Source organism: Dipodomys merriami, unplaced genomic scaffold (assembly GCF_024711535.1).
Source record: "Dipodomys merriami isolate MVZ:Mamm:240054 unplaced genomic scaffold, mDipMer1.0.p SCAF_146, whole genome shotgun sequence".
In the NCBI taxonomy this organism is placed as follows: Eukaryota; Metazoa; Chordata; class Mammalia; order Rodentia; family Heteromyidae; genus Dipodomys; species Dipodomys merriami.
This window is the reverse complement of record NW_027202782.1, coordinates 2,655,700-3,232,415: the sequence shown is the minus strand read 5'-3', so window position 1 is coordinate 3,232,415 and position 576,716 is coordinate 2,655,700. Positions and strand designations below refer to the sequence as shown.

Here is a 576,716-nt window from a genome sequence, read left to right as displayed (position 1 = left end):
GGGCTGAGGGGCCCTCTGAGAGTTGGAAAACTAAATATATTTTTGGAATGCATTCTATTGTTATCTTATCCTACGTAAAATAATCGACACAAATTAACAACATTCATGCATTTACTTGCTACTCTGGCTTGGAACAGCATGGCCCCTAGAAGTAGAATGTGCACCATGCTTTTATTTTTCATTTTCTAGTGATTATAAGAGGTGTATTTCACAGTAAGATGAATATAATTGCCAATCATGCCTTGTATATTCCAAAATAGTTAGAAAAGAAGATTTTGTACATATACTCAATAAAGAAATGGTAAAAGTAAGGGATGGGAAGGGGAAACAAAGGAGGAGGCTACAATGCTTGATAAGAAATGTACTCATTATCTTGCCCATGTAATTGTAACCCCTCTGTACAGTATTTTCACAATAAAAAAATAAAAATTAAAAAAAGAAATGGTAAAAGTTTAAGGTGATAGATATGCTAATCAGCCTTATTTGATTATTATACAATAAAACTGAGTCAAAATATCACATTCTAGGGCTGAGAATGTAGCTCAATGATAATCATACTTGCCTATCAGGCATGAGGCCCCAAATTTCAGCCCCAGGACAAGGAATATATCTAGATAGATAGATAGGTAGACAGACAGACAGACAGACAGACAGACAGACAGACAGACAGACAGACAGACAGACAGATAGACAGATAGACAGATAGATAGATAGATAGATAGATAGATAGATAGATAGATAGATAGATAGATAGATAGATAGATAGATAGATAGATAGATAGATAGATAGATAGATAGATAGATAGACAGACAGACAGACAGATAGGTAGATCCCATAAATATGTGCAATTCTTTTTGTTGTTGTTGCTGGTCATGGGGCCTGAACTCTGGGTCTGGGCACTGTCCCTCAGCTCTTCAGTTCAAGGCTAGTGCTCTACCATTTGAGCTTCAATGCCACTTCCGGATTTTTCTTTTTATGTGGTGCTGAGGAATCAAACCCAGAACCTCATGCATACAAGGCAAGCACTCTACCACTGAGCCATCTTCCCAGCCCAATATGTGCAATTCTTATGTCAATTGAAAATATGCAATAATTTTAAGTTATTTAAGTGAATAAAACAAGTGAAATTAGTCTTCAAAATATATTAATTTAACCTAAGTTCAACCTATAATCCATACTATATAGATAGGTACTTCCATAGGCCTTTGAAATTTAGGGTAGATTTTTGGCTCAGAAACACCTGATCTGTATTTGTGGCTCATCAGACTTATAGCTGAAGAGTATATTCCCATTACCAAGTTGTTCCAAATACATATAAAAGTTCCCTAATAACTGAAAAGAATATTGTGGGGAGAGTTGCAAATTCACATTAATTAAAATTCTAATTCCCTAGCCCTAGAATTCAATTCAGTCCCACTAAGCACATTTTGAATGCCCAGTGGCCAGATGGAGCTAAGGCTATAGTCTGGAAGCACAGATTCAGATGAGGGCCACTTCACAGTCTCCAAACACAGTTGGTGAGAATGTAAATTAGTGCAGCCATTATGTAAACCAGTACAGAGGGTCCTCAAAACCCTACAAGTAGAACTACCAACGATCCTCCACTCTTGGGCATCTATCAGAAGGAACAGAAGTCAGCATATTGTAAAGACACCTGCACACCTTCACAATAGCCAAGCTGTGGAATCCGCTGACATACCCATAAATTTAGGAATAAGGGAGATGTGGCATATATACACACAGTATATACGCACATAAAAAAAAAATGGCTAAACTATGTTAAAGCCAGAAATGGAAACTAGAGATCACCATAGAAAATGAAATAAACCAGACTCTGGAGAAAGGTATCACATTTTCTCATATGCAGAAGCTAGATTTAAAAAAAAAAAAAAAGATAAAAATAGAAGGGGGAGGGTGTTCAGCTGCTGTCTGGGTGACACGGGGAGCCGGCGGGCTGCGGCGGCCCCCAGAGATCCCCACCATGGTTCGTGCGGGTGGGTGCCGTGGGCACGCATCTCCCCGCTTCCAGCTTGCACATCTTCGGGAACCTGAGGAAGATGAACAAACGCCAGTGGCAGCACGGAGCCAGCCTTTCACAGGGGAGACCTGCTGTTCCTCACAAATTTCCCAGAAGACCCCATTAGAGCCGGCAAAATAGTTTTTCAGGTTGAAGGACGGGACATTGCAATCGTTCACCGAGTCATCAAAGTCCACGAAAAAGATAATGGAGACATCAAATTCCTGACTAAAGGAGATAATAATGAAGTTGATGATAGAGGGTTGTACAAAGAAGGCCAGAACTGGCTGGAAAAGAAAGATGTTGTGGGAAGAGCGAGAGGGTTTTTGCCATATGTTGGTATGGTTACAATTATAATGAATGACTATCCAAAATTCAAGTATGCTTTTTTGGCTGTCATGGGTGCATATGTGTTACTAAAACGTGAATCCTAATACGAGAGGCCGTTCTGGGACCAGATTGAAATGTATTCTGTTGAAAAAGAGAAAAACTAATATATTGAAATGTTCCACTTTCTGTATAAAAGGAAACCATGTGGAGACATTTTTGTCTTGTCCAAATAAATGATTCACCAGTAAAAAAAAAAAAAAAATAGAAGGGGGACCACTTTGGAGGAAGGACCACCAGGAGCTGGGAGAAAGAAAGGGTAACAGGTCATGAAACCCATGCATGCATAGTTTTCATATATGAAAATGTCATAATGAAACCCATTACTGTCTCTTGTAAAATTAATATATCCTAATAAAAAATAAATAATTTTTTAAATGTTAGACTTTCAAGTCAGTCCCACCTAAATTGAAATCTTGCCTGGGAACATGTAACTAGCTGTATGATCCCTGGCAAGTCATATAACCTCGCTACCAATACTCTCTTCACACAGCTGGTAACTGAAATCCTAGCTATGATGGGACCCTGGTGCCATCAGAACTATTCCTCCCCTAAGTCCATTGAATCTTTATCACGTTATGAACTGAGTGTGTCCCCAAAAGTTCTTGGAGTAGTGTCTTAATTCTTGGATATGGCAATATGGAGGGGTAGAGCCTCATGGGAAAAGTGGGCCTTCACATTTACTTATGCCTTTGTCTCAGAAAAGCCTTCTCTCCCACATGCACCACTGCCCCATCCACCATTCTGGAAAGCAGCAACAGGGCTGCGATTGCTCAGTCTGAGATTTGGCACCATCCAGACCCTTGAACCAAAATAACCTCTTTTCTTTATACTAGTCTCAGATCTTCTGCCTTTGGAGCACTCCTTTTACCAAAAGCTGATTCTATGAGTACATCAGGCAATTAACGTTATACTAAATAGTTTAATGATTGTAATTAAAGCAAGCAAAAATGACTTTCTAACCCCAGAAGTTAAAAGTTCTGTCCAGTCCTGTAAACATGATAGAGGCAGCTCATGGAAGGCCCTTCAGGACACTCTGTCCTCATGGTTCCACCAACACCATAATCATCTACTGATCAGCCCTCCACAGGACTGGGGAGGATTTTAATGGGTTTCAGTCAGTGGATCTGACACATACCAAAGCCTGGCACATCCCAGGAGATATCAAAAAATAAGTTGGGGGCTGGGAAGGTGGCTCGGTGGTAGAGTGCTTGCCAAGAGCAAGCAAGAGGCCCTGGGTTCGATTCCTCAGCCTCACATAAACAGAAAAATCCAGAAATGGCACTGTGGCTCAAGTGGTAGTGCACTAGCCTTGAACTGAAGAGCTCAGGGACAGCGCTCAGGCCCAGAGTTCAAGCCCCATGACCTACAAAAAAAAAGTTGGGGCTCAGTGGTAGGGCGCTTGCCTAGAATGCACACGGTTCTAGGTTTTGAACAAAAGACGGAATTAATGTAATACTTTGAGTGTAAAGGGGGTGGGAAGAATGACTCAAAGCACATCAACCTTATCTGTCATCATCTGCCAGAGGCAAGGAGAAGTAATACTGCCTATATTAGCAGAGAGCCATATGATTCAGGAAGCCTTTCCCCAACACATTGAGCACAGAGTCTCAAATCATCCTCATGTAAGTTTTAAAGATTGCTTGAATGGTTTCTGCCTATGATGCTATAAAGTCATACCAAATCAATCCTATTCATCCATCAAAATTCAATGTATCCATCATGTCCTCTGAGAAGCCTCCCCTGGCTACTTGCCCTCCACACCCCCAACATACTCTGCAGTTTTGGTGCCTTGGACACAATTGCTTCTAAGGCTACAGGTTGAATAGCATTAACCCCAAACCAAAATCCACAGTGTTCCAAAATCTGAATGTTTTTGGGGACCACCATGATGTTAACTCTGTACAAAATTACCTCCAGTCTATGGAGAGATATGTCCGAAATGTAAATAAATTTTGCGCTTAGGTTCAGGTTCTATCCTCAAGTTATTCCATTATATGTATGCATACATTCCAAATTTAAAATTCTGAAGCTCTTCTAGTCCCATACTGCCGATCATTTCAGACTGTTCCCTTGATACCTGTCCCTTCTCTTGGACATGAGTGTAGACACCTTGATAAAGATGTTCTTCATCCCTAGGCCAGCTCAGTGCTAGATGCAGGGGGTCTAAACCAGTCAGTATTGGCAGAACTGAATTGAACTGAGTGGAATTCAAGTTTTTCAAGTCTTTTTTTTTATTATCATTGTGAAAATACCGTACAGAGGGGTTACAATTACATCAACAAGGTAATGCGTACATTTCTTATCAAGCATTGTTGCCTCTTCCTTTGTTTCCCCTTACCATCCCTTCCCATTTTCCGCCCCACCCCCACCCCCGCCAAAGTTGTAAAGTTCATTTTTCAACATAAGCTCTTGTGCATCTCATTGTTGCAATGGGTCCACCTGTATCCCTCTTTAAACAATTTGCTTTTTCCCTTCCCCTCCTCAATCTTATTGTGAATTTTTTTTGGGGGGTCCGGTAGTGGGCCTGAACTCTGGGCCTGGGCGCTGTCCCTCAGCTCTTCAGCTCAAGGCTAGCGCTCTACCACTTGAGCCACAGCTCCACTTCTGGCTTTTTTCTTTTTGCTTATGTGGTGCTGAGGAATTGAACCCAGGGCCTCATGCATGCAAGGCAAGCGGTCTACCACTGAGCTACCTTCCCAGCCCTTATTGTGAAATTTTTAAATGCCCAGAGATTTGTAACATCTTATTTTTCCAGGGAAGTCCAGCACATCACTAGAGCCCAAGAGGAAGGCAAAGGTCAGGAATGAGCACATCAGAGGGAAAGAAAAGAAAGACTTTCACTTATTTTCATCTTTCATTTGCTAGGTACTCAACACATGAATTAAGCTACCATGCCACCAGATCCTGGCCACAACTTTCCACTAGGGATATAAGTAAGTAAAGAACCTAAGACTTAATAATTCAACAGAGCTTCAAGTTGAGCCAGAATTCAGCTCTACTGTTCTTTCCATATATTGAGCAACTTCTAAGCCTAGAATGACAGCTGGTGAAAGAGTCAAACATGAGGAAAAGAGAGGAAGGATGTCAGATGTTGTCCATGACCAACCCTACAGCTCAACATAAAACAGAAGGAAAATTCTCTCTGCTGAGCCACAGTACAATGGAGAAGAGAAGGAAAATGGCCTGTACAGATCTTCATTCCAGCCTACATTCTTATTCAGAACTTTCAGGAATATAAGAGGCACTTCAAAAATTACAAAAGTGGCTAGGTACTGGTGGCTCATGCCTGTGATCCTGGATTCAGGAGGCTGAAATCTGAGGATCACAGTTTGAAGCCAGCCCAAATAGAAAAGCCATGAAAATCTCCAATTAAGAAGCAAAAAATTAAATCTGGAAGAGGAGCTGTGGCTTAAGTAGTACAGTGCCAGCTTTGAGCAAAAAGGCCAAGTGAGAGCAAGAGATCCTGAGTTCAAACCATAATACCATTTTTTTTAAAGTGCATAGCAAGGCAATCTGAAGATCATTGTTTGAAGTCCACAAAGGCAGGGAATTCCATGAGACTCTTATCTCCAATTAATCACAGAAAAAGCCAGAAGTGACACTGTGGCTCAGGTGGTAAATTGCTAGCCTTAAACAAACAGGAGCTCAGGGATAGCACCCAAGCCCAGTGTTCAAGCCCCAGGACCAGCAAAGGGAGAAAAAAGCATTGATCTGAATGTCAACTCTTGTCCAGCATTAAGCCTCTTGGAACCTATTTCTCTACCTGTATAAGAGTAACAGTCTACTATGCAGATTAAATATAGACAGTCCCTCACTGATGATAATTCACCTTATTAATTTGAAACCTTATCATGGTGCAAAGCTAATCAACATACATTCACTAGAAACAAGACCTCAGATTTTGAATTTGTGTCTTTCCCAGACTGGCCATATGCAGTCAGATCTCCCACATGAACAGGCACCAGTAACCTGAGATTCAGCAACCAGTCAGCCACTCAGTGATGTGGTGAACCACCTAGCCTTCTCCAGTGTACTATGCTACAAGACTAAACATATTTAATGCATCTTCTACTTTTAATATTTTTCAAGTTATGGTAATTTTATCAGGGCATAGCCCCATTGTAGATCCAAGTGTATTGAACATATCCATTTTTAAATGCCTATTTTATGATCAATAGAAACCATTATTTTTGCAAAGTCAAAACAAGAGTCTTGCCCTCTGTGAATTTACAGTTTAGTGGAGGAAATAAACAAGGAAACTAATGACATAAATATTAGATATAGCATGGCAACTTTTTAATTAGAAGTCAAGAAAGCATACCAGCAGGCTGAATCTTTGGAGTGGGGTGGGATTCTAGGCCTGTCATCTGTTTAAATGTTTTCCTTGTCTCACATGGACCCAGATGTTCTCCAGAGGAGCTTCTAGAATCATTTCTGCATCATTGTTGCATGTTAGACTCCATCACTCTCAGAGCTGATATGTCACGTAGTCAGGAAGGCAAGTAATAATTACATTGCCCAGTACCGCCAGAGCACTTAGGCATTCAGCGTGAACCTTATGTGAAGTCAGTTCCAAAGCTATCTTTTTGACTCTGACAACATTGTGACTAATGGCTTTACTTTTGAAGTTTCTGGATCATTGAGTAAATTTGGGGGTCATTACTGTGGAGGAAAGGCAGCCTTCTCGTTCTTGATCTGTTTGTCCTCGGTATTTTTCTACCCAGAGTTTCCCATCACCATCACAATCAGCATGGGTACCCTTGACCCTGGCATAAATGCCATTTGGTTAGCATAGTTTCTACAGCAAAACAGAGAAGCAACAAGAAGGTGAACAGTACCCCACAGTAAACACCTAGAACTGCGGGGACATGTCGATCCATTCATTCAGCCCATCAATGTCGCTCTTTCTCCCCGCCTGACTTTTTTTCTCCACACACACATACTGAGAAAGCACAGTCAAAGCCAAAGGATTCTACTCCCCAGCCAAAACTGATTAAATCTGGGGCCAGTATATGGCTCAGGTCCACTCAGTTTTAGCCATTGTTCAACCAGCATCCAAGCCTGCATGGATTCTGAATGAATGGAGGTAACTCATATCTCAGATATGGTCATTTCAATACTGTTTTGGTTTTGATCATACATAGTCCCCAAAAGACCACATGTTGAAAGCTTGGTCTCAACTGCTGGCCCGATGAGGAGGTGGGACCTAAGGGGAAGAAGTTAAGTCATTGGAGGTGTGACCTTCCCTGTAAACTCCATCTCCAAATACAATTACACAAACCTACAACCACAGGAAGATTACACAAACATTCAGTCCGTGACAATAAATAATGTCAATTCTTCTACCAAAATGTCAAACTCTGCCCTTACCCCAAATCTTTTTCTACTCAATCCTACAACCCAACCCACTCCTACCCCCTAATCTGCCATATGCTGTGATTACCAGCTTCCAAAGTGTGTAGAAAGTAGGAGACACAGGACTGAGGAAGGGGCTGATGAACTGTTGATGTCTAGTGATACTCCTAATTTCTGACCCCTGGCTGCAGCCTGACTGTTGACCTTTGAGCCCCACCCATTCTCAACTAAGAGTTCCTACTCCCCATTGGACCTCAGCTCTAGCCCCCTGACTCTTGTGCCCAGCCAGCCTCACTGAGCTAGTATCTTGCACAGGTGTCCCTGCAGGATAGCATCTGCATATCTTGGTAGAGTTTCAGTATGGTTTGAGTATGCCCCCAAGGTTCATGACATAGAAGCTTGGTGCCCAATGGGATAATATTACAAGATGATGAGGGGAATCCTAGTGAGAGGTAGTTAGATCATTAAGGGAGCACTGGCTTTGGAAGGAATTGATGTTGGCCTTACAGAGTAAGTTCTCACAAGGGCAGGTGTGTTAAGAGATAGGGGTGTATTTGTTAGGAAATGGAAAAACTTGGAAAAAATTATATTAAGTGAAGTAAGCTAGGCCCAAAGAAACATAGGTCCCATGGTTTCCCTTATTTGCAATATCTAGTATATGTATGAGTCAAGCGGAAAAGGTCAGATAATGTGAGGTCAGGAAAATGAACCCTTAGATATGTATTTTAATGTTTTTTCTTTCATGCATGTGTTTCTAACGCACTTATAAGATTATCTCTTTGTTGCTTTGTATGTCCCTCCCCCACAGTATAACCCCTGCTTTCACTATATTTGATGTCAGTATAACCTGTGGAGGAGATGGGGAAAAACCAGTTGTTTAAGGATACAGGTGGACCTGTTGCAACAATGAGAAGTACAAGTTGTCATGTCCAAAACGAGCTTTACAACGTCGGTGCAGGGGGGGGGCGAAAGGGGGGGGAAGGAGAAGGATTGGGATTGGGGGGGAGGGGGGAGGCTGAGAAGGGATGTGAAGGGTAAATCAAAGGAGGAGGCTGCAATGCTTGGTAAGAAATGTACGCATTATAATGCCCATGTAATTGTAACCCCTCTGTACAGTATGTTCACAAATAAAATTAAATTAAATTTTTAAAAAAAGGATAGGGGTGTGGTTCAGTGGCAGAGTATTTGAATACCATGTCAGAGAGCTACTGAGCAAAGCCTCTGAAGCCATGTACACACTTGTCCCCTTTCGCGTGTGGTTGTTTCCTTTCCACTTCTCTGCGTGTAGTAAAACAGCCAAGGATGCTCTTGCCAGAGGCCAAACAGATGGGGCAAACCAATCTCAGACTTTCAGCCCTCAAAACTGTAAAAAGCTAAATAACCCTCTTTTTTGTATGAATTTCCCAATCATTTTTGTTATCATCACAAAAGGGGGACTAAGACACAGCATTACCAAGAGATTAGTATACAGGCTGGTTCTCAGGGAAATATACCAATCTAAATGCCAACCTTCAATGATCTTCAAATATCTTCATCGAACACATCATCAGAGACTATGGAAAACCTACTCTGAACCAAGTGGACTGACTGGAAGTTTCCAGCTCCTCATCTCAGGATCACTGTAGAGCCATCATCATCTGGAAGGGGAAAGAACATACAAAGGAGGCAGCTTAGAAACTTGCCTCTCGTGCCATGCTCACATAGCTTGGCTTGATTCCTATTGCTATAACAAAATCCTTAAGTTTAGGTAATTATAAAGAGTTCACAGCTTTGGAGCTGAAAGTCCAAGACCAGGGAGTTCTGCCTCTGGTGAAGGCCATATCGCTGTCTCACCCAATGTGGTATATGGACCTGGCAGGAACACATGTGAAAGGAAGAACCTAACCCAGGCTTGAATTCTGGGATCACAGGATATAAGAAATGTCCCCAAGGGCCTGTGCAGCATGTGTGTTGGAAATGGGTGAGGAAGAGGATGCTAAACTTCAAGAGACAGAGATGGCCAAGTGTCCTCAGGCTGATTTTGTTTTATGATGCATACAGCCCTATAAAGCACGGAGAAGAAGAGATAACTGTAATGGAAGATCATCCCTGTGGCCCTTCAGACTTTAGAGATGGAGGCTCCTTTGAAAAAGGGAGTTGAGTTTCAGAATATCTAGATAATGGAAATGATAAGCTAATTAAGCTGTCAAATTTCTGTTGAGGAAAGACTAATTAAAATGTCAGAATAGCAGGTGGCTTAATCCTAAAATGTTAGCTACTCAGGAGGCTAAGATCTGAGGACCATAGTTCAAAGCCAGCCAGGGCAGGTATATCCATAAAACTCTTGTCTTAAACTAACCAACAAAAAAGCTGGAAGTGAAGCTATGACTCAAGTGATAGAGCATTAGCCTTGAGCAAAAAAGCTCAGGCACAGTATCTAGGCCCTAAGCTCATGCCCTAGAACTGGCATCAAAAAAGCAACAAAAAGTCAAAATAGGGGAATACAATAGAGTTGATGTTAGGGAAATGAACACTAAGATATGTATTCAAATGTTTTTTTTTCTTTCATGGGAGTGTTTCTAACACATTTTTAAGATTAATTCTTTGTTGCTTTGTATGTCCCTCCCCCATGGTATAACCCCTGCTTTCATTGTATTTGATGTCGGTATAATTTGTGGAAGGGAAGGGAAAAAACAAATTGTTTAAATAGGGATACAGGTGGACCCATTGCAACCATGAAATGTACAAGTTGTTAGTCAAAAACAAACTTTACAACTTTGGAGGGGCAGGGGAGAAGGATTGGGTGGGGGAGCAGGGGGAGGATGGGATGGGATGGGAAGGGGAAACAAAGGAGGAGGCTACAATGCTTGATAAGAAATGTACTCATTACCTTGACCATGTAATTGTAACCCCTCTGTACAGTATTTTTACAATAAAAAAAAACAATAGAGTTGTGAGATGAAATATCACTTCCACTAGTACCAACATCCATTGTCTTACTTCTTTTCATGTGTCAATTGGAAGTACAGGTTCAGCATGTCCAACCTGAAAATCCAAAATCTGAACTAGGTGCACTGTCTTGGAAGGATTCAAATCCTTATCAGTTCTCACAAGATTGGATTGTTCTAGAATGAGCAAGCCTGGCTCCTGAATTTCTCCCACACCTGCTGCTCGACTGCCCTTCTCACACATGCTCTTGTCACAGTGCCATCTGTCATGTCATGATGTGACCACATGGCTCTCCCAGAGCAGAATACACATACACACACACACACACACACACACACACACACACACACACACACACACACACACACACTCCTAGCATATCCTAGATCACCATGAAACAATTAAGGAGGATATTTTTCTTAAGTAAAAGGAAATCCTTACCCTCCACACTATTCAGATGACAGTATTGACAAGAAAACTATTATTACAGGCTCATGCCTGTAATCCTAGTTACTTGGGAGACTAAAATTGGGAAGATCATAGTGGAAAGCCAACCCAGGCAGAAAAGCTTATGAAACTGTTTTTTTAACAAAGAATTGAGCTGTTATCCTAACTAAAGCAATAAGCCTAAAAATAGGTGCATTAGATCCTAGTACCACACCTGGGTAGAGAGTGAGAGCCTAGCTTTAAAATAACTAGTACCAGTGGCTCATCTATAATCCTAGCTACTCAAGAGGCTGAGATCTGAGGATCAGGGTTCAAAGCCACCAGGGCAAGAAAGTCTGTGAGACTCTTATCTCCAATTAATCAGCAAAAAAAAAGCCAGAAATGGAACTGTGGCTCAAGTGGAAGAGTGCTAGTCATGAGCTAAAGAGCACCCAGTTCAAGCCTCAGAAAGGGCACAAAAAACAATAATAACCAGTACAAAAAAAAAGAGTCAATTAGAGACATGGATAAGTGGTAAGGTACCAGCCTAGCAACTGTGAGTTCAAACCCCAGTACTACAAAAAAATTGTTTTTCTCATAACTATTATTCATATATCTATTTCACAGTAACTAATAAAAGAGAATAGATACCAGGAAACCAAATACTACATTCTGTTCCATGGGAGTATATAAGGTCCAATTGAGAATATGACTCCAAAATGTAAGAAACCATGCTTAAATTGCAAACATGTGATAGTGCATAGCACTATGAAGTCAAATGCTAAATTACATCAACCCAACTACTGGGATAGGGCGTCAATGGGGCATGAACAGTCACAGTGTTTGTAACTGCAAGGCAGAAGAAAGAAGACAAAAAGAAGGTCATGAGGTGGGGCTGGGAAGGTGGCTCAGTGGTAGAGCGCTTGCCTTGCATGCATGAGGCCCTGGGTTCGATTCCTCAGCACCACATAAGCAAAAAGAAAAAAGCCGGAAGTGGTGTTGTGGCTCAAGTGGTAGAGTGCTAGCCTTGAGCTGAAGAGCTGAGGGACAGCGCCCAGGCCCAGAGTTCAGGCCCCACAACCGGACCCAAACACACACACACACACACACACACACACACACACACACACACACACACACACACACACACACACACACACACACACACACACACACACACACCCTTCTCCTTAGCTGTCATGACTAATTGTCCTAGACCTCAGGCTGAGGCCCTGTCCTTTGGATGTGAAATCATATCACTTCTAGGAAGCAGATGGTCCTCCTGTAGCTAGAATCATGGCTACAGCATTCTTGGACCCATGTGGGAACTTCAGTTACCAGAGCTTTTGACATACCCTTTTGTTGTTCTTCCTTTTCTGACTGCTACCAAGTTTGTAGGATTGCAGCTCCTGGTGTTAGCAGCACCATCCATTAGCATTCCAGTCATCACTCGCCATTAATTCCTCGAGCACTCCATTGGCACATCAGTTATCAACCATCTGGTACATCCTTTCACTTCTGCAGTTATTTACATATGGCAGTTACCCAAGTTAATGTGGCCATTTAGACAGCCAGGTTTTCACTCATTTCCAAAACTCATTCACAGGGATAACATTTTGTCAATATCAAATCAAAGCATTTTAACCCCACCTCCTCGTTTACATTGTTCCAGGACAGAAAACAGCAAGAACATTTCCTCTTTAAAAAGAAAATAGACTTAAAAGTCTGACACTACAAAACAGAAACGGATTTGCTAGAATCTGTTTGAAAAAAAGAAGACCAAGATCTGGATACCAAAGGCTAAGGAAGAGAGATCCAAGTCCAAGGAATTATGAGAAGAGGAGGAGGCAGCCAGGCAATGACACAGGAGGGCATGGGTGTTAGAGGAAGGGCCCACCTACTCTTCATGAGGGACTTTTAGAATGGGCTGCCTTGAATGTCTTCTAAGAGTCCCTCTTCTCCCTTCACCCCAGGATATCCAGTGTCACCTTGGAAAAATGAGAAAGATAAAGAGTGAGGGTTAAAAAAATACTTGGACATTGTTATCTTAAAAAAATCAAGTTTGTCAAAGAACTCCCACTCATCTGGTGGAACCACTACTAAATATCCCCATGCTACTGATCATATGTATGGTGTATAGTGTACACCGTTATAGGTTATAGACTGTGATAGACAATTTGCTCCAGGAAAGTTAGAATGAACTTGTGACTTTAAATGAGCATCATTATTCCACAATACTGTGAAATTTGGGAAATTATGTAATCACTTAACCACAATTTAAAAAAAAAAACCTTGGGGAAGGTAGGGAGGGAAGGGATGGTAGGGGGAAAACAATGGAGGGGGTTACAATGCTCAATAGGAAGTGTACTCATTACCTTGCTCATGTAACTGTATCCCTCTGTATAGTATCTTTACAATAAAAATTTTTTAAAAAACTCAAGTTTGTTACCTACAAATCAAATTTTTAAATCTTAAAAAAATTGGTGGGGGTGGGGGTAGGACCGGGTGGGGGGAGGAGGGGAGTATGGGAAGGGATGGGAAGGGGAAACAAAGAGGAGGCAACAATGCTTGATAAGAAATATACTCATTATCTTGCCCATGTAATTGTAACTCCTCTGTACGGTATTCTCACAATAAAAATGTTTTTAAAAATCTTTAAAAAAATCTTAGAAGTGAGTTTTGAGATATTAGATGATTTATTGACAAGATGGAGAAGCAATGCTATGAATGAGAGAATTTACAGCCTCCAACACTCAGCAACTTCTGTCAATTCCACTTTCCCTCACTGACTTTGAATCCATAGGAATTCAATGCCTTCATCTGAGGAACAAAACAACTTACCATCTCCATCTTAAAGAGGAAATTACATTATGGAGGAGTATTTACTTAAGAGAATAAAACAACTGAACACCTTAGGAACACAATTTGCCTAGAAAGAATGTAATTTCAGCTAAAGAAGTGGATAGGAAGCTCTGGCTAGTGTTTGATATGCTAATTGTGCTGGTCATCTAATATGAATTTATTATTAATGTCAGCTAACATTTACGAAGCCTTTATTATGACTAGATGGTGTGCTAAGCGCTGACATTCGCCTCAACCCTTTGAGGGAGGCAATTATCTGTCTTCATAACCAAGGATCAGTACTAAAAGAAATATCTGCTCTATTTATTAAATTTCATGTACAAAATCCTTGTGCTTTCACTGGCTGGTGAAACAGTTAAATCCATGTGATTGCAAAGGACTACATTCAAGAGTATGGGGTCCATTATCTTGGAAATAAATGACCACAGATAAATGGCCATCTCAGCCAGCACTGAAATGTCCTTACCTCTGATGTGGAGATCACAGGGCTGTAGTACACCTAGTACACTCGTATCAGTCTGCTTTGCTAAAACCTACCTTGGGGCATAGGCCAGACATTACTGTTAACTTTTCTTAACTAGTTTTTCAACTCTCCCTCAGTAAGGAAATCCATCTTGTTAATTCCAAAGTGAGTATATGAGTGTGTGTGTGTGTGTGTGTGTGTGTGTGTGTGTGTGTGTGTGTGTGTGTGTGTGTGATGCTCTCCTTTGGCTGGTACTCTACCACTTGAGCCACATCTCCATTTCTGGCTATTGCCTGGTTAATTGGAGATAAGGGTCTTTCAGATTTGTCTGCCAAGACTGGCTTTGAACCACAATCCTCAGATCTCAGCCTTCTGAGTAGCTAGAATTAAAGGCATGAGTCACTAATGCCTAGTTAAATTCCAGACTCTTGATGGAAGCCTTCCAGATGGCTAGTCTCATTATGGCCCCCAGCCTGTTACTGCCTCTTTTGCCTGCCCATAGCAAACAATCTGCAGACATGGTCAGAGGTTGGCCTGTGGCATTCACTCTTGAATGTAGATTGACAAGCCTGGCTGATTTGCCATATACCATAAGACCTCTGAGCTTTAGTTGCCTTTGCCATCTATATATTCCCATCTATGTGTAGTGGTGTATGCCTACAGTCCCCATACTCAAAAGACTGAGGCAGCATGACTGTGAGTTCCAGATAAGTCTGTGTCAAAAATAAAGAAATGTTATCTGATTTGTAAGATCGTTGTGCTGATACTTTGACCAAATGCATAAAAGCCCTAAGCCTAGAATCTGGCACACAGGATACATTAACTGCTATCACTACTCTCACTATTACTAGTAATCACTACAAGCAAAAACAGTTGCTGCACCAAATACTTTCCTAAATACTAGTCATGTGGGAATAATCCTGAACAGTCAACTTCTCCTTGACTTTCATGCTAAAAGACTAGCGTAAGAAGATGCTCTTAAAAACCCTGCATTGATGAGTGGTGGATCAATTTGTTCAGGTCTATTCTAGAGACAGGCTGGTAGAAAATGGCTTCTAGTAACAAGAAAAAATACAATATTGTATTTCACCCCAGGTAATGAGAAGTGATGGAGAATTTGAAAACCTCCCTGGGGAGGCCTGTAGTTGAGCCCCTTCTCTGTTCAAGAACTAAGCTGGCTGAAGGGTTTTATAGCTGTCAAGAAACTGTATAAATTCCGCCTGGCTTTTTGATGTCTTTATAACTTTTTTTTGTTCAATGTTAACACGTTTATTATAGGAAACTGCTTTTTTTGTTGTTGTTTTTGTTTGGGAGGTGTTGCCACAATAGAATTTCACATAATCCCAATGGAACAACTTACTGACATTTTGATATATGGCCTAATCTAGTGTGTGTGTGTGTGTGTGTGTGTGTGTGTGTGTGTGTGTGTGTGTGTGTGTGTGTGTGTGTGTGTGTGTGTGTGTGTGTGTGTGTGTGCCAGTCCTGGGGCTTGAACTCGGCCTGGGCCCTGTCTCTGGGATTATTTTGCTCAAGGCTAGTACCACAGCTTCACTTCTGGCTTTTTTTGAGTAGTTATTGGAGATAAGAGTCTCATGGGGCTGGGAAGGTGGCTCAGTGGTAGAGCGCTTGCCTTGCATGCCTAAGGCCCTGGGTTCGATTCCTCAGTACCACATAAGCAAAAAGAAAAAAAGCCAGAAGTGGCGCTGTGGCTCAAGAGGTAGAGCGCTAGCCTTGAGCTGAAGAGCTGAGGGACAGCGCCCAGGCCCAGAGTTCAGGCCCATGACCGGACCCAAAAAAAAAAAAAAAAAAGTCTCACAGACTTTCTTGCCCAGGCTATCTTCAAACCATGATTCTCAGATTTCAACCTGCTGAGTAGCTAGGATTATAGGCCTGAGCCATTGGCCTAATCTTAATTCAGTTTTACAAATCCTCTTACAATTTCCCTTTATGCTAAAACTCAAAGCAACTGAAGTACTCACTGTCTCCAACTCCTGGAAGCTTTGTTCTCCTTGACCTCACTCTAAGCAGGCTTCCACCACTCCCTTAGCCAAAGGGCTCTTATAGAGGTCAAGGGTGACCTCCATATTTCTCACATTTCTCAGCCTTCTTCTGAGCTACTCTGTGCATGGCTTTGGCTCAGCCTCCTTCTTCTGTACCACTTCCAAAACATTGACTGCATCTGTTTTCTCTGCTTCTCTGATTTTCTCCATTTCTTTGCAATTTTTCTTCTTTTCTAGAACCTCCCAAACCTGGAGGCCCAAGTCTCAGGCCTCTCAGCCCTCTCCAATTCTGGGGTTTCTCATCTGGACCCATGGCTGGAGATAGTGTCTCTGTTCTTACTCTAAGTTATGTCCTAGCCCCAACCTCTCCCCCATGCAAGGAAAAAATATAAATTCTGCACTTAATAATTAACATAGAATGCTTCTGTGACCCCAAAATATGTGAGGATTGCTCCCTACCAGCAAGCAATAATCTTTCTACAGCAGCAACTAGCTTAGCCTCTAATCTAAATCAAGTCTGATGCCACTTGCCTAGAAGGAGCTGGCTGAGTCCCCAAGACTCAAGCCCAGCCCCCACCCACCCACCCACCTACTCCTCCCACCCACTCCGCCCTCATATGCCAGGTGCAAGTCCAGGCCTCAGGATTCTCTGGCCTGGCTATAAAATGGGGTTCCCTTAACTGGTCCCTTGGGTTTCTGATGCTGGGGAATTGGAACGGGTTCTTTCCTCTGAGCACATGGCTGGGTTCCCCTGGCAATTGACCTTCCTGTCCTATGGTTATCTGAGGACCTTGCCAAGCTCACCTCTTTAACCTAATTCAAGTGTGCTGAAAAGAGCTAGCTGTAAGTAAAAATACATAAATAAATGAATGATCTTTCCCCTTATTCCAGAAGCTATTTCAGAGGAACCAAAGACAAAAGGGCAAATATTTTAGTCCCATAGTGAATAACCAGGTTACAGGAGCTGCAAGCTAAGAATTTAGGATTAAAACTTATGTACCTTTCCCATAATAGCTTACCTGAACTCCAGACTCCCCTCTGGAACTCTCCAGGCATTTTCTAACTTATTGTTAGAATTTTCTAACTCCTTGCCATTCTCCTTACTATGATTGGTACTTAGGAGCTGTTTTTGCTCAGAGCACAACTTCTAACCTGAGCCTGTAAATGCTCTGTCTCCATTTTACATCTGCCTTGGCTCTGAACCATTCTCTCCCATTTCCTAAGTCCCTGCTGCAGTTTGGATGGAGTTTAATCCCTCTCAGAGGCTCATGTGCTAGAATCTTGGACCCTAGTGGAAGAGGCCAGGGAGCTTACAAAGAGTGAACCCAGTGGAAGGCGGGTGGGCCACAGACAGCCCTGCCCCCAGGAGGAATACAGTAGTTTTCACAGGACCTAATTCCCACAGATGAGTTGTTTTAACAGAGGAAGGCAGGTCTCTCTTTAGCCTCCCTCTGGCTTTCTGTCTGGCCATGTCATTCTTCTTGTCCTACCATCATGCCATCCACTGTGCTGGGATGTAGCCAAGGGGACCAATGCCAGAGGGCACACTGATGGAGATGCCCAACCTTGGGTTTTGGGCCTCCAATGCTGTGAGCTAACTAAACCTCTTTTCTTCGACAGTAACACAGAATTTTCTGCTGTTATTCTCAGCAGGCAAAGCCCACACAACCCTTTTGACCCAGCAGCCTGCAACAGACCAACAGGCTTTCGGTCTTGAAGCAAGCAATGCTTGCTGTGTTGCACATTGCAGCTCAGGGCAGACAATGCCTGTCAGGGCTGCAGCTCCACTCTCTGCATTGTTGTGGCCTCCTCAGGTTCTTCTCTCAAGAGTTCAATGAATGAAGTCCAGGACAATGGAGATAGAGTGTGAAGAACCTTATTTAAAAGACAAGTACCTAGCTTGAAGGTCACTGCTACTGCCACTGTCAGAATAGTGTCTCACCAGCTCTGTCAGTCTTCAATCCTCTCTTCTTCAAGTGGTTGCCTCTGTTTGTCACTGTGACTCTGAGTCTAGGCTGTGCTCTGATTTGGTTGGCCCTGTTATAATAAAGTATTTTGGAAATATCATTTTATAGGTTGCATCTCAGAATATTCTGGTTGGTTGTTAATTCTGAATCCTTTCTTCAAACTCCTCCCCAGGGTTATGGGAAGAATATTGAAGAAGGAGCTAGGTAGAGCCAAAATATTCTGAAACAGTGACTCTCTAGCATCTCATTTCTGCTTTCTAGGCCAAGTTACTGTCCCAGGGCCCTGAATCTTACTTAATTTTCTTTTTCAAAAGTACACAACTAGCTGTGCACTGGTAGCTCACACCTGTAATCCTAGCTTCTCAGGAGGCTGAGATATGAGGATTGTGGTTTGAAACCAGCCCAAGCAAGAAAGTCTGTGAGACTCTTATCTCCAATTAACCCCCAGAAAATCAGAAGTAGCTCTGTGGCTCAAAGTGATAAAGTGCCAGCCTTGAGCAATCAAGCTTAGGGACACCACCCAGGCCCTGAGTTCAAGCTACATGACCAAAAAAAAAAAAAAAAAAAATACACAACTTTGGGCTAGGTACCAGTGGCTCACACCTGTAATCCTAGCTGATCAGAAGTCTGAAATCTGAGGATCAAAGGCTAAAAGCCAGCCTGAGCAGAAAAGTCCATTTATTACCCAATTAATTACCCAATTTATTACTCCAATTAATTACCCAAAAAGCTGGAAGTGGAATTGTGGTTCAAGTGGTACAACACTAGCCTTGAGTAAAAAAGCTCAGTGAAAGTGTCCAGGGTCTGAGTTCAAGCCCAAGGATCTGCATACACAAAAAATAAAGAACTCAACTTTGGGTGTTTTATTATAGCAACAGGAAACAGATCAATTCAATACATTGCAGGCGGCTGTAAGGTATGATTAAAACTTGTGAAAAAATGGATAGTTTATATTACAATTTGAGTTCTTCACAGGGGGACCTCTTATTATTTCTCCATACTTTCTATGAAGCTTAACCCTCATCTTTACCATTTTTCTATCCACAGGTATCAGGAATGGGGGACATCCAGCCCATGGGCCTTATTGAACCTGTGGATTCATTTGGTACATGACAGAACAGACACGGATGATTCTCAAATGCTTCTCATGAGCTGCCCAGATATCTTCCTGCATTGCTCATTTTTGTATGGCCTACAAATGATGTTATAAATGTCCAAATGGTCCTTTACAGGGAAAAAAAAAGATTCCCTTGCCTTCCTACATCATCCACGCATTTCAACAAGGATAATTAGAGGAGGGATGAAACATTTTAATCCATTTCACGTATAAATTAAAGGTAGATAGATAGTTCATGAATATAGTAGTATACTGTGTTATTTTCACAGGGCTCAAAGGGCAGTTAGGAAAAACAGGGGTCTAAGAAATTGGGAGGTGGGGGGTTGGGGGGAGGCTGGGAAGGGATGTGAAGGGTAAACAAAGGAAGAGGCTGCAATGCTTGATAAGAAATGTACTCATTATCTTGCCCATGTAATTGTAACCCCTCTATACAGTATGTTAACAAAAAATAAAAATAAAAATTTAAAAAAAAAAAAGAAATTGGGGGGTAAGGATTGGCTATGCCAAAGAAAAGTTGGGAAGAATCCTCTAGGGATGTGACCTGCTTACTCTCAGCATGCCTGGATTCAGGCACAGAACCTACAGAAAATGTAACCCATATAAACAAGTGGTGGAGGTTCTATGTGATTTCTCAGGAATCCCCATTCCTGAAATTTTTCTCTGTGGGCATTACCATCTCAGGGAGGAAGAAATGAAGAGTGACTCTCTGAGAAGTCATTTATCAGCAACTAGTATGTTACTGTGTTCGGTATAAAGTCAGTGGTGGTCCATTTTCAAGACAAAGCATGTGATTCCGAGTGGAAAATTACCTAGCAATATGCTTGCATAGTGACTTGAGGACATGACCAAGTTCATGCACTGTAATTCTAATAGATAAACAGGATGGATTAGAAGGGAACCAGTAACTGGACCAACTAGAAGAGGGCCAGTTAATTAGGGGATGAATGGACTGCAAGAGATGGTAAACTGGGTAGAAACTGTGTATATGCTGGAAAGCACATACCCAGAACAGCCTTCCTGTACAAAAGGACCAGGAAGGAGTGGAGACAGCCATATCCCCACTTCTAAAATTCAACCAGCCTCATGAGGTGCACGTCTTCAAATCACCAATAGGAAGTAATGTAATTTGGGCAACATCCAGGAGAGAATGTGAACCCCATAGTAGTTGGACTAATGAAGCTTGGAAGCTAGATCTCTAGATGCTAGGTAGAAAATAACTTGTAATCTCAGAATGCATGCCTGCCATTGGTCAGACACCCAATCTTGAGATGCCATTGGCATCTCACTTTTGCCCTGCCTCTCTCCAAGTCCAGCCTTTGAGCTTGGACAGGTGAGTATGTTTCTCACAACTGCCACAGGTGACCCTAGATACTACCACTTACCTCATCTCAACTGTGTGAGCCACAGCAGTAGGAGGTTCATTCATGCCAGTACTTAGGAGAAGTCTAGCCAGATAAAGGAGGTCTGCACAATGGCTGCTTCCACTTCAGTCCCTGGCAGTTTCCTGGCAATTCCGGCTCACCCCCAGCTTTAGCAGTCTGCTAAGATCAGTGGGGCTTACCAGGTCAGATAAAAACTAAAACACACATGCAGAAAGTGAATATTGTTGTAAAGATTCGACATCCCAAATCTGAATAGAAGAAAATGCCTAATTCCATGTTTAGAAAGCAAAAATGGCAAGATTTCGGGTACCGGGGTTTTATTTAGGGGGCTTAAATAGTTATTTTTATAATTTCTTGGTGGGAGAGGATTCTCTGACAAGAGAGATGGCTTTCTTCATACATTAAGTCATACCACACAGCTAGGCTGCAAGTTGCCTGCGTACAAGGCTGGCCTCAGTGACACAATTCGGTCAAAAAAGTGCTAAAATCAAAGAATATCCCTTCCCAGAGCCTGCACAGAGAGCACTCGCTGAACAGCTGTTGGCTGATTGTATGTGAAGCACATTTGTTTAAAAAGCCTTGGCTACCTGAGGCACTCAACTTTAATTTATAATGAGAAAGAGTCCTGCAAGACGCGCCCCCCCCCATGCTTTATGTCTTCCATCGGGCACATTTGCACCCTGCTGAGCATCCAAGATGCCTTGGAGACTTCACTGCATCCCCTAACACTTGCACACTTGCATGTCTGCAAGCTGCAACCCAGACCTCTATGCAGCCCAATGGAGCAAGACACCCAAGAACTCACATATATAAGAGTGCAGAGAACAGAAAGGCTGGGAGGCCCAGGCACATGGAGATTTTTTTAGCTGAACCCCAGAGCAGGCAGTTAGATGTACAGTTGTAATTACAGAGAACAGGATTCTTTATTTACACTTTTCTCTTCGCTCATGTCTTTAATGAGCTCCCGCTAATAGCACGTGTGAATTGAAAGGCCTGAATTGGGCTTTCTATACCTTGTCATTCTTATGAGCCAATTACAAAGAACTGCTCGTTGCTCATTACTGTGAACCCCAGGCTCATTAAGCTGAACAGGTGTCTCAACCAGTAACAATGATCATTCTCATCTACAGACAAGAGGAAGGGAGAGATTTAAAGACAATGGAAGGACAAGGCAGTGCTCCACTAAGCACTTCAGAGGTTCACGTGGCCACCTAGTAATCTGGAATGCTTCCCCTCCCCCTTCTCTCAGCTAAAGACTCCCCCTCCTTCTTCAAACTTCCACTCACAATGTTCCAGATACTGTGTGAACCATAAAACTGAATAGAAGGAAAGAGCCACTGTCCCTCTTCCCTGCTGGCCAGGAGCTCATTCACACATTTTCTTAAGCAATCCTTGTTGCAACATCACCAGGGGATAGGGGAATTATTGCCCTCCATCTTGCATCTACTCAAAACTCAGAGTACACCAGAATCATCAGCATTGAAGCATGGGCTGCAGGACACCCTCATGAACTGGGTGTTTAGAACTCAGGCCCAAAGTCCAGGAATCCCAAGTTAGGTTCAGCCGCTCAGCCTCCAAAAGCCAAATAAAGAGATATGATGAAGGGCAAAGAAAGGGATTCATTACAGGTCATCCAATGGGAAGATATCACTTCAGCACATCCTCTACCATCTTCGGGGTGCAGACATTGGCTTCAGGTTACATAGTGAGAGTTGGGGGCAGGGAGCGAGAAAACACGCAGAGCTAAAATGGTACTGGGTCACTGGTGTGGCTGGCTGACCATTAGTCCAGTCCTTGTCTTTGGGGAGTTCTGGAGTGTTACTTTATCTTGGGAATGGGAGCAGAAACACGGTAGTCTCCTCAGTTTTAAGATGATAAGAAGACATTGCCGGTTGAAGGGGCAGCATGCCTTCCACACGATAATCTTCTCAGTGAATCTTCTTTCTTGGAGCCCAAAGTGATTGTAGAGTGGCAGCAGCATGGGCTAGCTCAGATCAAAAGGCACCAAAACAATGTTGGGTGACTTTTAATTTGACCACAGTGCTGAGCAAAAGCATCTTTAAGTTACCTCTTACACTCAGACTTTTGATTCGGGAGGCAGAAGATCGGGTGTGGAGAATCTGGGACTCTAGTAGGTTCCTGAAAGAGGTGGATGTTGCTGGGCAGCCCCTCTCCCGAGATCCCATGCCGAGGCTTAATTCCCAAATTGATATGTTGGCAGTGCTTGGAGGTGGAGCTTTTGGAAGTTAATAAGGTTTCAATGAGTTGAAGGAGAGACAGAAAGAGACAGCAAGGCTGAGGGGAGACCCCCCTCCTCTTCCTGGGGACCTGGGAAAAGCTGAGATCATCCCATGGAGCCTGCACCACCTCCCCTGGGAAAGTCTAGAGAACAGCTCTGACAAAGCAAAGAACTTGATGACGCTGGAGCAGACCTGAGCAGGGAGCAGATGACCCCCCTGCCCCTTGGGGTGAGGTGGCTGGTGACTCAACCAGAGACTCGCCAAAAGGACTATAAAAGAGGAACTACATGACCCTGTAATGGGGTACCAATTTCCAGACCCCACTTCTCACTCTTTCACACTAAAAATTCCATACTCTCCTCTTCCTCTTCCACCTTGCCTGGGAAGCAGATAGCTAAGAACTATATATGGCATAAGGTACCCCTTCCAGTTAAAAGTCTGAGTTGGGGGTTTATACCCAAATGGATGCCTTCCTTTTACTTTTGAACAAACTTTGCCTCTACTCTCACATTTCTTGCCTCATAACTCTTTATTTGGTGGAGTAAAGAACCAAGACCCCCAGACAGTAACAGTTATAAGAGTGGGACCCCCACAAACTATACTAGTGAGTGGCTTTAAAAGAATTAGCTACTGAGCTACCAGAGTACTATGTCTTGACATGTGGTGTCCTTTGTAATTATACTGTTTCACTCTCAAAAAGCACATTTGGAAAATCCATTATATGGCCACTTTATTACTGATCTAAAAGAGAGCTGGTGACAAAATAGGTCCGGGAGGCAAAAGCAGCCATTCAGAACTTCAAAGTTCAAGAAAGAAGAGGATTTTCCAAGACCCATTAGAGAGGAGAGAAGTTTGAGGGGACACAGTCTTTTGTCTCCTCCCCTTTTTCCCTTTGCAACTTTAAAAGTAAGCACAAAGCTGGGTGCCAGTGGCTTAAATTTCTAATCTTAGCTCCTTGGGAGACTGAGATTAAGAAGATTGTGGCTCAAGGTCAGCCCAGCCTCCCCACCTAAAACAAAAACTGAAGGACCACTTCTCAATCGATAGCAGCTCCTGGTGGACTTTTTCTGTCATCCAAACTATAGCAGGAAGCAAAACATAATAGGATGATCAAGGTCCAGGTATGTGCCCTAGCAAGAAGGAAAACCAATCTCAAAACTACCAGTACAAAAACAGGGCTAGAAGCCTGACTCACTGGTAGAGCACCAGCCTAGCAATCACAGGGCCCTAAATTCAAATGCAAGTACTCAAGGGAAAAAAAGCAAATGTACTCTCAGTGGCCAGGAATGGTTGTTCAGAACTGTAATTCCAATTAAGCATTTAATACAGAGATAGGAGAATGGCGGTTCAATCCTGGTCCCAGGAAAAAGTCTAAGACCCTAGCTGCAAAATAAAGTAACTTCCTAGGTACAGTCCAAATGTTAGGAACACCTGCCTAGCAAGCAAATGATCCTGAGTTCAAATCCCAGTTCTGACAGAAAAAAAAAAGTAAAACATACTCTCTTGTTCACTTGTTCTCTCTGAGTCAGAAAGGGCATTGCTTGAAATGGCAGGCTGCTTCCAGTATGTCCGTATGGATCCTGGGCTGAAGACAAAGGTTTCCCTATTACATCCCCACCCCCAACACTTCAAAGAAGTAAGAATCATTTATCACCAGCTTTACGTTCCCCAGCCTCCTTCCCACTGCACATGCAATAAATTAAAGAATGGGAGGGAGGCTGGAGAAATAGGGAGAGCTGCAATTTACTCAGAGCAAGGTCACCCCACCCAGAGCTGTCTTCCGGCAGCTCTGATTGAGGGTCCTGAACATACAGCTCAACTCTACCTGACCACAGATTTGTCACCATAACCAACAAACACACCCCTCAGACAGGCATCCTGCAGAGCCAGGAGACCATTAAAGATGTCTACAGCCTGCACTTGAAATAGCAAGGTTAACATGAACACATAAAGCAGAAGGAACAAAGTGCCACCCACATATGGCTTTAATGGGTTAGGTGGAAACAATCTGATATTCCAGATGTGTATTAGTCATCTCAGGTTGCTATACCAAAATGCAATAGACTTGGTGTCTTAAATAGCAGAAATTTATTACCTCACGCCTCTGAAAATTTGAAGTGCCAGAGATCAAGGTGCTAGCAGATCCATTTTCTGGAGAAACCCAATTTCTTGATGGCAGATGGCCGTTTTCTCCTGGTGTCAAAGATATACTTTACTTAAAGATATCATAATCCTACTTTATATTCCCATTCATTCTAGATATTTGAGTCAAAAGTAAAAAACAGTTTAGTTTGTAGCAAATCCAAAACCTTTAGGTACAACAGGCTTTCACATCCTGGTGTGACTTTGGACAAGTGATATAAACTCTCTAAAACAGTTTCTTCATCTATAAAATGAAACCTTATTTGTTAATTGAACCAAAGCTAATACATGTGAAGTACCAAGTATATAACAATTAGAAAACAATTAACTGATGATCATATAGCTATATATGGTTATATAGCTAATGCTATTGTTATTGTTTTTAATAACTACAACTAGCACTAAGGAGACATTATCCTGCTTTGGTCATGTTATTTAGTCTGTAAGATGCATTGAAATATCTTAGTATGAACATGATGTAAGTGCAATTATACAAGTAATTAATTAGCACCCAGCAATGGCTGAATAATATTTTAATCATCTAATCTTAATTCCATACTGCAAAGGTTAAGTTTTGATTTTTAAGGTGTTTTCTTTGAGAAATCTCAATGAATATACCCTCACCAGAGAATATGTTCACATATAGATTTTAAAAAATGCACAATCCACAACGCTTCAAATAAAACTCACAAGAACCAGAGAGCTTATCCAGTATCAATACTGACTTATAATTTCAAGGATACAAGTAATTGTGAGACATAAGTAAAGCAAGGAGAGGGCTGGGACATCTGGCAAAGTTCCCTAAGTCCTTTCTTGCTATATTTGCATGCACTTTGAGAGCTGTAAGTGTGGCATGTGGCTATATGACTCTTATTTAGCTATTTAGGTCATGATGATATGATGTCATAGAAAAGTGGGGCCTATACAGCTTGTAAATGACAGGATAAACTGATAAACCAAAACCTGCCCGACAATAAAATGGGGGCAGAGAGCTAAGAAAGATGGACAAAAATAATGAAGAAATAAGGTTGGGACAGTAAAAGCTAAACCCACCAATCAGAAAGCCTTCCAATTCTCATTATTTAACATGACCACACTCTGTACTGAGTGAGGCAGCAGATGGGCTGAAGTGCTGTCTTCCCTGTGACATGCCTCTGCCAATGCTTGCTCTCTTTCTCTGGCATATTCCTCTTCTTTTTTTTTTCTGTCAGTCGTGGGGCTTGAATTCTGGGCCTGGGGGCTCTCCCTCAGCTCTTCAGCTCCAGGCTAGTGCTCTGTCACTTGAGCCACAGTGCCATTTCTGGTTTTCCTGTAGTTTATTGAAGATAAGAGTCTCTCAGACTTTTCCTGCCCGGGCTGGCTTTAAACCATGATCCTCAGATCTCAGCCTCCTGAGTAGCTAGGATTATTACATGAGTGAGTCACCAGCGCCTCGCTTGACATATTTCTCTTCTAATAATCTTTTCTATCATTTTTACTTAGGTTTGTATCTTGCCTGAATCCTTCTGCTGCCAGACATAAAGACCAAGTTTGTTTCGCTGCTTTACACTTTCTGGTAACATATCTGATGTGTTGGCCAGGAAGTTATAGATTAAGTATGTCTTTTTTTTGACTTGGATTCATGGAATGGTTACAATAAAACATCATCATTTTTATACTCAAATTGTTACATCGCCTACATGAGACTTTCCAAGCAATTATCCAGCATAACTTTACAATTTCCACATCTCCTTCTTGACTATCAGAAAGCAGGCTCCCACCAGACGCAAGATCTGCCAGCACCTGGTCCTGGGCTTCCCAGACTCCAGAATTATGAAACATAAATGTGGTTCAAGCCCCTCAATCTCTGGTAATTTGTTATGGCTGCCTGAAAATAAAAACCAGAACACTTACTACGTGCAATCCTGTATGCCCTGGTCTAAGGCATTCTACTCTCCTGTTAGTAGCCATGAGTAACCATGAGAGTTCTCCTTCGTGGCTTGCCATAAGCTCTCTTATCCGTATTTTTTTATGTTTTTATTGTCTTATCAGTATGTTTATAAGAAGTTCTCCAAGGTTTTCAATTTCCTTATGAAGTGGAATACAATACCATTCTCTCTGATGGATGAGAATTCTATTGTGTATATAGACTCTATAGAGAGCCAAAATAGTGTAGATCTTTAGAAAAAACTAAGTCAAAGCCTAACAAAATAAGTACTAAGAAGTTGGTCCTTGCAAGTAGGGGGCACAAAGGAAGAGGTGTAGATGAATGAAGGGGGGAGAGAATACAGTCAACAATTCATTGTATAGACCACAGAATTGAGAACAATAAGAGAAGGAGTGGGTTGAAGTGGGGTGAAAAATGTTGAAGGAGTGACAAAGATCAAGATGCATTGTATACTGCTTTGTTAAATGGGAAAAGCATCAATACATATCCTAAAAGTAAAGAAAAGTGAAGGAAGGGGTGGGTTGGGCAGGGTGAGTCAGAATGTTAAAAGGGGTGACTTTGATCAAGATGCACTTTATTCATAAACTGCCTTGTTGACCCACAATTCCTTTGTACAACTACTTAAAAATAAAAAATAAAAAAATAAGCCTGGCACCGGTGGCTCACACATGTAATCCTAGCTACTCAGAAGGCTGAGATCAGAGGATCTCAGTTCAAAGCTAGACCAGACAGGGAAAGCCCGTGACACTCTTATCTCCAAAAAGCCACCAGAAAACGGGAAGTGGCGCTGTGGGTCAAGTGGTAAAGCACTAGCTTTGAGCTAAAGAGCTGAGGGACAGCACACAGGCCCAAAGTTCAAGCCCCATGACAAAAAAATTTTTTTAAAAAACTTTTTTAAAGTTTTGTTGTTACTGTTGTTGTTTTGCTGTTGTTGTTGTATATGTGTGTGAGTACTTGAACTCAGGGCCACTCTCTCACTGGCTTTTTCTCTCTAGGTTGACATTCTACCTCTTGAGTCACACCTCCACTTTCAGCTTTATGATGGCAATCTGAGATAAAAGTCTCACAATTTTTCTGCCTGGGCTGGCTTCAAACCACCATTCTCAGATCTTAGACTCCTGAGTAGCTAGGATTATAGGCGAGAGCCTGGAGCATCTGGCTATTTATAAGAAGTTTAACCAGACTAACTTCATTCTTCTTTTTCTAGAGGAATCCCAGAAGCTCTACCCAAAGGAAAGGAATAATTTGCTTTCCTGCTATTAACTATCTTTCCCACAATGTTAAACATATATCTTCACTGGTTAAAAGAGAAGACTTTAAGAGTATGGTTGGCTCAAATGACTGGCAGGATTTGGCACAAATAGATCATTTGCAACTATAGAAATAAAATTGAAACCTGCTGAAATTGTTTCGAGAAAGGAGCAAGCAAATGTGACCTAAGAGATGAGATTAATTGAAATATGTGGTAAGCAGATGTAGAAAGATAACAAATATCCCTCAGTATAACTAATGTAAGTTTAAAAAATAAAAAGGCTGATAGATGTGTCTGTCTTTACAGTGAGTGTCTGTCTTTACAGGCAAACCACATGCAATAGGCTTCTTTGGAAGAATGTTCCAGGTCTAGAGTATGTTTTGCCACCATCTTTAATTCGCATGAAGTCTGTCTGCTAGAAAGTCACATGGTTCTCTATCACCCCATCATAATACCATCATCTGAGACAGAGGTGGGACTCAAGCAGTCCAGTGATTGCCTGACCAGTACTGAAGCCCTGAGTTCAATACTCACTGAGAGAGAAACAGACACAGAGACAGAAACAGAAACAAACAAGAGAGGATCACAGAAGAGAGAGAAATAGAGGAAGGGAAGGAGAGAGAGAGGACCATTATCTCCACCTCCAAGGGAACCTTTCATTCCCACAAAGGGCTTGTCAAATAACATAAGAATTGGTGCACATTTGAGCATAGAAAAAGATGTTCCAGAACTTGCTGAGAAAGTGTATGTAGCAGAGCTGGATCTGAGACTTGCTTTCAGTCTATTTCATGACCTGGTAGCACAGGCAGTGGAAAGGGGCCATTATCCTCCTTCCTTGAGGTATCAAACTTGCCTTAAGACTCTGACAAGTATGAGAAGGAACAGTTAGCTGAGGTTAGCAAGCAGAGAGACCTGAAAGCCTGGCCTTTTCTTTGGTTTGCCACTAGCCAGCTGTGCTGGTCCAGGCCAGGTCCCTTCCCACCTGAGTTTCCTCACCCGAACAAAATTTTATTCAGACCTCTCTTACACAGGTATTTTTCTCCCAGTTCGGATGGCTTTGTGTCCCTGATAAAGGGCATTACAATTTGTTATTGAGAACTGGGGAGAAATAGATAGGCTCTATTTGAGCAATATGCACAAATGAAAATAATGGGGAATGTAAATATGGGAAGGGAAGAAGGAAGAAAAGGTATGGAATGGTTATGGGAAGGCAAGACACCTATTCCTGAGCCTCCCTCTTTTCTCTTTCAGGAAGTTGAAATGGGAAATGGGGGAATCTGAATAAGTAGAAGGAAAATTAAAATGCTGATATCTAAAGTGATGACAGAATTTGTGATACAAACCAGGAGAGTAACAAACTCTGGAGAATAACAAGAAATATTATTGATTATTACATCAGAACAGATATTCCAAAGAAACATAGGTCCCATGGTTTCCCTTATTTGCAATATCTAATATATGTCTGAGTCAAGCAGAAAAGGTCAGATAAGTTGATGTTAGGGAAATAAACCCTAAGATATGTATTCAAATGTTTTTTTTTCTTTCATGCGATTGTTTCTAATGCATTTATAAGATTATTTCTTTGTTGCTTTGTATGTCCCTCCCCCACAGTATAACTCCTGCTTTCACTGTATTTGATGTCGGTATAATTTGTGGAGGGGAAGGGGAAAAGCAAGTCGTTTAAACAAGGATACAGGTGGACCTGTTGCAACAATGAGAAGTACAAGTCATTATGTCGAAAACGAACTTTACAACTTTGGTGTGGGGGGGTGGGAGGGGTGAGGATTGGGGGGGGGAAGGGATGGGAAGGGGAAACAAAGGAGGAGGCTACAATGCTTAATAAGAAATGTACTCATTATCTTGCCCATGTAATTGTAACCCCTCTGTACAGTATATTCACTGAGCTGTCCCGGACACAACCTGACTCACAGCTGCTGTTCATCTGTATATTGGCATACAATCTTTAGTCATGTGTGATAATTCATGCCATCAGGGAGAAGGGTAATAAGTTTTGTTTTCTTTTTTTGTTTTTACAAAGGTAGGGCATTGATTTCAAAGCAATTAAAACATTCAAGCCCATATGGGAATAGCAAAAGGTCTCTTGCTACTATCATTTTCTAATACTCAATTACTATTTCAGCCTAATTGGTAGCCTTATTTTGTCTTTTATCCTTGATGAAGAACTTCTCCAAGCCCTTGGGGATAAAGGAGGATATTTTCTCTCATCTGTGGTATGAATATTTTAAATCAGCAGGGTAGAAAATATCTTTCAAGCTTCCATAAAAAGGCAACTCAACTAACCAGATTCACTTTCTCTCATGGTCATCATTAAAAATTAATCTACTAATTTTACCTCGCAAATAATTTTAGAGAAAGTATTACCTTTCTTTAGATATACTTGTAAAAGCACGTCTGTGTTAGACTAGGAATTCTCAATTACAAGGGGTAGAAAATAGAACTACTTTATAACCTTGCCATACCACTCTTGGGAATATACACAAAGGAGAGTAAATTAATATAGAAAAAAGATACCCAGCCAGGCACCCGTGGGTCATGCCTGTAATCCTAGCCACTCAGTAGACTGAGATCTGATTATTGTGATTAGAAGCTGGCCTAAGCAGGAAAGTCTGTGAAGACTCTTATCTCTAATTAAATGCCAAAAACCCAAAAGTAGAGTTGTGACTCAAGTAGTAGAGCACTAGCTTTGAGCAAAAAAAAAAAAGCTTAGGAATAGCACCTAGGCAGTGAGTTGAAGCCTCCAAACAAGTTTAAAATTTTTATTAAAATTTTTTATTAAAATTTTTTATTAAAAATTTTATTAAAATTTTATTAAAACTACATACCCATTTTTATTGCAGCTCTGTTCCCAGTAGCAAACTATAGAATCAGCTGAGGTATCCAACAATAGGTAAAGGGATAAAAAAAAAAACAGATTTTATATATAGAATAAGTGTGTGTGTGAGTGTGTGTGTGTGTGTATGTGTGTGTGTGTATAATATGTAATACTACTCAGCCATGTCATTTGTGGGAAAACAGATGGAACTAGAGATCATCATGTTGTGTGAAATAAGCCATGTTCACAAAGCCAAATATTACAATTTGTCACTTCTTTGTGGAAGCTAAACATAAACTGATGATGGTGATGATGGTGGTGATGATGGATGACAGAAATGAATATGATGATGATGATGGTGGTGATGAAGATGATGATGATGATGATGATGGAGGTGGTAGTAGTGGTGCTGGTAGTGATAGCAATGGTGATAGGACATGAATGTAAAAGGGACATCTAGTCTAGCAGGGATTGATAGGGGAAGGAGGAAAGAAGGTGGTACTGATGGATGAAGAGGATTGAAGGACAAAACACATATATTTGTATGATGACAACATAATGAAACTCACCAAAGACAGTTGGAAAAGGTGAGGAAAAAGGAGGAGAGACATAGAAATATGGTGGAAGGGTTCCCTTCTGTCCACATCCTCTCCAGCATCTGTTGTTTATTAGAGTTCTTGATTATAGCCATTCTAACTAGGGTGAAGTGGTATCTCAATGTTGTTTTGAGTTGCATTTCTTTTATGGCTAGGGAGGTTGATCATTTCTTCATGTGTCTATTGGCCATCCTTATTTCCTCTTCAGAGAAGTTTCTCTGTAAGTCTTTAGCCCACTTATTTATTGGCAGTTGTTTCTTTGAAGATTTGTTGTTGAGGAATTTAATTTTTGGCGTTCCGGGTATATTTTAGATATGAGACCCTTGTCCATTGTATGGCTGGTGAAGATCTTCTCCCAATCCGTGGGCTTTCTATTGATTTTCTTTGTAAAGTAGTATAGAGGTTCCTCAAAAGACTCCACACAGAACTCCCCTATGACCCAGCAATCCCACTTTTGGGCATTTACCCAAATGATCCCAAACAAGACCATACTAAAGCTACCAGCACAACTATGTTTATTGCAGCATTATTTACCATAGCTAAGATATGGAACCAACCCAGATGCCCCTCAGTAGATGAATGGATCAAGACAATATATACACAATGGAATTCTATGCCTCCATCAGAAAGAATGACATTGCCCCATTTGTTAGGAAATGGAAAGACTTGGAAAAAATTATATTAAGTGAAGTAAGCCAGGCCCAAAGAAACATAGATCCCATGGTTTCCCATATTTGCAATAACTAGTATATGTCTGAGACAAGCAGAAAAGGTCAGATAAGTTGATGTTAGGGAAATGAACCCTAAGATAAGGACTCAAATGTTTTTTCTTCCTTGCTATTGTTTCTAATATTTATAAGATGATTTCTTTGTTGCTTTGTATGTCCCTCCCCCACGGATAACCCCTGTTTTCATTGTACTTGATGTTGGTATAATTTGTAGAGGGGAAGGGAAAAACAAATTGTTTAAATAGGGGTACAGGTGGACCCACTGCAACAATGAGATGTACAAGATGTTATGTCGAAAAACAAACTTTACAACTTTTGGGGGATGGGGCGGGGGTGGAGATGGGAAGAGATGGGAAGGGGAAACAAAGGAGGAGTCAACAATGCTTGATAAGAAATATTCTCACTGAACACCGGTGGCTCATGCCTGTAATCCTAGCTACTCAGGAGGCTGAGATCTGAGGATCAGGGTTCAAAGCCAGCCCCGGCAGGAAAGTCCGTGAGACTCTTATTTCCAATAAACCACTAGAAAACCGGAAGCGGCACGGTGGCTCAAGCGGTAGAGCACTCACCTTGAGCTGAAGAGTTGAGGGACAGCGCCCAAGCCCAGAGTTCAAGCCCCACAATCCACCAAAAAAAAAAAAAAAGGAAGAAAGAAATGCACTCATTACCTTGCTCATGTGATTGTAATCCCTCTGTACAGTATTTTCACAATAAAAAATTAAAAAGAAATATGGTGAAAAAAGTGAGTTTGTTCCAAGTACACTGCACACATGTAGATAAATACCACAATAAAACCCCCTCACACTACCAGCGTATGCTAACTTAAAATTAAAATAACAGTAAATGCCTAAATGAAGAAGTTTTGAAAGTTTGTCTCAGTGGCAGAAATGAGAAGACAAAGACAATGTCGACCTCTGGAAAGCGATGTGATAAGCTACATATGTCATGCTGCCACTCCGCTGTGGGCTCACCACTTCACAAGCAGCCCTTGGTAAGTGTGGCCACCTGCCAAGTACAAGAGAAAACGTAACAGGAGGGCTGGGGCATGGTTCAAAGGGTAGAGTACCTGACTAAAAAGCATACAACCCCGAGTTCAAATTTCAGTTCCACCAAAATACACACATTCACACACACACACACACACACACACACACACACACACACACACACATTTATATACATATATATGTATATGTGTGTATAGATATGTGTATATACATACATATAAAGTGCCAAGCTAAGAGACAAAATGCTGCCCAGACTGGTCAAGTGAGCACCTAAAAATTGTCTATCACAGAATTAGGCATGAGTTTAGTGAAGGTACAATACCTAAACCCAAGAGGGCAAGGGTCACCTCGTCCAGTTCATCTTGAGAATTTTACATAATACATGTTGTAGTTTTTCAAACTAGGTTAAATGGTTGATAGATGAGAAAGAGAAAACAGAAGCTTCCAAAAATAGAGTTAAATGCATGTTGATACATTTATATGAGGCAAATTATGAAAACATTAAAATTGATTTTTAGAATGATATTGAAATAGGAAGATGCTTATGTAGAAAAGCAGGTACATTAAAATATCAACATGCTTAAATCAATGAGTTCATAATGACATTGAAAAGAAAAACAAAACACATTTCATTGTTCGCTTTCAATGGATGATGAGAAGTAATCTCATTAATTTGAAAACTTCCACACAACGGAAAAGAATCAAACATTTATCTTTCCCTTCCTATCTGAATAACCAAACAGCACCAGATGAGGGGAAATTTGTTTCTATGAGTGTATTCTAGCTGATAAACAAAACATATATACTAGGATTAGCATAGCAACATTTTATAATTTTTAATAAATTAATAAATCTGGTCCTGGCCCTATGTAACATAAAAGGAAGCAATCAGCAAAACTCAAATAGAGAAACCCTATAGAATGGATGACTGGATAGCTTCAATCAATAGACCATAAGGGGAACAAAGAAGGGGGAAAAAATCTATGGATCCAAAAGATTTAAGAGACAAATTTAACAAATAAGTCAATTGCCTTCCTCTGTATACAAGTATACTATGGATGGATGGATGGATGGATGGATGGATGGATGGATGGATGGATGGATGGATGGATGGATGGATGGATGGATTGATGGGTGGGTGGATATATAGGTAGATAGATATCTAAATTAGATAGACAGACAAACCAATAGATAGGTCGATAGATAGATGATAGATAGATAGATAGATAGATAGATAGATAGATAGATAGATAGATAGATAGATAGATAGATAGATAGATAGATAGATAGCATGTTGTTTGTGTGAGTGTTTTGTGCCAGTCCTGGGGTTTAAGTTGAGGGCATGAGCATTGATCCTGAGATTTTTTTTGCTCAAGGCTAGCACTCTGCCACTTGAGCCACAGCTCCACTTCTGGCTTTTTGTGGTTTATTGAAGATAAGTCTCATGGACTTCCCTTTCCAGGCTGGCTTTGAACTGTGATCCTCAGATCTCAACCTCCTGAGTGGCTAGGATTACAGGCACGAGCCACCAGCACCAGTCTATTTATAGAGTTTTTACAGTGTATGTTTCAGTTCATTAAGACAGTGGTATTAATTATTAAGGTATGAGAAGGATAGTGTGTGTGTGTGTGTGTGTGTGTGTGTGTGTGTGTGTGTGTGTGTGTGTGTGTGTGTGTGTGTGTGTGTGTGTGTTGGTACTGGGGCTTGAGCTAGGGTCTGGGTCCTTTAGCATTTTTGCTCCTGTTGGCAGTCTACCACCTAAGCCACACCTCTATTTATAACTTTTGGGTGGTTAGAGAATCTCACAGACTATCCTTCTTAGGCTGGCTTTCAACTACAACCCTCAGATATCAGTATCCAGAGTACCTGGGATTACAGGCATTGGCCACCAGCACTCAGATAGCATTATCATTTTTAAAGGCCTTTTCTTTAATATATACATGATGAGACACTGATGAACATCTAATAATGGCTAAAGATTGTTTTAAAATAATCTGGTTAGAGTTAACAGGGTACAGATGAACCTAGAACAGCTAAAAATAAGATTCAATAGCGTATTCAATCCATTTTAGTACAAGTTTGAAGTTTTCGAGATAAAATGCAATTTATAAGTTAAGCAAAGGACAACAATGAGATGTACAAGTTGTTATGTTGAAAACAAACTTTACAACTTTGGTGAGGGGGGGAAGGGAGGGAGTGGGGAGGATTGGGTGGGGGGGAAGATGGGAAGGGATGGGAAGGGGAAACAAAGGAGGAGGCTACAATGCTTGATGAGAAATGTACTCATTATCTTGCCCATGTAATTGTAACCCCTCTGTACAGTATTTTCACAATAAAATAAAAAAATAATAAGTTAAGCAATGGAAATGGGTTAGAGAAATTTCTGATGTAATCTCAATACAGAAACAAGTTAGGAGGGCACCCCCATACCACATACATAGAAAAGAGCTTGGGAAAAATTAAATAAAACAATTGTACACTATAACTTCTGCCTGTCTGTGCACATCTGTAGTGCCAGCACTCAGAAAGCTGAAGCAAGAGAATCACTACATGTTTTCTTGTTTGTTTTTGTTTTTGTTTTTTGGGTCCGGTCATGGGGCCTGAACTCTGGGCCTGGGCACTGTCCCTCAGCTCTGCAGCTCAAGGCTAGCGCTCTACCACTTCAGCAACAGCGCCACTTCCGGCTTTTTTCTTTTTGCTTATGTGGTGCTGAGGAATCGAACCCAGGGCCTCATGCATGCAAGGCAAGCGCTCTACCACTGAGCCACCTTCCCAGCCCCTCACTACAAGTTTTAAGGCTGGACTGGGCTATATAGTTGGTTCCAAGCCAGCCTAGGAGACATAAGGAGACCTGTCATAGACAGACAGACAGATAAAATTCTACATAGTAGAATTATGAGTAATTTCTCTATCTTTACATCATTATGCCCTGTTTGAAATTTTTAATAAACATAATGTGGATCCTTGGTATTCAAGAATATAAGAAGACCACTGAGACACGCTCAGGAAACGCCATTTTAACACAAGAGGAAAGCAGAGCTTCCTCACACCACCTGAGCTGTATGTGGCATGGCAGAAATTTAATTTTTTCTTAATTTCCTTTGTAAAAACCTTATTTTTTTATCTCACTTGGTCAAAACTGTGTTATAAATTCTGCAAATAAGATGGGCTTATTATATTCCATTTTTACCATTCAGAAAGAAAAAAAAAACAGAGTTAAAGTTGTAGTTAAGTGGTAGAGTACTTATCACAAGGCTATGGGCAAGAAAGGGGTAGCAAGCTATCATCAGTTGTTGAATAAAACGTCTGCTCCCTCCAGGGCCTCTTGTGGGCAGATTTTAGAGTTTGCTGATGAATAATAGCTCAGTGCTGTGCTAATCGTTATAACTGGAATTTGGACCTATTAAAGCACATTACCCTGTGGAGTAATATATCACTTGAGATCGTGTCACACAAACGTTAGTGTGAGGGAAATGGCATGTTGCACAGGTGTGACCGAGTAGCAATGGGTCAGTTAAATATGAGCATTCACATTTCAAAGGTTACGAAATAAATAATGCTACTTAACGAAGTGAAAGTGGAATGTGAGTTGACTGGAATTGGAGTTTGTTTCCTTTCTGAAAACTCTCTCCTCTTCTGGGAGAGCGAGTGAATGGGGAGTATTCATTCCCTCCAGAGCTGCAGACAGTCTGGATCTCAGAAAGTCACCAATGAGCCAAGTGGGTAGAGCGCCCTACTCCCACACATGCGCAGGAGGGAGTGCCTGGGGGCGTGGCTTTCTCACCTTTGGTTACCACCTGACTGCAGAAAGTCTTATGCTTGACAGTGCAGTAGAGGACTGTGAGGACTAAGAAACACAAACGGTCTTTTTGTTTGTGTGTATGCCAATTCTGGGGCTTGAACTCTGGGTGCTATCCCCTAGTTAGTTTGTTTTTTTACTGAAAGTCTTTTGTCTACCGCTTGAACCATAGCTCCACTACTGGTTTTTGGCTGGTTAATTAGCGATGAATCTACCCAGTCTGGCTTTGAACCGTGTTCCTCAGATCTCAGCCTTATGAATAGATGGGATTACAGGGGTAAAAAACTCTCACTGGCTGTTTAAAACGAGTTTTTAAACACAGGCTTTGCTCCAGAAAATGGAAATGTAGCTGAGAACAACACACACACACACACACACACGCACCAAATGCCATCTAGAGACATAGCCAGTTTCAAGCCAGGAAGCAGCCTCTCACCAGGAACCAACCCTTCTGGCAGCTTGATCTCCGATGTCTAGCTCCAGAGTGAGAACAGTCTGTGGTATGTAATTATGAAAGCCTAAGAAGGTGTATTCACCCTCCTTTCACATTTCTTCACATCACAGGCAGTACATCACATTCTTTGCAGCCTGGTGTACCTTTTTACTCCAAGAAAGGCTAACAGAAGTCAAGAAACCTCCCTGCATTGACTTCTCCACATCTTGGGATGCTGTAGTCTGGAACACCCAGGCCCAGCAATGTAGACCACCAAGGCAGAGCCTCTGTATAGAGCTGGAGGGAAACGCAGGATGGACAGACAATGAAAGTTCTGATGTTCAGAAAATGAAACCTCTGCCTCTTTGAAGAACCAGCCAAGGCCAGGATACACAGCTGGGCCCACAGATCTTTCTCTGCCACTGGACCTGGTCCATGCACTCAACTATATAGTCAGCCATGGAAGCTTTTCCTCTTCAAGGAAAGACCACCCAGAGGTAATGTCCACTTTTTTAAAGGATGGCCCATTGTAAGTCCAGATGGAAAAATCTAGTCCATACTGAATTTTTAATGATTAATTCTGCAGTTTTATAGGATATAGTACTGTGAAATAAATATGCATGTATAGTGTGTAGTGTAAAAGTTAGGTATTTAACATCTCCACCTCCTTAAAAGTTGTTTTTTTTATTTAATTTTGCTCAACATTTAGTACTTATACATATTTCTGGAGTCGAGTACAATATTTCAATAGTAAATCTCCTAAAGAATAAAAAGGCACCAACTTTATCATTAGGGAAAATCGAAGTGAAAATGAACCAGCTTCCTTAGTCTCTCCTAACATGTTGCTCACAAATTGCTCAGAGCTGATCTCTCCTCCCCCAATACCACATGTCAACTCAAGGAAGAAATCCTTGATCAAGCCCATCTGAACCTTGTCTTCAGTTATCAGTAGGTAACAGTACCACCAAAAAAGTCTGTGTGATTTGTACAGCAGCTTATAAAAACATTCCAGCTAGACACATGTCCCTGCCCAGGATCACCATTTTGTATTTTCCTTTGGCCTAATTCTTTTTTGGGGGGGCGGGGGGGTGAGTCTGGTCATGGGGTCTGAACTCTGGGCCTGGGTGCTGTCCCTCAGCTCTTCAGCTCAAGGGCTCAAGGCTAGGGCTCTAGCACTTGAGCCACAGCACCACTTCCGGCTTTTTTTCTTTTTGCTTATGTGGTGCTGGGGAATCGAACCCAGGGCCTCATGCATGCAAGGCAAGCGCTCTACCACTGAGCCACCTTCCCAGCCCTGGCCTAATTCTTATGTATAGCCATGTCTAAAAGCAATGACACCCAGAACCTTTGCTATCATCCAGTGACTAAGAGAACTTATCCTAAAGTCAAATTTGGGGCTGAATCCTGGCTCTGGTGAGTGACCTCGGCTACTCATCCATTCCTCAGTTGAGAATGGCAACAATCACAGTCCTTTCCTTATTTCCATGTTGCAAGTATTACATGATGCAGATATAGGTTAGCAGGCACAGTGACTAATGGTGCAATAAGCAATTAGCTATCATTAATCTTTAATGCCCACATTATAGATTAGTCAACAGGCTCTGTTGTTAGATGATGACAGAAATATAGATATGATTGGCTTTAAATTAATTGACCAAAGAGTCAGCATTTTGACTTCCTTCAGTTGTCACTGCTTTTTCTTTAATGTCACCTGTTCTCAGGGGGATAATCCCTTCCTTTACTTACACTAATGTCAACCGCCGTGGTCATTTTATTGCTACCATTTCCCTCTTGTTCCTGGGCTGCCTGTGTCTCACATAAATGGTAAAGAGATTCTGCTTGGCCCAATGTTAGGTAAGAGCTTGCCCTTGACTTTGACTAGAAATTGACAAGGTATGTTACTGAAGACCCAAGTCCAGATCACTTTGCTAAAGGAAAGGTGGACAGAGCTGAAATACTGTCCCAATCTGTGTCTGTAACTTCGATGAGATCAAAAAATCATAGGTAAAGGATTTAATGGAGGCTCACCTCAGCTTAGAAAGAAGAGGAAAAGGAGAGCGATTATTGACATTTTTACTGCCTAGCAGGAGATGCATGTCTGGCCCGAGGGAGTGAATCAGGGAATCTATCCGCATCGGAAAATGGATGAGTCGCCCATCAATCTTTCTCCTGCTCAAATGGAGCCAGAAAATTTCACCCTTCAAGCCAGCACCACCTTTGCTTCTGGGACTGAAAACCCAAAAAGGGCACAGCTGGTTACAATTTGGGTGAAAAATCCACAAATGGTATTTGTCTTGTATCCCTCTATATAGTCACCCTTCAAAATCTGAGGATGAGTCTTCTTGAAATATAGGCAAAAGTTAGAAGGAGATAGTATGAATCACCCCACCACACACACACCCTGATCCACCATCAGATAGTCTTTGTTTATCTTCAGGAAGGATTCTTTCTATTTCTTTTTCTAATTATATATATTATGGACTGTTATCAGACATTAATGGCACAGAGTAAATTGGTTTCTCTAATCTCTTAGCCCATAGCGGTCAGTTAATAGGTTGTTGTTTGGAAGTAAAAATGTTTTTTTTGGGGGGGTTGGTTTTTTTTAATACATTTTTATTGTAAAAATACTGTACAGAGGGTAACAGTTACATGAGCAAGGTAATGAATACATTGTTACCTCCTCCTTTGTTTTTTCCCTACCATACTTTCCCTCCCACCTCCACAACTACACCCCCCACCCCCCTCACCCTCGCCTAAATTGTAAAGTTCGTTTTCAACATAGTGTCTTGTGCATTTCATTGTTACAATGGGGCAACCCGTATCCCTATTTTGTTTTTTCCCTTCCCCTCCCCAAATTAGAGAAATGTATATACAAGATACAGGACACCAACATCAAATACAGTAAAAACAGAGGTTATACTGTGGGGGAGGAATATAGAAACAAAAAAAAAAACACATGATACATTATAAATACATTAGAAACCATAGCAAGCAAGAAAAAAACCACTTGTGTCTCTATCTTGGGGCTCATTTTGTTTAACATCATCTTATCTGGTCATATATAGATAGCTTTTGATCTTTTCTGCTTGTCCCAGACATACACTAGTTATTGCAAACAAGGGAAAGCATGGGACCTATGTTTCTTTGGGCCTGGCTTTCTGCACTTAATGTAATTTTTTCCAAGTCTTTCCATTTCCTAACAAGTGGGGCAATGTCATTCTTTCTGATGGAGACATAGAATGCCATTGTGTATATATACCACATTTTCTTAATCCATTCATCTACTGAGGGGCATCTGGGTTGGTTCCATATCTTAGCTATGGTAAATAATGTTGCAATAAACATAGTTGTGCTGGTAGCTTTAGTATGGTCTTGTTTGGGATCCTTTGGGTAAATGCCCAAAAGTGGGGTTGCTGGGTCATAGGGAAGCTCTATGTGGAGTCTTTTGAGGAACCTCCATCTTACTTTCCAAAGTGGTTGAACAAGTTTACACTCCCACCAACAATGCAGTAGTATTCCCTTCTGGTCACATCCCTTCCAGCATCTGTTGTTGTTAGAGTTCTTGATTATAGCCATTTGAACTGGGGTGAGGTGGTATCTTAATGTTGTTTTGATTTGCATTTCTTTTATGGCTAGGGAGCTTGAGCATTTCTTAATATGTCTATTGGCCATTCTTATTTCCTCTTCAGAGAAGTTTCTCTTTAAGTCTTTAGCCCACTTATTTATCAGGCAGTTGTTTCTTTGAGAATTTGTTGTTGGGGGATTTAATTTTTTGAGTTCCAGGTATATTTTAGATATGTCCATTGTATGGCTAGTGAAGATCTTCTCTTGATCCACAGGCTTTCAATTGATCTTGCTAGCTTTGTCCTTTACCATGCAATAGCTCTACAGCTTCATGTAATCCCATTTGTCTACCTTTCTTTGATTTGTTGTGTTTCTGGGTCTCTTTTCAGAAAATTTCGGCCTATGCCAAGGAGACCTAGGGTTTCTCCTATTCCTTCCTGTAATGTTTTCAGAGTGTCTGCTTTGACTTCGAAGTCTTTGATCCATTTGGAGTTGATTCTGGTACAGAGTGATATATAAGGATCTAGCTTTAGTTTTCTACAAGTAGTTAACCAATTTTGCCAGCACCATTTACTGAAGAGGTTGTATTTCATCCATTGTATTTTTTTAGTTTTGCAGCAGTAAAAATGTCAAGACATTGGTACTAAGTGAGATGGCAGAGATGGTCACAAAAAAAAAAAAAAGCAAAGCAGCAGGCTCCTACTCACAGTGTCAAGTTGTGGCTGAGGAACCATCCAGAACTACATTTCCCAGCTTCCTTTGCATTTTAGTGGAGTTAGGTGACTTGTCAATGGAATGTGAGTCATGATACATGCAATTTCAGACCAATATGATAGAGTAATTAGGTGCCTGATCCTCCTCACTCCTTATCATTCCATTGTGTAGCTGGGTGAAACTAGATCAAACTTGTAGCACAAGATGTAAAGCCACAAAAAAAAAAAAAGGGAAGCGGTTTTGAGCCCTGAGTCACCCCTTGCAAAAGGGTTGCCTCACAGAGAATGGACTGTGAGGGTGCAACTTGGTGTACAGCACTTAGTATTCCTTGCTTCAAGGGAGCTTTTGGCCAGTAATGGTGTGGTGCTATCACAGATTGAGCTACAAAGAATCAAGACATGTCAGAGTGATGTGCATTGTGTGGGCAGAGAGAGAATGAAAATACACATCGAGTTACTTGTTATGATGAAGAATTACTAGACTGGGAGCCAGAGACTGGTGCCTCATGCTTGTAAACCTAGTTACTCAAGAAGCTGATATCTGAAGATCATGGTTTGAAGCCAGCCTAGGCAGAAAAGTCCATGAGGATTATTGGCATTTAGCCACCAAATAGCTGGAAGTGGAGCTATGGCTCAAGTGGTAGATCACTAGCCTTGGGGAAAAAAAATTCAGGGGGCTGGGAAGGTGGCTCAGTAGTAGAGCGCTTGCCTTGCATGCCTGAGGCCCTGGGTTCGATTCCTCAGCACCATATAAGCAAAAAGAAAAAAGCCGGAAGTGGTGCTGTGGCTCAAGTGGTAGAGCGCTAGCCTTGAGCTGAAGAGCTGAGGGACAGCGCCCAGGCCCAGAGTTCAAGCCCCACGACTGGACCAAAAAAAAAAAGGAAAAAAATTCAGGATCAGCACCTAGGCCCTGAATTCAAACCACAGGACTGTCACAAACAAGAAAAAATTACTAGACTAACCACTCAAGACACCATTTGACAAGCCTGAGGAATAAAATTCCATTGCCCCAACTAGCAGTTGTCTTGTCAAATAAATCTCTTCTCTATATTTGATCAAGAGTGATGGGTTGTCTTGAATTTTCATTTTGGTTCACAGTTGGCTTTTAACTAAGCCTTAAAAAGAAAAAAGCATTCTGATGAAGACGCAGGTTGGCCTTAAAATTCCTTCCACAGGAGGATATATAATACCAGCCAAAAGCTGTGCTAAATCTTACATGCATACATATGTACTCTTGAGTAGCTTTTTAGGGTCCAAATCTGAATTTGGATCAAGTGGTAGAGCAAGGTGAAGCAGGGTCGTTGTATGCTTCAGTCTCCTGTCCCTAGGGTCCATGGCATGGGACAATTACTTGGTGCCAGGCACTAATCTAGGAATACATCAGTAAATGTCTGTTGAGTAAACAAAAAATACAATCAGAACCATCATCTCAGTTAATCAGTTCATCTGTCTTCTGAATCACTTCTATGGAAGCAGGATTCTCTCTATCAATGTTGAATGAGGGACACAGTGAAACCCACCTCAAAATTACTCTGCAGGGGCTGGGAATGTGGTTTAGTGGTAGAGTGCTTGCCTAGCATGCATGAATGAAATCCTGGGTTCAATTCCTCAGCACCACATAAACAGAAAACCTGGAAGTGGTGCATGGCTCAAGTGGTAGAGTGCTAGCCTTAAGCAAAAAAAGCTCAGGGACAGCGCTCAGGCCCTGAGTTCAAGCCCCAGGACTGGCAAAAAAAAATTATTCTGCAGCATAGTGTAGACTGAGTTAGGTCAATCTAAACCAGTTCATGAGTCCCACCAAAAATATCTGCCCAAGTCTTTTTAGGATGATGTCTCCAGATGAATCACTTGTTGTTTTCCTTAACTGGGGTTTTTTAAAGCCCTCAGTGCTAACTCTTATATACCAGAATTAACACCAAACACACATATGCACACACACACACACACTCACACACACACACATACACACTCAACAACTCCAGCTAACTTAAGCAGAAAAGATTACTTGTAGTGCATTGGGAAGCTCTCAAAATCAGTATGGGTTTTAAGAATCAAGCTCAGAAGACAGAGAAGTGCTAGGAGAAACAGGGACTGGAAAGTCGGCACCACATGGGACAATCCTTCAGAACACCATCACTGACAACATGGTCACTGGACTCTTGTCCCTCTGGTAGTCACAGAGAATAACCTCTTCATTACCTATGTAGCTGTCAAATTGCAAAGGCCTAAGGAATACATGCCTCTTGACCTCATCTAGGTCACAATCCTGTGCCCTTCCTATGGGGAAGTTAGTAGAGGTTGTATGGACACTGGTCAGCCAAAAATTAATGTTCCTGTTGCAGCCCATCCCTTTCTCTCAACAGATTCTCACACTATTCTTTCCATATTTAAATTTTGTAGACTTTTAATACAATGCAAGTGTCCTTTAAAATATTGAAAGAGGGGGGAAGAGGGAAAGTAGAAAAAAATGAAGGAACAGGTAACAAGGTTGACAAGAAATGAACTCATTACCTTACTTATGTAACTGAAACCCTCTGTGCATCACCTTGATAATAAAAAAAGAAAAAATATCATAAAAAAAGAAATGTACTCATTACCTTAGGCATGTAAATGTAACCCCTCTGCATATCACCTTGATGATAAAATTAAATTTAAACATAAAATATTGAAAATACTCAACTCTACCCATAATGATATCATTTTGCTTCTTCTTCTGTTGCTATACTGTTTTGGTGCACTGTACTGTAGTAACAATTATACAGTCACCATCATAAACTTGAGTAGAAGATGTCATCCAGGCTTCTGAAAACAGTGTAGTTACATCTCCTAATTATCATTGCTGTTCCACGCTTCCTCTGGAACCTGCTATGTAGCTAGTGACCTGGAAAGTATCTTAATCTCCAGTTCAGTCATCAGAAAACAGAATGAACCAAACCAAAAGTTTTAAACTCAAAATAGCTTGCTTTCATCTAGTAGGGACAACAATACACCTTCACGTCTTTCTCTGGGGATGTGTGTCCATATCAGGTCTGTACAGAACTTTACCCCACAGGAAAATCTCTGTATCACTATTGCTCATGATATCAGTATACTCACCCACCCCTTTCAGCTGATGGAATTCTGAAATCTGAAACCTGTAAGAGCACTAGATGATTTGGTATGAAATGAAGGTCAAAGACAAACATTATGAAAATGCATGGACATATCATCTTACTGAAGCTTCCTGGGGCCAACCTTGATCTTCATCCCTGTGAAACTAGGAGGTGACACTTGAAACTTTAATATTGGGGGGGGGTGAAAGGGAGAAGGGGGAGGGACAATTTACCTGAGAATAAGACGGTTATTCCAATGAAGTGTGACAGAAGCTACAGCCTGGCCTTTCATGTTCACATGCCTAAAACAGGAAAAAATAGAAGCTGTTAGATGGAGTGATAGATGATAGCAAAAAGAATTAATGCTGCTCCAAACAATGAAGCAAACTAGTGAGCCACGGAAGGGTTTCCTTGGGTTTTCATGACTAGTAGGCAAGACAATGACCACACATGTCTTCATTCTAAAACAAACCTATGAATGTTAGTTTACTTAGCAAAGGAAAATTAGGGTTCAGACTCAGACAACCTAAAACTAGATAGATCATCATGGTTTATTTATTTTGACCCAATTACAATAAATTTTTAAGTTCTATTTTCAGAAATCAAGTTCTATTTGACAGAAATCAAGACTTCAATGGCAGCATTCATCTATGCAATTCCCCTACTATGGACCATTGTTTTGGTTTGCTATTTTAGTTGTGTGGATCTTTGTAAGGGACTGAATTTTATCCTTCCTCACATAATTGTCTTGATATTATGATTTAGAAAGAGGTTGTAACAACTACTGTAAACACATACTCTAAACATACACTCATGAAATAAGAAATAACCTGATTCATTGTAAAGCGGACTCAGACCAGAATCAAAAATCCCTGATCCCTAACTCTCAAGAAAAACCCTAACATGAAAAATCCGTTCCTACAGAAATTAGATTTATCTCCGTGTTCAAGAACTCCTTAAAAGGATTGAATTTTGTCTCTTCTTCTCCACAGTTATTTCTGTAAACAGATACCATATACTGTCCCTTTACAAAAGATTTGAAGGAGTTGTAGTATGTATTTTCAATGATATTATGGATCTTTCTTTAAGAGAACCTGTCTTCTTTTTGATTCAAACAACTCTGGGCTGGATTTGACTTAGGTTTAGACATCAGGAAAGGATCACCAGATCTTTTTGTTCTGTTTTGTAGAGAAAGTAGAATCTTAGTGGCCTGTCTACTTTGATTGTAAAGTCTAAAAATTTAGAAGGGCCAAAAGCTTCTCAACACTGATCTACAACCTAGCCAGAATTTGATTTGATAGCTAATATTTGATTTGATAACTATTTAATATTCTCCCACGCATTACCCCTCTCTTTCTCCCCCTTCTCTCCCTTTCTCCCTTTCTCTTTGTGCTGATAATGGGGTTCAAACTCAGGGCCTACATGCTGTCCCTCAGCTCTTTCACTCAAGGCTAGCACTCTACCACTTGAGCTCCATTTTCTGCTTCTGGGTGGTTAATTGGAAATAAGGATCTCATGGACTTTTCGACTTGATCTGAGCTTTGAACTGCAATCCTTAGATCCCAGCTTCCTGAGAAGCTAGGATTATATACATGAACCATCAGCACAAGGCTTAAAGGCTTAAAGGCTGGTTTTTTTATTTTAATCATTTTTATTGTAAAAATACTGTACAGAGGGGTTGCAGTTACATGAGCAAGGTAATAAGTATATTTCCTATCAAGCATTGTTGCCTCCTCCTTTGTTTTTCCCCTACCATCCCTTCCGTCCCACCTCCACAACTACTGTACAAGACACTGTGCTGAAAAACTTTACAATAAAGGCTGGTTTTGACTTCATGATCCTCCTGCCTCGTCTTCCTCGTTGTTTACTGACATGCACCAACTTGGCTGACTTAATTCTCTTCACTGTGGCCCTCCAGCCACTGCCATTTCAGAATTCACTCACCCTGGCTGACATCAGGAAGCCCATTTCAACTATGAGATCTCCTACACAGAAGCCAGTGACAGTATTCCTCAAATGTGCTGATACTTCTGTTTATCAGTTTATTTTTTCCTGGTCCTGGGTCTTGAACTCAGGGCCTGAGCACTTCCCCTGAGCTTCTTTTGCTGAAAACTAACGTTCTACCACTTGCCTCTCCACTTCAACATTTTTTGGTACTTTACGGGGATAAGAGTCTCACAGATTTTTCTGCCCAGGCTGCCTTTGAACTGTGATCCTCAGATCTCAGCCTCGTGAGTAGCTAGGATTACAGGTGGGATCTATTGGAGACTACTCTCTGATCCAGGTAACCAAGTTCCTTGGATTAGACTCTACACTTTGGAGACCTCTATTGTGATCCAGCTAAATTAAATACCCAAAGATAAGAGAAACCAATATATAGCCTGAAAAAAATAATGAAATAAAAGATAAGACAGTCTAGGTCCTCACTGTATTTTTTGTTCCATCTTACTCAGTTCCTGGGCAAAGGCTTGGCCATTTCTGTAAACAATATCCACATGGTGTGATCTCACCAACCCAAGATCATCTGTCTCCAGGAGCCCTGGGCAGCTCTGCCACCACTCTTAGTTTCAGTTACTTTTCACAGACTCTATACATTCTAAAATGAACAATGATATTCTTTTAACACAAGGCTTCTTAAGGCAAACTTCACTGAACCTTTTAACAGGGGCAAATGTTATCAGTCACCAGTATCTCCACATAAATTTGGTGGTAGAGGAAGGGATGGGAAGGGGAAACAAAGGAGGAGGCTATAATGCTTGATAAGAAATGTACTCATTATCTTGCTCATGTAATTGTAACCCCTCTGTACAGTATTTTCACAATAAAAAAATAAAAATTAAAAAAAAATTTGGTGGTAGGGTTAGTGCTAGAACATAATTTGTGAAAAAGAATATAGGAAAGCAGAAATAAGATTCCTAAGTGTGCTTATGGGATGATGAAGATGCAATTTTGCAAGCATTTTCCCACAATTCTGAGTCAACAACAGTCACATTGTAATTACGTATAGCTTTGATTTTGTCTGACACTTCATTTTTATGACAACCTCGTGGTATAAGTATCACATTCTATACTGAATAGATGAGGTTAAGTGATTTGCCTGAGGTCACACAGCTATTTTGCAGTTTTGCAACAGAATTGGAATTATAGCCAAAGGATTATAGTCAATCTTTTTGGATTGTTATAATTAATCCTAATGGATCATGCTATCTGGGTTTTTTTCTACTCCAACATTTTCCAGTCTACAGCAGGAGAGAAACTGACACAGGGGGTTTTCCACGGTAATCATTAGAAAAACACTTATTAATAAAGAGAATTGTCACTCCTTAAAACACCAACAGTGCACACTTAGGATTCCTGAATCCAGTCCTGAGCATCCAAGTTTGATTAAGTGGGGTATTTGGGAATAGGTTATGTTTAAACCTAGTGGGAAGCCATGTCGTCTTTGGCTTGGGAGGAGGCTTGGCAATGGTATGGCATCTGGAAGGAAAGTGCCATCCTAGCCCCTAGCTGTGGCATTTTAGTGGTGTACCACTCAACATGCAAGAGCTCATCCAGGACAGCCAAAGATTAAACAGGTGCAGGCTAAGCAATGAGTCTCAAAGGACTGCTTCAGTACTTGTTTTCTCTCTTCTGAGCTTGAGAATAACAGGATGAATCTGTTACTAACAAACAAGGATTGACCGACTTCTTCTGTGAAAGGTCAAGTTTCTTTCCACACAACCATTCAACTCTGCCATTCTGGGGCAAGTTCATCCCCCAAGCCATGGACAAATGAATGAGCATGGCCAGGGCTGATCTGCACTTGCACAACTCCAAAGGTGAGAGCCTCTTTAATTGGTACATGTAGTGCTTGGTATATTTAGTCCCAGAATCTAGCACAACTATATCCCAACAAATTTTACTTACAATCATCAGCAAGATCATAGCCAAGTGATCAGAAACCATCTGGACATCTGTCCATTGAGGAGAGGAAGAACAAATGTGATAGATCCACATGTGAAATACTATTTGGTCATAAAAGGAAAAGATGCGCTAGTACATAGTAGCACAACATGGACAAACTTATAGCACATTGTTCTGTATGAGTAAAAGAGGCCAGATACACAACAACTCTATTGAAGGAGTGATTCCATTCATTTAAATCGAATGTTCAAACCAGGGAAATCAACAGACAGAAGGTAGATTTGTAGATAGTTAGGGGTGGAGTACGAAAGCAGAAGATCAAGAAGGGGATGATGATAGCTGGTGGACATGGACCTTTCCTAATGTGATGAAAACATTGTAAGATTATGACAACAGTCTCACCTATCTGTGCAGATACTAAAAACTCTCGGATGACTGAGTTCATCATATGGTAGGTGAATTCTATGTTAGTAAAGCTGTTTGAAAACAAGCCCATCGGCTATAATTCGCCCCTGCAGTCTCCTATGCTGTTGTTGTTGTTAATCTACCGGCTTCCACCTACGCAGCAAACTTGTGGGATAGATACTATTTTTGAGGTTCAGAATGACTGAGAAACTTTCCTGAGTCCCCTCAGCTGACACAGAGAGGATGGGCCTTCTAACTTAGGAGGCAGGACATGCTGCTTAGGGCATTGCTTAGCCAAATCTTCATCTTCTAGAATGTGCTGCCCACTCTACACATAGTATGGATAAAATAAGCCACTTATTGATTTCACTTGTATACAGAGGGATATATAGATTTATATATATATATTTATATAAGCTACATATAAATCTAGATAATTATCTAAATCATATATCATAAATATATACATGGATACTTATATGTTTATATTTACATTTATATAAATATACAATGTGTGTGTGTGTGTGTGTGTGTGTGTGTGTGTGTGTGTGATGGCTTAGATTGCTGGCTCTAGAGCAAGGCTGCTTAGATCCGAAGTGACTGTCATTGGGACTGTAGGACCTGAGCAAAGCACTTTCCTTCTCTGTGCCTCAATTTCTCCATCTGTAAAGTGGGAGTCATAATCCTGGGATTGTCATGAGAAGTTAATAAATTCTGTGTATATAAAATACAAAAGAAACAGCAATCAATTTGTGATTTTTATTTAACATCTGTTTCCTTGCCCTTGATTCTCAGCAGGAAACACCGTGCTCTAATGATACACATTTGAAAACTTGGTGGATAGGAAAGATGGCTAGAAGAGACCTTGGGCCCTAGAAATCCCTCCATAAACAGGTCTTCTGTTCAGTCAAACTCACCTCATTCATGAGCAGCTCCTGTCTCCAGCCCATGGTGACTTTGGGGTCACTAATGGGAAGAGCCTGACTGTGCAGACTGGGCCTCCAAGGGTGGGGTGGGGAGCGTCGCCCAGGCCTGTGAGGCCCGGAGCTGCCGGATGCTCCTCGCATTCCATTTAGCTTAGAATAGCAGATATGAAAATTTCATCAGGTTTTCTGCTTTACTCTTGTAAAATATTAAACATCAATAAATTATTAAGCCCAATGTAAAATACTACAAATGTTCTTGGATTTCATCAAGTGGCTCTTCAGCTATTCGTTTGTTTCAGAGTTATTTCAGGCAGAGAAAACCTGATTGTAGACATGGGCGTCCATTTTTCCTTTTATTATCTGTGCTCCTTAATAGGGCTGTGTATATTTGGAGGCTCAGAGGTCACAAATAAGCCCTGAAGGGGGAAGACCTTCTGCAGGACCCACTTTAGAATCTGAATGACTGGGCTGGATACAGAATTTACTCATGGGAAGAAGAAAACCCAGCTTCAGGACGGGAATACAACCCTTGCGAGATCTGAAACTGGTCTGGGGTGCCTCTAAGTGTCCTTTTTCTCTTGGCTTGAATATAAAGCATCTCTCAGGCCTGTGTTGTGGTCCTGGGGTTCCTGCTGGTCTAGGTAAGGATGTCTGGTAGATCGATAGAGACTCTGCTTGGGATCTGTTTTCCTAGGACACATAAGAAGAGATCTTCATGCTTTGAGCACATCATGCTGCATGTGAACCCAGCTTATATGGCAAGTAGAAAGGGGCATGAAGATACCAGTTTGCAGAAGAGATGGGGGCTTGGATGCATAGGACCCCCAAGAAGAATGCCCAAAACTGACCTGCCATGGCCTATGTATGCAGATCAGGAAAATACTGGAAAGAACCTAGAACTAGAGATACGCTGCGTGTCTGTGTGAGGGCTGCTTTGTTGGGATGGGCACTGGAGGGCCCATACTGATCATTCTGGAAAAGCAAAAGGACTTCCCTGGCTTTCTCACAGATGGTAACACAGCTCAGCACTAGTCAGCCAGAGACAGCGAAGAGTTTCAGGGAAGCCTGCTACATTGCCACTCCTGGGACAAGAAGTTTTTTGTTATTTGTTTCCCCACACACACACCCCGCTTTGTTGCTGTTTTTTATTTCTATACTCTTTGTCTTGAATATAAAGTCATCTGATTTGGGGAGGGGAAGAGGAGCACAGAAATGTTAGGACAAAGGGTGAACCAATTCAGCAGTGAAACCCACTAGATACTCTGTTGGAAATGAACAACACAACTGGGGGGGGGGGCGGGGTAAAAACTGGGAGAGAATGAGAGAGTGGATGACACTGTTCAAAAAAAATATACTCATTACCTGACTTATGTAACTGTAACCCCTCTGTATATCATCTTTACATTTTTTTTAAAAAGGACAGAATTATGTGTCTTCTGTTTTCCTCCTTTCTGAGAAAGAGCAATCTCCAGGGCCCTCAGAACCCTCTTGACAACAGTTCCCCTATGTGTCCCAGTTTGCCTATTCCTCTTGGCTTCATCAGAAAAAGCACCCTTGCTTCCCCAGGGAGTAGAAGCTAATGGAAACCAAATTCAATAGCTCTCACATTGTAAAGTGCTGGTTAATAAAAAGCATTTATAGCAAATTCAAGGGAGAACTTTACATCCGCACTCCTCCAATAAAAGCTCCATCAGTTCCAAATGGCTCCTGCTCACAAGGTGGGTGGGAGTGGCTGGCTGGGCCCAGCTCCAACTCCTACCAGCTGCAGTCAGATCTTGTTCGCTGTACCTTGGGCTGGCTCATTTCTCCCTCCGGCTGCCCTTGGGGTTTGATCCAGGTGCTGGTGTTGGTCTGCCTTCCGAACTAGGTGTTATCTTTTGCATTTTGTCTCTGGTCTGTGTACAGTGAACAACTTTCCTACTCCAGGTCTGGGTAGGAAGTAGGGTGTGTTGCCTGTGTATTGGGGCCAATCCTGTGCTAAGCATCCAACATACCTTAGCTCACTGAAAATCTTGGTCCTGTGAGATGAGCCCTATTACTCCAGGTTTCTGAAAGAAAGAGAAAGATGAGAGTTACATTGCTAAAGCAATCTGCCCAGTGTCTCACAGAATCTCACTTTCAAGTCTATACTCTTGAGCACTGTGAATTCATTCACTTTAGAAATTGCTCTGGCTTGGCAAAGATTTCAGATGACTCATGAAAGCCCTACCTCCTCCAAGGTGGTCCTCGCTCCTGCTGATCCTGCTAAGAAGAAGTGAGAGGAGCAAAGCCCAGAGACCATTTCCCTAGAAGCTAGGATGACCTTGGGCTGAGCACCCTTTAGGAGCCCTGGAAGCCTTAGGCCACTCGGAAATGGGCAGGGCCACACACCAGCATGGCAGGCTACATTCAGAATACACCCAGTGGCAGGATAGGTCCTGGACCCATTCTCACCACCCACGTCTCCATTCTGCTCTGGATAATCACATTGGATGCTGATCACCTTTTAGAGCTCCAAGGCCAGTGCCAACATCTGGAAGGGAGTCTGGAGGAAGAAAGAGAAAAACAGAGTAAGAAAACTTGGGTTCCAACTCAAAAAAAATTCTGAAAGCCTAAGCATTACTTAGAAGCTATCAGGACTGGAAATCCCATGGACTGATTCCCAGCCAGTGCTCTCCTTATCTCCCAATCTCATGAAAGTGGTGACCCCTTCCTACAGAATAGTCATGTAGGTAGAGGTATGGTAAGCTGCTCTGAGCTCCACAGCTTGCTCTCCTCAGCTTGGGCTCCTTCCATGCTGTTTCAATATTCGTTCCTCCCTCCTCCAGGACACCCTGCTCACCATGAGCCTAAGGGTACACAAGCTCTTCTCTCTTCTGTCATGTTTGGATATGAAGTGATTTCTCACACACACACACACACACACACACACACACACACACACACACACACACACACACACACACCAAAAATCCAAAGGCTTGTGCATGGAAGGATTGGTCCCCAACTGGCTGTTATTGAAAGGTGATTTGATCACAAGGGCACTAATTTCATCAATGAACCAATTCACTAATTGGTAACACATTGGTTAGATGATATATAGCTAAGAGGATTATTAGGAAGTAGTGCCTGGTTGGAGGAAGTGGTGACTAGGACGTACCTTTGAAGGATATAGCTTACCCCTATCTCTCCCCCTCCCCCCACCTCTGCCTCTCTGCTTCCCTGGCCACTATGAAATGAGCAGCTCTGCTCCACCACACTTTTCCATATCACAAACCCAGAAACAATGGAACCTAGCCAACTCTGGGCTGAAACCATGTGCCAAAAATAAACCTTGTCTTTGTGTCAGACAGTTTGTCGTGGCGACAATAGCTAACACCCTCCCTGGGCTTCCTGCACCCTGAGGTACACACCGCTTTGTCTGAGTAGGCATCTACTTGAGCTTCACCTCCCTCCTGAGTTCAGAGCCCTGGAGGCCAAGGTCTAGCGTTTCAGATGCTTCTTCCTGGTGCCTAGGAGACAGTTGGCATCCAAATAGAAGTAGCAACATACATTTGGATGTGTGTATGGAAAGCCTCAGCACACCTGGCCAGGAAGGGAGCTAAAAGGACAGAAGAGGGTAAGGCAGCTGCTCCCTTTCCTGTCTCCTTGCCCCCACCCAAAGTATTTCTAAGCATCAGCTTTCTGACAGCACAACTCTAGCTTAGAAGGAGGTGTGTCCATAAAAGGTGTAACAAAGGGTTGAACATATACAACAATGGTACTCACTAGATACTATGTGGAAAATGAACTACACATCTTGTAGGTGGGGATGGGAAGGAAAAAAACTGGGCAAAGAGTAAGGGAAAGAGAGACATGGTTCAAAAAGAAATGTATTCAATATCTAACTCATGTAATCCCTCTGATATCACCTCTACAATAACAATAAAGATATATTTTTAAAAGAAGAAGAATGGTACTGTGGCTCAAAGTGGTGGAGCACTAGCTTGAGTGGTAAAGGCTCAGAGACAGCACCTAGATTGTGAGTTCGAGCCCCACAACCAACAAAAAAAATAAAAATAAATTTTAAAAAATAATAATGCAAAGAAGTAGGAGGAGAAAGTGTTTCCAACAACAGCAGCAGCTTGAGGTAGGTTTTTTTGTTTGGGTTTTGGGTGTTTAGTTTTTTTGTATGCCCAGCCTCGGGCTTGAAATTAGCACCTGGACACTCTCCCTGAGCTTGTTTTGCTCAAAGCTAGCAAGCTCTACCACTTGAGCCACATCTCTATTTCCTGCTTTTTTTGGGGGGGGGGCGGGGAGGAGGGTAGAGGCTCAACAGAAATAAGACTCTCACAAACTTTGCTGCCTGGGCTTCAGATCTCAGCCTCCTGAGTAGGTAGAATTACAGTCATGAACCACAGGCACCCAGCTTTGAAGTGGTATTATTTGTTGTGTTTGTTTTCCCAGTGATGTCTCTTGTGAGAGCCATGCACACTGTCCCCAGGAGGCATCTGAGCCAAGAGGAAAGGGCAGGTTGTGACCCTACAAAAGAGAGTGGTCACACTGCTCACCAGCCAGAAGGAAGAGAGAAAGTGGCTTTGAACCTTTCCTTGAAACAACCCAGAACTGTGGGGGAAGTTCCAGGAGGCTGATGTGCTTATCATAAGAAAGAACATTCCAGAAATCAAAGCTTTCCATTAAGGGAAAGGTTTCCTCTAGGGATGCAGGCTGTGTGAGAGAGGGGACTGCATGTCATCATCTCTTCTCTCCCCAGTGGGGAAGACAGTAAGTGCCATGCTGCAATCACCCAGTAACATCACTGATGGAGACCAACTGGGTGATGGAAGGAAAGTCAGCTCAGCCCTGAGGGCCACATGTGGGACAGCATCTGCCAGCAGAGTGTCTTGCCATGTCAGTGTTCAGTCAGTGGCATCAGACAGTGCCCTCCAAGGGGCAGCTGCCCTCCAGGATACTAGAGCACCAATAGCATAGACCTGCTGAGTCTGGGAACTTCTGATCCTCTCCCTCTGTAGAGCCCATGAAGTCAATCCTAGTGCCCACCCACCCAAGTTCCCACAGTGTTCCATGTCTGCTCCATGCCAGGTTATCCTCAGCCATGCAGCTCTAACAATTGCTACTTTCTGTGTCTGTCTTGGAGGCAGGCACATTATAAATCCAACCAGTTTCTTGGCCAGCTTGATAGTGCTCCAAGTAATGCAGGGAATAGAGGCTTTGTTTACAATATTGTCTTGTTAATGTACTCAAACCTTGTTATCCAGCCCACCCTGTAAACTCTATTTCCCAGAGCTGGGATTCTAATGATTCAGCTGATCCTAAATGTCTAATCTACAAGTCTCTGATGTGTTTAAAGTTTGCTGATGGTTGAATTGAACAACTAGGACATCTTTCTTGTATACAGCAGGCCCTTGTTACTTGCTGATTAATGGATAGCTATGTAGTTATGAGTGAGTGAGGGCCTGTGCCTACTGCTGTGGTCCAAATGTTTGTGCATCTGAGCAAACCTAACCTACAACATGTTAGTATCAGGAGGTAGGGCTGGGAAGGGGAGAGCCCTCCTGAACAGGCTTCAGAAAATTACCTGCCCCATTCTCCAAGTGAGCACACAAGAAGGTAACATCTATAAATCAGGAGAGTCTGCCCACACCTTAACTATGGGCTTCTACTCTCCAGAACTGTGACAAATTAGTTGCAGTTATTTCTAATTTTTTTTTTCCTTTGGGTCAGTCATGGGGCTTCAACTCAGCCTAGGCGCTCTCCCTCAGCTTGTCAGCTCAAGGCAAGTGCTCTACCACTTGAGCCACGGTACCACTTCTGGTTTTCTGGTGGTTAAGTGGAGATAAGAGTCTCACAGACTTTCCTGCCCTAGATGGCTTTGAACTGTAATCCTCAGCCTCTTGAGTAGCTAGGATGACAGGCGTGAGCCACCAGCACCCAGCTAAGATAATCAACATATTCAATATGGAGTAAAACCAAGGTGAATGAAGCCAGTCAATCTGCCAGGGCCTTTGCTCTCACTCAGAGCAACCCACAGAAATGCCTGGGAGAACACACATGGCCAACCCCACCAAGCACCAACTTTGTGTAATGCTAGACTGGCTGCTTTGTCTTGTCAAAGCGCAAGTTCCTCAGCAGTGAATGGTGACAGTTCCCAGCTTCTTGGTGTGAAGGAGGTGAGAAAGTAATGATTCAGGCTGAATGTGTTATCTAGAGAAAACACCCAGTAGTTTCTGGTCATTTCTGGTTGCTTCCCCAGATAATGAGGAACCAGGCCTCAAGACAGACCCATCAGAGCATAGCACAGGCCCACTGTTGTTTCTGCCCAGGCCGGGGTCCCCCAGCTATCCTGCTCACACGAGAGGAGAGCACCAACCTCTCCTTTCCCTCTCTCTCCCTTCTCCTGGCAGGTCAGAGAGCAGACAGGTGCTCTGCCCACACAGAGTCACCACCTTGCTGGGGAGCTTGGAAGGCCTTGATGAGGCTTGATTCTTGGTTAGGTTAACCCAATGGGGTGAAAAGAAATTCTAACTCTTCCAGTGACCCCCCTCAGAGGCAGACAAGCCAACCAAGATAAAGTAACTTTCTTTTCTGTTCTTCTGTTTAACCCACGCTGGAGAGGCATTGCGTAAATCAGTGCCAATTAAAGGAAACTGGACATGGCCATGGCTTCCGGCAAGACTCTCTCCTGAGGCAGGTGGGATGTTGGCTTTGTGTGAACACAGGATGACAGTGCTGACATTTCAATTAGTTTCATTTTACTTGGGGAGTTTAGACCTTTCTCTTACATAATTACACCCTGGGCTTGTCCTCAAGTCCTCTAGCCCTTGAAAGAGAGTGCTGGAGAGTGCTCCAGCTGCACCTCCTCCAACAGGAAGTCTTCCCCAAGCACCTCACCCTAGAGCCTGGGACACACACACACACACACACACACACACACACACACACACACACACACACACACCCTCTGCTGACTTCCTGTGACATCTTTCTGTGGATACCACTCTTCAAGCTTTGATCACCATTCTTTGTATGGCCTCCAGGACAAGGCAGCTCTCAATGCATGCATTTATACAAGGACAAGGGACGTGAGCAGGTGAAACTCCCGTCTGCACAGTGCAGAGATGTCAGCACAGCCTCCGTTCCTAAGAGACCACCTCCACAAGCAGGTAGCCCAATGCCCCACTGCTTCTTCCAGCCCCAGCAGGATACTTCAACTCCAGTGCAGATACTTTAGTTTCAGCAAGGCCACCTTGCTGGGTGATACAGGAGTGGAAATATGACTTTGCCCCTACCATTTGGTCATTCAACCTGAATGGGGATTCTGGGGGGCCAATGGCCTGTCTTCAAATTCTGCTCCTGTCTCTTGCTCTGTATGACCTGGGAAAGTTTACCTCCCCAAAAACTAGAACTAGCCCTTGTCACAGCCCTCTAGCTGAAGCTCCACTTACACAAATTGTTTGTCAATTCAAGTATTTTGCTATCATTTTTCCTTGAAATAAAAAGGAAGCTGGTGACAATTCATGGCAGTGTTGATACAACATGAAGATAAAAAAAACTATTCATAAGCAAGAAAATAATGTACAGATGCCATTGCTTTCATCACAGGCAGTCCTATGTCTTCTTCTTTTTTTGTTTTTGTTTTTGCGGGTTATGGGACTTGAACTCAGGGCCTAGGCGCTGTCACTGAGCTTTTTCCGCTCAAGGCTAGCACTCTACCACTTTCAGCCACAGCTGCGGTTTCTGAGTGGTTAATTGGAAATAAGAGGCTCACAGGGACTTTTCTGCCTGGGCTAGCTTTGAACTAAGAACCTCAGATCTCAGCCTCTTGAGTTGCTAGGATTACAGCTGTAAGCCACCTGCATGCAGCTAGTCCTGTGGTTTTCTACAATGGAATTTCTGGGCAGACATTGAAAATGCTGCATTACTCTGTGAGTGAATGAACTCAGTGCAGCCATGCAGGCTGGGAAAAGGAAGGTCTGTGTCTCTGGACCTCAAAGCCTCAGTGCTATTATCCTTTCTATAGCAGGTAAAGGAGAGCCCAGCATGATGTGTTGCCTGCCCTTGGCAGCACATTCAAATCTCTTGAGTTTTTGCCCAATACCAATGTCCAAAGCCTAACCCCAGAGGTTCTGTTGTCACTCATTGCACATGCCCCCTGCTAACTACCATCTCCCTGCCCATCCTTCTAGCTGGCCAGCTCCCTTCTCTCCTCCTGTTCTCCCACTCTCCTCCTGCTGCCATTTGCTGTGATGGGGACCCACAGGAAGTGACAAAGGGAACAGCAAGGCTGAAAGAAGGGATACTACCCCTCCCCTTACAGTCCCACAGCCTGGAGGGCAGCAAGTTGCTACTGAGAAGCGAGGAAGGATGTCACAGCCATTCAGTCGTCAGCACTCTCTGTTGTGGTAGACTTCTGTAGTACACACAGGCAAAGGTCATCCCTGTCATCAGAGAAGACAGAGCACTAGTACACAAAGTGGTCACCATATGTGTGATCACTGCCCGAGGGAAGGCACAGAGGTGGCATGTGGCCCAAGCTTTGTGGTCAGTCAGCCAGGGCTTCCCTGGACAGCCACTGCTGATGATGAACACAGGGCCATATACGTCGCCTGGATTATGGAACTACTTGCCATTTATGGTTGTTAAGAGTTGAGTGACCATCCATACATTCTTAAAAGTTCCATTCTCTGGAACCTCTGTGTTTGGAAATGGGATCTTTATTGAGGCAATTCTTCACAGGGTAAAGTAAGGTCATTAGGGTGATCTTGAATCCACTGTGACGGGTGTCCCCAAAAGAAGAGATTGTGACACAGCATCGACAGAGGCCGGCAGTGTGACTGACGATAGGCAGAGAAGGCTGCTCCCTGCACACCATGCAGAGAGGCCTCAGAAGAGATACTTGCTGATGCCTTGACCTTGGACATCCAGCCTCCAGCTGTAAGAGAATAAATTCCAGGTGGTTAAGCCACCCAGTCTTCAGTATTTGTGGCAGCTCAGCAGACTGACAGTCCTACACTAGCACAGTGCAAAGCTTTGGGATCTGCAAAGCTTCAGAATCCTGAAAGATAGGGCTTGGATCCCCACAGATGGCGCAGACATCAAATGCTTCGGAACATTAAGGGGCTTCAAAAATATGGGATGCTAGTAACCCAACAAGAGGGATGAGGTAAGGGGTCTTGAGGACCCATGTTCCCCAAGTAGGGCATCCCCTACTGTCCATGATGACCACATTCCATCATTAAACCCACCCTGACATAAGGATCCTCCCTTCCTGTGACCCCAGAACCTAAGAGGAGTAAAATAACTTCACAGTCCCACATCCTCTAAGACATTCGTGCTTAGCCAACATGAGGTAGGTCCTCCTGGAGGAGGACGTGGCCAGGGAGTACAGTCCCATGTCCTTTCTCTTAAGAGAAGTTCAGGCATGCCACCCAAGGCAGGAATGCCCATTCACCAGGCAGAGGGTAGCCCTGACTCTTCAGCCTTGTCCCAATCAGAATAGCTGCCCCAGGTCCCAAACCATCCCCTCACGCTCCCTAGTGAGGGGTAGACAGGAAATCTAGTTCCCTGTCTAGTTTCAGGTGAAGAATCTTCCCCCATTGGCACGCTCCTCACACTTAATGTGCGGCTGGGTAATGTTTTGAGATATTCATATGTAGACTTTTCCCATTTCACTCCCACACCCAGAGCAAGCCAGTTCAGTCCACAGGGCCTTAGAGAAGGTGCTACACAAAGAAGAGAGCAGGAAAAATGGAAAGTCTTCCTGAATTTTGTGTTCCAAAAGTCCAAGCTAGCAACAGTCAGCTAATGATACGATAGGTGATAGTTTTTTCCATCACTGTGTTACATTCCTTTTTAGAAGACTCCATTTTAAGTTGTCCTAGACCAGGTTCTTTTTTTTTAATTCTTCCTTTGTTAAGCCTCTCCTCCATTTGTGAAATTGCCCATCAAGTGTAAAGTCCTGGAGACTTATCCAGACTCCTCCAGCCCACCCAGCTCTGTTTGTTGAAAGCCTAACAACAAAACTCCCAGTCCAACAAGACTCCCAGCCTGTGGGTACAATCCAGGTAAGAGGGCAGGGCTCACTGTATCAGGATAAAAGTGGGAGAGGAACACACATGCACATGCACATGTGTGTTTATGATCATTCAGTTTTGCACCCATTTAGTATGCTCACTCACCCTTCTGCACAAAAGTAAACTTTGCCTTTATGAGATCCTTTCGACTTGGTGTCCTCATCCCTGCATGACAGCCCTCTATACCCAGATGGCTCTAACAATACTGAGAGCCAGCACTAGGGCAGACTCCAGCAGTAGGCCCTCCCTGCCTCGCTCTGCTCCCAGAGGCTCTAATAGATTTTCTACAGCAGCTGGAAGACCAAGTCTCTGCTGGCTTGAACTAATGTAGACGTATTTGAAAAGACTCTTACTGGGAATTCTCCATTTCTTTCCCTTATCTTCACTTTCATCATTAAAAGGAAGGAAAGGTATAACCTAAATATGTCACATATCTTTGAAAAGAAGGAACCCACACCCAAGGAACAACGGATTAACAATCTGCATGGCCTATTTAATAATTATAAAAATGCCACAAGTGGTAAATAGTTAATATTTTGAATAAGAAAATGGTGGTTACAGGCTGTCTCTATAATGTCTGGGAGTTTCACAACATGAGAAAAAATTTCCATCTGGAGGGGGCAGTGAGGTCAAGGAGAGAAGGGTAGACAAATGGAGAGAGAAAGGGTATGCAGATATAGTCATATTCAACATACATATGTGAAAATGGAGCGAGGTAGACTGAGGGAATGGGTGAAGATGGGAGACAAGGGGAAGAATGATACAATGCATCAATCAAGATGCATTATACATATTAACTGATATGTTGAATTGAAATCTCTGTACAGGGTGAAATAATTCAGCAGTGATACTCACTACTATGTTGGAAATGAACTATATAACTTGCGGAGAAGGGGTTGGGAGGGAAAAACTTGGGAGAAAATGAGGGAGAGGGTGGCACTCTTCAAAAACAAATGTTTTTAATGTATTTATAGTGTACTATGTGATTTTTTTTGTTTCTTTTGTATGTTCTTCCCCCATGGTATAATCCCTGTTTTCAGTGTATTTGACTCCGGTGCCCTGCATCATGTATATATATTTTTCTAAGTTGGGAAGGAGAAAGGAAATAACAAAATGCTGAAATAAGGATACAGGCTGATCCATTGTAACAATGAGTTATACAAGACAGCATGTTGAAAAGGAACTTTACAACTTCGGTTGGGGCAGGGGGAGAAGGAGATGTTGGAGAGGTGGGGAGGGAAGGGATAGTAGGGGAAAAGCAAAGGAGATGGTAATAATGCTCCATAGAAAATGTACTCATTACCTTACTCATGTAACTGTCACCCCTCTGTACGGTATTTTTACAATAAAAAATATATTTAGGGGCTGGGAAGGTGGCTCAGTGGTAGAGCGCTTGCCTTGCATGCATGAGGCCCTGGGTTCAATTCCTCAGCACCACATAAGAAAAAAGAAAAAAGCCGGAAGTGGCACTGTGGCTCAAGTGGTAGAGCGTTAGCCTTGAGCTGAAGAGCTGAGGGACAGTGCCCAGGCCTAGAGTTCAGGCTCCACAACCGGACCCAAAATATATATATATATATATATATATATATATATATGTATATATATATATATGTATATATATATACATATATATACATATATATATTTAAAAAAAGAAATGTACTCGTTACCTGACTTTTGTAACTGTAACCCCTCTGCCCATTTATCTTTAGAATAAAAAGAAATCCCTTCATACAACTATTTAAAGGTGATTTTTAAGAAGAAAATGTACATATGTATATAAGGCTCAAGTCACTTTGACCAGGTAAAAGTTGCCTGTGGATATACTTTTGTGGCTGGGAGTTGTGGCAAACACCTATAATCTCTAAGAGGTAGAGACTGGAAGATTGGAAAGATTGCGGCCAGTCTGGGACCAAAGGTCCTAAGACTTCGTCTCAATCAAAAAGTCAGGAGGAGTAGGTAGTAGTATCACAGTCTTAGGCCAAAACTCAAGACCTTGTTCAAAAAACATAAAGGTTGTGTGGCTCAACTAGGAGAACACCTGCCTAACAATCACAACATCCTGAGATCAAATCCCAGAAACATGAGAAAAAAGAAGATAACTTGTGACACCCCCTGAAAGTTTCCTTTGGGAAGCTTTGTAGGATGCCTGCATTAGAACTGCAGACACATCTGTCATTCTGTTTATGGAGACCATCTAAGGGGGAAGGTAGCTCTGTTCTGTCCCTTTGTAAATGCACATGTGAGTTCTAAAATTTGACTGGACTTACCAAGTACTAAATCCTGTGTTTAGCTGAACTGACACATTTATCAAATAGGTATGAAGACCAAAACAAAATGTTTGGGTTTTTTTTAATGATTTTGTGCTTATTTAAGTGACTTTTAATAAAGGTCAAGATATCAAGGGCCTGCCTCTCGTAAATCTTCTGCCCACGCATTTGTTCAGTACAACTGTTAAATCATTGCTCTTTGCACAAATACATGCCCAACATGTAGTCCTGGGAGTTTGCTAAAAATAACTCTATTGACTCTACTTAACATTTAGCAAAGCTTAAGTACCCACTAGTGAGCTCCCTCAACCCCCACAGCCCACTGCATCCCAACCTGTAGAGTTTATCTCTTGCTCTGTCTGCCTCCCATTTACCTGATCAGCTGCTCCAGTGATACCATTTGACTCACTCCTCACTGAGCCTTGGTTGGACAACCCACTCATGCTAAGTCAATCATAATCTTCCTTTAGGCCATGGAATGGATTCTACAAAGGGAGAGAGGGATGAGAGCTACACGGGTGGTCTTTTATGGTATTAAGAGTCTCCTGTTTTTAAGTAGAAGCTGGGGCCAACTATAATGTCACAGGCTTCCAAAACCTCCTTCTATCCTATAAAAAATTTGTGCTTAAGCTGCCTGAAGTGGATTTCAGTTCCCAGCCACCAAATGAGAGTTTATCTCTATTTGATAGTGTAAAAACTTTGGGAAACAATTAGCCACCACCTAATGAAGCTTTCCTTTGCCTCCCAAAGGAGCCCAAGGATTGCATCTTTACACAGCAGGAAGGCTCAGCAGAAGTTGCTAACTCCATCTTGGCTCAAAGGCAGTATCTTGTCTCTGAGCATCTCAAGAATTACACAGAATAAAATCTACTTTCCAGAATAAAATTCGACCTTCCACTTGGAACAGCTGATTTCAATGGGAAAACCATCGCCCTCTCCTCCAGGTGCAAGCTGGCTTCCTGGGTGTGGATCAGGGAAGGTAATGGGAAAGGGAAGCTTTCTGGAGGTTGATCTTGCCATGTGTGGAAGGAGACTTTGGCATTTGTTTTTTTTTGGGGGGGAGGGAATCTTACTTCCCTCATTTGTGCTAATATACTTGAAATATGATATTTTCTCTTTTTAATTTTTAATTTTTAATTTTTTATTGGGAAAATACCATACAGAGGGGTTACAATTATATGAGCAAGGTAGTGAGTACATTTCTTATCAAGAATTGTTGCCTCCTCCTTTGCTTTTCCTTCCCATCTCCCCACACACACACCATCCCTGTCCCCCATGCCAAAGTTGTAAAGTTCGTTTTTCGACATAACATCTTGTACATATCATTGTTGCAATGGGTCCATCTGTATCCCTATTTAAACAATTGGTTTTTTTCCCTTCTCCTCCACAAATTATACCAACATCAAATATAATGAAAACAGGGGTTATACCGTAAGGGAGGGACATACAAAGCAACAAAGAAATAATCTTATAAATGTGTTAGAAACAATCGCATGAAAGAAAAAACATTTGAATACATATTTTAAGGTTCATTTCCCTAACATCAACTTATCTGACCTTTTCTGCTTCTCTCAGACATATACTGGTTATTTCAAATAAGGGAAACCATGGGACCTATGTTTCTTTGGGCCTGGCTTACTTCACTTAATTTAATTTTTTCCAAGTCTTTCCATTTCCTAACAAATAGAGTAATGTCTTTCTTTCTGATAGAGGCATAGAATTCCAGTGTGTGTGTGTGTGTGTGTGTGTGTGTGTGTGTGTGTGTGTGTGTGTGTGTGTGTGTGTGTGTGTGTGTGTATCACATTTTCTTGATCCATTCATCTACTGAGGGCATCTGGGTTGGTTCCATATCTTAGCTATGGTAAATAATGCTGCAATAAATACAGTTGTACTGGTAGCTTTAGTATGGTCTTGTTTGTGATCATTTGGGTAAATGCCCAAAAGTGGGATTGCTGGGTCATAGGGGAGCTCTATGTGGAATCTTTTGAGGAACCTCCATACTGCTTTCCAAAGTGGTTGAACGAGTTTTCACTCCCACCAAACAGTGTAGTAAGGTTTCCTTCTGTCCACATCCCCTCCAGCATCTGTTGTTATTAGAGTTCTTGATTATTACCATTCTAACTGGGGTGAGGTGGTATCTCAATGTTGTTTTGATTTGCATTTCTTTTATGGCTAGGGAGCTTGAGCATTTCTCCATGTGTCTATTGGCCAGCCTTCTTTTTGTTGTTGTTGTTGTTTTTGTTTTTTTGGGTTTTTTGGTGCCAGTCCTGAGGCTTGAACTCAGGACCTTGGTGCTGTCCCTTGGCTTTTTTCATTCAAAGCTGGCACTCTACTACTTGAGTTACATCTTTTTTTTACTTTTTGGGGGGGTGATTAGAGATGAGTCTCTCCTGGCAGGGCTGGCTTCCAACTTCTCAACCTTCGACTATGACTATGACTACAGGCGTGAGCTACCAGCGCTCCTGGCAGCATGTGTTCTTTGCATTTTGCACTCCCATGACATTCCACATCATGCTCACTGATTTCTACCCAGTGCATCCGCTGAGGTAGGAACAGGGAGAGAAGAACCAGGATGTCCTCAGGGAGGGCCCTTCTTGTGATGGCACCTGGCTGGGCAAGCAGACACCTTGTACTTTCTAGGGACTGCCAACATCATTGTCCCAACTGAGTCAGTCGAGGAGACAGGCATAGAGATGTGGGATGACCACGTAAGCCAGGAAGCAGCACCAAGGCCAAGTCTAACATCCCAGTGGTTCCTTATTCCTTCCTACTCTATGTGAAACAACGTAAGAAATATCCAAACTTGGAAATCACACAAATTAGAAGAGATCATTTGCATTACAAAGTGTTTATTTTTAAAATGAATTCCTTAAATAAGAAACACTATTGATGCTTTGAGCTTGTTTGTTTCCAAGATATTACTAACTTGTCAAAATAAAAGCCAGAAAGGTAGAGAAATGGAAAATTAAATTAATAGGTCAAAACAATAAATATTTAAAAGCAAAGTCACGGTAAACTAAAAACAGATGTAAATATTAAAAATCAAAAGGGAAGGAAATTTTAAGCTCCAAAGAACAGAACCCAGAAAAGAAAAATAAAATGAGCATATCTTACTAAAAATATGTGGTGAAAATGCAATACATATGGTTAATCTGCTTTGTCTAAAATAGATACAAAACTGACAAAATTCACAACTGAGGTGAACAGTGTAGAAATTAATATAATTAATAAATAAACATAGGAAAGTAACTACTGGGAGTCAGATTAATATAAAGTAAAACAATAGAAGAAAGCACACCCACATATTTAGCTTTTACTTTAGAACATTGTGCATCTTGTATGATTAGATGTTATAAAAAGTATTCCTAACACTTTTTTTTGAAAATACTGTACAGAGGGTTACAATTACATGGGCAAGATAATGAGTACATTTCTTATCAAGCATTGTTGCCTCCTCCTTTGTTTCCCCTTCCCATCCCTTCCTATCCCCCCACCCCCCCACACACCCGATCCTTGCAGCCCCCGACCAAAGACCTAACACTTTGTAAACCTGATTAGGGGAAAACAAGATGATTGGGAAGACTTCGTACATGAAAGTACCGAAATAGGGTTTTTAGACGCCAGCCCCAAACTGCAGGAGTCTCACATTAGGTCCAACCACTCATCCCCATATGCCAAATAAAGAGACATGGTAAAAGACAGAGAAAGATTCATTACATGGCAGCCACTGGGAAGATAGCCCTTCAGCACACCTTCAACTGTCTTGAGGAGACAGAGGTACAGACATTGGTGTCATGGTTAAATAGAATTTGGAGCAGGGGGTAAGAAAGGTAAGCCTAGTCAGAACAGTCCCAAGCTGCAGGCAGGTTTAGAGATGGCATCAGGGTGATCTGGAAGTTAGTTGTCTCAGGATTGGTCAGGTGCCTTGTTACTAAACTCACTGACATCTGGCAGGTGGTGCTGCCCTTCCTGGATTCCAAGATGGGTACTGTCTGGGGCAGTTTTCTCTTTTTAGATGGGTTTGCCTACCTGAGTGGCACATCCTGAGGCTTATTAGGGGAAAATTCTGTCTTTCCCAGCGATGATTGCAAAGTGACTGCCAAAGGGAATGGCACAGGTCAAAGGGCACAGATGCAAAGTGAGGAGCTAGATGCTCAGTTTTTATTCTGCTTTTAGTTCATTCACAGGTTCAGTAAAAACACCTTTTAGGTTGCCTCTTACAAGGCTATTGCAATGGAGTTTTGGTGTGGAAGAGAAAGAATAGGCTTAACTCTAAATACAAGGATAAATGGGGATTTACAGACAAGGAATGGGTTATGGATGGAAGATTACCAAGAGGAAACTTCAGTGTAGCAGGGACTCTGGCTGAACAGACTTGACAGATTTCTAAAGCCCAGCTTAGGGTAATCAGGTATCAGGATGGAGACTTGTCACCCAGCAGGATTCTTGCTAACACAGAATAATCAGATCATGGTCAGAGGCTAGTTGAGAAGTGCTCTCATGGGCTGAGGATGTTGCTCAGTGGAAGAGCACTTGCCTAGCATTAGAGAAGCTCTGGGTTACACTTCTAACAGCCCAAAAACAAATGTCCCCAAAAAAGATTTGCTATTACATATAACACATTTGCTGCTGGCTGCTAGGACTGAACAGCTACCCGCTTTTCAGGCTCTCCAACCTGGAGATGGCCATCGAGGGTCTATCTAGTCTCTGACTGTATAATCCAATATAATAAATCCCCTCATAATTATATGTGAATAGACATGCACAGTCTATTGGTCCTGTTTCTATGGAAAGCCCTGAATAATACATAGGGTTCATCTGTTGGCGGGACACAGCTGAGGAAAAAAACCTGCAAGCCTGAAGATACATCCACAGGAATTTCCCAGGGTGAAACACAAAAAGGGAAGAAGAATTAAAACAAACCAACAAAAAACAGGATATCCAAGCAAGAGCTGAGCCATTTTCAAAAGGTTTAATAAATGGATAATTGACGTGATGAATAAGGAAGATGAGAATAAATATTAAACATAATAATGGCCAAGAATCTTCCAAAATTAGGATAGATAGTAAACCACAGATTTCAAGAAACTCATAGAATGCCAAGGATTAATACCAAGAAATCTACACTGACTGAGCCCTGGTAAAGCATGCCTGTATAATATAAGCTACTCAGGAAGCTAATCTAAGGATCTCAGTACAAAGCCAAATCAAATCCTAGAGACTCCTATTTCCCGGGGCTGGAAAGGTGGCTCAGTGGTAGAGCGCTTGCCTTGCATGCCGGAGGCCCTGGGTTCGATTCCTCAGCACCACATAAGCAAAAAAAGAAAAAAAGCCGGAAGTGGCGCTGTGGCTCAAGTGGTAGAGCGCTAGCCTTGAGCTGAAGAGCTGAGGGACAGCACCCAGGCCCAGAGTTCAGGCGCCACGACCGGACCCAAAAAAAAAAAAGACTCCTATTTCCAATTAACTAGAAAAAAGCCAGAACTGGGGGGTGGCTCAAGTAGTAGAGTACCACCCTGGAGTGAAAAAGCTAAGGGAGAGCCTGAGACGCTGAGTTCAAACTCCAGTACCAGCACAAACACACACACACACACACACACACACACACACACACACAAACACACACACACACACACACACACAGCACAGCACAGCACAGCACAGCACAGAACAGCATATTCAAGCTTCAAAAACGCAAGTAATCGGGGTTGGGCATGTGGCTCAGTGGTAGAGTGCTTGCCTCACATGCATGAGTCCCTGGGTTCGATTCCTCAGCACCACATAAGCAGAAAAAGCCAGAAGTGGGGCTGTGGTTCAAGTGGTAGAGTGCTAGCCTTGAGCTAAAGAGCTGAGGGACTGAACCCAGGCCCAGAGTTCAGGCCCCACAACCGACCAAAAAAAAAAAAAAAAAGCAAATAATCTTGAAGGAATCAAGAAGGGTAAGAGTGGGAGCATCTTTCCTAAAAGAAACATTGTGAAAATTGTGACAGACTTCTCATCAGGAATCATGCAAGCAAGAACTGGGGAAAGACAGTCCAAGTGTTAATAAAAATAAAAATAAAACCATCAACCCAGAATTCTCGATCTAGTGAAACTGCTCTTCAAAAGTTAAAGAGAAATGAAAACTATCTAAGGCATAATTCATCACCAGCAGATCCACCCTGTAAGAGATACTGGGGAAAAAAATTTTATTCATAGAGAAGGAAAATGACATATGACAGAAACTACATCTACATAAAGAAGAGACTTGGAGATGAAATAAAAAAGGTAAAATCTTTTTTTGTTCTTAATGTATCTGATAATTCTTCATTAAAATAATAGAAACAATAGTAGAGTAGTAAGAATAACAAAGCTAAATCCTAGCAATGGCAACAATAATAGTAATAAAGTAATAACAGTAACAACAGTAACAAATAAACCTCAACATAGTTTATCATAATAACCACCATAACAGCAATGGTACCTGGAAATTCCTTGTTATAAACTACCTATCCCACATGCAAAATAACATAACATTATTTGAAATACTTACATTAGTTATAAATATACATGGCAAACTCTATGGGAATTATTAAATAAATGTTTGAAATATCAACGATAAGCTAAAAGAGAAAATAAAATCATATAAAAGTGCTTAATTAAACCTGTACTTAAACATACACTGATGGCCCAGCATCTTTAAAGCTTTTGGCTCTTTAGAGGTATAAAATAAGGCAACGTATTATAAATTTTAAATTTCCTAGGAACCATAATGCTTTTTCACCTAGCAAAATGGTGACACCTAGTGAGTGCCCTGAGAATGCCTACAGATTTCAGTACAGCAGTCAGTTGAAATTCCGGCTGGATGCCATTCATAGGATGAATGGTCATTGGTCCCTGTGGACCAGTTCATGGGTTGAGTAGCTACATAAATTTTTAATTTTTTGTCAGTTGTGAGGCTTGAACTCAGGGCCTGGGTGCTAAAACAAAAGAAAAGGGTCCCTGAGCTCTTTTTTTGCTCAAGGCTAGCACTCTACTACTTTGAGTCATAGCTCCACACCCAGTTTTTGAGTGGTTAACTGGAGGTAAGAATCTCATGGGGACTTTTCTGCCCAGGCTGGCTTCAAACCATGATCCTCAGATCTCAGCCTCCTGAGTAACATATGATTACAAGCAGGAGCCACCAGTATCCAGCTTAATATTTTTATTTTCAACATATAAAATGATCCATGTTTGTGGGGTACCATGTAATGCTTTGACACATGCATGAATAGCATAGTGTTTAAGTCAGGATAAGCATGTCCATCTCCTCCAATGCGCTCATCATGTGAAAACATCCAAAATTCCTCTTTTGGATAGTACATTTCCAAACAAACAGTGCACTGTTGTCATCTTCAGTCCCCTGGTATGCAGCATAACACCAGAGCCCACTTCTAACGGTCCCTAGTACCTGCTCACAGTCTTTTCCCCTCCCCTTCCTCTCCACAGCCTCTGCTGACCACTATTCTGCTCTCAGCTTCTATGAGGTCAACTTTTTCTTTTTTTATTATTAATTTTTATTTTTATTTTTTGTGAACATACTGTACAGAGGGGTTACAATTACATGGGCAAGATAATGAGTACATTTCTTATCAAGTATTGCAGCCTCCTCCTTTGTTTACCCTTCACATCCCTTCCCAGCCTCTCCCTGCCCCCCCACCCAAACCCCCACCCACCCACCAAAGTTGTAAAGTTCGTTTTTGACATGACAACTTGTACTTCTCATAGTTGCATCGGGTCCACCTGTATCCTTAAACGACTTGTTTTTCCCCATCTCCTCCACAAATTATACCGACATCAAATATAGTGAAAGCAGGGGTTATACTGTGGGGGAGGGACATACAAAGCTACAAAGAAATAATCTTATAAATGCGTTAGAGACACATGCATGAAAGAAAAAAACATTAAAATACATATCTAAGGGTTCATTTTCCTAACATCACATTATCTGACCTTTTCCGCTTGACTCGTACATATACTAGATATTGCAAATAAGGGAAACCATGGGGCCTATGTTTCTTTGGGCCTGGCTTACTTCGCTTAATATAATTTTTTCCAAGTCTTTCCATTTCCTAACAAATGGGGCAATGTCATTCTTTCTGATGGAGGCATAGAATTCCATTGTGTATATATACCACATTTTCTTGATCCATTCATCTACTGAGGGACATCTGGGTTGGTTCCATATCTTAGCTATGGTGAATAAGAGGTCAACTTTTTCTATGACTAAGATGATTGCATGATATGGTTTTTTAAGGAATCTGATCTTCACTAAGGCAGGGAAGGTAGGGGAGCAGCTAGATGGTAATAAGAAGAGCTAAAGATCTACTAAATGAATCAAACATCTAGAAATTACCAAGTAGAATCTATTCATGACTCTTCAGAGTAGGCGGAGAAGTGAAGCAAACACCTTGGCTACCAGACCTCTAGTAATGACTGAAAAGCTTTTCACACGCACACATGCACGTGCACATACACGTACCCTTCATTCCTCTTGTTTTGATGGGAACTGAAGTGTGAAATCCCCCAATCCTATTGCAAATCAACACAACAGAACAGCAAAGTCCACAGTGCTTTCTATTAAATATAATTAGAGCTTAGTTTTAATAACTAAAGTCAATCTACAAAAATAAAACCTGCCACATCCTACATCAACAAATAGCCCTTCCTTGGAGTTTCCTTCTCTGAAAAACCTGTCTTGGATGTTCACGTGCCTCCTGATGAATCAGCTTTCATATATACATGGGAGAGTATTATCATTAATCAAAACATAGGCAGAGAGAGAACAATGTTTGACACACCCCAACAAGTCCCATAAATGCATGCATGCATACATACATACATACATACATACATACATACATACATACATACATACAATATCCAGCCTCAATGGCTCATGTCTATGATCCAAGCCACTTAGGAGACTGCGTTCTGACTATTGCAGTTCAATCCCAGCCTTTTGGGAACAAAAGTCTGTGAGATTTTTTCTCCCATTAACTTGAAGCTGTGGCTCATACGGTAGAGTGCCAGACTTGAGGGAAAAAAAGGCAAAGAACAGTGCCGAGAGCCTTAGGTCAAGCCCCAGGATTGGCACAAAAACCAAACAATTTTTAAGAGGTAGAAAAATATGGTAAATGGACAACAAACACAGACCAACAAGGCTGGGTCCTGTTGAGACTTAAACGTACCCAGAAGTAATCTTGTGACTTGCAGACTACAAAGACATGAGAGCTAGTATAATAAAAAAAATACCAGCTAAATAAATAAGATTACATTAAATAAATTAGATTACATTAAATAAATAACCAGAGTTCACTGCTGTGGGGTTCAGCCACCACTTTCAAGCATAGCAGGGATTATGATCTATTCCCTTTAAGGTCAGCAGAGGCACATCTTGCTCTGGCCAATAAAATATCATTATTCAAGGTCCTGTGTATTGCTCCATCTTTCTATCCCAGGCCCTGGAGTGAGCCCTGAACCCTGAGAGAAGAGTAATGGCCCAGAACCCCAGACCAGTTTACTGTTGACATGCTGCCTAAGGGGGAAAAAACCTTTGTTGTGTAGAGCTCCAGGGATTTTGTTTTTACAGTTACCATGCCTCCGTGAATAAATCACCCAGCCTCTGAGAATATATAAGCAACAAGAAAACCAACTCAGTGTCTATACCAGTGATTTAAATTAACACCATGTGTGAGGTCATTCTACAGCTTAAGCTGGCAAATTCAATTTTCCCCAACCAATGTATTTTATAACCTAAATGAACAAGTACCATACCAGTTTTGTTTTTCTCATTAACTGCTAGAGACTTGAGGAAGATCTTGTCACTGAAAAGCCTGTGTGTGCGCGCGCACAGACGCACACACATATACCCTTCATTCCCCTTGTTTTGATGGGAACTGAAGTATGAATTCCCCCAATCCTATTGCAAATCAACACAACAGAAGAGCAGAAGTCCACAATGCTTTCTATTAAATATAATTAGAGCTTAGCTTTAATAACTAAAGTCAATCTACAAAATTAAGACCTGCCACATCGACATCTACAATAGTGTAGTTAATGATTTTACTGTTTAAAAGTTCTTTGCATTGTTGGTATTAGGCGAAATGAACCCCAAGGTAAGGACTCAAGTGGTTTTTCTTTCTTGCTATTGTTTCTAACATATTTATAAGGTGATTTTTTGTTGCTTTATATGTATAACAGTATAACCCGTTTTCACTGTATTTGATGTTGGTATAATTTGTGGAGGGGAAGGGAAAAAATCATTTAAATAGGGATACAGGTGGACCCATTGCAACAAGGAGATGTACAAGTTGTTGTGTCAAAAAACGAACTTTACCTAACATCAACTTATCTGACCATTTCTGCTTGTCTTAGACATATAATAGTTATTGCAAATAAGGGAAACCATGGAACCTATGTTTCTTTGGGCCTGGCTTACTGCACTTAATGTAATTTTTTCCAAGTCTTTCCATTTCCTAACAAATGGGGCAGTGTCATTCTTTCTGATGGAGGCATAGAATGTCATTGTGTATATATACCACATTTTCTTGATCCACTCATCTACTGAGGGACTTCTGAGTTGGTTCCATATCTTAGCTATGGTAAATAATGCTGCAATAAACATAGTTGTGCTGGTAGCTTTAGTATGGTCTTGTTTGGGATCATTTGGGTAAATGCCCAAAAGTGGGATTGCTGGGTCATAGGGGAGCTCTAGGTGGAGTCTTTTGAGGAACCTCCATACTACTTTCCAAAGTGGTTGAACAAGTTTACACTCCCACCAACAATGCAGTAAGTTTCCCTTCTGTCCACATCCCCTCCAGCATCTGTTGTTATTAGAGTTCTTGATTATAGCCATTCTAACTGGGGTGAGGTGGTATCTCAATGTTGTTTTGATTTGCATTTCTTTTTTTTTTTTTATTTGAGAACATACTGTACAGAGGGGTTACAATTACATGGGCAGGATAATATATTTCTTTTTTTTAATATTATTTTATTTTATTTGAGAACATACTGTACAGAGGGGCTACAATTACATGGGCAGGATAATGCATACATTTCTTACCAAGCATTGCAGCCTCCTCCTTTGTTTACCCTTCACCTCCCTTCCCAGCCTCCCCCCTCCCCCCACCCAATCATACCCCCCCTCCCCCCCCACCGATATTGTAAAGCTGGTTTTGACATGACATTTTGTACTTCTCATTGTTGCAACAGGTCCACCTGAATCCTTAAACGACTTGTTTGTCCCCATCTCCTCCACATGTTATACTGACATCAAATATAGTAAAAGCGGGGGTTACACTGTGGGGGAGGGACATACAAAGCAACAAAGAAATAATCATTATAAATGCGTTAGAAACACATGCATGAAAGAAACAAAAACATTAAAATACATATTTAAGGGTTCATTTTCCTAACATCACATTATCTGACCTTTTCCGCTTGACTCATACCTATACTAGATATTTGATTTGCATTTCTTTTATGGCTAGAATCCCAAGATAAGGATTCAAATGTTTTTTTTCATGTGATTGTTTCTAACATATTTATAAGATGATTTCTTTGTTGCTTTGTATGTCCCTCCCCACGGTATAACCCCTGTTTTCACTGTATTTGATGTTGGTATAATTTGTAGAGGAGAAGGGCAAAAAACAAATCATTTAAATGGGGATACAGGTGGACCCATTGCAACAATGAGATGTGCAAGTCATTATGTCGAGAAACAAACTTTACAACTTTGGTGGGGGGTGGGGGAGGACGATGGGAAGGGATGGGAAGGGGGAAACAAAGGAGGAAGCAACAATGCTTGATAAGAAATGTACTCATTACCTTGCCCATGTAATTGTAACCCCTCTGTACAGTATTTTCACAATTAAAAAATCTCATTAAAAAAAGTTCTTTGCATTCAAAAAGAAAAACAAAAAGGAAAGTATTGAAGTATAATTGTTCTTGGATGGTGAGAAGATCCAAGATTTTATTTTTCTAATTTCTCCTTTTTCATATTTCCAAGTTCCTATAATGATTATATCTTATTTTTATATGAGGAAATAAGTGACAATAATGGCCTCAATTATCAATAGATGCATTTAATCTAAAAAATATGTCTTTCTACCCAACAGATTTATATTCTGTGATATTTGGTCTTTAGCAGAAAAGTGGTAGCCATATGTAACACCGGGCTTTAGAAATGCAAAAGTATCATAACAGATCGACCATGTCAATGCATTGCATAGAGATGGGGTAAAAATGGAGGAAAGGTCCATTCAAAATAAAATATTATCCAGTGAGTTCTCTGATTTTCAAAGAAAGCACAGGAGAATTAATGAGGAGCTGCTTCAAGTCCAGAATCTCAGGTCTAATACTCAAAGAGTCTAATTCATAGGGAAAGGAGTGAACGTCGGGGACCTGTATGTCAGACTGGTTTCCCCATGGTTCTATGTGACAATCTCTGCAACACATGCAGGGAAGAAAACCATGCAAGCATCAGAACAACTTGATCTAGTGGAGAAGGTAAAGCGGAGGCCTGAAAAGAACATGGCTTCCCAGGCATTCTCCTTTCCGGCTTCATGTTGAAATCCTCGGGGGGGGGGGGGGGGGCGGTTAAACAACAGTAAAGGCCCAAAATACTAATGCATCTGAATCTCTAGGTTTTGAAAGCTCTCCTGGTGATGCTGACGCACAGCAAGGTTGAGTTCCCACGAAGGCTGAATGGAAAAGGCTCCACACCTTTCAAATAGCATCACGAAGGTGGCCACCTGCTCTGCCCATGCTCGGCTGCTCGCTCCAGCTGTCCATCACAGCCCCTGGTGTCTGGGCAGAAAACAATTTGGCTGGAAGCAAGCTGGCCAGAGTGCAAGTTTTAAATCCTTCAAATGGTAGACAAAACTGAACGTGTGGCCAGAGCACCAAAGCAGATGTAATTGGCTTTAAATTAATTCAAAACTCTAAGACAAGGAAATCCAAGCCCTGAAAAATTCCACATCGTCCCCTTTTGCCGACTGGGTTTCTTGTTGTTGCTATTGTTGTTTTTGTCTTTGAAAATGCAACCCATTCCTGGGGGGGGGGGGGGAGAAAGAGGTGAAAATACAGTCAAGAAAAAGATAAGACAGAAAATACTCATAATTCCACCCACTTGAAGCAATCAATAAAGTGCCTTAGTCCATTCTCCCAGACCTTCTCTTACACAGGGATGAGCATCCATTTTCATCTCATACATTCTCCCAACTAATCCCACCAGGCATTTTCAATGATCCAAATCACCCCAGCCTGAAAGACCACAAAAGAAGGAATAAATGGCTAAAAATTAACTTTAAAATACACTGGAAAAACTGTGAGGAAAAATAAACTTCTGAGAACATTGTGGGAAAAAAATTCTCAAAGATAAGCTCGTGAGTTCTCAAGACCCTGGTGGCTCGTACCTGTAATCCTAGCTACTTGGGAAGCTGAGAACAAGAGGAATCTGGATGCCAGGCCAACCTGGGCAGAAAAGTCTACCTGACTCCATCAACATGGAGGGAAGCTGGACACAGTCGTGCCTACCTGTAATCCTAACCACTACAGAATGCCTCTAAGTAGGCAGTTACAGCTCAGGCTCACTCCAGGTGAGAAATGAAACCTTATCTGAAAATTAACCAGTGAAAACCAGGGCTGAATGCATAGCTTAGTGGTATTGCACCAGCCTTGCTGGCACGAGGCCCTCAGTTCAGATCACAGTACCTCAAAAAAAAATCTCAAGGACAGATAAGTGGTTATAAAACTACATTTATTAATTTTATGTACAATTACTTAATAATAACAATAAAAGAGAGGGGGAACTACATTAATCAGCCTTAAACACTATCAAAAGTTACAGATAATAACAATTATAATACATTTTCAACAAAATCATAATGACTGCCAAATTATTGTGAATAGGAGATTCCACAGGGCCTTTCCAGTGGCCCATTCTCACCAATCACTGCCTTGCCACACTCACTTCTTCTGGAAGACCACTCATACCATCAATCCCTTCCTGCTTGAAGACCTTCCTCCTCTCTAGGGTACCCAAATCCTTTCCTTCAGTCAGGGCCTGGCTTACAGCCAGTGCCTCTCCTCCAACCAGGCCTCAATGGTTCCTCCAAGCCTCCCTGCTGAATCTCTCTGAACTCCTCAATGTTTATTATATTTTTGCCTGTGGCTCTGAATCAATTCCCATTCTATGTGCCTCAGAGTCTCCCGTGCACTAATCTCTTATCCCCACTGAGAGTGTCATCTCTCCTTGGACTGAATCCAGCTCATTCTCTTTTGTGTGTCTCACAGCACGGAGCACCGTGCTGGGCACACAACAAGTAGTCGATAAAATATTGAACTATGTGAAGGGAATTTGTAGGTAACAATCTATTCATCCGTAAGCCTCCGTAGGTCTGCATCCAATAATGGGAGGGCAGGGAAGGAGGCCCTGGTGTTGTGGAAAGAAGCCGGTCCGCAGAGGGGCCAGGGTGCAGTGTGTTCAGAGGCCACTGTTGTATGGCTGGCAGAGGGAGAAGAATAAAGCCACCTCCCCACAGGGGACCTAAAGCAAGACCCTTGACAAAGGTTTATTTATTTATCACAAGCCTCAAAATGGGCTCAAGTCAGACAGGGCAGGGAGGAGAACCAGAGGAGCTGCTGTCAAGTTGTCAAGACTTGTCTGTGGCAGGCTGCAGGGGGCTTATTGATGAAGGAGGAGAAACCCATTCTTCTCCAGTGAGAAAGAGCAGGCTGTGAATCCTAGGGGTAATCGCCTTGAGAAGAAGCAACAGTATTGTTCTTGCGGCCCCATTGGAGAGAGGGACCTGAACTCCAATCAAGCACTCTGGGAAAGAGGTGTTTTTATTCCATAAAGTGATCAATATAACCACACAGCTCTGGACAAGTGAGAGGCTAAAGAAAATAAATCTTTTACCATCCAATTCCAAGTTTACCATGAAAAAGGATAGGATATTGTCTCACAAGCACTAAGGGTTTACCAGAAAGGGTTTAGACCCCTGAGTCAGGGAGAAGGGGAACGTGAGGTGAGTATCCTCTGGGGTGACTCAAAAAAAAATCACCACCAGGAAGGATGAGGTTCTGACTGATCTGGGACCTTCCAAAAATGTATAAATAAATAAGGGCTGCAATGCTGGCTGTTTAAAGAAGTGGGCACAGATTCCATCCACAGGAATCCTTCATGGGGATTGTACAGGGCTCATTCCAAAGACATTCCTTAACAAGCCACTTGGGATAGAAGCCATGGGCTGGAACAAATTTGTCAAAAGCCGATTCAGAGAAAGTTAATTCTTCCGAACACAAACTTCTGAATGTTTAATTCACTGAATGACCAATTTGCCCCAAGTTCTCAAAAACTAAAAAAAACTGGTACTTGGCACTTTGCTACTCTCCACATCCTACCCAAGCTAAGTGTATAAAGTGACTTTGTCCACACTTTGGCTTCTTGAACTTTAGGGGTGAGAATTTCTTTCTTTTGATAATAAACCCTGGAGTTTGCATTAAGGGCCTCACACTTGCTAGGTAAGCACTCTATCACTTGAGCCACACTCCTAGCCATTTCTGTTTTAGTTGGTTTTTAGGTGGGATCTCACTTTTGCCAGGGGACAGGCTCAAACTGTGATCTTTCACCTTCCCCATAGCTGAGACCACAAATAGGTTTCGCCACAGCTTGTTTTTGCTTAGGTTGGTCTTGAACCACATTCCTCCTATTTCCACCCCTCCCATAGCTAGGACTATAAATGAGTCACCACGACTGATCCTAAGAATTTCTTGGAACAAAGGAGGAGGCTGCAATGCTTGGTAAGAAATGTACGCATTATCCTGCCCATGTAATTGTAACTCCTCTGTACAGTATGTTCACAAATAAAATTAAATTAAATTTAAAAAAAAGAATTTTTTGGGCACTCTGCTTTTATGTGTTGTGTGATGCCTTCCATCTATGAGACAAGATAACTGACTTCTGGCATATTTTCATTCACTCCACTGTCTACTCTCGACCACTTGAATCAAAGAGGTGTTAAGAAGCTACATCAATGAATATGAATACTTTGAGAATGCTTCACACCACAGGTAGTTGTTTGTCAGCACTATTTAATATATCCGACATAAAGGGATGGCTTTGCACTTTTACTATTTGACATTGGTTCAGTGTTCTCTGTTTTATGGATGGCATTTTCTGCCTCCCACACAAAAGTGTATGCGCTATGTATCTATAGACATAGTCCATTAATCCAAATTATGCCTGAGTATGCAAGCAGAAGACAGTGGCCTGACCTAAATGATCAATCTATTTTCCTATTTCTATAACAAAGTTGCCAAAGCCAGGTGCTTTGTAAACAAAAGAGGTTGATTTAGCTCTCAGTTATGGAGATTGAATGTCTACAATCAGATGGAGTCTTGTGAGGACTTCGTGGCAAATGAGAATATGGAAGGAGTAAATACCATACAGAAGAGGTCCATAGAGATGCTAAAGTGAAGGGCTGGTGGTTCTGTTTATATTACAACTCACTGCTGCAAAACTCACACTGAGAGACCAGCATTAATTTCTTCTGAGGGTGATGTCTCCAATGATCTAACTACCTTCCACTAGGCCCCACTTCTTGATACTACCACATTGACACCAAAGCTTTCAACACATGAACCTTTAGGGAACATGCTCAAACCATATCTAAGTCATAGTACCATCTCATCTGTATCTGATCTATTGCTCCCTAGAAGACACCTCTGGGGTGTGAAATGCACATAGCACTGCTAGGCAGCCCATATACACATACACACACACACACACACACACACACACACACACACACACACACACACACACACACACATCACATCACAGAAAAATACCCTCAATGCCTCTTTATAATTCTAGACTGGGATGGTCTAGAATGGAGCTTTGGTACATTAGTGTATTTCTAACAAAGGACCTCTTACATAGGCCAAAACTGTCATACACAAAACAAAGAGGAGTATCTTGATCACAAAGGCACAGTAGGGGAGTTGAGGACTGAAGAAGAAAGAGAGGGAGAAAGTAAATAGAACAAATAGGTGGAAAAGAGCTGACGACAAAATGGCTCTTCCTTATGACCCCAAATCATCCAGGGATAGCTACAGAAAACATGAGGTCTGAGCACAGGTGGCTTTCTTAGTGGGAAAAAGCTCTATGTGAGTGGAGTAGGGTGGAGCAGAGTGGTGTCCCACAGATTCAAGATCATCAAGATAAAGAGAGGCCATATAGACAGCAGGGAAGAGGGCTGTGGATTGTCAATTCCAAATTGGGTTCCTTCTTGTTCAACTCTGTCTCTAAGAGGCAGAAGGTTCAGATGCATGTGGACTAGATTAACAAGAGGAGGGTTGTCACACATCTCACAGGCCATGAGAGGCCACATACATCAGTCATTTACATGCATTTGGAGCAAAAAGATGGACAATGAAAGGAAAGTCCCACTGTTTAGGGATGCTCTGAAGTTTATCAGATGAAAGGAAGCAGAATGATACATGTTCAACCTGCTTTTATCTTCCCTCTCTGGGGAAAGAGTCAGAAAGCTTAGATCTTGACTTTACAAAGAACCAGATGTGCAAGGTATAGGAGATTATCAGCCCCCAAAGAAATAGCATGCATGCAAACAAGGTCACTTGGTTAGACAGGAAACTGAACAGAAAGGACTAAGAGAAAAAGAATCCACAGACAATGTCCTAAGCAAAGTAGGTCCGAAAATGTTCAATGAGCAGGAGGAGAACAAGCTGTGACTAGATGTAGATGAAGTGGTACTAGCATCTAAGAGCAGGAAGAGAAGAAAGAGTCTGAAAGAGAGTCCCTAATAAAAAAAGAAAAGAGGCCTTTCTAAAGACCAAGCTCTTGTTTCATGGTAGAAGGTTTGCTTAAGGCCCAGATCAGTCCAGCCCTAGATCCCACTTCTTTTGTACTTATGGCAGAGGGGTAGGGTTCCTAGTTAAGGAACCCAGGACCTCATACATGCTTAGCAAGCACTGTCTATTGAGCTTCATCCTCAGCCCTAGATACCGCCCCTCACTTGACTTAGGACCCTGACACCCAGCCTTGCACCCAGACACATTCATTAAATAGACATCGTTGAGATCAAGCTTGTGACATGTTCTAGGAGCTCGGAGAACACAATGAATAAGCCAGCTGTAATTCTGCTCTCCAGTAGCCTATGTTCTAGGATGAGACATCCAAAGGAAGAGAAACAAAAAGCTCAACAAAGACACATCAGATAATAAGAAGAACTAGAACACAGATAAAGACCAAAATGGCAGAGATCTGGACTGGGAATATGTAGCTTATGGTATATGTTGTCTGTGTCAAAGAATCAACAGCAGGAGTCCTTTTTCAAAGGTGACTTGAGTTGTGTCCTAAAATTACTAGTATCCATGCAGATAACAATGTAAGGACAGAAAACACAGGAGTAAAGATAGAGTTAACAGGGAATGTTAGGACAGATAAACAGGCTGTATGGCCAAGTTCAGGTAGGAGAGACATAGGAAAAGATCAATCAGAGACCACAGAAGTTAATGACTGTGTTCTTTATCCAAAACTTAGAACAATAGGATGAAGCATTAAAAAATGGACAGAGAGAAAATAAGGTCTCCTCCTTGTTTTTCCAGGGTTTGTACACACTACATACAGCCCACCAGGCCTTGGGACACTTGGTTTTTCTTCTGGTTTTGTTGTTCTTGTATTCTGGTCTCTTGAACTCAAAGAATAAAATCCACAGATCATGATGGGTGAGTGATGAGAACTTTATTCAGGCAAGAAGGGACCTGGTTGAAGTCTGCTGCTCCACAGTGACTGAGTCGAGGGGTTTTTAAAACATAAGCTATGGTCTGCTTGGTCTCACCCTGAGGTATAAGCCACATGACCAATCAGAGAAGACCTGCTGAATCACTACAGACCTATTGAAACTAGTTTTCAATTGGATCTATCTCTTAAATCCCCATTCCTAAAACCAAGGTAAGAATAGGATATATGGAGGGCTGGACATTCTATTCTCTGTTTCTGGGATTTTTGAAATAATGGTGCCTTTTCCATAGTCTTCTCTACACTTGCAAGGCCAGCAATGTAAAATGCTCTCACCGGGGGCCTCAAGCCCAAACTAATCTACCAAATTATTTAACTTGTTAACTAAATGTTCCTATTCAGTACAACTGGGCGAAAGAGACAGGGCCACATGTGAAGGCCTCTGTGGAATGTTTAGGGGTCAATTGCAAGATTGTTTTATAGTCCACTCTCCCTCCCCCCCCCCCCCCGCTATTATTTTCACTTCAGAGTTATCCTGCCTTGGCTGTAATTTGACAGAGACCAGGGAGATTAATTGCCAAGTGAAAAAGACAGAATCTGCTTCCATGAGGTGTGTGGTTGCGCATGGCCCAGTCCAGCCCCGACTTTCTAGGGAGATGTGATAAATGAGCCCATTCCCTTCGGAGACATTGTGTTTTCTAATCGGTTAAGAGCAAATTTTCAAGATGTTATTGGTGTCGTTGGCAGCCAGTTCCACCTCGTTTAATCACATTATCTTAAGGGCAGAAAGGGCACAAGAGCATGGGTTGAGTTTTTGAGGGGTATGTGTGTGTGCGTGTGTGTGAGTGCGGCGCACATATGTGTGTTTCCCAATTGGAATTCACACAGACAAAAGTTCATGGAAAAGAAGGAATTAACCAAATATGTAAAGCTGGAGAAGTAAATGCAAGCTAAGGCCAAAGGCTCTTCTTCCTTCTGTCTCCCCACTGCCTAGACTCTCTTAGTAGAAGAGCGAGAGCTTTCTGGCAAAGGACCTGTCGGAGAAGCCTGTGGCAAATCTCTGACCAAATCTTCAAGCCGGCAGTTGCTTCCAGAGAGAGACAGTGAGCAGTGTGCAGTATATACTGGAGTATGGGGAAGTTATTTATTAGGAAGCATGGTTCAATCTGGAAAACTGCCATTGCTACATTCCTCCCAGTGAAGGCCAGTACCAAGTCAATATGGGGGAAGAGGGGGGGACCCTTGGGAGCATGCAGATTGCTCACCAAATAGCTATGTGCCCCTCCAACAGAAAAACTTTTGATTTGCTTCTAAAGGTTGTAAACTGCTCAGCAAGTCGTTGACAAGAGCTCTTTAATTTAGACTTCATTTTCATGTGCCATTCAGGATTTCCTTGGCAATATATTTGTTATGTTCAGCTCAGAGATTTTTTTCACTCATCACAATTTTTTAAATCATCTTTATTTTTTAAAAGTCACTTTGTAATTGCAAGTTTGAAACTCTCTGGCTTCTAACTCTTTTTTTCCACCATTGAAGCAATTATCTTTATAAATGAAGTAGGTCTGTGACTGTTTCACAGGATTTTTGTAAGAAAAAAAGGAGGAATGTACAAAAAGCGCACAACAGACACTCAGTAAATGTTAACTCTCTTACTGCCACATTCCCTTGACCTTTATGGAGAGTTTGAAATCATCTTAAAGGCATGAAGGATACAGTAGGATTTTACTAAAGCCAGAAGGCTTGCTGGTAGAAATTCACACTTCAGAGCCAACTAAACCTGGTTAAAGTCAGGAGCCAACTTCTGATCCTAGTAGCAGGAGGACTTTGAGCAAAATAATAATAGTAACAGTAGGACTTTGAGCAAAGTAATTTGCCAAATCCTAGTTTTCTCATTTGAAAATGGAAGGATTCTTGAAGAATTCAGTCAAGACAAGGGTAAAATATATGTATGTATTAGACCCAGCCTAAGGAAGTCAATTACTAGTGGCAATCATTTTATCTGTGAGGGCCTGGGGGTGAGGGGAGCATAGGATCCAGTCTAACTAGTGTCCTGACATCATAAAACATAAGTTCTCATTGGCCTTGAGTCCTCACTCTTCTCTCGTTCACTAGAAGGAAATTTTCCAATTCTTGATCTTTAGGAAAACATCCTGAGCCAAAATCTGGCTTTCTCTCTCTCTCCTGAAAGTAATTGCATGCACGAGGGATTTATAATGGAAAAGCTGATGCTGTCATTTATTCGGAGGGTCACTGGGCATGAGGCCACAAATGTGATTTATCTCCAAGGTCTAGCTAAGAGCCCTGAGGGTCATATATCTCACCATCCCAGGCAGGTAGTGGCAGTCGCTCCTCTGCAAGTGTCCTTTTCTTCTTAGAACCCAGAGGTCAGATCTCGAGAGCATTCTAAACTTCCTCAGTGAGACAGGAGTGAAGCTGAATGGTGATACACCATCTACAGAAAGCGACTTACCTCTCTGAACCTCAGTTTCCAACTCTGTAATCCAACTGCATGGTCAAGATTCTGTTCAGTAAGGTGTGTATGGCACATGGTGGGGGTGAGAAGAGCAGAGGCAATACCATCTTGCAGGACAGAGAAAGGGGAGGGAGGAGGAAGAGGAGTTGTCACTATTGCTTCAAGACTAATTCCTGTCAAAACTAGAAATGAGGAGACGTTGGGTCTCCGTTTTCAGAAGTCCAGGACATCTGTCTCTCTCTTCCCCAGCTGAGCTCTCCTGCCCTGCCCCTCATGGTGGGTGTGGCTCTGCCCCTCTGCTCACCTCTTGTCAGAACACAGGAACGTTTATTTCATGAGTGAGCTCTGCATGAGCAGCACTATCACTGAGGAGGAGGAGGATCTGTTCACAGCTAGGCAGGCATCTTCAGGAACAGAGACTGCAGGGCGGGGGTGGGGAAGCAGCTGCCCCTCTAAGTGACTATCAGCCTGCTTCTAAAGTTGCTCTTTGTTTCAAGTAAGTCCTGCTTACACTTACAAGGAGCCAACTAAAATTGCAAAATGCCTGAGGACACTTATGCCTGTAATGTTAGCTACTCATGTGGCTGAGGTCACAGTTCAAAGCTAGCCCGGGCAGAAAAGCCTTTGAGACTTTTATCTCCAATTAACCAGCCAAAAGCCAGAGGTAGAAGTCTCATTCAAGTGGTACAGCTCCAGCTTTGAGTGAAAAATAAAATAAAATAAGTGAGAATGTGTAGCCCTAAGTCCAAGCCCCAGGACTGACAAATAAAAATAAAGTAGATAGGAGAGTCTGCCCCCACCCCTTTCGGATGACCTAAAGCAAACTTTGCTCATTATTATACTAAATTCCTCATCCACTGCTTTTTGAACATACAATGATGGAAGAAGCATGAAGTCAAGCTGAGCATGCTCAAGAATGCACTCACCTCCACATGAGATGTAGAGTCTTTGCTGTATGAATTTGGAGGCGGTCCCCCATAAAAGCCTTGGCAAAAAATTTTAAAAAGCCCTTGGCTTTGTCTGCTCACAGAACTGTCCCAATGTGCTCCTCACGTGCTGTGAGTGATGAACCTCTCTTCTCTCTTATTTTGCAGCTGTGCTTGTAGCTTTTCACCCTTTCTCCGGCACTCAAGGGGCCAAGCCACGGTGCTCATGATGGAGTCTCACAGTGAGTGGTACCTCCTCTGGCTGGGGAGCTGTTCTTGTTCTTCATTCATCCCCTCACTAGCCAATGTATGCTGCAGTACCCAGGGGAACCTCTGCATCACCTGATCGGACAGACATTCCAGAGATTGTAAATCTGCTGTTTCCTTCACTTCCTGGGCTTTAGTCTCCAAGTCAGACAAGGAATGCAAATCCTGACCTCGTCCATGAGGAACCTCTGAGCCTGTTTTCTGTTTAATAGAAGGATGCTGATATCCATCTCTGAGAGCTGCTTTGAGTTTTTCTCAGAATTCTAGTTTTATTCCACAACCTCATCACAACCCCCTATTATCCATCCACTTGCACAACGCCTGAGTTTCTGGGCCAGTCTACTTGACTTGAAAAAGGTGGCCCTTCCTCTTTAAGGCTAATGCTGATCAATGCTGGCCTTCAATCATGGCCTGTTTCTCCTTGGCCAGTTTCAGTTTCTGCTTTCTGGTCTGAATGGTCTAAGTCGAACCCCCTAGCCTCTTAACTGCAGGTTGACATATGCTCCTCAGGTATGGGGTGGGAGTGACCCACCCTCCTCCTTCCTTCTCCTTCTCTCCTTCTCTGCTGGTATTATCAGGGCCTGCTAGAAAAATGTCAGCTCCCAGGGGCACTAAGCCTCTCTCTCTCTCTCTCTCTCTCTCTCTCTCTCTCTCTCTCTCTCTCTCTCTCTCTCTCTCTCTCTCTCTCTCTCTCTCTCTCTCTTTCTTTCTCTCTCTCTCTCTCTTTCTCTCTCTCTCCCTTTCTCTCCCTCTCTCCCTCTCTCCCTCTCTCCCTTTCTCTCTCTTTTTCCCTCTCTTTCTGTCTCTCTCTGTCTCTGTCTCTGTCTCTGTCCCTCTCTGTGTCTCTCTCTTTCTCTGTCTCTCTCTGCCAGGCCTGGGGCTTACACCCAGGGGCTGGGCACTGTCCCTGAGCTTCTTTTGCTCAAGGATAGCACTCCATCACTTGAGCCACATCACCAGTTCTGGCCTTTTCTATTTACATGGTACTGAGGAATCAAATCCAGGGCTTCATGCAGGTTAGACAAGCACTCTACTACTAAACTACATTCCCAGCCTCCTCTGAGCTTCTCTTACAGATGTCTTTCAGACCTGTGTTCTGCCAGGACTTTTATCACCCTCTACATTCAGGACCCATAGCCTACAGTTCAAATTGGTTGCTGAGAACTTATTCTTTCCCAAGTGGGCCTTTAATGTAGACTCACTTCCTCAAAGCACTTGGTTCCCCAAACCACTTGGTTCCCCAGAAGCATTTAGTTCCCTCAATTGTTTGATTCCTCTAAGCAATCAATTACACACACACACACACACACACACACACACACACACACACACACACACACACACACACACACACACCTGTACACTCTCACATACACAAGCATTCAGTTCCCTAAGCACTTTGGTTCTCCTAAGCACATGGTTTTCCCCAAGCATTTAGTTCTTTCAAGTACTTAGTTCCCCCAAAACATCTGGTTCCCTCAGCCAAAAGAAAGCAATGTCAAACATGTGCCTCCCAGGACAGCCAGCTACCAGGACAGAGTAATTTTCAGGGGCACAGAATAGCTCTCACACTCCCCAAAATTCCCTCTTCCTTGTTCACTGATGCCTGAAATTACTTCAACAGCAAACAACATGCTTTATTCCACAATTAGAAATAAGCTTGTAAAGGTAGATTTCTCTGGCTGAGAAAATACAATGGCTATGCTCACACTGAATTATAAATCAAGGATTCTCAAAGAAGTGGAGGAGTATGTCATGATATCCAGGGATGGGGACTGAGGACATGCACAGTTCGTTATAAAGCACATTCAGTAGCACCATCTTGGTTCAGACCTTTGGGAGGGCAATGTGGTGGCCACATATCAAAAATGCTAAACATGAGTATGCTTAGACTCAACCATTCCTCTTCTGAAGCTCTCCCTGAAAAAAAAAACTCTGGTGTATTTGCAGAGAGGGGATCTGAATCATAGTTTGTAGCACTCAAAATATGAATCCATTCACAACAGGGATGTGAAGTCAATAAATGGGCCTTAAATAACTCCATTATGTGTATGGACTCCATTTGTGCAGGTTCCAGCTTAACTTTGCTTATCATTTTCAGACTCAGTAACCCTCTGCTTTGTTCTGAGAAAACTCAGTATCTATAAACTTTGAAGGCCTGTCCCCATGTAAGTCTTTTCAGGATACACCTCACCATCCACCAAAGAAACCAGTAACCTCCTGGTTCACTCCCCTTAGTAATTCCTACAACACCCCTCCCCTACAAAAGGCCCTAGAAACCTTACTCTAATTACCACATGGGGCCAACAGTTTCTGTGTCTGCCCTTCTCCTCTCATGGAAAGTAAGTGAATCTTTTCTTTCATGTTTGCCACTCTGACTCCTCATTCCATGCACTAAATGGGGAATTAGTCAGTGCCCGGTCAGTACCTACACCTAATGTATACTATTAGCCCCTAGACCTAATATATACTATGGAATCCTCAACATCCATTAAAATAAAATGAGGAAAACTAACTGTACTGACATGAAAAACCATCAAGATTTTTTCTAAGTAGAAAAAAGTTTTAAAACTAAGCATAAATACAAAGCTGGTTCAATATACGCAAATCAATTAATATTATTCATCACATCAACAGGAGCAAGAATAACAACCACATGGTTATCTCAATAGATGCAGAAAAAGCATTCGACAAGATACAACACCCCTTTATGATGAAGGTTTTGGAAAAATTAGGAATCCATGGAACATTCCTCAATACAATAAAGGCTGTATATGACAAACCTACAGCCAGCATTATACTCAATGGTGAAAAACTAAAGCCATTTCCTCTTAACTCAGGAACAAGACAAGGATGCCCACTCTCTCCACTTCTCTTCAATCTAGTATTAGAATGCCTAGCTACAGCAATAAGACAAGATGCAGACATAAAGGGGATCCAAATAGGGAAAGAAGAAATAAAACTCTCCCTCTTTGCAGATGACATGATCTTGGATTTAAAGAATCCCATAGACTCCACTCCCAAATTACTCAAGCTGATTCAAAACTTTGGCAAAGTAGCAGGTTATAAAATTAACCCCCAAAAATCAATGGCTTTTCTATATGCCAACAATGAGAAAAGAGTGGCTGAAATTAGGAAAGCAACTCCATTTGTAATAGCCCCACAAAAAATAAAATACCTAGGAATTAACTTAACCAAAGAAGTGAAGGACCTCTATGATGAAAACTTTAAAATCTTGAAAAAGGAAATCAACACAGAACTTAAAAAATGGCAAAACCTCCCATGCTCCTGGATTGGCAAGATTAACATCGTGAAAATGGCAATACTTCCCAAGGCTATCTACAAATTCAACGCGATACCTATCAAAATTCCACCCTCATTCTTCAAGGAAATAGAAGAGGCAATCCAAAAATTCATATGGAACAATAAAAGACCCCGAATAGCAAAAACGCTCCTCAACGGAAAGAATACTGCTGGAGGAATATCAATACCAAATTTCAAACTCCACTATAAAGCCATAGTAATCAAAACAGCTTGGTATTGGCATAAAAACAGACCTCAGGACCAATGGAATAGAATTGAAAACCCAGAAATGAACCTACAGACCTATAGCCATCTAATCTTCGATAAGGAAGCTAAAACAATAGAATGGAAGAAAGACAGCCTCTTCAGTAAATGGTGCTGGCAAAATTGGTTAACTACATGTAGAAAACTAAAGCTAGATCCTTATATATCACCCTGCACCAGAATCAACTCCAAATGGATCAAAGACCTTGAACTCAAAGCAGACACTCTGAAAACATTACAGGATGGAATAGGAGAAACCCTAGGTCTCCTTGGCTCAGGCCGAAATTTTCTGAATAGAGACCCGGAAGCACAACAAATCAAAGAAAGGTTGGACAAATGGGATTGCATAAGGTTGCAGAGCTTCTGCAGAGCAAATGACATAGCTAGCAAGATCAATAGAAAGCCCACGGATTGGGAGAAGATCTTTACTAGCCATACAACGGACAAGGGTCTCATATCTAAAATATACTTGGAACTCAAAAAATTAAACCACCCAACAACAAATCCTCAAAGAAACAACTGCCCAATAAATAAGTGGGCGAAAGACTTAAAGAGAAGCTTCTCTGAAGAAGAAAGAAGGATGGCCAATAGACACATGAAGAAATGTTCAACATCCCTAGCCATAAAAGAAATGCAAATCAAAACAACATTGAGATATCACCTCACTCCAGTTAGAACAGCAAAAATCAAGAACTCTAACAACAACAGATGCTGGAGGGGATGTCGACAGAAAGGAACCTTACTTCATTGTTGGTGGGAATGTAAACTTGTTCAACCACTTTGGAAAGCAGTATGGAGGTTCCTCAAAAGACTTCACATAGATCTCCCCTATGATCCAGCAATCCCACTTTTGGGCATTTACCCAAATGTTTACAAACAAGACCACACTAAAGCTACCAGCACAACTATGTTTATTGCAGCATTATTTACCATAGCTAAGATATGGAACCAACCCAGATGCCCCTCAGTAGATGAATGGATCAAGAAAATGTGGTATATATACACAATGGAATTCTATGCCTCCATCAGAAAGAATGACATTTCCCCATTTGTTAGGAAATGGAAAGGTTTGGAAAAAATTATATTAAGTGAAGTAAGCCAGGCCCAAAGAAGCATAGGTCCCATGGTTTCCCTTATTTGCAATATCTAGTATAGGTATGAGTCAAGCGGAAAAGGCCAGATAATGTGATGTTAGGAAAATGAACCCTTAAATATGTATTTTAATGTTTTCGTTTCTTTCATGCATGTGTTTCTAACGCATTTATAATGATTATCTCTTTGTTGCTTTGTATGTCCCTCCCCCACAGTGTAACCCCCGCTTTCACTATATTTGATGTCAGTATAACATGTGGAGGAGATGGGGACAAACAAGTCGTTTAAGGATTCAGGTGGACCTGTTGCAACAATGAGAAGTACAAAATGTCATGTCAAAACCAGCTTTACAATTTCGGTGTGGGGGGGGAGGGGGGTATAATTGGGTGGGGGGAGGGGGGTAAAATTGGGTGGGGGGAGGGGGGAGGCGGGGAAGGGAAGTGAAGGGTAAACAAAGGAGGAGGCTGCAATGCTTGGTAAGAAATGTATGCATTATCCTGCCCATGTAATTGTTGCCCCTCTGTACAGTATGTTCTCAAATAAAATAAAATACAATTAAAAAAAAAAAAAAAAAAAACCAGCTTTACAATTTCGGTGTGGGGGGGGAGGGGGGTATAATTGGGTGGGGGGAGGGGGGTAAAATTGGGTGGGGGGAGGGGGGAGGCGGGGAAGGGAAGTGAAGGGTAAACAAAGGAGGAGGCTGCAATGCTTGGTAAGAAATGTATGCATTATCCTGCACATGTAATTGTAGCCCCTCTGTACAGTATGTTCTCAAATAAAATAAAATACAATTTAAAAAAAAAAAAAACAACATAGAGATATCACCTCACTCCAGTTAGAACAGCAAAAATCAAGAACTCTAACAACAACAGATGCTGGAGGAGATGTGGACAGAAAGTAACCTTACTTCATTGTTGGTGGGAATGTAAACTTGTCCAACCACTTTGGAAAGCAGTATGGAGGTTCCTCAAAAGACTTCACATAGATCTCCCCTATGATCCAGCAATCCCACTTTTGGGCATTTACCCAAATGTTTACAAACAAGACCACACTAAAGCTACCAGCACAACTATGTTTATTGCAGCATTATTTACCATAGCTAAGATATGGAACCAACCCAGATGCCCCTCAGTAGATGAATGGATCAAGAAAATGTGGTATATATACACAATGGAATTCTATGCCTCCATCAGAAAGAATGACATTTCCCCATTTGTTAGGAAATGGAAAGGTTTGGAAAAAATTATATTAAGTGAAGTAAGCCAGGCCCAAAGAAGCATAGGTCCCATGGTTTCCCTTATTTGCAATATCTAGTATAGGTATGAGTCAAGCGGAAAAGGTCAGATAATGTGATGTTAGGAAAATGAACCCTTAAATATGTATTTTAATGTTTTCGTTTCTTTCATGCATGTGTTTCTAACGCATTTATAATGATTATTTCTTTGTTGCTTTGTATGTCCCTCCCCCACAGTGTAACCCCCGCTTTCACTATATTTGATGTCAGTATAACATGTGGAGGAGATGGGGACAAACAAGTCGTTTAAGGATTCAGGTGGACCTGTTGCAACAATGAGAAGTACAAAATGTCATATCAAAACCAGCTTTACAATCTCGGTGTGGGGGGGGAGGGGGGTATAATTGGGTGGGGGGAGGGGGGAGGCTGGGAAGGGAGGTGAAGGGTAAACAAAGGAGGAGGCTGCAATGCTTGGTAAGAAATGTATGCATTATCCTGCCCATGTAATTGTAGCCCCTCTGTACAGTATGTTCTCAAATAAAATAAAATAATATTATAAAAAAAGAAATTATAACCACAAAAAAAAATAAATGTATTCATTATCCTGCCCATGTAATTGTAGCCCCTCTGTACAGTATGTTCTCAAATAAAATAAAATTAAATTTAAAAAAAACTATACATAAATAATAATCAGTTAATGTACAGAGAAAGCAAATTTTATTTTTGTAGATAATTATGTCACAATATAAATATATAAGGAAAAGATCTGGAAAGATAAACACCAGAGTTTGGAGTAGTAAACCCTGAGTATCTTGGATCTGTAGGCAGTATTTAGTAGAGGCATTAATGTTATATGAATTTTATTTTTAATGATAATATGTATGTGCCTAAGGTCTCTTCTTGTACCAGTACCAAGCTGTTTTGACTACTATGGCTTTGAAGTAGTTTGAAATTTGGTATTGATATTCCTCCAGCACTGTTCTTTCTGTTGAGGATCGTTTTTTGCTAGTCAGGGTCTTTAATTGTTCTATATGAATTTTTGGATTGCCTCTTCTATTTCCTTGAAGAATGAGGTTGGAAAATTGATAGGTATCGCATTGCCATTTTCACGATGTTAATCCTTCCAATCCAGGAGCATGGGAGGTTTTTCCACATCCTAAGCTCTGCTTTGATTTCCTTTTTCAGGTGTTTAAAGTTTCCATCATAGAGGTCCTTCACTTCTTTGGTTAAGTTAATTCCTAGGTATTTTATTTTCTTGTGGGGCTATTACAAATGGAGTTGTTTTCCTGATTTCAGCCGTGCTCTTCTCATTGTTGGCATACACAAAAGCCATTGATTTTTGAGGGTTAATTTTATACCCTGCTACTTTGCCAAAGTTTCAAATGAAGTGGAGCCTGTGGGATTTTTTAAATATCAGGTTATGTCATTTGTAAAGATGGAGAGTTTTACTTCAGCTTTCCCTATTTGGATCCCTTTTATGTTTGCATCTTGTCTTATTGCTGTAGCTAGGCATTCTAATACTAAATTGAAGAGAAGTGGAGAGAGTGGATAACCTTGTCTCCTTCCTGACTTTAGAGGAAATGGCTTTAGTTTTTCATGTTTGTCATATACAGCCTTTATTGTATTGAGGAATGTTCCATGGATTCCTAATTTTTCCAGAACCTTCATCATAAAGAGATGTTAGATTTTGTCAAAAGCTTTTTCTGCATCTATTGAGATAACCAGGTGGTTCTTATCCTTGTTCTGGTTGATGTGATGGCACAAGAAGAGACCTCAGGACAAATGGAATAGAATTGAAAACCCAGAAATGAGCCACAGACCTATAGCCACATAATCTTTGATAAGGGAGCTAAAAAAATAGAATGGAAGAGAGACAGCCTCTTCAGTAAATGGTGCTCGCAAAATTGGTTAATCACCTGTAGAAAACTAAAGCTAGATCCTTATATATCACCCTGCACCAGAATCAACTCCAAATGGATCAAAAATCTTGGAGTCAAAGCAGACATTCTGAAAACATTACAGGATGGAATAGGAGAAACCTTAGGTTTCCTTGGCACAGGCTGAAATTTCCATAATAGAGACCCAGAAACACAACAAATGAAAGAAAGGTTGAACAAATGGGATTACATGAAGCTGCAGAGCTTCTACATGGCAAAGGACATAGCTAGCAAGATCAATAGAAAGCCCATGGATTGGGAGAAGATCTTCACTAGCCATGCAATGGACAAGGGTCTCATATCTAAAGTATACTTGGAACTGAAAAAATTAAATCCCCGAACAACAAATCCTCAAAGAAACAACTGCCCGATAAATACGTGGGCTAAAGACTTAAAAAGAAACTTCTCTGAAGAAGAAATAAGAATGGCCAATAGACATATGAAGAAATGCTCAACCTCCCTAGCCATAAAAGAAATACAAATCAAAACACTGAGATACCACCTCACCCCAAACAGAATGGCTATAATCAAGAACTCTAATAACAACAGATGCTGAAGAGATGTGGCCAGAAGGGAGCCCTACTGCATTGTTGGTAGGAGTGTAAACTTGTTCGACCACTTTGAAAAACAATATGGAGGTTCCTCAAAAGACTCCACATAGAGCTCCCCTATGATCCAGCAAACACACTTTTGGGCATTTACCCAAAGGATCCCAAACAAGACCATACTAAAGCTACCAGCACGACTATGTTTATTGCAGCATTATTTACCATAGCTAAGATATGGAACCAACCCAGATGCCCCTCAGTAAATGAATGGATCAAAAAATGAATGGATCAATGGAATTCTATGTCTCTACCAGAAAGCATGACATTGCCCCATTTGTTAGGAAATGGAAAGACTTGGAAAAATTATATTAAGTGAAGTAAGCCAGGCCCAAAGAAACACAGGTCCCATGGTTTCCCTTATTTGCAATAACTAGTATATGTCTGGGACAAGCAGAAAAGCTCAGATAAAATGAAGTTAAGCAAGCCTGGCACCGGTGGCACCTGTAATCCTAGCCACTCAGGAGGCTGAGATCTGAGGATCACGCTTCAAAGGCAGCCCAGGCAGAAAAGTCCTTGAGACTCTTATCCCCAATAAACCACTAGAAAACCACAAGTGGCGCTGTGGCTCAAGCAGTAGAGCACTCGCCTTGAGATGAAGAGCTTAGGGACAGCACCCGAGCCCAGGGTTCAAGCCCCATGACTGACAAAAAAGAAAAAAAGATGAAGTTAATCGAAATGAACCCCAAGATAGGGACACAAGTGTTTTTTTCTTTCTTGCTATTGTTTCTAATGTATTTATAAGATACCATGTGATTTTTTTTGTTTTTTTTGTTTTTTTTTTAATTTTATTTTATTTTATTTGAGAACATACTGTACAGAGGGGCTACAATTACATGGGCAGGATAATGCATACATTTCTTATCAAGCATTGCAGCCTCCTCCTTTGTTTACCCTTCACCTCCCTTCCCAGCCTCCCCCCTCCCCTCACCCAATTATACCCCCCTCCCCCCCCACACCGACATTGATTTTGTTGTTGTTGTTGTTGTTGTTGCTTTGTATGTCCCTCCCCCACGGTATAACCCCTGTTTTCACTGTATTTGATGTTGGTACGATTCAGGGAGGGGAAGGGATATAGGGATACAGGTTGACCCATTGCAACAATGAGATGTATAAGACGCTATGTTGGGGGGGAGGGGGGTGGGGGGAGGGGAAAAGCAGGGGTGTGAGGGGGGAGGAGGGAGAAGTGTAGTTGAGGAGGTGGGAGGGAAGGGATGGTAGGGGAAAAACAAAGGAGGAGGCAACAATGCTTGATAAGAAATGTACTCATTACCTTACTCATCTAACTGTAACCCCTCTGAACAGTATTTTCACATTAAAAACTAATTTAAAAAAAATATGTATGTGCCAACCCTGAGACTTGAACTCCTAGGGCATTGTCCCCTAGCTTTTTGCTCAAGGCTAGCTTTCTGCCACTTGAGCAATAGCTCTACTTCTGGATATTTTGTTTGTTTGTTTCTTAACTGGAGATAAGAATCCCTTGGACTTTCCTGTCCAACCAGCTTTGAACCCCAATCCTCAGATCTCAGCCTCCTAAGTAGCTAAGATAATAGGCACAAGCCTCTAGTGCCCATCCATTCACTACTTTTATCACTTGAAGTGTTAATCCTATTTAATAACCTATATTGATAGGTATATACATATGAGAAAACATGATTGTAATCTTAAAATGAATTTAGAGGAATGAGGACAAGGGGGAGAATGAAAGAGAATGATGAAGGGTAAATAATAGCAACCAACATTGCTTTCGTATGAAGAAGGCATAAGAAAACTCAGTGAAAGCTGTTGAATCCTAGGGAGTAAGGAGTACAGGGAAAGAGAATAGCAAGGAAGGTGGTTGAGCTTATTAAAGAATGATATATTTGCTCTATGAAGTATCACTGTGAAACCAGTTTGCACAATTCATATACACTAAAAAAAAGTAAATGGCAGGTGTATGCCTATAATCCTAGCTATTCAGGAGATCTGTGGATCTTCTGAGATCTGAGAATCAAGGTTTGAAGACAGCACAGGCAAGAAAAGTCCATGAGATTCTTATCTTCAATTAATCTCAGAAAAAGCTGGAAGTTACCAAGCACTGGTGGCTCACGCCTGTAATTCTAGCTACTCAGGAGGCTCAGATCTAAGGATTACGGTTCAAAGCTAGCCCAGGCAGGAAAGTGTGTGAGACTCTTATCTCCAATAAACCACTCAGAAAACCAGAAGTGGCGCTGGGGCTCAAGTAGTAGCCTTGAGCTGAAGAGCTGGGGGACAGTGCCCAGGCCCAGAGTTCAAGTCTCATAACCGCCAAAAATAAATGAAAGAAAGAAAGAGAGAGAGAGAGAGAGAGAGAGAGAGAGAGAGAGAGAGAGAGAGAGAGAGAGAGAGAGAGAGAGAGAGAGAAAGAAAGAGAGAAAGAAAGAAAGAAAGAAAGAAAGAAAGAAAGAAAGAAAGAAAGAAAGAAAGAAAGAAAGAAAGAAAGAAAGAAAGAAAGAAAGAAGGAAGGAAGGAAGGAAGGAAGGAAGGAAGGAAGGAAGGAAGGAAAGAAGGAAAGGAAGAAAGCTGGAAGTTGTGCTGTAGATCAAGTGGTAGAGTGCTAGCCTTGAGGAAAAGGAGCTTAGGAACAGCTTAGAATCAGCAAGGCCTAGAATCAGCAAACAGAGAGACAGAGAGAGAGGTTCTGTTTTGAACCTGGTTGAACTTTGAATTGTACTCCAGGAAGTGGATTAAAGAAAGAACAATAACAAGCACTGAGGACATGGTGGTGAGACTGCACAAATGATACCGTCACTTTGGAAAACAGTGTGGCAGTTTGGCAGATATTAACATGGAGTTCCTATGTGACAGTGAATACTGTGTGTATCTATTCATAGATGCATACCTAGAAAAATAAAAATACAGAAACACAGAGAAACTAAAACATGAATGGTATTTGTAAAGACTTATTCTTAATGGGAAAAAAGTGGGGACTATCCAAAAGTCTATTGACCAATGAATAGGTAAATAAAATGTGACATGTAATATATAACCATACAGAATAATATTATATGATCTTAAAAAAAATGTAGTTCTACAACATGAATAAACCTTGAAAACATGATTGGAAGTAGAAGAATCCAACCACAGAAAAACACCTATTGTATGATTCCATTTTCATGACTAGTCTGAAGGGGCAAATCTATATCCAGAGAGTAAATGTATGACTGCCTAAGGCTGAGGAGACTGGGAAGAAATGGAGAATGACTGCTCATAGGTACAGTGTTTCTTTTGGTAGTAATGAAATATTTTAAAAATTGATGGTGCATATGTTGCTACCTAAAAGCTGTTGAATACTACACTCTAAAGGAGTGAGTTGCAGGGTATGCAAATTATGTCTTCATAAACAAGTTGGAAACAATAAAAGAAGTGTAAGAAAAGAGTAGTGCAGGAACATACTATATGAGGACTTTTTTCAGAGCATATAAGCTGAAGTAAATATTAAGGGAAACACAACAGATTTCCAAAGAATTCTCGAGTGGTAATGAGGTCACAGGTTTTTGAGAGAGAGAGTTCAAATAATGTCATGTGAGATGCTGCCAATATTTCTTACAACGTCTAATGTAAAAAGAAAGCATGACTTAAGTGAAGACCAAGAGGAGAGATTGAGCCAAGATTAGATGTACAAGCTAAATCAACAGCAAAACAGCAAATAAAGAAGAGAATGAAGCCAAAACAATGGAAAAACAATAAGAATTGCCAACAAAAGACAAAAAAGACAACAAAAGACAAAAAAAGAAAGAAATTAGAGCAACAACATTACCCAGAATTACATGATGAAACAGGGAGAAATGTATTAAAAGACAAGTTGCCCACAGCATGCTCCCTCTTACCACTGATGGTAGTTGAGGTGATTTGATGGGGCAGTAAGATTTGATTTAAAGGGCAGTAAGACACTTCAAAAGAAGATTCAGAGCTATCATGCAGAAAATCCACAAGCACTGCACCCTGTCCAGTTTTCCTTTACAAGCCATGGAGGCCAACTAAAAATAAACATGGATGAAAATGACGATTGGGTCAACTGAAAGGCTATTCACATCAAACCAGAGCATTAGGATGCACTAGTAAAAGAGAAGACCTAGCTGGAATCCAGTGGGTCACACTTCTAATCCAAGCTACTCAAGAGGCTAAGATCTGAGGATCTGGATTTAAAGCCAGCCCAGGCAAGAAAGTCTGTGAGACTCTTAGCTCCAATTAACTTTAAAAAAAAAAAAAAACAGAAGTGGAGCTGTGGCTCTAGTGGTAGATTGCTAGCCTTGAGCAATAAAATTCAGGGAAAATATCCAGTCCCTGAGTTCAAGCCTCAGGATAGGTATCATAAAAGTGGGGAGTAGCAAAGAGAAGACCTGGTCTATCTTACAGCAGTCGCCCCTACTGTAGTGAAGGAATTTAATGGATCTCAGGTCTATGTGATTGGAAGGTGAATAGATCACAAGTGGTTCACATATAAATAAGCATCAGATTACAGAACTGACCATGCCCAGCTCACCTTGGAAATTCTGTGAAAATGAACAATTGAAATGTTTTAGCAATTAATCATGTGTTTGAAATAAATTCTGTATTACTTAGATTAAAGACTGGAAAGAAATTGGGGTAGGTTTTTGTTTGTTTGTTTTGTTACCATCTAACCTTAAACGGAAAGAAGCTGTTCCCATAGACAAAGCCTATGAAAGCAGTCTTCAAAGTTGGAGATGTGTTCAACAGTGAGTCCAGTGAGAGGGGAAAATAGCAAAAACGATCTAGATTCAGCACAGAAAGAAGAAAAAGCCAGATAAGAAAACCACTGAATCTCTAGTGATGGCTTCCCCATACTAATACTGTTTGGTTCTCTTAGCCTAAGGAAAACTTAGCAGAAAGTGAAGGGCATCATAAAATACTCAGATTGTTTTATTTTCTCTTATTTCCTTTATGAATTTTTAAAACATTTTTAGGGCTAACTGGTAACAAAAACCCTTCCAACTCTGTGAGGAAGTATTTTTTGATTTTGCATAAGAAGATTTAAAGGCATTTTGTAAAATCATTTTTAAGCCTCAAGTAAAGTTTAAGAGAACTTTATTTTATTTATACCTTCATACCTTTTGTTTGCTGGCAGTATTCTTCAGGTATGCATTCTGACCTGTCTGTTTTATTGTTTCATGTTCCTATCAGTGTTCTTCTGATCCATCACCTATTTATTTGTGGTATTTATTTGTGATATTCAGAAGTACATGTCAGTTCTCTACCACAATGAATATGAGGAGCTACCCCTTGTTTTTGGTTTTTATATTCAACTGAATTTCTTTTTGAAAATTCAGAAGTTCTTGGAAGAAAAGCAGTTTGCAAGAGTCAGCCATTCATTTCTCTGAACTACAAGAGTGTAGCGACCGTCTACTCGACCAGCGAGAAAGAACGACCACCACACCAGGAGTCTTCTCAGATCACGCTTTATTGGAGAGCCTTTTAGTTGATGGGAGAGCTTGGGCGCGAGAGAGCGTGCACCCGAAACATAGCCGCTTATATAGGGAAATAGGAACGCGGGTCGGTCTATTGTTGGTCGCCTGCCTTTCACCGTCACCAGGTGTCATGGGATTGGCTGGGGACTCTACCTGGCTCGTGCACGCGCAAAGCCCAGGCATCCCGCCAAGCACCGTCTAATATGGGGTGGTTACCTCAAAGCTGCAAGGGAGTGGGCGGAGTCTCGCCCCGGCTCCCTACACAAGAGCCCACACCTGTGCTAGCTTCTTCATGACACTACTTCATAGATCGAAAGCCATCATGAAATTGTGGAGAACCCCTAATTAATTGTCTTAATTCCTATAATAGTAACTCACTACTCTGCTAAAAAATAAATTGTTGCAGGCTCAAATATTTTATAAGGCTATTATTTGAAGGATCAATGTTGTCTTTACCTTAACTGAAAACACAACACTAGTCAGACACGGGTCACTTATTCCTGTAATCCTAACTACTTAGGAAGCTGAGATCTGAGATCATGGTTTGAAGCCAACTCAGGCAGAAAGTCTGTGAGACTCTATGTCTATTTAACCACCAAAAAGCCAGAAGTGAAGCTGTTGCTCCAACCTTTAGCACAAAAACTTGTGGAGAGCAATAAGAAGCTGAGTTCAACAGAAGAAAAAAAAACCTTACTAAAACATATTTTAGTAAAATTTTTGTCCGTTTTTTAAGATGAATATTGTGTATCTGCTTCCTATAATAACATTTGAGCTAGTGTAAAGGTCTGGTTTTGTCAATAGCCGGCATGTATGAAAATAATGTATATAACTGTGTTTCCATAAGCTGAACTGCTTATCCACATCATGTGTGCTCTGTTATTAATAACAGGAATGATTGGTATTTTGTGCAAATGGTCATATTGAATACACTAGGACAATTTGAATTTCATTTAAAACAAAATTCATAACCAAACAGTTATTTGAAAAAGTTGGCAGAGAAGGATAGGGTGAAACAGAACATTTTCTTTTTCTAAGCCACAATTGTAGAGAAGTTACATTCAATGTAAAGTGACAGTTCTTTGGGTAAGGTAAGAGTTCAAGAGCTTTCACTTTTACTCTTTTTTTGTCTGTCATGGGGCCTGAACTCTGGGCCTGGGTGCTGTCCAGAGCTCTTCAGCTCAAGGCAAGCACACTACCACTTGAGCCATACTGCCACTTCCAGCAAGGTGGTGAGGAATCGAACCCAGGGCCTCATGCATGCAAGGCAAGCACTCTACCACTTAGCCATCTTCCCAGCCCAAGAGTTTTCACTTTTGACAAAAATAAGTTTCTGTTCTTATCTGGTGAACGTTATATTTAAGCAATTACATAATGTATAGTCTATATGTTATATACTAACTCATTAATATTTAGTAGAGAGCTCCTTAGATTTAGTATGGATAGTCACTGTCTCTTTCCCTTTTATTCTTAGTAATCTATTGTAGCTGTCCATATTAAAGTAAAGCCTATAAACAAGGCATGTACGTAAAGAAAATCCTTACAATTCTAATAGAGAGAACAAAGGAGACAGACAGGGACAGAGATAACAGAGAAAGGAAGAGACTCAGAACTCATGGCTTCCACCCTCCCAGTTTTGCTGTTCATCAAGCCCAAGGCTTAGGAGCCATCTGTCATGTTCCTGAGGCACAGACTATCACAGCCTCAAGGGGAGGGAGCTAGAGGGAGCTAGAGGAGGTTGCTAGGCTGTGGGCAGAGGAGACTGCCAGTCCACTCCTCTAAAAGGAGGTGTCCTCCACCTTCACCACTACATCCACAGTAACTTTTGTGCATGGTACACATTGTTTCTTTGGAAATGATACCCAAAAATCTTTCAACTGCAAGTGCTGGTGAAGGCAGTAAAAGAAAAAAAATTAAGTCAGGCACCAGTGACTCACATCTGTAATCCAAGCTACTTGAGAAACTGAAATTGTTGAGATCTTAGATCAAAGTCAGCCCAGACAGAAAAAAAGTCAGGGGACCCCTTCTCAACAAAATGTTAGAGCCTGTGGTACAATCTTGTTATCCTAACTACTAAGAGGCTAATGTAGTACAGACCCAGAAAGGAATTGAAATCCTGGCTGGAAAAATAACCAGCAATGGGCCTACAACTACCACATTAAGCAAAGTAGCCAAACTCAAAAGGACAAAGATGGCATATTCTCTCTCACATGTGGATGTTAGACCTGAAATGCAGACAAATATATGTAAGGACATACAGAATCATATGTACATGTATATGTGTATATATACATATATCTATCAACCTGATTAAAACATGGTATGTGCAGATGTGAAGTGCCATGATGAAATCCCTTTGAAGAATCAACAGGTGGTGTAACAAAAAGAACACTGAAATAGAAATCTGACCAGACTGGGGTGTGGATAGTAGTGGATATGGAGGATGACCATAGTCATAATATTCTTTTTGTTGTTGTTGTTATTAAAGAAGCAACTTTATTGAGAAGGTTCCTACACTGACGGGCCAGGGCCACAGCACAGGCTCGGGAGCTGACACTGCGACCCTGATCGGCCCACGTGCTTAGGTTTTAAAAGGCAAAAATCACAAGGTGAAGACTGGTCACATAGGCGATCAATGAGATTTTCACACACCCAAAAGATTGCACAGTCATACGAGACCACATGCCGGTGGCCTATCACTTTTGGTTTAAATGGATAGTCATAACATTCTATGTACACGTGTGAAATGCAACAAAAAAATTTTGATGCGATTTTGTGGGGAAGAAGAGGAGCGGGGAGAAGGGTGGAAGGGGTGACTGATGAAGATGTATCCATAAATGAGCATGTGAAGCTAAACAATTTTGTACAACTAATTGATACTAACATTTTGTTTATTTGTATTATCCCTAAGTAGTCATTCAAAGGGCTTTTAATTCAATATATCCATTTATGAGTACAATTAATTTTGATCACCCCTTCTAGAGTTCCCCCATCTCTCCCACTCCACCCATTCCCCCAAGTTACCTGGTTCTATTTCACATATGTACATTGAATATTATGGCTATATATGCCCATCCTTATGACTTTCCTGCCTCTTGACATCACTTCCTGTTATTCACTTCGTTAAGTTGGTTATTCAAAGGAGTTACACCACTGTAATACTCTCCTGAGAATATCATACTTTTGATCATATGTTTATGTATGTGTGTATATGATCTTGCATATATTTTTTTCTCTTTTTTGCCAGACCTGGGCTTGAACTCAGCACCTGGGCACTGTCCCTGAGTTTCTTTTGCTCAAGGCTAGCACTCTACCTCTTTAGCCACAGTGCCACTTCCAGCTTTTTCTGTTTATGTGGTACTGAGGAATTGAACTCAGGGCTTCATGCATGCTAGGCAAACACTCTACCACTAAGCCATACTCCCAGCCATGCATAAGTTTTCATTAATGGATGCTAATATTTTTTTAAAGCAAACAGCAAAATCAGGGCTTGAAGTTATGCTTAAGTGCTAGAGTACCAACCTAGGAAGCATGAATAACTAGATTCAAACCCCAATACCACCCTAAAAAATTAAGAGGTTTAATTTTTGGAGTACTTTGATATTAGCCCTTCTGTGAGAAACAATAAAGGTCTCAAAACATACACTTTAAAATTACAAGAATCCTATTTTAATGGAAACGGATAAACTGAGAAAAGCAGAAGCTGGGCGACAAGGTACACAGAAACAGAAAAATGACAGTTAAGAGTGAAAATCATGTTCTCTCCTCTTGAGCAAGGTCTTGTCCCTAGCACCATTCTGGGCATAGTAGGACATATGGAAATCCAGGTCACTCTGCCATCCAAGCACCTGCCACATAAAATAACAAAAGACCCAATCACTTGAAAATTCAAATGGGAATGCAAGGAAGAAATAGGAAGGACTTCAGGAAAGCATGGGGAGAGATGCCATGAATAGGACATGATTAATTGCAAATATGTTGAGTGGCTAGAATTGCTCAAAGCAGGAGAGGTCATTTCAGGGCAGGCTGAGTGCTGCACAGAGAATAGAGGAAACTTGAGCAAGATAAATGCAGGAGCTCTAAGAAGACTGGCCTGGAAACATTTTGCCCTTTCCTACTTTTTAATGGAACTTTTTCTTCCCATCACATATTCAATTTCTTCTTTTGGACTCTGGGTCTATTCTGCAGCCTGGACCCCCTAGCTCTCTGTGAAGCTGGCCAACTCTTGGAGGGGAGGGAGACACACAGAGACAGCATTAGATACAACACTGCTGCCATCAGAGCCTGCAGCTACCTCTCCATCAGTACCTATTATTTCCCTGCTGAGATGGCCAAGCCAGTACTATTTTTATCTCCACTAGACACAACAAGCCAACATCCTAACTAGTAACTGATGCATTAGTAAGTATACAAAATTTGTAAGGTAGAATCATAATAGTGATTTTTGTGGGCTTCATTTTGTTTTAGGTTTACTTATTAGACAAATTCTCCATACATATCACAGATTGGCTTTGAACTCCTGATCTTCCTATCTTAGCCTACTAAGTGCTGGGATTGCAGGCATGTCTAGAGTAACAACAGTGATTTTTAAATAAAATATGTACAGTAATATGAGGTTTAGTCATATATTTTGTAGACACAACCTCCATTCATCCATAACCAATTCTCTTGTCCTATCACATAAGGAAGATACTAGTGGTTCATACCTGTAGTCCTATCTACTCAAAGAGTGAGCTCTGAGAATCACAGTTCAAAGCCAGCAAAGGCAGGAAATTCATGAGATTCTTAATTCCAATTAACAGCAAAAAGTAGGAAGTGGACATGTTGCTCAAGTGGTAGAGTCCAGACCTGAGCAAAAAAAAGCCAAGAAAGCCTGCAAAGCCCTGAGTTCAAACCCCAGTTACTGGCACCAGAAAAAAAAGGGGTGGAGGAGATCTCCCAGAAGTTTCACAACATGCAAATGACAATGATCACTTACAGAAAGAACCATTTTAATTGTTGATGTCAATTCTGAACCCTACTTTTGCCTGTGATGACTACTGAAAAACTCTTTGTAAAGGGAGACCACACTGATCCAACCCATGGAGAAGCCCAGGTGCCCTGAGCATTGTCTACATGCAGAGGGGATTTGCATACTATATAACTAAATATTTTGTTGTAAACTACTCAAAAAAAAACTTGTGGTGTAATTTACCACTCTTTATGAGGTCAGTAAAACCTAGACTTATTGCATGATTCCTTCTGGCAAACTGCCAGGAGGCTGCCACTGGCGGGGTTTGCACCTATAAACCTTGCTACTTGGGAAGATCTGAGAATCAAGGTTCAAAGCCAGCCCAGGCACACAAATCCAAGAGACTCTCTCTTTAATTAACTACCAAAAACGCTGGAACTGGAAGTATAACTCACATGGTAGAGCTTCAGCCATGAGCAAGAGCAGGAGTTTAAGCTCCAGTATTGGCGCAGCAACAACAAAAAGAAAAACCCTGCAAGGAGGCCCTCAGGAAGGCACTACAGTTGTCTTGGCTGGGCCCCACACTCCTGGAGGAAGACCAGTTCCATGACCAGGAGTCTCTCCGTGGCTTGTTCTGAGCAGAGTAGGATGGGGAGATGCAGAGAAGCCAAAGGAGAAAAAAGAACTATGTGCAAAGCTACTTGCTAGACCCTTTTCAGACCCTTAACTGTCAGTACTAAAACAATAAAATTATCCACCCTTTACAACTGTACAAACAAGCTTAGAGTGATTTAATAATTTGCACAAATTCACACAGCAAGTATTGAGTTTGTTTCTGACCCCAGGCTGGTCTGATGCTCAAAACTACCTTCTTTCTATTTTCTTACATTGCCCTCAACCCACAACCCATCAGACTTTGCCTTCTGACTCTGCTGAAGAAATCAATAAAAGTGATCATTATTAAAGCATCACTATGATTGTTCAAGTTCAGATGCTTGCCAGGGACTTCATTTGTGTTACTGTTAAACTTCAATAAAGAGATTTCTAGCCAGATACTGATGGGTCACACCTGTAATTCTAGCTACTCAGGAGTCTGAGGTCTGAGGATCTCAGTTCAAAGTCAGCCTGTGCAGTAAATTCCATGAGGCTTTTATCTCCAATTAACCACCAATAAGCGAGAAGTGGAGCTGTGGCTCAAATGGTAGAGTACTAGCTTTGAGCAAAACAGCTAAGAGAGAGCTCTAAGTCCCTATGTTCCAGCCCCAATACTGGCACAAGAGAAAGAAAGACTTGTCAGAGAATGACCACGAGTCCTGTTTTACCATGAAGAAAACAAGATTATATTAGTGAGGGTGCGTTAGGCTCGGCTTCAATATAAATCCCAAATTTCATTGACTTTACACACTCACTGTTTGGTTCTTTCTCATGTTAATATCCAACCTAGGTCAGTAGTGGCACCTATCTACCCTGACAAAAGGATCCAGGTTGATGGAGGTACTTTGTCATCTTTGTAGACACCAACTGGAGTCCTAGCTTTCTCATTATCCAGGCAACAAAAGTCAATCACAGTTTGCTCACACCTGTTCTTCTCATGTCTCAGCAGAGAACAAACTCCAGCTGAAAATACAGGGAAGTTGAGACAGGTCCAAGAGTACATGAATATTTAATGAGCAATATCTGCACAATTCTCAGGGCAGTGTGCAAAGCCCCAGGCCTGAGATTTGAAGTTGGTGTACATCTCTCCAAGGTTTCATCTCATCATAGGATCCAGAACCGCAATTCCTCTAAGCCCACCAGAACTGCTGATCCGACCAATTGGAGATTTAGTATATACAAGGCTATCCAGATCCGCAGGAAACATGGACTCTCATAGTATCCCAGAGGCCTCTCAAATCTCTAACACAGTGTAGGTTTAGCCCAGCCTCTGTGGACTTGCATCTATTTCTAGTGTGTGTTGCCTCTGCAGTCAAAACTTTTTATTCTGCTTGGCTCTTAGTGGGTAGGTTTATTTATCATCACACTATCATCTACCAAGAATTTTATGCAGCATAACAAAAAATGCATAGAAAATAAGTTTTAAAAAGATGTAGGAAAATAAAATAAAGGTGAGGATAATATTATACAAAATTTAGATATGTTGTATACTTGGTTGAGACAAATCCAATATGTTTTCTGAGCTTCCAGAAAGCCAATGAAAGAGTGAATTCCGTACTACATAATCTATACGTATATTCCATGGTGAAAATTCAGCCCAAACCAGCCAGAGCTACAGATCTCAGTACTCAGGAGATTGAGGCAAGAGGAACTCAAGTTCAAGGCCAATCCAAAATTATTCTACTGGCTATTCCCGGTGTGCATGCCTGCTAGAAATCTTCCTCTTGGGTCCACACAACAGGGATGCACAGAGATGAAACAGGGAAAATGAAAAACAAATAACAAAACCTTTAAGGGCAATTCCAGAAAATGAGAGGAATACATCTCAAGAGAGCTGAATGAAACTCTGAAGAATGCTGAGGAAAACAGTATGGTTGATTGGTGCTAAAAGCTTCCTCCCAGGACAAGAAGGAATCATTTCCACGTAGATGAAGGTATCTAATAAAACAACAGCAGAGCCAGGTGCCAGTGACTCATGCCTATAATTGTAGCTACTCAGGAGGCTGAGATCTGAGAATCAAAGTTCAAAGCCAGCCCAGGCAGGAAAGTCTCTGAAACTCTTATCTCCAACTTACCATCAAAAAGCCACAAGTAGATCTGTGACTCAGGTAGTAAAGCACCAGTGTTGAGCAAAAAAATACTGAGGGACAGCGCCCAGGCCTAAGTCCTAGTACTGGCACCAAAATTAATTAATTGATTAATTTAAAAAGACATCAGCGATTTCTGCTGAATTGAGTGAGAATTGAGTGTAGCTTCATAAGAAATTCGGTTTTGAAGTCTGAGGCAAAGCAGGATGATGCCTGGAATCTTTTCTTTTTTATGTTTTTTATTGTAAAATTAGTGTACAGAGGGGTTACAATTACATGAGTAAGGTAATGAGTACATTTCCCATAGAGCATTGTTACTTCCTACTTTGTTTTTTCCCTACCATCCCTTCCCTCTCCACCTCCCCACTTACCCCCTTCCCCCTAAGTTGTAAAGTTCATTTTCAACATAGTGTATTTTACATTTCATTGTTACAAGGAGTCAAACCTGGATCCTTGTTTCAGCATTTTGTTATTTCCCACCTGGAATCTTTTCTGCAGATATCAGAGTCTGTAATGGCATGAAATAAAATTGCCAATAGGGGACTAGGATGAAGCACCAGAAAAATTTGAAGACAAAGTCCAAATTCTCACATTTAAAAACTATAGCTAGGGATGATAGGGGAAAAACAAAGGAGGGGGTAACAATGCTCAATAGGAAATGTACTCATTACCTTACTCATGTAACTGTAAGCCCTCTGTACAGTATCTTTACAATAAAAACATATTTTAAAAACTATAGCTAGCTGACAGATGCCTACCATGTTATGGATATATCCACTTTAGGGAAGGGAGCCTTGAAGGTTTCTATCCCAGCCACCAAATCCACATTGCCTTCTTTGGATGGGACATAGAAATAAAATTATCTGGAGAGTCAGAGGGTAAACAATAGTGAAACATACCACATCTATGAATGAAGGTAGCAAAACAGAACTCACTGGAAGCTGTTAAATAATACAGGATAGTGGTGATGAAGAATCAATCTGATTTAAAGCACCGTATATGCACGTGAAACCCAAGGTGAAATCCCTTTGAACAATTATCATGCACAAAGGGAAAAGAATAAGAATGTACAACAGGTCCTGTTGGGGGAGAAGGCAGTAGTGGGAGTGAGGAGAGCAGAGGGAGTAAAGGAGGGTGAATATGGTCAAAATGCGTTATGCACATGTGTGAACATCTAAGAACATGTCTCAATGACACCCCCTTGAAAAACTAATTGATGCTAATTTTAAAATGTAGTCATTGCAACAATGAGATGTACAAGACGTTATGTTGAAAAACGAACTTGACAACTTTGACGCTGGGGGGAATGGGGGGGCAGGAGGAGGGGGGTGAGGGGAGGTATGGGAAGGGATGGTAAGGGGAAACAAAGGAGGAGGCAACAATGCTTGATAAGAAATGTACTCATTACCTTGCCCATGTAATTGTAACCCCTCTGTACAGTATTTTCACAACAAAAAAAAAATGTAGTCAGGCACACGAAACAGAGGGAAGCCAGGAAGAGGAACAGAATAAGTGGGAACAGCCCACACTAAGCAAAAAGAAAGAAATGTAAACATCACCCGATGTGAAAAAATAACTTGTATTGCAAAGCTCATAGAATTCACAAACTGTATAGACCATGAAAATGACAATTTGCCTTGTGAAAGTTAAAATGTGTTTGTGACTCTAAGTATCACTATTCCACAATACTATGAAATATGTGAAATTTATGTAATCACCTAATCTCAATTAAAGAAAAAAAAAGTGAGAGAAGGGATGGGTTAAGAGAAATGGGTGACAATGTTGTCAGACATTTGTACTCATATACTGTTTTGTAGAATGGGAACTTCTTTGTACAATGACATAAAGATAATTTTTTAAAAAAGAAAAAAAGCCATTTCAAAAAAAAAGAAAGAAAATGAACTTTACAACTTTGGGTAGTTGTGGAAGTGGGAGGGAAAGAATGGTAGGGAGAAAACAAAGGAGGAGACAACAATGCTCAATAGGAAATGTACTCATTACCTTGTTCGTGTAACTGTAACCCCTCTGTACAGCATTTTTAGAATAAAAAAAACATACAAAAAAACAGACTATACATAGAGCTCCCCTATGACCCAGGGATCCCACTTCTGGGCATTTACCCAAATTATCACAAACAAGGCCATACTAAAGCTACCAGCACAACTATGTTTATTATAACATTATTCACCATAGTTAAGATATGGAACCAACTCAGATGCCCCTCAGTAGATGAGTAGATCAAGAAAATGTGGTATAGATAGATAGATAGATAGATAGATAGATAGATAGATAGATAGATAGATAGATAGATATAGATATAGATATAGATATAGATATTGGAATTCTATGCCTCCATCAGAAAGAATGACATTGCCCCATTTGTTAGGAAATTGAAAGACTTGGAAAAATTATATTAAGTAAGCCAGGCCCAAAGAAATTTAGATCCTATGGTTTCTTTTATTTGCAATAATTAGTATACATATAAGATAATCTTATCAGATAAGCTGAAAAGCTCAAAAACCATGTAAAAATGACTATAAAAGATGATAAGTAAAATGAACCCCAAGATATGGACATAAGAAGTCTGTCTTTATTGTTATGGTTTTAAATGTACCATGTGATTTTTTTTTAATGTAGCCAGGCACCGTTAGCTCACGCCTGTAATCCTAGCTATTCAGGAGGCTGAGATCTGAGGATTGTGGTTCAAAGCCAGCCCGGGCAGGACTCTTATCTCCAATAAACCACCAGAAAGCCAGAAGTGGCACTGTGGCTCAAGTGGTAGAGCGCTCGCCTTGAGCTAAAGAGCTGAGCGAGGTCCAGAGTGCAAGCCCCATGACCGACAAAAAAAAGGTAGAAGCCAAGTGCTGGTGGCTTACCACCATAATCCTAGCTACTCTGGAGGATAAGAACTGAGGATTGTTATTCAAAACCAGTCAGATCCTGAAAGTCTGTGAGACTGAGTCCAACTAACCACCAAAAGCCAGAAGGAGAACTGTGGCTCAAGTGGAAAAGCACCAGCCTTGATCAAAAAAGCTAAGGGGCAGTGCCCAGGCCCTGAGTTCAAGCCTCAGTAACAGGATGGTTTTTCTTTAAGTGGAGAAAAAAATTTCCATGGAGATTGTTAGTTCTAAATCTGATATTTTTAGAAGTAGTTTTCTTTGCAGCTACAACCAACTCAATGTCAAAGGAAAGAATAAGTTGAAGAAAACATGACAGGAGGGTCAACCAAGTAATACAGACTACCTTTAGTCCACAGCACAACCATACATCCCGCATGCAAGTGCTAGTACTTTCCAACAACTTAAGCTGTAACAGCTGCTTTACAAATGACTGTACTTGAGCTAAAAGTGAAGTAACTTGGGCTGGGAAGGTGGCTCAGTGGTAGAGCATTTGCCTTGTATGCTCAAGGCCCTGGGTTCGATTCCTCAGCACCACATAAGCAAAAAAAAAAAAGTGAAGTAACTTGACCAATATCTTACAGCTCATAAGTGAAGAACAAAGAATCCCAACTCATCCCTGCCAAGGGCCACTGCCTACACCTATTAATAGCTTAATACTGTCTCTAGGCATACAGGTAACCTGAAGAAGTGAGAACTGATATTAAAGATACTGATATTAAGGACAGAAGTCTGAATATCTCATTTTACCTTGCTCCCTCTGAGCCTTAAAAATAAGAATGTTTGAAGGCATAAACGTATGAAGACAAGACACTAGACCCAAAGTTTGTAGATGAGTGCGAACTGATTTAGAAAATCTGAATGCCAAGCCCTTAGCTGTTAGTAGTTGAGAAATCAAAAATTATCCTGAATAACTACTAAAAGTATAAAGAAGTAGGGAATCTAATACCTGTAGAACTAGATGGACTAAATATAGAATGGTCAATAAAACGTCTACATAAAAGCAAATAACCACATCCCCTCTCCAACTCCAACAACTTAGGGTTGCTAAGTGGAGGTTTCTTCTCCAGAAAGAATTCAAGGGTCTCTAGACTAAAAAGACTACAGACAGTCCAAGAGAAACCATTTTCTTTAAAAGCAGTAAAAATCACAAATAGAATTCTGTGGTTCAGCTAGGTACAAATACTCCAAGCCAAAGACTAGTGGCGGGGCAGGGTGGGCAGCGACAGTGGCAGGGGGCTTGGAAGACCTTCTTTGAGGAAAACTCAAGGTGCTGACACATAGAGCTCCCCTATGACCCAGCAATCCCACTTTTGGGCATTTACCCAAATGATCACAAACAAGGCCATACTAAGAATACCAGCACAACTATGTTTATTGCAGCATTATTTCCATAGTTAAAATATGGAACTAACCCAGATGTCCCTCACTAGATGAATGGATCAGGAAAATGTGGTATATATATATATATATATATACATACCTCTATCAGAAAGAAAGACATTGCCCCATTTGTTAGGAAATGGAAAAACTTGGAAAAATTATATTAAGTGAAGTAAGCCAGGCCCAAAGAAACATAGGTCCCATGGTTTCTCTTATTTGCAACAACTAGTACATGTCTAGGACAAGCAGAAAGGGTCAAAAGCTATGTACATAGGACCATATAAGATTACGTTAAGCAAAATGAACCCCAAGATAGGGATACAAATATTTTTTTTCTTGCTTGCTATAGTTTCTAACATATTTATAATGTACCATGTGATTTTTTTTGTTTCTTTGTATGTTCCTCCCCCACGGTATGACCCCTGTTTTCACTGTATTTGATGTCGGTGCCCTGCATCTTGTATATACACTTCTCTAATTTGGGGAGGGGAAGGAAAAAAAAACAAAATGCTTTAATAGGGATACAGATTGACCCATTGTAAAATGGATGTACAAGACACTATGTTGAAAACAAACTTTACAATTTCAGCGGGGGAGGAGGGGAAGAAGGGAGGGAGTAGTTACAGAGTTGAGAGGGAAGGGATGGTAGGAGACAAACAAAGGAGGAGGCAACAATGCTGATAAGCAATGTACTCATGACCTTGCTCATGTAACTGTAACCCCTCTGTACAGTATTTTTACAATAAAAAAATACAAAAAACTGGGAACAATTTTTTTAAAAGATGCTGACATCATAGACTTCCTCGTGAAACAGCTCAGGTAAATCAGGGGTCCAAGGGTAAATGATCACTATGGTTTATATATAAATGTCCCTCACAGGCTCATGCACTAATGCCTATGTCTCAAAAAGGTGGTACTATCTGGGGAGAGTCTAGAAAGTGTGGGACATAGCGTTGAGCCGGAGGATATAGGCCATGGGGAGTTTGTCCTTGGGGGCTGGGTCTTGTCTCAGAATCTTCTGCTTCACTATCTCCTCAATGTCTGCCATGAGGTAAGTAGCCACTGCCAGATGTTCCCACTGCTATGATGCTCTGCCTCACAACAGGCCCAGAGACAACAGAGCCAGAAATGATGGATGAAGCTCTCAGAAACTTGGAATCAAAATACATTTTTCTTCCTTTTAAGTCACTTTGTTAGAGACTTGTGTCACAGTGATGATAAAATTGACTAATACATAGAAAATTAGCACCAGAGAAATTGGATCATTGCTGTAACTAAACCTAAAGCATGTGTTTCTTTTTTCTTACATTTTTATTATATAAAACTAGTGTGCTTGATTGTGACCTTTGCTTGTATCTGTTTATAATGTACATTGTCATATTCATTCCCCATTTCTCTCTCCCCCCACCTCACATTTCCAACCATATGGTTCTTGATCTTGTAGAATTGGTTTGTAGGAGGAATTTGAAAAGGTTTAGAAATGTAAGCTAGATAAAGCCCAGAATCACTTTAAGCAGAGCTGACTAAGTGATTCTGATGGAAACTCAGAAGACCAGAATGCTGACAGGCGAGCGAACAGTAAAGACTGTGTTCCCAAGGCTCCAGATAGAAATAAGGACTCTCTGGCTGTACACCAGTGGATCATGCCTGTAATCTTAGCTACTCAGGAGGCTGAGATTTGAGGATCATGGTTGAAAAACCAGCCCAGGAAGGAAAATCCTTGAGCAAAAGAAGCTCAAGGACAGAACCTAAGCCCAGAGTTCAAGCCCCAGGACTGGCAAAAAGAAAGAAAGAAAGACAGAAAGAAACCAGAAGCCCCTCAGTAGATGAATGGATCAAGAAAATGTGGTATATATACACAATGAAATTCTATGCCTCCATCAGAAAGAGTGACATTGCCCCATTTGTTAGGAAATGGAAAGACTTGGAAAAAATTATATTAAGTGAAGTAAGCCAGGCCCAAAGAAACATAGGTCCTGTGGTTTCCCTTATTTGCAATAACTAGTATATGTCTGAGACAAGCAGAAATAGTCAGAAAAGTTGATGTCAGGCAAAATGAACCTCAAGATAAGGACTCAAGTGGTTTTTTCTTTCTTGATATTGTTTCTAACATATTTATAAGATATTTCTTTGTTGCTTTGAATGTCCCTCCCCCACAGTATAACCCCTGTTTTCATTGTATTTGATGTTGGTATAATTTGTGGAGGGGAAGGGAAAAAACAAATTGTTTAAATAGGAATACAAGTGGACCCATTGCAACAATGAGATGTACAAGACATTATGTCGAAAAACAAACTTTACAACTTTGATGCGAGGGGGAGGGGGTGGTAAAAGGGGGTGGAGGGAGAGATGGGAAGGGATGGAAAGGGGAAACAAAGGAGGAGACAACAATGCTTGATAAGAAATATACTCATTTCCTTGTTCATATAATTGTAACTCCTCTGTACAGTATTTTCACAATAAAAAAGAGAGACAGAGAGAGAGAAAGGAAGGAAAGAAGGAAGGAAGGAAGGAAGGAAGGAAGGAAGGAAGGAAGGAAGGAAGGAAGGAAGGAAGGAAGGAAGGAGAAAGAAACAAAGAAACAAAGAAAGAAGGGCTGGGAATGTGGCCTAGTGGTAGAATGATTGCCTAGCATGCATAATGTCCTGGGTTCATACAGAGAAAGTGCCAGAAGTGGTGCTGTGGCTCAAGTGGTAAAGTGCTAGCCTTGAGCTGAAGAGCTCAGGGACAGCACCCAGGCCCTATGAATGACAAAAGAAGGAGGAGAAGGAGAAGGTAAAGGAGAAGGAAGAAGAACTCCACTGCAAGGTGAGAAAGAGGCCATTCATGTTGAAATGTTTACATTTTATCCATATCCTGAGACTTTGAGAGAAGCTGAATTTAAAAGCAATGGACTAATAAATATCATGTAGGAAATGTTAAGACATCATAGTATTCCCACCATGCTGTGGTTATTGTTGACTGCTGTTAGCCACATTTGCAGTAAGGATTAGGGACAAAAACTGAAGCAGAAATATTCAAAAAACATGTAAGCAAAAGGAGTGCTTGAAAAGTTGTGTCAAGGAGAGTGTGGTCATTCAAGACATTAAAGCCATTACAGAAGCCAGGAGCTGTGAGTATAGCTCAGGGATAAAGCACTTGCCAAACACAACCAACGTCCTGAGTTTAGTGCCCACTGGAAGGCCAGGGAGAGCCAAGAACTTTGCACTGGGACAGTGGGAAAGATGTCTTGAGGATATCTCAGGAATTGGCCAGCCCCTACTCATCACAGCAGAATGTAAAATTAGAAAATTACTTGAAAGACTTTCCCTTGAGAAAACAGAGCTGTGGGGCATCTCGCTAGCACAGAGCTGCCTAAGGAAGTATTTTTCTAGGCCCAGCCAGCCAAAGACTCAGAATCTGCTATAGCTACAATCTAAGGATGCTCAGATGCTGCTTAGTGTCAGACTTTGGCTTTGTCCATGTGATGGTGGTTTTGCAGGCATGCAGAATAAGAGTTTCAGGGTCATGGGGGCTTCCATTCAGATTTCAAAGAAAGTCTTAGGAAGCCAGGGAATGTGTGGATTCCACAGGATCTTAGAAACAGACCCTAAGAAGATAATATGTGAATCTTTGAGAGTGATAGCTAAGCTACAGTGGAGTCCTCAAGATATTGGAGATGCCAGAAATGTGGAACCTTTGTTAAGGAAAGCCTTAGGCACCAACTGGAACTAGCTTAAGAGAGAGGCCAGGTAGGCAGCTGTCTGAGCTCTTTGGATCTCAGCTCATAGCACCAAGTGCCCTTAATAAAGTTACACTAGATGTGGATCTGCAGGATAGTGGTTTCTCTACTGGGTTTCTATCTTACTTTGATACAGTCTTCTCCTGCTTTTATCTTATTTCTTTCTTTTGAAATGGGCATATTTACTCTATGCCATTGTATCACAGAATTATATTCTCTTTGATGTTACAAATGCTCACAGCTAAGAGTTTGCCTTGAGTCTCAGATGAGACGTTGGAGTTAAGACTCTTGAACAGTGTTGGAATTTTAAGACTTTGGGGACTGTTAGAGGCGGAATAAATACATTTTGCAAATGAGATGGCCATGACCCTTTGGGGAACAGGAACAGAACAGTATGGGTTTGAATACAAAATGTTCCTCACAAAGTGATGTGCTAATGCCGAGGTCTCAGCTAATAGCAGTATTTGAGAAAGTTCTGGAAAGTTTGGGAGGTGGGTCCTATCCAGAGAAAATAGGCACTGGAGGTTTGTCCATGGATGCTGTGTCTTGACCAGCCTCGTGTCTCCATTCTCTATATCCCGGCTGCCATTAGGTGCTTGTCACTGATAGATGCTTCCACCACCATGAAGCTCTGCCCCACCATAGACGCAAAAGCAACAGGGCTGAACATTAGGTATAGAACCCCTTGCAACAAGTCAAGGTAAATCTTCCTTCCTTTTAAGTCATTTTGATGGGGCTTCAGTCACAGCCACAATAAAACTGACTACTCCACCATTTGTGAGAAACAGGCAAGGTCACCCTATGAACTCCAGACACCAAACTAAAGCAAATGAGGGGCTGGGAAGGTGGCTCAGTGGTAGAGCGCTTGCCTTGCATGCATGAGGCCCTGGGTTCCATTCCTCAGCACCACATAAGCAAAAAGAAAAAAGCCAGAGGTGGCGCTGTGGCTCAAGTGGTAGAGCACTAGCCTTGAGCTGAAGAGCTGAGGGACAGCACTCAGGCCCAGAGTTCAGACCCCACAACTGTACCCAAAAAAAAAAAAAAGCAAATGAAGAGGAACAAAGACTATAAAAGAGAAGATAACCTCAAACCAACTATCATTAAAATCCCCAGATCAAAGGGGTATTCTATCCAAAATAACATTATTCTTTTATTATTCAGGAGAAAAAAGAGAGCTTTCAAAAATTGAACATATGGAAGCAAATATGAAGATGAAGAATGCAATAAGTTTGGAAGCTAGAGTTAAGAATATCCCAGAGACCGGAAGAAGATGGCGGAGATGTAGCTGGGCTGTTTGTGAGCTCTCTCCAAGAAACCAGCTTTTGCAGTTCAGGGAATAATTCATTACAGGAAAATCACACCAAGTAAGCCTTAATGGTACAGAGATTCTGCCTAGCGAGAAAAAAATCGGGCAGTTTGCACCAGAAAACAGCACAAGCCACTGCTGGGGCTAACAGCAGCTGCTGTGGGACCAGCCCGAGAAATCTGAATCAAACAGCTGGAGACGGAGGATCGCATCTCTTTCCATATCTCCAGCTTGGACTAAACGATCGGGAGCAGAACTCCACATCCTGCTGACCACCAGTGCAGATCAGGACAGGCTGAAAAGCCAAGGGAAACCATGGTAAACCCACTCCTTCCCGCAGAACAGCTCAGGGAAGACAGATTCCCCCCACCCTCCACCACCGGAAACTGTGCCATATTGGCATAGACTCTGCCATAACAGCTACCAGATTACTCAGGACACATAATCTGTGCCACTACAGGGTTCTGGGTTGGAATTTGTGTTCTAGTGAGGAATTGGATTTGCTTTTACTCTCAAATGGGCAGAACAAGCCACAGAAACACAAGAAGAATGGAAGTCAAGGAAATTCAACTCCCCAACAGGATAAACAGGCAGCAGAGCAGTTAATAAATCCAAAGGATACCTCTCAAAATACTTTACAAACAGTACTGGTAAACATGCTGAATGAAAAAATACAAAGCCTACATAAGGCTATGCATGAGTGGGATGAGGCAAACAAAAGATTAATAGAAGAATTCATGGAATCCAAAACAAGAAAGCTGAATGAACTCCAACAAAAGGAAAGAGAGTCCAGTGAAAGTATAGCCACTTAACTATGGGATCTGAGAGTGAACATGGAAAACCAAATCAAGGAGGCAAAGAAATCCATTCAAGATCTAAAACAAAGCTTCAACAAAGAAATTGAACCCACAAAACTGAACAATTAGAAAGAAGGGAAATCAAAAACAAAATAGAAAGTCTGAACAGTAGGCTAGACCATGCAGAAGACTGTATCTCTGGGATAGAAGACAATAGAACACAGCCTAGACATTATAGAGAAAGAACAAACACATATTCAGAACAAATCCAAAAATATGATAGATCTATTCAACATATAGAAGACACCATCAGAAGGCCTAATTTAAGGCTAATAAGTGTAGAAGAGGGCCTAGAAATAGAAGCCAAAGGTCTATGAAACTTATTTAACAGAATCCTAGCAGAGAACTTCCCAAACATTCAAAAGATAGGCCCATTCAGATACGAGAATCCTTTAGAACCCCAAATAGACCAGAATCAGAACAGGACATCCCACCGCCACATTGTAATCCACACAGGATCAATAGAAACCAAGAAAAAAATCCTTAAAGCTGACAAGGAGAAAAGATCAATAACGTATAAAGGAAAACCAATCAGGATAACTACAGATTTCTCAGCAGAGACCATGAAAGCAAGAAGAGCCTGGAATGAAGTATATCATGCCCTAAAGAGAAACAATTATCAACCTAGAATAGTGTACCCAGCTACACTCTCCTTTATAACTGAGGGAAAAATAAAAACCTTCCACTGCAAAGAAAAACTAAAACAATATGTCTCCACCAAAGCAGCACTACAAAAGATACTTCAAGATGTCCTACACATAGAGAACCAACTAGAACATGATGAAGGTAAAGAAACAGCCCCCAAGCAAAGAATCATATAAACATAGGCAGAATCAAATAAACACAGCCCTTAAGAAGGTAGATAACATGACAGGAACTTCCAAACACCTCTGAATTTTAACTCTAATAGCAATGGTCTTAACTCTCCAATCAAATGACACAGAATCTCTAGTTGGATCAAAAAACATGATCTGTCTATCTGTTGTCTTCAAGAGACACACCTTCCCCACAAAAACAAACATACTCTGAAAGTGAAAAGCTAGAATAAAATCTACCAGGCAAATGGCCCCCACAAACAGGCTGGAGTAGTAATCCTAATTTCAGATAAAATAGACCTCAAATTAAAATTAGAGAGAAGAGATAAAGAAGGTCACTACATACTAATCAAGGAATCTCTCTTTAGGAGGATATTACAATTCTAAATATCTACTCACCAAATAATGGAGCACCAACATTTATCCAAGAAACACTACTTTCCCTAAAACCTCACATAGATACAAAGACATTGATTGTTGGTGACTTTAACACACCACTTTCCCCACTGGATAGATCAACTCAGCAAAAATTCAACAGAGAAACAGCAAATCTAAACAACTGCTTAGACTACCTAGACTTACCAGACCTCTATAGAAGATGTCACCACTCAGCAGCACATGAAACATTCTCCAAAATAGACCACAGTTGAGGTCACAAAACAAATCTGCCCAAATTCAGAAACATTGAAATCATGCCCTGCATTCTCTCAGACCACAAGGGAATAAAATTAGAATTCAACACCAAAAGCCACTAAAGAAAACCCTATAACACATGGAGGCTGAACAATATGCTGTTGAACCACGAATGGGTCATGGAAGACATAAGAAAGGAAATTCAAATGTTCGTGATATTTAACAAAAATGAACTTACAAATTACCTGCTCCTCTGGGACATGGCAAAGGCAGTACTCAGAGGAAAATTCATAACTCTGAGTTCTTACATCAACAAATTGGAGAGATCTCAAACTAACAATTTAACAATGCACCTGAAGCTCCTTGAAAAGAGCAACAAGCCAAACCTCAATCCAGTAGATGGAAAGAAATAATTAAAAATGAAATCAGAATTAAATGAATTAGAATCAAAAAATAGCAAGAATCAACAAAAACTTTGTTCTTCAAAAAAAATTAACAAAATTGAAGACCCTTAGCGAACTTTACCAGAAAAAGAAGAGAACACATGCAAATAAACAAACTCGGAGATGAGAATGGAAACATCACCACAGAAACAACCAAGATACAGAACACTGTAAGAGAATATTTCTCGGAGCTGGGAAGGTGGCTCAGTGGTAGAGCGCTTGCTTTGCATGCATGAGGCCCTGGGTTCGATTCCTCAGCACCACATAAGCAAAAAGAAAAAAGATGGAAGTAGCGCTGTGGCTTAAATGGTAGAGCACTAGCCTTGAGCTGAAGAGCTGAGGGACAGCGCCCAGTCCCAGAGTTCAGGCCCCACGACCCGACCCAAAAAAAAAAAGAGAGAGAGAGAGAGAATATTTCTCAAAACTTTAGGATAATAAGTTTGAGAATCTGGATGAAATGGAAGAATTTCTAGCAAATATTAACATGACCTAACTAAATCAAGATGAGGCAAACCAACTTAACCAACCCATTCAAGCATAGAAATAGCAATAAGAGGTCTTCCATCCAAGAAAAGCCCAGGACCAGATTGGTTCACTGCTGAATTTTCCAAGGCCCTCAAAGCAGAACACACACCAATACTCCTCCATCTCTTCAAAGAAATTGAAAATGAAAGTTCACTACCAAACTCCTTCTATGAAGCCATCATAACCCTCATTCCAAAACCCGACAGGGACTCATCAAAGAAAGAGAACTATAGACCCATTTCTTTGATGAGCATTGATGCACACTTCTCAAAATCTTGGCCAATTAACTTCAACAAGTCATCAAAAAAAATCATACATCATTATCAAACAGGATTCATTCCAGGGATGCAAAACTGGTTCAATATTTGCAAATCAATTAATGTAATATATCACATCAAAAGAGCAAGAATAAGAACCACAGGATTAGCTCAATAGATGCTGAAAAGCATTTGACAAGATCCAGCACCCATTCATGATGAAAGCTCTAGAGAAGCTAGGGATGCAGGGAACATTTCTCAATACAATAAAGGCTGTGTATGACAAACCTACAGCAGCATTATACTTACTGGTGAAAAGCTAAAGCCATTTCCTCTAAACTCAGGAACAAAACAAGGATGTCCACTTTCTCCACTACTTTTCAACTTAGTATTAGAATGCCTAGCTACAGCCAAGTAGGGAAAGATGAAACAAAACTCTCCCTTTTTGCAGACCCCATGGACTCCTTTCCACAAGCTACTCAAGCTGATTCAAAACTTTGGCAAAGTTGTAGGGTATAAAATTAACCCTCAAAAATCAATGGCTTTTGTGTATGCCAATAATGAGAAGAGCACAGCGGAAATCAGGAAAGCAACTCAATTTGTAATAGCCCCACAAAAAAATAAAATACCTAGGAATAAACTTAACTAAAGAAGTGAAGGACCTCCATGATGAAAACTTTAAAAACCTGAAAAAGGAAATTAAAGCAGAACTAAGGAATTGGAAAAACCTGCCATGCTCCTGGATAGGGGATTAACATCGTGAAAATGGCAATACTGCCAAAGGCTATCTACAAATTCAATGCAATACCCATCAATAACCCAATCTCATTCTTCAATGAAATAAAAAAGACAATCCAAAAATTCATATGGAACAATAAAAGACCCCAAATAGCAAAAACAATACTTAACAGAAAGAACAGTGCTGGAGGAATAACAATACCAGACTTCAAACTCCACTACAAAGCCATAGTAATCAAAACAGCTTGGTACTGGCACCAGAATAGACCTGAAGACCAATGGAATAGAGCCAAAGACCCAGAAATGAACCCACAAACCTATAGCTAATTAATCTTCGATAAGTGGGCAAAAAAATAGAATAGAAGAAAGATAGTCTCTTCAGTAAATGGTGCTGGAAAAACTGGTTAAACACCTGTGGAAATTTAAATTAGATCCTTTCATCACCCTGCACCAGAACCAACTCCAAATGGATCAAAGACCTCAAAGTCAAAGCAGACACCCTGAAAACATTACAGGAAGGAATAGGAGAAACTCTAGGGCTCCTTGGCACAGGACAAAATTTTCTTAACAAAGACCCAGAAACTCAAAAAATCAAAGAAAGTTTGGACAAATGGGATTGCAAATGGGATGAAACTGCAGAGTTCCTGCATGGCAAAGGACATAGCTAGCAAAATCAACAGAAAGCTCACAGACTGGGAGAAGATCTTCACTAGCCATACAACAGACAAGGGTCTCATATCTAAAATATACTTAGAACCCAAAAACTTAAGTCACCCAAAAACAAATCCTCAAAGAAACAACTGCCATATTAATAAGTGGGCTACAGACTTAAAGAGAGACTTCTCTGAAAAGGAAATAAGAATGGCCAACAGACATGTGCAGAAATGCTCAACTTCTCTGGCCATAAATGAAATACAAATCAAAACAACACTGAGATTCCACCTCACCCCAGTTAGAATGGCTATAATCAATCAAGAACTCTAATAACAGATGCTGGAGGGGATGTGACTAAAAGGGAACCCTACTGCATTGTTGGTGAGAATGTAAACTTGTTAAGCCACTCTGGAAAGCAGTATGGAGGTTCCTCAAAAGACTCCACATAGAGCTGCCCTGTGACCCAGTAATCCCTCTTCTGGGTATTTACCGAAACAGTTACAAACAAGGCCATACTAAAGCTACCAGCACAACTAGGTTTATTGCAGCATTATTCACTATAGCAAAGATATGGAACCAACCCAGATGCCCCTCAGTAGATGAATGGATCAAGAAAATGTGGTACTATACACAGTGGAATTCTGTGCTTCCATCAGAAAGAATGACATTGCCCCATTTGTTAGGAAATGGAAAGACTTGGAAAAAAATCATATTAAGTGAAGTTGGCCAATCCCAAAGAAATGTAGGTCCCATGGTTCCCTTATTTGCAATAATTAGTATACATATAGGATAATCTTATCAGATGAACTGAAAAGCTCCAAAACCATGCACAAATAACCATAAAAGATGATGCTAGTAGCCGGGCGCTGGTGGCTCACGCCTGTAATCCTAGCTACTCAGGAGGCTGAGATCTGAGGATCGCGGTTCAAAGCCAGCCCGGGCAGGAGAGACCGTGAGACTCCTATCTCCAATAAACCACCAGAAAACCGGAAGTGGCGCTGTAGCTCAAGTGGTAGAGCGCTCGCCTTGAGCTGAAGAGCTGAGGGACAGCGCTCAGGCCCAGAGTTCAAGCCCCACGACCGACAAAAAAAAAAAAAAAAAAAAAAGATGATGCTAGTGAAATGAACCCCAAGATAGGGGCACAAGAGTTCTGTCTTTATTATTACTGTTTTAAATGTATTAAGTGAATTTTTTTTGTTTCCTTTGTATGTTCTTTCCCCCTAGGGTATATCCCCTGTTGTCACTGTACTTGATTTTGGTGCCCTGCATCTTGGATATACATGTGTCTAATCTGGGGAGGGAAAGGGAATAACAAAACTCTGAAACAAGGACACAGGATGACCCATTGCAACAAGGATACCCACAGAACAGTATATTGGAAATGAACTTTATAACTTCAGGCAGCAAGGGCGGGGAGGGGAGGGCATAGGAATGTGGGAGCTGGAAAGGGAAGGGATAACGAGACAACACAAGGAAGGGAAGGGGTAACAATGATTGACAATAATGTACTCATTGCCTTACTCATGTAACTGCAACCCCTCTGTGCAGCATCTTAACAATAAAATTTTAAAAATTAAAAAGAGAATATTGCAAAGAGAGTTAAAAGCTTAGGAGAAAGATATATAGAGTTCGAAAATTACATGTTAATTAATAAGGGAATCAATGATGCTAGATAAATCAAAGAGCAGATATTAAATTGATAACAAAAATGCTGAAATGAATGTGTTGGTGGATATAAAACTGGTTTTCTGTGTGCAAATTCAACCATAATAAAATTATGTTTAAGGGAGCTCATCAAATAATGATCATTTAGATAAACTATGGTTAGCACAATTTTTAGAGAAGAGGGAGAAAGGTGAGATTGGATAATGAGTACCAAAATACAGTACATAGGAGGAATGGGTTCTTATATTCTATAGCACAGCAGCTTAGCTACAGTTCAAAAATTGTAAAGGTTTGCAACACACAGAAGATAAGTGGAAATTCTGATTCATCTAATTTGATTATTGTACACATGTATGTAATTATCACACTCTATCCCACAGATAATTTAGTTATTATATGTCTATATACACAAATAAACTACTAGTTACACAGGTAAAATCATATAAATTAAATAAACATTCTTTTTTTCCCTGTCCTGGGACTTGAACTCAGAACTCAGGCACTGTTCCTGAGCTTTTTTGCTCGAGCTAGTGGCCTACCAGTTGAGCCACAGCTCTACTTCTGGCTTTTGGGGGGGTACTTAATTAAAGATAAGAATCTCACCAACGGGAGTGTAAACTTGTTCAACCACTTTGGAAAGTAGTATGGAGGTTCCTCAAAAGACTCCACCTACAGCTCCCCTATTACCCAGCAATCCCACTTTTGGGCATTTACCCAAATGTTCACAAACAAGACCACACTAAAGCTACCAGCACAACTATGTTTATTGCAGCATTATTTACCATAGCTAAGATATGGAACCAACCCAGATGCCCCTCAGTAGATGAATGGATCAAGAAAATGTGGTATATATACACAATGGAATTCTATGCCTCCATCAGAAAGAATGACATTGCCCCATTTGTTAGGAAATGGAAAGGCTTGGAAAAAATTATATTAAGTGAAGTAAGCCAAGCCCAAAGAAACATAGGTCCTGTGGTTTCCCTTATTTGCAATATCTAGTATAGGTATGAGTCAAGCAGCAAAGGTCACATAAGGTGATGTTAGGGAAATGAACCCTAAGATATGTATTCAAATGTTTTTTTTCTTTCATGCATTTGTTTCTAACACATTTATAAGATTATTTCTTTGTTGCTTCCCCCACAGTATAACCCCTGCTTTCACTGTATTTGATGTTGGTATAATTTGTGGAGGGGAATGGGGAAAACAAGTCGTCTAAATAAGGATACAGGTGGACCCGTTGCAACAATGAGAAGTACAAGTTGTCATGTCGAAAATGAACTTTGGTGGAGGGGCGGAGGATTGGGTGGGGGGGACGGGGAGAGGCTGGGAAGGGATGGGAAGGGGAAACAAAGGAGGAGGCTACAATGCTTGATAAGAAATGTACTCATTATCTTGCCCATGTAATTGTAACCCCTCTGTACAGTATTTTCACAATAAAAAAATAAAAAAGATCATAAAATATAATTTAAAGAACACAAAATACAAGAAAACATTCATTTCCCCTTTTCTAAGGAAAAAAAAAAAAAGAATCTCACCAACTTTTCTGCCTGGGCTGGCTTTGAACCACAATCCTCAGATTTCAGCCTCTTAAATAGCTATGAGTACAGATGTGAGCCACCAGTGCCCCGTCTTTTTTGGCTTATAATTGGCACTACTAGGGTTTCGACTCAAGGCCTTGAGTCCAACTCACATCATTTCACATCAACTCACATCACAGCTCTTTTGTGCTTTTTTATTAATTTTTTTATTGTCAAGGTGATGCACAGAGAGGTTTCTGTTATATAAGAAAGATAGTGAGTACATTTCTTGTCAAACTTGTTACCCCTTTCCTCAATTTTCTCCTATTTTATTCTCCTCCCCCCAAGTTGTACAGATCATTTCCAACTTATTGTCTTGTGTATACCACTGTTGTAATGGTCCCCCTTGTCCTTTGTCTCACCATTCTGTTGTTCCCCTTCCCTTCCCTAACTCAAATAAACATATATACAATACCAGGGAACCAAAATCAAATATAGTAACAACAGAGGATATATCTCAGGGGGAAGAACATACAAAAGAAACAAAAAAATCACATAGTACATTAAAAACAACAACAACAAAGAAAAATCTCTTGTGTCCATGTCTTGGAGTTCATTTTGCTTAACATCATCCTATGTAGTCATATGTACATAGCTAGTGAGCTATTCTGCTCTTATTTTTAAGTAGCTTAACTGGAGATTAGAATCTCACTGACTTTTTTGCTCAGCTGGCCTTGAGCCACAGTCTTCAGATCTCAGCCTCCTGAGTAGCTAGGATTACAGGCATGAGGCACCAGTGCCCAGCGAGTATAGCATTTTTTCCTGGGACTACCCTCAGACATGTCTCTGTCTATATCTCTCTTGTAGCTGAGATCACAGACGTGACACCATGCCTGTCTTATCGATTGAATTGAGTTCTCACTAACTTTTTGCCCAGGCTGATCTGACACCTTAATCTTCTCAATCTTCATCTCCTGAGTACCTGGTATTACAAATGCAAACCACCATGCTCGGCCAAAAAATATTCTCAAAAGTCAAATAGTTCCAAAGCTTTTAGTGGAAAATAATAAAGCAATCCTTTGCTGGAGGTGTAGATCAATGGGCCCTGAGTCCAAACTCTCCATATATATATCCTTCATAATGAAAGAAAACGTTTTCTTTTTAAAATTCCATTCTCAGATGAACCATCATAAGGAAGTACAAAGCTCCATCTTAAAACACTACCTGCCTTTTTCCATTTCCCAAGACATTGAGGGAAGGTGAATTTCACCAAAATACACAATTACCCCTTAGAGAAAAGCTTTGGGTTTCAGCAGAAGAAAGAGAGAGGGATCTTCTGGAACCTTCACAGTGACAGATGTACAGGTACAAAGGCGACTGGTCCATATTGGAGCAAATCAGCAGTCCCCAGAAGATACCACTTCGAAAAGATAAAACTGATAGGATGGGTACTGATCTGAATATCTGGCAAGGAACTTTAGGTCATTGGCCAAGAGTTCAGGGGCCAAATGAAGAGCAAACAAGCCAAAGACAAGGTATTTCCTAACTGCAAGAGAAAACAAAAAGTAATATAGCAAAGTAAATATAATTCTAGCATACTACTTGCTTATCTTCACACTTTTGTAACAGTGCAAATAACGAATAATGAATGTAACCAAAATTCTAATGTAATTATATTGGAAAAATTGATGAACACAGAAAGGGATGATGGGGAAAGGAGAGGGTTTGCATAAAAGAATCAAATCCTTGCCTCACTTCTCCAAGTCAAGAACTATCAATAGGAATACGTTATGCAGTTTTCCTTAAAAGAATTGATTAAGAAGTCGGCCACTGGTGGCTCAAGCCTGCAATCCTAGCTACTCAGGAGACTGAGATCTGAGGATCACAGTTCAAAGCTAGCCCAGGCAGGAAAGTTCATGAGGCTCTTATCTCCAATAAACCACTCAGAAAACTGGAAGTGGTGCCATGGCTCAAGTGGTAGAGCACTCACCTTGAGCTGAAGAGCTGAGGGACAGTGCCCAGGCCCAGGGTTCAAGCCCCACAACTGACAAAAAAAATTGATTAAGAGAGCCAAGCAACTGTGGCTCAGGTTGACACTTTTAGCTACTTAGGAGGCTGAGCTCTGGATCCAACTAACCAGCAAACTGCCTGACTGGAGACATTTTGGAGGGGAAAAAGTCTGGAAGAAGCGAGAAGTGTTTATCTATGAAGACTATAGAATGGAAGGGCCCACGTGAAGATCTATTGTCTCTTCATGTTATGGTCATGTACTTTAGTTTTTTCAATACAAAAAAGATTTGTTGATGACGAATTTGATGGAGGTGTTATGATAAACTTTCCATGCTCAAGAAAAGTAGTATTTCTCATTGTTGTTCCTGAACACCCAACTCCAGCTTTTTAGAGGCATTCACTTGTAACGTTCTCAGCCATCTTCAAATCACAGTAGCTCAAAGATTGTCATGTCTCAAACAGAGTGAAAGTAACGCATTGTTGGAAGTTCTGCCTTTAATAAACACAAGCCCCTTTGTGTGGGAGCAGGCCTGCCGTGTGACTCGGAATATAAATATTTTATCTCCCATTCATCAATCATTCACCACCTACTGGCAAGAAGTGCCTTCCAGGGGTTGTGTCCTGGTCTCCTTCCAGCACCAGGACCATGAATATTTCATGGTTGGGAGAAGACATTGCTACACAGGCACATTGTCTCCAGCCCAGGCAACATGCAGAGAAAATGTTTCCCTCTTTCAAGCAGCAATAGGAGAACACGGCAGGCAACGCCTATCACATGGCTATCTCTAAGAGTTTCTGAATCTGAAGATGCAGCAAAGAATGAAGATATACTTTCAGAGATAGACTTCTGCAGAGGGAAACTGAGGCAGACAATCCAGAACCTTTGGTACTTTCCCTTACTACTAACAGTGTTCTCCAGCCAGTTGCATGCTCTCCCTGATCTCAGGGCCCAGTGATGGTATAAATTAAAAATTGTTTGAAGACAGATATGGTAGCATGTGCCTGCAACCCCAGCACTGAGAAGGGTAAGAATGGAGGCTCACAAGAAAGCCAGCTTGAGCTACCAAGAAAATAGCTTGGGCTATAAGGTGAGATCTTGTCTCAAAACAGAAAAAGCAGGTGGATCCATCGCAGCAATGAGATTGTACAAGTCGTTACGTGGAAAAAGGAACTTTACAACTTTGGTGGGGGGGGGAGGATCAGGTGGGGGAGGGGAGGAGGATGGGAAGGGATGGGAAGGGGAAACAAAGAGGAGGCAACAATGCTTGATAAGAAATGTCCTTGTTATCTTGCCCATGTAATTGTAACTCCTCTGTACGGTATTCTCACAATAAAAAAAAAACAACAACAACAGAAAAAGCAAAAAAAATGGTTATAATGACATAAAATCTCTTTTCTTCATCAAAAGCATTTAGGAAAAATGAGTGATATGTCAGGCTTAGAGAGGTGCCAGAAAGCAGGTGTATGTATGACATATCTATAAACACATCATCTCTAATGCAGTAACAGTAAATGTGTCATCATTCTCAGTATTTGGCCTAAACCATTCTTAATTCTAATGCCAAGTTGAAAGGTAATTAAAATAAATTTTAAGGTAATAAATAGTCACTTGTAAGATTCAATAAAGACTTATTTTTCCTTATCAAGTTTCTTGAAAAATAGTTTACATGCAATAATTGCTATCCATTTAAAGAGTAAAATTCAATGCATTTTGGTAATTGAATAAACACTCTATAAAGCACTCCACAATCAGAATATAGGACATTTATTTCTAATATTTCCAGAAGATTCTTCTTACTTTCTTATAGCCCTTTGTCCCTGGGTAACCACTAGAATGCATTTTGTCTCTATAAATTAGGTGATACTTTATTTAACTGGAATCCTACCGTGTGAGCTCTTCTATGCCTGGCTGTTTTCACTCAGCATAATGACTGTGAGATGCAGCCTTGCTGTTGAGGGTATCCATAGTTCATTATTATTCACTGCTGAGTGGCTTTCCATATGGAGAGACCACATTTTGTATACCCATTTGCCTAGTGCTGGACATTTGGATGGTTTCCAGTATTAGCTATTGTGAACAGAGCTGCTGTGAATATTCATGTCCAAGTTCTTATGTAGATACAGGTTTTCATTTCTCTTTGCTAAACACTTTATGGAAGAATAGCTGGGTCATATTTTAGATGTACGAAGTATTTCCTTTTTATTGTTTATGTTGAATTCAATTTCAAATTGAAGAAGAACTGACCTACAATTTTGTTGAATGACGCACAGGGAACTGGATAGATGTCAAGATGTCTATGAAAGATTGATCAGAAAGAATCAATCAAACCAGGTGCCAGTAGCTCACGCCTGTAATCCTAGTACTCGGAAGGCTGAGATCTGAGGATTGTGGTTCAAAGCCAAGCCAGGCAGGAAAGTCTGGGAGCCTCTTATCTTCAATTAACCACAAAAGGCCAGAAGTGTGGCTATGGCTCAAATGATGGAGTGCTAGCCTTGAGCCAGAAGAGTTCAAGGACAACAGCGAGGCCCTGAGTTCAAGCCCAAGTAATGGCACAAAAATTAATTAATTAATATTTTTGAAGACTCAAGCAAGTACCAAAAATAAATAAATAAATGACTCTAGACATCTCTGAATGTCATTAATTACTAGAATCATGTTGACTTTGTATCATCAGGGAATAAGTGAATCCATATAGGTCAGTCCACAAAAATTGTTACTCTTTCTATCTCCAACTTTTAAAATGCTTTAAATATGAGCTATTTCTTTTTTAATATATTTTTATTGTAAAGATACTATACAGAGGGGTTAAAGTTACATGAGTAAGGTAATGAGTACATTTCCTCCCAAATGAACTATTTTCTTCTTATCCCCAATTGTCCCCAACTGGGTTATGAGTCTGCTGAGATGATCTAATGTAAGGCCTCAGACCAACAGGATGACTTAGGTGAACTTTTTTTTTTTTTTTTTTTTTTTTGGTCGGTCGTGGGGCTTGAACTCTGGGCCTGGGCGCTGTCCCTCAGCTCTTCAGTTCAAGACGAGCGCTCTACCACTTGAGCTACAGCGCCACTTCCATGAGTACATTTCCTATCTAATATTGTTACCCCTCCTTTGTTTTTCCCTACCATCTCTTCCCTCCCTGCCTCCCCAATTCTCCCTCCCCTTCCCCAAGCTGTAAAGTTGATTTGCAACATAGTGTCTTATACATCTCATTATTACAATGGGTCAACCTGTATCCTTATTTCAGCATTTTGTTATTTCCCTTCCCCTCCCCAAATTAGAAAAATGTATATACAAGATGCAGGACACCTACATAAAATACAGGGACAACAGGGATTATACCATGGGGGAAGAACACACAAAAGAAATGTTAAAAATCACAAAGTACATTATAAGTACATTTAAAAAGTAGCAACAAAGATAAAACCTCGTGTCCCTATCTTGGGGTTCATTTTGCTTAGCATCGTCTTATATGTTCATTAAATATGACCTATTTCTTATCATATCAAATGTATTAGCATTCTCTATCCTGTAGAAGTCTGTGTGTGTGTGTGTGTGTGTGTGTGTGTGTGTGTGTGGTGTGTGTGTGTGTGTGTGTGTGTGTGTGTGTGTGTGTGTGTGTGTGTGTGTGTGTGTGTGTGTGTGTGTGTGTGTGTGTGTGTGTGTGTACCGGTGCTGATGCTTGAACTCAGGACCTGAACTCAGAACCTTAGGATTTTTGCTCAAGGCTGGCACTGTGCCACTTGAGCCACAGCTTTACTTCTGGCTTTTTGGTGGTTAACTAGATAAGAACCTCATCTACTCTGCCTAGGCTAACTTTGAATCATGATCCTCAGATCTCAGCCTCCTGAATGGCTAGGATTACAGGTGTGAGCCATTGGTGCCCAGCTTCTCTAGAAGTCTTTGTGAACATTTTGTGGAACTTCCTGCCCTAGAAAAGTATGACCTCACCCTAATGTGGTTGATAACTGAGTGTTCTGCTGATCACCCTGTGTCATCCATAGAAGCTGTCCAGACAAAAGGAACTTTCTGCCCTATACCACGGGGCCTCAGGTACCTATGTAGGATTCTGTTACTTCCTGACTTACTCCGTACTTCCAGTGCAGTCTCTCATCACCTTTTTGGTCTACTCACCCACATATGCACATATACATCCAAGCATTCCTGATGTTCCGAAATATCTAATAAAGCAAATAACAAGGGTGTTAAAATTGTGTGGAATTTCAAAGGAAATAGTTGTATTTATACACCAACATATTTTCAACAGATATGCAAAAGAATGATGATAATAACAAAGGAGAGAATTACACAGAGAAGAAGCATACAGTGCATTAACAGGCAAATGAGATCACCATGGAACTAGGTGCTTCAACTGTGCTGCCAAGAGACAGTGGATGTCCCACAACCAGCAGATAAATAAATAAATAAATAAATGGGACTTTGTTGCTTGGCTTCAAACCACAATCTTCAGATCTCAGCATCCTGAATAACTAGGACTATAGCTATTAGTATCTGGCAAGAGGTAACTAGAGGCAGCGGTTTTAACGCATAGCTGAAGGTTCATTGATATCTCCATTTTATTTTTTTATTGTAAAGATTCTGTACAGAGGAGTTACAGTTACATGAGTAAGGTAATGAGTTCATTTCTTGTTGAGCATTGTTACCTCCTCCTTTGTTTTTCTTCCACTATCCTTCTCTCCTCCACTTTCCTCACTATTCCCCAACCCCAAGTTGTAAGTTCATTTCCAACATAGTGTCTTGTGAGTATCATTGTTGCAATGGGTCAACCTGTGTCCTTATTTCAGAGTTTTGTTATTCCCCTTTCCCTCCCCAAATTAGATAAATGTATAACAAGATGCAGGGTGCCCACTTCTGGGCATTTACCCAAACAATCACAAATAAAGCCATACTAAGGCTACCAGTACAACTGTTTATCACAGCAAAACGAACCCCAAGATAGAGACACAAGAGGTTTTTTTTTTGTTGCTGTTGTTTTTAATGTACTATGTGATTTTTTGTTTCTTTTGTATGTTCCTCCTGCATGGTATAACCCCTGTTTTCACTGTATTTGATTTCACTGCCCTTCATCTTGTACATACATTTTTCTAATTTGGAGAGGGGAAGGGAAATAATAAAATGCTGAAGCAAGGATACAGGTTGACCCATTGTAACAATAAGATGTACAAGACACTATTTGAAAACAAACTTTACAACTTGGTGGGGCAGGGTGGGGGGAAGAGTTGGGGAGGTGGGGAGGCTAGGGATAGTAGGGGGAAAACAAAGGAGGGGGTAATAATGCTTTATAGGAAATGTACTCATTACCTTACTCATGTAACTGTAACCCCTCTGGACAGTATCTTTACAATAAAAAATAAAAATAACTAGGCGCTGTTGGTTCATGCCTATAACCTTAACTACTCAGGAGACCGAGATCTGTGGAGGGGGGAAAAGATGCAGGGTACCAAAATCAAATACACTGGCAACAGTGGATATACCATAGGGGGAAGAACATACAAAGGAAACAAAAAAAAATCACATAGTACATTAAAAACAACAATAACAAAGAAAGATCTCTTGTGTCCATATCTTGGGGTTCATTTCACTTAGCATCATCTTATATGGTCATATGCACATAGCTTTTGAGCTTTTCTGCTCATCTGATAAAATTATCCTAGACATATATTAGTTGTTGCAAATGAAGGAAACCATGAGACTTATGTTTCTTTGGGTCTGGCTTACTTCACTTAACATGACATTTTCCAAGTCTTTCCATTTCTTCACCAATGAGGTTGTGTCATTCTTTCTGTTGGAACCATAGAATTCTCATATATATATATATATATATATATATATATATATATATATATATATATATATATATAATCACATAACCACATTTTCTTGATCCATTCATCTACTGAGGGGCATCTGGGTTGGGTCCATATCTTAGCTATAGTGAATAATACTGCAATAAACATAGTTGTGCTGGTAGCTTTAGTGTGGCCTTGTTTGTGATCATTTGGGTAAATGCCCAGACATGGGATTTCTGGGTCATCGGGGAGCTCGAGTCTTTTGAGGAACCTCCATGTTGCTTTCCAGAGTGATTGAACAAGTTTACACTCCCACCAACAATGCAGTAGGGTTGTTCCATTTTGGCCACATCCCCTCCAACATCTGTTATTATTAGGTTTCTTTATTATGGCCATTCTAACCGGGATACCTCTATTTTAAAGGGTGTGAATGTTTTTTTAATTTGGAAGACCAGACATGGTAGCTCTGAAGGTAGAAATAGAAATGCTGGTGGTTCAAAGCCAGAGTTATTCAGGTAAACATGGTGGTATGCATCTGTAATCCCAGCTACACTGGAGGCATGGGTAAGAGGATCACAGCTGAAGGCCAGCCAAGGCAAATAACAAAAACCCTGTTTGAAAAATAACTAAAGCAAAAAGGAAAGAGTTTGTGGCTGAAGTGGAAGACCATTTGCTTACCTAGAATGAGCTCACAGAAAATATCTCCAGAGAATACTGACACTTGGGTGGGAATGTGGTAGAGTGCTTCCCTAGCATGCATGAAGCCCTCGGTTCAATTCCTCAGTACTATATAAACTGTGGCTGTGGCTCAAGTGGTACAGTGCTAGCCTTAAGCACAGAGACGCTCAGGGATAGAGCCCAGCCTCTGAGTTCAAGCCCCAGGACCTGCAAAAAAAAGCAAAAAAGAATACTGATGCTTATATAAGACTAGCAAAATATTGCAATGGGAATGTATGTGCCATAGTCAACTTGGTTCTAGTCAGAGAGTAAGACCAAGGGGAAGGTTTTCCTTAGATGTTATTTTTCATTATATTTCAGACATTAAATTTAAAATTATATGATGTTTTACAAAGATAAGTGTTTAGAGCACCTCTTATCAAGAAAATATCGGTACTTTCATGCCCTCTACTTTTAATGTTTAATTGAATTGGGTACTCTATTGTTTCCCTATGAATATCTACCTATATGAGTTTTTAATGCAGAAAACTCTTAAAATTTTAATAACAAACACACTATTAGTTCCTATATATGCTGAATATATTTATGTAATCTCCTATTCCATACAATCTAAAGGTCGATGTTATTATTTCCATGTACACAAAATGAGACTCAGATCAACTATGTAAATGGCCAATGCTGCCAATCAAAAACTGATAATGTGTTGGCTTCAGATCTGTTTGACAGATAACTCTTCTTGAAATTGTCTATCCAGTCAAAATATAAGCATTCTTAATTACTGTCCAAATGTCTTAATAATGCACATAAGAAATTATTTTTGCTTATGTAAAACTTGAAATAAAAGTCTTAAAAATGTAATTGTATTTTACAATATCCTATACAACCAAAGGAGAGTTTTTGTTGGGGTTTTTTGTTTTGCGTTATGCTGGTATGAGAACTTGAACTCAGGGCCTACGCACTGTTCCTTAGCTTTTTCACTCAAGGCTGGTGCTCTATCACTTGAGCCACAACTCCACGTCTGGGTTTTTATTAATTAATTGGAGATAAGAATGTCACAGATTTTCCTACCTCAGTGGCTTCAAACTGTAATCCTCTGGTCTCAGCCTCCTGAGAAGCTAGGATTATAGATGTGACTAACCAAAGGAGAGATTTTAAAAACAAAAGTAAGAAAAATTACATCAGACAGTTTGGAGCAATAATCTTTGGTCATAGTGACAGACAAGAATGGTGTCATCCTGAGATTGAGCAGATAGTTACTGCACAGCCTTGTGAAAACACCTCTTGTATTAGGGTGCATTGGCCTTGCTGTAGGCTCACAGTCATGATAAAGCAGTCCTTGTAATAGCTTTCCTTCCTAACCTCCCTCCTTGAGGTAGTTTTTTTTTTTTTTTTTAATTGTATTTTATTTTATTTGAGAACATACTGTACAGGGGGGCTACAATTACATGGGCAGGATAATGCATACATTTCTTACCAAGCATTGCAGCCTCCTCCTTTGTTTACCCTTCACTTCCCTTCCCCGCCTCCCCCCTCCCCCCACCCAATTTTACCCCCCTCCCCCCACCCAATTATACCCCCCCCCCACACCGACATTGTAAAGCTGGTTTTGACATGACATTTTGTACTTCTCATTGTTGCAACAGATCCACCTGAATCCTTAAACGGCTTGTTTGTCCCCATCTCCTCCACATGTTATACTGACATCAAATATAGTGAAAGCGGGGGTTACACTGTGGGGGAGGGACATACAAAGCAACAAAGAAATAATCTTATAAATGCGTTAGAAACACATGCATGAAAGAAACGAAAACATTAAAATACATATTTAAGGGTTCATTTTCCTAACATCACATTATCTGACCTTTTCCGCTTGACTCATACCTATACTAGATATTGCAAATAAGGGAAACCATGGGACCTATGCTTCTTTGGGCCTGGCTTACTTCACTTAAAATAATTTTTTCCAAACCTTTCCATTTCCTAACAAATGGGGAAATGTCATTCTTTCTGATGGAGGCATAGAATTCCATTGTGTATATATACCACATTTTCTTGATCCATTCATCTACTGAGGGGCATCTGGGTTGGTTCCATATCTTAGCTATGGTAAATAATGCTGCAATAAACATAGTGGTGCTGGTAGCTTTAGTGTGGTCTTGTTTGTAAACATTTGGGTAAATGCCCAAAAGTGGGATTGCTGGATCATAGGGGAGATCTATGTGAAGTCTTTTGAGGAACCTCCATACTGCTTTCCAAAGTGGTTGAACAAGTTTACATTCCCACCAACAATGAAATAAGGTTCCTTTCTGTCCACATCCCCTCCAGCATCTGTTGTTGTTAGAGTTCTTGATTTTTGCTGTTCTAACTGGAGTGAGGTGATATCTCAATGTTGTTTTGATTTGCATTTCTTTTATGGCTAGGGATGTTGAGGCCCATATCAAGCATTGAAATAGAAACAGCAATAAGAGACCTCCCAGCTAAGAAAAGTCCAGGACCAGATGGTTTTACAGCGGAATTTTACAAGGCCTTCAAAGCAGAGCTCACACCAATACTCCTCCAACTCTTCAATGAAATTGAAAGAGAAAGCTCACTACCGAACACATTCTATGAAGCCATCATAACCCTCATCCCAAAACCAGGCAGGGACTCATCAAAGAAAGAGAACTATAGACCCATTTCTTTGATGAACATTGATGCAAAACTTCTCAACAAAATTTTGGCCAATCGACTTCAACAATTCATCCAAAAAATCATACACCATGATCAAACAGGATTCATTTCAGGGATGCAAAGCTGGTTCAATATACGCAAATCAATTAATATTATTCATCACATCAACAGGAGCAAGAATAAGAACCACATGGTTATCTCAATAGATGCAGAAAAAGCATTTGACAAGATCCAACACCCCTTTATGATGAAGGTTCTGGAAAAATTAGGAATCCATGGAACATTCCTCAATACAATAAAGGCTGTATATGACAAACCTACAGCCAGCATTATACTCAATGGTGAAAAACTAAAGCCATTTCCTCTTAACTCAGGAACAAGACAAGGATGCCCACTCTCTCCACTTCTCTTCAATCTAGTATTAGAATGCCTAGCTACAGCAATAAGACAAGATGCAGACATAAAGGGGATCCAAATAGGGAAAGAAGAAATAAAACTCTCCCTCTTTGCAGATGACATGATCTTGTATTTAAAGAATCCCATAGACTCCACTCCCAAATTACTCAAGCTGATTCAAAACTTTGGCAAAGTAGCAGGTTATAAAATTAACCCCCAAAAATCAATGGCTTTTCTATATGCCAACAATGAGAAAAGAGTGGCTGAAATTAGGAAAGCAACTCCATTTGTAATAGCCCCACAAAAAATAAAATACCTAGGAATTAACTTAACCAAAGAAGTGAAGGACCTCTATGATGAAAACTTTAAAATCTTGAAAAAGGAAATCAACACAGAACTTAAAAAATGGCAAAACCTCCCATGCTCCTGGATTGGCAAGATTAACATCGTGAAAATGGCAATACTTCCCAAGGCTATCTACAAATTCAACGCGATACCTATCAAAATTCCACCCTCATTCTTCAAGGAAATAGAGGAGGCAATCCAAAAATTCATATGGAACAATAAAAGACCCCGAATAGCAAAAACGCTCCTCAACGGAAAGAACACTGCTGGAGGAATATCAATACCAAATTTCAAACTCTACTATAAAGCCATAGTAATCAAAACAGCTTGGTATTGGCATAAGAACAGACCTCAGGACCAATGGAATAGAATTGAAAACCCAGAAATGAACCTACAGACCTATAGCCATCTAATCTTCGATAAGGAAGCTAAAACAATAGAATGGAAGAAAGACAGCCTCTTCAGTAAATGGTGCTGGCAAAATTGGTTAACTACATGTAGAAAACTAAAGCTAGATCCTTATATATCACCCTGCACCAGAATCAACTCCAAATGGATCAAAGACCTTGAACTCAAAGCAGACACTCTGAAAACATTACAGGATGGAATAGGAGAAACCCTAGGTCTCCTTGGCTCAGGTCGAAATTTTCTGAATAGAGACCCGGAAGCACAACAAACCAAAGAAAGGTTGGACAAATGGGATTGCATAAGATTGCAGAGCTTCTGCAGGGCAAATGACATAGCTGGCAAGATCAATAGAAAGCCCACCGATTGGGAGAAGATCTTTACTAGCCATACAACGGACAAGGGTCTCATATCTAAAATATACTTGGAACTCAAAAAATTAAACCACCCAACAACAAATCCTCAAAGAATCAACTGCCCAATAAATAAGTGGGCGAAAGACTTAAAGAGAAGCTTCTCTGAAGAAGAAATAAGGATGGCCAATAGACACATGAGGTAGTTTTTTATTAGGGTTGATGCAGTGCCTCCATTTTGCTTCTGAAAATCTTTGTATTTTGTTTCACAGAGGTGAGGTTTACATCTCTTCCCACTGACTCTGGGCAGACTGGCCACTGCCTCAGCCAATAGATGACTTTGATCTTCTTCACTGGCAACACTCCTGGGTAATTAACTTTTTGCACCAACTTACTGGGCCCTGGGACCAGTGGATAGAGCATTGTGGCTAGATTTACTTGTGAGGTTGTTTCTGGAAGAGATTAGCATTTGAATGGGTAAATTCTGCAGAGTGATTTCCCTGGCCTCCGTGGGAAGACATCATACAGTCTAGGGAGGACTGCACTAAAACAGGTCAGGGAAGGAATATCTGGTCCTATTTTTTTTTATTGTGAAAATACTGTACAGAGGGGTTACAATTACATGGGCAAGATAGTGAGTACATTTCTTATCAAGCATTGCAGCCTCCTCCTTTGTTTCCCCTTCCCATCCCTTCCCATCCTCCCCCAATCCCCCCACCAAATCCTCACCCCCCTCCCCCACTCCAAAGTTGTAAAGTTCATTTTCTACATAATGACTTGTACATTCCATTGTTGCAATGGGTCCACCTGTATCCCTATTTAAACTATTTGTTTTTCCCCTTCCCCTCCACAAATTGTACCAACATCAAATACAGTGAAAGCAGGGGTTATACTGTGGGGGAAGGACATACAAAGCAACAAAGAAATAATCTTATAAATGTGTTAGAAACAATCACATGAAAGAAAAAAACATTTGAATACCTATCTTAGGGTTCATTTCCCTAACATCAATTTATCTGACCTTTTCTGCTTGACTCAGACATATACTAGATATTGCAAATAAGGGAAACCATGGGACCTATGTTTCTTTGGGCTTGGCTTACTTCACTTAATGTAATTTTTTCCAAGCCTTTCCATTTTCTAACAAATGGGGCAATGTCATTCTTTCTGATAGAGTCATAGAATTCCATTGTGTATATAGATCACATTTTCTTGATCCATTCATCTACTGAGGGGCATCTGGGTTGGTTCCATATCTTAGCTATGGTAAATAATGCTGCAATAAACATAGTCATGCTGGTAGCTTTAGTGTGGTCTTGTTTGTGAACATTTGGGTAAATGCCCAAAAGTGGGATTGCTGGGTCATAGGGGAGCTGTAGGTGGAGTCTTTTGAGGAACCTCCATACTGCTTTCCAAAGTGGTTGAACAAGTTTACACTCCCACCAACAATGCAGTAAGGTTCCCTTCTGTCCACATCTCCTCCAGCATCTGTTGTTATTAGAGTTTTTGATTTTAGCCATTGTAACTGGGGTGAGGTGGTATCTCAATGTTGTTTTGATTTGCATTTCTTTTATGGCTAGGGAGCTTGAGCATTTCTTCATGTGTCTATTTGGCCCTACATTTTTATGCACCACTAGATGAGCTGAGCACTTCTGATCACCTTCTCCCACACTCACTATTGACTCCCTTCTCTGGTTCTCAGGCCTTTGGACTTGAAATGATTAACAAATGCCAGCTTTTCTGGGTCCCTAGAGGTCATGGGATTTCTCAGCCTCCATAATCCCATGATCTAATTATATATACATAAACATGAAATACATATACATAAATTGTTGACTAGTCATATAGTCATATGTATATTTATTCTATTTTCCTGGAGAAAATAGATAATAAATAAATTTTTCCTAGAGAACTCTAATAGTCCCCTTTTAGTCTTTTAGTCACATTGAAAGATGAGATATCCCAATACTCTGAGGACATCCAACAGCTCACAGTGAGCAGGTGCTTCAAGCAATAATCCCAGCATGGCAGCCTCGGAGTCCTTTCAGACCAGGCTCCACAGGAAGAGGATGGATAACTGCAGACCCTTCTCTTCTGAATCTTCCCAGCTGAACTCTCACACACCATGGAGCAAAGACAAGCATATCTTTCAGTGCCCTCTTCAAACCCCCTGGTCTGACAAATCCCAGAGCATAACAAAACAGCATGCACAGCAGCAACAATCACTGGAGCATCAAGTCACCATGACTCAGTGCAAAGCCTCGGGCTTGTCACCATCCGCCATACACTAAAGAGCCTTTTGATCATCGTTTTCTACCAACTGTCTCCATTGATCAGGGGCTGGGACAGGGAGATGAATCAGAAATGGTGATCTTGGCCATTGAAAAGCTCACTGTCTCATAGAAAGGAGGTGTAGATCATCTTCATAATTACTTACCTAATTTTTAACACTACCTGTCTTGCCCCACTGGAAATTCCTTAAGGAAGTGGGTCTGTATTGCTCACTGAGTTAATCCTAGTAGGGGCCTGATAAATATTTAGTGAGTGATTCAGTTGAAATGCAGATGGTTACCTTTCAACCATAAGCTTAAACAAGATCCATAGCATATGGTAGATCATATTCCTTCCAAAAGCAATCTAAGCCAATGGGAAGGTGCTCAGAGAGAAATGACGCACCTTGAAGCATGTAGAAGACATTCCAGCTCCCTTCCAGGACCAATCTGTCAGTCCTGTACTCTGAGTTTCTTCTCCTTTAGACTGGATACAAGCTGCCTGCATTTGGGCTTCAGTCTCCTGTGACATTCTGACATAAGGAAATAAATGAATCCACCTGGACAGATGCAGGATTAAAAATAACTGGTGCTGACTTAAACCAGGTTCAGGAAACAGAGCTGCCAAACCAGAAATTATCTCCTTATTTCTATTCATAACAGATTCCTGCATTACTTGTCAATTGTATCCAGAGCATTTTCTCCCCCTTCTCTCATCCTAAAATTCCACAAGTTCAACACGGACCTTCTATGGCCAGCCCCCCAAATCTTGCTCACGAGTTTATCCATCTTGTTCCTTTCTGCCTATAGCCACAACATTCTGAAACAGAAGTGGACTCACACTCCCAGCCTTACCTATTATTACCTCCTTCTGTCATTTCCACCATGATACTGGATTTGATAGACCTTGTGGACATCAGAAATGAGGGATGCAAGCTGAGAGGGAGGCACATGGTGGGGGAGAGATACAGCCCGTGGTCCTGTGAGCATACATTCAGCCAAATGAGCTCCCAAGTCTGCTAAGGTGAGAGGCCACTACAGGAGAACAAGGTCTGCAGTGCATTCTAACCAGATCTCACACCCCTGCAACCTGCGTGCCTTTCCTTTGGTCCTGCACTCAGTATATCTTGCTGCTATAATGAGATCACTGGAGACCTGGCCTGTGAAACAGATTGATTTTGGCCTCCTCACCCTCCTCAGCTGCTCTTGATGACTTGAGGTTGGCAGCTTTACCCCCTGAATCAGTCTTTCCCTCTGGGCTCAGAAGGAGCCAAGAACCAGCACGGGACATTGATGTTTCCTTTGAAGCAGAGCTCCTTTCTGCTCCTTGTAAATGGGTGCCTCCTTCCCTCCAAAGGGAAAGAATCTCTTTTTTAATTTGCTTTAACAACAATAAAAAAATTCCAGGTGCTCATGGCTCATACCTGTAATCCTAGCTCCTCAAGATGCTGAGATCTCAGGATCACAGTTCAAAGCCAGCATAAGCAGGAAAGTTCATGCCACTCTCATCTCCCATTAACCATCAAAAAACTGAAGGTGGCAAGGGAAGATACTCTCAGGAGAGGAACTCAAAGGCCTCTGATCATATGCAATAATATTTATCTAAATGAACTCCACAAAATGGAAACAAGAGGCTCTTTTCTCTGTTGCAGTTTTTGTTCTCTTTCCTTTTTGCCTTGTTTGTTCATTTATCTGTCTTGGGGGAGGGAGAGGGACACAGAAATACAAATACAGCACAAATTCAGCTGTGGTACTCACGGGACACTATGCTGACCTATGCATTTTGTGGGTCAGGAGGGGAAAACTGGGAGAGAGCGAGAGACGGAGTGACATTGTCCAAAAAGAAATGTGTGCTTTACCTGACTTATGTAACTGTAACCTCTCTGTATATCACCTTTACAACAACAATTAAAATTTTTTGCTATTTGGAGTCTTTTATTGTTCCATATGAATTTTTGGATTGTTTCTTCTATTTCATTGAAGAATGAGATTGGGATAGTGATAGGTATTGCATGAAATTTGTAGATAGTCTTTGACAGTATTGCCATTTTCACGATGTTAATCCTCCCAGGAGCATGGGAGGTTTTCTTTTTTTTTTTTAATTTTATTTTATTTTATTTGAGAACATACTGTACAAAGGGGTTACAATTACATGGGCAGGATAATGCATACATTTCTTACCAAGCATTGCAGCCTCCTCCTTTGTTTACCCTTCACCTCCCTTCCCAGCCTCCCCCCTCCCCCCCCCACCCAATCATACCCCCCTCCCCCCCCCCACACCGACATTGTAAAGCTTGCTTTGACATGACATTTTGTAATTCTCCTTGTTGCAACAGGTCCACCTGAATCCTTAAACGACTTGTTTGTCCCCATCTCCTCCACATGTTATACTGACATCAAATAAAGTGAAAGCGGGGGTTACACTGTGGGGGAGGGACATACAAAGCAACAAAGAAATAATCTTATAAATGCATTAGAAACACATGCATGAAAGAAACGAAAACATTAAAATACATATTTAAGGGTTCATTTTCCTAACATCACATTATCTGACCTTTTCCGCTTGACTCATACCTATACTAGATATTGCAAATAAGGGAAACCATGGGACCTATGTTTCTTTGGGCCTGGCTTACTTCACTTAATATAATTTTTTCCAAGCCTTTCCATTTCCTAACAAATGGGGAAATGTCATTCTTTCTGATGGAGGCATAGAATTCCATTGTGTATATATACCACATTTTCTTGATGCATGGGAGGTTTTCTGCTTCCTTAGTTCTGCTTAATTTCCTTTTTCAGGCTCTTAAAGTTTTCATCATAGAGGTATTTCACTTCTTTAGTTCATTCTTTTTGTACATTTTTATTGTGAAAATGTTGTACAGAGGGATTACAGTTACATGAGCAAGGTAATTCTTCGGTATTTTATTTTGGGGACAGGGGGACTATTACAAAAGGAGTTGCTTTCCTGATTTCAGCCGTGCTCTTCTCATTACTGGCATATAGAAAAGCCATTGATTTTTGAGGGTTAGTTTTCTACCTGTAACTTTGCCAAAGTTTCGGATCAGCTGGAGTAACTTGGGAGTGGAGTCCATGGGGTTCTTTAAATACAAGATCATGTCATCTGCAAAAAGGGAGCGTTTTGCTTCATCTTTCCTTATTGGGATCCCCTTCATGTTTGCATCTTGCCTTATTGCTCTAGCTAGGCAATATACTACTGAGTTGAAGAGGAGTGGAGAGAGTGGACATCCTTATCTCATTCCTAAATTTAGAAGAAATGGTTTCAGCTTTTGGCCATTAAGTGTAATACTAGCTGTAGGTTTGTCATACACAGCCTTTATTATATTGAGGAATGTTCCATGGATTCCTAGTTTCTCCAGAGCTTTCATCACAAAGGGGTGTTGGATCTTGTCAAATGCTTTTTCTGTGTCTATTGAGATGATCATATGGTTCTTATCATTGTTCATGCTAATGTGATGAATTACATAAATTGATTTGTGTATATTGGACCAGCTTTGCATTCCTGAGATGAATCCTGTTTGAACATAGTGAATGTTTTTTTTGATTAATTGTTGAAATCAATTGGCCAGAAATTTTATTGAAAAGTTTTGTATGGATGTTCATCAAAGAAATGGGTCTATGTTCTCTTTGATGAGTCCCTGTCTGGTTTTGGGATGAGGGTTATTCTGGCTTCATAGAAAGAGTTTGGTAGTGAATTTTATGTACATATGACCATACAAGATGATGCTAAGTGAAATGAACTCCAAGACATGGACACAAGAGGTTTTTCTTTTTTTTTTTATTTTGGGTCCGGTCGTGGGGCCTGAACTCTGGGCTTGGGCACTGTCCCTCAGCTCTTCAGCTCAAGGCTAGCGCTCTACCACCTGAGCCACAGCGCCACTTCCAGCTTTTTTTCTTTTTGCTTATGTGGGGAATCGAACTCAAGGCCTCACGCAAGCAAGGCAAGCACTCTACCACTGAGCCACCTTCCCAGCCCCACAAGAGGTTTTTGTTGTTGTTGTTGTTTTTAATGTACTATGAGATTTCTTGTTTCTTTTGTATGTTCTTCCTCCTATGGTATATCCCCTGTTGACACTGTATTTGATTCTGGTATTGTATATTTGAATTAGGGAAAGGAAGAGGAACAATAGAATAGTGAGACAAAGAACCAATGCAACAGTGATATACACAAGACAATATGTTAGAAATGATCTGTACAACTTGGGAAGAGAAAGGAAGTGGGAGAAAAATGAGGGAAGGGGTACAAGTTTGATAAGAACTGTACTTATTACCTTACTTATGTAACTGTAACCCCTCTGTACATCACTTTCACAATTAAAAATGTAAAAAAATAAATAAATAAAAATAGGAATAAAACTTTTCTTAGAAAGCTGGAAGTAGAGCTTGTTGCTCAAGAAGTAGCTAGCCTTTGGAAAAAATTATATTAAGCGAAGTAAGCCAGGCCCAAAGAAACATAGGTCCCATGGTTTCCCTTATTTGCAATATCTAGTATATGTCTGAGTCAAGCAGAAAAGGTCAGATAAGGTGATGTTAGAGAAATGAACCCTAAGTTATGTATTCAAATGTTTTTTTTCTTTCATGCGATTGTTACTAACACATTTATAAGATTATTTCTTTGTTTCTTTGTATGTCCCTCCCCCACAGTATAACCCCTTCTTTCACTGTATTTGATATCGGTATAATTTGTGGAGGGGAAGGGGAAAAACAAGTTGTTTAAATAGGGATACAGGTGGACCCATTGCAACAATGAGATGTACAAGTCGTTATGTCGAAAATGAACTTTACAACTTTGGTGGGGGGGTGGGGAGGATAGGGTGGGGGGACAGAGGGAGGATGGGAAGGGATGGGAAAGGGAAACAAAGGAGGAGGCTACAATGCTTGATAAGAAATGTACTCATTATCTTGCCCATGTAATTGTAACCCCTCTGTACAGTATTTGCACATTAAAAAATATTAAAATTAAAAAAAGAAGTAGCTAGCCTTGAACAAAAACACTCAGGACAATAATTCCTAGCAAATTAAGAAAAGCAGGACAACAATTCCTAGCAAATTAAGAAAAGTGGGGGAAGGCCAGGTGTTGGTGGCTCACGCCTGTAATCCTAGCTTCTCAGGAGGCTGAGATCTGAGGATTGTGATTGAAAGCCAGCCTGGGTAGGAAAGTCTGTGAGACTCTTATCTCCAATTAATCACCTGAAAACCAGAAGTGGTACTGTGGCTGAAAGTGGTAGAACGCTCACCTTGAGCTGAAGAGCTCAGGGGCAGCACCCAGGCCCAGAGTTCAAGTCCCATGACTGACAAAAAAAAAAAAAGAGAGAAGAAAAGTGAGGGAAGGGTTGGGTTGTGAGGGGTTGGATGAGAATTTTGAAAGTGGTGACATTGATCAAGACACATCATATTCATAAACTTCTCTGTAGAGTGGCAATGCCTTTGTACAACTACTTAAAGATAATAATTTTTGAAATGCTCAGGAACAGTGCCAAGGCCTTGAGTTCAAGTCCTAGAACTGATGCACTCATGCACACACACACACACACACACACACACACACACACACACACACATGCACGCACACACACACTACTTTTTACGTTTTTTATTGTTAAAATAGTGTACAGAGGGGTTACAGTTACATGAGTAAGGTAATGAGTACATTTCCTATCGAGCATTGTAGCCTCCTCCTTTGTTTTTCCCCTACCATCCCTTCCCTTCCCATCTCCCCAGCTCCCCCCTCCCACTCCCCCCGCCCCAAGTTGTAAAGTTCATTTTCAACATAGACACACATACTACTTTTAAGCAAAAATTTCAAAAGGTTGAGGAAAAGTTTGAGAGGCTTATGAATTCTATAACATACTTCTCAGTGCCCACTGTTTTTGATTTTCATTTACTAGTTGGGTAGCCCCACCAAACCTTTGATCAAAATTAGCCCAAAGCTGACCAGACCCTCTGAAGAGACCAGAACAGGGACAGCAAGGGCTTTGTGGCAGGCCGAGCCATTAAACCAGCTGACTCACTTTCTCTAGGCTTTGGTTTTCTCATCAGGAAATTATGTTGACCCACAGGATTCCTAATGGATTATACAGGATGACAAGTACCATCTTCACCTAACAAATACTCAATAAATGTTATCTCATCTCTCCTGACCCCTTTCCCCCATTCTAACCATTTTCACATGGCTTTAAAACTTACATCCTAGCTAAATCCAAAATGTTAGGTGATACGACAAAACTAACAGGACTTAAGAAACAAAGAACCCCCACTCATCTGGTCGAACCACTACTAAATATCCCCATGCTGTTGATCACATGTATGGTGTATAACATGTGAGCACTGTTATATATTACAGACTGTGATAGACAATTTGCTCCAGGAAAGTTAGAATGAATAAATGAGCATCATTATTCCACAATACTGTGAAATTCGGGAAATTATGTAATCACTTAATCACAATCAAAAAAAAAAAAAAAAAGAACCTCGGGGAAGGTAGGGAGGGAAAGGATAGTAGGGGGAAAACAATGGAGGGGGTAACAATGCTCAATAGGAAGTGTACTCATTACCTTACTCATGTAACTGTAACCCTCTGTATAGCATCTTTACAATAAAAATATATATATATATAAAAAAAAACTTGCATCCTAGAGAGAAGGCCAAAGCCATGAATCAGAGGTAAGGGCATTAAAGGTACAGAATGCCTATTTGAACAGGAGAATGGCACCTCAGAGGCTCCCAAGGCTCTTTCTGTCTGGTTCTGTTCCTCCTCCCACCCTCGTCTCAATAGACAAGATGGGCCTGCATCCCCTCTCCCATCCTATCCCTACCCTACCCTGAAGACCCAGAGCCATAAGAGGAGCAGGAAGGGAGGAAGGAGACAAAGAAACACACAGACATATTCTGACAGCAGGTGAGACTCAAAGAAAGGGAAAAGAGGTACAGTTTGGGCAAGATAGGAACATTCTGGAACAGGTTGATGGCTGGAGTTATAATCTGAAAGCTAAAGAGGAGCAACAAGAAGACAGATGAAGGGCTGGGAAGGTGGCTCAGTGGTAGAGTGCTTGCCTAGCATGCATAAGGTCCTGGGTTCGATTCCTCAGCACCATATAAGCAGAAAAAGCTGGAAGTGGCACTGTGACTCAAGTGATAGAGTGCTAGTCTTGAGCTGAAGAGCTGAGGGACAGTGCCCAGGCCCAGAGTTCAAGCCCCATGACCAACAAAAAACAAAAACCAAAGGAAGACAGATGGAGGTAGATACTCACAAAGCTGAGGACTGCTGAAACAAACTCCCATCTCTGAGAGACACACTCTCCACAAGATATGTCAAAGTCCAGCTTCTCAAGAAGTAACATAGGCACTTAATGATACATAATTTATGAAGGACAATTTTGCCACATGCAGCAAACTCCTTTAAAATATGTATGTACTTTGACCCAGCAATTTCCTTCTCAAAGATTTATCCCAGATATGCAATGCCATCAAATACAGAGTGGGGACTTTGTTTGACTCCTATTTCAGAGCAACTGTAACAAAGATTTTTTTTGAAGCTGTGTGCCAGTGGCTCATGCCGTTAATCCTAGCGACTCAGGAGGCTGAGATAAGAAGATTCCGATTCAACGCCAGCCAGGGCAGAGAATCTATAAGACTCTTATCTCCTATTAACCACCAAAACACCACAAGTGAAGGTGTGCATCAAGGTGGCTTAGTGCTAGAGGGTTTGCCTTGCATGCATGAAGCCCTGGATTCGATTCCTTGGCACCACATGAGCAGAAAAAGCCAGAAGTGGTGCTGTGGCTCAAGTGGTAGAGCAATAGCCTTGAGCTGAAGAGCTGAAGGACAGCGCCCAGGCCCAGAGTTCAGGCCCGACGACTCTCTCTCTCTCTCTCTCTCTCTCTCTCTCTCTCTCTCTCTCTCTCTCTCTCTCTCTCACACACACACACACACACACACACCCATACACACACACACAAAAGAGCACTAGCCTTGAACAAAAAAAGCTCAGGGACAGTGCCCAGGTACCAAGTTCAAGCACAAGAACCCGCATAAAAAATAAGAAGATAATTTTGTAGCCAACCACCAAGTTTGATTCTGGCTAGATATTTAATAATATTTGGAAATGTTTCTTAACTAAAGTGATATTTATTATATTTATTCATATTGCCTTGGGTGTTTTGGATATAAAGACTTCATTTTTAGTTGTAGTAAGCATACATACATAAAATTTACTATCATAATCATTTTTTTAAGTAGTAGGGATTTGAATGCGGAGTCTTGTACTTGTTAAGCTGGTGTGATACTGATAAACCATGCCTCCAGAGGTGTTTTTCACCATTATTTTTGGGATAGGGTCTCACTTCCTGCCAGAGCATGTATCTGAGCTACCATGTCTCCAGAGTCTCACAGTCATCTTCTGCCTAGACTGGACTGGAATCACAGTCCTCCCAATCTTAGTCTCCCATGAAGCTTGAGATGACAAGAACACACCACTCTGCCTGTTACTGGTTGATAGGGGTTTCACAAACTTTTCTGCCAGGGCTGGCTTTGAACTCTGATGCTCCCATTCTTAGCTTCCTAGGTAGCTATGATTACAGGCTTGAGCTACAGATGCCTGGTTTTTACCTTAACTCTATGTGTGTGTGTGTGTGTGTGTGTGTGTGTGTGTGTGTGTGTGTCTGTCTGTCTGTCTGTCTGTCTGTCTGTCTGTCTGTGTCTGTGTCTGTGTCTGTGTCTGTGTGTGTCTGTGTCTGTGTCTGTGTCTGTGTCTGTGTGTGTCTGTGTGTGTCTGTGTGTGTGTGTCTGTGTGTGTGTCTGTGTGTGTCTGTGTCTGTGTCTGTGTGTCTGTGTCCGTGTGTGTCTGTGTGTCTGTGTCTGTGTCTGTGTGTGTGTGTGTGTGCCAGTCCTGGGGCATAAACTCAGGGCCTAGGTTGAACTCTTTTTTTTTTTCTCAAGGCTAGCACTCTACCACTTGAGTCACAGCTTCTCTTCCAACTTTCTAGTAGTTAATTACAAATAAATCTCACAGATTTTCTTCCCAGGCTGATTTTGAACTGTGATCCTCAGATCTCAGTCTTCTGAGTAACTAGTTAGGCTTACAGTCATGAGCCACTGGAGCCGAGCCCTAATATTAACCTTTTTTTTTTTTTTTTTTTTTTGGTCAATCGTGAGGCCTGAACTCTGGGCCTGGACACTGTCCCGCAGCTCTTCAGCTCAAGGCTAGTGCTCTACCACCTGAGCCACAATGCCAGTTTTGGCTTTTTTTACTTATGTGGTGCTAAGGAATCAAACCAAGGGCCTCATGCATGCAATGTAAGCACTCTACCACCAAGCCACCTTCCCAGCCCTATATTAACCATTTTTAAGCATACAGTTCAGTAGTGTTAATAACATTCATATTGCTGTACAACCACTACCATTACCCGTCTACAAACTTCACATCATCTTGCAAAACTGAAACTGTGTCCATTAATAATAGCTCCTCATTTCTTGTTGCTCCCTTGCCCCATCCCTGGCAATTTTTACTCTACTTTCTGATTCTATGAAGTTGATAAGGGTACCTCATACAAATAGAGTCATACAATATTATATTTATTCATTATACTTATTTTCCAATGAATGAATTACTGGCTTATACCTTAGAATAATATCTCCAAGATTCATTCATGTTGAAGCATATATCAGAATGTTTTCCTCTGTTTAAAAATGAATAATATTCCATTGTACAGATATAAGACACTTTGTCTATTCATCTTCCAGTAATTGCTGCTCTGAACATCTCCTTGAGACCTTGACTTCAATTCTTTGAGAATAACTCATTATTCGTTTTATAGATTGTTAATGGAATACTGGTTATGTTATTTAAGACAAGAGAAAAATCCTAATATGTTAGAGATACATATTAAAATATTTATGGGGAAAAAATTATATGACACCTTAGATTTGCATTAAATTTAACTGGGATAATTGCTGTAAATTTAAACACATTTTCATAGCTACTGCAAGTGAGGAATGGGTAAGTGATAATTGACCAGCCCAAAGTTTTGTGTTTGCTTTTGTTGTTTTAATTTATTTTTGGGATGGGGCCAGAACTCTGGGCATGGGCACTGTCCCTCAGTTCTTCAGCTCAAGGATAGTGCTCTACCATTTGAGCCACAGCACCACTTCCACCATTTTCTGCTTCTGTGTTGCTGAGAAATTGAACCCAGGACCTCATGCACGCAAGGCAAGCACTCTACCACTGAGCCACCTTCCCAGTCCTGTGGTTTTGATTTTATTTTAAGTTAAGCTAGCTGTCGATGGCTCATGTCTGTAATCATAGCTACTCAGGAAGCTGATATCTGAAGATGGTGGTTCAAAGCCAGCCAGGGCAGAAATGTCCAAGAGACTCTTATCTCCAACATAAACTTCTCAAAAAAGGTGGAAGTGGTGCTGTGGCTCAAATGGTAGCATGCCAGCCTTGAGCAAAACAAGCTCAAGGACAGCACCCAGGTCCAGAGTTCAAGCCCCAGGGCCAGCAAAAAAAAAAGGTTAAAGATAGATAATGGGATATATATATATATATATATATATATATATATATATATATACATACGTATATATATATATATATATACATATATATACACACAATGGAATTCTATGCCTCCTTCAGAAAGAATGACCTTGCCCCATTTGTTAGGAAATGTAAAGACTTGGAAAAAATTATATTAAGTGAAGTAAGCCAGGCCCAAAGAAACATAGGTCTCATGGTTTCCCTTATTTGCAATAACTAGTATAAGCTGAGAACAAGCAGAAAAGGTCAAAAGCTATGTACATATGACCACATAAGATCATGTTATGCAAAATGAACCCCAAGATAGAGACACAACGTGTTTTTTCTTACTTGTTATTGTTTTTAATATACCTAAAATGTACTATGTGATTTTTTTTGTTTCTTTTGTATGCTCTTCCCCCATGATATAACAACTGTTTTAACTGTATTTGTTGTCAGTGCCCTGCAACTTGTATATACATTTTTCTAATTTGGGAGGGGAAGGGAAATAACAAACTGCTGAAACAAGGATACAGGTTGACCCTTTGTAACAATGAAATGTACAAGACACTATGTTAAAAATGAACTTTACAACTGGGGTGGAGAGGGGAAGTTGGGGGTGAGGGAGGAAGGGATGGTAGGGGAAAAACAAAAGAGGAAGTAACAATGCTCAATAGGAAATGTACTCATTACCTTACTCATGTAACTGTAACCCTTCTGTGCACTATTTTTACAATTAAAAAAATACAAAAATCAATAAAGAGAGGAAAAATAGATAGTGGGATTTAAGGAACCCCATGGACTCAAAACTATGACAAAGTAGCAGGGTATAAAATTAACACTCAAAACTCAATGGCTTGTGCTCACTTCAGCAGCACATATACTAAAATTGGAATGATACAGAGAAGATTAGCATGGCCCCTGTGCAAGGATGATACCCAAATTTGCGAAGCATTCCATATTTTTAACGAACCTAAAAACCTATAGCCATCTACTCTTCGAGAAGGGAGCTGAAAAAAATAGAATAGAAGAAAGACAGCCTCTTCAGTAAATGATGCTGGCAAAATTGGTTAACTACTTGTAGAAAACTAAAGCTAGATCCTTTTTATCACACTGCTCTAGAATCAACTCCAAATGGATCAAAGACCTCGGAGTCAATGCAGACTCTCTGAAAACATTACAGGATGGAATAGGATAAACCTTAGGTCTCCTTGGCACAGGCAGAAATTTTCTTAATAGAGACCCAGAAACACAACAAATCAAAGAAAGGTTGGACAAATGGGATTGCATGAAATTGCAGAGCTTCCGCATGGCAAAGGACATAGCTAGCAAGATCAATAGAAAGCCCACAGATTGGGAGAAGATCTTCACTAGCCATACAACAGACAAGGGTCTCATATCTAAAATATACCTGGAACTCAAAAAATTAAATCCCCCAACAACAAATCCTCAAAGAAACAACTGCCCAATAAATAAGTGGGCGAAAGACTTAAAGAGAAACTTCTCTGAAGAGGAAAGAAGGCTGGCCAATAGACACATGAAGAAATGCTCAAGCTCCCTAGCCATAAAAGAAATGCAAATCAAAACAACATTGAGATACCACCTCACCCCAGTTAGAATGGCTATAATCAAGAACTCTAACAACAACAGATGCTGGAGGGGATGTGGACAGAAGGGAGCCGTACTGCGTTGTTGGTGGGAGTGTAAACTTATTCAACCACTTTGGAAAGCAGTATGGAGGTTCCTCAAAAGACTCCACCTAGAGTTCCCCTATGACCCAGCAATCCCACTTTTGGGCATTTACCCAAATGATCACAAACAAGACCATACTAAAGCTACAAGCACGACTATGTTTATTGCAGCATTATTTACCATAGTTAAGATATGGAAACAACCCAGATGCCCCTCAGTAGATGAATGGATCAAGAAAATGTGATCTATATACACAATGGAATTCTATGCCTCCATCAGAAAGAATGACATTGCCCCCTTTGTTAGGAAATGGAAAGGCTTGGAAAAAATTATATTAAGTGAAGTAAGCCAGGCTCAAAGAAACATAGGTCCCATGGTTTCCCTTATTTGCAATAACTAGTATATGTCTGAGTCAAGCAGAAAAGGTCAGATAAGTTGATGTTAGGGAAATGAACATTTAGGTATGTATTCAAATGGTTTTTTTCTTTCATGCGATTGTTTCTAACACATTTATAAGATTATTTCTTTGTTGCTTTGTCTGTCCCTCCCCCACAGCATAACCCCTGCTTTCACTGTATTTGATGTTGGTATAATTTGTGGAGGGGAAGGGAAAAAACAAATCATTTAAATAGGGATACAGGTGGACCCATTGCAACAATGAGATGTACAAGTCATTATGTTGAAAACGAACTTTACAACTTTGGTGCAGGGCTGGGGGGGGGGAGAGGATGGGGTGGCTGGGGGAGGATGGGAAGGGGAAACAAAGGAGGAGGCTACAATGCTTGATAAGAAATGGACTCATTATCTTGCCCATGTAATTGTAACACCTCTGTACAGTATTTTCACACACACACAAAAAATAAATAACTAAAATACTAAAAAAAAAAAAAAAAAAAAAAGAATGGCCAATAGACATATGAAGAAATGCTCAACCTCTCTAGCCATAAAAGAAATGCAAATCAAAACAACTTTTACCCCAGTTAAAATGGCTAAAATCAAGAACTCTAATAACAGATGCTGGAGGGGATGTGGACAGAAGGGAACCCCACTGCATTGTTGGTAGTAGTGTAAACTTGTTCAACCACTTTGGAAAGTAGTATGGAGGTTCCTCAAAAGACTCCACCTAGAGATCCCCTATGACCCAGCAATCCCACTTTTGGGCATTTATCCAAATGATCACAAACAATACCATACTAAATCTACCAGCACAACTATGTTTATTGCAGCATTACTTACCATAGCTAAGATATGGAACCAACCCAGATGCCCCTAAGTAGATGAATGGATCAAGAAAATGTGTTTTATATGTATATGTATGTGTGTGTGTGTGTGTGTGTGTATATATATATATATATATATATATATGAATTCTATGCCTCCATCAAAAAAAATGACATCGCCCCATTTATTAGGAAATGGAAAGACTTGGGAAAAATTATATTAAGTAACGTAAGCTGGGCCCAAAGAAACATAGGTCCCATGGTTTCCTTTATTTGCAATAATTAGTATATGTCTGGGACAAGCAGAAAAGGTCAAAAGCTATGTACATATGACCAGATAAGATGATGTTAAGTGAAATGAACCCCAAGATAGGGACACAAATATTTCTTAGGATGGAAAGGGATGGGAAGGGGAAACAAAGCAGGAGGCTACAATGCTTCAAAAGAAATGTACTCATTATCTTTCCCATGTAATTGTAACCCCTCTGTACAGTATTTTCACAATAAAAAAGAATCACAAAAAAATATTTTTCTTTCTTGCTATTGTTTCTAATATATTTATAATGTACCATGTAATTTTTTTTTGTTTCTTAATATGTTCCTCCCCCATGGTATAATCCCTGTTTTCACTATATTTGATGTTGGTGCCCTGCATCTTGTATATACATTTCTCCAATTTGGGGAGGGGAAGGGAAAAAACAAAATACTTAAATAGGGATACAGGTTGACCCATTGAAACAATGAGATATACAAGACACTATGTTGAAAACTAACTTTACAACTTTGGGTTGGGGGGCAGGGTAGTTGTGGTTATGGGAGGGGAGGGAAGGGATGGTGGGGAAAAAATGGATACAGGTTGACCCATTGTATCAATGAGATGTACAAGACACTATGTTGAAGAGGAACTTTACAACTTGGGAGGAGGAGGGAAGAGTTGGGGAGGTGAGGGGGAAGGAATGGTAGAAAAACAAAGGAGGAGGTAACAAAGCTCAATAGGAAATGTACTCATTACCTTACTCATGTAACTGTAAGCCCTCTGTACAGTATTTTTACAATGAAAATATATTTTAAAGTTCCGGGAAGATGGCAGAGGAGAAGCTGGAATCTGAACAAGCTCTCGCATAGAAAGCAGTTTTAGAGTTCCAGTGAACAGTCCTAAGCCAGAGAATCACACCAAGTGTGCCATCACAGGACAGAGAGTTAGTCAAGAGAGGGGAAGCCAAGGAGACACATCTGAGCGCTTGCCAGCAGCTGCCGCTGCAGCGGCAGGGTCGCGGTGGCGACCACCGCCGCGGGGTCATACCTGAGACACAGAGAGTCCGGGACGAAGGAACCAGACGCAGCAGATGAGCGGATTCTACTCAACACCAAGAACCGACAAGGAGCGAACATCTTCATCCTGCAGTTTGCAGACCAGAGACGACCCAGGATCCAAGACTCAACGTGAGTAGAAGCCCGACGTCCTCACTCCTTCTGAGGGAGCAGAGGAGGGAAGGCCACCCCTCCCCCCCCAGCACCCGTGATCTCCATCTTGGATACCAACAAAGCTCGGAGGAGCTGCTAGCTCCAGCTCAGGCCTTGGAATAAAACGAGTCATTTAGCAGGTCACAAGAACTTAACGGCGAAGTGACCTGCCAGACTCAGCTCCATCCAGGGAAAAGTCACCCAGCTCAGGCGCCAGCCATTGGAATGGCTTGCCTCACTGGGTAACCAGAGCCAGAGGCTGCCCCTCCCTCTAGCAGCCTCCACAATCAATTGAAAAACAGAAACCCTGAGAATGGCTCCAGGCTGGGCTCTGTGAGTTTTTCCACAAATAGACCCAGGGAAAAGCTACTGTTTGTTGAAAGGCCTCAACTCTACCCAGAACCTAGCCTCATCACTGCATCCCCCTCTTTTGTGATTCTCAAAGCAGATTACCCTCCCATTAAACTAACCTGGGAGGGGGATCTCAAAATCTTGGGTAAAGCAGAGCATTTTTCTGCCTCTTCCAACAAACCGACTTAAGAAACCAATCAAGCCACAGGACCTCAAGCTGACCAGAGACTCCAACAAGAGGCTGGTTACAGACAAAAGGGAGATACAGGATTCTTCCCACCCCTCCCCCCCCAAAAAAATCAAAGAACTTTTTTTTTCTTTTTTTTTCTTCTTCTTCTTTTCTTTTTTTTGTTTGTTTTTTGTTTTTTGTTACCTTATATATATATAAATTTTTTTCTCTTCTAAAACTTTTATTAATCTTTAATTTTTGCCTCTTCTGAAAAAATAATTGTTTTCCAGTAACTTTTTTTTTCTCTCCTCTTATAATTTTTATTTTAGGAATACGTGAATGAGCGTTTTCCTTTCTTTTCTTGTCTTCTTTCTCTTTTTCTTTCTTTCTTGATTATATTTTTGTTTTTTGTCTAGCTCTACTGAACTTCTGATCTTTTCTTCTCCCTTTCCCATCCCTTCCACCTTTTCCTCTCTTTTGTTCTTCTTTATGTGACTTAACTCTTGTCCTGCACATCCTCAGATAAACCCGTAGTTAATTAGTATACCCTATACCCCATTGTGTACACACTTAATCCACAAATTTATTACTCAATTCAAAACCTCTGAGACTTAAATTCATTAATAGCAGTACCACCTCTTTATACCTATATAATATTTTAAGCATTTTTTTAAGTTTTTCACATCTCCTCTATGTCCCTCCCTTTCTCTCAACATATTCACATTCCTCTCTAAATAGATGGTCTTTTAATCTCTATAATAACATTAATTTTTACATTTCTATTTTTTTCTGGTCTCTTTTCATTCCCCTTTCCCTTTCTTCTTTTTCTCTCTCTCTCCACTTGCATCCTACCCAACCCATTTCCTGAATTGTGATTAGGACATAGTTAACACTCCCTGTGCCTCCCCACACCAATCTATTCCTATTTTTTACCCACATCTCTCCCTAATCCTAATAATTTCTGGTTTTCCAAATTCTTCTCTATGTTCGAAGTCCTTTAACATATAGTTGTTTGGTGTTGAATAGATGTATCTGTTGAACTAGATTGTATCTGTAGACTATTGACTGTACAAATGCAAACTTTGGTTGATGGTTGCCTTAAGATAGTGCTCTAGCACAAAACTGGTGCTATCTTCATCTCAAATGGGCAGAGGAAGCCGGAAAAACACAAGAAAAATGGCAAATTCGGGTATCTCAATTCCCAATCTTGATAATCAGGGATTAGAACAGATAATGAATAATCCAGAGGAGAGTTCCCAAATAGCTCTACAAACACTACTGGCAAATATGATAAATGAGAAGTTTGACAATGTACAAAGGACTCTGTATGAGCGTGATAGGGAGAGAGAGGAGGCATCCCAGAAGATTATACAGGAATATCATAAGCGTGAGGAAGCTACTCAAAAACTGATACAGGATTTGTGTGAACAACTTGAGAATACTCAAAGAGAAAGGGAGGAATGGCGTGAGCAGGCTGAGAACACTCAAAGAGAACTGCAGGAATCCCACGAAAGTGAGGAAGCTAAACAAAGAGTAATACAGGAATTGAGAGACCACAGAGAACACACAAAGATCACTAAAGGCATCCATAGAATACATTAACAAAGAGCTGAAGGAAGTCAGGGAGACCACAAAGGGAAAGCTGACTGGAACCCAACAGAAGGAATGGGAGTCCAAAGAAACCATAACCAATCAACTAAGTGATTTGAGGACAAACACTGAACACCAAATTAAGGAAGTAAATAGATTCATACAAGACCTAAAACAGAGCTTCAACAAAGAACTTGAAGCCATCAAAGATGACCAATTAGAAGGAAAAGAGATAAAAAACAAAGTAGAGAGTCTTGACAGCAGGTTAGACCATGCAGAAGATCGAATCTCAGGGATTGAAGACAGCCTAGATATTATAGAGAAAGAACATAAAACCATCCAAGACAAGTCCAAGAAATATGATAGATCTATTCAACACCTGGAAGACACCATCAGAAGGCCTAATCTAAGGATAATGGATGTAGAGGAGCACCTAGAAACAGAAGTTAATGGTCTAGGAAATTTGTTTAACAGGATCCTAGCAGAGAACTTCCCAAACATACAAAAAGATAGGCCTATTCAGATACAAGAAGCCTTTAGAACCCCAAATAGACCAGACCAGAATAAGACATCCCACCGTCACATTATAATCCACACAGGATCAACTCAGAACAAGGAAAAGATCCTTAAAGCTGTCAAGGAGAAAAGGGTAATCACCTATAAAGGGAAACCAACTAGAATCACCTCAGATTTCTCAGCAGAGACAATCAAAGCAAGAAGAACCTGGAATGATGTATGCCATGCCCTAAAAACAAACAACTATCAACCAAGAATACTGTACCCAGCTAAACTCTCCTTCATAACTGAAGGCCAAATAAAAACCTTCCACAGCAAAGAAAAATTGAAACAATACATCTCCACCAAACCAGCCCTACAAAAGATTCTTAAAGATGTCCTACACATAGAACAACAAGACCACAATAAAAGCCAACAAACTGCACCCAAACTGAGAATCCAAGAACCATAGGAAGAACCCAGTTTTCGCAGCCCCCAAGAAGGTAGATAACATGGCAGGAACTCCCAAATACCTCTCAATCCTATCTCTTAACGTTAACAGACTGAACTCTCCAATTAAGCGACATAGACTGTCTAGTTGGATTAAAAAACAAGACCCTTCTATCTGCTGCCTGCAGGAGTCACATCTTGCCTGTAAAAACAAACACATTTTCAATGTTAAAGACTGAAACAAAATCTACCAAGCAAACGGCCCCCATAAACAGGCGGGAGTTGCAATCCTAATATCAGATAAAATAGACTTCAAATTAAAATTCGTGAGAAGAGATAAAGAAGGTCGCTACATACTAATTAAAGGATCTCTCCTTCAGGAGGATATTACAATTCTAAATATCTATTCGCCAAACAATGGAGCACCCAAATTTATCAAAGAAACACTACTTTCCCTCAAATCCCATATAGATCCAAAGACATTAATTGTTGGGGATTTTAACACACCACTCTCCCCACTAGATAGATCAACTCGGCAAAAACTCAACAGAGAAACCGCAGATCTAAACAGCTGCATAGATCAACTAGACTTAACAGACATTTACCGAACATTTCACCCAGCAGCATCAGAATACACGTTCTTCTCAGCAGCACATGGAATGTTTTCTAAAATAGACCACATTTTAGGCCACAAAGCAAACTTGTCTAAATTCAGAAACATTGAAGTTATACCTTGCATTCTCTCTGACCACAAGGGAATAAAATTAGAACTCAACACCAAAAGCCACCAAAGAAAATCCGGTATCACATGGAGGCTGAACAACACACTGCTGAATCATGAGTGGGTCATGGAAGAGATTAGAAAGAAAATTCAAATGTTCATGCTATTCAACAAAAATGAACACACAAATTACCAGCTCCTCTGGGACACAGCAAAGGCAGTACTCAGAGGCAAGTTTATAGCTCTGAGCTCCTACATCAACAAATTGGAGAGATCGGAAACTAACAATTTAATGACACATCTAAACCTCCTTGAAAAAGAGCAGCAAGATAAACCCCAATCCAGTAGAAGGAAAGAAATAATCAAAATTAATCAGAATTAAATGAATTATAATCCAAAAAAAAATAGAAAGAATCAACAAAACAAAGAGTTGGTTCTTTGAAAAACTTAACAAAATTGACAGACCCTTAGCAAATCTTATCAGAAAAAGAAGAGAACACACCCAAATTAATAAACTCAGAGATGAGAATGGAAACATCACCACGGAAACAACCAAGATTCAGAACATTATAAGGGAATACTTCTCAAAACTTTATGTTAATAAGTTTGACAACTTGACAGAAATGGACCTCTTCCTAGCAAATATTGACATGCCAAAACTAAACCAAGATGAGTTAAACTATCTTAACAGGCCCATATCAAGCATTGAAATAGAAACAGCAATAAGAGACCTCCCAGCTAAGAAAAGTCCAGGACCAGATGGTTTTAAAGCAGAATTTTACAAGGCCTTCAAAGCAGAGCTCACACCAATACTCCTCCAACTCTTCAATGAAATTGAAAGAGAAAGCTCACTACCGAACACATTCTATGAAGCCATCATAACCCTCATCCCAAAACCAGGCAGGGACTCATCAAAGAAAGAGAACTATAGACCCATTTCTTTGATGAACATTGATGCAAAACTTCTCAACAAAATTTTGGCCAACAATTCATCCAAATTCAACAATTCATCCAAAAAATCATACACCACGATCAAACAGGATTCATTTCAGGGATGCAAAGCTGGTTCAATATACGCAAATCAATTAATATTATTCATCACATCAACAGGAGCAAGAACAAGAACCACATGGTTATCTCAATAGACGCAGAAAAAGCATTCGACAAGATCCAACACCCCTTTATGATGAAGGTTCTGGAAAAATTAGGAATCCATGGAACATTCCTCAATACAATAAAGGCTGTATATGACAAACCTATAGCCAGCATTATACTCAATGGTGAAAAACTAAAGCCATTTCCTCTTAACTCAGGAACAAGACAAGGATGCCCACTCTCTCCACTTCTCTTCAATCTAGTATTAGAATGCCTAGCTACAGCAATAAGACAAGATGCAGACATAAAGGGGATCCAAATAGGGAAAGAAGAAATAAAACTCTCCCTCTTTGCAGATGACATGATCTTGTATTTAAAGAACCCCATAGACTCCACTCCCAAATTACTCAAGCTGATTCAAAACTTTGGCAAAGTAGCAGGTTATAAAATTAACCCCCAAAAATCAATGGCTTTTCTATATGCCAACAATGAGAAAAGTGTGGCTGAAATTAGGAAAGCAACTCCATTTGTAATAGCCCCACAAAAAATAAAATACCTAGGAATTAACTTAACCAAAGAAGTGAAGGACCTCTATGATGAAAACTTTAAAATCTTGAAAAAGAAAATCAACACAGAACTTAAAAAATGGCAAAACCTCCCATGCTCCTGGATTGGAAAGATTAACATCGTGAAAATGGCAATACTTCCCAAGGCTATCTACAAATTCAACGCGATACCTATCAAAATTCCACCCTCATTCTTCAAGGAAATAGAAGAGGCAATCCAAAAATTCATATGGAACAATAAAAGACCCCGAATAGCAAAAACGCTCCTCAACGGAAAGAACACGGCTGGAGGAATATCAATACCAAATTTCAAACTCTACTATAAAGCCATAGTAATCAAAAGAGCTTGGTATTGGCATAAGAACAGACCTCAGGACCAATGGAATAGAATTGAAAACCCAGAAATGAACCTACAGACCTATAGCCATCTAATCTTCGATAAGGAAGCTAAAACAATAGAATGGAAGAAAGACAGCCTCTTCAGTAAATGGTGCTGGCAAAATTGGTTAACTACATGTAGAAAACTAAAGCTAGATCCTTATATATCACCCTGCACCAGAATCAACTCCAAATGGATCAAAGACCTTGAACTCAAAGCAGACACTCTGAAAACATTACAGGATGGAATAGGAGAAACCCTAGGTCTCCTTGGCTCAGGCCGAAATTTCCTGAATAGAGACCCGGAAGCACAACAAATCAAAGAAAGGTTGGACAAATGGGATTGCATAAGATTGCAGAGCTTCTGCAGGGCAAATGACATAGCTGGCAAGATCAATAGAAAGCCCACGGATTGGGAGAAGATCTTTACTAGCCATACAACGGACAAGGGTCTCATATCTAAAATATACTTGGAACTCAAAAAATTAAACCACCCAACAACAAATCCTCAAAGAAACAACTGCCCAATAAATAAGTGGGCGAAAGACTTAAAGAGAAGCTTCTCTGAAGAAGAAAGAAGGATGGCCAATAGACACATGAAGAAATGTTCAACATCCCTAGCCATAAAAGAAATGCAAATCAAAACAACATTGAGATATCACCTCACTCCAGTTAGAACAGCAAAAATCAAGAACTCTAACAACAACAGATGCTGGAGGGGATGTCGACAGAAAGGAACCTTACTTCATTGTTGGTGGGAATGTAAACTTGTTCAACCACTTTGGAAAGCAGTATGGAGGTTCCTCAAAAGACTTCACATAGATCTCCCCTATGATCCAGCAATCCCACTTTTGGGCATTTACCCAAATGTTTACAAACAAGACCACACTAAAGCTACCAGCACAACTATGTTTATTGCAGCATTATTTACCATAGCTAAGATATGGAACCAACCCAGATGCCCCTCAGTAGATGAATGGATCAAGAAAATGTGGTATATATACACAATGGAATTCTATGCCTCCATCAGAAAGAATGACATTTCCCCATTTGTTAGGAAATGGAAAGGTTTGGAAAAAATTATATTAGGTGAAGTAAGCCAGGCCCAAAGAAGCATAGGTCCCATGGTTTCCCTTATTTGCAATATCTAGTATAGGTATGAGTCAAGCGGAAAAGGTCAGATAATGTGATGTTAGGAAAATGAACCCTTAAATATGTATTTTAATGTTTTCGTTTCTTTCATGCATGTGTTTCTAACGCATTTATAAGATTATTTCTTTGTTGCTTTGTATGTCCCTCTCCCACAGTGTAACCCCCGCTTTCACTATATTTGATGTCAGTATAACATGTGGAGGAGATGGGGACAAACAAGTCGTTTAAGGATTCAGGTGGACCTGTTGCAACAATGAGAAGTACAAAATGTCATGTCAAAACCAGCTTTACAATGTCGGTGTGGGGGGGGAGGGGGGTATAATTGGGGGGGAAGGGGGGTAAAATTGGGTGGGGGGAGGGGGGAGGCGGGGAAGGGAAGTGAAGGGTAAACAAAGGAGGAGGCTGCAATGCTTGGTAAGAAATGTATGCATTATCCTGCCCATGTAATTGTAGCCCCTCTGTACAGTATGTTCTCAAACAAAATAAAATACAATTTAAAAAAAAAAAAAAAAGGATTCAGGTGGACCTGTTGCAACAATGAGAAGTACAAAATGTCATGTCAAAACCAGCTTTACAATGTCGGTGTGGGGGGGGAGGGGGGTATAAATGGGTGGGGGGAGGGGGGAGGCTGGGAAGGGAGGTGAAGGGTAAACAAAGGAGGAGGCTGCAATGCTTGGTAAGAAATGTATGCATTATCCTGCCCATGTAATTGTAGCCCCTCTGTACAGTATGTTCTCAAATAAAATAAAATAAAATTTAAAAAAAAAAAAAAAAGACTCCACATAGAGCTTCCCTATGACCAAGCAATCCCACTTTTGGGCATTTACCCAAATGTTTACAAACAAGACCACACTAAAGCTACCAGCACAACTATGTTTATTGCAGCATTATTTACCATAGCTAACATATGGAACCAACCCAGATGCCCCTCAGTAGATGAATGGATCAAGAAAATGTGGTATATATACACAATGGAATTCTATGCCTCCATCAGAAAGAATGACATTTCCCCATTTGTTAGGAAATGGAAAGGTTTGGAAAAAATTATATTAAGTGAAGTAAGCCAGGCCCAAAGAAACATAGGTCCCATGGTTTCCCTTATTTGCAATATCTAGTATAGGTATGAGTCAAGCGGAAAAGGTCAGATAATGTGATGTTAGGAAAATGAACCCTTAAATATGTATTTTGATGTTTTCATTTCTTTTATGCATGTGTTTCTAACACATTTATAAGATTATTTCTTTGTTGCTTTGTATGTCCCTCCCCCACAGTGTAACCCCCACTTTCACTATATTTGATGTCAGTATAACATGTGGAGGAGATGGGGACAAACAAGTCGTTTAAGGATTCAGGCAGACCAGTTGCAACAATGAGAAGTACAAAACGTCATGTCAAAACCAGCTTTACAATGTCGATGTGGGGGGGGATGGGGGTATAATTGGGTGGGGGGAGGGGGGAGGCTGGGAAGGGAGGTGAAGGGTAAACAAAGGAGGAGGCTGCAATGCTTGGTAAGAAATGTATGCATTATCCTGCCCATGTAATTGTAGCCCCTCTGTACAGTATGTTCTCAAATAAAATAAAATAAATAAATAAAATACCTGGGAATTTACTTAACTAAAGAAGTGAAGGACCTCTATGATGAAAACTTTAAAATCTTGAAAAAGGAAATCAACACAGAACTTAAAAAATGGCAAAACCTCCCATGCTCCTGGATTGGAAAGATTAACATCGTGAAAATGGCAATACTTCCCAAGGCTATCTACAAATTCAACGCGATACCTATCAAAATTCCACCCTCATTCTTCAAGGAAATAGAAGAGGCAATCCAAAAATTCATATGGAACAATAAAAGACCCCGAATAGCAAAAACGCTCCTCAACGGAAAGAACACGGCTGGAGGAATATCAATACCAAATTTCAAACTCTACTATAAAGCCATAGTAATCAAAAGAGCTTGGTATTGGCATAAGAACAGACCTCAGGACCAATGGAATAGAATTGAAAACCCAGAAATGAACCTACAGACCTATAGCCATCTAATCTTCGATAAGGAAGCTAAAACAATAAAATGGAAGAAAGACAGCCTCTTCAGTAAATGGTGCTGGCAAAATTGGTTAACTACATGTAGAAAACTAAAGCTAGATCCTTATATATCACCCTGCACCAGAATCAACTCCAAATGGATCAAAGACCTTGAACTCAAAGCAGACACTCTGAAAACATTACAGGATGGAATAGGAGAAACCCTAGGTCTCCTTGGCTCAGGCCGAAATTTTCTGAATAGAGACCCGGAAACACAACAAATCAAAGAAAGGTTGGACAAATGGGATTGCATAAGGTTGCAGAGCTTCTGCAGGGCAAATGACATAGCTAGCAAGATCAATAGAAAGCCCATGGATTGGGAGAAGATCTTTACTAGCCATACAATGGACAAGGGTCTCATATCTAAAATATACTTGGAACTCAAAAAATTAAACCACCCAACAACAAATCCTCAAAGAAACAACTGCCCAATAAATAAGTGGGCGAAAGACTTAAAGAGAAGCTTCTCTGAAGAAGAAAGAAGGATGGCCAATAGACACATGAAGAAATGTTCAACATCCCTAGCCATAAAAGAAATGCAAATCAAAACAACATTGAGATACTACCTCACTCCAGTTAGAACAGCAAAAATCAAGAACTCTAACAACAACAGATGCTGGAGGGGATGTGGACAGAAGGGAGCCTTACTGCGTTGTTGGTGGGAATGTAAACTTGTTCAACCACTTTGGAAAGCAGTATGGAGGTTCCTCAAAAGACTCCACCTACAGCTCCCCTATGACCCAGCAATCCCACTTTTGGGCATTTACCCAAATGATCACAAACAAGACCATACTAAAGCTACAAACACGACTATGTTTATTGCAGCATTATTTACCATAGCTAAGATATGGAACCAACCCAGATGCCCCTCAGTAGATGAATGGATCAAGAAAATGTGGTATATATACACAATGGAATTCTATGCCTCCATCAGAAAGAATATTTCCCCATTTGTTAGGAAATGGAAAGGCTTGGAAAAAATTATATTAAGTGAAGTAAGCCAGGCCCAAAGAAACATAGGTCCCATGGTTTCCCTTATTTGCAATATCTAGTATAGGTATGAGTCAAGCGGAAAAGGTCAGATAATGTGATGTTAGGAAAACAAACCCTTAAATATGTATTTTGATGTTTTCATTTCTTTTATGCATGTGTTTCTAACACATTTATAAGATTATTTCTTTGTTGCTTTGTATGTCCCTCCCCCACAGTGTAACCCTCACTTTCACTATATTTGATGTCAGTATAACATGTGGAGGAGATGGGGACAAACAAGTCGTTTAAGGATTCAGGTGGACCTGTTGCAACAATGAGAAGTACAAAATGTCATGTCAAAACCAGCTTTACAATGTCGGTGTGGGGAGGGGAGGGGGGTATGATTGGGTGGTGGGGATGGGGGAGGCTGGGAAGGGAGGTGAAGCATAAACAAAGGAGGAGGCTGCAATGCTTGGTAAGAAATGTATGCATTATCCTGCCCATGTAAGTGTAACCCCTCTGTACAGTATGTTCTCAAATAAAATAAAATAAAATTTTAAAAAATGATAAAAAATATATATTTTTTTAAAAAGAATATTAACTGTAACCCCTCTGTATATCAACTACACAAAAACAATTTAAAATAGAAAAGAGTAAATTACAAAAAAAAAAGACTACACATAGAGCTCCCCTATGACCTAGCAATCTCACTTCTGGGCATTTACCCAAATGATCACAAACAATGCCATACTAAAGCAAGCAGCACACCTATGCTTATTATTATTCACCATAGTTAAGATATGGAACCAACCCAAATGCCAGATGCTCCTCAGTAGATGAAAGGATCAATAATTCCATTATATAATATATATATATATATATATATATATATATATATATGTGGAATTCTATGCCTTTATCAGAAAGAATGGCACCACCCCTTTGTTAGGGAATGGAAAGACTTGGGGAAAAAATCATGTTAAGGTCCCACAAGTGGGATTGCATGAAATTACAGAGCTTCTGCATGGCAAAGGACATAGCTAGCAAGATCAATAGAATGCCCACAGATTGAGAGAAGATCATCACTAGCCATACAATGAACAAGGGTCTAGACCCTTGTCCATTAGAACTCAAAAAATTAAATCTCCCAACAACAAATCCTCAAAGAAACAACTGCCCAATAAATAAATGGACTAAAGACTTAAAGAGAGACTTCTCTGAAGAGGAAATAAGAATGCCAATAGATACATGAAGATACATGAAGAAATGCTCAAGCTCTCTAGCCATAAAAGAAATGCAAATCAAGGGCTGGGAAGGAGGCTCAGTGGTAGAGCACTTGCCTTGCATGCATGAGGCCCTGGGTTCGTTTTCTCAGCACCACATAAGCAAAAAGAAAAAAGCCGGAAGTGGCGCTGTGGCTCAAATAGTAGAGTGCTAGCCTTGAGCTGAAGAGCTGAGGGACAGCACCCAGGCCCAGAGTTCAAGCCCCACAACCGGGCCCCCCGCAAAAAAAAAAGAAAGAAAGAAATGCAAATTGAAACAACATTGAGATTACACCTTATCCCCGTTAGAATGGCTATAATCAAGAACTCTAATAACAACAGATGCTGGAGGGGATGTGGACAGAAGGGAGCCGTACTGCGTTGTTGGTGGGAGTGTAAACTTATTCAACCACTTTGGAAAGTAGTATGGAGGTTCCTCAAAAGACTCCACCTAGAGCTCCCCTATGACCCAGCAATCCCACTTTTGGGCATTTATCCAAATGATCACAGACCATACTAAAGCTACCAGCACAACTATGTTTATTGCAGCATTATTTACCATAGCTAAGATATGGAACCAACCCAGATGCCCCTCAGAAGATGAATGGATCAAGAAAATGTGGTATATATACACAATGCAATTCTATGCCTCCATCAGAAAGGATGGCATTGCCCCATTTGTTAGAAAATGGAAAGACTTGGAAAATATTATATTAAGTGAGGTAAGCCCGGCCCAAAGAAACATAGGTCCCATGGTTTCCATTACTTCTAATAATTAGTATATATCTAGAACAAGCAGAAAAGCTCAGATAAGATGATTTTAAGGGAAATGAACCCCAAGGTAGAGACACACGTGGTCTTTTCTTCCTTCCTTGCTATTGTTTCTAACATATTTATAAGGTATCATGTGATTTGTTTTTGTTGCTTTGTATGTCCCTCTCCCACAGTATGACCCCTGTTTTCACTGTATTTGATGTTGGTATAGTTTGGGGAGAGGAAGGGAAAAAACAAATTGTTTAAATAGGGATACAGATTGACCCATTGTAGCAATGAGATGTACTAGACGTTATTTCAAAAAACAAACTTTACAATTTAGGCTGGCTGGGGGGGGGGGTTGCAGGGGGGGAGGAAGTGGTGTAGCTGAGGAGGTGGGAGGGAAAGGATAGTAAGGGAAAAGCAAAGGAAGAGGCAACAATGCTGGATAAGAAATGTACCTATTACTGGGGCTGGGATGGTGGCTCAGTGGTAGAGCACTTGCCTTGCATGCATGAGGCCCTGGGTTCGATTCCTCAGCACCACATAAGCAAAAAGAAGAAAGAAAGAAAGAAAGAAAGAAATGTACCCATTACCTTGCTCATGTAACTGTAACCCCTTTGTACAGTATTTTCACGATTAAAAAAAAAGAAATATGAGTCCCATGGTTTCCCTCATTTGCGATAAAACTCAAAAGCTATGTACATATGACTATGTAAGATGCTAACAATATGAACCCCAAAATATGGACAAAAGAGGTCTTTGTTGTTGTTTTTAATGTACTATGTGATTTTTTTTGTTTCCTTTGTATGTTCTTCCCCCTATGGTATATCTCTGTTGTCATTGTTCTTGATTTTGGTACCCTGCATCTTGTATATACATTTACCTAATTTGAGGAGGGAAAGGGAATAACAAAACACTGAAAGAAGGACACAGGATGACCCAGTGCAACAATGACACTCACAAGACACTATGTTGGAAATGAACTTTACAACTTTGGCCTGGGGGAGGGGGTAGAAATGGGGAAGAGAAGGGATAATGGAAGAACAACAAAGGAGGTGTAACAATGCTTGGCAAGAAATGTACTCTACCTTATTCATGTAACTGTCACCGCTCTGTACAACACCTTTACAATAAAATAAAATTTTAACAAAAGATAGACAATGGATGCAAGGATGTATTTTCACAGCAATATATGAAATAAACTAAATGTACAGTAAAGAGAATTTGTCAAATAAATGATGGTACATTTATATTACAGAGTATTTAAAGAAGCCTTTTTAAAGCTGATAGTAGGTGTATGTAATTTACATGAAGATTTAGGTCATTGTGTTTGTTGTGGGGGGTTTTTTTGCGGGGGGGGAGGGGTTGGGGTTGTTTTGTTGTTTTTTTTTTTTGTCAGTTCTGGGGCCAGAACTCCCAGCCTAGGTGCTGACCCTCACCTCTTCAGCTCAAGCTCTAGCATTTGAGAAACAACACCACCTCCGGCTTTTTCTGCTTATATCGTGCTGAAGAATTGAACCCAGGGCCTCATGCATGCAAGGCAAGTACTCTACCACTGAGCCACCTTCTCAGCCCCATTGGCCTATGTGGAGAAATCTAAGTACATTTTTTCATGCAGACGACATCCATTACATCTTAATGCCACTGGCTCATAGGGTAACAAGGAGGTTACCAGAATCCCAAGATGTAGAGTACTCAGAGTGGGTTCTTCTCAGAGGTGCCCAGCTTCCTCAGAAAAGATGTGCTCAGCTAGTGGCCAAGGCCTGCACCAGCCAGAGTGACCTTCTGCCCCACTGCAGAAGACCAACAGAGTGCTGGACAAGATTTCTACCCCCGTTACCATGCCATCCTGAAACTCTAAGAGTTGTTATTAAATCTTCTAAAGCATCCCCTTTAGGTCTAATACCCAGGTTCTAAGAGGCATCCTCTACACCTCCACAGACCTAACCAGAAGCTCAATTGTAAGAGCATGGCAACACATCCTACGTGTTCAACAGGGATGTGTGAAACCCAGGGAAGTCTGGCAAACCTAGCCATGGCTAATGTCCAGCAGGAGAGGACGGAGGAGGGAAAGAGAGAGAGGAAAAAAGGACAGCCCATGTTCAAGGAGACCCCATGTCCCTCCAGAAACCCAGGTGCGCACACACACACACACACACACACACACACACACACACACACACACACACACACACACACACACATATGCTGCATCCCCACAACATCTATTATCCTGTTTGCTTCTCTCATCCCAATGCTGCGGCCCTGGAGGACAGAGACGTGTTCCCAACTGGATCTTCCAGATGTTCACACTGCCTGGCTCCAAGCAGGAGTTCAAATGATGCTGACTGGAGCTGATATGGAGATAGGGAGAGGCATTGCCTCTCAGCCTTTCCTGACTTCGGCCCTTGGCGTCTTCTCCCTGAGAAGCCCAGCCTCCCACACAGCACAGAGCTGGGCTCCCAGCCTTCCATGGATTCACCTGATGGCAGCAGCACCCTGGAGAGGGCTACTGAAACTTCCATCAGATACAGAGCAGGGTCAGTGCATACATGAGCTGCTGAGGCTTACCCTTTGACCCACTGTTGTCCTAGCCACAAGCTACCAATAGTGTTACTGGACTGGTCTTGTAGAGTTCCTAAGGGGCTACATCCTAGGCCTAACAGTACCCCAGACCTACCTGCTATCCCAGAACATTCTCAATGATTGTTATTTTTAGTTGTCATCTTAATTCCTTGCCATCTGCTGTTCAACCACCCAACCCACCATACGCAATTCCATCTTTATCTCTCTGAGCTTGAGGAACAAAGGAATCTTCTCAGATGCTTTTAAGGTACATGAAGCTCTTGACTGCCAGGTGTAGCCAATAAAAATATAGGGTGCCCAGATCCATATGAATTTGCATGAGATGTATTTATATTGTTTAAGTATTCATTATTTACCTGAAAGTCAATATAGCAGACTGTCCTGCTTGGGATCTGGCAACCCTTGGAGAGCTGTCATTGGATGAGATCTGATCTTTGTTGGACCAATGAAACAGCTCTGAGCTGTTTTTCATGGTGAAAGTTTCCCCCAACTCCTTTGTAACTGGCTCTGTGCAGAACCTCGGTGCTTTGGCTATAACACAGCGTTTTTGTTTCCCTGGTACCTGCCACCAGCTGGGCTCACTCACAACTCCATCATTTCCCACCAGGGAGCAGCTCCCTTAATGGCATCGCAGTCGGAGCACTAATCTTGTGGTCATTTTCAGTTAATTAAAACAATCTCAATCCCTTTTAAAGACTCAGTCATATTCATTTTAGAATTACGATCTAATTTCCTATTCAAAGCACTGCCTACTTCCAGCATAGGCCAAGTTCATGAGCCTTGGGGGGGGGGGGGGGAATGGCTAGGGTAAGCAAGCGTTATCCTCCCCCTCTCCTTCCCAACATTTGTCCCTGGGAGTTCTGTGGGAGAGAGAGGAACAGATGCCCTAGCATGGCTGCTGGGGGGTGGGGGGCTGCTGTCCTATCCTGGCTTATACTGCTCTATTTGAAAGGGTAGGCCCCTCATAAAAAGCACTCCATCTTCTAGTCAAATGCTAGCTATGGATCTCCAACCACACTGGATGGAGCCCATGACAAAACTCCAACTCGTTCTGCAGATAGAGGTCCTGGTGAGCCAGGATATTCCATCTGTTCCCATGGGGCTGTAGAATTAGAATCCTGTTTCTGCTCTCCCTGCCCACCAGCTGCCTCCCCTCCAAGCATCCCCAACAGCACCAGGCTGCCAAGGGGTCACAGTCTCCACAGCAGATTGTGAGAGGCAGATTGAAGAGCAAGTGTATTGCAAAGGAAGTGCACCTATTAGAGCCAAAAGTCCTACTTTATCCTATGCAAGAAAGCCCCTGTGAAACAGTCTCAGCAAATTAGGACCTGCCTGACTAGCAGTAGCTCATGCCTGTAAATTGCAACTACTCAGGAGGCTGAGATCTGATGATCATGGTTCAAAGCCAGGCCAAGCAGGAAAGTCCATGAGACTCTCATCTCCAATTAACCACCAAAAAGTTGGAACTGGGGCTATGGCTCAAGTGGTAGAGTGCTAGCCTTGAACAAAAAAGCTCAGGAACAACACGCAGGCCCTTAGTTGAAGGCTCAAGACCAGCACAAAAAGAAACAATGACCCATGAACTAAGACTGATTTGGGGATTTTTTTTTCTGGTTGGTTTGGGGTGGGAGTTGGTTGGTTTGTTTTTACTAGGATTTAAACTTTGAGCATCATACTTGCTAGATAGATTGGACATCCCTGGGGAGAAAAAAAGATTCCTTTTTATTTTAGTTATTTTTCAAATGCAATCTCATAACTTTTTGCCTGGTAGAAGCTTGGAACTACAATCCTCCTACAAATGCCTCCCATATTGCTAGCATGCACCACCATGACTGGCTTCTTGATTGTGATGAGGACTTGCTAACTTTGTCCAAGCTAGTCTCAAACCAAAATCTTCTCTATCTCTACCACCTGAGTAGATAGAACTACAAGAGTGTGCTACTACACTTAGTGATTTTTAAATTTTTGAATTAATATGTAAAAATAGTTTTAGCCTTCTTCAATTTTGTCTCTGAGTTAGAAAAGCCTGTAATAGTTGTTACTCAATCCTTTACAGAACTTTGAGCAGTGTGAGATCCTTATCTGGAACCTAACTTCAACCAAGTCTATAAAATATTTTGGAGGAGAAGTGGTGCTGTGGCTCAAGTGGTAGAGTGCTTGCCTTGAGCTGAAGAGCTGAGGGGCAGCGCCCAGGCCCAGAGTTCAAGCCCCATGACCAACCAAAAAAGAAAAGTACCATTAAAATACTTTGAAGGTAATTAGGAAAATGTTACCATGACCTGGTGCTGAGAATATTAGAGGCTTTCCTAGAGGTGTATGCTTAATTAAAGGTTGAAATAGCATGATGGTTGTAATTTTCTCTAAGCGCTTCAATAAAGCAGATGAGGCAAACAAAGTAAAATGTTAGTGATTATTAAGTCTGGGTGATGGATTTCTCATTATTGTATGTTTGAAATGTTTAATAATTAAAAATCATAGGTGTCAGTGGCTCATGCCTGTAACCCTAGCCACTTAGGGGACTGAGATCTCAGAATCATGGTTCAAAGCCAGCCCAGGCAGGAATAGATGAGACTCTTATCTTCAACTAACCAGCAAAGATATATATATATGCCAGAAGAGAGCTAGACACCGGTGGCTCATGCCTATAATCCTATCTACTCAGGAGACTAGATCTGAGAATTGAGGTGTAAAGCCAGCCTGTGCAGGAAAGTCTGTGAGACTCTTATTTCTACTAAACTATCAAAAGAGCCAGAAGTTAAGCTGCAGCTCAAGTGGTAGAGTGCCCAGCCTTGAACAAAAGAAGCTAAGGAACAGAACCCAGGCCCTGAGTTCAAGCCCCATGACCAACCAAAAAAAAAAAAATCTTGAACATTTAGTGATTAGTTCTCAGGATCTGGTACAGCCTACTCCAGCATACAACAAGAGTGCCAGGGAGCAATATGGGCACAAAGTGAGGGTACTTGCTCATGTCTTTTGGAAAGAGTTGTCCTGACTCAGCCCCTGTATCTGAGCCAGCCTCAGGAATATTGAGAACCTGGGCCACTGGCCTCCTGAGCCACCAAGTGAGCGACCTGACCTGACATGGGCTGTATCATCTGTGGTTCCCAGGCCCAACCCTCTCCTGTGAGGCCAACTGTAGAGAAGAAATTAGTTCATGCAAGTTAGGTGCTTGAGCCCCAACCAGGAGCAGCCACAGTGACACGTGCAGATTCAGCACTTCTATCACCATGTGCTCCTAAAACAGTTCAGCTCTGCAAAACTGCACCCTAAAAACCAGTTGAAAGCCAAATTTACAAGACAATTAGGAGTGGGGGCAGACCCACAATTCAAAACCTAGGAGCTGTCATGAGAGTACTAGTAAAAACAGAGAGCTCCACAGAGGTGATCCCCAGCCAGTGAGTGCTCAGTATTGCAGGAGATCTGTCCTCACACCCTTAAGCTCTAGGCCTCCAGCTTTCTTTGAGACTCTTACCTCCAATTAACCACCAGAAAACTGGAAATGGAGCTGTGACTCAAAGCAGTAGAGCATCAGCCTTGAGCAGAAGAGCTCAGTGACAGCACCTAGGCCCTGAATTCAAGCTCCACATGTGACCAAAAAAAAAAAAAAAAAGAAATAGGTCTTGGGTTTGGAGTGTGGCCCTGTGAGGCCCTAGATTCCAGCAAAGGCAAGAGGAAGAGCACAGACCTTTGAGTCCTTTAAGTCCTCTCCTTCCAGGGCAGATCATTTGCCCTGGAATTAAAAATTAGATCCAAAACCAAAGCTTTGATGCAGGTACTACCTGCTTTCCTTTCCTTTCTTTTTTTTTTTGTGCCAGTCCTAGGGTCCAAAATTGAAGTCTTTCTACAGGATTGCTGGCTTTTCATTCTCCTTAAAGTTTTCCTACATTGCTGAGACTTTCCTCTTCATTGGGAGAAGGCTTCCCACCCCCATGGCTTTGAGCCTCAGCATCCGGAGGAGCAACAAGCACAACAGACATGTTGTATTGATGCCAGTTCCTTGCCTACCTCATGTGAGCTCATTCATATCACAGAGACTGGTTTGGGCGAAGCTCGCTTCACAAGTAGTTAATAGAAATAACATTAGATATAGTTAAGCAGCGGAAGCCTCTGGATCCTTAAAGGGATCAAGGAAGAGGACTGGGGCTTTGGGAATTAGAGAAGCAAATATGTAGCCTTCTTTATTTAGCACAATTCATTCCTTGTTAAGCAAAACTATATTTAGGGTTGCATGTCCTTCAGGATAAACACGTTATCTGCACCTGCACAGCATTGAGAAAGAGATGAATCATTTCACTTGAGAAGAGCCACTCATCATCATTTTCCCTTTAAGATCCTCCTCTACAGAGAGAGAGAGAGAGTGAGAACAAGCGTGAGAGAGAGAGAGCTCTTCATCTTACCAAAGAAAGTTCTAACACAAAAACCAAAAGGCAAGTGAATCACCATTGCTCTCCAGAGCTCTTTTCATTTGTGGACCATTCCCATTTTGGAAAACCAAACTCATTATCGATTCAACTTGACATGCCATGTTGAATACTTCCTGGCAGGCAGGCCCTGTGCTACAGCTGGACACCCAGGGAAGAGATTCTGTTTAGAAAGCTGGTCTAAAAAGAAATTCATTAGTGCTTTTCATTACCTTATCCTTTGGCTACTGGGTGTGCTGAGCCTGCTTGGAGCTACTCCATAGACATGAGACTAATCTACCCACTCTTCAAAGAGAATATAGGAGACAGACATACAAAAAAATTACTGTGACTTAAAAGCAGCATGATTCTAAATATAGACAGGTAGAGAAAAGGGACAGACAGGAGAAATGAATCCTCTTGGTCAGGATGTCTCCTTAAAGGTCATACCTGAGATGGATTTTGAAGAATGCTTAGGAATTCTCCAGATGAGTTAGGACTGAAAATCCCTTCCAAGGGAAAGGAAATAGCAAGTGCTATAGAGAGAAGTCAGAAGGTCATTTCAACAATAGGTGGACACACAGTGGTGCATACATTTAATCCCTACACTTGGAATGCAAGAAGATCATGAGTTCAGTAGAAATAGAATGGAGGCCCCAGTGAAAAACCCATGCAATAAGAGTCACCTGACCGTTTCTGCTTGTCTCAAACATATATTCGTTATTGCAAATAAGGGAAACCAAGGGACCCATGTTTCTTTGAGCCTGGCTTACTTCACTTAATATAATTTTTTCCAAGTCTTTCCATTTCCTAAGAAATGGGGATTCAAATGTTTTTTTCTTTCTTGCGATGTTTCTAACATATTTATAAGATTATTTCTTTGTTGCTTTGTATGTCCCTCCTCCACAATATAACCCCTGTTTTCACTGTATTCGATGTTGGTATAATTTGTGGAGGAGAAAGGAAAAAATGCTTGATAAGAAATGTATTTATCTTGCCCATGTAATTGTAACCCCTCTGTACGGTATTTTCACAATAAAAAAAAATAAGTCACCTGATTTTCAACAAAAATTCTCAAAATGCACATTGGAGCAAGAAGAGCCTCTTAGATAAATGGTGCTAAGAAAACGGAACATCCACATGTAGAAGACTGAAACTAGACTCCTGTCTGTCATCCTATACAAAAACCAATTCAAAATGGATCAGATATCTTAATGTAATACCTAAAAGTTTAAAACTACTTGATGAAATCATAAGGGAACACTTGAAGATAAAGCAATGACTTTCTAAACAAGATTCCAAAGTTCAGGAAATAATAGCAAGAACTGACAAATGGAACTGCATCAATTCAAAGCTAGTGCACAGCATATACAACAGCTACCAGAGTGAAGAAAGCCTACAAAATGGGAGACAATTCTTGTAGGCTATTCATCCAATAAGGATTAGCATCTGAAATATATTGTTAATTCAATCGGTAACAGACAAATAGACCAAACAGATTGATCTCAGGAGAGTACAGATACCAATGAATATTGAAAAAATGTTCAACATCTTTAGTCATCATAAAAATGTAAATCAAAACTACACTGAGATGGGGCTGGGAAGTTGGCTCAGTGGTAGAGTGCTTGCCTCGCATCCATGAGGCCTTGGGTCGATTCCTCAGCACCACATAAACAGAAAAAGCTGTAAGGGGGGGAGGAAAGCTGTAAGCAGCTCTGTGGCTGAAGTGGTAGAGCACTAACCTTGAGCTGAAGAGCTGAGGGACAGTGCCCAGGCCCAGAGTTCAGGCCCTACAACACACAATAAAATTAAAAAAAAAAAAAAACTACACTGAGATTCCTTCTTACCCCAGTCAAAATGGATATAATCAAGAAAAACAACAACAGGTCTCAACAATGGTTCAAGTGGTAGAGTACTAGCCTAGCAAGCATGAGGCTCTAAGTTCAAACCCCAGTACCACAAAAAAGACTAAAAATAGAACTACTCTATGATGCTGCTATACCTGATTGAGCTCTATATCCTCCACTCTAGACATCTAATCATGGCCCTTCCTCACCTTGTTGATTGACCTGATACTACTCTGGTCCCTAAGTTCAGATAAGCAAATAAAAATACTGTCTCCAGATGAGAAAGTTTCTCTAAGTTTCTACTTTTACTACAGCTGCTGAGAGAAATTTTTTGTTGGTGGTGGTGGTGGTCATGGGGTTTGAACTCTGGGCTTACATTGTCCCTGATCTCTTCAGCTCAAGGCTAGTGCTTTACCACTTGAGCCCGTGCCATTCCAGTTTTCTGGTGGTTCATTGGAAATAAGAGTCTCGCAGACTTTCCTGCCCGACTGGCTTTGAACTACAATCCTCAGAACTCAGCCTCCTTGATTAGCTAGGATTACAAGTGTGAACCACTGGCGAGCAAAATTGAGAGAAATTTTTATGAGAGAACTGATCAGAGGACACTACCTCCAAGCATGAACACCAAGAAATACTGGATACGAATAATAAGCACACTTATAAACCATGACACAAACCTAGTGAGGAAAAGAAACTCTCCAGGCTCCCCAGAGGTCACCCCCCCACCCCACCACCAACAACAACAACAAAAGAAAAAGAAGACATGAGCTGCCGGTGTGAGACCATAGACAGAAGGATTAGGTAAGGAGGGTGTATGAGCCACCAAAACCCAGGGGAATTGGGACTGGAGGCTCACCTGGACTGAATTTGATATGATAAGAAAATATGAACCACAGATTAAAAAAAAATTCTCACCAACTCAGGTTGATGATTTTTTTTAAAAAAAAATGTAGCTTAGACTTCAGGTAGGAAATAAATAAATCGATAGATAAATAGACATTTCCCTGGGAATTCATAACCACCAACCTGCCTTCACATAGATTTTTGGGCTCCATTTTATATAATCCAAGTTGTTCTGGGAACCCCCAAGTTTAAAAAAGTAACATACAACTTGGTTCTCAGCTAATGAAGCCCTATGGGACCTGCCAAGTGCGACCACTATGGAGTCAGAATCAGAACTGGAAAAATCTACTATTACAAACATGTCTATTCTTTCCAAATAGACTCCGAGACTCAAGAAAGCCCCAGTCAAAATCCTCGCAAATTTGTTCATGGAAATTAATAAACTGATTCTAAAATGCAAATGCAAGGGGCTAAGGGAGGTAGGGAACAAAGCAAAAAAAAAGGGGGGGATTCCAAGATAACCAAATTAGAGGTTCCCAGGGCCCCGCTTTCTCCACAAAGAAGAACACACACAGTAAAAGAATTGTTGCATTTTGAAGTGAGAGGCCAAGGGAGAGCAAAGAAAGTCGGCAAGGGAAAGGACAGAGACGTGTAAGTCACAGAGACCTGGGATGGGAAGAAAGCTTATGAGCAGCCAGGACCCTAGCTTCCACCAAGGGAATCTCATTCTGAGAAAAGAATAAACAAGACACTCTGGGCAGAGCCCATAACCACCTATGCAAATAGTCCCAGCTCCCAGAAATCCCGCAGGCCTCACAGTACCTAATCACAGGAACTACCTGGAGTTCACTAGCAGTTACTTCAGTGAAGGAATCAGCAAGGTCTCCTGCCCAACCCCCAAGGACCGGACTGCTGTAGCACTATGACACTGAGAGAACAGAGCCATTGTTGGAATTCAAACAGCCCTTGAGGAGAGAAGTCTTTGCAAATCCCTATCCCCAGGGCCTTACACATATTTCACCATAGTCACACAATGAACCTTCACAAACTCAACTAGATACAATAGGGTGACCAGAAGTCCAGTACCCAAGCCCAGCAGTGCCCTCACCACAGGGACAAGCAGATCCGCATGGTGTGGGCAGTGTGCCCAATTCCTGAGATACCACGGTGCTTGCACACCTGGGCCCTGCATCCTAACCCCTTCCCATCCCTGCTCTCATCCCTCCCATCATGGCTGCAGGTGTCTGCAGCACTTTCAAGCCTGGAATGTCAGGGTCCATTTCCTCCAGCTACAGCTATCACTTCCACTGCTGGCTGCTCCTTGACCCCCTGGGCCCGGGGTCATGTCCGCTGTGCCTCTGCAGCTTCGTATTGCCCAGCCATTGGCCATGCCACCACTAGGCCCAAGCAGGCATCTGGACCAGCTCCTTGCTGCCATCAGCACTTAGCCTCCAGGGCCTGAGCACTAAAGAGTCTAAAGCTGGTACTCCTCCTCCAGCCCCCAAAAGCTCCCACTTGGGCATTTGCTCACATACAGCCTAAGGACATAGCCCTTCTGGTCTCCCATCCACCATCCCAGAATCACCATCTGCTGCTTGCCCCTTCAGGTCTTTGGGGGTATATCTCCCCATTCGCTACAGCCCTGATGCCATTGTAACCATTGCCAGAGACTCCAACCAACATGAGAGGTTACCTCAGTAATGCCTAAAGAAGTGCCCGTCATCCTCCAAATCCCCAACTGCAAAACTATTGCTGGAGTGGCCACACCGTGGGCATCCCTTGCCCACTGCTGGGTGCATGGAGACCACTCGAGTGATCTCATCTCACTGTTCCATGCTCCTCAGAAATGGACAAGTTCCCCACTGCTCTCCCATTCACAGAGCCACTGTTGACAGCTGAGAGAGAGACTGCAGAGTCAAACTACAACAAAAGCCAGCATGGGCTACAAAACCAACACCTGAAGGCACATCCTCAGAAAAAGCCTTTCTTGTGAAACTGACCTACCAACTGGGAAAATGCCAATATTTTTTGGGGGGGGTCCGGTCGTGGGGCCTGAACTCTGGGTCTGGGCGCTGTCCCTCAGCTCTTCAGCTCAAGGCTAGCGCTCTACCACTTGAGCCACAGCGCCACTTCCGGCTTTTTTTTTCTTTTTCCTTATGTGGTGCTGAGGAATCGAACCCAGGGCCTTGAGTATGCAAGGCAAGCGCTCTACCACTGAGCCACCTTCCCAGCCCAATACCAATATTTTGACATAGAAAGAAGTATGAAGGCCAGGCGTCGGTGGCTCCTGCCTATAATCCCAGCTCCTCAGGAGGCTGAGATCTAAGGATCACAGTTCAAAGCCAGCCTGGGAAGGAAAGTCTATGAGACCCTTATTTCCAATTAACCAGAAAATCAGAAGTGGAGCTGTGGCTCAAGTGGTAGAGTGCTAACCTTGAGCTGAAGACCTCAGGGACAGCATCCAGGCCCACAGTTCAAGCCCCACGACTGACAAAAAAAAAAAAAAGTGTGAAGAATCAAGGTAGCATGATGCCTCCAAAGGAACACAATAACTCCAGAAATATAACCCCCTAAAAAATGAGTATATTGACAAAATTACCTAATAAAGAATTCAAAAGAATGATTCTCAAGAAACTTTTGTTTGTGCATATGTGCCAATACTGGGGCTTGAATTCATGGCCTAGGTACTGTCCCTTAGCTTTTTTACTCAAGGCTGGTGCTTGACCACCTGAGCCAGACCTCCACTTTCAGTTTTCTGCTGATTAATTGGAGATCAGAGTCTTATGGACTTCCTGCCTGGCCTGGCTTTGAACCTGCATCTTCAGATCTCAGTCTCTTGATTAGCTAGGATTATAGGTGTGAGCCATTAACACTGTTAGTGGGAATGGGGATAAGAACACATCTATCTACATTTGGTAGAGATGCAAATGTTTTTAATGTTTTCCATCCACAGTTGGTTGAATCCTCGGATACAGAGGGCTAATCGTATTTTAGAAACATCTAGCACAACACCTAATCTACAACAAGCACTCTGTAAACGTTAACAATTAATAATAGGAGTTATTAGTTCAATAAGCGTTTGTTGTTATTGTTGCCGCTGCTGCTACCAAATAAGAGCAATTTAGGGAACATATCTGAAGGAACAAGCCTCCACAGGAATCAATAAAAATCACACTTACAGAAATATTAGAGCAGCCCAACTCTATCCCAGATGGGGAGTTGGTGCAAAGTAGAGAATAATTCCCACTAGGCATTTTACTCCCACTGGCTAAAAAATTGTTACAGAAGTTCCCCAATGCCACTGTGCCAGCAGTAGCTTCTGTGGCAGCCCCCACAGGGGTGCAGGGAGGAGCCCCAGGAAGGAAGGAGGGACGAGGTCCCGGAGCACAGCCCCACCAGTGTCCATAGCACACAAGAGCCACGTAGCAGGTCCATTGAACTAGAACCACAGATGGCTCAGAGGAGCTAAGACAGACTTTTCAACCCCCTCTAGAGTTCAGTCCACCTCTCACAGGACTTTTTTCTTTTCTCTTTGGGTTTTATATCTTTGAGAGAATTTTTTAAAAGAAAATAAGTAACACAGGTTGGTCAGCCTGTGTCTTGAGAATTTCCCCCCACCGACTGTTTTGTCTGTTTTTCTCTTCAGAAAAACAGAAGTAGAGAATTTCTGCTCCTAGCAAAATGATAAGTAAACACAAACATCCTTCTACCAATACATGTTTGTGTCACTTAACAACTGGCATGTGTTATAAAAGACATGTCCCAAGGCAATTTCAGTGGTGTGTGTGTGTGTGTGTGTGTGTGTGTGTGTGTGTGTGTGTGTGTTTACCAAAGCTAAAACTGCTGTAGCATCTTTAAGTTGTAGTCAATCATCAGACATCTTATGCAGCATATGACTGATCATGAAGATTTTAGACAAATTGGCATCAGGTGTCAGTAGCTGAGGCCTATAATCCTACATACCCAGGAGGCTGAGATACAGAGGATTTCAGTTTGAGGCCAGCTCAGGCAGAAAAGTCTGTGAGGCTCCATCTCCAAAATAACCAGCAAATAAACTGGACTGGAAGTGTGGCTCATGTTATAGAGCATCAACCAAGCAAGCAAGCTGAGCAAGCTCAAGGCCCTATATTCAAACTCTGAGAACATCAAGAAAAAAAAAGGCCCTGTATTCAAACTCTGAGAACATCAAGAAAAAAAAAGTAACACACAAAATATATTTCAGTCAATTAGAATTTTTTAACTTTTCCCATAATTCAGGTACATAGTTTCTGGAAACCCCATTTCAGAATGGGTTCTTTGGAGGAAATACCCACAGGTGGGAATAGCAGCCCCAGAGGAGCATGCCCAGAAAACCAGGCCCTGCTGCAACAAACAGAACAGTGAAGACACCATCAGGTGAGCATTCCTTCCCATTTAGGACACATAGCCAGGACTCATGTTTTGCTTTCTTTCCAAAGCCCGTTTGGGAGAGCCACAAAGTCGAGTTCAGCCAGCTGCCAATGTCTCTCCCCTGTAATCCTAGCTACAAAGGAGGCTAAGATCTGAGCACAATTCAAGGCCAGTTGGGGCAGGAAAGTCTGACTCTTTTTTGTTTTAATAAGTTTTTATTGTGAAAATACTGTACAGAGGGATTACAATTACACAAGCAAGGTAATGAGTACATTTCTTATCCAGCATAGTTGCCTCCTGCTTTGTTTTTCCCCTACCATCCCTGCCCTCCCATCTCCACGACTACACTGCCTCCTACCCCCCCACCCCACCCCCAAAGTTGTAAAGTTCATTTTTCAACATAGCATCTTGTACATCTCATTGATGCAATGGGTCCACCCATATCCCTATTTAAACAATTTGTTTTTTCCCTTCCCCTCCCCAAATTTGATGTTAGGCGAAATGAACCCCAAGATAAGGATGACACAAGGAGTTTTTTTCTTTCTTGCTATTGTTTTTAGTGTATTTATAAGATTATTTCTTTGTTGCTTTGTATGTCCCTCCCCCACAGAATAACCCCTGTTTTCACTGTATCTGAGAGACTCTTATCTCCAGTTAGCCAGCAAAAATCCAAAAGTGGATGTGTGGCCCTGAGTTCAAGACCCAGTACTGACACCAAAAGTAACAACAACAACAACAACAAAAAGTAGAGTTTAAAGGGCTTTCTACTCCAAATTATCTCTACCATCAGATTAACTAGCCTGAAAATTCACCATCATAGATTCCTTGCCTGAGGCCAGGCACTGGTAGTTCACGCCTGTAATCCTAGCCACTCTAGAAGTTGAGATCAGAGGATTATGAATCAAAGCCTGCCTGGGGCAGGAAAATCTGAGTCAGTCTTAACTCCAATGAATCAGCAAAAATCCTGAAGAGGGATTGGAGGCCTGGCTCAGGTGGTAGAGTGCCAGCCAATAAGCAAAAGCAAGTGTAGAAACAGAGGTTGAGTCCTGGTCTCATTTTTTTTTTTAAAAAGGCTGGGGGTGGAAAGGGGGAGAAAGAATCAGGATGTGGAAGTGTGGCTCAAGTAGTAAAGTGCCAGCCTTGAGTGAAAAAGCTCAGGGACAGCACCCAGGCCCTGAGTTCAAGCCTAAGGATTGCTACAAATAGAAATCCAGAAATGGAGGTGTGGCTCAAGTGTTAGAGCACCAGCCTTGAATGAAAAAGCTAAAAGAACCCAAGGACCTGAGTTCAAGCTCTAATACTAGCATCAAAAATAACCAACAATCAAAAAATAAATAAATAAAGTGGAGTTTGAAGGGCTTTCTACTCCAAACTATCTCAAGTGGCCTGAAAATGTATCATCAAAGATTTCCTGCCAGGCACTGGTGGCTCACACCTGTAATCCTAGCTACTCAGGAGGCTGAGATCTGAGGATTGAGGTTCAAAGCCAATGAGAGCAAACAAATCAGAGACTCTCAACATCAACCAATCAGCAAAGAGACAGAAGTGAAGCTGTGGCCCAAGTGGTAGAGGACCAGCCTTAAGTGAAAAAGCCAAGCAAGAGTGCAAGTGGCTTGTTATTTTGTTATTTCCCTTCCCCTCCCCAAATTGGAAAAATGTATATACAAGATTCAGGGCACCAGAATCAAATACAGTGACAACAGGGTTATACCATAGGGGGAAGAACACACAAAAGAAACAAAACAACAACAGCAACAAAGAAAAAACGTATCTTGGGGTTCATTTCGCTTAGCATCATTTTATATGGTTATATGTACATAGCTTTTGACTTTTTCTGCTTGTCTGGTAAGATTATCCTAGACATATACTAATTATTGCAAATAAGGAAAGCCATGGGACCTATGTTTCTTTTTTTGGAGGGAAGGGTTCTTTTTGCTTATGTGGTGCTGAGGAATCGAACCCAAGGCCTCATGCATGCAAGGCAAGCGCTCTACCACCGAGCCACCTTCCCAGCCCCAAGGGACCTATGTTTCTTTGCCCCTGGCTTACTTCACTTAATATAATTTTTTTCCAAGTCTTTCCATTTCCTAACAAATGGGGCAGTGTCATTCTTTCTGATAGAGGCATAAAATTCCACTGAGGGGCATCTGGGTTGGTTCCATATCTTAGCTATGGTGAATAATGCTGCAATAAACATAGTTGTGCCAGTAGCTTTAGTATGGCCTTATTTGTGATCATTTGGGTAAATGCCTCAAAGTGGAATTGCTGGGTCATAGACCCACTGTAACAACGAGACATATAAAACACTATGTTGAAAACAAACTTTTCAACTTGGGGGTAGAGAAGAGGTGGGGAGGTGGGGAGGGAAGGGATAGTGGGGGGGGGGACAAAGGAAGGAGTAACAATGCTCGATAGGAAATGTACTCATTACCTTACTCATGTAACTGTACCTGAGTTCAATCCCCAGTAATTGCTCAAAAAATAAATAAATAGAAGATTCCTTGCCTGAGAGTACATGAAGGTGGAGAGGTGGGGGTCTCACCTTCCTCTAGGTCCCACAGGAGCAGAGAAGGTGAAAGGTGACAGGTGGCTGCTGAAGGCCCACCCCCAGGCAGTGACACATGGCTTGTCACTCACATTGGAAAATCTTGAAACTGAGCCCTCAGGAGAGAGGCATAAAGTCAAGGCCCAGAGTAAAAGGAGAATTAAAAGGATCAATGAAACACAAACAGGCTTCAGTAAATTCCCCCATAGCAGGTACTGAAGAGCAGCCCCTGAATCTTGGAGATTGATGCAGAAAATCATGACCTCCTCCCAGTGTCCCCAGGACAGGAACAGAGACTCTCTTCCTAGCAGCAGAAACCCAGAGCTGCCCTGCAGACAGGAGGGAGCTCAGATTCACTTGCTAGTTTCTGCTCATAGGGCCAGAATGGGAACTGGGAGACTGTTGCAAAAATATTGGTGAGCACTTTGGAAAGCAGTATGGAGGTTCCTCAAAAGACTCCACATAGAACTCCACTATGACCCAGCAATCCCACTTTTGGGCATTTACCCAAATGTTTACAAACAAGACCACACTAAAGCTACCAGCACGACTATGTTTATTGCAGCATTATTCACCATAGCTAAGATCTGGAATCAACCCAGATGCCCCTCAGTAGATGAATGGATCAAGAAAATGTGGTATATATACACAATGGAATTCTATGCCTCCATCAGAAAGAATGACATTGCCCCATTTGTTAGGAAATGGAAAGACTTGGAAAAAATTATATTAAGCGAAGTAAGCCAGGCCCAAAGAAACATAGGCCCCATGGTTTCCCTTATTTGCAATATCTAGTATATGTATGAGTCAAGCAGAAAAGGTCAGATAATGTGATGTTAGGAAAATGAACCCTTAGATATGTATTTTAATGTTTTTTCTCTTTCATGCATGTGTTTCTAACGCATTTATAAGATTATCTCTTTGTTGCTTTGTATGTCCCTCCCCCACAGTATAACCCTGCTTTCACTATATTTGATGTCAGTATAACTTGTGGAGGAGATGGGGAAAAACAAGTCGTTTAAGGATTCAGGTGGACCTGTTGCAACAATGAGAAGTACAAGTTGTCATGTCCAAAACAAGCTTTACAATGTCTGTTTGGGGGGCGGAGGGGGAGGGTACGGGGGGGGGGGGGGGGGTGGGGAAGAAGGATTGGGACTGGGGGGGAGGAGGGAGGCTGGGAAGGGATGTGAAGGATAAACAAAGGAGGAGGCTGCAATGCTTGGTAAGAAATGTATGCATTATCCTGCCCATGTAATTGTAACCCCTCTGTACAGTATGTTCACAAATAAAATAAAATAAATTAATAAAAAATATATATTGGTGAGCAACCCTCACCTGGCTGGAGGGTGCTGATTTGGAAGCAATGGAGCCAGCAGGGCAGGGCTGGGGCTCTCCTGGGATTTGCACAAAGGATGCCCAGGGAGCAGAAAGCAAACAGCACCCAGGATGGACTCAGTGAGACAGGGAAGAGATGCCTCAGGGAAGGTCCATGTCCAGGAGATCAGCAGCACCTCTCTGCTTGCTACTCAAGGCTTCTGAAGGCTTTCAGTCCCTGCCTCAGTGTGGCCAAGATGGGGGTGAAAGAGATGGGATGTGGCCCGATTCTGACTGCTGCCTACCTCTCTGCTTCTTCTCCAGGTGAAAGGAAAAGACTCCCCAGGCTCCTCCCTGCCGGCCTAAGGCTCTGCTTCCATCTCCCACTCCCGACAGCAGCAAGCAAAGTTCATTGGCCAGCCATCCTAACTGGAAGAGGCCTTCTGTCTTTGCCACGAAGAATCCTGTGATCTGAGGCCACAGCACCAACAAGAAACATGTGTGCTTCTCTGCTCCTACTGCTTCCAAGAAAAGACAGCTGAGTGGCATAAAAAGACGTGGGGCGGGTTTTTTTTTCCTAAATTCTCCAGGGCTGGCTAGGTAAACCAGCTGCCTCCTAATACTACAGGTCATGCTGCAAGCCCAGAACCTTGGTTTCCATCCATGGAACCCAGCATCACCCACGGCGGAGTGGATGGTCCAGACCCCAAGGTCCTGGCATCATAAGACAGGAGGCAGGACAGTGAGATATCCTGGATCTCCTGACCCTTCCCCTTCTCCCAGAGCCCATGCCTACCCCTGTGCCACACTGCCTGGGTCACAGACATGAGGATGTCTCCAAGCTCACTCCACTGAGCCTTTGTCTCACAGTAACAGTCTCTTCCTGACCACCCTTGGAGCCCAAACTTATCTCTTAGACCCAGGTCTAAGACCCAGGTGTATGGCCTTTTCAGAACGGCCTAGAACAGCCCTAGCCTGAGAAAGGGCTTTTGGTCATTTTTATTGCCCCCTGTATCACCTTACCCCAGAGATTCCCCCATACCTGCCTTTGCCCCTCTCTGTCTCCCAGGCCACAGTCATGGTCCATTGATGACCAGTCTCTCCCAGTTTAGGGTTGAAACCACCCACCATAGCAGATTTTTTATTTTTTTTGGGGGGGGGGGTCATGGGACTTGATCTCTGGGCCTGGGCGCTGTCCCTGAGCTCTTCAGCTCAAGGCAAGTGTACTACCACTTGAGCCACAGTGCCACTTCCAGTTTTCTGGTGGTTAACTGGAAAGAGTCTCACTGACTTTCCTTCCCGGGCTGGCTTTGAACTGTGATCCTCAGATCTCAGCCTCCTCAGTAGCTAGGATTACAGGCATGAGCCACCAATGTCAACAACCATAGCAGATTTTTAAGGCACCCTGCTAGGATCCTCAGCAACAGTCCGCTCATCTGTATGCAACCTGGAATTCTCAGTTTGTGCTGACTGCTCATAATTTCACTAAAACACGCACCGCCCCCTGCACATCAGTCCAGTTGTGGAGGGGGTGCTGGCAGGAAGAAGATAGGGGGAAGAAACATTGATCTTTCCACCCTCAGTTATAACCATTTCAGGCAAGTGCCTCCTGGGTAGATATTGTTATGCTTGGGGATCTGGGGTGCAAAGCCACTTGTAGAAGCTGGGGCAGAGGGCTGTACTGAGCCCCCATACACAGGCTCCCCCACTCCCCTACCCTAAAGCAAGTCATCCATGCATTCCCCAGGGCTGGGCAAGACCATCCTTCCTCTCTGAAGATGTCCACTTCTCCATCACCTGCAGTTACAATCATACACTCAAGGCTTATATGAGAAATGGAACCAAATAACTTGAGGGGATGGATGGGATTGGGATAAATGAGGAAGAATGATGGAAGAAGGGATGACACTGATTAAGATACACTGTATTCAGAAATTGAAATGCTGGATTGAAAGAAACCCCTTTGTACAACTCTGTGTGTGTGTGTGTGTGTGTGTGTGTGTGTGTGTGTGTGTGTGTGTATACTGGAGCTTGAACTCAGAGCCTCATGCTCTCACTCAGCTTTGGTTTATTCCCTCAAGGCTGGTGTTCTGCCAATTGAACCACAGCTCCACTGGCTTTCTGCTGGTTAATTGGGTATAAGAATTGCATGGGGAAGCTTTACAATATCGGTGTGGGGGGGGGGGGAGGGCGGTATGATTGGGTGGGGGGGAGGGGGGAGGCTGGGAAGGGAGGTGAAGGGTAAACAAAGGAGGAGGCTGCAATGCTTGGTAAGAAATGTATGCATTATCCTGCCAATGTAATTGTAACCCCTCTGTACAGTATGTTCTCAAATAAAATAAAATAAAATTTAAATTAAAAAAAAAACAATTGCATGGGGGAGACGGGGGAGAGGGGAGATGGAAGGGATGGGAAGGGGAAACAAAGGAGGAGGGAACAATGCTTGATAAGAAATGTACTCATTACCTTGCGCATGTAATTGTAACCCCTCTGTACGGTATTTTCACAATTAAAAAAAAAAAGAATTGCATGGACTCTTTTGTCTCCGTTGGATTCAAACCTCTATCCTCAGATGTCAGCCTCCTGAGTAACTAGGATTACAGATGTGAACCACCAGTACCTGGCATTGTACAATTATTTAAAGATAATTTACAAATTAATTGATATTTAAAGAACAGGAAAAGAAATAAGAAGTTGGAAGGTGAGGAGCACAGAGAATGTGGTGGAAGTCAGAAGGAAAGGCAGACGATGTGTGCCCAAAACTTAAAAGCGTGGTTTTCTCAGGACCCTCCAGGTTTTAGCAGAATCAACAGTGGATGGATAATACGTCAAATCTTCACAGCAGGTGGAACCTTCCAGCAGGTTGCAAACCTCAAAGCCAGCCCCTTTGTTCTCCTCCATAAGCCAGAGTGACAGCAGAACCCAGCTCCCAGGGTGGATGAGACTGGGTGAAAAGATGAATGGACCACACTTAGCACAAAAATGTGTTTCCCAGGTGGCTGATAAAGGGTGATCATGTCCACTTTGGGGAAGAAGGACAAAGTCCCCCTCTCCCCCTACCCCTACCTACCTCCCTCCCTCACACACTAGCATTTCCCACCTCCCAACAAGCATTCTGTGTGGTGGGACCTAGGCTGTCTAGAAAGTTGTCTGGACTGTTCTTTTATCCTTTTGGCTACTCTATTCCAAGCATCTGAAGAAAAAGAAAGAAAAAAGAAGTAAGAAAAGATTGCTTTATAGGGCCGCTCTGCCCTTGCTTGCCCCTTCCTTTGCCCCAAGGAAATTTCTGGCCTTTGAAAGCCAGGCTTTGTGCAGCTCTCCAATTCATTTCCTCTGCGCTTTGCCAGCTCTGGAGGTAGACTCCCCAAATAGCTAAAGATTTCCATTTTCTTTATTGCTTCACTCTCCTCTGTACTTCATTCTGCCTCTCCTCTTTCCATATCAGGCTAAAGTGAAGGTTTGAGTCTTATTAACATGGCTGACCCCTCACCTTCTCCACAGAGCGCCTGGGTGTGGGAATATCATAAGCGGCATGTCACTCAAACGTGCCCCCTGCAGCAAGCTCAGCTCACACAGCAGATCAGGAGAAGCAGCCCAGACGTGGGACCTCAGCAATGCAGGTGACTGATCAGTGGAGTAAAAGAGACCAGCGCCAGGCTTTTGCAGCGCAGTCTGCAAGTTCTACCACCCCTGACCACTGCTCAAACCTGAAGTCTCCCCATTCATATCCCCTTCCTGGGGAAAAGAAACACCCCAACCAGCCAACAGACAGGAGCACAGAGTTAAACTGTGGGCAGCACTCTCCAACCAGTATCACTGTTCCCAGTGACTTCTGTCACCAAGGATGCTGCAAAGGAAGCCCTCTAGCTAACAGGCCTCTCGGAGACATTGCCAGGCAGTGTGTCCAGCAGGTGCATGTGTGAGAGAGAACAAAGCTTGCTAGCTTCCACACCTGCCAGAGAGAGAGGGAGAGGAAACAAGGACTAAAGAGGGACTTCTGGAAGCTAGGATCAGAACTCAACAAGGATAGGGCACTAATGGCTCATGCTTGTAATCTTAGCTGAGTTCTAAGATTGTGGTTCAAAGCCAACCCAGGAAGGAAAGTCTATGAGATTCTTATCTCTAATTAACCAGCAAAAAGCCAGACCTGGAGCTATGGCTCAACTGCTAGAACACCTGTCTTTAAAAAGCTAAGGGACAGGCTGGGAATGTGGCCTAGTGGTATAGTGCTTGCCTAGTATGCATGAAGCCCTGGATTCAATTCCTCTACCACATACACAGAAAAAACCAAAAGTAGCATTGTGGCTCAAGTGGTAGAGTGCTAGCGAGCCTTGATCAAAAGAAGCTCAGGGACAGTGCCCAGGCCCTGAGTTCAAGCCCCAGGACCAGCAAAAGAAAAATAAAGATAGGGCTGGGAAGGTGGCTCAGTGGTAGAGCGCTTGCCTTGCATGCCTGAGGCCCTGGGTTCGATTCCTCAGCACCACATAAGCAAAAAGAAAAAAGCCAGAAGTGGCACTGTGGCTCAGGTGGTAGAGCGCTAGCCTTGAGCTGAAGAACTGAGGGACAGCGCCCAGGCCCAAAGTTCAGGCCCCACGACTGGACCCAAAAAAAAAAAAAGAAAGAAAGAAAAGAAAAGAAAAATAAAGATAAAAAGCTAAGGAAGGTGAGTGCAAACCCCAGAAAAGGAAAAAGGAAAAAGGAAAAAAAAAAAGAAAGAAAAGAAAGGAAGAAAGAAAGAAAGAAAGAAAGAAAAAAAGAAAGAAAGAAGCTGCCCCCACCCCTCTTTATACCCTTGTTGGCTCCCCAGAACCTTCTTCTGCCTCCTTGGTCCAGGCCACAGCCTCTTTGCTATGCTGTTTATTTAGCAGATATGTGCCAACACTGTGACAGCCACAGTGGTGTTATTGCTGCCACCAGCACATTCATAGCAGGGGATGGGTCTGTCTGGTACATTGGAGGGTCTCCAACCCTGGTCAGGAACTACTATGCAGGGACTAGATCCTGTCTGTGTGGCTGGAGGTCCCTTAGAACACAGGAGAAAAGCCCATGACGGTGACCATGAGTTCAGGAGAGGACACTAGCCTCCAGGGAGAGGCGAGGAGGGTAGAGACCCTAACAAAGTTGCCTGCAAGCTTGAGTTCCACAAAAAAGTCTTGATTAGGAAATCTGGAATAAGAAGAGTGGTTGCACCACCACCACCACCACCACACACACACACACACACACACACACACACACACACACACACACACACACACACACACACACACACACACATTTCCAAGACCCAGAGTGTCTGCTGGGCTGGACTGGGAGCAAGGGCTGCAGCTTACAGCAGCTTGCCACACTCCAGCTGGCTCCAGCCAAACCTGATGCACATGTGGAATCGTTTCGCCCGTTGGCTTGAGATTGCTCATTTGTTGGCTTGCTTTCTTTCTGTTTCCTTTCCCATTTTTTTTTTTTTTTTTTTTTTGGCTTCCTCGTTAACATCATGTTCTACTAAGGATTATGTGCTTCAGAAGCTTAGGAAAAGGCCCAGAAGCTCAAACGGAAGCCGGATTTCGAAGCTTTGGCTGGGGTGGGGGGGTGAGGGGGGTGGAGGGGGGGGAGCGGTGGAGTTGGAGGGGGGGGCCAAGCCGCAGCCTGGAATCCAGGTGGAATCGTTTGCATCTGGTGCCCTCTTTTGTCCACTTTTGAGAACTGCAACCTAATGGAACTATCTTTGGGTCTTCAAAGGTGAAAAGCTGGAGATCATTTCTGAATAAATCAACGTTTTTAAACTTTCAGGAGCCAGGAAGCACAGGGACCTTCTCCACTCTAGGTGAAAACTCTGGGAAGTTTCTTGATGGGTAAGATTCAGTAAGCAGGTCATTCTTCATTGCATGCCAATACCAAAATGTCCTTAGTTTCACTGCTGCTGTCTATTCTGAGAAAAAAGCTCCGTGGTCACCATTCCCGGCTAGCAGCCTGCCTCCGTCCTTCCCTCTCCCAGGATTTCTTGCCAGAGCAAAGTCCCATCCCAGGTCTTAGCCTGGTTGCATATGTATCTCTATGACACCCCTGTTAAGAGAATTGTTACTGCTACACCCATCAAGGCCACTTCAAAGAGTGCATACTCCAGAGAAATGCAACTTGACTGTATAAAGTTACTCATAGTGCTGTTGCTTTTGATATACGGGGGAGAGGGGAGTGTTTATATCTTAGTCTGGAATTAAACTTAGTTTCCTATGTGGAATGATATTGGGGTTTGAACTCGGCCTCAAGTTTGCTAAGCAGATGCTCCACTGCAGAACTGCACTGCAAGCTCTCTCATAACAGGAGGCTTTTGGTGGTTTTTTGTTTGTTTGTTTGGTGCCAGTGCTGGAATTTTTAGCTCATTTGATCTCATATTGATCTCTTGCTGGGCCTTTTTTGTCAATCTAGAGTTGCCACAACTGTACTTCCAACTTTTTGCAGGTTAGTTGGAGATAAGAGTCTCATGAACTTTTTTGCTCATCTGACTTCAAACTGTGATCCTCGGCCTCCTGAGAAGCGAGGGTTACAAGTGTTACCAGTGCCCAGCTTTATTCATTTTCTATTATGGATCAGTGGCTACTGGAACCCATCCCCCATAGTACCAAGGAATGACTGTGTTTACTTCTTCATAAATATATTTCTCTAAAGAATGAGCTTTCATCACTTAAAGGTGGCTAGGATCCTGAAATGGAAGCATCATGGTGAACCATAGCATAAAACAAAACATATTCTGTAGCTAAACTAATAACCTTCATTGCCTTCTCCCTACTGACAGCCCCAGACTCAACTAAGGTTCAGCTTGGGGTTTTCTCCACCTTACAGGGTGTTTACTTGAGTACAAAATGCCTTCAGGCTAAGGTCCTCTCCGTTTATGATAGGCATATCCCTCTTTGATTGTTTCAGGACTTTTTTTGTCAGTCATGGGGCTTAAACTCGGGGCCTGGTCACTGTCCCTGAACTTTTCTGCTCAAGGCTAGTACTCTACCACTTTGAGTAACAGCTCTACCTCCAGTTTTCTGGTGGTTAACTGGAGATAAGAGTCTCACAGACTTTCCTGCCCTGGCAGGCTTCAAACCCTGATCCTAAGAAGGATAACAGATGTGAGCCACTGGCATCAAGCCTGTTCCAGGACTTTTGGCAGGTTATTTGTCAATCCCTGGCATGGCTCAGCACAAAGCTGGGATAAGGGTCCTACCTTCAAGAGAGCCTGGGATGGGCAGACATTTAGAACTTGTGGTTAATTACTTTGAGTATTTATTGAGATGCAACAGATACACCACAAGACAGTGTCATAAAAAAATTATCACTACCTCCCTCAGTTTTGGGGGCTACTAAGCACCTCTGGGAGGCTTTAATTTAGGCTCTGGCACAGGGCCGTAGTATGAAGGAGGCTAGAACTGGAGTCATCTGAAGGCTCATCTGGGTAAACATGGAAGGTGACATCACAACTCAGGGCAGAGGGCGGGGCAGAGGGGTATATCCCCACATGCAGCCTCTGCACAGGATTATTTCCTCATTGCCACTCCTACAGACAGGGGGGTCCTCCCCCAAACCACAAAGATTTCTAAGGATACTGTTTTGGTTCTAATGGAGGCAAAGGTCCAGCCCCAACTCGAGGGGAGGGGCTTAGAAGGGGCATGGCTACGGTGAGGAGGTTGCTGGAGCTCATTTTTGAGGATGGCTACCACAGGCCAAGACAGAGACAAGGCCAGGTGCAGAAGAACAGACCTTGACCCCTGACTGTGATTTACCCCAGAGCTTCTTCAAAACCAACAGGTTTTACAAATGGAGGACTGGAGGTTCATATTCATGACTTCAAATTTTAAGTCTACGAAAAAATGAAGCACAGAATTAGGTTGTAAATTTGTTTACCTCTCACCCAGCTAGAAAGATGTCTAAACCAAAACACAGCTCAGAGAAGCTTTACCCACCTCAAAACTGAGCTGCAAGAAAAGAGGGATAAAGAAGCCCGGATGGCCTGGGGGGGTTTCCAACTCAAGCCTCTCCCTCTTCTCTCCGCACAGCCCAGACACAAACACCACACCACACACATACGTACACACGTGCGTGCATACTACAAGTGCATACACACACCACATGCACCCCAAACAACACAAGTGCCTACACACATACATATATACCCTACACATATATTATAAGTGCAAACACACAAATATCACACACAAAAACACAAATACATATATACATTGCTAGCCCAATGAGATCCCTTCCCATGGCTTAGCACGCTCCTTTCCCAGGCAACACTAGGCCCATTTAGTAAAGGCAGTAAATAATCAACCTCCAGTCCCACTTTGCATTGGGATGGCACTCCTTTAGGGCAGCTACCATCATATAAGGCAGCAAGATCCCCTTACAGTGACCTTCAGATCTGGACAGCCGCAAGGCCCCCTTATATACTACTTGAACAACAGCCATAAATCCTAGTCCACCATGATGAAGCCCCTGGTCCTCACATCCACACCAGGGTCTCTGCCTCCTAGCCCCTTCTAGCCCCTCCTGGCCTCAGTAGGTTATATAGGTCACCCCAGACAATAGCCTGCACTTCTCCTCTCTTGTGAGAAGGGGGGGTCTTGTCAGTTCCTTTAGGCAATAAACCTTTTCTTTGTTCTTTGTACCTAGGTGTCTACATGGTTTTCTGGCTAAGTCTAATATACTCTAACACATATACACTATGAATAATATATTCATATACAGATATACCACATGTAACAAAAGTGCATATACCTACATATACACATCACACATAGACACATAACACAGAGAAGACACATGCTACATGCATGGGCATGCACACAAGTGCATACATATACCAATGCACCACAAATGCATGCACCACAGATGTATATGCATACATGCTCCAACACATAAACCATACATGCCACAGATGCACTCAACATGGACACCATGAATGCATGCATGCACACACATGTATACACACATGTATCTACACAACACACACATGATAGAACAGGATGCCCCGTCTCACATTCCTGCACCTCACTTCTCTGAAATAATATCCTGCTGGGTTCATGCTGTCCTCCCCCTCACCCCTATAATGGACCCAGGTTACAGGAGAGTTTGAAGAATCTTATAAGTACTAATGAGTCCATACAGTGTAATCGTATCTGGAAATTTACCAATAAACACCACCACCCCCCAAATAACTAATGTAAGCTAATAATCACCATCCCCATCATCACCATTACCACCACGCCTAAGACATGACACATCACCTCCATATCCTCTTCCCAATAATGGTACAGGAACTCCTAGCTCCATCTTAACTTCAGAATGGCTAAGAGAGGACTTTGAATATCCCTAATGTGGAGAAATGACTTCTGTCTGGAGTGACAGAGATGTCATTGATCCTGAGAAGATTATAATACATTGCAGGCAAGTGTCACAATGCCACACTCTACCCCCATAAAAATGTACAATTACTATACACCTATTCAAAATAAAAATGTTTTTCAACAGATGGAGTGTGTGTGCACACACACACACACGTGCACTGGTGCTAGGGCTTGAACTCAAAGCCTAGGTGCTGTGCTGTCCCTTAGCTTTTTCACTGAAGGAGCACTGCCACTTGAGCAACATCTCCACTTCCAGTTTTTTTGGTGTTGGAGTTAAGAGTCTCACAGACTTTCCTAGGCTGGCTTTGAATCATAATCCTCAGATCTCAGCCTCCTGAGTAGCTAGAATTGCAGGCATAAGCCATTGACACCTAGCTTATAAATGGATTTTTAAAGAGCTCCATTTTACAAATTAAAAAAAACCTGAGGCCAGTGGAAAGATAAGTAACTTCCTTTATATCAAATATGCCATCTCCAGAGCCAGAGACACAAGTGTGTGATACCCAGTTGTTCCAGCTCTTGTAATATCAAGCTATGTGTGTAACTGTTCCTCGGTCTCCTTATATGTAACACTAATACTGCCAACCATACCTATTTCCTCTTGCTGCTGTAACAAGTTTACTGGCTGCAAGTAGCATACATCATTTTTTTTCTTTTATAGTTCTGAAAGTCAGAAGTCTGACGGGAATCTCATGGGCCTAAAATCTAGGCACTTCCTTCTGGAAGCTCCAGGAAGAAATCCAGAGGTGCTCAACTGAAAGCATGTGTGCAAAACACTTCCTGGTTATTGTGGTTGCTCCTGGTAGCATCTCGTCTCCTCCCTCATCCCAAGAGGGCAGCTGCACCCTGTCTAGATAATCCAGGCTGACCTTCCCATCTTGAGATCTCCACTGCAATCACATCTGCAAGATCCCTTTGCTACAGAAGGTAACACACTCCCAAGCTCCAGGGATTGGGACAGTAACCTCTTGGGAGGGAGGGTGCATTTCTCAGCGTGAGAAGGTTGTACAAGGCACAAATATGTTACTATACAGGGACAGCCAAAAAATGCTGTCTGGTACAAAATAAGTGTTCTGTAAATGTTATGCTTCTATGCTGCTATGATTAATGAAACTCACACGCACACTAAAGGCTGTAGCTAAACTGGGATCTCACACCACAGAGAATTCCATGACATCATAGGAACCAAAACCCTGAAGTGGCAGAAGTTCCAAAGTGGGAGATGGATCAGGCAGCCCTGTCAGGACTATGGCCTCAACCAAGAAGAAAGCACAAATCAGTGCATATGATTTTGAATTGAAGAAAAAACTGGCCTCTTCCACCTTTAGGGGCTCTGGTTGCTTCTGCAAAGTGTTCAGGAAGTAGAGCTGCAAATACACACAGAACCACGTCTTGTATTTTCACAATAAAAAAATATTAAAAAAAAGAACCACATGTCTTGTCTGCAAGGTTTTGTTTGTAAGTTTGTTTTGAGTTGAATGGATGGTTGATTGGTTGGTTTGCCAGTACTGGGGTGTGTCATGTGACTCAGGTCATACTTGCTCTCCTGGCTTGCTTACTTACAGCTGATGTTCTACTTCTTGAGCCATACCTACAGTCCAGTATTTAGTTGGTTAATTGGATGTACGATTTTTTTGTACTTTTCTGCATAGGCTGGTTTTGCGCTATAATCATCAAATATCAACCTCCTAAGTAGCTAAAATTAAAGGCATGAATCGCCAACACACATCTTGTCTGCAGGGATTTTGTTTTGTGCTGGTCCCAAGGCTTGAACTCAGGGCCTGGATGCTGTTTATCCCTGAGCTTCTTTTTGCTCAAGACTAGCACTCTGCCACTTGAGCCACAGCTCTACTTACAGCTTTTCTTTTCTTTTTTCTTTATTTTTTGGTAGTGTAGTTTCCTGCTCAGGCTGGCTTCGAACCAAGATCCTCAGATTTCAGCCTCTTGAATAGCTAAGATTATAGGTGTGAATAACCAGTGCCTGGCTTGTCTGCAGGTTTTGATAGCACAGTGGAGAGACCTTTCCCATCTTTCCAAAGGGAAAATAGGCTCCTGATCTCAGTCTATCCAATAGCTATGATGACTGAGAGGTACCACCACATTCAGCTATTGCTTGATATGGTAGTCTCACAAACTCTTCTGCCCCCAAACTGTTTTTATTCAACAAAGCAGTCTATGAAAACAATGCATCTTGATCAACATTCCCCCCCACTCCTTTCAACCCCTTCCCTCACTTTCCTTAATTTTTTTAATTGTGATTAAGTGATTACATAAATTCACAAATTTTATCATCTTGTGAGATAGTGATACTTAAAGTCACAAACACATTCTAACCTTCATGAGGCAAATTATCTTCATCATGGTCTATAAAGTTTGTGAATTCTATGAGCTTTGACAATCCAGCTATTTCTTCCACATCAGATGATATGTGCATTTCTTTCCTTTTGCTTAGTGTCAGCTGTTCCCTCTTTCCCTCTCATTCTCTCCCTCCTATCGCTGCCGTTGAGTCTTTTAGTTCATTTTGATCAGTGGCCAGTGCAGCTGATGGGTCCCGCTGTTGTACATTTTCCCCTGTTTCCCTCTGTTTCTGTGTCCTCCTAGTTTCCCTCAGATGTGCGCATATATACCATATATGTAGTCAGCAGCATGGGGTCATTTAGTAATGACACAACCAGATGATTGGAGGTCCTTTGTTTGTCGTCTTGTTTACTTTGTCATATCTCCTTCTGTTTTGGATTTAACATCCACATGTCAGGGAGACCATGTGTTGTTTGTCTCTTTGCTCTTGACTTACCTTACTCAAAATGCTTTTTTCTAGTTCCATCCATTTCCCTGTGAATGCCATTATTTTGGCCTTTCTAATGGCTGCATAATATTCCATTGTATATAGGTACCACAGTTTTTGGATCCATTCATCTATGGGGGGGGGGGGCATCTGGGTTGTTTCCATATCCTGGCTATTGTGAACAGTGCTGCAATGAACATGGAGGTGCATGTGACCTTGTATCCTGGTTCCTGTTGCTCAGGATAGATGGCTGGCCCTAAACTTTAATCCCTCCATTCTCTACCTAATCAAATAGCTATAATCAGAGGCATGGACCACAGTACCCATTTACTGGAAATTTTTATGATTCTTTGGAGGAATATCTATTTTGAGATTTTTTTTTCCATTTGTAAGACTTGAACTCAGGGCCTGGGGCAGTGTCCTTAAGCTCTTTTGCTCAAGACTAGTGCTCTACTACTTTGAACCACAGCTCCACTACTGGATTTTTTGTGGTTAATTGGAGGTAAAAGTCTCATAGATTTTCCTGCCCATGCTGGCTTTGAACTTTGATCTGCAGATCTCAGCCTCCTGAGTAGCTAGGATTACAGGCGTGAGCCACTTGACACCCAGCACTTCCTGCTTTTTTGATAGTAAGTTAGAGATTAAAGTCTCATGGAATTTTTTGCCAAGGTTGACTTTGAACTGCAATCCTCAGATCTCAGCCTTGTAAGAAGCTAGGATTACAGGTATAAGCCACAGGCACCTAGCCTATAAGAGTTCTTTAGGAAGCCAGGTGCTAATGGCTCACGCCTGTAATCTTAGCTATTCAGGAGGCTGAGATCTGAGGATCGAAGTTCAAAGCCAGCGTGGGCAGGAAAATCATGATACTCTTGTCTCCAACTAACCTCCAGAAAACTGGAAGTGGCACTGTGGCTCAAAGTGGTAGAGCACTAGTCTTTTTGTTTTTTCTTTTTTTTTTTTCTTTTTTTTTTTGCCAGTCATGGGGCTTGAACTCTGGGCCTGGGCGCTGTCCCTCAGCTTTTCAGCTCAAGGAATCAAACTCAAGACCTCATGCATTTGAGGCAAGCACTCTCCCACCTTCCCAGAGCACTAGTCTTGAGCAGAAGAGCTCCAGGACAGTACTCAGGCCTTGAGTTCAAGCCCCACTACTGACAACAAGAAAGAGTTCTTTATGTATTCTCTGTGTTATATTCTCAGCAGATATATGATTGGCAAGTATTGTGTCTCCTTCTATGGGTTGTTACATACTTTTTGTGTATTCTTGCTTTTGTTTGTATTTTTTGAGACAAGATTTCATTGTGTATCCTAGAATGACCTTGAACTCTGCTCTTTCCTCTGCTTCCGGCATACTGAGATTATAGGTATGCTCCATCACTTCCAACTCTTGCATTCTTGATAGTGTCTTCTGAAACACTAAAGGCTTTAATTTTAATGAAGCCCAATTTATCTACCTTTTTTGTAGCTTCAAATAGTTGTACAAAGAAGATTTCAATTTAACAGATCCATTTATGTGTGCACAAAACCTTAATCAGCATCATCCCTTCCATAATTCTATACACACACCTATTCCATACCCAACCATCTTATCAAGATTCCTAGTTCCATTTTTAGGTATATAAAAAAAAATTAGGTTTCATTTTCAGGTATATGCATTGAGTATTATGACCATATTTGCCCACCATTTGCCTTTCCATTTGTCTAACTCCTTCATTTTGTTGACTGAATTTGTTACCATATCTAAGAAAGAAGTTTAACCCAAGATCATCAAGATTAATTTCCATGTTTTTTTCCTAAGCATTTTATAGTCAGTACTTCCATTTAGACCTGTGATCTACTTCAAGTTAATTTTATATGTGCTGTGAGGAGAGAATCCAACTTCCTTCTTTTGCATGTGTCTGTCCAGATAGACATTTGCTGAAAATGATTCTTTGCTCATTAAAATTGTATTGGCATCCTTGTGGAAAAACAATTGGCCATGTGACAAGTTTTCAGATAAGTTTTTCCCCAAATTTAAGTGAAAAGTTCAAACCATGAATAGAAGGGTGGGGGGCCAGAAAGCTTTATGAGAAAGGGAGATGCTTGACTTATGTCTTAAAAAATGAGGAGTAAGGGCAGGCACTGGTAGCTCACACTTGTAATCCTAGTTTCTCATGAGTCTGAGATCTGAAGATCACAGTTTAGAGCCAGCCCAGGCAGGAAAAATCCATGAGATTCTTATCTCTAATAAATTACCAAAAGAGGGAAGTGGAACTGTGGCTCAAGTAGTAGAGCGCTAGCCTTGAGCAAAAGGAGTTCAGGGACAGTGCCCAGGCCCTCAGTGGAGACAGCATGGAGAGCTCACATGGACCAAGAACTGAAAAGATAAGATGAGAGAATTCTTAAGCTGATCTTAGCCCGTTTTTGTTTGTTATTGTTTTTCTTCAATAAAGTAACCATGTACTAAGGTCCCAAAAGACCCAGTCCCCAAGTTTTCCTGCAGTGGACTAGAATGCATATTCCTGAAGTTACTAATGGCCTAGACACAAAGGCAAGAGCTTAGAATAAAACAGTAATAATTGATTTTCTGTTGAATACATTAAAATGCAAAGGCAATGGAAAACGTTCTTGCTAAGTAATAGGTGAACCAAAGCCAAGCTCATATCCATCTGTTCATCTACAAGTCAGACAGAGAGGCGTGGAGCAGACCCTCCCTCACGACTCCCACAAGGAACTACTCCACCCTGCTGACACCTTGACTTCGGTCTTCCAGCCTCCAGAACCATGGGAAATAAATGCTTGCTGTGTAAGCCATCCAATCTGTGTTACAGACATGAATGTTTTACTGGAGGGGTGGATTTGGGGGCGCTCTGAAGATGCATTGTGTTTCATGTCAGAATCAACAGTGGCTGCAGACATAGCTCAGGGCCAAAGCCAGAAGCTGGAAGAAGAGTAAGAATAACTGAGAAGTCAGGGGAATGAGGGGTGGGTTGGGCTTTCATTGGCCAGGAGCTGATGATAAGGCCCAGCCATCAGCCAAGTTTCCTGAGGGAAGAAAGAAAGAAGGAAAGAAAGAAAGAAAGAAAGAAAGAAAGAAAGAAAGAAAGAAAGAAAGAAAGAAAGAAAGAAAGAAAGAAAGAAAGAAAGAAAGAAAGAAAGAAAGAAAGAGAGAAAGAAAGAAAGAGAGAAAGAGAGAAAGAGAGAAAGAGAGAAGAGAAGAGAAAGAAAGAAAGAGAGAAAGAGAGGGAGGGAGGGAGGGAGGGAGGGAAGGAGGGAGGGGAGGGAAGGAAGGACGGAGGAGAGAGAGAAAGAAAGAAAGAAAGAAAGAAAGAAAGAAAGAAAGAAAGAAAGAAAGAAAGAAAGAAAGAAAGAAAGAAAGAAAGAAAGAAAGAGAAGGCTTCTTTCTTAGGTCTCTTTTCTACTGGCACCCATCCTTGGCAAGAGGAAACTTCCATGTATGGAGAGATGACCCCAATCTGCCCTCTCAAGTTCATCTCTGTTTGTCCCAAAGAGAATCTTCCAAGGTATTTCTAAGCAGAAAGAAATCCCTGAATATCTTCCACTCACCCTATGGAATCGTCTACTTGTTCCCTTGAAGTAGGACCCCCTGATGACATTCATAGAAATACAGGAGACTGTGCAGGAAAGTTACCACCCAAGGTCCTCCAATCACTGGCCTCTGTGTTGCTGCTTCCCAGCCCCTCCCACTGGCCCAGGGCTTCCAGAAAGCAAACCTCTGCATTCTGAGCAGTCCAGACTTTTTATTCTGGGGAAGTTTATGGCATTATTAATATGAAAATATGCAGTGGTGCCATCTGCAACCTCCTCACTCCTTTATTAATAACAATTATTTACAATCCAGGAGCCAAAGGCTTTTATACCTAGGTACTAATTAACTGGGCCCTATACAGATCAAGAGAAGCATAGTAAATCTGCAGAGGATCTACGTCTCCTATCAGTGGAGGTGGAGGCATATAGCACCAAGAAGTGAGTGATAGCCATTGACAGCCAGATTTCTGAGCAGTGAGCCCATCACCACCACCTGAGTGCCATTGGTCCCCCATCCCTCTCCTGAGGAGGGAACTCTAAGTCTCCAAGTTACCTGTGAAGGATTGATTGACCCCTCCACCTTATTTTCCCAGGTGCATACAGATGTATGCACAGATGTAGACACAGACAGGACAACCTGACCTGAGCTTGGCTGTAAACATTCCACTGTGGGCCTAGACTGTAAGGCTCTGAGGCCGAGCTATGAAGCCAGGAAAGGTTAAGAGGCTGGAAGACAGAACTGGACCCTGTGAAGGTCAAACTATGTAGGAAAATCTTGAGACCTTGGATAAGGGATTCTCTGCCTACACCTGCAGTCATGCCTCCTCCATACTATACTCAAGTAACCCCTGTGTCCCTCCTCAGACTCCATAAAACCCTTGGCTCCAGCCAGACCCCCTGACACAGTCTCAAGCCAGCAGGAAGGTAGTGCCACTCACTGTTCCTCTGTAAACAGTCCTAACCTGTGGAAGATCGAGTCCAGCCAGGGTCTGTGTGGAGAACCAAGGGAAAACCTGAAATCAGACCTGACTCTACCCAGTTCATCTCTTCCCATGAGGCCTGGTGAGATCATGGAAATGAAGAGCCTGTGTTCTGGGCAGGGAGATGGGGGGGGGGGGGGGGCGGTGGAAGGGGGCGGGAATTCATTTACTTGTCCTCAGACCTGAGGAAATAAATTACATCTGTGTGAAGTTCACCATTTACAAAAAATGAGGTGTCATTTACCTTAGTGATTCCAACCATAGAACAAACTCGATACATGTGAAGTTTGTCATACTAATGAGTTACTTATTTTTTTATTAATGCTATTACCTCTATTATTATAGGGAATTCCTGTAATTATCAGACACCTCAGACAGAATTATAGGGAAGTAATGCAGAGACACATAAAAGATTCCAAATGAAAGCTGGCTTTGACTTTCTGCTATCTATGGCTGGACAAGAAACTCCCTTGGAGTTTGATGGCTTTAATTGCTGATTTATTATTTAGGGTGATTCTGTGTGTTAACTAGACTTGGCTTTATGGAATAACATAAGTCCCACATGGAATGTGGACAACACAAGGTCCTTCAAGGCCTGGGGACCAAAAATGTCACTCTGTCATTCCAACCATGGTCAACTGGTCAAAAGCTGTTGACACAACCACAGAAAACAAAATATTGGAATGAATGACACTGTACAAAAGGAAATGTAACTATAATCCCTCTGTAGATCATGTTTATAATAACAATAAACTTTTTTGCTTGTCCTGGGGCTTGAACTCTGGGCCTGGGTGCTGTCCCTCAGCTCTTCAGCTCAAGGCTAGTGCTCTACCACTGGAGCTACAATACCACTTCTGGCTTTTTCTGCAATAAGTTGGAGATAAGAATCTCACAGACTTTCCTGCCTGGGCTGACATTGAACTGCAATCCTCAATCTCCTCAGCTAGGAGGCATGAGCCACCAGCACCTGGCCAAGTAAATTGTAAAACTAACAAATAAATGGCTGGGAAGGTGGCTCAGTGGTAGAGTGCTTGCCTTGCATGCATGAGGCCCTGGGTTGGATTCCTCAGCACCACATAAGCAAAAAAAGCTGGAAGTGGTGCTGTGGCTGGAAGTGGCTCTGTGGCTCAGTGGTAGAGTGCTATTCTTGAGCTGAAGAGCTGAGGGACAGTGCCCAGGCCCAGAGTTCAGGCCCCACAGCCAACAAAAATTAATAATAATAATATAATAATAATAATAATAAATAAAATAGCTGACTATTCCCCAGAAAAAAGTGTGTGTGTATAGTATGTTTTCACTCATATGTGGAAGCTAGACTCATACTCACAGATATGTACCTAAGTATAAATATTCATATACACAGTTACTTATAGCCAGGCACTGTTGGCTAACACCTGTAATCTTACCTACTCAGGAGGTTGAGATCTGAGGATTACAGCTCAGAACCAGCCCAGGTAGGAAAGTCCCCATGAGACTCTTATCTCCAATTAACCACCAAAAAACTAAAAGTGGTACTGTAGCTCAAAGGGTAGAGCACTAGCCTTGAGCAGAAGAACTCAGAGATAGCACTCAGGCCCTAGTTTAAGCCCTACCACCAAAAAAAAAAAAGGCAAAACATAGTTTCCTAGATGGTTAAACATGAATCAAGCTAAGAGAATACTGAGGAGACAGGCAGAACAGAAAAAGAAAGGGGATGAATAACTGTAATACATGGCAAGTATATATGAGAGCAGCAAGAGAAACTCAACAAAAGTTGAGGGTCCCTGGGGTGGGGGTGGAAGAGAGAAATAGACACTGTGGGTGGAGACTAGTGGCTAGGGGGTTGCCAACAGAGAGGATAAAGGCTAAACACTGTTTTAACTATCAAAATTGATTGTTTTCTATATGAAAACCCAAGGGCAGGGCACAGGTGGCTCAGGCCTGTAATCCTAGCTACTCAGGAAGCTAAGATCTGAGGATCATGGTTCAGGGCCATCCTAGGCAGGAAAGTCCATGACACTCTTATCTCCAATTAACCATCAGAAAACTGAAGTGGCACTGTGGCTTTAAGTGGTACAGTGCTAGCTTTGAGCTGAAGAAGTGAAGGACAGCACCCAGGTCCTCAGTCCAAGCCCCACAACCAACAGAAGGAGGAGGAGGAGGAGGAGGAGGAGGAGGAGGAGGAGGAGGAGGAGGAGGAGGAGGAGGAGGAGGAGGAGGAGGAGGAGGAGGAGGAGGAGGAGGAGGAGGAGGAGGAGGAGGAGGAGGAGGAGGAGGAGGAGGAGGGAGAAGAAAGAGAAGAAAGAGAAGAAAGAGGAGAAGAAGAAGAAGAAGAAGAAGAAGAAGAAGAAGAAGAAGAAGAAGAAGAAGAAGAAGAAGAAGAAGAAGAAGAAGAAGAAGAAGAAGAAAGAGAAGATGAAGAAGAAGAGAAAGAAAGACAGACAGAGAAAGAAAAAAGAAAGAAAGAAAAGAAAGAAAGAAAGAAAGAGATAATTGAGATAAGCCTTTCTTTAAGTTGTTGCAGGATCAGCCTAGCCAAAGGGAGCAGGAAAGAAGATTTTTCTCTTAATGAGAAGACCAGCATGAGCCCAGAGACTGGTACCATCTTTACAAGCACCCCCTGCCACAGCCACATAACCTTCAACAAAGTACACCTAGTTTCTCCCTGGGCAACCACAAACACACCACCTAATCTTTACTTTCCAACTAGTGAGATTGAGATACTAGAGTGTTGTCTAGTTGGATAGAGTAATTATTTCAAATTCCCTACCAAGACTGGAGGCAGAGATAGTTTACATACCTAGCAAATATAAGACCTCTGGCTCCACCTCCAGCACACCACACACACACACACACACACACACACACATATACACACACACACACACATATACACACACAAAAATAATAATAATAATAATTTAAAAATAATAAAAATTTCACTCACAAGGAGGAAAGAGAATGAACATGGTTGGAATAGGTTGTTTGCACTATGAAAGTAAAGGAAAATTTTTAAGTGTAAACAATAAACCTTCTACAACTGGAATCTAGGCTTTCAATTACAAATGCTTTTTTAATATTTTTATTGTAAATATAATGTACAGAGGGGTTACAGTTGCATGAGTAAGGTAATGAGTACATTTCCTATCGAGCACTGTTACCTCTTCCTTTGTCTTCTCCTACTACCCTTCCCCTCCCACCTCCCCAACTCCTCCCTCACTCTCTCCCCCAACACCGCCCCCCCAAGTTGTAAGGTTTGTTTTCAACATAGTGTTTTATACGTTTCATTGTTACAATGGGTTACAATGGGTCGACCTGTATCCTTGTTTCAGCATTTTGTTATTTCCCTTTCCATCCCCAAATTAGAAAAATGTATATACAAGATACAGGGCACCAGAATCAAATACAGTGAAAACAGGGGTTATACCATGGGGGAAGAACATACAAAAGAAACAAAAAAATAATATAGTACATTAAAAACAACCACAACAGGGGCTGGGAAGGTGGCTCAGTGGTAGAGTGCTTGCCTTGCATGCATGAGGCCCTGGGTTCGATTCCTCAGCACCACATAAGCAAAAAAAGCCAGAAGTGGGGCTGAGGCTCAAGTGGTAGAGTGCTAGCTTTGAGCTGAAGAGCTGAGGGACAGCGCCCAGGCCCAGAGTTCAGGCCCCATGACTGACAAAAAAAAAAAAAAAAAAAAGAACAACAAAAAAAAAAAAACACAAAAAAACAACCACTACAAAGAAAAAAACCTCTTGTGTCCATATCTTGGAGTTCATTTCACTTAGCATCATCTTTTTTATTGAAAAGATACTGTACAGAGAGGTTACAGTTACATGAGTAAAGTAATGAGTACATTTCCTATCAAGCAGTTACCCCCTCCTTTGTTTTTCCCCAACTATCCCTTCCTCCTCGCATCCCCAGCTCCTCCCTTCCCCCCATCCCCGAAGTGGTAAAGTTCATTTTCAACATAGTGTCTTGTATGTTTTGTATGTCTCATTGTTACTATGGGTCAACCTGTATCCTTGTTTCAGCATTTTGTTATTTCCCTTCCCCTCCCCAAATTAGAAAAATGTATATGCAAGATGTGGGGCACCAGAATCAAATACCGTGACATCTGGTGTGCTTTTAACATATTCTTTGAATATCAGGTCCTATAAAAGGTGAAAAGTCTGTTTACCCTCTACCAAGAGGTCTTAAATCTTTTTGAGTGTGTATGTGTGCACCAGTTCTTGTGCTTGAACTCAGGGACTCTTGCTTTTTTTTTTTTTTTTTTTTTTTTTTTTTTTTTTTTTTGCTCAAGGTTGGTGCTCCACCACTTGGGACACAGTACTACTTCCAAGGTCTTAAATATATATATATATTATAAATACAAAAAAATTATAAATACAAATTGTATTATAAGGACAAATTCTTTCATATAAAATTCCAAACTGTATGGGCTGGGAAGGTGGCTCAGTGGTAGAGCGCTTGCCTTGCATGCCTGAGGCCCTGGGTTCGATTCCTCAGCACCACATAAGAAAAAAAAAAGCCAGAAGTGGTGCTATGGCTCAAGTGGTAGAGCGCTAGCCTTGAGCTGAAGAGCTGAGGGACAGCACCCAGGCCCAGAGTTCAGGCCCCACGACTGGACCCAAAAAAAATTTTTAAAAAAAATTCCAAACTGTGATAAATTCATAGGTCTATACATCTGGCCAAAATCTCCCTAAAAATTCCCATTTTTCCACAAATCACACATTTCATGCTCCTCTGTAGCACAGATGAATGTGGTTTTTATCCTTTGCTTTAGCATCACACCAGAAATCATAAACTTGATTTGCAAACTCAGTGTGTCTCATACACATAACCCTGGCTCTCTGCACGCTAGAATCCCAAATCTTTTCTCCAGAACAATACGTGCAAGAGCTCATTAGCACAGGTCCCCAGGAAGATGATGAAAGTGAGCCTGGACTAGGGCAGCTCATTCAGCAACATGAGCTGCATGAAACTGGGCATTGATGAACATAAACTAAATGGAGAACAAGATCCTGATTTTAACTTTGAACCTTTCCACCCAGGGCACTTGTAAAACCCTTAATTGATCATACACATGTCCACACAAACATGTTACTTCCTTTAAAATTGCTGACTAGAATCCAAAGCAAATCTCTCCCCAAATTATAAAACAAAAATCCACCTTGCATTACCAAGTGTTCCATGTGATTGTAATGCTAAAGGTCTCTGCTCTCAGTCTTTATATTTCCTTGGGAATTGGCTGTGTAGACTTTTCTACAGTGGGCAAGACCATCCATCCTTTGTGTACCACCCACACATGACAGATCAGAGGGAAGATCTCAACTCTTGTCTTAATGGCGTTGTTGTTGTTGTTGTTGTTGTTGTTGGAGGGAGGGGTGTTGTGCCAGTACTGGAGACTGTACTCAGGGCCTAGTTTTCTCACTTGGCTTTTTCGCTCAAGGCTAGCACTCTACTATTTAAACTACAACTCCATTTCCTGCTTTATGGTGATTAATTTTGGAAGTAAGAGTCTTGGGGACTTTTCTGCCCAGTTCTTAGCCTCCTGAGTAGCTAGGATGACAGATGTGAGCCATCAGCAAACCCAGCTGCTTAGTAGTTTTTTGTTTGTTGTTTATTTGCGGGGGGCAGGTATTTTGTTAGTTGTTTGCGGGAAGTCCCAGGGCTTGAAACCAAGGCACTGTCCTTTAGCTTTTTTGCTCAAGGCTGACTCTCGACCACTTGAGTCACAGCTCTACTTCTGGTTTTGGGATGGTGAATTGAAGATAAGAATCTCTCAGACTTTCCTGCCCAGGCTGGCTTTCAACCATGATTCTCAGTTCACAACCTCCAGAGTAACTAGGATTATAGGCATGAACCACCAGCACTTAGCATCTTAGTGGTTTGGGGGCTGTGTGTGTGTCTGTGTGTGCCAGTCCTGGGGCTTGGGCACTACCATGAGCTTCTTTTGCTCAAGGCTAGCACCCTACCACTTGAGCCACAATGCCACTTCCAGCTTTTTCTGTTTATAAGATACTGAGGAATCGAACCCAGGGCTTCACGCATGCTACACAAGCACCCTACTACTAAGCCACATTCCTAGCCTTAGTAGTTTTTTAACATGAGTTTTTGTATCTTCATTTTGCATTGAGCGCCACAAGTTACATGGCAGTCCTGTCCACAGTGCCTACCATGGGAAATAGTCACATTTGACAAACTAGTGGGCAGTATAAATGAATGGCAGGCTTCCCTGACCTCCCATCACACCTTAGCCCACCTTAGCCATGGCCCATGTGTCCCTTCATAGCTGTCTGCCATCCCACAGGGCACCTCCCAGCCCTAACCACACAGCTCAGTCCTTTAACCCAAGCCTGTAGCCACAGCAGTGAGTGGAAGAAGCATGGGCGTTGGTCTAGGACTGCTATGGGTTCACATCTCACATCAGGACATGCTTTCTTTCTCACCTCTAAGTATGTCCCCAGGTGTCAGCTTTCAGTGGTTCATGTGAAACTTCAAAAGAAATCAGTCCTTTTGTAAAATAAGTTTTTTATTGTGAAAATACTGTACAAAGGGGTTACAGTTACATGAGCAAGGTAATGAGTACATTTCTTATCAAGCATTGTTGCCTCCTCCTTTGTTTTTCCCCTACCATCCCTTCCCTCCCACCTCCTCAACTATACCCCTGCCCCTGCCTCCCCACCCACCGCCCCCCCAAGGGGTGGGTTCGTTTTTCGATATAGCATCTAGTACATATCATCGTTGCAATGGGTCAATCTGTATCCCTATTTAAACAATTTGTTTTTTCCCTTCCCCTGCCCAAACTATACCAACATCAAATACAGTGAAAACAGGGGTTATACCATGGGGGAGGGACATACAAAGCAACAACAACAAAAAAAAAAAAATCACATGGTACCTTACAAATACATTAGAAACAATAGTGAGGAAGAAAAAACCACTTGTGTCTCTATCTTGGGGTTTATTTTGCTTAACATCTTATCTGAGCTTTTCTGCTTGTCCCAGACATATACTAATTATCGCAAATAAGGGAAACCATGGGACCTATGTTTCTTTGAGCCTGGCTTACTTCACTTAATATAATTTTTTCCAAGTCTTTCCATTTCCTAACAAGTGGGGCAATGTCATTCTTTCTGATGGAGGCATAGAATTCCATTGTGTATATATACCACATTTTCTTGATCCATTCATCCACTGAGGGGCATCTGGGTTGGTTCCATATCTTAACTATGGTAAATAATGCTACAATAAACATAGTTGTGCTGGTAGCTTTAGTGTGGTCTTGTTTGTGATCATTTGGGTAAATACCCAAAAGTGGGATCACTGAGTCATAGGGGAGCTCTATGTGGAGTCTTTTGAGGAACCTCCATACTACTTTCCAAAGTGGTTGAACAAGTTTACACTCCCACCAACAATGTAGTAAGGTTCCCTTCTGTCCACATCCCCTCCAGCATCTGTTGGTATTAGAGTTCTTGATTATAGCCATTCTAACTGTGGTGAGGTGGTATCTCAATGTTGTTTTGATTTGCATTTCTTTTATGGCTAGAGAGGTTGAGTATTCCTTCATGTGTCTATTGGCTATTCTTATTTCCTCTTCAGAGAAGTTTCTCTTTAAGTCTTTGGCCCACTTATTTATTGGGCAGTTGTTTCTTTGAAGATTTGTTGTTGGGGGATTAAGTTTTTAAATTCCAGGTATATTTTAGATATGAGACACTTGTCCGTTGTATGGCTAGTGAAGATCTTCTCCCAATCCGTGGGTTTTCTATTGATCTTGCTAGCTATGTCCTTTGCCATGCAGTTGCTCTGCGATTTCATGCAATCCCATTTGTCCAACCTTTCTTTGATTTGTTGTGTTTCTGGGTCTCTATTAAGAAAATTTCGGCCTGTGCCAAGGAGACCTAAGGTTTCTCCTATTCTGTTCTGTAATGTTTTCAGGGTGTCTGCTTTGACTCCGAGGTCTTTGATCCATTTGGAGTTGATTAAAAGAAATCAATCTTTGCCCAAGCTAGACTTCAGAAATGAGTTCCAAAAAGGCAAAAGCAAGAAAAGGATGGTAACAATGTAAGGCGGAAGTTGGGTTTGGAAGACAGACTTTGCCTGTGAGGGATGTTAGTCTTCTCTTGGCTGAGTTGTGTCCAAATGTGCTTCCAACCCACACTGCTGGCACAGCATGAATATGGCTGTCATAGCTACCTCCTCATTCTCTGGCTCCTCAATCATTTCTGTGGTGTTCACTGGCCTTCCAAGAATATCCTCTCTGCTCAGCTTAGCTAGAATATGCTTAAGGACTGAGACCCAGCCCATGGGAGTGTCTAAGTGCATATTTGCTGCTACAACAGAGCACCAGAAACTGCATCTTGTATAAGGAACATTTACTTCCTACAAACTGGAGGCTGGGAAGTTCCAGCCTCTGGTGAAGGCTTTGTTGCTGTACCAATCCCATGATAGAAAGCAGAAGACAGAAGATTCCTCAATTCCCTCTGGGCCAGGTCACCATCCCTTAACTTTTTCACTCAGGGCTGGCACTCTACTACTTGAACCACAATAACATTTTCAGTGTTTTGCTAGTTAATCAAAGACACATCTCATGGATTTTCCTGCCCGCTCTGTCTTTGAACTGCAATCCTTGGATCTCAGCCTCCTGAGTATCTAGGATTACAGGCATGAGCACTGGCACCTGATTTCCTCCTTTTATCAGGACCCCATTCCACAATACCTAACCTGGAATCTAACTTGGAGCCCTCAGACCAGACCACAGCACCACCTCTCAACATGGCTGCTTTGGGGACTAGCCATCCAACACATGAACTTTGAAGAACTCATTCAAACCACAGCAATGATGATTTGGAAAGATTGAGGAGATGGGAGGGGGGGCGGGAAGGAAAAGGGTAAAGAGACCTGGTAGGATAGAAGCTCACCATAGTACCTGGGACAAGAGGAAAAGACTAGACTTAGACACTGATTTCCCTTTGCCATGTGTGTAATGTGAAGTTTCAACCCATCTCCCCTTGCATTCTGCAATTATCCAGACCTTGTGTTCTTTTTGTGGTTAGCTAGGAGCATAAGATAGATTTATTAGAGTGTATACTTAGCATGCATGAGGCCCTGAGTTTGGTCCCTAGCAGAAAGGAAGGAGAAACAGAGGAAGAAAAGAGAAAAAGTGAGAAAACAGAGAAAGAAAAAGAAATAGAGGGAGAAGGGCAGATGGAAGGAAGATGGGAGAGAAAGAACTTTGTTGTATTTATGCAGAGAAGTGTCACTGCAAATGTCTTATCCCTAACCTTTGGGGTCCACATCCCCCAGAAGCAAAGTTCATAGAGTCCTCCTTACAGGCCAGAAACGTCCCTGACCCTCAAAGCCTACCCTCTGCCTTCACAGTGTTGTGGAACAGCTGTATAATTGCTCTAGAGGACCAGGTGTAAGACAGGCACTGGGCCTTTCTAACATAGAGGACCAGGTGTAAGACAGGCACTGGGCCTTTCTAACAAAGGGCACAAAAGTCTCGTCCTGAGGGCCTGTAGGTCCCCTCTGGGGACCCACACCTCTGCAGTGCGACCTAGTGCAACATTTTAATTTGAGTTAGTTACCATTATTTAAAACTTGGCAGCTGGTCCCAAGAACTCCAGAGGCCCAGCAGCTGTGGGCCACATGGTCCATGGCCCAGCCATCCATAGCTGAGTCATTTTGTGTGGGCAGAGTGTGCACAGCAGTTCCTCCAAATCCATATCTATCCCCTTCCAGGTATAAGGGGGAGTGACAGGTAGACATGTTCTGGCAACAGGCATGGCTTTGTGTACATACATGTGTACATACTCATTTACACATCACCACAAAAGCAACGAGCAATAAAAAGCCCAGAAGGAATCAGCAGCATTCTATAGCAGAAGGAGCCAGGGCTAGAGGCTGCTTTATGTCCAGCCAAGCCTAAAAATAACAAAGGCTCCCCTAGCAACTGAAGCTTGGGGCTCAATTGTGAGCTTCACTGGTGCTCATCACTGTTTAAAAAGGGAGTAAAGACAAAGCCACGGCACAAATGTTGGCTGCAAATGTGACGATCTTACTGTTTTCCTGAGCTCCCTTTTGTGATCGGCCCTGCAGTTGGCCATGTAAGCATTTGTTTCTGAATTGTGACCTTGGACTTAGGGCATAGGAAAAGCTCATTAATCCCAAAACATGAGTCCCTTTCAATATTCATCCATTGCGTGGGAATAGGTCTCTTATATTGCTTTGTGTAGCTCCCCACACCTGGAAAATACTTGTTCATTCAATAACTACTCACTAGGGGAAAATAAATTCTGTTGGCAGCACTCAGAGAAAAAGAGGCTCAAAATAGATACTAAGTTCTCTCAGTGATAAGAAAAAATAAGATACCTTTTTGCATGCCTAAGTTCACGGCCTGTGAACATTTTGCCTATATCACTGCCCAGAGCTGGAAATGGTGTCCTACACATGTAATCTCAGCTACTCAAGAGACAGACATTGGAGAATTGAGGTCCAATATCAAAGTTAGCTTAGACTGTACCTGAAAAACAAATGAAAGCAAAAGGGGCTAGAGGCAAGGCTCCAAGCAGTACAGTGCCTGCCTAGCAAATGCTAGGCCTTGAGTATAAACCCCAATACCACTTAAAAAATAGTGCACTCCAACTCAAAGGAGGAAGCAAGTCAAATGTCTATGAATGGATGAACAGTACACAGCATATACAAATGTTACTCATTCTGACACATGCTACAACATGAATTAACCTAGAAGACATTATGCTAAGTGAAATAAGCCAGTCACAAGTGGAGGAACATAACACTGCATGCTTCCAGAACATGTGGTATGGCACCAGGACTGGAACACAGAAAGTAGATGTTCACTTCCCAGAGACTGGGGGAAAGGGAGCAGGGGAAGTTGTTCTTTAGCAGACACAGAATTCTAGAGAAGAATTTGGTAGTTGTACATGAGAATGGACTCAATGCCACAGAACTGTTCACTTAAAAAGTTAAGATGGTTTAAAAAAAAAAAAGAAGTTAGGTATATTTAGCCACAATTTAAAAAACAAATGCAGTCCCTAAATTCTCCTGTGACTTGTACAACTAAATTCCTTATTCATGATCTAAAATTCTGGCAACAAAAGGCTCAAACTAATCTTGATGAGTCACCAGTTGCCCAACCTGCAGGGTGCATCCCCTGTGTGACATGTACCATCTTTGAACTACAGACTTTCCCTGACAGCCCTGTAAGTCACATGGCCTAACCCAATGTGGCCCACTATAAGCAGAGCACTCACCCCAATTCCTCTCTCCAAAACCTGTGCATGACCCCTTCCCAATGCCTCCAGCATGGTACCATAGTCAGCCCCAACTGAAACTGGCATGCCCCCTATCTTTTCTTGAGGTGCAGACATTCGCTCCTCCCTAAAGTCTCCTCCATAGCCCCAGGCCCCATCCTCTTCCTGCCAAGCAGCCTTGACAGAACAGAGTATTGCTTAAGGAGCTGTGGCTTTTTGTGATTGGCTTTGTGATGAGCACATTTCCAAGAGTCATCTTTGTATGCCAATATAGTACATCATCATTTTATTGACCAATATATTTCCTTGTATGTATACTATTCATGGTTGATGGATGGGTCCATCATTCCCACTCTTCAGATGTTGCAATAATGCTACTGTCAACACTCACACTTTTGTGTGGCCATAGGTTTTCAATTGTATATCCCTAGGAACAGAATGGCCCTCACATATCTGTGTATCATATTGAGTACCTGTCAGTGTTCTCCGCAGCAGCACAGGATATTGAGGCATAGAAGTGGTGATCAGAATTCAAGGCTAGAATCTTGCCCATGTAATTGTAACCCCTCTGTACAGTATTTTCACAATAAAAAAATTTAAATTTAAATTAAAAAAAAAAAGAATTCAAGGCTAGAGCTGGGAAGGTGGCTCAGTAGTAGATGCTTGCCTTGCATGCATGAGGTCCTGGGTTCGATTCCTCAGTACCACATAAGCAGAAAAAAGCCGGAAGTGGCACTGTAGTGAGCACTAGCCTTGAGCTGAAGAACTGAGGGACAATGCCTTGGCCCAGAGTTCAGGCCCCACACCGGCAAAAAAAAAAAAAAAGAAAGAAAGAAAGAAAGAAAGAAAAAAAGAAAGAAAGAAAGAAAGAAAGAAAGAAAGAAAGAAAGAAAGAAAGAAAGAAAGAAAGAAAGAATTAATTCAAGGCTAGAGAACCAGCCCATCAGTGAGTGAGGATGGCATAGAGAAAACTGGCTGGCTATGAAGAATAATGAAACTCCCAGATCACCTCATCCTCCACCTGTCTAGGCCCCTACACCAAGTAGTTATATAGAATGGATCACAAGTCAACTTCAAGTCAGTGTGATGAATATAAAAATTACTTGTCCAAAATCTTTTCATAATTGTAACCAACTGTAGTATGTTCCAATAATGCCAGCTTCGTACAAGAGACATTGTGACATGTGCTAAGGGACAGAGGAGTTTGGCTATAGAATTGAGCATCTCCACTGACCTGAGAACTACAAGCTGTGTATCCATCCCACCTTTGCAAAGCTCAGCAAAGGAGCTCAAATGAGTGGTCAGCTACATGAAAATACACAGACCAAAAGGTAGTAGTAGCTAGGTATGGTGATGCACCCTGCAACCCCAGGACTCAGGAGGCAAAGGCAGAAAAATCTCCATTTAAGGCCAATCTGGACTATCAAAATAAATTTTAAAAAGCAGAATTCACATATATCTGAAAATAAAAGATTTCTTCAAGTTGGTAGTATATTTAGGATATTACATATTTTTATATCTTTGATTTCCATATTTCCTATGATTACATAATTCCATTGGATAGTTCAGAAGCAATGATTAAAACTGAAGCTTTCAGCTGGGTGCTAGTGGCTCACGCCTGTAATCCTAGCTAACCATGATTGAGGATCATGGTTCAAAGCATGTCCAGACAGAAAAAAGTCCATGAGACTTGTCTCCAACAAACTACTCAGATAAAGCTATATATGGCACTGTGGCTCAAGTGGTAGAGTGCTAGCCTTGAGCCAAAGAAGCTCAGGGACAATGTTCCAGCCCTAGAATTCAAGCCCAAGGACCGGCAAAAAAAAAAAAAAAAAAAAAAAAACAACTAAAGCTTTCCTTGGAGTCAACTCAAGATTGCCCATGACAATACTGTTTCCTTTTGTTTTCCTAACTGAAGGTATCTGGGAAACTATTCCTACTTCAAGAGTGCTCCATGTAAGGAAATGACAGCACTGCTTGATGACACAGGCAGGACACAATCAAGAACCCAAGTGCCCATTTGGCCATCTTTGTTTAATACAAAGTCGATCCCTTGACCTTGTCCTTGTCCTTATCAGGATGGGGGCCGCACAATTCATGGAAGGGCTCCCTCCCACACAGCCCTCCTCTGGGTAGGATTTCCCTAAAGTGTCCATGCCAAGGCAGGCCCCAAGAACACTGAAGCCAAGGCACAAAGGGAAGATAACTCAAATCCATCACTGCTAATTACAAAGTTAACTTCTGAATTCAAAGAAGCCTAAAGTTATTTTTAATGAGGATCAATTATGAATCTCTGAATTATATTGTTTCTGGATCTGTTATTAAGCAGAAAGGCCCAACCCATTGACCGTGCTCTCAATCCAACCTTTTAAATGACTGTAACAAGCTGGACACTGGTGGCTCACATTGGTAATCCTGGCTACTCAAGAGGCTGAGATGAGGATTGTGGTTCAAAGCCAGCCTACTCAGGAAAGTCTGTGAGAATCTTATCTCCAATTAGTTACCAGAGAGTGCCCAAGCCCTGAGTTCAAGCCCCAGAACAGGCACCAAAAATTAAAAAATAAAATAAAAATTCTGTCCCTGAGCTTTTGTGCTCAAGGCACACTTGAATCACAGCCCCACTTCCAGTTTTTTGGCAGTTAATTGGAGGTAAGAGTCTCAACAGACTTTCCTGCCTTCACTGGTTTCAAACCTTGATTCTTCCATCTCAGCCTCCAAAGTAGCTAGGATTATGGGCTTGACCCACACACCAGCTATGACTATAACAATCTTGAAGTTTCCCAAGAAAGCAAAAGAACCTTGCCTTTTATACTCTGCAACTTGTAAAACACTCTGGCTTCCCTTCCATTGTGAGGGAACACAGGGCTGACCAATGCAGGGTGAGACACAGGAATTAGCAGAGGAAGCTGAAGAGGAGTCTTCCAGTGTCTCAGCTGGTCTCACTGGCAGGTCCAGCTGGTATGTCCAGACAGAGGCCAGCCTTCTGTCAGAGAAACACAGCTGTCACGGGCAAATGCACAACTCTGGCCAGAGCAGATGGCTGTGGGCAAATGTTAATTAATATTAAATGACAACAGATGAGCCTAAGTAGCTGATGTAAGGGTCAGAGTAGCTTACTTGCATTAGCATTTTTATCACACATCCAACTTTCTTGTTTGAGGATTCTACTTGTTTTCACAGGTTTATTTTTCTTGACACCTTCTAGAAAGTAAAATTCCTACTGTAAAGAACACACCATGTACACGTCACATGAGGGGCTTCTGAGACAGTCAGACACAAGCCGCTGGCTCCTTTCCCTTGACTCCTATATCTTCAATCCCTCATAGGGCTCTCTGGGTTGATACCAGTACACATTGTTTCTCCCCACACCACCCTCCTCCACAGGCACAAGCTCAAATGGCCACTCTACCTGAAGGATTCCTTCATCTTCAGCCTCATGCTAAATTTCAGGATAAGGAAGTACAGCCATGTGTGAAACACCTCATGATCCCAGTAAACTCAAGACAATACTTGAAAACCGAACTTTTCTTCCCACAGACAACCAGCTCCAACTCTCCCAAGTTCATCCCTCTGGAAGTATACTTCATTCCTCCTGAGTCCTCCATCTATGCCTGTTCCCATCATTCAACAGACTGGGTCTAATATTTTCTCTAACATACTAACATAAGCAGTTGTTCAAAACAAGGACTAAGCTGATTTCCCACACATCATAAAAACCTACTGCCTTCCAAGCCTAGGGTTCAAAATGCAAACTCCCAAATCTCTTACTTCAGGATTTTTTTTTGCTGGTCCTGAAGCCTGAACTCTGGGCCTGGGTGCTGTCCCTCAGCTCTTCAGCTCAGGGCTAGTGCTCTACCATTTGAGCCACAGCGCCACTTCCAGCTTTTTCTGCTTATGTGGTCCTAAGGAATCGAACCCAGGGCCTCTTGCATGCAAGGCAAGCACTCTACCACTGAGCCACCTTCCCAGCCCCACTTCAGGTTTTGGTAAATCAAAGTCTGACCTTTTCAGATTTTCTCCTCCCTGCAGATATCTCCATTCTCATTAAATGGGCTATTTCTACAGTCTCAGTAACTCTGACATTCACCATGGCCTTCTAGTTCTGTGCTTATCCAATTTCTACCTCTTTCCTGAAATGGGTCAAGCTATACCTCCTAAGTTTCTGTCACTGTTGTTTAGCAATTAAGTACTGTTATGTTTTCTTATCTATGGCTGTCCTGAATTTCCATGCCAAGAAAGGAACCGTTGTACACTACTGGCGGGGACTGAAATGGTGCAGCAACTTTAGGAAAGATGGCAGTTTCTTTAAAAAGCGTAACATAAAATTTTTACCATGAAATCCTAGTTATTATCTACTCAAAAGAAATGGAAATTCATTCATACACAAGACTTGCACACTATTGTTCTGATAGTGTATAATAGTTAAATGTTCATCTCTGATAAGCAAATAGATTAAATGTGGAGCAGCTCAGTGGAGAGCACTTGCCCAGCATACACAAAATTCTGGCTTCCATCCCCAACCCTGGTGGTAAAAAAGGTGAAATGTCAATCTATTGCACTACTACTCAACAATCAAAACTAACATATGCTACAGTATGGGTAAAATGGGGAAATTATTTCATATTCAGAAAAAGTTTTGAGTGCCAGGCCTAGCAATAATATTTTATCTAAAGAGGACCAAAATTTATATAAAAAAGCAACAGTATCTCAGCACACTTTTATAAAAACTCTGCTCATAGCACTGTGTATCTCATCTTTAATCACCTGTTTATAAAGGTCTTAAGACATTGCCAGAGCTTTTCTTCTTCATTAAATTTCCCTAAGCACTTTTCATAATTTAAGACAACAAACTCCAAAATGTATGGTTGAATCTTTTCATAAATAAATCCATAAAACATTCTAACAATGCACAGCAATGCTCTATTTCTATTTCTCATGATGTAAAAATAAAACTTCAATTCGGCCTAAATAAAAACCATGAAGACAGGGGCTGGGAAGGTGGCTCAGTGGTAGAGCGCTTGCCTTGCATGCATGAGGCCCTGTGGTCAATTCCTCAGCACCACATAAGCAAAAAGAAAAAAGCCGGAAGTGGCACTGTGGCTCAAGTGGTAGAGTGCTAGCCTTGAGCTGAAGAGCTGAGGGACAGAGCCCAGGCCCAGAGTTCAGGCCCCATGACCAGACCAAAAAAAAAAAAAAAACCATGAAGGCAGTCTCAAACATCCATTGTACAATGAGGAAGCCCAAACTGGTTTTGGGCAAAAAAGGGTATTATTCTTGAAACACTAGTAATTTCCATTTAGAGGATACCAAACCACTGTGGATTAAGACACATACACTCCCATGCTGGAGACTGAACCCAAGGCCTTATGTATGCAAGTGCTCTAGCATTGAGCTACATTCCCAGGCCTGTACCACGACCTTCATCATTTCAAGCAGCCAAGTTTACCTGGTAAGCATTTTACTGACTTCTGAAAATAGGGAAGGAAAGCAGACACTAACCACAGTCAAAATTCAACTAAGATAGCCATCCAAACATGAAATTTCTAACTGTAAAATGTATCACCAAAAAATTTTTTTTATTTTTAAGCTTCAGTTTTCTTTCTCCCAGAGAGGCACAGCACTTTTCTCTAAAAATATACTCATTGGGACATTGATAATTAATGCATGTAAGGTGGCATTATACTCCCAGACCAAATGATCTAGACAGCTACTAGGAAAAAGATCTTATCGTTAGAAATGTATCACAAGATGTTAGTTCTCGATGTGTATGAAGACTATTTTTAATGGCTGAAATAGCAGAATGTTAAGGCAACATCAATCAGAAAGCAGGGTATTTTAAAACACTAAGCCCTATCTCCTGCATGGCAAAACAAATGTGTTAAGACACTACTAAAAGCCAATACAAAAACTTTTCAAAATAACCTGCTGAGCTTGACTTTGCAGTTTAATCTTTTACATTTTGATGGCAGTGAGAAAAGAATACAGGCAGAAATTTCCTTGGCAAAAATTCAACACTTGATTTACTCACAAGGCTTACAGAAAGGAAGAAAAAGTTTTCTTGTTTGTCAACCATCCTTTTTAATATTCTACTTTCATACTATCCCCAGGTTATGCCTGAAAATGATGGCTAACTTGGATATAGAAAATATCAAGGGTCACCTCTGGAAAAATCACAAACAAGACAATGAACTTCTTAATCAGAACATCAACAGTCAGAATAAGAAAAGGATTTTACCAAGAGACTAACATTGACACTTTTAACAAAACTGAAATACAACAAATTACAGAGCAAATCCACTAAAATGACAAAGAAAATTCTGTCCATGTAAAGGTTGGTTTAACCCCCAAGAATATCTTCAATTCTGATACTCACATCACACAACTAGTTAAGAAAATAAAGCGCAGTGTTTAGCAACTGGGCATCCTAACTACAGTGAGAGGCACTCTGTGCACACTCCTCCCTGGCAACAGCCAGATCAGCAAGGCCCGAAGCAGGGAAAAACCTCTTATTTTTCAGCACAGGCAGCCGCTGTCTCCTTGTTGAAGCCCCGAATGGAGAGGTCATAGACCACCTCCTCTACTTTCTTCACGTCATACTTCAAGCCATCATAGCGCTTCCTCAGCGAGTCATTTTTCAGGTTGAGAAGGCGGAACCCAGAATCCAGCTCATTGATGAAAGTGGAGATGTGCAGGGGCCGGGAGTAATCTCCAGCAGTCACACTGTTGACAGACAGCCTTGACTGAAAAATGGAAGAGAAAAGAGTTCATTATGACATGGTTCCTCCTTTGCCCGTCTTGTCCTGAGTCACACAACTAGAAGAACCCCAGATCTAGACAGCCACACTGACATTAGCTGTTTAGAATATATGAAAGCACAGACAAAAAATACAACTGCTCTAAAAATAAAATAAACCCCCCCAGAAATGAGATAATGTCTCCTATTACAAGTTTAATATAATTACCATCATCTAAAATATCTCGTGTTAAATTGGTTATTGTGCAATAAAATGTGCTAAATTAAGCAAGTGACAAATTTAGAGATTAGCTAATGTACAGAGGAAAGAAATGAAATGTCAGGCAGACACAACATTTTTGCCATCTCTTCAAGCCTAAGCCAAATGAACACAGTTCTAGAGCCCACTTACTGAGTGATAACCCCAGTCACCCAGTCTGGTGCTAATCAGACAGTGATGAGACAGGATAAAAAGCTAAATGAAAGCTGGGTGCTCGTGGCTCATGCCTGTAATCCTAGCTACTCAGGAGGCTGAGATCTGAGGATCGTGGTTCTTCAAAGCCAGCCCAGGCAGGAAAGTCCATGAGACTCTCATCTCCAATTAACCATCAAAAAACCAGAAGTGGCACTGTAGCTCAAGTGATAGAGCACTCACCTTGAGCTGAAGAGCTCAGGGACAGCACCCAGGCCCAGAGTTCAAGACCCACAACCAACAAAAAGAAGCTAAATGAAGTCAACACAGCATCATCTTGGAGAACAGTTAAAATTAAGCCCAAGATGCAACTCCAAACTCCCCTTGTCCATAAGATCCTCCCATTCTTCTAGATTCCCCTCAACCACACATTCAGTGCATTCCCAACACATGGTCACACACCAAGCACTAATATGGACAAGGTGTTGGACTGCAGTTCACTGGGCAGTTATTTCCAAGCCTGAGGGGCGCGCAGTACAGTGTGCAGTGAGCCCCAGTATTCATTCTCCCAATCTTCCTTAGTGAGAATCCCTGATGTTACACACACATCATGCACACATACCCCAACAACCCCACACTTGCCTCTGACTTTAACAAGGCACTAGAACTGTTTTTGAGTTTAACTGCAGGAATGAAATCCAGAGTCATATGCATGCTAAGGAAGCACTCTACCACCCACTTACCCCGCAAGCCCACAGCTTTACTAAACACAAGTTGTGTGTACCATTTCAAACAAAAGTCAGGAGTACAAACTTTTCTCTATTCCTTCCTCCTATCAGCTAGAATGAAGATAAGAATGGCTTTAGCAGAAGCAACAGAGCTGTATCAGCTCTGGGCTGCTCAAAACTTTCTTAAAAAGACAACTAGTAGACATGGTCACTTCTGTCACTACTCAAACCCTCTTCACAGCTTTTTTTCTATAGAATTGCTCTTAATAGGACAATTTTCTGAGAGATTAAGACAATAAATGAATAACTTACACAGTTAATTTATTCCCTAAAACTATTATGAATTAACAGTTACAAGGAATGTAAGTCTTGCCACAATTCTAAGAGACGTTATCATCTCTTAAAATTCACACAATAGGGGCTGGGAAGGTAGCTCAGTGGTAGAGCGCTTGCCTTGCATGCTCGAGGCCCTGGGTTCGATTCCTCAGCACCACATAAGCAAAAAGAAAAAAGCTGGAAGTGGCGCTGTGGCTCAAGTGGTAGAGTGCTAGCCTTGAGCTGAAGAGCTGAGGGACAGTGCCCAGGCCCAGAGTTCAAGCCCCACGACCAGACCAAAAAAAAAAAAAAAAAAAAAATTCACACAATATTTGGGTGCCAATGGCTTGCCCCCACAATTCTAGCTGAGAGGAGGCTAAGACCTGGAGGATCAAGGTTTGAAGCCAGCCTGGGTAGAAAAGTCCAAGATTCTGTCTCTAACTAGCAAAATGCCAGACTGGAGGCATGTATCAAGTGGCAGAACACCAGCTGTGAGCAAGCAAGCTGAGTGAGCTAGGGGCCCTAAGTTCCAGGCTTGGTATTGGTGTGTGCACGCACACACACATCATACATTATAAAAAGGTGAATATGATTGCATTACATAATATACATGCATAGAACTACCATAATGAAACCCATTAACTTGGCACACTAGTAAACATTCATAGCTACTGCCCTGTCTCAATTCATACTTCTTTGATGCCTAGCAAGCTATGACACATAGTGTAGTCCCTGACTACCTGATGATGGATGGCTTAGAAAAGTAAAGGAGCCAGGCACCAGTGGCTCATACCTATAATCCTAGTTGCTCAGGAGGCTGAGATTTGAGGATCACAGTTCAAAGCCAGTCCAGGCAGGAAAGTCCTTAAGACTCTTACCTACAATTAACCACCAGAAAACAGAAGTGGTGCTGTGGCTCAAAGTGGTAGAGCATTAAGTGAAAAGGCTAAGGGACAGTGCCCAGGCCCCATGTTCAAACCCCACAATTGACAGAGAGAGACAGAGAGACAGACACAAAGAGAGAGAGAGAGAGAGAGAGAGACAGAGACAGACAGAAAGAGAACTTGGTGAGTTTTGGCACCCATGTCAAAATCTGAGAGTGAAGCAGGAAGATCAGAAAAGCAACTAGCAAATTACCAAGCTTCTAGCCAAGCACCAATAGCTCATTCCTATAATCCTAACTACTCAGGAGGCTTAGATCTGAAGACCTCAGTCTGAAGTCAGCATGGGAAAGATTTTATTCTCCAAAATAACTAACAAGAAGCAGTTATGGACCACATGGCAGGCTCCAGCCAAGCAAGCAAACTGAGCAAGTATGAAGCTCTAAGTTCAAACTGTGATACTGGCAATTCACTTCTTACCAATTCACTAGCGAGAATTAAAACTCCTGAGAGATAATCTTCAACATCCAGATGAAATCCTTTCTCCCGATCTGGCTCAACTAAAAAGTAACAAAATAAGACAATCATGATATGAATGTACCTAAAACCCAAAAATTAATAAGACAATTATGATATGAATGTAACTAAAACCCAAAAATATATATAACACAATATAAATAAATGCACATTTAACTTTTTTCAAAAAGTGAAGGGCAATCTTTCCTGGAGGCTGAAGCTGTTTCACATCCTTGACAAGTAGGCCTCACTCAATTTTTCTTGCTCTTGGGTTCAATTTTTTTCTCATCTCTCAAAATCAAGAATGACAAGTAGTTATAGCAGAACTATTACAAGACACAAGCTGAAGCTTTCAAGAGAAATCAGCTATCTGCAATTGACTTGGACTGGTCCATACAGATGAACACACAAGAAGACAGCAAATGCAGCAGGACACAGTGGGATGTTCACAGGGGTTCACTGTAAAATTCTTCCCACTTTCCTCTAAAAATGGCCAAAGAGAATTTTTAGTTTTTGTATTTCTGAGAAACAAGCTTTCTGTATGATTTTTCATTGTAATAAACAAAAAGCTGAGGCCATAGCTGTTCCCACCAAAACCCATGCAAATGTACCTCATCCTACAACCCCACCAAAGAAACACTTACTGCCAAGAATTTCTGTAACCGCTTCTCGAGTAACTAGTGTTTCTGTTTCCAAATACACAACAAACGCTGCCAGGAAGACCAAGCGCTGCAGCACAAACCTCCAGTGCTCGTGAAACCTGCAAGAGAGGAAGCTCATCAGAAGAGCACAGGCATGTCCGCGCAGCTTACAAATGAAGTTCTCTAAAAAAAAAAATATGCATCCGGGTGCCAGTGGCTCATGCCTGTAATCCTAGCTACTCAGGAGGCTGAGATTCTGAGGAACATGGCTCAAAGCCAGCCCAGGCAGGAAAAGTCCATGAAACTCTTATCTCTAAAAAACCATTCAGAAAACCAGAAGTGGTGCTGTGGCTCAAGTTGGTAGAGTGCTAGCCTTGAGCTGAAGATCTGAGGGATAATGCCCAGGCCCAGAGTGCAAACCCCACAACCAACAAAAAAAAGAAAGATTTTGGGGTAACAGGCAATTGTGAAGAACTGTTCAATATGAACAATGATACTGCTCTGATAAAATTAAAACTTGAAATTAAAAATAAATAAGAAGCCAGGCAGCAAAGAACATCCCTGTAATACCAGCTATTTGGGTGGCAGAGATAGGAAGGACCACAGTTTGAGCTAGTCTAGCTAAAAAGTTAGAGAGAACTCAACAAACAAGTTGGGCATGGTGGTGCACACCTGTAATCCAAGCTATGCAGGAGGCATAGGTAGAAGGATCATAGTCTGAGACCACCCTGCAAAAACACAAGACCATATATGAAAATAACTAAAGCAAAAAGGGCTGAGGATGTGGCTCATAGGATAGATACCTGTCTAGCAAGTATAAGGCCCTTAGTTCAAACCTCTATATTACTTTTTTAAAAAGATTAAGTATAAGCATACATCAGCTTCAACATCTAGTTTATTTGTACCTTTTTGAATGATGAATCATAATCTTACAAAATTACTTTTTATAATCACTAATCAAAAGACATAAAAATTCAAGATTCTGTCATGCTGTGGGATACAACTGTAATCCCAGCAATCCAGAGACTGAGAGGCAAACAGGAAAAACACTTCAGCTCCTGGGTTCAAGACTAGCCTGCCAAAATAGTTAAGACTCTATCACCAAGTAACAAAAGAAATTCTCCGACTACTGACCTAAACTCATGACAAAGGTGTAAGAATATTCATGCTATGCCTCAGATTTTCGTTTTTTGTTTTTTGTTTTTTTTTAGATGAGCCACAGTGCTACTTCCAGCTTTTTCTGTGTATGTGGTACTGAGGAATCGAACCCAGGGCTTCATGCTTGCTAGACAAGCACTCTACCACTGAGCCGCATGCCCAGCCCTCTGCCTCAGATTTTCCAGTGTGGCTACAAACTCAAAGGACTTTTCTGCAGGACATGGTTACACACACCTGGAAGCCTTGGTACAAAGACCCTGCCTCACAAAAAAAAAAAGTTTCTCAAAATAATGCAAGTCAGTCAGGCAAAACTTTGAGGATCCAGTGTCCAGAGCAGAAGGCTCTGAAGAGCAGTTTACTGACTTATTTCTCTAAGCTTTGATGATCACTTACTGTGACTACCTTAAAGCAAAGTCAACAAAAAAAGGGGAGCTAAGACTTTGAGAAAGGCCACCTTCACATATTCTTCTCTAATTTTTCTTTTAACAATTCTTTTTTTTTTTTTTTCAGGTAAGGGGTAGGTTTATTCAGTAGACCTGCTGGGACCAGGCAAGGTTGGCACTCCACATGGCTGGGAAAGGCCTAGGAAAGAGAGAGAAAAGAGCTTGAGAAGAGCTAGACAAGAGCATAGAGAGAGCAGAGAGAGCTAGAAAAGAGCAACGAGAGAACAGAGAGGAGAGAGAGAGAGCAGAGAGAGAGAGCAGAGAGCAGAGAGAGAGCCGAGAGCAGAGAGAGCAGGGAGAGCTAGAAAAGAACAGAGAGAGAGCTAACAATTCTTTACAATATAAATGCAACCCTGGACTAGGAATGTGGCTTAGTGGTAGAGTGCTTGTCTAGCAAGCATGAAGCCCTGGGTTCGATTCCTCAGTATCACATACACAGAAAAAGCTGGAAGTCCCGAGGAAAGGTAGCCTCCCTCAGCCCCGGAGACAATCAGACACAGGGGGGAGCCAATTCAAGCAGGTATAAAAACTCTTTTATTAACCAAGAGCAGCCCTTTTTAAAGCCAAAAAGGGCAGGTGGCATGGCAGGGGAGGAAGAGGAACCAATCACTGTCAAGGTCACACCCTATCATGCACCTAAGCTTTCACAGGCTGGTTACACACTGAAGGTAAGGTGAATTGGGTTCTACCCACTCTACTCTCTCTCAGCGCCATCTTTGCTGCCCATGTGCTCTACAGTAAATTGGGCTCTGCCCACTCAACTCCCTCTCAGCGCCATCTTTGCTGCCCATGTGCTCTACACTTGCCTAGCATGCATGAAGCCCTGGGTTCAATTCCACATAAACAGAAAAAGCCAGAAGGGGCGCTGTGACTCAAATGGTAGAGTGCTAGCAAAAAAAGAAGCTCAAGGACAGTATCCAACCCCTGAGTTCAAGCCCCAAAACTGGAAAAAAAAAAAAAAAATTAAAATAATAAATGCAACCCTGACCTCAGAGGCAATGGCCATCAATGGTTTCCCTAGCCTGATTAACTCTGTTACAGGTCATACTTTACACTATTACCTACTAACTAGGTATGTCTTAAGAGAACATGTTTCAGAAGTGGCGCTATGCAAGTGGTAGAGCACTCGCCTTGCACTGAAGAGCTGAGGGATAGCACCCAGGCCCAGAGATCAAGCCCCATAACCGACAAAAAAGAGAGAGAAAGAGAGAGAGAGAGAGAGAGAAAGACCATGTTTCTTAGTAAAAGTTCTTGATTGTTATCAGAATTCATCAACACTCAGATGTAATTTCTCCAAGTTAAATGTACTGCCACTTAAACCTGTAACTAACAGCCTAAGTATAGTTCATCCAACTGCACAGGAAACTCAAATATATTTTGCCTTTCATTAATGAGGTATTTTCTTAATTACTTCTCCACTACAAAAGTAATGCATTTTCCTTAGAAAACATTTTTTTAAGTATCAATTTTCTTCCTCAGTGGCTTTTTTTTTCTTTTATATGGTAGGATTTTTACTTAGCCATATTCAATTATCAATGCCTGTAAGTTCTCTGTTACCTCTTTACCTAATATTATAAGACAGTGCCATTGTCCTTACAAACCTGTAATACTGTTCAGCAGGGAACTTGGTCTTCAGAGACGTTAGATGTGTTTTTACTGTACCAAAATGTTCTCGGGCTTTCAAACACCTCTTTGGAACTGATCACAAAAGACAATCAAATACAATCATGAAAAAACAAAATTTCAAATACAGTTCTTACTTAATAATTTATATAGTCCCACCTAGAAATTAACTTTTTTTTAATCCCATATCCAAAAGTCTCTGTCTTTCAATCTAGTTCTCAAAATATCACATCTAGTTTCCTTACTGATTAACATTCTGAAAAATAAAAACTTGCTAAAAAGGGAATGTTTTAGGAAACATGTTGGTACTCTGCAAAGTATCATAGCACAATAACCCCAAGAGGCTATTCATCAGCTGTTCATTCCTATTCAGTACCAGAGGAGAAAACTACAGGTAAATTACTTAGAGCACCCATATCTGGTCAAAAAAGCAATCACCCGTGATTCTCAATCAGGATGACCAAGTTGGTCATGTCACTCACTGTGTAAATCACTTACCTGATACCTGTAAATCTCCATTACTTTATTACTCTCCAACTGAAAATAATTTCAGCTCTTTCAGCTATGCTGGCCACACCTCTCCAACACAGGTTTCCCTGTCTAACCTTAACATATCTGATTTTCATTCAACAGGCCAACACAATAATATGAGAATATTTTAAAGTGTTCACCTCATGTTTTCAAACACATACAAAAAGATATCCAGGCAAGTGCTAATGTCTCACGCCTATAATCCTAGCTACTCAGGAAGCTGAGATCTGAGGATCATGATTCAAAGCCAGCCTGGGCAGGAAAATCTGTGAGACTCTTCTCTAATTAACCACCAAAAAACTGGAAATGGCACCGTGGCTCAAGTGCTAAGAGCATGAGCCTTAAGAAAAAAGAACTCAGGTACAGTGCCCAGGACCCAACCAAAAACAACAACATTTAGTCACTGAAATTGTGAACACACACACACACACACACACACACACACACACACACACACACACACACACACACACACACACACACACACACACACAGGGCATAGTAGCATATGCCTGGAATCCCAGCATTTCAGGAGGGCAGCTTGAGCCCAGGTAAAGATTCCATCTCAAAAACAAAATAATACACATACCAAATAAAAGTTGCTAGGTATACAACTAAAAAAAAAAAAAAAAAAACTGTCTGGCACCAGTGGCTCATGCTTGTAATCCTAGTTACTTCTAGCTACTCAGTAGGCTGAGATCTGTGCAGTTAGAAGCCATCCCAAGCAGGAAAACTGGCAAGCCTCTTATCTCCAATAAACTACTAAAAAGCCAGACACAGAGCTATAGCTCAAGCGGTAGAGTGCTAGCCTTGAGCAAAGAAAGTTCAAGGACAGTGCATAGGCCCTGAGTGCAAGCCCTAAGACCAGTATGTGGGCACATGCGCATGCACGGGCGCACATACACACACATGCACATATAAATGCATACATCCATGCATGCATGCATACACACACACTATCATTGCTATCAGAATTCTATCACAATAGAAAATATTCCTATTCAAACCACATAACTACTACAAATCTATAAAATGATCAAATATACTCCAATTTTAACACACGATAAAGCATAATGGATATTAATAAAATAATACAAGCAAGGTATATCTGCTGTATGTAAACAAACTCTCTGAATGAAAGTTTGCTAAAATGAATAAAAATTTTCAAAGTCCAAACAAACAACTTACTGTCCTGAAATCCAGCTCCCTGGTGGACCCCTTGCAGCAGAGTTAATATCTCTCGAGCTGTTTGCTCTAAGCTCTGTACAACTTTTCGGATTTCCTAGAATTAAAATTTACAATCAGATAAACTCAGTGAAATTATCACAGACTCATATTTAACACACTAAAAAGCATTCAAAACAGTAATGGTCTTCACAAGAAGCGACCCACTATAACCAGGTTTGAATCCCAATTTTTCTGTTTACTTGCTTAGTGAGACTTTTAGGAGTCACTGAAAAAGATCCCTCAAGCCAGGTACCAGTGATTCACACCTGTAATCCCAGCCACTCAGGAGACTGAGATTTCAGGATCATGAAACCCACCCAGGCAAAGTCCCATGATATTCTTCCCTCCAATAACTTACTCAAAAAAAAGAAGTGGTGCACTATGGCTCAAAGTGGTAGAGCACTAGCCCTGAACAAAAGAGCTCAGGGACAGCGACCAGGCCGAGTTCCAGACCCACAACCAACCAATCAATCAATCAATCAATATAACTTCCATTCTTCAGACAGCTACAAAAGGATAACAATCACAATCACTCATCTCCTTCCAATACCTAACTAGGACACTGTAAATATAGTCTGTAAAATGAAAACTTGACTGTAAATACAAGGATTAAATAATTTTCACTAATTCATTTTACAAATACTAAGCACATCGATGTGCTAAGTACTGTATAAATTCTGGGGACCACACAGCAAGCCCCTTCACTCTAGCAACTTACCTAAGAATGAAGAAGACATTAAAAAGAAAATATGCTAGAGAAGTTATTTAGATTGTAAGGTCAAGGAGACACACATACCAAGCACGGTGGTGTCTGCCTGTAATCCCCGAAGGAAGATCTAGAATTTGAAGCCAAGGGGAATGGGAGAGAGAAAAGGGGAGAAAGAGGAAAAGAGAGAGAGAGGGAGAGAAGGAGAGAGGGGTAAAGGGGAGGAGGAGAGGAAGGAGGAGTAGGAGAGGAAGGAGGAAGAGAGGGAGGAGAGGGAGGGAATGAGGGACAGAGTAAGGGTGACTGGACAAGAGAAAGACTAATACAAGCTAATCAGGAAAAAGGAAAGAAATAAATTTCAATAAAAGCAAAGTATGTAGGACAATGAAAAGGTAAATAATTTTTTAAAGGTAGGGGGAAGAAACCATTTGGGGCAGCAAAGCAATGAAAAGGAGATAAGCTGAACATAACATTCACGTAAAGAAAACAGTACAAAAGGAGATCGGAGAGAGACCTCTTCTGTGTAAGAAGGAGGAAAGTGTTTTCAAAATGTTTTAAAAAGCGTATGCTTTTTAAGACATGACCAATGAGTAAAAGCAAAGGTGCCTGGCTAAGTCCCAGGCCCTAACCCAGCAAATGCGAGAGAGGGAGGGAAGCTGTCAGTCAAACGAGGCATGGCGCTAGTGGCTGTCGCCTAACAATCCTAGCTACTCAGGGAACCGAGTTTTGCGGTTCGAGGCCAGCTCAGGCAGCCAAGTCTGACCTCCAATAAGCTACCAAAAGCCCAGAAGTGAAGCAGTGGCTCAAGTGGTAGAGTGCGAGCCGTGAGCAAACGTAGCTCAAGTATAGCGCCCAGATCCTGAGTGAAAGACGCTCAGGGCTGGCGCCCAGGCTCTGAGTTCAAGCCCCATGACCAGCACCAAAAAGAAAAAGCCGGTGATGCCGAAACCCGGAACGCGGGATCCGCACCAAGCACCAGAGCACCAGAAACGGAGGCCGGAGGCGGGAGGAGGCCTAGCCTGAGTGGAGGGGGAGCTGCCCGCCCTCGAACGTGCCCCGCCGCCCGAAGCCGTGCAGCGGAGGGGGTCCAGGCAACGCTGGCCGGCGAGACCAGGGCCGGGGCCGGGGCCGGGGCCGGAGCCGGGGCTGGGGCTGGGGCTGGAGCCGGGGCCGGGGCCGGGGCCGGGGCCGGGGCCGAGGCTGGGGCGGGGCTGGGGCCGGGGCCGGGGCCGGGGCCGGGGCTGGGGTCGGGGCTGGGTCTGGGGCTGGAGCCGGGGCTGGGGCCGCGGCCGGGGATGGGGTGGGGGAGAGGGATGGAGAAAGGAACTCGCCTCTCGGATGTCCTGTTCCGCAGCCAGAAAGCCCTGCAGCTCCACGAAGATCTCGCTCACAGACATGGCGCCGGCTGCACAAACCAGTGGAGCAGCGCTGACCGCCGAAGTATTATTGTCCCGCAGACAAGATGCAGGCGATCTCCACACACACCCGCGCCGTCGCCGCCGCGCTCACCCCCCCTTTACGCCACGGCTGTCGCCGGGGTCCTCCAAGGCCCACGGCGCGCCGGAGCCCGGGCTGCCCGCCGACCTGCCTGAGGCGAGGGGAAGGGGAGTGGGCGGGACTTCCGTTTGGGGCCTTCAATAGTGAAAGGGTTATGGGAGCGCGTGTCCTGGGAGAGGTGGGGGCCTGTCCTCCTGACGTGTGTGTGTATGTGTGTGTGTGTGTGTGTGTGTGTGTGTGTTGCTTGTCCTCCTGAAGGGTGGGTGTGAAGGGGGGTGTACGTGTAGTGCCTGTCCTCCTGACGGGGGTGGGGGGGCGGGGTGCCTGTCCTCCTGACAGGTGTGTGTGTGTGTGTGTGTGTGTGTGTGTGTGTGGTGCCTGTCCTGACAGGTGTGTGTGTGTGTGTGTGTGTGTGTGTGGTGCCTGTCCTGACAGGGGTGTGTGTGTGTGTGTGTGTGTGTGTGTGTGTGGTGCCTGTCCTGACAGGGGTGTGTGTGTGTGTGTGTGTGTGTGTGGTGCCTGTCCTAACGGGGGTGGGTGGGGGTGTGGGGGTGTGGTGCCTGTCCTCCTGAGGGGGGGACAGGCACCTAAAGCTGGAACTCTGGGTGCTGTCCTTGTGCTTTCTTTGTTCCAAAGTCTACCGCTCTTCCAATTGAGCCACAGCTACAGCTTCACTAATGGCTTTTGGTAGTTTTATTGTAGTAGATAAGAGGCTCACCGATTTTCCTGCCTGGGTTGGCCTCGAAATTTGATCCTCAGATCTCAACCTCCTGAGTAGCTAGGATTACCAGCATTATTCTAAGTTAGTTCTTTATTTCTTTTCTGTCATGGGGTCTGAACTCTGGGCCTGGGTGCTGTCCCTGAGCTTTTCAGCTCAAGGCTAGTGCTTTACCACTTGAGCCACAGGGACACTTACGATTTTTTCTGTTTATGTGGTGCTAAGGATCCCAGGGCCCCATGCATGCAAGACAAGCACTCTACCACTGAGCCACCTTCCCTTTTAAATTCTTTAAAGTGAAAGAATGTGTTTAAGTTTCTTTGGGTCCGGTGAGGTTACCTGATACATGGAGTAACTATGGTAATAGATGAATTGACTTGCCTAGGTCCTGGGTAACAAAGTATGAAGCCCATGTTATATGATAGATTCAGTCCAGAGAACAGAGAAGCCACCATTTAAAAGGCCGAATTTGGACTCTTTATTAGAGCTCTAGCAGGAGGCAGAGGATCTCCTATCACAAAGCCCTACCTCCCTGAATACAACTAACACATGACAGCCAAAAACCACACAATGTGAATGGAAAGCAAATCAGATGTGAACACGATCCAAGTAAATAAAAAACCAATGAACACTCAAATCTAATAGATGTTAACTATAACCAAAACAACTCAAACGTGGACACAAAAGAAATCAAGAACCAATCACCTAAGGAGAGTAAGACTTCTGGAACTAACCAACTCAAAAGACCTCTTTGTAAACTAAAGAATGTCCTCAGGCCGGGAATGTGCCTTAATGGCAGAGTGCTTGCCTACCATGCATGAAACCCTGGGTTCGATTCCTCAGTACCACATACTGAGCAAAAAGCTCAGATACAGTGCTCAGGCCCTGAGTTCAAGCCCCAGGACTGGCAAAAAAAATCAAAACAAAACAAAAAAATCCTAATTATTCACACATAGAGAGAAAAATAAAACAATAGGAAATAGTATTTGTTGAAATTTAATGGCTGCCAAACATGTTCTTAGCACTCTTTGTATTCTACTTGTATTGATACTTCTTCAAATTTCGTATTAAAAATGGCATTTTCCATTTCATAGCAAAACAAAGTTAATGGCTTTCAAAATGCTAAGCCAAGCAACAGCTAGCTATTTCCTATGATCCTACCTACTCAGGAAGCTGAGATTTGGAGAGTGACTGTTCAAGGCTACACAGAAAACTGCTAAATTGTATCTCTAAATTAGCCAGTAAAAATGCAGGACTGGAGGCTTGGCAAGCAAAAGGCCTTGAGTCAAACCCCAGTACTGCCAAAAGATAATAATAACACAATTCTAGCAAGAACAGGAATCCACCAAATCATTTTTCCCTCATAACCTATAAGGTGCTTTAGTTTAAAAAAAAATCTGGAGCTTGGTGCTGCTGGCTTATGCCTGTAATCTTATCTACTCAGGAGGCTGAAATCTGAGGATTGTGGTTGAAAGCCACCCCATCAGGAAAGTCCAGGAGACTCATCTCCAATTAACTACCTGAAAACTTTAAGAGGAGTTGTGGCTCAAAGTTGTAGAGTGCTAGTCTTGAACAAAAGATCTCAGGGTCAGCATTCAGGTCCTGAGTTCAAGCCCTTTGACCAACAAAAAAAAAAATCTATTTAACTCCACCATGATATGAACCTCTCTGCTCTTTACCACAACCTCCCTGTCATGATGAAATGAAAGCTCCTAAACTGTAAGAGAAATCTTTTCCTCCCCTAAAAGAAAAATATACATATATAGGAGCATTAAACTCTTAAAGTGGGTGTTTTTTTTTCATTTAATTTTATTTTTTTCTTTTGCCAGTCCTAGGGCTTGAACTCAGGGCCTGGGCGCTGTCTCTGAGACTCTTTTTGCTCAAGGCTAGTGCTCTACCACTTGAGCCACAGCGCTACTTGGGGCTTTTGCTGAGTAGTTATTGGAGATAAGAGTCTCATAGACTTTATTGCCAAGGCTGGCTTGAAACCACAATCCGCAGCTAGGATGACAAGTGTGAGCCACCGTACCAGGCTTTTCTTTTTGTTTTTGTTAAGATTTCTTGAGAATATCTCCTTTTTCTTTTGTCAAATTAGAATTATTTATATCTGGGGCTGGGAAGGTGGCTCGGTGGTAGGGTGCTTGCCTTGCATGCATGAGGCCCTGGGTTCGATTCTTCAGCACCACATAAGCAGAAAAAAAAGAATTATTTATATCTATCACTAAAAGTTAGGAAGAGTCAGCTGCAGTAGCTCATGCCTGTAGTTCTAACTACCTGGAGGCTGAGGTATAGAGATCACGTGAGCCTACCAGTTCAAGGCTAACTTTAGCTATATAATCAGACTCTATCTAAAATTTTTTAAATGGGGGATATAGGATGCTGAGCAGGTGTGAAGCTCACATCTGTAATACTAAACACTTGAGAGGCTGATAGTTGCACGTTTGAGGTTGCCCACACAACAAGACAGTCAAAAATTTTAAAGGAAGATTACTAGACATTGGTGCCAGACTACTTTGTCTCTGTGAATCAGAGTTTGTCCAAGTTGTTACAGGTGTCAGAATCTAATTCCTTTATAAAGCTATAAGCCAGCCCAGACAGAAAAGTCCTTAAGACTCATCTCCAATTAACCACCAAAAACAATACTGCATTTTGTTTGTCAGTCAAATTATTCACACATTTTGCCTTGTGGATAATGTTGCTAAGAACATGAGCCTACAAATACCTGTGGGATTCCTGCTTTCCTTTTTTTTGCGGGGGGGGGAGGGAGCAGTCCTGGGACTTGAACTCAGAGCCTGGGCACTGTCCCTGAACTTCTTTTGCTCAAGGCTAGCACTCTACCATTTGAGCCACAGCACCAGTTCCAGCTTTTTCTGTATATGTAATACTGGGAATCGAACCCAGGGATTTATGCATGCTAGGTAAGCACTCTACCACTAAGCCATATTCCCTGCCCTCCTGAATTCCAATTGTGGTCATATACCCAGCAATGGAATTTCTGGATCATACAGCAATTCTATATTTCATTTCTGGGACTTGAATTCCAGGCCTGGACACTGTCCCAGAGGGTTTTGTTTCTTTGTTTAAGATGCTTTACCACATTGAACCACAGCTCCACTTCCAGTTTCTGGTGGTTAATTGGAGATACGCATTTCTGGGACTTTTCTGCACCAGTTAGCTTCAAACCAAGACACTCAGATCTCAGCCTCCTGAGTAGCTAAGATGACAGGCATGAGACACTGGCACCTGGCTTGTATTTCATGTTTTGGAGAACTGCTGTATTATTTTCCACATCAGCTTCCTCAATTTACATCCCCACTAGCAACATTCTATATATAAAGGTTCCAGTTGCTTCACATTTATATCACTGCTTGTTCCCCCAAACACACTCTTTCTATTTATATTGGGCATCACAGTGTATATCTCATTGTACTTTTGATTTGCATTTCTCTAAAGACTAGAGATACTAAACATTTCTTTCACATGTTTGTTAGGCATCTGTATTCCTTTTAACTGTGAGGTTTGTTGTTGTTGTTGTTGTTGTTGTTTGGTAATGGGCATCGAACCCAAGACATTGCACTTGTTAGGCAAGTGCCTTGCCACTGAGCTACATCCCAGCCTGACATCTCAGTATCTTACTAGGAGAAAAGTTTGTTCACGTCGTTTGCCTTTTTGTATTCCTTTGGGTGCTTTAGAGACAAGGTATCCTTAGCCAGGCAGTGGAATTACCAATGTGAGGAACCCCACCCAGCCTTGTATGGGAAGTGGGGAGAGAGTGAGGGAAGGAGTGAAGGAGAGAGGGAGAGAAGGGAAAGGGGAGATAGAGATGGGAGTTCTCCCTGTTTCCCACACTTTCCTTAAAGTGACATTTCTCCTGCCTCAGCTTTTCAAGTAGCTGAGATTCCTACTGTCCCTAAAGCACACTAACTTATTTTTAATTTGCTGCCCACACTTTTGATACCTTGTACAAGAAATTTTGACAAATCAATTATCATGAAACTTTTTCACTTTTTCCTCCCCTAAAAATCTTAGTTCTTCTATCTAGGTCTTTGTTCCATTGTATGTCATTTCTGAGTATGGTATTGTGTAGTTTGGTGCTGTCCTTATCTGGTTTGGATATCAGGATAACGCCAGTGTAGGGCAGTCATTCAGAGTCTCAGAGTTGCTATGAAGATTGTATGCCAAAAATATTTGAGATTCAATGAATACAGGAAGAAGGCTTCTGGGAGATGAAGTCATCATAAATTCCTTCCGGAAATTAAAGCTTCTAAATGTAATCATCTAATAAGCAAGTGGTATCCTTTCTTTTTTTGGGGGGGCATCCGGTCGTGGGGTCTGAACTCTGGGCCTGGGCTCTGTCCCTCAGCTCTTTTAGCTCAAGGCTAGCGCTCTACCACTTGAGCCACAGTGGCACTTCCGACTTTTTTCTTTTTTGCTTATGTGGTGCTGGGGAATCGAACCCAGGGCCTCATGTATGCAAGGCAAGCGCTCTACCACTGAGCCACCTCCCCAGCCCGCAAGTGGTATCCTTTCTTAGCCACAGCATGTATACAAATAAAACTTTGGGAGAGTTTCTATTGATAATTGAATTATGAGCAAGATGCTAGTGGTTCTCATCTATAATGCTAGCGACTCAGAAGGCTGAGATCTGAGGAGATAGGTTCAAACCAGCCCAAGCAGGAAAGTCTTTGAGACTCTTTTGTTTGTTTTGTTGGTCATAGGGCTTGAACTCTGAGCCTGCGTGCTGTCCCTCAGCTCTACAGCTCAAGGCTAGTGCTCTACCACTTGAGCCACAGCACCACTTCTGGTTTTCTAGTGATTTACTGGAGATAAGTCTTTCGGACTTTCCTACCCAGGCTGGCTTTGAACCCAGATCCTGAGATTTCAGCCTTCTGAGTAGCTAGGATTACAGGTGTGAGCCACCAGGGCCAGGCTCCTTGTGACTTTTATCTCCAATTAACCACCAAAATAACTGGAAATGGCGCTGTGGTGCTGTAGAGCACTAGCCTTGAGCAAAACAGCTCAGGGACAGCATCCAGGCCTTGGGTTCAAGCTCCAGGAGCAGGAAAAAGAAAAGGAAGGGAGGGAGGGAGGGTTAAATTGCTATCTGTTAGCTAATGATTTGGAGTAGTTCAATACACTTGATGTTTGTCTACATGCACTGAAAAAAGGTAATAGAGGACGTTTTTCTCCCTATCTCTAACTTTATATGATGAGTTTGACCTGTAACTCCAGCTATTTGGGAGATACAAATTAGGAAGGATAAGGACTTGAGGCTAGTCTAGGCAAAAAGTTAATGACAGGCTGCAACTCAACAAGCTGGCCATGGGTGTACATCTGTAATCCCAGCTATATGGGAGGCATAGGCAGAATGACTGTGGTTCAAAAGCAGTCTGAAGAAGATCCTATCTGAAAACAACTAAAGCAACCAGAAAACAGTGGCTCACACCTGGAATCTGAGCTACTTAGGCAGCTGAGATTTGCCATTCAAAGCTAGAGTCCAAGCAGGGAAATCCATGAGACTATCTCCAATTAACTACCAAAAAGCTGGAGGTAACGTTGTGGCTCCAAGTGGTAGAGGGATAGCCTTGAGCACAAAAGCTCAGGAACAGCATCCAGTCAGAGTTCAGGCCGCAGGACCAGCACAAAGAGAGAAAGGGAGGAGGGAAAACAAGGAAGGAAGAAAGGGAGGGAGGGAGGGTGGATCAAGTGAAATGAGTCCCTTCCCATAACTTAGTGCACTCCTTCCCTTCTCCACACTTTAGCATGCTCCCTTCCTAGGCAACACCAGGCCCAGGTAGTAAATAACCAACTTCCAGCCCTCTTTACCTTGGGATGGCACTTCTCTGGGGCAGCTACCACCATATAAGGTAACAAGAGCCCCTAGAGTGACCTTCAGGTCTGGGCAGCTGCAGGACCCTGATCTACTACTTGGATGGCAGCCATAAATCCTAGTCTGCCATGATGAAGCCCCTGGCCCACACATCCACACCAGGTTCTCCACCTCCTAGCTCCTTCTAACTCCTCCTAAACCTCTTAGGTTATATAGGTCAGCCCAGACAATAGCCGGGGCTTCTTCTCATTCCTCCCTGTGAGAAGGAGTCTTGCTGGCCCCCCTCTCCTGGCAATAAACCTTTCTTTGTTCTCTGTATCTGGATGTCTACGTGGTTCTCTGGCAAATTAATATCTTAATTTTGCTAACAGGAAGGAAGGAAGGAAGGAAGGAAGGAAGGAAGGAAGGAAGGAAGGAAAGAAGGAAGGAAGGAAGGAAAGAAGGGAGGGAGGGAGGGAGGGAGGGGCTGGCTAACTAAAGCAAAAAGGACTCAACTGACAGCGTATTTTATAGCAAGTGTATAGCCATGAGTTCAAAACATAGTACCGAGAGAGAACAAGGTGTTTTCATTCCATTAAATGCTTTTATTTATTTTTTTTTGGGGTCCGGTCGTGGGGCCTGAACTCTGGGCCTGGGCACTGTCCCTCGGCTCTTCAGCTCAAGGCTAGTGCTCTACCACTTGAGCCACAGCGCCACTTCCGGCTTTTTTCTTTTTGCTTATGTGGTGCTGGGAATCGAACCCAGGGCCTCAGGCATGCAAGGCAAGTGCTCTACCACTGAGCCAACTTCCCAGCCCCAATGCTTTTATTTTTTTTTTATTTTTGCCAGTTCTGGAATTTGAACTCAGGGCCTGGACACTGTCCCTAAGCTTCTTTTGCCCAAGGCTAGCACTTTACCACATGAGCCACAAAGCCACTTCTGATTTGTTTCCAGTTTATGTGGTACTGAGGAATCAAACCCTGGGCTTCATACATACTAGGCAAGCACTCTAACACTAAGCCACATTCCCAGCCCTAATGCTTTTATTTTTAACATTTCTTCTGAGATTTCCACTCTATATATTATTTAGAAATGTGGTAGATTATGCCAGAACCTGGCATGCTGAAGAAAGAGTTAGAGTTCCACACCGGCTTGGGCTACATAGCAAGACCATCTCCAAAAAATACTTCATGTAGGTTAATTTCCAACTGTCTAGAGATACATCTGTTATCTTGTGTTATTTATTTCTAGTTTGATTCTATTATGTCCAGAGAACAAAGAACATTTTTTTTTTTTTGCCAGTCCTGGGCTTGAACTCTAGGTCTGGGCGCTGTCCCTCATCTCTTCAGCTCAAGGCAAGCACTCTACCACTTGAGCCACGGCACCACTTCTGGCTTTTTCTGCTTATGTGGTGCTGAGGAATCGAACCCAGGGCCTCATGCATGCAAGGCAAGCACTCTACCACTGAGCCACCTTCCCAGCCTCCGAAGAACATTTTTGTAGTCCACAGTGAGTCTCTCTTGCTGTCCATCCATGGGCACTTAGGATGACCTGCTTTGAGCATCAGTGAGACTCTATCACTTGTTGAAATCTCTGCCCTTGTTCATTTTCCATCTAGTTGTTCTATCAGCTAGTACACTGGTGTTGAAGGATTTGACTGAATTGTATTTGTCTGTTTCTCCTTTCACTTGTCAGGCTTTTCCACTGGTTTTTGCTTCACATATTTTGTAAGTCTGTTGTTTAGTGCAGACATAGTTAGGATGACCAGTTTGTCTTAGCAGATGGACTTTATGATTCTATATGCCTCTCTTAGTCTCTCATCATTATTTTGTTGTGATGTCTGCTTTATCTGATATTTATATAGCCTCCTGTCCTTCTTTGATTAATATCTGCACTGTGCATGTTTTACTATGCTTTGATTTTCAATCTGTCATACTGTTTATCTTTGAAGTGAGTTTGTTGCAAATAGGATATAGTTGTGTTAGGTGATAGGTTGTATGTGTAGTTAGATTGTGTTGTTGGTTTGTTTTAATGTGTTTAGTTAGTTTGTGTAGTTTAGTTAGATTGTGTTAGGTTGTGTGTTTAAGGTTAGATTGTGTGTTTAACTAGATTGTGTTTTTGCCATTCCTGGTGCTTGACTCAGGGCCTAGATGTGGTCTCTCTCTGAATTTTTCTCAAGGCTAGTGCTCTAACAGTTGAGCCACAGTTCCACTCCAGGTTTGTTTCGTTTTTTTTGGGGGGGGGAGGGTCCAGTCGTGGGGCCTGAACTCTGGGCCTGGGTGCTGTCCCTCAGCTCTTCAGTTCAAGGCTAGCACTCTACCACTTGAGCCATAGTGCCACTTCCAGCTTTTTTTCTTTTTGCTTATGTGGAGCTGGGGAATCGAACCCAGGGCTTCAGGCATGCAAGGCAAGCACTCTACCACTGAGCCACTTTCCCAGCCCCCATACTCCAGGTTTTTGGGTTTTTTTGGGGTCCTGTCGTGGAGCCTGAACTCTGGGCCTGGGCACTGTCCCTCAGCTCTTCAGCTCAAGGCTAGTGCTCTACCACTTGAGCCACAGCGCCACTTCTGGCTTTTTTCTTTTTTGCTTATATGGTGCTGAGGAATTGAACCCAGGGCCTCAGGCATGCAAGGCAAGCACTCTACCACTGAGCCAACTTCCCAGCCCCTCCAGGTTTTTTTTTAATCAGTCCTAGGACTTGAACTCAGGGTCTGGGCACTGTCCCTGAACTTCTTTTGCTCAAGGCTAGCACTCTATTACTTGAGCTACAGCATCACTTCTGGCCTTTTCTGTGTATATGGTACTGAGGAATCAAACCCAGGGCTTCATCCATACTAGACAAGCAATCTACCACTAAGCCACATTCCCAGTCTCCATTCCAGTTTTTGGTAGTTTGGAGATAAGAGTCTCATTGACTTTCCTGTTGGTCTGGCTTTCAACCACAATCCTCAGATCTCAGTCTCCTGAGTAGCTAGGATTACAGGTGTGAACCACTAGCACATGGCTTGGGTTGTGTTTTTTAATTCACTCATCAATCTTTAAATTGGTATATCAAGTTTTTTATTGGCCTATTTAGATCACTTTAGGGCTAATATAATGATGGGCATGTTTGTATTTAAGTCTACTGTTTGCTTTGCTGCTGTGAGGTTGTGAATCACCTGGAAATTCGCTGGTCTTGACCTAAGCAAGGCAGTTCTCCTGCTCCTGTGGTTAGCGCGCTGGCCGAGGTTGGACACTCCAGCTGTCATTACCGAATAGAGAACAGAATTGTTCCAAAGCAGATTAGAAAAAATTAGATTAAGATCTGAACACAAGACGAGTAAAATTGAAGTTAATCATTGACTGTTATCAAAGCCAGACAATTGCCCATGAGAAAAAAGCATAAGATAGCATGTGAGGAACAGTGTAGACTACAAAATGGCCTGGTAGGAAAACACATATTGCTGACAAAAAAAATGTAAGAGAAAAGTAAACCTTTCAAAAAGAACCTGCCAGAAACTGGGCGCTGATGGCTCATGCCTGTAATCCTAGCTACTCAGGAGGCTGAGATCTGAGGATCATGGTTCAAAGCCAGCCCAGGTAGGAAAAACCCTGTGAGACTCTTATCTCAAATTAACCACCAAAAAAACCAGAAGCAGTGCTGTGGCTCAAGTGGTAGAGCGCTGGCCTTCAGCTGAAGTGCTCAGAGATAATGCCCAGGCTGTGTTCAAGCCCCATGACCGACCAAAAAAAAAGAATCTGCCAGTGGTAAGAGGTCATTGAGATGTTCCAAGGGACAGGTCTGTGTGTGTGTGTGTGTGTGTGTGTGTGTGTGTGTGTGTGTGTGTGTGTATGTGTGTGTGTACATGCATGCCAGCACTAGAGCTGGAACACAAGGTCTTGTGGTCCTCTTTGGCTTTTTCACCTAAAGCAGAAAATCAGAATCATGTTAAAAGAAAGGAAGACATGCTCTTGGTGTGGTTCTGGATTGTCAGACATGAAGATCATTACGGCTGGGATAAACTTGGAGGGTGATTCCTGTCATCAGGCTGCATGGACAGAAGGTGGAATTCGGTACTAATAGCAGACACCTTAATTCTTGTCAGTGGAGGAAGTAATGGGTAGTGGAGAGGATATTTGCCTCACATTCTGGAAGGAGGATAAGGACAATGGGTCCTTTTCTCAAGAACTTCCCCTTTGGAAGTAGAGCTGTGTATGTGTGTGTGCGCGCGCACGCGCATTTGCAAGGGGTGCATGTGTGCAAGGTCTAGAGCTTGAACCCAGGGCCTGGGCACTATTCCTGAGCTTTTTTGCTCAAGCTAGTGCTCTACCACTTGAGCCAAAGCTCCATTTTCCACTTTTTTTTTTGTGATTAATCAGAGGTAAGATTCTAATGAACTTTCTTTTCCCACCTGGCTTAGAACCATGATCTGCAGATCTCAGCCCCGTCAGTAGATAAAATTATGGGCATGAGCCACTGGCACCCAAAGACTGTGAGACTCTTCACCTCCACTTAATCACCAAAAAGCCATTAGTGGAGCTATGGCACAAGTAGTAGGACATCAGCATTGAATGAAAAAGTTCAGGACAGACCAAACCCTGAGTTCAAGCCCCAGTACTAGTGTCAAAAATAATTCATGGAGCCAGGCATCAGTGACTCAAAGCCTGTTATCCTAGCCATTCAGAAGGCTGAGATCTGAGGATCATGGTTTAAAGCCAGCTTGGGCAGAAAAGTCTGTGAGACTCTTATCTCCAATTAAACAACCAGAAAACCAGAAGTGGTAGAGCTTTTGCCTTGAGCTGAAGAGCTCAGGGACAGCGCGTAGGCCCAGAGTTCAAGCCCTATGACCAACAAATAATCATAATCATAATTCATGAAAAAGTTAGGGATTTAGAAGTGTTTGGTGAGTACAAGGCCTTGAGTTCAGTCCTTAGTTTTGGGGGTCGGAAAGTGGGGGTGCTGAAAATAATCCATGGAAAGATAAGGAGAAAACCACAGAAGTTAATTTAACACAAGTTTTTTTCCTTTTTTTTTTTTTTTTTTTGTTAGTTGTGGAGATTGCTATCTCTGAGCTTTTGTGCTCCAGGGTGGCAATCTCCCACTCTGAGCCACAGTTTCACTTCTGGTTTTCTGGTAGTTAATAGGAGATAAAGTCTCACAGACATTTCTGCCCCAGCTCAGCTTTCTAAATAGGATTACAGGCCTGAGCCACCAGCACCTAGCTAATACAAGTTTTACATGACACAGGACCCCATATGAAAATGAAGACCCAAAGACACAGAGACAAACACAAACACATAAGCTGACTTAGAGGAGTAAAACTGACAAAGCAGAGGAGCTTGTGCTGGGTGTAACTGAGAGCAAGGCTAGGAGGGTCAGGGTTATTGTAACAAGATATTTGTACAGAGTCCCCTCACCCTCCCATCTTTGATGATAAAAATGATACTTTTCTTCTGGTAAAAAGAAGGATGTCCGGGTCACAGCAATTTTGTTTTCTTTCCCCCCCCAACCCCCACCCCCATGCTGGGTATTAAACTCAGAATCTTGTGCATACTAAGCAAGTGCTCTACAAGTGAGCTACCTCCCTAGTTTTCATCTGATTTTCAGAAACTGTTTTACAAATACTTCTGTTTTACAAGTAGTTTGTTAGCGTGGTATGTATGTTTTTTGTTGTTGTTGTTTGATTTTTGTTTTCTGACAGTGTAGTCAGGGCCTGAACACTGTCCCTGAGCTTCTTTTGCTCAAGGCTAGCCCTTTACCATTTGAGCCACAGTGACACTTCCCGCTTGTGGTGCTGAGGCAGAGAAGCCAGGGCTTCACGCATGCTAGGCAAGCACTCTACCACTGAGCCACATTCCCAGCCCATGTGTGTTTTTTCTTAACTCTTTCCATTTCGAACTCAAAGTCGATGTCTATGGATCGTAAGTTGGGTCTAAGACCAATGTTTACAAAACAAATTTTGGCACCCCTCCCAGAATTAAAACAACAGCTCTAAACCAGAGGCGATGATGGGCACCCCCATGCAGTCACGATTGCTTTAGAAAGCTGGAGCAAGAGAGTCATCACTTGAGCCTGCGAAACCACAACAAGCAGTCTCAAAGACAACAACAACTGGGAAACGGATACAGGAACCCCTCTACACACACACTGAGTGGTGGTAGTAAGCTGTCAAGCAAGGCATTGCTCTGAACTGTAACGTTAAACCCCTTTAGAAAATGTGGTCGTTGGTTCCATTCCATTGTGACAGACGGCAGAGAAACGAAAATGCGTTCCGCCAGCAGGGGGCGCCGGAGTCCTCCCGCGCACCGCCCCCTCCGCCCTTCCCCCGGAGGCGGGCGCTCGCCGCCCCCGCCCTCGCCGCTACTTCCGCTTCCGGGAATCCTAGCGCTCGGCATTTCCGGGGCGCCGCGTGTCGTTCGCTCTCTCGAGATGGAGGCCTTCGCCGTCCCTGCCGCGCCGATGCTGCCGCTGAACCCGCAGGACGATTTCCAGTTTCAAGAGGACGTGGTGCCGGTGCGCCGGCGGCGCGTCACCAAGGTGAGCGGCCGCGGTCGGGGCGGCGGGGCTCCGCGGGCCGCGCCCGGGCTCCGCCTCGTGCGTCCGGAGGCCGAGGCTTCTGCCGCCGCCGAGCCTGGGCCGGGCTTGGCCGCGTGGGCCTTGGAGACTCGAAGCGGGGAGCGCGGGGTTCCGCGGGAGACGCGGAGCCTGCGGAGCGCGCATGTCCGAACTGCGACGTAACCCCGGGACGTGGGGGGGGCGGGGGGGGGACGTGGGGAGGACGGGGAGGGGGCGACCGCCGGGCCCGGCGCTGCCCCGAGCTCCGTGCGCGCACGGTTACCCCTCTACCTCCACTTTGAGTCAACCCCAGCACCGCCTCCGGCTTTCTGAGCGGTTCCTGGGACACGAGAGGCTCCCGGAGACTTTCTGCCCCGGGCTGGCTTCGAACCCCGAGCCTCGGTTCTCAGCCCCTGGAGTAGCTAGAATCACAGGCGTGAGCCTCAAGCACCCGGCTCCAAGTCGTTCATCCGTGTTATTCAGCCCGGTGGGTTTCGGAGGTCGTAAAAGACGTGATTGAACCGCCGGTCATTGTGGCCCCCATCTGTAATCCCGAGCATCTGAGAGATCATCAGAGCACGAAGAGGGCCAGCGGAGGGCCCGACCCGGGTGCCAGAGGATTTGCCCGAGTAGTAGTTTCCAAAAAGAGTACCTACCTAACATGAAGTTGATCACGTGTGCCCTGGTAATTTTAGCATAAAATACTCTCGGTCTCGAAGGTAAGGGTTGATGCCTGAAACCCGGTTTAGTCAGCATTGACCTCCTCAAAGATTGGTTAACCAAGTTAAGCTGGACGATGAGACGTGGGAAGTTCTCCAGGCACATTTAAAGGGGAACGGAAGACATTTACTGTTTACTCATTGACTCAACCGTATAGCTGTTGAGTCACACAAAGTGATGGGTGTGAAGCTGAGAAAAACTGACTGCTTGACAACAGCCATCAGACTGCCACTATTGAATTTCTGTGCTGATGACTGGAAATGTTTATCTGGTCTTTATGTCTTCAGCAGAAAAAGCAAGAGAGTCTTACTCGAGGAGTGATCTTTGTGGGCCACCTACCTAAAGCAATTTATGAAAATCAGATCCAGGCTTATTTCTCCCAGTTTGGCACTATTACAAGATTCAGACTGTCCAGAAGTAAAAGGGTAAGTTTTTGAAAATCAAATTCAGTTGTTTGTTTTTCAAATGTGTATCTTCCTGTACAGTTATATTCACATACTGCTGTATCTGGACTTCACTCTGGAATGAGGGGAATGAAGTTTAGATTTTGAAACAGCCTTAAGAGAGAACATCAACATTATTCTGCATATTTGTTTTTCTAATCCTTAGGAATCCTTAGGTTAAATCAACAGAACTAGTAAATGCAACATTCATTCTTTGGCTATTAAGCCCAGGGTTAATAAAACTTGAGTTAAGGTCTATGCATTGCTGTTTTCCCAGCTTAATCCATATCTTGTAAGTGGTGTGATTATCTCCATAGTCATGTTACCAGTTTTTATCCATATCCAAAAGTGAATTTAATAAGAAATTGTAAAATACTTCTAGCATTGAGGGCTTGACTTCTTTTAAACATTTAGAGTGTGTTCATGATGAGTGTGGCTATTCATAGTTGTTTTATGGAATAAAAAGACTTAAGTTTTACCCAAGTATCAAAGCCAGAAGCCAGTGTAGGTATTGAAGTCATGTATACTTTATATTAAGACAAGCGAGAAAAATCTGCTTACAGGGTGGCACAGAGGGCAGCTGGGGGCATGGGTTTCAGGGAATGTCAGTGCTCTTTCTTTGAGTGAACACTCACTGTTAAACATGAAATGAGCCAAGTGCTTTTTGATTAGCTCAGTGACAGTGAGGAGTTAAGTTCTTCTCACTTGTTAGGTATAAAATGGAAGATCATGCTACTTCGTTTTTTCCCTTTGGTACTAGAGATTTTTGAACTTAGGGCCTCATCCATTCAAGTTTTTACTACTAAGTACACCCTCTTTTAAAATTTTATTCTGAGACAATTATGTTAAGTTGCCTGGTTTGGCAAGTAAATAACTCAAGGACTGTGATGGCCTGTGGCAACCTATCAGATTTCTTTTATGCTATGAAATGTTGTTGCTGAATAAATTCCAGCCATGGTAGTTATATATTAACTATGCATAAACAAAAATCCCAGGAGTAACTTGAAGATTGGCTGCATTTTCAAACTATTAAGGCTGTTTACTTTTTTTTCCCCCTGGCATACATTAGCTGAAGTTGAAATTTGAGATACCATAAAGTGATTTGTTACAGAATTCATGTTTATTACTTAAATTAATGATATGTTAGAAGTTTGGTGACTTGTTAAAATTTAACTTGTTTTGTGGTGGGTTTTCCATTGCAGACTGGAAATAGCAGAGGCTATGCGTTTGTGGAATTTGAATCTGAGGAGGTAGCCAAGATAGTTGCCGACACCATGGACAACTACCTTTTCGGTGGTAGAATGCTAGTGTGTAAGTATCGTACTGTACATGGATGCCTCCTGTTGGGTCAGTGGCATTGGAAGAGGCAGCTGTGTAGTTGCCTGAACATGCTACTTCCTCTGGTTTGATTCTGCTAGGACTTGGGTATGTTTTCCGGGCAGTCTAAGTGATTTTCAACTTTGCCAGCCTGAGTGTTGTTCTGCAGTGAAGTGGAATTTGATTTGGTTGTGCCTGAGAAGGGCAGCTGACCTCATGCTCCATTGGTGCTGAGGAAGTTCACTGATGAGAGTGCAGATTGTGTTCCTTGTGGCTGAGGGGACAGTGAATGCCAGTGACTGACAGTATTTCACCTTGAGACATGAAAGAGCACCTCAGATTTGTGAAGGCCTTACAGACAGGGGTTGGTTTGTTTGTTTTTTGGTCCAGTCGTGGGGCCTGAACTCTGGGCCTGGGTGCTGTCCCTCAGCTCTTCAGCTCAAGGCTAGTGCTCTACCACTTGAACCACAGCGCCACTTCCGGCTTTTTTCTTTTTGCTTATGTGGTGCTGAGGAATCGAACCCATGGCCTCAGGCATGAAAGGCAAGCGCTCTACCACTGAGCCACTTTCCCAGCCCCCACAGACAGGAGTTGGGAATGTATTCTTAGGGCAATTCACAGTAGTTAACGGATTCTAAATAGGCTCATGTCAGAAGCAAGGAATTTCAAAATCATTTTAAATGACTTTGACTGCAGCTCTTCACACAAAAGAAGCCATAAAGAGGAGTGACAGCACCAGATTAGAAATTTATCCCACAGAAATGAGCAGGTAGTCGCTGACATTGTCATGCCCATAATGTATCACAGGGGGCTGGAGGTCAATCTATGAGAGCGGGGCTCTTGTAAATGCCAGTGGCTTGTGTCTTTCATCCTTATCTACTGGGGAAGCTGAGATCTGAGGATTATAGTTCAAAGCTGGCCTGGGCAGGAAAGTCTATGAGACTCTTATTTCCAATCAACAACCAAAAAGCCAGACATAGAAATAATAAAAGCATGAGTCTTGAAGTGGCATTGTGGCTCAAAGTGGTAGAGCACTAGCTTTGAGCAGAAGAGCTTAGGGGGACAGTACCCAGGCCCTGAGTTCAAGCCCCGCAACTGACCCCCCTTCCTCCCCAAAAAAAGAATGCATCTTCATTGAGGTCTGGGGGGGAATGGGCTGGGTGGAACCAAATGTGTTTCCTGTAGTACCAACTAATACTGTGCCTGAAACTTCTGTCCAACGCACTAGCTGACTAGGGTAGAATTGACTAACTTATTCCTCCAATGTGCCGTATTATCTTGATTATGACATGAGAAATGTTTCTGGGGAAATTTGAAAATTAAAATTCTTGTTGGTTTAAAACTTTTACTTTTTAAAAAACAGGTCATTTTATGCCACCAGAAAAAGTACATGAAGAACTTTTTAAAGAATGGAATATTCCATTTCGTAATCCCACATACCCAGCAGTGAAGCGCTATAATCAAGAAAGGGATTTTGCACAAAAGATGCGGATGGAAGCACGGTTTAAAAGGAAAGAAACCTTACTCAGGAAGAAATTAGCTGCAAAAGGAATTGATTATAGCTTTCCTTCATTGGTAAATTTTTTTTTATGAAATACCTGTTGATTTTCTTTATTATCTACTTTGAGATATTGAAAGTAATCTACTAACCACAGCCATAATGCTCTTAGATTAGCATCTAAAGGTGACATTACCAGAATTAAGTTATATTTGATCTGGTACATACTATCAGTAAATATCAAAGCCATAAACATCTTTTTATCTTTTGTACTGTTACTGGGACTTGAACTCAGGCCTTAGCTTTTCTCAAAAGGCTTGTGCTCTACCACTTGAACCATATCTCATTTCTGGCTAATTGGGAAAAAGAATCTGATTTGTCTGCTCAGACTGGCTCTGAACATTCATCATCTATTTTGCCGTTCTAGTTTGGTGATACTGGAATTTGAACTCAGCCTCACACTTGGCTTGGCAGGTGTTTTACTACTTGAGCCACACTCTTGGTTCTATTTTGCTTTAGTTATCTTTCAAATAGAAATCCACCTACCTAAAGCCTCCCACATAGCTTGTTCATTGAGATGTGGTCTTGCTAACTTCTTGTCTGCTCTGGCCTTAACCTGTGATCCTCCTATTCTCCGCCTCTTGAGTAGCTGGACTTACAGGCTGCCATGCCCAGCCCTTTAGGCTCTCTTATATTGGAATATATATGTATCAGGATTATCTAGTAAATACCAAATAGAATTAAGATGCAGAAACATTGAACTGCAAGAGCCAGCATAAAGGAATATGTTAATTCTATTTCTGAATTTCTTGCTTGCAAAGAAATAAGAATGGGAAGGGTTTGCTGGATCTCTTCCCTATCACAATAAGGAGAACTATATAATTTATTATAAAGCGAGTGCATAATAGAAGCCAAGTGGCTCACACCTGTGATCTCAGCTACTCAGGCTGAGATCTGTGGTGTGAAGCCAGCCCAGGCAGGAAAGTCTGTATGACTTCAATGCAGCTGATCATTGTGCAAATTCTTAAAAGTCTTAAATTTTTATTTCAAGATTATATCGAAGAGAAAGGGTTCAAGCATGCCTAAGGAGAAGAGAAACAAAGTTGCTTCAGAAAGCACCCCTGAGAAGTCTGTGGATAGCCAGGTATGATTGTCTTTCTGTTCTGGGTATCCAGCATTACAAGTCATTTGAAGGAGGAAAATGTGCTATCATTTCATTTGTTAGGATTTCAGATTAAATCTTGTGACAGTATTGGTAGGTCCTTAACCTGGTGATTTAGCAATTAAAAAAAAAAAAATCCAGGGGCTGGGAAGGTGGCTCAGTGGTAGAGTGCTTGCTTTGCATGCCTGAGACCCTGGGTTCGATTCCTCAGCACCACATAAGCAAAAAAAAAAAAAAAATCCAAGACCTTATAATTGAGCTTTTTTTTTTTCATTAGCAAGTTTCTGTACTAAATTTAATAGGCGTCTAAGCTCTATGCTATCTGCAGTTGTTTCAGCAGAAGATGAAAACAAGCCTAAATAACATGATACAGTTTGTAGAGACAGAAAGGATATTATACTTTGGGATAAAGTTATTTCTTATGTCATTCCACACTTACATATGCTAGTCTGTTTATTCTAGGGCCCCACCCCAGTTTGTTCACCAACATTTTTGGAGAAACGAAAATCAGAAGTGGCTGAACTGAGTGACAAAGATGATGAAATCGTTTTTAAACAGCCTGCATCCAGTGTGAATGAAGAAATAAAAGAGACTCCAACCCCTGCACAGTCAGGGAAAAAAAGACGAAGACGAAGAAAAAGCAATCTATGATTCTGAATGCATTACGCATAGAATGTCTTGTTATAAGGACTGTTTTATATAATGTACAGTGAAATGCCTATTGATGTGCATTTGGGAGAAAAAAAAGATAACTATTCCTACCGGTTAAAAAAAAAAATTGACCAGACTGTGCTGTGGAATTAGAGGGGTGCAACCTAGCCTGCAGGAGGTGGGCTCACTTGGCCTGTCAAGCTCTCTTGTTTCTGACCACATAGAGGGATCACTGGTAACTTGGCATGTGAGTGTAAACTGCAGCCTTCTTGTCATCACCAGGGTGGTGGTTCCTGGCCATTCTTACAGGCTGTGCCTCTTACCCAAAAATATTTGAAGCTTCTCATACCAGGTAGCTAAATAGAGACTAATCAGATGAAGAATGAGAAGACAGTTCAAGGGTTAATACAAATGCAGAAATGAAGTATTTTCACTAAGAATGTTAAATTAGTTTCTGGGGGCTGGCATGTATCTATCTGATATTATCATTCTGAGTCATCTATAGAATTTGAGATTTAATAAGCCGCAAATAGTTTTTCTATAAATTATTCCTGTACAAGTAGGAACTTTGAAGAATAATGTCAAGTATCCTACTCGCCTGTCAAGGTGTGTTTATATTTTCTCATCAGGATTCATTAAAATTTTATTATTTGTAATGCAGTGCTGGACTAAGTGTTCTGATGGCACATATGAAGTATTGATATGGATTGATGTTAGGTGTATGTGAAGAGCAGGGCTATATCCTCGACAGTAGCTGCAGATACCCATAACAGTTCGTATATATTGAATGGGTGGATAACAGCTTGCCTACCTTGCTGGCCTACATCTGAACTTCATGCTGCTGATTTTCCAACTCTCCCTCTGGAAAGCATTGGATAAGCTTCATCCAAGTTTAGGTCATGTCTCACTATCCCTAAGAGGCTTGTGCATTCAAATACAAGCTTGCCAGCTGGCCACCTACCTGCCCCCACCCACAGGCATGCTGCCATATTGAGCTCATATTTTGTAATTAATCTGGAGCAAGGTGTTTTTTATATCCTTGCCCCTACCATGGATGCTTTTCTTCATTGTGGTTTGGTATGTGATTGCAGATCACTATACTAGATTGGCCTGAAGTACTGGTCATGCTGAGGGACAAAGCAAACATACAGGACCATGGCTATGTGGTTTGAGGTTTTTTGTTGTTAGTCGGGCCTGAACTCTGGGCCTGGACAGTGTCTCTCAGCTCTTCAGCTCAAGGCTAGTGCCCTACCACTTGAGCCAGTTTTTTCTGCTTATTTGATGCTGAAGAATCGAAGCCAGGGCCTCATGCATGGGAGGCAAGCACTTTACCACTGAGCCAACTTTCCAGCCCCTGGTTTGAGGTTTTGTGTGTGGTGCCAGGGATCAAATCCCCAACTTGCCTGTGGTAGGCAAGTACTTTAGCTATACCCTTTAAGTTTTGTACATTTTTTAAATGGTTGGGGAATTAGGACCCAAAGATGGCATGATTGAAATTTCAGTGTGGGGAAATAGGGTTTTTTGGAACTGAGCTGTGTTTCTATGCTGCAGGGATTGATGGTGATAGCTTAGTTCCCTGCTTAGCATTGCTGCTGAGTTTGGCTGTGCCGGGGTTTCAGCTTCATGCCTTATTAAAAACAAACTAGTACTGTCAAAACATTTTACATTTAATGACTGTACTAGAAAAAATAGGTGTGAGCCACTGGCACCCAGCTAAGATACACTACTAATAGTTTAAAAATAAAGCTGGGGCCCTGTGTTGGTGGCTGATGCCACCAACAGGAGGCTGCACAGGAGGCTGAGATCAGGATCACATTTCAAAACCAGCCCAGGCAGGAAATTCCCTGTGAGACTCATCTCCAACTAACAACCAGAAAACCAGAAGTAGTGCTGTGGCTCAAGTTGTAGAGTGCTTGTCTTGAGCTGAAGAGCTCGGGGACCACCCAAAGTTCAAGCCCCACAACCAACAAGAAATAAAAATAAAGCTGGGTACTGGTGGCTCACACCTGTAATTCTAGCTACTAAGGAGGCTGAGATCTCAGGATTGTGGTTCAAGGCCAACCAGACTCTTCAGTAGCCACTAAAAACTAGAAATGGAGTTGTGGCTCAAAGTGGTAGAATGTTAGCCTTGAGCAAAAGAGCTTAAGGAGAGAGCCTAGGCCCTGAGTTCACAACCAACAAAAAAGTCAAATAATTTGGGATGGAGTTTTGGGGTGATTTGGTTTTGGCTCCCAATTTTTTTGTTACCAGTGTTTCTGTATTGAGCAGTTCTTTGCTTGAGAAGTCAATACCAAGCCATAAATGAGGAAGTGGCCCAAGTCTCTGGGGCTTGAACTCTAGGCCTGAGTGCTGTCCCTCAGCTCTTCAGCTCAAGGCTGGTGCTCTACCACTTGAGCCACAGTGCCACTTCCAGTTTTCTGAGTGATTTATTGGAGATAAGAGTCAGGCTTTCTATGCTCAGGCTGGCTTTGAACTGCGATCCTCAGATGTCGGCCTCCTGAGTAGCTAGGATTACAGGCATGAGCCACCAACACCCATCTCAATACCAATTTCAAATGTATGCTCTAGTCAGTTGACTTCAGGTTAAGGTGGAAGCAGCCATATAAAAGCATAACTTGTCATCTGCTCATTATTTTTTAGTGACTTCTTTTTTCTGTTGCAAGTACTACCTGAATAGTTAACGTATGCAAATGATACAAGCCTTCATACAGTTCTATATGCAAATGATACAAACCTTAACACAGTTCTATATGCAAATGATACAAACCTTCACACAGTTCCCAGGGGGGGAGGGTATCCAAGAGACAATCAGGCTGTGTCCCACACTGCTACCCAATGGCTCCAGCCCACCACAGCCTTCCTGCTGCCCAGATGGCCATGTGCCCCTCCCACCTCTGTGTCTCCCACCTCCTGTGTCCAGAACCTGTCTTTCCTGAATGCTCAATCCCTCCCCACCACGTGTGGTTTGGGCTGTGCTGTCTAATGTTCATCCCCAACAGGTCATTTTCAGAAAAAACAACTATCTCTATAAAACGTGTTACTGAACACTTGATGTTGTCCCTCATGTACTTCATTTGCGTTCATGGATTTGGCCATCAGAAAATATTAGCAGAAATAGAAGCTGAGGACTATAGGTATGGATCAAGTGGTAGCATACCAGCTGTGACCAAAAAAGGCAAATGAGCACAAGGAAGAGTTCAAGTCCTGGTACTGGTCAAAAGAAAAAGATAAAATACAGTCTTAAGCTAAGTATCAGCAAGTGAATATTTATAGGCAATTTTGATGAACCCTTCACAACAAAGATTTGAACATTTTCCTAAATATAAAACTGTTTAAAAAAACTAAAACCTGTGGTTAGACAAGAACTGAGAAAAGATACCAAAAGCATAATCCATAAAAATGAAAAAAATAAAAGAAATTTACTTGGTGAAGGCAGGGGGTATAGCTGAGTGGAAGATCAGTTAGCTAACTTAAACAATGCTCTGGCACCAGAAGTAAATAAAATTGGTGAAAGATGAGAATGAAAAGACAAAACCAGCCTGGATAGAAATATTTGTAAAGAAGTTTTTATCCATAATAGACTTTTCAAAACAGCCCAGATTGTCATAGGGGAACAAACAGCCTTCTGACCATAAAATGGAAAGTAAACTGGATATGATGATACATTCCTATAATTCTAACAGGATTGCAAGTTTAAGGCCCTCCTGAGCTACATAGCAAGATCTTGTCTCAAGGAAGGAGGGAGGGAAAAATAAAGACTACTGTTGAGCTGAGCCCTAGTGGCTCATACCTGTAATCCTAGCTACTCAAGAAGCTGAGATCTGGAGGATTGTGGTTTAAAGTCAAGCAAAACAAAAGTCAAAAAGGCTTGATCTCCAAAATAACCAGCAAAAATCCAGGGTGGAAGCATGGCTCAAGGGGCAAAGAACCAAGCAAACAGCAAGAGCACAGGCACTGTATTCAAACTTTTAATTCTTGTGTTCCCATTTAAGGGCTCACATATGATATGTGCTAGTAATTCACACTAAGTTTTCACATTTCAGCTACTTTTGTAAAAACACTAATCAGAACAACTCTGAAGTCGATTTGTTCACATAGTAGATTTGTTCACAGCTTTGTTCACACAACAGTGAATGGTACACCAGTTTAAATGACTTAAGCCTTTAGAAATTACACTAAACAGGGCTGGGAAAGTGGCTCAGTGGTAGAATGCTTGCCTCGCATGCATGAGGCCTTCGGTTCGATTCCTCAGCACCACATAAGCAGAAAAAGCCGGAAATGGGCTGAGGCTCAAGTGGTAGAGTGCTAGCCTACAGCTGAAGAGCTGAGGGACAGCGCCCAGGCTCAGAGTTCAGGCCCCACAACTGACAAAAAAAAAAATTTACATTCAACAGGATGGTCAGTAATGCTAGACATCTTTGGTGATGAAAAGGAAAGAGGCAAAAGCTTTGGTGAATGAAGCCTGTGACTTTAAAGGACAGAAAATGCAGTTGGCCAGGCATGGCCAGCATTTATTTCCATTCTTAGGACTTCAACTTTGAAATAATTAATGATACTAACAATGAAACACTAGGTGGCAGTCGATCTAGCACAAAATCACATCGGGGGCTAATAGCTTACTATTGTAAACCTAGCTAGCGACTCCATAGGCTGAGAACTGGAAGATGCTGATTCAGAGCCAGCCAGGGGACAAGCCCAACTCTATTGCCATTTATCCAGCAAAAAACTGGAGTAAAGGTGTGACTCAAGTAGTAGAGCAAGCAAGCTGAGCCAAAGGTGAAATTCCCAAGTTCAAGGTCTAGTATCAGCCAAAACAAAAAGCCCTAAATCAAAATCATTTATGTTTTTTGTTTTTTTTTTTTTTTGTGCTGGTCTTGGGGCTTGAACTCCAGGCTTGGCACTGTTTCTAAGCTTCTTTTGCTCAAGGCTAGCACTCTACCACTTGAACCACAGCTCTATTTCTGGCCATTTGGGGGGGGGAAGGGGGGTGGTTTTGTGGAGATAATTGTTTCACATACTTTATTGCTCTCACTGGCTTCAAACTGGTATCCTTAGATCTGAGCATCCTGATTAGCCAGTATTACAGGTGTGAGCCACCAGTCCCTGGCTGGAATTTGTGTAGGTAGTTTTTTTTTTTTGTTTTTTGTTTTTTGTCATGGGGTTTGAACTCAGGGTCTGGGCTCAGAGCCCCTAAACATTTTTTGCTCAAGCCTAGTGCTGTACCACATTGAGCCACAGCGCCACTTCTGGTTTTCAGATGGCTAATTGGAGATAAAAGTCTCACAGAGGGCTGGGAAGGTGGCTCAGTGGTAGAGTGCTTGCCTTGCATGCATGAGGCCCTGGGTTCGATTCTTCAGCACCACATAAGCAGAAAAAGCTGGAAGTGGCGCTGTGGCTCAAGTGGTAGAGAGCTAACTTTGAGCTGAAGAGCTGAGGGACAGTGCCCAGGCCCAGAGTTCAGGCCCACAACCGACAAAAAAAAGAAGTCTCACAGACATTATTGCATGGGCTGGACTTGAATTGCAGCCCTCAGATCTTACTTAACTTCCTGAGTAGCTAGGATTATAGACATGGGCCACCAGCACTTGGCAATTTATGCTCTTAATGTTAGCATTTTATGTATGTGCCAGTCCTGGCGTTTGAACTCAGGGCCTGGGTACTACCCCTAAGCTTATGAGCCACACTTCAACTTCTGACTCTTATCTCCAATTGGAAGTAAGAGTCTCACAGACTTTCCTGCCCATAATGACTTTGATCTGTGATTTTTAGACCTCAGCCTCCTTAATAGCTAGGATTACAGGTCTTAGTCATATGTTCCTAACTTATTTTATTATTTTGTGGTTTGAGGATTGAACTCATGATCAGTACACTGTAAGCACAGGCTCTATTACAGAGCTACACGCCAGTGCAGTCTCTATTAAGACTAAAAATTTCATGTAAGATAACTTTGGCTTTACCACAATCTATAGCCCACAGTGTACAGGGTATTTCCTATTTCCATTCACTGTGCTCAGCTTGGCTTTATTTTTTAGTTCTTAAGCCTAAACATTTAATGCACAAAATAAAGAATGGCGTTTTTTTTTTAATTAGGAGATCTCAATAGTTTAGAATTATTTTACAGGTTATACGTAGATGGTATGTCTCAGGAACTAGTATACATTGACTATTAAAGAATATTTCAGTGGGGCACTGGTGGTTCACACCTGTAATCCTAGCTACTCAGGAGGCTCAGATCTGAGGATCATAGTTCCAAGCCAGCCTGGGCATGGAAAGTCCATAAGACTCTTATCTCCAATTAACCACCAGAAAACTAGAAGTGGTGCTGTGGCTCAAGTGTTAGAGTGCTAGCCTTAAGCTGAAGAACTGAGGGACAGCGCCCAGGCCCAGAGTTCAAGCCCCACAACAGACAAAAAAAAAAAAAAAAAAAAAAAAAGACCGTACAGTATCTTTACAATAAAAAATAAATATTTAAAAATTTTAAAAAGATAATGTTTTAATGACAACAGTGATGATCTATGCATTGTACTCATAAACTGACATGTTGAACCCGAAACCCCTTGTTAAAACTATGTGAAGATAATAAAAAACAAGTGAATGAGAGAGAATGTTTCAAGGCTGATACCAGTGGCTCACACCTGTAATTCTTGTTATTCAAGAGGCTGGGATCTGAGGATCCCAATTTGAGGCCAATTCAGGCAGAGAACTCACTGGGACTCCATCTGAATGAGAGTACAAGGTTTTAAGTTCAAGTCACAGTAGCAGGGCGGGATGCGCACGCACACAGACGCGCGCGCGCACACACACATATTTCACATGCATACCTATAAAACTTCCATCCGAGTCACCAGGGGTGAGCTGTCTTGCAGCTAAATTGCAGTCTGTGTTGCTCCTGAGCAGAGAGGTGAGAATCTGCAGCAGTGTCCAAGCCTTCATTGCTCTCTGAGCTGCTGGTCGCCAAGTTTAGAATATCTCTGGTTATAAATAAATGCTATCAACTTTGCAAGGACCAGGAAAAGAAACAGAGACATTTGATACTTGCCAAACATAGTTTCCACAGCAAATGGGCCATGGAGTACTGCTGGTATCCTGTGGCAGACAGTTTCACTCACAGATCCTTCTGTGCAGGGACTAAGGAAAATAGCCTAATATATCCCAATAGAATGTATACTATAAATATCCTAATATAATATCCATAAAAAAACTGTTCAGATATTGTGGGTAGTGATACAGGTATTCACTGCCAATTTATTTTCCTCTGGTTGACTTTTCTATTTCTGCTTTACCATTGAGTTGGCCTGCCTATTTTAGTGTGTGTGTGTGTGTGTGTGTGTGTGTGTGTGTGTGTGTGGGTGGGTGGGTGGGTGTATGTGCTGGTCCTAGAGCTTGAACTCAGGGCTGTCCTTGAACTTTTTCACACAAGACTAGCATTCAACCAGCTTTTTTGACTGGTTAAGTTGGAAGTAAGACTCATGGATCTTCCTGCCCCAGCTGGCTGCAAACCTCAGATCTCAGACTCCTGAGTAGCTAGGATTATAGGCATAAACCATCAGTGCCCCTGGCAGCATGCCTATTTTGTAATCAGCTCTCCCATCTCCATCCCAGTCTGGGGATCAAATGTAGGGCCTTTAGGAAGCGATACATTACTGCACTCTAGCCTTTTAATTAGCTTTTCTTTCTTTCTTTCTTTTTTGCTTTCAGTACTAGAGTTTTGAACTCAGGACATTGCTTTTGCTAGACAGGCACTCTACTATTTTGGCTACATCCCCAGCCTTTTTCTTTTCTTTTTCTTTCTTTTTTTTTTTTTTTTTGCTGGTCATGGGGCCTGAGCTCTGGGCCTAGGAGCTCTACCACTTGAGCCACAGTACCACTTCTGGCTTTTTCTGTTTATGTGGTGCTGAGGAATCGAACCTAAGGCTTCAGGCATGCAAGGCAAGCACTCTAGCACTGAGCCACCTTCCCAGCCCCTTTTTTTCTTTATTTATGGCCTCTGACATAGCAGGGATGACAGGTGCATGCCACCACACCCAGCTTATTGTTAAGATGTGGGTCTTCCTACAATCCTCCCAATCTCTGCCTCTTTGTATTTGATGTGAGCCCTCATTCTTGACTTTTTCATTCATTCATTCTTGCTTGCTTTCTTCCTTTTTGTTGGTTGTGGGACTTGAACTTAGGGCCTGGGTGCTGTCCCTGAGCTCTTCTGCTCAAAGCTATTGCTCTACTATTTTGAACCATAGCAACACTTCCAGTTTTTTGTTTGTGTGTTTGTTTTTGCTGGTGGTTAATTGGAGCCAAGAGTGTGAGGGACTTTCCTGCCCAGCCTGACATTGAACCATGATCCTCAGATCTTAACCTCCTGAGTAGCTAGGATTATGAGCCACTGGTGCCCAGTTGGCTTTTTGTTTTTAATAAAAATGAAACAGCCATTGTTTACATGATGGTATAAAAATTATTGTCCCAGAAGTTTAGTAATGCACACTGAATACCTTTCTCTTTTTAATGGTTGTAGGGCTTACACTATCGCCTGAGCGCTGTCCCTCAGCTCTTCAGCTCAAGGCTGGTGCTCTACCACTTGAGCCACAGTGCCACTTCCAGTTTTCTGAGTGATTTATTAGAGATAAGAGTCTCTCAGGCTTTCTATGCTCGGGCTGGCTTTGAACTGCAATCCTCAGATTTCAGCCTCCTGAGTAGCTAGGATTACAGGCATGAGCCACCAACATCCATCTCAATACCAATTCCAAATGTATGCTTTAGTCAGTCAGTTGACTTCAGGTTAAGGTGGAAGCAGCCATATAAAGGCATAACTTGTCATCTGCTCATTAGTTTTTAGTGAGTTCTTTTTTCTATTGCAAGTACCACCGGAATAGTTAATGTATGCAAATGATACAAACCTTCACCCAGGGGGTAGGTATCCAAGAGACAATCAGGCTGTGTCCCACACTGCTACCCAATGGCTCCAGCCCACCACAGCTTTCCTGCTGCCCAGATGGCCATGTGCCCCTCCTACCTCTGTGTCTCCCACCTCCTGTGTCCAGAACCTGTCTTTCCTGAATGCTCAATCCCTCCCCACCACGTGTGGTTTGGGCTGTGCTGCCCACATGTTTGAAAAGATAGTTATCATCTCAGTTGTTTTCTAATTTAATTTTTAATGCCCCTAGGGCTTGAGGAGTGTCTTCCAGAACTCCAGATGCTGGAAGGTTGATCCTAGTTGAAGTGAGTGCTGGTAGATTGTAATAAAGTTGTTGGGTGCACAGCTTGTAGAGGGATTAATGTTCTCGGGAGAGTGGGTTATTTTCAGTGATATTACCTACATACTTGGATCTTTATGCACACAGCTGGTTCCCATTCCATTTTCCCACTGTGATATGACATAGCCAAGACAGTGCTCAAAAGGTCAAACAGATGGAGCCTCCCCTTGCCACCCCCCTCATTGATCTTGGAGTTTCAGCTTCCAATACGGAGTTAAATAACCCTATTTTATTTGTGAAGAACTCACCCTCAGGTCTTTTATTATAGCATCGAAAACTGACCAAATATACTCTCCTACCCCAAGTGCACCCCACAGTTCCTGTGGATGAGAGCTCTGTCTTGGTGATGTTTATATCCAACGTAATGGGAAAATGCTGGCATTAATGAATTACTCTGTTTAAAAATACTTGTGAGGGTTGGCGGGGGGCGGCGGATGGCCCAAGTGGTAGAGGTGTCTGCTTAGCAAGTACAAGGCTCTGAGTTCAAATCTTAGCAGTGCCAAAAAAGAATGTGAGTCCCTACTCTTGTGTCAAAGACCTCAAATCAGACCTGAAACTCTGAAACTACTTCAAGAGGAAGTATGGGAAACACTAGAACTTGTAGGTATAGGCAGAAACTTTTGGAAAAGAATCTCAGGGGCACAGAAGATAGGAGAGAAACTTGGCTAATGGGATTACATCAAACTAAAAAAGTTTCTGCACAGCTAACGACACAATTACTAAACTAGAAAGCCAGCCAGCAGACTGGGTTCTCCCAGATCTTTACCAACAATGTATCAGACAGAGGCCTAATATTCAAAATATACAAAGAGATTAAAAAACGAATCCCTCCCAAAGCAAATAAGCTAATCAATAAGTGGGCAAAAGAGCAAGGAGATACTTCTCAGAAGAAGGTGTAAGAATGACAAACAAACATGAGGAAATGCTCAACATCCCTGGAAATAAAGGAAATGCAAAGCTAAACAACGTTGAGATTTCATCTCACCCCAGTTAGATTGGCCAGCATCGTGAATTTGAACAAGTGTTGGCGGGGATGTGGGGGGGGGGGGGCCGGGGGCGGAAATGTGGGAATGTAAACCAGTACAACCACTCCAACAGCAGTCTGGAGGTCCTTCAACATACTAAACATGGATCTCCCCTATGACCCAGCCATACCATTCCTAGGTGTCTACCTAGAGCATCATGAGCCAGTATGCTGTAAAGACACTTGTACATCTATGTTCATTGCTGCACTATTCACAATAGTCAAGTTATGGAAACATCCTAGATACTTTACAATAGATGGGTGGATCAAAAAACAGGAGCTGGTGGCTCATGCCTAATCCTAGCTACTCAGGAGGCTGAGATCTGAGGATCATGGTTCAAAGCCAGCCTGGGTAGGAAAGTCTGTGAGACTCTTATCTCTAATTAATCCCCAGAAAACCAGAAGTGGCACTGTGGCTCAAGTGGTAGAGTGCTAGCCTTGAGCTGAAGAGCTCAGGGACAGCACCCAGGTCCAGAGTTCAAGCCCCACAACCAACCAAAAAACACAACAAAAAATGTGGTACCTGCTGGGCGCTGGTGGCTCATCCCTGTAATCCTAGCTACTCAGGAGGCTGAGATCTGAGGATCGCGGTTCAAAGCCAGCTGGGGCAGGAGAGACCGTGAGACTCCTATCTCCAATAAACCACCAGGAAACCGGAAGTGGCACTGTAGCTCAAGTGGCAGAGCGCTCGTCTTGAGCTGAAGAGCTGAGGGACAGCGCCCAGGCCCAGAGTTCAAGTCCCACGACCGACAAAAAAAAAAAAAAATGTGGTACCTATACACAATGGAATTTCACACAACCATTAGAAAGAATAATATACTGTCATTTGCAGGAAAATGGATGGACCTAGAGCAAATCATGATAAGTAAGGCAAGCCAAGCTCAGGGAGACAAATGGCACATGTTTTATTTTCTCATGGGGAAGCTAGACCTAAACTACCTCGGGACATGATACATTATACAGGAGTGAAGGTATTCACACAGTGAGACCAAAGGAGGACAATCTCAGGAGAGAAATACAAAGGTGCAATGCCTATATGCACCTGATTATATAAAATAATATTATTGAAATGAACACCAGGAAATAGAAACAAGAGGGTTTTTTTCTTTTCTTTTTGTCTTGTTTGTTTGGGAGAACGGGGGTAAAAAGAAGCAGAGAAATGGAGAGACAAAGGGTGAACAAATGCAGTAGTGATACTCACTAGACACTATGTTGAAATGGACTATACAACTTTTGGGCGGGGACAGGAGGGAAAAACTGGGAGAGCTAAGGAAGGGGTGACGTTGTCCAAAAAAATATGGACAGCGGGGCACCAATGGCCCATGCCTGTAATCCTAGCTACTCAGGAGTCAGAGATCTGGGGATTATGGTTCAAAGCAGCTGGGGCAGGAAGTCTGTGAGACTCTTATCTCCAATAAACTACTCAAAAAAATTGAAGTGGTGCTGTGGCTCAAGTGGTAGATCACTAGCCTTGAGCAAAATAAGCTCAGGGACAGAGCCCAGTCTCAGAATTCAAGCCCCAGGATTGGAATAAAAAGAAGAAGAAGAAAGAAATGTACTCATAGCCAGGCACTAGTGGCTCACACCAGTAATCTTAGCTACTCAGGAGGCTGAGATCTGAGGATCATGGTTCAAAGCCAGCCTGGGTAGCAAAGTCCATGAGACTCTTATCTCCAATTAACCACTAGAAAAATAGAAGTGGCACAGTAGTTCAAAGTGGTAGGGCACTAGCCTTGAATGAAAAAGCTCACGGACAGTGCCCAGGCTCTGGGTTCAAGATAGATGACCAGAGCAAGAAAGAGAGTGGGGGGAGGGAGGGAAAGAGAGAGAGAGAAAAGGAAGGAAGGAAGGAAGGAAGGAAGGAAGGAAGGAAGGAAGGGAGGAAGGGAGGAAGGAAAAGAAAAAAACAACAAAAGTCCAGCACTGGTGGCTCACGACTATAATCTTAGCTACTTAGCAGATGCTCAGATTTGAGCATCATGGTTCAAAGCCATCCTAGGCAGAAAAGTCAATGAGACTCTAATCTCCAATTAACTCCCAGAAATTTGGAAGTTGGGCTGTGGCTCAAAGTGGTAGCCTTGAGCAGAAAAGCTCAGGAAAAACAACCAGGCCCTGTATTCAAGTCCTATAACTGACCAAACCAAACCAAACTTTAAACTTAATAATAATAACAACAACAACAATAATAATTTCCTCCACTTAAGCAATGGAAATCTTTCTCAGTAACTCACTTTTAAATTTTGGGAATGATACTATAAAAGAAAGCTCTTGAGCCACACACTATGGCTCAGGCTTGTAATCCTAGCTACTCTGGAGGCTGAGATCTAAGGATCAAGGTTCAAAGCTGGAAAGACTGTGAGACTCTTTTTTGTTGTTGTTGTTGGTTGTGGGGCTTGAACTCTGGGCCTGGGCATTATCCCTGAGCTCTTCAGCTCAAGGCTAGCACTCTACCACTTGAGCCACAGAACCACTTCTGGTTTTCTGGTGGTTTATAGGAGATAAGAGTCTCACAGACTTTCCTGCCTGGGCTGGCTTTGAACTGTGATCCTCAGATCTCAGCCTCCTGAGTAGCTAGGATTACAGGTGTGAGCCATGGGCCCTTGGTGACTGTGATACTCTTATCTCCAATAAAATGCCAAAAGCTGGAAGTGGAGCTGTGGCTCAAGTGGTAGAGTGCAGGTCTTGAGTGAAAAGCTAAGGGACAGTGCCCTGGCCTGGAGTTCAAGCCCTAATACTGGTGAAAGAAAGAAAAAAAAAAGGAAGGAAGGAAGGAAGCCAGGAAAGAAGGAAAGAAGGAAGGAAGGAAGGAAGGAAGGAAGGAAGGAAGGAAGGAAGGAAGGAAGGAAGGAAGGAAGGAAGGAAGGAAGGTTGGTTCTTGTTTTATTTCTTCTTTCATTTGACTAAATCTTTTCTCTCTCAAGAAATGAAATCAACCCAGATGACATATAGCCTGGGGATTCAGTGGTGATGGAGGCTGAAGACATAGGAGTGGAACTGTGTGGTCTGGCACCTTCTCCTTTCTTAGCTTCAACATTTGCATCTCGGAGAAAAGATGATAAACTGGCCTATCACCAAGGCTCCTCTTTTCCTGACTTCTGGGGTTAGTACAAGCCTCAGTCAGTGCCCCTTCCCCAACAACCTGCCATGGTTTGGATAAGAAGTATGTCCCAGGGGCTGGGAAGGTGGCTCAGTGGTAGAGCGCTTGCCTTGCATGCTCGAGGCCTTGGGTTCAATTCCTCAGCACCACATAAGCAAAAAGAAAAAAGCCGGAAATGGCGCTGTGACTCAAGTGGTAGAGTGCTAGCCTTGAGCTGAAGAGCTGAGGGACAGCGCCCAGGCCCAAAGTTCAGGCCCCACGACCAGACCAAAAAAAGAAGTATGTCCCAGAAGGCTTATCAATTGAAGATGACTTAGTGCCTGATGCAAACAATGTTCAGGCATAGTGTTTTGGGGAGGTGATGGGGTCATGAGGACCCTGACTTCATCAGTGGATGAATCCATAGGTACTTAATCCAAGACTGCTGTCATAAATGGAAGGAAATAGAAATTTCATTGATGGGACCTTGAAGGAAGTTCCACACTGGGAACATGCCCTAGAAAGATGTATCTTACCCTCTGACTCACATGGTAATATCTGAGTTGCTATTCACTGGCAGAAAGTTCCTCCTATTGTCTGGCCTCAGTCCCTCCTGTTGTTGGAAATGTACCTTCTCCCCCCTGGAAAAGAAGGATATCCATGAGAACTAAAATGTGAAATCAGAAAACAGAACAAAATTATTGATAAAGGGCTGGTCAGCTTTAGACTCTTTTCCATCCTTGCTGAAAAGCAAAAGAACATCGCTCCCTCAATCAAGTTTACTAAGCTGGCAGTTTTGCAGAAGTCACTGACAACCTTGAGGCTTATCACCAGCTGCACTGAGTGGCAGTATTAGTCAGGAGCTTACAATAAAAATCTTTTCTGTAATAGTGTCAATAGCACTGATAGTATTGGTCATGCAGACCAAGTCAAGATCATGTTTTGCCTATGCTACTATGACTCAAGGCTATGTTTTTGCTATGTTTTGCTTCTGTAACCTTGCTTGTCTCAGTAGCAAGGGGACACCACCCCTGTCCTCCAATTGAAGACCACACCGAGTGGCCCCACTATGGGCAGCCAATTGCAAATTATTACGTATGATATTTACCATAAAGAACAAATGAATTGAAAGGTCATATAACCATAACCAATGAAAATGTGCCAAACCTGCCTTGCATGGCTCGTCTATGTAACTCTATGTAACCTACCCCTAGAAAAAGCCATTCTACCCTGAGCTCAAGGCCATTCTCCTACTTTCCCGGTAGTAGGAAGCAGACCCCACGGGGCTGTAATAAAGTTCCTGGCTTCTTTAACTGGGTGTCTTGAGTCTCTTCTGGATCTGGGATATAATAGATGGAGGTCCCAGTGAGATCCAGGACCCCCAGGCCTTGAGCCCAGAGAATTCTGTATTCTGGGCCCCATAGGTAAGCAGACTCTTTCACACACACCTGGTGCCATGATGTTCTACCTCACCTCAGGCCCAAGGCAGTAGACCCCGCAATTGGACTGTAAGTACAGGAACCATCAACCAACATTAGTAACTGATGCCTTTAAGTAGTTTTTCTCAGGTGGTTTTCTTTTCTTCTCTTTCTCCCTCTTCCTCCCCACATTCCTCCTTCTCTCTGTGCCAGTCTTAGGGCTTGAACTCAGGGCCTGGGTACTATTCCTGTGCTTTTGTGATCAAGGCTATACTCTACCACCCGAACCGCAGCACTACGTCCTCTCGTGTGTTTTTCAAAGACACAAAAAGTCTATATAAGACATGAAGCCAGGCATCAATAACTCATATCTGTAATCCAAGCTACCAGGAGACTGAGATCTGAGGATTGCAATTCGAAGCCAGCCAGAGCAGAAAAGTTCTTGAGACTCACCAATGAATCAACAAAAGGCCAGAAGTAGAGGTTCATTTAAATGATATGCACCAGTCGAGCAATAAAGCTAGTAAACAGTACCCAGGCCCTGAGTTCACACACACACACACACACACACACACACACACACAAAGAGAGAGAGAGAAAGACCCTGGTCCCTCCTGCCACAGAATAGTGTTGAGCATCAGTGAGCTTTTGAGGTGCAAATACTGGGAGTACAGAAGTGGGACATGAGCTTTGAGGAACCAACAGGCAAACCCCACAGCAAGTGTTTCCTTCTGTCAGTGTCTTCTCAACTTGTACACACCTCATCTCCTCCTTTATCTTGCCCATCAAATGCTCAGCCTAGGAACCCAGGAAGGGAAGAGAACATGTATGGGTGATAAATGACAGTACACAGTACATGGGAGAGAAATACTCACCTGGGAAGTGACAATGATGTGCTGCCACAGTGGGGTTAGGGAAGCCCTGAGATTCAGATGATTCACAATTCCATGTTAGGAAATTACCAAGAAACACAAATAGCCTCTGGAAGACAGATTCTTCCTTATTCACTCACCCCTGTTTTTCCCGAGTTGACCACCTCTCTCCATTATCTTAAATGGAGCAACATTAGCACGAGGTCTTACAAGTAGACAAATATATTATGAGGTCTGAAAAAAAGGTGAGGGTCCTCCCTGCCATTCTTGCTAGTATGTTGTAAAGAGGCAACCAAAAAATGTCCTGACAAATGCAAGACAGTTAAAAAAAAAACTTGGCAGATTTGACCCAAATGCTAGTGGCTCATGCTGTGGATAATCCTAGTCACTTAGGAGGCTGAGATCGAGAATCATGGTTCAAAGCCAGCTGGGGGAGGAAAGTCTGTAAGACTTTTTATTTCCAATTAGCCACCAAAAAGGCAGAAGTAGAGCTGTGGCTTAAGTAGTAGAACACCAGCCTTGACTGAAAAAACTAAAGGCAGCAACCAAGCCCTGAATGTGATCCCCAGTACTGGCAAATAAATAAATACATACATACATAAATACATAAATAAAATATTTAAAACAATTGCAGAGAGTAAAGTCTGATTGTAACACACTATATGAAAAGTTATACTGTTGGAAATGAGTTCAATAACTGCCAAAGTCTTCCCTGGGCTGGCATGCTGATGTGCTCAGAATACAGGGGCATGGTTGGCTCAGGAACATTCTCCTCATCCCAGTGAATCAGGAAGTGGCAAGCTCACTCTGTGACTTCCTGTTAGCAGGTGTTGCTGCCGTCAAACAGAACTTCCAAAAGTCTCAGCAAACTGAGAACAAGGACAGTCAGAAGGGGGGCTGGGTTGGGATGGGAAGAGATGGGGCAGGGGGTGGGGTGGTGTGTGTGACATTGCTTAGCACCTGTTCTGCTACTAAAGTGCAAAGAAACCCAGCATAATCTTGCCACTCTCATGGTGGCCAGTGGGGGGACTTGGTCTCCCCTTTACATTGTAAACATGTCTTGCATAATTCAGCCTCTGTTTTACTGCTTAAATATTTTTTTTTACTGCTTTAAACAGCTGCCTGCTCCTTGGAAAACTAACCAACAAATCATTGAGCAGGTATGTGTCAGTGAAGAATTTACCACACACCAGCAGGGATTGTGACCCCTCATCTTAACACGGGGGGGGGGGGAGGCCATAAAAAGTTATTTGTGCAGTAGGTGTAGGATTTCAATGAATTGCTCCATCCAGATGCTCCTTGCACCAGGAAGCAAGCACTTTCTCTTGTTAAAGCATTGGGATATTTATTCAGCAGCCCAGTCCTCCAAGCAGGCCACACTAGCCCAGTGGCAAAGCTTTTCTGTATTTTTCCTTCCAAAAGCCATATTTTCACAGACTAAAAGTTTGTTTGACCATAAGATACACTGAAAAATCACCTATATATTTCTCAGAAACCAAACAGATTTTAGTATCCATGTATAGAGTTTGTTGCTGAGATTTTTTTTTTTAATGTAGATCCTGGGGCTTGAACTCAGGCCCTGGGCACTGTCCTGGAGCTTTTGTATTTAAGGCTAGCAATCTACCACTTAAGCCAAAGTGCTGTTTCTGGGGTTTTGGTAGTTAATTGGAGGTAAGAGCCTCATGGACATTCCAGTCTGGGCTGGCTTCAAATCATGACCTCAGCCTCCTGAGTAGTTAGGACTACAGATGAAAGCCACCAACTTTCTGGCCCAGTTGATGAATTTAAACTACATACATACCAGGTCTTGGAAGATACTGGTGGGGGGCGGGGAGATGGGGAAGAGGAAGGAAGGAACTGGCTTCTGAAAGAATCTATCCCAGCCATCCTAGAAGACAACGCAGAGACAGCCATGCAGAGACAGGAGAAAATTTATAAGAAGGTTTATTAAAGGGGCCATCCATCTTTCACTGGAGTGGGAGCAATACGGCTCCTGCCCCCAGCCAGGTGGATCCTTGTAACACCAGGGGTAGAGGTGGGAAGTACTCTGAGTACACAGCTAGGTCTGGGCAGAAAGTGGGAGTGCTCACCTATCCAGGAGGAACTGGCCGGAGCCTGGGGAGACTTCTTTGTGAAGGAGTGGGAGGGGAAGGGCAAAAACAAATCGTTTAAATAGGGATACAGGTGGACCCATTGCAACCATGAGATGTACAAATCATTATGTCGAAAAACAAACTTTACAACTTTGGGGGGCGGGAGGGGGAACAGGGGACAGGCTGGGAAGGGCTGGGAAGGGGAAACAAAGGAAGAGGAGGCAACAATGCTTGATAAGAAATGTACTCATTATCTTGCCCATGTAATTATAACCCCTCTGTACGGTATTTTCACAATTAAAAAAAAAAAAAAAGGACCTGATATGGAGGGAATGCTAACAGTTTCAAACCCCATTGCTCAGATCTCAGCCTCTTGAGTCACTGCAATAGATTCCGGGCTGAAAGACATTTTTATCATAAATGTGGGCCTATGTAGGAGTTAGGGGTGTAGTTCAGTGGTACAGCTGTTCTGTACTCAGCATGCTAGGGGGCCTGGGTTCAATCCTCAGCATACCCATCAAACTGGAATATGTGGCAAACTGGAATATGTGTGTGTGTGTGTGTGTGTGTGTGTGTGTGTATGTGTGTGTGTGTGTGTGTGTGTGTGTGTGTGTGTGTGTGTGTGTGTGTTTCTGTCCATTGGGGCTTGAACTCTGGGCCTGGGCATTCATTGTCCCTGAGCTCTTTTGTTCAAGGCAAGTGTTCTAATGAAGCCAGATAGACTGGAAAAAATGAGGTCAGGTCAGCTAATACCAAATACAGGAGATATTCCTTCATGTATTTCCCTTAAGATTAAGGGAATAAGTCATTTTAGGGGAAATGAAGCAGGATAACTTATGGAAACTGAGGCCTGGTGTAGGCAACTCAGAAATATGTTGCCTAAAAACTTAGAAATGCTATCTTTGCTTCAAACAAAGGCAACTGACAGCATTCTTCCCAGAAGGATGCATTTCTCACCCAAGGATTCACAACTGCCTGGCAGGATGCCCCCAAAAAGCAGATAGCAGGATGTCTCCTTCTTTCAAGGATAAGGATCTGTTTTATGGCAGGATGCATCCTTACCTGGAACACTAGGTGTAGTTAAAGCAAAGACAAAGCACCTAGCTTTGCACAACTTAAAGCCAGACCCCCTACCTTTACCCAAAGAGCTTTGTGTATCTTTGGGTGTCTCCTTGCCTGTGTCTGTATCTGTGTCTGTGTCTTTGTGTCCCTATGAGAGCACCCACACTCTGCTAGAGTGAGCCCCTGCCCTTCTGTTTGTCTGCTTTTTTGTCTGTCTGTTTCCTTGCTTGTTTACTTAATAAAGCTCTGCCAAGTTTTCTTAACATTGTGACTTGCCCAGAAATTCTTATTTTGTGATTGAAGTCAAGAACCCTAAGTGAAGAGTTCCTATGTTTAAAGGGGAGCTTCACTAATCCTCACCTCTGTCCCGTGACACTACCACATTGAGCCACAGTGCCACTTTCAGTTTTTGAGTTGTTAATTGGAGATAAGAATCTCCTTTTCTGCGTGAGCTGGCTTTGAACTGCAATCCTCAGATCTCAGCCTCCCGGTAACAGGCAGGAGCCACCAGCACCCAGCTTACAATTAGTGTTCTAGTGTTTTTCGTTTTCTTTTTTCTTTCTTTTTGTCAGTCTTGGGGCTTGAACTCAGGGTTTGGATTTGAGCTTTTTTCTCAAGGCTAGCACTTTATCCACTTCTGGTTTTCTGGTGGTTAATTGAAAATCAGAGTCTCATGGACTTTCCTGCCCAGGCTGTCTTTGAATCTCAGTCCTCAAATCTCAGCCTCTTCAGTAGCTAGGATTACAGGAATGAGCCACCAGTGCCCAGCAGTAGTTTTGTTTTTAATGCAAAAGCATGTGTAGACCAGCAAAGGATTCTAGGTCAATAGATAGTATGTAGATCAGAGAGCACGTTCCGAGCTTGTTTAACCAAAATCCTCCCTTCTGTCAACTTTCTACCACCTTGACCCACTGAAGTGAAGGAACAGGCAGACTTTAAAATTAAATATAAGAACTTGCCAAGCAGCCAGGCTCCAGTGGCTCATACATATAATCCTCATTACTCAGGAGGCTGAAATCTGAGGATCATGGTTCAAAGCCAGCCTGGGCAGGAAAGTCCATGAGACTCTTATCTCCAGTTAACCACTAGAAAACCAGTTCAAGCCCCACAAATGACCAAAAAAAATAAAGAACTTGTCAAGCTATTTCCATTGGCAATGCATGCAGAACCCTGGTTACCACACACAGTTACTTGTATTTGCTGTAGTCATGGGGCTTGAACTCTGAGCCTGAGCGCTATCCCTCAGCTCTTCAGCTCAAGACGAGTGCTCTACTGCTTGAGCCATAGCACCACTTCTGGTTTTCTAGTGGTTTATTGGAGATAAGAGTCTCATGGACTTTCCTTCCTGGGCTGGCTTTGAACCATGATCCTTAGATCTCAGCCTCCTAAGTAGCTAGGATTACAGGTGTGAGCCACTAGCGCCCGGCTCTGCCCTTCATTTTGACAAAGATCCATAGGTAGAAATTTCAGAGCTTAGATTCTGCATCCATAGCTCTGAAAGCTAAAACACATGGAGAAAATGTTACCCTTTGAAGGAAAAGCCCATACCTGGGTTTGTTGTAAAGTTTGAGTTAATAGGAGTGAATTGTTACATAATAGGTATGTCCACTTTTATGAGCAAGTCCATGCTGGTTTCCAAAATAATTGGGCCATCTTGCATTCTCAACAAAAATGAATGAGAGTTCCAGTCCCCTCCACATCCTTATCAACACTTGTCTTTATTTTAGCCATCACAGATAATGTTTTAACAAAAGCAGTCTTCCTGCAGAAAGGAAAATGGGTACACAGGAACAAAAGACCAGTTCAGTAGCCTTTATAATAACCTAGGTAGGAGGCGTTAAGAAAAAGAAGACTTTTAGTCTGCTTTCACATCTATGATATAGGACTACAGAAAAAGGATAGTGGCAGAATTTATCTTTGAATATGCAACATACACACAAAGAAGAAACATAGAATTGATCAGCATTGAGCTATGAATGAGTCGTAGAGTCTGGCTAAGTCCTGTCCCCTGCTTTGGGGACTGGCAATGACACCAAAAGAACAAGGCAGAGAGACAGGTTTTGTCACCTTTGTTGAGACTATGAAATCAAGCCTCCCAAAAGGGAGGTAGAAGTAGTGGTTAGTTATGTTTTGAGGTATCAGCATATTACAATGACACTCTATTCAATATTTCTTTATTTATTTATTACAGAGCAGCTGCTCCTACGGGCACTGTGTCAAGTCCAGGGCACATCTAGGGCTGGGATACTTACCATACCCACGTCACTCAGGATGTAGTGAAAGAAAGGATCTGACCATCATTTCTAACAATGTTTCCATGGAAAACTGTTTCTTTAACCCTCTTGGGTCTGGGTCTGTTCATCTGGAGTCTCTAACTGAGTGAGCATAAGATCCATGAAATGACAGCTATATAGCAACATCACAACTCTGCTGGGTAAGGTGAAGCTTACTGCACTCACTTTGGGAGAATTAATTAACTTAGTGTCTATGTTTCAAGAGTCTTTCAGGCTCTGGCTGCAGCCTTCCTCCCCAGAAGCCATAAAAGCAAGTTTTCACTCCCATACTCAGGGCAGGCTGAAACAAAGGTACATTGGGAAGTACATTGTGAAGACTGGGTGGTTAGAAAAAATTATGCTAATACACCAGGTAGCTCCCAGCTCACCAGATCTGCCAGGGAGCCAATCAGCTCTCAGCATTCCCAAGGAGAAACATATTCATTTATTTATTGGGCCAACAGAAAGTGGAACTTTGGCTGAAACTGATTTGTCTTCCACAGCAACTTTTTAATCCCTTTGTCTGATGCATAAAATCAGTTCCCAGAACACTGAGGTTATTAATAACTGCAGGAACTTTTCCCAGTCTCTAGATCAATTGGCAGTAGCCTCTGTTTATTTCCTTCTGGGTGATTCTATTATTTAGAGCTGGGAAATAACCTCCTTAAAACTTGTGCAGAATTGTACCCAGCTTGGGAATTACAGTGACCCTCACAGAACCAACCCATCAAATGTGAAGGCCATGTGCTCCTTGAACCTATCTTACTGGCTGTGTCCAGGCCAGTCCAGCACCTCTCTTCCAGTCTGGCTTCTACTTCCCAGTGCAGTCCAGAGTATTGCCTCGTTTAGAATGAGGTCATTTGGGGGCTGGGAAGGTGGCTCAGTGGTACAGCACTTGCCTTGCATGCTTGAGGCCCTGGGTTAGATTCCTTAGCACCACATAAGAAAAAAGCTGGAAGTGGTGCTGTGGCTCAAGTGGTAGAATGCTAGCCTTGGGCTGAAGAGCTGAGGGACAGCGCCCAGGCCCAGAGTTCAGGCCCCACGACCGGACCCCCCCCACACACACAAAAAAGAATGAGGTCATTTGGGGCTGGGAATGTGGCTTAGTGGTAGTGTGTTTGCATGCATGAAGCCCTGGGTTTGATTCCTCAGTACCACATAAACAGAAAGGGTCAGAAGTGGTGCTGTGGCTCAAGTGGTAGAATGCTACCTCTGAGCAAAAGCACAAGCTCAGGGACAGTGCCCAGGCCCTGAGGTCAAGCCCCAGGACTGGCACCAATCCCCTTGCCCCTCCCCCCAAGAAAAAAGAATGAGGTCATTTGGAGCTGGCTCTTTGCCTCATGCTGGCTACAGGCCCCAGTCAGCTGCTGGGCAAATTAAGGTTTTGGTCCTGCAGGAGCAAGGTCTTAATTTGGAGGCCTTGAGCTGTGCCTTTCTCCCAAAGGAATTGCTGTGGTCCATGGCCCCCCCATGGCATTTCTCCAAAGCTCGCTCACTGGGTCCTCTACCTCTTCCTCTTTTCCCTCTTCTGGGGGCCCAGTCATGTCCAGTGGCTTCCTGGGAATCTTACCACAGGAACCTGCAACTGGTCTGATTCCCATTTGCTCTCCTCTACACTCCAGTGGCACCACTTGTTCACTCCATATCACGAGAGACTGTCCATGTGCCCCCCCAAAAAAACTCAGCTGGAGAAGTGGGGTACACAAGCCTGGATCACCTCCTAACTCCAAGCCATGAGTTCACCCAAGAAGGAAAAATAATGACAGTTGCCTTGGGACACTGAGAGTCAGGGGTGGTGCAGCTCCCATTTGCAACACACAGGAAGGACAGACAAGATGACCTTGGTGAAGGGTAGCCTTGTGGCCTCCCAGAAACAATTTCATCTTTCCTTGCTGACCTGCTCTTCTTTCCCTAGTTCCTCTCTCAGGAAATAGCCTCAGCTCTCTATTCATCTGAGGTAAACTATACCTAAAATGTACCATTTTAACCTTTCTGTATGTCTTTTCTTTTCTTTTCTTTCTTTCCTTCCTTCCTTCCTTCCTTCCTTCCTTCTTTTTATTTTTTTTTGGGGGTCTGGTTGTGGGGCCTGAACTCTGGGCCTGGGCGCTGTCCCTCAGCTCTTCAGCTCAAGGCTAGCGCTCTACCACTTGAGCCACAGCGCCACTTCTGGCTTTTTTTTCTTTTTGCTTATGTGGTGTTGAGGAATCGAACCCAGGGCCTCATGCATTCAAGGCAAGCACTCTACCACTGAGCCACCTTCCCAGCCATCGTTCTTTCTTTCTTTTTCTTTCTTTCTTTCTTTCTTTTTCTTTCTTTCTTTCTTTCTTTCTTTCTTTCTTTCTTTCTTTCTTTCTTTCTTTCTTTCTTTCTTTCTTTCTTTTTCTTTCTTTCTTTCTCTCTTTCTTTCTCTCTCTTTCTCTCTCTCTCTCTTTCTCTCTTTCTCTCTTTCTTTTATTTATTACAGAGCAGCTGCTCCTACGGGCACTGTGTCAAGTCCAGGGCACATCTAGGGCTGGGATACTTACCATACCCACATGTCACTCAGGATGTAGTGAAAGAAAGGATCTGACCATCACTTCTAACAATGTTTCCATGGAAAACTGTTTCTTTAACCCTCTTGGGTTTGGTGGCTATTGGGTGTCAGGGGATGTCTGAAATTCACTCATTAGTACAAGTGGCTGGAAAGCCATGCTGGTCTTATAGCCTGAAGGACAGAAACTCTGGCCTGGGGTGTGTGAGGAGAAGAACAGTGAGCATTTTGACAGTGAGGAAAGGGAAACACTGTGTCTTGCGGGCTTCCACAGATGGGACAAGGCCATTCTACACAGAATCTGCCCCAGAACAAGCCCACTTTTGCTTGCTTGGCTGTTTTCCCCTGTCCTTCTAACTTTCCCCGCCACTCCCCAAGTCCTTCCTGTCAGGCTCTGGGCAGGGGAGGTGGTAGCAACTGTATTGAAAGGCCTTTTTCACATACTCAGGACACGGTGCCTGTACCTGTGCTGATTTTACACAGCCTTGGCCCCTGGAGAAGACAGACACAGTATCTCCATATGGAATGCAAAGTTCTAGGTTTTTGTTTTTGTTTCGTCAGTCATGAGACTTGAACTCAGAGCCTGGGCTCTAGCTCTGAGCTCTTTTGCTCAAGGCTAGTACTCTACTACTTTGAGCCACAGCACCACTTCTGGTTTTTCTGGTGGTTAAATGGAGATGGGAGTTGGGGCTTGGAATGTGGCTTAGTGATAGAGTGCTTGCCTAGCATGCATGAAACCCTGGGTTCGATTCCTCAATACCACATAAGCAGAAAAAGCTGGAAGTGGTGCTCAAGTGATAGAGTGCTAGCTTTCAGCACAGACAGGCTCAGGGACAGAGCCCAGGCCCTGAGTTCAAGGTCCAGAACCAGCAAAAAGAAACAAGAAAAAGAAAACGAAAAGAGAGAGAAAGAGAGAGAGAGAGAGAGAGAGAGAGAGAGAGAGAGAGAGAGAGAGAGAGAGAGAGAGAGAGAGAGAGAGAGAGAGAGAGAGAGAGAGTCTCATGGACTTTCCTGCCTGGGCTGGCTTTGAACCTGGATCCTCAGATCTCAGTCTTCTGAGTAGCTAGGATTACAGCCATGAACCACCTCCCCTGCCTAGATCCCACCTCTTAAAGGTCCCACTACTCCCTACTACCACACTGGGGATCAACCTTCCAACACACAAATTTCTGTGGAACACATTCCAATCACATCCAATCCAAGGAGCCTTGAATACTGGTTTCCTAAATTCTGTAGACATCTTTCAACTATTGCTATCTTCTGTCTCCTTTTTTCATTTTTGGTCCTGATTTGCCTCAGATCGCACTTCCTCATGTTTCTTTGTTTGTATTTATACCTTCATTGATCCTTTTGTCAACTTCTAGTGATACTTTATGTAGGAAGTAGAAATTCCAGTGTTTAACCTGAGGCAGTTAACCAGAATTGTCTTTGGATGTAATTTTAACTGGTAGTATTCATACAATGATTTATGGAGTTTGGAGTGTGTGTGTGTGTGTGTGTGTGTGTGTGTGTGTGTGTGTGTGTGTGTGTGTGTGTGTGTGTGTGTGTGTGTGTGTGTGTGTGTATGATGGTTGTGGGGCTTGGATTCAGGGACTGGGCATTCTCCCTGAGCTTTTGTCCTTAAGGTTGGTGCTCTACCACTTGAGGCAGCTTCACTTCTGGCTTTTTTTGGTGATTAATTGGAGATAAGAGTCTCATGGACTTTCCTGTCAGGGCTGGCCTCAAACCTCAGTCCTCAGATCTCAGCCTCCTGAGGAACTAAGATTATAGGTGTGAGCATCAGCACTCTATAGTGTTTGGGTACTCTAAATTGTTTATTTTAGACATTGGGAAATAATGTAAAAATATAAAGAAGATTATAAAGAAATTTATCATGCCAGGAATTCAGAAAGAACCACTTGTCATTTGTATGTATGTATGTATGTATGTATGTATTAAGAATGGGACTGGGCAATGATGTCTCGTGCTTATAATCCTGGCTACTAAGGAGGCAGAGATCTGGAGGATCACATTCAAAGCCAGAAGAAAAAGTCTAATCTCCAATTAATAAGAATAAAGCCAGAACTGAAGGTGTGGCTCACGTGGTAGAGTACTAGCCATAAATGAAAAAGCTAACTGAGCTGGCCAGCTGGCAAACACTAGTTATCAACAGAGAGGATGATCCTCCTAGGAGGATCATGAGTTCCAGACCAGACTGGGCTAAAAAAAAAAAAAACCCAGCTGGGTGCCAGTGGCTCATGCCTGTAATTTAGCTACTCAGGAGGCTGAGACCTAAGGATCAGGGTTCAAAGCCCCCTCAGCAAGGAAAAGTCCACAAGACTCTTATCTCCAATTAACCACCAGGAAACTGGAAGTGGAGCTGTAGCCCAAAGTGGTGCAGCACTAGCCTTGAGTGAAAGAGCTCAGGGACAGTGCCCAGGTCTTGAGTTGAAGCCCCAAGGGAGTGTACAAGAATCCAAGTACAAGTCCTGGTATAGGCACAAGGGAGAAAAAAAAAAAGAGCGAGGCCTAGTTCAGATACCTAGGTCATAAATGGCCTTCAGAATGGATTAACACTAGTCTTTGGTAGGAGTTAGTTCTCACAAAATATGGCTGCTATAAGCAAGGTCCTGTCTGTGGGAGGCTGGCTTCCTTTCTGTGCCCTTAGCTGGATGTATTTCATCTGTAGGTATGAAATATAGAAGCATAAGCTGGCTTATACACGTGGCTCACACCTGTAATCCTAGCTACTCAGGAGGCTGAGAGCTGAGTATCGAGTTTCAAAGCCAGTCCAGGCAGGAAAGTCTGTGAGACTCTTATCTCCAATAAACCACTAGAAAACCAGAAGTGGCGCTGTGGCTCAAGTGGTAGAGTGCTAGCCTTGAGCTGAAGAGCACAGGGACAGCACCCAGGCCCAGAGTTCAGGCCCCATGACCGACAAAAAAAAAAAAAAACAAGTATAGAATTCAGGGAAGGAAAAAAGCAAAAAACAAAAAACAAGCTCTTAGTGTTTTCTGGATGGTGATACTATGGCTTGGGTGCTCCTAGCCTTGGATCCTGTTTTGGCCAGTGCCAGAAGTTCATCATCAAATTGAACTTGGCGCTTGTCATCTTCCCACCTGTCTGCTTCTCTTCTCCATTGTCAGTGGAGATGCTCATCATGACGTCATTTACAAGCTCCAAACTCACCCACCCCATAGAGCCTGAAGGAGGATAATAGCCATATGTGGAGTTCTCCCAGCTTGTAAGGGAGTAACTCAGAATTTGGAAAAATGTGGCCCGTAATGAGCTCATTGCATCCAGGCGTCTCCCGGGGCCTCTGGCCATTTTCTGGTCTGGTGAGCACTCATGGCTAACTGCAGTTGGGGGAAGGTGACTCATCCAATTTAATCCACCAAACACACAGGACTCACCACCTGGGCCTTAGCCAGTGTGGAAGTTTCAGATTCAGAATGTGTTCCAAATGGGAAAGGTGAAGTTCACATCAGTGATAAAAGTAATGCAAGTCACAAAAACAATGTGATGGCTTCTTTTCCAAATTCTTACCCTTTAATACATTGCAGATATTTTCAAATTGAGAACCCAAAACACCAATGAGTCAAGGACTGAGATATTACTGGTGGAACTATATTTTGGCAAGTATACATATATATATGTATATATAATCTATATGGATATTTATAATAATAATAATTATTATTATTTTTTGTTGTTGGTCATGGGGCTTGAACTCTGGGCCTGGGTGCTGTCCCTGAGGTCTTCAGCTTAAAGCGAGTGCTCTACCACTGGAGCCACAGTGCCACTTCTGGTTTTCTAGTGGTTTATTGGAGATAAGAGTCTCACAGACTTTCTTGCCCGGGCTGGCTTTGAACATTGATCCTCAGATTTCAGCCTCCTGAGTAACTAGGATTACAGACATGAGCCACCAGTGCCCTGCATCTATAATTATTATTAGCATACATTAGTTGTACAAGGGAGTTTTGTTCAACATTTCTTATTTTTTCTTTTCATTTTTTTATTTTGTTGGCCGTGGGGCTTGAATTCTGGGCCTGGGTGCTGTCCCTAAGCTCTTCAGCTCAAGGCTCTACTACTTGAGCCACAGTGCCACTTCCCGTTTTTTGGTGGTTTATTGGAGATAAGAGTCTCACGGACTTTCCTGCCTGGGCTGGCTTTGAACCTCGCTACTCAGATCTCAGCCTCCTGAGTAGCTAGGATTACAGGTATGAGCCACAGGTGCCTGGCTCATTCAACATTTCTATATATGTACACAATATATTTCTTTTTCTTCTTTCCTTCCTTCCTTCCTTCCTTCCTTCCTTCCTTCCTTCCTTCCTTCCTTCCTTCCATTGGTCCTTCCTCTCTCTCTTTTCTTTCTTCCTTCCTTCCTTTCTCTCTCTTTCCTTCCTTCCTTTCTCTCTCTCTTTCCTTCCTTTCTCTCCTTTCTTTCTTTCTTTCTTTCTTTCTTTCTTTCTTTCTTTCTTTCTTTCTTTCTTTCTTTCTTTCTTTCTTTCTTTCTTTCCTTTCTTTCTTTCCTTTCTTTCTTTTTTTCTTTCTGTCCTGGAGCTTTAACTCAGGTCCTGGGCATTGTCCCTGAGCTTCTTTTGCTCAGGGCTAGCACTCAACCACTTGATCCATAGTGCCACTTCCAGTATTTTCTGTGTATGTGGTACTGAGGAATTGAACCCAGGGCTTCATGCATGCTAGGCAAGCATCCTACCACTAAGTCATATACCTAGTCCATAATACAGGTCTTTTTTTTTTTTTTTCATTTTTTTGGTCAATTGTGGGGCTTGAACTAGGCCTGGCACTGTCCCTGAGCCTCTTTGTGCTCAAGGCTAATGCTCTACCACTTAAGCCACAGCTCTGCTTCTGCATACAATGTATTCTCATCAATCTCACTTACTCTACCACTCTCCCCCATCCTATTTCTCCTTCTTACAACAATTTCAACATGTTTCATACATGCAAATAAATCATATTCATTTTCTTCATTAGCCCTGCCCCCAGTAAATACTTCTTTTTCTTTTATTGCTGGTCCTGGGGCTTGAACTCTGGGCCTGGGCGCTGTCACTGAGTTCCTTTTGCTCAAGGCTAGCACTCTACCACTTGAGCCATAGTACCTCTTCTACCTCTTCTGGCTTTGTCTGTGACTAATTGGAGATAAGTGTTTCACTGACTTTCCTGCTTAGGCTGTTTTTTTTTTTTTGTCGGTCATGGGGCTTGAACTCTGGGCCTGGGTGCTGTCCCTCAGCTCTTCAGCTAAAGGTGAGCGCTCTACCACTTGAGCTACAGCGCCACTTCCGGTTTTCTAGTGGTTTATTGGAGATAGGAGTCTCACAGTCTTTCCTGCCCGGGCTGGCTTTGAATCGCGATTCTCAGATCTCAGCTTCCTGAGTAGCTAGGATTACAGGCGTGAGCCACCAGCACCCGGCTTGCTTAGGCTGTTTTTGAATCATGAGCCTCAGATCTCAGCCTCTGAGTAGCTAGGACTATAGGCATGAGCCACCAGTGCCTGCCAAAATCTTTTTTCAAAGTTATGTTTTTGGGAAGAGTAAGAACCTTAAGAAAATGTTTCTACTCCTGAGACTTCAGTTTGAGGCCAGATTAGGAGGTGGGAACTTTTTTTTTTTTGTCAGTCGTGGGTGCTGTCCCTCAGCTCTTCAGCTCAAGGCTAGCGCTCTACCACTTGAGCCACAGGACCACTTCCATCTTTTTCTGCTTATGTGGTGCTGAGCTCAGGGCCTAATGCATGTGAGGCAAGCACTCTACCACTGAGCCACCTTCCCAGCCCCAAGGTGGGGATTTCTTAAGACTCCATCTTACTCAATGGCTGGGACTGGTGGCTTGTTTGTACCTGCTGTCCCAGCTTCAGTGTAAAGCATAATAGCTGGGTGCAGAGAAACAAGTAGAAGAATCATAATCTAGGAAAGCCTGAGCATAAAGCAAGAGCCTATGTAGGAAATAAGCAATTCAAAAGGGCTGGCTGGAGGTATGGTTCAAGTGGTAGAACTCCAACTCCTGCCTAGCAAGCTTTTTTGTTTGTTTGTTTTTTGGGTCCAGTCGTGGGGCCTGAACTCTGGGTCTGGGCGCTGTCCCTCAGCTCTTCAGCTCAATGCTAGCACTCTACCACCTGAGCTACAGCACCACTTCCGGCTTTTTTCTTATGTGGTCCTGAGGAATTGAACCCAGGGCCTCAGGCATGCAAGGCAAGCGCTGTACCACTGAGCCACCTTCCTAGCCCCATGCCTAACAAGCTTAAGCCCTGGGTTCAATGCTCATATGGCAAAAAAAGAGAGAAAAGTATCTTTTTAAATAAAGTTTTTATCTTTTGAACTTGTAATTTTAATTCTAACACTCCAATCTAAAGAAATAATTATAAATGTAGTAAGAGTCTTTTTGGTAGCAAAACAATCAGTTGCAGAATTATAAATAATGTAAAAATGGCAATCATTTTGTGATTTTTATTTGTGAAGTTTATTACAACATGTCCTAGTGATTGTAGCTGAGATAAATGAAAACAACTAGACCCAGTATGTAATAGAAAATTTGATAATGTCTGTAGCAAAACAAACATAATATATACATAGGGAGAGGATGGAAACACACTGAGATTTCCATACTAGTTATCTTTGAGTGGCAGGGCATAGAGGTCTATTTTATTTTATTTTATTTTTATTGTGAAAATACTGTACAGAGGGGTTACAATTACATGGGCTATTTTAATAATAAGGTTATTTTAATAATGGAGAAAACAAAACTAAATCTATGTGTGTGTGAAAGAGAGAAAGAAGGCGAGAAAGAAAGTGTGCGCACATGCGCGTGCGAGAGAGGGGGGGGAGGGAGGGAAGGAAGGAAGGAAGGAAGGAAGGAAGGAAGGAAGGAAGGAAGGAAGGAAGGAAGGAAGGAAAGAAAAAATATTGAAGCTTGAACTCAGATCCTCATACTTGCTTACACTCTTACTTGGTTTTTTCACTTGCAGATGATGCTCTACCACTTGATACATGCCTCTAGCCTGGCTTTTTGCTAGTTATTTTGGCAAGGATGTCTCATAAACTTTTTGGTCTGCACTGGCTTTGAGCTATGATCCTCTCATTCCTCCTCAGGCCCCCAGTAACTGCTGTGCTCCAGCCCTCTCTCCTCACTCTGGTCTTTCACTTTTCTTTCCCATTATAGAGCACCTGCATTAACTGCACTTCACATTTAGAATGAGGCCCCCACAATACTCTGAGCTCTGCTCCCCACTAACTCATGCTCAGCCTTCAACAGGAACTCCAACTTCCTTCAGAAATCGTGGGCCTCCTAGATCATGTTAGATTCTTTTTGTTGTTGTTATTGTTAGTTGTGGGGCTTGAACTCAGAGCCTGGGTGCTGCCCCTGAGCTCTTTTCAAGACTAGTGCTCTACCACTTTGAGTCAGACTTTTCTTGTGGTTAATTGGAGATGAGTCTCACAGACGTTCCTGCCCTGTCTAGTTTTGAGCTGTGCTCCCCAGATCTCAGCCTCCTGAGTAGCTAGTAACAGGCATGAGCCACCAGTGCCTGGCCGGGTTAGATTCTTTCTATTGTTTGCTTTTCCTCCTTGAGGATTCACCACTGTAATTCAGTAATCATCGGCCTGTTGTGTATTAGTGTCAGTCTTTTTCTTCTGACCATAGGAACCTTGTGGGCTTGTTTAATCCAACATCCCTGGCTGGGGTCAAAGTACACTAGATGAATGAATAAATAAGTAAGCAAATGTTATTGATGTTTCTACTTCTACCAGAGGACAGGGCTTGGGTCTGTTTTTCTCATCACTTTCCAGAAGCTGCTAGAAACTATCTGCTCCAATGGCCTCAGAAGTGCAAGTGTGGCACTGCTTATTATGTATGCATTCGTTCTCTGGATACATGTTTATTGAGCTCCTGCTATGTGCCAGGCACTTGGCAGTCAGCAAGCACCATAGCATCATAATCTATGCCTATCCTCTCAAGACTACATTGTGTACTGAATGAGACAGGTGCTAAGCAAGTAAACAGGAAACAGAGACAAGACAAGCAGGATGAGGCAAAGGAAAATTATAAATAATAAAAATATATTATTTTTAAAAAAGCCTCTGCTAGGTGCTAGTGGCTCATCCTTGTAGTCTTAGTTACTCAGGAGGATGAAACCCAGAGGATCTTAGCTCCAAGCAGCCTAGGCAGAAAAAAAAAAAATCCATAAATCTCAATCTCCAAAACAGCCAAGAGCAGAGCTGGAGGTATGGATAAAGTGGTAGAACACCAGCTGTGAGTAAACAAGGGAGCCAATAAGCATGAAGTCCTGAGTACAAACTCTGTTACCAACAAAAGAAAGTAAAGGGCTGATTGAGGAAATTAAGACAACAAAGAAATAAAGCTGAAGAATCTCTAAGACCATTACCTCCTTTTGTTTTAGATGCTAATTGAATTGTAATCTCCCTGGGTGAATAATTAATTTGATCAGAAAAGAATTCCCTAATTGTTATATCCATAGTCTCTATAATTTGAGTAATTATCTCAGTGGTTTTGGGGAGTAATAGACACACTCTAAACCCATTGTCTCAAATCATGGAAACTTTTTTTGGGATGTTCCTTTATCCCTTTCTATTACTCCTTGCTTTGTTTTTTGCTAAACAGACCCTTCCCAAACTTTCACCTATGATTTTACTTTTTGTAAAATCCCAGAATGCATTTAATAGCGAATCTCAAATTTTTGTGATTTGTGTAGAAATTGGGCAGCTGACTTGAGAATTAAAAATTTTTGTGATTTGTGTAGAAATTGGGCAGCTGACTTGAGAAGTTCTATCTCCTTCTCTCTAGTCAGGGGAACGTTTTCATCCTTTTCTTCTCTCTAGTGACAAAACTGTGTTGTGATCTGGTGGTAAAGCAAGAACACATTTTGGGAGAAGTGTGAAGGGAATGATGCTGTATAAAATAGGATGGTTGGGAAAAGATTTTGTAGGCTTAGCAATGACCTGTTGGAAATTAAGAAAGAGGAACTGTGAGGTTGATAGGCATAAAAAGTGGCAGACATAACAAGTGGCAGATAACAAAGTGCTTTGGGCTCCTACTCAAATGCTTCTCCTTCTTATAATGCTGTGAGTTCCCACTCAAACACTTCTTCCCATAATCCCAAGTGCTAGCTTACCAATGAAAAGAGCTGGGGCTGTACATGGACAAATCATCATGCAAAGAGGACAAAGCCCAGGGAAGGATGTAAGGAAGGAGTCCCATACTATATATAAACCACCCTTGGAGAGCATTCACTCCTCTTGGCACCCCCTCCAGCTGGAGTCTTATTTTCCTTTCATGGCTTTCCCTTCACTTTCAAATAAATTTGTTCTGTTTACCTTAAACACTTTTCTGCCTCTTAGTTCTTCAACAGGCAGAGAAAATAAATCCATTCCTATAGATGACACCAAAGTGACTGAGAAGACCACCCCATCAACTGGCAGAAGAGCATGCCAAGTCAAACAAACAGAAGATGCCCAGTTTGTTTTGCATTCAGACGAGTACTAACTGCTTTTTCGGTGTGTAAGTCTCATATATCACATGAAATGCTTATACTAAAAATAATTTATTATCTTAAGCTCAATTTTTTTCATAATTATTCCATTCCTTATAATAAAAATGCATGGCTACTGTGTTTGGAATACATCAACCACAATTTTTTTTTGGCCTGGGCCCTGTCCCTGAACTCTTCAGCTCAAGGCTAGCACTCTGCCACTTGAGCCATAGTGCCACTTCTGGTTTTCTGGTGGTTTATTGGAGATAAAAGTCTTCAAGCACAATTTTAAGGCAAATAAGTGTTTTTTTTTCTTTTCTTTTTTGGTGGAAATGGAGTTTGAATTCAGGCCATCCTTGTTCTTAAGGAAACTAACCCAAATTAAAAGGAAATCTAAAACTCTTCTCTTCTTCCCCAAACTCCCTCGAGGTAACCATGACTAATATCCAGGCTAGCTTTCCTTCTCCTTTGCAAGCACAGACATTTCTAATTTCTTCCTAGGCTAGTCATCTCAAAAGTACCTTATGAGAACAGAGATCTATTACCTAATAATTATGAAGTCTTGAAATTGAAAATGAAGGCCACCCTGGTCAGGATCTCTCTCTCTCTGAAAACCTTAGGGAAGGTGCATCTCTGCTTTTTCCTTGGTTTATGGCAGGAGAGCTTCAGTCTTTAATTCCACTGCTGCGTCATGATTTCTCCATCTTGTCTGGGTCTACTAAGGATGCTGGCTATTGAGCATGCTGGCTATTGATTACATCTGTAAAGCCTGTTTCAAAAACAAGGTCACCTTCACTCATCTTGGGGATTATGGTTTCAACAGAGCTTTCTGGGGGAACACAATTTGCCTTGTAATATTTTGTTCTAAAGATTCTACTCCCAGTTTTATTTTATTTTTTCAGTTGTGGGACTTGAACTCTGGGCCTGGGCGCTGTCCCTCAGCTCTTCAGCCCAATGTGAGCACTCTACCACTTGAGCCACAGTGCCACTTCCGGTTTTCTAGCGGTTTATTGGAAATAAGAGTCTCATGGACTTTCCTGCCTAGACTGGCTTTGAACCGTTATCCTAAGAGCTCAACCTCGTGAGTAGCTAGGATTACAGCCATGAGCCACTGGCGCCTGGCTCACACTTAGCTTTTGACATGGATTACAGCTGAGACATCTCATGGTTATGGAAAGCTCACTAGAAGGAGCCACAGAACCAGCTGAAAACCATGCTATTTTTTTTTGGGGGGGGGTCTGGTCGTGGGGCCTGAACTCTGGGCCTGAGCACTGTCCCTCAGCTCTTCAGCTCAAGGCTAGCGCTCTACCACTTGAGTCACAGCGCCACTTCCAGCTTTTTTCTTTTTGCTTATGTGGTGCTGAGGAGTCGAACCCAGGGCCTCAGGCATGCAAGGCAAGCGCTCTACCACTGAACCAACTTCCCAGCCCCAAACCATGCTATCTTTATAGTCACAGTTCAATTTAGTTAGATCAAGGGACAAGGAACATGAGGCCCAGTCCAGTGGTTTTTAACTGTTGGATCTCTCCAAGTAGAGTCAAAGAAAGCAGTAATTTCAAGCAACAAAGTATGAATGAGTATCACTAACCATGGCAACAATCCTGAGCTTCAGTGTCTAGGATTTTATAGGGCTTTGGTCATGTAACTATTACAGACTACCAACATGGCTGCTCCCTTAGCCTCCAGTCCTTCTGAAGGGCAAGCACAGTGTTCCTTCTACTAAAGTCCCTATCAAATATCACATTTGTTAGACTAGCCAGTATGGCCCAAGACCTCAAAGACACAGGATCCTATCCAGGCAGGACATTCCAAGAGTTTAGAGATCACATACAAGGAATTACAGGCAAAGATCTCCCTGTGGGCAGTTAGTTCTCTATTACTTAATCTTCTCGAAGTTAACAACCTCTGACATCTGTCTCCATGTGTTTTGGGGCTTCTTAAAAATGGAATCACAGGGGCTGGAAAGGTGGCTCAGTGGTAGAGCACTTGCCTTGCATGCATGAGGCCCTGGGTTCGATTCCTCAGCACCACATAAGCAAAAAGAAAAAAGCTGGAAGTGGCGCTGTGACTCAAGTGAGCTGAAGAGCTGAGGGACAGCGCCCAGGCCCAGAGTTCAGGCCCCATGACCGGACCCCCCCCCAAAAAAAAAAGAAAGAAATGAACCCGTTATCTTGTCCATGTAATTGTAACTCCTCTGTATGGTATTTTCACAATAAAAAATAAATAAATAAAAATAAAAGATCTGCTAATTGGACACAATTAAAAAAAAATGGAATCATATAGTAACCTTCATTTGTAGTAACATTTCCTAACATGGTATTTATGAGATCTGTTGTTTTAAGTACTGTATTTATATTCTATTACTGACTATACCATGAATTTCTGACTCTGGTGAACATTATTTTGTGGAAACACTTGGATTATCTCCAGAGTAGAGTCTGAATGACGGTGCATAAAGCATCTTGTACATGCCATTTGATAGATGCGAGCATTCAATTGTTTGGTGAACAAGCAATTGAATTGCTAGGTCATAGATAAATACATATGCCATTTTCATTAGACATTTCAGGGAGGGAGAGTGAGACAGAGATAGAGAGATAAAGAAGGGGAGAAGAAAGAGATGAGAGACAGAGAAAGAGGGAGATGAAATTCAAGAAAATACATATAAGGAATAAAAACAATACTAAATATTACTATGGATATATTACAAAAAATTGTTATAGTTGGACCTGGAATATCTCCCAAAGGCCCATGTGTTGAAGGCTTTGTCTCCAGCCTGTGGTGCTATTGGGAGACATGGACCCTTTAGGTGGTGGAGCTTACTGGGAGGTAATTGGAGGAGGGGCTTAAAGGGGATTTTCAGTACTCCAGTTCCTGTCTCTCTCTGCTTCCTGGCCACTAAGGTGTAAGGATCCGCTTCTGTTTCACACAGTGAAACCATAAACCCAAGGCAATGGGAGCAAGTGATGAAGGATGGAAACCTCTGAAACTATGAGCCAAAACCAATCTTTCCTATTTAGAACTTGGCTTTCTCAGATTTTTTTTTTTCCACAGTGACTACCTAATAGAAATATAAGGACCAAATTCAGGACAGAAGGAAGAAAATGGGATCAGGAGGGGCTACACATAAGTTATCATGACATATTATTTTTTGATACGCCTGAAATTTTTCATTAAAAGCAAGCCAACAGGGCTGGGAAGGTGGCTTAGTGGTAGAGTGCTTGCTTTGCATGCATGAGACCCAGGGTTCGATTCCTCAGCACCACATAAGTAGAAAAAGCCAGAAGTGGTGTGCTGTGGCTAAAGTGGTAGAACACTAGCCTTGAGCTGAAGAGCTGAGGGACAGCACCCAGGCCCACAACCGACAAAAACAAAAAACAAAAAACTTTTTTTTTTAAAAGCAAGCAAACAAAAGGAGCTTCTAGTGTTGTGAAATAGCTCTAAGTTCAGTTTCTATGAACTTTAAAAATTACATATTTGTACAAAAGGGATTCTATGTAACATTTCAATTTATACGTTACAATTCATCTTGGTAAGTGTAATTTTTTTTTTTTTTTTTTTTTTTTTTAGTTCTAACATAATTCTCTTGCCTTCAAAAAAAGATTTTCTGGGCTGGGAAGGTGGCTCAGTGGTAGAGTGCTTGCCTCGAATGCATGAGGCCCTGGGTTGGATTCCTCAGCAACATATAAACAGAAAAAGCCAGAAGTGGCTCAGGTGGTAGAGCACTAGCTTTGACCTGAAGAGCTGAGGGACAGCACCCAGGCCCAGAGTTCAAGCCCCATGACCAACCAAAACCAAAACCAAAAGGTTGTCTGTCTTCAGCCTGGTGACACAATCAGGTGTTTGTTTTTTGTGATAGTTCTGGGGCTTGGACTCAGAGCATTGGTGGTGTTCCTGAGCTTTTATTTTCAAGGCTAGCAACTCTATCCCTATGAGCCAGAGCTCTACTTCTGGCCTTTTTTTTTTTTTTTTGGTCATGGGGCTTGAACTTAGGGCCTGGGCACTGTCCATGAGCAATTTTGCTCAAGGTTAGCATTGTACCACTTTGAGACCTAACTCCACTTCCACTTCTCCCTCCCCGTTTTTTTGTTGTTGTTGTTGTTTTGATTTTTTGTTTGCTTTTGAGTAGTTAATTGGAGGTAAGAGTCTTCTGGGGGGTTCTCTGCCTGGATTGGCTTTGAAGCACTATTTTCAGATCTCGGACTCTTGAGTAGTTAGGATTACAAGTGTGAGCCACCTGTGCCCAGATCACTTCTGGCTTTTTGGTGGTTAATCAGGGATAACAGCCACATGGATTTTCCTGCCTGAGCTTTGAACCATAATCCTCAGATCGCAGCCTCCTGAGTAGCTAGGATTAATAGGTGTGAGCCACCAACCCTTGGGTCACAATCAGTCTTTAACTTTACCCTTATGACTACCATTCTTCTTTGTCTTGGGCAAGCTAAATACTTCCAGTCAGCAAGTCTATGCAGGTATTTCTTCCTACTTTTTAATTTTCTTTTTAAAGTATTCTAACTCATACCCAATTTCCAGAGAAAGGTATCATGATCTGGATATAAGATACTTTTTGGAATATGCATATAAAATGTGGGTTATCATATTAACCTGTATCCATCTCTAAGGCTTCTGAAATGAAGACAGGATTATCTGGTTCTACTTCTCAATCCTTCACTAACTTGGGGTGCAACACCAGAGGTGAATCCCTTCATTGCTTTGGCAGTTTTCTCACAGCCAAAAAAAAACAAAAAAAAGGTGGTGTCTGAAATGATCTCTGAATTACCTTCTGGATCTAAATTTTCATGATTCCCAAGAATTTGAAGCTCTGTCAGAGTTCCTTGGTGTTCTTACCTGTGGTTTCCATCAAGCTGGTTGGATAAACAGTGGTAATTGCTGGGCAACTTTGAGATATGCTATGGTTTTCACATGTTCAAGTTGAAAGTGTAAAGGAGACTAGGAGCTGGTCATTCACACCTGTAATCCTAGCTAACCATGAAGCTGAGATCTGAAGGTAGGAAAGTCCATGAGACTCTTATCTCCAATTAACCAGCAAAAAGGCAGAAGTGGAGGTGTGGTTCAAGAGGTAGAGCACCAGTCTTGAGTGCAAAAGCTAAGGGACAGTGCCCAGGCCCTGAGTTCAAGCCCACTACTCTCTCTCTCTCTCTCTCTCTCTCTCTCTCTCACACACACACACACACACACACACACAGAGCCAGGATCCAGTGGCTCATGCCTGTAATCCTAGCTACATAGGAGGGTGAGATTTGAGGACTGTGATTTGAAATCAGCCTGGGCAGGGAGGTCCATGAGATTCTTATCGCCAATAAACTACTCAGAAAAACCTGGAAGTGGCACTGTGACTCAAGTGGTAGAGCACTAGCCTAGAGAACAAAGAGGCTCAGGGACAGTGCCCGGCCTTGAATTCAGGACCAGAAAAAAAAAAAGCATAAAGGGTCCAGTTACCCCAACTTGCCCAAGCAAATATCCTATGTGCATATCTGGATATAGAATAACATTATTATTATGATTTATACAAGTAATTGTCTGCTAAATCCCTTGAACAGGTTGGTTGCAAGTTTTTTTCAGTAATAATCTTTCTCCTTTGTTTTTTCCTGGTACTAATTTGTTTTCTGAAGTATGGTACACTACTTTTTTTTTGGCACAGATGTATTTATGTTTAGAATGTGATATATTAACAATGGACAGAGAGAGCTCACTGATCTAAAAAAGGTATGGTTTTGCCTTTGGAATGTACATATATGTAAAATATTAACCTCAGTATGAGTGAGAGGTATTACGTTCTAGTCCAGCCTATTAGTTTCCAGAGCTGGCAACTGTGTATTGTAGTCAGGAATTACAGGTTGTAGGTGACCAGGGCCAGTTTAATTCACATGGTGTTTGAATCCAGAAGAAAGGAGGCAGCACATGGGGGAGGGTTCAGTATTACATGGTTAATAGGAGGGTGGATGTCTGATCCCAGATGACTCAGAAGATGATTCAGAATTGTCACTGTGGCATAGTAGATGAGGTAGAGATGAAATATGGCCAAGTTCATGAGTGAAGACAATAGGGAAGTTATATAGCTCACCATACATAGGTAAAGGCAAATTCTGCGAAGTAAAAAAAAAAAAAATCAGAATACATTTGAGGATTTAGTGACTGGACATACCAATAAGAATCTAGGGTCAATATTGTATGTGCTATGGTTTATTTAAAAATTAGAGGAAGCAGCTGGATGCTGGTGGCTCACACCTGTAATCCTAGTTACTCAGGAGGCTGAGATCTGAGGATCGCAGTTCAAAGCCAGCCTGGGCAAGGAAGTCCATGAGACTCTTATCTCCAATTAACCACTAGAAAACCAGTAGTGGTGCTGTGCTCAAGTGGTAGAGTGCTTGTCTTGAGCTGAAGAGTGAAGGGACAGCACCCAGGCCAAGAGTTCAAGCCCCATGACCAACAAAAACAAAAAAAGCTCAGCGACAGTGCCTAGGCTCTGAGTTCAAGCCTCAAGGCTCAAACACACAAAACAAAAAAATAGAGGAAGCAATAAAAGAAAACTATGCATAAATATAACTAGATAATCTGAAAAGCTGAAAAAGGACTGGCATTACTGCAAATAGCAGAATATAAAATAATTTCATCTGAAAATAGAAAATTCTAAATAAGACTGAAAGTTAGTATTTTTTTTTTTTTGTTTTGTTTTTTGCCGGTCATGGGGCCTGAACTCTGGGCCTAGGCGCTGTCCCTCAGCTCTTCAGCTCAAGGATAGTGCTCTACCACTTGAGCCACAGCGCCACTTCCAGCTTTTTCTGCTTATGTGGTGCTGAGGAATCGAACCCAGGGCCTCATGCATGCAAGGCAAGCACTCTACCACTGAGCCACTTTCCCAGCTCCAAGATACTGAACGGTAGAAATGGAGCTCAGTAGTAGAGACACATATTTGGCAAGTACAGAGCCTTGAGGTAAACAAGGATGTACTAAAAGATTAACAAGAAAGTATGACAAAAGCAAATTTTAGAAATAATCTAAAAGTTTGTTGGTTTCTTTTGTATTTTGGAGACCTGTAGTATGGCTTGAATTTAGGGCCTTGCACTCTTGCTTACTTAGCTTTTCCCCTCAAGGCTGGTGCTCTCTCACTTTGACCACATCTGTCCAGTTTTAACTTTTTTGTTTTCCTAGTCCTGGGGCTTAAATTCCAGGTCTGGGAGCTATCCTTGAACTTTTTTGCTCCAAGGTAGCATTCTGCCACTTGAGACACAGCTCTACTTGCAGCTTTTTGGTGGTTAACTGGAGATGAGTATCACAGACTTTCCTACTCAGGCTGGCTTCAAGCCCCAATCCTCAAATCTGTCTTCTGAGTAGCAAGGATTACATGTGTGAGCCACCAGTACCTAACCCACTTTCAGTTTTTTGCTTGTTAACTGGAGATAAGAATGTCTTGGATTTGTCCAGATTTATCTGCCTAGTCTGGCTTCAAAACTCCAATCTCAGATTATAGCCTTCTGAGTAGCTAGCGTTACAGGCATGAGGTAGCACCCAGTTTACCAGTTTTGTTGATTTCTTAATCCACCATTAAACTTAACTACAAGCTAAGTGAACAGACTCCACTTCCAATTCAAGCAGTGCTTGATATAATTAATGTAGCAACAACCACAAAAGGAACACAATTGGGCAATTGCAGGAGTCGAAAAGATTTCCATGCATAATAGTCAGGCAATACTGAAATTTATAACAGAACACTGGAAATGTTTTATCCCTTATATAAGGGAACAAATACAAAGTCTTTCCAGGCTTTTGGTGCTCATGCTAGGCAAGCATTTCAGCACTGAATCACCTCCTTACCCTTGTCATTTTTATTAAATTCGAAACAGATAGTTTCATCCATACTTTCTCATCTAGTATTTTTGTTGCTGTATGTAGGTAACTATGAAACATGAGTGTGTGTGTGTGTGTGTGTGTGTGTGTGTGCATGTAATGGTCCACTTGTCAGTCTGTGCTTAATTCTGGAGATATCACTTGTAAAATGGAAGATTAAGAGCTACTCACAACTTTACAATAGGTGGGTGGGGCACTGTAATCCTAGCTTCTCAGGAGGCGGAGATCTGAAAATCACAGATCTAAGCCAGTGCCTGGGCCTGGGTATTGTCCTTGCACTCTTCAACTCAGCCACAGAACCACTTCTGGTTTTCTGGTAGTTTATTGGAAAGTCTCATGGACTTTCCTGCCTGGGCTGGCTTTGAACTACGATCCTCATTCAGCCTCCGGAGTAGCTAGGATTACCGGTGTGAGCCACCAGTGCCCAGCTAAGTCTATGTCTTATCTCAAATAAACTACCAAAATAGAAGTGGAACTGTGGCTCAGGTGGTAGAGGGATATCCCTGAGCAAAAAAGCTCAGGGAGGGTCCAGGCCCTGAATTCAAGCCCCAGGACTAGTGTATGCACGTGTATGTATGCACACACACACACACACACACACACACACACACACACACACACACACACACACACACACACACACACACACACACCAATGATCTTCTTGGTATCTCTGTAAAGATGTAGTTTCACACACTGGGCATCCAGTTATGTTTAAAGATCTATTAAGATCTATAGATGTAGGTCCATAGCACAGTACTTGTCTAGAATTCCCAGTGCTCATCCCCAGCACAACAGGTCTATTCAATCATTTGTTTTACATCATTGCTTCTTCACAAAGCAACTGTATTTGTCATGCTTTGCATAATAGAAATCTGACTTTCAAACTCTCTTGGTTCCTGAGAAGTCAGTTTTATAATATTATCTTCATTAGTTGTGGCAAAAAGTGACAACAGTCAAATCCATTAAAGGTGAAGTGGCCTTGGGGTGCTAGTAACTAGGCTAAATGACTTGAGATCATTCAGCAAGTTAACTGTTATGAAGGCATTTCTGACTCTTCTAGTTCTCAAATAATTATTGTTCACATGTCTAAAGGGTCACCCGCAGCATGCCTTGCCAGGTGAGGAAGTCTACAGAGCTAAACCAAACACTTGTATTGTCTCTTCGGTGGGTGATACTTGCCAGGTAAAGTAAGTAATGGGAATCCTGCTCTTCAGGGAGTGGTCATGAACAGGACTTAGCAAACTAGTTTGCAATGGTCTGTTTCGTCATTTACAAAAGACACACCCTACCTCTTGCCCACACATTTCTGTAACACACATTTCTCTTGAAGCCTTCCTCTTCTCTTGAAGTGCAAATCCAAATTCCATATGTGCTATGGGACAGATGTATTTGTTGTTGTTCTTCCTGAGTTTTATTGTAATTAATTTTTGCCTGTACTGGTGCTTGAATTCAGGGCCTGGGCACTGTCTCTTAGCTTTTTCAGCTGGTACTCTACTAGCTGAGCCACAGCTCTTACAGCTTTTTGGTGGTTAAGTGGAGATAAGGGTTTCACAGACTATTCTACCAGTGCTACCTTCAAACTGTGATCCGAAACTTCATCCTCCTGACTAGCAAGAATTACATGTATAAGCCACTGGTCCCCAGCCTAATTTTTAATTTGTTAAAAAGATGTGCTCAATCACTTTGAGCCACAGTTCTACTTCTGGTTTTCTGGTGGTTAATTGGAGATAAGAGTCTTATGGACTTTTCTGCCTGAGCTGGCTTTGAAACATGAAGCCAGGCAGATCCTGAAATCTCACCCTCCTGAGTAGCTAGGATTACAGGTATGAGCCACCAGCACCTGGCAAAAAAAGAGTTGAAAAAAAAAAATCAATAAACGTGAGTTGCCAGTACACATGAGTTATACAATGGGAGTTTGTGACATTTCCATACAATGTACCTCATCAACCTCACTGAGTTTGGTAGGCACAAGAAATTTTCATTAAGCCTCTAATCAAGATTGTTAAAATTAGATAAAGGCATTTAATTTGGTATTAGTACCTATTACTGAAGCATTTAAGCTACTGAAGACTAGAAAATACTGCTTCACTGAACTAACCAACCACAAACAAGGCAAAGCATTTGATCAAAAGATTACTGATGCCTCTTTGTTAGGGGATACTGTCCCAAATATTGTACAAAATCCTTTAAGAGTAATTTTATATTAGTGGGGTACTGGTGGGTCACACCTATAATACTAGCTACTCAGGAGGCTGAGATCTGAGGAAGGCAGTTTAAAGCCAGATTGGGCAAGGAAGTCCATGAGAGTTTTATCTATAATTAACTACCAAAAGCTGAAAGTTGAACTGTGGTTCAGGGGGCAGAGTGCCAGCCTTGAGTGTAAAAGTTAAGCAGGAATATGAGGCCTTGAATTAAGCCCCAGTCCTGGCATAAAAAAATAACTTTTGGGAGCCTCTAAGCTTTAGACCCCTCTCCTGATGCAGAGTTTTGTTTTGTTTCATGACTTTCCTTTCACTTTCAAACAAATATAGTTACTTATAACTTTTTTATAAAATTTAAAAAATATAAATGTGCAAAACAAACTGAAGACATTTTTAAAAATGATCAATAATTTTAAAAGTATTGGTTTATGGAACAATAAAATTCCCCCTTTTAAAAAAAGGGAAATATAAAATGGATCATTATATAGCCAAGTGTTTCTCTGGTAAATCTATACAACTCAGTAACTGAAAGTAAAGTATGTATAACACTGTCTTTTCTGAATCTTTTTGCTCTCTATTCTCATTAATATTGGAGCCTTTAAATACAAAAGCCTTAGGGTAGCTAACATAAAATGGTAATTGTTTCCAAAGGGGCATTTTTTTTTTTTGTGGTCCTGGGGCTTGAACTCAGGGCCTGGGTACTGTCGCTGAGCCTCTGTGCTCAACGCTCTACCACTGGAGCCATAGTGCCACTTCCAGCTTTTTCTGAGTAGTTTATTGGAGATAAGACTCTCATAGACTTTTCTGCCCTTAGTTGGCTTTGTACCTTGATCCTCAGATCTCAGCTTCCTATGTAGCTAGGATTCCAGGAATGAGTCATTAGTGCCCAGCTTTGTATTTTTGTGATCTAAGGAAGCTTCCTACACTTGCTGACATTAATTGCAAGAAATAGCTATTAACTACTTTCACACACACACACACACACACACACACACACACACACACACACACACACACACACACTGGAATGGAAATCAGGCCCTTGCTCATACTTGGCAAGCATTCCAACACTTGAGCCATACCTAAACCCTTGTGTTTACATCTTGTTTTTGTGACAGGGTCTTGCCCAGGTGGCCTTTGATAAGGACATCAAACTTGAGTCAGAATAAAATATTATCAAATAACCAAGGGGACAAAACATTTTAAATTACTAGGAATATAACCAGAAAAATCTAGTATGTGGGAAACCTGTTAGCCAAATAACTTTATTTCTTCAAGGAAAAATGAGACTAAGGGAGGGAATCTGTATTTTAAAGCTATTCAAGGGATAAAGAGCAGAATTGTGGTTTGAAGCCAGCTAGACAAAAGGCAAGGTTCCCCTTCACATCTCAACCAATAAAAAACTGGGTACAGTGGTTCCACCTATGTGGAAAATGCAAATAAGAGGATCATAGTCCAGCTAAGCCTGGAGAAGACATGAGATTATGTAACAAGCAAAAGGGCTGAAGTGTGATTCAAGTGGTAGAGTGACTGCCTAGCAAGTACAAAGTTCTGGGTTCAAACTCCAGCATTCTCAAAAAAGGCCATTATCAAGAAAGTAAAAAATATAAACCACTTTGTGGAGCAAATATTTGCAAATCATATATCTGAAAGGGAATTTTACAATATTTAAAGAGCTTTTATAATTCATTAAGACAACCTAATTAAAATGAGCAAAGGATCTGAATAGACATTTTTGTGATGGTAACATTATCAATAAGTACAAGAGAGCTGGGTTTATTTAAAAATTAGAGGAAGCAGATGGATGCTCGTAGCTCATGCCTGTAATCATAGCTACTCAGTAGGTTGAGATCTGAGGATCACGATTCAAAGTCGACCCGGGCAGAAAAGCTGTGAAATGCTTTATCTCCAATAAACCACCAAAAAACTGGAAGTGGCACTGTGGCTCAAGTGGTAGAGTGTTAGCTTTGAGCTGAAAAGCTGAGGGATAGTGCTCAGGCCCAGAGTTCAAGCCCCATGACCACCAACAAAAAAAGTACAAGTGAGAATGTGTGGAATTATGCCCTTAGAGAAATATAAATTAAAATCACAATGAAATACTACTTCATACCCAGTAGGTTTGTATAATCAAGGCAGATAACAAATGTCAACAACATGGAGAAATTGGAACCTCGATTCATATATTGCTGGTGTGAAAGTAAAATAGAGGTCTTGGTTTGGCCAACAGTTGAGGCAATTCCTGAAAAGATTAGTTACCAAGTTATCGGCAATTCTGCTCCTAACCAAGTGTCCAGGAAAATACAAAACCACATACATGATATATTGCAATGTTCACAGCAGCATTATTTTTAAAAAATGTAAGTTTATTGTTATTATTAAGGTGTTGTACAAAGGGGTTACCATTTCATATGTCAGGTAATGAGTACATTTCTTTTTGTGGACAATGTTTCCTCCTTTCATCCCTGCCCATAGCAGCATTATTCACAATTGCTAAAAAGTGAAACAATCCAATGAGTAGACAAAATGTAGCATATATACACATAATGAAGTTTTGTTTGACAATAAAAACTGATGTAGTATGGTTAGGATATGCAAAAAGACAATAAAATACTGGTGGTTTCACGTCAGGACCTCTGTCTTACTAGGCAAGACTTCTACCACTTGCACCACACCCTTGGCTGTTCTTGTTATTTTTCTGATAATATAGTTGGGACTAAATGCATGTATCACCACACGGCTCTTTTTTTTGAGATAAGATCTTACTAACCTATCTGGCAGGTGGCCTTCATCTGAGATCATTGCAGCTCCATCTCCCATATAGCTGAGATTGCACTTACTTCTTTTCTTTTTGATTGGGTGCCAGTGGTTTATGCCTATAATCCTAGCTACTCAGGGGGCTGAGATCTAGGGATCATGGTTCCAAGACAGCCCAGGCAGGAAAGTGTATGAGACTCTTATCTCCCAATAAACTACCCAAAAAGACATAAGTGGAGCTGTGGCTCAGGTGGTAGAGCACTAGTCTTGACCACAAAAGCTCAGGGACAGTGCCTGGCCCTGAGTTTAACCCCCAGGACTGGTACAAACACAAAAGAATTTTGAGTGTTTCTTTTAAAAAGTTTATTTTTGCTGGCCTGGAATTTTCTCTACTCAGGAGACTGTGATCTGGGGATAGTGGTTCAATGCCAGTCCTGGCATGAAAGTCCATGAGATTCTTATCTCCAATTAACTACCCAAAAGCCAGAAATGGCATTGTGGCTCAAAGTGGTACAGTGGTAGCCTTGAGTACAAAAGCATAGGGGCAGTGTTAAGGCCCTGAGTTCAAGCCCCAGGATTTGCGCATATGCACACAAGTTTATTTTTTAAGAGTGGTTTTAATTTCATGGCCACATTGTACAGAAGGCATAGAGATTTCCCATGTGCTCCCTGATGCCACATATGGGTAGCCTTCCTCATTTTCAACAGCACTCACCAGTGGTTTACCTGTTACAATGTATGGACCTACACTAACATTATCACTACCACTTAGTCTCTTGTAGTTCCTTTTATGGGTGATGAAAATATTCTAAAATGAATTATAGTGATGATTGTACAACTCTTTGACAGATTAGGTGCTTTAAATTAGGTGCTTTATTTGTACAGCGTATGAATTGTATCTCAACAAATCTAGCAGCAAAAAACCTTATGAGATAATTGGGAAACTTTACAAGAGAAAATATAGTTAGCCCTCCTCTTTGTTGGTTCCACATTAGTGGATCCAATCAAACACCTATTAACACTCAGAAAAAAAAATTATCTGTACTATGCATAAGGATATTTTTTTGTCATTGTTCCCTAAACCACATAGTATTAATGACTACTTACACTCTATTAGGTATTAAAGTAATCTAGAGATGATTTGATGTAAACTGTAAGTATGTGAGATGCAAAGATCCCACCTTTAATAAGGATCTTGAGCATTTTTTTGCATATTTTGATATTTATGGTGGGAATATATCCTAGAACCAATCCCTACAGATAATGAGAGAAGGCTGTAGTTATTATGGAATTAATGTTTAGGTGTGATAGTGGTAATGAGGTTACCTTTGTCAGAAAAGAACTTTTACCTTTTAGAAATACTAAAATACTTGTGGATAAAACATTTCACAATTGTAACACCACCTATCTCTTTAAGTATCATACATTTACTCCCTAACTGGCTTTGAACCACTGACTGACTCCTCACATCTCAGATTCCTTATTAGCTGAGATTATAGGTGTGGGCCTGGGTCATCCAGCTTAAAAGTAGGGTCTTAAAGAGATATCCACTCTTAGTGAACAAAAATGTAAAAGTAATCACAATCATACACTTACACACAGTGTCATAGCACTCAGCCTTGAAAAGGAAAGACATTCTGACACATGCCACAATACAGGTAGGTAATCATTGAGGACATTATACTTTGTGAAATAAGTCAGTCACAAAAAGACGAACACGATATATATATATTTTCAACGAAGTACTTAGTCAAATTCACAGACAGCAGAATGGTGGTTATTAGGACCGGTGGTAAACAAGGAATGGAGAACTGTTGCTTAATAGGTGCAGCTTGCTTTGCAAGCTGGAAGAATGCTGGAGATCACACAACAAGGGAAATGTATTGAACTAGATAATAAAAATAGATGGTAAGTTCTGTTACTATTCATTAAAAAAAAAGCCCTGTTTATCCTATTAGCACACTTACCTTCCACACTTGTTTGTCAAAGTTGCTTTTCAGTGAGACTATTTTCAAAGGAGAGACACTCATTTGTCTCCCAGTGTTCCACTCAGTCCAGCTTGACCTTTTAGTGCAAGGTTTTCCTCTCTGGCATGGTTCACGGTCTCACCCATTGTGAAAAGGCTGCTAAGGCTCCCGTTATCCTGTCTAGATCCAATCAGGGCTGACATCCTTCCTCCCTGGCGTTCCCGAGTCTGCACAGCACCTTCTCGGCCATGGATACCAGGCAGGGCCTACTACCCATGGCTTTATTGCTTTGGTTTCGCGTCTCCGCCGCAGGCCGAAAAGTCCTGAGGATTAAACGGCCTTACCTCTCCGTCCCCCCCCCCCCCCCCGCACCCCAGCAGCACGCAGCTCGGCACCGGAGCATCCCCGTAAGACCAGAAGCATCGGGCACCGCCGACCGCACGGCGATGGCCAGGAAGCAATCACCCGCGAGGGTGCGTATTGGACGCAAAGGGTGGGATCCTGGAAGGCAGCCCTGCAATCCGCACGGATTCCTATTCTCCAGGACACTGTCTCCCCCGAGTCACCAGCCGGGAGTGCACCATCCGCGAAGGAAAAGACTCAGAGCCGCTAAAGCTTGCCGCTAAAGCTTGCTCGCGCGCAGGCGGCTCCGCTCCCCAAACCCCGGAGCGCCACCGAGGCCTCGTGCTTCCGGCCCCGGAGTCTGCGCCGGCGCGCCGAGGTAAGGGGAGGAGGGGGGGGGGGAGAGGGAGCGGCCAGCGCACGGCTGGCTACGGAAAGCCACCCGGTACAATTTCCTCAGTCAAGATCGCCGGATGAAGAGCGGACCCCGTAACCCAGAAGTGGAATTGTTTCCTTCAGGTATTAGACACCCCCCCCATCTCACCCCACCAAAGGAAGTTCCGGCCGGCCGACTTTTGCCCACGCTCTCCAGACTCCTCACTATCTTTCTCTCTCCCGCTTTCTGATGCCGTTTTGCCGTGGCTACTGAGCTCCTACCTTCCCGGTGTAGCCCGAGTTTTGCTCCCTAAGGGACCTAATAAAAACCCTGCACCCCTTCCCTTAAATAATTTTTTTACCCTACGGATCCCCACTAGGGTCAACCCACTATTCTTCAACGAGGCTTAGCACCTGGAGCAGCCGGCTCCCGAAGCCTGACGCCTCTGGGTCGGCGCCTGCGCGGGGCGTTACCATAGAGAGGCAGCTGCCTCTCTGGGCTCGGTTTACACTCTCTATGGTCTAGCGGGGTCGATGGCGGTAAAGGGAATAAGGGAGACCGCACTGCGCAGGCGCAGTCGGCTTCTCGCCTTTTTTTTTTTTTTTTTAATCCCCGCACCAAGCACTTAACCTCATTGGGGTGGAGAAGGCGGCGGCTGTCCGGTCCGCGGCCGCAACTGTAGTGACTAATAGGGCTGTAAGTACCGGGCTGGGGACCCGGAGGTCTCAACCCGAGACCCCCGAGGCCCTCCTCCTCCCCCACGGCGGCGGGCGCGGGGTCTGGGTGGGGGCGATGTCCAGCGCTGTCACGGACTCCGGGGCGCACTTTTGGGGGAGGGGGCGGCCCTGAGGTGGGAGCGGGGCGGGGAGCTGGGCGCGGTGGTGGTCCGTCCAGTCAGTGGGTCGCGATGCCCGGCTGCACTGCAGAGGGAGGGGGGCGGCTTGTGGGGTCACCCGGCCGGGCTTTGTGTGCCCCTTTCTCTCTCTCTCAGACCCCACCCCGGGCCCCCTCCGGATCTGAGCCTCCCTTCCGCGGGGCCGAGGCTGGCGACGCGCGGGTGGCGTTTGAGAGGAGCCCGGATCGCCAGGGAGGGGGCTGCGAGGCACCCGCGACAACTAGTCCCGGGCGAGTGATGGGTGTGGAGACGGATCCGGAGAGTAGGGGTGCCGGGGAGGCGGGCGGGCGGGCGGCCGGGATTCCCGGCCGGGCCAGACAAAGCCTGAGCCAGCCGCTCGCAGCGCAGCCGCCGGCCCGGCGGGGTGCGCGGGGTCGCGTCGGTCCTGGGGGGCGCAGGCGGCTGCTTTCCGAAGCTGGGGAAGCGGACAAGTGCCGAGGAGAGCCTGTGCAGCCTCCTCAACTTGCCTTTGTTGTTCTTTGGTGCTGGCAGAGACGCTTGGAGGAAGATGAGTGTGTGATCTTGCACGTTAGTCTGGTTGGGTACAATGGAGCTTCATCGAATCCTGCATTTCATTTTCTTAGCTGTTGGGATGAGTATGGGGTTTTCCAGAGTCTTAACTTATTACATAATGTTTTCTTTGACCATAGTTGCGCTTATTTTTTGAGAATTAAGAATAATGATGAGGTGGAGCCTAACAGCGTGTGTGGAGCGTTGCATCCGGGTGCATTTCTGGGTAGTAGGGGCTCGTTCATTAAACACGGACTGACCTCTTTGTAGAACCTGTGAGTTCTTTAAACACCATACTTTAATCTGTGGATGTGGCAATAAGAGTTGAGCATTCGTTCTCTAGTCCTTTGGGAGGCAGTGATGAGGAGTCAAAAGCGACAAATAGTTGCATGATGCCATGTACCTTGCACCATATTCAGGTGCAACTTTGGCCTTAGAAATTGTTTTAATATTTATTATTATTTCTGAGCTCTGTGTTTGAGGGATCCTAGACAGGGTTCCATTTACTCATCTGGGTAGTGGGAGAAGAGTAACATTGATGCGGAGACTGTAGAGATAAGGAAAACAACACAGTGCCCAGGGTACTGAATATTATTTATTTTTCCCTCTTGCTAAAAATGATTTAAATTTTGATGAGCTGTTTGCTTATTCATCTTTGGAAAATTGTCTGATGGCACGTGGTCACTCAAATCTCAGTTATTGTTTATTACTGGTTAACCTGTAACACGATTTTAGATCTTTATAAAGTTTCAATTTATTTCATTGTTGGGGTCCAACCCAAGACCTCACACATACTAGCTAAGTTCTTGATTACTAAAAATACACTCCCAACCTCCTAAAGTTTCACAAATTTTTATCAAGTTTTCAGCTATAGCTTTTTAATTCTCTTAGCTAAGGTTAACCAAAGTCAAACTCCTTTGAAGAGAGCTTTATTTGTGATATAGGTGTCAAATACTGTATCTCCATGTTACAATTGATATGACAAACTTACCAAAAGCTTTTGCCAATTTGTGTTAGAGCTTTTAACAATTTGTGTTAGAACTGAAATTCCAGATCTAAGTATTGTCAAGCTTTTAAATTAATCCACAGATTCACTTTTTTTTTCATGTAAAAGAGGCAATCATGTTTTTGGTACTGATAGTAAGCAAAAATCAGAAGCTTAGAGTGTTAAGACTCCAGTAATTACTGAGAATCTCAGCTGGTGGGATCTTGCTTTTTATAGAGCAAGATTGTAGTTCCTTAAAATAGTTTACATAGATGGTGAGAAAATGATTGGCCAGAAGAACAGTAAGTTTATTATTCAAATGTTTATATTTTGTTTGGTTTTGGGTTTAGTGTTTTTTTTTCCTTTAGTTGTTTGTTAATTCTGTTTTCCTGAGAGTAGCTCAGTGTCATGACTTAGAAGTTGGCTATGAAATCATTTTCTGGGCTTGAGATTTGTTTGAGACTCCCATTCTTAGGGATCTACTTAAGAGTCAGTTTTATCATTATTTTGTAGCACTGTTGTAAACTGTTTAGGGTATTAGACTTAGAGCTGAGTTTTAATAACTCAGTTGTGATAACTGCAAGTCTAGATGTCAAATTAAGTAGTGGACAGTAATGAAACACATGTTTAAAAGCACAACATTTAAGAGTTCCTTGAAAGGAGGAGAAGGGTCTATGAGTCTTAAAAATGAAAAAAAATTAAGAAAGAAATCATTGATGACCCAAGTTACTTTTTATTTATTTTTATTTTGAGACAGGATTTTACTATGTAGCCCAGGTTTGCCTCAAACTTGTGATCCTCCTTTCTTAATCTCTCAAGTGTTGGATTACAAGTGTTCACCACCATGCCTGGATGATGACACAGTTTTTGATTTGTAAAATGTAATAAAAGGGAAAATGAACTAAGCTTTCTTTACCGAGTGCCAGCATGGCATCCATAAAGTTATGCCTTGGATGTACTAGTCTCAAAAGTTCCCTAATTAATGTTTGTTTTTAGCTTGTTCCTCACCACCTTGGGGTTTTTTCTGCTCTTTATATGTATAGACCATTACTGCCACATGGAATAGTTTTTCTCCCCTAATTCTTAGAGCAGCTGTCTTCTACCTACCTGTCCTTGTGGAGCTCCAAATCTAGTTCAAATGGTGGAGATTCTTTTATTGCATCTTTGTTTACTTATGTCTTGTTTCTGGCCTAGAAATTTCCTTACTCCTTACTATTTCCTGTTGTATATATCACCTTCCTCTTGGCTCAGCTTTACTCCTGGGCAATTTATTCTTCTCGAGAACCTTGAGGGCCTAGGTATGTAGACTACATGTTATCCTCTATACTTTAAAACATTCTACTACTTACACAAGTCATTTAAAAGTATAGAGGATAACATGATGTATTCTACTACTTGTTATAGTAGTTTCTACTACTTATTGTAGTTTTTACTACTTAATGTATGAAAGAAGAAATTTTTCATAAACAGGATTTGATTGAGCTTTGCAAGAACTCTCAGAGGCTTGATAGTCCATCATCTTACCTAGTGTCATAGCTTCAAACTGTTTTCTGTTCCTGGGTGGACCTTGGTTGTCAGACATATTTTAGGTTATCAAAATCTAGTCCTCTCTTTTTTAACCTGTTGACATTCATTACTCTCCTGAAGCAGCATGAATTAAGTCACACGTGTGTGTGTGTGTGTGTGTGTATGTGTGTGTGTATGTGTGTGTGTGTTGAATTTAGAACTGTCTCTGTGCTTTTTTTTTTTTTTTTTTTCTCTCTCAAGGCTAGTGCTCTATCACTTGAGCCAAAGCTCCACTTCCAACGTTTTTGGTACTTAATTGGAAATCAGTGTCTCACAGACTTTCTTGTTCGGGTTGGCTTTGAATTACGATCCTCAGATCTCAGCTTTCTGAGTAACTAGGATTACAGGCATGAGCCACCTGTACCCAGCTGTCTCTTTCTTCTCCACCTAACTGCCTTTCATTCCCCACAGGACAGTCATCAGGACTTCTCTGAATTTGTTGGGTAGATTCTTTACTAAATCCTTTTTGAGTACAGTTTAGAAGACATATGTGGTCTCTGTACTTTAGATGCTCAGATCAAGGGTCTGGGAGGGAATATGACCATAGCTGAACTTTATGCTGGTTCTATTGGAAGTATTCAGACAGCCGTAGGGCCTCTTTCCCCTCCTGGTTTATTTATTTATTTGGTGTTGGTGTTGTGATATGAACCCTGGGCCTCATGAATCTCTACTACTCAGCTACCTCCTTCTCCTTACCACCCTCTAATTTGCCATGTTTTTTATGTTTTAAAGTATATTCTTTATATGTTAAAGTATTTTAAAAATACAGTATATAAAACAAAACAGTGTGTAAAATAAAACTTGACTGGAATATACTGCTAGTTTCTCAGATCAAGAAAGTGGTTTCACACCTTGTTGGGCATTCTGTCCCTGCCACATACTAGTCCTGTGACTTTGAGCCAGTTAAATAACCTCTTTGTATTGTAGTGTCTTCATCTGTACCAAATATAAGGATGACTGGAGGGTAGTGTTGACAGTAGCACCTTTTCATAGCATTGTCAGGATTAAATGAGATAATATATATAATGTACTAGGAAGGCCAAATTATTAAGTGGGTAGTACATGGTAAGAATTAGATAACAGTTGGAATTACAGTAAGCCAGTCACTAGAATAACTTTGGAAGCTTGTTAAATTGTAGATAGTTTAACTTTATTTATTACTGTCTTCCATATAGAGATGTTGGTCAGTTAAGTCTATGTGGGACCTGAGTGGCCACAGTTTTTAACAATTCTCATATGGTCCTTAAGTACCCCAAAGGTTGAGAACTCTCTATTCTATATTAATGCTGTCAGTGACAGCATTCAATTTTACAAGTTGAAGTTTAGAATTACCCAAGTAATAGGTGAATAGGTTCTCTTAAAAGGTTTGAACCATGCAGATAGTGGGAAAGGCATGACCCCCAAACTCAGACCCTTGGGAGGTACAGCTAACTTATTAGTTTAGAAAGTATCCTTCTAAACACTTGCCCTTTTTCATTGAGATACTAGGCAGAATTAACAAAAATAATTTTAAGGACTTTTGTAGTCATAGTCCTCTGCTACTTTTCAGGTCCTAGGAGGTGAGCAGGGGAGAGTGTGTCAGTTTGTAGATGAGAAACGAAGCTCCACAGATGAATTCAGTCCTGATGGAGCTAGGAGAACAAGGCCTTCTGTCTCCTAGCTTAATGTTCTTTTCATGTGAACTGGACTATCTCTTAGCTACATAATTTTGTTGGCTTTATTGAAGTTGTGGTTCATGAAGTCTTCTGATCTTTTTGCCATGTGAATAGCTGCCAAACCAGATTTCCTCCTTTCCTTCAGTGCATATATACTTGCTTTTTAAAAACATGAATTCAAAGCTTTATATTCAGATCTGTCTACCAAGATACCTCTTTGGGGGAAAAACTAGAACTAACTTCATGTCTGTTACCACGACAGTTGGATGAGTATGTCTTCTGTCACATAGCTGAGGGCAGTCTCTGTACTTTCTACCTGTCTCTGCCTTGTTCTAGTAGCTCCCCAGGCAGAATCGATTAAATTTATTTGCAGTCTTACTACTATAATTTTGCAATAGTATGGAAAGTTGAGAATTGAGAGGAGGAAACCCACATTAAATCCTCCTAAAATAAGTTTTTCCCTTCCCCTTCCCTCTCCTCCCCTCCCCTTTCCTCTCCTCCCCTCTCTTCTCCTCCCTCTTTTTCTTTCTCAGTGCCTACTAGGTATAGGCAAGTGTTCTACAACTGAACTACACCTAGCCCTGGTTGTATTTCTTAATGTATCATCCATGACACTCTTATTTCCAATTGGCCACCAAGAAGCTAGAGGTGGAGCTGAAGCTCTAGCCTTGAGCAGAAAAGTATTGTACTGACAGTGCTTGAGTTCAAGCCCCAGGACTAAGCATAAGAGCTCAGGTACAGTAAGTGCCCAGTTCTTTACAGCACCTTAGTTGAAGCCCTAGGACTGGCAAAAATACACAAACAAAATCAAAACAAAACAAAAACACAAAAGATTTTTTTGAACTTATTATATGAAACTTGTATTAGTCATTACATTCATGTGATGTCTTTTATTTTCTTGCAGTGCCAAAGCCATTACATTTCTAGGTAGGCGTGGAAGAAAATGCAGTCTTTGCTTTGTGGAACAGACTGGGGCGCTTGTCCACATTAGAATGTGATCTTATCACATTTTTGTGGCCTACCTTCGAGTGTTTTTTAAACAGTTGTGCACTGGGGCCCAGCCTAAAATATTTGGTAATAAGAATGTCCGTGGGTGGGGCCGAGGTATCCGTAAATTTAATTTCACTTTTTGACATGTTCCTTCAAGTATGTCTGAGGCCACCAAAGTTTGAGAGCAGCCTCTGGGGACTACCTTCCAGCTAATTGTCTTTACAGATTGTGTCTTTCCTGTGGGTAGATGCCAGCTCTGTTATGAACGGTTGCTCAGACATGCTAACAGAGGCCTGTTGTATAGAGAGAATGAATTGTGTAGCAGTTCCCTTCCTAATGAAGAGTAGCTGAGTTACATCTAGGAACAATCAGCCAGTCTTTCGAAGAGAAGTTGAACTGCATTAAAACTGCTCCTTCTCCCAAGTCTCCTAGTGGTGCTGATGGTTTAAAACAAGTTAAGTTCCCATAAGTCATGGTGATCTCCAAGCCAAGCTGTCTCCTGCTGAGCCTCTGCTAGGCTCAAGGGGACCACATGTACATACTGTCACTGTAGCAACAGCTGCTGTAGAACTGAATGCTTATCATTTGCCATTGGCCTGGGTGTTATAGGTATATTTGAGCCAATTTTTATAGCAACATTGAAAGGCAGGTGTTCTTTTCTTTATATGGTGAGAGGAAGCTGCGGCTTAGAAGAGGTGAATAATCCATGATCACACAGCTGCAGAGCAGCAGCTCTTGGCTTTCAGATTCTTCAGCTTCCTTTGCTCCTTCCTACCTCTTTCTCCTTTCTTTCCTTCCTTCTCTTCCTTTTCCCCCAACTCAGGGTGTTCCTCCTTAACAAAAGGTCAGCAGGCTGCCTTGGGAAAAGTCTGCTCCCAACGACCACATCTGGTAGTTAGGAGTAATGTGAAGAGGTGCACATAAAAGATGCCTCCATAGTCAGTGTTAGCCTTGAGTACCTTGTTTGAAATCTATCACTGGGGCTGGAGGCAAAACCTTCAGGCCAGTTCTGAAAAAGGAAAACAAAACAACATTAATTTATATATATATATATATATATATATATATATATATATATGATGGATATGTCACAATGAAACTCCTTTCTTTGTACAATTACATTAATTAAAAACAAAACAATTATATACTAATTAAAAATAAAGCAAATTTACTCTTGGACAATCCAGATCACTGGAGACCTAATAGAACTTCCTTAAAACTTAATTTGCATGCAGTTTTAAAATTTACCATGCCAATGTAACCATTTTACAACACATGTTGTTATTAACAATCACCATCTACTCTACCCCAAACATGCACTCTATTCCAATTAAATAGTGCTTCCTCTTCCTCCCTTCCCTCATACTTGGTACCCTCTGTCTACTTCTCTCTCCATGCCTTTGACTCCTCTATTTTATTTAAGAGATCATATACTATTTATCCTTTTGTTTACTAGTGTGTTTCACTTAGCATAATGTTTTCAGAGTGCATCTCTGTTAGAATATATATCAGTGTACTATACCTCCATCTCCACCCCCCCTTTTTTTTGGTACAGCACTAGGGCTTGAACTAAGGGCCTTACCTGGATAATCCCCATTTTGTTAATTGACTCATCTCAATGCAGTTTGGCTGGTTTTCATTTTTTGGCTATTGTGAATAATGATGTAGTGAATATTGGTATACAGATATCTGAGTCTTTTCATTTGAGTGTATACCTTGGAGTGGGACTGTTATCTGTTTAACTTTTATAACAATTATTGAAAAGATTTCACAGCATCTGTAGTATTTTACATTTCAACTAACACACTATGAAAGTAACAGTTTCTATGCATCCTAATAAATATTTACTAGTTTTTTTTGTTGTTGGTTGTAGGGCTTGAATTCACAAGGGCTTGGGTGCTATCCCTGAGCTGCTGCTGCTTCTTTTTTTGGGGGGCATATGTGGTACTGAGGAATCAAACCCAGCCTCATGCGTAATAGGCAAGCATTCTATCACTAAGCCATATTCCCAGCCCCCTGAGCTTCTTTTGCTCCAGGCTAGCTCTCTACCACTTTGAGCCACATACAGCTACAGCACTGGTTTTTGATTTTATAGTGCATGTGAATTGGTGCTGCGAAATTGTATCTCGTTTTGTTTTTGATTTTCATTCTGTTTTTCTGGTGGTTAATTGGAACTAAGAGTCTCACAGACTTTCCTGCCCGGGCTGGCTTTCAACCTCAATCCTCAGATCTCAGCCTCCTGAGAAGCTAGGATGACAAGCGAGAGCCACTGGCGCCCGGCCGAAAATTGTCTTTCTTTGGGACTTTTCTTACACAAAAATTACAAATTTCAACTTGTTATCTTTTGTGCATTTGTACATAAATATCATTTTTAATAATTTATTGTCAAATCCAATGTAATGAGGATTTACCCCTATGTTTTCTTCTTGATTTAATTGTTATATTGAGGTCTTTGATCCTTTTTTTTGTTTTTTGTTTTTTTTTGGTGCCAGACCTGGTTCTTGAACTCAGTGCCTTCTTGGTGCTGACCATGAGCTTTTTTGCTCAAGCCTTGTGCTCTACTACTTGAGCCAGATCTACTTCTGGCTTTTTAAAAAAAAAATTATTTTTTATAGTTTATTGGAGATAAGAGTCTCATGGAGTTGCTTGTCCTGGCTGGTTTCGGAACCCGTCCTCAAGACTCAGCCTCCTGAGTTGATAGGATTATAGGCATGAGCCACTGTCACTGGGCCTTGATCATTTTGAGTACATTTTTGTATATCTGGAGGGATGTAGGAAATCCGCAAGTTGATTTTTTTTTGAATATGGATACCCACTTAGTATTATTTATTGAAGACTAATAAAAGCTTTTAAGTTTTATGTATTACATAGTAGCATTTATATTTTACTTGAGCTTTTGACTTGAATGTCTCCTCTCCTCTCCTGTTTTCTTCCCTTAAAACTGGATACATGGTGTTTCTGTGATGGCTGTGTTGCTTACTGACACATGAGATAATATATGTGAGTTTACTTCCTTTCTTTTAGTTGTATATGGTTACTTAGCTTTTATTTTCTACTGTGTTTTTGGAGGTGCAACTTGAGCCCAGGGCTACATGCATGCTAAGCATATATATCCCATGGAGCTGTAGGCAAAGTCCCTGTTCAGCTTTTAAGTGTTTTTTGCTCCAAAAGTAGATTATAAAGGCTCTTGGGGCTGAGAGTGGGTGGATGTTGTATTTTCCAATCCCTTCCCCTCCTATGGTGGAGACATCTATCTCTCTAAATGCTGATTCATCTGGTGCCTTTCTTGTTACTGTGATGCCTAGTCTAGTATCTGTGCATCATCTTTAACCATCTTTAATCTTTAATCATCTTTAACTGCTTGAATTATACCGATGAACAGATCTTTATGAAAAATTCTGGTTGTTGTAGAAAATCCACCTTAAAAGATGATTAATCAGTGTATCAAAAAGTTCTAAAAAGGACTCAGGTCCTTTTAAATCACTTTTCCACATGTGGAGGTTTGTAATAGTATCTTAGTCTTTCAAGTGTCTTAGTGATTTCTTTCTCTCTCTTTTTTTCCCTCCCTCCCTCCCTCCCCTCCTCCTCCTTCTCTCTCTCTCCTTCCTTCCTTCCTTTCCTTCCTTCCTTCCTTTCCTTCCTTCCTTCCTTCCTTTCCTTCCTTCCCTCCTCCCTCCCTCCCTTCCTTCCTTCCTTCCTTCCTTTCTTTCTTTCTTTCTTTCTTTCTTTCTTTCTTTCTTTCTTTCTTTCTTTCTTTCTTTCTTTCTTTCTTTCTTTCTTTCTTTCTTGTGTCTTAGGATATTTAGATGAACATCAGGTAGCATAATATGAGGTTCACTGTATGGATGACAATAAATTTTAACTTGCTAGGTAAGATTCTGGTGACTGAATTTTAACTTGTGAATATTACTCATTTTAGGAGTGTTGTTTTCTTTTTGTGTGTGTGTCTCTAGACCTTGCTTTTTCCATTTTTGACAAATGCTTCATTTCAAAATTGTTTTGAGGGCATATGTTTATATACATATATATATATATATTTCCTTTTATTTATTTTTTGTCGGTAGTGGGGCTTGAACTCTGGGCCTGGGCACTATCCCTCAACTCTTCAGCTCAAGGCTAGCACTCTACCACTTGAGCCACAGCTCCACTTCCAGTTTTCTAGTGGCTTATTGGAGATAAGAATTGCATGGACTTTCCTGCCTGAGTTGGCTTTGAACTGCAATCCTCAGATCTCAGCCTCCTGAGTAGCTAGGATTACAGGTGTGAACCACTGGCACCTGGCTAAATGTGCATATATATATATATATATATTATTTCTATAAAAAGACATAAGTAGCATTAAAAATTCTTACTAGGTCCTGCAATTCTAAAAGTTAGCTAGTGAGAAAGTATGTGCGCTTGCTGTCTGCATCTGTTATCACATTTCCCTCCATCACAGTCTGGTGTTCAGTAGTAAGTAGTATTACTTGTCAGCCATGAGACCTCCCTTGGGAGTGAGGCCACTTTGTAGTCTACAGCCAAACACAGTGAAGGGAAGGCACAGTGTGAAAGTTGCCCTTTGGTGTCTTATTTGCCTCAGGGTTTCACTCCTAAGTGTTTCTTAGCCATCATGTTAAGTAAACACTTAGGTCATCTGAGATACTGGTTATTTATTTTTTAATTTTTATTTTAGAAGATCCTTATTAATGGTAGGAAAAAAAATACATTTATTGAAGTAGACTCTGCTCTATAACCTAAGCTGGCCTGGAATTCACGGTGTACTCCAGACTAGCCTCTAATTTGTAGTCCTTCTGCCTCATACTGCCTAGTACTGGGATTCCAGGTATATATACCACCACACCAAACTTCAGTTTTCTTTTCCTGCTTCTGTTCTTCTTTAAGGATTGTGTGGGCTGGCAAAATGCAGCTACAGGTTCATGAATATCTTTTCCCCAAAAGTTTGATTCAGAAAGTAATTGAAAAAATTAAATGCATTACTCACCAGGCATGGAGTCCCATTCTGAGGAGGGTGCTCTTAAAAAAAAATGCTGTCTCTTAGTGTAAGCTGATCAGAATGAATGAGTAGCATTTAACCTGTTTTTTAACACTATTACCCATTGAGCTTACCTGTTGGCAATGGCTGCCACACCAAGCACATTATTTGTGGTCCAGAATTGTACTTCTAAACTAAACATTGTGTCCAAAGCTTTCCATTCTGTCATTCTTTTATTTTTTTTGCTTTTTGCTTATGTGGTGCTGAGGAATCAAACCCAGGGCCTCTGGCATGCAAGGCAAGCACTTTACCTCTGAGCCACCTTCCCAGCCCCATCTGTCATTCTTTTAAAAACTTGTAGATTTCTGAAATTGCCAAAGAAACATTTGTTTGGATAAATTCTACTTAGCTAATTGTGTAGTAGTGATTTGATAGAATCATGAAAAAATGACTAGGTGTTGGGAGATTAGTGCCATCTCTTTATGATTATGTGAGATCCTGAGGGGACTACAAGGGATGCAGAAAGGTTGTGCTAATGAGAATTGGGACTAAAAACAGAGCCTTTAAAGGAAAATGCTGCCATTAAGATAAGTTATTCTAGGGTGTATCCTGGGTTACTAATAGAAACTGAACAAATTGTATAACTTGAACAGAATCTTCATTCAGCAAACTTTGTTAATGTGCCTAAGTGTGTCTAAGGACAGACAGAAAAGCTCTTAGCTTTGTTTGCAGAGTCAGTGTGTAAGAGAGAAGGCAGACAAGGAGTTGGTTGTGACCCCTGTGTTTAAGAGTGCTAAGTAGAGGAAGACTGAAGAGAGAGGGCTCTCTTGTGGGTTGAATGTGTCCCCTCAATTGTAGGTGGAGCCTTTGGGAGGTAATTAGGATTAGTTGACCTTCTGGGTAAGACTCTACCTCAGTGGCATTAATATGATGATGGTAAGAAACCTGTGTAGCATGCTCACTTGATTCCATGTCTTACCGTGATGCTTTTTGCTGTTCTGTGATGCAGCAAGAAGGTTCTTGACGGGTAACTGTTACTGTCCTGCTCTTGGACTCCTAACCTCTGGAATCTTGAACCAAACAAAACTTTATAAAATTACCTAGTCTGAGGTATTTAGTGTTAGCAGCAGAAAGTGGACTAAGTCATGCTCCTCATTTGGGTCCTGTTTTGACCTGAAGGTGTAAGGTCCTGAAGCAGGATACACTGGGGTCTGCTTGTTGCTTTCCATTCATGATGGAGCTGTGTTGGCCAAGTCTAGCTTGTGACCATGAGATAAGGAGACTGACTTTTGACAATATTTATGCCATGTTCTAATTTTGTGAAGTGGCACATAAGAGCCAAAAAAGCTCCTTTACTGAAAGAAAAAGTCTATTTGAAAAGATAACACCTTCCAGAGCGCACTAGATTGTTACAAAATCAGGATTCTTCTAGTTTCAGATATATATTTGGTCAGTTACTTAATTTTGGAATTTTGAGGGCAGGTCCTTTTGGGAATCTGGTTGCCAGGACAGTTGGTTTTGAATGATGATAGCGTTGTATTTTTTTTTTTTAAATTCTAGTTGCATTATGGATTATATGATTAAAAAAAAAAGATACCTAGGGGATATGCCTCTTCTTTTTCTTTTTCTTTTTTTTTTTTTTTTTTTGGTCTGGTCGTGGGTCTGAACTCTGGGCCTGGGCGCTGTCCCTCAGCTCTTCAGCTCAAGGCTAGCGCTCTACCACTTGAGCCACAGCGCCACTTCTGGCTTTTTTCTTTTTGCTTATGGGGTGCTGAGGAATCGAACCCAGGGCCTCAGGCATGCAAGGCAAGTGCTCTACCACTGAGCCACCTTCCCAGCCCCCTCTTCTTTTTCTTATGAGTGAATCTAAATTTGTTACAGCTGCATGTGAGAATTCTTTTTTTTTTTTTTAATTGTGAAAATACTGTACAGAGGGGTTACAATTACACGGGCAAGGTAATGAGTACATTTCTTATTAAGCATTGGAGAATTCTTTTTAAATCCACTCAAATTATTACAAATGAAAAGCCTGTTACTTAAATGAGGAAAATTTTCTACTGTGTACTACTCATTTGTAATTTTTACAAAATGTAATGTGTACATATGATTTATACATACAAGTTTTTCTCTTATCCTGTCTATCATCCAACCTTACCTGGTGGCAAATTACATTCAAAAATGCTTTTTGTACAGGTGGTGCCCTATAATAGATGGAAATCATTCTCTGTCAATACATTATAGACTTTCTGTTTTGTGTATTAATGAGTTGTATGAGTCAACATTATGCTCTTGTAGAATATGCCATAATCTGTGGAGTCTTCTACTGATGGTCATTTAAGTTTTTCTAATCACTTATAAATAATGCTACAAAGAATAATTCTGTAGTGTATTTTGCATATGTATAGGTCAATTCATAGGTGTTAACCTGTGGGTTAAGGTTATATGCTGTGCATTTTTTGTTATTCTGTGAAATTTTGAGAGATATTGCTAAGTTATTCATCTTGCAACCGAAAGTGACAGTCGTTTTTGAAGGTGATACATTAGAAAAATAGAATTCAAAATAGCATATACATAACCATGTTTGTTTTTCTTTCCTGTATCATTTTTGAATTAAATCATGGCTGTAGCTCAGTGATCAAAAGTTTTTCTATTTTTGGCTGGCTCAACCAAGTTAAATGACTAAGCTTTGATTTCCTTTTTTTTTTTGGTGAGGGAGCAGAGTTGGCTGTGGTACTTGAACTCAGAGCCTGGGCAATGACCCTGAGCTTTTTTCTCAAGGCTAGCCCTCAACCACTTTGAGCCACACAGTGCCACTTCTGGTTTTCTGGTGGTTAATTGGAGATCAGAGTCTCAATAGACTTTCCTGCGTGGGCTGGCTTTGAACTAGGATCTTCAGATCTCACCATCCTGAGTAGTTAGGATTATAGGCATGAGCCACCAGCACCCCACTGCTTTGATTCTTTTTAGATGTAAACTATGCTGCCTTATAAAGATGACCATGAAGTGTACTAAATAAAATGGGTGGTTCAGTATTTCTCAGTGGCTGGTAGTGGCTATAGGATCAAGATTATAATTTTTTTTCCCTTTATCCTTGTTTCAGCATTTTGTTATTTCTCTTCTCCTCCCCAAATTAGAAAAAATGTATATACAAGATACAGAGCACCAGAATCAAATACAGGACAACAGGGGTTATACCATAGAGAGAAGAACTTAGAAAAGAAACAACAACAAAAAAAATCACATAGTCGGGTCTGGGAAGGTGGCTCAGTGGTAGAGCGCTTGCCTTGCATGCCTGAGGCCCTGGGTTCGATTCCTCAGCACCCCATAAGCAAAAAGAAAAAAGCCGGAAGTGGCGCTGTGGCTCAAGTGGTAAAGTGCTAGCCTTGAGCTGAAGAGCTGAGGGACAGCGCCAAGGCCCAGAGTTCAGGCCCCATGACCGGACCCAAAAAAAAAAAAAAATCACATAGTACATTTAAAAATAACAGCAACAAAGAAAAAAAAAAAACCTCTTGTGTTCCTATCTTGGGGTTTATTTCGCTTAGCATCATCTTACATGGTCATATGTACATAGCTTTTGACCTTTTCTGCTTGTCTGGTAACATTATCCTAGAAGTATACTAGTTATTGCAATAAGGGAAACCATGGGACCTACGTTTCTTTGGGCCTATGTTTCTTTCTGACTTCCTTCACTTAATATAATTTTTTCCAAGTGTTTTCATTTCCTAACAAAGGTGGTGGTGTCATTCTTTCTGATAGAGGCATAGAATTCCATTGAATATATACATACATACATACATACATATATATATATATCACATTTTCTTGATCCATTCATCTACTGAGGGGCATATGGGTTGGTTCCATATTTTAGCTATGGTGAATAATGTTCTGATTAACATAGTTGTGCTGGTAGCTTTAGTGTGGTGGTGTTAGTGATCATTTAGGTAAATGCCCAGAAGTGGGATTGCTGGGTCACAGGGGAGCTCTATGTCACATTTCTTTTAAATAGGAAATAAGTACATGGTTAAAAAGTCAGAAGGACTGGAGGTGTGGCTCAAGTGGTTGAATACTGGCTTAGCAAATACTAGGCCCCAAATTCAACTCCCAACACCACCAAATAAACAAACAGCAGCCTCCCCTCCCGCCAAAAAAAGGGAAAAACCTTAAGGCCAACATTTTTTTTTTTTGTTTTATTAAAAAAAGTTTTGAAATGATGATAGATTCATGAGAAGTTGCAAAAATAACAGGAAGAACTTCATGTATCCATGACCCAGTTTCCTACAATGGTTATACATGTGGGTCATTTTTATTTTCTTGCTGCTGGGCTGCTCCTTCATATTCTCTTTTTTTTTTTTTTTTTTGGGTCCTGTCGTGGGGCCTGAACTCTGGACCTGGGCGCTGTTCCTCAGCTCTTCAGCTCAAGACTAGTGCTTTACCACTTGAGCCACAGTGCCACTTCTGGCTTTTTTCTTTTTGCTTATGTGGTGCTGAGGAATCGAACCCAGGGCCTCATGCATGCAAGGCAAGCACTCTACCACTGAGCCACCTTCCCAGTCCCTCCTTCATATTCTTAAGTTACCCTTTCCCCTGTGGGGTAAACATTGCCCCACCTCCCTCCCCCCTTGCTTGCTGGTTAGCTGCCAGGGCTGCTTTGGGAAGTGCACATGGCTCACGGGCTTAGTTATTCTTTGTGGATCAGGCACCTTTGCACAGGGGCTTGGTGTTTATCTGTATTTAGGTTCTTTGGTTCGAGAATATAACTCAGAACTATGTCAGTTGGTGATGACTTGGTGACAGTGCAAGTTTGGTAAAAATGCCTTGGATTTGGAGTTAAGCCCCTGATTTAAATCCTGCTTTTGTTTCATATTTGCTATGTGACTCTGGATGTCATTGAATCTGCCTTCTTCTGTAAAATAGACATGGTACTAATGCTCAAAGTTTTGTGGGGTAGACATGGCGACATTTATAGGCTCACTAAATGCATTGGAAAGTGCTATTTTAATGTGATGTACTTATTTTATTGTAATTTGTTTATTTGGCTGTACTGGAGACAGACCCTCACACATGCTGATACTACCACTGAGCTACATCTCCAGCTCAATGCTTATAAGTTGTTGAAATGAAAGTCAAATGGCCAGCTCTTACTGTATTACTTTTTTATACCTTGGCTTCTTTGTTCAGGAGGAAAACTCCTCCTGCCTTTAAATACCCTAGCTTTCTTATACCTTCTGTCTTCACATTAAATACCCAGTACTTAGTAGTTTTCCTTTTTTTTCAACTGGGTGTAACCTTGCTCCCTGAGGAAATTTGGAATGGCCCTGTCAGCTGGCATACTATCAAATGACATATCAAATGTTCTCTTCTCTCCTTAGGTGAATAAGTCTGGGCATTTTCCTGTTTATAATCATTGTAGAAAATCTCTTGGGCTAGTGTATATCTTCTTTCCTATTTAGCTTGTTAGTTGGTTTTGCTTGTAGAAATAAATTCTTCATGTGATACAAGAAACTTTAAAAAAATCCTTAAGAAGAGACCTTTAAAATTGAAAGGTGTTAGTAAATGTTGTATATTCATATAAAGAATCAGTCTGAATAAAAACTGGGGAATAAAAGAACGTATTTAAGTTTTTGATAATTGGCACATACTTTTTCTTAAACCTGGTAGAGGTGTGGGTATTCTTTTTTGTTTTGTTTTGTTTTTGTTTTTTTGGTCCGGTTGTGGGGCCTGAACTCTGGGCCTGAGCACTGTCTTTCAGCTCTTCAGCTCAAGGTTAGTGCCCTACCACCTGAGCCACAGCACCACTTCCGGCTTTTTTCTTTTTTCTTTTTGCTTATGTGGTGCTGGGGAATCGAACCCAGGGCCTCAGGCATGCAAGGCAAGCACTCTACCACTGAGCCACCTTCCCAGCCCCAGGTGTGGGTATTCTTTAGATGTAAAGAACCACAAGTGGCTGGGAGCCAGTGAGTGGCTCATGCTTGTAATCCTAGCTACTCAGGAGGTTAAGATGATTGTGGTTCAAAGCCAGCCAGGGCAGGAAAGTTCATGAGACTACTCTCTAATTAACCAACAAGAACCTGGGAGTTGAGCTGTGGCTCAAGTGGTGGAGCCTTAACCTTGAGCAAAGAAGCTTAGAACAGTGTCCAGGCCTTGAGTTCAAGTCCCACGACCACCACAAAAACAAAAACAAGGGGCTGGGAAGGTGGCTCAGTGGTAGAGTGCTTGCCTACATGCACGAGGGCCTGGGTTCGATTCCTCAGTACCACATAAACAGAAAAAACTGGAAGTGGTGCTGTGGTTTAAGTGGTAGAGTGCTAGCCTTGAGCTGAAGAGCTGAGGGATAGTGCCCAAGCCGAGAGTTCAAGCCCCATGACTGACAGAACAAAAACAAAAAAAAACACAATCCCCCCAAAAAAACCCCAAAGTCATAAACTTGATTTATAAACTCAGTGTATCTCATACTTATAACCTTGGCCATCTGCATTCTTTAATGTTTCATAATTTTCATTGTAGAAGTTTTTTACCTCCTTGGTCAGATTTATTACTAGGTATCTCTCTCTCTCTCTCTCTCTCTCTCTCTCTCTCTCTCTCTCTCCTTTCCTTCTTCCTTCCTCCTTTTTTCCTTCCTTTTTCGCTTCCTTCCTTTTTCGCTTCCTTCCTTTTTCCCTTCCTTCTGTCCATCCGTCCTTCCTTCCTTTTTTTTTTTTTTTTTTTGCCAGTCCTGGAGCTTGAACTCAGCTTGGGTACTGTCCCTGTTTTTTTTTTTTTTTTTGTCAGTCATGGGGCTTGAACTCTGGGCCTGAGCATTGTCCCTCAGCTCTTTAGCTTAAGGCGAGTGCTCTACCACTTAAGTCACAGCTCCACTTCCTTTTTTTTTTTTTTCTGGTGGTTAATTGGGCATAAGAGTCTCACAGACTTTCCTGCCTGGGCTGGCTTTGAACCAGGATCCTCAGATCTCGGCTTCCTGAGTAGCTATGATTACAGGCATGAGACACTGGCACCCGGCCTCTGGGCTTCATTTGCTCAAGATTATTGGCACTCTTATCAATTGAGCCACAACTCTACTTCTGGCCTTTTCTGTTTATGTGGTATTGAGGAATCCACCCAGGGCTTCATGCATGCTAGGGAAGCACTCTACCCCTAAGCCATATTCCCAGCCCAATTCTTAGGTAGTCTATTTTTAAATTATTTTTTAAAGAGGCTATTGAAGATGAGACTGAATTTCCTTCTCAGTGAGTTTGTTATTGGTATAGAAAAGACACTAAGTTTTGTATGTTGATTTTGTATGCTGGGATTGCTTAATTTATCAGTTCTGTCAAGGAAAAAAAAGAAAAGGGAAAGGGATAATTTGACTAACTCCTTTTTGCATTTGTTTTTCTTGCATGGTTGTTCTTCCTAGAAATTTTTAGTTACTACATTGTAGAGACAGTGAGCATCTTTGTCTTATCCCTAAATTTAAAAAAATATGTCAGTTTTTCCTCATTGAGTATGATGTTGGTTACAAATTTGTTATAGATAGTCTTTCATATGTCAAATGTGGTCCTTAGATATTTAGTTTCTTCAGGGTTTTAATCATAAAGGTATGTTGAATTTTATCAAATACCTGTTCTACATACATTGAGGTAAAATACTCATTGTTCTATTCATATGCTATATTATATTTATTGATTTGCAGTATGCTGAACCATCTTTGTCTTGCATACCTTGAACAAAACCAGACTTTGGTTGATTTAAGTATGTTCTGTACTGCTGTCATAGTACTCATGGATTTTTTTTTTTTTTTTTTTTTTTTAGTTTTTGTTCATCTTTTAAGGTCATTCTCCTTTGATTTTTGAAGGATGACTTTGATTGCTATACTAATAGAGGTTTACAGTTACTTTTTTTCCCCCAGGACCTCCTGACCTTTAGAGTTTTTACTGAGAAATCTGCTGAAGATGTAGTTCAGTTACAGAACACTTACCTAGATGCAGGAGGCCTTGTACCCCCATTGCAAAAACAAAAATAAGACGGAAACAAAAACCGAGTAGGCCTAGTGCCTAAAAGCCTTAGGTTCAAACCTGTAATCCTGGAGTCTGAGATTTGAGATTCAAGGGCTAAAGCAAGCCCCTGGCATTCAAGTCTTATTTCCATTGAACTTCCAAAAAGCTGAAGTAGAGCTGTAGTTCAAGTGGTAGAGCATTAATCTCGAGCAAAAAATGCCAGGGACAGTGCCCATGCCTTGGAGTGTTTTCTATGCCACAAGATTAGCTCAGAAATAAAAATAAAACAACTAACAACAACAACAAACAAACAAGAAAACTGAATCCAACTGTTCATCAGATGATAGTGAGTTTTACCCCCAAAATGCAAGATTAGTTTAATATCTGAAAATCACTTTAATATGTCACATTAATAAAAGGCAAGACACACAATATATCACGGTAGCTGCAAACAAACAAACAAACAAACATTTATGATGAAACCTAACACCCTTTTATGGTAAAAACAACTCAACAGTTTCAGAGTAGAAGAGTACTTCCTTGATGTAATAGATGTGCTATGCATGAAAACTGAGACCCAGTGCAGTCATTTATGCCTGTAATCCCAGCTACCCATGAAGTAGGGATCATGAGGGTCATGTTTTGAAGCCAGCCTTGGCAAAAATGCCAGCAAGATCTATTTCAACAAATCAGCCAAGGGTGGTGTTTTAGCTAGGTAGAAGGCTTCGGTATGAAGATTGAGGTCCAGGTTGGCCTGGGCAACAAAACTACCTGGAAAGTAACTAAAGGAAAGGACTCAAGTAGGAGAGTGCCTACCTAGCAAATGAAAATCTCAATAGTTTAAACCCTAATGCCATTTGGACAGGGGCAGAGGGGAAAGCAAGGAGCGGGGAGGGAGAAGGAGAGCCCACAGGCAACTTTGTACTTAATGATATAAGACTGAATTCTGTCCTCCTAAAATCAGGGATAAGACAAGGATGCTTTCTCTTGCTACTTCTATTTGGTATTGTACAGGGCATTTAGCAAAGGAAAGAAGAAGAAGGCCTCTAGATTGGGAAGAAAGAAATATGAAGAAACTCCCTTTGCAGCAAGATGGCATTATATTAGAGAATAAATCCTGAGGAGTTTGCTATACAATTATTAGAGTTAATAAGTAAATTTAGCAAGTTTGTAGGATAACAGATAAACATACAAAGGTAAATTGTGACCTGGAGTTGGTGGCTCACACTTGTAACCCTAGTTGCTCAGGAAGTTAAGATCTGAGGATCAAGGTTCGAAGCCAGTTGGAGCATGAATGTCTGTGCATGAATGTCTCAACCTCAGTTTAACCACCAAAAAGCTAGGAGTGGAGGTGTGGCTCCAGTGGTAGAGTTCTAGCCAAGAGATAATACAGGGCCATGAGTTCAAGCACCCTATTATTGGTATACATACACACAAAAAGATAAATTGTGTTCCTATATCTTTTGAAGAGATAATAAGATGAAAATAACAAAACACAGTTCTACTCAAAATAACATCAGAAGTATGACGTTTACCATTAGCAAAAAAGTATGAAATTTATAATTTGAATTACAAAATATTGAAAGAAATTAAAGATCTAGATAAATGGAAAGATTATTCTGTATTCATATATTGGAAAACCTAATGTTACTATGTCATTAGTTCCTGTTGTCTTTCCAATTGAGCATAATTCCTGTTAAAAGCCAAGTTTTCTTTTTCCTGATCTTAAAATTCATGTAGAAATGCAAGACACTGAATATCCAAAATAGTATATATACATATATTTTTTGGTCCGGTTGTGGGGCCTGAACTCTGGGCCTGGGCGATGTCCCTCAGCTCTTCAGCTCAAGGCTAGCACTCTACCATTTGAGCCACAGCGCCACTTCCGGCTTTTTTTTTTTTTTTTGCTTATGTGGTGCTGAGGAATCGAACCCAGGGCCTCATGCATGCAAGGCAAGCACTCTACCACTGAGCCACCTTCCCAGCCCCCCAAAATAGTATTGAAAACAGAGTTCATACCACAAAGCTACAGTCATTGTCATAGTCTAACACAGGCATAGAGGTAGACCCAGAGAATAGAAGCAGGTGAGAGTCCTAAAATAAATTCTAACATTTATAGTCCCTTGATTTCTCAACAAGGGTAGGAGGGCAACTCAGAAGAAGTAATGCTTTTCAGAAATGGTAAGGAGACTAGTGGATATATTCTTTTTTTTTTTTTAATTGAGATTAGGTGATTACATAAATTTCACATATTTCACAGTATTATAGAATAGTGATACTTAAAGTCACAAACACATTTTAACCTTCACAAGGCAAATTGTCATCATCATGGTCTATAAAGTTTGTGGATTCTATGAACTTTGACAATACAATTCTTTCTTCCATATCAGGTGATATATACATTTCTTTCCTTTTGCTTAGTGTAAGCTGTGCCCTCTTTCCCTCTCATTCCTCCTTCCCATCACTTCGCTGTCTTTGGGTTGCTTAGTTCATTTATTTTCCTTCTTTCTTTCTTTCTTTCTTTCTTTTTTCTTTCTTTCTTTTTTTTTCTTTCTTTCTTCCTTCCTTCCTTCCTTCCTTTCTTTTTTTTTTTGTCTCGAATTGCTTTGGCTATTCTAGGTCTTTTGTTGTTTCATATAAATTTTTGGACTGTTTTCTCTATTTCAGTAAAGTACATCATTAGGATTTTGATGGGAATTACATTGAATTTATATATCAATTTTGGCAGTATGGCCATTTTCAATATATAAATTCTGCCTGTCTAGGAACATGGGAGGTCTTTCCAATTCCTGGTGTCCTCTGTGATTTGTTTTCTTAGGCTTTTATAGTTTCCATGAAATAGATCCTTTACATCTTTGGTTAGGTTAATTCCTAGATACTTTATTTATTTAATTAATCGATTTTTTGAGGTTATTGTGAATGGAGTTGTTTCCTTGATTTTCCGTTCTGCTTGTACATTGTTGATGTACAGAAAGGCAACTGATTTTTGTGGGTTAATTTTGGATCCTGCTACTTTGCTGAAGTTGTTTATAAGCTCAGAGAGTTTGGGGATGGAAGTTTTGGGATCGTTAAGATATAAAATCATGTCATCTGCAAAAAGGGATACTTTAACTTCTTGCTCCCTTATGTGGATCCCTTTAATGTCTTTTTCTTGCCTTATTGCTTTGGGTAAGGATTTTAAAACTATATTGAAGAGGAGTGGTGAGAGTGGGCATTCTTTGTTACTGTTTTTAGGGGAATTGGTTGTAGCTTTTCCCCATTAAGTATAATATTGGTTATTGGTCTGTCATATAAGGCTTTTTTTTTTTTTTTTAAGAAATGTTCCTTCTATTCCTATTTTTTCCAGAGCTTTTAATATGTATGGGTGTTGTATTTTATCAAAAGCCTTTTCCATGTCAATGGAGATAATCATGTGGTTCTTGACCTTGGATCTGTTGATGTGATGGATTACTTTTGATTTACGTATGTTAAACCATCCCTGCATCTCTGTGATGAAGCCTAATTGATCATAATGTATGATATTTTTGATATGTTTCTGGATTCTGTTGGCTAAAATTTTATTGAGGACTTTGCATCTGTATTCATCAGGGAGATTGGTCTGTAGTTCTTTTTTTCTGTTGTTGTTAGTTCTTTGCCTGGTTTGGGAATGAGTGTGATATAGAATGAGTTTGGGATTTCTCCTTTTGTTTCTGTTTCTCAGAAGAGCTTGAGGATTATGGGTATTAGTTCCTATTTAAAGATCTTATAGAATTCCGTAGTGAATGTAGATATATTCTTAAGTAAAAGAATGAATCTGTACCTCTACTTCACTCATACATACAAATTAACGTGGAATTGAATGAGAGGCCTGAAGCTGTAAAAGTATGGGAAGAAAACATGGTTATACTTTTTCATGCTCTTGAATTAGGCAAAGATTTCCTTTGTTTCTTTGTTCTTTTCTTTTATTATTTTATTTTTGTCAGTTTTGTGTGTCTCAAACTGAGGGCCTGGATGCTTTCTCTGAACTCTTTTTTTGCTCAAGACTAGTGCTCTACCATTCTAGCCCCAGCTTAAATTCCAGTTTTTTTTTTGGGGGGGGGTGTCGTGGGGCTTGAACTCTGGGCCTTGGCACTGTCCCTCAGCTCTTTAGCTCAAGGCTAGTGCTCTGCCACTTGAACCACAGCTCCCCTTCCGGTTTTCTGGTGGTATATTGGAGATAAGAATCTTCCAGTCTTTACTGCCTGGGCTGGTTTGAACTTCTATCATCAGATCTCAGCCTCCTGAGTAGCTAGGATTACAGGTGTGAGCCACCAAAGCCCCGCAACTTCCAGTTTTCTGATGGTTAATTGCAGATAAGATTCTTTTTTTTTTTTTTTTTAAATTGTATTTTATTTTATTTGAGAACATACTGTACAGAGGGGCTACAATTACATGGGCAGGATAATGCATACATTTCTTACCAAGCATTGCAGCCTCCTCCTTTGTTTACTCTTCACTTCCCTTCCCCGCCTCCCCCCTCCCCCCACCCAATTTTACCCCCCTCCCACCACCCAATTATACCCCCCTCCCCCCCACACACCGACATTGTAAAGCTGGTTTTGACATGACATTTTGTACTTCTCATTGTTGCAACAGGTCCACCTGAATCCTTAAGCGACTTGTTTGTCCCCATCTCCTCCACATGTTATACTGACATCAAATATAGTGAAAGCGGGGGTTACACTGTGGGGGAGGGACATACAAAGCAACAAAGAAATAATCTTATAAATGCGTTAGAAACACATGCATGAAAGAAACGAAAACATTAAAATACATATTTAAGGGTTCATTTTCCTAACATCACATTATCTGACCTTTTCCGCTTGACTCATACCTATACTAGATATTGTAAATAAGGGAAACCATGGGACCTATGCTTCTTTGGGCCTGGCTTACTTCACTTAATATAATTTTTTCCAAACCTTTCCATTTCCTAACAAATGGGGAAATGTCATTCTTTCTGATGGAGGCATAGAATTCCATTGTGTATATATACCACTTTTTCTTGATCCATTCATCTACTGAGGGGCATCTGGGTTGGTTCCATATCTTAGCTATGGTAAATAATGCTGCAATAAACATAGTTGTGCTGGTAGCTTTAGTGTGGTCTTGTTTGTAAACATTTGGGTAAATGCCCAAAAGTGGGATTGCTGGATCATAGGGGAGATCTATGTGAAGTCTTTTGAGGAACCTCCATACTGCTTTCCAAAGTGGTTGAACAAGTTTACATTCCCACCAACAATGAAGTAAGGTTCCTTTCTGTCCACATCCCCTCCAGCAGCAGATAAGATTCTTATAGGCTTTGTGCCTGGGCTGGCTTTGAACCTCGATCCTTAAATATCAGCCTCCCAAGTAGCTAGCATGTTCCACTGGCTCCCTGCTCTTCTTTTTATTGTGGTAACCAGCAGTATTTTTATAGATGTGACACTTAAGAGAAATGGAGTACCCTAGTCTTCATTCACTTGAAATATTCTAGAAAACACCATCAAGAAAATGAAAAGATACCACATGAAACTGAAGAAAATACATGCAAATCTTGTATGTGTTAAAGTGACTTTCATCAGAATGCATTTTAAAAGTAATCAATAATAAAAGATATATAACTCAATTAAAAGTAAGTGAAAGATTTGATTAGGTGTTTCTTCAAAGAAAATGCCCACATGACCACCATCTCCATAAAGAAGCTCAACCTCCTTAGACCTTAGGGAATTGCAAGGAACCTAGGAGATACCCTACACACCGTTAGAATGGCATTAGTTAAAAACAAAGGAGCAGTAACAAGTATTGGTAAGTTGCTTGGTATCATTTATAGTGGCATTACTCATAGTAGCTAAAAAGTAGAAATAAAAAAAAATCTGTATCTGGTTAGCTATACAATAGAATGTTAGTCACAAAGTTACTCCAGTGTCTAACCTTGAGAACAGTTGTTATGTGAATGAACCCAGACAAGAAAGGCCACATATTTTATGGCTCCATTTATATGAAATGATAGACAGTGATTGACAAATCTACTGACAGGGAAAATAGATTACTTTTTTCTTTTTTTGTCAATTGTGGTGCTTGAACTCAGAGCCTGGTGCTGCTTCTGAGCTGTTTTGCTCAAGGCTAATGCTCTACCACTTTGAGCTACAGTGCCACTTTATTTCTGTTTTTGCTTTGCCAGTCCTGGAGCTTGAGCTCAGGGCATAGGCATTATCGCTGAGCTGCTTCTGCTCAAGCCTAGCACCCTACCTTTGAGCCACAGCACCACTTCTGCTTTTTTTCTGTTTATGTACAAAGGAATTGAACCCAGGGCTTCCTTCATGTTAGGCAAGCACTCTACCACTAAACCACATTCCTAGCCTAGTGCCATTTTAGATTACTTTTTTCTGTGGCCTCGAGGAAACATGACAAATAGGGAATTGTGATTTTGAATTGGTAGAAATGTTCCTGAATGAACTGTTCTTCTGCAATGGTTATATGTAACTATAATAAAACTCCTTAAAATAGTGTGATTTTTTTTGTTTTTTTTTGGTGGGTCTTGGGGTTTGAACTCTGGGCCTGGTCACTGTCCCTGAGCTTTTCAGCTCAAGGCGAGTGCTCTATGGCTTGAGCCGCAGCACCACTTCTAGTTTTCTGGTGGTTAATTGGAGATCAGAGTCTCACAGACTTTCCTGCCCAGACTGGCTTTGAGCCGTGATCCTCTGATCTCAGTTCCTGAGTGGCTAGGATTACAGGCGTAAGCCACTGGCACCCAGCCATAGTATGAATTTAATGGTTCGTTGTGTTATGTGTCAAAGCAGTTACTGGAAAATCATGTAAAAAGTCATTCAGGTTTCCGTGATCTGATTTTCATTAGTATAGTAAACAGAAATGAGAAAAATGCTGCCTGGGCAAGACAGTGAGGCTATAAATGAAGTTTTCTGTGAGACACATGAGATGCTGGTAGATCGAGTGGATATGTAAATTCCCTTTCTAGAGCAGCAAGCTGTTGACCGCACCCTGTCTGTGATGCTGTGCTTCTGGCTATTAAGCTGGTCCTCTGCCAAGGTCTCTCATCTCCATGGAGGCCCTTCACTGGGAATCTGTAATCTACATTACTATTGTCTAGAGTCTAGGGTTAACTGCCTTGATAATGTAACATACTGAACACATTGGTATGCTGAAGTTGATTCCGTCTTGACTATGTTTAAATATTTTGCTAAGGGACAAGAGTAAGCAGTGTATAAAAAGTCTTTGTTTTCACTTGATAGTGCCTTTTCATTAACAAAGTTGACATGATTAATGATGAATTAATCTTCCATTTGAGACTTGTAAAGTACCTTTTTTTTTTTTTTAGAAAATATGAAAGCAGAAGAAATGCTTAAGTAGGAGGGAAATACATAAAGGGTTTTATTTTAATATTATATATATATATATTTATTTATTTGTCAGTTGTGGGGCCTGAACTCTGGCCCTGGGCACTGTCCCTCAGCTCTTCAGCTCAAGGCTAACGCTCTACCACTTGAACCACTGTGCCACTTCCGGCTTTTTTCTTTTTGTTTATGTGGTGCCTCAGACATGCAAGACAAGCTCTCTACCACTGAGCCACCTTCCTAGCCCCGTTATTTTATATTTTTTATATACTTTATTTTTAAAGTTTTTATACTTTATGCTTTTATACTTTATTTTTTAAGTTTCACATATAGGCTATATCATCCTACATATATAATTTAATACAGTTTTGTTAAAATTGTATTGCCATATTTTTCCTAGGTATTTTCTCCACATATATAATTCTTTTGAGTATTTAAAACTACACAATTGATAATGATGGGCAATTTGAACCATATATCAATACCAAGAAGAAAATAGTGTTAGGAACTCTCATGTGCTTCCATGGTTCTCAGTGAAGGTCCATCTCCATTCATCTTTGATAGAGTCTTGAGTAAGACATAAACAGAAACAGTTCTTACCTAATATTGTGAACTTGCCATGAGAGGAGAAATAAAAATCTTTCCTATTTTTTACAATTCACAGCTAGACAAAAATACATAAAATTTCTAAAAAGACTTAAATGATTCACTAAGGGTTTAGTGCAGGCAAATACTAACCATCTTGTTATGTTACCTGACACTTGTGTAGTATTCTCCCTGGTTTTTCTTTTCTTTTTTTCTTCCCTTCCTAATTTCTTGCTTATTTTTCCCTTCAGTTATTTGTACTGAAGAGCCTCTAGGTGTGTTTTTTATTTTAATTTTAATTTTAATTTTTTACAGCATAGTATGAAGTAGCTGTCTACCAGCTTCTTTCCATTTTAGGAATTAAGAATTTCCTCTTGAATTGGGCATTATTAATGAATAGATACAATGTTCCATACTATGGAAGGGCAGATTTTCCTTCATCTCAGTGCCTGATTTTTAAGAATTTAATACTTGTAACTATAAATGTAATATATATGTATAGATTTATTTTAGATTTTTAAAAGAATATGCTGGAAATCACTAAGATAGAATTAAGAAATCTATAATCTGAGCCAGAAATGAACTAATGTTAATGATTTTTGTTGTTGTTGTTTATATGACCTGCCTTTTTGTTCCTCCCATTTTTCTGTTTTTGTTTTTGTTTTTTTGGGGGTATGAGGCTTGAACCCAAGGCCTGGGCGCTGTCTCTGAGCTTTTTTTCTCAATGCTAGTGCTTTACTACTTTGGGTTACAGCTCTACTTCTTCCCTCCCTTTTTTAGTGGTATTGGGGTTTATACTCAGTGCCTCTCACTTCCTAGGTGGGTGCAGTATGATTTGAACTACCCAATAGCCCCTTTTTGTGCTGGTTACTTTCAAGACATTCATGCCTGAGTTAATCTGGACTGCAGTCCTTATGTTTGCTCCTCATCATTGCAAGAATGATGGTATGCACCACCATACCCAGTCCATCCCATTTGGGATAGACTCTTGTGAACTAGTTTTTTTAGCTCACTTTCCCCACAAACTCTGATGTCTTTGATCTTTGCCTCCCAAGTAGATTTAGAGGTTGGAGCCACCATGTTCAGTTGTGATCTGCCTTTATCACAATATCATGAATGAACCTGAACCCTTTATTCATTTGGGACATTTACATTACAGATATATTTATTCATTATTACATTGTAATTATTGTTGTATATACTGCAACGAGTGATTAAGAGTTAGTTGTCTGGTTACTGTGGTGCATGCCTGTAATCCTAGCACTTGGAAAGCTGAGGCAGGATCATATGAGGTTGAGGCCATCCTGGATGCATAGTGAGACCCTGCCCCCAAACCCAAACCCAAACCAAAACAGACTTTAACTGTGATTTCCCTACACTATGAAATATTCTGTGATCACTTGAGTAATTCCAGCTGTTTAAAACATTAATTAAAATATTTTTATTCATATATGAACATAATTATGGAGTACCATGTAATTTTTTTTGGTAATGCTTTGATACATTCATATATTAATGCTCAAAATAGTATCAGTAAGTATATCTTATCTTCACAAGCATTAACCATTTCTTTGGGGTAAAAATTTTTTTTTAGTTTTTAAAAACTCCAGGCTGGGTGCTGAGTCTCTCATCTCCAATTAACCACAAAAAACTGGAAGTGGAGCTGTGGCTTAAGTGGTAGAATGGCTCAAGTGGGTAGAATGTTAGCCTTGAGCACAAAAGCTCAGGAACAGTGCCAAGGCCCAGAGTTTAAGCCCCAGGACCAGCAAAAACAAAACAAGACAAAGCAAAACAACCCCCCAAAACAGCCAATATGGTGTATACTGTATTACTGTATGTATCAAATACTACTGTATTTGTGCAGTAGATTGTGCAGTAGAACATCCCCAGATTTTAATAATATCCCCAGTATAATATCCCCAGCTTTTAATGCTCTTTCCAATGTAAACAATTTTTGTACCTACCTTATCTCCTGCTTTTGCAGCTCAAAGATGACTTAGCCCTGTAAGGCTTAACCACTGGATTTTTGGTGCTAGAAATCAACAGCTGGGGTGTTACCTTTTGTCCAGAGCTTTGCTCCCTGACTGTTTGGTAATTTCCAGACTTTTTTGAGAGTTATTTCCAGACTTTTAAATGTCTAGTATTACAGAGTACTATGTAAGTAGAAACTGAAGTAGGTGCAACTAAAGGATTTAGCCTTCCTTCTTTTAGCAGTAGGGGTGGTCAGCTTTGGAATGCTATTGTGAGAGGTGGAGTTAGTTAAGTACAGAGTCTTTGGATTTACCAATGTGGCAGTCATTGGTGGCCCTGACAAGAGCAGCTTTGAGCTGTGGCATGAGCAGGGAAGCCAGATTGGTGGGTCCTGGAGAAGCTGGCTGATGTAGACAGCTGTTGAAAGAATTGTCATTGATGAAAGGCCTGTCAGAGCTCCAGAGAGCTTTTTGAAGATGGGTGGGTAATTTACACACTGCTGGTAGTAAACCAGGAGAGGGGGAGAGATTATGGATGACTGAAAGGTTGAGGGTTAAAGGTCTGAGGGATAAAGGAGGGTTTATGACCTCAGGTGTTGCAGGACGTAGGCAAATGGAAGGAGATAGTGAAGGAACCAGAGGTTGGAGTGAATGTACAGTGGAGAGGAGAGACCGGTGGGTTGACAGGGGAAGCCAGGCTGTGAACGCTATGGCTATGTTTGGGGTGTGGGGTATGAGGTGTATGTTTCCCTGCAGTTCTTCACCTTTCTCTGCTGCCTCCAGCACCTTCTGCAAATCTCTAGCTTGGAACTTGGAACTGTTTGCATTTTTCTTCCTTCTAGGCAATGGCCTTCTTTAAGGTCTTGACCAAGTGATACTTTCTAGATTTCTAGTAGTTAGCATAGTGCATTTGTCAGTATAGTCCTGGAGTAAATGCATGTTGTGGTATAACTGTGGGTCTCACAATGAGAGGGGCTGTGGCAGGGAGGAGGAGGAAAGAATAGAAGCAACAGGTAGAGGAAGAGCAGAGGCTTCCATCAGCAGAGCATGGCAGTGTATTTTTCTTTATTTCAGTTGTTACAGAAATTGTCACACTTGCAGAGATTCCCTTGTTGATGGAAATGTGCCTTAGATTGAATTGCTTGCTAATAAGTTTTGACATTCAAAGTTGACTTTTTGAATGTCTATCTATTTTCTACTTATTTTCTATGGAGAGTTTCAAACTATACTTCTTGATACTTTAATATGAAATGTTCTTTGATAAAACATTTGTAAGCATTTGCTTGTGGTTTGACCCCTCTTTTCTCCCTTCCCTCCCTTTTTCTCTTTGACTGATATTGGGGCTTGAACTCAAGTCCTGAGTGCTGTCCCTTAACTTTCATGCTCAAAGCTGGCTCTCTACCACTTGAGCTAAAGCTCCACTTCCTGCTTTTTTTCAAGCTAAACGAAGATAAGAATCTCAGACATTCCTGCCCAGGTGAGCTTTGAACCTCAATCTTCAGATTTCAGCGTCCTGAATAGCTAGGATTACAGGCTTGAGCCAACAGTGCCCACTGTCTTCTTGCTTCTTAATTATGTACTTCTTAGGTCCTACATGCTGAAGCTACTTAACATTTCTGTGTTGACCAATTTGTAAGTGCCAATGCTTTGGACTTTCAAAAGGACAATAATATAGTGGAAATAATACCAACTTTGGGGCCAGGTAGAATGGTGTGCATTACTCCTTGTCACTTAGTAGCTTGAAAAACTTAAGTGGAGCCGGGTGCCGGTGGCTCACACCTGTAAATACTAGCTACTCAGGAGGCCTAGATCTGAGGATCATGGTTCAAAGGCAGCCCAGGCAGGAAAGTCATCGTTGTCATCGTCGTCATCCTCCTCCTCCTCCTCCTCTTCCTCCTCCTCCTCCACCTCCTCCTCCTCCTTCTTTTGTCAGCTCTAGGCTGATGCTAGGTAGATAGTAATTTTCTTTTTCTTTTTCTTTTCTTTTTGTTGGTCATGGGGCTTGAACTCGGGGCCTGGGTGCTGTCCCTCAGCTGTTCAGCTCAAGGCCAGCGCTCTACCACTTTAGTCACAGTGCCACTTCCCAGTTTTCTGGTGCTTTATTTTGGAGATAAGAGTCTCACAATCTTTCCTGCTGGGGCTGGCTTTGAACTGTGATCCTCAGATCTCAGCCTACTAAGTACCTAGGATTACAGGCATGAGCCACCAGCACCTGGCTCTAATAGAATTCTTAATATTGGCTTTTTAAAACATCTTTTTTACTTAGATTAAGTGATTACATACATTTCACAAATTTCACAGTATGGTGAGATAGTAATAGTTAAAAGTCGCAAACACATTTTAACCTTCACAAGGGAAATTGTCATTATCGTGGTCTATAATGTTTGTGAATTCTATGAACTTTGACAATACAACTATTTCTTCTACATCAGGTGATATGTACATTTGTTTCCTTTTGCTTAGTGTAAATTGTTCCCCCTTTCCCTCTCATTCCCTACCTTCCATCTCTGCCCTTGGGTTGCTTAGTTCATTTTCACCTATGTCCAGTGCATCTGATGGGCCCCTCTGTTGTATATTTTCCCTTGTTTCCCTCTGATTCTGTGTCTTCCTCCTAGCTTCCCTCAAATGTGCACATAAATATACCATATTTGTGGTCAAGAACATGGTCTCATTTAGAAATGATAGGACACATTGAATGGAGGTCTTTTTGTTTCTTGAGTCCTGTTTACTTTGTCATACCTCCTTTCATTTTGGATTTAACATCCACATATCAGGGAGACCATGTGCCATTTTGTCTCTCTATTCTTGGCTCACCTTGCTCAAAATGATTTTTTCTAGTTCTATCTATGTCCTTGTGAATGCCATTATTTTGTCCTTTCTAATGGCTACATAATATTCTATTGTATATAGGTACCTCAATTTTTTGATCCATTCATCTGTAATGGGGCATCTGAGTTATTTCCATATCTTGGTTATTGTGAACAGTGCTGCAATGAACATGGAGATGCATGTGTCCATATATCCTGGCTGCTGTTGCTCAGTGTAGATGCCTAGGGGTGGTATAGCTGGGCCATAGGGGAGGTCTATATTTAGATTTCTGAGGACCCTCCAGATTGCTTTCTAAAGTGGTTGTATTAGTGTACATTCTCATGAGCAGTGCAATAGGGTCCCTCTTTCTCCGCATCCCCTCCAGCATTTGTCATTGGCTGAATTTAGGTTGCGGACCATTCTGACTGGGGTAAGGTGGTATCTCAGTGTTGGTTTTTTTTTTTGCATTTCCTTTACAGCCAGGGATGATGAACATTTCCTCATGTGTTTCTTTGACACTTTTATCTCTTCCTCTTTAGCTCCCTTGCCTATATAATGATTGGTTTCTTAGATTTGGGAGAGATCCACTTCTTGAGTTCCCTGGATATAATGGATATTAGCTCCCTTGTTTGTTATATTACTGGTAAATATTTTTTTTCCCAGTTAGTTGACTGTCTTTCTAGTTTGTTTGCTATGTCTTTAGCTGGGCAGAAACTTTTTATTTTAAGGTAGTCCCATTTATCGAGTCTCTGCAATTTGTTGTGACCCTGGGACTCTGTTCAGGAAGTTCCTGCCTGGGCCTACAAGTTCAAGTGTCTCTCCTACTCTGTCCTGCAGTAGTTTCAGAGTTTCAGGTTTGGTGGTAAGGTCTTTAATCCATTTTGAGTTGATGTTAGTGCCTGGTGACAGGGTGGGGTCCACTTTTAGTTTTCTGCATGTGGCCATCCAGTTTTCCCAGAACCAATAGTTGAAGAGGCTGTGCTTCTTCCACTGTATGTCTTTGGTTCCTTTGTCAAATATCAGCTGACTATAGGTATGTGATTTTATTTCTAGATCTTCTAATCTGTTCCATTGGTCTTTGAGTCTGTTTTTGTGCCAGTACCAAGCTGTCTTTGTTATTATGGTTCTATAGTAGAGCTTGAAATCTGGTATCGTGATTCCTCCCAGGTTGTTTCTTGTGCCTAGAATTGTTTTGGCTATTCTAGGTCTTTTATTGTTCTTACGAATTTCTGGATTGTTTTCTCTAGGTCAGTAAAGAATGTCATTGGGATTTTGATGGGAATTGCATTGAATTTGTATATCATTTTTGGCAGTATGGCCATTTTCACTATATTAATTCTGCCTATTCAAGAACAGGAAAGGTCTTTTCATTTCCTGGTGTTTTGTGTGATTTCTTTCTTTTTTACTAAATAGTTCTTTTACATCTTTGGTTAGGTTAATTCTTAGATATTTTATTTTGTTTTTTGAGGTTATTGTGAACATGGTTGTTTCCTTGATTTCCCTTTCTGCTTGTACATTGGTGGTGTACAGAAAGGCAACTGATTTTTGTGGGTTAATTTTTTTTTTTTGGGGGGATCCGGTCGTGGGGCCTGAACTCTGGGCCTGGGCGCTATCCCTCAGCTCTTCAGCTCAAGGCTAGCACTCTACCACTTGAGTCACAGCGCCACTTCTGGCTTTTTTCTTTTTGTTTATGTGGTGCTGAGGAATCGAACCCAGGGTCTCATGCATGCAAGGCAAGCGTTCTACCACTGAGCCACCTTCCCAGCCCTGTGGGTTAATTTTTTATCCTGTTACTTTGCCAAACTTGTTCATAAGCTCTAAGAGTTTGGGGGTGGAGTTTTGGGGATCTTGGAGGTATAGTATCATGTCATCTGCAAATAGGGATGGTTTAATTTCTTCCTTCTCTTTGCGGTTCCTTTTAATGTCCTTTTCTTGCCTATTGCTCTGGCTTAGGATTCCAGACCTATATTGAAGAGGAGTGGTGAGAATGGGCATCCTTTGTTTCTGTTTTTAGGGGAATTGGCTGTAGCTTTTCCCCATTAAGTAAAATATTGGCTATTGGTCTGTCATAAGGCTTCTATTTTTTAAAGAAATGTTCCTTCTATTCCTATTTTTTTCCAGAGCTTTTAATATGTATGGGTGTTGTATTTTATCAAAAGCCTTTTCCATGTCAATGGAGATAATCATGTGGTTCTTGACCTTGGATCTGTTGATGTGATGGATTACATTTATTGATTTATATATGTTAAACCATCCCTGCATCTCTGTGATGAAGCCTACTTGATCATAATGTATGATATTTTTGATATGTTTCTGGATTCTGTTGGCTAAAATTTATTGAGGATCTTTGCATCTGTGTTCATCAAGAGATTGGTCTGTAGTTCTTTTTTTTTTTTTTTTCCCGGTTGGTTCTTTGCCTAGTTTGGGAATGAGTGTGATATTGGCTTCATAGAATGTGTCTGGGATTGCACCCTCTGTTTCTATTTCTCAGGAGAGCTTGAGGAGTAAGGGTATTAGTTCTTCTGTAATGGTCTTATAGAATTCCATAGTAAACCCATCTGGTCCTGGGCTTTTCCTTGTTGGAAAACTTCTGATTGCTTCCTCTATCTCATTGTACGTTATTGGCTTATTTAATTGATTTATTTCTTCTTGCTTCAGTTTGGGCATTTTGTATTTCTCTAAAAATTCATCCATTTCTGCTAGGTTTTCTTTCCTTAGTATAGATTCCGGAAATAATTTACAATTGCTTTGATGTCTTGGATGTTTGTTGTAATTTTTACTGTGACATCCCTGAACATACTGATTTGCATCTGCTCTCTTCTTTTTTTAGTAATCTTGCCAGAGGTCCATCAATTTTATTGATTTTTTTGGAAAAAACCCCAGCTTTTTTGTTTATTAATTTTGTTTATAGTTCCTTTAGTCTCTAGCTGGTTAATTTCAACTCTTATTTTGGTTATCTCACTCAGTCTAGTAACTTTGGGTTCAATTTTTTATTCCTTTGTTGTGGTTTTAGTTGCATCATGAAATTATTTATTTGGTCTATCTCTATTTTCTTTCTTTCTTTCTTTCCTTCTTTCCTTCTTTCCTTCTTTCCTTCTTTCCTTCTTTCCTTCTTTCCTTCTTTCTTTCTTTCTTTCTTTCTTTCTTTCTTTCTTTCTTTCTTTCTTTCTTTCTTTCTTTCTTTCCTTTCTTTCCTTTCTTTCCTTTCTTTCTTTCCTTTCTTTCTCCAGTTCTGGGACTTGAACTCAGGGCCTGGGTACTGTCTTTGAGCTTCTTTTGCTCAAAGCTAGCACTCTACCACTTAAGCCACAGTGCTACTTCCAGCTTTTTCTGTTTATGTGGTGCTGAGGAATCGAACCCAGGGCTTCCTGCATGCTAGGCAAGCACTCTACCACTGAGCCACATTCCCAGCCCCATGTCTCTGTTTTCTTGATGTATGCACTGAGAATACTAAATTTGTCCCTCGGGATTCCTTTTGTCATGTCTCACAGGTTTTTTTTGTGATGTATATTCATGTTTATTGAATTGTAGGAACTTTAAAATTTCTTTAATTTCTTCTGTGACCCAGGTGTTGTTCAGAAGTATGCTGTTCAATTTCCACATATTTAAGTAATTTCTATCATGTGATTTGTTAAGAATTAGCTTGATTCCACTATGGTCAGATAGACTTCAAGGGATTATGTCGATCCTCTTGTATTTGTTTAAATTATTTGTATGAACTGTGATATGATGTATTCTGGAGAAAGTTCCATGGACTGCTGAGAAGACTATACTGGGTTGTTGTTGGATGGAAGACTCTATAGATGTCAATTAAGTCCACTTGAGATATGGCATCATTTAATTAGGAGGCTTCTTTGCCAGTCCTCTGGTTGGTAGACCTGTCCTAGTATTAATGTGTTTGGATCTATTTTTTCCTGTAAGTCTAAGAGTATTTGGGTACACCAGTGTTTGGAGACTATAAAGTGACAATAGTGATCTCTTCTTCTTGGACTGTTCCCTATATTAATATGTGGTGTTCTTTTTTGTCTTTTTGTATTGATTTTAAAGAAGTTTATTTTGGCAGATACCAGGATGGCAACTCTTGCCTTCTTGCTAGGAGCATTTGCATGGTAGATCTTCTTCCGTCCCTTCACTCACAGTTTGTTTCTATCTTTGGCTGTGCGATGAGTCTCTTGAATGGATGGATCTTGTTTTCTGATCGAATCTGCAGTTCTTTTTCTTTTGATTGGTGAATTGAATCCATTAATATTTATGGTTATTATATGCCGCGGACCGGGTTCTGTCGGGGCGACGGAGGACACCTAGGGGAGGAACCTGGAATAGGTGGGGAGATGGCAAACAGACAACTCACACACCACAAGAGGAGTGAATGCTGAGTGCTGAGTGCGATTTAATGCAGAGGATAGCAACCTTTTATAACAGAAGTCTTCATGAGAAAGGGCAAAAGGTTACACAATCTTGCTGCATGGCTTCTTTCTTGGGTGGTCACCAGCTGGGCACCTGATAGGCATTTGTCTTCGGCTTATCTCTAAGGAATACAATGGGTTTGGGTTTCGATGTTTGTCACCAATTAACCATTACCTATTTTTATAGAGGCCTTAACTTTCCCATAAGATCTTTCCTGTCTCTTCTTTAATAGTAAACTTTAAGGAGACCTAGCAATTCTCTTAGTAAATAGCAGGAAATTCTCTCTCCTAAATAATTATCTCAGCAATTGCCATACATTCTTTCTGTTCTAGCTGAGCCTACTGCTTCTTGTAAATCCCTTACAAATAATTCCTTCTGCTGAAGTGACTTTGTGAAACCCCCAATACTTTTATATTTACTTATAACTTGTCTCCTAGCCTCCATAAGAGGGGTTTCAGGTTAGCACTTAACTCTGGTGAGTTAGTCATATTTTTAAGACACTCATCAGATATTGGAGTCGTCAACACTCTTAAGAGAGAGCTTTGAATAAGGGAACGTTGACAATGAGCAAGTACAAAAAGCAGTAGAAGCAGTAAAAGATTAACAGGCACTCTTATGAGGGAAGAAAGACAGAAACACATCTTTTCCCAGGGGTTTGCCAGCCTTTTTCCAGGAGTAGGCCTCTTAGAAGCCCTATTCTCCGAGGTAGACTTCGGTGAAGTCCCAAAACTTGGAGATAGGTTTCTGTAAAGCCCCATTCTCTGAGGTAGACTTTGGTGAAGTCCCAAAACTCAGAGATAGGTCTCTGAAGCCCCTATCTTAGGTCTGATAGATGGTTTCCCATGCTAAGCAGACTCTACTGGGGTCGGCGTGGCATTTATAGAGAGGTGCATTGTGTTTCCTGTCATTTTCCTGCTTTCCTAAGGTTTTTTTTCTTTGCTTTCTTTCTGTGCTTACTAAGTTGGTCTTCTAGTGATATGTATCTGATGTGGATCCCTGATCTTCATTGTTTTCTTTAGATTTGTAATCCCCCTTTTTTTTGTAGTACTGGCTTATTGTTTATGAATTCATTTAATTTTTCTTTACTGTTAAATTTTAACTTCTCCATTGAATGTGAATGCTAGCTTCCCTGGATATACCAGTCTGGGTTGGCAGTTATTGGTTCTCAGGGCCCTGAGGGTACTTTCCTTGCATTCAGTGTCTGTGTGGAGAGATATGCAGTGATTCTGATTTCCCCCCATTTGTTTTTGCCCGTGCAAGATTGTTTCTTTATTGTTCAGATCTAGCATTTGTACTCTAATGTGCCTGGAAGTGTTCTTCCTGGGATCCTGTTTGCTAGGTGTTCTGTATGATTCTGTTATGTAGGTGAGATTTTCTCTTTTAAGATGGGGAAGTTTTCCATGATGATGTTATTGAGTAGGAGTTGCATCCCACCTTCTGGTCTTCCTTGCCTTTGTTGACCCCAGTTATATAGAGTATGAATTTCTTGGCAATGTCTGCTTGTTCTTGGTCTTCCTTTTGGCATATTTTGAATGTTTTTTCCATATCTGTCTTTTTTCCAGTTGCTGCATTTCGTCTTCTGTACCTGATATTCTATTTTCCATTTTATTCACTCTATTAACTGTGTCTTCCGTTGTGGTTTATATGGAGGAAATTGAACCGTTTATGATTTCAATGTCGGTTCTCAAAGTATTATTTTCATCTTTTATTTATTTATTTATTTATTTATTTATTTATTTATTTATTTATTTATTTATTTATTTATTTATTTATTTATTTTTGGGTCCAGTCGTGGGGCCTGAACTCTGGGCCTGAGCGCTGTCCCTCAGCTCTTCAGCTCAAGGCTAGTGCTCTACCACTTGAGCCACAGCACCACTTCTGGCTTTTTTCTTTTTGCTTATGTGGTGCTGAGGAATAGAACCCAGGGCCTGAGGCATGCAAGGCAAGTGCTCTATCACTGGGCCAACTTCCCAGCCCTTATTTTCATCTTTTAAAGAGGTGTGTACTGCATCTATTTTTGAGTGCATCTCTTGTTTGAAATCCTGGATGTCTTTGATAATTTGTTTGTTCTTTTTTTTTTTTTTGGGTCCGGTCATGGGGCCTGAACTCTGGGCCTGGGCGCTGTCCCTCAGCTCTTCAGCTCAAGGCTAGCGCTCTACCACTTGAGCCACAGCACCACTTCCGGCTTTTTTTCTTTTTGCTTATGTGGTGCTGAGGAATGGAACCCAGGGCCTCATGCATGCAAGGCAAGCGCTTTACCACTGAGCCACCTTCCCAGCCCCAGTTTTTTTGTTCTTTATATTTCTGATCCACTTCTTGTTTTACTTGTGTTTTTGCCTCTATCAGCTCTTGGATATGGTTTTGGTCTTCCATTTCTTTTCACTTTCACTGGAGTTCTTCCCGGGGTGGCTGCTGGCTTTTGGGGATCGTTTGCTGTCTTGGCTGTTGATTACAAAATTTTTAGCTCTGATTTTTTTGTATGAGGATTCAGGGATTATTGGAAACTAATCCTGAACTCCAACTGTTTTGGTCAATAGGTAGCTGCCTTTCTTTGGTTCTGGGTTGGTTTCTGGGTCAATTGTTTAAGCCTGCTTTCAGCTCTAAGCTAGATGAGAGAGACTTTGCCTGGTCTGGTTTTGTGGGGGAGGGGCTGACCTCCATTTGCTGGTCTGACCCACGTGTGGCTCACTCATGTTAAATTCTGGTGGGCAGAACACTTTACCTTCTGCTGAGGCATGTGCTCAGTTCTTGACTTCAGTGTGGGACAGGTGGTTTAGGCAGCTCAGGTTCCTGCCTGGGACACTGGTGGGACTTGTTCAGCTGCCTGTTGGAGCCCACAGTTCCTGACTTCATCCAAGGACCAGCAGCCAATACTGTTTGCCCTCCCTACCAGGGGTGCTTTTGGCAAACCCCGGTAGGCTGGATGTATTCTACCAGTTGCTAGAGCCCGCTCACAGTTCCTGACATTAGCTTGTGGCTTGATCTGCCTGATCCCCAGCCCAGGATATAATGGTTGGTCTCCTTCTGCCACCGGCTACTGAGGCGCCCAGGCATGGGACCAACTGTGTTTGAGCTCCCTCCCAGGGGCACTCTTGGTCAAGCTGTGCCAGGCCTTCTTAATCCATCCCTTCACTGTATTTCTATAGTACCTCTTCCTGGCAGGTGCAGCATTCTACCTGTGAAATGTGTGAATTGTGTGTCCTGTGTTTTTGTTGAATTCTTATGGCCTTTTTGTGAATTCATGTCATCATAGACTATAGTTATTACTTTTGTATCTTTTGTGAGATATGAAATACTTGATGACTAAATAAAAATAATTGACATTAGACTGGCAACAGATAAAAAAGGGAATATAAATCTTATCTACCCTATCCATTTATTTATTCTCCAAGTACCCATTGAGTACATATGTGCTGGATCAAGAAATAAGCCATTATGTGTTTTGCATCTTGTCTCAATAACATGTAGATTTTATTTCTTCATATTTTCAATCAGGGCTAGTCTTCACTAGTGGAATGTGACAGAGTAACATGGATCCTAGTCCCTGAGAGGTCCACCCTTTCTTCTCTGGCCATCTTGGCATACTCCAGCTATTATGTAATGATCTCCAGGCTGTTTGCTGAGTGGTTGGAGATCGTGATAAGATGGCTCTAACCAGCAGCCAGCAACATGTGAGTGATGCCATCATACTTTTCAGCCATAGACTACAGCCACATGAATGACCCCAGACAATACTAGAGCAGAGCCTCCTAGCTGAGTGCAGGCAACCCATAGACTCATGTGGAAACACCATCAACACCGTCATCGTCATCATTGTTTTAAGCTACTAAATGAGCATAAAAACAATCCTTTTTGGGGGAGAACAGCATTGAGATTAAACTCAGTTTGTCATACTTGTTAGACGTCTACCCCTTAGTCTTACTTTGACTTCTCTTATGAGAATTAACTAAGATGTTACAGAACTTATAGTTGGTGCTTTCCCCCCCTCTTCTTAATATTTCCTTATTAATAGTGTACCTAAGTACCACAGGCTAGTATGGTATTTAAGGGGATGGAGATGGGCATTTTTTTTTTTTTCTGGTTCAGGGGTTTGAACTCTGTGCCTAGGTGCTTTCCTTAAGTTTTTGTGCTCAAGGCTAGCACTCTACCACTTGAGCCCCAGCTCTCCTACCAGCCTTTGTGGTTAGTTAGTCTTATGGACTTTCTTGTCCAATCTAGTTTTGAACTGTTATCCTCAGGTCTTAGCCTTCTGAGTAGCTAATATTACAGGCTTGGAGATAGGGTGAAGAGAACACATGTAGTACTTGTTATAACTAATTCCTCCCCCCCCCCCATAGGTTACATAAGAATGACAATACTTCTTTTAGGGAGGGACATTTGAGAGAATAGGTGGGAGGCAGACCTTGTACTCTTGCACCTGGAAGATTTGGAACCACATGTAATTAATATTCCCTGAATACTTTCAAAAGCAGAGATCAAGAAAATACTCAAAACCATGGGAAAACATACAAAAACAATAGTTCAATAAAAATAAGTTTAAGAGAAGATGGTCAGCTACTTTACTTTTTCTTACAAAATCAAAAACTCTTCTTAGTGTCTAAGGCTTCCAGTCTCTTTGATTTTATGGGTTTTGTACATAGAGCTTTTGTGATCTTTTGATTTTGCTAAGCCTTTATTATATAATTACCTTTCAAAAGCATCATCTTATTTGTTAACTCCCCCCCGCCTTCCCTCTTCCTCCTCCCTTCCCTTCCCTTCTCCCCCCTCCAATACTGCAGCTTAGCTTTTTTCACTCAAGGCTGGCACTCTTCCATTGATAATTGAACATAAGAGCCTAGTGAACTTTCTTGCCCAGGCTAGCTTTAAGCCTAATCCCAAAATCTCAGCCTCCTGAGTAGCTAGGATTATAGGTGTGAGCCACCAGTGCTTGGTTTATTTGTTAAAACTCTTACACAATTCTAGTTGAAGAAGAGGTTTTCTTTTTCTTTCCCCTCCCCTTTTTTCTTTTGTGCTGGGACTTGAACCCACAGCCTCCTACATATTAGGTAATCTTTTTACTACTGAACTATATTCAGGGACTGAGGGGAGATTTTCTTATGAATGAGGTCTTTCTCAGTGTTTATTTAAGGAATATGGAGATTTTGTTGTTGCTTTCTAGCTAAGCATGAAGTCTGACCTCCTTTCTCAGAACAGAAGTAGGCCAGATTTCTAATAAGGGTTTGAGGAGGTTGCATCCTTATAAAACTACTTACTCTTAGTTTTCTTGAGTTTCTTCATCTATAAATGCTATGAACCTACTTCCACACAGTGTCTTGGTCTTTAGGGCAAAACAATCAAAAGGCCATGATGATGGTCCTGGTCATTCTCCTTTAGAACTCCCTGGAAAGTGGACAATAACAGCCCTGTCTCAAAAAGGGGGAGGGGAAGTTTACACACTTATTTTATGGAGTTTGTTGATAAATAGAAGCAGTATATATAAATTACCTAGCATAAAATCTAACATCTCATCTAGAGGCTTTAAAATGGCGTTGTTAAAACATAATTGGATAATGTCTGTTGATTTTATACCAAAAGGTCTAAAGGAGTAAAAGATTTAGAGGTATTAAAATATGATTCTTTCCATAGTGGCTGAAAGTTATCAAAATAACAAAAATCATTATAGTGTTTAAAACAATAATGAAATATTATTTCTCATAATTCTGTGGTTTGTATAATTTGCTTGCTTTGGGGTGTGTATGTGTGTATTAAGGCTTGAACTCAGGCACATACACTCACACACGCAATCTAGCTTGGCGCCCCTCCTTTGCTTCTGTGTTTTGGTTAATTTGGAGATGAGTCTTGTGGGTTAGTCTACTGTAGCTGGCTTCGAACCTTGATCCTCAGATCTGTGTCCTGAGTAGCTAGGATTATAGGCATGAGCTACCAACATCTAGTTTATCTGCTTGCTTTTTAGACTTTCACTTACACAGCTATTGTTAGATGGTGGTCATGATGTTGGCTGTAGGTTGGAGCCTGTTGGTTCCTTCAACGTGACTTTTCATGTTTAAGTTCTAGACCAGCTTCTTTACAACATGGTAGCCCTAGGGTGACATTGTAAGAGAACCAGCCCTCGAGATTACAAGTCAAGTTTCTGCTTACTTCCCAGGGGAAGTTCAAAGTCTCTTAGAAGAGACAGAATTAATCTGGCCAAGGAGGAGTAGCAGAGAATTTGTGGCCATTTTTTTTATATACTATAAACCTGATGCCTGTTGATTTTTTTTTTCTTCAGTTTTCCCATGTCATTGATACCATCCAGTATAAGAAAGGAAGAGTAATAATTTCTTATTAAAAATACTTTTGGGTATGTGTCCATGTGTGTATGTGTATATATATATGTGCTGTGTGTTGTGTGTTGTGTATTGTGTGTACGTACATACTGGGCATACTGGGGCTTGAACTCAGAGCCTGGGTGTTGTTCTTTAGTTTGTTTGCTCAAGGCTGGTGCTCTACTGTTTGAGCCACACATCTACTTCTGAACTACTGGTGATCAATTGGAGAAAAATATCTTATGGATGTTTCCTGCCTGGGCTGGCTTTGAACCTTGATCCTCAGTTCTCAACTTTTTGAGTAGCTAGGGTTACAGGCATAAACCGCCAGTACCCAGCTGAAAATTGTTTTGTGCAGATTTTCTTTCTGGCCTACTTGTTGCCTGAGTGTGGAAATGATCAGAAAGCAGATAGCTCTTTAGTTTGAGGAAGGATTGCTCTGTGAGATTATGAGTCTTGTTGAATGCCTTCCTTCCCTCCCCAGGCCCCCAGCATGGATTTAAGACCATTCAATAAAAAATGAGTAGTCATTTGCTGGGGCTTTGAAGAAGGGTGCTTCTTGGGGCTGGGAAGGTGGCTCAGTGGTAGAGCGCTTGCCTTGCATGCATGAGGCCCTGGGTTCGATTCCTTAGCACCACACAAGCAAAAAGAAAAAAGCTGGACATGGCGCTGTGGCTCAAGTGGTAGAGTGCTAGCCTTGAGCTGAAGAGCTGAGGGACAGCGCCCAGGCCCAGAGTTCAGGCCCCATGACCGGACCGGAAAAAAAAAAAGAAAAAAAAAGAAGGGTGCTTCTTGTTGTGTGACTTGATTTACATGATTCTTATTTGTATCAAAAAATATATGATTCTAAGGCAAGTGTGATAGTGTGTCCTTATAATCCTTGCATTTCAGAGGCTGAGGCAGAAGGACTGGGAATCAAGGCCAATGTGACTTACATAGCAAGCTACTCTCCTTAAAGTCTATGATTCTATAATTTGGAAGACTAGCATCTTTTTTATGTTGAAGTTAGTGATGGGCTGGGACTAGGAAAGAGGAGAATGACAATATTCATACTAGAAAAGTTACATTACATAAAAATTTATACTTATTTGACTATAGGACAAATTTATCTGCTAGAACCTCAGGACTGGGGTTTGTTAGTATCAAGAATATTTCTATTTACCATCAGGGAGGTATTGCATCTTGAAGTTAAGTTTTTTTTGGGTCTTCCTAGTTTAGAATGAGAAGGATTGAGTAATTTTTTTAGAAGAGAAGATATTGAAATAAGACACACATGTGTATATTTGTTTTAGCAGCAACAGGTTAACCAGACAGCTTGTATATATAATTTGTCAAGTTAAAACAAATTTGGGGCTGGAGGGGTTAGTTCATTGATAGAGCACTTGTCTAACATACATAAGGCCCTGGATTTGCTCCCTAGTATTACAAAACCCAGTTACCTCATGTCCTGTGCTTCAAACAAACCTGATTTTTGAGAGCTGATTTTATAAACAGAACACCAGACTCAAACGCAATCATCAACAGAGAATACTGTGTCAGTAACTGAACAGAACATGAACCTATTTGCTTTTTCTCCTTTGTCTCCTTTTTTTTTTTTTTTTAATTGTTGAAGGAGGAAAGAGAAAAAGCAAGAATTTTGATGTAGGTGCTGAGTGACTATGGCTAATGTGACCCACCTGGACACTTTGGCCTTTGATTTTTCTGTGATGTCCGCTCCTCTTCTAGTACTTAGATTTTTGGAAGACTGTTAATAAGGCAACATCTTACTAAGCTTTAATACCTATAGTGATTCATAGAGCGGTGTTAGGGTTTTTGATGGGAAGCAGAATTTTATAGCCACAGCAGAAGATTGCTTTTCTGACTAGTACATTTATAATTTGGGAAATTGTGAAGAATGTCAACCTCATTGGCTCTTTCCTTTGGGTTTTGACATTCTTGATAAAAATAATAATTTTGTTTTTCTGGTAGATTTGCCAAGCATTCATGCTCACATAGCACATGTGATTATAAACCATTCTGTAGTGTGAATTTCTTTGTCTTTGATTTCATGTTTAATAATATTTCAATGTTATACTCTTTGTGCTGATTTGTTGTTCTCCTCTCTTTTCAGAATGGACTGCTGAATTATGAAGTATTTCAGACTCCGTAGTAGAACACTCTGCCGCTCACTTCTTTATCTCCTACTAGTTATTTAAATTGGACTTTTAATATCCTGCCAGCTGCTCTTCAGACACACATGGTGCATTGTTGCCATTCCCCGGATTGCATCTTTGAAACACAGGCTCTTAGTAACCTTCAGCGAACAAAGAGGCCACCTCCCGGGCTTGGCTACCGGGAGGGAGTCATCCTGACTGCCCTCTAGCTTTTGCTGGATCTGGATTTGAATTCCACCATGGAGCCTCGCATGGAGGCCTGCCTGGCCCAGGTGTTGCAAAAGGATGTGGGGAAACGACTGCAGGTTGGCCAAGAACTTATAGACTATTTCTCAGATAAACAGAAGTCTGCTGACCTTGAGCATGACCAGACCATGTTAGATAAGCTTGTGGATGGACTTGCTACCTCTTGGGTGAACTCTAGCAATTACAAGGTAAGCTGTGTTTTAAGAGGTGCTCTTAAAGGTGGCTGCCTTGGTAGACCAAAATTGATCTTAAAAAAAAAAATAGTCCTTTGTCAGCCATCAGCATGATTCCAATAAGACATTTATGCAGATTGTGTCTCTGGGCACTGTTCTGGAGCCAGTATTTTTTGGTGGAGATCAAAAAATCCTTATTCTTAAGCTCTTTCAGAGAAGGCCAAGTGAAGAGATGAGGAGAGGATTTTATTTTGGGAAGTTTACAAGTATTTGCAGCCTTGAAGTTCAAGTGTATATTGTGTCTTGTAGTGAAGAGGTTTTGAGACCTTGGTGAGTAGCCCTTCATGAATAACAAGTCTCTTCACTGCTGTCTCAGGATTCAAACTGGCAGTAGGATGTGAAGCATTTTATGTTCCAGTCACTGTTCTTAAGTCCACTGGGTATCTGAAAAGAAACAGTCTGGTTGTTAAGGACCCTTCTTTGACCTGTGGGTGATATAGATTTAATGATTAAGGTTAATGCTCTTGTGTAGGAGTGAAGATTACCTCCTCATTTCTTGGCCCAAATTCCATCACTCAGATGAATTGTGAAAATTAACTTTTAACAAAGACTGAAGACCACATAAAACTTAAGGTGCTAAGCGGGTCCTGCTTTCCTTTGAGTGGCCTCTTTTGGATCAAGGTGTGAGTGCTAAGAGGCATTATAGATAATTTAAAAGGGGTCTTCAATAGAAGTAGAATCTTTTGTGCTTTTGTTTGTCAACTTAGTCTTCTGAGATTAGTTTAGATTTAGAACATGGTTCTTTCAGCATTCCTTCTTTGGTGTTAGTATAGTATTCTTTTTTTTTTTTGGTCCCGTCGTGGGGCCTGAACTCTGGGCCTGGGCACTGTCCCTCAGCTCTTCAGCTCAAGGCTAGCGCTCTATCTACTACTTGAGCCACAGCGCCACGTCCGGCTTTTTTCTTTTTGCTTATGTGGTGCTGAGGAATCGAACCCAGGGCCTCATGCATGCAAGGCAAGCGCTCTACCACTGAGCCACCTTCCCAGCCCCTAGTATAGTATTCTTATAGTGTAGTATAATACTCTAAATAATTATACAAAGGGATTTTTAATTCAACTAATAATTTTTTTTTTTTTTTGGTGTATGTCTGTGCAGGTACTGGGGCTTGAACTCAGGGCCTAGCCACTGTCCTTGAGTGTTTTTGCTCAAGGCTAGCATTCTGCCACTTGAGCCACAGCTTCACTTCCAGCTTTTTGATTGTTCAATTGGAAATAAGAGTTTCACGGATTTTCTGACTGTGATTTGCTTTGAACCATGATCCTCGTATCTCAAACTTTGTAGCTAGGATTTTAGGCACGAGTTACCAGTGTTTATCAAGTTTTTAAGTACGAATATGTCTTGATCATTGTTAACCCTTCTATTGTCCTCTCCCACCTTTCTCAATAGTATTCATTAAAACTCAGTCCAATCTAGGAGCAGTGAGGCTTTAAGACCCTAACATTTCGCTTATAACTGAATATAACATTTATTCTCCCTGTATTTGAGGCTGAGCTGAGATTCTCTTTCATTCATCTCTTTATTCATTTGGCAGAAGTTAAATGCTTCTTATGTATATGGAGCTGCTACTGGCTGGTGGAAGAGTTAGCGATGAGAGTTGATAGAGTCCAGATATGGTTTTGAAGGATATGAAATCACCTTGTTTGTGTTTCAATTATAGCTTCGCTCCTTTTTCTGTGTGCATATTAAGATGCTTTTGGCTAGAAATAACTGAAAATAGAGTCAGTTGACCCAGACTTACTATGAAGAAATGTGTTATCCCAGGTAAGCCCATCATAGTTGAGGCAATTTCTAGTGAAGAAGAGTAGAAGGAAAGTGTTATTCTGTGTCTGATGTGGAAACCTATCTCAGAAGCTCCTTGCAGACCTTCTGTGTGTTACCATGGCCAGATGGCTTCAGCCTTTTCTCTCTATCCAGCATCATTGGAACCTGGAAGGAATGTAAATGATTGCTTTCAACTGTTTGAGAAAGGACCATCTTTCCTTAGTAAGTAAAGCATGTAGTCATATGAAAGGAAGGAGAGGACTCTTGGACAGTTATCAAACTCCTGAACAGCAGGTACAGGATGTGCAGTGATCAAAACACACAGGATTCTGGGGAAAACAGAAGAAAGGAGTAACACTGGACAGAAGAATTTTGAAGATAGAGTCTCTTTTCAGAATAGCATTTGCAGGATTACAAAAGAGTGATCGACTTGACCCTTGGTTGAAGAATTCTTGGTAAAGACAGCTTTGTATGAATTGAAGTCAGAAAGGTGGAGTTTGCTACCAATTTGTTTGGAACCATGGACAGATCAGTTAATTTCTTGGGAGTCCTCAAACTCTTAATATTATGTGACAATAATTTGCAGTTAATGGTTGGTCTGTGGTTCTAATCTTAAAGAGCTGTGCAGCTCTTGGGTTTTAGGTTCTGTGGACTAAGGCCAAGAGCATACCTTATTCTCAAGCTAGAGCCTAGAACCTGGAATGTGGTAAGTGCTCAACAAATACTGGATGCATGAGTCAAGCCAGGAACGTAGACTGCTCAGCAAGTATTGCTGGTTGATTGACTGAAATCTGAAATTTTTTAGGCTCCTACCCCCTTTCTTAATCATAGATGAGAATTTCTCATTTAAATATTAGGTACATTTTAGACTATTTGACAATTTTTACATAGCGTACATAGAAGGGAATAGTTTTATATTAACAAAACTTTGAAGCTGGTCATCTAGACCTTTTCTTTTAAATTAGAGGCTAAAAAGAACATCAGTATTTTTGTTAGTCCTGTCATTTATTTCTCTTTTGTCTCTCTCCTCCTGTCCCCCATCTCTGTTAGGCAGATGCTAACTTGAGTCATGCCTCTACCCCCAAAGGAAGAGTTATGTTTTTTTGGAGAGGGGCAGTATTAGGATTTGAACTTAGGGGCTTGTGCTTGCTAGGCAGGCACTCTACCTCTTGAGCAATAACTCCAGCCCTGAGTGTTACTTCTTTGCTTAATAAGGAAGGTAAGTGAATGACAAGCAGCCTAGTGTTTTGCTTTTTAGAAATTTCTGTTTGGCTGGGGCTTGAATAATTTTACTTTTGAGTATTTCTTGACAAGATAGACAAATCTATACGTGCTATTTATCTCAGTTTACTAGTAACCATTTGTTCCTTACTTACTAAGTGCCAGGAATTTTTTAAATTTTTTTAATAAATATTTTTTATTGTAAAGATACTATACAGAGGGGTTACAGTTACACAATTAAGGTAATGAGTACATTTCCTATTGAGCATTGTTACCTCCTCCTTTGTTTTTCCCCTACGATCCCTTCCCTCTCCACCTCCCCAACTCCTCCCTCACCCCCACAATCCTGAAGTTGTAAAGTTGGTTTTCAACATAGTGTCTTATACATCTCATTGTTACAGTGGGTAAACCTGTATCTTTATTTCAGCATTTTGTTATTTCCCTTCCCCTCTCCAAATTAGAAAAATGTATATATAAGATTCAGGGCACCAGAATCAAATACAGTGACAACAGGGGTTATACCATAGGGAGAACATACAAAAGAAACAAAAAAAATCACATAGTACATTATAAGAACATTAAAAACAACATCAACAAAGATAAAACCTCTTATGTCCTTGTCTTGGGGTTCATTTCGCTTAGCATCATCTTATATGGTCATATGTACATAGCTTTTGACCTTTTCTGCCTGTCCTAGATGTATGGTGTAATACCCCTGCAGCATAGCTGGGGGTATTCTAATATTAAATATGAGGAGACTGAGGCCCAGGAATATGTGCTAATTTCTACTACTGATTGTGGAACTGAGATTAAATGCAGGTCTCTGATATCCTATCTTGTCTTACATAAGAAGAAAGTTCAGCAAAATTGTTCTCTCTCTTCTTCTTCTTCTTTTTTTTTTTTTTTTTAAATTCCAGTGTATGTTAACTGTACAAAGTGAAGGTTTTATTGTTATATTTCTATTCATGCATATTATTACTTTGATTGTATTCAAACTTTTTCTTAAAGGCCAAAAGAGGTAAATCTATTAAATTTTATGGATTGTCTTAGACTTGCCATAATAGTAAAGTGGTTGGGCCCTTGTCTACAAAAGTAAACACAGATATCAGTCATAGGAATGAGCAGGCCTGGCCGTGTCCAGTAGACTTGACTTATAGCAACTTTGGCCTAGCACTGGAATGTTGAACACATTCTATGTACTATATAGGTAAACACTTTCTCTTCAGTGTGGGAACCAGTGGTTAGTCAGTTGGAAGAGAAGTAAGCCTTACTATTTGCATATAATTTGGGAATGGAGGGAACATTAGTATAGATTAGCATGTAGTTTGTTTTGAACTCATATATTTCTAGAAAAGCTATTTTATAGCTCTCTTCTCAGGCTCCTTGTGATTTGAATTCTTTTAGCCTATCTGTAATGATCTCATCATGAGTGATTAGTTACTTATGTACTAGTAAATGGAAATACCATGGGGAGGAGGGGTCACACTGTGGGGTTGTTGTTCAACCTGTAAGAATTTAAGTTCCATGTTGTCATAATGACTGTGGCTAGAGACCTGTGTTCTAAAGGACCTCCAGCTATGTTTTATCCTTCCTTTGGGATAAGAAGAGATGATCTGTTTTGGCATCTGTCTGGAGGGAAATGGGAGGGGATTAGGCAGCCAGCATTTCCAGTTATTCTGACAACTTTATTCTGCCTGCTGTGCAGACACACTTAGTCTTACATCCTCATATCCAGTTGGGGCACATGACCTTTGTGAGCTCATTGGACACCCCATGTCCTAGAGGGGCCAAGATGCTTTTAAAATGATAGCTTCTGACAGCTTCACAGGCCTTTCTCCTTGGTTTCCATATCCTGAAAGCCTAGTATTTTCCATAATGCATTTGTGTCCTGATCTGAAGCAAACTGACCCGAAAGTCTTTAGTATTTATTAACTGTTCAGGGCATGTTTCACTGCAAAAATGTTATGTATGATTGTGGGCAGATTTGCTCAAGGTGTTATATTATATACAGTGGTTGCATTTATTTTCTCTTCTTAACACTCCCCAAATTCTATATCCCAGAACACATCTGGCCTGGAGAGTTTCTGCTAAGTGATTAAGGGCTTGCATATAAGAATAATGTAGTAGAAATTGTGCTATATGTGTCCATTTCTAACTAGTTATTATCTGAGGTAGGATTTTTATTTCTATTTTATAGATGAGACTTGATTCTCAAAGAAGTCAGGTAATTTTTTTCAGGATGAAGCTACCTGGTTCTTGAACCACATCTTTACACATCCAGGTTAAGCACTGTAAACCCATGAGTCAGATATTGCTAGGAATACCGAAGAGAAAGATGGACACGGTCCATTCCCTGATACTGGACAGCCAGTGCCCAGTGTAAGGTCTGTCTAATCTAGAATGTGTGGACTTGATCTTTCAAGACCCTTGTTGTACTGCCTTGAATTTGAAATTTGTGGGTTCCAAATTAGCCTCCAGCTACCTTGTCTCTGCCCTAAGGGCCTCACCTGCTCGGACTGGAGGGACAGCTCAGTTAGTTATATAAATAAATGCTCATGGTAAGATAGGAACTAAACTCCCTTCCATGTAATGTGTATGAAAATTTATGGGTTGGAGATAAAGACATTAGGGTGTATTTAGTTGGAGAGGTCTTGAGGGGAAAGGACCAGGGCCAGGAAGACAGAAGTAATATGTCGTAAGGGTCTTTGAGCAGTTTCTCTTGTTCTTTTCCTCCTTCTCTGGACATCTTTGCAGACTAGAGAAGGAAGCTTTTTTTTTTTTTTTTTAAAATAAAGAATTCAGTGTAACCCCTGGATTGCGTGTTTATGGGAAGGAGGGAAATGTGCTGACTCATAAGGAAGGTTCCCTCATTTCACTTGCCTATCTCCCAGCCTTGGTTTTCATTGAGGTTTTTCATTCTTGCCTGTGTCCTTGAGAGGAGAGCCAGAAAAGATTATTGGATTCAGATTAAATGACTTGTGTTTCCTTTTCTGGCAATCTGCTCAGTGGTGCCACCTAGTGACACATTCTTTTGGAGGCTATCTACTTTTATCAAGTTTTCCTTAACATTGTTAGTTGCTGGCTGCTGGAGGGGAATTTAAAACTTAATTTTAAAAGACAGCATATTTTGAGCAAAAGCAGAAACCTCATTACTGGGCATTTCAAGAAAATGTTTGTGGGATGTCAAGTTATCTTTTTCACAGGTTAGGTAGAGGGAGAGTCTGACAATGGAGCACTATAAAAATCCAAAGTTAGGTAAAAGGAACCTGGATAGAGCCTGAGTACTGAGTCTTGAGGAATTTTCTGAGATACAGCTGGTTTTCTCACATGATTTTGGGTAAGTGCAAAGAAAGGCTGTTACGCTGTCCACCATTGGCTAAGTAAGGTTGTAAATGGGATGGAAGTGGGAGGTTGGCTAAGGGGTAGTAATCTCTCTCTCTCTTCCTTCCTTCCTTCCTTCTTTCTTTCCTTCCTTCTTTCCTTCCTTCCTTCCTTCCTTCCCTCCTTCCTTCCTTCCTTCCTTCCTTCCTTCCTTTTTCTCTCTCTTTTTTCTCTTTACTTTCTTTCTCTCTCTTTCTTTCTTCCTTTCTCTCTTTCTTTCTTTCTTGTTGGTATGGGGTGCCACTTCCAGTTTTCTGGTGGTTAATTGGAGATAAGAGTCTCACGGACTTACCTGCCCAGGCTGGCTTTGAACTACAATCCTCAGCCTCCTGAGTAGCAAGGATTACAGGTGTGAGCCACCGTTGCCTGGCTGGAATCTGTTTCTTCATCCTGATAAGCTTTTTGGCTGAAATAGTCTCTTAGACCCTTGGTCATGGGAGAAGAGGTAGTTTAGTAGGCTAGGGAGGCCATGTCACTCATATTCTGAGATACAATACTCAGACTCATCGGTGAGTCTGAGTATTCAGGTAGATTCAAGTGTGCACCAGTAAGTCAGAGTATTCAGGTAGAGGACCCTGAGGGACAATAAGTAGAGTGCCCTGCAGTACTTACTAGAACCTTGGTGTTGACTCTGGGCAATGGAAGCCGTTGAGGGACCTCAGAGTCTGAGAAAGATGGTGTCCGCTAGGACTGATGGGAAGTGCAGAAGTCAATTTGAGTAATGGTGTTACAGTGAACATGGTTGTTGGGGTAGTAACTTCAATATGTGAAAGAATGAGATAAATTTAAGAAAGATTTCAGGTTTTAAGTGCAGTTATTAACTGTAGATAGATAGCTCTGTAAAAAAGAAAGCCAACTTCTTTTCCTGCATGATCCATTTGATTTCTTATCTTTCAGTGGAGAGAGATCAAGGAAAAAACCCACCAAATAATTTTGTAGGTATTTTTGTCTTAGCCTAGGAGCTTTGTGATTATACACATTATCAAATACAGATTTTTTTTTTAAACTTGGTGCCTATATTAATGGCTTGAGTTTAAAGACTTGAGTGTTTTCCCTTAGTTTTTTCACTTATGTCTGGCACTCTACGACGTGAGCTACACCTCTGTTTGCTGGTTAATTGGGGATACGATTCTCACCAGATTTTCCTGCCTGGGCTAGCTATTAGCCATGATCCTCTGATCTCAGCCTTTTGAGTAGCTAGGATTGTAGGTGTGAGCCACCAGTTCTCCACTCAAGTTACCCAGTGTCCAGTTTTACATATGTCCTTCAATATTATTTGCTCACCTCTCTTCTCTCCATTAGTCTGTTCCCCCTCCATTGGGCCTCACCCCTCTCGGATAAATCATGTTTAGCTTCCTATTTCATTTTTAGGGAAATGGATGGACCTGGAAGTTTCACATAGGAGAGAAAACATGTGCCCTTTATCTCTCTAAGCCTTATTTAACATAATTTTTTTCCAGGTCCACACTGGACTGCAATCCTCCTACCTAATACCTCCCTCCCATTTAACTGGGATGACAGTTACATGACACCAATGCTCACCTAGTTCTTTGAGATAAGGCTGGGCTGGCCCGAAACTATAATTTGCCTATCTCTGCCTTTTATGTTGCTGCACTGGGCCACCATACCTAGCCTTGTTCTTCATTTGTTTGTTTGATTTTTTTGTTGGTCCTGGGGCTTGACCTCAGGGCCTGAGTGCTATCCCTCAGCTCTTCAGCTCAAGGTGAGCTCTCTACCACTTGAGCCACAGTACCACTTCCTGTTTCTGGTGATTCATTGGACATAAGAGTCTCACAGACTTTCCTGCCTGGACTGGCTTTGAACTGAAATCCTCCTATTTCAGCCTCCTGAGTAGCTAGGATTACAGGCCCTCTCTTTTAATGGGATGAGACTGTTCCCCAAGATAGGCACTGGCTTTGAACCTCGATCCTCACATTTCAGCCAACCACATTTCAGCCTCGGGAGTAGCTAGGATTACTGGCACCCTGCAGTTATTTCTTTAGAAGTCCCAAATAGAGTTGATTTAGGCTAAAGGAAAAGGGAGAAGTTAAGGAGATTAACCAGAGGGCTAGGTAGGAGGCCTGGAAAGGGGAAGTTGTAGGCCTGTTTCCAGCCAACAGTGTTTCTAGCCATTCCTATTTTTAGGGGAAAGATTCTTTGCACCCTTCCTTCCAGCTAGATACAGATGTGTTTTCTTGGGCCAGACTTTTTCTCCTCTGAGAGTATTTTAGGTAGGATTAAACAACTTGCCTTGTCATGGCACTTCGTGAAAAATATGTTCAGAGATAGTGGGAGAAAATCAGTGCCCATCAATGTCAGCATTTTGTGAGGTTGACTGTATGCTACCAGTGCAGACCTGAGGGACCATCTGGGGCCAGCTATGCTTGGGACCCCATTGCTTCAGTGTGCAGCTCATCATAGAAAGTGAATAAGGATGATATAGATTTCTAGGCCCCACAACACAGGTGGGTATGAGCAGAGTGGGAGCACGTGTACACACAGACCAGGTGCTAGGAGGATGGCTTCCTTCCTCCCTCCCTCCCTCCCTCCCTCCCTCCCTCTCTGCCTGCCTGCCTCCCTCCCTGCCTGCCTGCCTGCCTCCCTCCCTCCCTGCCTCCCTCCCTGCCTGCCTGCCTCCCCCTCCCTCCCTCCCTCCCTCTCTCCTTCCCTCTCTCCTTCCCTCCCTCTTTCCCTCCCTCTCTCCCTCTCTCCCTCTCTCCCTCTCTCCCTTTCTCCCTTCCTTCCTTCCTTCCTTCCTTCCTTTCTTTCTTCCTTCCTTCCTTCCTTCCTTCCTAGGTTTGAACTTGGGTCTTATACTTGCTAGCTAAGTGCTGTACCTCTGAGCCAGGCCTTCAGCTATGTTTTGTAGTTAATTTTGAAATATGATCTCTTCCTGCCTGGGTGTGTTTCTGGACCATAATTTACCTATTTATTCTCATCATTGCTGGGATGACAGGCATGTGTCACTGTACTCAGCTATGGGGTGAGAAGTAGTTGTGTTTTTTTTTTCCTCCCCTAGTCTCTTAAGTAACTTGAATTACAAGCATGAGTCACTGGCACCCAATTCTCCTTTTTGAAAATAGTTCCAGTAATTTATAATGGAAAAATTAAGAGGGTGGAATTTGGAGCCAGACTGTAGGACAGACTCCTTTCCTTCCTCCTTCCCTCACTTCTTGGGTGGATAAATTATGTAATCTTGTTCTGCACTTTTTTTTTTTGTTTGTTTGTTAAGATGGGGACAGCATCCATGTTATAGGTTGTCATGAGTGTAAAAGGCAAGAGTTCATTTATGAGAAGTGGTTAATAAGTGCTTTGCACACTAGTTTGACGATCATTTCATAGCATCTAGCATATTTACTCCTTCATTTCTTTGTAGCTGATCCAGCACTGACAGTGCTCACCCTTGTTCACTTCCTATGGATTTAAATTATTCCCAAACAGCCTAATAGTGGTAGAAAGAGAGGCCCCAGAAGACTAAACAGAGTCTGCAGAGCATCTTCATTTCAGGGAACAGAGGTTGAGGGCAGGAGGGAACACTGGCTATGTTTTTGTAGCAGGTAAAGATTTACCAGACGAGGTCTCTTAGTATATTGTAAGGTATATATTCTATTTTTCAAGCTTTAGATTTTTTTTTTTTTTTGGTTGGTTGTGGGGCTTGAACTCAGGCAGGCCCTGGGTGCTGTCCCTGAGTCTATTTGTGTTCAAGGCTAGTGCTCTACCACTTGAGCCACAGTGCCACTCCTGCTTTTTGAGTGGTTAATTGTAGATAAGAGTCTCACAAAGACTTTTCTGCCCTGGCTGGCTTCGAACTGCTATCCTCAGATCTCAGCCTCCTGAGTAACTAGGATTACAGGCGTGAGCCACTGGCGTCCAGCGCAGGCTTTAGTTGGAACTAAGCAGTCCTCAGTGTGGGGTATATTAGTATCACTTGGGGCACCTCCAAGAACAACAACAACAACTAATAAAACCTCTAAAGCACATGTTAGAGCTGTGTAAACTCTCAATCAGGTTACAGCAAGGGAGAGACTAAGCCGCTGTGCGCAGCAATCTGACTAATTGTTCAGGTGGGATACTTGACAAGTCTTTCCGTGTTGGAAGAAATTACACTCAAATGATTACAGTAAATAGTTGGTCTGTTCCTGCTGCTATATAACAAAATTGCCATGGACCGGGTAATTTGCAAATAATGGATCTGGACACTAAGCTGCTGGCAGGTTCTGTGTCTGTACTCCATAGATGGCTGCTATTGCTGTGCCCTTTGGAGAGCATGAGTGTTGTGTTCTCTGACGGCAGGAGAACACAAAGGGCCTTGCTAGGTTAAGTTTCCTACAGCCTGCTTAGAAAGTCACTTACATCAGTGAGAGCTCTACTAATGATGTAGTTACTTTCTAATGGCTACCACCTGTAGTCTAAGTTCCCTCATGAGCTTTGGAGAGGACACAGCTACTCAATCTATGGCAGTGAGTACAAAGAGAATGCAAGAGAGCAAGAATAAGGAAGGACTTACGTGAGAGAGTCTAGCTTTGGAGGGTACTCTCTGGCCATACTGAAGAAAACAAAGATGATTTTGCATGAGTAAAGCTAAAAGTGAATTCCAAGTGTTTCCTTTGTGTATGGGATTGAGATTGTGGAAAAGGAGCTGTCTGAATTGGAACATCTTAAGTGTAGTTATGGATTTCATTTCCTGAGGGCGTGTCAGGTTTTTATAGATATATACGTTATTGTCCAATCATCACCAGTTTCAGATTGGCTAACTCAGACTCTTCCAGCATAGATCATTTTCTTTGGGTAGATGACATATGTCCACAGAACACCCAAACCACAGGTGGATAGGTATATCTTTGTTTTGTGATCACATTGTGTAGAGAGTAAGTAAAACAGAAAAAATCTGGATTTCCTGCTGGGTTAAAAGTAGCGGGCGATGAATTAAAATTCATTACTAAAAATATGTAGCAAATGCTTGGAAGAACAATCTCAAAGCTTGGTGCTTTGAGTGATTCAGGGAAACAGTCTTTAAGGATTTTAGCTGGACTAACAAGCACTCTAAATTTTTAGAATGGAATTTGCCAGAAAATTAGTTTCAGTTACCTTAGCATCAGGTAAGAAAACACTATTTGTTTCTTACCTAAGAACTAAAGGGCTTCTTGGGAGAGCAATGAGTGTAGGTCCTAGGTATGTTAACAGCACCTGAGGTCCCCTTCTCTGCAAGCACCTTTCAGAAATGGTGGGCTGCCTCTGGAGAGTCTAAATTACAAACTCAAGGTCAGCTATATAAGATGGCCATTACCAAAGTGACACACAGGTAAACAAAATGAGCTTTCTCTCCTCACATTTTGGTATTAGAGGTCAGGAGAGAGATCAGCTGGCATGGTTAACGAAGGAGAGAATGCTTTTTGACTGATTGAGGGCATGGCCTTTAATTTCTAAGTGGTTTATAGAATTTATGGCTCATGCTTGTTCATTTCAATGTCCTAATAATATGGATGATGTTTTTTCTCAGACAGGAATGTGGCTTTTGGCAGTGACTCTGCATAATAATAGCTGGAAAATAACCCAAATCCTTTGAGACCAAATTGTGTGGCTTCTGTGCATGTATTATGTGTCCATAAAAGAAATAATGTGAATTATGACTTAAAATCACTGGAAAGAATAAATGGAAATAAAGAATAAATTGGAAAAAAAATTAACACCAGCATTAGGAGAATATGGTATTTATAGATACATACTTCCATACATTTTTCCAGATGGTAGTGATGTTGCAGCAGAGATAATTTACAAAGAGTTTTCAGTGACATGGAAATGCTAATAGACCAATATAAAATGAATTTACAGGTGCAGAATTTAAATACAGCATGATCTCACCTAGGTGCTGATGTGTAGGAAAAAAGTGGAAAGGAATATGTAGAAATGTTACTGATATTAGTCTATGATTAAATTATAAATAGGTTTTTTCTCTTACGTTTTCTTAATTTTTGCCATTTGTGTATAAATATCTTTATAAATAGGAGCTTTAAGTGTTTCTTTTAAAACTGCATTAGATGTTGTTTTTAATGTACTATGCCATTTTTTTTGTTTCTTTCCTATGTTCTTCTCCCCTGGTATAACCCCTGTTGTCACTGCTTTAAGCATCTTTTATATACATTTTTTCTAATTTGGGGAGGGGAAGAGAAATAACAAAATGCTGAAATAAGCATACAGGTTGACCCATTGTAACAATGAAATGTATAAGATACTATGTTGAAAATGAACTTTACAACTTGGGAGGGGTTAGGGGAGAGGGTGAGGGAAGTAGGTGAGAGAGGTGGGGAAGGAAGGGATAGTAGGGGAAAAACAAAGGAGGGGGTAATAATGCTCAATAGGAAATGTACTCATTACCTTATTCATGTAACTGTAACCCCTCTGTACAGTATCTTTACAATAAAAAATAATTTAAAGAGCTGCATTAGAGAAGACATATTTGTCAGGATATGCTAGTACTGATAAATTATATCATCTAAAGAAATAAAGGGACAGGCACTGGTGACTCATGCCTGAGATCTAAGAATCAAGGTTTGAAGCCAGCTAGGGCAGGAAAGTTTGTGAGACTTTTATCTCCAATTAACCAAAAAACTGAAAGTGGAAGCTGTGGCTCAAGTGGTAGAGTGCTAGCCTTTAATGAAAGACCTAACAGACAGCTCCCAGGCCTCGAGTTCAACTCCCAGGACCAGTGTGTATATGGGTATGTGTGTGTACTTGCACACACACACACACACACACACACACACACACACACACACACACACACGTTCTTGCTAGATTTGTTGTATGAATCAGTTTGTTTGATATAGTTGCATATCTGAAATTAAGGAGGATCATCAATTCACTGTCTATAACTTTCTCTCCGATTCTTGGTCACAGTGATTTGGTGGGGGTCGGGAGGTGAGGTGGGGTGGGGTGTTGCTAGTCTTAGGGCTTGAACTCAGGGCCTGGGCCTTGTTCCTGCCTGGGCTGTTTTCAGTGATCCCCAGATTTTAGCCTCCCGAGTAGCTAAGATTATAGGAATGAGCCACAGTGATTTTTTTTTTTTTTTTGGTAGTTTGTGGAGTTTGAACTCAGGGCCTGGGCACTGTCCCTGACCTTTTTGCTCAAGGCTATTACTCTTATCACTTTGAGGCACAGCTCCACTTCCAGTTTCCTTGGCGCTAATTGGAGATAGGGTCTCATGGATTTTCCTGCCTGGGCTGGATTTGAACCATGATCCTCAGATCTCAGCCTCCTGAGTGTCCAGGATTACAGATTTGAGCCACTAGTGCCTGGCAATTTTTTTTTTTTTTTTTTTTTTTTTTGGGTCCGGTCGTGGGGCCTGAACTCTGGGCCTGGGCGCTGTCCCTCAGCTCTTCAGCTCAAGGCTAGTGCTCTACCACTTGAGCACAGTGGCACTTCTGGCTTTTTTCTTTTTGCTTATGTGGTGCCGAGGAATCGAACCCAGGGCCTCAGGCATGCAAGGCAAGCGCTCTACCACTGAGCCATCTTCCCAGCCCAATACATGTGAGCCTCACTTTTTTTTTTTTGGGGTCCGGTCGTGGGGCTTGAACTCTGGGCCTGGGCACTGTCCCTCAGCTCTTCAGCTCAAGGCTAGCACTCTACCACTTGAGCCACAGCGCCACTTCCAGCTTTTTTCTTTTTGCTTATGTGGTGCTGAGGAATCGAACCCAGGGCCTCGAGCATGCAAGGCAAGCGCTCCACCACTGAGCTACCTTCCCAGCCCCCTGGCAATGATTTTTAAAATATGGTTCCTACCAGTAGGTTCAAGGCTCTGCCAAGCATATTCATTTCAATGTCTTTCTGATAAATTTTCATCTGGTAGCTTTAAGAAGATAAAAATAAGTATCTGTAGGAATTCTGTTACTACATTTTCATAGAGGAACTGTTTGGCAAGTTTTGCCAGCCAAATGAGCAAACTTTGATATGAATTTATCTTATTTCACCGACTTCATTTACTACTTTTTACATTTAGCTTTTTTTTTTTTTTGGTACTAATTGCTGTAATTTTCAGTTTCTTGCTTTTGCTTCAGAATTTTGAGATAGATCATTGTAAAATATGCCATGGCCAAATGTTCAGATTTGACTAGCAGTGCAGTCAGAGTAAGCCAAATCTGGCTGTTGGTGTGATTTTTGCTTTATAGTGAAAAGAATAATTTGCGAGGAAAATGCTTATTTCTCTTCCTCAATGTGCAAGCGCACATGTGGAAGAAGATAAGTTCTTTGTATGTTACAGAGCACCCAGAACAGAGATTCCTTGGCTATAATTTAATATATTGCATTTTCTTCACTCCTTCAGTACCTAAATATTATTGCAAGAATTATAATTTCATTAGGATTGCCAGGAATAGTGGGAGAAGGGAGTGGCTACAAATACCTGAAGGGTTTCCTCCTCCTCCTCCTCCTCCTCCTCCTCCTCCTCCTCCTCCTCCTCCTCCTCCTCCTCCTCCTCCTCCTCCCCTCTCCCCCTCCCCCTCCCCTCCCCCCTCCCCCTCCCCTCCCCCTCCACCTCTCCCTCCCCTTCTCCCTCTCCCTCTCCCTCTCCCTCTCCTTCTCATTCTCCCTCTCCCTCTGGTCTTCTTTTCCCTCCTTCTCCTTCCCTTCCCCTTCTTTCCCCCTTCACCTCTACTTCCTCCTCCTTGCTTTCTTTTCCCACCTTTTAGTATGTAGCCCCACCAAAAGAAAAATAAAAGGACTGAGTAAGTGGGTCCTCAGGATAGCTATGTCTTTCTTGCACTTTTATTTCATTTGTGCCTCAGCTGATTAAATGGTACCACCCACATCCGGGGTGGGTCTTACCCACTCAGTTGACTTGAATACCAATCATCTTGGGAAGACTTTCACAGACTCACCTGGAAGTATGCTTTACTAGTCTGTTAGGCATCCCTCAATCCAGTCAAGCTGACAACCAAAATTAACTGTCACAGTAAGAAAGCCATATGATTATAATGATCAATTTCACAGTTAGAATGTTGTTATGAAGTGCCAATCTAAGGACATATTGTATTTTTAAAGATCTGTTTCATATCATATCATGATACAGGGACATATTAATAAAGACTAAAATCTTTTTTTAATTATCATAGGTTGATTATATGAAGGGGAATTTTTTTGTGATATTTCTACATATGCTTATAATGTATCCCTGTCAACCTCACCACCCCCCTCCCCCGTAGCTCTCCCCCATCCTCTCCCTTAAAATAATTTAAGCATGTTTCATTGTTCTATTTTCATATATGTAACTAAATTTGCTTTACTGAAAGTAAACCTCAATCTCTTTCCTGCTCCCTTTCTCTCCCCAAGAATTACTGTCTGTGGGTGTTGTTTGTTGTTTATTTTCTACCAGTTCTGGGACTTGAAATCAGGGCCTGGACACTATCTGTAAGCTTTTTCATGCTACCATATAAGCCATACCTTCACTTGTGGGTTTTTGGTAGATAATTGATGAGAGAGTTTCATGGACTTTCCTTCCAGGCTGACTTTGAACCTCAGATCTCAGCCTCCTGAGTAGGTAGGATTATAGGAGTGAGTCACTGGAACCTGACTAATGTCTGTGTTTCATCTTACATGTCCTGTTATCTTACTGTGAATATTTCAGTATGTATCTACACTTCACAAAAGAACTACAGTGCATTTAACACATCTACCGATATTATCATCAGTTCTTTAATAAGATCTACTGACTTGCCTATGCTCACCTATCTCAGATGTCTCAAAAATAGGACAGATATATAAATAACATTTTTTGTAGTTTTATTATTTTAGCTGAAAGTCTTCTATAAAGAACCCTGTTTCATTGTCTAGTTGGTTACTCTGAAATGCATTCTATGTAAGAAAGGCAGTTTGTTCATTTGTTTAGATTTTATAAGACTTGTGCTCAGTGAGCCACAAAAATGACCAAACAAGGGTCTTCAATGTTTATCTAAGTCATGAATTTAAGTATAATCCATGTGTTATCCTATTACTATAGGAACCCTCCCTATTTGGACAGTAGGAGATCTTTCAAATAATGTCAAAAGGGCACAGAACTAATTTGAAGGGGCCATTTCTTAGTAAAAGAATTGTAGTAACTTGAAGAAATGGTGGATACCAGATCTAAGCAAAAAGTTCAGGATAAACCTGTGACTGCTTGTTGGACTCCAAAGTATGGGGTACTGTACTGTAGCTACCTGTTTGTGTAAGTCTTTCCTGTTAAATTATGCATCTGGGAGTGGGCAGGGATTGTGTTTTGATTTTGAAACTTCACAACTTAGATCTAACCCTGCCATGAGATTCCTGTATCTCATCCCTCATCTCTCAACAGGAAACAAAACTAAGAGGCCCGAACTAAAATGTATTTTCAGGGACCTTAGAAAGATCCCATTTACTGTAAGAGTTTCCCCAGGGATTTTCTGAGTTATTAGTAACTTTCTGACTTTCCCATACATTTTGAAGTCTAATTTATGGCTTTCTTTCCTTTATCTCTTAGCAAATACAAGTAAAAGTAATGGTGAGCATTTGACATTGCTTAGAATGTAGATCCTAAGTGGCAAAGGTGAGCTCCACAGTTCAATTAAGAAAAGCACTGATGTCTCACACCTGTAATCCTAGTTTACTCAGGGACTTAGAACTGAGGATTGAGGTTCAAAACTAAACATAGTATAGTATATGATTCTTCTTTCTGTCCGCTTCCTCTCCAGTTCCCTCTTTCTGTATGTGTGCGTGCATATGTGTTATATAAAATGCAAATATAGAACAAAAATTTCATGTATTTTCCCCCAGGATCAACCAATCTATCCCTTCCCCCAGTTCATATCTCATCCTCCCTCCCCCTCTCCTTCCTCCCCTTCTCCCCTCTTTTGTTATCTACCTCACCTCCCTCAGTCCCCACTCTCTCCCCTTCTACATACCTATCTGTGCTGGGGTTTGAACTCAGGAGTTTGTTCATGTCTCGCAAGTGCTCTGTATTTCCCTACTTTTACCAAAAGATAAACTCTCTATTTCCTTTATCCTTTTTTGGATCAGCCATGGTGTTTGAACATGGGGCCTGAGCACTGTTCCTGAGCTCTTTTGCTCAAGGCTAACACTCTAACACTTTGAGCCACAGCACCAATTCCAGTTTTTGAGTGGTTAGTCGGAGATAAGAGTTTCATGGACTTTCCTGCCCTGGCTGGCTTTGAACTGTGTCCCCCAGATCTCAGCCTCCTGAGTAGCTGGGATTGCAGGTGTGTGCCACCAGCGTCCAGCCCTCCTTTATCCTTTTTGTAGGTTTTTTTAAACCAGGAGTACTCATTTCCATAAGGAGCATAGTTTCTCAGGTAGCTAAATTATTTTTGTATCACTGGATATCATATATATTAGTACTGAGTAAGATGAAAGGACAAGATGTGTTCCATAAACAAGGACATTTACCCCAGGATGATTACCAAATGTGGAAATGTGCATGAGACCTTTTGTTGTCTCTTCTGTGCATCTTACTCAGACCTTGCCAAGTATCTCACTAATGTCTTCTGTAGCAGAGAGAAATCTTTTTTTCTCTTTTAAAGTTTGAGCATAGTTGAGTATGTTGCTTAGTATTAGAATATGTGCTTTGCACATGTGCAAGCCCCTGAGTTCAGTCCCCGCCATCAATTTTCTCTTACATAGGATGGGTAAACAAATGCTTGTGTGTTTGAGCAAATTCTGTATATTATACAGCTCTATTTTTTTCTCCAGTGATAAATTTCTGATTATTTTCATTATAATCTACAAGTTTGATCTCTTATTGATTCTTATCTTTTATTTTTCCTTAAAATTTTACTGTAACTCCTTGCTTAGTGCATTATGATTACGCAGAATCTTAATGGAAGCTCCAGCTGTTGCCCCCTCATCTCCCTAGAGGATATTTGACTTTTCCTTTTGGCATTTTTTTTTTTTTATATTAAAAGTTGGGCTGGGAAGGTGGCTCAGTGATAGAGTGCTTGCATTGCATGCATGAGGCCCTGGGTTCGATTCCTCAGTACCACATAAATAGAAAAGGCTGGAATTGGCGCTATAGCTCAAATAGCCTTGAGCTGAAAAGCTGAGGGACACTGCCCAGGCCCAGAGTTCAGGTCCCGTGACTGACCTAAAAAAAAAAAAAAAAAAGTTGTAGACACTTGCTTTGCATCCCTTTTGCTTGGCTGCACAGACCTAGGCAGATACCCTGGTTTTTAAGGTGGGTAGTGGTATTCATGCTTGGACTACCTGTCTTTAAGACAGGTAAAGCTGTACCTGAGTAAAGTGAACATGACTGAGTTTAGAATTTGACACATTGCTGTGCTAATTAGCAATTACCTCAAAGCTTCCCTCTATAAATATTAATTTTTTCCCATTTAATCAGTATATGATTATTTATCATGTACAACATGATGTTGTAAAATATGTATTTGTTGTGAAAGGACTTAATTAAGTTAACAGGTATCACCTCACATGCTTGTTTTTTTGTGCGTGTGAGAACACTGAAAAACCTCTTAGCCATATTCAGGTATAGGATAAATTGTTCCTAATTAGCAGTTTGTAGTATAGTCAAGTCTTTTGAACATACTCCTTTTTAACTGAAAGTTTGTATCTGTTTTTTTAAATTGGCTTATCTATTTATTTAGTTTCTGGATGGGAGAATGTAGAATTCAGAATTTAGTATGAGGTTAAATTTACTGAAAGGCTCTCTGAGCTGCATATACTAATTGATTATATCTTTTTTATAGCAATTTTTTATTGTGATTAAGTGATTATATAAATTTCACAATATTGTGTGATAGTGATACTGAGTTAAAGTCACAAACACATTCTAACCTTCATGGGGCTAATTGTCTTTATCGTGGTCTATAAAGTTTATGAGTTCTATGAGCTTTGACAATACAGTTATTTCTTCTATATCAGGTGATACGTACATTTCTTTCCTCTTGCTTAGTGTCAGCTATTCCCTCTTTCACGCTCATTCCCTTCCTTCCATCCCTGCCATTGAGTTGCTTAGTTTGTTTTGATCAATGACCAGTGCAGCTGATGGGTCCCGCTGTTGCATTTCCCGTTTCCCTCTGTTTCTGTGTCCTCCTCCTAGTTTCCCTCAGATGTGTACATATATACCATATATGTGTTTATCAACATGGGGTCGTTTAGTAATGATATGACCAGATGAGTGGAGGTCCTTTGTTTCTTGAGTTTTGTTTACTTTGTCTTATCTCCTTACATTTTGGATTTAACATCCACTTATCAGGGAGACCTGATTTGTCGCTTTGCTCTTGGCTTACCTCACTCAACATGGTTTTTTCTAGTTCTGTCTATTTCCCTGTGAATGCCATTATTTTGTCCTTTCTAATAGCTACATAATATTCCATTGTATATAGGTACCACAATTTTTGGATTCATTCATCTGTAGTGGGGCATCTGGGTTGTTTCCATATCTTGGCTATTGTGAACTGTGCTGCAATGAACATGGAGGTCCATTTGTCCATATATCCTGGTTCCTGCTATTCAGGGTAGATGCCTATGAGTGGTGTGGCTAGGTCATAGGGGAGGTTTATATTTGGCTTTCTGAGGACCCTCCAGACTGCTTTCCAAAGTGGTTGTATTAGTGTACATTCTCACAAGCAGTGCAATAGGGTCCCTCTTTCTCTGCATCCCCTCCAGCATTTGTCATTGGATACAAACTTAGGAGGGGGGCCAAGATGGCGATGGGACAATAGGGAAACACCACAGCTCTCTTCAGCCAAATAGAGTTTGAATTCCAACGCTTAATTTTCCCAAGAAATCGACAACAGCAAAAGACAAACACCCAGAGAAAAACAAGAGGTGAAAAAAAAGGAAGAATTTCAGAAGGGAAAAAAGCACAAAGAGCCTTCCCCCAACCATTGCTGGCTGTGCAGCAACGCGCCAAACCATGGCCCACCCAGCCTGGCCTGGGGCTGCCGGAGACCCCAGAGCCACAGTGGGTCGTCTGCACAACGCCAGCGCATAAGATGCCCAAGGTGCTAGTGCCAGACCTGCTGATTGCAAACAGAGAAACCTCCGAGCTCGGAACCTGTGCTCTCCAGGTTAAGTACCAGCAGCTTGGGAGTCTTCTGCACTGGTGTTCTGTGGATGGACCCCTGTAGTTCTGGGGTTGCCTCCTTGGCTGTGAGGTCTAGTGGTTTTGGCTGGATGGAGCAGCGCCGCTCTGGTGAGGGGTAGGGGAAGGGTCTTTGTGCAGGTTCCGAGCTCGGAGGTTTCTCTGTTTGCAATCAGCAGGTCTGGGAAAATTAAGCGTTGGAATTCGAACTCTATTTGGCTGAAGAGAGCTGTGGTGTTTCCCTATTGTCCCGTCGCCATCTTGGCCCCCCTCCTAAGTTTGTATCCTTTAAGCAACATCTCCCAACTACCTTTTCCTTAGGACCCCCCTCCTCCCCCTCCCCCTCCCTTCCCTCTCCCCCTCCCCAACTACCATTCTGTTCTGCAAAAGCTTCCCATTCTTCCTAATGAATAGGCTTTCATAAGGAGGAATTGCCCTTTGGATTTTGTTTTAAACCCTTTTGAGATAAGTATGGATTAACATGAGGCTGTAAGAAACAGTATAGAATCCAAAAATGGGTATTTTACCAAAGTACTGTACTTTATAATATTGGTATGATATGGACAATGTACTCAGATTCAGCCAGTTTTTTAAAAAATGTTTTTATTGTAAAAATACTGTACAGAGGGGTTACAGTTACATGAATAAAGTAATGAGTACCTATCCTTTTTTTTTTTTTTTTTTTCCTGGTCATGGGGCCTGAACTCTGGACCTGGGTATTGTCCCTCAGCTCTTCAGCTCAAGGCTAGTTAGTACTCTACCTCTTGAGCCACAGTGCCACTTCCAGCTTTTTCTGCTTATGTGGTGTTGAGGAATCCAACCCAGGGCCTCATGCATGCAAGGAAAACATTCTACCACTGAGCCACCTTCCCAGCCCCAATGAGTACATTTCCTTGCCAGTGTTGTTATCTCCTCCTTTGTTTTTCCCCTACCATCCCTTTCCTTCCCAACTCCTCCCACTTGCGGCCCCCTCTGCCCCCCACCCCCCACCCCCAGTTGTAAAGTTTGTTTTCAGTATAGTATCTTGTACATTTCATTGTTACAATGGGTCAACTTGTATCCTTATTTCAACATTTTGTTATTTCTCTTCCCCTCCCCAAATTAGAAAATGTATATACAAGATGCAGGGCACCAGAATCAAATACAGTGACAACAGGGGTCATACCATGGGGAAAGAACATACAAAAGAAACAAAAAAAATTACATAGTACATTATAAATAGATAAAAACGATAGCAAGCAAGAAAAAACTACTTGGCTCCCTATCATGGGTTCATTTCGCTTAACATCATCTTATATGGTATATGTACATAGCTTTTGAACTTTTCTGCTTGTCCTAGACATTACTAGTTATTGCAAAAATGGGAAACCTGGGACCTATATTTCTTTGGGCCTGGCTTAGTTCACTTAATTTTTTTTTTTCCAAGTCTTTCCATTTCCTAACAAATGGGGTAGTGTCATTCTTTCTGATGGAGACATATAATTCTACATTTTCTTGATCCATTCATCTACTGGGGCATCTGGGTTGGTTTCATATCTTAGCTATGGTAAATAGTGCTGCAATAAACATAGTTGTGCTGGTAGCTTTAGTATAGCCTTGTTTGTGATTGTTTGGGTAAATGCCCCAAAGTGGAATTGCTGGGTCATAGGGGAGCTCTATGTGGAGTCTTTTGAGGAACCTCCATACTGCTTTCCAAAGTGGTTGAACAAGTTTACACTCCCACCAACAATGCAGTAGGGTTCCCTTCTGCCCACATTCCCTCCAGCATCTGTTGTTATTAGAGTTCTTGATTATAGCCATTCTAACTGGGGTGAGGTAGAATCTCAATGTTGTTTTGATTTGCATTTTCTAGCCATTGCTAGAGAAGTTGAGCATTTCTTCATGTTTTTATTAGCCATTCTTATTTCCTCTTCAGAGAAGCTTCTCTTTAAGTCTTTAGCTCACTTATTTATTGGGCAGTTGTTTCTTTGAGGATTTGTTGTTGGGAGATTTAATTTTTTGAGTTCCAAGTATATTTTAGATATGAGACCCTTGTCAGTTTTTGTTTGTTCATTTTTTTTTCTTTTTCTTTTTTTCTTTTTTTTTTTTTGTCTGTCATGGGGCTTGAAATCTGGGCCTGGGTACTGTCCCTGAGTTCTTCAGCTCAAGGGGAGTGCTATACCGCTTGAGCCACAGCCCCACTCTGGCTTTCTAATGGTTAATTGGAGATAAGAGTCACATAGACTTCCTGCCTGGGCTAGCTTTGAACCGTGATCCTCTATTTCAGCCTCCTGAGTAGCTAGGATTATAGGGGTGAGCCACTGATGCCTGGCTTTTTTTTTTCTTGCTGGTCTTGGGTCTTCCTTCCTTCCTTCCTTCCTTCCTTCCTTCCTTCCTTCCTTCCTTCCTTCCTTCCTTCCTTCCTTCCTTCCTTCCTTCTTTCCTTCCTTCCTTCCTTCCCTCTCTTTGCTTTTGTTTTTGTTTTTGTTTTTTTTTTTTTGTTGGTTGTGGGGCTTGAACTCAGGGCTGGGGCACTGTCCCCAAGCTTTTTCGCTTAAGGCTAGTGCTTTGAGCCACAGCACCACTTCCAGTTTTGTGGTGGTCAATTGGAGATAAGAGTCTCACAGACTTCCCTGCCCAGGCTGGCTTTGAACCGTAATCCTTAGATCTAAGCCTTCCGAGTAGCTAGGATTACAGGCATGAGCCATCAGCACTGAGCTCTTTCTCTTCTTTCTCATGCTGGTACTGGGACTTGAACTAAGGGCCTTGCTCTCTTGCTTGGCTTTTTCCATTCAGGGCTGGTACTATACCACTTGAATCATACTTCTACTTTGGTTTTTTACTGGTTAACTGAAGATAAAAGCCTCCCAGATTTGTGTGCCTGGGCTGGCTTCAAATCACTATCCTCATATCTCAGCCTCTGAGTGGCTATGATTACAGATGTGAGCCACCAGCTCCTGGCTCCTGGCTGTTAGTAAGTTTGAGTAGTTCCCTCCCCCCACCCCAATTCTTTTTTCATTTATTTCATATATGTGCCTATGGACATAGAGTCAAATAAATGTCACTGGTTATTTTTATCAAAAGTGCCTATCTATTTTTTCAAGCCTTTCCCAATCTTTCTGTGTGCTAGCCCGTGTCTGAAACAGGAAGCATATGCTGGTGTTCTCTTCCCTTACTTGTGAAAGCATCTGTCTCCTCCAGTGCAAGCCTGCTTTCTTAATGCACAAGAAGCCTTCAAACACCTGAGCATGATAGTCAAAATCCTCTAATAATTTTGTTCTACTTTTGCCATTCCTTGCTTTGTTTTACCACATTCCTTCCATTTTGTAGGCACACTGAATGCAAATCCTTTCCTGAGTAGTTCTGTCTCTGTGAATGGGGTCTGCCTTGTCAGACTATCTCATGGTTGAAGATACAGTTTGTATGCTTTCACTCCTGAAAACTGTGCTGTTTTCAGTTGAAATGACTAACTCTGTAGATAGTATGCTCTCTCATAGCCTTCAGCTTTCCCTTCCCTTTGCCTGGTCCAGCTCTGTCTTTTATTGTTGCCTTTTGAATGCTTGTTTCAATTATACTGCCAGTGATTTTACAGGTGAGAGCTACATTCTATTTGTCTGTATCTCCAAACCTCCCTGTGGCAGGCAAGTAGTAATTGCTTATTAACTTTAATTACTTTAGTATCTATAGTATTTGAGGTAGTCTCTTTTTTCATTGCTTAAGTTGCTTCATTATTAACAACAAAAGCAAACAAAACAAAATTCTTGTACCAGTCCTCCCTTTTAGATGTGTCCTCTGCATGTAGTTTGATGAGGAGGACTAGCTGTGGGAAGAATTTGTAGAAATGGTCTCCTTTCATTTTTCTTGACAAGGAAGTAGGGGTGGGGTTGTGGGAGGAGACCTCTAGGAATCAGCCAGAACATTTCTTTCATACTGTCTAATAAATCTGTAAAGTTAGTAGTAGTATTTAGTAGGCTAAATACCTTGGCATTTCCCTTAATTTTTCTTTGTAACTGAAGAATGTGACTTAAAAATGTGATTTGTTTCTTGAAAAAAATTGCAGAAAGTAAAGTCATGAAATTTATAAAGTCCTGGTAAAGAAAATCTAGCAGTATAAGCTGTGATTTTGATATTACAAGAAATATTGGCACAGTTACCACCCTCCCTGCTTTTGAAAGAGAAAGCTGGGCTTCCTGACTGTACTGAAATCTGTGCTTTTTGTGGTAAGGATACATGGCAGGCTGGAGGCCATGGACCATCATGAGCTCATTAGATTCTGTCTGTAGCTGTTAGAAAAATGAATAATTGGGCAAGTGGGATTCCATATTGCTCAGATGCTGGCATGAATGGCTTCCGCGACAAAGCTGTTTTCCACATTGACTAGGACAGCCTTTCTTAGCTGAGGGAAGATTGCCTCCATCTTTAAGACAGTGGCCTCCTCAGGAGAATACAGAATGCTAGTGTATGCCTTGAATATTCTTTCTTTCCACCATAGTGACTGCCTCCAGCAATAAGGAGGATTGTCAGAGCAGGATTGTATTAACTGTCCACTTCCTCTCTCCCGTGTGGGGGACTAAGACACTGGATTATTCTGGGAAAGAAGTGCTAAGTGAGTCTTGTTCATTGTTTTCTTTCCCTTTTTTTTTTCTTTCTAATATAATCTATGCAGAATTTGTGTTTATCTCTGTTTTGTAGAGGAAACTGAGGCACATATTGAAAGTAACATGTCCAAAGTTACACTGTGTAGTAAGTCACAAAGTCTGGGGTTTAGAATGCTCTTGTTATTGTTGTTGGGGATTTTGAACTTAGGTCTTATGCTTGTTAGTTTTTAGACAAGCATTTTACTTCTTGGGCCAAACCTTTAACTCAGACTACATTCTTAACCACTGTATGATTCTGTCATGTCAACACTGGAGAAACAAGATTGTCTATAGAGCTTCTCCAGTGTGTACAACACACTATAATCGTTTAAATCGGGCTGGGAAGGTGGCTCAGTGGTAGAGTGCTTGCCTTGCATGCATAAGGCCGTGGGTTGGATTCCTCAGCACCACAAAAGCAGAAAAAGCTGGAGGCGGCTCTGTGGCTCAAGTGGTAGAGTGATAGTCTTGAGCTGAAGAGCTGAGGGACAGTGCCCAGGCCCAGAGTTCAAGCCCCACAACTGACCAAAAAAAACAACAACAAACTTTTAAAATCATAAATCAGTGGCTAGAGGCATGGCTTAAGTTGCATAGCACCTGCCTAGCAAGCACAAGGCTTTGACTTCAAACCTCAGTACTGTAAAAACATTTATTCTTTTTTAGGTGGGATTCTGTCAGTTAGCCAGCCTAACCCTCTTCAATGGCTACTTATTTTACTTAGAAGAGCAGCAACACTGAAACCTAGGGGTGAGTGACTTGTGCCTGTAGCCTGGTCTCAGGAAAGTCACTGGCCTTTGTGATAAAACATTCAATCTCTCCTGCTCACTTCTCTGTATTGACTCACCACCATATCCAAAGCACTGGTAGAGATTCTGCAGCTAAACAGACAAGTTTCTTCTGCCGCGAGGAAACTACTCTCAAATGAGGGGAGTTTCAGGAAAGGATAAAGTAACGGGTGTTTCAGTGAGAGAGTTCAGTGAGGGAGTTCAGGAGAGACTTTGAGAAAGAGAATTTAAGCTGAAGTCCTAAATGGTAAGATTTAACTGACAACACACAGATACGAGAGAAAAATAAGCAGCCAGGCCAGACTGGCTGAAGCCTATTGTAAGACAGCAGGAATGGAACTAAGTCCAAGAAACAGATAGGACCAGGCTTGGAACTTCAGGTCCATATAGTAGCTCTGTTGATAATGGTAACCCTGAGACATCAAGAAAGGCTATTTCTAGCTTATTTTCTATAATCATCATATCTAGTACATTGAGTCTGGAGCTTGAACTCTGGGCCTGGACACTATCTCTTAGCTCCTTTTGCTCAAGCTAGCACTCACCACTTGAACCATAACACCACTTCTGGCTTTTTCTGTGATTAGTTGGGGATAAGAGTCGCATGGACCTTCCTGCCTGGGATGGCTTTGAACTGTGATCCTTAGATCTCAGTCTCCTGAGTAACTACAGTTACAAGTGTGAGCCACCAACACCTGGCATTTTAGGAGATTTCTGTTAACTGAATAAGAACTTGGGACATAAGGAGTCTGCCCTCAGATATTTATAAAAACATATTTTCTGGCAGATCCATCCCTTGAGCCCTGAGCCTATCACTTGCTTTGTGCTGAGGAGTCTTTGCTAAAGTTGTATTATAATTGTTAATTATTTATCTATGTATACAGGCATGCTGGTAGTAGATTTGAACTCAGTGTCTGTTTGTTCTCTCCCCCTCCCCACTCAAGGCTGGTTTCTACCACTTGAATCACACCTCTACTAGAAGGTTTTTTTTGGCTTTTTTTTTGTTGTTATTTGGAAATAGATACATCTTATGGATTTTTGTGCCTGGCTGGATTTGAACTATGATCTTCAGATGGTAGCCTCCTGAGTAGCTAGGATAAGAGGCATGAACCATGGGTACCTGGCAAGAATTGTTTTCTTCCTTCCTTCCTTCCTTCCTTCCTTCCTTCCTTCCTTCCTTCCTTCCTTCCTTCCTTCCTTCCTTCCTCCCTCCCTCCCTCCCCCCCCCCCCCAGTCTCTCTCTGTCTCTCTTTCTTTCTCCTTTCTTCTTTCTTTCTTTGCCTATCTAGAATACAACATATTCCTTATCTGGAATTAAAAAGCATTTTGAGTTCTCTTAGTGCCTCCTCTGTCGTAGGGCTTGAACTCTGGGCCTGGGCACTGTCCTTCAGCTCAAAGCGAACTCTCTACCACTTGAGCCACAGCCCCACTTCTGTTTTTCTGGTGGTTAATTGGAGATAAGAGTCTCACGGACTTTTCTGCCTGGGCTGGCTTTGAACTGAGATCCTCAGATCTCAGCCTCCTGAGTAGCTAGGATTACAGGCCTGAGCCACTGACAACCAGCTCTAAATCTTTCTCTTATGTGGGAACTTATATGCAGGAATTCCTGAAAGTGGTGGCCTTGGAGCTGGCAGAATTTTGACAGGTAGAAGTGAACATTCCAGGTGGCCATGGTGCCTGAGCAGGGCTATTGGTAGTAGGAGAGGGCTAGGGAGGTTCCACACTGCCTGCACCATGGTCACACTCAAGGAGGCTGTCCTCACCTATTTATAGGGAGGACAGGAGGGCAGGAAGGTTTTATTTGTTCAGTGTATAAGCTGAGAACTTGGGACAGTGTTGGCCCACAGCTGCACTCCAGTGAACATTCAATGAATGGATGAAAATAGCTACAAACTATCAAAGATCTCATGTACAGGGACTATGCTGAGATTTTAGGCAAGTTATTTCATCCTGGAAACCATCTTGCTAATAATCTCTTTTAACTACTGAAATAGAGAAATATAGCTGACATTCAGATCTAGGCTATCTGGAACTTAACTCTCCTTAACTGTGTTCTCTACAAACATAGCTTGGTTCTGGGCCTTGAATATGAGGAAGCCCTTGGGCCAGAACAGTTCCTCTGCCTTTATTTATTTTAAAAATTTTTTAAATAACTCATTTTTATCTTCATATTTATTCTCTCCCTTTTTTCATTCTGTAAATATGCATTGAGTTTTTAAGCAGCCTGTGAAGGGTTCGCTGATGGCTTCTGAGCAGGCTGTATGGTGTTTTGAGTTGTACTTTGGAAAAAAAAAACAAAAACAATTATGCTGGTGCCCCAACCCACCAGGGTTATGAAATGAGCAGACCTGGTAGGCTCTAGACTGGACTGTTGAGAGTAGTTTGGGTAATAGTTTAAGCTGCTGGCATAGGAATGTAGTTATTATTACCAAAATTACTAATGGCATTTGAAAGTAACTGGAGACTAGAGCTTATTCTTTATGTTCAACAAATCCTTCAGAAAATGAGTTGATTTTCTTTTCTCCAGAATGCCTTCTGTTTTGAAAACATTGGATCTTCCTGACTAAAGGAAACCCTGAGGTATAGGGTGCTTAGGAATGATAACCTTCAGCTTTCCCTCCATCATTATTTCACTTGCAAACAGTCTTTGAAGAATAGGTGATTTCCAAAAGGTAGATGCTTAACATTTTTGCAGACTAGTACTTCTAATCCATAGCACAACCAGCCCTATATAGCTGTAGGTTTCACAGCTTGCAGATGCTGCTAACTTTGGGGGAAAATTACATCTGCCCTGTGCAGATATTTTTCTCATTATAATTCCCTAAACAGTACAACTGTTTACATAATACATTGCATTGAAAGACCCCCCGTCGGCGTGGGGTGCCCTTCGATCTGAAGAGACCCTTCCCCAAGGAACAACGAGACCACTTGTGCGGATGCAAACAGCAAGAGGTTTATTCGGGCATGCCTCGGCTCCCAGGTGCACTCAACCTCGAGATCCACAAGGTTCGGGTTGAGTGTCTGGGAACCGGTTACACGGGTACCCGGGGCGACAAAGTCTATCGGGAGACTTGCGCGCCGAGTGCTTGAAAGCACCCTCTTTTTATGGACAGCAGAAGCAAGGTTACAGAAGCGAGATGCTTGGTTACAGAATATTGATTGGTTAATTTCAAATTACGCTCAGGGTGGGGATTGGTCAGGTTAAGCTGGCCAGATGGGGCAGGTGGGGTTGGGGGAAAGCTGACGTGTCGGTACTTGCCCCGGCAAGTCTGTGCTGGTCGTCATGCACCGAAACTGTTCGTTCCCTAATTTTGACAAGTGATTTATTACCTCCTGACCTACCCTGCCATTATAGCTAAGTTTTACAGGAAGGGACGGGAGGGTCGGCTATTTTTCAGGAATGCCTGGCTTTAGGGTATGTAATGACTTGCCTGTGTCCTGCTTCGCTCTCTTAGGTATGCAGGGGAAGGGGCAGCAGTTTTCCTTAAAGGGCTCAATGGGGGGCTCAATGGGTGAACATATACTGGAGTCTGGGGTCTTTTCATTCCCCCATTTTCTTTTTGCCTGAATGAAATCCTTCATTCAACTGGAGATCCCTCCGTTAATTTAAGTTGATGATATTGTTGGGTTAATACTAGGGCCTGTACGACCGATAGGCAGTCCTTTACAAATTGCATTAAGCGATTTATGATGCAAGGGCCTAAGGTGAGGGTTAACAAGAGTAGTATTAGCGGTCCCATTAAGGAGGATATTAAGGTAGTGAACCTTGGGGACCGGTTCCATAATCCTTCGTACCAGCCTTGTTGGGATGCTGACTCTTGCTGTCTTTTGTCTAATCTTTCTTTGAGTTTGTCTAGGGTCCTGACTCCGTGTATCAATTTTATACCAGCTGTACTTGTAAGCTCCAATTTTAAGACATACTCATACCATTTGCGACATACTTAAACTTTCTGAGGTTTGTCTTAAAGACAATCCTTACTTTTCAAATTTCCCCAATTCTCTTTCCAAGGCTTTCTTTACTTCCTTCTGTCTTTACAATTCCTTTCCCAAGGCTTTCATTACCACCCTCTTTTTTACAATCCCTTGACCATCTTTGTGGCTGTAGTTTAAAACTGCCCAATTTTTCCTTTGGCTTGCGGAACCTTTATCTTAGAACAGCCTTAAGGCACCACCGTGATGCAGAAGCTTGCTAGATTTTAAGGCTAAGAGTATTACCTCTATTGATAACACACTCAGGTTATTACCATATCAGAGTCAAACTAGGCTGTGAACATAAAGTGGATTTCCAGTTACTATGCACTGAAGTGCCTAAAACAAGCAAGCCAGTGATATCCTTGTCCCCAATATCCACTGTGGGAAGAGAGGGTTTCTGGATATCACCCAAAAGAATGTCCCACAAGATCTTAGATTTAGCAGCTTTCAACCAGGAAGCCGACTCAGGTGATGGAATCAAGCAGGAGTTCCTCCAGGTGACTGTCAGGCCGTCATTGAACTTTACCCATTACGGTGTACAGCAGCAGCAGCAGCAACCGGAACAGCAGGGTCTCTCAGTGGCTCCAAGGGACTGTCGTCACACCTCATGCTGGGCTGTAAATTCCTACACAGACTGGTTAAAGATACATTGCCTAGGCTTGGCAGGCTTTGATCCTGCTGGTTTTTAAGATCTTTTAAACAATAGCTCAGGACAATTTACCAAAATCACAACTTTTTACTAACCAGATATTTTTGTAAATAGACACAGAAGGCTTAGTCTTGTAACCATCTCTGACAAATGCAGTCTCCACACCTTGCACACCTACAACAGTTAACACTATTTTTTATGCCCTTATTAAAAATTATTTTATCTATTTTGCCTCATTTTTCCAAAACTGACTCTGGACTCTTGATCTTAAAATGGGGGTAGAAGGGCGAAGGTCCATCTTCTGTAACTTCTTCAAGCTGACTTTAGGGGCGTTGATCTTACCTAGCCAGGAGCCTATAACCTTACAAAGAGGCCATCAGGGTTAGAAGTCATTAAGAACAATATTTAACTTTTGACAACTGCACAGACCTTTTCTCCAGCTATAGCAGTATAGCTTGTTTAGCACTCTGGTTTGTAAAAGCATCTTTCTGGATGACTTAGGAATGTGATCTCTAGTAACCCTAACACAATGCCTGAGTTACCTTTGCAGGCCTTTAGACAGATATCAATAGAAACACACTCTCAGGTTTACAAACTTTTTCCTGAGAAGATGAATTTCATGTAACTGGTGTCAGCTCAATATTACCGCCAATTAGAGCTTTTGGCACATAAAGGGGTTAAGATTTAAACTACCCCCCACATTTTATAACATTAGCTTTTTACTATCACAGAGGACTGGCAAGTTCCTGTCCCTTACAAGGTAGTCATGAACATTAGGCATGCTTCCAAACTATCTTCCTATGACCTCCCGGCTCTGACCAGTTTTGAAGGGCCACACACAAATGACTCTAGGATCTGACATTTCTGCCATCCAAGCAGTGGCTTACTGCCTCTGGATGCTCCACCATTGCTTTTGTCCCAGGAGTGTCTTCTCTACATTGGGATAAATGCCTCATTGGCATTTTCCTTAGCTGGTTGCTGGACTTGAACTCAGGGCCTGAGCACTGTCCCTCAGCTCTACAGCTCAAGGCTAGCACTCTGCCACTTTGAGTCCCAGACTCGGGGCTTGAATGCTGTCCCTTAACTCTTCAGTCCAGGGCTAGTACTCTGCCACTGTGAGTCCCAAAGCATTTCTGCTTGCTCTTTCAGCACTCTGCTGGCTGAGTAGAGGTGACAGTCTCACAGGGACCTTTTTCTGCCCGGGCTGGCTTTGAACCAGTTTGCAGATCACTGAGTCTTATAAAAGGCCATTTTACTCCAATTAAAAGCAACAAGGTGGTCAACATAGAAGTAGCTTTTAAGCATGCACTTACCTGACACTTATTAAGAGTCAAAGTTACATCTGACAAACTGTAAGAATCCTCTGTGCTTTGCTTTGGGCTTGCTGGAAACTTAAAAAACCTATAAGAGCAAACTAGAATAGCAATCATTTTGATAATCCTATTTTTTTTTTTTTTGCACATTGAGGCCAATGTCATAAACTTTATATCAAAAAAATCCATTCCTAATTTTTAAAGCCTCTTATTAATCATTTTTAATATTTTATACTTTAGTTTTCATTTGCATTTTGAAAAGATCCCTTGAAATCTTGAGGCCAAGTGTCACTCATTGTCTCTTGGCTGCTTGTTTTAAAACAGACACACATTAAAAATTTTAAACTCAAATGACAATTTCCCTTAATGCAAGAATTACAATCACCTTTACTATACCACAAAGCTAGATTTAACATCTTTATAACTTTTAAAAACATCCTAATTGTAGAACATAATTGAAAGTAAGCCACATTATACAAATAATTTTTACCCTCTTTTTAAGGCCTTCCTAATTTTAATGTTAACACATCCAAGGGAAAGTTTTAGCAATACTAATCAGATCATCACATCATTTATTTTAACCATCATGTTTTCAGTGCCTATCTGCAGGGAAAAGAGACAGAACAACGATGGGCCACTTGGCCCCTCCTATGGAATAGGCAGGCACACACCCAATCTGACTCTTTAGGGTTAGATGAACTGCGTTTGTGCCAGTTTGCCTCATCATGCTTGGACTCCTCCCAGGGCCTGTCCCACTGCATGACCAGCTGAACTGCACTTCTGCTTGTTCACCCTTCACCCCTAAAGATAGGTCTTCGGTTGGTTTCTAAGTTTTTCCCCGTCTCTTCTCTTGGTTCTCAAATGAAATACAGTTTTAGGTAGACAGAACAGGTAACATCTTTGACAGTGTTAAACTAACCTTTACATTTAAATTTTTAATATTTATCCCAAATTTTAGCCAAGGGAATTAAATCCCGAACTGCCAATGCATTTTTGTTAAGCCAGATAACTTGATTACAGTATAAACAGTCTTATGCATTTTAAAACATTAGTTTTTAAAATACCAGATTTTTTTTAATTTGCAAGTTAAAGAACCTTTTAAAAAGCCATTTAAAACAATGTGAAGATTTTTAAAAATTTTTTGGTAATGTCCAAACCTCATAACCTTTTGAAATTTAAATTTAAATCACCCAATTGTTACAGCATGCTGACAATTTTTTTTTTTTATCTTTGAACACGTTCACAGACACACACAAAACACACAGATCTTAAAGCGCGCAAAAATCAAAATCAGTTGTACGTACACTTTCTAAAGGTTTTAAACAAAAAATTTAAGACAGTATTTCTTTTAGAACTAGGTACCTTTGTTGTGCTTCATTTTCACAGAGCTTGCTTGTTAGCAAGGCTTTTGAATCTCTTCTGAGTTGGAGGAGGGCTGAGGGAGGGAGTCACCTAAGACTAAACTGGCCTGATTTTTTTTTTTTAACCCAATTTTAGACAGAACTAGCTGAAAAGTCCAATCCAGGTACACAGCCTTCTACGCCCTTACCTGTCCTCCAGCAGCCTCCACTGGGAGAAGGTGCAGCCTGAGGCTTGAAGGGAACCAAACTAGCCCAGTAACCCTCCATGCCTCGCGGGGAGGGTGGGCATAGCAGGTCTGTGACCAGGCCCAGCTGAAACTTTTATTCCCTCAGAGATGTTTAAATAAATAAATAACAAAAACATAGATAAACACAAAAACCAAGGATCCACATTTAAAACTGGTACCAATTTTAAAAACAGAATTAGACAAGAACTGAAGGCTGAGTTGGGGACTAATGGGCCCCAGTTTATCCCTACCGGAACTCTGTGCTGTTCTCACTCAGCAAGCTGAATCCAGAGTCTGCTGGGTGAGCCTGCCACACTCACCCAGAACTTTCCTACCCCATAAAACAAACACACTAAAGTTAACAAGACAAACATGTGGCCACAAAGACAAAATCAAGTCTCAGTGAATGGGGCGACATCTCACCACCATTCACTTACCAGGGGACTCAACCCCCCTACTCACCTCTGGAGGATTTTTCTCTTAGAGTCCTGCAGACGTTGACCCGGGGGTCTTCCAAGGCAGAGGCGAATTCCCAGTCATCTTGGGGCAAGGGAAGGAAGTCCCTAGCGGCCTTTCCCTCAGACTGACAGGTTCTCCCCCACGCTCAGACCCCCCGAGCCAAGGCCCGAGGCTGAGATCTAACTGAGGCCACCTGCAGATGGTCAGTGGCAATTTCATAATTGACAAACAAGCAAGTTCCCAAAACCTGACAATCTCGGCTCAGGCTGTGACTTCCAGTGATCTATAGTCAGACTTAAGGGGGTTGTTAGTTGCTGCCCCATCCCTTTAAGGACAACAAAACAGACAACAGAAACAATTAACACTAAACAGAAACACAAAAACAGACAGGCGCCAAACAGAAAAAGCGACTTCAGATGGGAGTGGCCGACCATGGCTAAACTCCCCGGGAAGGAGAGAGAGAGCTGAGGTTGGGAAATTGGAGAGGGAAGGAGTGGGGGAGAGAGCTGAGGGGCAGATGGAAGGGTTAAGGGGGTAGGGATTTGGGGGGCCGGGGTAGATAAGAAGGGTTTCATCCACGGGGGAGGTTCTAAAATAAGAGCTTCCCGAGTAACAATATAAGGGACCTGGTCTGGGTGTCCGTGTGGTCCCGGGTCCATAACTTTGGCCTTGATCTGTAAGGCAATGGTTAGGTTAAAGGTTCCTTCACGTGGCCAGCCACAGTTGAAAGTGGGCCATTCTGATGAACAAAAAGTTATCCATTTTCTTTTTTTAGCTTCTACTGAAAGATTGTGAGCTGATGTTTGCACATCCCTCCAGTTCTGTAAAGTAAGGTTAAGTGGTGTCGCGACAGTTTGTCCCATTTTAAAACTGTTAACGAACACAAAAACAATACAGACAACAATACAAACGACAATACAGACAACACTTGGCTTCGCTGCGCGCTGTTGTTAATAAACTGAAAGCAAAACCTGATAGAGACCTGTGTAGTTTTAACTTAAGGTTTAACTTAAGGAATAACACAAGACTATTCACAGTAACACACTCTCCCAAATTTTCCACAGCGAAGGCAAAGACAGCAGATCAACAGAAAAACAAACCACAAGGGCAGAAGCAATGCAAGCAACCAAAACTCTACAACAAACAACATTACAATTATAACTGGTCACGTTACTTTGTCGCTGCGCGGTTTCGACAATCAGCCGAAGGCAAAAACCAGGCGGAGACTGTTTTGAGAGTCTGGATCTCTCGTCTCCTAGGCAAATCACGCGTCTAAAAGAGGACTGAGTTCCAGATGGGCCACTTTTTCAGGCCACCCTGATGAGCCACTTTTTCAGGCTCCCTGACGGGCCAATATTTCAGGCCACCCTGACGGGCCAATATTTCAGGCCACCCTGACGGGCCAATATTTCAGGCCACCCTGACGGGCCAATATTTCAGGCCACCCTGACGGGCCAATATTTCAGGCCACCCTGATGAGCCACTTTTTCAGGCTCCCAGAAGCCCCCAGGACGTCTCCTGGGGACCGCGGTCGGGAGTACGAGCTCGTCAGCTCCTCCACGGGTCCGCCTGATACAGACGAGAACGGCCGAACTCACCAGATTCGCAAGCGCACAGAAATTGGCCACACGAGACTTCAGACAGCTTACAGGCAACACACAGACAATACACAGACAATACACAGACGCTGGCCAGCTTACCTCCCGAAAATGGGTCGGTGGTCCCTGGGTGGGGGTCTCTATCCCGGACGAGCCCCCAGAATGAAAGACCCCCCGTCGGCGTGGGGTGCCCTTCGATCTGAAGAGACCCTTCCCCAAGGAACAACGAGACCACTTGTGCGGATGCAAACAGCAAGAGGTTTATTCGGGCATGCCTCGGCTCCCAGGTGCACTCAACCTCGAGATCCACAAGGTTCGGGTTGAGTGTCTGGGAACCGGTTACACGGGTACCCGGGGCGACAAAGTCTATCGGGAGACTTGCGCGCCGAGTGCTTGAAAGCACCCTCTTTTTATGGACAGCAGAAGCAAGGTTACAGAAGCGAGATGCTTGGTTACAGAATATTGATTGGTTAATTTCAAATTACGCTCAGGGTGGGGATTGGTCAGGTTAAGCTGGCCAGATGGGGCAGGTGGGGTTGGGGGAAAGCTGACGTGTCGGTACTTGCCCCGGCAAGTCTGTGCTGGTCGTCATGCACCGAAACTGTTCGTTCCCTAATTTTGACAAGTGATTTATTACCTCCTGACCTACCCTGCCATTATAGCTAAGTTTTACAGGAAGGGACGGGAGGGTCGGCTATTTTTCAGGAATGCCTGGCTTTAGGGTATGTAATGACTTGCCTGTGTCCTGCTTCGCTCTCTTAGGTATGCAGGGGAAGGGGCAGCAGTTTTCCTTAAAGGGCTCAATGGGGGGCTCAATGGGTGAACATATACTGGAGTCTGGGGTCTTTTCAGCATTAGGTATTTTAGTAACATAAGATGATTTAAATTATGTGATACTTAAGTTATATGGCAACACTGCCATTTTATTCAGGGATTTAAATTAACAAATGAAGTATATGTGAATTTGGGTATCCATGGTGTGTGTGAGTGTGGGGGAATCCACATGGATGTTGAGGATGACTGCACAGGGCAACACAAATTTTAATATAGCACCAAGTAATTGTTATTCATAAAGCAATTCCAGGACTTATGAAAATGAAAGTTCATATTGTGTGATTTGAAAATGGTACTCAAGAAATGCAAAGTGCCTGGAAACCTGGCTGTGGTCCCACTGGTTTCTTCTCCATTTCTTTCTTTCTTTACCCGCCCCCCTCCCACCCCCCTCTACCTCCCCCCCCCCCCCCCCCCCGCGTGGCCCCTCTCTCCCCCTCTCTGTGGGATAACTTGAGAGGATTGCTTCAGAGCCATAGCCTATGAACTGGTCTCATGAGAACTTTTTGGTAGCTTGGATGAAAGCAGACAGGAGGGTGCTGAGGTCCATTAATAGTACCCTCAGCTGTCAATCTCAGAGTGGAGCTGTGTCCTGGAAGCATGCCAGCTCCTGCCTGCTGCGTGTTCGTCTCGGTCCTTGTCCTTGGAGGATACCTCATTGTGCTTTTTCTCCTCAGAAAGAGACAGATTCTTAGGCTTTTTGTTTAGTACATTCCTAGGGATGGCTCATCAACCTAGTCTAGGAAAGGACGCAGGACCAGTCTGGGATCTTCCTCCCCGTGCTGTGTATTCTGACTCTTCTCCATATTGCTGTGGGCCCGGAGGCTGATTGTGCATATCTGCTGGTCATGCCTGGTGATCTTTGATTTGAGTCACTCTGCCAGACACTGTTCAAAGTTGGAGCAGTCTCCTATAGTAAGTCTGTGGGCTCACAGTGTGTGTAGCAGCTGTCCCTGCAGCTTGCAGAGTTCCAACGGCCTTTCCCAGCCAAAGAAAGGATGAACATGGAAGGTCACAGCAAGTTCAGTGGGGAAGTGGCTTCAGGGCAGAGCTTTGGTTGACAGCATATGGAGGAAGTTCATTTCAGAGCTCACTTAGAGAAGGTTTTTTGTGCTTGTTTTGTTTTTATTGTAAATGAAGCATAGCTCAGCTCTGGTGATGGACACAGCTGCTGCACTGGGTGGCAGTAGTGCTGCCAGAGGGTGTAACAGGCAGCCCTGGTTGGGACAATCCGTAGTTGTATTGGGATTTGAACTCAGGATCTCATACTTGCTAGTTAGGCACTTTACCACATGAGCTACTCTTTTAGCTCTAAACTTGATATTATTACCTTTGGCTAAGTAGTTAATTTTCATTAGAAATAATTCTCTTTGTGAACTTTACCTTTTAAAAAATCTCTCATTCAATTTTTATTTCTCCTCTTACTTCTGAAGTTTTTTTTTTTTTTTTAAATTGTATTTTATTTGAGAACATACTGTACAGAGGGGCTACAATTACATGGGCAGGATAATGCATACATTTCTTACCAAGCATTGCAGCCTCCTCCTTTGTTTACCCTTCACTTCCCTTCCCCGCCTCCCCCCTCCCCCAAATGTACTCTTTTTTTTTTTTGTCGGTCGTGGGGCTTGAACTCTGGGCCTGGGCACTGTCCCTCAGCTCTTCAGCTCAAGGCGAGCGCTCTACCACTTGAGCTACAGCGCCACTACTTCTGAAGTTTGAAATCATGATTAAATAGGAGTAGGAGGTAGTAATAGAGAAGGTGGATTTAGTGAGACTTTATCCAATTTGTAGGGCCTTTTTGTCTTTCTGAAGGTTGGAAAATAGAAGCAATTGGAGCAGCAAAGTCATGTTGATTTCTCTCTCCTGCCCTTTTAAGCTTTCTGTGAGAGAACAAGTTGGCTTATTTTTTTCAAGAGAATTCATCAAGAGTGTAGGCATGCATAATTTTCAAATGTTGGCAAGACTACTATTCATTGTGTGTTTGAAAGTATGAATGAGCTTTGGGAATGGAAGTGGAGGGGCTCAACCCTCATGAGATTTTTGCCACTTCTTCCAGTTCATTCTTCCTTTTCTTTCTTTGACCGAATCTCATTGCTTTCCTTTTTTCCCTTTCTCTCTCCTCTCACTTCTATTCTTTTTTTTTGGGGGGGGGGTCCGGTCGTGGGGGTCTGAACTCTGGGCCTGGGCGTTGTCTCTCAGCTCTTCAGCTCAAGGCTAGCACTCTACCACTTGAGCCACAGCACCACTTCCGGCTTTTTTCATTTTGCTTATGTGGTGCTGAGGAATCGAACCCAGGGCCTCAGGCATGCAATGCAAGCGCTCTACCACTGAGCCACCTTCCCAGCCCCATCACCTTCTATTCTTTTCCTAGCATTTTCCCCTCACTGTCACTTCCCTCCATCCTCTTTAAGAAGCAGCTTTATTGATAAGAGTAACTTGATTGTATGCCCAGTAAGAGAGAGAGAGGAACTGACATTTCCTTTCTGATGTCCTCTGACTCCAACTTGTGCTTGTTGAGCAGAGATATGCTTTGTAGTGTCTGTCACATTCTTCCTGGGCTTCTGTCAGCCTTGTGCTGGGTAGTTGCTGAGGGAAGTCTGAGCTTTGTGTGAGAGGTTCCTTATACATGGCATTCCCGGATGTTCTACTCTTCTTGTTGGATGGCAGCTTCTGCCTGCCCTTTGCTAGACAGACTTGCCTTTAGGCCTGGCCATCTTTGTGACTCACAAATTTGTGTGTGTGTGTGTGTGTGTGTGTGTGTGTGTGTGTGTGTGTGTGTGTGTGTGTGTGTGTGTATTACAGCATTTCAGAGTTAGACAAGGTGGGAAAATTTTTATCAACAACACTTCAGTGTGTAGATGAAGAGAAGATGGGGAATTTCTAGATTCTGCTAGAACAAAATCAAGCAGAGGCAGGAGAGCCAGCCTGCCTGATTGTCATTTTAAATGACTTATCATCCCAGCCCCCTGCCCCACCCAGAGGACAAAAGTTGAGCTTGGGGGAGGTTTGGTGATTTACCTGTTTTTTGTTTTTGTTTTTTCTCCCCTGGGCTTGTGTTTGATCCCCCAGTAAATAATGGAAGAGTTGGGATAGCTCTCACATGGAAAAGTTTCCCGATTCTGTTGATGGGGAAATGTCCTGAACTGCGGGTTCACATTCAGTCTTTCTGTTCTATGGAGGGAATCTGACACTCCCTTCTTTTGTGCTGGTCCTAGGGCTTGAACTCAGGGCCTGAGAACTGTCCCTGAGTTTTTGTGCTCAAGACTAGCACTCTACTACTTAAGCCACAGCTCCACTTCTGGCTTTTGGGCTGTTAACTGGAGATAACACTTTCCTGGACTTTCCTTTCCCAGGCTGGCTTTGAGTCATGTTCCTCAGATCTTAGTCTCCTGAGTAGCTAGAATTACAGACGTGACCCACCAGTGCCCGACTCTTTGTTCTTTGCTGGATGACTAGATAGATGAGGGAAGGCAGAACAGGGGACAAAGGATAAGACAAATAGTGGGGAGGAGAAGCAGATTTCAGGACCACCTTATATTAGGCTGTGCTGAGCAACTTCTCTCAGGCAGCCCTGTGCCCATACCTTTGGCATGAAGAACTCATACCTTTGGCAAACCATTGTTCAGCATGGAGAACTGGTGGTCATCACCAGGCACTAAGGCCCGCTGCCTGCCTGCTTTGCAGCATGAGACAAAAGGGTTGCTGCTCTGTGGGGCTTGCTGTCCAGACCAGAGGCCAGCATGTCTTTCACAAGTATTAGTGGAAAACATATTTATGTTGTAATTCTTAGGACCGAATCCCCCCCCACAGTCAGAGGTAAAATTTTCATGCTGGATAAAGTGAAGAACATTAGAACACTGGGCTAACTGGAGCCACTTTTTTTGTAAGTTGGTGATTTCCTAGTGAAAACAACTTGACCTTTGAATTTTGTAGTTCTGATACTTGTGGAGATGTGGGTGTCTCACTAACTTTTTGCCTTGGTTAAGCCGTGAACCGAGATTGCTCCTGATCTCTGCCTCCCTAGTAGGTGCATTTACAGGTGAGAACCATATTGCCTGGGCTCTTAGAGCTGGTGTGATAGCTGAAGCCAACTTTCCCAGTTACCCAGGAGGTGAAGTCAGGAGGATTACTTGAGCCCAGAAGTTTGATAGTAAGACTCCTTCTCTGAAAACATATACATACCACACACACACTGTCTCTCACATATACTTACATGTACACACATATACATACACACATACACTTACACACATAACACTAGCAATATCCTTTACACACATTCTACTGATATGTTTTGTCTCTTGAGTTTTCCTTTGATAGTGGTAGTATGAGATCTGTATACTTATGTAATTTTTATGGTGAGGGGGAGTGATTCTTTCCCTAAAGCAATAGTCGCAAGTTTTGGGGTGTGTGTGTGTGTGTGTGTGTGTGTGTGTGTGTGTGTGTGTGTGTGTGTGTGTGTGTGTGTGTGTGTGTGTGTGTGTGTGTGTGTGTGTGTGTGTGTGTGTGTGTGTGTACACACACTGGGGCTTGAACTCAGAGCCAGGTGCTCTTGGCTTTTTCTGCTCAAGTGGTCTACCACTTGAACTACATCATTTCAGGCTTTTTTATTGGTTAATTGGAGATAAGAGTCTCAAATTTGATAATCAGATCTCAGCCTCTTAAGATAGCTAGGGTTACAGGCTTGAGCTACCAGCACCTGGCTGATAGTGACAAGTCTTAATCCTGATTCCAAGGTAATCACAGAGTGATATATCTGACGATCAAACACAAAAGACACCTTTACTATTTTTCTCTAACTCTGTATTATGAAAATTTTGACACATGCAAAAGTAGAGAATATTGGTGGGTCTGTACATATACATAACCTAGCTTCAAGTTACTACATTGTATAGTACCAAAAGCTTCTTGGAATGCCTAGTACTGTATTGGTATACCCTGTTCTACAGGTGGACTTGACCTTTAGCAGAGTGGTGCTCCTGAAAATATGTTCTTTCTCCAATTTGCAGACACAGACAGGAGACAGTGTTCTATTCCTTCCTGGCCAGGCAGCTTTTAGGAGATGGAGTTTATTTGTTTTAAATGTTGAAATTTTAAGCCAGACAACTGTGACTCACTCCTGTAATCCCAGCTATTCAGGATGCTGAGACTTGGAGGATTGTGGTTCAAAACCAATCCAGGCAGAAAAGTTCAAGGGACTCTTATCTCCAATTAACATGTAAAATGTTGGACTGGAGGTGTGGCTCAAGTGTGAGCAACAAATCTAAGCAAGAGCATAGCTTTGAGTTCAGTAAATTCAAAGTGCATGTGTGCACACACACATTACAATATTGCTAAGAGCATTTTGTTCCCTTTTGGGTATATGGGTTTATAGTTCTTTTGGTTGAGTGGCTGGGACACTAGGACATAGGGCAGTCTTTAACACTGAAAAACTGCTGGACTATTTTTCCAAAGTGGCTACATTGTTTTACAATCCCACCAGTCATATGTGAGCATTCTGTTTTGTTTTGTTTTTTATAGCATCCTTTCTAAAAGTCGTCCTTGTCTCTTTTATTTTAACCAGCTGGGTTTCTAAAGATGGAGCATGCTGCTCATTTGTCTTTGCATGTGTGGGCCACACTTGCCGTCCTTGTCACAGTGACCCAGCTTTTAAAGTTTTCCCTGGGAGTTCAGTGGAAAGATGGCTTCTAGATACTGTCTGCAATGAACCTGAATTTGCTGATACCTGAAGTTCAGTGGATTGATTTTTCTTAAAATATTCTTAAGGTGACCACGCCAGGTTGAAAGCTTCAGTTTATAAGGTTTTTCTGAAACATTCTTAGTAACATTCTGAGAGAGTCTGGAACTCTAAAACCTTTCAGTTTGAAACCTGAGGGCCTTGGGAATTTGTCACTTAATGCCTCTAACCCTTGCGTTGTCACCTTTCCTGTTTGGAAAGGGGAACAGTTTAGATGCTACTTTCAGCAGTCACTGATTCTGTGCTGGGGCTGCAGTACGAATGTTATATTAGTACTTCTGATCTTATTCTTTGAAGTTATTCTAATTTGCATGCATTTTTATAATTTCACTATAGATTTGCACAACTATAGGTTGATTTATAAATGAATAACCATCAGGCGTTCTCTGTGTGTGCATGTGTGCGCATGCATATGCACCAGTACTGGACCTAAAACTGGCATTCTTTGCTCAAGGCTGGTGCTCTAGCAGGCTCTACTTGAGCCATACCTCCATTTCCAGGCTTTTGCTGATGATTCATTGGAAATGAGTCTCATGGACTTCTTGGCCTGGGTTGGCTTAAAACCTCAATCCTCAAATCTTACTTCTTGAGTAGGACTAGAGGCATAGCCTGGCTTAAATATAGTTTTGAGGTATAAATTACATAAAATATAGCTCAGTATACAGTCCAATTACTTTTAGTTCAGTTTAGAGATTTGTGCAATTACTATCATAATCCAGTGTTAGAACTTTTCTCCATCACCTCCAAGTGGTTCCTCTACTGTCTCATTCCCAGTCCAAGGCGGTTAGTCATTTGACTATTTTCTGTTTCTATGGATTTGCTTTTCTGAATTCTTCTAAGTTGGATCATATAATATCTGATTTTTCTTCCCCCTTGGTCCTGGGGCTTGAACTCAGGGCTTGGGTGCTGTCCCTCTCTGTGCTCAAGGCTAGTGCTCTACCACTTGAGCCACAGTACCACTTCCGGCTTTTGGGACTACTTTTTTGGAGATGGAGCCTCATGGGGACATTTCTGCCTGGGCTGGCTTCGAACCGTGATCTTCAGATCTCAGACTCCTGAGTAGTTAGGATTAAGGGCATGAGCACCAGCATCTGGCAGTATCTGATTTTTTTTCACTTACCATCATACTTTGAAAAAAGTTCCTCTGTGTTATAGCATATTTTTTAATCATTTTGTTTAATCTTTATTGCTGAGTGGTATTTCATTATAGATATACGCACTTTGTTTATATATTTGCCTTCAGAATATGTCTGCCTTTTTTTTGCTGTGAATAACATAGCTATTGTGAGAAATGACTAATTTGTGTACATTTTGATGTAGTTTTCCTTTCTCTGGCAACATGTAGGAATGAAATTGCCATGTTGAGGTACATTGATGTTTAACTTTAAACAGCAGCCAAGTTGTTTGCAAAGAAACTGAAGTTTTACCTTCCATTTCTTGTTTTTGCCTTTTCTGAGCACACCCTGACGTAAGGCCTCATGTCTCAAGTGTAGAGAAGTAATAAATAGCAGGAGATGTGATAGGTGGAACGTGAGAAGGAAGGAAGCTTGAGATCTACTATAAATTATATTCTGAGTTATTTCTGTTTCCCTAAGGTGTCAGAGTAAAACATCTTATACTAATAGACTACTTCTGTTGTGAAGGATATTTGTGAAGCTGCTATTCCATACAACTTCTGTAAGTTCTATTGAATAAATGTTTTTCCATCTTTTTAAGCAACAAAAATACTTTACCACAGTATTTCAATTCTGAGATTTATTTTTCCCCTCCATATTGTTGGTCTAAGAAAGAGTTTAGGATCATGAGCCTTCAGAATTAATCTCAAGTCGCCATTGCCATAATCTGATAACTGTTCTGTGTAGATTTTTTCTTTTGGGGGGGGATCATGATTTTTTTTTTTTATTGTAAAGATACTATACAGAGGGTTACAGTTACATGAGTGAGGTAATGAGTACACTTCCTCTTGAACATTGTTACCCCCTCCGTTGTTTTCCCCCTACCATCCCCTCCCTCCCTCCCTTCCCTGAGGTTCTTTTTTTTTTTTTTTTGATTGTGATTAAGTGATTACATAATTTCCGGAAATTCACAGTATTGTGGAATAATGATGCTCATTTAAAGTCACAAGTTCATTCTAACTTTCCTGGAGCAAATTGTCTATCATAGTCTGTAATATATAATGGTGCTCACATGTTATATACCATATATGTGGGGATCATGATTTAAACAAAACATTTGCAAAGAACAAGTCCTGTTTGGAAACAGATACAGAGATTTGATCTTGGCTCATCAATCCAAATTCTTCCCCTATTGGAGGTTTCTTTTTTCTTTTAATGGCAGTACTGGGGTTTTGAACTAAGGGTTCTAGTGCTTGCTAGGTGGTACTCTTCTGCTAAGCTGTGCCTTCTGCTTTCTGTTGGAGGGTCCTGAGTTGCTTTTGCTTTGTCTCCACTTCTCTGTGCTGGGGCAGACCTTTTACCATCATCTAGGTTCTTGCTTTCACCCATACTGTTTTGGGCTGGCCTCTCTGTTTCTATGATCGCCAGATCTCCCATTTTTTTGGTGTGTGTACTTGTTTATGTACTTACACAGATCTTTCAGAAAAAGCACATAGTTGTGTAAGGTATTGCACACCTATTATCCCAGCACTTGGGAGGCTGAAGCAAGAGGATCTCCAGTTCAGTACCACCCTGAATTACATAATGAGTTCAAAGCTAGTCTGGGATAAATATCAAGACCTTGTCACAAACCAACCAACTGACAAACAGTCCAGGAAAACTCCTTGTGTATCTTATATTTATCTTAGTCTCCTGTTTGAAGGATACTTGGCCAAGTACATGGAATTCTAATAAGTTCTCAATACATTTTGAATTAATGAATGTACACTTGACCCTTTTAAACTGTGTACCACATGTGTTAGAGTATAGTAAGAATAGGTATTTTTGTACTTTTTCAGATTTCAGCATTTCAAGAAAATGATAGTATTTTTTCCTTGTAATTATTTATTTTTTACTGTTCCTGGGTCTTGAACCTCAGAGCTTAGGTGCTGTCCCTGAGCTTCTTCTGCTCAAGGTAGCAATCTAGTAATGCTCTACCATTTGAGCCACAGCACTACTTCTGCCTTTCTGAGTGGTTAATTGGAGATAAGGGTCTCATGGACTTTCCTACCTTTCATGGCTTTGAACTGTGATCCTCAGATCTCAGCCTCCTGAGTAGCTAGGGTTATAGACTTATTTATTTATTTTTTTTTTGGGAAGTAATACAATGTCATTCTGGATTTTGGGCAGCATCTCATCCTGATGTGAACTCAGAAAAATCAGCTTCAACAGTGCCTCAGTGAAGATTGCAAGGCTGGGAGCTAGAACCAGAGTCAATTCACAGATAGTTTGGTTCCCAAAATTAGTTTGAGCACACTGTTGGCATGGCTTCTGTTACATACTCTTTGCCAGAAGCATAACCTGTGGGCAAATGGTTCTCTGTAATAAGTAAACACATCCTAGGGATTTGGCTTTGTGTCTTTACAAATATACTGTTCTTTAACATATTAATGAGTATTATTTGAGCCAAATGTCCCTGCCCAATTATTAGTTCATCTTCCTGGGACTCACTTCCTTATCTGTATGTACTGTAGGGATATCAATGGGGTATTGGTGTCAAGTATTGTGAGGATTAAAAAGATACAGAAAGAACAGAGATGTAGAGGAAAATGAATGGCCTTGACCCTCCTTCCCCCCTCCCGCCACCTCTGGGGAAGTAGGCGGGGATGAGAAGGGTACACACTGGCTCTTCCTGCCTAAGGGTTTGGTAAACTTGAAAACGTTCAGAAAAAATTACATCTGTGCTGAGCATGTACAGATTTTTCTTATTCCCTCAACAATACAGTGAACAACTATTTACATAGAATTTACATCATCTGGATGCTAACATTACAATTTATATAAGAGACTTGAACATGTCTGTCTATTTTTTTGTGTTGGTACTGAGGCTTGAACTCAGGGCCTGATGCTCTCCCTTCTCTCTCTCTCTCTCTCTCTCTCTCTCTCTCTCTCTCTCTCTCTCTCTCTCTCTCTCTCTCTCTCTTTCTCTCTCTCCCCGCCCTTCCGTCTCTCCCTCCCTCCCTCCCTCCCTCCCTCCCTCCCTCCCTCCCTCCCTCCCTCCCTCCCTCCCTCCCTCCCTCCCTCCCTTCCTCCCTCCCTCCCTTCCTTCCTTCCTTCCTTCCTTCCTTCCTTCCTTCCTTCCTTCCTTCCTTCCTTCCTTCTCAAGTCTAGAGCTCTATCACTTGGGCCACAGCCCTAATTCTTGCTTTCTGTTTTTGGTGGCTAGTTGGAGATAAAAGTCTCACAAACGTTCCTGCATGGCTGGCTTTGAACAGTGATTCTTAGAACTCAGCCTCCTGAGTAGCTTGGATTATAGATGTGAGCCTTCAGGGTCCAATGGGACTTGAACATCTTAAGGGTGTTTTAGTATTTACAGGGGTCTATAATGGATACCTTACAGCTACTAAGTGACAACAGTATAAGCAACTGCTCTGCTTTAATAAGTTTGTGATATTTTGCTTATTTATATTGGTATTATTAAGTAGTTGTACAAAGAAGTTATAATTCCATAAGTCAGGTTATGAGTACAATGCTTCTTGGTCAATGTCACCCTTTTCTGTGCTCTTCACCAATTGCGACCCCCCATCCTTACCCCCAAGTTACATAGTTCTATTTTTTAAAACAGATTTAAAACATTTATTAAATGTTAGAAACTAAGTAGTTCTCAATTAATTAAACAAATTATTTTCCTATAGTCCATACAGAATATTTTATTTAATTTTATTTATTTATTTTTGGGTCAGGTTGTGGGGCCTGAACTCTGGGCCTGGGCGCTGTCCCTCAGCTCTTCAGCTTAAGGCTAGAGCTCTACCACTTGAGCCACAGCGCCACTTCCAGCTTTTTTCTTTTTGCTTATGTGGTGCTGAGGAATCGAACCCAGGGCCTCAGGCATGCAAGGCAAACACCCTACCACTGAGCCACCTTCCCAGCCCATACAGAATATTTTAAATGGTCCAGGATATGCACTCATTTATCCAAAGTCACAACACTGCCTGAGGGGCCTGTGCTGTGATTTGAACCCAGATTTGATTATTTCCCTCCACATTCTGCTTTTGGTGCATCTTGCCCATGAGTGAAAAACTTCTGGAAAAAAGAGTAAGAGGTCCAAAAATCAATGCTCTCATTTCATTGTTCAATGTTTACCTAATATACATTGAATATAATGATTGCATTTGCTCCCCCTTCATCCCTCCATGTGGTGTTTAATTTTGAGACAGTGTCTTGCTTTGTTACCTAGATTGTCTCAACACAAGCTGTCCTGCCTCTCACTCCATAGTAAATGGACAGTAGGTGTGACTCACTGCTCTGCTTGTGATCTTTTTGGAGAGATGGGCAGTCCACATGTGAAGGTGCTAATCACTGTGAGTAGGTGTGCTGAACTAGGGGACTTGGAATTAGGAGGCTGGAGGCCACATAAAAGGGCTGGGATCTGGCCTAAACATGAAGGGAGACCAGGGTTGAGGAAGAGCCGTGATCCTTGTGAGCAGCTTGGAAGCATAGTGGACAGAATGCTGAAAGCCAGAGTAGAAAATTTGGGTCTTTGGTTAACCCCTTCAACAGTTATGAATGTATTGGTGCCCAGCATCTTGCTTATGAAATATATATGGACAGGAGAGGTCACAGAATTAAGGGTCTGTAGCAAAGTTTGCCTACAGTTGGTTCTTTTGAAATTGTTCTGCTATATTGTCTTGCTGTATAACCCAGGCTGGCCTGGTACTCCAGATCCTCCTGCCTTAGCCTCCTGGATGCTGGTGTTCCAGGCATGCCCTACCATGATCAGCTGCGATCATTTCAGTAATTTAAACTCCCTGGAGAAAGTTGTAATTTATTTACATTTAAAAAATTCTTTCTGATGCCAATACTGGGTCTTGAACTTAGGGCTTGCTTTGCCTTTTCACTCAAGGCTGGTGCTCTGCTGCTTGAACCATCTACCTCTACATCTGGATTTTTGCTAGTTAATTGGAAATAAGTGTCTCATGGACTTTTCTGCCCAGATTGGCTTTGAACTGTTATCCTGAGATCTTACCTTCTTGAGTAACTAGGATTACAGGTATGAGCAATCAGTACCCAGAAGTTACATTTTAAACCTAGAAGTGTAAAATGCCCAGAGCTTTATGAGATGTCCAAGTTTCATGGTCCTCATGATGTAGCTGGTCTAATTTCTACCTGCCGTTGTGAGTTTGCAACTAGTTAGCTGTCCAATGTGGTTATTGAGTGACATGAAATCAGCTGAAAAGTCTGTGTTCCATTCACACTGTGTTTCAGTGGCTGAGTAAACACATGTGGCCACCACATTGAATAAATTTGGAATGCTTCTGCCATTGCTGAGTTGTTCTTTTGTACTATTGGAAGGTAGCCCTGCTCTATCCTAACCTAAGTTTCCTATCCTTCCCTAAGTATGGAGAGAGGTATTTGCTGGGGCGCCAGCCCCAAGTGCCTTTCTAACAGCTGAATCCTGGTGTTTGGGGAGCAAATCGCAGTAACCTAGTGTTATCTTAAGTAACCTACTTATATCTTAAGACCCTTACTTTTATGGCTTATAAACTATTTCTGAAGGCATTCCAGAAGTGGAATTTGAAATGTAGGCTAACCAGGGACATCATTTTTGGCATGAGTATTTAGGGATTTCCAAAGTGATGGCTTTGAAGGACAAGTGTGCTGACTAATTCTCCCCTTGGACATGTGTGTGCACCAAGTCACCGACTTTTCATACCTTTTATTTTGTATCTGTATTGATTCTTATTCTTAGAGTTAAAAGTGAGTGCAGTGCAGAGTGCTGCAGCTGAATAGGGCTGCATTCAGTCTTTGAAGCTAAACTAAAACAGCGTACAGAAATCAGCAGCAGGTTGCTCTGCTTTAAAAAAACTTGTGCATTTTGTGAAAACTAGTGCAAATAGAATATATAAAATTTCTTTCTTAATAGAGACCCAGAAACACAACAAATCAAAGAAAGGTTGGACAAATGGGATTGCATGAAATTGCAGAGCTTCTGCATGGCAAAGGATATAGCTAGCAAGATCAATGGAAAGCCCACAAACTGGGAGATCTTCACTAGCCATACAACGGACAAGGGTCTCATATCTAAAATATACCTGGAACTCAAAAAATTAAATCCCCAACTACAAATCCTCAAAAAACAACTGCCCAATAAATAAGTGGGCTAAAGACTTAAAGAGAAACTTCTCTGAAGAGGAAAGAAGGATGACCAATAGGCAAATGAAGAAATGCTCAACCTCTCTAGCCAAAAAAGAAATGCAAATCAAAACAACATTGAGATACTACCTCACCCCAGTTAGAATGGCTATAATCAAGAACTCTAATTAAACAACAGATGCTGAAGGGGATGTGGACAGAAGGGAACCTTACTGCATTGTTAGTGGGAGTATAAACTTGTTCAACCACTTTGGAAAGTAGTTTGGAGATTCCTCAAAAGACTCCACATAGAGCTCCCCTATGACCCAGCAATCCCACTTTTGGGCATTTACCCAAAGGATCACAAACAAGACCATACTAAAGCTACCAGCACAACTGTGTTTATTGCAGCATTATTTACCATAGCTAAGATATGGAACCAACCCAGATGCCCCTCAGTAAATGAGTGGATCAAGAAAATTTGGTATATATATACAATGGAATTCTGTGCCTCCATCAGAAAGAATGACATTGCCCCATTTGTTAGGAAATGGAAAGACATGGAACAAATTATATTAAGTGAAATAAGCCAGGCCCAAAGAAATATAGGTCCGATGGTTTCCCTTATTTGCAATAACTAGTATATGTCTGAGACAAACTGTCAGATAAGTTGATGTTAAGCGAAATGAACCCCAAGATAAGTATTCAAATGTTTTTTTCTTTCTTGCGATTGTTTCCAACATATTTATAAGATGATTTCTTTGTTGCTTTGTATGTACCTCCCCCAGGGTATAAGTCCTGCTTTCACTGTGTTTGATGTTGATATAATTTGTGGAGGGGAAGGGAAAAAACAAACTGTTTAAATAGGGTTACAGGTGGACCTATTACAACAGTGAAATGTACAAGACGTTATGTCAAAAAACGAACTTTACAACTTTGGCCTGGTGGCGGGGTGGTGATGGTGGTGGTGGTGGTGGTAGGGGCATTGTGGGGGTGGAGGAGTGGAGAGGGGAAGGGGGTATGGGAAGGGTAAACAAAGGAGGAGGCAACAATGCTTGATAAGAAATGTACTCACTCTCTTGCCCATGTAATTGTAGCCCCTCTGTATGGTATTTTAACAATAATAATAATAATAAAGAACTGAAAGAAAAAATAATAAATGACTCTACAATAAAGATTACAGCATAAAAAATATTCTCTTCCATTTCCATTTTTCTTTCCCTTTTCTTTTTTGTGCCAGTGTTTGAAACTCTGGGCCTGGGCTCTGTCCCTTAGTGTTTTCACTGAAGGCTGGTACTCTACCACTTCAATCACAGGTCTCCTTCCTGCTTTTGCTAGTTAATTGGAGATAATTTCATGGGCTTTCAATCTTAGTCCTCAGCTCTCAACCTCCTGATAAGCTAGGATTACAGGTATGAGCCACCAATGCTCCGCTCAGGATGCTTTCTTTTTAACCTAGCAAATGTTCTTTTCAGCACTGGTCCTAGGGAAATAACAGCCCATGTCTGGAAGCATGTAAATAAATGGAAAGTTCTGAACAGACCTAACTGTTGGGTTTAGAGATTAGTTCAGTAATTACAGTAACAGCTACTGACAGTAGATATAGATCTACTTGGGAAGATATCCATATTGATTTGGGAAGATATCCATAGCACATTAAGCGAAAGATACATGTGTATGTGTATGACATGTCATATGGAACAATTAACAAAATAAGATTATCATTGAGTGGCACAGTTTTAGACAGCTTTATTTTCTGTTCTGGATTTCATGCCTCCTCCTTGCTTTTTTACTTATATTCTTAAACCATATTAAGCACCATAGTATTATGGTGCTGCTTTTGTATAGAAGGGAATAGATACTTCTTGTTTGCCTACTGTATGTCGGGCATTTTTTTTTCATTAGTGTTTCTCTTTAGTTTATACACATTGTGGTACCAAATCTATTTCATGTATCTTATCATATTCTACTACTGCTAGGCATGTTCTTTTTTTTTAATTTAAAATTTTATTTTATTTTATTTGAGAACATACTGTACAGAGGGGTTACAATTACATGTGCAGGATAATGCATACATTTCTTACCAAGCATTGCAGCCTCCTCCTTTGTTTACCCTTCACCTCCCTTCCCAGCCACCCCCCTCCCCCCCACTCAATCATACCCCCCTCCCCCCCCACACCGACATTGTAAAGCTGGTTTTGACATGACATTTTGTACTTCTCATTGTTGCAACAGGTCCACCTGAATCCTTAAATGACTTGTTTGTCCCCATCTCCTCCGCATGTTATACTGACATCAAATATAGTGAAAGCGGGGGTTACACTGTGGGGGAGGGACATACAAAGCAACAAAGAAATAATCTTATAAATGCGTTAGAAACACATGCATGAAAGAAACGAAAACATTAAAATACATATTTAAGGGTTCATTTTCCTAACATCACATTATCTGACCTTTTCCGCCTGACTCATACCTATACTAGATATTGCAAATAAGGGAAACCATGGGACCTATGTTTCTTTGGGCCTGGCTTACTTCACTTAATATAATTTTTTCCAAACCTTTCCATTTCCTAACAAATGGGGAAATGTCATTCTTTCTGATGGAGGCATAGAATTCCATTGTGTATATATACCACATTTTCTTGATCCATTCATCTACTGAGGGGCATCTGGGTTGGTTCCATATCTTAGCTATGGTAAATAATGCTGCAATAAACATAGTTGTGCTGGTAGCTTTAGTGTGGTCTTGTTTGTAAACATTTGGGTAAATGCCCAAAAGTGGGATTGCTGGGTCATAGGGGAGCTGTAGGTGGAGTCTTTTGAGGAACCTCCATACTGCTTTCCAAAGTGGTTGAACAAGTTTACATTCCCACCAACAACGCAGTACGGCTTCCTTCTGTCCACATCCCCTCCAGCATCTGTTGTTGTTAGAGTTCTTGATTTTTGCTGTTCTAACTGGAGTGAGGTGATATCTCAATGTTGTTTTGATTTGCATTTCTTTTATGGCTAGGGATGTTGAACATTTCTTCATGTGTCTATTGGCCATCCTTCTTTCTTCTTCAGAGAAGCTTCTCTTTAAGTCTTTCGCCCACTTATTTATTGGGCAGTTGTTTCTTTGAGGATTTGTTGTTGGGTGGTTTAATTTTTTGAGTTCCAAGTATATTTTAGATATGAGACCCTTGTCCGTTGTATGGCTAGTAAAGATCTTCTCCCAATCGGTGGGCTTTCTATTGATCTTGCTAGCTATGTCATTTGCTCTGCAGAAGCTCTGCAACCTTATACAATCCCATTTGTCCAACCTTTCTTTGATTTGTTGTGCTTAGGCATGTTCTTAACACTTTGTTAACTCTCACATGGGCTCTGCTCTGTCTGTAAGGTGGACATAGTACTAGCTAAAGCTTTTGTAGCTTAGAGATTCATGGTGGGCCAGTGGGTAATGGAGGTGAGCAACCCTCACCCCTCATCCCCAAAGCTACTTTTAGTCCATGGGCTTTTCCCAGACCCATTATTTATTTATTTTGCAACAAAGTAAAAACCTCCTTTCAATTCTTTGGAGTTCACTTAGATAAATACTATTTTACATGGTCAGATGCCCTTAAGGCATCTATAAGACTCTATAAGAGGATCACTATAAGACTCTATAAGACTATAGAGGATCACTATAAGACTCTAGAGGATTCAGAGTTCAGGCAACTTGACAGGTTATCAGATGTTGACAAAAAGTAGTGTGTTTTCTGACTTGCTCAAGGTCTTTAGCTTCAGAGAGATGAAAAGACAGAAAACATAGAGCTTCAGAGTATTGTGATTGTACTCTCCTGAAAATAGCCATGACGTAGTCAGGAGGATCAGGACCATTTGTAGTTTGGTTAATGTCCAAACTTTATGACCTTTGCTAAGTCTCTTAATGTTCTTGATCTATTTTCTGTATTTGCAAATATGGGTAATATATTCTGTATGTTAGAATATGATGAGATTATTTAATTTTAAAGAATTCTTAAAATACGAGAGTATGAATTTTTAAAATTATCTATCTATCTATCTATCTATCTATCTATCTATCTATCTATCTATCTATCTATCTATCTATCTATCTATCTATCTATGTGCTAGTCCTAGGGCTTAAATTCAGGGCCTTATTTTATTTTTGTTCAAGGCTAGTGCTGTACCAGTTGAGCCACTGCTCCATTTCTGGCTTTTTGTTGTTTAATTAGAGATAAGAGTCATGGGCTGGCTTCAAACTATGATCCTCAGATCTGTCTCCTGAGTAGCTAAGATTACAGGTGTGAGCCACCAGTGCCCAGCTTTTACTTGTTTTCAGCCTTTTCTTCTATAAGCTAAATTTCTAATTTTCCCATACAGCACTGTTTGTTGTGACCGCCACTCTAGTATATATGTTTTATTGTCCAGTTTATTGTTACAATTTGATTTCTTGCAAGAAACATTTATTTTATAGAACCAATATTCTTCAGACTCACCTTTTTGTTATTCTTCATTCCTTTTTCACATGTTCTTAAAAATGTGTGATTTTTGTTGTTATTGTTATTTTTTTGGTGTCAGTACTGGTACCTGATATCAGAGCTGCTGTACTTTGAGCTTTTTCACTCAAGGCTAGTACTCTACCACTTGAGCCATACCTCCACTTTGAGCTTTTTCATGGTTAATTGGAGATTCACAGACTGTTTGCCCAGACTGGCTTCTAACCTTGATCTCAGATCTCAGCCTCCCCAGCAGCTAGGATTATAGGCATAAGTCATTGGTATCTGGCTTCTTACAGTGTTGTTTGTAAGGAAATCATTTCCCTTTCTTTCTGGAGCATGTATTTTGGAGGCTAGTGATGAGATACTGCTTCCTTCACTTTTTCTTTGGTGGTGCTCACCTTCATCTTGACCTTTGAAAAGATGCATCTTGTGTAGCTCAGTAGGGATTTCTTTTCCTCTGGTGTTCTGTGACTCACTGTACTTGCTTAGAGGTTTTTCTTGAGTTTTGTGAGTTTTGTAGTATATTCACAGAGGCTTGTAGTATATTCAGAGTTGTATAGTCATCAGTACTAATTCTAGAACATTTTCTTATCACTCAAATAAGAAACTCCATTAACATTTAAAATTTGTGATAAAGTATATATGACAAAATTTCATGTGATGTAAAATATACAGGACATAAAATTCAAGTCAGGTTATAGTGTAACTAACTACTCAGGATGCTGAGATCTGAGGATTGCGATTCAAAGTCAGATATAGGACAGGAAAATCTGTGACTCTCTCCAATTAACCACTAGAAAACCGGAAGTGGCACTGTGGCTCAGTTGGTAGAATGCTAGCCTTGAACAATAAAGCTCAAGGACAGTACTCAAGCCCTGAATTGAAGTCCCATGACCAACACTTTGTTGTACAACCATTATCACTCTCTACTCAAGGATATTTACATCTTAGAAATCTGAAACTCTGCACCCCTGGAATACCATCTCTTTCCCTCTTCAGCCCTGGCCATTGCTATTATACAATCTCTATAAATTTGACCACACTGAGTAGAGGAGTCAGACAGAATTTGCTTATTTTGTGAGTGATGTATTTCACTTAACATAACGTTCTCAAGGCTTGTGATGTTATAGCAGATAGCAGATATACTCTTCCAACCCCCAAAGAAGATATGCTGTTCCAAGACCACCCCCCCGTCGTGGACTCCCGAAATGGTAGACAGGACTGAACCCTATTTATATTATGGATCCATCCATCCATCCATCTATCCATCCCTCCATCTATCTTCCCTCCCCCATTCCTACCTAGGATGAAGTTTGAGCACAGTAACTGTGATAAGTTAGGCACAATAAGAAATAATTAGTAACAATGATAACAATACCTGTAATGAAAATTATGTGAAAATTGTTCCTCGCAATGTCTTACTGTCCAATAGAACTTAGCAGCCTCAACCCATGACGTTTTTCTTTAGTAAGTCTGGGACTTTCACTCTTGAGCTTTACAGCTCTATTCACATGTCCAAAGCGCCGCCGTCACTCATGCTTTGGGGACATCTCAAAGTACATTTCTCAGTGCAGGTCACTGAGATTGCTTTTGAGTACCTAACTGGTGGGTATTATATGCAGCCTCTATTCCAAAGGTATGATTCTTGTCCTGCGTGGGACTAAGCAGATGGTGTGACAGTTTATTATCCTGTTCAGAAAAGTGAACAACATAAAATGTATTCTTTATTTATGGAACTTTTATCACAGGTGACTGGATAAGTAAACTAGCAGAAAATGAAATGTAGATAATGTGTCTGTTGCACAAGAACTTGTTTTTTTTTATTTGAAAGACCAAATGATGCTGCATTGTAATGTTGGTACACACTGGGGTTGTTCACTTGTAGGTGTTACAGCGAATGGGGCTAGGAACATTAGTGCCCAAACGTCCGCTAAGACCTGGCCTTCTCCACTTTGAATAAATGCCCAGAAATGGAATTTCTCGATCCTATGGTCACATGCTTGAGCTTTGAGGAGCTATCATATTTCCCAGTGATCCCATTCTATACTTCTAGTAGTCCGCACAGGTTCCCAGTACACTTTTATTGCCACATGTTCTTTCCTTCTTTCCTTCTTTCTTTCTGTCGTGGGGCCTGAACTCGGGGCCTGAACTCTGGGCCTGGGCGCTGTCCCTCAGCTCTTCAGCTCAAGGCTAGCGTTCTACCACTTGAGCCACAATGCCACTTCCGCCTTTTTTCTTTTTGCTTATTTGGTGCTGAGGAATCGAACCCAGGGCCTCATGCATGCAAGGCAAGTGCTCTACCACTGAGCCACCTTCCCAGCCCCTTCTTTTTTTTTTTTTTAAATAGTCATGTTAAAGAGGGCCAGCTGTTACTTTTTACTTGTCTCTAACTTCTTTTTCAATTCCATTTAGTCTTTTTTTTTGTCAGTCAGTGGGCTTGAACTCAGGGCCTGGGGCATTGTCTTTGAGCTTTTTCACTCAAGGCTAGCACTCTGCCACTTGAGCCATAGTACCACTTCTGGTTTTCTGCTGGTTAATTGGAAGTAAGAATCTCACAGACTTTCCTACCTGGTCTGGCTTTGAACCGTGATCCTCAGATCTCATCTTCCTGAGTGGGATTACAGTGAGCCACACCAGCAATCAGCTCCATTTTAGTCTTACGTTGTTTTGTTTCTGTCCCTTCTTTTACCTACTCTCTTAAACTTCCCATCTCTGCCTCACTGTGCTTTATTGTGGATCTTTGTGGACTTTTCTGCTTCATGTTCTCTTCATCTGTATCCATTGCACTTTAAACAAAGCCTGGCGCATTAGGTACTTAATTTTGTTTTTTGTTTTTTTGGTGCCAGTCTTAGGGCTTGAACTTGGAGCCTGGGTGCTGTCCCTGAGCTTCTTTTGCTCAAGGCTAGTTCTCTACCACTTGACACAACTCCACTTCTGGTTTTTTTTTTTTTTTTTTGTGGTAGTTTTGGTGGAGACTAGAGTCTCACAGACTTTCCTTCCTGGGCTAGCTTTGAACTGTCACCCTCGGCTCAGCCACCTGAGTGGCTAGGATTATAGGCATGAGCCACCAGAGCTCAGCCTATGTACTTAATTTTATCTGTTGTATAATATGGTTCTTTAAAAGAGTCTGTGTAACTTGGTACCATGCCTATACTTCTAGTACTTAGGAGGCTGAGGATTGAAGTTCAAAACCAGATCAGGCAGGAAAGTTCATGAGATTCTACCTTTAATTAGCCTTCAAAAAGCTGGAAGTGGGTGTGTGGTTCAAGAGGTAAAATCCCAGCCTTTAGAGAAAAAGCTAAGGGACAAGTGCTGAAGCCTGAGTTCAAGCCTTAGTACCCATATCCTCCACAATCCCTGCTCACCCCTCCCCCCCCCCCCCAGCCGCCCAGGTCTGTATAGTTTTCCAAACTCATGTGTTTTATCTTCTTAGACACCTTGAGAATTGTTGTCTTATTCTTACACTCAGAGTTCAGGTGAGCCTTTGTTTCTGTTAGTTCTTAATTATGTTGCCCTGTGTTCCGTTACCTTTGGTCACGATTTGCATACTATCTTTGAAAAACTGTTCACAGAAATAAGTAGAGGACTAGGCTAGGGTAGTATTTTCCCCAGCCAGAACTGACCTAGGTTTTAATCTTGTAGGGCGTCAGGCCATACATGGTCCAAGATCATCTTAATTGGATGTGAGGAATTAGGGCATTTCTGGGTCACCTAGGTGCTGAGGTATAGATATGTGGGTGTCTAGCCCAAGTTCTAGGGGTTTCTTCTCTACCAGCCTGGGAGAGGTTTTCATTCTCACATTCATCCTCCTAGATGAGCCAGGTCATCAAACGTGAACATCAGCATCCTTCCTAGTGGATATATGACCTAGTGCAAAAGGGGCCTTACTGCTGGCCCTTCCCTGAGACGTCATCTTCTACTGGGTCAATGCGTGGAGTGGAAGGAGCATGCTCCTATTCCATCTCCGAGGCCCAAAAATCCATTTAATATATTGTCCTCAGATGGAGGACGTATCAGATATTAAACTGATAAGAACAGATACTACACTTGATCTGAGCCAAAAGGCTGAGAAGCAATGGTCATCATCTTAGGTATAGAAGAAACTTAGGGGTGGTGGTAGTGGTTTGTTTTTGTGCCAGTACTGATAATTGAACTCAGGCCCTGGATGCTGACCCTTTTTTTTTTTTTTTTTTTTTTTTGGTCGGTCGTGGTGCTTGAACTCTGGGCCTGGGTGCTGTCCCTCAGCTCTTCAGCTCAAGGCAAGCGCTCTACCACTTGAGCTACAGCGCCACTTCCCAACCCTTAGTTTTTTTTTGCTTAAGGCTGATCCTCTGGCATGTGAGTTACAGCTTCACTTCTAGCGTGAAGACCCCGTGCCCCTCAGCTTTAAGGACTTAAACATAAGCACAGGTAATTAGAGACCATGTGGGAGGAGGTACTCAAGGCTCAGGCAGAGTTATGGGCGCAGTGAAAACAAATGGCTGTGTGTGCCATGGTAACCTGACCTTCTTGCCCTGTTCCCTCCTTCTAGGGCAGCTGACTGCGGTGGCCACATGTCCTGGCTAAAAGCCCCAGGTCCCTGACGACTGTTCACTAGCTCCCCACTGTCTTTGGTCACCTGTTTCTTTTGAGGACCACCTGTTGCTCCCCTGGTCCACTCCCCATGCTGTCCTGTGTGCCCTGGCTGATGGCATGCTTCCCTCCACATGGCAGTCTTCTCTTTCTTGAGTCTGAGTCAGTTCATTCAGAGCATAACCCATGTGTCTTTTGGGATGCTCGAGAGCTTGCTGCTGCCGGTGGGTGTCACCCATAGCAAGACAGAACAGAGCCCTTCCAGATGATCTTCATCAAGTTCTCTGTTATTAACCTAACACGAGGTTGGCCTGTTGGTTTACACTTAATGAGCCAGCATAACTAAGTTATTAATGACAGTTCATACATTGGTTCCTAAGTTTTTACGTGAGGAAAATGGTCATATTTCTGAGCTCCAAATTCTATCCAGGATACCACATTGTATCTAGTTGTTATGTCTTCATTCATTAGTGCCTCTTAGCTGTGATAATTTCTAGCCATCCTTGTTTTTGACTTTGACAGTTTGCAGGTCAGGTATTTTGTAGGTGCCGTCTATTGGGGTTTCTCTTATTATTATTATATAGCATATGGGCTTTGGAGTAAAGTACCTTAATTTTTTAAATTGAAACAAAAATGTACATACAGTTAGTTAATATATGGCTCTTAATATATAATTTGGCTGGGTATATATACTTATGTGATCATCACCCAGTGAGAATATCTGATGTTTCTCTTACTCCAGTAATTCCCACGGATAGGCCCTCTACGGACAATCTTTCTTCATACCAAGCTGCTATCCAATTTACACTACTGTCGATTAGTTTTGCCTATCTTAGAGCTTTATATAGGTCTAGGGATATTGCATAAGTGGTAGAGCACTTGCCATCAAAAAAGTTTATTTTGCCAGGTGCCAGTGACTTGTGCCTGTAATCTTAGCAATTTGGCTGAAATCTGAGGATCGAGGTTCAAATCCAACAGGGGCAGTAAAGTCTGTGAGACTCTTATCTCCAAGTAAACGACCAAAAGTGCTGGAAGTGGAGCTATATCTTAAGTGATAGAAGAACTAGTCCTGAGTACAAAAGCCCGGTGACAGTGCCCAGACTCGGAGTTCAAGCCTCAGGATTTAAAGTTTTTTATTTCGAGCATACCAGGTGCCTTTGGCAATTCCAGTCTATGAAGCATCCATCACTAGTGTGATTGTGATTGACCGTGCTGACCTTGGTCATCTGGCCGTTTGTCAGGTTTCTCCGCTGCAGAATCACTCCTCCTTTTTCCATACTGTACACTTGGAAGTCGAGCACTAAATGCTCTTTAGTTCGAAGGTAAAATCATTTAAAAAACCATAGAAGAATTTTTCTAAAAAAACGGCTTAAAAATCTCTATTTTAAAGAAGTGAAAAGTTATTTTTTCTAGTACTATTACCAAGTAAAGGCACTGCCTTGTACCGCCCTGAAGAAGTTTGAATGGATTTGGAAGCAGTGGGCTTATTTCCTACAAAAGCAGGAGTCCAGGGCCTGTAAGCTTTAACTGCCTCTGTTCACACATTTCTTTATGGTCGAGTTGGTATGTGGTTATGTAGAAGAAGAAAGGGGGGTTTGGTTATGAAGCCTGACCAACAGCTTACTTGCTGTGTTTTCTGCGCCCCCACCTGGACAAGCAGAGTACTGCGGGAGAAATAACAGACACAAGATTACTGCTCTTAAAACTCGCTAGGCGGGGAAAAAGAGGATTTTCTTTTTTCCAAAAATTGCACCAAGATAAAGCAAAGCTTTAGCTGATGCGAACGTGTTGTTTAGGTGTTAGCAGTACTGCCCTCGCTAAACGCTCATCGGACAGTAGCGCAACCCCAAGAAAAGGATGGTTGCGGACGAGCATGCGTGCGCTGCAAGCAAGTAGCGCCAATGCTATGTTAGGTTGTGGCGACTAATTCCTAGGTCCCATCCTAACCTGCTGGGTAGCTAGTATCTTCAGCGATCTCTGTTCTTGACGCTAACCACCTAAGTCTTTTATCTCCCTTGAGACCCTAGGGAGCCTAGTTACGGTGGCTTGGTGTTACCCAGAAGACCGCGCGCCGCCTGCAGTAAAATTTGCATACGTCCCTCACCGGGGCGTGGCCGACGGGTGGCGGATCTAAGCCGCGCTCTTGTATTGGCTGGCACGCTAGGGATTGGGCTGCACCGTGGCCCCTTTTCATCTCCTCCCATCGCACCGAATGCTTTCCATTAAAACTGTAAACTATTCTGTTGGTGCAAATCGCCCTTCTGCTTGCTCCTCAGTTTAGTCTAAAAAGGCCAGACATGCGGGCTGTCCTCCTCCTCCCCCTCGCGTGTGGGCGACCGCGGCCCCGGGCTGTACCTAATGCGCCTCCGGTGTTTTCCGTTGCAGGTGGTTCTGCTGGGCATGGACATCCTGTCGGCCCTGGTGACCCGGCTGCAAGATCGATTCAAAGCGCAGATAGGCACAGGTGAGCGGTGTGTAGACTGCCTGCCCTCAGCCTGGCCGCCTCCCCTCTGCTCCCCCCCCCCCCCCCCCAAGCCCTGGGCTGTAGCCTGCCTGCTGGTCACTACTGCTTTCTTCCAACCTTTAAGGTGGAACTGTGTTCCAATGCTACCTATTTGTCTTATACAGAAAATCAGCCTTCAGCTTTTAGTAGTGAGTCATGAATGACCCAAACCCTTCCTTATTGCTTGGCAATTTTCTTTGAGAAGTCCTGTAAAAAAAAAATTGAGATGATGGTTGTTGACACGAGTATTTTCTCCTCGATAGCAGATGTCACTGCTACAAGCATGCTGAGAATACCCTCCTTATTATTTTAAGGAAAACAATATGTCAGGGGGGAAAAAAGAGGAAAAACCAGATCCCATAAGATTGAGAGACATCATCAAAGTTTCATATTTCATGATGAAAATATACAAACTAAGCAAGTGTTTGTTCAACCATTTCCTTAAATTAAGGATTTCTCCATTATTTTTCTTTTGTTTGCCCTCCCTTTCTTGTTCCTTCCCTTCTTCCTCATTCTCCATCATCTCCTCAGTTTCTTAGGCTCTACCACAGAACCATTGCCCCCAGCTGGAATTTCTCTAATTCTTTTAGTTTTGTTTGTCCTTTTCCATTGCTTTCTGGTCAGTGTGTTCTGAAAGATAGTAAACCATAAAAGAAAATTTTAGTAATTTCAGATTCTAGTAGAGTTCACTTTTCTTCAGTTAGCAGAATTATTTAGGTATGTCACCTATAATTTATGGATGCACAAGAAACCAAGTAAGTGCTCTCTGTTCTATAGTCCTTGGAGCACTTATGGGACCCCCATATTTCAGAGTATGGAACAGACTTGGAGAGTAGGGCTCCATCTGGTGTGTATCTATGTGCTGCAATTTATATAGCACATGATGCCAGTAGATTGGTCCTTAAGTCCTCACTCCTTTTACCCTTAAGATATGCTGGAGCTTCTCTCCCAGTTCCTCTTCAGTTTCCTTTTGTGTTGATTCCAATCATATTTCCACATGAATATGAACATATTGGGATCTGGCTGAGGAAAGTGGGGTCAAGAAGGAGACAAGTTGCCTATGCAGAGGATGTGGATTTCTGTGGTTAAGCACAGGATTTCAGCAAGAAGAGAAAAGCTGTGGGCAAGGATGGGTGATTTTAGAATGAGTTACGTCAGTTAGGCCAGGTGAACATAGATCCCTGAATCAGTTTCCATTTCACCAATTTCCATTTTGATTTTCAGTGCTGCCAAGTCTAATAGACAGACTGGGAGATGCTAAAGATTCTGTGAGGGAACAAGACCAAACTTTGCTGCTAAAGATTATGGATCAAGCTGCTAATCCCCAGGTAGGGCGAGGAAAGCATTCTGGGCCCTAAGGATTTGTGCTTACTTGCAAAAACTATGTGTCTTCATAGACTTAATTTCTCATAAACTGAAGAATTACAGATGAATATTATAACATCGGTGTGGTGCCCAATATGAGAAGTAAAAGATAAATAAGTAAAAAGTATTATTTGAATGTTAGTGGACTTAACCTGGGTACTGAGGACTTAGTTCAATCCATTTGGTTCTTTAGCTCATTTATGTAACTGGCTGTCTGAAGAGTCAGATGCGGTGTCTGGGGAGCCAACAGGTTTGGCCAGACCCCTAGTCCCTGTCTGCACCTCTGGAATGCACCTTCTGGGATAGATGGATGCACCTCTGACTTAAAAGGTCCCACTGACTGCTGTTAGGAGTTCTGGGGCAGTTAGCAGACGGTAGAGCTTGTGGGTGCTGGACTGTGGTGTGTGATGGGGAGAGCTGTTCCAGGCAGAGAGTAGTGGGTGTAGATGGCATGGCATTTCCTTTCCCACCCTGAAAGGGACCACTTATACTTCCCTTTTAGAGAAATACGGTTGTATAAATGTATGAGTTTTGAACATTTTAATGGATGTATTTGAGAAAACCATCTATATCATCAGTTCTCAATAGACTTTGGGAAATGATTGGTGGGGATGGGAACAGTCTGGCTCCAGCTAAGAGGCGATCCTTCCTTTGACCCCTAACTGAACGAAGGACTGCAAAAGTCTCTCTTCTTACCTATTCTTTGTCACTTGCAGTATGTATGGGACAGAATGCTTGGAGGCTTCAAACACAAGAATTTCCGCACGAGAGAAGGCATCTGTCTCTGCCTTATTGCAACACTCAATGCGTAAGTCTGGGCCTGACCCGAACATTTTGCTTGGCTGAAGCTTTTGAAAGATTCTTTACTTTGAAGAAATCATCATAAAGGTAGTAGTGAAGAAATGTGCTGGGAGGTGCTGTCCCCTAGTGGTAACACTAGGTGTTAGTATGGAATGCCATGTTGGTATAGTTCATGGTGCTCTCTCAGTTTGTTGTATTCTCTGTGTCCCCCGCTGTCCCTTTGTAACCACAGACATGCATGTGTGTGATTCTGTATGGAATGCGATGGAAAGCCCATTTCCAGTTTTTTTCTTTCATTTTAAAAAGTTAAGTTTTAAATTTTTCAGATGGTTACACAAAGGGGGCTTATAATTTAATGTGTTCATTTATGTGTCTAGTGCTTCTCCATCAGTCTCCACATCCATCATTCTTTCTCGTCCTTTGTGCTCCTTCCTACCTGACTGATTTCATTTCCACTTCTTTTTATCACATACTCACATTGGGAAATGCCAGGTTATTTCCCAGAGTTGTCTACACCATTCTACAAACATAATAAATTGAGAATGTTTGCAGCAGCAATACCTGTGATGGTAAACGGTATGTGAATAGCATGAAGATCCCCAACAGGGCTGGATGTTGTCAGACACCCTGCAGCCATTTACTGTAATTGGGTGGGGCCCCTGAGTCCAGCAGGACAGGAAGTTTGGCCTGATGTGGACTAATGCCTATGTAAGGCAAAGTGGGCTCCAGGCTCAGCTTTAAAGGCACAAAGCCACTGGAGGGTTTCAAATCTGCAGAAGGGCCATCAAGGCACATTTATTTCAGGATGGGATGGAAAGATCCTTGTGTGTGTGTGTGTGTGTGTGTGTGTGTGTGTGTGTGTGTGTGTGTGTGTGTGTGTGTGTGTGTGTGTGTGTGTGTGTGTGTGTGTGTGTGTGCGTGTGTGTGCGCGCACGCACGCACACAGATACACAGATTGTAGGGCCCTGGGGACATGGAAGAAGGGCAAGTAGAGTCTAGGAGACATCTTTCTTTCCTTTGTGCTAACAATAATGCACTCCTTTTCTTTTCAGCTCTGGAGCACATACTCTAACACTAAGCAAGATTGTGCCACATATATGTAATTTACTTGGAGATCCAAATAGCCAGGTAAGTGAGCAAGAAAGTCCCTGGGGGAAATCACTGTTTATAGATTCTTCAGTTGCCTACTAAGTGGTGGGACTTACTTTTCTAGAGCTCTGATTATTGCCTAAGGTGTCAGCTGCCTGTTAGCTGATAAAATATCATCAGCAAATCATCTCCTGTATAGAGAGCCAGGCAGTCACTAATCTGTATGTGGATGTCATCCAGAGCAGCCTTCCTGGAGAGGCCCCTCTGGCCACCATCTCTGCAGAGCGGGGGGGGGGGGGGGGGGGGGGTTGGGGGAAAGACTGATTAGAAAAGGAGCTTGAGGAGACTTTTCTGTATTCTGCTTTGGGTGGTAGCTGCCCTTGTGTGTGTCATAGTGGAAAATCTTTGAACTGAACCCTTGAGAGCTCTGCTATATGCAAATCATACCTGAACTGCAAAAAAAAGAAAAGCAAGCACCTTTCGTTAGTGTGCAGGTAGAACGGTTGCTCATCTGCCCCATGGCCACCAGGTATTACCATCTCATGGCATCGGCCCTGTGGCCACCCATCACAGAGTTGGGGGACGATCCCTTCCTGACTTCCAAGGCATCCGGCTTTCTTACTCAGTTCAGTTCACAAAAGTAGAAGTGATCAACAGTCATTGCCCTTCAGAGTCCCGATGGCTGGGTTGCCCTCAAAGATGTTACGTCAGCTCTTCTCCACTTGATCCTCACCAGGCCTAGCCTCCCCCCTGCCACCACACCAGGTCCCCTGCACCCAGTCCCCACCCAGGCCCTACCTGCTCTCCTGTCAGTCCTTTCTTCCCGTCTTTGCTTGAGTCCAGCAGCCAGTGCCTCTCACCTCCTGTCTGGAATCTCATGCTGCTTGCGTCTTTCCTTCTGTTTGCCCTTTGTCTCTTACCCAGTCTTCATGGAAGGTGCAGGACATCTGAGACACAATTATTGGATATTTCTGCTTATTGAATCCTATTTTATAATCATCATCAATTTAAAAAATGGCCTGAATAATTTTTTTCTGAAGACTTTTGTATTGGATTTTTTTAATGGATTTTTTTTGCCTTTACCTCTCTGCATTTGCCTTTGTTTTTGTCTTCTGTGAAAAAAAATTTCCTTTATAGGAGCCACATTTAGGATGTCACTGCTGCCTGTTCCTTAAGCAGAGTAAAAGCTGTTTTGGCTCATTGAGGTTCTTTATTGATCATTTAGATTGCCAGATAGGTGAAGTGAATGTCTGCTCCTGGCCTGTCAGCAACCATGAGACCTGGAAGTAAGGAGCTAGCTTCTTCTGAGTTGTGGAGACAGAACACGCTATGCCATCTAGGGCCACACCATGGCATTGTCCAGCAGGTGACTTAGGAAGGACTTCCACTGCAGTGTTCCACCAGATGTTTCTGTTACCTATTCACACAGTCCTCTTGTTCTGACCCTTTTGTCCCTTTCTTCCCCCCTGCCCCCCCCCCCCCCAAACAACTGAGAGCTTCTCCTACAGGTCTGCCTTATCAGGTGGGTGCTTAGGCTTTGGCAAGTGGGGAGATTACTGGTGTGCTGTTATTTTCTCAGCTTTGTTTCTGTAGCTGAAGTGGGTGCCATCCTCCAAAAGACTTGGAGGCCTCCTCTCCATTCAAGCCACAGTGTGTGGTGACAGTGAACGCCCCCACTCTGTCCCCAATCCAGAGGCAGGACCTAGATCTGGTATAGTCCTACTGCAGACCTAGCTGATGTGTCCTGTTTGGTCTGTACATCTGACGTGGAGAGAGAAACATCTTGCTATCCCAGGACACCCCCCACCCCCACACTGATGGATAGTGTCAGCCTTTCTCGGTTTAGAAGGTCCCAGACTTCATGTCCGTTTGGAGAGTGGTTTGGGAGTAGAATGTTAACATTTAGAAGTTTGAAACAGTGATATTTTGGTCTTTGAAACTACTCCAAGAGTCTCCAAGAAATGTCTAGCTCAGGTTGGGTGCTGATGTCTCACACCTGTAATCCTAGCTGCTCAGGAGGCTGAAGTTCAGGGGCTTGTGCTTTGAAAAGCTCATGAGACTCCATTTCTAAAATAACCAGAAAAGGCCAGACTTCAAATCCTAGTAACTGTCTTTTTGGAATCAGTCACACTCTCATATCCCTGGGTTCCTTTCCTGTAACTTTCCAAGAGCAGAGGTACCCTTTCTGCAGTACTCCTTTAGGTTCTATAATGTGGCATTGCAAACAGTCACACACCAGCCCAAATTCCCAGTCACTAGTAGGGGGCCAGGGCTTTGTGATGGCCACATGCTACAGAGAGCAGGCTTCTGTTCCTGAAGTGCTGACAGTGAGAACAGGGCAGGCCAGGAGCTAGCCACCTGTATGATGGGAGGAAAGCCTCTGTTCTGCCCTATAACCCTCAGCTTTCTGGTCTTGGCTCCTCAGCCAGGTTTAGGCAGCAAAGAGGTTGCCCCTGTCCTTCAGGGCTTCTCCTTTTGGGAGTATGGCACATACCCTCAAAGATCTCATCCTATCTGTTCAATGGTAAGCTCTGCCAGGGCTAGTACAGTATCTGTGCTGCGCCGCCCTGCTACCTGTGCTGTGGCTTGGCCCTGCTGAGACCAGGGCCTTGTGGCAGTACTGGCTGAAGGAGCTGGCTATCAGATGAACTGGGCATCTAGAATGACTAGGAGGTTAGATTCTGTATAGTTTATAGACCAGCTTCCTGTCCCTCAGCCCAGGGCTGAAGCCTTCAGTGAGGTTTTACTTCACAGTAAGGCCTCACATCAACCTGTGTTGAGATGCAGTCTGCTCATGGGAGAAGGCATGAGCTTGTGCCCAGAAATATGGCAGTTTAGCTCTTCATTGACATCAGTGGCCCCAGAGCAGGAGACTCAACTCTCTAGTCCCCTGGCCTTCCCTGTGTCCCAATAGGCCCTATGAGGGAGGGAGAGAGGAAAGGAAGAGGGAGGGAGGGAGGGAAGGAGGGAGAGAAAGAGAAAGGGAGGAAAGGAAGGGCATAATCATATATTATCTACTCTGGATTCTGTAAAACACTCAACGTGGTCTTGGCAAGTAGTGCCTCCTGTATGAAGTACTTATCTTTGTAGCCCTAATGGCTTCACATTTTGAGATTCCCTTTTGCCATGAGCCTGAGGGCTTATCAGGAAGAGCCAGTGTGAGGCCAATGTGCTACAGCTATTGTGCCTTAAGAGTTCTCTACTGCATTACTTTTGTTTAACCTTCTCTTCACATTTGGAGCATGAGACTTTGATGTGCCAAAGAAAATCTGCTCATTTGTACTACTACTAAGTTTTCTAAGTTTGAGGAATAATTCTTTTATAGGCCAAGAAGTTACCTTATAAGATGTAGAGAAGACTAGTCATTGAGTTGAGGGGCAGGGGCCTGTATGTCTACACCTCCTCATTCCCATTGCTCTGAGTCAGAGAGTCTCTTCCATGTCATTTTACACATGTCTGCTCCATTCTCTTATTATGGTCTACTTGCCCTGTGTAGGCATTTGGGTTCATTTTTACCTAGAAAGCATTCATATATTTGTTGAATGAACTCATTATTTCTTTCACTTCTCAGAGCTGCCCTTAGCTTCCAGAGGACAGTGAGACTAAGAGTGAAGTGTTTTTTTCAAGGTCACATGCATCCTTTGTGGCCAACTAGGGTCTTAGGTCTCCCTTGACTCTGGAGCTTGTAATTCTCTCATTTAATTGCTCATTGCCCAGACTACTTAGTAGCTGATACTGATGGTTCTTCAGAGGCCTCCACCAGCTGCTGAGCAGGTGCTATCAATAGAGGAATCAGAGATGGTACACTGTGCCTAGACACTGCACATATTACACTATCTTTGTAATCTATTCATGTTTCTATGTGCAATGTTTCTTAATATTAGAAAAGATATATTTTCTAAAATAAAGTGATAATCTCTGTTGGTCAGCTCTGGCTACCGTTGTGAAGTAACATAGATTGTATGGGGGCGTATATAGAGATGTATATTCTCTCAGTTCTGGAGGCTGGAAGTGTGAGATCAGAGTCCCAGATACAGTAGGGTTCTGGCATGGGGGTTTCTTCCAGGTCTGTGTACAGCTGCCTTTACCCTGTAAGCCTTTATGACTTCTTCATGGGTGTGCAGCTCTGCTGTGTCTATTTTGAGTTTACTCCTCCTTTCATTTCAGGGCTGTACTCCTTTATGCCCTTCTTTATCCTCAATTACCCTCATCCACATACCTCCATCTGCACATATTGGGGCTTAGGGCCTCAATATTTGGATTTTGTGAGTACAAATTAGTCCATAGCATAAGGTTTCAGGAGACAATATGGCTTGTGATTTACCTTTCCTACTAGAAGGGGTATGGTAAGGTTAACTATCATAGGATGCTTGCAAATCAAAGGGTAGCCTGCAGTGTTCCAGCTGTAAATTGTTTGTAGCCCACCTCTGTCTCCTTCATGTTGTTCCCCCATCTCTGCCTATTGAGTTAATGACACCTCCCGCGCAACAGAACCTAGCTTTCATTCCATTCTCTATTAATATTCTTCCTATCTTTTTGTTTGCAAAGTTTTAAACTTTCAGAAAAATCGAGTAGTTTTATGAATGCTATTATTAACATTTTGTCTCATCTATTGGCTCTGTTTGTATACATGGACATACATTTACAGACATAGACTTTTGTTTTTCTTCTCCTGGCACCACTGGGGCATCCTACTTTTTATGCAAGGCTGGCACTCTTATCACTTGAGCCACACCTCAAGCACAGCTTGCTTTTTTTTTTTTTTTGGTTGGTCGTGGGGCTTGAACTCTGGGCTTGGGCTCAAGGCGAGTGCTCTACCTCTTGAGCCGCAGCGCCACTTCTGGTTTTTGAGTGGTTTATTGGAGATAAGAGTTTCATAGACTTTCTTGCCTGGGCTGGCTTTGAGCTGTGATCCTCAGATCTCAGCCTCCTGAGTAACTAGGATTATAGGCATGAGCCACCGGCGCTGGGCTTAAGCACAGCTTTTTGTTGCTTAATTAGGTATGGAGTCTCAGGGATGCTTCTGCTTAGTTTGACTTTGAATCATGATCCTTCAGGTCTCAGTCTCCTTAGTAGCTGTGATTTCAGTGAACCACTTACCAGCAGCAGACATAGACTTTTTTCTGAGCTATTTGAAGTAATACATAGATATATTTTTACTCTTGGAAATGTATCATCTAATAGCAATATTTTCTTTTTTTTTTTTTTGGGTCCGGTTGTGGGGCCTGAACTCTGGGCCTGGGCACTGTTCCTCAGCTCTTCAGCTCAAGGCTAGCGCTCTACCACTTAAGCCACAGCGCCACTTCTGGCTTTTTTCTTTTTGCTTATGTGGTGCTGAGGAATCGAACCCAGGGCCACCTTCCCAGCCCCTAGCAATATTTTCTTATACAACTACATGTGATTTTACTATATCTATGAGAAATCTAGGGTAGGGATGTGGCTTAGTGGTAGAGTGCTTGCCTTGCATGCCTGAAGCCCTGGGTTCAATTCCTCAGTACCACATAAACAGAAAAAGTTGAAAGTGATGCTGTGGCTCAAGTGGTAGAGTGCTAGCCTTAATCAATAGATGCTCAGGAACAGTGCCAAGGCCCTGAGTTCAAGCCCCTGTACTGGCCAAAATAAAAGGAAACAAATCTAACATTGATACAGTGACACTGTTTAATACATAGTCCACATTCAGGTTTCTTCAAGAAAAATGTTCATCCTCGCAAATGTCTTTTGTGCTACGTTCTTAGTTCATATTTGTGTCTGGCCAGAGTGCTGCACCTGGCATTCCTGAAACATATACCCTATTTCCCTACTTTGGTGCCTTTGCCCAAGTGTCCCATTAGAAACCTAGCATCTGCCTCATTCCATCTAGATCTGATGAAATCCTGCCCTTCCTAGCAAAATCAGACTGTCCCTTTCTCTTTATGACCTTTTTTTCTTTTTCTTCCTCTTTCCCTTCCCTGTCCATTTGTACCTCTTCTTCCTCCCCTTTCACAACTTGTCGATTTTCCTTTGCCCCAAATTTATTCACATAACCTTCTGATAGACAGAACTTTCTCCTCCCCCCCCCCCTTCTATTCTAGGCCTTCATTGTTTCTCACTCACTGCTAGAGTTTCCCTCTTGGTTCCCTCCCTCTCTTTTTTTTTTTTTTTTTGTCGGTCATGGGGCTTGAACTCTGGGCCTGGGCGCTGTCCCTCAGCTCTTCAGTTCAAGGCGAGCGCTCTACCACTTGAGCTACAGCGCCACTTCCGGTTTTCTGGTGGTTTATTGGAGATAGGAGTCTCACGGTCTCTCCTGCCCGGGCTGGCTTTGAACCGCGATCCTCAGATCTCAGCCTCCTGAATAGCTAGGATTACAGGCGTGAGCCACCAGCAGCGCCCGGCTCCCTCCCTCTCTTCCAGCTCCCCCTCCCCCTCCCTCTGCAGTCCAGCCCCATAGTGCCAGTGCCACCAAACACACATTTTAGCAAACATTTAGGCGTGCTTTTTTTTTTTTTTTGTTTCAATTTGCTAGAGTTTATTTCAATCAATATTATTTTATATAATCAGAGGCACATAGACATTGTGCCTTTGTGTTCCTCCCCTAAGAATATCCTCTTTTGGTCTTACCATGTGTGAATGCCGAGAGTCCTGTATAATTTATCATGTCCCAGTGTATTATAGAATACCAAAAGTTCCTATTTAAAAAGATATTTGCGGGGAAGTGGCGCTGTAGCTCAAGTGGTAGAGCGCTCGCCTTGAGCTGAAGAGCTGAGGGACAACGCCCAGGCCCAGAGTTCAAGCCCCACGACCGACAAAAAAAAAAAAAAAAAAAAAAAAAAAAAGATATATGCGGGGCACCGGTGGCTCATGGCTATAATCCTAGCTATTTAGGAGGCTAAGAAATCTGAGGATTATGGTTCAAAGCCAGCCTGAGGCAGGAAAGTCTGTCAGCCTCTTATCTCCAGTAAACCACCAGAAAGCCAAAAGTGGTGCTGTGGCTCAAGTGGTAGAGTATTAGCCTTGAGCTGAAAAGCTGAGGGACAGCACCCAGGCCCAGAGTTCAAGCCTCACCACCAACCAAAAAAAAAAAAAAAAAAAAAAAAGAGATACTACTTAATAATAAAATAAAATAAATATTACCTGAGATATATGAGGCCTGACATTCTTCTCCAGTACTAAAAAATTAACAATTATATAATGTTTCAAGTGATCTTCATTCATTTGGATTGCAAAGAATTATTTTTCTTTTTAAATATCCACTTTGTAACTTTGCTCAGCATCTCATAAGAAGCACATTTTCCCTGCTTGTGGCTACAGGAGCTGAAGTCTGAGCGTGGAAGGAAAGATGGTCCTGGATAAACAGAAAGTGCCCACAAAGGTTTCTTTCAACAAATAATTCTGGTTGGGTCCAGATGTTGCCAGTTCCCCAGGAAGACAGGTAGATCTTCAGAAAGAGACTGGCAGGATCAGGATGTAGAGAGAGCAGAAAGGTGTGGACCACTGCACAAGGAGACGCATTCTTCCTGCTGGCCAGGCCTGGGACCTTGCTTCCCTCCAGCACAGGCTGGGCTTCCTGCACTCTTCTGTCCCTAGGGTTAAATGAGTAAACTGGGTCTTACCAGGGGGGCGGGGTTACCTGGAGAACTGTTTAACCTCCTTTCCTTATAACTTTGGAAAGATGGTATGCAAATTCTGGTTTTCTGACATCATATCCTAAGCAATGAGAAGAATGGGATATGGATTTTAACACCAATAAAGGGTAAGAACCTGGGCCTTTTCTGCCTTATGGGATTTGATTAGCCAAATAAAAACTCCAGTGTGTCTGCCTAGTCCATTGTGTATGAGATTGCATTCACAGTGTTTGTAAATTGGTGGTAAAATGGGGTGGCATATAGCCTGGTGTGTCTCAGCAGGAAGTGCTTGGGAATGACACAGAGCAGCTGTAAGATCTTTTCTTTTACATCTAGGTTCGAGATGCAGCAATAAACAGCTTAGTGGAAATTTACAGACATGTAGGAGAACGTGTGAGGGCAGATCTCAGTAAAAAAGGATTGCCACAGTCCCGGTGAGTTCATACTTCTTCCTGTTTTCCTATTCTTTCCCTATTCTTTTTTAGGTATCATCTTGGTTTGTATTACTACTTTGGATCTGGTCATTTTATTCATAGAACGCATGGTCAGAGGATTGGTGGTTGGAGATCTTTTTCATGCCATACTTCAGGGACCAACCCCTCCTGTTCCATTACCTTAGAAGTAAGACTTTTTCATCCAGACATTTGGTCTGACCTCATGCCACAGGCTGATTTTAGAAGTACCTTAAAAGCAATGATGTTGAAGCATTCAACCTTATAGTTTCTCTTGTTACAGCACTTAGGTGTTTACAATATGGTAGATGTTTACAATATATTTGTTTGAAAAGTAAAGCTATTCCCGAATGTGTCTTCTAGAAAGGAAATAACATGAATAATATTTCTGAAAGACATTGTGAAATGTTTTCTGCTCAGTCATGTCATTTTCAGAGTGTAGAAGCTGATGCCCAAGACACCTTGAGTCCACAGATCACTCTTTCTTACAGTCAGAATTTTAAAAACCAGGAAACAGTTGAATATCAATTTAGTACCAAATGAAGTATAAACACATGGATTCATATTATTCCTGTAAGAGAAAAAGCAATTTGAAGTTGCTAGGCAATCAGACTGGGAATAACTCATAGAATAGCTTGTCTGTCCTTGTGTTCAGAAGACCTGCAGGGGCCCAGATATATAGATTTCACAGCTCGTAAGAGTCTGAGCCAAGATTGAATCCTTTTTAATCTTCTCTACCCTTTTCCAAGAAAGAGAGTGAGTCCTGGGCATCTGGATAGGGCATAGCTACTGAAACAGTTTGTGAGACCAGTGGGCTGGAAGTGGGCCCTAGACTCTAACATGGGGGTTCTGCGAGTGAGTGAACGGGGCTGTGCTTCCTTGTTGAAAGTCAGACCTTACCCCCTTGTTATTTTCACCATGGCCCCCTGTGCTCTGCATCAGAGAACTAGATGGGAATAGCACTGCTTTCATATATTTAACAAAAGGTGATCTATGAGGATAGAATGGAGCATCTCTAATCGACAATCCTCAAATCTGAAATCCTCCCTAATCTGAAGTCTGCAAGTTTTTCTCAGCTCACAGCAGATATTCTTTTTTGAATTTTATTTTATTGTAAAAATGCTATACAGAGGGCTTACAGTTATATGAATAAGGCAATGAGTTTATTACTTGGCGAGCATTGTTATCCCTTCCCTAATCCTCCCACTATCCCTTCCCTCTCACCCCCCTTCCCTACCCCACTGTCCCCCCGAAACTGTAAAAGTTCATTTCAGATGTACTCTCTTGTGGGTATCATTGCTGTACCGGGTCATCCTTTGTCCTTGGTTCAGTGTTTTGTTATTCCCTTTCCCCTCTCCAAATTAGACACATGTATATACAAGATGCAGGGTACCAAAATCAAGTACAGTGACAACAGGGGATATACTCTAGGGGGCAGAACATACAAAGGAAACAACAACAAAAAAAATTCACATAGTATATTTAAAACAACAACAAGGAAAGACCTCTTGTGTCCATATCTTGGGGTTTATTTCATTTAGCATTAGCTTATATGGTCAGATGAACATAGCTTTTGAGCTTTTTCTGCTCATCTGATAAAATTATCCTATATATATGCTAATTATTGTAAATGAGGGAAATTATGGGGCCTAAATTTCTTTGGGGTCTGGCTAATTTGATGTTATTTATTCTAAGATATTCTTGAGTTCAGGAAAACTGAAGCTGGAAGTGCTTCTGGTTCCTATCATATCACATAAGGGACACCTGGCCTGTGTGTTATTTCTGAGGTTGATGGACCTCAGCATTCTGATCTCTGAAGAAATATGTGGCGAGAGCACTTAAGAGGAAAAAGAGCCACTAATGGTCTCTGGAAAACTGGAGGGCACAGATGAGTAAGAGGGTGAGGTTTCAAAGAGTGAAATCAGCATTGGTCCTGGAAAAACTTGAGCAAGTGATACCTACTCCACAGTGGTCTCACACAGGCTATATGTTGCTCATGGTGGCCCCAGGCCATGACTACCATCAGTACAGTTTGCATTTTGCACAGAGGCTTCCTCTGCCTTGTGGGAAGGAAAGCAGAGCAAAGTAGCAGATTAGAGGGAGATCACATTGTGAAACCACGCTCTAGGAGAATTTTGAGTTGAGAAAAGAATTACCGAAACAGCCCTGAGACCCCTTCCTTAGAAAAACTGGCTCCTGGCTTGCGTCTGGAAACTTGGATAACTCCCAAAGAGTGAGATGGGAGAGGATTACTACTGTGTCCAGATTGTCAACACAGTGCTGTTTAGTCTGTGTACCTACTTTCCTTTTGGGAGCCTGGAATTCTAGTGCAAGTCAGGGGTCCCATGTGCATGTTTTCAGTATGTAGTTAAACATCCTGGGTGCTGAGTCTCTAGGCAGCTTTCCTGCTAGACAGCACCTCATTAAACTGGGTGAATGAAAACTATGCTATGTGACTCCCTGTGTCTAGCAAGCTTGTGCTTGGTCTCCTTTGGACTCTCTTTGCCCAGCCACCAGTTTCCTTTGTCACCTGTCCTCTGTACCCTTTTGCTTTATTAAATCACAGCATTAAGAATAGCTGTGATGGGGCTGGGAAGGTGGCTCAGTGGTAGAGCGCTTGCCTTGCATGCCTGAGGCCCTGGGTTCGATTCCTCAGTACCACATAAGCAAAAAGAAAAAAGCCGGAAGTGGCGCTGTGGCTCAAGTGGTAGGGCGCTAGCCTTGAGCTGAAGAGCTGAGGGACAGTGCCCAGGCCCAGAGTTCAGGCCCCACGACCAGACCAAAAAAAAAAAAAAGAATAGCTGTGCTTAGTCTGTGAGTTGTGCTAACAAATCATTTAAACCAGGATGGTCTAGGCAGCTCCAAGGACTGGATGATTCAGGTGAAACCCCCAGGGCATTGATGCCAGAGCTGAGGTTAGAGCCACACATTTCCAGCCTCTCCAGCATCGTTTGTTTAAATCCGTCTCTCTGTGTTAATATTAAAAAGGAATCTGCAGGGCTAGGAAGGTAGCTCAGCGGTAGAGTGCATGCCTTGCAAGCATGAGGCCCTGGGTTCGATTCCTCAGCACCACATAAACAGAAAAAGCCGGAAGTGGCGCTGTGGCTCCAGTGGTAGAGCACTAGCCTTGAGCTGAAGAGCTGAGGGACAGCGCCCAGACCCAGAGTTCAGGCCGGCCCCATGACTGGCAAAAAAAAAAAAAAAAAAAAGGAATCTGCAGAGAACTTAGACCTCTGAATACGACTGAAAGCTTCGATCCATTTGGAGTTGATTCTGGTGCAGGGTGATATATAAGTATCTAGCTTTAGTTTTCTACAAGTAGTTAACCAATTTTGCCAGCACCATTTACTGAAGAGGCTGTCTTTCTTCCATTCTATTTTTTTAGCTCCCTTATCGAAGATTAGATGGCTATAGGTCTGTAGGTTTATTTCTGGGTTTTCAATTCTATTCCATTGGTCCTGAGGTCTGTTCTTGTGCCAGTACCAAGCTGTTTTGATTACTATGGCTTTATAGTAGAGTTTGAAATTTGGTATTGATATATTCCTCCAGCAGTGTTCTTTCCGTTGAGGAGCGTTTTTGCTATTCGGGGTCTTTTATTGTTCCATATGAATTTTTGGATTGCCTGTTCTATTTCCTTGAAGAATGAGGTTGGAATTTTGATAGGTATCACATTGAATTTGTAGATAGCCTTGGGAAGTATTGCCATTTTCAAGATGTTAATCTTTCCAATCCAGGAGCATGGGAGGTTTTGACATTTTCTAAGTTCTGTTTTGATTTCCTTTTTCAAGTTTTTAAAGTTTTCATCATAGAGGTCCTTCACTTCTTTCTTTCATGCATTTTTTTCTAACGCATTTTTAAGATTATTTCTTTGTTGCTTTGTATGTCCCTCCCCCTGCTTTCACTATATTTGATGTCAGTATAATTTGTGGAGGAGAAGGGGAAAGACAAGTCATTTAAGGATACAGGTGGACCCGTTGCAACAATGAGAAGTACAAGTTGTCATGTTGAAAACGAACTTTACAACTTTGGTGGGGGGGGGAGAGGATTGGTTGGGGAGAGTGGGGGGAGGCTGGGAAGGGATGTGAAGGGTAAACAAAGGAGGAGGCTGCAATGCTTGATAAGAAATGTACTCATTATCTTGCCCATGTAATTGTAACCCCTCTGTACAGTATGTTCACAATGAAAAAAAAAGAAAAAAAAGAAAAAAAAAGACAAAGAAAAAAAGAAGAAAAAAAAGAAAAAGAAAAAAAAAGAATGAAAGCTTCTGCTGTCAAGTACTGTCTTAGGCAGCTCGATGATTTCCCTCACTTCCATTGTGGTGAAGCTTTGATATTCAGATGCGCTCCTAAAGAACTAGGCTATCTTTATGAAGCAAATAGAGCAAAAAAAGCTGAAATTCCACATTCTTTGTTTTATTACAAGGTAGTATTAAAGATTTAGCACTCTAGGTCCAGAGATCAGGTCACCATATTTATTTTGTTGGAAATGTGCCTAAGTTAATGTAACTTTTGTTCAGTATAATGATCTTGAGTTTTATCCATTTTTCTGCAAATGGCATAATTTGATTCTTTTTATGGCTGAATAATACTCCATTGTGCCTATATCGCATATTTTTATCCATTCATCAGTTGTTCGGCATCTAGGCTGACTCCACAGGTTGGCTTTTGAACAGTGTTTACTACAGCTAGATGAGTATTTAAGGTGTCTTTTGTGTATATTGATGTACATTGCTTTGGATATATACCAGGTATGGGGGTTATGAAGTAGATCCATTTTTAGCTTTTTTATGAACTTCCATACTGATTTCCGTAGTTGTACTAGTTTATATATCTACCACCAGCATATGAGAGATTTCTATCTGTGTCGTCATTCCTTGTTTGTTTTCTTGATAATAGCCATTCTGACTGGGGTGAGATGGAATTAGTTTTGGTTTGCATTTCTCTTATGGCTGAGACTGTTGAACTTATGAGCTTATTAGCCATTTATACTTCCGAAAACTGTTTAATTCATTTGCCCGTGTGATAAGTCAATTATTGTGTGTCTTATTTTTTTTTTAGTTCTTTATATATTATAGATTTTTAATCTTTTGTCTGATAAATCATGAGTGAAGACTTTCTCCCATTCTCTGGGATGTCTTTTCATTAAATAATTATTTCTGGGGGCTGGGAGTGTGGCTTAGTGGTAGAGTGCTTGTTTAGCATTCATGAAGCCCTGGGTTCAGTTCTTCAGTACCGCATAAACAGAAGTTGGAAGTGTCGCTATGGCTCAAGTGATAAGAGTGCTAGCCTTGAGCAAAAGAAGCTCAGGATCATTGCTCAGGCCCAGAGTTCAAGCCCCAGGTCTGGCCAAAACAAAAACAAAAACATAGGACACATAGGAGCCTTCAATCTTTTGCATATAGTATTGTTGGAGGCTGTCTTTTCTCCAACATATGTTTTGTCAAAAATCAAATAATGATAGCTGTGTATATTTATTTCTGAGTCTCTTATGCTGTTTTATTGGGTTTTGTGTCTTTTTTTTTTTTTTTTTTTTTGTACCAGAACCATGCCATTTTTGTCACTTTAGTTCTGAAGTATAATTTGAACTCTCTGTTTTGTTCAGGATTACCTTGGCTATTTGGGATCTGTTGAGCTCCCAAAAATATTTTAGAATTGGTTTTTAGGATTGAATTTCTGGATTGCTTTTTCCCAGTCTGTGAGTGGGATGAGCTTTTGCAGTTATCATATCCTTGTTTGGTAAATTTAGTGGCTCAAATGTGGTTCCATGTGATTGGCTGGTATCTTGGCTATTCTAAACCTCTCTTACTTCACTAGGGATTCATTTGTTATTTGGTGAGTATAATAAGTTTTTCAGGTAAGACAGATTCCAAAGAAGTATTTTTAGAGTTTGTTTAAAGCTTTCCAAAAGTTCAATTTAATTGTACAATAAAAAATTGTCTTCTTAAGAATTTGTCGGGGCTGGGAAGTTGGCTCAGTGGTAGAGTGCTTGCCTTGCATGCATGAGCCCCTGGGTTTGATTCCTCAGCACCACCTAAGCAGAAAAAGCCAGAAGTGGCTCTGTGGCTCAAGTGGTAGAGCACTAGCCTTGAGCTGAAGAGCTGAGGGACAGCGCCCAGGCCCAGAGTTCAGGCCTATGACCACCCCCCCCCCAAAAAAAATTGTTCATGGAGAATATGGTTTTTTTTTTAATATTATTTTATTTTATTTGAGAACATACTGTACAGAGGGGCTACAATTACATGGGCAGGATAATGCATACATTTCTTACCAAGCATTGCAGCCTCCTCCTTTGTTTACCCTTCACCTCCCTTCCCAGCCTCCCCCCTCCCCTCCCCGAGAATATGTTTTTTGAGAAGAATAAGATTAATTAAATCTCTGAGAAATAAATGATGAGAAAGATGTCAGCTGAATGACTTAATTGTGGTGACCTCATTTGAGCAATAGTTTTTATCAGCTGTTGATTTTGCAGGTAGGAGAGACTTGAATGTTAAACAACTAGAGATAAAGTTTGGAGCCATGTACTTAAGTTGTTACTTAATTTTTATCTCATCTGGTGGATAAAATAATATTGACTAGATAATAAGATTGAAGAAGTTACCTAACTCTCCATTTTTGAGTGTCTTGCTGCCTACAGAGTAGTTGCGCTATGAGCTTGAACAGTAAAACATTTGACTATTTTTGTAGTTCATGCATGTAATATGTGCAGAGTGTAAGTAGACAATTAACTTTGAGCAGACTAAATATGTTTATTACATAGTTGTATGGTATTAGGTAAAGTATTCTTGAAAATGAAAATACCAGTGGCTTCTTGTAACTTACTTTTGTATACCATTGACTTCAGCATGCTTTGCTATTTTATAGTCACCTCGAAGACTTTTGCAGAAAGTAATTCATTAAGTATATGCTATATTTTAGTGTGCAAAACTTTGAAAAAAAAACAAGTCACCTTTATAAATTTCTTTTGTGACTATTGCTTAGAAACCAATCTCCTAAAACAGAAGTGGCTTCAAATTTGAGGATAATTCAACTTTTTTACATTATCTGGTGTAAATTCTAAATTATTTTATATCTATTGCTTATATTTCTCTAGAAAGGGAAAACTGAAACTTTTCAATTTTTTTTTTTTGGCCAGTCCTGGGGCTTGAACACAGGTCCTGGCCACTGTCCCTGAGCTGCTTTTGCTCAAGGCTAGCACTCTATCACTTGAGCCATTGCACCACTTCTGGTTTTTCTGTGTATATGGTTCTGAGGAATTGAATCGGACTTCATGCATGCTAGGCAAGCACTCTACCAATAAGCCATATTCCCAGTCCCAAACTTTTAATTTTTAACTTGCTAAAACTTCAGTGTTAGAACTCATGGCAAAAGTGGATGAGAAATTGCTCTGGGACTCCTCTCTCATTTTTAGTATTTTATTATGGCCATTTATATATAGGGATATATACAGCTAAAAAAAGGGTAATGCCTTACTCTTGTCATTTAGTTGTCTTAGAGATACTTAACTATTCTTATTCATTCTTTTGATTTTTTTATTGTGAAAATACTGTACAGAGGGATTACAATTACATGGGCAAGATAATCTTTTGATTTTTTTTACTGTCCTTTCTCTTAATAATATGTATGTGTTGCTAATAAAAAATAACTAATGTGCTAGATGCCGGTGGCTCATGCCTGCAATCCTAGCTACTCAGGAGGCTGAGCTCTGAGTGAGGATTGCTGTTTGAACCATCCTGAGCAGGAAAGTCTGCAAGACATTTATCTCCAATAAACTACTCAGAAAAAGCTGGAAGTGGTGCACTAGCTTTGAGCAAAAGCAACTCAGGAAGGAACAGAGCTCAGGCCCGGAGCCTCAAGGCTGACTCAAAAACACAAAACAAAACAAACTGTAAGGGTTTTGCTTATTATTATTATTATTATTAGCTTATTATGTATCTTCCCATCCTTCCTTCCTTCCTTCCTTCCTTCCTTCCTTCCTTCCTTCCTTCCTTCCTTCCTTCCTTCCTTCCTCCTTCCCTCTCTCCCTCCCTCCCTCCTTCTCTCTTTCTTCTTCTCTCCTTCCTTTCCTTTCTACTTCCTTTCCTTCCTCTCTCCCTTTCTCCTTTCTTCTCCCATAAGAACATCTAGTGAATGTAAGTATTGAGAATGAACATCACTCTTCTAGTCTTGATTGTAGAGGCAAAGCCTTCACTTATATATCATTCATTATGATATTATCTGTGGGTGATTTTGTTGTTGTTTATGCATTTATGCAGTTGCAGAAATTCCTATGTTTAGTTTGTTGAAATACAAAAAAATATGTTGGTGGAGATTGGAGAATTAATCCAGAGCTTCACCCATGTTGGTATTATCAAGTTCTTTTTCTGCATCTGTTGAGATTATGTGACTTTTTTTTGTTTCTATCGAAAACCATTTGGTCATAGTACTTAGATTGCAGACATTTGCCACCATGCAGAACTGTTGAATTCATTTTGTTTTGTTTTTGTGCTGTCCTGGGGGCTTGAACTCAGGGCCTAGGCGTTATCCCTGAGCTTTTGCTCAAAGCTAGCACTCAACCAACTTGAGCCACAGCTCCACTTCTTTGAATCTCTTTTGATAACTTGTATCTGTCAGGAAATTTACTCATCATGGTTACCTAATTTTATTTACATAATTGTTCAAAGTATCATCTTGTAATCCTTTTTTACTTTTTTAAGGTCAATATTGTTTTTCCCTCTCCCTGTTTAAAATTTCATTCATAGGAGTTTTCTTTCTTTTCCGGGCAGTCTAGGTTTACTAATAAAGGTTTTAGTTTTGATTTTTTTTTTCCAAGAGTTAAATTGAAGTTTAAAACTTTTTCCGAATATTTTTCTCTATATTTTTATTTTACTTAGATGCTTATTATTTATTCCATTTGGTTGGTTGATTTAATTTTTCCAGTTTAAGAAACATTTGTCATTTTGTATTAAAAAATCCCATATAAACAGTTATGGTCACTTTATTTTACTTGCAAATTTGCTTATTAAATATGTAGGTTCATGTTTTATATAAAATTTATAAGGATTTTGGTTATTATTTTTTCACATGTACTTTCCAGGCTTTTCTTTATTTGTTGAGATTTCTTTTATATGTATGTATGTTGTTGTTGTTGTTTGGTATTGTAAGAGGATCTTTTAGTTTCTTCTCAATTTCTGTTATTTATTTTCTTATGTTTCTCAGACAGAATACCTTCACATATGCTGCTGGAAACTTGTATTGTTTTTCAGTAAATGTACTTTAATTTTCCAATGTTTCTTCATTTTTAAATGCTTTCTATCTCTTCACTGGTATTTTTCCATTTGGTAAGATATTGTTTTTATATTTTGCTTTATTTCTTTAGAAATGATTACCTTTAGAAATATTTCAATGTATTTGTAATAGTTTACTCCAAGTCTTCATTGAGTTAGTCCTACATCTGGGCTTTTTTTTTTTTTTTTTGGGTCCGGTTGTGGGCCTGAACTCTGGGCCTGGCCGCTGTCCCTCAGCTCTTCAGCTCAAGGCTAGCGCTCTACCACTTGAGCCACAGGCACCACTTCTGGCTTTTTTTTTCTGCTTATGTGGTGCTGAGGAATTGAACCCAGGGCCTCATGCATGCAAGGCAAGTGCTCTACCACTGAGCCACCTTCCCAGCCCATTTGGGCTTTCTTAAAGACAATTTCTGTTGACTATTTTCTTCTTTATGTTTCTCTTTCTCTTGGAAAACGAGGCACAGGCTTCTCATTTTTGTTGTTTATATTGCTCATTGTTCAATGACTTTCATGAATAATTATGGTAAGGGTTTTCTTTGTTGTATGTGGGTTCTGAAGTTTGTTTGGTTGTCCAGTCATTATGTGATTAAACAGCTTTTCAGAAGTGTTTTCAACCAATAAGTTTCTCAGCCTTTGTTGACTGCTTCTTAGAAGTATGTAGGGCTTTCTTTCTTTGCTCTGGCAGGTAGATTACATTCTTGCCTTCCCTTTCTGCTTCCTACTTATATAGAATCTCAGTGTCAGCCAGATACGTGATATTTGTGCCTTCTTGGCTCTTTCCTGACTTGTACAGAATCTCAGTGTCAGCCAGACAGGAGACATTTGTATGTTCTTCACTCTTTCATGGAATGAATGTAGCCTTGAATGTGGGTATGGCCTTTTAGACTCTCATGAAGATGTCATTGCTTTAAAAATTACTTGTGGACACCATTCTCCAGCTTTTCTTTTTTAAGTTTTTAGGCAGCTTCTTTGTGATGGTGGTGTTACCATCTCAGTCTTCCTACCTTATTGAATAATAGTTGCTCATTTTTTAGTGGTGATTCAGGCCAGGTAAAGACAAACTTGGGAATGGAGTTATAGGAATGGTAGTTGTCTGAGAGTGAGGTTTTGGGAGATCCAGACTTGTTCCGTGTCTTTCACAGAGGCTGCTGCCAGGCTGCTAATTTTCAAACTACCATGCTTGTGAGATTGAGGAATTTTCTATTGTTCAGTTAGATACAGAAATAGGACACATTCAAACAATGAAAAACTGGTTGATATACCCTATTTTCTAAAAGAAATAATCCCCAAATTGTCGCAAGCCTTTGTTCAACTTCTTAAGTTTTGAAAAAGCTGATATTGCCAGTGTTCCCTTTACTTTTTTGGAGCAACAGGTATTCAGAGGTCCTCATTCTGTGATTCCAGGCTTCTTTCCTGTTTGCTTTAGAATCAAGGTATTTCCTCTTAACTCGAAATATTAAGGATAGCACTTTTAAACTTTTGTTTTCAAAGTGTTTCCCACTTCTAAGTTAGTTCTGGTTATTTTTTAAAGTAATAATCTTGTTGTATACTCCAAACTGGCCTTGAATTTGTAATTCTCTTTCTCAGTCTCATGAGTATTGGGATCACAGTTATATTCCATTGTGCCAGACAAGAATTCTGTTCGTCTATCTTGTATTCCTTACTACTCATATGAAAAGCTGATTAGGATCTTAGAGTGTTTGGATGGAGTTTATTGATGGTGAGATTACTAGAATAGGGAATTATTTAAAATTTTATAGGAAGGATTAATAAAATCTAAATCTTATAGTAAAATAAACCCCATATAGGTTGAAGTATTTAACATAAAATTCAAATGCAAAAGAATGTAAAAATCAAATTTGGAAAAACTAAAGGAAAATGATATCAGTTTTATGTTGAATCATATGTGGGAGGTGCTAGGGATTGAATCATGTCAGGAATTAGGCTGGCATGTTACCCCTGAACCTGACCTCCAGCCCATGAAATTTATTTTAAATTGAAACCTAAATATTTGAAATAAAAGAAAAACAATTGATGGCTTTACAGGATAATCATTATGTTCCCAGTATTCTTAACAATGATATGTACAAGACATTATGTCAAAAAACGAACTTTAAAATTTTGGTGGGGGAGGGAGAGGTGGGAAGGGGAAACAAAGGAGGAGGCAACAATGCTTGATAAGAAATGTACTCATTACCTTGCCCATGTAATTGTAACCCCTCTGTACGGTATTTTCACACACACACACACACACACACACACACACACACACACACACACACACAATGTGTATAAAGCTCACTTTTAGAATTGTGCAAGAGTATTGTTTCGAAAAGATGCACCTTGAATTGATTGCCACACTCAGAGGAAGTTGACAAAAGTCAGTGCCTCTTTTCCTACTTTTTTTTTTTTCCAAAGCTAAGGTAGGGTCTCGAGGTGGTGACCTTGATAGGAGTTCTTTTAGGCACATTGTTAAGCCCCAAATTAAGACAATGAAGGAGTTGGTGAGATAAGAGTGTAAACATGCCAATAGCAGTGACTTCTTCAGCTGTTCTTGTACCTGATTGATTTAGCCTGCTGGGTTGTGGCTGTGGCTACAGTGAATATACCTTACCACTGATAGCCAGTAGATTCTTTTACAAATGTCACTTTGAATTAGGAATGCTCTCCCAGAAAAAAGAAGAAACATCCCCTTCCAGTAATGTCATGGACAACCAAGACCCTCACTTACAAACTTGCAGGTTTGCTCACCTCAGAGGGTGTGGTTGTGACACAATAAAGTGATGCCTGTCAAGGCATGCCCAGGACCTGTGTAGTGATATTCAGTATGGGTTTGCCAAGACACTGGGGATCTTTGTTACATTAGGGGAAAAGTGATGGAAACATCTTAAGAAATTGCTTCTAAGGCACCTTTCCAGATCTTCAGTAACCATCTGGTTTGACTGTGAGTGATTGTGGTACTCATATCTGGTCCTGAGATATTTTTATGTTGGTAATGTTTCCCTGGGGCAGTTTTGAGAAAGATTTTTAGGCTATTTCTGGGCTGAGATGGAAAGATGTAGGAAGCAGAGTATCAACCTGGTTCATCCCTTTCATTTGTGTTGCTCCATATTTGTATCTGCTCTGTTGCTTAGAATTTGCTCAGAGTATCAGTCTTTGAAATCCAGCGTTTAGGTAACTTTGAGATAGGCACAGAACAGACACTCAAGTATTGTTGAATGAATAAGTAATTAATTGATCTAGAAACAAAATGTGTGAAGTATCTAAAGCATTCCAGAGTGAAGTCTAGGACAGGGTCAGGTCCCTGCTCTGTAAACCGTGGTAGAACTGTACTGAGTGATGCTGGGCATGACACAGTGCTTGTTACACACACCTAAAGAATATGGCTCCCATCTCAGCTCTCAGGAGCTGAGAAGAAAAGTTTGAGAAGAAGAATGTGTGTGAAATGACTAGTGCAGGACAGTGGGGAAGAAAGTTTTAAATGACCAGTCTGGTCTTGCGATTGAATGGCAGCAGTTTGAATACCAACTACTTTGCTTTGGAATCCCAATGTTTCCACTGATTCCAAGGAACCTGTGTTTTGCTGGGGAAACTCAATTCTCTCTTCAAGGTAACATTATGCTCCCAACCTTTCCTCTCATGTTTTAACTGACTAAGGAGTTTTGCTTCAACTTAGATGACAAGAAAAAATGATCCATTAATAGAAAGTGACTGTCATGCAGTTTTTAAGCTGAAGATTATACAGTCATAACATTTGTTTCTAGAGAAATTATTTCTAGCATTTTGAATTAAGTATGCCACAGAAAAACCTTGTAGTGTGAGATTAGTGCATTTGAAAAAGTTTTATCCACAGTTAACTGTCAATCTGCTTAGAAAGATCAGGGGGAATCTACTTTTTTATAATGATTTTTTAAATTTTTTTGTAGAAGAGTTACATTGAGTATTTGTTAGGATGGGGATCCTTGATTTGTCAGGGCTAGAATCTTTACCTTCTATTGTGCCCTTAAGAAGGGCACAGGGTCATGACTTCCTAATCTGCAGAAAGGGCTGATAGCAACCTTTCCAGAGCCTTTTCTCCAGAGCTGGACCTGTACTAGGTGTTCAGTTGTAGTTGTTGCTTGTGTAGTTACTGATTATATTAAGTGGGGTTGTCTCAATGGTAAGCTCTTTTTTGGGGAGTAGGGACTCAATTTCATTTAGTGTTTAATAATTTTTAGTAATGGTATTTAATAGTTTATCTCTTCTTTTTTAAGCATATTAGCATACATGAATTGTACAAGGGGAGACTTCATTTTGACATTTTCATATATGTTTACAATACATATTCATTTTCATCCAGGTTGAATGTCATTTTTACAAAATTTGATGAAGTCCAAAAATCTGGAAACATGATACAGTCTGCAAATGGTAAGTAGAAAAATGAGACTCTATTTCTGCTTTTTCCAGTTTTATGTCAGTAAAATGCGTATGCTATTTCTTGAACAGCTGTTCGGATACTTTAGTATGGCTTTCTAGGTCTTAAACCTTAACCTTTATTCACCCTCTTTCCTAGGCTAGAAACTATAGAATTACTACTGACTTTGTTTCATAGACTATGTTGAATCCATTACTAATCCTGTTGACTTTAGCTTTGATATGTATCCTGAATTTTCATCACTGCTAGTGTGTTCATGATATAGGCCTCATGGTATTTTACCTGGGTTTTCCTCAGAGCCTCTCAACCAGGATTCTTGCTGCTCTTCCTTCCTCGTGTTTACTGTCTGTTTTCACATGACACCAGAGTAATCCTTGTAGAATGTAAATCAGGCACTGTTAATCCTCTGTCCCAAATCCATACCCAGACCACAATTCAGTGCTCACCATTGCACATCAGGTTCTTTGTGATCTGGTGTAGGTCAGTATTCTGATGTCATAGTGTTCTTTCTGAAAGTTCTTTCTCCCTACTACATTGGCCTACCTGCTAACCTTGAACATTCTTAATATCTGTAAGCCGATGATTCCTTCTTGATACCCAAGTATCATTTTCCTTTCACTCACTCCACCCCCATATCTGCTTTAGCTTCCCTACATTTCAGAGGCCAGAATAGCATATCTAGTGATTCAAGGGACATTCTGTGCTTATACTGCTTGATAAGTTGTCCCTTTTTTGTATTGTGTTTTTTATTTTTACCCCCTTGGGACACTTGTCTATATCCCAGACTGGCCTCAAATTCCAAGTCCATGTGTCTCCAACATCTCAAGTGCCATGATAAAATTGTAGCCTGTTGTTTTCACTGTACTTTGTGATATTTGAGGATGAGTGGGTAATTCTCATTCCAAAAAGGGAGGGAAAAGATCAGAGGGATTATTATAAGAATGAAAGTTATCAGATTCCAGCAAGAAACTTTAAACTGTGGCTATATCATTGCATCCTAAATGTTTGAGTTATAAGGTGTGTAGATTATAGCACAGCCTTCAGATTTTGAATATCGAGGTTGTAGAAAATATTTGCATGCTTTGTGCATGAGAGAGAGCAGGCTGCAGAATCCAGGTCTTTGACTCACCCTCCTGAGTATATTTACCATTATTCTTACTCTAAAGGAATCAATCTTTGGACAGAATGTTTCCTATAACTCACTCAAAATGACTAAATTGCTTTTATTAACTCCCACAAATCCTCTTCATATATGGCTATTAAAATATAAACAATATAAGAAAATATAATTTACTATAACTGTGCTAGTATCAACAAACTCACTGATAATTTCCCCATATTTTCTTGCAGTCTGTATTCTTGAAGCTTTGTAACTCATTTAATTTTAATCATGGTATAATTTTCTGTACTTAATCTTGTTCTTTCATATGTACTTTTAAGATTCTGTCTTTGGCAGAAATGGGTCCAGAACTCTTAACATCTTAAGTCTTGAGTCTCTTATGAGTGGGGTTGATGTGTATCTGGGATAGCACCACCTGCATTAATCTGCTGCACATACTTTAACTTTGGGGTATGTATTTGTGTAGTTTGTGTGGCTTCTCAATGTAAGAATTCTTGACACCAAGAAGTAGAAGTAGTGACAAGAAGCAAGTTTGTGTTTTGTTACCTTTACTGTCACTGAAACAGAATCTACCATGGGGCTCTGCCTGGAGGAATATGTGTATGTATTGCTTTGTGGGTTTTACTGAGCATGACAACTACAATTTAAACACCTAGAATATCAAAATCATGTGACATCAGCCATGTTGTAGCAACATTTTATTCTTAATGCATAATTGAAAACATTACCTCCAGGTTTCCTTAAATATTTATTTTACCCACATAGTTTGTATGTGTTTGTATACGTGTGTATGGATATGAAGTGTCCCCCAGAAGGCTCATTGGTTCCTAATATATGTGTTCAGCACAGATTTGTCTTTGGGAAATGATGGATTCATACTTTGATGGAGTTTGCCAGAATGAGCACCTACTTTTGAATGAAAACTACTATGGTGACAAGAGACTCAGACTGGAAGGCTTTCTCTTGTCCTCTCTTTTTCTTCTCCCAGGACAGTGTAAAGCAGCATTTAAATATTCCCTGCCCTGTCCTTTGCATGTTTTTGAGGTTCTCATTTTTCTGAAGTCTGAGCAGGTTGAGCCTCTGAAGCTTGGCTGGGTGATGATGGTTTCTACATGTAGAGAGCTCTTTGGACTGCTACTTTGTGATTTATTTGTAAAACCTCAAGTATGGATTAAAGTAGGTAGAATAGGATAATGAGCCCCATGAAGTTCTTCCCCAGTTGTGGTGATCATCAGAACCTAGGCTTGCTTTATCTCTGTCCATCAGAAGTTTAGTGGGCCAATAGTTGGCAGTTGCCAGTGGCCACCTTATCAGAGTGAGGATCAAGAAAGAGCCTGATTATCTCAATTTTTAATAGAAGCAGAGAAATAGAAAATGAGTGTCAGTTGTAGAGCAGGTGTGTTTCTATGGAATTTTACAAGCAATAGCCTTTGAGAAAGCCCATGCTATTTTCATTGTCTTCTAAGAACAGAGAAGAAAATTTATAATTCCCATTTGTTTCTAAAGAGAAGGAAAAGATGTGCATCATTACATTAATTATATGTTGATGTGGGAAAGGAGCATTGGTACTACAAAGGCAATGTCTTTCCTGACATCTCCACATGAAGCTGAGTTCCACCTGCTATTTTTAACCTGTGTTTTTTTAAAAAAATGTCAATCCTTATGAGTTAGTATTTTTATTTGGACAACATATGCACATATGCAGAAATCACCTACTATCAGAATCCTCTTTTATAATTTTATCTGATTTACAAAAACAGGATAACAAAATAACTTAGGTTATACATATATACAACACTATATAAATATGTACATATTACACAAAATATATATACAGTATACATATTATTCAAATATATACATACTATACACAAAACAGATTGGCCAGGAGTTGGTGGCTCATGCCTGTAATCCTAGCTACTCAGGATCTAAGGATTGAGGTTTGATGCCAGGCTAGGCAGAATATAGTCCATTAGACTCTTGGGACTCTTTATTTCCAATGAACTGGAAAAAGTCAGAAGTAGAGGTGTGGCTCAAGTGGTAGAATGCCAGCCTTGAGTGAAAAAGCCAATTGAGAGTATATGAATAAATGAACAAATCAGCAAATAAACTGATTAAAAAGTAAAGATCAGTATTTTACAGTGTTATAGACTATCCACTGTGAAAGATTATTTCAGTCTACTAGCCTGGTGAGTGCTGGGTTAAGTGCTTCCAAACTGACAACCTGCCAGGTGCCAGTGGTTTATGCCTGTAATCCTAGCTACTCAGAAGGCTGAGCTCTGAGGATCATGGTTCTAAGTCAGCCTGGGCAAAACCCACCCTCCATGAGACTCTAATCTACAATTAACCACTGAAAAGCTGTAATGAGGTGTGGTTCAAGTGGTAGAAATGCTAGCTTTGAGCAAAAAAAAAAAAAAAGGCCGAGGAATAGCACCCAGGCCCTGAATTCAAGCCTTTCCACCTTCCCCAATCAATGCTATAACCTACTTTAAAAATAAAGCACAAAAAAGCTGTGATGTTGGGCTGGGAAGGTGGCTCAGTGGTGGAGCGCTTGCCTTGCATGCCTGAGGCCCTGGGTTCGATTCCTCAGCACCACAAACGCATAAAAGAAAAGAGCCGGAAATGGCACTATGGCTCAAGTGGTAGAGTGCTAGCCTTGAGCTGAAGAGCTGAGGGACAGTGCCCAGGCCCAGAGTTCAGACCCCACGACCGGACCCCCCCCCCCCCCACAAAAAAAAAAAAAAAAGCTGTGATGTGAGTTGATGTGTGACTGAAGTGGAAGAGTACCTGCATAAGTGCAAGGCCTTCTGTCCAAACCCCAGTAGTGCCAATTACAAAACAACCCCCCCCCAAAAAAAGACTGGGCACTAATAGCTCACATCTGTAATTATAGCTACTTAGGAGGCTGAAATCTGAGGATTGTGGTTCAAAGCCAGCCCAGGCAGGAAAGTCTGTAAAATTCTTATCTTCAGTTAAGCTTCCTCCCTCTTCCCACCCCCAGACGGAAGTGGAGCTGTGGTTAAGTGGTAAGAGTACTAACCTTGAGCAAAAAAGTTCAGAAGTAGTGCCTGGGCCCTGAGTTCAAGCCCCAGGTAGAAAAAAAGAATGTTTATTTAATTTGGTGCTGGTCCTGGGGCTTGAAGTTAAAGCCTGGCAGTGTCCCTGAAAGGTGTTTTTGTTTGTTTGTTTGTTTGTTTTTTGTTGTCATTTTCAATTATCTTTTAAGTAGTTGTATATAAGGAAGGTATAATTTAACAAAGAAGTGTGTGAATACAAATGCATCTTGATCTGTGTCATCCCCTTCAACAATCTCATCCTCCTTTAACCCAGCCCTTTCCTTACATTTCTCAATTTTGTGGTATATACAATTAATTCTATTTTTGTTTTTGGGGGGGTCCGGTCTTGGGGCCTGAACTCTGGGCCTGGGCGCTGTCCCTCAGCTCTTCAGCTCAAGGCTAGCACTCTACCACTTGAACTACAGCGCCACTTCCGGCTTTTTTCTTTTTGCTTATGTGGTGCTGAGGAATCGAACCCAGGGCCTCAGGCATGCAAGGCAAGCACTCTACCACTGAGCCACCTTCCCAGCCCTACAATTAATTCTTGATTGCATTAACACCCCCATTCCCCCCACCTTCATTGCCTACCTCTCTCTCCCCTTGGCCCCACTACCCCTTGTAAGTACTTTGCCCATTTCTTGGTGCTTATTTTGTTGGGCATAGACTTAGTCTTTCTTAAAAATTGTACTATTTAAGCTCTCCATAGCATTTATCATAATCCATAGCATTTATTATAACTGCTTGTATACTACTCAGCCTGTTTACTTACAGATTTATAGGTACATTCTACCTACCACTGAGAGAAACCATACAATCTTGGTTTCTCTGTGTGTGGTTTATTTTGTTAGTTATTTATTAATTTATTATTTATTTTGTTTATTTTGTTCAGGGCTACTTGAGCCATAGCTGCACTTCTGGCTTTTTTTGGTAGTTATTGGAGACTTTCCTGCCCCAGTTAGATTCAGTTGTGATCCTTAGATCTCAGTCTCTTGAATAGCTAGGATTACGGGTGTAAGACAACTGTGCCTGGTGTGTGTGTGTGTGTGTGTGTGTGTGTGTGTGTGTGTGTGTGTGTGTGTGTGTGTGTGTGTGTGTGTGTGTGTGTGTGTGTGTGTGTGTGTGTGTGTGTGTGTGTGTGTGTGTGTGTGTGTGTATGTGTAAATGTAATATATATTTTTTCTCGTTTTTTTTTTTTTTTGACAGCATTGGGTACTGGAGTTTGAACTCAGGGCTTTGTGCTTATGAGGCAAATTTTATACCACTGAGCTAGGTTGTCTTTTTGTTGATAAGCTGTACAAAATCTTTATATCTTCAGGATATGAGATTCTTTGCAAATATGTGATTGCAAATATGTTTTTCATATTCCATGGGTGTCTTCTTGGTGGCTCATAATGCCTTTTGGTATACAAAAGTTAAAATTTTTGTTGAAAATCAATTTATCTTTTTTGTGAGTAATAATGCTCCTTTGAAGTCAGAAATGAAAACTTAGATTTGTGCTAAATTGAGGATATTATTAATATAGCAGTAGTTCTTTTGAGGAATAAAGATGCTTCATCCACGACTGTTTCTTGACATATTCTAAATTATGTTCTATAAAGTTTAGTGGATAATTCTTATAATAAAATCCATGGACCTTTCTTTTAAGTGCAATAGAATTGTGGCTAGAATCAGCAATGAAGAAGCAATGTGAAGTGGACTTCCTATCTGAACAGAATACTTCATCTTTGTATGATTCCTCCCTGTTGCTAGGTTACCTTTCAGTGTTGAATGGCAAGAATATGAGAGTTAAAAATATGTTGTTGTATAGATGCCTCTTTTTCTTTTTCCCATCCCCATATAATTAGTAAACCCTTTGAAGCAAAAATTACAGTTTTTCTCTCCATGGGTTTCCAAAAGCAAATTATTTTCTATGTAAGTTTTTAAATCATGCAGATGTGCTTATGCTGTTGGGAGAATTGGATTTTCAGAATGAAAGAGCCAGTAATTATGGACTAGTCAGTGTCCTTTATGTACAACCGCTTAATGATCTATAATTGTATTTGACTGAAGTGAGGCTATGGACATTAATTTGGTTGAAAAATACACATGTATTTGAGTGTCTTTAAGCAAGCTAACATGTTATGAGGAAAGACATATTAGTTGCCAATAGACATCTTGCCTTTTGTTTTTCCACTAAAAATATGATAACATGAAAGAAACAGAGAATTCAACTATATTGGACATGATAAATTCTTTAAGTCTGAAAACAAATGGAACAGTGATAAATTGGGTTAGGTAAGGTCTGAAATATTATGAGGTGTAGCCAGGACAAACATTCATTTAAAGACAAGCCTTTATTAAGCCAAGCCATTATTATTGACAGTAGTCTTTAAAAGCACTGCTTATGAATATGTGGATCAGGTGCCCTTAATGAGTCCCCATCCTTCCCCCTGTTTTTTTTTTTTAAGTAGACTCTGTATCCTGTAAGGTTTGGGATTGTGGCTCAGTGTTTTAGAAAAGTGTTTCCATAATCATATATACAGGGAAAAGGTGTTGGCAGGGCTGGCAAATGTGTTGAGCTGTGCTAAGGAGAAGCCCACCCAAAATAGCCTGGAACAGACTGTTTGATACAGCTTAAGTAGCATAAACTGCAACGGACAGCCTATGTTCAATGTGGAAATAAGTGCTTCATGTTATTTTTCTAATTTACAATTTATGTTAGGGATATTCTGTTTCTTGAGAGGGAACATCAGTTGGTTTAATTTGTTTATAAATAGTAGTTTTAAAGGTGACTCTCTAACATGAGTAATGTTGGATCCGCCCCTGCCTGGTTTGAAGAATCTGTTATGTACAGTCTAGGCTTTTATTTTGGCATGGGGTGGTAGTTGTGATTGGTGCTAGCTTTTACTGAAGAAGCTGTGGGTGGAGAGTTTGCTGATGCTTAAGTTACTGTGAGTCTATAGAGCTTCAGAGCAGTGTTTTTATTTTGTACCACGCTTACTGACAATCATGACTACTGGGAAAGGTAGGTTATTCTCAGATGTTCTGGAAAATGTTTATGATGGTTGCTGCTTGACTAGGAAGTCAATAAAGTACTTAGAATATTTTATAATTGCTTTGGTGGCTGATATCACAATGAAACATAAGAAAATAGTTATTTGCATTTAGTCAAGAAAAAAGTATGTACCCTACAGACACTTAAGCATTAATGTTAATAACCTTCATAAACAAGAAGCAAGGAAAGAGGCAAAGAAAGTAGAGGTTAGATATATTTTCATCAGCTTGTTTTTTTCATGTGCTTTTAATGTTTTCTGTTCTTTTACGTTCAGTGTGTGGGTTATGAAAATAAAATTTCATTTATTATTTAGCATAAGGTGCTTGAAAAGGAATCTACTGGCTAGAAATTTCTTTGTTTCACCAGTAGAATTTAGAAGAAATATACATATAAGCCATAGCCAGGAAAGGATGTTGCTGCTAAGAATCATTGTTTTACATTTTTTCCTTCCTTTTCAAAGGAGCAAGAGTAGAAAGAAAAAGCTACTTGTTCACAACATATCTTACTAATTATCCTTCAGTCTTCCCCTGAGAAGGCTTGGCTATCATAAAGTGACTTAGGCAGCCTCTGTGTGACCCATGCTGTGTTCATTCACCACTTCCATTCTGTCTTGTAGTCCCTGGGGGTGGGAGGGCAGAGAGGAGACAATATGCCTACCCCGGCAGGCTCTTAATTTGTTGTCACTGAAGGACATTTACAAACCCTTTGACTGAAGCAGGTATTATTCAGAATGAATTGTGCACAGTAACAAGTGTTCGTCTCTCTTCCTCTGTGGAAGACCAGCGTGGGCATATATACAGCACTTTTGTCTTAGGCTTATAGTGTCACCAATCATTGAGTGTGTGTGTCTTTTATCTTTTAACTAAATTTGGTTGGCTAGAATCAAAGTTATGGTTTGGCTGAAATAAAGTTGAAAATTTAGCTGAAAATGGCCAGTTTGAAAATACCACAATTCTGCTTATGTCCTTAAATCGAGCATTTAATGTATACAGTGATAGTTTTGTTTGCATTCTATTTTCAGGGTAAGGTACTATAGGAAATCAATACTTAGTAGGAACATTAAATAATTCATGCTCTGAAGAAAATCTACCCTTTCATTCGAGAATGAGTTTGTTACCTATATATGTAGCATTTGTCTTAGGTTGTATTTTGGTAGTCTTTTTAAGCAATAGGGGGAAATGGTATCAGAATCTGCTGTTAAGGGAGAAAGTATTGTGGATCTGAGTTTGGTTTGAGTATTGTGGATCTTTTGCTTGGTGTTTTCCTTTCAAAAAACCCTTTTAGTCACTGTACCTGAGATGCAGGCTAAGATGCTTTGGTAATGGTCTATTATAAGTAGCTGCAAGTATGATAGAGAATGGAGATAACAGCTGCTCCTTGTAGTGTGATGCTTTTATCAATCCATGGTTTATAAAAGATCCATTGATGTGGTCTTCAGACTTCAGCTATGCTCCCTGTATGGAGTGGAGTTTAACATTTTTAGAGCATTTCTGCATTTGTTTGCTCCTGTTTTATGTAACAAAGCAGCTCCATGAGAAGTAAGCCTGAAGGTTTCAGATTTTCTCTAATAGAGGTGGTATCAGGATAGAGAAGGGAATTCATGCACTTTTCTGTCTTAGACCAGTCAGTCCCTGCAAGCCATTCTGCTAAATAGGATGCAGCCTCTGAACCTTTGTGGTCAATCCTGGAGTTACTGTTTGCTTCTGATTCGGAAATTGTACCATGTTCAACAGTTGCTGTATGAAATTATAAGAAGATGAGAGCATTGAAAGAAATATTACTAGCTTGGTGGGACGTATGTGCAATCCCAGCACTTAGAGGTAGAGATAGAGGCAAGAGGATCACGAGAGTGGAGGGGAGATTCTGGGACAGGAAATAATAACATTGTACCCTTAACACTTTGGGCTCTCATTAGAGGAGACTGTGTGAATCAGATGGTCAGGGGCTTGTGCAACATGCTGGAAAACTGGGATTTTCATTATTGGCCATTTCTTATAAAAAAAATGAGTGTGTAAAGGAAACTCATTATAGGATAGTTAACTTTAACTTTAGCAAATACAGTAGTGAAATGAAAACCCAACTTATCTATTACCATCATTTCATAAAACAAGAATGTATTAACATCAGGGAAGGTGGCTCAGTGGTAGAGTGCTTGCCTAGCATGCAAGAGGCCCTGGGTTCTATTCCTCAGCACCACATAAGCAGAAAAATCCAGGAGTGGCTCTGTGGCTCAAGTGGTAGAGCACTAGCCTTGAGCTGAAGAGCTGAGGGACAGTGCCCAGGCCCAGAGTTCAGGCCCCATGACCAGGGGGGGAAAATGTAATGTCAGTATGAAAGAGTCATTAAAATAAAACAAATATAGGTTTATGAGAAATTTACCAGTTTTTTTCTTATTTTTCTAAGTTTGTTGCAGACTGGGGTAAATTATTTAAAAATAGATTACCAATCTCTTAGGAAGTTTTTGGGACTATTGAACTAGGTGGCTAGATTGCAAGTGTCTTAGGGAGGGGCTTTGGACCTGGAATGAATGTGTGTAGACTCTGGAATCCCTCAGACTAAAGTGGGAGCATAGCTTCTGTTGGAGGAGTGTATAACCTGAGCAGGCTGCTTGTTTGTCAGCCTCAGTTTCCTCCAGTGTGAGCTGGGGAAAACAATCCTATGCTACCATGAACTGTAATTAAGGTGATCCTCAGGTGGTAGTGAAGTGCATCTGGCCTGGCATTTAAAGGTCATCTTATGTGATAAAGGTAGAACTGGAGTTTTTGGGCCCAGATTCAAACTCCAGGGGTTCCATGTCAAGTCTAGCTACTTACTCTTGTATGCTATATAAAGACATGTTAGAATGAAGGGCAGAAAGGAGATGTATTACGCTGCACAAGATTATTCAGGAAGGGACAAGCTACTAGCATTTCAACCTATCTTCAGCTATCTTGGAGTACAGACAAGAGCTTTCGTGTGTGTGTGTGTGTGTGTGTGTGTGTGTGTGTGTGTGTGTGTTCATGCATGTGCTGGTGGTCCTGGGTTTGAACTTGGACCTGGGTGTTGTCCCTGTGCGTACACATGTTCTCTCTCCCTCTTCTCTTTTTTTCTCTCTCTCCCTCTCTCTCTTTTTGGTTCAAGGCTGCTAGCACTCTATCTGTTGAACAACAGCTCCACTTCTGACATTTTTTTAGTAGTTAATTGAAGATAAGGGTCTTACTGACTTTCCTGCCAAGGCTGGCTTCAAATTGTGATTCTCGGATCTCAGCCTCCTGAGTAGCTGAGCCACCAGTGCTTCATGAGCCATGCGCTTGAAGTTGAATTAGGAAAAGAATTAGGGGGATGGCACAAAAGGTACATGTAGTTAATTAAGTCTTGGTTACAGGAAGGTCACAGATACATTTTGGCAGATCATTATCATAGTGCTTCTTTCCAGAGGGTTTCAGAGAAGTTACCACTGTCACCACTTGAGGGAAGCAATCTGGTCAGATAAAATGACCAGGTCTGGCCGGTGGTCCATTCTGAGGAGCCTTGTTATATTTTGCCTTGAGATCAGATCAACCCTATCTTTCTTGGATTCCATGGTGACTGTCAGCAAAGATAGATACTCAGAAGTGATGGCAAGGATGTCAGGCTTTTCTCCTACTTTTGGCTAATTCTCCAGCTCAAGTAAGGGCAAAAGCAATTAATGTACCTATTACACAGCCACTTTGCCAGTATTAGTGAAAATTTAACTGCCGGTGTTTTTTGTTTTGTTTTGGTGCTGGTCCTGGGGCTTTAACTTCCAGTCTGGGCACTGTTCCTGAGCTTTTGTGTGCAAGGCTAGTGCTCTGCTAGTTGAGCCACAGCTATAGCTCCATTTCTGGATAGATGGCTAAGTTGGAGACAAGAATCTAATAGGCTTTTATTGCCCAGTCTAGCTTTGAACCGTGAGCCTTAGATCTCAGCCTCCTGATTAACTAGGATTACAGGTGTGAGCCACTGGTACCCAGTTGGATTGCAGTGTTTTTTTTTTTTAATGATATGCTCAGTCTTTTTTTTAAAAAATAGATATCTCTTAAGAAAACAAGGTGTAACTGGGTGCCAGTGGCTCATGCCTATAAATCCTAACCATGCAGGAGGCTGAGAGCTGAGCATTGTGATTTTGCCAGCCTCAACAGAAAAGTCTGTGAGATTCTTATTTCCAGTTAACTAGCAAAAAGCCAGAAGTGGAGGTGTGACTCAAGTGATAGAGCACCAACCTTGAGTTGAAAAGCCAAGCAAGAGCTCAAGGACCCAAGTCCAAGCCCCAGCCCCATTATGAGCGCATGCGCGGACATGTGCACACGTGCGCGCGCGCGCGCACACACACACACACGGAAGGAAGGAAGGAAGGAGAGTCATATGTACACTCCTAAAAGAAACTGATTGCTGTTCCCAGGTCTTGGTCTCCAATATCACCAGGTGCCTTGAGGAAGTGGCTGGTTCTAGACTTGAACTATATAAGCTGAGACAGATGCATTTTTGTAGAGCCAGCAAGTAGGGAGGTGCTCAAAAAGTTAACAGGCTGGGTCTGAGAGACAGAGGCTGATTGAAATGACATCTAGGGTGTCAACATTGGACTACTTTAAGCAACAAAAAGATGTTATGCTGGATTTTAGCCCAAAATACAAAATAAATACCCATGAATCTGTACTTAAATGATTAAATAAATATATAAAAGGCATATCTCTTGTGCCACTTTTTTGGAACATGTATTATAAACACCACATTCTTCAGTAGGCAACAACTGCTACTCTTTTAAGTGTGGGTGGCATACAGGGACTTTTTTTTTTGTCAGTCATGGGACTTGAACTCTGGGCTTGAATACTGTCCCTCAGCTCTTCAGCTCAAGGCTCGTGCTCTACCACTTGAGCCGCTGTGCCACTTCTGAGTGGTTTTATTGGAGATAAGAGTTTCTCAGACGTTCCTGCCCGGGCTGGCTTTAGGGCTGGCTTTGAACTGTGATCCTCAGATCTCAGTCTCCTGAGTAGCTAGGATTACAGGCATGAGCCACTGGCTCCTGGCTTGGGACTTCTTGTATAATGTAGAAAATAGGGGAAAGTTTATTTTACGAAAGTTTATTTTACAGTGGAGAAAATAGATCAACACCATTTCAGCCCAGATGTTCAAGATCCAACACCAGCAGTCTTGTGGATAGCACGTGCTCATGATGTGGTGGTTAATCTTGATTGCCAACTTGTTGGGATTAAGCAGTGCCTAGATTAGATGTGTCTGTGATTGAGTTTCCAGCAAATTAAAGAGAGGATGACTGGACCTGAGTGTGGTAGCACTATCCAGTAGGGGTGGGGGCATGGCAGATAGAATAAAAAAGGAAAAAAGAGGAGTTAATATAATACCATCCTTTGGCTAGGCAAATGATAATGAAACCATGTGTAATGAGAACCATCAGGTTAAGGTTTTGAGGGTAGGTTGACAATGGATGACTATAGTTTTGGACATTTGGACATAGAATTTTGTTTGGATATGGGTTTAATTCAAGTTCTGTATTTGGGGGTAGAAATGGGGCTATTGAGGAGTAGGACTTAATAAAATATAGGTCTTAAATTACCATATTATTTCTCTTTGTCTTGTGCAGGGAGTGGTAATTCACCTGTAGCTAACAAGATTCTAAATGAGGTCATGAGAGCAGAGATGGATTATAACACAGGGCAGATAGATCTAGTTGTTTCCACTGTTAAGTATATGAACATCCTGATCAGAAGCATTTTCCAAATTTGGCTCTTAGTTTTTCCAGCTGACTTGCTTTTGTGCCTACATAGTGGTTGTCAAGAAGAATTGGGTCAGGATGGTTATTGCAGTAATTAAAATGACATTTCCAAGGAGTGTAAGATGTAGATCTGATGTCTGTGGGACTTGGATTCTGACATTGATGTTTAGACAGTACCCTTCCGGGGAAAGTTCAAGGGTAAAATCAGTACTCTGGCCAGAAGGAAAGAATTTATTAGTCAGTGAAAGGATATACTATGATTATTGTTATTTATTTATTTTTTGCCAGTTATTGAGCATTGAATTCTCTTGCTTGCTAGGTAGATACTCTACTACTTGAGCCATACCTCTCATCCATTTTTGTTTTGGTAATTTTGAAGTAGGGTCTCGTTCTGTATCCAGGCATCCTCCTTCTTGTGCTTGCTCATGTCACAGGTAATGATAGGTGTGCGCCACTGTGACCAGCAGTTGAATGAGATGGAGTCTTGTCAACTTCTTTGAGCCAAGATCCCCTGATCTGCCCCTGTATATACCTTCCATTTAGCTAGAATTATTGGCTGAGATTCTTGTTAAAATGATTTTCATAGATGATCTTAGGTGTTGAAGTTTTAGACTTCAACTCCTGGAGACACACTTTTAGTTTTAAATTATTAATGTGTTAACTTTATCTTCCTTAATATGAACTTAAACCTTTTCTATGAATATTAAAACTGCAAGTCAGAATATGCCCATCAAAATGTCTGTACATTTATAGAGTGACAGTGTCAGTTTCCTACTATTTTCTTGTTACCATGAGCCAGTCCTTTCTTTCCTTGCCCCAATGGCTTTACCCATGTGTTCTGTACAATAGTGCACCTTACTCTTTACTCAGCTAAATACACACTAAGTTCTCAGCTTACATTATTTATAGAAGGCGGGTTTCCTTACCTCCTCTATTTTCAAATTGAGTGAGTGTGTGTGTGTGTGTGTGTGTGTGTGTGTGTGTGTGTGTGTGTGTGTGTGTGTGTGTGTGTGTGTTGGTACTGAGGCTTGAGCTCAGACCTTGAGCTCTCACTTGGCTTTTTCCACTCAAGGCTGGAGCACTGCTGCTTGACCACAACTCCACTTCTGGCTTTTTTTTTTTTTTTTGGTGGTTAATTGGAGATGAGTCTTACAGACTATTCTGCCCAGTCTGGCTTCAAACTGTGATCTTCAGATCTCAGCCTTCTGTGTAGCTAGAATTACAGTCATGGGCTATTAATTTGCATTAATGCTGCAAATTAGTATTTTGAGTTTTGGGTTGAGATATGAAGTCTCTTGGTACAGAAAATTATTTGTTAGTCATCTTTCTATTGTTAAAAATACCTGAGATAGGCTGGGTGCTGGAGGTTCATGCCTGTAATCCTAGCTACTCTGAAGACTGAGATCTGAGGATCAATTTGAAGCCGTCCCGGGCAGGAAAGACTGTGAGACCTACGTCCAGTAAACTACTCAGAAAAAGTCGAAAGTGTTGCTGTGGCTCGAGTGGTAGAGCACTAGCCTTGAGCAGAGAGGCTCAGGGACAGTTCCCAGGCCCTGAGTTCAAGCCCCAAGCCCAGCCCCAAACAAACAAACAAAAAAAAATCACCCTAAGATAAGTCAACTTAAAAGAATGGGGAAAGGTTTATTTGGGCTCAGATTTCAGAGGTTTCTATCCATGAATAGTTACCCTGTTGCTTTGGGGTTTGTGATGAGATACTATATTGTGGCAGACAGTGCATGGCTGAGCAAAATAGCTCACCTGTGGCAGCCAGGAAGCAGAAAGGAGAAAGATGGTCCCAATTCCTCTTCAGGGGCATACCCCCAATGATTTAAGTTTCTCCTGTCAGGCCCCACCCCCTAAATAATCCACTACCTCACTGAGAGGCCCTTTTCCTACTGAAAATAAGTCTCACTCTCTGCTTAGTCAGACATACTTGTGCTTCATTGTTAATAGCAAATCAGAACTTTCCTCTTGCCCTTTCTTTGCCTCCTACTCATGAATTGCCTGCCTATAACAGATGTCTGAGCAGTCTGTACTCAGGAAGAAAAGGCTCTGCCTTTGGCCAAAGCCAGTAGGATTCTTCCCTGGACCACACTGACTAAAATGTCTCTTGCCATTCTCTCTTGCCTCCTCCCTGTTACAGAACATTTCTTTTTCCTTCAGCACTTACTATCTCAGGTTGTTTCTACAAATGTCATTGAACTTCTTTGTTCTACCAGTTCCTTGGAGAGAATTGACAATTTCTTCATAGTATATTCCCAGGATCAGCCAAGTGCCTGAAAGGTAGTAGACTCTCATGTTTTTCAATTAATAAATGGTAGATGTTTTCTGAGTCACCTCCTATATCTTGGCTGTTGTTTCTTCAGGTAAATTAATGCATTGCTCATTTTAACTTCAAGCTTATGCAAGAGAATCTGTCTCATCTTGCTATTTTCATCACTTCTCTCTCATTTTTTTTCTCCCTTCTATTGCCTTCAAAGGACCAAAACCAACTTACAAAGGATTCCAGCCTCTAGGGGGCAGAGCATAGTTTTGTTCTGGACAGGGTCTTGGATAAGGTCCTAGAGACCAGGCTTCATCCAGTCTGTTCAGAAGTTCTTGTTATAATAGTATTCATACCCAATGAAGCTGACTTTTGACAGAAAAAGTAGAAGAAAGCTTGTTGGTTCTTTCGCGTATTCACTTTTTTGAGACAGTGCCTTACTAGTAGCCCAGGCTGATCTCAAACTCACAGTCCTACATCAACTTCCCAAGTACTAGGATTGTAGGTGTGCACTACCTTGCCTGGCCTCAGAAGGAAGCTTAACATGCAAGCATTTATAAATTAGTTGTTAGCCTAAATAGAACAGTGGTGTGATTATTGTCTGGGGAATTGGCTTAGAAACTGGAGGATGTTGTGAGAAGCCAAATGTAATGGTAACATACCTCACTCAGTATTTGGCCAGGATGATGAAGATATAAGGACACTTTGTCTATTTGGATACACTGGGGCGTGTGTGTGTGTGTGTGTGTGTGTGTGTGTGTGTGTGTGTGTGTGTGTGTGTGTGTGTGTGTGTGTGTGTGTGTGTGTTTCTTTTGTGGTTACTGGTGCCTTGTGTATTCCAGGCAAATTCTGTTACTACTGAACTTGTCCCTATCCTCACTTGGTATCTTTGGACTAGAAAATAAGCATATGACCAATGCATGAGGACAAGTGTTTACCAAGTAATTTCAGTAATATATCTATAACTTGTAGAAATTTTCCACAGACACTCAATAGGGTATGTAGAGTAGCTACTTACCTGCACCTCTTCCCTCTGATGTCTGCAGCCTCCCATGAGTTGACACTTCCCTTGCTTCCTGTTTTTAGCCTACAGTGACCGGGCCCCAACACATACATCTGTGTGTCTGGATAATTCTCTAGACAAATAGCAATAGAAACCTAATTTCCTTTGCAGTTAGGTTTGTTCTGGTCCTGGAATATAATTCAAAGCAGGTTAGTAAACTAATTGCTTTGAAGTTTTGAAACAAGTTATTCTCAGTTTATGTTACAATTTGTAATTATGTGACTAGCTAAAGCTATGTGAATCTTTTTAAGTAGCTGTTTGGGTAGGCTTTATAAAGGATACTGTGGTGGTAGTAAACTTGATGTAAGCATTTGTGTATTGTAGTTACCTGAAAGTCTTATTAAATCCATAGAAAACTATCAATTATAGTCTGACTTTTAACTTTTCAAACTGTACAATTTGCAGTTATTCAGATTTGCATGAACAGTGCAACAAGGAAACAGATGAATTGTTGGAGAAAATAAAACAACCTCATAAATATTTTTTCAGAGGTAGTTATTTCAGCAGTATTTATTAGAAAAGATTTCAAGCAGTAACTGATTTTTTCCTCTATGACAATGTTTAATTATTCTTAGAATCTTTGTGCTATCCTGAGCTTTATTGAGTTGTAGTTCACTGTAGACTTAGAAAAGTGATCATTTTCTTGCAGAGAGAATTGAAAGCTAAAAGGTCATGTTCAGAGAGGATGAGTGTTAATATGAATTGACTTGAGCTTTCTACTAGGCTTGGTGTAGTGGCTAAACAGGATACCTAGCAAGTATATTTGTGAGTTATATCTTGTATACCAGAGAAGAGCTTTGTTGTCTATAGGAGAGAGGACTGACACAAATGTCCCGCTGAATAAACCTGGTTGGTGGTCAGTACATATTCAGGGGGCCGGTCCTACCTCTGAAAACCTAGCAGGAGCTCCTTAAAAATTTGACCTAGAGCTGGGCACCAGTGGCTCACGCCTGTAATCCTAGCTACTCAGGAGGCTGAGATCTGAGGATCGTGGCTCAAAACCAGCCGGGGCAGGAAAGTCTGTGAGACTCTTATCTCCAATAAAGCATTAGAAAACTGGAAGTGGCACTGTGGCTCAAGTGCTAGAGCACTTGCCTTGAGCAAAAGAAGCTCAGGGACAGTGCCCAGGACTATGCGCGTGTACGTGCACATACACATGCATGCACGCGCGCGCGCTCTCTCTCACACACACACACACACACACACACACACACACACACACACACACACACACACACACACACACACACACAAAGACTCAAGTGACAACCCTGAGCTGAATGAAACTAAAATATGAGCCTAATAGACTCTTATTTTCAGGACCAAGAGCTAAATGAACTAAAATATAGGTAAATGGTGCTGACCATAAATTATAATATGGGACTAAAGTATTCACGATCTCAAAGGTCACAATGGAGACACCAGACATTATCAGACCCATCAACTTCCAAAGGTTTTAAAAATCTCTGAATGGTAATCAGGGGAGACAGATTTTAGCTTGTTTCCCATCTTCCTGTTGCTTCATTTTAAATGTAGTTCAGTTTATACAAAACAGTGGCATAATGATTGGCTTCTCTGCATGTCTGTCTGTGAGAAGTTTCTAACTGCTCCTGGGTGGTCCAGGAGTTGTCTCTGGAATATGTTCTAACTGTGTAGTTGCTCATCATGGTGTAGCCTACAACCTTCCTAAGTGAAGTAGCATTGAAAACATCTCACACCTCCCAGTTCCTCTGTCCTAGTCACAATTAATACAGTGAGTCACATTGCACCTTTGGGAGGCGGGTATAAAGAATCCTTTCTAAACTTTATTTGGCCTGTTCTGTGTTTATAAGTCATGTCCTGTAAATTCCTGCAGTAAATCATCATCCTGAATCATACGTGGTGCTGATTTTACGTGTCTGTTCCCAGGCTGGACTAAGAGTACCAGAGGAAAATAATGGCTTTCCTTTCTTTATTCCAGCCTCTACCAGAATACCTAGAACATAGTTGGGCTTAATAAATTCTGGAGAGATGAGGGATGGATGAAGTCCATGGTGTGTTGGCATCCACAGGAGGCATTCTCTTGGGTAGCCTCCCAGTGATAGGCATCTGTACTCAGGCTGGAGTTGTGAGTCTACCCAGTTCTATTGCAATAGTAGCAAAAAGAGTTCTTTGAGACCAGATTGCTTCTCAGGCAATCCTGTGACCTGGGCTTGAACTACGTGTTAGAGGGAGGCCATGGAAAGTTAGGAAACAGTTTTCATTTATAAATAATGCACATTGGTTGTACAGGGACAGTTTTTTTTTTTTAAATCATGATCAAACTCACTATCCACCCTCCCCCCACCCCTTGCCCCATTTCCTTCCTCTCCCTACTCTTCTTTCTCCTCTTCCTTCTTTTTTTGATGCCAGTCCTTGGGCTTGAACTCAAGGCCTGGGTGGGCATTGTCCCCGAGCTTTTGTGCTCAAGACTAGCTACCACCCTACCAGTTGAGCCACACAGTTCTGCTGTTGGCTTTCTGGTGGTTAATTGGAAAAAAGAGTTACATGGACTTTTATGCGTGGGCTTGCTTCGAACCTCAGTCCTCAGATCTCATTCTCCACAAGAGCTCAGATTATAGGCATGAGCCTCAGGCACCCAGCCCCTCTTTCCTTCTTCAAGCCATTTCAGTGTTCTGTTTTCGTACATGCATATAAAGTACTACAATCATATTCACCCTTATTCATCCTTCCTCTGTGAGGATGCCTCTCCAATATAGCTTGTTTTATTTTCTTGTGATTTATTTTTTTTCTGCATGTATTACCACTTGGTGAAAACATATTCCTAGCTCAGCCTGTTGTTCTGTTTTCTTCTACTTTGCATCACTTTTAGTAATGCAACATATTTTGTTCATTTCAAATCTCTGGTCTTGTGTCTCCAAGCCCAGAAGAAAGAGGTTATAGGATTGCTATAATGAGTAGGGCAGAGTCTTGACTCTTTGCCAGGGCCAGGTTTCTGTCTTTCTCTTGAAGTAGGGGTGTGTCACTGAGAATAAGAGAGGGTGGTTACCTGAGAACTGCCAGGAGCTTGTCTGTAGATGGTTGGAGCAGACAGTACATTGGATGTAGGCATAAAGTGGTATTCCTTATTTGCAGATAGGGAAAATGTCCCTTTTTCCATTGTTTTCTTTTTTAAATTTTTATTTAATTTTTTAAATTATGATTTTCTATGTTGTTGTTCTTAATGTACTATGTGAAATTACTTCTTTTTTCTTTCAGAGTGTGTGTGTGTGTGTGTGTGTGTGTGTGTGTGTGTGTGTGTGTGTGTGTGTGTGTGTGTGTGTGTGTGTGTGTTTTCCTTTCCCTATGGTTTATCCCCTGTTATCACTGTATTTGACTTTGGTACCCTGAGTATTGTATGTGTTTATCTGAATTAGGGAAGGGAAGGGGAATAACAAAATGAGACAAACGACAAAAGGTGAACCAATGCAACAGCAATACTCACAAGACAATATGTTAGAAATGAACTTTACAACTCGAGGAGGGGATTGGAGGAGGGAAAATGGTAGAAAAATGAGGGAGGTGTAGCAATGTTCAACAAAAAATGTACTTACTACCTTACGTCACTGTAAGCCCTCTGTATATCACTTTGACAATAAAATTAAATTAAGAAAAATTATGAGGTGAAGCTTGGGGAAAGTGCAGATGTGTGACTAATGGCCTTGCCTTGGGACTGGCTCACTGTCAGTGCAAGCTATGCATTTCTCCACCCACAGAATCTTCCCTGGGTCTGTACATTGTCACTTGTTTATAAGCTGTAGAGCAGCAGCCACTGAGACCCAATGGGAAATGGAGCCTTGGCCTGGTGCTGCTGAGAGGCCAGTGTGGACCCTGAGCTCCCAGCGGTGCCCCTAAGGAGCAGGTATTGGTGGGAGTTGCTTCAGGCCCTTCTTACATATCGCTTTCCTTGCTAGTGTCTGGTACTTTCTCTTTGCCTGTTTTTTCTTTCCTCCTCCCCAGCTTCTTCCCTTTGTATCTCCCCTTTTAAAGGATTAGGAAAACAAAAATGATTAACATTTTTTTGTATTACATTTAAAAAACTTTTTATAAAGGTGATACACAGAGGGGTTATTGTTTCATAAGTCAGGTAATAAATACATTTCTTTTTGGACAATGTCACCCCTTCCTTTGCTCTCTCAGCAAAAATGAATTTTTGAGATTACCCACGGTCTGTGATTCATCTTACTTTATCTGTACTGAGGACATCTTTGTTGAAATAGTCTTAAAATGCCAGTCAAGTTTTTTGGTGGCATGTTCTTAGGCTAAACAAAAGGAAAGTGATCTATTGCTTGGTTGCATTTCAGGCTCTCTTTTTCTGGAGAAGAAAGGGTAGTAGAAGTAGCACATTGTTGGTTAGCATCTCCCTAGCTCTTATTCCTCTTTCATTGTTGAATTGTGAAAAAAATTAGCATTTCCATGCAGGCTGAACATTTTTACATCCTTTATTCTGGCAAAAGTGTGTCTTAATTTTGTAAAGTGAGAAGTGTTTTGTTTGAGAATGTAGATTTTGAAGGATTTCCCACAGAGCAAAGTTAAATAGGACTAATCCTGTTGTGTACTGGTGTATATTGAGTAGATTAGGGAGCTATCACTACCCCACATCTCCTATTTTGTTAGAGAAAGGAATGTAGACACTTAGAAGAAAACAAAATGTTTCAAAACAACCAGCCATTCATTAATAGTGTGGCTTGTATTTCTGTAACTTTGTGTTTAGGCACTCTCTGACCTAGGTTAGAATTAAAAGGTAGGGTGCCAGATGGGCAAGAAATGTGATTTAAACAATGAACAGAAATGTAAGTCTTCTTAGATTATCCTTCAACAATATTTTGTAGTTGTCAGCATGTCTTAAAGCCTGGTAAAGTTACTTATTGATGGCATTGTTGTTTTGTTTTTAACATCTTTGGATTATTTGGTGTTGATAGATAGAAAATAAAATTGATTTTTAAGAATTGATTTTTATTTATTGATTTTATATCCTACAACCTCACTGAACTCATTCATTGATTCAAATGTTTGTAGTGTTTTCCAAACATTTTCTATATACAGGATTATGTTATGTGTGAATGGAGATGGTTTTAGTTTTTCCTCTCTGATCTGGATGCATTTTGTGTCTTATTCTAATCTGATTGTCCTGGCTAGAACTGTGTTGTGTTGCACAGAAATGGTGAGAATGATATCTTGCCCGTTCTTGACCTATAGGGGAAAGCAGCCAGGCATTAAATATTAAGTACGATTTGCTTAGTGTAGTTTTGGGTTTTTGTAAAGCATGTTTCCTTCAAGTATTTTCTCCATGAGTTTTATATGTTTTCAAGTGCTTATATTGTATTTAGAGATCACCTTTGTTTGTCTTCTATTATGTTAGATATTAAGTTAATTGCATCCTAAGCCAATGTTACATTCTTGGGGCAAATTATACCTGGCTGTGATAATAATTATGCTTATGTTTTGCTGGGTTTGGTGTGCTAGTTGTGTGAACGTAAAACTTTGTGTTTTCTAATCTACTCTTATACCACAGCTATTGGCATACAAGACTTATTTGATTGTCATACCTTGCTTCTCACCAGCAATGGTGTCCGCTGATCCAATTCAGTTCTGGCACTAGTTTCTTGGAGGCTGTGTCCTAAAGATGAGTGCTCAGTCCTCATGACTACCCCTACTTCAGACCTGTTTGCAGGCCTTGGTCTCCAAACCCCTGACTGACTACCTATAAATTGAGGTTTCTGTGATCTCCTTCTCATTGTCAATTGATTTGCTAGAGTAGCTCACAGTACTCAAGGAAACACTATATTTACATTGATTGCTTTACTGTGAAGGTTATTTTAAGGATACAAAGCAGAAGTCACATGAAAGATACATGGGAATAGCCCGAGGGGTCTTCCATATGAGTGTTTCTGTCTTGTGGCATTGAGATGTGCCACCTCACAGCACCTACATGAGTTTTTGTTTGTTTGTTAGTCATGGGGTTTGAACTCGGAACCTGGGCACTGTCTCTGAGCTCTTTTGCTCACAGCTAGTGCTCTACCACTTTGAGCCACAGTGCCATTTCCAGTTTTCTGGTGGTCAATTGAAGATAAGAGTATCATAGACTTTTCTGCCCTGGCTGGCTTTGAACTGTGAGGAGATCTCAGACTCTGGAGCAGCTCAGATTACAGGAGTGGGCTGCCAGTGCCCAGCCTTCATGAATTTAGATTTCCTTCTCTGCAAACCTCTATAAATTCACCTGTCTGGGAGGTCTCTAGACCCTGTCCTTTTGGGTTTTGTTTTTGTTGTTGTTGTTGTTTTGGGTCCGGTTGTGGGGCCTGAACTCTGGGCCTGGGTGCTGTCCCTCAGTTCTTCAGCTCAAGGCTAGCGCTCTACCACTTGAGCCACAGTGCCACTTCTGGCTTTTTTCTTTTTGCTTATGTGGTGCTGAGGAATCGAACCCAGGGCCTCAGGCATGCAAGGCAAGTGCTCTACCACTGAGCCACCTTCCCAGCCCCTCCTTTTGGGTTTTATGGAGACTTTACTGTGTAGGAATAGGTCCTAGAGAACTGAATCAAAATGTAAGTAGGCAAATAAAAACAATGATTTCATGCTAATAGTCTGAGTGAGAAAACCCAGCAAGGCCAGTCTGCCCAGATTCTTCTTGCCTCTGTGTGTAGTATTTCTTCTTTGTAGTCATGGAGGAGGATCACTTCTGAAATGGAAGTCTTAGGATCTATTATCAGAAAAGTAGGTAGGAGAATTTCCTTATGACCATTTTCAAAACAGAAGAACAGGAGATTGGAGTATTCTTTTATTTTCTATGATCTACCTCCAGGGGAAGATCACAGTAATTTTAGTTTCTATGGTTTGCCTTGGGAGAAGAAACAAACAGGTAAAAGGAGAGCTGGAGAAAGTCAAAAGGAGAGTGCTTTGCTTTCTGGGGCCTTAAGCATCCCACCATTATCCTAGTCACTTAGAAAATGGTAAGAATAGAAATAGTGATCCAGGAACCTTGGACAAAAGCATGCACTTAGTATATATGTCATACCACAGCAGTATTTTCTAGTCTGTGTTCATAAAACAAATTAATAATTCCAAGAAATTGTCTTAAATAATTTTCTTCAGCAAACAAGCATTTGTTGTAAGAATTTTAACAGTGCAAAGCCCTGAGTTCACTTCCAGTTAAAAAGCATTACCCAGAATGATGCACAGAAAATCCCTAGTGCAGTGTGCAGCACAGAGTAAGAGGCTAGTTTGTGTAAATTGCTCTTTGGAGTTGGTGGTCACTTAATATCATGACTCAGAGCATAAGATCTTGAGTCAAGACAGACCAGGATTTGAATCTTGACTCACTGTGTGTGTGTGTGTGTGTGTGTGTGTGTGTGTGTGTGTGTGTGTGTGTGTGTGTGTGTGTGTGTGTGTGTGTGTGTGTGTGTGTGTGTGTGTGTGTGTGTGTGTGTGTGTGTGTGTGTGTGTGTGTGTGTGTGTGTGTGTGTGTGTGTGTGTGTTGGTCCAGGGCTTGAGCTTTTTTGCTCAAGGCTGATACTCTACCACTTGAGTTACAGCTCCCTTTCTGGCTTTTTGCTGTTTATTTGGAGATGAGTTTCATGGACTTTGTTGTTTAGACTGGCTTCGAACCGTGATCCTCAATTCTCAGCCTCCTTAGTAACTAGGATTACAGGCTTGTGCCATTGGCATCTGACTTTTGTTTTTTTCTTAAATTAAGACTAGGACAATAATAGTACTTTCCTTGTTAGGGTATTAGGAGGATTTAATGCTAAATACAAAACCAAATGCAGGGCCTGGTATATATACAGTTACATAACCCCCGGCTGCTTTTAAAATAGTGACAATGGGGCTGGGAGGGTGCCTCAGTGGTAGAGCACTTGCCTTGCATGCATGAGGTCCTGGGTTCGATTCCTCAGCACCACATAAGCAAAAAGAGAAAAAGCCGGAAGTGGGGCTGTGGCTCAAGTGATAGAGAGCTAGCCTTGAGCTGAAGAGCTGAGGGACAGCACCCAGGCCCAGAGTTCAGGCCCCACGACCGGACCCCCCCAAAAAAAAAAATAAAATAGTGACAATGTGTGGCATCATGAAGATAGAATTTGGAAACAATTGAACTGTCTATTGATGGCAATTGATTAAAATGGATGGATTAGATGAATATGGATATAGGAAGATGTGTTCTAAGTAGTAGGCAAAGAAGCCAGGTATAGAATGGATGCAGTAAAGGGTCAGAGGAGAGGCTCTGAAAGCAGCCAGGAATACCATCAGCTTCCACAAAGTGCTCCTGAGCGGTGAAGCAGAGATTATAGTGATCTGCTCGATCACTTTTGACCCATAAAACCTGAGTGTTTTTTATACCTTCCACTGTCCAAACGGATTAGTTTAGTTCTCAGACAGCTGAGTTCTATTGGGCCCTTGAGCAGGACCCTGAACAGGACCCTGAGCATCTCAGTCAGTGTACATTTCTGACAGGGCTGCTTCTGATTTCCCATGGGCAGCCCTGACCATTCTGCATGCTCTTTTCAGTACTTAGACCACTATAGTTATTCAATTTCTCAAAGTCTACTGGTTTGCTTATAAGTCCATAGATGACTGTGTTTGTTTTTCCAGGATTCTCTCTGTTGTGTTTTAAATTCCATTTTGTACAGTAGTTCTTTGAAGCAGGCTATTCTGCTGTTTGTTTTTCCCCCTTTACTCTGTCTACTTAGTTAGGAGTTAGGGTGGTTGAGGGGTTTCTGTAGAAACTTCATGAGTCATTTTTAAGTGTCTTGTCCCAGTGCTGTAAAAATAGGGATGGCACTCTGGTGATTTTAAAGGATCAAGGGAGGTGATGGCTGCAAACTGGAGGCTCCACTTAGCTTATACAAGGTTTCTTATTCCCACTCCGTCAGATGGGAGAAGTGACAGTCAGAGGAGGTGTTTACAGTGGAGGCTGAGAAGAGAATTAATGATTTCTGTGGCCTCAGGGAGAACCATCCTTCTGTAAGACCATTTTCTATGCCCAAGCATATGTTGTCGCCTTGTACAAAAAACTAGTACACCCTGTTGTCACTGTGTTTGATTTTGGCACCCTGCATCTTGTATATATACATTTATCTAATTTGGGGAGGGGAAGGAGAATAACAAAATGCTGAAACAAGGACTCAGGATGACTCATGGCAACAATGATACTCACAGGACACTATGTTGGAAATGAACCTTACAACTTTGGGGGTGGGAAGGGATAGTGGGAGAAAAACAAAGGAGGGGGTAACAATGCACGACAAAAATTGTACTCATTACCCATACTGATGGAACTGTAACCACTCTGTACAGCATCTTTTCAAGAAAATAAAATTTTAAAAAACTAGTACAATGTCACAGACTTACCCAGCTAAAAATAGTCATCTTCCCATGTGTTTGCCTGATATAAAGCTCTAGACGAAGTTATGTACTAACAGGTATCTGTTTCACTGACAAGCCTCAAGAAAATGGGCATTTAAATGGCTAATAGAATTTGACATAGATGGATATACTAAGTTCTGAAGCATGTTAGAACCTGGGTCTGTGAGCCTCCCCATCTGGCTGTGGCTCCTTCTAGCCAGATCCAGCTGTGGAGATAGCCTGTTAAGGGATGAATGAACCATGCTATGCATGACTTTTCTAGTTCACTGAGACTACGTACCTTTCTGATGGCCCAACTCTGTGTGTGTGTGTGTGTGTGTGTGTGTGTGTGTGTGAGAGAGAGAGAGAGAGAGAGAGAGAGAGAGAGAGACGTGTGTGAATGTGTGTATGCAAGTGCTGGCCCTGGGGCTTGAACTCAAGGCCTGGGTGCTGTCCCTCAGCTTTTGTGCTCAAGGGTAGCCCTCTACCACTTGAGCCATGGTTCTACTTCTTGCTTTTTTTGTGTGTGTGATTAGTTGGAGATAAAAATTCTCAAAGACTTCCCTGTGTGGATTGACTTTGAAATGCAAGCTTCAGATCTCAGCCCCCTGAGTAGCTAGAATTACAGGCATGAGCCATACTTGGCCCAACTTTGTTTTAATTTCTAGGTGTCCCAAACTGGGAAATGTAGGCTACATTTACTTTAAATAGTATCAATTGAGTTTTTGAATTATAATTTCCATTGGTTTTTATCCTCCAAACATCTTTTCAGTGAAGTACCTCTGAATTTCACAGAGTATGTACCACTCTTAATCTGAAAAAATAAAGATTTTTTCCTGTGCTTCTCTGAATTTCCCGTTCTAACAGTAAATATAGATTACTGTCTTCCCTATACAGGGTGCACAAAAGTAACTGGACCCTATGTGGATGATCCAGGGTGTTGTTATGAATTGCTACTCTGGTGCCATTAGCTGTGTAGATGATGACATATGATCCTGTATTGTCATTGCATCCTAAGCAGTTTGGGTTGAGAGGGCTTTCTGCATGTGTTTGTGTTTCATCGTTTGCTTTGGCTATCAACCTTTCAACTGTCACTTGCAAATATTTAATCAGATTAATGTCATCTTTTGCTCTCTCTTTCTGTCTCCTTTCCCTACCATCAACTGTTTGTTCAACCCCTGCCATCCACCTTTGCAGTCTCTGATAATTAGTTGCTTTGAATCTGTGTAGGAAGCCAGATAAGATTTGTTTTCAGAGGGCAAGTAAAAAAGACCAACTAGGATCTTGGAGCTTAATTTAGAAAATCCTGCCATGGCTGCTCACGATGCCTTTTCCTCCTCTTCCTGTGAGGTATTTTGTTGTAAGAGGTTTGTCTTCTCTCTCCTGACAGCATAATTACCATGACATCTTCCGTCCCACTCTCTGCTTTCATTTTCTTTTTTTCTTTCTTTCTCACTGTGTATGTGTGTGTGTATGTGTGTGTGGGTGTTAATAGAACACCATATGTGTGAAGTTGATGTGTGAAGAAATTGATTCATAATAAGAAATGGATGTATGGATAGAAAGGATTATATTGAACAGTATGGACTGAAAACAATCTGGCAAGTTTAATGGCATGTTGAGAGAAACCTATTTGCATGAGCATGTAGATTTGCAAGGCTGGGCCTCCTCCCCTATGTTGAATACATATAATTTAAAGAGTATTTTTGATGCATTTGAAACAACATTGGGATTCTGAGTAAACACAAGACAGCCTTGATGTCTTACAAAGAACCAAGAAGATGAAGAAAAACTGGTATCATATAGTATAGTTACTTCGGAAATATTGATAGTGATCAACTTTCTTTAGAAAATTAATAATTAATATTGCCTGTTACAGATATTTTCTTTTATGTTTTTAACTACTCCAGGTTCATATAGCTTCTTTAAATGGCTTACATATAATGTATTGTCCTTGGTACTTGGCCCATAAGCAGAGTGGAAGCTTCAATTTTGTATCATTAAAATGTAAATTTTAAGAACCACAAGTGGAGCTGGGAATGTTGCTCAGTGGTAGAGTGCTTGCCCAGGATGCATAAAGCTCTGGGTTTGAATCTTTAGCACCACATACATAGAAAAAGTCAGAAGTGGTGCTGTGGCTCAAGTGGTAGAGTGCTAGCCTTAAGCATAAAGAGGCTCAGGGACAATGTCTAGGGCCCTGAGTTCAAGCCCCGGGACTGGCAAAAATAAAACAAAACAAAAAAAGAACCACAGGTTCTTTTGTTCTTTTTTTAAAATTCAGTATAGGGAATACTCAACTCATGTTTAAAAAATTAAGTACTTAATGAACTTATGAAAAAAAAGCTTTATTAAAAGAAAAATGCAACTAGATGAAGCAGCATATTTTTTTCAATTCAATAGATTGATGTTTTAAAAAGATGGTAATTTGTTATTGCTAAGGATATGGAAGGACAGATATGCCTTTGAACTTCCCAGAAAAGAAAACACACATATAAATTTTCTGGAGATAAACTTGGCAGTCAGTTTCAAGCATTTTTATACTCTAATGCAGTAATATTGTGTGCAGGGATTTCTTTCTACATTAGGGACTTCTTTCTTAAAATTGTTTGCAGTTCAAATTAAAAAAATACATGTTGGGATGTTTATTGCAGTAGTGTCCCACAATGTGGTTTTTGGTTGTGGCATTTTCCAGTTACAAAGTACCTAACAATGTTTTTGTTAGAACTGTTTTATCCCAAAGGAAAAACTAATGTATTTGAAGTAATGTTCAGCATGATATGTAGTCTCAATATATAAAAAAGTGTTTTTTAAATCCATGAGTGCTGAATGTGATGGTAATCCCCACACTTGAAACTCTAAGGCAAGAGGGTTGACAGTTTGAGACCAGCCTGGACTACATAGTGAGGTCCTTTCTCAAAAATAAATGAATAACAAAAATGCATGAAAGAACAGTCACAAATACTTTTGAGACTGACCATTTTAGATCTGTGAATGTAATCTTGATATTTATAGCTCTGTTCTGGACTTAACCAAAACTTTTCAGACCCTTGTTGAATATCTCTGATTCCTAAAGAGCAGACAAACTATTTCTTTCCAAGGCCAGTGGTTATTTTATTTATAGGTGAAAAATGGTGCCCTTTTTTAGTTGTTGATTAAACAGTGACTTATGTGTTTTCTGTTCAGATAAAAACTTTGATGATGAAGATTCTGTGGATGGTAATAGACCTTCCTCGGCCAGTTCTACGTCATCCAAGGCTCCACCAAGTTCACGGAGAAACGTCGGAATGGGGACCGCCCGTCGGATTGGGTCATCTACTCTTGGATCCAAGTCTTCAGGTAAGACTGCATCCTTTATGGTATTCTGGGGTCTACTGTGTGTGATGCTTATGGTGTCCCTCAGAAGTGAGTGGGGCTGTATGCATCATATCCCTATGCCTGTTTTTGACTGGATTGGCAATAGTCTGTTAATTCTGATAAGCTGGTAACTTTAGCTTGAGGTACTATGCAGACCTCTGCCACATTCTGGTAAAACAAAGCCTTCAGGATATGGACGCTAACACAGCTCAGAGCAGCCAGCTCTGAAATAAATAGCAAATGAACCCCCCACTGTGAAGGCATTATTTGATCATTTGACCCATCTTCCCCTTCCCCACCCAGCCTACTTTTATTAATTCAAACAAAGGTATCTGTCTTAAAACTTTTTAAAAAATCTGGTAGGCGGTCTTCTATTTGTACATATCAAAGTACTACATCTGAAATTGTTAACTGAATTTAATATAACTTTAAGAGCTAGCTGGAGCTATTTTTTTCAATTGATTTTCTTTTATTGTTGTAGAATTTTTTTAAAATATGTTTTTATTGTAAAGATACTGTAGAGAGGGGTTAAAGTTATATGACCCATCTTGCCTCAAACTGCCATAGAGTTCTTTAGCCAATTTCTTTTCAAAACAGACGATCCCAAAGCCTTATCTGTTTCATTTTTGCAAGAAACATTTTTCCTTGTGGAGATTAGCTTGGATATTGAATCAAACAATACATTAGGATTAGGTCTCTACAGCTCTGAAAATTAACAAGCAGAGATTTCCTGTTACTAGGATCTCAGTTTTTAAATTCACATGCATATTTTCTACTTTTTGCCTCTAAAGATGGTAGTAGCCACTGCTTTTACAACTGTGTTCACTGACTGGTCCTTTAAGCTAGATGTGGGAGAGTTGGGTATGAATTTCATAAGCCCCAAAACCTAAAGCTGAATGGGTCACATAAAAGCTAAGTGAGGATGGCTTTAGAGTGCTGTCACCAGTGGCGCTGTAGCTCAAGTGGTAGAGCGCTCTACCACTAAATGGAAGTACTGACTATAAAATGCTTAGGAAAAAAACATGGAAATTAATCTTGATAATCTTGGGTTAAACTTCTTTCTTAGATATGGTAACAAATTCAGTCAACAAAATGAAGGAGTTAGACAAATGGAAAGGCAAATGGTGGGCAAATATGGTCATAATACTCAATGCATATACCTGAAAATGAAACCTAATTTTTTTTATATACCTAAAAATGGAACTAGGAATCTTGATAAGATGGTTGGGTATGGAATAGGTGTGTGTATAGAATTATGGAAGGGATGATGCTGATTAAGGTTTTGTGTACACATAAATGGATCTGTTAAATTGAAATCTTCTTTGTACAACTATTTGAAGCTACAAAAAAGGTAGATAAATTGGGCTTCATTAAAATTAAAGCCTTTAGTGTTTCAGAAGACACTATCAAGAATGCAAGAGTTGGAAGTGATGGAGCATACCTATAATCTCAGTATGCCGGAAGCAGAGGAAAGAGCAGAGTTCAAGGTCATTCTAGGATACACAATGAAATCTTGTCTCAAAAAATACAAACAAAAGCAAGAATACACAAAAAGTATGTAACAACCCATAGAAGGAGACACAATACTTGCCAATCATATATCTGCTGAGAATATAACACAGAGAATACATAAAGAACTCTTTCTTGTTGTCAGTAGTGGGGCTTGAACTCAAGGCCTGAGTACTGTCCTGGAGCTCTTCTGCTCAAGACTAGTGCTCTGGGAAGGTGGGAGAGTGCTTGCCTCAAATGCATGAGGTCTTGAGTTTGATTCCTTGAGCTGAAGAGCTGAGGGACAGCGCCCAGGCCCAGAGTTCAACCCCATGACCGACAAAAAAAAAAAAAAAAAAAAATCTTTAGAGTGCTGTCACCTGATCATCTATACAGGGCTCTCAACTTCTCTGGAATGTTGTCTTGACAAAAACTGTCAGATACCACACTGCCATGTAGCCCTGTATCTCTTGCCATGGAGAGGTGGGCCCATGCAGAAAGAACAGGAAAAGTGTTGCTGTTTATGTTTCTTGTTATTTTTCTTAGTTCTTCCCAATCTTTTTGGGGTGTATTTTTATAAAATTTCATCTTACTTGTTGTTAAGCACTCATTCATTTAACACAGCATTAACCATTTAAAGGCTAGAGATAAGCTCAGATGGTAGACTGCTTTCTTTTCCTACTTGAAGTCTTGGGTTCTGTCCTTAGTACTGCTTTGCTGGTGCTGTGGCTTAAACTCAGGGCCTTGTGCTTGTTAGGCCTGTGCTCTACCATTGAGCCATGCCTCAGCCCCAAACTAACCATTTAGAGGAACATTTTCAGTGTCTCACCTACCTAGTAGTATGTGTCAGAATTGAACAATCTTGCCAAGCTTTCTTGAACTGTCCTTAGGTAATATCAGTTTTACAGACAAGGTTTAAAATTTTTGTGCATGCTCAAAATAGCGCGTTTGTACCTGTTCTTCACCTTTACCCTCTAGAAGTCCTCCTGCCCCTATGTGGGTCAGTTCAGCAAACATGTCAGTCCTGACTTCTCCCCAGCTCTGCTGCGTCCACCCCAATTTATGTCATACCATGTTGGTGACTTTCCTTTTTGACTCCTTGTATTGCTATTCTTGTATTTCATTATTGCTAGTCTTCTAGTCCACTTCCCATATGTGGTACAGAGGAAGTGCTCAGTACCCTTTTCTTGGTGGCTTCCAGCCCTCCCACTGATGCAGGCATCTGAGCACCTGGGTGAGAGAGCGCATACATCACAATGTGGGGCCATCGTCTGTTTTCAGTTAGTTTTGTCACTGTAGTAGAAGCATTTTTAATCAAGATTGATGACACATACTTGCTGCCACATGAAACTTTCTTTATAAAGTTAGTTTTTATCTAAAAGTTTCATTAGAACACACTTCTGGTAAAAAGCTCTTAAAAAAGTAGTCTTATGGATCAGTGTACATCCTTAAATGGAGCTTTCAAAGATGACTATAGGCATCAATTTACAAACTGTTATTACAACAAAAACATAATATCATCTGGTTTTTATATAAAGTGGAGTTCATACAAGCAAAGCAAAGTAACTTTCTCTTTATTGTAGCAATTGTATTTATTTTTGTACTAGTTCTGGGACTTGAACTCAGGCACTAGGTGGTGTCCTTTGAGTTTTTTCACCCAAGGCCAGTGCTCTACCACTTGAGCCTTAGTCCCACTTCCGGCTTTTTCTACTTATGTGGTGCTGAGGAATCAAACTCAGGGCCTCAAGCATGCAAAGCAAGCACTCTATCACTGAGCCACCTTCCCAGCCCCGACTTTGAATTTTTTTGGTAGTTAATTTGGAGATAAGATCATGAACTTTCCTGCCCAGGGCTGGCTTTGAACCGTGCCCCTCAGATGTCAGCCTCCTGAATAGCTAAGATTACAGCTGTGAGCCATGATTTCCAGCTTAGCAGTTAACTTTTATATATCTTAACTTTTATATATCTTTGAGCATCTTAGAACAACCTTGTGGGGAAAACTTGAATTTTAAAAAATTATAAATTTTAGGGGGGGGGAAGAGAGAGAGAGAGAGAGAGAGAGAGAGAGAGAGAGAGAGAGAGAGAGAGATTGAGACTGAGACTTCAGTTCTTTAGGCCAGGTTTGAATATTTCAGTAATTTATGCTGGATTCCTAATAATAAAATTTTAAACTTTAAATTAAATGTATATGTTTATTTGAGATCTTTACAATATATGTTGTCTACATCCTTTAAAACCCACATTCTGTAATTACTGTACTTCAACTGGGCATAGTGATGCATATCTGTAATCCCAGCACAAAGGAGGCCCAGGCAAGAGGATAGTAAGCAAAGCCAGCATGAGTTTTTTTTAGTGAGACCTTGCCTCAAAAGAAAAACAAATGAGAATCACTAGCCAGGCTCTGGTGTCTCACACCTGTAATTCTGACTGCTCAGGAGGTTGAGATCTGAGCCAGCCCATGCAGGAAAGTCCATGAGACTCCTATCTCCAATTATCCAGAAAAACTAGAAGCAGAGTGGTGGCTCAAGTGATAAAAGTACTAGCTTTGAGCTAAAAAAGCTCAGGGACAGCACTCAAGCCCTTAGCTCAAACCCAGGTCCATGGTGGTGGTAGGGAGAAAGAGAGAATTAATGTTATTCATGTTGATTTTAAATCAGAAATGTTTGTCAATTTTTTTGGTGGTGGTTGTTGGTGGTTATGGGGCTTGACCTCAGGGCCTGGGTGCTGCATGTTAGATTTTAGTGCTTTACCACTTTGAGCCACAACTCTACTTCCAATTTTTTGTGGTTAATTGGAAATAAGAGCCTCATAGACTTTCTTACCTGGGTTGGTTTTGAACCAAGATCTTCAGATCTCAGCCTTCTGAGGAGCTAGGATACAGGTGTGCCACTAATGCCTGGCTCCTGCTCCTCCTCCTCTTCTTTTTTTTTTTGAGAAAAAAAAATACTCATTTCCATTTCATGATGTTTGTTTTGATAAATATTATTTTTGTATATTTTTTATTATAAAGATACTGTAGAGGGGTTACAGTTACATGAGTAAAGTAATGAGTACATTTCTTATCAAGCATTGTTACCTCCTCTTTTGTTTTTCCCCTACCATTTGTTCCCTCCCCACCTCCCCAACTCCTCCCTCACCCCCCACTATCCCCTAGAAGCATTGAGCCTCTGTTTTCCTCGCCTACAAGTATCTTCCTTTGGTCTTGTTATGTGTGAATGCCTAGAAAAGTTTCTTAATTCCATGATGATGATGATGGTGGTGGTGGTGGTGGTGGTGGTGGTGGTGGTAATGTTATATATCCTTGAAAAAATAGTTTTTGAAACCTTCCAAAATGTAATTACATACTTGTAACGAATATTTTATACATTGTACTTTTAATATGAAACTATTTTACAGCTGCAAAAGAAGGTGCTGGTGCTGTTGATGAAGAAGACTTTATTAAAGCATTTGATGATGTACCTGTGGTACAGGTGAGTGAGATATTTTAGTATAATTAAAAAGAGAAATACTCATCAAATTGTAGTTTTCTATGAGTACAGTGAAGTGCCTTGACAACCAACTTAAAAGAGAAAGATTTATTTAGTTCACTTATATCCAGAATATTTTGTGCAGGCTTGGGGAGAGCAAGAGGGAGAGAAAGGAAGTGATTGCATGTCGAACTAGAAGCAGAGATTTTTTTATAGCAGCCCTGTTAGAACAGCCTTCCAGGGACACATCTTCAAAGATTCAGGGGTCCCCCTCATAAAGGTTCTGCCACCGCTTGATAGCATGAGTCTGGGGACCAACCACTGAACACCATGACCTGTGTTGGGTACTCATGTAAACCATTGCATTGTCATATGCAGAATTCTAAAATTAGGTTTTGTCTTTTAAACTATGAAGACTATAAGGGACGCAAGGTACAGTCTAGGATATTGTGGGCCCTTTTCAAGAACAGGGAAAACAGCAATCTGGTATGAAGTTCACTGGACAGCTCATGTAAAAAAGAAAGAAGTAGATGATTGGGCTAGATGAAAGAACAAAGAAGCATGTTTATTTAGGGACTGTTATTAGGGAAAAGAAGTAAATGTAATTTACTTATCTGAAAAAATTTACTATCTGAATAATTTCATAAAAGCCTGTTTTATGCCATCTCATACATAAGTATCTCACCGATTTAGAAAAAATAAATTATGAAAGTTGGGGTACATGCACAAATTTGGGGCTGTTTTGTGCCTCAGTATATTCTGTTGCTGACTGAGGCTAATGCCTTTGATTTCTATGCTACTTAGTGTTCGTTGTGTGCATTTCTCCTGGGATGCCATATGTTTGAATGCTATAGGCTTAGTTTCGTCCTTCAGTACTTGACTGTCTCAGTGTGCTTCAGTCTTGGTTGATGTCTTACAATAGGATGTGATACCTGAGCAAGCAGAGTTGAAGTCTTTAGTTAGAGCTATAATGTGATGCTACTAGTACCACTCTGAAGTTGCACAATGACTTAAACATCACTGACTATATGCTTCCTTTGCCCATGAAATCCTCATTACATTAGTAATGTAATGAGACAGAGGGCATTCATAGTGGGAAATAAGCTTAATTTATGGTGAGCCTGCCCTATTTTCTCATAGACATTTCTTAAAAGTGAAAAAGTTGTTTTATGTACGCTGTGTTATTGACTTTATGAAATTAAGCAACAGTCTTTATCCTATAGATTGTATTGTACTGACTGTAACTTTACTTGCAGATTTATTCCAGCCGAGACCTCGAGGAATCAATAAACAAAATTAGGGAAATATTATCTGATGACAAGCATGACTGGGAGCAGAGAGTAAATGCTGTAAGCTATTGACTTCTTCATGTTATTACCTTCAGATTTAGTCAAATGTTCTAACTATTCTATTACAAAATTGAGAGGTAGCTCTAAAGAATTCCAAATAGTATTTTAAGTATTAGTTAGCATATTTTATCTATTTAGATATAGCATCTCATTTTTATTTTTACTTTTTGAGATGGGGGGGTCTCACTCTGTACCTCAGGCTGACTTGGGCTTGATATGTGACTTACGTTGGCCCATGATTCTCCTGCCTTAGCCTGTGAGTGCTAGGATGATAAGCCATCACCACCAGATCTATTTCTATATATTTTTATCACATGCCAATTTACATAATCATCTATCTCCTGTTCTTTTTTAACAAAGCCCTATTTATGGCATGTGTGGTGATAGCCTTCATTCTGTCCTTAGGAAAGATGAAATTCTGTGATTATTTGTCTGAAAATGGCATTTTAGTAGCATTTTCAAAATATGTCCCTAAGTATTCTCTTTTTTTTTTCTTGTCATTTGCTAGAATGTTGTCCCTCCTCTTTTTGAAAGTAGATTAAGGAAAGTAAATGAGTTGGATATTAAAATGAAAGGAGTGTCTTATGAAGAAAGCTGTTTTACTTCAGCACTAGCAGGGTGATAGGTGGGAAAATTCTGTTTCAAATTCAGACTAACCAGTTAGTAATGCAGTAGAGAATAATATAGAAATATTGTAGGAATGCTTCTTGTTTTGATTCATCAAATAAGTGACAATTGAAGTGGGATGTGGGAGGGAGTAAGCTTTTTGCCTGCCAAATGGGTTTTAGTTTAATATCATGGAATCTTAATAAACAAAAATTTCTGATTTTAAAAAACTACAGGTCTGGGTGCCGGTGGCTCACACCTGTAATTCTACCTACTCAGGAAACTGAGATCTAATGATTGCGGTTTGAAGTCAGCTTGTGCAGAAAATCCCTGTAAAACTCTTTATCTCCAATTAACCACTCAAAAACCAGAAGTTGCACTCTGGCTCAAAGTGGTAGAGCACTACCTTCTATCTTTGAGTGAAAGCTCAGGGCAGAGTCCAGGCCCTGAGTTCAAGCACTATCACACACACACACACACACACACACACACACACAAAAAACCCTGGACACGCACATACATACACACACACACACCAAAAAAACCCTGGACACACACACGCACACACACACACCCAACAAAAAAAAACCCTGGGAATTTTACTTAAATCAAATACTAAAATATTAAATATTAAGTATTTAAATCATATAAAGATCTCACATTTAAAAATTATTTAGTATAGATACGTAGATTTGTTTTTAAGTGCTAGATAACATTTTAGTGGTTGAATTATTTAGGAAGAATTGTTTCTTTGTTAATTGAACTCTGTTTTGAGCTCTTACATTTGATGGCTTCTGTTAGGTATATGCTGTATTACAAACTGTTTTGTCTTATCTCTGGCTTTTCTCTGTGTCATTAGCTAAAAAAGATTAGATCTTTACTTTTGGCTGGAGCTGCTGACTATGATAACTTCTTTCAACATTTGCGTCTTTTGGATGGAGCCTTTAAACTCTCTGCTAAGGACCTGCGGTCTCAGGTAGTGCGGGAGGCTTGTATCACGTTGGGGTAAGGACCATGATGCTCTGTATTCTCACACACCATAAAGTAGTCTTGGCATAGAGCCTCAGAGATGGCTGCTTGCACATGTCCATTGGGTCTCCTCAACAGAACCTCTGACTGGTCTCAAAGACCCTTGCCAGCTTACTGTCTGTTCATATGTTAATTTTGCCTGATTAAGCAAAGTGCAGTGGATTTTAAATTTTACTCAGTGATGTATCTCTGAAGCCTGTATCTAAAATTTGAAACAGTTTATATTATATGAAAATAAAATTGTATAGAATTATGTTTCTCATTTTTCATTGACTTTTTGCTTAGAGAATATAATGTGACTGTTAGACTGTTTACATGCTTCTAGAAGAGTGCTATATGCTATAACATTAAAGTTAATGACAAGTACTATGGTAACATTTTATTTTAGCTAAAACTGTTCCAAACTTAATATTTGAATGTGTTGGAATATTGAAGCAGCAAGTACCAGCAGATATTGCAGCTATTTAGTTTTGGTGGCAGGCAGATATAGTATGTGAAAATTTTTAAAAGGGCAAGGGAGTCTATTGTTTACAAGCAATCTATTATTTTAAGGCTTAGAATGGAAATAATTATAAAAAAATAACTCTTTAAATGAGCATTAAAAAATTACTTTTTAAAGTATCTTTGATCCTTGTCTTTTATCTCTAGATGACCTTGAAGGCTTTCAAATGTTAAGAATTTTTATATGCTTCACTTTACTAAGGCTATCACTACAATCCTGCATTCATTTCTAATTATAGGCATCTGTCATCAGTTCTGGGGAATAAGTTTGACCATGGAGCTGAAGCCATTATGCCAACTATCTTTAATTTAATTCCAAACAGTGCCAAAATTATGGCCACTTCTGGTGTTGTAGCTGTTAGGTTAATCATTCGGGTAAGTATATTGCAGGGCCATTCATAAAATAAGCAATTGGTAAATGTAGGTGATAAGAAGAGGTAAAGACATTTCTGATTAGAGTATTATTTAATTGGACTCATACTATACATACATCATCCTTTTTTTTCCACCTGCCATTTGCAGTATGTAGGCTTTTTGTGGTCTGTGATGTGATCTGTAGGTATGGATTACATTTACTAAGGTATTGATCATTAACTCATCATTGAGGGTGTGTGTGTGTGTGTGTGTGTGTGTGTGTGTGTGTGTGTGTGTACACATGCGCGTATTGATCATTAACTCATCATTGAGGGTGTGTGTGTGTGTGTGTGTGTGTGTGTGTGTGTGTGTGTGTGTGTGTGTGTGTGTGTGTGTGTGTGTGTGTGTGTGTGTGTGTGTGTGTGTACACACATGCGCGCATGCCAGCCAGTACTAGGGCCTGAAATCAGGATCTGGGCACTGTCCCTGAGCTTTTTTTTTGGGGTGGGGGGAGTGGGGAGTCCGGTCATGGGACCTGAACTCTGGGCCTGGGCGCTGTCCCTCAGCTCTTCAGCTCAAGGTTAGCACTCTACTTGAGCCACAGTGCCACTTCCGGCTTTTTTTTTTCTGCTTATGTGGTGCTGAGGAATTGAACCCAGGGCCTCATGCACGCAAGGCAAATGCTCTACCACTGAGCCACCTTCCCAGCCCTCCCTGAGCTTTTTTTTGCAAAAGGCTACTGTTCTGCCACTTGAGCTACTATTACACTTCTGGCTTTTTTCTATTGGAGGATAAGTGTTTTATGGATTTCGCTGTCTGAGCAGGTCCTCAGGATTTCAGCATTCTCAGTAGTTAGAATTATAGGTATGAACCAGCATTCCTCATTGGTTTACTTTGTTTCTTTCTTGAGGTGCCTAGGGACTGACTCCTATGTAGGTACTCTACCATAGAGCTGCGTCCCTTGCCTCTAGCTGCTCCCATCTAGGATCACTCTGGTCTCATCTTTCTGCTATTGTTCTTGTTCTTTCCTCCTTAATCCCAGTACTTCCATGTTAGGTATTTGTGTTGCAGATTTGCTATTTAACGCAAAGGTTAATTAATTGCACATAGACATAGAAACCAAATGATCTCTTCACTAAAGTTTTCTAGGCACTATTTAAATCACCTCTGAGTAACCTACTTGCAGGTTTTTAGTAAAGCTCAACAAGAATAATCTTTTTAAAAGGAAAATTTTCTACAACCCATCCTCCTTACCTTCAGGGTTCAGCTTGTGAAACTTTGGGGTCTTAATGATTCTGATTAAAACCTATCTAGAATGTTCTTGATTATCATGGATTACTGGCTCTTATTTTCATTTTTTCTTGCTTACATTGTCTACTTCAAAGGTTAGATCCACAGACATTATTTTATGTTTTCAGTTAAACAGTGCCAAAATCTTGATTCTGTTACCCTTAGATCTCATACCAGTGGTGTTTTGACTTTATACTGAATTTTATATCATCATGTTTGTAGTGGCCTTGGACATCCCAGTGAAATACTATTTGCTTTATCAACTTAATAACTAATGACACTTAAATCTGATGTACTGTAAAGACATAGGAAGGAAGCCAATCTCTTTGCTGAGTTTGTATTTGAAAATATTCACCTCTGTTTTTTTGTTTTTCTTCACAGCACACACACATCCCTAGGCTAATACCTGTCATAACAAGCAACTGTACCTCCAAATCTGTTGCAGTTAGAAGGTAAATTTTTAAAGTTCTTCTTATATTGAAATTGCTTAAAAACTGAGACAAATTCAAAATCTATCTCAATGTTTAAACTGTTTTAAGATAACTAATAAATGTTTTTGCATTTAAAAACCAAAATTTAGATAAACTGTCGGGAGAGTTGGGTGGAAAGAAATAGAGAAGGAAGGGAAGAGGGTAGGGAGACAGACAGGAGACACATATAGTAGAGAGGAAGAGGAGAGGACCTCTGTACACTTTTTTCTGAGATAGACCTTTACCAACAATGTCATTGTTTTCCCCCATTCCTTTAGTAAAGACAGTAAAATACACTTACAAGAGAAATAGCATAATTAGTAGCAGTGATTTCATAATAACACATTACTATGAAATAGCATATGAAATATGTTGTTTGAGTCTTCTTATAGCAAATTCTGAGATACCTGCTTCTGCTACATTTTGTGTGATAGACACAGGAGATTCTACCGACACACATGACCTGGGTAATTAGCTGGCTGTTGTTCTCAAGTCCTTACGTTGTCATGTGTCCTGGTGATCTTCCCTAGACTACTATATAGAATATATAGACTACTATATAGAATACAGACTCTATTCCTGTAACTCAGATTGCTGATTCTTGACTATTGAATCGAGTCCCCTGAAATCTATGGATTCCCTTCCCAGTAAAACATAATCATATGGAGGTTTTTAGGGAATGCATATGGATAACTTTGTGGACAGGTCTTAGTGTGTTCTGTCACAAGCCTTGTAAGATAAGTTAGTGGCATCTGGGACAGCAGCCTTTGGCTCCTACTCCCATAGTTTCATGTCTGCTCATATAGCTCCTAGTGTAGTGAAAGGTTCCAGCTTGCCTTAACTCTCTGTTGTGTGCCTCCTTTCCTGGGCTGTCATGTTGATACTGCCTGGATTCTTTATGAGTAGAAAAGCAGTCTTGTATCCAACCATTGTTTTAATTGACATATGAGAGTTGTTTATATATATGTTTATGGTGTACAACATGATGTGTTGGGATGGTTAAATAATTTAGTTGTTTAGTGTATCAGTGTATCTAATTCCTCACATGTTAGAGATTTACCCCCCAACCCCCAACCCTCCCGCCCCCCATGACAACATTTGAAATATACTTTGAGCATTTGTGAAGTCTACAAATCGTTAATAATAGAATCACCATGACGTATGATAAATCTCTTGAATTTGGTTCTCTTGTCTAATTGAATATCTGTGTCCTTTGTCTAACTTTTCACCAGCTTCCGAATTCCCCTTCCTCTGGTAACCACTCCTCTTCCATTGACTTTCTTTAGATTCCACATATTAGTGACATTATATTTGTCTTTGTATTTGTCTTTGTGTCTGGCTTTTTTCACTTAAATATAATATCCTTCAGGTTTATTCCTGTTGTCTCAAAGGATAGGATTTTCTTTTTAAAGCATACATCACATTTTCTTTAATCTGTTGAAAGATGATGGCCAGCTAGGTCTTAATCTGGCTTACTGTGAATAGTGCTGCAGTGAACTTATCAGTGCAGATGTCTCTGCCATACTGATTGTATTTCCTTTGGATCAATACCAGTCCATACCAATCCATAACACGATCCATTTTATAACAAGTATGTGAATGGCAAGAGAGAAAAAAGAGAATCCTCCTCTAAAACCATGGTAATATATATTCCACTTTAGAAGTGTAGTCTCCAGTTGTGTGGCTGGGTTAGATATCTTGAGGAATGCAGTCTGTCCTTGATCTACAGCAAGAGCAGAGTCAGGCGCCCTATATATAGAAAGTTAGCCAGGCGGTGGGAGAACTATGAACCTTGAAACCTGATGGTCCTCTGTTGAAAGCAGTACCTTATCTCACTTAGTAATAATTTATATCATTATGTGTCAGAGTTACTTGTGTGGGTTGTTCTGAGGCGTCACAAATCAAGTGTTAAGCATGGGTACTCAGTGAAAACTTGGTAAGTGGTGACCATTATTAGAATTTGTTGTTGCTTCTGCTGTTATTATCACTGTTATTTAAGTTTCCAACCTTTGTGTAAATTGAGGTAACACCAGTCTTTATTCTGGAATATAGCAGGTGTTTAATATATTAATCAGCTTTGGCCATAACAAAATACCATAGACTGGGTGGTTCAAACAACAGATTCTGGAAGATGGAATTCTTTTCAATGGTTCCTTGCCACTCAGAGAGAGGGTGAAAAGGGAGACAAAGATGACAACGAAAAATTCTTATAAGGACACTAATCCTATCTAAGGGCCCCAGCCTCATGACTTCATCAAAACTCCTAAGGCTTTATCTACAAATAAACTTCACATTGAGGCTGAGGGCTTCATCAGATAAATTTGAGGTTGAGATAAATTTCAGTCCATAAAGTTCAGCAGTTTTGGCCTTTAATAACCTACAGTCACCATGACAGTGGAAAGTCTATCTTTTCATACCAGTTTTTCTTTTTTTGCTTTGTTTTTTGTTTTGGGTTAGTTATGGAGCTTGAACTCTGGGCCTGGGTGCTGTCCCTTAGCTCTTCAGCTCAAGGCAAGCTCTCTACCACTTAGGCCACAGTGCCGCTTCTGGTTTTCTGGTGGTTTATTGGAGATAAGAGGCTCATGGACTTTTCTGCCTAGCTGGCTTTGAACCACATTTCTCAGAGCTCAGCCTTCTGAGTAGTCAGGATTACAGGCATGAGCTACCAGTGCCCGGCTAGTTTTTCTATTTTTGTATGTAGTGAGAGTATTTGTCTTGAAGAAAGCTCATTACCTGTTTGTGTTTCCTTGAGGGGTTCCCAGGGCTGATAATACTGTTTACTCCTAAAAGACAAGAATACTGGGCTTCAGAAAAAGGAAATCCTAAAGAGGCATAGTACCCAAAATGGTGATGTAATCCAAAGGATGTGAATCCTTAATCAGACCCAATTATAAAGAGTAGTATTGGGTCACTTAAGAAAAATGGTATTTTATTTTCACTAATACACACATTACTAAGTTATGTGTTTCTTGCTACTTTGCAGGCGCTGTTTTGAATTCTTAGATTTACTCTTACAAGAATGGCAGACACATTCTCTGGAAAGGTGAGCATCTGTCTGCTTTGAACTGCATTTTTCCCTGGATTAAATCTTGAGACTGAATGCCTTAACAAGTAGTCCAGCCCATCTTGTATAAGAAAGGAAGGAACCTAAACATGTAAAAAAAATTTTTTAACTCTGTATATCATCTTGACAATAAAAAAAGGAAAAAAATGAAAGAAAAAAAAATAAAAAATTATTATAAATGTGATGTACATAGGAGTTACAGGTAAGTAAGTCAGGTACAGAGTACATTTCTTTTTGGATAATGTCACCCCTTCCCTCCCTCGCTCTTTCCCAGCAATAAACGGCAGCAAAGAAAAAAAACCTCTGTTTTCATTTCCTGGAGTTCATTTTGATAAAAATTAATATGATCAGATGCATGTAGACATAGTGCCTTTGTTGAACTTTTTAAAAAAACATAATTGTGATTTCCACTTTTGTGAGCCACATACTATTGGCAGGAGCTTTTTATTGAAATACTAGTGTGCCTAGACATGTGGGCAAATGTGCAGTTTGATGTTACAAAGCCACGCTTATGATGATGTTGGTGTGGTTCCAGTGTATAACATACTGAGTCCTCCTGAGGAGAATGTTTAAAGCTGTTCTTCATCTACAACACACTATAATTTAGGTGCTTAGAAGAATTTAACTTGTTAGAAAGTTTTTTGTTTTCTTCCTCCAATTGTCAATAGTTTTTTTTTTTTTTTTAAACTCAGGTAGCTAGTTGGAAAATTCACATCACCATAATTAAAAAGAAGGATTGTGAAGGAATTCTGGAGGGGGTGTGTGTCCATTCATTTTGAGATTCCTTCTTAAACAATTTTAGGGGCCTATTTTCTGAGTTAAATTTGGAAACAGCAAATGATGGATTGTGCCATACCTTTCTCTTTGGTCTATCATATAGTTTGTGAAAGGGAATCATTTGATTAATACTGAGATTTACTTAAGTATTAGGAGTTCCATTCTATACTGTAGGGGCCAGAAGTAAATTCCATATGAAACGACTTTGCATTTAGAAGACATTCACATGCTTTTTCAGTACATTCTTGTTCTTCATCCTCTTGGGCATTATGTCTTCTTTATTGAATGATAGTTTTAGAACCTCAAAGTGGAAAGTAGAAGGAGATACTTAAGGTGGGAACAGGTGAGCAGAATTGAAAAGCCAGAGAGCCTCAGATGGAGAGCTTCTGTTGTTCATTTACCGTTTATCTCATTGCCTGCACTAGCAAGGGCCCACTAAATATTTATTGAAGGAATGAAGGAAGGAATAGGGCAATGACTTTCTATGAACTTGTTAGAATTATTCACTTTAGTTTGTTTAAAATTGTTAAGTATTTAAAAGACATGGCTGGCAATTTTTTCTCAGTTGTGGTAAGATACAACTAAAGAGAATACCTGTTTATGAAATAGTTGACTGATTATAAAAAATTATTTGTGTGTTATGCTGATATGATGTCACACACATGTAATCCCAGCTTAGACTTGAGAGACTGAGACAGGCGGATTTTAAGTTGAAAGCCATCCTACACAATATAGAGATTTGTGTTCTCTCTCTCTCTCTCTCTCTGCCTCTCTCTCTCTCTCTCTCTCTCTAAGTAATCACATGGGCTGGGAAGGTGGGTCAGTGGTAGAGTGCTTGCCTTGCATGTATGAGGCCCTGAGTTTGATTCCTAAGCAGCACATAAGCAAAAAAAGCCCGAAGTGGTACTATGGTTCAAGTGGTAGAACCTCTAGCCTTGAGCTGAAGAACTGAGGGACAGAGCCCAGCCACAGAGTTCAGGCCCTATGACAAACAACAACAAAAAGTAATCACATTAGATTATAGGGACCGCGCCTAGCCCCAGAGTTCAGGCCCTATGACAAACAACAACAAAAAGTAATCACATTAGATTATAGTAATGTGATGTATACAGTCTTTTCAGTATTATGATTATTATAATTTTTGTAGAAATTTCTTTGTGGGAAGTGAGAGGGAGAGGACACATTCTGAATGGTTTCCTTTATCCTATGTACAACGGAAGAATTGTGATTTAGTGGTTGGTTCATTCCAGTTTTGCAGGTTAAGGTTACTACATCTCCTATATTAGTGAGGATACAGGCTAGCAATGTGTTTTAGTGAAGAATGTCTAACTAGTAAGTATGACAAAAAAAAGAAATTAGTTCTGACTGTGGAAAGACAGTGTTTGTTGTTTGTGTTTATGAAAAAATGAGCTAAATATGGTCTGAAAGAAAGTCAGTTGTGATTTACAGAAAGTCAGTTGTGATTTACCAACTCACAAAAGATAGTAGGGCTATCTAGGACCTTAGTGATGGTAGGTAGGCATGAGGAAAAAGTATTGGCCAGAACAGAAGTTAAAGGTCCTGAAACACATATCAGGTCCTCTAAGCTATGTGTTGATTGACCGTTGCATGAAGGTTCCATGTTGCACATTGCTATCCTGAAGTTGTTTCATATATATGTTTCATCCACATACTTAATGCTTGTTCTTTCTTTTCTAAATATCTAGACATATATCAGTATTAGCAGAAACAATCAAGAAGGGAATACATGATGCTGATTCGGAAGCAAGGATAGAAGCCAGAAAGTAAGTGTTCATGGTATACTGTCTATTATTCATATGCATTGTATGGACTGCCCTCTTGAAAAAGACTACTGATTTTTTTTCTTTTTGTGCTGGTCCTGGGGCTTGAACTCAGGGGCCTGGGTGCTGTCCTTGAGCTTTTTTTGCTCAATGTTAGCACTCTACCACTTGAGCCACAGCTCTACTTTTGGCTTTTTGCTGGTTAATTGGAAATAAGAGTCTCATGGACTTTATTGCCCAGACTAGCTTTGAAAAGTGATCCTCAGATCACAGGTGTAAACCATTGGTGCCCAGCTGAACATATTTTCTTTCTTTCTGTTTTTTTTTGTTGTTGTTGTTGGTGGTCATGGGGCTTGAACTCTGGGCCTTGGTGCTGTCCCTCAGCTCTTCAGTTCAAGGCTAGTGCTCTACCACTTGAACCACAGTGCCACTTCCAGCTTTTTCTGTTTATGTGGTGCTAAGGAATCGAACCCAGGGCCTCATGCATGCAAGGGAAGCACTCTACCTCTGAGCCACCTTCCCAGCCCTGAACATATTTTCTTAATCATGACTTTTTTAATGTGATCCAAAAAGTCTCCATTTCAGAATATTTCTGGTTTTCTTTTTTTCTTTTTCCTTTTATTTTGTTTAGGTTTGCTGAGTGATTCTAGTTATAAATAGGACTGAGATAAACAAAATACTTACTTTGAGAAAATGTTAGTTTATGAGAAATTATTACATTTAATCATTGTAGTCAGAATTAGTGTGTTCTTTCACTACCCAAACTGTGTTAAAAAACCATGTCATGATTTGGTACACTCTATTGATTTACCGTGAAGAATCATGGTCCCTGGGTTTTCTCTCCCTGATATCACATCTCTACAGTAATGAACTGTGAGTCAAGGGGTATCAAATTGGCTAGTGCTCAGGACTGTCATAATGTCATGTGCCTTTTGAGATTCATAGTGAAGGTGGTTTTGCCATTTCAATTGAGTATACTCTAGTCATGTGGCTATAACTATACATTCCTAACCTCCCTAGGCATCATTACTTCTTTGGCACTGAGTTGTAGCTCAGTGGTAGAGTGCTTACCTAACATATATAAAGCTTTGATTTGTTCACACCACAAAAAAAGAAGAAAGAAAGACTCACAGAAGATAAATAACTACTGCCAGTTTTTGCCAGTTTTGTATGTGTGGTTGTTTCTTCCATACTTCCATAATTGACCAGCTCTTCTAATGGACGTTAGTCCAGCATTATAGTTCTTAGTTCCATCTAGCCTCATCCAGTACTACTTTTTCTTAGGCTGCCTTTGCAGTTAAACATTTCCCTTAGGTGTAGTTCCTAACTCTGAAGTATTTCCTCAGCTTTGTTTTTGGTAGTTCCTGCCAAAACAAGACATAATTAATAGTTGCTAAAAATTATGTAGGATGGATTTATTAATGATCTACTTATGCTGTCTTTATCCCTGCATTATTTCCCCTCCCTCTAGCCTTTTTTAGTTCTTTTATTTTAATCAAAGCATGAAATGCAGATTTCAAAAAGTTCTGAACATTTTTCCTTTTCTACATGTTACTAAGGCAATTGTATATAACTCAAATCAAAGAATATAAAATTGCATTTATAAAGGCTGCCAATAACAAATCTATGAGGTTCTAGTAGTTTTAGCTCTGTCTAAGGCTTTCTAGTTGTATTAGTCCCTTTAAGTCCCACTTTGTAAAAAAGATTCAGATTCAGAGAAGTAACTTGTTGAAGTCAAAACATCTGTAAGCTGTGAGGCCAGGATTCATGCAAGACCACCTTTGTTCATGCCCTCTTCCTTATGTTCTGCCAGTGCTGTTAACAGGTAGGCTATGGCTCTAGTCCTCAAAATGCTGTGTAGTGTACTCCAGAGGAATCTGTGTCTTTTCCCTAGATGTTACTGGGGTTTTCACAGTCACTTCAGCAGAGAAGCAGAGCACTTGTACCACACTTTGGAGTCCTCTTACCAGAAAGCCCTGCAGTCCCACTTGAAGAACTCGGACAGCATAGTGTCCCTGCCTCAGTCAGACCGCTCATCTTCTAGCTCTCAAGAGAGTCTCAAGTAAGGAACTCAGCTTTGTTTGACATAGTGTGAGGTTTTATATGTTAAATTTTGTGCATGAAATCAAATCCAGCTGTGATTTTTACATGTGTACCTGGTAAAGCTTCTTCCTGACTTCAGGTGTATTTTGATGCCTGGCAAGATATTCTGGGGAAATGTAAGGAAACAATTGGCCTTGATCCCTGCCAGAAGTAATTTTAGAATAACACAATGAATTGTAGAGTAGAGTGAACTATAGATATCAGTGCTTCATAGGGTTTCCCAAAAGGATGTATTAGTTGGAGATAGGTTCTTAGCCTGCCTTCTTTGGTCTATATTTCTAGTTGTTATTTTGCTCAATACTTGAGAGGTATCATCAAGTATAAAAAGCTGGAGCTTTATCAGGAATGGGATTTATAAGATAGCAACTCATAATTGTCTGCTACATTCTGAAAACCTTTGAGTAATTCTTCATTATCATCATTTCTTATTCTGATTTGCATTTGTATTACTACAGATAGATACTCTGGATAATAAGTGTTAATACTTTTGTTTGTAGCCGGCCACTCTCTGCCAAAAGAAGTCCCACTGGCAGTACCACATCTAGAGGTAAGACCATGGCAAGCATCCTTGGGAGGACTGTTTCCCTCCTCTCATGTGACACTCTGGTGTCAGGAAGTCCTGGCCTGCGGTCAGCTCCTCTCTCGTCATAGTCCTTTGCCATTCAGCTGTCTGCTCACTGTCTTTGACAGAGCTCTGCTTAGCTTGGACAAATGCTCACATGTTAGGCCGACTTAGACAGGCAGAAGTCATCTGTGACCTCTCCTCCTGACCTCCTTCCAGTGAGAACATGCTGCCATGGATGCTGCTGCTCCTTTTTCACATCACATGATAGAAAGATAGAAGAGAAGGGGAGGGGCCCCTTTGGTTTTCTGTGTGGCAGCAGCTTGGTGGCTGTTAGATCTGGAGAGAGGAATATATTTCCTAAAACTGGTGAGGCGCGGAGGGCGGGGGGCAGTGATGGTGGCTTGTGTTTGGCACATTCACGCCACACCATAAAGAGGCTGGTCTGAAAGGAACAGATGGAAGTTACTTCCATTTCTCATAGTAAGCCAGATCTGTGACTGTTTCTTTGGGTTTCTTTGCATTTGTGGTCTTCCATTACTAGAAAACAAGTACAACAGACAAATGAGGTCACGTTTGGTTGCCCCAACTGTTCTTTCAGGGCCCTTGAAACTCTTGGTCAACTGTGGGATTCAACATTTATTACAACTTGGAATTGGTTTATAAGACAAGCAAAACAATACCTGGTTTAACAGTATATGTTTGGAATTCTATGTACGTCTTACTGACATCTTCTCCTTTACCATTGAAGCATCTACAGTTAGTACCAAATCTGTGTCAACAACCGGGTCCCTCCAGCGATCTCGAAGTGATATTGATGTGAATGCAGCTGCCAGTGCCAAATCCAAAGTCTCCTCCTCTTCAGGCTCCACACCCTTCAGTTCTGCAGCAGCATTACCTCCAGGGTCCTATGCATCTTTAGGTAACCAAACCCCCCTCCACTCAGTACCCTGCTGTCTAATGTGATTCTTGTCTCTTACAGAACACCATGCATGATCAAGGGAAGTCTCAACTGCTGCGGGGCTTATCCTGATGTCTAACCTTATATGGTTGGGCTGGTTCCCAGCCACCCTTTGTCCAATGTCCCTTTTTCAGGTCCATCATCCTGTTCACTTATGAGCAAGACTATGCCTACAGGTGGCCCTGATCATATCCTTCCCTCAGCTTACCTGCTTTGAGGCAAGCCAGCCAGTGCCTTTTATCAGTGCCTGTATAGCTCAAGCTGGCTTTACCCCTCCTGGCACTGATGGGAGCAGAGCCAGGGGCCTCAGAGAAAGAATCACTTGGCATGGTCATATAGTTAGAGGTCTCTCAGTTAGAGTTGAGGGGATGACAGGAGACTCCAAAGGAAGGTAGAGTCCTGAACTCACATAGCCATATTTGTACAAGAGAGTGCTTGCTGGCTTCCTATATATCTTCTGGGAGGAGCATACTCTTACTATAATGATTATCCAAAAGTGCTTTATGAGAAGTTATTTTCCAAAATTTAATATCTGACACAGTGACAGGTCATTTACCTATTCTTTCAGCAGACAACATTTACCAGACTGGTAGTATATTTCATTTTATTTTTGAAAAATCCAAGTCATTCAAACCACAGATCTAAGGATGTAGCTATATTGGTTCTATTCTGAATTTTAAGGAAATGAGTATGATTTAAACAAGAAATACTGAAATGGAGTTATTTATGTGACCCACCAACAAATTGCAAAGTCATGTCTAAAACTAAAGTTATGAAATGTGTTGAGATTTGAAGTATAGGAGAATAGAACTTAAGAGAAGACTCCTGGGGCAGGCCTTGGTTAGCTTGAACATTAGTAGTCTGTCCAACTGAGTCTCTGCCCATTAACTACAAGTACTGACCACCTGGTTCAGATGTGATTTAGGATCAGTGAAATTCTATGAAGGTCCTTTGTAAACTGCTATCCTGTAAGGTAGAAGAAAGCTGGGTTGTATGGTAGGAGCATTATATATAGGAGGAAAATATCCTGACTATGTGTGTAATAAGTCTTATTTTCTCTGGTTTCCTGAAACCCAGTAAGAATTCTCTTGCCACTTTAACCATTATATTGTTAGGTAGGTCTGTTAGAATGATATGGTATTGTGTAATCATTGAGCAAAGGAGAAATTCCAGCTTTTTCCTCTCAGATGGTGAATTACTATGTCATTTTTAGGTCTCGTACCTCAGTTTTGTCTTTACCTGTGTTACCTGTATTTCTTTCATTGCTGGAAAACAACAGCCTTTGACATACTCTGTGATTTTTTTTTTGTTTTTGTTTTTTTTTTTTTAATTTCTCTGCATATGTAGAATATTTAAATGAGTTCTGAAAAGACAACCTCCCCTTCCAAGACTTTGCTAGTGAAAGTCCCAGGTCTTTGATAGACAGATAGCTGAACCTTTGGAAGAGCTCAGAACAAATTTCCAACCCAGTGTCACCTCTTCAAACAAGACCTCAACATTCAGAATTTTTTGCTATATCCCAAGAATGCTACTTCTTTCTTTACTCAAGCTTCCTTATCCCCCCAAATAGAATATAATCCTGCTGAAAATTTGCTAGTTACTGCTTAGATTGACACATGACCTTGGTGCACAAGTGTAGCATTCAAGCTGATGATCCTTTTCCAAACTTCTAGAGTCCAGACACATGAGGGAAGACATGGAGTACATAGGCCTGGATGCAGGTACCAATGTGACAGCTGCTGCCGCTGCTGCTGCTGCTGCTGGGCGTGTAGTTGGGATAGGCCTTGCTGGAGTCAGCCTCTGAGCTTCTTACTGCTTCTGCCCTCGGGTGACTCCTTAGTACCTGAACTTTAGTCCTTTTTGCTCCTTGCCTTCTGCTAGTACTTTCTTTCAGGGAAAAGTAACCCTAAGGATGAAGGTTGGCTAAAACAATAACCACTTCAACTGTGGCCTGACCACAGGTTGCCCCTCTCTTTAAGCACATTACCCCATGCTAAGCTAATTTTATGGGAAGACGTATTTAACTTGCTTCAGACTCTGCTTTGCTGTTGAACTTATTTCTCTTTTGTTTTCGTTTTGAAACTGTACTTTGGCATTTTTAGTAGCTAATAACATTCTGCTTTTAGTTTTTGAATGTTACTAACTGTTCCCTGTTATCCCTTCCCTTGTTTTTGTTTTTGTTTTTTTTCTTTTAATTTGCTTAAAGATGGTACTACCACTAAAGCTGAGGGTAAGCGGTTTGTTTGTGTAATTGAGGTGTGTCTCACTTTCTCTAGTCCTCTGTCCTCACCGAGTGTTGCCTGGGGCCCACTTGTCCTCACCAAGGTCCCTGCATGAGATGTTGCACGCTGTCTCCACTGCTCTTCTTCATCTGTCTTCACCGGGGATCCGTCCTCCCTCTACCTGATGTCTCCTCCCTTTCTCATACAGTCCTTGGTCTTGTGAACTTTGGCACTGAAGTATGCCTTATGTGATTGTGACGCTTCGTCTACACTGGAGAGGAGCACTGACGTTATGTGTGCTGCTGTCTTTGTGGGCTGCTTGCCTCGGGTTTTATTTCTCCTGAAGCACCACTTTAGCTTTTCTTTTCTTTTCTTTTCTTTCCCCCTGTGGGCCTCTCAGGACTTTCCTGTTTTGAAAATAATTTTCCATGTCAATTATTTAGGTTAAAGGCTGGTAAAAAGTTTTCTGCTGAGTAATATAAAGAAAAAAATTTTAATGGTTCTGTCTCCCTTAAAGGTGTACTACAAGTTTCATGATTTCGGGGGGGGGGGTCTTGACACAGAGCCCTGTCCTTCTCATTCATTTATACTCACTCGTTCACCCGTTAATCATGTGCTCAGTGCCTTCTGTGGGTCAGATTATGGGGTACATACCAAAGCTATAGCATGGGAAAGCAGTATGGCAAATTCAGACTCACTGTGGTTTCTTTTGATGTCATTCTCAAGAAGTTCTTTCTGACTTTTATATTGCATTTTGAATTTTAGACACAGTAAAGTCTGTGCAAGTCTTTGATTAGCATGTGCAAGTAAGCTCATTCCTCCCAAAGTTTCTAGATACAAATCAAGATAGCACTCCAAGAGATTGAAATTTAAAGATGCTTTCTCTGCTTAAGAGAGGGACAGACTTACTAACCCCCAGGATGACTTTAATCATTCAGAACAGCAGGTTCATCTGCATATATTTATATAGTCACCCTAAAGGGCTAGCATGCAAAGTAGATTGGGTCTTAGCTTAATGTGTGTATTGGATTCTAGCAGTTGTTCTTCTAGTGTGTATTATAGATCCTAAGGGAGTCAGAAAAAAAAAAGGAGTATTTTAAAAAGATGAACATAGTTCCAAGATTCAGGTTTCTCTAACTTATAAGAATTACCTGGGTGCTTTCTGTAAACATAGTCTTAGGTTTTTCTCCTTAAGAAACTAAGTTTGGAAGGATCCAGAGAGCCAGCTTCCCTCAAGCCTCCCTGGTGATTCTTAGGGCCATACAATTTGTGAAATGAAAAGATGTACAAAAAACCTGCCCAGTTGAGAACCTCATTTGTGAAAGCAGAAAGCTGAGTCTTGGTGGTAGTTAGGAAACTGGGTGATTATTTTCTATTTGTTCAACAGATGTAGTTTCATGTTTCTCACTCTTAAAGTAGAATCGGCATGTTCCCTCTACCTAGCTGGAAGTACGGTGAAAGAGCAGAGTAAAATAGAAAAATGTACATGAAATAGGAAGCAAAAAACAAACATGGATAGTTATATACCCCGATCCCTATATGATTGAAATCAGCTTGTTTTGTTGCCTAGCCCTAGGAATTTTAACTTCTTAATTCTCCAGTCCTGAGCAAGGTAAACATCGGTCTTAACACAGTCACAGACAGGCAGGAGACTGCCTTGCTTTCTTCTCTTCTGGCAAGAAATAGATATATGGGCCCTAATCCTTTAGGTAACACAAGGCAGACTCTACAACTCCCTGCAGCCCCAACCCTGGTCCTTATAAGATTTTTTCTTATATGTCTGTTAAATACACGAAAAAGGTGATTTCATCATAAAAAAAATTGAGAGGCAATATAATCCTAGCATTCAAGAGGCTGAGGCAAGAGAACTGAGAGTTTGAATTTAGATATGACAAGTTCAAGACCAGCCTAAGCAACATAGCGAGACCTTGTCTTGATAAATCAAGGCCTAGGAAGGTAGCCTTGTGATAGAGCATTTGCCTATCATGTATAAGGCCCTGGATTTCATCCTAGCAAAGAAAAGTCAGACTATGCTTTGTATTCTGGCAACTTTATTATCATAATGATTGAAAAAAAATCTATATTCTTCAGGAATAATTTATTATTCACATCAAGGAGCCCTAGTGGTTATGACTAATTAGAATACCTTTTTGTATGTGTGCTAGTCCTGGGGCTTGAACTTCTGGCCTGAGTCTGTCTTGAGTTTTTTTGCTCAAGGCTAGCCCTCTACCTACTTGTCATAGCTCCACTTCTGATTTTTGGAAGTTTATTGGAGAAAAGAGTCTCTATGGACTTTCTTGCCTGGGCTGCCTTTGAATCTCAGTCCTCAGTTCTCAAGGCCTTCTGAGTATCTAGGATTACAGGTGTGAGTCACCGGCATCCAGCAAGGAATATTTTTTGTAAAAATATAAAAATATTATATCAAAACAAAAAATACAAAAACACAACTTATGAACAAAGGTATACTTCTAGGTTATTATCAATAAGCCATTCGTAATGATTTGGGGGATTTGAATGAAGGAAACATACCATTATGCTGCTCATGAGAAAGTGATAATTAGATATTATACAGCAAATGTACTTTATTTGCATATTTGAAAGCAAAGCAGAAAGATGTTGAAATTGTTTTAGACAATGGAATGGGGGCAAGGGAGAGTAATAGAGTAATTGGGATATATGTTATGAATGTATGGAAATGTAGCAATGAACCTGTTACAGCAGTAATATATGTACATAACACCATATATCTAATAAGTTAATCCAAAGTGCATAAAAGACTATCTTACACATAAGTAGCAAAAACAGAACAAAACCCCTAAACACTCATACAAGTACTATTAAAAGTGAGCAAGAAAATTGAGTATTTTGTATTTAACTTCTCCAAATAAGATATAAAAATGGTCAATAGATACTATCAGGCACTCATCACTAATCATTAGAGAAATGTCAGTCAAACCACAATGAGATATCACCTCACTAGAGCATAGCCACTATCAAACAAATAGACAAGCCTTAGAAGTGTTGGTGTCTCGTGCCAATACAATGTTATCTGTGTTATGTAGTTTGAAGTCAGGCATTGTGATACCTTAGGTTTTTTGCTCTTTATGCTCAGGATGATTTGACTTCAGGGTGTTCTATATTCCCCTAAAACTTAAGACTTTTTTTTTCCTATTCTCTGAGTAATGTTATTGGAATCGCAATAGGGATTAGATCTGTAGGTCGAATCTGTAGATAGCTTTTGACCACTTTCACAAATTCTTACATAAAGGTGATGTACAGAGGGCTTACAGTTACATAAGTCAGATAAAAAGTACATTATATCTTTAAAAATATTTTTATTATCTTTAAGTAGTTGTAAAGGGGAGTTGTCATTTAACAAAGCAATCCCAGTATCACCATTCTTTGTAGTTTCCTTGTTATTCAGAATGTATTTAAATATAAAGCAAATATGAAAACCTTATTTTCTCCTTTTTTGGCTTGGTCATAGGGTTTGAACTCAGAGCCTAGGTGCTTTCCCTGAGCATTTTTGCTAAAGGCTAGCACTACCACTTTGAGCCATAGCTGTACTTCCAGTTTTCTGGTGGTTAGTTGGAGATGAGAGTCTCATGGACTTTCCTGCCTGGGCTGGCTTTGAACCATGATTCTCAGATTTCAGCCTTGTGAGTAGTTAGGAATACAGCACCTTCTCTTATTGTCTCCCTTTTCTTTTTCTTTTTTTTGGGGGGGAGGGGGGGTAGTCCAGTCGTGGGGCCTGAACTCTGGGCCTGGGCACTGTCCCTCAGCTCTTCAGCTCAAGGCTAGCACTCTACCACTCGAGCTACAACGCCACTTCCAGCCTTTTTTTTTGCTTTTTGCTTATGTGGTGCTGAGGAATTGAGCCCAGGGCCTTATGCATGCAAGGCAAGTACTCTACCACCTAGCCACATTCCCAGCCTGATTTAGATTTTTTAAAATACGTGAAACAGTGCCTGTTATTTCCTACTCATACTAGCATATTTGGCTCCCACAATCGAAATTACAACTGAGTTTATCATTTAGGATTTGTGAAATAATCAAGTTTTACTCATTGTGGGTTTTGTTCTTAGGGAAGTAGGAAAGACTCCCTATATTCTTTTTTTTTTGGTTGTGGGGCCTGAACTCTGGGCCTGGGCGCTGCCCCTCAGCTCTTCAGCTCAAGGCTAACACTCTACCACTTGAACTACAGAGCCACCCCCAGCTTTTTTCTTTTTGCTTATGTGGTGCTGAGGAATCGAACCCAGGGCCTCAGGCATGCAAGGCAAGCACTTTACCACTGAGCCATCTTCCCAGCCCCTTCCCATATTCTTACAACCTCTGCACTTTCCTAATTTAAAGCCATGTTGAGGGACTTCATTCTCAATTCCTGGGTCAAGATGGAACCCCAGGTTGGATAGAGCACTGGAAACTTTTACGAACAATGCTGATACCATTTAGAAGTATATGTACTATCTAGTTTTACTTTCGAGAAAAACTGTCCCTTGCCTTGAAAAACAAACAAAAAGAAACTACAAGGGAATGTCAAGCACTGGGCAACAGATCCTGTCACCAAAGGTCAGGGAAAGCATGATAGACAAAAGCAGGTATAGAGAGGATTTTAGTTTTGAAGTTGCAGGGGTATAGATGTTCAGTTTCAAAGGTTTTTTTGGTGGCCTACTTATATAAATTTTTTTTTTCCAGGTTACTTTGCCTGTTTGAATACTTTTTTTGTTTTTTGTTTTTGTTTTGTTTTGCTTTTGTTGGTCGTGGGGCTTGAACTCTGGGCTTGGGCACTTTCCCTCAGCTCTTCAGCTCAAGGTGAGCGCTCTACCACTTAAGCCACAGCACCACTCAGAATACTTTTTGATTTAGCTCAGTGATCTCAGAACATGAAAGGTCAGTCAGGTACTACAGGTACCTGAAACAGTTGTGAGACCTGGACAAACTATAATCTCATTTCCCTCTTTCCTCATCTAAATAGTGTGAACAATTACTTCATACATAGTTACAAGGACTCCTTATTTGGCACATGAATAGTAACTCAGACAGCTTTTAATTTTTACCGTAGGATTGTATCTTCTTCTAGAAATCATTGATTCTGGGTGGTTTCTTTTCTTTTAATGTTGTGCTTTCTCTTCTTGTTCCTTAGCTTCTTGTTCCTTAGCTTCTTTCCTTGAATCTTCTCTACGCCTTGAGCTTTTTGTTTCTACCTTGCTTCTCTGCAAGCTATGTGAGATGCTTGGGTAGCTGTTGTCAGTTCTGGTTCTGGTTGGGTTATGTCAAGAGAGGTGTTCTGTGCTTAGCTGAAAGTAGAGAAGCCCTGTGGAAAACTTAAAACATCCATTCCCCATCATTGTGGTGTGGTCACAAACTGTGTCAGACTTCATGAGGCAGGACCTGGGTCACGGAAGCTCCTGCTCCCACGTAGTCGTGCCCATCAGTGCCCCTTGCTTGTAGTGTGAGATCTTTCCTCATATGGGTCCCACTTGCTGAAAATGTTAGGGAACACTCTTTTTGCTGTGTCCTCCAGGTCGGATCCGCACAAGACGGCAAAGTTCCGGGAGTGCCACCAATGTCGCCTCTACACCCTCTGACAACCGGGGCCGCAGCCGTGCTAAAGTGGTTTCACAGTCTCAGCGTAAGAAGTTCTATTTTATGCCTTTGGTTACCTTTGTTTTGTTCAACAGCCCATCTTGCACCGGAACACAGGCGTCAGTATTTGCACTGACTTCGTAGAGGAAAATGCATTATTGGGGCTCTAAAATACCGTGAGTAGCTGCACTGTTGGGTAAGCTTACAAGATGAAACATTACAGGTCTAGTTTGTTCTCTTTTCAGGTGGTTTAAATTTGTGTAGTTGATAATCGTTACTTTCCCTGTCTTGAAGTCACCTAAACTGAAACTTATTTATCATGCTATGACCCATTTTTATGTGGATCAGGAGCCTTCCATTTTAGAGCAGAACCTGTGGAGGAATTAGTACTGCCAAGCTTTTCCGATGGCAAATAAGTAAATCCATGTAAAAGCTTCTCCCCTTAGCCCTGTGTGCTAACACTCGCAGCCTCACTTGTCTTATTCCAGTATGGGCTCATGCTTTGCCTAGTGGCCCTGGCTCTACTCCTTGCTTGCTTTTCTGTATTATGTGACCTCTGTGTGCCTGCTAGCCTCAGCCAGGGAAGCAAGGGAGCTAGAATGAACTTATTTAATCAACGTTAGGTGATAAACTTAGAGGCTCACTTTTCTGCCCCACTCAGCTGGGAATGGCCAGCTTTCCCTCTGTGCAGGTAGAGGGAGCTGGGTATGAGGACACTCCTAGACAAGGTGATCATAGCAAGGAAGAGTCTTTCCACCTCACCTTTAGCTTCCACAAGTCTCTCTGATATGGCTCCATAAGCTGTGTGGCTTATGTAGATCCCAAAGTCTGTGGCCAGACTTTGAGATCTTAGTATTGAAAATTCCCTTGGTGGCTCTTGAACTGCGCCTCTCTTAATGTCTTCATATTAGATAAGCTTTGATCTTCATGAAAAGGTGATGGAAAGTCAGTTATATTGCTGCCTCTGGTTTGTCTCCAGTAACTTAACTTACTGGAGTGCAGTATGATGCACTCTGGCTGTGACACTACCCTACTGTAGTGTGATGTTGGGTGAATCATAACCATTACGAGCCTGGCTCTGGTTTTTGTGTCAAACCCTAGTGGTTCCTGGTTATGCCCTCAAACAGGGATCAAATCTTACTACAAGGAATTCTTGACCAAAGTGTTTAACATCATAGGTCAGTCAATAAAATAATTGATTTTTTTTAAACCTGCAAAGTCTTTAACTGCTGTGTTTTGCCACTCACTGGAGAGTGGGGCTGAGCAGTATTTTATATTCATTTTTATCTGCTGTGACCTATGTAGTGTTCCTTACCTGAGATGTGTCAGTGCTCTGTCTCTCTTCCTGTTTTAGGAATCTGTATAACTTCTAGGTTTGAGTGTTTGCTCTCTCTCCCTCTCTCTTCTCTTTTTTCTCTTCTCTCTGTCCAGGATTTAGGGATCCATATATTTCTTATGCTTAGGAGGAAGCAAAGCATAGAGTTTTTTTCTTTAGTGGGACTGAGGGAATGGCTCAGCTTTAATTCTTCATATGTAAACATGCTGAACCTGGCTACTTTTAAAACTCCTCAGGTTTCACCCACAGGAAGGGAGACTACCACAGGGCAGCATACAGCCAACCTTGTATCTCAAGCTTATGCCAGACACACAAGATACTTGTAACAATTATTTTAATGTGAGATAAATATGAGCATATTTAATACATAGGTATACTGGTATTCACAATCTTAGTTTAATACTAAGTAGATTTTATTAATGCTAGATTAGGGCCCTAGTAATTGACATATTTTTAATATTTGCAACTTAAGGAAAGTCACAGATCATTCAGGCAAAATAGTTAATAATTCTTTTCCAGCCATTGATAGGTACTGAGCACTTGTTAGGTAAGCATTTTTGAGAACAGAGATAATACCACAGATGAGTGAGTTATACCTGTTTCCCTCAGTGTGCTCCAAGCTCAAGGGATGTACTCTTAGGAGTATAGGGTGCTTGTTTTATGATAGATTTGAAATGGATACAAAAACACTATGATTAATACAAAATAAGTATAAGCACATATAGAAACTAGGAAGAACAAATCCTAGGAGAAATAGCTATTTTGCTAATGTGCTTTGAATAAGACATTTGTGTTGTGTTGCATGCTGACCTTGTGTATTGTGTTATTGTCTTTTAATCCACTTTTTGCCTGTCCTTTGGTCTGCTCTCATAATCAAGGATCCAGATCTGCTAATCCTGCTGGTGGTAAGCCATTTCTCTACTTGCTTTTTTTTTTTATGCATTCTTCCTTGCCCCATGTTCTTTGTACAGTATTAATTTTTCTTTGTTAGAAGCTTAATTAATCTTGTGAATTTTTTCTGTACAAGTACTAGAGTTTGAAATGGATTTCTTTTGGCCTTCTATCCACATTATTAGTTTATACTTCATAGTAAAGTGTATTGCTGAGGTTTACAATGACTTTCACTGCAGATTGTAGTAAAATCATTGCAAAATGTTAATTTTTATGAGAAGTCACCCAAATGATTCCTTTCAACAATGTCAGTATTCATATATAACCTTTTAGAAACATGTATTACAAAGTAATACATATTTAAGCATTATATAATGCATGTATATGCATGTATATATGTATATATGTATACGTACACACATATACATATACATACATACATGTACATACACACATCATGTATTACTTCTAGGTAAACATTGTTTCGAAGGTTTTTTTTTTCTCCCTCTGGCTCTTTCTACTCCAGTACACAATAAAGTGTACTTTACATTTTAGAATTTTATTAGCTTCTCTACTGATGATTTAGGTAAATAGACTGCCATTTTGGCTAAAAGTAGTATCATGCTTAAATTTTTGTTCTTTTCTTTGAGAATTTTGTCCTGTGAAAGTATTTCTAAAGATATCTCACACTTAGCTATTACTTAGCTACTAATTAAGTATTAGTATAAGTATTGTTACTTAGTTTTGTTGCATACTTTTCAGAAAATGGCCTTACGTGATTTCTACTTTTATATATTTCTTTGAGATTTGTTTTGAGGCATAGTACAGGTGTTTTTTTTTTAAAAAAAAAATAATATTCGTTTGTGGAAGGATGAAATGTTCTCTTGGGATGCACACATGTATATGGAGGAGCTGTGTGTTTGTGTGTGTGTGTGTGTGTGTGTGTGTGTGCGCGCAAGTGTGCAGTTATACATTGCTTAATGAAGAGTGTACATTCTGAATTCTGAAGTTTTTTTTTTTTATTTTGGTGCCAATCTTGGGGTTTGAACTCAGGGCCTGTGGCTGTCCCTGAGCTTTTTAGCTCAAGTATAGCATTCTACCATTTGAGCCACAGCTCCACTTGTGTGTGTGGGGGTGGGGGGGGAAGGGGTGGCGGTGGGTGGGTGTGGGTGTGGGTGTGGGGGGGTTGTTTAATTGGAGGTAAGAGTCTTGGGGACTTTCCTGCCTGGGTAGGTTGTAAACCATGATCCTGAGATCTCATCCTCCTGAATAACTAGGGTTATAGGCATGAGCCACTGGTGCCAGGCTGAAAAGTAATAGGTAATATTCCCTTGTGAGCATCCCTAAGTGCATATAGACAGACCACGATGGCTACATCACTAAGCTGCAGTGTATATGCAATCTGGCATTGATGCAACATAGTTAGATTGTTAGGAAATGCATGACGATTTATATGTACACAGGTTTCTCACCCATACTCAAAAGTTCAACTCTTTGTTACACTAATTTCTTGAGATTTATTAGACTTTCCATGAGATTTCTTAATTATTTTTATCTTTTTGTATGATTTTTATTTCAGAGCTATGGTTGAAGTATAGAAATTTGTAGTTATTCATGAGTAGTTATTGTTTCGATGCTGAATATCTTTTGTCTTTTAAAATGCTTTATTCTATTTCATTTTGAATTATATTGCTTGATCCTTGTAAACAACAGGCAGATTAGTTGTTTTTTATTCTTCTAAACTTGATACAAGAATCACACTTGTTACTATTATTGATATAGTTAAGCCTATTTTGTGATTCTTTTATTTATTTTTCAGTTTTTTGTTATTTTAAGGGTGATATACAGAGGGGCTGCAGTTACATAAGTAAGGTAAAAAGTACATTTATTTTTTGTTGTTGTAGGTGGGGTTTGAATTCAGGGCCTGGGCACTGTCTCTGAACTCTTTTTGCTCAAAGTTAGCACTCTACCACTTTGAGCCGTAGCTCCACTTCCAGTTTTCTGGTAGTTAAGTGTGGAGGTAAGAATCTCACAGACATGCCCAGGCTGTCTTTGAATCACGATCTTCAGATATCAGCCTCCTGAGAGCTAGTATTAACAGGTATGAGCCACCAGTGATTGGCTAAAGAGTACATTTCTTTTTGGACAATGTCACCCTTTCCCTCACTCAAAGAAGATATTTAGACAGATGTACAATATACCCTATTTTGTGATTCTTTTTACCTTTATTTCTTTTTCCCTATTTGTTAGACTAGTCTCATTTTCTTAGATCCATTTTCTCCAAGTAATGCTTCAGAAATTTTTGTTATACTTGTTTTTCTCTTGTGATGGTGCTGGGACTTGAATTCAAGACCTTGTGCTCTTGCTTGGCATTTTCACTCAAGGCTAGTGTTCTGATACTTAAGCTCCACTTTTGTCTTTTTACTGGTTAATTAAAGATAAGAGTCCCTAGTATTTGTCTGTCTAGCCTAGTTTTCAACTGGGCTATTCAGAACTCAGTCTCTTGAGTAGCTAAGATTATAAGTATGAGCCATCTGTGCCCAGCTGTATTTATGCTTCTGCTCTTTAAGTACTTACAGTTTTTAACCTATCAACTCCTACAGAATTAAAACAAAACAAAACCTTAAGTAATGGAGACTGTCAGTGGTAGAGTGTTTACCTAGTATATCTAAGTCACTGGGTTTGATCCATAGTACTGCCATAATTAAAACAAAATCAGACGTTGGTGGTTCATGCCTATAACCCTAGCTACTCAGGAGGCTAAGATCTCAGGATCACAGTTTGAAGCCAGCCCATACAGGTAAGTCCCTGAAACTCTTTTTTTTTTTTTTTTTTTCATTGCAGTCATGGGGCTTGAACTCTAGGCTTGGGCGCTGTCCCTGCACTCTTCAGCTCAAGGCAAATGCTCTACCACTTGAGCCACAGAGCCACTTCCGGTTTTTTAGTGGTTTATTGGAGATAAGAGTCTCATGGACTTTTGTGCCTGGGCTGGCTTTGAACCACGATCCTCAGATCTCAGCCTCCTGAGTAGCTAGAATTATAGGCCCGAGCCACCGGCGTCTGGATGTAACAGAGTTTTTCATATTGGCTCCTGAAACTCTTATCTCCAATTTACCACCAGAAAACTGGAAGTGTCACTGTGGCTTAAAGTGGTAGAGTGCTAGCCTTGAGCAAAAAAACTCAGAGACAACACCCAGGCCCTTACTTAGTTCAAGCCCCAGGATCGAAAAAACCAAAAGAAAAAAAAAAAGCCCACCACAGTGGTTACTTGTAGAGATTTGTTATGGAACAGGGAGGCTATTGTTGGTACTCAGTACTTTTGAATTAGAAATTGTGCAGCCATTTTTGTAGAGGTCTACAGTAACTCTTATAAACATGTTATTTTATGGGCCTACATTAAAAATTAATGCCACTATCCACTAAAAAGTTATTATTCTCTTAATATTTGATTCAAATAAATATATAGAAAAGCTGGCTTCTGAAATTGTAATTTATTACCTGATTTACACCCATCATTCACTTTTGTTTTGCATTATTTTTAGCTGGCAGCCGTTCGAGTTCCCCAGGGAAACTGCTGGGCAGTGGTTATGGTGGACTTGCTGGCAGTTCCTCAAGAGGTCCACCTGTGACACCTTCTTCAGAAAAACGAAGTAAAATTCCTAGGAGTCAGGGATGTAGCCGAGAAACAAGTCCAAACCGAATAGGATTAGGTAAGGATTCTCAAAGACTTTGGAATACCCTTTTCAGTTTGGTTATAATGATTACAATCTAAAGATGGTATCTGCTATAGGACTAGAGTTATGTTTTTTTTTTTATCTTAAATGTTACTTTGGCGGTGTTAAAAACACATTTTGATTTGTGCTTTATACAGATTATGGCATCTTGAAACACGGTACTTGGGGTTCAAATGAATGGACACAAATGTGTAAAAAATTGTCATGGTTTGAAGTGGAAGTGTGGCTCAAGTGGTATAGTACCAGACTTGAAGCAGAAAAGCCAAGTGAGAGTGTGAAGCCCTGAGTTCAATCCCTAATACTGACATAAACAAAAATAAATAATCACAAAACATCCACCTTGTTATTATAGGCTTTTATAGAATTAGGAAAATAAGGGGGAAATGATTTTCCCTCAGAGTTAGAACCAACATCACTTCTTATTTTTCTTTCACTTATTCACCCACAAGCAATTTGTAGGGTCTTTTAATTCTGATATCCAACTTAACTGGTGAAACTCATAGTCAAAGAATATGTGTAGTTACTTTTAAAATAATGTTTTTGAAACATGAAAGCAAAAAATTGATGATAACCTAGTTAAATTTATAGCTTTTCTTTTTATTGCATCTTTATCTGCTTCCTAAAGATATATTACTGTAAAGTCACAATACCATCTCCTTAATTCCTGTTGGCTTATCTTTCCTATTTATTCACTCATTCATTTATCTTCTCAGCAGTTTTTATACCTGAATATTTTCGGTGATGTATGTGAACCTCAGAATTAGAAGACAAATGAAATAGATTCAGCTTCTGACTTCTGAGTCCTTATGAGTGACTACAGAAAGGTGGGGAAAATAAAATTGCATGAAAAAAAGGTGACAGGGTTCACTGATGCCATGAAAAAGGAGGAACTTTAGACCTTTGTTCTCCAGTCCTGCCACAGTTCTTCCTGAGAGGCTTTCTACCATAGGTACTGTTTGAAATATAAGGTGGGATTAGCCAGATAGGGAATCAAGTAAAGGGGAAAAATGTGATGCTGTAGGGGAGAAAGAATCAGGCAGTTTATTTGACTACAGCCATGGCATGGGAATGGTAGATTGCAGTTCCTGAGCTAGTAGGATCTAGCTCAGGAAAACTCTTGAAGGCTCCCTTGAGCTATAAAAAGGCATGAGCAGATATTTAAGAAATTTGTCTTGAACTCATATTTCTTAACAAAGTGAAGTTGTTTGGTTTGGTTGATTCTCTGTGATGTCTGTTGACTTTGTATGACATTACATAGCATGGTCTCTGAGCTGACAAGTTATTTGTGTATGGATGAGGGTTTAACCAGAGAAGAGATCAAAGCTAGAATATGCAAATTTCTCATGTGATACTGCATCATATCTGAGTTTGGTGCTTATTGGATTTTAAATCTAGGTTTATATTTCAACTGTCCTTTCCCATAATTAATTACTGAAACTTATAAATATATCTTGACAAGCCATCCTAGTATTAGATTTTTCTTATACTCTTCTGCTTATGGCCTTTTCTTTTCCTATGTATTAAAGATGCCATTTTCACCTCCTTGTAATAAATTCAGTGATCTAAAATCTGCTATTTCTGTTTTGGATAGTTGAATAGGCAGCAATTTTCTAAGCTTTTTAAAGTCTAATGAAACATGAGTAAAAAAAAAAAAAAGAGGCAAAGCATGTTCTCTCTTCTGATGAGTTTTTAGTTGTTATTCTTTTGATCTAGATTATTTTCTTGAAACATTAAGAAGATTAATCTGTGATCACTTAGTATATACTGAATATATCTGTATGTGTCCAGTTTTAAATATGAATATTGAAAAAGGGAGTAATACCTTTTAAGTTAAACTTTGTTATTCCTAAACCAATTAATTCGTGATAATTTAATGATAACTGAAGTAGAATTAGAATTTACATTGATGATTAATCCGTTATCTACAGACAGTGTATTTTTTTCTTTGAAATGACATTTGTTAACTAAATTTTCATTTCTTCTATAAAAATGATGCTAAGTCTCTTTATTTGGCATATAAGAGTTCTTAAAACATTATGTGGACTTGGTGACCTGGCTTAAATTGAGGCCCTGAGTTCAATCTTGAATATTTCCAAAAGCAAAAAACAACAACAACAAAAAACAGACAAGAAACAATTTTGGGGGCTGGGAAGGTGGCTCAGTGGTAGAGTACTTGCCTTGCATGCATGAGGCTCTGGGTTCGATTCCTCAGCACCATATAAGCAGAAAAGAAAAAAGCTGGAACTGGTGCTATGGCTCAAGTGATAGAGCGCTAGCCTTGAGCTGAAGAGCTGAGGGATAGTGCCCAGGTCCAGAGTTCAGGCCCTGTGACCGACAAAAAAAAAATTGGGTGCTGATATCTTATGCCTGTAATCCTAGCTGTATAGGCTGATGGTCTAGAGGATTGGAGGTTCAAAGGCCAGCATACGCAGAAAAGGCCGTGAGACACCATCTCTAAAATAGTAAAAACTGGGCTACAGGTATGGCTTAAGTGGTAGAGTTCCAGCCAAATAAGCTGAGCAAATGCAGGGTTTTAAGTTCAAACCCTATATTGGCAAAAATCAAATAAACAAAAAAAAATGTAATTCTTGTTGGATAATCAAGAAACAAACAAAAAAATCACCATTGCTCTTTTTTGCTCTTGGCAGTTTATTTCCTCATAAGCCACCAGTCAAATGGGACAGTATATATAATTTCAATTTTGTGTGTTTAAACGACAGTAAGACTTTAGAAGTCCCTCACAAAAATAGTTTGCATTTTGGCATTTTGACTTTGGTTTCCTCTTCTCAACCATTTGATCTTTTTGCAATTTCAATTTTGTGAGTGTGTATTTAAAATATTTTTAAACTTTTTGTTTAAAATATTTTAAAAATATTTTTGGAAGAATTAAAAGTAAGTCATTGTTTCAATTGTGAGATGAACTGTGACATGACACTGTCTGTACTACAGAGGCCTTTTGTATCTTTAACATCTAATCATGGGCTGGGAAGGTGGCTCAGTGGTAGAGCGCTTGCCTTGCATGCATGAGGCCCTGGGTTCGATTCCTCAGCACTACATAAGCAAAAAGAAAAAAGTCAGAAGTGGCGCTGTGGCTCAAGTGGTAGAGCGCTAGCCTTGAGCTGAAGAGCTGAGGGACAGTGCCCAGGCCCAGAGTTCAGGCCCTACGAATGGACCCCCCCACCCCCCCCCCCAAAAATAACATCTAGTCATTTCCATTAATTCTTTTGGTATGAGTTATGGTTGAATCTGTTCTTAAAAGATGACAGTCAGGACTATGCTTAAATCATTGTGATAGTAGGTGAGTCTATAAAAAAATGAGCACTGGTCTAGTAGTTTTTTCAAGGCTTTCCAGTGTTTCTGATAATCATGACTAAAGAACAATGCTGCTTTTAGGAAGTTCAAGGGTGCTCATTGTCTCTTTCTATTCACACCTTCTCTCTCATTCCCACATAGGACATTCACTTGGGGGATTTCATAGGCATAAAATGGTTTGTTTGTAGTTCTCCTGGTAGCCTATAAAAAAGATTGATTTTGTATACTTACTTTGAAGTCACCGTGTAGTCTTGAAAGTAGAGTTATAGTTACTGTTATAGGTTGAATGAGTATTTTTCCTCTTCGTATTCAAAGTATTTAACACTTAAATGGTTGATGTCACTACCAGGTATTTTTTTCATGAGGTTTGGGAACACTTTGGGCAGATATTTGCAAAATTGTGGTCACTAAGTGTTTTTCCTATATGCAGCTACTCATCATACTTAAGGGAGCTGTGAATGAACTGTCTGGGTGGGATACTAGGAAGGTTTACCTTGTTAAGAAGTTTATGTATATATTATTTCAGATCATGTCTATTTTTTCCTACGAATGCTCTTTATTATCTTTGCAAAGGACACTTACCCAGGGAGAACATTTATTTTCCATCTGAACTTAAAGAAGCAGGGAGAGCCTACATGAAAATCTTAAGTAATCAAGCATTAACTATTCAGAAATACTTAAGCATGTACTTATATGAAAATGTCAGGAGTTTTTGACAATCTGTTTTGACAGTGTTATTCAGTAAGGAATTCAGAAGTGCTTATGTATATGCCTTGTCTGATTTATTGGTGGGATTCTTTCTCATTCCACATTTTTTATGGGGAGGATGGAACTCAGAGAAGCCAAGTATCTGGACCATGAGCTAACTGGGAACTGGTCAGGTCACTTTATGGATTAGATAAATAGCAATTCTCTGTCCATTCTAGGAAACTTCTCTATATTGATGGGGTCAGTAGACACTTTTCAGTTTTTTAAAGGATTTAATTTGGTGTCTATTACTTTTGTGTTTTTGTAGTAACAGCTTAGCATATTAGTCATTACTACTTTTATTGAAGACTCAGTGACTCAGTGTTTCCACTTTGGCAAAGTGAAAGTAAGTCCAGGAATTACTAGTGAAACCCTTTGAGGCCATTTGCTTAGTTTGCATTCCTGCCTGATCTTCCCCCTCCTGACTGTACTGAGTATTTGGATATCATATGCCCTGAGATTATCCATCTACTTGCTATAACTACAGTACGTAAGACAGGATCCATGAAGGAAATTGGAAAGGACTCCCCCAGGGAAAAACAAACAGGGATTAAAGTTAGGATAAGAAAATATAACACTCCCAACTCTGTATCTGTTTATTTGGATCATTGAATTTATGGGGAACATCTCCACATTGACTCAAATGGGCAGGCTGTCTCCATAGAGAAGACAGTACTGGGAAAACTGAGCTCTGCCCTCTTTTCTTTTGATTAGGTAAGTTTGTGGACCTCTAAGACAAGGTTTCCTTTTGCTAGCCCAAATTAACTGATATTTTTAGAAACCACATGCATATGAAAACACCTTTGTTCTTCTGTCCTCTTGGCAAATTTTCTAAAGCTTTAAAAACTGATTGATTTCTAAATGGCTTTCAGTCTTGTGTTTTGTATGTCCAGTTCTTTCTTTACACACAGTGTAAACCCTTGGCTGTCTGAGTCATTGAGTATAGTCAGGTTCCAGCCCCCTCCTACTGCTAATTAGTTAGTGAGACCCCAGCATGAATAGGTTGGTCCAGTCATCAGAACTCAGTGCAGACAATGTCATAATTACATTAACAACTGTGACTGACGTTTGTGAGTTTTTCTGCCTTCATTAAACTTGTTCACCTTCTCTGAAACCCTTCATGCTGCACGCTAGCACGGAGCAGCCGTATCCCTCGACCCAGCATGAGTCAGGGGTGCAGCCGCGATACCAGCCGTGAGAGCAGCCGAGATACAAGCCCTGCCCGGGGCTTCCCTCCACTTGGTGAGTACGTGTAGGTGCTGCCCCAGGAACTCCTGATGCTTGTTCGAGACACTGCTGGGTGGAATGCCTTGCTTTTTCTCCTCTGCTGTCCTGTGATCTTTTCTTCTCTTTCCCCTTCCTTAGTCACCTTTTGTCATCCTCCTCTGCATGCTTGAATTTTTCCAACTCCCAGTTCTCATATCTTAAAGGGAAATAAAACACCACTTCACTCTGCCAGTGTCACTTGTGGCCATCTGCCACAAGGGATGCCAATCTATATGGCAGTTTCTGATCTAAGGCCAACATGGCTCAGCCAGAGTTAATGGCTGCTTACAAATGAAGTCAATCCAGAGTTTATCCTTAGTCATCTATTGACTTTCCACAGTTGCTCTTTGATTTTACTAGAGATCAGTTCATATATATTTTAAAGAAGAAACAAATGTACAATCATGATACCATTTTTAAAAAAAACTAAATAAGTATCCTTTCATGTTTAATAGTCCTGTTTGTGCAATGGACATGTAATACACCTTTCTATCTAGTACAAATTACCGGTCCCCAAAGACATCTGGCAACACATACTTTTTATGAAAAAATATATTTTGTATTCTTCAATACTAATTTTTTAGTTCTTTGGTATAGTAAGTGCTGTTCAGATACATCTTTTTCTCTTGATAACCATAAGGAATAAAAATCATTTTATAACAACTAGATCTAGAGCTGCATTCATCACATGGAAGGATTATGAACTACAGTAGTCTGTAATTTTAACAATTTGACTATCAAAATGATCTTTGAATTCTGTATCACTTGCAGAGAGGATGTTAAAGCAGAAGCACAGGTCTTCCCTTTTGCCTTTGTCTGTCTCCTGCTAATGTTACACACTTGATTTGCTATCTTTTCCCCCAATGTCAGTAGTCAACATGTAAGTATAGGTTCAACATTGAAGTAGGCAGCGGATGCCAGAGCTCTGCTAGACAATTCCTTTGACTTAGTGATTCCTCCCCTTAGGGTGTGAGCTATTCTACCTGCCAGCATGAACCCTAAGTTACCAGCTTACCTAGTGCATGTCGGCTACTCCACAGCAACTTTAATAAATCAGGACATCAATGATTTTTTTCTGAATAAACTAGTAATTTTTCCTTTTAAAGTTATGTATATATCTGTATACCTGTATCTATATATTCTTGCTACTATTTGACCTTCCAAACAGCCTGTTAAATGAGTAAACAATCTGTTGGTTACTTTTGCCTCCTACGAGCAACTTGACATTTCTTTTTTATACTTGTAGTATTTTTTTTTTTAATTGTCTGTGGAAGCAGCGTTTGGGATTCTGGCGTGTGGTCTCTGGACGAGGCAAGGAATGCAGAGTTCTTGACATACTAATTAAACCCTGAGTTAACTGAGTGGTCACATCTTGTTTTTCTGCTCTTGGGTAGCTTGGTGACAACCCAGAATGTTGAAATGTATAATTACTGCTACCACCACAGAGGATGTGGATCCAGTGAATTCAAGTATCCCCTTATTCTGTAGTGAATGCCTTTGGGGCCAGATTTTTTATACCATTCCTTTTCCAAAAGTCTTTGAGTTAATCTGTACCAAAAACTTGTGTCCAGCAGCAGCAGCAGCAGCAGTGCTCATGGTTACCTGCTTCATTCAGAGCAATCATTTGGCATACAGCTTGTGGTCCTTGCACATGCTCTGGAACAGTCATTATCATCATCAGACTCTCAGGAAATTACTCCATAATCTCGGAGTCACAAGGTTAAGTGGTGTTTAGTCAGTCTTTAAATCCAGGTTTGACTTCAAGCTTGCCTCATTTGAAAGTTGTTCTGGCAATTCAGGATCTTTCATGTATTTCTCAAACACATATTAAGTGTTTTTTTGTGAGGCTTCTCAAGGATTATGCAAATAGAAAATACTCAAAAGATGTTTGGGGTTTTTTGTGTGTGTTCTTGTTTCTTGTTTTTTGTCAGTCATGGGTCTTGAACTCTGGGCCTGGACGCTGTCCCTGAGCTCTTTCAGCTCAAGGCTAGCACTCTACCACTTGAGCCACAGCACCACTTCCAGTTTTCTGGTGGTTAATAGGAGATAAGAATCTCATGGATCTCACCTCCTAAGTAGCTAGGATTACAGGCATGAGCCACTGGTGCCCGTCAAGATGTTTCTTAAGCATTGATTTCCAGGCTGGGGGTTAGGACCTGAGAATTCAAAGAAGTATCCCAAAAAGTTCTTGTCCTCAGGGGAGATTGCTACACATTCTCTGAAGAATCCTTCTTTTTCTCATTCACTTACTAGCCACTTCCCACCCCTTTTGAAAATTGTGAGTGTGATGAGAGTGTAACCAGTTACTCTTTGTACAGACATATATAGCCAGCCTTTATTTTTGAAGGGAGGGAAGGAAGGAGAAAGAAAAAAGAAAAGTAATGAAAGTAATTTTGTTTCTTCTGTCTCTAGAGGATTGGTTCCAGTATACCTTGCAGATACCAAAATAGTGTAATGTTTGCATACAACTTAGGCACATTTTCCAGTGTACTTGAATTTATCTCTAGATTACTTATAACATCTAATACAATATAGATAATCTATAAATGTTACACTGTGTTGTTTTGGAAAGAACAAGAGAAAAGTTCTCTGCATGTTCAGATGCATTTCTCCCCCAGTCTATAATCAATTAAATCCACTGAAGCAGAAACTGCAGATAGAAGACCAAATACGTATATTGTTTTAAAATTTGTATGATTGTTTTAAAGTATTTTAATTATGTGAATATATATTAATATGTGGTAGTAATATGATGGTTTTATATTATGACAGTCATATACTTAAGTAAAATTATGGGCTCTAGAACCTTGCTATAAATCAGACTTTGACATAAGTGGATCCACTTGTTTACTTGTGAATAGGACGGAGTACTTATTATGAGACAGATATACTCTAGAATATTCTGTTGAAGCAGAACCAAAAGAACACTTTATAAGGAACCTATAGACCAGGTATTGCTTAGAAACTATTTCAGCTTAAACTGACAAGATGTAATTCTGGATGTGTTAGTACAATAAATGTATAGTTTGCTCCAGTGAGATAACAGAATACCATACCAGCCTCCTTACTTGGGAAAAATGGTAAGTATGTTAGAGATGATTGATTTATTTTTGTTTTTGTGTGTCTTGAGAAATGAGATTTTGGAAGCAGATAAAAATTTCTTATTGACCAGGTAACTTTTGTTATTCAATACTGTGTGTTCATCAGGTGTTTGTTTTATCAAGTGATGTGAGCTTTAAAAATAAGCTGATGTTTTGATGTTTTATGAGTAAATTATGTGGAGGTTAATATGTACAAATTAGTAGTTGGATGAAAGATCACACTCCTCAGGTGACTTTGTTAAACCTAAGGATTTTCCAAGGACTAGCCTGTGACATCTCCATGCTGCAACATTTGGAAGCATAAATCCTTTGTGGTTTTCCTGAGATAATGAAAACCTGCATATTGTATGGAAATAGAACTAGTACATTAGTTTTCTTGATTTCATCAGTATTTCTAAAATTTATTCCCTTTCTTTATGAAGGTGGAGGTTAGCCTTGATTTCCTTAGGTTAATGAATTCATCCATGTATATAAATATTGGCTCGTAAATTAATGTCCTCGTGTCTAAGTGTAAGTTGGAGTTTACTCTTAACTTTTATGGCCACCACCAGTACCAAATGCTGTTCCTATCACTGCTGACTCTGCCTGGCATGGGTTTAAGTGCTCTTTCTGTGTGATCTCTTTTAACCCTCTCAGTAACAAGTGAGAGGTAGGTACCATTATTAGCACCATTTTACCCAGGCAGAAATGCAGGTACAGAGAGGTTTATGAGTATATTGCCCAAGGCCCTTAGTTAGTTGTGAGCAAACTAAGCCTTCCCACCAGTTTTGTTTCCATAGCAACAGTTCACCAAGTCTGTTAATAATTAGGATACTGATGCAACAGAATATGCAACAGAATAACCAATATGTTAACTGGGAAAATGAACTCCAGTTGTTGAGCCTTCTTCCTGTGCTTTCATTCAGTTTCTGTTGAGATAACATTACGAACCTCTCTGCTTTTGTTTTTGGTGCATGGTGACATATGCATCACATACTGGTGACACATCTTGTGAGCTGAATGAATAATCCATCTTCCTGCTGACTCCTCTGGGGTTTAGACGGTGCTCTGACTCCTGATGTTCTTCATGTGGCATATTTCCATAATGGCTGATAGAGGCTTCATGGTGTGAATCTAAACTTGGAGTCTGGGTGGATCAATGCATCCTTAGTATGAAGCACTACAGAGTGCCTCTGTTGTGCCTGTGTGTCTAAGAGCTGTGTGAGGCCAGAGGCTCCTGTTGAACGTGGGGGTCGGCACTGCTGTCCATTCATATCCAGCACCATTTCTGCCATGAGAAGCACCGCCTTCCTTGTTGGTAGCAACCCTGCATTTCGTTTGGTACTTGTGTGTTAATCCTGTGGGTGTTGCCGTTCCTTTTACCTGCAGCCTCTCGACGTCATTCCAGGTCCACTAGTGCTCTCTCCACTGCTGAATCTGTTGGGCAGTCAGGTGAACAAGTGCTAACTGCATGATTCACTTCTTCATCCATTCTCCTCCACCCATGTCAGCATTTATTTCCATTTGTGTCGGCTAGCGCTTGGCATGTGTACAGTTCATGTTTGTTCTCCCCAGTGTGCTTTTGTTGTTTTTTTTTCTTTAAGTTGTTGAATGTTTATAGTTCTGTTAATAGGCATAGATGCTTTATCACATGTTTGACAACATCATTTCTCCAGTGCTTGTATGTCTGTCAAAATGAAAACCAGGGAAAATATTTCTTCCCCTCTTTCCACTGTCCCCCGGGAGCAGCCACCAAAATAAGTGTCACACAACCTCCTGATGGGAAAATGGGGGTATGGATAACATCCCCCAGAGTCAGTCGTCTCTGAAATCTTCACTCCCGTCATGCTTTGAAATGTTAGTTATTAGTGTCAGGTTCTTCTTATTTTTAGGTACAGTTAGTTACTTACATTTCAGATTATAGTATGTGTAACTTCCTATGTCTGAAAATAAATGTATCATCCTAAAAGTTTTATGGAAAACAAGATCAAGATTCAGATAATCAAGTCAGGTCAAAAGGTTAAGACCCCAAACCTTCTGAGTCAGCCACAAAAGTCCACTGACTAGCCACAGAGGCAAAAACATTTATTGGCATATTTAAATGCTACATGTAATGCCATCATTTCTGTATGCTATTGTCCCTGAGGACTAGTTTTCTCAATACAATCAAGTGAGGCATGCTTTTTTAATTCACAGACTTGATGGTGACATGCAGTCAGTTATTATTTTTTTTAAATGAAGCCAATCATTACTGTATGTGCTCTCATTAAATGCATTGCCCTGAAGATCAGTGGCTAGAACGAGGGCACATCTTTCTGTATATATCTCTTAGAAACCTGAGATTCATAGTAGTAACAGAACAATGAGAATGTAGAGTAGATTTTGGTTAGGTGAAAACCAAAAGTTTATTATTTTGCTTAGATCCAGACAAATGATCTCTCTTTAAGATTGTCTGTGTTATACATTAGCTGATTATGGTGTATTGCAAAGTGGTATATATCTAGAAGGCACAAAACAAGTTGCATTGTTCTTAAAAGTTTTAATTGGTATCTGGAAAAAAAACAGTTTTATCCCTGGAACAAGAATTGCTGGCATGAGATCTACTTTTCTTTTCTTTTTTCTTTTTAGACTTTTATTTACATTTATGCTGGATACCTTATAAATGGCTTATAACTGAATTATTTTCATTCTGTTATTCATGAATCCCCTGCTATCTACCCTTTTTTAATGGAAAAAAAGATGAACAAGATAATCTATAAACCTGTGTAATAAATCTCAAATTTATATTTGCTTCATATTTTAACTAATAAAGTATTTGTAGATAAATACATAAGTATAATTGTTTTGTGGTCCTGTTTAATTCATAAAGCACATTAAATCACCTTTGTAATGTGATGTATCAAGATGACATTTAGAATGAGCAGAAATGCATTAAAAAAGGGGATAGTCTAACATACAGTTCTTGTTTCTGTATAAAAACTTGTGACCCTTGAACTATTGATTAGCAGTGTTTAAATTATTTCTCCTTTGTTTGATGGTGGAAAAATATGATGCTTTGGAATTGATATTTTTAAAAAGCTAAGTAAGGGGTTAGAAGCATGCTTGGCTCAGTTGGTAGAGTACTAGCCAATGAACGAAAGCATTCAAGTCCCAGCCTTGACCCCTAAAAAAATGTAACACTTCACTTTTAAAGTTTACTGATTTTCTAAGTGATATCTTATTACCTATCCAAAGTTTAAATAGACCATTTTATAGAACAGTTTCAATAAAATGGATACTAGCTTCCCTCTTATTCTAAATGTTTCATTAATAGAATGTGGCCAATACAGGTTTTCCTTGTGTAAATAGTATCTTATTTGTTAACACCAGGAAAACATTTTTATGTTAAAACTTTCCTTCCAAAGGTTATTACACATTCAAGCACTGATTAACCAACTTTTTCTCTATCGATCATAAATACTCCGGTGAACTCTTACTTGTGCTAACTTCCTACCTCTAGAATTTTAATCTCTAGCACTTCTTAAGGAAGGCTAGTCAGCTGTCTTAAAATGATACTTTCAAAAGGGAGTTTTCATTTACCATGTTCACTAACAATCTTAAGTCATTGTTAGAACTGCTAAAATTTGGCCTAAATCCTTTAGATTCTTTTTATTCTGTCCATCTGTATAAAGACAAAGGTCCTCCAAGGGACTCAGGTAAAATTTATACTGATAATCTCTGGATGATTAACTTTCTGCAGAACAAGTACTAAATTTTTTGTGGTGATTTTTAAAGAATTTTAGTACACTGATTTTTCAATTTTTCTCCAGTGACATAGGCATCGGGATGAACAAGTACCCCCAAGTAACTGAGGTTAACCAAAAAACTGTTAAAACAATTGTATCAGTAAAATAGCATCAGAGATCAACTTAACATTATTTGTTTCTAATTTTTTTTTGTTTCACATTGCATTAGAACTCATTTATCAAACCCTGAAACTAGTTTATTATTGAAAAAACATCAAGGCCACCTCCCTGCCTCTAGAGGGAAAACAAATAGATTAAAAGATTCAACTCAAAGCTCATCTCTCATCTCTATTTTGTAATAAATTCCCCTCTCTTGTGTCCCAAAACTTTTCAATAATAGTATGTTCTAGGCCAGGTTCCCACTAAAAGAATGCTTTGTGACTCCATAGAATTAAATGTGAGCACCTTAACTTCTACGATGGGCAAGCAAGTGCAGTACAGTTAAAAATGGCTAGAGATTTTTCCGTGCCTCTCTCTACTTTGGTGGGAAGAGGCAGGAACCCTTGCAAAGAATTGAGGGGAAAAAATGTGAATCAAAGTGACACTTGCTTTTCTTTTCTTTTCCAATAGACCGGTTTGGGCTGGGTCAGCCAGGAAGAATACCTGGATCTGTGAATGCCATGCGGGTTTTGAGCACAAGTACAGATCTGGAAGCTGCTGTTGCTGATGCTTTGGTAAGAGTCACCATTTGTGCCGAATCTCTTTGAATGATTCATCCATGTTTTTCTCTGTCTTAGCAGGACTTTGCTCCCAAGTCAGTTGGCTAGATCATCTTTGACACTCCATAAAATGGTGTAAATATTGAACAAGTTTGTTTTACTGTTCTGTTCTCAGCGTTTGACCTGTGCACACACACACAAGGAAAATTGGCCTTCTAGAAAATATTAGTGTCAAGTATTCTGATCTATGCTCTTCAGTATCCAGATGTCACTGGACTTCTTAGATGTCATTGGCTTTTTCTTCTTTTTCTTTTTCACAATGGTTCCCTGCCCCTCCTTGGCCCCTGCATTTCCTGTTTTCCATCCTGTTGCTCCTCTTGCTGTACAGACTTTGATGGCATAGCTTAAACACATGACTATAAAAGTAGGTTATAGAGCTTGAGGTTTGAAAATCTTACATCTGTCCCATTATCTCACTTGTGGGTGGGTCCATATTATTTGATTATTTTTCATGTTTTTATTTACTTATTTGTTTTTAAAATTGAAGTCAATCAATATTTAAAATATTTCCTAAATTTTAACCTTTATTCATCTGAGGATGGTGAAGCATTGGTAGAATGTGGTTTTGTATCATAATGTAATAGCTAATGTCTAAAGGGATCAGAGCACCATTAAATGGTAGCTCTAGCAAAACTTCCTTGGTAGGACTAAATTGCAGCCAAATTGCTCTGTAAAGGCTCCTCAGCTGATGGTAATAGCATCTTGCCTATTCACATGCTCAGCATTTGAAATAGATGTTCTTCAGAAATGTCTCAGCTTTACCTTTATTTTTTTAAGATTTATTCTTATGTGAGGAAAAAACACACAATGCCTGCTTTTAAGCCCTGAAAATTTAAGTCCAGCCATGTTCCATCAAGACTTTACAGTCTATAGCCACAGTGATCCCAGCTCTCATCTCTTCCTGTCTTTTCTCCTCATTTGTTTTTGCTCAGTCAGATTTCTTTGACAAGTGTCTGCTGCTCTCAGAATGCTATCCCAGTAGGCAAACTGCCTGGACAGCTCTATTCATCAGCCTTAGATGTAGGAGGACTGTTTTTTGGCAGGTACTAGAGTGCAGAGCAATTACTTAACCATGGCTTTAACTTCAGAGTCAAGAGCTGGAACTGAATTCTGTGACACCCTTCTCCTTCCCAATGCAGCACTCTGAATCTATCTTTGATTTATTCAGAGATTCTAGGAAGGAGGTCAGAGGGTCTAGAAACAATGGAATTTGGAAGCATCAGCTAAATAGGATCTCCAGTTAAGGCAGATAACTTTGTTAGCTTTTTAAAGCCTTGCATAAGGGACTGTTTACAAAGTTCTAGGAGGCAGAATAGAGCTGGAGAGTTTGAGCTTTGTCTTACTTGACTGGAGCTTTTCTCTGAATCCCCAGCTCCCTTTATGTTGGTGCTGCCCTTGTTACTTTTTTGTCTACCCTGTTTGGTCTCTCCAAGTGACCTGCCTCTGAAGAGGTAAATGCAGGAATGGTACAGAATTCTTTCCTACAGGAGGGAATCTCAGGGCAGACAGACATTTCATAGGGATAGGTATTATTAACAGCAACTTAGCAATGGTCCTCCTGGGTATGGGAAGAGTTCCAGCAAGAATTATAGCAAATGTCAAAGGGTTTGGGGAGTTGCATAGGAGGACTATAAGAAATGCCATTTTGAAAGCAGTCTGTATTATTATCTGCTCAATATTAAACGCTTGCTGACCTGTGTTTTTGGTTTGCTAAGAGATGTTTTGCTGTACACTTTTGTTGCCAGAACAATCCCCACATATGCTTCTGACATAATTCTCTATGCTTTTTCCCCATCCTTCAATATTTTCCTGCCTACAGCTGTTAGGAGACACCAGGAGCAAGGTACCAGTGCTTTTAACTTTTGTTTTCAACTTTATTTTTTTCTGTTGAGAGTATTATTTCTTTTAGAAGTTAGTGAAATCAGTAAAAATATAGTAGAATTTAGAAATTCTGGTCTGAATTATGATATTGTTGAACCTGTGATGTCTTTCCTAGTGATGGAATCTGTCACCGTGCACATATGTTTTATTGGTAGTATTCACTGGAATGTCAAACTTTACTCTTCTCCCATTAGTGTCTCATTTTTTAAAATTCAGTTCTGTGCCTATTATTATGTTGTCATTAATTCATAGATGGATTTGCCTACTTTACATATGAATGGGATAGTCATATAATTTGTCAACCAAACAAAAATAGAGTGTAAAAGAGGGTGCTGTAAATTATACTGGGACAGTAGGCAGAACAATCCTGAGCAAGTTGGCATTCTTAGTAACTACCTTTACTAGACAATTGCATTTGTGTGGTTTGAACCATCTAGTTTTGCTTTTAGGAAAATCTGTGTATTACTGATTTCACAAAGCTATTACTATGTCATGTAGTTTTGTATTCAGGGTAAGAGATGAATAATCAGGGGTGAGGATTATACAGTCTACTTTAGAAGACGCCTATTGAGTATAAAAGTAAATAAAGTCCTTAATAAAAGTAGCTCATACTATTTAAGAATTCTTGAGAGTCAGGCATGCTGGTATGTGCCTATAATCCCAGCATTCAGGAGACTAAGGCAGGAAGATTGTGAATTTGAGATCAGTCTGGATTACATAGTAAGAACTTTGTCTCAAAAAACAAAGCAAAAAGAAACCTTTTAACATAGGATTATTTCTGCCAGTGACATTTCAATTTCAGAATTGCTTGAAAAAATAATACTCACCCATAGATTCAAGGTAGACTTTGCTGGACTGCAGTGGGGCTTGGAGTACATATACCCTGCAGTGTGTGAGCAGTTGAATTCTTCTACATTGAATCACCCTTAACCCTAAAACAGGCTGTAGGCTAGTGTTCTCTTTCTTCAGAAGGAAGAAACTGAGTTAGAAAGGTTTGAAAACTTTGTGAATTCACATAGCAAGTCAGCAGTGACAGCAGAATTAGAAATCAAATCCATGTTACTGAAAAGCCCCTGCACACTGGATTCCTGTGAGAGGTCACACTTCCGTCTGCCAAGGAATGCCATCCTTGGCACTTGTCTTGTCCACTAGAAAACTTTTCTGTTTTTATTTCCCCAACCTGTAAGCACAAAATATGTGTTTTGTATCTCTTTTTACACTTAATTCTTCATTGTTTCTGTTTGATATGACTCATGACCATTTTACCTTTCCATTTCCTCCTCATTCTCCTCCATTCTTCCTTGGATCTCTCAGAAGAAGCCTGTGAGGAGGAGATATGAGCCATATGGAATGTATTCTGATGACGACGCCAATAGCGACGCCTCAAGTGTTTGCTCTGAGCGTTCGTACGGCTCAAGGAATGGTGGCATTCCCCATTATCTGCGACAGACTGAAGATGTAGCAGAAGTTCTCAACCACTGTGCTAGTTCAAACTGGTCAGAAAGGAAAGAAGGGCTTCTTGGCCTGCAGAACTTACTCAAGAGCCAAAGAACACTGAGGTAAGGATAGAAGGTCAAGATTGAGAGCCACTTTTCTGTGTCCTAATTTATTTGTTAAGGCTTTAAAGAGATTCACAGTCATTTTATGGAGTCCTTGCACACTTCTTGTAGTGAAGGCCAGCATCGAAGGTGCTAATGACTTAAGAAACAGTCTTTTCTTTTCAGACACTTCTGAATATCTGGCAGATATTATAGGATTTGTTAGGTGCATAGAACATTTGGTTCAATTACAGTGTCCATATGTCCATTAGATGCTATTTGAGGAGTCTTGTTACCATTTGCAATTCAAGTAAAGAATAAAACAATGCTTCAAGTTAATATGGTGATTCTTCTTCAAGGTTTGGGATAAAATGGTACAAGTTTTACCTGGTGCCAGGGGCACATGCCCACTGAGATCTGAGGATCTCAGGAAGCTGAGATCTGAGGATCACAGTTTGAAGCCTGCAGGGGCAGGAAAGTCTATGGGACATGTATCTCCAATTAATGACCAAAAACAACAAACAAACAAAAAGCCACAAGTAGCTGTATGTAGCCTTGAGCAGAAAAGCTCAGAGACAGTGCCCACGCCCTGAGTTCAAACCCTAGGACCGGCACAAAAAAAAAAGATACAAGTCTTAATCTAAAAACTTTCAGTGCACATAAAGGATGTATGCCACTTATAAATTACAGAGTAAACAAATATTTTTTAAATATTTTTAAATAGTAACAGCATTATCTTTAGAATTCGCCTTTCTTTTTTCTTTGTTTCTGTTTTTCATATATTTTCTAAAATAAGCACCTATTACATGTATCAAAAATGTACTGTGTTTATGCCAAATCTCATCAGATCTAAGCCAATAACTATTACTTTATATCTCTCTGGAGAAAGAAGAAACTCTGTTTATTTAAATATGACCATGAATATATCTTTGGTTATAAGAAGAATCTCAATTACAGTGATGTTAAAACATGAAGTGAGCATTACAGAGTCTATGAATATACTGTATCATGTCCTTTAGACATCATTTTACAGATCAGTTAGGAGTTATGGCTGTGGGTGCAAGTCCCTCTTCTGTGTGACTAGGTGAGCACTGGCAAATAAATTGGCTGTGTTCCAAGTGTGGCTCTTCAGTTCTACTCTACCCCATTTCCCTATATTATTTCACTCCTCCCATGAAGGTATCAGAGGATCTGCCATACACCTTCTGATATATAAGCATCATATGACACTCTAGTGACTTTTTAGTGACCTCCCAGAAACAAAACAAGGATAATTTGTTATGATTGTTTTTCAAGAATCTATTTCAGTGCTGCTGGTCCCAACTTTGAGTACCCATTAGTTGGGCTCTAGAAATCTACTGGTCTCCTCATTGGTCTCATCTAAACTGCAGTTAGCATTACTGGAGGCTCATTGAACCAACTGTCTTTATCTACAAGGAATCTTAAAGATGGCACTGTATGTTTCTTTAGGATGAAGAGTCCTGGTCTTCTGACCTGAAACACATATGTCTTCTGGTTTATCCATTGCCTTTCATTGCTGTAGCTAGAGAACAGACCTGGGGTAAAAAGGTTTTGGCTAATGCCTTGTCAATTGTAGCTGAGCAAGTTGTTGTCTGAAGCTCAGTGTCCTCATAAAATGAGAGCAAATCTATGATTTCATATTCTTTACAGTGAATCAAATATGATGATTAGTTTTTACATAAATACAAACTTGGAAAAAAATAAATACAAACTTGGTAAAGTCTGTAGTTGACTGAAATGGAAGGATTATTAGAAAGCAAAGCTGTAACTAGTTGCAGTGGTGACTTACTAAATTTTAAATTTATTAATTTCCATATATTGCCTCTAGTCGAGTAGAGTTGAAGAGATTATGTGAGATTTTCACCCGAATGTTTGCTGACCCCCATAGCAAGGTAAGTCTGTAATCATGCCTTACTCATATTCTCTTCTGCATGCCTGTGTGACATGTGTGATATACTGCCCAAGAATGAGAACAAATTCCCACAATGAACTATTGTGTTTAACATCTTTCAAAAACTGAAAGGCAGCCGGGCGCTGGTGGCTCACGCCTGTAATCCTAGCTACTCAGGAGGCTGAGATCTGAGGATCGCGGTTCAAAGCCAGCCCGGGCAGGAGAGACCGTGAGACTCCTATCTCCAATAAAAACCACCAGAAAACCGGAAGTGGCGCTGTAGCTCAAGTGGTAGAGCGCTCGCCTTGAGCTGAAGAGCTGAGGGACAGCGCCCAGGCCCAGAGTTCAAGCCCCACGACCGACAAAAAAAAAAAAAAAAAAAAAAAAAAAAAAAAAAAAAAAACTGAAAGGCTTATAGTAACTATAAGTAAGGCTTTTACTTATAGACTTATTTACTTATTTAAGTATCGAGAGTTAGCATGGTGAGAATCACTCAGCAAACACTTCTAGGTGCCTTCTTTTGGCCAAAACATGACAAGGTGCTAGAATGTGAATGTAAGGTTGTATTATATATACATTTTAAAAATTATAGCAGTGAAGAAAATACATTTTTTTATCCCACATAAACTTGTTCTCACAGGCAAGATAGAAAAATTGAATGTATATGATAGGTTTATTGAAAAACTAGGTTATTTCTCCAAATAGAATTTTTCTGTTCTCGAGAACTTGCTAGATGGTACTCACTTAATAATCAGTGTCCCTTCTCCTGAGGACATGGGGTAACACTGAGCCTGAGCACTGCTTTTTTGGTAGAGCCCCTGCTTGAGGAGGAAACACTGATAAGTATGGGACAAGGACCTCCCTAGGGACAGTGCTGAGATAGGAATTCTTTACAAAAGTTTCTGGGACTTGGGAAGCCTTTCAAGGCTGTTAGATGTGTTTAGAGGAAGAAATCAGAGAGATGAAAACAAAGATAGAAATAAAAATGTGGAAATGGATAGAATCTTAAATCAGCAGAAGCAAATCTTAAATGCCGACATGACTGATTATATTATACTAAAGTTTTTCTAGTAAGGGTGGTCTAAGTCTTACTATTAGAAAGAAATCTGATGGCCAGACTCTGGCTAAGTTATTATTACCCTTTTTTTCCTTACCCTTGCTTCCTCATTAGAATTGTCCTTGAAGTATCAAACATTTATCTACCATTCAGCCAACCTTCTTTCCATCTTTCCATTTATCCAGTCTTCCTTCCTCATATCAATCATGCATAAAAAAAGTCTCTGCCTTCTGATATATTTGTAGAAGTGCAGGGGGAATGAAGGCAAGATGCTTCAACCCTAACACCCCCTCAACACTCATTTGGCATGTCATAAAATTCTTATTAAGCCCCTCCCAGAAAGGATAGCATTAATATTTATAAAAACCCCCAAAGAGACTGAGCTGAAAGCCTCATAGATACACAAAAATCATCAAGATTTTTTCTCTATGGTAATGCTAAAAGCAATACAATTTAAAGCATAATACAATTACTAAGAGTTATACCATAAGGGTTATTAGATGGTTTTGAAACATTGATGAAATTTCTGTTACCTATTACCTCTAGATTGCTGATTCAGAAGCAGAATGTGAGGATAAAGAAGGAAATTTGTTTCCATCAGAAGGCTCTTGTCCAGTGAGTTTGGAGGGCTCAGTTTAGTTAATATGTGCTAGTTACCCATGATCTAAGCCAGGAATAAATAACCCAACCAGAGTTTATTGACTTTTCTCCTGAGCTGCCTCACTGGAGACCCCTAGTGGTGAACAATTGCTGTGCCAGAGCTGAAGAGGTGTTGGGGGAGGGGTTTTCCTATTACAACAAGCCTCATTAACAAGATAGGGGAACACAGTTAACTCCCTGAGAGTTCCTGACATACTCTGCTGTGGAATATTTCATCTTTGGAAGCAGTAATGATTATACAGCAACACCAAGTATTATGTGAATTGTCATTCTCTTTCCTAAAAATTTGTGTCGTGTGTATGCTGATACTGGGGCTTGCATTCAGGGCTTCAAGCTCTTACTGGGACTTTTTTACTCATGACTGATGGCTTTAACCACTTGAGCCATGCCTTCAGTTCTGGCTGGTTTTTTTCTAGTTAATTAGAGATAAGAATCTCTCAAATTTATCTGCTTAGGTTGGCTTTGAACCAAGATTTTGAGATCCAAGTCTTCTGAGTAGCTAGCATTGTAGGCATCCAGCTCCTTATAATTTTTGAAATTGACATACACCAGAATAGCTGTCAAAAATGAAAAGCATCAGCTACACAATAGTACATTTTCATCCTTTAATAGTATTTGTTAAATGCTAGATAATAAACAAGAATAGTATATATTAAGGACAATTAGGAGTGTGTGTCTGTCTCTGTCTCTCTCTCTGTCTCTGTTTCTCTCTTTCTCTTTTTCTCTTTCTCTTTCTCTCTCTCTCTCCTTCCGTATGTCCCTCTCTTTCAAGTAAAACCTCCAAGATTAAACTCAGAAAAGATAATTTCTCTCCATACTGACTTACAGTTTATATTGAGGGAGGAGAAAACTTATTTTTATCAGTTTGTAGCTTTTTCAGGATTTTTAAAGAAACTGCATGAAAATGGTATTAATTCATTTCAGACTAACATGGAATTTGTTTTGTTGCATGGCCTGGTTTGCGGTGGAATTCACGACAGAGAGTAAGTGTCACTCTTTTTCCTTTATCTGTTTTCTGCAGTGCATTATTTGCCTTTCTGATATGTGAGCTGTTTTTTCTGTAATGTGTGAGCCATGGTTAGCAATATTACCTAATCAATGAGAATCTGGGCAACACCAACATGGGCATTTTTAATATTTTCTAGGCTTGGGGAGGAGTTGTGGGTTAAATATGTGAAACTTTTTTTTTAATCCAGGTTTTTAGTATGTTTTTGGAGACTCTTGTGGATTTTATAATAATTCATAAGGATGACTTGCAAGACTGGCTTTTTGTTCTTCTCACACAACTGCTTAAGAAAATGGGAGCAGATTTACTGGGATCCGTGCAGGCAAAAGTTCAGAAGGCTTTGGATGTCACAAGGTATGACTTGGGGGCTCAGTCATTTTACAATACCAAGACTGGACTTTCTTGCGATTATCTTCTGTTACTCATGGTCTCTGCCACCACTCACATCTCTTCTTTCCCGCTCGCTTTCCATGTCCTCTTGTTGACGTGTCCCACCAATTTAGGAGATGAAATACCTGTGTGTTTGAGTGGATATTATAAGATAAATGTAAAATTTTGAAAATTGATTCTCTTCCCTCTATAAAACATGTAAAGAGAACAGTGAGAACATTTGTTTACATCTTTCTGAAGTTCAGAGTATTTTTAATACTTGAGTTTCTCTTAAGTCACACTGGCAGTTCATGATGCATGATAGAGATTCTGTAGGTCCAGAAACTGTCTCAAAATTGACTATTCCTTGGCTCACAAATGAATTATGCATCAAAGCAATTGTAACTTTCTGGCTGTTACAAAAGAAGAAAAGTCACTGAGGCTTAGAGAAGTTTTAAGAACCATGTGCTGTTTCTCAGAAACCTCTCCTTTGTTATGAAGTCATAGCCCCTCAGCCCCTCAGCACCTTGTAGTGCTATCTTAAGTGTGATTGAGTATAAGATAGAGGGGAATATATCAGATTAATGCATCTTTTCAAGGAGTAAACAAATGGCTCTCAGTCTGAAAATTATCAAGGCAGTAACTTTCGTAAGACCCAAAGATTATAAACTGGAATAATAGTAGGTGTCACAGAAGTTTTCATAGTGAAGAGACTCAAAGGTGGAGGTTATTTTTGGCAAGAGGACCAGTACGGAAGCATAAACTTAGGGCCTGCATGCTGTCCCTTAGCTTTTCTTATCCGAGCTGGCGTTCTACCACTTGAGCCACAGATCCACTAACAGGTTGTTGGTGGTTAATTGAAAATAAAAGTCTCACATATATTCCTGACCAGGCTGGCTTTGAACTGTGATTGTCATATCTCAGTCTCTTGAGTAGTTAGTGTTATAGTACAAGCCACCAAGTACTCAGCAAAACTCATTTTTATCAGTGAAAAGCAGATACTGCCTTGATTTGCCCAGGGTCACATGGGTGTTAATAGCAGTCTGGGAAATAAAATCCTGCTTTGTTATCATTGCTCTTCTATCATTTTTTATCATTGCTCTGTGATTCTAGGTTGCTATGTAGGCCGTGTCCTCCTCTCCTGTGCACAGACAGGGTGGGTGGTGCTAGCACCTTCACTTAGCTGCCTTGTCATCACCTCTGTGTGAGTGGCCACTACATTCCTTGCCTCTGAATACCATGTACATATTCGATCCTCAGCTCTCTGATACCAGTGGTTTTCTTTTGTCTCTGACCCTTTCAACGTATATAATTTGCACAGCTATAAAAGACTATTCTTCAGATCATCAAAGAATTCAAAGTAACATAGTACATTTGTAACAAGGCTTTCAAACTATCCTTTCTGGATAACTGAGCTTACCAATTGGGGAATATTTCTGACCACCAGCGAACAATGGATTTAATTGGAGGCCAGGCTGATAAAGCTGACATAAATAAGTAAGGGAGTGTTACTGATTTGTGACCAGTTGTGGCCATGTTGGGATGTGGACCCATTAGTACTAGACTTTTCAAAAAACAGTCTGAATTACAAATTTGAACAACACATTTGGAGATATTTTTTATTATGCTATAAAGGGATTAAATAAAACACATGAGCCAGACTTGGCCCAAAGATGTCTTAACTAACATGAGTTTATCAATTACACTGTCCCTTTTTGATTTTAGGAATGGAGGGAAATTTTCAGATTATGCTTCTAGATCTGGGTGGTTAAGGACTATACTTCTGCAATTGAATTTGGAGATGTAGTTCAGTAATGCTTGACTCGCCTAGCATACACAAAGTCCTGGGTTTTATCACAAAAGACAAAAGGAAGAAGGAAATACAGCTCTGTCCTCCTATTTGGTTTTCTGTTACTCTTTCCTTCAAGAATCCTGTCCTCTCCAGGGCTGGGAAGGTGGCTCAGTGGTAGAGCACTTGCCTTGTATGCCTGAGATCCTGGGTTCGATTCCTCAGCACCACATAAGCAAAAAGAAAAAAGCCGGAAGTGGCACTGTGGCTCAAGTGATAGAGTGCTAGCCTTGAGCTGAAGAGCTGAGGGACAGCGCCCAGGCCCAGAGTTCAGGCCCCACAACCGGCCCCCCCCCCAAAAAAAAAAAAGAATCCTATCCTCTGAGCAGAACAGAGGGAATAAATGGGGATGAGCATGGTAAAAAAGAGAAATAGAGCGGTAAGCTTGATCAGGAGACACTGTATGCATGTATGGAAATATCACAGTGAAACTACCCCATTGTAAAACAATACAAGCTAATAAAAATAATCCTTTAAAAAAGAACCTTTACCTCAATAGATTTTGTCTGAGTTCCTAAGATATTTTCTTATTCCTGTCTTTCTCCCAGCAACTGAGATGGATAACCGTTTAAGTTTATCAATGATGGCCAAATTGCTTCGCCACAGGTTCTAGACTTAGGTGCTAGTCTGTTTCCTTATCTCTGCTTGTGGTTGACAACTGGACCCATTTCCTGGCAAAACCCACCAGATGCTGAGATGTCTTCCCCATCCATCCCTCACTGCAAAAGCAGTTAGCTTCTTGTGAAGTGTGTTGACCAAGTCACTTAAATCATGATACTGAACTATACTTAGTTTCCAGAAGTTGAAATTTCCAAGGTGTAGGTGTGAGAGAAAAGGGTGTTGTTGTGTCAGGTTCACCTGGGTGCAAGGTGCTGAGGGCTTAACATAGGGCGTTAAGCATGCTAGGCAGTTGTTCTACCACTGAGTTATACCACCTTGGTTAATTTTTTATTAGTAATTATGGTAGTAACACTGGTACCTAATATATGCCACTTTATAAAGCTTTCCAGTTTTCTTGTACTGTTTCTTTTGATTTCCACACCAATTCTGTGACAATAGGTATTATTTGCTTCATTTCATAGATACAAATACATCCTCATGATACTCATTCATTTTATCATACTCTGTCAATTAGCAAAAGCCTCTGAGACATTTTAAAGAAAGCAGTGTGATTACCTGGTGTCTGTTGTATTAGATTCTTGTGCTACATTATCTTTCCTGTTAATGGAGAAATTCCATCACCTTTATCCATATGGAGTTCCATTGTGGAATCTTAAACTAGTCGCACATTTTTCACATTTAAGGGAGAGAGCACTGACTTTCTCTAATCAGGAACTCCTCTGGGTCACTGATGGCTCAAACATTAACAGTGACTAAAATAAATGGAATCAGTTATAGAAGGAAGTGGCTCAGGCACTGATAGCACTCAAGCACAACTGTAATCCTAGCTACTCAGGATACTGAGATTTGAGGACCATGATTTTAAGCCAGCCCAGACAAGGAAAGTCTATGTGACTTATAGCCGGCCTTCTCTCTGCCCCTCACTCCCACCCAAAAATCACAAGTAGAGCCATGGCTCAAGTGGTAAAGTGCTAACTTTGAGTGGAATGGCCAGGAACAGGACTTAGGTCTTGAGTTCAATCTCCAGTACTGGCCTGGGGGTAGGAGAGACTCTTAGGGCCCTGGGCTTCTGTGTATGAGTTGTCACTGAATGGGGACTTTTCTGAAACTGATCATTGCATAGGCTTTCCAATGTGGTGACTATACAAAAGAGTTATCAGGACAAGGAGGACACACAATTTGCTTAAGCAGGGTCAGTTGTAGCAGCCTAGTTAGGATCTAAAAATAAATCTGAGAATAAGAAGCATGTGGGTATAAGCAGTGTTTAGAAAGGAAGCTAAAGGGATGAGGCACGTTCCCAGAAGGGCAGACAGAATATCTGTGTTCCTTAAGTTCACTGCATAGTCTTGATTTCTACAATAGCGTTGCAGAGTAATTTAATACATGCTTGGGAGTTTCCAGTTTCTAAATTTTTTAAATAAACATTACCAATTTAGTGTTTGTATAAAATGAAAACTGGTGTTTCAAGAAATATAAACTTTATGTATATTAATCTGCAATATCATGTTATAGTTTTGTATAAATTTCTTTTAAAAGTGCTTTTTTTTAAACCTAGGGACTCCTTTCCATTTGATCAACAATTTAACATTTTGATGAGATTTATTGTGGATCAAACTCAAACTCCAAACCTCAAGGTCAGTATTTGTCATTATAATTCAAGCTCTGTAACTCCAAGTTGCTTCAACTTCAAATTGCTTATCTTGAGCTCTCATGGATGAATCTGCTATGAGCATTCCTGTTATACTCTGTGGACACATGTCCGTTTCTTCTATTCAGTACCTTGTAGAGGAGTTGCTGGCTCATTGGTAGACATAGGTTTAACATTTTAGAAACTAAAAATGGTTGTGCCATATTATAATTATTACCAGCAATATGAGAGTTCTAGTTACTCCACATCCTCACCTATATTGGACATTATAGTCAGCAATCAAACAAAAACAATGAAGATACTCTATACTCTGTGCTAAGATTGATATCTTACTAAATGTCTCTTTAATATTAACATTCTCTCAGATGTGGAAAATCACAAGATTGGATTTTTGTGATCAGGTTCATGGTCTTTCTTTGATCATCAACTTATGTTGAGGTTCTAGGTCTAAAAAATAAAAGCCCTTTGTTCCTGAAGCCAGTAGACCTAGAGGTATGGCTCAGTCCATGGAAGAGCATCTGCCTGGTAGACTCAACCCCTGAATTTAAACCCTAGTACCATCTTAAAACAATACATATAAATACCTGTATATATGTGTATATATATGAATATGAACATATGAAGTTGTTAGGGGTTAAGTTGGGGCAGAACATGAGATGAAATGCTGCCTCACAGGACCTGACTAGAATATATAACAGACTTACTGCAGACATGAACTTGCCCTCCTGGTCAATGGCAGAGTTACCTGTAAGTGTCTTTCAGCATGGATGATGAATATGTCACTTCATGTAACATGAACAAGTTCAGAGGGAAGGCTTCCCCTGAATGGTGTCCACTTTTCTCTGACTACCAGCTAAATGTTCTTTTCCAATATTAACAAAGCATACTTAACATTTATAATCATTGGATCTTTTAGGTCAAAGTTGCAATCCTGAAATACATTGAATCTCTGGCTAGACAGATGGATCCAACAGATTTTGTAAACTCAAGTGAGACAAGACTTGCTGTTTCTAGAATCATAACATGGACAACAGAACCAAAGAGTTCAGACGTGAGAAAGGTATGTCCAAAAGAGATAAAGTAGGAAACTCTTTTTCTGCAAAAACTAAGACTTTGCTCTCACCCCATTTTTCCCTCCTGCTCTTGTCATTTTCAGTCTTTGATGGTCATAGTTTTCTCAAGCATCTACTTTATCTATTTTGTGGTGTGAAAATACTAGTGGTTTAATATCTTCCACAAAGATATTAGTAATATACTCTGAAGATGGAATTGAAGATCTAATGGACTCTGATTGTTTGCTAGCTATTTGGTGCCTGGAAGTAAAATGTAGTTGAAAAGTTGGATGAACTATAACAGATTCTTGACTTTAAGAAGAGTACAAAACCTTCTAACCACACACTTAAGAGCATGTTCTCCCTGATTTGGGAAGCAGTGTGGTGTTTGGATAGAAATTAAATTTTTGAGACAACCAATACCAACCTAATTTCTTGTGTTAGCTTATTAGATGAAAAGAAATTAACTGCTTTTTTCTAAAATGACATCTTGACATATGGCATAGTAGAATGCAGGCTATTTTTACTTTCCTTACTAGGTAGTTTATCATCAGAGATTCATTAATACATGCAAGACCTTCAGTGAACCTCTGACATAGTACAGGCATGTAGCAAGTAGGAATTCATATTGGTTTGTTGTACCTGCCCTTACTCTCTTCCTGTCTGGTCTGTGCTTGGGTTGCACACATGTGGCTTAAACTTATATAAAAAGCCTTAGCCAGGTACAAGTGGCTCACATCTAAACTCCTAGCTACTTAGGAGGCTGAGTTTTGAGGATTGTGGGGTTTTTTTTGTTTTTTTTTTTTTAAATTTTATTTTATTTTATTTGAGAACATACTGTACAGAGGGGCTACAATTACATGGGCAGGATAATGCATACATTTCTTACCAAGCATTGCAGCCTCCTCCTTTGTTTACCCTTCACCTCCCTTCCCAGCCTCCCCCCTCCCCCCACCCAATTATACCCCCCTCCCCCCCCCCACACCGACATTGTAAAGTTGGTTTTGACATGACATTTTGTACTTCTCATTGTTGCAACAGGTCCACCTGAATCCTTAAACGACTTGTTTGTCCCCATCTGAGGATTGTGGTTTGAAGCCAGCCTGGGCAGGAAAGTTTGTGAGACTCTTACTTCCAGTTAATCACTAAAAAGCCAGTAGTATAGCTGTGGCTCAAGTGGTAGAGCACTAATAGCCTTGAGCAAAAGAAGCTCAGAGACAGCACCCAGACACTAAGTACTTACTTTGGATCACATGCTGAACTTCACAAAGCTTTGTACTTGTTGATGTACTACTTTCAGTGCCTGTTTCTGTTCCCTGTGACGATTGCTTAAAACTCCTCATCTTCAGATGTGGTTCAAATTCAGATTCTGGTACAGTAATCCTAATCTTCAGAGGGATTTGAGAAGCTCAGATCTCATCCTCCTGAGAAGCTAGGATTACAGGTGTGAGCCACCGGTACTGGCCTTTAGCTGATTTTCTAATTCACAGAACTGAGAACTGCTCATTTGGACCCTTGCCCTAGAATTGAACCTGAGCACATACAGATTACTGATGTAGCTTGACCTGATTACCACAGATTCTCTTGAATATCAGCTTAGTGCCTCTATACCTTCAGGACTAGGCCTGGCCTCACTGTCTCTAACATCTTCCATACCCAGTACCTAGAGTTCCATGCTACCTCTCACCTCAGTCTTGTGGTTGGGACTCTGTGACCCTTAGCAGTTTTCCTTCAGACTGACAAATCCTCTTTTCTATCTGTTGTCAGCTCAGTGCTTGCTGTATTGATCATAAATCTTTCTGGAGGATAAAATTCCTCCCCAGGCATGACATGTGGATGGAATTTGCATAAATGAGTAGCTTGGGGGAAAAGTCTACATCGATGAAGATGAGCTGTATCTGGGAATAGTGAATAAACCAGTGTGTTCAAAGCAGAGAGTTTGAAAAAGTTGTACATTTGGATTTGCCTTCCTTACATGCTCAGCAAAACCTGGAGGAACATATTTAGGTGCTGTAGTTTGGGTCTGGAGTGTCTCCCAAAGGCCAATGTATTGAGGGCCTGGTCCCCAATCTGTGGCTGCATTGAGTGGTGAACCTTAAAGAATTAGGGCCTAGTAGGAGGAAATTCGGTTATTAAGGGTACCTCCTGTGAGGAGATTGGGGGCTCCAGCCCCTTCCTCTCCATCTTTGTCCTAGGCTGCTGTGAGATAGATGAACAGGTTTCTTCTGCTGTATGCTCCCTGTGCTGCCACAGGGCCAGCTGACCATGGGCTGAAGCCTCTGAAGCCATGAGCCAAAATACTCCTTCCTCCCTTTTAAGTTATTTATTTGAAATGTTTTGCCATGGTGACACAAAAACTAACACAGTAGGCATCTTGTAAAATAATAATCAGTGAACACATTAATGATAAACACCCACAAGAAAATTACCTCATTTCAAATGAAGTTGTGAAACAATCAATATAAATATTATAGTTATAAACATTCTCTTTGTCGTCAATATTCACTTTCTGTTGTATAACAACACAAGACCTGGCTGCCTAAAACAACACATGTGTACAAGCCAGTGGCCATGTTTATTCTAGTTACATGGAAGGCTGAGATTGAGAGGATTGTTGACAGAAGCCAACCTAGGCAAAAAAGTTTGCAAGACCCCTTCCTTAATCAATACCTGACACAGTGGTGTCAATGTCAGCCTTGTTACAATAAGAGCCTAAAACACATGCATTCCTAGCATGAGACCCTGTCTCAAAAATAACCAGAGCTAAAAATAAAATAAATGGGGGGGGGGGGAGTGGCAGTGTGGGCATAGAGTATCTGCTTGTTAGCCCGAGACCCTGAGTTCAAAGCTCATTGCCACCTCTGTGTCTCTAGCTCAGAAGTCTGGCACACGCTTTCCAGGTCATCAGAATACAGTGCCAGTCTCATCTGAGACACTGTTCTTGGCAGAGTTCTGTTCCTCAGAGATGCAGGATTTGTGTGTCTCCTTTCCTGCTGTAAGCTGGGAGCCATTCTCAGCTTTTAGAAGAAGTTTTGCTGAAAAAATTAACAGGACAATTTTGGAAGAAATAATGTCCAGAAATATAGCAAGTTTGTTATAAACAATAATCTCCATAGCTAAGTAGGTCTTTTAGAAAAAAAAAAAAAAAAAAAAAGAAAAAGATGCACAGATACTTCTAACTTTGAAATCAAAAGGAGATTTGTGAAAGCAGTAAGAGGGGAGTAACTTGCCTCAGGAACCCTGGTAAAACTAACCTGATCAGAGATACTGAGAGGAGAGGCAGTGAGGTGACATTCAAAGTGATGAAAGGCTGAGAGACAGATGTGGGGGGATAACACAACTGGTGAGCATGAATTCACTGTTCAACAAAGCCAGTTTTTAAAAATAAAGCAAAAAAGCCATGTGCCAGTGAGATCCCAGGCTCTACATTCAAAACCAGTCTGGACAAACAAAAAGACTCCTTTTTAAAAAAAATTTTTTTTCAGCATGAAATATTTTATATTTATTATTTAACTGAAACCTTTCCAGGTTGCTTTATTTTTTTAATTGTGAAAATACCGTACAGAGGGGTTACAATTACATGGACATGGTAATGAGTACATTTCTTATCAAGCATTGTTGCCTCCTCCTTTGTTTCCCCTTCCCATCCCTTCCCATCTCTCCCCTCCCTCCCCACTTCCTCACCCCACCCCCAGCCAAAAATGAACTTTACAGTTTACAATCAAAAGACTCCTATCTTCAATTATCCAGCAAAGAGTTGGAAGCAGAGATGTGTCTAAGTGATAAAGCACCAGCCTTTAGAGAAAACACCAAGGGAAAGCACATGGCCCTGAATTCAAGCTCCCATACCAACACAACAAAAATAAAAATTGTGTGTTTTAAATATTTTAAATTTAATTTTTTATTTTATATAATCTATTTTGTTCCATCTCTCATTTCCATGTTTTCTTAGGTTATTTCTGGTATTGTGGCATTCATCTGAAATGAAAAGCCATGTTTATAATTATGAAACATTCTCCTGCTAGTGCCCTGCTTTAATTTCTTTAAAACGGGATGGTTTATCTTCAGTAAGAAGTCTGTATAGTAAGCCCTTATAGGACCCATCTCTGAAGGATGTTCACTATGCCCATTGAGATAGAAAGCAACAAATCCTTTTCCACACCTATAAGAACCCACTTCTGGGGCTGGGAAGGTAGCTCGGTGGTAGAGTGCTTGTCTTGCATGCATGAGGCCCTGGATTCAATTCCTCAGCACCACATAAGCAGAAAAAGCCAGAAGTGGAGCTGTAGCTCAACTGGTAGCCTTGAGTTGAAGAGCTAAGGGACCAGCGCCCAGGCCTAGAGTTCAAGCCCCATGACCAAGCAAAAACAAAAACTGGAGCTGTGGCTCAACTGGTAGAGTGCTAGCCTTGAGTTGAAGAGCTAAGGGACCAGCACCCAGGCCTAGAGTTCAAGCCCCATGACCAAGCAAAAACAAAAACCAACAACAACAACACAAAATTTTCTTCTGAAGCATTTTAAACTGATGCAAACTGATAAAACTCAGATGCACTGACTTTAGCATTTTTAGTATTTTCTTTGTGTTCCCTTCTTTTGTTTTTTAGATAGAATTTTTTGTTGTTGTTTATTGTAAAGATGCTGTACAGAGGGGTTAGTTACGTGAGTAAGAGAATGAGTACATATATTGTCGAGCATTGTTATTCCTTGCTGTTCTCCCACTATCCCTTCCTTCCCCTACCTTACACACACACACACACACACACAGAGTTGTGAAGTTGAATTCCAATCTACTATCTTGTTGTTATCATGATTGCAATGGGTCATCCTGTGTCCTTGTTTCAATGTTTTGTTGTTCCCCTTTGCCTCCCCAAATTAGACTAGTGTTTTCCTTGTTGTTGTTTTAAATGTACTATGTGATTTTGTTTGTTTCCTTTGTATGTTCTTCCCCCTATGGTGTATCCCCTGCTGTCATTGTACTTGATTTTGGTATCCTGCATCTTTGTTCCTTTCTTAACTTGTATTTGGAGACATTTCATCAGGGAGGCAATGGTATTTTAATGCCTCAGATGTTTTTGAACCCACACACAGAGAAGTCACCAATGAGATACACTTGACAAACTGAGACTACTATGCACCAGCTCAGAAGCCCCACCTAGCCTTTTCTTGGCCTGGCCTGGCTGTTTTACCTTTTTGTTCTCTCTCTCTCTCTCTCTCTCTCTCTCTCTCTCTCTCTCTCTCTCACCCTTTTCATTTCTTCAGACTAGTTCTGTTGCCTGTAGTGCTAAGGTACACTAGGCACTGTGTTTGATGTGAGATTGAAGAACCTGTTACCCATAAAAGAAAGGAATGTTTGGCCTACTTTTGACTTGGGCCTCTACAAGTCACTTAAGTCATTGTGTGTTTTGTTTATAAAGTAATAGATAATAATACTTTCCCCAGGCATTACTGGGAAGATTAATTATAGTACAGTAAAAGCAGAGATACATATGACTTGGTTTGGTATTGATGCTCCTGCTGTTATTTGTTTTAGTTTTGCTGTGGCTGCTGTTCTTTGTAGCACTAATTGAGTATCAGGGTCTTTTGTTAGTTTGGTTTTGTTTTTACAGCATTTAGAAAGCTATATGATGTACCCAAAGGTGAGCCATCAAGGAAAATGTGATAATAATAACTTTTTTCCCCATAAAGTTTTGGACTTTTTTTTTTTTCTCTGCTGGGGATGGAACCCAGGGCTTTGCATGTGTTGGACAAGCACTCTACCACTATGATGCATCTACAGTCTTGGTGTTTTTGACACAGTATCTCACTATGTAGTTTAAGCTGGCCACAAACTTGACATTCCCCTGCCTCCTACTCTCCACTGCTATATAAACTACTATGCTTGCTAGAAATAATAACTGTCTATTTGTATCTTAGGAGCAAAAATACCTATATGCTGGCTTATTTTATTTTGTCAAGGTATTGGTGCCTTGGGATTAGAAAAAAATCATTCACAAATTATTAAGTGAATTCCTTAGCCCACAAACATTTTGAGAAACATAGGAAAAGGAGACATAGCAAAGAAACCTAGGAAGTATAAAAATGTTGATCATAGCCCAAAAAATTTATAAATAAACAAATGAAATTTCTAAATGACTTGTAGGGACAGTACTGGATTTGAACTCAGCCTTGCATATATTATATACAGCAGGCAAAAGGACATGCCTTCAGGTCTTTTTTCTGCTGATTGTTTCTCTCTCCCCCCCCCCACCTCTCATACATATATATTTGAGATAGGTAGGTTTGCCCTGAGCCTGTGATTCACATATGTTAGACTTGCTGTAGTAGTGATAATAAGTACATGGGTCCAGCTCTAGATTGAGAAAAGGGGTCTTTTGGCCTTTTTCTTTTTTTCTTAATGCCCAAGCTAGTCTTGAACCCCCCTGATCTCAGACTCCTAAGTGATTGTAGGTATGAGCCACCAGCACCGTACTTACTACGTTTTCTAAAAACAATCCACCAGCACTTTACTTACTACCTTTTCTAAAAACAATTTCTGATTACAGGTAGAGGTAATGAAAAAGCTAGGGTTTGTATCATCAAAGAAGATTTGAATCGCAAATGACTTATGATTCCTTTTCAAATCTCACTCTGACTTGATGCCTCGTTATGTGAAATAATCAGAAGGATTATTATTACTGAATAAAGGACCTAGCAAATGATTGGTTACAAGCTTATTCTTGTTCCTAACTTTGGCTTACATGTCATCAGTGTTATATAAGAAGCCACGTACACTCTCAGCAGTGGACACACTTGTTAACATGCAGTCCTCCCCTTTCCTGTTCACCAGTCTGCACTGCAGCGTGGTCGAGCAGGGGAGGACCTCTCTGCTAGGGCACCTTCCACCTGCTCTGGGCTTGGACAAGGAAATTTGGAGGAAAATTGTAAACAGGTAGATCAGAAACTATGTACTAATTTCAACCAACATATCTCATTATTTGCACTTCAGATTAATATCAGTTTCCCTGTGAAAACACAGGGAAAGTTTGGGAGAAAATTAATACACTTCTGTGTGAGTGTGTGTGTGGGCCTGTATCAATGTTGATATTAATGATACATTTTATGATTAACCACCTTCCCACTGGAATGATTGTGTTGAGTATAGACCACCACCAGATTTTAATGAAATAGGAAACTCTGAACATTTGAGGATATCTTGTCTTTGGTGATTTGGTGAAGCAGCTTTAATGACAACCTCAAAAGGAAGCAGTAAGAATTCCACATATAATATCAACACGGGGGCATTTGTCAAAGCGTTACTTAAGCAAAGAAGGTTCCCTAGTTGTAAGGTGTATACCTTTTATACCTTTAATTCAGTGGCTGGCTCTAGGAGCTCTCTTCAGATAGTCACAGTAAGACTTGAAGAACCTTTCATCCCACTCCATCCACTGCCAAGTTGTACTGGAAGGTTGTGAATGAGAATCATTTCCCTTTAAGCTGCCAATTGACTTTAGGTCACCCAAGAATTGTTTGTAAGAAGAGATCCTGCCTCCATTTGAGACCATAGTGCAATGAATGGTACATACAAAAGCAATGACTTTCTCCATTTCAAACATGAACTGAGCCCCATCCTTTTTATAAATACATGCTTCAACCAGCTCCATATCTGGAATTATCCTTTGGAGACAAGGTCTGGCTTTGTAGCCCACACTGCCCTAGAACTCCAACCTATGTAACCCAGGATGGCCTCAAACTTGAAATCCTCCTGCCCTAGGCTCTTATGTCCTGGGACTCAGATGTTAACCACCGTACCTAGCTAAGACTTATTCTTTTTATGAGATCATATTGATGGTAGTGATAGATATAATCTACATGTCTCCATTCTTGTATTCTAATATTTTGATTTCTCACTAACTCAGAAACTATAAATAAAATGCTTGAGGGCCAAAACAGTCTCATTCCTTATGAAACTTTGACGTATAATATATTATTCTACAAGAAATGTACTCATTACCTTATGTATGTAACTGATACCTCTCTGTACATCACCTTGACAATCAAATTAAAAAATAAAAAATTTTAAAGGAATGTACTTGAATATAGGCAATACTGAGTTGAACTCAAGGCCTTGCACTGGTACTCTATCACTTGAGCTCTGTCCCTAGCCTGTTTTTGCTTTAGTTCCTTTTCAGATAGGATCTTGTACGTATGCCTGGGCTGGTTTGGGCAGTGATCCTTCTATTTCTACTTCCCATGTAGCTGGGATGACAGCCAGGTACCAGTGCATCTAGCTATTTTTTCCCTAATCTGGCATTGAATCACAACCCTCTCAATCTTTGCATTGTGTAGTTAGGATTCCAATGAATCACGATGCCTGATAACATTTTGAAAAATGTAAAAAGTAATCATATATTTATATATAAAATATACACTCATGCAACTATATTTGTCTAAATAGTTATAGTTTCAAATTTTGTGCATTCTGATTTCTTATTTAAAAATCATCATTGGGATTATTGAGAAAAATCTAGTTCATGGGTGAGAAGTTAAAAGTTAGTGGGTCAGTTTCGTCTGCCTTCCTTGCAACACTCCATATTAAAAGATCTTGCTAATTTTATAATTTGCTTCATGAAGAGCTTCCAGTTAGTTTGTAGTGTTATATTATATATCATTCTGGAAAGAAATCAAATCTTTTAAAGACAATGGCACCTTTCACAAACAAAAAGAATCAGTACACTGTTTTAAGAACACTGCATTGTTTTATAATTTTCAAAATGCCATGCTCCATCCACCATCCACATGCACCTTAGCACATATGCTTTCTTAGTAAATGGCAGCATAGCTAGAGTCTTGTCTTCATCTGTCTTCTTGTTGTGTAGTTTTTCCTGCATGTGGTTTTTCTAACATCTAATGAAATGGTTTTTAAAGTTTCTTTGCATGATTTTTGGAATTTGTTCTGTTACATAAATCTTATTATCAGTACGTTAAATTAGTCATGACATAGATTTTCCTTCAGCTTATGACATAGGTATTTCAATAATGAAATACTGAAAAGTATATATTAGCCCAGTCAATAATGATTTTGTTTCCAGTGTCATAGAAGTACACTGACCCTGTCATTTCATTGGTAAGGAAAGGCTAATGACTATATTTGCCCCATACTTTCCTTAATGAATGCTTTTGAAATGCTTAAAAAGTAATTTTTTTAAGATTCCATACTGACCATCAGTCTACCGATATTTTTTAATTTGGGCCTTTGAATGTTTTTCTCCTCCTCCATGCATAATAATAGTAGTTATGTCCTAACTGGACCTAGCATGACTCTTAACATTGTAAAAAGCATTGAGACATTTTGTGATGTTTACTTTTAAAAACATTCTTGGGAAGCACATTTTTATAATATTCTGTTATGAAAAAATATTCCGAGTCATTATTGCAATTTTATAAATTACAGTTTTTGAAAGGACTTACGCTTTGAAGTACAAAGGAAAGATGACTTCACAGAAGTAGTTTTTTGGCATCTTTTCCTTCCTCTTAGAAGCTAATAAGAAATGCCAATTTCTGTTTATGGAACTTTTCTTTGGGCTTAACTTTTGTAAATTTAAAACTTTGCAGTTGATTCCTAGGATGTTGTTTTTGGGCTCGACTGCCTACTGCCAACCCAGAGCCATAGGGAAGTTGCCTACTGGAGACTTCCTTGGCTACTCTGTTTCGGCTGTCCTAACTGCTGCCTCACTACAAATGGGCCAGAAGTATGTTGTCTTAGTTCATAAAGAAATATAAAATGCTTCCTAAAAAGCAGAAGAGGACGTTTTAAAATTATGCCATTAAGTATCCAGTTTGCCTCCCCAGTCTCTCTTCTGAGCCACACTTCCAACACTGATTTGTTTCGCTGGTTATTTTGGGGATGGAGTTTCAAGGACTTTTCTGCTTGGGCTGGTCTCTCCCCTCCATCCTCTGGATCTCTGCTTCCTAAGTAGCTAGGATTGCACGCGTGATCCAGAGTTGAGCAACTTTTTATAGTATTTTATAGAACAACTTTTTATTTTATGGGGTAAGGAAAAGAAATTTTCTCAGGTGACCCAAAAGAAACATATTTAGAAACTGTGTCTTTGCAGGGTAACATCATAGGCTTTCCAGTTCTAACTTCTTAAAACTTAGAGCTAACTTAAGCTTTTTGAATTTTGTTTTTGTTTTTGTTTTCTTGGTTAACCAGCTTCCTTCCTTGTGCCAACAAACCGGGGATTTATTACTAGTGTGCTGTGGGAACCCAAAACAGGGGAGTAAAGTGGAACCAGGCTTCCTGATGAAGTCAGGCCATTTGTCAGGCTGATGATATTTTCTCTAAATTTTATGTATACAAAATGTTTTCTTAGTAGAACATGTATGAAGACGTGCTAATGTATTAATCATGGTTTCTTTTTCTAGGCTGCACAAATTGTGCTAATCTCTCTGTTTGAATTGAACACTCCTGAATTTACCATGTTACTTGGTGCCTTGCCCAAAACATTCCAGGATGGTGCCACCAAACTCCTGCATAACCACCTCAAGAACTCCAGTAACACCAGTGTGGTGAGTGCTCTGCCCGTAGCTGGTGTCTCTGTGTTGGTTATCACCTCTGTGTCCCTTATCCAGCACTGGCACTGCTGGAATAGCCAGCTTGTGGGCATACCAAGGGCGGGCCCATGAATGAATGAACCTACTACTACTCATATATGGCCTTTTTCTTAGGGTAGTAAAGTTGGGTTGGGTTGTTAAGTCAACTCAGTGTATACTATATGATTTCATTACTTACTCATTTGATACTGTCTTTATTTTTTAATACTATAAATATGTCATGCTCAATTGTGCCTGTCCCTCTAGCACAGCTAACCAGTTATTCAGCTTCAGAAATACCTCCATGACAATTTTAAGACACTATTTTTAATTAACCACTATTAATCTGGAAGTAGAGGTGTGGCTTAAGTGATAAAGCACCAGCCTTGAGCAGAAAAGGCCAGGTGGGAGCCTGAGACTCTAAATTCAAATCCCAGTACTGATATGTATGTGTACACACACACACACACACACACACACACACACACACACACACACACACACACACACACACACACACACACACACACACATACACACACACACACACACACACACACACACACACACACACACACGACTAGTTGGAGGAGGGGAGAAACAAAATGTTATAATGCATAGATTCTGGTTACATGTAGGTTAATTGATCAAAGGAAGAATAAAGTTGTATTCTGTACAAAGCCACTGGGTAATAGTGTCTACTCTGCCTTTGCATCAGGGATCTCCAAGCAATACCATTGGCAGGACACCTTCCCGACATCCCAGCAGCAGGACCAGCCCCTTGACCTCACCTACCAACTGTTCCCATGGGGGACTGTCTCCCAGGTAAGCAGCTCACTTCCACCAACATGAAAAAACTGAAATACACAATGTCTCTGAGTCTATTTCCAGGTTGTCACACTAAGAATGATACCAGCAAAGATACTGAGAAATAAAGGACTATGGATTCCAGTCCTCACTCAGTTGTAATTGTATAATCTTGGGGTTATAATGAAATGAAAAGTTTGTACTGAATGTTCTTTTTGGTTCTTCTAGCTCCAAATACTCTAGGACCTTACAGAATTTAAAACAAGCTTTCGTTATGGTGGTATTTGCCTATAATCCCAGTACTTGGAAGTCAGAGAGATAGGATTGCAGTTCAAACCTAGGCTCTTCAGACACATTCCAGGCAAGCCTGGGCTATATAACAAGGTCCTCTCTAAACATAAAGGATAAAGAATTTTTTTTTTTTTTAATTTTAGACTATTGCCAGACGCTGGTGGCTCACACCTGTAATCCTAAATACTCAGAAGGCTGAGACCTGAGGATCACAGTTTGAATCTAGCCGGGGCAGGAAAATCTGTGAGACTCTTATCTCCAATTAACTACCCCCAAATTGGAAGTGGAGTTGTGGTTCAAAGTAGTAGAGTGCTAGCCTTGAGCAAAAAGGCTCAGCAACAGTGCCCAGGCCCTGAGTTTGTTCAAGCACCACAACTGACCCTCTCCCCACAAAAACAAAAATTAAGACTTAATGTTTACTGTTAGTACTGCTTTGCATAGAACCCATGAGGTTGTTCTCCAAGGAATAAGAGAACATGACGATATTTACTTAACCATCTAAAAAACCTTCAATAGTCAATTGCTCCACACCAAGTCTGGGGTGGTTTTTCAGCCAAGTGGCTATTCCTAAGAGAGTTACCATCCTGTTTAAAGCAGAATGTTGCTCTGAAAGACTGTGATTTAGAATCTGGGTATTAATTTGATCAATATATTCAGATTCATGTTGGAATCATGAACATTGGCCATATAGAACCTAGGTGCATCAAAAGAGAAAATGCTTGTAGAAAGAGAAAGGTGCCAGTAGCTCACACCTGTATCCTAGCCACTCAGGAGGCTAAGATCAGGGGATTGTGGTTTAAAGCCAACCCTGGCAGGAAAGTCTATGAGACTCCTACTTCCAATAAACTGCCAAAAAAAGCTGGAAGTTGAACTGTGGTTTAGGTGTTTGGGCAATAGCCTTGAGCCAAAGAGGCTCAGGGGTAGAGCACAGGCCCTAAGTTCATGCCCCAGGACAGGCACACATACACACAAAGAAAAAGTGCATTGTCTCGAGATCTTTAGATAACATTTGTCCATTTACCAGTGCCATTAGAAGCATGATGGTGACTTTAGTGACTCCTTCACATAGGGTGACATCATCTGGCCCCACTCAGAGAAGTAGCTTTATAGGCAGCATTTTTTAGACAACTAAGAGTCCTTCATGCTGTATTTTGTCTATAAGCAGGCCATTAACAATTAACTCACTAACAGTGAGTTTAAAAAGCCAGGGGCCTTTTTTATTCTGAGGGTTACTGACATCAAGTTCTTAAAAAACAACAAAAATACTTTAGGTGTACAATTTCCCTATTTAGGTTTATGTACTTTTACTAGGAAGATATCAAAACGTAAGTGCTTTTAAATGTAGATTTATTTTTCAAATTAGATGAAGTCTCACACTCCTTTTTTCTTTTTGTTTTTGGTGCCAGTCCTGGGGCTTGAATTCAGGGCCTGGGAGCTGTCCTGAGTTTTTTTGCTTAAGGCTAGCACTCTATTATTACTTGAGCCACATCTCCACTTCTAACTTTTTTGGTGATTAATTGGAGAGTTTCAGGAACATTGCTGTTTGAGCTGGCTTTGAAGTATGATCCTCAGACATCAGCCTCCTGAGGCATGAGCTACTAGTACCCAGATTTCTTTTCTTTTCTTTTTCTTTTTCTTTTTTTTTTTTTTTGGTTGTGGGGCTTGAACTCAGGGTCCAGAAACTGTCTATGAGTCCCTGAGCCTCTCTGTGTTCAATGCTAGTTAGTATATCGCTTGAGCCACTTGAGATAGGAGTCTCACAGGGACTTTTCTGCCCAGGCTGGCTTTGAACCATGATCCTCAGATCTCAGCCTAGGTAGCTAGGATTACAGGTATAAGTCATCAGTGCCCAGCTCTGATCTTTACTTTTAACTCTTAGGATTACATATCTGTAGAAGAATTAAAGAGATTAATTTTTTCCGTATTAAGTCCACATATTTTCTTGTGGATAAATTCTTCCTTAGAGAATTATTTAGTTAACATAGTTCTTTTTTAAAAGAAAGAAAGCCTCTCTATATTGCTTAAATAATCAGATGATCTGAGCCAACATGAGCTCAACAGGAGAAATGGTTTCCTGGTGAAAATAAGCAACAACCACATCATTGAGAAGCATTCCAACAACTGTTTGCTTTTGAACAGAAAAACTGTAAAAGAAATAGCTTCTTACCTTAGGGAGGAGAATTGACTACATTGCCCTCTTCTAAGGAGATATTAAACAGCTCACAGCACAAGGCATTTTCTGAGCAGTTGTTTTTAAATCATCTTGACCATATGGTATTAGCTTTTTATTTGGAAGAAAGAGGAAAGCTTAGGACCGTTTTTTAACTTATTTTTCATCCGATTCTGAGTATCAAAATGAGCTAGGGTGTTTTATTTGGTTTTTTACTCACAAATTCTCCATTTGGTTCATGGAAATGACAGGAAGTGTTCCAAAATGGCAAACAACTTTGATGATTTTAAATTTCACTAGTAAGGACTCCTCCTGTCAATGCAATAGTATGTAAGACACCATCAGTAAATGGTTAAACTTTGTGAAATATTCCATTAATCACATTTCCACAGGGAAGGATGCCTGTTAACAACAACTGATAAACAGTTACTACTTGGATTTGAGTAAAGATGTATGAAGTAGAGTTTTTCGTTGTTAACACATGTTTATATTGTAGCTCATTTTACCCTGTGTGATTGATTTTATGGTAAGTGAGCAATGGAATTGCACTTGCAAAGGAATTCCACAGTCATGTCCAGTCTGCAGTATGTTCTGGGCATGTGAACCATGTAGCAGAATGGCACTACACAGGTCACCTTTAGTCCTCTAGTAAAGGTATTGTAGGTAGTTTTTCATTTCTCCTCCCAAAGGATCAAGAACATTCTTAGAATCAAGGCTGGGGGGTTAACAGGACCCACATTCATAGGTGGGGTATCAGACCACCAGAAGGTCCCCCATGTAAAGTATCACTGTGTTCTTGTATCCCTGAACCCATCACAGTAGAGCAATGGAAGACGGTCTTCAGACCCTCCATAGCACAGTATTTCTTATTTCCATATCTTGTTTCCCTTATGAAATGGGGCCATACCAGTGCTCAGGGGGAAGCTAGAATGCAGGGCTCCTGCTGTAAGAACTGTGCTAGTGGCAGGCAGGGCTGCTGTGGACTCTCCAGGTTCTTGCTCCATCTTTTTTAATTGCAACAGAAGTTAGAACTTTCCCAAGGGGTTCTGCGAGCCCAAGTCAGCTAGTAACATTGTGAAGTGCACACAGACACCTGTATTCCCAAGTGCATTTTATTCTCCTATCAAGAGGAGATCCAAGCAGAGAAGTATAGTGCATTTTTTTTGTTGTTGCTATTTTTTTTCCGCTTGAGCTGGCCAACTGAGACTTAATACCCTCCTCCACCCCTCCAGCAGTATTGATATTCTTTGAGAAGAATATTAATTCTCTGAACTCTGTCTGATTGGATCTCAACTTCAAAAGCATTTTGTCTCTCATTAGAGTTTGTTGTCAGAATAGTGTGGTCTCTGAATCTCCCTGTTTAGTCCCTCTGGTCCCATTTGAATTGATGCCCCATAATTCTTCCCCCCTTTTTTTTCTTTCCTGAAAGAACTGAGTTATCTAAAACTGAGAGTCCATATTTATTACAAGTCCTTATAACTTGCTTCCCAACTCTTGACAGGCAGATAGATACCCATACTCAGGTACACAAATTCACATACACCGACTGGGAATCACACATGACTTTTAAGCGGTAAACTTATCTTATAATTGAATGAGAACCAAATCGTAAAACAAAATTTGTCCTTTTACTCTGTATGATGAAGTATTAATTTTGCCCCATTTACTTATGATAGAACTTAGTCAGGAAAGAGGAGACTCTAAGACACTTATGATGTAGCATCTTCCTCTTTCCCTCCCCTTTGCCTCTGTGTTTCTTTCTCTGATTTTCCTCTTCTGATCACTGCAGTCGGTTGTGGGGTTGGAGTGCCGATGGGCTATCGAAGCACCCACCTCCCTTTTCTCAGCCTAACTCCATTCCCACCGCTCCCTCCCACAAGACTCTCAGGCGCTCTTACTCTCCCAGGTAACAAGCTACCTGTTAAACTTGTCAGAGGTGTCACAATATTACTACTTTTCCAAGGTCGTCTCGGGTCTTTTGGAAAGCCTCTGAGCTCCTCCAGTGTAGTCACTGCCTCCACTTAGCCTCACAGAAGTGGATCCTGGCTGAAAAGTGTGCACAGTACACAGGAGTATGGTTACTGGCATATCTCGGGGACTGTGACCAGATCTGTCACCATCTACTCGAGTCTTTTGGCTAGAGCAATGCTCAGCCCCCCGAAGAAGCTCAGGAAATTGGTTACATCAAGGGAAGCAGTAGTGGGAGGAACTTCTTCCAGCTGCTTCTTAGGTGCAGACAGTATTCTAACAAGTACATAGACCTGCCCTTCCTGGGGCTGCTTGTGTAACTGTCAGTCCTGAGGTGTCTACTGGGACATGTCTCATAGTGATAGTCTGAGCATACATACTTCTAGACAGAAGAGTGGGCAGGCCTTCTCAATGTCCTGCTGTGGGTATTGGGGAAGCTGTTGGCTCTGCTTGGCTATGAACATTTTAGAGTCTAGAAGGAAGCTGGGTGCCAGTGGCTCATGCCTGTAATCCTAGGTACTCAAGAGGCTGAGATCTATGGATTGTGGTTCAAAGCCAGCCTGGGCAGAAAATCTGTAAGACAATTATTTCCAATTAACCACCAAAAATCCAGAAGTGGAGGTATGGCAAGCCCTGAGTTCAGGCCCAGGGATTGAAAAAAAAAAGTCTTGAAGAAGGTGAGCTTCCCTTGGGTGTTAAAGCAAACATGGTGTCTGTGGTGCTGCAAAGATACCACGTAGTACTCCAGACCCTACCTGTGTAAGGTCTCTGAGATGGTTTTGTGAAAGTCCAGAGATGAGAGGATGCCATTCCTAGAAGCTCATTGTCACGTGACTAGAGCATGGAACAATTCAACTGTCTTGCTTTGCAAGAGGAGTTCGTAACCAGTTCTCTGATAAGAGTATGTGTGGGGCGAAAAAGAAAAGAAGTACTCTGTAACCACAGACAGCTTCTGCAGAGTTACATGCCTACTTTTGTATTCTCAGCATACCAAAGCTGAACAGAATAAACACCTGCATGTGTTAACTCCTTTCTTTTCAAGCTCTGAAAGTAGCTTCTGAAGTATACAGAGAATCCTGTGATGAATGTTTGTAGATACGCAGTTAGGCAAGGCGGCAAGAAGTATGCTGCTATCTTCATTAAAGTTAACAAAGTACATCACTGCCTTTTATTTTTTCTTTCTCTAGCTATGCCTCTGTGTGTAGATCAGTTAATTAATGGTTTCCCAATATGTCATGTTGGATGCCTTAACACACATGGAGTCTCACCCCTGCTAGTGTTCCAGCCACCTCTCAGGACTGCTTCCCCAAAAAACATCCCAGACCTAGGATCATCTTTCCCAAAGTACTCAATAACCTGTGTTTCCCCAACTCACTAGTGGCTAACGTTATTCATACTTCTACAGGCATCAGAGGGAGGAGGTGCTGACTAGAGACTGCCCATCTCATTGCTGTCAGCCAAAACCCTGTTGATTTCCCAACATGACATTCTCCTCTTCTGCTACTAGAGTCCTTATCCTCCAAAATAACAAAGAGAAAAGCCTCAGGCAGCAGACTTGTTTTTTTCCCTGATGCTTTTTTTCTTAGTGATCTGACTCCAAGCTCTTCTCATCACTACATGGTCCTCTGTAGAGCTGCATTGGGTGGCGTAGCCTGACCATAGATCAGGACTATTGCTGATTGGGTAACTTTTCCTAATCTAAAGAACCCCAAGGAAGCCCTTTGTTTACAAGTGATCAGGACATGGCCTTTAACCCAGAGGATTATATCAGGGGATTGTCTTCGAATTTGAAATAACAGACTGTGGTTGTGGTACAGGTGCCAGATAAGGTTTGTCTAGCAAAGACTCTTCTTAGCCAGCTTTTAGGGCCTCCTGGCTGCTTCCTCTGTACTGTTCCCCAAGATGCAGAGGCATACTATCCAATGATAACTTCATGGGAAACTCCTTTGCCCTAAGCAGTAAGGGCTCAGAATTATTGATTTGAAAAAAGATAACTGAAGCCAACATATTCAAACAAAAGAGTAACCTTATTTCCTAGCAGGGGACAGTGCTTATGTCCCACCTGGAGCTCACAATTTCAGCTTCATACCAATGGGACACTTTACTTGAGACCAAAAAGGAGGAGTCCAAAAGGATTATCGCCTCACATTGTACTTGCATGCACACTGCTCCTGAACTGGCAGGATTCTTTATTATCTTCAAAAGAGGCTATTGGATGGTCAAGTTAATTGAACTGAAATGAAATATTTCAAGGAAGTTGAGATTGAGAATCGTGAGATGAAAGCCAAGATTCTCTAAAGCGACACATGGAACGTAATATTGTGACATCCCTTAAAAAACTCAACGTCTGCCAGACTGCCTCTTGTCCATTCATCATTCTTTCAGTTGTTTTGTTTTGTTTTTTACTTTTGCATGGGGTATGCTGTTATTTTTGGTGGTTGTGATTAAAAGCATTTTAAGGCCTTTTTTACATCTTGTATATTTATCTCTTTTTTGTTTGAGTCAATACTCAATCTTTGTATATAAAATCAGTGTACTGCCCAGATGTATAAATGCCTTTTTCCATAGATATGCTGGTATTGCAGAGTTCCTAGGAAAGAGGTGGGAGCATCTCTGCCCCTTAGATGTACTTACTGCATATCTGGGGTGTTGCCTATAAACTCAGAACAGAAGGAAATCTTGAGTTCCACTTCAGTTCCTTACTCCTCATCCTGTTGTTGTGTAAATGGGATTTCAGCTGCAGACATGTTCAAGGTTCACATTCCTTTTCATTGGGTGCCAGAGCCAGTATTTGAGTTGGCACATATTTCTGTGAACTTTTCACATACAGTTAGGGCATGTCTGCCCCCCTTCCTGGATTGTATTTTAAAAGGTAGCTATGCCTGGGCTAGTTGAACAGTTTTAGACAAGTAGCTTTCATTCTGAATAAATTTGTCTTGTGCTCCTGCAGAGCCTAACCAGCTCTTGAAGACACCTAGACCATTGTACCTTCAGATAACAAAGATCCCACCATTCCAAGTGATACCTCTCTAAATCTGTGTGTGTGTGTGTGTGTATGTGTGTGTGTGCGTACGCATGGGCACACATGTACACATGTGCTGTTCTGAGGCTTGACCTTAGGGTCTAGGCGTTGTCCTTGAGCTTTTTAGATTAGGGCTAGTCATCTGCCACTTGAACTGCAGCTCTACTACTGGCTGTCCTACCTGGGCTGGCTTTAAACCATGAGCCACTAGTTCCCAGCTTAAATATGTCTTTTTTCAAGAGAAGGAAAGAACTTAATAAATTAATCTTAATTGTGAGAGACTTCTTGTACATTGCACAAGATTAATTGTGTTATTGCAATAAAGAAAGATCATTACCAGTAGGTTTCTTTTAATTAACAGAAAGATTGATTTATCTCTGCAAATAGCCATTGGTTTTTTTGGGATGTACCTAGCAATTCTCAGTATAGCTCAGGACTTCCTGCAAGTTACATTAGACTAACTCATAAGATATTTTCTTGAATACTTAAAGCAAGTGATATTTAATTTTTTTTATTACTTCTTCTTGGTTGACTGTTATATCGTGTTTTGCTTTCTTTGTAGTAGTATGTCCATCCTGTGCTTTGCTGTGTGTTTTGTTAAGGGACAGGTATAGCTTTTGCTCCCAGAATCCTTTCTGTTTCAGTGTACTTTTTAGACATCTAATGGACACTTCCTGGTATACTGCATTATACCAAAAGGCTTTTGTCTTTAACATATTTGATTCACTTCATGTTTTGCTATATCCAGTGTCTCAAAAGACAATTGACATCACTTTTCCATAAGGGAAAATATTTCTTTTAAGATATTCATCCAGGAATATAGATCTCATCTTTAAAGATCTGTGCTTTTAAGATCTGTTTTTATTTTACTACATGAAATGGAATCATCTAGAAGAGTCTAATATCCATGGCAAGTTCTTAGGTTAGGCTACATGAGAATTAGACTCAGGACTTTAGTGGCATGGATATGGCTTTGAGTCACAGTGTCACTTTGCTTTGGTTTTAAAAAATAGGTTCTTTCTCATTTTCTGGATTAGATACTGGCAAACCCTATCTTGTGAAGTTTCTTTCTTTGCTCTAAAGTGTGTTTGTAATACTTTGCTGTATTTCCAAAAACCTTTTCCTCTTAAGTTTGTACATTTGGGACCAGTAACAACCAAACTACTTTTTTTCCATCATTAAAATAAGGAAATTACTTTCCACTTTCATCACCTCGTACGTTCAGTCACCAATGTCACTCTTTGAGTTTTCACATTCTTGTGGTTATTGTTGTTTCCACTAGTTCTTGATTGCTGATGTAATATGTTTAAGGCCAGATTTGACAAGGAAGCTGTGTAAGTATCCAATGCTGTAACAAAAGATTTCTGCTTTTCATTCCAGATCACCTAAAGAAACAAAAATATAATGATACCTTATTCTGTAAATTACTAAATAGTTAATGGCCATATCTCAATTTTATGTAGATACCTCAATTTAAGAAATAAAATGTTTTTGATCTTTAGCATGCTGGACTATGATACAGAGAACCTGAACTCTGAAGAAATCTACAGTTCTCTGCGAGGAGTTACAGAAGCCATTGAAAAGTTTAGTTTCCGAAGTCAAGAGGATCTGAATGAACCAATTAAGCGAGATGGCAAAAAGGACTGTGATATTGTAAGTATTCTCAGGCTAAGAGAACTGAATGTCAAATAAATGATAGTTTCTAAGTCTTCTGAATCTGTCTGCTCTGGGGATGATACATTTTATCCTGTACTTATATAATTGTATTTTTTTTTTTTTTAGTCCCAAGGCAATTTGACAGATTTTGAAAGTGTAGCCCTCGGCCTGCTTTCATTTATGCTAAATATATTTTTGTTTCTGTGATATGATAAATGGTAAGCCTGAACCAACCATCAGGTTGGCCTCTCCAGGAGCTCCAGTCTTATGGGAGAGGCAGCAAATACACAGGATGGTGCAGTGGTTGTAGCCAGGGCTGTGCATACAGGGCCCTGACAGCCACTATGGTGCTCAGGAAGGATGGGCTGGAGAGTTGATGCTACCTTTTGACCTAGATTCTGAAGATGCTGTAGTCATAGAGTAGGTCCTATTAGAAGACCAAAGCAGGGAAGCTAATTATCTTTTGAGTTACTAGACATAACAATACATGGAGCGAATCAAATATGTTAAAGAGAATGAGTGAATCTTGTTGACGTTGAGGTTCAAGAGCAATTTCTAGAGACCAGCTCAGGAAAGGTACCTAGCCCACACCTTGACTTTATCCCAGGACAGTAGAGTCTGAAAGATTTTTAAGTAGGGAAGTAACTAACTGTAGGAAATGGAATTTTATAAAACATGAGCAGATACAGAAGAGTTTGAAGTCTTCTGGGCTATGGAACTTGGTCTAGTTCAATTCAGTGAAATAGTTTCTTGAAAGGAGAAAGTATATGATGATGGATTTAACTGTGAACATGTGTCTTTGGAGTTGCCAAGCTGGAGCTGAAGACAGTGACTGAGGCCACTTAGATCTGAGAGACATTAAGGAATGGCTTCCTGGTTTAAAAAAAAAAAAAAAAAGGAGAGTGAGTGAATGAAATCCCCAGGCACAGGACAGGGTAGGATAGAGTCCCGAGGGGTAGCAGCACCAAGGCAGGACGACAGCTGCAGACGAGTGTGGGGGTCACAGAAGCTAAGGGAAACTTTCTTAGCAAGAACACTCCAGGCTAGAAGTAGAATGAAGGGCTCCATTAGCAATTTGTTCATTTGCTTGGTTGACTCTTGCTGTCTGCACTAAATATTCTGTTAACCTAAATTATAGAAATACGTATTTACTTGGAAGTATTTTTTAATTTAATTTTATTGTCAAAGTGATGTACAGAGGGGTTACAGTTACATAAGGTAGTGAGTACATTTCTTGTTGAACTTGTTACCCCCTCCCTCATTTTTCTGCCACTTTCCCTCTCCCACCCCCCACTAAGTTGTACAATTCATTTCCAATATACTGTCTTGTGAGTATCACTGTTGCCTTGGTTCGCCCTTTGTCTTTGTCACCATTTCATTGTTTCCCATCCCTAATTCAGATAAATGTATATACCATACCCAGGGCACCAAAATCAAATACAGTGACAACAGAAGCTAAACTATAGGGAAAAAAACACAAAAGAAAACAAATCACATAGTACATTTAAAACACCAGCAACAAAGAAAAACCTCTTGTTTCCATGTCATTTTGTTGAGCATCTCGCATATGATCATAGCTATTGAGCTATTCTGCTCATCTGCTAGGACTATGCTAGACATATACTAATTATTACAAATGAGGGAAAACATGGAATCTATCTTTCTTTGGGTCTGGCTTACTTCACTTAATATGATTTTCTGCAAGTCTTTCTGTTACTTGGAAGTATTTTGATGTAGAATCAAGACCTTTGAAAATGAGCCCACTGTTTGGACTTTCATGTTTTTCTTCTTAAATAATGTGTACAATCTATAATTTTCCAAATTTGGTTCCTTCCAGGAATCCATTGGCTTTGGGATCATAGTTTAGTACAAGAGATGAAAACAGGCTCCAGTAGATTGAAGAGTGACTAGACTAACAGTTGGAGCATGATGAGAGTCACTCATAGGACTTTCAGCTGGAAGAAACCTGACTGGTGTCCATATAGTGGAAGAGAGTGATGACTGATAGACGCAGATCCTTTGGTATATGAGGACAGGAACAGTGAGTCTGGAAGAGCAAGTGGCCTTACCTAGGAAAGAGGGTGGGTAGGTTTAGAGGAAGGAATAGGTATGCATCGTTGTCACTGTGATTCCTGCTTTCTGGACAGTGGAAGAGGCTATGGAAATTGTCTCAGGCGTGGTAGGGAGAGGGAAAGGAAGGGAAGGGAGAAACACAGAGACAGGTTTCCACAGCCCCTAAAGGAACGGAGGTGACTGGGGAAACAAAAGTCCTACCAAGAACAGTAGAAACCTTAGAAGATAGATGCACACAGTATTACTTGATCCAATTCTATATGTAGTGTGTGATACTTATTAGCAAGGGGAAATAAATCACTATCTGTAGAGACAGCAACTACTAATATCTATTATTGGTGAATCTTTCTTACACCATAATTCATCCTATATACTCTAGACACATCTAGTATCTTATTTTGAAATTTTTAGGTGCTTTATAATTTTTTATATATATATGTAAAAGAGAGAGATGATCTTTATTGTAAAAGTAATGAACATGGGGGGTTACAGTTACATATATAACTAGGGTAATGACTACATTTCTTTTCTTTTTCTTTCTTTTTTTTTTTTTTTTTTTTTTTGTCAGTAGAGGGGCCTGAACTCTGGGCCTGGACGCTGTCCTTCAGCTCTCCAGCTCAAGGCTAGTGCTCTACCGCTTGAGCCACAGCACCACTTCTGGTTTTCTGGTGGTTCATTGGAGATAAGAGTCTCACAGACTTTCCTGCCCAGGCTGGCTTTGAACCGTGATCCTCAGATCTCAGCCTCCTAAGTAGCTAGGATTATAGGCGTGAGCCACTGGCACCCATTCTTTTATAAATGATTTCCTTATATAATAGTAATATATGGTACTATTGCTATAATGTTTAAATAGTAATGTACTTTTTAGGAATTGCCAAAAAAAAGTTATGTCTATCCATTAATTTTCTACTCAGAGGAAACAGTCATTAAGATATTATTTATACCAATTTATTCAGATATACGCATATATTCTATTTATGTCTTAATATCAAATTGTATTTGGGGTTAAAAACTATGCATTCCAGCCCTTTCAAAAGAACTAAAGCCAGGGGTTCAAACAGTTTTTTGTATGCCGGTATTCACAGTAACATTATTTGTTCACAGTAGCCAAAAAGTGGACATGACCCAAATGCCCATCCACAGATGCATGGATGTACCATGTGATACACATAGATTACAGTAAGAAGAGCTGAAGTCAGACACTACTGGCTCGTGCCTGTAATCCTAGCTATTCAGGTGGCTGAAAGCCAGCCTGAACTGAAAAGTCCAAGAAACTCTTTATCTCCAATTAACCAGCAAAAAGCTGTAAGTAGAGGTGTGACTCAAGTAGTAGAGTGCCAGACTTGAGTGAAAAAGCTAAGGGATAGTGAGTGCCTAGGCCCTGATTGTCAAGCCCTAAAATCTGTGAAGGACCGAACACACACACACACACACACACACACATATACACACACACACACACACACGCACACACACACACACATGAAATCTGATATATGCTATGACTTAGGTGCCTGTTAAAAACATCTATAAATAAGCTAATCACAAAAGGGCAAATATTTTCTAATTTCCTTTGTGTGTGGTATCTCACATAGACAAATTCATAGAGACAAAGTCTCCTGGGGGAGGTAGAGAGGAAAGGGGAGTTGTTATTTATTGGAATAGAGATGGAATTCTTATGGAAGGTGATAAACAAGTTTGCAATATTCATCAGTGGTGATGGTTAGTTACATAGCACTGTGAATATATTTATAGTGTCACTGAATTGAATACTTATGAATGGTTGCAATGATATATGTATTTTGCCAACAGCTAAGAAATGCATTAACACATCATAAGACAGTTGTATCTTGTTAATAGCACAAGTAAAGTCTGGCCACAGAATCACCAATGTGGTCTGGCTATGTGGGAATGTTTCCACTGCTGTCTGTAGTCAAACTGCTTATTGTCAGCTCTTTATAAGTGCCACCCTGCAGCAGGTGCTCCTACAGGAGAGAACTCTGAGAGCAAATGGCTCAAAACCATGGCCATAGGGCCATCAGAGAACCATGACTTTAATCATTGAAGACAGTTGTCAGGATGTACATAGGGAAAAAACAAAACTCAGAAAATACCAAAGATTTATTGTTCTTTGACATTGGGTCATAAATATCCAAAGAAGGAAAGAATGATTTCTGTCTGGAAGACACTGAGTATCCCGCTGTTAAAGATAATGAAGTGATGTCTAGTTAACCACTAGGCGGTAACTGGTTTGGGGGTGGTTAGATCACTTTAGTCTTGTAGCAGTTGGGGAGCTTCTCTCAGTAGACATGGCTTCAGGAGGGAGTCCTTGCTGGTGACATTGGGGTCACAGGCCAGTGTAGTGGTCCACAGCTGGAGTCTTAAGAACCAGAAGTTGTGGCCCAGCCCTCCTTTCCGAAGAGACTCTTCAGTGTCATAGCATTTAGCCCTCAGAAAATGGTTGAGTATGGTGAATCACCAAATGACAAAGTAAAGCAGATTTTATGTGTAAATGGATGGGTGATTAGATATAAATGTCTACATACTCTGTTCCCTTTTGGGCAGTTCATGAATTTGATCTTTACAAATTGAAATATCGGTAGATGTTCTTTTGCCAGTAGTTAGGTTTCAAATGAAAACTCTGGTCCTCCTCATTTTTTGTGAGATTTAAAAGAAAAAGTGTGGTGCAAGTCCCAGCAAGGAACTGATGTGGTGTGCTGTGCTGCAGGTGTCCCGCGATGGAGGAGCAGCCTCCCCTGCCACTGAGGGCCGGGGAGGTAGTGAAGTGGAAGGAGGCAGGACAGCTCTGGACAACAAGACCTCTCTCCTCAACACCCAGCCTCCTCGAGCCTTCCCCGGACCACGTGCTCGGGACTACAACCCCTATCCCTACTCAGACACTATCAACACATACGACAAGACAGCCCTGAAGGAGGCAGTGTTTGATGATGACATGGAGCAGCTTCGTGATGGTTTGTCTCTACTTGATTGTCCTCTCCCAGAAGTGCCTTCCATGTTCTTCCCGCCCCCAGTCAGATGAGCCGTAGGTGCAGTGGTCAAACATAAATAGGAACACTAGAGTCTGTTCTGGTTAGCCATTTGTTCAGAACAGTCTGTTGTATGCTTAAGCCTAGGCAGCCCCTAGCCCCACAGACCTGGCACTGGCATCAGGGAGACTTCTCCTGAGTGGAGTAGTTGACCCAGGGGTGTAGCACGAGGGAGGGGCAGCCTCTACTTCTCTTTTTCTTGTCTTGTTGGCTTGTGGGGCTTGAACTCGGGGCCAAGGCACTGTCTCTGAGCTTTTTTTGCTCAAGACTAGTGCTCTACCACTTTGAGCCTCAACCCCACTTCCAGCTTTCTGGTGATTAATTGGAATTATATGAAAGTCTCATGAACCTCTTGCACGGGCAGGCTTTGAACTGTGATTCTCAGGCTTTAGCTTCCTGAGTAGCGAGGATTACAGGGGTGAGCCACTGGTGCCCAACTCCTCTACCTGTCTTAAAGACGCCAGCCTGTGCTTCCCTAGCTTCCTCAGTCGTGAACATGAGGTCCTGCCTGTGAGGCTGCTTTGGTCTCGCAGCAGCCTGTTAGCTAGGTTTTCCTGGGCCATTCCAGGCTAACTTCAGTGCCGCGAGCGGGAAGAAAAAAAAGCTGGCGTCATTGTTTACCTGACACTTGCTTGGTGCTCAGTTAAGAGTCCCTTCTCCATTATCTCACTGAGATAGAAGGAATTGGCCTCATTTTACAGATCAAGAAACTGAGTTTCAAAAAGGATAAATTATTTGCCCAAACTATAACATTGGTCTGGGTTTTCTCTGACTTACAGGTGAAGGTTAATATCCAGGGATTAGAAGTGAACGTTGCTCAGTGGTAGAGTAGCTAGCTTAACTAGTTTGAGGCCTTAGGTTCAACCTCCAGCACCATTTTTTTTTAAGTGTGCATTATTAAGTATCCAGTGTGTAATTTTGTACTGGCCTGATGGTATTTTATCTGAAACTTTTTTCTCTTCACTTAGCTTGTCATGTTTACTTGCCTTGTTTTATTTCAAGTTTTTAGTGAAACAAAGCCTGCTTTGTTTCTGAGCCTATTGTTTTGTTTTTCAAGCTTGAAGAATGCACTGAATTAGAACTCTAAAAAATTCACATCCAGGAGGAAATGAGACACAGTCCCTGGTCCCATACTTGTTGGATAACATACTCATAAGGAAGACACTAGGGTCAGCACTGAGTTTCAAAAGGGACTCCTCATGTGGAATGCTGAGGAGGAAGAGCAGTCCTCCAGTTATCCAAAGCAGAAGTGGCCAGGGCTTTGCCAACATAATCCCCTGGTGCATAACAGCTCCACATAGGCCTAGACATCTTGTTCCTATGCAGAAGCGAGACGTAGACCATTTTGTTCACTTTGCTTATGGAATTAGTACCTCATTTACTTACCCAATTATTGATCTTGATTAAGGTCAAATAAAGTTTAGAGTGTCGGTTACAATTCATCCACCAACTATGTACTGAAAGGCTTAAGGAGAAAGGCAGGAAGGCAGGGGCAAATGGCAGGGCTCTGACATTTCCAGCTTCCTGGTATGTTTACTCCCTAATCTCAGAAACTAAAGAAAGACATGATTGCATGATTGCACTTACTTATCTCATTTGTGTTTCATCCCTTCTGTTTAAAGTTGCATATTCAGTCCAGGTCTTATGTGAACTTAGAGAAACAAAGTGTCTTCCTGCTGCTCAAATATGGATCAAAGTGGTGCTAAGTGATCTTGGGCATGTTTTCCAGTTTCATCCCTGAATAATTCACACACCTTTACTGGTGCTTGTTCCCTCTGCCGGATCATAAGCTTGGTCATCAGAACAGGGCTTAAAAGTCAGGGGGATAGTAAAGGGCTGTGAGCAAATGTGCTTACTGGAATGGGACTGATACTAGAGTTAGTCTTTGTTACTGAGGCTTGCCATGGAAAGTTTGGGAAAAGATGGTCATAAAGGGCTTTTCTGGAAGACACCTGTGTTCTGCTAAGGCCTAATGCTAGACTGTGACAATGGAAAAAGTTTGGATAAAAAGTCAGGGAGGGCTTTTGGAGGGCACCTACAAATCTCTCCTCTTTGTCTGAAATAGAAAGATAAAGATGGTAGGAACAAGCACAGCACAGAATACCAGTGCTTGACAGCTGGTCTGATTATTTCCACACTGACTTGGTGAGGAGTTCTGCTGGGTGTTAGCTGGAGCCGGGGAGCAGGGGGCGTGGAGTGGCAGGTGCAAGAGCTGTGTGACTGCTGTTTCCTTGTGAGGTGATGTCTCGTATGTCTCACCAGTGCCCATCGATCACTCTGATCTGGTAGCTGACCTGCTGAAAGAGCTGTCTAACCACAACGAACGGGTGGAGGAGCGGAAAGGTGCCCTGCTGGAGCTGCTCAAGATCACACGAGAGGATAGCCTGGGCGTCTGGGAGGAGCACTTCAAGACCATCCTGCTGCTGCTCCTGGAGACACTTGGGGACAAAGACGTAGGCACTGGCTGGGTCTAGAATGACTCCTTTCCATAGAGCGGGTTCTTTCTGGTTGGGGTTAGCTTCAACTTTCCTTTGTGGATTACACTTGCGGCTCACATCAAAAAACATGTATTTGTTCAGTTTCCACAGGGTCTCTGAGTACCTATTGAGTATTGTTTCTCAGTGACTCTCTGTGTGCTAGCCTACGTGCAGCTAGGTCCGTGGTAGTTAAGGGAAAACTGCTTCTTGCAACCAAGGATTTTAATACAGAATTTCTTAGAATTTCATTAGCTTTCTAATGTAGCCTATTAGCATACACGTTCTTCTTTGAATTTCACCTTTGTTTCATATGAGGTTGAGAAATCGAGTTTATTTTCTTAAAGGCCTTATTAAATATTGCAGTCCATGGAAGTCCATCCTGGTTCACCCCTATGTGTGTTAACAGATCCAGTAATCCTAATTGCTGGACAAGTGACAAGTGCCACCAGTGTAACTCATGTAATATTAACTTTAAAATAAAATACTCCTCATGCTTGGACATTTTGCCTGTGACACAAGTCCATGTCATATACACGTACACTTAGGTATCTCTTAAAGGGAAAATGATCTAGTCAAAGTCCTGCCTTCTCTCGCCTGTAGAACTGGTTCCTTGAATAGAAGGAACCTGGAATAAAACTTGGGAATTACAGAATTAAAATTTAAAAGTGATAATCGTTCTCTCCACATTTACTTTGCCTGGGCTGGTAGAAACAATAATAAAGTGTACATAGTGAAGAGCTAGAGGGCTTGGACTTGAAGGAGAGCCAGGAAACTAAACACAGTGCACAGGAACAGGCCAGCCCGAGGGTCACAGTGGTAGTGACTCCCAAGGCAGGTGGGGAAAGAGAGGGCAGTGAATGCCATGGTAACTGGAATTGTTTCCTGATATTTAGGATTAAGGGTTTGGTTTAGGGATAAGTAAAGACAGAAGGATAGCAATAAAAGATCTGTATTAACTTTTCCTAAAACAAAGTACTGGCTATGGAAGCAGTTACACTTGGCTGGGCTCTATGGGGAGATAAATGATGTCACTCACAGGGCAGGTGAGTCCTGTATTAGTGTGCACATTGTACAGATGAGTGACAAAGAATCAGGATATACTTCTTGGCTCTGTTTAGTGTAAACTCCACTATCTTTTCTTGAGATTAGGAGTCTGTTTGGCATGGCTTTCCTCCAGGCACATGACTTGGGCCTTAAACAACTCAAAGCCTGTCACATCTGTGATCTCATCACAAAGCTCGGGTATAGCCACAGGTCACCAGCTGTCCTCAGTTGTGGCCTTGCAAGCCAGGTCCATGAAATTGTTGGATGGTTGCAACTTGTCCTTGAGTGTATTTAACAGAGGATAACTTGTTATACCTAAGCCCCAGGACATCTACAATCCCAGGAGACTGATAATGAACTTAGGTACATCCTGCTCACAAGTATTAGGCACATTCAAGAAGCTTTTGTGGGTCCCTCCTAGGTCCTGGGTCCTGAGAATGTCACCACCAAACAGAGCACTTGCTCCCCTTGGATCTGGCTATCCAGAGAGCCTGTGTCAAATAAACCATGCGATCTATGTAGAGGGCTTTGTGATGTGTCAGGGGACTCAGAATCGGGTGCCATGGCCTTGGGGACCCACTAACCAGTACATGTGACTATGTTCTGTTTATTGTTTAGTAAGGCTTCCTTTTCTTTTATATCTAGCATTCAATTCGAGCACTGGCACTGAGAGTTTTACGGGAAATTCTTAGAAACCAGCCAGCAAGATTTAAAAACTATGCGGAACTGACGATCATGAAGACGCTAGAAGCCCACAAAGACTCTCACAAGGAGGTGAGCCAGTCCTGTGACAAAGCTGTTAACCATGTGGGGCCAGGAACAGCTAGGCATGGAGAAGGGACTGGGAAACAGTACTCAAGCTTCAAAAAAAAAAGTCTCTTAAGCTGGGAGCTAATGGTTTATTCCTATATCCCAGTTACTCAGAAGACTGAGCCTGATCTTAAGGATTGGGTTTGAAGCAAGTCCAGTCTGAAAAGTCCATGAGATTCCTTCTCCAACTGAATGGGGGGGTGGGGGAGAATCACACTAGAATTGTGGTTCTCAAGTGGTAAGAGCACCAGTCAAGCAAGCAGGCTAAGCAAGCAAGCCAAGCAAGATAAGGCCCTGAGTTTTAACCCTGGTACTGGGAAAAAAAGGGTCTTCCTTTGAACTCAGCCCGTATTGTACAGAGTGAAATTCCTGTTGCTGACATCTGGGCTGAGGAGCTACACATTTAAAATGCCAGCATCCCTGTGGTTCCCAGGCCCCAGCACTTCAGCCTACACTTCGAGGAACAGGCAGAATGTGCCTCTTGACTTACAGTATGCCAAGGAGGGAAGGTGGGTCCTTGGTGTCACTGGTTAATTGCTTGTGACTTGATTTACCCCTGTGGCTCCCAAGTCCTTGAAGTGGCTAGAGGCCTACAGAGAGTGGGAAGCTATCTTCCAGGTGTCAGTTCCATAACACCATCCAGGAATAGATACTGTGGGAACAGAATCTCAAATTTAAGACTTTAGAAAACTTCAGATGACAAACAGTAGTTGAGTTACAACCACTGGTTCAGCTCAACCTCTTGGCTCCAGAGTAACTGTTGGGAATCTGGCTTGGATTAGGGGATTTGGGATTAGAGTAGTTCTTATCTACAAAAAAAAAAAAAAAAAAACAAGACCCTAAGGGTAGTTTTTCTCTTGGTAGTTGTCTGGCTACATGAACAGTGACTGCTTTGACCTTAGAAGTGTAGCTCAGCAAAGGCCGGGCTCCTCCCCCGGCTGGGCATCTCTTCACCTGCCAGCCACAGCACAGCACAGGGTACATAGGTGGAAATGTGCTTTCCCACTAGTTACTTATGTTTCTAAAACCTGGCTTGGTTGCATGATGTTTGAATAAAACACTTTCCATTTATAGTAACTCACCTGAAAATGTAAGGAAGGCCTGGATAGACTACTAAGATGAAGGAGGGTTCCCAGGAGCCTGCCCATTCATTAACTGGTAGAACAAAGATATATATACATATATATATAATATACATATATGTGTATATAATATATATAAGATACATATTATATGCATAAGATATATATATGAGATATATATACATATATGTGTGTGTATATATATATATATATATATACATATATACACATACATATGTGATAAAGGACAGCTAGGGCAGGAAATGTGGCTTAGTGGTAGAGTACTTACCTAGCATGCATGAAGCCCTAGGTTAGATACCTTAGTACCACATAAACAAAGAGCCAGAAGTGGCACTGTGGCCCAAGTGGTAGAGTGCTGCCTTGAGCAAAGAAGCTAAGGGACAGTGCCCAGGCCTGGAGTTTGAGCCCCAGGACTGGGGAAAATAAATAAATAAATAAATCGGTAGATAAATATAGGCTTGCTGAAGCCTGTGCTGGCTTTTTTAAAAACTATAACGTCTTTTCTTAATGAGATTTCATGATCATATATTGAAGTGAAATTGATGATCTTTTATCTCTAGATGAAAAAGGTTGTTAATTGTGCTTCAAATGGGAGAATAAGGTGAAACCTATTCAGCGGTGGTATTTTCTGACCATCCAGCTAGAAGGCGTCCATCTTTAAATTGGGTATCCCCAATCTTGAATGCTTTGATAGTAGACTCTCAGAAATACAAGTGAATAGAAATAAGTTGTCTGTTGGCCATCTACTGTTTCCTTGGGGCATTTTGGGTTCTCTCTGCAAGATAAGAAATTAAAGAGAGGACATCCTTTAGTAAGAAGGTCTCTGAAATTTCCCAAGGGAGGAAGAGAGTAGGCAGTCTACCTCAGATAGTTAACCCGAAACTAGTTAGCAGCAGTCAGTTATCCTGAAATTCCTGTAACCCAAGGGCACCCTCACAGCTGTCACTGGTGACCTGACACAGCCAGTGGAGAGACATTGTGCCCTGAAAGGCACTGTGTTGGCAGGCCTGACTGCTTTGCTTTTTTTTTTTTTTTTTTTTTTTTAGCACACTTTGATTCTTCTTCCTCATGAAACTTCATGCTGTCACATTGATATTGCCAGAAGCTGCTCAGACACCTCGATAGTTAGATTTTAGGTTTGTTTTTCATCTTTCTTTTCCTTTCAAGTTCTTTGAGTCTTTTATTCTAACCAATCTGTCTCCATTCCTGGTTTCTGCTTTCTGGGGCAGATTAGTTGTATATGTAGAGAATTTGTATGGTGGCTATCTTGTTATTGATATATTAATATTGAACATTATTTCTCTCTAGTCTCATGATATTTTTCTCATCATGACCTTGTAGACCTCGGTCTGAATGGAACCATCATATTTTCACAACCAGTTTCTCTATCAGAAGTAGTCTGTTTTCAAAGACATAATCTGTTTTTCTGGTCTGATCACTACTTCCAAAATGTGTTCATCCCAGGGTGTGGCTCAACTCTGGGTGAAGATTCCTTCTTAGAAGAAGTGAGGAGGTCTCATCAGGAGATGAGACTATTTTACCAGCCACCCTCTCCTGCCAGCACACCACCACACACCATGGTACTGGCTAGGGAACTGCAGCAACCCAGAACAGCTTGTAGACAGTTTCTGGAGTTTCTGTGGTTTGTAGCGGTGTTAACATTTAGCAAACACATTAAAGAGTGGTGAGCCCTTATAACCTTGAGCCTACTTTCTTTTTTTTAAAGGTAACTTCATTCATTTGAACTCTTCTCCATTGGGCACTTGTAGTCCTCGTTGGGGCTAGAACAGAATCACTCATTTGATTAGTAAGAAGAGAAAAGTTTTAGTACGAGAATTGGTATTTATGAAGAGATTCTGGGGCAATGTAAACTATGGATCTAGAGACAGAAAACCTAGACACTAGCCTGAAATCTGATTTGATTCTCCTCTGTTATCCATGTTCAGTACCTTTAGATGACCCTAAAGAAGCAGGACTACATGAGAGTAGTCATGCTTTGGTAGAATTTTTTTTTTTCTGTGTATGCCAGTACTAGGGCTTGAACCCAGGGTCTGAGCACTATTCCTTAGCTTTTTTACACAAGGCTGGCACTCTACCACTTGAGCTCTAGCTTTACTTCTAAATTTTGGGTGGTTAATTGGAAATAAGAGTCTCATGGACTCTGCTGCCTGGGCTGGCTATGATCCTCACATCTCAGCCTTCTGAGTAGCTAGGAATTACATGTGTGAACCACTAGTTTGTTGTTTTTTTTTTAAGTCTTATTGTGTAGCTCAGGTTGGCCTTGAACTCCTGATCCTTCCTATCTCAGCTTCCCAAAAGCTGAGAATATAGGCATATGCCACTGTACCTGGCTCCAGCTCATCAGACTTAGGGGGTTTTGGTGGGTTTTGGGGGGGGGGTGCTTTTTTGTTTGCTGGTTTTTTGTTTGTTTGTTTTGCCAGTCATGGGGCTTGAACTTAGGGTCTGGACACTGTCCCTGAGCTTCTTTTGCTCAAGGCTAACACTCTGCCACTTGAGCCACAGCACCACTTCCAGCTTTTTCTGTTTATATTATACTGAGGAATCACACCCATCATGCATGCTAGGCCACATTCCCAGCCCCAGACTTAGTTTTTATGAATGTTGCCATGTTAGCAAATATTTAGTTACATTTGCCCACTGAAAGAGGAAAAGGTCACCTAACTGTAGTGGCACACCCCTCCCCAGTAGATCCCAGCTACTTGAGAGGCTGAGGCAGCTTTGAGCCCTGGACTTTAGGCCCAATCTGGGTGACATGGTTAATACCCTGCCTCTTGTTAGCATCAATTCATGACCTTATATTGTCACCAAACATTTGTCACACACTATGAATGTTGGTTCTTTTGGCATCAGAATCGAGCTTCAGGTTGCATGGCATGTTTGGGGAAATTGGATTCTCAAATAAAAATTAACTATTCTCTCTCTAGGGATTTGGGGAGACGGGGGCATGCACATGTACACACCAGTCCTGGAGCTTGAACTCAGGGCTTGGGTGTGTCCCTGATCTTTTGCTCAAGGCTAGCACTCTGCTGTTTGAACCACAGTTCCACTTCTGGCTTTTTTTGATGGTTAATTGGAGATAGTCTCATGGACTTTTCCCTGGCTGATTTTGAACTGCAATCCTCAGATCTCAGCCTCCTGAGTCTGAGTATTTAGGATTACAGGTGTGGCCACCAGTACTCAGATCCCTAGCTGAGTACTGATTTATTTTTAAATCATTTGCAGTTAAAGTTCATATTTTATAGCGTCAGAGAATTACAAAAGCAAAATCAGAGCAAAGTTACTTTTTCAAAGATAAGAGCACTTCCTGGGATTAGCTGTCTGGCTTTGCCCAGCCAGCAAGATATGTGTTGTATAGTTCTTTGGACATATACTGAGGCCAGAGAAAAGCAGTGGTGTACCAAAGATCATTGAGCCGGTGTTTGGCTTTCGGTAGCAACTGACGTCCCTAACCTAGCCTGTGGCCACTGGTCTCTGCATTCAGGAACAGCCCTGAGCAGCCTCTCAAGACAGCAGCTGTATATACCCATGGTCTTAGGAAATAGTATACCACAAGGGCCTAGAAAAGTCACACCACCTCTCCGGACCTTGTTTTTTCCTTATCTGTGGTTATCTGTGTCTCATCCACTTCCAAGATAAAAACACTTGCTATTGAGTAACACACCTAAGTCCTTCTAGATTCAAAACCTCCAGTTTTCCACAGACCCAACCTTGGGATTTGACCAGAAACCTCATTTCCTTTGGAAGTTCCTGTTTTTTAATGAACAGACCAAAACCAGAAATCTAGATAGTTTCATTGCCAACCCAGCCGTCTAATGCTGAGAGCACAAGCTCTGGTCAGTGTTTTGTCCCTGACCAACGGGAGGGGCAGGGAGTAAAGAAGCAGCATTCAAACTTATTCTGTGGTTGAGTTCATTGTGGCAAAGACTCAAGGTATGCTTCTGAGAGTGTGGCACTGGGAGCCTGGAGCTGGCTAGAATGTTAGAATTGTCAGGAAACAGAACCTGAATAGGAAGGAAGAAAACTTGGCTCAACACTGAACAGCTAGGTGAGACTTCAGGAGCACTGCCCCTCCGGTCACATCATGACCTTGGTGTCAGGTGGGACCTTTCCTAACTTCCAGGATTTTTGCAGTGGGCCAAGGCCAATGTCCAGTTCTGAATGTCAACATCCAGGAGAATAGTTCCCCCTCCCTGGTGAGCTGACCCTCCTGGGAGCCAGGGGTGATGCCTGCCCATCCGCTGACAAATTTTCTAATGGCAGAACCCCCAAGTTTGCAGTTGGAAGACCTGGGTCAGCACGTCCCTGTTCACTGGCTGTGTCCAGCACTTTGGACATCTGAAGGCACTGGGCAGGGAGGGCAAGTGCTTTGTGCCCTGCCCCATGGGGCCCACATAAGTCAGGTGAGGTGGCTGGTGCTGCTGAAAACTGAAGATTGTGCTATCTTAGTCTTCTTCCATTGAAGAAAATAGACTGGTTTGAATAGAATTGTCCAGTGTTTTATAGAAGCAGATATAACCACATTTCTCTAAATATACCTAAGAGGCAAAAAGTTCAACTGAATAAACTCTTAAAAAATTCCAAGTAGAACTATGACTTGTACACTTGGGCCCTAGCTGTCTGTCCATATGCGTGCCGGCCCACTGTCGGTGGTAGTCTTTGAAGATGGACATTGGAGTTAGAGCCTTGCCTCTGCTTCCAGTGTCCCACCACTGAGGTGCAGCTTTTCCTGGGAAGCCCCCTTCCACACCTCTCTATTTTCCCCTTCGGACCTAGTTCCTACCCACGGGCTCCCAGCTGAGCCTCACTTGAAGGAAGATACCTTTGCCCTGGATTGGCTTTTCCAGGCCATGCTGTGGCAGCTGTCCTGTTGGAAGCCACTACCCCATTTAGTGGCCCCCATTTAGTATCTATGCATTTTTCATGACAAAATACTTATTAGGATGAGATGTATAAGGTTCTATAATCCAAACCAGTCTTTTATTGTATTTTTAAATTTTTTTTGTTTTCTACAAAATAATTTATTTTTTATTGTTTATAAAGGTGATAAAAAGGAGTTACAGTTATATAAGTCAAGTCATTTGGACAATGTCACCCCTTCCCTCTTTCCCAGTTTTCCCTCCCATTCCCACCCACAAGTTGTATAGTTCATTTTCAATATAGTATCCAGTGAATACCACTGTTTGTCCCTCTATTTCTGTGTCTCCCCCACACTCCCAAAGACATATAAACAAAATGAACAAAAAGAAAAGGAAACAACCAGCAGCAAAAAAAAAACCCAAACCTCTGTTTCCATTTCCTCTAGTTCATTTAATGTTTAATTCTTCATTCAGTTCTCCCTTTCATTTTCCTAAGGAGGAAACTAAAGCCTGGGAAATAGGAGAGATTTATTCCCAGATCTTCTGGCTAGTTGATCACAAGGTAGCCCCCAACTCAGGCCTCCACAGGGAGCCTGGGCTTTCCTCTCTGCTCCCTCTGGTATTGAGCCTGGTTAGAGGGGAAATTGTCTGAGGACCAGGTCTATGATCACCCCATCGAAGTCCCAGTTACTGTGCCAAACATGGGTGTTGGTCATTGTACGGAGGAACATGAAAAGTGTAGCCATCATGTTTTTCATTAAGGCCTTTCTGGCCATTACCAGAAGGTGGCGCCAACCTTTTTCTTTCCAAAAGATCCAAAGTGATCCAGTGCTCCGCTGTGAAGTTTTTTTGACTTTAGATATCATTGTTTTTGGATCTCTGCTTTTTTTTTTTTTTTAACTCAACCAGTTCTTAATGCATCTGAGACAGAGCCAAATCAAACTTCGTGAACTTAAAACATGCAGTTCAAATGTCGAGAACTTCTGTACTCTAAAGGAAAGAAACCTGATCCCTAGGCAAACATTTATCAGTATTGAGCAGTGATCCCATTTTCTTAAAAGAGGAGATATGTCGGCAGCTAAGTAAGGAAATTGAGAGTTCTAGGGCAGTCTGGGCTCCATAGCAAGTTCGAGACCAACCTGGGCTATCTAGTAAGACTTCTGTTTCAAAATCCTACAAAAATTAAAATCAAAGACTAGGTGTGAAAATTATACATTTCCTAGCTATCACTGACACTGGGAAGGACGAATTAATGTTTCTGAACAGAAATGAACAAAATCAGAATCAGAGCGGTTTGTCCATTTGGAGGCAAGTCTACCTGCTTCTGCTCTCCTTGAATATGTGCCTCTTTCCAAAATGCCATCGCCACTCCTGGCCCCCTTGTCTACTAAGCAGTTTTGCCTTCCTTCCTTTCTGTTGCCTATGTTTGCTTTTGCTCTGTTTGCTTACATTTATAATCTTTGCTTCTTATGTTACATAGAACACAGGGTAAAACCTAAAGTTCACCCTGAGGTAGGCAACCTGCCAAGGCCAGGGCTTGGCATATGGAGGGAAGTCAGAGTACCTACTTGCCTTGCCAAAGCCAGTGCCTATCTTGGGGAACTGTCTCATCCCATTAAAAGAGAGGGCTTCAGTGCTAGGCACCGGTGGCTCACACCTGTAATCCTAGCTACTCAGGGGGCTGAGATCTAAGGATCACAGTTCAAAGCCAGCCCAGGCAGGAAAGTCCGTGAGACTCCTATCTCCAATTAACCAACAGAAAACCGGAAGTGGTGCTGTGGCTCAAGCAGTAGAGTGCTCGCCTTGAGCTGAAGAGCTGAGGGACCGTGCTCAAGCCGAGTTCAAGCCTGAGATGGCCATTGTCAGGTACCCTCTGAAACCCTCAAGTTAGATGCTTTGTGGAAAGCTTTACACAAGCACCCTCTAGAATTCCTGCTTTTTCCTCAGAGTGCTTCTGTTTTCAAGTTCTTCTGGGCTTTAGCTCACCAGATCTGAGCCAGTGTTTATCCAGCAGCTCACTGTTGAACCTGGATAGCATTGGAGACTGGGAAGAGGGAAGAGAGAAAGTTCATGGCTGAGTTCTCCCAGTGAACCTGGATACTGATGCATTGCCTCATCTCACTAGTCCCTCCTGAATCCCGCAGGTACCAGAAGCTTTATGCTTCTTTCTGTAGAGACTGGCAGAGACACTCCTGGGACTTTGCTCCCACTGTCTCCAAATCCGCCCAGCTGCCTCCACCTCCTGTATTGACATACAGTGTTTTCTAACTTAAAGTTGGACCAACTGTATCACCTAGTGTTTTCTGACCCTTTTATTTGTTTTCCCCAAGTTTAAAAACCAACGTCCTAAAGTTCCTCAGCTTCCTCCCAAGTGGTGCTTGTGCACAGTGGTTTCTTGTAGTAGAAAGTAGAAAATACAGTCTCATTCCTAAGCCTGGCCTCCTTTGCCTCCCACCCTGTGCTCAGCTTGTCAAGAGCTTAGCCATTCTAGCTATCCCCAGTGAGATCTGACATGTGGCATGAGAGCAGCTTCAGGGATGAGAGGAGGGACAGACAGACAGTGGCTTGATAGAGCTCCCTTTACCCTCTTTACACACATAACTGATTGTGTAGTCCACTGCATTTTTTTTTTTTTTGTCATGGGGATTGAATTCTGGGCCTGGGTGCTGTCCCCCAGCTCTTTAGCTCATGGCTAGCACTCTACCACTTGATCTACCGCACCACTTCAGGTTTTCTGAGTGGTTTATTGGAGATAAGTCTCACAGACTTTCCTGCCTGGGCTGGCTTTGAGCCGTGATCCTCAGATCTCAGCCTTCTGAGTAGCTAGGATTACAGGCGTGAGCCACTTGCATTTGGCTTCTACCGCATTTTTATCTCCTGAAATACAACTCCCTGCAGGTGGTTTTCACAAGGCCCAGATTGGCCATTTTGCATGTGTTTTGCCTTCTCTTTTATGATCTGTGCTGGCTTCATCCTCAGAAACTGTAAGTCTAGGTGGCATAAATCTGAGGGGTCTGCTACAACACTGACAAATATTACCGAGGTACGTAGTTCAACTTTGTATCTGGCCTCAGGGGACAGAGAGGAGGCTGCGATGGAATCTTGTCTTCAGGGAACTTTTCATCTTGTGAGAGATGTATTTCAGATACTTACAAGGCACCTGATGAAAGTGTGGAACAGTTTAAAACAGCTAAGGCTTGGGCTAAGCAAGTGTCTTGCCATACCCTGAAATGAACTCTTATATGCCACACCACACCCAGAGGCTTGGTTCTTCCCACCTCCATGGCCTGATCCCTGAGCTCAGTACCTGACACATGGGAGACACCTGCTTAGTATTGGTCGAACTGACAGCACAAGTGGAAAGCAAGAGGAAGTGTGGGAGAAAGAAAAGAGAGAGAATAAAAAAGGCCTGAGGCTTAAGACTAGAATATGACTCTTAAATAAAATTACCTGTCCAGTACTTCTGCACTCAAGCTGATGAGCACATGGTAAGTCTTGAGTTTAGCCAGCTATGGTGGTTCACACCTATACTTCCAAGTGGGAGACTAAGGCAGCAGGAAGAAGAGTTCCAGGCCACCCTGGGCCTTGTAGCCAAATCCCTGTTTTCTGACATGCATATGTAATATTTACCCCTGATACATGCTGGTCTGGGGCTCTGTTTTGGCTCCTGAAAGAGCTGCTATATAACCATATCGTGAGCCCTTACAGGAGGGCATGTTGTCCACCAGGTGAGGGTAGGGAGTGACTATATTGTGTGCATGTGTGTGTGCATGTTGGAACTGGAGCTTGAACTCAGGGCCTCACTCGCTTGCTTAGCTTTTTCACTCAAGGCTAGTGCTCTACCACTTGAGCCACGCCTCCACTTCCAGCTTCTTGCTGGTTATTTGAGATGAGACTCTTTCAGTTTTATCTGTTCAGGCTAGTTTTGAACTATGATCCTGAGAACTCAGCCTCCTGAGTAGCCAAGATTAAAGCTACCAGTGCCAGTGTAACCTTGTTTCTTAGCCTGATAAGTACCACACAGAAAAGCTGACTTTCCCAGAAAAAGCTCAGGCTACCACAAGAAATGATCATGACATTAGATGTCAGGGAGAAAGGGCTTCTTTGGATAGGGATGTGTCCTTAGGCAGATAAAACAGAACTCGTTAAATACTCATCAGTACTTACTTATCAGTAAGTAAGCTCGGTAATACTGGTCATCACCCAGGCTTCCTGCACATCAGGCACAAAGAGAGAGTCCAGCTGCTGCCCATGTGGTTAGGAGAAAACAAATATGAAAGCATCACCAAGAATTTAAAGCTATCTGCCACTGGGCCTCATTGGGTGGTTATGGAGGCTGGTGGTGGGCAAGGCTCATATGCTAGCCACATGTGAGGGATAGTAGGTGTCCAAGCTCAGAAGAGGGGTTCTGGGAACAGGAGATGAGAAGCAGAAAACAGTGACTGTTACAGTCACTTTGGTATCATCACAGAGCTCCTACCCCAGGCCAGGGCTAGAAAGCAGTCAGGCAGACATCAGAAGGGCTGCCTGTCTTGACTGTTGCCTTCTGTCAGCCCCCTTCTGGGGCCAAGGCTAACTGGACCATCTTTCCCCCTGGCCTCCAACAACATTTCAGGTAGATTTCCCTGCTAGGATTTATTGTGAGTTTTTAATCCAAGACACCCAGAACCTTGTCATCATAAGAAAAGGAATATTAGCCTTTAGTGTGTTTCTTTCTGGGTTAGAGCAGTAGATGCCAGGTGCTGGGCATAAGTAGACAAAGCTCAGGTGGAGTTTGATATTAAAAACCCACTGTTAGTGGCCTGGCCTTCCCAGAATGTGTCAGGTTTTTTTTTTTTTTAAAGGTGAGTGCAGCTGTCAAGGCTTGGAAAGGAGTTCCTTAACTTCAACAGAACATGATCAACATGGGACTGAGGATGCATATTCCCAAATTGAGTCCCATTTATAGAGTAGTACAGCAACCAGGGCAGAGGAGCCTGGAGCTTACATGGTAGGCAATACGTCATCAGAGCCTCAGAGCAGCACATATGGTCGGTGAGCTCAGGCGTAGAGTCTGTGTCTAGGTAGTCTGTACACTATTTTCAGTGGTCAGTGTTCCCTTCGATCCCTTCCCTAATTGAAGCCTCCAACCGGACATCTTTGTGGCTACTGCCAAGTTCTGAGCAGAAGAGAGCAGTACAAGGGTCTTTGTGGAATATGCAGTCCATGGCTTACCTTGGGAGAAAAGCATTGCATTTTAACTATTTCATAGACAATGAATATTTATGCATTGATGTCTTTATTTACCTATCATTGCAAAAGTGTGTGCTCCTGTGCTCTAAGGAGTAGGAAATAGCATTTATTGAGTTCTATATCTTCAATTCTTCATCTCTGAGGTGCCTCTCATTTTACAAATGAAGAAGCGAGGTGTGAGCACTTAAGCCTACCATGGTTGGAATTTGGATCCACCTCCCTAGGTTCCAAATGGTTCTGCTTTGCCTTCTTCACACCCTTCCTCAGTGGATTTTATACCCAGCTCCTGTCTGTTTTATGAGAGGGGCTTTTGTGGCTCTTCAGAAGTCAGACTGTTCCTGAAGCAATTCTTTTGTGTGCTATCTTAAAATTGCAAGATGAGGAAGCACTATGAGTACTGACCCCTGGAGAGGCAATTTTGTACATGAGATTCCTCAGGAAAACACATCCAGAAGCTTTTCTGGAACCACCCTGCTGCCTTGCTGTTCAGCCTCTCTAAGGTCTTGTGTATGGAAGGCACTAATTTCCCCCCAGGCTTCAATCTAGTCCCTTCCACATGGGTGCCCGCTAGCCCTTGGAAAGCACTTCTGTTTTAAAGTTTGAGAGGGTGAAGATCCTCCAATCCTGTGAGGGTCACTATGTAAGTGAGCCTGGTGGGGCTCACCTACATAGTGGGGTGGGGGGGCCGCGGGCACATTTGGAGAATCACTTTGCCAGGATTTTCCAGAATTCACCATGTTCACCTTTGCTTGTCCCACAGGGCTGGGTGCTGGCTGCAGCTTCTCAATCCACCCCTGCCCTGCAGGCTCACCTAGAGAGTGACCCTCACAGGATTTGGAGGATCTCCACCCTCTTGAACTTGAAAACAGAAGCACTTTCCTAGGGCTCAGGGGCACCCAGGTGGAAGTGACTAGATTGAAGCCTAGGGGAAATTGCCCTCCAGTGCTGGATGCTGGTGGTACACGCCTATAATTCTAATTATTCAGGAGGCTGGGATTTGAGGATTGTAGTTCAAAGCAAGCCTGGGCATGAGACACATATCTCCCTCCACGTAACCACCAGACAACCAGAAGTGGAGCTGTGGCTCAAATACTAGAGCTCTACCTAGCCTTGAGCTTTTGAAACATTAAGGCCCTGAATTCAAGCCCCAGTACCACCAAGAAAAAAAAAGAAAAAGAAAAAAAATCACTACTCTGCTTTTACTTTTATGAGCAGTATTAAACAAAGAGATGGGTACGTGCAGCATGAAGTAGGATCAGTGCTTGGCTTCTGAGTGAAGTCAGAGGTGTTGATCCTTCTCTCAGGGCGCATGGGGCTCACCGGGGAAACCCTGTGTTTCAGGTGGTGAGGGCTGCCGAGGAGGCTGCATCCACGCTGGCCAGCTCCATTCACCCGGAGCAGTGCATCAAAGTGCTCTGCCCCATCATTCAGACAGCTGACTACCCCATCAACCTGGCTGCCATCAAGATGCAGACCAAAGTTGTGGAAAGGATCGCCAAGGAGTCCTTGCTGCAGCTCCTTGCAGACATTATCCCGGGCTTGCTGCAGGTGAGCATCATCCCTCTGGGGTTGGCTGAGGTTTGACTCAGGGGCAACTCAACTTGACATCACAAGCAGCTGCACCGGTAGGTGGGAAAGGCGCCTGGGGGACCTTGTCCTTAGGATCTGCGTCTTCTGAGCTGCTGCAGGAAATTCCTGGCTGCCTAGAGCTCTGGCTCACAGAATGAACTTTCTGTTTAGTGTAAGCATATTTTGATCATTGCTTTGTGTTTATTTCTTCAACACACCCTTACTGCCGACCTCCTGCAGTCCCTGCCCTGGGCCAGGAGGCCACAAAGTGGAAATCCCTAGTGAAGCTCTTATGCGTGAGACAGTGAGTTAGACAGGTGTTACAGTCAGGTGAGCTCTAGAACGGCACTGCCTCATGGGCTTTCCAGCCTGCTCGAGGATACAACATAGTCTCACAGCAACCAAGTGACCGTGCTGTGTGCTAAATTGCATAAGTCACTTCCAGTTTGGGTGGGGATGGCAGGGGCTTCAGTGGGGGAGAGAGGTCTTGCTTTCCATTGAATACATGCTACTGTTTGCTGGGCACATGGCTGGGGATTACAGACTTATTATTGAGGGCTGATTTGTTCTGGAGGGTGAGAGGCACCAAGGCTACAACGTTGTGTTTGGAGACTAGCATCACCTTTAGGGATGGGCTGGGAGGAGCCAAAGGCCCCAGGAATCATTGGAGGGGAAAGTTTTTTCTTTTTTCTTTTTTTTGGTCAGTCCTGGGGGCTGAACTCTGGGCCTGGGTGCGTCCCTCAGCTCTTCAGCTCAAGGCTAGCGCTCTACCACTTGAGCCACAGCACCACTTCCGGCTTTTTTCTTCTTATGTGGTGCTGAGGAATCAAACCCAGGGCCTCATGCATGCAAGGCAAGCGCTTTACCACTGAGCCACCTTCCCAGCCCCGTTGGTTTTTTTGTTTTTGTTTTTCAATTTTATTATTGTTATTATAAAGGTGATTTACTGAGTGGTTATAGTTACACAAGTCAGGTAATAAGTAAATTTCTTTTTGGACAAGAGTTTTTCTTTAAAGACATTTTCTTGCCGGGCGCTGGTGGCTCACGCCTGTAATCCTAGCTGCTCAGGAGGCTGAGATCTGAGGATCGCAGTTCAAAGCCAGCCTGGGCAGGAGAGACTGTGAGACTCCTATCTCCAATAAACCACCAGAAAACCGGAAGTGGCGCTGTAGTTCAAGTGGTAGAGCGCTTGCCTTGAGCTGAAGAGCTGAGGGACAGCGCCCAGGCCCAGAGTTCAAGCCCCACGACCGACAAAAAAAAAAAAAAAAAGACATTTTCTTTTTTCTTATTTTGGTGGTACTAGGGCTTACACTCAGGGCCATTATGCTTTCCTGGCAACTGCTCTACATCTTAGCCATACTCTAGCCCTTTGTATTGCTTTAGCTCTTTTTTAGTTCTTTTTGCTGAGGGAAGACCTCAGACCGTAGTCCACCTGCCTATACGTACAGTAGATAGGGTATTGGCATACCTAGCCATACCTCCCTTGTCAGTCACTAACTTCTTGCCCAGCTGGCCTCAACCTGTGATCCACCCAGTCTCTGCCTCCCTGAGATTGCAAGTGTGGACACTGAGCTCAGCTAAAGGCATTTTCAGACAGGAAGTTTGCTTTACCATTGGGAGAAATGTGGATGAAACCAGTTATTTTTCACTTTCATTTCCTTGGCTCATTTCGCCTCTCTCCTTCTGTCTTTGGGCTGACTACCTGTTGCAAAGCTGTGCCTGTGTGCAAGCAGGCCTGCCTGGCCCTTAGCACCTCCTGCCACCACACCCCAGGAACCAAGTCACTTTTGACACGAGTCTGGGGTCAGTTTCAGGTCTGAGACATAGGTGGCTGTTACAGACAAGTCCAAGGTTGAAGCTGGAGGGCGTTTGTGGAAGTGTTACTGGAACATTGGCTGCAAGGCAAGGCTTTGATCTGCTTTCTTTTTGTGTCCCCTTCGGCTCTCTAGGGTTATGACAACACCGAAAGCAGTGTGCGTAAGGCCAGCGTGTTTTGCTTAGTGGCGATTTATTCCGTAATCGGAGAAGATCTGAAACCTCACCTCGCACAGCTCACAGGGAGCAAGGTGTGTATAATGTTACCTGCTGGTGCCACACCTGGGCCCTGCCAGCTTGTCATGAACCTTTTGTGGCTGCTCTGGGCTCCACACAGGATTTTCTCATCAGGTGTGTTATAACTAGACCTTAGGTTTCTAAGAGCATTTTTCTGAGGTGAAAATGACCAGTTATGTAGGGAAGTCATTTTAAAGTGGTACTAACATGATATACCAAGGTTCATTTCAATTCTATTCTTGAAAAGGCAACTTTGTTTCTACTTTATTCACAGTAGAAAAACAACTTTTGTGTAGAATCACTGAGGAACTTTACCTAAGCACTTAACAAATCACTGAATCAGAACTGAGTCTCTTCTAGACATCAACAGTAGGAAGAACTATCCCCTGTGCCCACCATGGCCCTTGCCATGCACTGAATCGCCATGATCAGCATGGCTGTCCCCTCCAGCCTGCCCAAGAGCACAAAGATATTGCCTCCAGGAACTGGGTTCTGACTCTGCTGCTTCTCATGCACACAAGAGAAGAAAATGGGTCAAAAGGACAATGAGTCCATCAAAGATGAGAGTAGTTGAGTGCTTTATGGTTAAAAGTTGCTTTAACACACACACACACACACACACACACACACACACACACACACACACACACACACACACACACACACACACACACACACACACACACACACACACACACACACACACACACACACACACACACACACACACACACACACACGCGCGCGCGCGCCAAGCATCAGAGAGTAGTTGAGTGCTTGCTTTATGGTTAAAAGTTTCTTTAACACACACACACACACACACACACACACACATACACACACACACACACACACACACACACACACACACACACGACAAAAGCTAAGCACCAGAGGCTCATGCCTGTAATGAGCTGCCACTCAGGAAGCTGAGATCTGAAGATTGTGGTTCAAGGCCATCCATCCTGGGCAGGAAAGTCCATGAAACTCTTGTCTCCAATTAAGCACCATAAACACTGGATATGGAGCTGTGGCTCAAGTGGTAGAGCATTAGCCTTGAGCAGCAAAGCTCAGGGAGAGTGCCAGGGCCCTGACTTCAAGACCTAGGACAGACGGACACACACACACACACACACACACACACACACACACACACACACACACACACACACACACACACACACACACACACACACGCACACACACACACGCACACACACACACACACACACACCAAAAAAACACAGATCTTACATGCTAGAGCAGGTAAGCATGAGAAGAGGCATAAATTGGAGGCAGGGTCTTGACTTGAGAGAGGAGACTGGGTGGACTTGGGGAATCTGGGGCTTTGTCATAAGAAACACCCTCCCCCCCCGGGGGGGCAGGGGAAGGGATGGTCACCTATGTAAAAGCTTGTATGCTTGAGTTGAAAAATTCCTGGGCCAAGATATAGGTACAACTCTCTATAGAGCAAAGCTAGTGGAAAGCACCCACCCCTGTTCCTTCTGAGAGAAGGAATTGGCTAATGGTACTTAATTCAGCTCAAATGAAGTTGCTTATCTCACACAACTAGGGGTGAGTTTCTCCAGAGTTTTGGACAAACAGCTGTGCCTGTATCCCATATTGGATTTCACTCCATACACACTGGTGTCTGTTACCTGTCCTGTACTGTTAGAGGTTTCACAGACAGCAGCCCTGAATGCCACCATCCAGAGACCAATAGTACTAATTTCTTCTCTACACACGACCAGATGTCCCCTGAAGGACAAAATTATTTTTCATTGTGTTTTAGGCAAAACTGTGTATGTAGAACTGGCAAGAGGACTGGAGAGATGTGGATACATCATTTAGGGGCTCCATTACCTGATTCCAGTTGGCAGTTTCACCCTATGCCCCTCCTCATCAAATCCTTTCCTAACCACCAAATGAGAAGTACTAGTTTGTAAAAGTTGCCCAGCCCTCTGTGGGGCCTAAATGCCTCCTCACTCCAACTTCCATCAACAATTCACAGATGGTCTAGCCACAGTGGGTGGGGGCTTGGACGATAAAATTTATCTAGTAATAATAGACGTTTAACAGATGTGTGGTTTGCACACATTTTTTCTCATTCTTTGAATTACCACTTAATCTGTTAATAGTGTCTTGGTGCACAATTTTTAAAATTTTTGGAAGTCCACTTTATTTTTTTCTCTTGTTGCCTGTGTCCAATTCAAGAAATCAATGCCAAGTTGACTCTTAAGAAGCTTTTGTCTTTTTTTCCTCTAAGAGTTTTATATTGTAAGCTCTTACATGCAGGTGATCCATTTGGGATTATGTTTTGTACATGCTCTTATATAAGAATTGACCTTCATCTTTTTGCATGAGGATATCTGTTCCCCAGCATCCTTTATCCAAAAGATTATCCTCTCCCCTTTAATGCTCGTGGCATGTCTTAAGTCATTTGGCCTTCTGGAGAGGACTTATATATGGGCTCTCTATTCTATCTGTTGATCTATATATGATTATGCCCATATATTATACCCATACTGTTTGGTTTTACAGTATAAGTTGGATCTCTTGAGATTCCTTACAAATCCAAAATTGATTGGTTAATTTTAGCAAAACTTTCATTGGAGTTTTGTGTGTGTGCGTGCACGTAACATACACGCACACACACACCAGCACTGGAGCTTGAACTTGGGAGACTCTTGCTTGGTCTTTTTGCTCAAGACTGGTATCCTACTACTTGGACCACAGCTCCACTTCTGGCTTTTTGCAAATTAATTGGAGATAAGCATTTGATGGACTTCTCTGCCCTGGCTGGCTTCAAACTGTGATCTTCAGATCTTAGCTTCTTGAGTACCAAGGACTATAGTTGTGCCACCAGTGCCTGGTTTCATTGGAATTTTTGTTTTGAGTTGTATTGAATGCATCTCTTTAGGTGGTAAAACTACTTACTATATCATGATATAACTCTTCCAGTCTATAAATATGGGATGTTTCTCTTTTTACTTGTTTCATCTTTAATTTCTTCTAGCAGCATTCTATACTTTTAATTAAATGAATCTTTTTCCTCTTTAATTTGTTTTATTCTTTTTGATGATGTCATATCTGACTTATGATGTCAAACATGAATTCTTTTCATAATTTACTTTTGATTTTTTCTTTTGCTATTTTTGTTTAGTTATTTGTTTTTCCTGAGCTGGCAAAAAAAAAAATGCTACTCATACTGTGCCACTGAGCTATAACCCTCACCTCACCTTGCATGTAGTTTTGCTTGTTAATTTTTTTCATCTTCTTTGTTGAATTCACTTCTAACAGTTTTAACAGGTATGTGTGTATGTAATCTTCAGGAATTTCTGTATAAAATAATATCTATAAATGAAAGTAATTTTAGTTCTTTCCATCTTTATACACTTTTCCTCCTTGAATAATTGCTATGGCTGGAGGATCTAATAACACATTCAAGTAGTGAAAGCAGGAGCCTGTACACGGTTCCTGTTCCTGATCTTAGAAAAGTTTTCATCTTTCTCCTATGATTTTTGTTATGAGGTGAATGTGTTGGATTTTTTCCTTAAATTTGTTGACATATATTACGTTGATTTTTATAAGATGAACCATCCTTGCATTCCAGAAATAGATCTTAACTTGGTCATTATGTCATTATGTATAATATTTTTAATTTGCTACTGGATTCCATGTAGTAGTGTTTCATTAAGAATTTTTACAGGGCTGGGAAGGTGGCTCAGTGGTAGAGTGCTTGCCTTGCATGCCTGAGGCCCTGGGTTCGATTCCTCAGCACCACATAAGCAAAAAGAAAAAAGCCAGAAGTGGCGCTGTGGCTCAAGTGGTAGAGTGCTAGCCTTGAGCTGAAGAGCTGAGGGACAGCGCCCAGGCCCAGAGTTCAGGCTCCACGACTGGACCCAAAAAAAAAAAAAAGAATTTTTACATTAGTGTTTATAATATATATATATATATATATATATAATATATATATATATATATATATATATATATCTTTTATATATATGTGGTATATTGGGGGGGGGGGTAAATAGAATGTTCCAGTGGTGGCTCTCGGGTTTTGGCAACAAGATAGAATGAGTTGAAAAGTATTCTCTCTTCAGTATCTTGAAAAAATTTTTAGAAGAATTGGCATTCTCTAAATGCTTGGTAGAATTTACCAATGAACCTTGTATCAAGTTCTGGCTTTTCTTTGTGAGATTTTTGATTGCTGATTCAGCCTCCTTTTTCATTACAGGTCTATTCAGATTTTGTCTTTCTTTGTAATTCTAACTTGATTTTTATTCCTAGAAATTTGTCCATTTCATCTGAGTTATCCAGTTATAAGCATACAGATGTTCATAGCACCCTCTTACAATCCTTTTTTATTTCCGTAGAATCCATGATAATAGTGTCCCACATTTATTTCTGATTTTAGTAATTTGAAATCTCTTCTTTTTCTGAGTCCATCTAGTTAAAGATTGGTCGATTTTTGTTGATCCTTTTTAAAAAAGTGAACTTTCAAGTTCATTAATTTTCTATTGTTTTTACTTTCTATTTCTTTATTCTAGGGTTTAATTCTTTCTGTTTTTTCTATTCCTCTCTCTCTCTCTCTCTCTCTCTCTCTCTCTCTCTCTCTCTCTCTCTCTCTCTCTCTTTCTCTCTCAGCTGCTGCTCCTGAGGCTTGAACTCTAGGTCTAGGCTCTGAGCTTTTTTTGCTCAAGGCTGGCGTTCTACCACTTGAGCCACCATGCCACTTTGGGCTTTTTCTGAGTAGTTTATTAAACATAAGACTCTCACAGGCTTTTCTGCCCAGGCTGGCTTCAAACCACAATCCTCAGATCTCAGCCTCCTGAGCAGCTAGGATTACAGGTGTGAGCCACAAGAACCCAGCTAATTATTATTTCTTTTCTAATTTCTTCAAAAATAAAATGGGGAAATGAGGCCAATCTGGGCTGGGCAGTCAGGGGCTGGCAGGATATGGAAGAGGAGGAGGACGAGGAGTGAGCTGAGGAAGAGATAGGGTGGACTACTCGCTTGGATGGAATTTGGGGGCAGTTGATCCTCTGAACAAGGAATTACAGAAGGAGCTGTGAAAGCATCTTCATTGCTCTTTTTTTTTTTTTAATCAGTCATGAGCTTGAACTCAGGGCCTGAACACTGTCTGAGAGCTCTTTTGCTCAAGGCTAGCACTCTACATTTGAGCAACAGCTTCACTTCAGGTTTTTCTGAGTAGTTTATTGGAGATAAGTGTCTCACAGACTTTCCTGCCTAGACTGACTTTGAACCACGATCCTCAGATCTCAGCCTCCTTAGTAGCTAGGACTATAGGTGTGAGCCACCAGAGGCTGACCATTGCTCTTGATTCTACTGGTGGTTCCAGTGTCACATAACTAATTAGTGGTAGAATTGATTCTAGATCTCCATTCAGTCTATTGAGCTTAATTAAGCATTAAGGCCATGTGAGTAGTGACAATTGTCATATAGCTCTGTCTACTGTGGTATGTAGTTGAGATTCTAAACAAAAAGGAAGCATTGGTTGTATAGCAGGTAGTAGAGTGAATGGTTGGCATGTGCATGGAGCAGGAGTCTCTCCCCAGCATTGCCAAAAAAAAAAAATAAGTGTGCTGAATGAGTTCTGTGAAGTATTGAACTACAGTAGAAAGAAGAAGACACCACCACAGACTTCCAGTGGGCAGCTAGGTAGCATTCGCTGCAGACTCCATTTGTGCAGCATGGCACAGCATAGCTGTGTGTTCCACCCTCTACATATACAATATGGTATCAACAGCTGGGACAGTGTGTGGAAGATCCTGTATGGGAAACAGATGAGGACACCAGACTTCTACCTGGTGCTTCAGAGGGTTGCTCCTCCACTGCCTACACTTTGTTGGGGAGAGATGCTGCCATTGTGAGGCCTGTGTTGTGTGGTAGTGGTATTCTGCAATACTGTGTCTAGCCTCACCTCCTCCCTGTCTGTGGCCCCAGCTACTGCAGATTACCCTGCCAAGCAGTGACACGGAGTGACTGTGCCATGCAACCCAGCCAGGGGACTGGGACAGAGTTGTTTCTGGTTGTCACCATAGTAGTGGTTTCCCCTCATTTCCTCCCATTGCTTATCCTCCACCCCTCTCATTTTTGTCTTCTTTCTGCAGATGAAGCTTCTAAATTTATATATAAAGAGGGCCCAGACTACCAACAGCAACAGCAGCTCCTCCTCCGATGTGTCCACACACAGCTAGTGGCAGCGCCATGGCATCCGCAGACCCGATGTGATCGGTGGTGCCTTGGAGACCCCCCCATCCACCGCCCGGTCAGTGCAAGGAGGCCGCACATATTTATTACAATCAGTATTTTGGTCCCTTCCAGCTTTTGTGTAGAATCTTACTGGTATTGAATGTAATGGAAACAAGGCCTGTGTCACAGTCTTCATAGAAACAGGAGTGAGAAACGAAGAGCCATACTTACACGTCTTGTACCGCCTGCTGAGATCACAGACCATGTGTGTGGGGTGCAGTTCCAAGACCCCAGAGCGCTCTAGCTGTACCTGGTAGACAGTAGCTTTTTGATTTTTCTTTTTTTTTTTTTTTTTTTTGGTTAATTACAGCTTTGGGGATGGGACAGGTATTCCTTTGTGTTACCCATTCTTAGCTTATATGTGGCCTGAGGAGGCCACGCCCCACCCCTTCCCCAGCCCATTCACAGAAAGTGTATTTGTTTAGCTTGTGCTTGGAGACCTTCTGAAAGTAGGATGCTATAATTCAACCAGGAGCAATCCTGAAGCTGGCCTCCTAACACACATGGAATTTGCTTCTTATAGACAGGAGTGGGCGGCTTCAGTGTAGTCAGGAATGCTCCTAGTCTCCTCTCAGCCCCCTCTGATATCTCCACAAATGGATCCCTTCCCCAGACCTGCCATTGGAAAGAATTCTAGATGTTTCTGTCCAGATTCAAATGTAAGAGTAACATATAGCATTTTCATGACACACATGAGAAGGGTCTGTTTCCTGAGATTGTGGGGGGTACAGTTGTGATGGAGGGTGGGGGGGACTGTCTCCGGACCCCAGATAGGTTCTTTTCTCTCCCCTTAGCTTTGCTAAGCTGCCATTGAATGTTCTTAGTCTGGCAACAGCAACTTCACCTTCCTGGTTTTGGCTTCTATTTAATTTGGGATTAAGAGCAAACTAAAGTGAAGGGAGACGAGGTACCAAAATCCTTATCTTGAATTCTGTAAGCCGAATGACTTCCTGCATGGTGAAGCATGCCAATTAAGGAAGATATAATCATGATTTTTTATTAGATTCTTTTTATTAGATTCTGGTTCTTTTAACTTCTTGAGGGTCTGATTGCTCCAAAGAAAGTAACTATAGTTTTGGAGTCTGGTTAAATGTTGAATAAAATTCTTATGCAAAATGGCAGTTCTTCATGCAATCATGAAGACTTCTGTCGCCACTTACTTTTCTAATTGAACTGATTTTTTCCATGAGAAATAAAAAGCTCCCTACCCCCCAGACAAAGTCTTGTTCTTGGCTCAGGCTGACTTCAAACTCAGTTGCCTCAGCCTCCTGCCTGTTAGATTGCAAGTATGTGCCACTATTCCTGAAAAAAGGTTTCTTTTGATGTTACTTTTGACTATTCCAGTGCAGACACTCAAACTGAAACTGGAGCTGGGCACCAGATATGTGTCTCTTACCCCAGATCCCACCATCCACCTTCTCTGCCCCTCCAGATGGGCAAGGAAAGTAGAGAAGGACAGATAACTGGGCTTGGAAATAAACACTGAAAATGAAGGCCCCTGACATCCAAGTGTTGGGATGGTGCCTTACACATGCTTAGTGTCCTGCTGCTCAACTAGGAAACTGTAGGGGGGTGTGTTTTTAATGGTTCGCTATTATTGAGGGACCTTGGCCCAGAACACAGCAAAGCAGGCCTTACTTTGCAGGATGAATACTATTTATGTGTGTTGGTAGTAGTCCATTAATGGGATTTCTGTTCTACACTCTCCAAGAGTAAAGGGGCTCTGAGTCCTGTGGCCATCCCCCTGGTGTGTAGCATTGTGTCCTGGCCAGGTTACTTACGAATTCTCTCAGACCTTTCTCTGGAGCGCTCTGGTTCCAAGAATGCCACCATGATCCCCAGTGTGGTTGGAAGGCTCTTCTGGAACATTGCTTGATGTCCTCACAGCATTCATAAAGGGCTAGCCTCGAATGCCACTTTGATCTCCTGACTAGAGAGAGATGCCGTCACTCCTCACATATTTTGGCCTCAAGCTGAAACCGGCTGCCCACTGCGCCCACTGAGGAGCCTCGCCTGCCGCCAGCGTCTCACGGAGGGCAGCTGCCCGGCCACCGCCTTCCACCCAACAGCTGCCTCGCCTTGCCACCGCCTCCCCATCACCCACCTGCTGGGTCTTGAGACCCCCTACCCCAGGGGCCAGGGGACTGTCATTCCACCTGCTTCCCTTCAGGCTGCTGCCTCTCTTCTCTGGCCACTGCTGGGCCACACTGCAGGTGTGGTGACCCTGGGGGCCCACAGCTTTCTTCAAGTGCTTTGTGTGTGCTTGGCAGGCCCCATGCCGCCTCATGGCTGGGTCTGTCTTTTCTATGGCTCACCACTCGCTACCACCCACCTGTTCAGGTAATGCAACTGGTTTTGCCTCACAAATCTTTTTCTTTCCGTGTCACTCTTTCCTGACGAAGCATACTATTACACTTCAAAGGACAGCAAAGAAGAGTGTTGTAGAACCCCACCGGAACTCTGCTAACCATGTTTGGGAACGAAAACAAATGCTCTGAAAAATATCAGCCACCAGAATAGTTTTGTTGGCACTGTGTTCACACGCATGGTCCCCACACCCCTAAGCTGGGTGTTTTGTTTTGTTTTGTTGTTTTGTTTTGCGGGGGGGAAGAGGCTTTCTCATGTTACATCCATATCTGTATTTATATCTTTATTTGTTTCACTTCCAAGTGTATCATGGCAAATGTACAGATTTTTTTTTGTTAATAATGTGCTAGGATTTGCTAAAAAAGAAAACAACAAAAAAAAAAAACTTTTGAGTTTGCCCTAGAATAAATGAAACTTAATTCCGTTTCTGGCCTTGATGTCGTCGAAGCAGCCCTTTCCTGGCATGGCTCATCCCCCTCTGCCTTCACAGCCAGCTGTGTCTGCAGAATCTCAGATGACCATGGCAAGGGGCAAACACCTGAAATGTCCCCCAGACTGCCATCCTTGGAACCCACCACTGTCGGGGCAGAGGGGGACTGGTACACCATGGGTTCTGAACACCAGGAGTACTCCATGACTGGATCCCATCTCCTTATCTGAGCAGTGAGAATACTAATTTTCAAAATGTTGGCAAGGGAAAGAAAGTCTTAAAATCACTCCAGAGGTTCTAGGCACCAGTGACTCATGCCTATAATCCTAGCTACTCAGGAGGCTGAGATTTGAAGATACAGTTCAACACCAGCCCAGGCAGGAAAGTTCATGAGACTCTTATCTCCAATTAACCCACCCAGAAACCAGAAGTGGATGTGTGGCTCAAGGTGTAGAGCATTAACCTTGAACACAAAAGCTCAGGGACAGTACCCAGGCCCAGAATTCAAGCCCCAGGACTGGCACAAAAGAAAAATCGCTCCAGAGACTAGGCTAGCAGCTGCCCAGCACAAGTGTGTTCTCAGTGCTCCTGTGCCTCTTCTGTTTGGCTGGCTTGATCCCGGGGTGCAGTGTGGCTGGGCTCCTGGTGGTAGTAGAGTCTTAGAGGTGAAGAAGGAATGACATCAATGACTCTACATCCACACTTCCTTAAGTTTAAAAAAAAAAAAAAAGTGATGGTACTTGAGTGACACTCAAGGGCTCATGCCTAGGCCCTATATCACTTAAGCTATACCTCCAGCATAGGTTTTGCACTGGTAGTTTCTATCTAGGGTCTTGTTTTATGTCTGGGCCCAACTGGGCTACAGTTCTGTTTGTGTTTCCCTGTGTCACTAGAAATGACAGGCCTGTGCTGCTGTGCTTACCTTACAGCTGTGGTAAAAGGCATGTGTCACTGTACAGCCATTGGTAGATGTATGATTACAAACTTCTTTTTGCCTGTATTAGTCTCAAATTGTGATTCACCAATCTCCATCCTCCTAGTTATTAGCATCACAGGCTTGAGCCACCCGACCTGGCTTTTTCTGATGGCTTTTTTTTTTTAATGATCATAAACCCAACATTTTCCACCTTGACCACTTTTAAGCGTATGTCTCAGTGGTATTCAGTGCATTCCACTTGTAAAACCATCGTCATCATGATGTGGATTCTGGAGAACATCTCCAGAACTTGTCATTTAGTAAGACAAACTGCCTGAGAAGCACTACCTCCCTCACCTCTACTACCACTATCTGTGCTCCTGAGTTTTAACTGTTCTACATTAGATGCCTCCTGCAGGTGCACTCAGAAATACCAGTATTTCTCCTGGCATTGTGTGGATGGAGCCCAGAATTTCTTTTTAATTAAATGTTGAGTTTTCCACTGTGCTTTATGATGCATCTTAAGTTCCTCTGTCCTTTGATTGTGTCCCATTCTGCACCCTCCTCCACCTCATACCTCTGAGATGTGTTAACCACACAGCTAGTATCACACACATGCCCAGGTGTGAATCACTGCTGCACTTTTCCCTTTAGGCAAAGTCACTTCACATTGTGCCTCCGTCTTGGCATTTATAAATCAGGTTGGCGCCTACCTGAGAAGCTGTACACTGTGATGCCCAGCTATAACCAAGAGGCTGGGAGAGAAAGATCTATATAGCAAGATACTATCTTTAAAAATAATTAATAAGGAAGTGGTAGAGCTACAGCTTTGATCAGAAACAAAAATTCAGCTTGAGTATAGGACACTGAGTTCGAGCCCCAGTACCTACACACAAAAGGGAAAAAAATTATCTGCCATCAGGATTAATAGAGATAATACAGGCATCTGGCAGGGTTGTTGGCTCCTGATGACTGAACTCAGGCTGGTGCTGTGATCTCTGCCCTGCCCCCCACGCCCAGCTTCAGTCAGAGTCCATTATCCCTTAGGAACTATGGAAAGCCCTGGGCGTGAGGGGAACAGGTTCAGGCAAAAGCTAGCAGTTCGCTTTTCTATATTTGGCTCCCTAACCCCTGGTACCATTGCCGGTTCGTACCCAAGGTATGCCAGGAACTGCCTGCCACTTTTAAGAAGATCACAGGCTGTGTGGGTGGGGGTACAGGACAGAGGCCATCACTGGTTCTTGGCTCTTGGCCTGAAAGTGGTTGCTCCAGGCCTTAGACAGCTTTCTGCTTGCTTCTGCAGATGTCCTGGTTATCCTAGGACCCCTTGAATCTGCAGAGGACTCCAATCTCTGGCATAAAGACCCCTGTTCTTGACCTTGTTGGGTCAGTAACAGCTGGGGGCAAGTGACCACATTCCCAACATGTGTGAGATGTTTTGTTGCTGTCAAAGTCTCATCTGCAGAGTCTTGACAGATTTTGACATCAATCCTGAGATGCAGATAAGAGAGCTGCAGGTGAGAAAACAGAGGCACAGAAACTGCCACTGCTGGATTATGACAAATGGATTTGGGGCCTGGCCCTGTCTTGCTGGGCAGTCTCACAAAGCTCCTGTGTAGACCTCTTCCCTTTCCCTGAGCCTACCCTGCTGCTGTCTTTGGAGCGTTTTGTTTAAAGCATGACCATGGTTTTACTCCCAAACTTTGGGACAGCCCCTAGACTTGGGAACATCAGCCTGAGCAACGCCTGCCAGGCCCAACACGTCGGAAGACTGTTGACCAGCTAATAAAGGTGAAGTGGACACCGTGTCAGAGGAAATGAGTTTCTTGGGCAAAGAAGTACCTTAAGTCCCCCTGGGCACAGAGCTCGCTGCTCAGCTCAAACCTGCCCAGCCTCCCTGGCCCTTTCCAGTACTCATTAGCTCACTGCTCTGCCCCCACACAAGAGCAGACAAAGGTCTTGTGAATGGGCATCTAATTCCCAATTATGTATTGAAAGGCATTGAACTCTGTCCACCTGTGCCCTCCTCAGATGAGCCCTGGAAGTGCTTCCTGTGGGGACCTCTAGGGCAGTTCACGGCCAGGCCAGGATTGCCCATCTGAGTGCCTCAGTCTCAGAGGGAATTCACCAGGCAACCAAGAGATGAGACAGAGGATAATGCCATCTCCTACTACTCAGGCTCTGTGCTGGCGTGGCCTCTGTCCCCACAAGGGGCCCTGAGAGGTGACCAAAGCCAGCATCTATCTATCCCTCTGGCCCCTGGACACACCATGCTTCAGTATCCAGTAGAGACGACAGCTGTGGCTGCCTGCTGCCAGGCCCTGTTCCAGTGCTTTACTGGGCTATCTGCAAATAGCCTGAGGTAAGTCTCATGATCATGTGACTCGTCACAGTAAGGATGAGTCACTTGCATAGGGTCACATAGATAAGAGGCAGAGCTGAGATGTGATGGCAGGAAGTCCAGCTCTGGAAAGAAGCAGAGTCTTACCTCCTTCCATTCTCTGGGCTTGTGTTCCATTTCTTTTTGGGGTTGAGGGATGGAGGGTGGTGGTGGGGCCTAAACTCTGGGCCTGGGCGCTTGTCCCTCAGTCTTCAGCTCAAGGCTAGCGCTCTACCACTTGAGCCACAGTGCCACTTCTGGCTTTTTTCTTTTTGCTTATGTGGTGCTGAGGAATTGAACCCAGGGCCTCATGCATGCAAGGCAAGCGCTCTACCACTGAGCCACCTTCCCAGCCCCTTGTGTTCCATTTCTATCCCCTGACTCTTACACGTTCCTGTGGGTTCTGCCTGGCTATAGGTCAGATGTGTGAATGTTTACATCACATATAAACATGTTCATGTGGGGTTAACACTCAAACATCATCCCTGGAGAACTGCTCATGGGACTTGGGAAGAGGGAAGCACCCTGTTGGTTTGGAAGAGCAAGGAATTAGAAGCAGATGCTGCTTTACAATTTCCATGGTAGGTTCATGGATGTTCATTTTATGGCAGCCTATAATAAGCATACTATGTTTTTTCTGTAATATCAAGTATTTCATTTTGGGGTTTTTTTTTTTTAGTTTGTGAGAAAGAGCCAGGCATGATACCCCCTGTAATCCCAGCAACTGGAGAAGTGAAAATAGGAGGATCACAGTCGGAAGTCAGTCCCAAGAAAGACATGAAAACCCTTCTGAAAAAATAGCTGTAGGAAAAAAGGTTGGCAGCATGACAGAGTACCAGTCAAGCAAGCAAGAGGCCATTAGTTCAAATCAATAGCACCAAAGAAAACCAAAGGTGTTAATTTGAGATCCTGTAGAGAATAACAGACCACTGAGAATATGTCTGCAAACCCCATGTTCCAAATGCTATCCTACATGAGACACCACCGCCACTGTGCTAACAGATCTGTGTCCCAGAGGGCAACCAGGGCCCTTTCCATGACAGCCCTCCACTCTGGCACAGAGCATCCTCCTGCTGCCCAACATTCTTTCTCATGGCTGCTCAGGCCCTGCTATTGGGTGAATATTCCTCCAGAAACTGAGCTTGAAATTTAATTGGTGCTGCAGTACTGGGGAGGAGGGGCATTTAGGTGATCAGGTCATAATGTCTGCATCCTTAGGGATGGATTCATGCTGTTACCTGGTGGGGTTGGCAAGTGCAGGAGTGGGTTTGGCTGGCTTCCTGTCTTGCTGTACTTTCCAATGTCTCTACCACATGCAGGTGTCACTGTCTTGGACATTCCAGCCTCGGGACTATAAAACACAAATTTCCCAATCTGTAGTAGCAGATTGGTTACAGTAGCAGACAACAGATTCAGGACGAGCCTAATGTGGATGGAGCTCTGTCCCTTCTGGGCCTTGTTCTATTCAACTCACTACTCTTTCATCCGGCTTGGCCAACTAATAGTAAAGGCTAAAAGGAGAAATGGTTCTGATGTCCTATTTGGTACTGGCCACAAAAAGCCTTTCTATTTCATTGTAGTCTTATGCCTATCAATAGACATTCTTCAAAAGTACAAGATGATAACTCAGAGAAGCTGGGTTTGAAGAGATGCTGCTCTTGAGAGCTTCAAGTTGCAAGAGAAACCTTGTTTCCAGCATCCCTTCCTCCACTTTTTATTTGTGTGTGTGCATGTGTGTGTGTGCATGTGGAGGAGGTATTTGGGCTTGAACCCAAGGCCTTGCACTCGTTCGGCTTTTTCATTCAAAGCTGGTGCACTACCACTTGAACCACAGCCCCACTTCCAGCTTCTTGTTGATTACTTGGAGATGAGTCTCAGAACTGTGTGCTGGTGGCTCATGCCTGTAATGGTAGCTACTCTGGAGGCTGAGATCTAAGGATGGCAGTTCAAAACCAGCCCAGGCAGGAAAGTCCCTGAGATGTTTATCTCCAATAAACCACTCAGAAAACCGGAAGTGGCATTGTGGCTCAAGCGGTAGAGCACTCGCCTTGAGCTGAAGTGCTGAGAGACAGCGCCCAGGCCCAGAGTTCAAGCCCCACAACGGACAAAAAAGAAAAAAGAAAAAAAAAAGTCTCACAGACTTTTTTTTACCTGAGCTGGCTTTTGAACTATGATCCTCATATCTCAGCGTCCTGAGATACAGATAACAAGCATGAGCCACCAGTACCTGTCTCCTTCCTCTGCTTCTGTACCAAATCCTGGTATACATACGTCCCTATGTATGGCAAAGTTCTGCCAAGGAAATGCACATCACAAGAGGGAGAGCATATTTGTTGAGGGGATATGATTGATGGTTGTGACATCTGCTCCTTATGG

The 576,716-nt window shown here is 41.4% G+C and overlaps 3 protein-coding genes, 1 long non-coding RNA gene, 3 other non-coding genes and 1 pseudogene across 15 annotated transcripts; 4 read left to right on the top strand and 4 right to left on the bottom strand.

Annotated features, from left to right (window-relative positions):
- Positions 1-1,947: 1,947 nt before the first annotated feature.
- Positions 1,948-2,525, top strand: LOC138826631 (signal peptidase complex catalytic subunit SEC11C pseudogene; annotated as a pseudogene).
- A 148,028-nt stretch (positions 2,526-150,553) lies between these two features.
- Positions 150,554-150,660, top strand: LOC138826652 (U6 spliceosomal RNA). The gene has a single exon (XR_011371788.1). It is a non-coding gene; the product is annotated as a U6 spliceosomal RNA (small nuclear RNA).
- Positions 150,661-217,896: 67,236 nt separating this feature from the next.
- On the bottom strand, positions 217,897-229,472 carry Tsn (translin). 2 transcript variants are annotated; one of them, XM_070021891.1, is made up of 6 exons: positions 229,216-229,463; positions 227,140-227,233; positions 225,399-225,495; positions 222,200-222,315; positions 221,520-221,599; positions 217,897-218,710 (listed from the first exon to the last, which is right to left on the bottom strand). In XM_070021891.1, exons 1-6 carry the CDS (start codon positions 229,279-229,281, stop codon positions 218,477-218,479), a joined length of 687 nt encoding a protein of 228 aa, XP_069877992.1. In that variant the 5' UTR covers positions 229,282-229,463; the 3' UTR covers positions 217,897-218,476. The 2 variants fall into 2 exon arrangements, with proteins under 2 accessions (XP_069877992.1, XP_069877993.1); XM_070021892.1 differs by lacking the exon at positions 221,520-221,599 and having other exon boundaries at positions 218,539-218,710; positions 229,216-229,472.
- Positions 229,473-242,257: 12,785 nt separating this feature from the next.
- On the top strand, positions 242,258-248,894 carry Nifk (nucleolar protein interacting with the FHA domain of MKI67). 2 transcript variants are annotated; one of them, XM_070021889.1, is made up of 6 exons: positions 242,258-242,425; positions 243,451-243,588; positions 244,809-244,917; positions 246,287-246,498; positions 247,473-247,565; positions 248,046-248,894. In XM_070021889.1, the coding sequence occupies exons 1-6, from the start codon at positions 242,318-242,320 to the stop codon at positions 248,232-248,234; spliced, it is 849 nt and encodes a 282-aa protein (XP_069877990.1). In that variant the 5' UTR covers positions 242,258-242,317; the 3' UTR covers positions 248,235-248,894. The 2 variants fall into 2 exon arrangements, with proteins under 2 accessions (XP_069877990.1, XP_069877991.1); XM_070021890.1 differs by having other exon boundaries at positions 242,259-242,425; positions 243,454-243,588.
- Positions 248,895-297,269: 48,375 nt separating this feature from the next.
- Clasp1 (cytoplasmic linker associated protein 1) lies at positions 297,270-571,054 on the top strand. Of its 6 annotated transcripts, XM_070021883.1 has the most exons (42): positions 297,270-297,513; positions 341,901-342,377; positions 403,056-403,134; positions 404,398-404,501; positions 405,255-405,346; positions 406,392-406,467; positions 414,366-414,463; positions 428,083-428,150; positions 456,956-457,108; positions 462,011-462,084; positions 463,338-463,430; positions 464,896-465,041; positions 465,806-465,941; positions 467,592-467,662; positions 470,664-470,723; positions 473,228-473,305; positions 475,197-475,364; positions 475,903-475,952; positions 476,719-476,889; positions 478,602-478,649; positions 479,135-479,158; positions 484,675-484,782; positions 486,951-486,977; positions 490,506-490,673; positions 495,891-495,998; positions 503,458-503,561; positions 505,426-505,449; positions 506,802-507,046; positions 508,875-508,938; positions 511,851-512,014; positions 516,055-516,133; positions 517,064-517,207; positions 527,603-527,746; positions 528,489-528,595; positions 532,828-532,944; positions 537,531-537,681; positions 542,486-542,729; positions 545,067-545,257; positions 546,971-547,099; positions 559,689-559,895; positions 561,866-561,982; positions 568,106-571,054. In XM_070021883.1, exons 2-42 carry the CDS (start codon positions 342,183-342,185, stop codon positions 568,190-568,192), a joined length of 4,713 nt encoding a protein of 1,570 aa, XP_069877984.1. In that variant the 5' UTR covers positions 297,270-297,513; positions 341,901-342,182; the 3' UTR covers positions 568,193-571,054. The 6 variants fall into 6 exon arrangements, with proteins under 6 accessions (XP_069877984.1, XP_069877986.1, XP_069877985.1 ...); XM_070021885.1 differs by lacking the exons at positions 479,135-479,158; positions 486,951-486,977; positions 495,891-495,998; positions 532,828-532,944 and having other exon boundaries at positions 506,805-507,046; XM_070021884.1 differs by lacking the exons at positions 479,135-479,158; positions 486,951-486,977; positions 495,891-495,998; positions 532,828-532,944.
- Positions 399,985-400,175, bottom strand: LOC138826651 (U2 spliceosomal RNA). The gene has a single exon (XR_011371787.1). It is a non-coding gene; the product is annotated as a U2 spliceosomal RNA (small nuclear RNA).
- Positions 402,407-402,532, bottom strand: LOC138826655 (U4atac minor spliceosomal RNA). The gene has a single exon (XR_011371791.1). It is a non-coding gene; the product is annotated as a U4atac minor spliceosomal RNA (small nuclear RNA).
- LOC138826647 (uncharacterized) lies at positions 403,580-428,615 on the bottom strand. 2 transcript variants are annotated; one of them, XR_011371786.1, is made up of 4 exons: positions 428,440-428,615; positions 413,539-413,987; positions 407,227-407,375; positions 403,580-403,803 (listed from the first exon to the last, which is right to left on the bottom strand). It is a non-coding gene; the product is annotated as an uncharacterized lncRNA (long non-coding RNA). The 2 variants fall into 2 exon arrangements; XR_011371785.1 differs by lacking the exon at positions 413,539-413,987.
- Positions 571,055-576,716: the final 5,662 nt, after the last annotated feature.

Excerpts from the sequence above, each read along its gene's own strand:
- Clasp1 (XM_070021883.1), top strand. The coding sequence starts at position 342,183 with ATGGAGCCTCGCATGGAGGCCTGCCTGGCCCAGGTGTTGCAAAAGGAT. Across the intron at positions 465,042-465,805 it reads GAGGCTTGTATCACGTTGGG|GCATCTGTCATCAGTTCTGG; the intron begins GTAAGGACCATG and ends TTCTAATTATAG. Across the intron at positions 516,134-517,063 it reads CTCAAACTCCAAACCTCAAG|GTCAAAGTTGCAATCCTGAA; the intron begins GTCAGTATTTGT and ends TGGATCTTTTAG.
- Tsn (XM_070021891.1), bottom strand. The coding sequence starts at position 229,281 with ATGTCTGTGAGCGAGATCTTCGTGGAGCTGCAGGGCTTTCTGGCTGCG. Across the intron at positions 225,496-227,139 it reads GGGAGCTGGATTTCAGGACA|TTCCAAAGAGGTGTTTGAAA; the intron begins GTAAGTTGTTTG and ends TTTTGTGATCAG. Across the intron at positions 222,316-225,398 it reads CCTGCTGAACAGTATTACAG|GTTTCACGAGCACTGGAGGT; the intron begins GTTTGTAAGGAC and ends CCTCTCTTGCAG.
- Nifk (XM_070021889.1), top strand. The coding sequence starts at position 242,318 with ATGGAGGCCTTCGCCGTCCCTGCCGCGCCGATGCTGCCGCTGAACCCG. Across the intron at positions 242,426-243,450 it reads GCCGGCGGCGCGTCACCAAG|CAGAAAAAGCAAGAGAGTCT; the intron begins GTGAGCGGCCGC and ends TTATGTCTTCAG. Across the intron at positions 247,566-248,045 it reads AGAAGTCTGTGGATAGCCAG|GGCCCCACCCCAGTTTGTTC; the intron begins GTATGATTGTCT and ends TGTTTATTCTAG.